Consider the following 576,716-nt stretch of genomic DNA (forward strand, 5'->3'; position numbering starts at 1 on the left):
TTTGTGATATTGAAACCATGAGCGCTGGCTGGTCGAAATGTGAAGATGAAGGAAGTGTGAATGGTGAAAGAGGAATTCAGGCTAATTTCACAAAAGTGAGGGAAGAACTGGGCATTTAAATACTAGGCAAACAGATCCGTGGGAGACAAACAGAGAGTGGTTACAGGAAAATAATTCCTTGGTGACTCAAAGTGAGTTTTAACCAGCAAACTAATATTTATTGCACATAACGTGCACCAGTCTAGTCAACTGAAGGAGTATTAAGGAAACATTGAGAATGGTTTTTCTTTTTGAAAAAACTTACAGTCTTTTTTTGGAAGGCGAGATATATTCATTTGAAACAATTCAAGAATCAACAAATACGTATAATCAATAACTGAATCACGTAGTATGGACTACAGTTGTTATTGGAGTTCAAGGTTACATAATGACACTGGTTGTGGAAACCATTCAGAATCCCACAAGGTCTTGGCAAGATAAGTAGGAACACAAGGAAGGGACAGTTGACATAAGGACGCAGGCTCATTGAGGACAGAGAATGTCCATTAATCATTCAACTTGGCACCTCCCACAGCCAACAAGCTGATACATAATAGGCACAGGACCCAATACATGTCATATATTTAAAAACAAAACTAAACCTACTTTTCTCCTGATTCTAAAAATACAGTGTTGTAGAAAATCTGTAAAACATAAAATAGCATACGTAAAATAAAGACCACCATGATCCAGTCATTCAGGGATAAACATTGTTAAAAATGTGGTGTATTTCCTTCCTTCTATGATAATAACAGCTGGCTACCTTTCAGGTGTCTGCCTGGTCCACTGCCCTTTCCCTTCACACTGCCCCCAATAATGTACCTACCGAGATGTGCCCCTGCAGCCAGCGGGACGAAACGTGCCCTGCCCCTTTATAACTATATCCAACTGGATGAGAAGTGGTCTTGCCCACCCAAGCTGGGCCAATTCAGTTCTATGTGCCAGAAATTTGGAATTGTGTTACAGAGATTCTAGCCAGCCTCTGCTGTCTCAATTGGGAGGACCTGTTTGGGTCTCATGCAGCAGAGGACAAAAAAGCTAGGGGGCAGAGAAAGTGATGAAGGAACTAATCAAGAGAGAATTGGAGAGCTTGGGGTCCCAGGGAGCGGGCTAGATACCGCCCTGGTTCCTGAGAGCTCTGCACTTGCCACCGGGGGTCCAGAGACTCCTTGTGCCTCTGCATTTTTGCTTAAGCTGATTTGAGTGTTTCTGTCAACCAGACGGATCCCTCAAAAAACATAACGTACATGGTTTTACACAGTTAAGATGTTATTTTAGTTTTGTGACTTGTTTTTCCATTTAACATCTATCATAAATATATCTTCATACCAACAAACATATTTTGTAAATAGAAGTTTTAGTGGCTGCATAAGTCCAATGAATGAAAGCACTAAAGTTATTCGACCAGGCAACTGTTTTTAAATGTTTTGTTTGTTTTCAAGTTCTCACTATTATGAGTAATGTTGCAGAGTATAGTTTTGTCATCTTTGCCCATATTTTGTATTGTTTCCTGAGGAATGATTCCCAGGAGTCGAATTATTGGGTTTGGATATATATATATTTTTTGAGATTCCTCAAAAAGATTGGCCCTGCTCTAACATCTGTTGCCAATCTTCCTCTTTTTCTTTTTTTCTCCCCAAAGCCCCAGTACATAGTTGTGTATCATCGTTGTAGAGTTGTAGCTCTTCTATGTGGGACGCTGCCTCAGCATGGCTTGATGAGTGGTGAGTAGGTCTGCACCCAGGATCTGAACCGGTGAACCCCAGGCCTCTGAAGTGGAATGCACGATCTTAACTGCTACGCCACTGGGCCAGCCCTGGGTATGGCCATTTTTGAAGTTGTTATGTTTATTTTCCATTTGCCTTAATCTTGGACTCTGGAATTTATTTAAATTATTACTGGGAATACGTCTCAGGGGAAAATCCCTAAGTGTTTGAATATATGGGTAAAAAGCTCATCTTCAGGAAAATTTGGGGGTTTTTACCCATATTTATGAATGAGTAACCAAATAAGACCTGAAAGGCCAGATGAGCAGATTTTAGAATGGATTCCACATTACTTTGGGGTTGTGACTCACCCTTATTTTAATCTCAATGACAAAACTTGAAATGGGATCATAGAGGAAGTGAAGCAACAAAAGAATCTGACTGGTTCAAATGGAACATTTGAAAAAAGGAGCAGAGGAGAAGCACCATTTGTTAAGAAGTGTACTTGTGAAGGGGTTTGGAGTGTGCTACCCCAAACATGCCACTTTGGCATAGGAATATTTTGAGCTGAAGGCGATTAAGAGGAAGCATACACAAGAAAAACTCTCTGTATTCTGCCTCTCTGCCAGGAAGTGACGGAGGATTCTTAACCACTGGAGACACCCCTAGACTTTCATTAGCCTAGAGCTGGCACCAGAGGAATCTATACAACAAACCTCACAAACAACGCCCACCTTCCATTACTTCCCCCCATATATTTACCTTTCCACAGTCTGCCACCCCGAAAGCCTAAAGTCCTTTTCCTTTGTCTCGTCACTTCTCAAAATTTATTTTTCTTCCCCCCAGCTTTATTGAGGTGTAATTGACAAATAAAATTGTAATATATTTAAAGCGTATATTTATATTATAAATAAATATATTTAAACATGCTGATTTGATATACATATATACTATGACAGGATTTCCACCATTGAGTTCCACCATCACCTCACATATTCCGCTCCCGAACCTTTTTTTTTTTTTGGTGAGAACACTTAGGTTCTACTCTCTTTGCAAATTTTGATTATACAATTCAGTATTATGAACTATAGTCGCCATGTTATATGTTACATCCTCAGACCTTATTCATCTTATAACTGAAAGTTTGTACCCTTTTACCAGCCTCTTCTTGCTTCCCCCACCCTCTAGCCCTTGGCAACCACCATTATAATTTCTGTTTCTATGAGTTTGACTTTTTAAATTTTTTTTTTATTTTTTAGATTCCACATAAAAGTGATACTATGCATTATTTATCTTTCTCTATCTGGCTTATTTTAGTTAGCATAATGCCCTTCAAGTTCATCCATGTCGTCACAAATGGCAAGATTTCCTTTTTTTTAAGGCTGAAAATATTCTATTTGATATATATACATATGATCAAGCCTTTCTTATTTGGATGCCTTTTATTTCTTTTTCTTGCCTAATTGCACTGGCTAGGACTTCCAGTATTATGTTGGGTAAAAGTGGTAAGAGTGGGCATTCTTGTCTTGTTCCTGATCTTTCAGCTTTTTACTGTTGAGTATCATGTTAGCTGTGGGCTTGTCATATATGGCTTTTACCATGTTGAGGTACCTTCCTTCTGTACCCAATTTGTTGAAAGTTTTTATCAAAAAAGAATGTTAAATTTTGTCAAATGCTTCAGATGCATTCATTGAGATGATCATATGATTTTTCTCCTTTATTTTGTTAATGTGGTATATCACATTGATTGATTTGTATATGTTGAAACATCCTTGCACTCCAGAGATAAATTTCACCTGATCCTGGTGTGTGATCCTTTTAAAGTTTGTTTAATTCAGTTTGCTAATGTTTTGTTGAGAATTTTTACATCTATGTTCATCAGGGATATTGACCTATAATTTTCTTTTCTTATAGGTTCCTTGTCTGGCTTTGGTATCTGGGTAATGCTGGCCTTGTAAAATGAGTTTGAAAGTGTTCCCTCCTCTTCAATTTTTTGGAAGAGTTTGAGAAGGGTTGGTATTAATTCTTCTTTAAATATTTGGTAGAATTAATCAGTAAAGCCATCTAGTCCTGGACTTTTATTTATTGGGAGGTTTTTGAGTGCTGATTAAATCTCTTTACTAGTAATTGATCTATTCAGATTTTCTATTTCTTCATGATTTGGTGTTGGTAGGTTGTATGTTTCTAGGAATTTATCCATTTCTTCCAGGTTATCTCATTTGTTGGCATATAATTATTCTAAGTAGTTTCTTATGATTCTTAATATTTCTGTATTTTTAGTTGTAATGTCTTCTCTTTCATTTCTGATTTTATTTGAGTTGTCTCTCTTTTTTCTTAGTTATTCTAGCTAAAGGTTTGTTAATTTTGTTTATCTTTTCAAAAAACCAGCTCTTAGTCTCTATGATCTTTTTTAATCATCTTCTAGTCTCTATTTCATTTATTTGTGATGTGATCTTTGTTATTTCCTTCCTTCTACTAAATTTGGGCTTAGTTTATTCTTCTTTTTCTAGTTCCTTGAGGTGTAAAGTTAGGTTGTTAATTTGAGGTCTTTCTTATTTCTTAATGTAGGTATTTATCACTACAAACTTCTCTCTAAGAACTGCTTTTGCTGCAATCCATAAGTTTTGGTATGTGGTGTTTCCATTTTCATTTATCTCAAGATATTTTTTGATTTCCTTTTTGATTTTTTCTTTTAAGATTCTGTCTTTGTCTTTAACTTTTGAAAATTTAATTATAATGTGTCTTGGTGTGGGTCTCTTTGGATTCATCTTACTTGGAACTTTATAGGCTTCTTGGATCTGGATGTCTATTACTTAACCCAGGTTAGAGAAGTTTTCAGTCATTATTTCTTTGAATAAGTTTTTTTCCCCTTTCTCTCTCTCTTCTCCTTCTGGGACATGCATATGTAATGCATATATTGCAATATATGCATCTGTAATGCATATATTGGTCCACTTGATGTGACCACATACACAAAAGCATCATCCTTTCTCTGGCTGGGCCAGTTATAGCAACTCCATGGGACTTATATCCCAAGATTTCCTTAAGCTATTTTCACTAGTTTTTCCTTTTGTTTCTGTGATTGGATGAATTCCACTGCCCTGTCTTTGAGTTCACTGATCTTTTTCTGCTGATATAGTTTGCTGTTGAAACGCTCTTGAATTTCAGTTCAGCTATTGTATTCTTCAGCTCTATGATTTGTCTTTGGTATTTTTTAATATTTTTTAATATTTTTGACCTCTTTCTTGAAATTCTCAGTTTGTTCATGCATTGCTCTCCTGACCTCTGTGAGTGCTTCTATGACCATTATTTTGAACTCTCTATCAGGTAAATTACTAATCTCCATTTCATGAAGATCAATTTCTGGAGATTTATCTTGTTCTTTTGTTTGCAACATATTCCTTTGTTTCTTCATTTTCCTTGACATCCTATGTTGGTTTCTATGCATTAGAAAAAACAGCCACCTCTTGTAGGCTTGACAGACTGGTCTTGTGTAGGAGATGGACCTTATCAATAAGCCTGGCGTGAGCTCCTGGTTGCCTCTTAAACCTTTGTGACTGTCCAAGCTTTTGTCTTTGTTCTTAGTCACTCCCAGTAGTTGTAGGTTGTGCCAAGACCTATCAGTGCCCCAAAAGGGAGGATTACAGTCAACATTGAGATGAAGGCTGATTAGAAGCTGGACCTTCAGGCAGCAGCTTGGAAAGTAAACAGTCAAACCACTTCTAGGGAGAAACTGGGAGGTGGGTGTTTTTGTCTGTTCCCTCTGAGCTAAGTCTAGGTGTATAGCCACAGGGGGTGCTCCTGTGCCCACTTAAAACTGCTTCTTTGTTTGCTGTAGTCCTGTGGGACTCATGAATGCAAGACCTCTTGGCTATCAGAGCTAGATGATTTGGTAGCCTCTCAGGTGGCAGCATAAAATTTGGGGTGCTAGATGTGGACAGGCTCCTTCCAGGGAGATATTGATGACTTGGGTTTATTGTTGGAATGAGCAGGAGGGAGAAGGCAAGGCAAGTGCCTACTGGCTCTTTCAGGCTCTGGTAAGGATGGCAGTTAGCACCTAGATGTATGCTAATTAGAAACCAGACCCTCAGGCAGCAGCTTGTAAAGTATGCAGTCAAAACCCGTCCTGAGAAAGACTGAAAGATGGGCATTTTTGCCTGCTCCCTCTGTTCTGAACCCCTGGGGGATAGCCATAGGTAGTGCTCATGTGCCCATTAACAACTGCTTCTTTGTTTCCCATAGTTGTGTAAATATATTGTTCTTTTCTTAAGATGCTACATAAGTCCCCAGTTCTAAGCACTCCTATGAGTTACTCATCACCAAGTTTCTCCCACATTTATGCCAGCTGTATGTGTTAATAAGCTTCTGTTTGTTTTTCTCTTGTTAATCTGTCTTTTCTCTGTCTAATTTGCAGGGTCCCAACCAGAGAATCTAGGAGGGTTGAGGAAAAAGTCTTTTTCCTTCCCTACACCTGTAAGGAAATCCTGTAACTTGTGCTTAGAGTGTTTGAGTGAACACAAAATAATAGAAGGAATTGAAGTGATGGTGTTGGAGGTTGCTATAATTGGCCCAGCTAGAGGGAAGATGGATGATGCTTTTGGTTCAGCGATCACACTGGCACAGAGGCAGGATACAATTGTGATAGGAGGTTTAAGGTACTGAAGGGGAGGAAGACTATTCTCTACTCACTCTGGGTCCTTCTGGCTGGGGTATGAATTAAATTGACATGAGACAGAGTAACAAGGGAAAATCAAACAAAGCTTTATAACATGTATACATGAGAGAGATGAGGGAAACTGAGTAACTGGACAAAATGGCAGAGGTCCTCTTCTTAAATAGATTCAGGTAAAGACAAAGGAGGATGTTGGGGGTGGGGGAAGTCAGCTATGGGAGATTACCAGAGAAGCACAGTAAACAAGAGTAGGTTATTATACAGATTTAAGGCCTCACCTTCCACATTGACAAGTTTCTAGAGATGAGGTCATCTCTCCCTCTTCCCAATACAGAGAAGAAGATACCTTTACAAATGGAGATTTCCATTACAAATGTAAATGTTTAGTAAACAGAACTTTGATAAGAATGGGCTTAGCAAGGACCCTCCCAGTCTATCGATACCCGGAGTTATCTATGGTGATGGCCTGTCCTGGGGATAGGCCTCTTATCTTAAATTCTTTTAGGCAGTTTGGGGGAAGGTCAAATGTCCTTCATGATTCTTCTGAGCCTTTATTGTCTTCAGCTCAAAATAATCCACATACCAGAGTGGCATATTTTGGGGCGGCCTGCCCTGAACCCCATCAGCACCTTGACTTCCTTTAAACACTCCTGATAAACAAAGAGAATCTCATACTTGGGGCTAATGTCATCTCTTAAGTAAAAGGAAGCAATGTTGATAAATTTTTTTTACACTTGAGTCTTAACACTTGGCAAAGAAGAACTGGTTAGTTTACTAGAAGCAATGGAAAACTTGAGAGAAAGAATTAATGTTCATCTTATTGTAGAATTTGTGATCACTAAGATAGAATTCTGGGGCTAGTCAGGCATTACCTTTTAGAATACAGATAGGCATGCTTTCATGGCCACAGGCTCCAAAGAGACATAATAATAATAGCTATCATTTTAGTGAGATGTTACCAATTATTAGCTCAGTTATATAGCAGGTACTTATTGTTATGTCCATCTTACAGATGAGGAAATTGAGGCACAAGTGAGTTAAGTAACATTGCCTGGATAACATGACCACTTGTGGCAAAACTGGGATTTAAGGGAGCCCAAGCAGTCTTCAGAATTTGGGAACCTAACCAGTAAACCTGACCATCTTCCTAATACTTTATAGATGTATCCCTGATTATTGATGCTCTTCATCTTTTTGATTTTTCTGGACTCACTTCTACTGCTGTTTGACCATGGTGTAGGGAAAAACTGGAAGATTTTGAAATGGCAAGAGAGGTTGCTGAATATCCTTTCAATGGAATGCTGGAAACTTTGGGGATTATTTGATTTTATAGACGTGCACCTTTGCTAACTTTTGACTGGGCTATTTTACCGATCTGTAGAGACAGAAGTTGACTTATATCAAACTGATAGTAATGCAAATAATTCTTTCAATTAAAATGTAAATTGTCTCTTGTGGAATGCAATACCTTTGGATACAAACCAGTTTTTCCAGTTTTGCCTCTATTTATAAATTCATTTTAGCATTTCTCACCTGAATATAAGTGTGCAGTAGTTTGAGTTCTCCTTTGAACTGGCTGTAATATTTTACTGGTTCCACCATTAACTAATAAGTTAAATAAAATATTGACACATTATTTTATATTATGTGAGAGTTGGCAAAGATTCTCTCCTTGACCAAACTCTGACCAGGCTCCTCTGAGCCCTTTCTTGACCAGGCTCAACCTTGTCCTATAAACACTTGAACAAAACACTAATGTAATTTCTAACAGCACGTGGCCACATCCCTAAGATGACCCTCTTAAAGTGCCTGCCTGAGAAAACTCAAGGCTGCCAAAACAATTTACTGTTTGTTCCAGCCAACACGTGAATGTAGAGTCCCTGTCTCCCAGTCTCTGTGGGAGGTAGGAGCCTAACAAACCCAGATGGTTTCACACAGACCAACCTCCCCTTTCTACTTTTTTGTAATGTGTCACTCCCCTGACTCTACTGAACCTCTGCTCACCCCCTCCCTAATCCCTCATTCTCCCTGTAAAATGCCAAGTCATCCCCGTACAAATCCAAGTTCAGTTCAGTTCACGCTGGACTCTTTTCTCTATTGTAATAGTATTAAACTAACTGATTAAAACCTGTCCTTACCACTTTAACTAGAGTCTGGCTTTGTTTATCTTTGACAGAGTTATGATTTTACCTTTGAAAAAACTATCTCCTAACATTGGTTAAATTAAATTCTCTGGACCTCATGTCCCCTTCAGGCTCTTCTTTGACTGTCTGTTTAATTGATCGAGAGGCCGGTGGATAGAGATCTCTAGGTTCTGTTATTGGTTGTATTTTAATCAATGGCTTAGTTATTGACACATTTGCAGAGAATACAAGGATAACATAGCATAGTAGTTAAAGGCTCAGGCTCCACAGGCAGTTTGGAGTTCAATCCTGATTCTGCCTCTTACGAGTTGAGGGTAGGGGAGAGTGATCTGCAGAAGGAAAAAGGGAAGACACTGATTTTCTGGCTAATAGGAAGTTCTTGGGTGAGCTCTCACTTTAAAAGTACATATACAAAAGATGTAAAAAATTATTCTGTCACTTGTTGAAACACTAAGGCAGACTATATTCAGGACTGTTGCAATAGGTATGGGGCCTAGTGCAGTGGGGTTTTGCAGTAGGAGAGAGAGACTTGGCTTAGCTCTGAAAGCAACAAGGAACAGTGGAAATTCACAGCCAAGGAGCAGGGTGGGGGTCAGTCGATGGAAAATTACTGAGAGGAAGCACCAGAGGTGAGAGGAGATTCTGGCTAAACTGACCTCATAGGATTCTTGCTGAGGGCAGGCCAGGGTAACCAGACATTACTTAGGGAATGGTCGGGGATGAAGAATTTGATCAGCCATCAAGGATGATCAGATACTAAGGATGGGAGATTCCGGCTAAACTGACTTAGCAGGATTCTTGCTAAAACTGGGCTCTTGGAGAACATTCCCAAGGATGGGGCCTAGTCAGGCCCAGAGGAGCCTGATTAACGTTTGGTCAAGGAGAGAGTCTTTGTCAGTGGCTATGACCAAAAGCAAATACAAAAGGATGGAATAGGCCTGGAGTAAGTGTCAGACTGAGCTGGGCTTCTTGAAAATGTTAACGACAAAAGAAGGAATTTTGCAGATTCATTTACAACAACAGAAGGCAGAAAGAAAACAGAACCAGTCTGATTCGATTTGACTTCTCTTCTCTACCAAGGAAAACAGTCTCAGTTGGAAACGACTGAGAGAAGTTGAAGCTTAGATAAACAGTAGATGGCAGAGGTGTGTTTAGCAGCTCTGAGTGAATCTCGGGCCCACTGTAGGGAGACCCAGGGCCACTGTTGAGTGGGGCCTGATGACTGGAGATGACTCACACAGTTTTCAGGGAGTTGGCGGGTCTCAAAAGACATCATACTGATGCTATCCCTTCAAAAACCTATACTGGATTATTAAATGGATGACTTATGAGCTGTTGGAATGAAGAATTCCACGTGTTCGCTGAGAGTTGGTCAGGACAAACTAATCCCATCTCCCCCAGATCAAGGGCGTCTGATGAAGTGCACGTTCACTCCAATGGGGTTTTTGATAGAGATCTCATGAGATGCATGGGAACAAGTTGGAGAATTGCAATTTAGATGACAGCGTGCTTGAAAACTTTTTGGATGGTTTCTCGTTTATACTTGAAGTGTGCGCTGATGGAATGAGTGAAGGGCTTGAACTCTCTGGCTTGTTTAGTCTTCCATCTCCTTTCTTCCCTAGGTGTATGAGCTTGGGCAAATTGCTCAACTTCTCTGGCAGTCAATATGTGAAAAATACCTCAATCTCTAGCTGTTTATGACGACATGAGTAATTGGTTCAAGTATGCGTGGAAGGATATAATTTACCTTTGAGTTCTGCCCTTGGTTCTGTTTGATATTTTTTGTGATTGACTTAGATAATGACAAGTTTATAGATGATGCAAAGAAGTGGAAGAACACATGGATAAGAGTTCAAGATCCAGAGTCAGACAATCCTGGATATGAATCTTGAGTCTGTTGCTTCCTATTTTGATCTTAGCAAGTTTCTTTCTTTCTCCCTTCCTTCCTTCCTTCCTTCCTTCCTTCCTTCCTTCCTTCCTTCCTTCCTTCCTTCCTTCCTTCCCTCCCTCCCTCCCTCCCTCCCTCCCTCCTTCCTTCCTTCTTTCCTTCCTTCCTTCTTTCCTTTCTTTTTGAGGAAGATTAGCCCTGAGCTAACATCTGTTGCCAATTCTCCTCTTTTTGCTGAGGAAGATTGGCCCTGGGCTAACATCCATGCCCATCTTCCTCCACTTTATATGGGATGCCGCCACAGCATGGCTTGATAAGTGATGCATATGTCCGTGCCCGGGATCCAAACCCGCAAACCCCAGGCCTCCGAAGTGGAGCACACGAACTTAACTGCTACACCACCAGGCCAGCCCCTTAAGCAAGTTTCTTAACTTCATTAGTTTTGATTTCCTATTCTTTTAAATGCAGATTATGAAAATAGTAATAATTGACTTCATGTAAAGACTAAACTACTGTATAAGATACTACATGAAAAACATTTAGCAGGGTGCCTTGTACAAAGTTAATGCTCCAATAACTGTTAGTGGTTATTGTTATATTATTACTAAGCTGGGAGATAGAACATTGGATAACATACTATGTTTCAAAATTATTGTAGAGTAAAACTTTGAGCTAAAACCTAGAATGTAGTAGGACTCAATGAAAAGCCCAACATTTAGGATTAACTAATCAACTGCATGTGAACAGAATTGTACTGACGTGGCTTAAGAGTGGCTCATGTCAAAAGCATTTTAGGGGTTTTAGGTGACTGCCAGCTCAATTTGAATCATCCGTGTGGTGTGGCTTCCAAGAAAGCTGATATTGTCTTAGGCTGAGCTAATGGGAATGCAAAAGAAGCTATAGTGCCACTGTACTCTCGTCCTGGTGAGGCAGAACATGCCCACAGACCTGTGTTCGGTTCTGCCCTTGTGTTTTTTCCTGAAGAAGTAAAGCAGGAAGCCAGACTGCCTGAGTTCAAATTCCAGCTCTGCCGTTAGACTAGCTCTATGAGCTTGAGCAAGTTATTCAATCTCTCTGTTTTGAATGCCTCTGCTTTCTCATCTGGAGAATGGAAATAATAGAACTTGTACCTATCTCATAGGGCTGTTATAAGGATTCCATGAGATGTAAGTGTAAATACATAAAGTGCTTCCAAAGATGTCTGGCTCATAATAATTGCTAAAGAAATGTGGTTGCTGCTGGTGGTGCTGGTGGTACCATCATTGGTAGCGTGGACATTGTCAGTGTCCCAAAAGGACATGATCAGAATGGTGATGGGTGCCGTATCAGTACGACAGGCAGAATATTGAATAAATTATCCTCCTCCTACGCCCCCATCCCTGCTCCAAACACTCACACACCAATCCCTTGATATGGGTAGAGCTTCACACTTTTGGACTCATTCCTATGTTGGAATGCTCAAACTTATAGCCTTTGTGGTCCCCATCACTAGACTCTAGAGATCATCTAGTTCAGGGCCCTCATTTTAAATATGCTCAAGGTCAAACAGGAAGTTAAGAACCAAAGTCCTCAAGCCCATGTCCTGTGATCTTTCCACACACCACCTGCCCCCTTCCCCACATCTTTCAAACTCTGACTCAAATCCCAGCTCTTTTTAGAAGCCTTTCCAGATCCCCCAAGTTGACTTGGTGTAGTCTTTCCTCATAGCCACACCATAGCAAGTTTTGAACATTTACTATATAGTACTTATCAGTCTTCTTTGTGTTAGAGTCCATCGTCCATGCCTCTGTCTTCACGCTGTTTACCTGAAGAGTAAGGAGATAATTTATTCACTTTAGGATCCCACTTAGCGTGTGCATAGTGCTTTGCATACATTTGGCCACCACGAAGTGATTGTTGACTTGGTTATTAAAGCTGCGTAATGTGGACTATTTATCCTAGAAGAGAGATTTAGGGAGAATGGAACCTACGCTCATGGGGAGGAAGGATTAGATTTGGCTACTTAGCTCCAGAGAGCAGAAGGAGGATCAGGGCCTAGAAGTCACCAGGAGGCAGGTTTGAGCTGACTGTATGGAGAGAATTTTTCACAATGATAGTCATTTAATAAGGAGATGGGTGCCTCATGAGGACTGAGGTTCCATCAGTAAAGGTGTTCAAGCAGAGGCTTGATGACCACTGTGGGATACATCCTTGAGATTCCCTGTTTGCTAGCTGCATTTCAACATCACTAAGATCTTGGTGTCATTTTGGGGTCCACATGTAGTCACGACACAACAGATGTGCGGATTACCTGGTGCACTAACAGGGTTGAGACAGGGCCCGGCACTGCCCAGGTGGACCTGGGTATTACTCAGGTTCATTCTTGGCTCTCACTAGTCCAGTGGCTCTCACCTCCACCAAAAGCCAGCTCCTTTCCCCACTTCCTCTGTTTCTTGCAATATCCCTTCCCTCACCTTTTTCCACCCTGCTCATTGCTGTCCTGTGCACCCAGAAGGCCAACTTCATGCCGAACTTTGTTACAGTGAGAAGTCCTGAGTGTCTCCCAGATGTATCCTGAAACTCTCAGCTTAGCTTCAGTGTTCTTCAAACACTATCAGGCCCTTCCACATAGAGGCCCCGAATCCATCTCTTCTAGGCGCTTAGCCACGGAGCTATAGTCTTTGTATTTTTCTGGCCACTCCATTTCATTTTTAAATTATGGATCTAACTATTGCTTTTTTGTTTGGGTCCCAGATATACTTTTATAAGCTTCTGGTTAAAACCTTTCTGTTTTCACAGCCTCCTCATCAACCTCTCTGGCATTGCTCTCTTTTCTCAGCTCCTTTCCAAGACTTCTCCCCAGCCTCTGCATACCAAGGTGTTGATTGTAACCTCCCATTGAACCTGCCACCCCAGGTCTACCTAGTTTTCTTTTCAACACAATTTTTCTTCCCACCCTTGACCCTGAGCACCTCTGTCATCTAGCCTTGTTCCTAAGGTTCTTGCTCAGAAAGATCAGGTCAGGAGAGTATCTACCATTCACCAGCCTGATAATTTTACAGTCTCCAAAGCATCTTCCCTCACAACTTTCAATTCTAGGCAATACCAAACTTAAGAGTGGGTTCTGTTTCAAAAGTTCATTTGTAAGGGACTTGTTTAGAACTCACATTTTTCCTTTGAAATACTGTTTTTCATGGTGGTTAGTTTTGCCAGTCCTGTCCAGGAGGGACCATTGAACTTGTAGGATTAAGCTGAAGCATGGGAACCATAAAATCTTTAAGGGTAATAGTAGTCGTGTAGATACAATCACAGGGTAGAACAGTGTTGCCATGGGAAAACATTTCCAGAGTTCCAACTTGGAATCCTGCATTTCCTTGAACTCTCTGCAGTTAGACTGAGCATGCCTCTGGCCTCCATATTAAAAGAAAAAAAAGCTACAATTAATTGAGGGATTTCTATGCACCAGGCAGTGTAAACTTATTATGGAGCAATGTAGGTACTGCTATCACACACCTTTTACAGATGAGAAAATGGAGGCCAAAAGAACTGATCTCAGTGACTTTGGACAGGGATTCTAAAAAAATAAAGTCTGATGAGTGCTAGGAAAGGAACAGGAATTCTAGAAGATTGAAGGGGTGAGAAGAGAATCAGTGATGGGGCAGCAGATGGAATAAAGATTGGGTCAGGGCTGGGGAAGGTGGAGACAAGGGCAGTGGGACAGTCTAGAGGCAGCTGGGCTCAGTGTAGGAAGTATATAGACATCATTTATTCTCTTTCCTTGTGGCCTGTCTTTGGCAAAGGGACACTCAGATCTTGTTGTATGATCCTTGAAACCATGGAGAACAGCCACAGTCTGCCTATGAGAAGGAAGAATGGCAGTAGGTGTTTTTAATCCTGGAGGTGATCAAGGTTGGTGTGGTAGAGTCCATCACGGCCCCAACTTTTCACTGCCTGCTGTGTCCATGCCTATAACTTTGCAGTGCGCTCCCATCATGGGTAGAATGATTTGCCCTCTCTCCCGATTCTGGGCTCAGTCATGTGTCTCGCATCAGCCATCATGATGTAGAAGCCATGATTGAAGCTCAGGATTGAAAGAGGTTTGTCCCTTACAGCTCGCTTTCTTGTGTGCCTCTGCTGGAGCCATGAGAACATGTCCAGGCCTGCCTGCTGAGGATGAGAGACACATGGAGTAGAGTCAAGTTCCCCAGGTGACCCAGAGGAACCCAGCCTAGGTCAGCTGAACCCCACGCACATGAGTGAAGCCAGCCAAGATCAACAGAGCCGCCTGGTCTATATCAGCTGAGCGTTGCAGACTTATGAAAAAGAAGTTTATTGTTGTATGCCCTGAGTTTTTTAAAAAACTAACCTTTCTATTTTGAGATAATTGTAGATTCACATGCGCTTGTAAGAAATAATAAAGAAAGATCCCATGTACCATTTATCCAGTTTTCCTCAATGGTAACATCATGTAAAACTATAATACAGTATCATAACCAGGATACTGACATTGATACAGTCAAGATACAGAATATTTTCATCACTGTAAGGATCAATCATGTTAACATTACAGCCACAACTCCTTCCCTCCTGCTCCCACCCCTTCTATAACCCCTGGCAATGACTAATCTGTTTTCTATTTCTATCATTTTGTCATTTCAAGAATGCTATATAAATGAAATCATACAGTATGTAACATTTTGGGATTGGCTTTTTTTTCACTCATTTTAATTCTCTGGAGATTCATCTAGGTAATTATGTCTATCAGTAGATTGTTTCTTTTTATTGTTGACTACTATTCCATGGTATGGATGTAATACAGTTTGTTTAACCATTCACCTCTTGAAGGACATTGGGATTATTTCCAGTTTTGGGCTATTATGAATAAAGCTGCTACAAACATTTGTGTACAGATTTTTGTGCAAATACAAGTCTTTGTGTCTCTGATATAAATGCCCAGGAGCTCAATTACTGGGTTGTATGGCAGTAGCATCTTTAGTTTTTAAAGAAACTACCAAACTCTACCACTTTACATTCCCGCCAGCAATATACGAGTGATCCGGTTTCTCTGAATCCTTGTCAGATTTTGATATTGTCACTGTTTTTTTATTTTAGCCATTCTGGTAAGTGTGTAGTGCTTTCTCATAGTGGTTTTAATTTGCATTTCACTAATGGCTAATGATGTTGAACAGCTTTTCATGTCCTTATCTGTTATCTGTATATCTTCTTTGGTGAAATGTCTCTTTAGGTGATTTGTCCATGTTCTAATGGAATTGTTTGCTTTTTTACCCTTGAATTTTGAGAGTTCCTTCTATATTCTAGACACTAGTCCTTTGTCAGATATGTGGTTTGTAAATATTTTTCTCCCCCTCTGCAGCTTGTCTTTTTATCCTCTTAACAGGGTCTTTCACAGAACAAAAGGTTTAAATTTTGATGAAGTCCAATTCATAAATATTTCCTTTTATGGATTGCACTTTTTGGTGTCTTTACCAGGCTCTAGAGCCTGAATTTTTTCTCTTATGTTTTTTCCTAAATGTTTTATGGTTTTACATTTTACATTTAACTCCGTGATCCATTTTGAATTAATTTTTGTATGAGGTGTGAGACTCAGGTCGAGGTTCATTTTCTGTCATAGACGTGCAATTGCTCCAGCATGGTTTGTTGAAAAGGCTGTCTTTCCTCTATTGAGTTGCTTTTGTACCTTGTCAAAAATTAGATAGGCATATTTGTGTGTATCTATCTTTGTGTTCTCTATTCTGTTCCATTGATCTATGTGTCTTTCCCTCCACCAATACCATACAGTCTTGATTAATGCAAACTAATTCCTTCCACATTTTCCCTTCTTTTTTTAAAAAAGTGTTTTTAGCTATTCTAGTTCTTTTGCCTTTCCACTTAAATTTTGGAATAACTTTGTCTATATCTACAAAAAACCTTACTGGGATTTTGATAGGAATTTTGTTAAACCTGTATATTTTGGGAACATTGACATCTATGTTGAATCTTTATCTATAGTCTATATTTCACCTATGTTTATTTATCTATATTTCATCTATGTATATTTATGTTCATCTATCTTGAATCTTCTAATCCATGAACACACAATGTCTCTCCATTTATTTATATCTTTTTTGATTTCTTTCATCAGCATTGGGTAGTTTTCAGCACAGAAGTTCTATGCATGTTTTGTTAGATTTACACCTAAGTATTCCATTCTTTTATGAGTGATTATAAATGGTATTATATTTTTAATATTGGTGTCCACAGGTCTATTGTTATACAGAAATACAATTGATTTTTGTATCCTTATCTTATATGCTGCAACTTTGCTGAACTCACTTACTAGTACTAGTAGTTTTTTCTTTTTTTCGTATACTCCTTGGGATTTTCCGTGTATAGACAATTATGTCTTCCTTTTTATTATTTTATTTATTTATTTATTTATTTATTTATTTATTCCTTATTGCTCCAGCTAAATCTTCTAGAACTATGGTGAATAAGAGTCATGAGAGTGAAAACCTTGCCTTATTCCTGACCTTAGGGAGAAAGCATTCAGTCCTTCACCATTAAGTATAATGTTGCTGTAGGTTTTTTGTAGATGCTCTTTACCAAATTGAGGAATTTCCCATTTATTCATATTTTTCTGAGAATTTTTATCGTGAATGGATGTTGAATTTTGTCAAATACCTTTTCTGTATCAGTTGATACGATCATGTGATTTTTCTTTTGTAGCCTGTTAATATGGTTGATTACATTGATTGATTTTTGAATATTGAAACAGCCTTGCATCCCTGGAATAAACCCTACTGGGTCATAGTGTATAATTATTTTTATGTATTGCTGAATTCTATTTGCTGATATTTTGTTAAGGATTTTTGTATTTATACTCAAGAGGGATATTGGTTTGTAGTTTTCTGCCTTTGTCTGGTTTTGGTGTAAGTCAAATGAGCTGGGAAATGTTCCCTCCTCTTCTATGTTCTGAAAGAGATTGTGTAGAATTGGTGTTAATTCTTTAAACATTTGGTAGATTGTCTAGTAAAATCATTTGGGCCTGGAGATTTCTCCTTTGGGAGTTTTAAAATTATGAATCAGTTTCCTTATAGTTATATGATCTATTTCATATTGGGTGAGTTGTGGTAGTTTGTGTGTGTGTGTGTGTGTGTGCGTGCGTGTGTGCTTTTTAGGAATTGGCCCATTTCATCAAAGTTGTCAAGTTTATGTGTGTAGAGGTGTTGTAAAATTCTCTTATTATCCTTTTGATATCTGCAGGGTCTGTAGTGACATCCCCTATTTCATTCCCGATATTGGTAATTGAGTCTTCTCTCCCTTTTCCTTTGTTCATCTTGCTAGAAGTTTGTCAACTTTATTCATCTTTTCAAAGAACCGGCTCTTTTGATTTTCTCTATTGTTTTCAATTTCATTTATTTTTGCTCTTACTTTATTATTTCCTTCCTGCTTGCTTTGGGTTTATTATGTCTTTCTTTTTCTAATTTCCTGAGGGGTGAGCTTAGATTATTGATTTCAGAATTTTCCTCTTTTCTTTTTTAAATTTTATTTATTTATTTATTTTTCCCTGAAACCCCAGTAGATAGTTGTATGTCATAGCTGCACATCCTTCTAGTTGCTGTACGTGGGATGTGGCCTCAGCATGGCCGGAGAAGTGGTGCGTCGGTGCGCTCCCGGGATCCGAACCCGGGCCGCCAGCAGCGGAGCGCACGCACTTAACCACTAAGCCATGGGGCCGGCCCTCCTCTTTTTTAATGTATGCATTTAGTGCTATACATTTTCCTCTTAGCACTGCTTTAGCTGTATCTCACAAATTTTAATGTGTTCTATTTATATTTTCAACCAGTTAAATGTACTTTTTGATTTCTATTGAGACTTCTTTGACCCATGAATTATTTAAAAGTGTGTTATTTAGTTTCCAAGTATTTGGATATTTTGCTGATATCCTTCTGTTATTGATTTCTAGTTTCATTCCATTTCATGTCAGTTCTTTTAAATTTGTTGAAGTTTGTTTTATGTCCCAATATGTAGTCTATCTTGGTATATGTTCAATGGGCACTTGAAAAGAATGTGTATTAGAATATTCTGCTTTTGTTGGGTCAATTGTTCTATAAACATCAATTAGGTCCTGTTGGTTGATGGTGTTGGACAGTTCCACATTCTTGCTGATTTTTGATCTAGTTGTTATATCAATTGTTCAGAGATGTTGGAGTTTCTAACTATAATTGTGGATTTGTTTATTTCTCCTATCAGTTTTTTCTTTACATATTTTGCAGCTCTGTTGTTTGGTACATACACAAGATTGCCATGACTTCTTAGTGGATTGACCTCTTTATCATTATATAATGTACCTCTCTGTCCCTGGTAATTTTCTTTGCTCTGAAGTCTACTTTATCTGATATTAAGATAGCCACTCTTGTTTTCCTTTTATTAATGTTTGCATAATATATCTTTTTCCAGCCTTTTACTTTTAATCTGCCTATATCATTATATTTGGAGAGACTTTGTTGTAGATAGCATATATAGTTGGGCCATCTTTTTAAATCCAATCTGCCAATCTCTGTCTTTTAATTGATTTATTTAGACCATTTGCATTTAATGTAATTATTGATATGTTACAGCTTAAGTCTGACATTTTGTTTTATTTTGTTTTCTGTTTGTTCTCTGTTTTTTGTTTCTCTGTTACTTCCTGCCTTCCTTTGGTTAGTTGAACATTTTTCCATTTTGATTCATCTATATTGTTTTCGAATGTATCTTTTTGTATAGCTTTTTTAGTGGTTGCTCCAGGTATTACACTATATGTACATAACTAATCATAATCAACTGGTATCATTATTTTACCAATTTGAGTGAAAGTATAGAAATTTTGCCTCCCTTTACATATCTTTACCTTCCCTGTTTCTAGTATAATTGTCTTAAATATTTTCTCTATGCACATTGAGAACTACATCAGACAATGTTATAAATTTTGCTTCAACCATCAAGCATAATTTTGAAAACTCAAAAGGAGAAGAAAGCCTATTATATTTACTCATATTTTTGCTTACTGTGTATTCTCTTCCTTGCTACATGATGTTCCAAGGTTCCTTCTCTTTTCATTTCCTTTCTGTTTAGAGAACTTCCTTTAGCCATTCTTTTTTTTTTTTTTTGTGAGGACGATTGGCCCTGAGCTAACATCTGCCAATCCTCCTCTTTTTGCTGAGGAAGACTGGCCCTGGGCTAACATCCATGCCCATCTTCCTCCACTTTATATGGGACGCCGCCACAGCATGGCCTGACAAGTGGTGAGTCGGTGCACGCCCGGAATCTGAACCAGCGAACCACGGGCTGCCTCAGCGGAGCGCATGCACCCAACTGATTGTGCCACCAGGCTGGCCCCCCTTTAGCCATTCTTTCAGGGTAGTTCTACTGATAGCGAATTCTTTTAGTTTTCCTTCATCTGAAAATGTCTTGATTTCCCCTTAGTTCTGGAAGGATATTTTTTCTAGGTATAAGATTCTGGGTTGACAGTTCTTTTCTTTCAGCACTTAAAAAATATTTTGCCACTTCCTTTTGGCATCCATGGTTTCTGATGAGAAATGTACTGCCATTCTAATGGTTTTGTCCCTGTTTTTCTCTGACTAATTTCAAGAGTTTTTCTTTGTCTTCATTTTTGGAAATTTGGAAATTTCCTATATTTTTGGAAATTTGACTATGATATGTGTTGCTGTGGATTTCTTTGGGTTTATCTTATACGGAGTTCACTCAACTTTTTGAAACTGTAAGTTCATGTCTCTTGGCAAATTTGGGAAGTTTTCAACCATTATTTCTGTGATAATACTTTTTTTTTTTTTTAGCTCTGCCTTCTTTCTTCTGTCCTTCTGGGGCTCTGATGACATGAATATTAGATCTTTTGTTATCATCCATCGGTCCTTGAGGTCCTATGTAGTCTCCACTTACACCACAGTGGGGGTGGCCTTGTAACCTTGGACGATGGTGAAAATTCTGACTCTCTGCTAGGCCTCCTCTGATACCACCCCAGTAGGGAAGGGAGAGGCTCCTCTTTACTGCCAGGCAGAGGAGGATGTCCAGGCTCCTCATGTGGTCTGCACGAAGGATTTATTCAGCCTAAAGAGGTCAGTCTGGTTTCCAAATGACAGGCAGAGAACTGGAGAGACTGAGAGCACCAGCAGCCCCAAACCATCACTGTTTAATTGGTCCTGCACAGTCCAATGAGTCCTCGCTCACCGATGCACCAAAGATCCTGCTGGTGCTGAACTCTGGCTCTCCTTTGGATGCCCAGGGTTATAGTCTGTGGCTTACATTCACAGCTGAGGTATCATTCCTGTGGCCACTGGATCCCTGGATCTGATGGGCCTTATTGAAGGATCTATAGGATGTTTCCATTTGTGTTATTATTAAAAATGCTCCAAAATAAACTTCTTTGAATATATATAATGGAACACTTGGGCAACTGTATCTGTAGAACAAATCCCCAGAATTAGATTTGTTCAACAAAAAGTATATTTACCAGCCATTCTTAGGGGGTAAGCCCTAAGTGCATTAATTTTCTCCATATGGTTAGGCTAGCTCTTTATCCCCTGTGACTCTTAGCTTCTGAAAATGCATTTTATTTTGTAGTCATTATCTTGAATTATTATCTTGAAGTCATTTGCACAATTTCACAGTTTGATTTTCCCTGGAAATCACATTTCTTTTGTAGGTGTTCAGCTACTTCTTTAATGTACAAGCCTAGCTCGCTTTTATCCTGTCCTTCCAGATCTTGTAATTTGGAAGATCTGAGTTTATTCTCAAAATCTTCTCTATCTGTGACTTACAGAACACAAACACAATTTGGATTTGCTTCCTCTTCTTCCTCTTTAACAAATTATTTACTTTGGGGATTACAACCAAATGTGAGTTTCCAGAATAATGTTTGTCAAACTTTTTCAATCTGGTATATGCCTATAAACTTGCTAAGACATATTATGACTGGAGGCAGGTGCCACATTCATAATATAATAGTTATATGGTTTTTTTGGAAATATGTTATGAAATTGGAGAAATTAAAAAATACATATTTAGACTTCCAGTTAAGCATGGCAGATTAAACATGTGCATATATCTGAGCTCCGTCTTCACCGTCTCTTCTGTATCCAAAATTACAGTGAAGGGATAAAAGGCATAAACCCATAAGTACAAAGAGATTGGAGGGAAGACAAGAGTGGAGAAGAGATGTGGTCACACCTGGGAGATGAAAAGTGATTTGCAGGATGTAATTAACTTTTCAGAGCAGAGGTGGCTGAAACTCAAGTCCCTGTGGAGAGGAAGACTGATGAGCAGCAAGAGATTTGTTCACTAGAGCTCCTTGAAGGCTTCTGGAGTTTAAGACTCTGGGACAGCAGCAAGGGTAAGTCATGGGGCTGAGGATAGGGAGATGCTTTGAAAGCTTCTCTAAGGATCTATTATGCCTCTGACTCATGCCATTAAGGGATGACCTCTCCTTAATTCCTGTAGAACGTAGAGTTCCTTCTCTGGAGAAACTGACCAGTCTCTGGCTCGGGGGCATGCTAGCTGAGGAGTCCCCATCCTCCTCCCTGCTCTCACTATGGCACCTGCTTATTACTCAGATCCAGTTCCCCAACTCCATCACATTGGAGAAGACCAGAGTGAAAAGTCGATGGAAAAATTCAGTGACTTCAGAGAAAATACTCACACAAAATAACAATTGGAGGGGGGAGGGTGTCTCCCAATGATAGAGTGGCTTAACACCTGATCACTCTACAGGCCACCAGGTGACAATTCTGATCTAATCACACAACCTTTACAATCAACTTCTTGGTGTCGTTTTAAGCATAAATCAACAACCAAAGATCATCAGACTTTTGAGAAACACCATCAAAATAAAAGACAGAGACGAAAGTGTGTTTGGGGGGAAACTATCAATTGAAGAAAAAGAAAATATTGTAAAGAAGAGGTAAAAAACTTAAAAATTATAAGTATCTAATTTAGAGAGATGAGAAAATATAGTAGCCATGAAAGGAAGAATGGATGCCATTAAAACAAAAACAAAAACAGCAAAAAAAGGAAATACCAGGAAACAAGAAAGAACTCTTAGAAATTAAAATGATTAGAGCAGAAATAAAAAATTCAGCAGAAAGTTTGGAAGATGAAATTGAGGAATTCTTGCATAAAGTAGTAAAAAAAAAAAAAAGACTAGAAACTAGGGTTGGTTCATTTTTCCTTTACAACTCCCTCTTCTTGTGTCTCCCTCCACTGCTGGGGGTGGGATACCTAAACTTCCTTTCCTAGACTCTCCTGTAATTAAATTTGCCTTTTGACACATTTCTGGTCAATGAGTTGTAAGTTGAAGTCTGCAGAGGATTTCTGGAAAGCCTTTACTTTCCTGATACAGATGCAACCTTTTCTGCTTCCTTCCCCTTCCTTCTTATTCTTTCCTTGAGTGTGGACATGATGGTGGGAGCTGCAGCAGTTATCTTGTGGCCATGGGTTAGAGGCCAAGAGAGTCCCAGATATCTTTGCCCTGACATTCTTGAGCCTCTGAAATAATACCAGTCCATCTACCTCTTGGCTTCTTGTGTGAGGGAAAAAAATAAACCTATAATTTTTTAAACTACTATTTAATTGGATATTCTTTTACTCCTAGCTGAATCATATTCCCTAATAACAGAGAGAAAGTTAAAAAACTAGAATACCTATTCAAGTGGTCCAATATTCAACTATTAGGAGTTTCAGGAAGAGAAAACAGATAACAGGTGGAAGAAAATTATCAAAGGAACAATAGAAGAAAATATCCCAGAACCGAGCTTTCATATCTTGAAACAACACATTAGCCCAAGTCACTAAAAATTACCAGGATGTAGAATGGAAGTACTTCACAGTCTACTTCCAGATAAATGGACCAGAAGTCAGGAAATTGGCTTTACAATGATAAAGGAATGTATAGCAAAAAGAATTAACATTGCATAGATTTTCAAAAGGTTTGTCAATAAATACTAAACCAAAAATGTTACAAATTTTAATGTAACAGAAGAGTCACATTTTAAGAAGACGGGAACTTGTGAAAACATAGCAGTTCCTGGGTATCCATTCAACAAAGTGATTTAAGTTGGGCTGTTGGTTCATACCTGGAAATTGCCATGTTTTATTTTAAAAGTTGGCTGTTTTGAAAAATTATGTACTCTGAAATCATACGGACTAGTTCTGATCCAAGTTGTACGGTATAGGTAATTTCCTTAACGTCTCTCATCTGTGTGGCTACTTTAGCCGTTATTGTGGAGACTACTGGGGATTCTGTATCTAGAGCTCCTGGCACAGAGCTGGCATTTTTTAAATGTTAATTTCCTGTAATTATGTTTTTAAAATTGTGATTCTACCTGCACATATACATCACAGCCTTCCATTCTTCCCTTGTTTTAGTTCATAAGAGCTTGAGTTACCCTCAAGATTATAATGTCTATTGGTTCCCAAACTGGAATTCCCCAACCCTTAGGTCCTGGGAAAGTTATAACTAGGATCTGTGAATTAGTGTCAATATTCTAAAAGCCTAACAGAAATCATCCCTGTACTGGGGATCAGGATAAAGAGAGATTGGTGTCTCTGTTTTTGTCTGGGATGTAAACTCGTTGTGGTAACTCTGGTGGCTGCATGATGATCAGAAGCCCTGGTTGACATTTATACATCTAATTACTAAAGATAGCAATGTCATTAGTGACTTTTTTAGAGATGCATTTTGGAAGGCAATATCTTTTTTTTTTTTTTTTTTTTGTGAGGAAGATCAGCCCTGAGCTAACATCCATGCTAATCCTCCTCTTTTTGCTGAGGAAGACTGGCTCTGAGCTAACATCTATTGCCAATCCTCCTCCTTTTTTTTCCCCCAAAGCCCCAGTAGATAGTTGTACGTCATAGCTGCACATCCTTTTAGTTGCTGTATGTGGGACGCGGCCTCAGCATGGCCAGAGAAGCGGTGCGTCGGTGCGTGCCCGGGATCCGAATCAGGGCCGCCAGTAGCGGAGCCCGTGCACTTAACCGCTAAGCCACAGGGCCGGCCCTGGAAGGCAATATCTTTTAAAACTATGGAATATATGGGGAAAATAGTGAAGAGGGTAACAGGTCTGGGGCATTAAGGTCCACAGAGATTAAGTACCTTGCCCAAGGCCACACAGTGACAGTTAGCAGCAGCGCCGAGAATGGATTTCTCCTGATGTCTGGTTGTCAGTCTGTCGCACTCCGCATAGCAGCTCACCAGACCATCTTTTCTTCATGCCTATCAAATTTTGCTTTGGAAACTTGAAACCCAGGATATTGTAGTTTCAGGGGTGCCTCAATTCTCCTATATGCTAGGACCCCAGGAATCATAGGGAGAAAGTATCCTTGATTTATAGGTACAGCCAGAAATTTCTCTCTTGCTTCCTTTTGTCAGAGAAATTTGTACCTGAGAAGATTTTAACTGCTTGGAGAGAAAGGGAAAACTCTGTTGCTTGTTTATATTGTGTTTTGTGCCTGGGAGAAGACAGGAGATTTTCAGCCAAGGCTGAAATTCCCACGAGAAAGTAGACCAGGCAGGAGAACTGAATGCGTACCTGTCTGAGAGCTGTGAGGTCTTTGCTAAACAAGAGAACCAGGAAGAAAACTGTATTGATAAGGCTGTGGTCACTAGGTGGCGCTACACACACGCTGTCAAATCCAGCAGTTTTTCCAAACCTGGGGAATTTTTCCGGATTTACTGAAGCAGGGAAAAAAAAAAAAAACAATCCAGGTAGGCCTAGGACTTCAGCTTGGAAGAGCGGAGCTGAAAGAAGGTGGTAAAAATCCCAAAGAACTTGCCCTCTTTACTTGTGTGGCAGAGAATCCACTGGTGTTCCTCCGACTCAGTGAGTAAATGAGGAGCTGGCTGGCCCCTCAGGTGAGTGGAGACTCGGGAAGTGCACGGCTCCGCAGTTATTCTTCGAGGGCAGATGGACTCCGGCATTAGGGCTCCAGCAGCGGCGGTCTCTGAGTCTACTCTTCCTTTACGTCTGACCGTCTGACCTTGAGGGAAAAGGCAATTTCCATTTCTATACCGGGAACTCATTTCCTTTGCTGCTGCCTTTATTTTATTTTCCTCCCAGGAACTGTGCATTCCCAACCGGGTTGGGGCCTGGGAGGGGGGGATGGATGAAGACATGAACCAGCAGTGCCCTTTCTTCCTTTCCGTCCCTCCCTGCGCCCCTAAGACCCTCCAGCACCTTAACCTACCTCTTTCCTCCAAAGAAAAATGCAAATGGTATATCCACGCCCACCGACATCATGGATTTTCCTGCCAATCCTGATGTAAAACATCTTGAAAATTTGCTTTCAAGGGGCTACTTTGTATTAAAAGGAGAAAATAAACAAAACCCCATTCCTCCCTACCCTAAAGCCTGTTCCTGGTACCACAAGAAACAACCGGGCTGTCGGCCCTCTGGCATCTTTGACTCCCTGCCAATGTGGTGGCACCCAGGCCAGCTCCCAGTGTTTCTGCTGGTTAAGCAGGGACTCCACCAGGCTCTGCGTGCAGCCTCCACCCAGGCAGAGCCACACGTAGACGCTGCTTGGCTGCAGCTTTGGAGAAATCAGTGTTCCAGAACAGGGTTCTCACACCTTAGCATGCAGCAGAATCGCCTAGGGGACTTGTTAAGACATTGCTGGGCCCCACTTTCTGGTTTAGTAGGCCTGGGGTGCAGTTGGAAAATTTGCGTTTTTACCAAGTTCCCCTATGAGGCTGATGCTACGGGTCTGGGGACCACACTTCGGGAATCGCTTTTTCAGAACAAAAAGCTGGTGGGGGAAGATGAGCAGCAGGAAGGAGCCCCTGACTTGTGTTGTGGCTGGTCTTGTCCTAGGGGGCCGTGTGTGCCACGGTTGCAGGGGCGTGAAGAGAGCCTGACCTCTGGGCATGCTGCAAATCCTCGTCTCTTCTTTCTAGATTAGTGGTTCTGAAACTTGGCAGTACATTGGAATCAGTTTGGGAGCATTTAAAAAAATTCTGACGACGGGCTTCCAGCCCCAGAGATCTTGATTTAGTGGGTTTGGAAGGTGGTTTGGGCATTGGACGGTTTAAAAGCTCCCCAGGCGTTTCTGAGGTGCAGCCCAGGTTGAAAAACCACTGTTCTAGGCTCTCCTCTCATTGCATTCTGGTATCTAATCCCCAGTGACTGGAGGTACTAATCATCCATCCTGGGATACTTCCAGCCCTCTCACACCTCCCTATCTCTGCCCGTCCTCAGGCTGGAACACTCGTGCATCTGTCTCTGACTACCAAACTCCTATGTATCCTTAAAAACCCAGTTCAAATATTTCTTCCATGGCGGAGACTTTCCTGGCTTCCCCTGAAAATTGCTTCTTTCTCTCTCTCTCTCCTAAAGCACTTTGCACATACTTGAATTATAGCCTTTATTTCACTGTCTTGTAATTATTTTCATTCATATCTTCCCTCCCCACTTGATGGTATACCCCTCAGGGGACTTAATAAAACTGTGATTGAGTGAATCCCATAGTTGGAGATAAGGTTTAAAATGCAGAAGGTTCTGGATTAGGAAGTTTATTGATTTCAATTCTCTTCAGCCAACTGGGCGCCTACTTGGGTCAGAGTCCAGGGGTGGGGGTGGGGTGCTTGGGAAGCAAAGCCAAGTGCGCCGTGGACCCTGCCCTTGAGGAATTCCTCTTGCAGTTGGGCTCTCTGAGGCTAGTGGTGCTCTTATTAAATTCAGCTTGGGAACCACTTTCAGGGAGACCACTCGGAGCAGAGAGTGAACCCCGGGCCTCCCTTCCGCACCCTCCTTGCACTCACCACCCATAGGATTGATTGAGTTTCTTGGCCTGTCTTTCATGAACCTGCCTCCCTCTCCAGACATGCAGTTCCCTGACAGTTTCATGCTTGGATTGTAGTTCCCTGCACACCTCGTGCTATTGCCAGCTCATACTTCTCTGTTCCCCCGAGATGCCCTTTTCACACTAGATGCCTGGCTGACAGCCATGGCCTGTGGGTATTCTCTGACCCCCAGGCTGAGTGCCCCCTCTTTGTACTCTCTTAGCATTTTATACACACCTCTGTCATTATGTTGAAATAATCCTGACTAGTTGTTTATGAACCTGCCACACAGTAGGTTCCTCTGTGTCAAATTGAATCTGATGCTCACATAGTGATTCTCAAACTTTATTCTGGGTATGCACCATTCACGTGGGTTTGGAATAGGCGGGCACGTTCTCCTGGGGGGATCAGGATGCTGAGGGGCAGGGAGGCAGAATATGGTCAGAAATACCCTCTACTTGCCATCTGGATTCTAATACGCGTCCTGCTCTCAGGTTAAGAGTTGTTGAATTTCTACAGGCCAGGCAGAGGGCTAGGTGCTTTTAAAATCACAGACTCAACAATCTTGACTGGCAGCTATTATTATCCCCATTTTGTGGATGAGAAAACTGAGGTTAAGTGATTTTTCCCACAGCCACAGAGCTGGTAAGTGGCAGAGGGATACAAGGACCAAAGCCACACCACTCTTTGTTTCTTCGTCTATTTCTCCCACTAGAACTGGGTATTTCTTGAAGGCAGGGACCTGGCGTTAGTAATTTTTGTACCCCCAGCACCTGCCACAGAGCCTGGTGTCAGAAGGTGCTCAGGAAATGAGGGGTGAGCCGAGCGGGATTACACTTGGTCTCTCTGCCATTCAGCTATGAATCCTGTTTGGATGACACATTCAGACAAGATGTTGCAGTGTCCCCATTCCTAGAGCCTTCACTGCGTTATACAACCAACAGTTTGTCTACAAATACTACACGAGAGCCCCGTTTTAATTGATCTTTTGCCCATTAAAAACCTGGTCAAATGCTAATCTTACAGTTACCTGCTCCCTATGTCCTGTGTTTGATGATTTTCCTTCTAGACCTGCCGCCTCTGTTCTCTTCTGCCATCTTTTTACACTGTCCTTTTAGTGGACAGAGCCCTCTGCTTTTCTGGTTCAGAGGGCATTCTCTTCCTACCAAGTGTTCACACTGAGCAGACAGATTTGGAAGCTTGTCTCCCGCCTTCCCTACATCTCAACCAACAGCACTGCAGACCTGCTCAGCGTTCCCTCCCGTGGGGGCAGATCCTGAGCCAGGTGCATGAGGTTGTTCCATAAAGCCATGAGCATGGTACCTATTAGCTGGCTCCATGCCCCATCATTGAGAGGGGTGCACAGCTGTGTGTGCCCAGAAAAATCAGTGGGGAGTAGCAGGGCCACCTGGGACCTACTCTGTGAGAGTTTTCATATCCCCTGCTTTACTTTCCCCCTTCTTTTAGTACCACCCTCCTCCCCTCCATCCTGAAACTCACTGCCAGAGCCTCATCTCTAGTATGAGGACAGCTTTATAACAGAGTTCCACTTTCATTATTTCATTTTATTTTCACAACAGATCTGTAAGTTAGGTTGGGTCTAATTCTGCTATCTTGCCATTTGTTCTTGCTTTTATCCATCTATTCTTTGTTCCTTTTCCCCTCCCTCCTGTCTCCTTTTGGATTACGGAGTGTTTGTTAGTATCCCATTTTATCTCCTTTACTGACTTTTTAGCTACAACTTTGTTTTGTTTATTTAAGTGGTTGCTGAAAATATGCATCTTTAGCTTATCACAGTCTGACTTGAGTTAATATTATAAGACTTCATATGACGTGTAAGAACCATGGAACAAGATGCTTCCCTTTGTCCCTCTCCCATCCTCTGTGATGTTATCAGAGGGTTTACTCCTACATACATTATAAACTCAGAAACACATTGTCATTATTTTTGCTTTAAACAGTAAACATATTTTAAAGAAACCAAAAAAATGGAAAAAAAAAGCATTTTCTATCTACTTCATATATTTACCATATTTGGCTCCCTTCTCTGTGTATTGTTGATCTATGTTTCTATCTGGCATCATTTCCCTTTGGCCTGAAAAACTCCCTTTAACATTTTTTGCTGTGCAGTTCTGCTGGGGATCAATTCTTTCAGCTTTTGTTCATCTAAACATGCCTTTATTTTGCCTTCATTTTTGGAAGATATTTCTGCTGGATATAAAATTCTAGGTTAACAGCTTTTTCTCTCCCAGAGCTTCAAAGATGTCCTTCTACTACCTTTTGGATTGCACTGATTCTGATGAATTCTTATTATTGTTCTTATTATTGTTCCCCTGCAGGAAGGTGGGTTTTTTTTTTGGTCCCCAGGAGGCTTTTGAGATCTTCTCTTTGTCTTTGTTCTTCACCCGTTTGACTATGATGTGCTTAGATGTGCTTTTCTTTGTGTTTATTTTGCTTAAGATACATTGAGATTCTTGGATCTGTGGATTGGTGTTTTTCATTACATTTGGGAGTCATTATTTTTTGGCTTGATGAGTGGTGCATAGGTCCATGCCCGGGATCCGAACCCGCGAACCCTGGGCCACTAAAGCAGAGCACATGAACTTAACCACTACACCACCAGGCCAGCCCAGTCATTATTTTTTTGAAACCTTTCTGCTGCCCTAATTCATCTTAGCTTTCCTTCTGAGACTTCAGGTGTATGCACACTGGACTGGTTAACATTGTCCCACACATGCCTGTAGCTCTGTTCTTTTTTCCATCCTTTTTTCGCTATGTGCTTCGATTTGGATACTGTCCATTATTCTGTCTTCAAGTTTACTGATCTTTTGCAGTGTCCAACCTGCTGTAAAGCCCATCCTGTGAATTATTTCAGTTATTGTATATATATATATGTGTGTGTATATATATATTTTTTTTGCTGAGGAAGATTTGCCCTGAGCCAACATCTGTTGCCAGTCTTCCTCTGTTTTGTGTATGAGCCGCCACCACAGCATGGCCACTGATAGACAAGTAGTGTAGGTACGCGCCCAGGAACTGAACCCTGGCCCGCAAAGTGGAGCACGCCGAACTTAAACCACTAGGCCACCGGGGCTGGCCCCCTCAGTTATTATATACTTTTGAGTTCTATAATTCTCATTTGGTTCTTTTTCATAGCTTCTATTCTCTGATAAAACTATCCATCTACTCATTCCTTATGTCCATTTTTTCCCTTTAAACCTTTGAACATATTTGTCCTAGTCATTTTAAAGTCCTTGTCTGCTAATTCCATCTGTATCACCCCCGGGACTCTTCGTGTTGACTGCTTTGCTTCCTCTTTGTTGTGTGTCATAATTTTTTATTGGATTTATTGTCTTTCTTACAAGAGTGTTGGCTTTGTTTTAGCAGGTAGTTGGTTTATTGGTACGTCAGCTTGATACTGCTGAGCGTCAGCCTCTGGTTTTGTTATGGTGGGTCCAGTGCAGCTCTTCTCTATGGCGAAGTGGCCCAACTCCTAGGCTGTGGCCTTTCCTGGGTCTCAGTTGAATGTCCAGAGTGTTCAGCAAGCTCTGTCCACTATGGCCTCTGGAACATCAGTGTCCCCCCACTGTGTGATCTCTGGAATCTCTGTTCAGGACACAGCTCCCCGGCACCTGTTCTCTCCTAGGCCTTGGTCTTTCACTCTGCACAGGTGCAGCTTTGTTTGCAGCCAGAGACTCAGGTGGTCCCCGTGTGGGTTTCTGGGTTTCTCCTCTGTGTAGCTCCTTCCTCTCCAGCACCCTGCCCCACTAACTTCCACCCCTTCAGCAGCCCTAACCTTTGGTCTCCTATTCCCTCTGCCTTGGTTTGGGTTCTACTTCCCTGTGCTGTGGTTTGGAAAGCCCCCCGGCAGAAGGCCAGAGTAAATGTGGATTTCGCCTCTTCTGTTTTTCTTCTCTCAAGGTTCCCATGCCTGCACCATCTGTAGTCTAGACCTGAACACAGTCATTTCATATGTGTTGTCCAGTTTTATTGTTGTTTGTGGTGGGCGGGTAAGCCTGATCCCTTATTCTGTCATCACCACACCACAAGTTATTCTGTAGTTATACAGACATTGTTAGTCTACTTCTAGTCGAGGGACCTGAGGCCTAGCATCCATAAGCACCTTGCTCAAGATCAGATCAGGACCAGCTGAGTCAGCGGTGGGACTCAGATTAGAGCCTCTTCTCGTCTGGTTCTGGAGCAGGGGCCTCGACATTACTTCCTCTTTTTGCTTCCCATTTTCCTTTTCCATCTTGTTCCTCTTTGAAGAGACTATAAAGCAATCTCTCGTGCACCTTCACATCTTCAGTTTCTCATATTTCACATGGTCTCTCATTTTCATGCCTTTGAACTTTGCTCCTCTTATCTGGCACATTCCATATTTTAAATATTCACCCTTGCCTTTCTGCTTCTATTTATATCAGCGTATCTACTAACCAGGTTTCTTATTTATTCTCGTATTTTCTCAGTATCAAGCACTGTTTTTGGCCCATAGACTTTTTTTTTATAAATATGTGTTGACTGAACCAAACAAGAAATGAGTTACATTTCATTCACCTTTTTACCCTTTTTCTCACATGCCATTGAAAACAGGTGCTCAAGGAAGCCTGGGTGAGGAGCCGAAGTCCGTGGGCATCAGAGGGAGGCCCCAGAGCCTGGCTGCTTCTCCATACACAGCTTGAACGTGACTTTCTTTAGATATGGGCTGTTGGCTCATGATTCATGCATTTCTTTATTATCCTTGGCATACTAGAATTAGTCCACTGCCCTTTCTCTTTTTTTTTATACCTTTCTTCTCCTGGAAGCAATTTCATAAAGATCCTTTTATTATCCATTTCAATAATGCCACTAAAATCTATCCACTTCATTTTACCATTACTCTTTTTTCTTTACATTTCTAGCACACTCTAGAATTTTGTATGCAATTTCTTTATTCTTGCTCTATCTTTCTCTTTTTCCTCATTTCCTTCTCTGTACAAACTCATCTAGAGAACTTTCTATGGTACTTTAAATTTCGTCATTTCTATTCCAATTTCTTCACCCTGGTCTCTCTGTTTATTGCTTCTACTTGAGGGACTCTGGTTTTCTCTTTAAAACCTTTGATTTCAGGGCCACTTTCCTTGAGCACTTCCTCATATCATTTTCTAACACGCCCACCACTGCCAGCCTGGGAAGATCAGAGGCCTGCCCTGCCCTTCATCTCTCCCCTTTTGTTTTTAATCTCTTCTTGTTCTATCAGGAATGTACCCCCTTCTTTATACCTCTGCCAAACTTCTTGTTTTTGAGAAGTGAATTTTGGCTATTACCTTCAAAAAATAAAAATGGGAGCATCATTCATGTTCCATGTCATAACCTCTATTCTCTTTTGCATATAAATAATGTCAACCCTCCTGGCTCCATTCCCATTTTGGTAACCATGTGGCCAACCATTGGAGAGTGTGTTTAAATAAACATCTTTCAATCCTGTACTCTTACAACCTGGGTTATTTTGTTGGGGCACTTTTCTTAGATCTCTCATCTCATTCTTTTCTCAAGAATCAGTAGAAATCTTCCTTTCTTCCCCCCACCCATATCCTTCTTATGGTGTTAAGGAAGTGAGTCATATTTTTATATATGGGTTTTCTTTTTAAAATTTTTTTTGGGGGTTTATAAGAATTTCTTCTGGGGGATATGCATATCCATGAAGCATTGCTTCTTCAATTCATGAGCATCATTATGTATCATCAGATCCAGATCCCATAAATCTTTGGAAAGTTCCCATTATAAACTATAAATAAAAATCTCACTCTTAAAATTGTCTGGTAAGAAAACCCACAGATCCAGTTCTTCTCCACATTCCTGGTGAGTAATCTGCTCCAAACAGGTAACATCCAGACTGCTTCCTGCACAAACTGATATCTGCTGTATCCTCCCCTAGAGTCCTTTAGGGTAACTCTTGCCTTCTTTTTAGTGGTAATTTTGTGCTTCCACTTTGAATTATTCTTCATTCTCTTTTTGTGAATTTAATTAGTCTTTGAAGGCTTCTTTTAAACTTCTTTTCCTTTGTCTCCTTTTTTCTACCTATTCCTCCGGGACTTGGGATCCATCCACAGTGAGTTGGCCAAGCCTCTCTCTCTATCACTTTCAATAGCTATTCCTCCTCTCTTTCCTCTTTCATGCACTTCACAGACCCTAGCTTCTTCCTTTCTTTTCCTTTTCCTTTTTTCCCACCACCAGCTGAAATCAATCTTCTTTATTTCCCCCATTTCTCCCTGACATTCTACTAACCCCCTTTCCCTTCCCTCTCAGCCCCAGGTAGCTTCCTTGAATCCATTAGAGCAAATGTTTCCAGCTCACCTTTCATTTTGCACCTTTGAAGCCAGCCCAGCTGGTCCAGCCTCCATGTATTTATGACCTGTTCCTGGGCAGGCTGCCTATCCTTTTTCCAACAAAGGCTACATGCTAGGTAGTTATGGTTTTATTCTCAACACCTGAACGTTTGACTTCACATTACACTCAAATGATTTCTTGAGCTTCATCTTTTGCACGTCTTTATCCTATACAAAGAGCATAGGAAAATATCTCAATCTTTTCTGCTAACAGTTCAGTTTCACATTTCCCCAGTCTAAACCCCAAAAGGATCAACCATTATCGGCTCCACCAAGATGGTTAATACCTCACCAAGTCTCATTAACTGAGTTGTAATGTATTTATGAATAAGTTCTTTAGATTTGACCTGCCCAGGGGAATCACCAGAAAGTTCCTATAGTATCGTGACCCCTTACCAATAAAGTCTCTAAAATAAATCAGATTTCTCTGGTGGTCTGAACTTACTTCACACTTCTTACTATTCATTTCTAGGAAGGTCTGCAAATCTCTACTTCGGGTTCATCCATAATGAATTGAAAATCAGGTTCTCTACCACGGGTCTCAGACTGCAGGGGCATTTAGAAGGCACTGCATGGTTGCTATTCTGGTGTCTGGGCAGTGTGGGAGGACTTTTTACTATGTCTAGTTCTCTATGTTATTTAGATGAAGGCCAAGACTTTGGCCTCTGGTTGTGTGCCCCAATTTCTGATTCAGAATTTCTCTAAGTTTGGGGGCTTCATCTCTTTTAGTCTTCAGACCCATGGGATTGGGACTTTGTTTACATTTATGGTTGGTTTTATGGTCAGCAGAACTGGTGATGTCTAACTGGTATAGAAGGAGACTCCCACATATCAAACCCACTGGGTCCTCTGTATGATGGCCTCAGCAAATGTTGGTTATGGCTAGAGCTCTGTTTGCTAGGTTGTTAGGCTCTTGTTTTCAGACACTGCTATTAAAAAGCAAATATTCCTGGGGCCGGCCCTGTGGTGTAGTGGTTAAGTGCGTGCACTCCGCTGCTGGCGGCCCGGTTCGGATCCGGGTGCGCACCAATGCACCGCTTGTCAGGCCATGCTGTGGCAGCATCCCATATAAAGTGGAGGAAGATGGGCATGGATGTTAGCCCAGGGCCATTCTTCCTCAGCAAAAAGAGGAGGATTGGCATGCTTAGGGCTGATCTTCCTCACACACACACACACAAAAAGCAAATATTCCTAAAGATTCTTATCAGATAATTTCTAAGGGCCCTTGGAGTCCAATGAACATGGATTCTCATTCTGGCTCTTTAACTTAATATCTGAAAGATCTATAAAGGCTTTGAGCCTCAGTGTCCTCATCTGTAGAAATGAGTGTAACAATACCTACTTCATTAGATTGTTCTCCTAATTCAGTGAGGGCTTTGGGGTAATGTTGTTACAAAGTACTATGTAAATGGTAGTAATTTATGCTTTTTTTTTCCTTCTTCTTGCCTTAACCTTGGTGGGGGGTGGAGAGCATGACTGGCATCCAGGACAAACAATAGACAATGATAAAGAATGACTATAAAAATAAAGGACTCAGGGCAGGTGGCAAGAGTGTACCCTGAGGTGGAGAGGGCAGCATAGGACAGAAGGGTGAGAACTATGAGTAAAGAAGTGAGAAATATATATGTCAAGTGAGAGGGGCCCCTCTTTCTTTGTCCTTTTGTGGAACGGTGGGTGTTGGCGCTCATTTTATGGCAAGAAGTGGGGAGGGGATATATTATACAGCTTTTTGATTGAAGTGTTTTCTTTTGAAGGGGCCAGGACAGTATTAAGACAATGAAGAGTGTTAGATTCCAAAAGAACAGACATGGAATTGTGGACAGGGGGTGGGAAGGCTCACTGAAGGGAAACTGTGCCCACTTATCAGCTTCGCCAGGACAGACCCTAGCTTTCTCTTTGATGTTGCCCATATTCACGTGGGGCACCCCGCTTGGGGATGGGAGTCAGTCTGAATGTGATTTGATGAGTTCAACTGGTGAGCCAAAGGGACATGAAAGTTAACCAAAGAGCTGTGTCATACCCAGAGGAAAATCTGGGGGGCTCTGATGTGGGATCCTGGTTATAGCCCCTTGCTCTCGGGGGTCTGCATGGAGTGTTGAGCATCAGATGAATGAGCTCGAGTCTGGTTGAGTTGCCTCTTATCTATGTGACCTTGGATATGTTTCCCAACCTCTCTCTGAGCCTCAGTTTCCTAATATTATCTAATATTACTAATACTACTTAGTAATAATAGTATTACTTAGTAATATTACTAAATAGTATTACTTAGTAATTACCAATACTACTTATGTCACTTATTACAATATTATGTCTAATGTTACTACTTATGTTTTTTTGTGATGATTATGTGAAAGGTATTTGGTTATTTTTAAAGTTCCATACAAATCTTATTTTTCTATACAATTTGTATGGATCTTTATTATTTTAAAGTCCAACCATTAAAGTTAGGAAACTACAGTTGAAAGAGGTTACATGAATGCTAAGGCAATCAGTGGAGTGGAACCCGGGGCTCCTGTACTCCAGGGAAGGGAGTAGAGGGTGCTTGGAGGATTGTGTGAGCATCTCTGGACAGGTGAGTGGGTTCTGAAAGCAAGGGACAGTAAAGCTGGCAGTAAGGGGTTCCTTATGTGTGTCACATGCTGGGTGGGGAGAGCAGCACACAGAATGAAGTCTTTCATGAGTGAGTTACTGCCTGGCCCTCTTCCTAGAATGCCTGCTAAGCCAAAAATGCCCAAGGGAAGGGGTCTTTGTTCATCCGCAAGTCCTTAGACACTCTTTTAACAAATGAGTTCTGTGGACTATAGGAAATCTAAGGAGTTGGAGGAGGTGAGGCTTTCCTCCCTCAACCAAGAAGGAGTGTGTTCAGTGGGACTTATAGAGAGGGAGGCTGGGGAGCAGGGCGAGGGGGTTGCAGTGGGGGGGGTGGGCAGCACGATTCCATCCTTGGTGCCCCCTGGGTCTGGCCAGGTGGGCAGAGCAGCCCTCTGTGTTCAGGGGACAGGCTCCTCGATGGCAGCCACCATCTCTTCTTCAGCAGTTCTAAAGGCAGGGCACCTCTCTTCAGGGCTCTGAGATGGCTGCTTCCCAGCATTGGAGAGGGATGGACTGAGACAGGGTTGCTCTCAGGAAATAGGAAAGGAGGTGGCTAAATCCCGCACAGTTTTGTATCTTTTTCCTGGACCACACAGAGGTGTGGGCCTTCTGCAGTTTCTAGCATTTAGCCCCACTCCCTCATTCTCTCCTACCGGGATTGGCTGTGGGCATTTTAGGGCCATCACCACTGTGATGTGCTTCAGGCTCAGAAAGCCTGTGGCTTCCCCAGGGAGTCACAGTTCATTTTGATGCCTGGGCAGCCTACTCTGATTTCTGCTCTCTCCTTAGATTCCAAAGGGCTCGGGGCAGTGGTGTACTGGAGCTGGCTCATTCTGACTTGAAAGAGCCGAATGTTAATTTTCAGGATTTTTGTGAGCCAGTGACATCACACTGGCAACTTGAAATTGCCAAGGTGGGAGTATTTACACCATGGAAATTGTCAAATGTTACAAATCAGGGCCTTTTTTCCTGGACAGTTGGTTGTTAAACGTTGACCAGCACACTGTTAGCTAAGGGGAATGTGGGATTCAGTGTAGTCCTTTGGAGTGGCTTCTATTCAAGTTCCCAGAGGCCCCTAGAGCTTCCTGAGGAGATCCAGTGACCTAACACCCTACTACCTAATTTAGTATTGGATACCTGGGAAAGAGTAGCAGAGAGAACCAAGATTGAGGCCCGCTATGGGCTGGAGAGTGATGAAGCTCCTGCTCTGGGCTCCTGGCCACCATTGCCCTTGCGTGACTAGAGGGACCTGCTCTGGGCAGAGTGGCCACATTCTTGAATGTGATGGCAGGGACAGGTCCAGGGCTCCAAGCCTGCTTGGACTCCATGCCAGGACTCTCCCCTTTCCCTTCCTTATCTTTGGATGGCAATCACACAGGACCCAGATGTCAAACTGTCACGAATTTCCTAACCAAGGAATCTGGTGCTTGGCAGGTCCCCAGGCTTCTGACTGTATGACTTTGAACCACCTTGACCTTCTTTGTATACCTCTGGAGGCACTGTACACGGGCTCTGCTTTTTTTCCCCTCCAAAACTTTCTCTCCTGATCCTCCATCTCCAACTCCTCATTAAGACAAATCACAACAAAACAAAACAAAAATGAAAAAAAACGGCAACCGAACAACATTGATGAAAACGAAATCACACCCCCCTTTAACAGAGGAAACCCCAAACATCAGTCTCACCCACCACCCTAGGGGGAAGCTAACTTCTTGCCTTCCAGAAAGTGATAGAAACATGCTATTCAGAAAGCACTCAACACATGAATCATGTATCCTCCCACGACTTCATCTGCACAAAAATAGACACTTCATCTGCTTCCATTTCTGGTTTTCCTGCCCAGAAGTCATTATCCTTTGGTGACATCAGAACTGGTTGCTCCAAGGGATGGTTGCTAGTGAGGGCAGCAGGCAGTGCCAACTGGTAGGGTGCCAGGGACGGAAATGTCCCCAGAGAGAGAAAGGCCGAGAGCTGAGCTGGGATGAGGGGAGGGAGGCCAACTGACAGAGGACACACTCTCAGAGATGACCAAGTCGAGTTCCCATGTTTGTACTTTCTCTTCAGGTCCAGAGAGAGCAATTGACCTGCCCCAGGTCATTCCGTGAATGGGTACAGAAATGGGACAGAGATGGAGCATGTCACATCCAAAAGTTCTACACCAGATGCGACAGTTGGCCGCATTTGGACCAGGTTGCCCTTGCAAAGATGCACACGGTGCCCAGGGGAATGGGGGACACTGAAACATCACTTTGCAGGGGAAAGAGCACAACTCGAGAATCAAATATGTGGGTTCTCATCCTAGGCTGCGCTGCCAGTCACGTACCGGGAAGCACCAGGACCAGGATTGAGAAACTACAGCCCAAGGGCTAAATCCCACCTGTTTCCTATTTTTGTACAGCCAGTGAACTAAGAATGGCTTTTACATTTTTATTTTTATTTATTTTTTTATTATTATTATTTTTTGTGAGGGAGATCAGCCCTGAGCTAACATCCATGCTAATCCTCCTCTTTTTGCTGAGGAAGACCAGCTCTGAGCTAACATCTATTGCCCATCCTCCTCCTTTTTTTTTTTTCTTCCCCAAAGCTCCAGTAGATAGTTATACATCATAGTTGCACATCCTTCTAGTTGCTGCATGTGGGACGCAGCCTCAGCATGGCCAGAGAAGCGGTGCCTCGGTGCGCGCCCGGGTCCGAACCCGGCCGCCAGTAGCGGAGCGCGCGCACTTAATGGCTAAGCCACGGGGCCGGCTCCAGCTTTTACATTTTTAAATGATTGGAAAAAAGAATAACATTTTCGTGACATGTGAAAATTATATAAAATTCAAATTTTGGTGTCCATAAATAAAGTTTTATTAGAACAAAGCCATGTCCATTCTTTTATGCATTGTCTGTGGCTGCTTTTGTGCTACACAGCAGAGTTGAGTAGTCTGAGGGAGACCACATGTAGCCTGCAAAGTCAAAAGTATTTACTATCCGGCCCTTTACAGAAAAAATTTGCCAGTCCCTGGACTAAATGGCACTGGAAGGTCCTCGCGGCTCTCACGTTCTAGACAGGATACTACCTTTACCTTTGGAGTCTTCCCGCCTCCCCCTTCTGCATCAGTTCTCCTCGTGAATTCTCCATTGTTTCTCAGCACTTGTCGCTACCCCTTGCTGTCCTGCGTGGTTGGGTTCAGCCAAAGGGAAGCGGCGTTCAGACGCACAAGGAGGGTGTGGCTTAAACCCTGAGCTCTCATAAGACGTGCCTCAGTGGGGGGCAGGGAAGAGTGGGAGGAAGGTGAACCGGATATCCGACAGAAAACGTTCCTTAGTCGTCATGATTATATTTTGATCAACCAAAAGTTGAGCCAGCATGTTGTTGTAGTCGCCTTGGTGTCTCTGTAAGCTCAGACTCACAGCAGAATTTCCAGTGAGCTGGAGACAAGGACCAACCTCTGGGAAGGGTCTTGAACAGGGCGGACTTTAAGGAGAGGAAAGGCCATTTTCTCTTGAGTTCCATCTTCCTTTTTCTGCCTTCGTGCATTAGACCAGATCAGGAGACCTGAGTCCCGGAAGGTGATTCCACAGCCTGGAGAAGCTGGGTTAAGTGCTGCCCCTGCAGGGACAGGCGTCTGTGGCTGAACTCCTCCCAGCCCTGGGGTATCAGGTCTCTGCCTGGGACCCGGCCTTGCTCCTTGGTTCCCACTGGCCTGTGCCCAGTCACTGTGTCCTGTGCCTCATGCCTGTTTACTGAAGGAGAAGCCGCTCCACCTCGGGCTGTTTTTTTAACCATAGAAGCCATGCAGTTGTGAAAACGATTCCAACTACAACTTGGGGGCGGCTCTTACTACACTGCTGCTGCTCAGCACCCGTTGTCAAAGGAAAATAAACCAATCAATGGCTTTTGAGAGCCCACCGCATGGAAGAAATGGGGATAGAGGGATGGGGTGAGTGTGTAATGGGCACAGGGCACTGTCTCCATCCCCAAAGTAGCAACCAGTCCCAAATGCATAGATTTTAGAGCTGTTTGGACCAATTTTCTATCCACCCAGCAATCTCCTCTACACCTCACCTGACAGGTGACACTAAGTCTTAGCATTTCCCCCCTCAAAAAGTACTCCTCTCTCTTTGATGACTGCTGTCATGTTCTCCTCACTCCTTACCCAGCTCGTCATGTATGCCTGGGCTTCTCCAGGCTGAACATCGCATTTGTCGTGATTTCTAGACCCTCCGCACTCTGCTTGCCCTTTTGGGGAACCTTCCAAGAGGCATGCTGGTGTAGCAGAAGGAACACAAGCTTTGCCAGGGGTTTAAGTCCTGGGCCTTTAGCTGTGTGACTTTGGAGAAATTACTTAAACTGTCTGAGTCTCAGTTTCCTCAGATGTAAAAGGAGTATAAATAATTATCTTTATAGCATAATTGTGATGATTAAATGAGATAGATGTGTAGTATGTCTGGCACAAAGTTAGCCCTCAAAAATATTATTTATATCCCACCCCTGCCATATTTGCTTTCCTTTTTGTTTTTCTTTAATGTAGCTTCAGAACTTAAGACAATCTTCCAGATATGACTTGAACAATGAAGAGTACAGCACAGCCATTTCATCCTTATTTGGGACAACAATCTTCTTCTAAGGCAGCCTGATGTGACCTTGCCTTGTGTTGTTGTTTTTGGGGACAGTCACACTATTGGAAGAGCCATACTGGGTTGGGAGTCAAGACATCTGGGTTCTTTTCCAGCTCTTTCATTCATTTCCCTAACAAGTGTTTGTTGAGCTCCCACCATGTGCCACGCACTGGGGGTACACGGGTGAGCACAACAGACAACAGCACCCCAGTGAGGGAGCAGGCGCTGGTCAAACAGTCAAATGTGTAATACAATGCCAGGGAGGGACAAAAACAACAAATAAAAACAAAGTAAAATAAAACAAAAATAAGGCTGGCTAAGGGGCTGATGGAGTTCGAACACTAACTGGCTGTGCAGACTCGGTAGAGCGAAGCGATTGAGTCAGATCTGTTGTTTTCAAACTGTGCTCAGAGGAGTCCTGGGAACTTGGAAAGGTGCCTGAGGGGTCTTCACAAGGTGGAGTGAGAGGCGAATGGCGGGGGATGTCTTGTCAGACCCTTTGCCTCTACCCTTATACAGAGCAACATCTTTTAAAAATTTCCTCACTTGGCCTCTACGTGAAATTCTAATTGACAAAAATGTTCTGTTGCTTAAAAAAAGCTTGAGATCCTCCAAATTGGATAGTCTCTGTGTTCTCTTCTAGCACAAAGACAGAGAATTGCTAAGATTTTTTTATATGAATTGCTACAAACCAGATCTCCCTTGTACTCGTGCATAGTGCTTCAAGGAGTGTAGTGTTTACAATTATTAGTGTGAATTTTTGTCTTCTTAGTTTGGTCTATTGATCCGGCAGGCTAAGATAATTTTGCAATGTTAATTCTAATATCCTACATATTAGTGATACCTCCCTGCTTTAGTTTTTCTGCGAATCTGTTTTACGTGCATTATATATTTTCATCTAGGATTTTATAAAATGCTGGTTAGGATAGGGCCCAGGACAGAGACCTTCGGTTCTCTAATAGAGACTACCAGGTTGATCTAACCATAATCAATAGCCTTTAAATTTTATATGTTCAAATGGCTATAGACCATCTAAGTATAACAGCACCCAGCTAATATTTTCCCTTCTTATCTCCATACCATCTCATTTTCTATACTTATTTAATAGGGGCTATCTATCAAGGCCTGGGATTGGCCCTGGGGAAACAAGATAAATAAGACACCAGGGGTTCATAGCTAGTAGGCAAGATGGAAACATAAACCAATAGTCATAGCAATGTGATGAAGGCTGAAGGGCGATATGAACCAGGGCACTGGGAGGAAGGGCTCAGCTTTGCCTGGAAATGCCAGGGAGATTGTCTCAGCCAAGAAGACATGGCGATGATCTTTTTTTTTGTTTGTTTTTGTGAGGAAGATCAGCCCTGAGCTAACATCCATGCTAATCCTCCTCTTTTTGCTGAGGAGGACCAGCTCTGAGCTAACGTCTATTGCCACTCTTCCTCCTTTTTTTTCCCCCAAAGCCCCAGTAGATAGTTGTATGTCATAGTTGCACATCCTTCTAGTTGCTGTACGTGGGATGTGACCTCAGCATGGCCGGAGAAGCGGTGCGTTGGTGCGCGCCCGAGATCCGAACCTGGGCCGCCAGTAGCAGAGCGTGCACACTTAACCGCCAAGCCACGGGGCCAGCCTCCTACATGGTGATGATCTTATTCAAAAAGGTACCCGTGAGAAATGTTATCCAAAGTGATACAAAATCTAGATAAGTGACATCGATGACATCCTTATGATTTAGGTACTTAATAAATGTTTCTTTTTTTGGTAAGGAAGACTAGTCCTGGGCTAACATCTGATGCCAATCCTCCTCTTTTTTGCTGAGGAAGATTGGCCCTGGGCTAACATCCATGCCTATCTGCCTCCACTTTATATGGGACACTGCCACAGCATGGCTTGACAAGCGGTGTGTCGATGCGCATCCAGGATCCGAACCTGCGAACCCCAGGCCAGCGAAGCGGTGCTTGCGCACTTAACCACTGCGCCACTGGGCCAGCCCCCTATGTTTCTTGAATTTAATTTAAAAAAAGAGGAGTAAGCATCTAACTGGTCAGGAGTCGACAAAATCGAGGTGGGAGAGGATGGAGGAAAAGAGGTTTGAGTTTCATAGACCTATGAGAAATTTGGTGGGATATATTTCTTCCCCACAATCTTTTCCCTTCCAACTCTGACTTTGATTTCAGATTTCCACTAGTAGCTGCTGAGATGGGAGAGGGTGACTTCTAGGTCTCTGCCAGGAGCAGTGGGACAGCAGCGATGATTTCTATTCTCCCTAAGGAACTCTTTCACTGTGACACGTCTCCTTCTGTTTCACCTGGCTGCATCCATTCTGAATGTGTAGCTTCAGTTTTGAAGTACTATATTTGGCTGTCACACACTTGTCTGTTAAGTTTTGACCAACTCATTCCAGTTTTCCAGGGACTTTCCCAGTTTTCATAACAAAAGTCCCACCTCCTATGAATCCCTTTAGTCCCAGGCAAAGCTGGGCTGTTGGTCACCCTAGATGTACATGAGGTGCGAGGAGTGCCTGGTGTGTGCACAGAACATCCTAGGTGGCATTGGGTAGTGTGGACACAAATAATCCATAAGCAACCTATAAATCAAAATTGGGATGAGTTTATTATGAGCCAACCCTAAGGACCGTATAGCCCAGGAGAGTACCTTCACGAAGGAAGGAAGCACTCCAAAGAAGTGGGGTGTACAGAGGGTTATATACCGTCCTGAAACAAAGAGCATACATCACATATGATAGGAATGTCCTTTTAACAACAGTCACTAGATTGCTTTCGCTGGCACAGCAGGTAGTGGTCACAAGGTGAATCATAGGTTGGTAACTAATCCTTAGTTTCTAGGAAGAGATGCTTATCCTTAAGGAAATTCTGATATTGGGGAAGATACATCCCTATCTTCAAGGACATCATTCTTCTCTTTGGGACACTGTAAATGTTTAAAGCAGATGTACAATGCATGCTCAACAGGCCATGTCAGGCCTTTTAGAAAAACAAGGTCAGGCCAAATTAGTTTTAAACCAAATGGCTTCCTCATAGACTCCAATATATCCTATTGCTTGTTGTTTATTCATCAGTAGGAAACACAATTGCTGGAACAAAGTGTAGTTCTTAAGTCTTATCTGCCTAGACTGAGAGAGGTGCATAGGGCCTGGGAGGCAGCTGGGAGGAGCCCAGGGTGGCTTTGTGTATTGTTGTCCCCGTGGAGGTTATCCCTGGGCAGAAAGTGCACGGCAGAGTAGAGGGGCTTCGAGCACAGCTGGGCTGCAGTGGGTCTGGCACCTCTCTGTGGGGCTGGGCCAGGTCTTCCCCACTTTCCTTCCCTGAGCACTTAATTGAATGGAGAGATCCAAGAAGACACAACAAAGGATCACGCCAGGTTCTCCATCCCTCAGACCACAGCTGCTCACGTGCAAAGTTTCCTGGGAGTACTGCTTTTCCCTGTAGGCTCTTATCACCGGAGGACACTTATTGCTGCAGGAAGCTGGGAAAACAAAATAGCCAGAGCCACAGTCCTCTACGAAAACGTTGGGTCAATAAAACCAAACGACTGTGGATGTCCTGAGAGACAGCTGGACAAAGAAGCCGTGTGGAAGATTTTTACTTCTGCCTTCCCTGCCCACACGCTCACCCCCTGGGGACGGATGAAGGACGGTTAAATTATGCCTCCTTCACTTCCTGGATGAAGCAGAAGAAAGTCTCTGGCAAATCTAATCCTAAATTTATCGCTCAGGCCAAATCCAGCACCCCCTCCTGCCCCTCTTCCCCAAAAGAGGTTAACTAGTTCCCACAGGGTGCAGGAAAGGGTTATTGAAAACAGCAGGTTTTTTTTTCTTTCCTTAACTTCAGCACTTCTGGTAAATCTCTGATCCAGCATCTAGTGGTTAACCACTGATACAGGAAATGACATTTAACGTTTTTATCACTCAGCCAGAAATGGAAGAACAAGGCAAGTCTGTGTTTAGGGAAGATGGATGGTTGCCCACCACCTTCATCTTAAAGGCACACCATCTCTTTTCTGATTGTTTTGGGTGTTGGTGGTTCACTTCCCCCTCGGCCTGCTCGCTTCACTGATGACACTGAAGCAGACATGGCAGCACATTCACGGCCTTGCTGCTCAGAATGGGAATCCAAATGTTGTCAGCTATCGAAAGGATACTGACCTGCACTTGGTTCCCCTTTTTCTGGAGCCGTTGCATGTGGGGACAGGCAGGCAGGAAATGAGTGTGGATGCCCGTGGTCCCAGCACTTTGAACCACCCCATCAGCCTGGGGTGGCAGAGCCCGGGGCCACCTGGTTGGGGTGAGACTTTGAACAGGGCCCCTGTCCATTGCCAAGTGGAGGACAGTCCACAGAGAGTCATTAACCCCCTCCCAGACAATCAGCAAAGTGAGAGCGCTGAGCACCACAAACCACAGTGAGAAATTACACTCCGTCTCACTTGCAGTTTCCCTCGGTCACTGGGTTCGTCTCCACTTTTTTGTGCCCTTTTGGGATGAGGGGTTTTCAGTGCAGCTGCAAAGTGGATTCCTTGTAAGAACAATAATGGCGGCAACAGCAACAATAATAGGCACCAACATTGTTGAGTGGTGAACAGTCTAGATTCATGATCTTTACTTGCTCAAGGTCTAATGCTGGCCAGGGCTATAGCCAGCCAGGATCTGAACCCAGTTCTGTCTGTTGCCAAAGCCATCCTGCCCTACAGACATCTAATAGTCAGCCCAGCCCTGGCCATACCTCCTTGTCCAGCCTCTGTCACACCCGCTGGGCAGGGAGTGAGAAGCCTGAGGATTCTAGCCATGGGCACCCTTGGGGGGTGGGCAGGCAAGCTGAGTCAACGCATTGTTGACAGAAAAGCCCGTCTTCCCATATGAATGAGGTCCACAGATTCTCTTATAAAATTTCCTGGGTCTCTCCCTTCTCTTAGTAGGAACTGACGAGTTCCAGTTTTTATGAAAAGAATCACTCACGGAAAATTCTCCTCCAGCTCTCTGCAGTCTTCCTGCACAGATGCCTCCCCTGTAAATGCATCTCTGTTGACACTAGGAGGCAGGCGGCACAGTGGGTGAGCTCTGCTCTAGGAGGCAGGAAAGTTAGAGTCCGGGTCTATGTCATGACTATGAAGCTGACTGCGCGAGGCGAGTCACCTATTGATTTCTGCTCTGCCTTGTTCTAGAGAGGATTGAGGTGAGGGCCACTCATAGCCTCCTGGAGCCTCAGTTTATCCATTTGTGTACTTGCTCTGAAGAGGTAATGAAATCTAAAGAGCTCTGAAAAGTAAATTTGTCCTTCCAAGTTTACACTCCCCTCCATGCAGAGAAATAAGTTGCTGTTTAAAATCAAAGCCTTCCTAATAAGAGAGAGGTGTGTATGGGTGTTACAATCCCAGGGGCCATACCCACAACTCCAGCTGTGTGATTTTGTACCAGAAGGAGCTGAAGAGGCTGATTTCTACCCATGCTCAACTCATGGATGAGATGCGGATCCTCCCCAGGGCAAGATTCTCCTCCAAGCCCCGTCTCTTCTCCACATCCTCTCTGCAGAGCTTCCACCCTGCAGACCAAAGTGGAGTGATCAGAGATTCGTTCAGGCAACAAACACTGAGCGTTGTTTCCTGTGAAGGGTACTGGGGAGCAAAGATCAATCCAGCATGTTCTCTGAACTCAAGGAATTACAGTCTACTCAGTGGTGCCCATCTCTGGCCACCCACTAGAATTATTTCAGGGAACTTAGAAAACACCGATGTCCAGACCCACCTTAAGAGCTTCTTGTTTAATTGGCATTAGTATTTTTATAAGATCTCTAAGTGATTCTAATGTGCAGTCAGAGTAGAGAATCACTGATCTAGATGCAGACACAGAAAAGTTAAAAAAAACAACAACGAATCTACAACACAAAGTATTATATGCTTTGATTTTAGCAAATACAAGTTGCTATGGGAGCACATAGTTAGGGCCACTTACCCAGCCTAGAAAGACTTGGGGAGATTTTGGGAAGTAGGAAACGTCACAGCTGAGATTTCAAGAGTAGGAATTAACCCGGTGAATCAGGACTGAGGGGGCTGAGGGTGAGTGGAGGTGAGGTTAAGAGAATTTCCAGGGAAAGCAAGAAGCATTTTCCGAGTCCAGGAGTGAAAAAGAGGGAGGCATCCATGTGGGATTGCTCATAGTTCAGGATGGCTGGAAAAGGCCGGTGGGAAGCCCCACATCTGGCGATGTGACTAGAGGTCAGCTCATGAAGGGTAATAAAGGCAATGTTAGGAACTTTGGACTTTATCCTGAGGGTGAGGGGGTGCTAATGAAGAGTTATAATCAGAGGAGGGACTGTGATCAGTTTTGCAGCATGAGAAACAGGTAGGAAGGGAACCAGATGGAGGTGGAAAGGAAGTTAAAATATGCTCCAGTGATGGTTGGTGGTTATAGGGATAGTGGGAGCTGGGTGGATTTGCGAGATATTAGACCATAGAATCAATTCAACGTGGAAAGTAAAGTGAGAGCAAAGTCAAGGATAACTTCCAGGTTTTGTCATGGGCAGTGGGGTGGATGGTGGCTGCTCCTGGGCTGGCCATGCAGACGGCTGTCCATGCAAGTGAGTAGGATTGCCTACTGGCTGCTTACGTGGAGTCCTGCAAACTAGCCAGAACTGGGTGGGCCTCTGGCAGCTCTGGGCCTACTGAAGTCTCCCATGGGTGGCTCAGAGCTCCTGGGAGCCTCAGGAGAGGGTGCGTATCTCAATGAAATGATTAGGTCATTCATTGCATTCTCTGCAGCTTGCCAGCCCATTCAGATTCCGGTGTATCCTCTCCCCCTCACCCCCCCACCCCCACACACACTTAAGATGCTCATTTCCCCAACTAGACCAACCCCAGATACTGATAGAATCTCCAAGACAAACAATAATAACTAATTTCCATTTTCTGTGACCTGTTACCTAATCTCCATTTTACTCCTCTAAGTAAAACCTTCCGCCCCCACATCTACACATATAAGAAAACTTTTAATGACACAGACACCTAAAAATACCCTTTCTGTTCCTTTAGTCTCCCTATAGACTCCAGGTCTTTCCTACCCCAGGGACTTGCCCCCTCTAAAGACTCCCACTCATTTCTTATCCCACGCAGTTGTGTCTCCTCTCCCTACAACCCATTGACCCCAACTTCAGAGATCACTGCCCTCTCTTCCCTGCTTTGCGGGCTGTCTTAGTTCAGGCTGCCATAACAAAGTACCACAGACTCGGGGGCTTAAACAATGAACATTTATTTCTCACAGTTCTGGAGGCTGGAAGTCCAAGATCAGGGTGCCAGCACAGTCAGGTTCTGGTGAGACCCTGTTCTGATTTACAGATTGCCAACTTTTCTCTGTGTTCTCACAGGGCAGAAGGAGAGTGAGATTGCTCCCTGGGGTCCCTTTTATAAGGTCGCAAATCCCATTCATGAGGGCTCCACCCTCATGACCTAATTATCTCCCAAAGGCCCCACTTCCTAATACTATCACATTGGGAGTTAGGATTTCAACATAAGAATTTTGGGGGACACAAACATTCAGTCCACTGCATGGGCCATCCCTGCATTACTCTGGGCTATACCCTGCCTCCTCTTCCCACTCCTTTGATTTTTTGTCTTCTCATCTTCCTCCCTGTGCCATCCAATTTCTTGCCTTTTTTGGGCTTCTTTTCTGCCTTACCTGCCATTTTGTTACTCTGCAATATTTCAAAAATCTATTCTGCAAACTTGTCAAAGTTGGATCCTGTGACTTTAATGTTGATTATTAGGGTTGTTTAGTGTTAAATATAACAGTGTAAGGGAAAATGCTTTGTATATGGTAAATCATCAAATAAATGTTAGATAATGATAATAGTAACAGGCTTGGAAGGTCTTTCCTTGTTTAAAGAATTAGGTGTAAATTATACCTAGAGACAAAGGTTGAAAAATAATGAGGTTATATCAATAAGCTCTCCTGGAAACCCAGTGTCTACTGAGCTATCTTTCAGAATTCAGATTCTAAACCGAGATGAGACACTGGAAGATTTGTGTAAAATTTGGTTTACCACCCATGCTTTTCCTGTTATTCATAAAAAAATTTGTCTTGCAGACAATGTAAATTTTTGTGCTTTTTTTTTTTTTTTCCTGTTGTCCCCTCTGCTTGGAATTCTTTAATCTAACACACATACACTGAGTATCCCATTATATTCATTCATTTGTTTTTATTCACTCACCCTATATTTATTGAGTTCTACTATGTGACAGACAATATACCAAGTGCTTGAGATCCAACGGCAGGCAAAAATAGGTAGGATCCATGCCCTTATGATCTTACATCTTAAGGTCGAGAGTGGGGAGAAACACAGTAATATAGTCATACAAACAACTGTAAAATGCTGAGTTGTGCTGAGTGCTCTGAAGGAGAAGTCCATAGTGCTATGAGACCATATGATGTGGGTGTTTGACCTAGGCTGGGAGTGGGTGGTAGGAAGACCACCCTGAGGAAATGATGCTTCTGCTCAGATCTGAAGGATGAGGAGGCGTTAGTTAGGTGAGGCAGGGTGTGGGGAATGAGAGGGTTTCAGGTAGAGGCAAAGACGTCGGGCTTGAAGGCAGAGAGTAATAGGGAGCATGATACAAGCTGAGGCTGGAGATGGGACGGCCAGACTGTGTGGGCTTTGCAGGTATGTTAAAGATTTTGTTTTAGTTTTTAATCTTAAGGAGTAGAAATCCTCTGAACTATTTTAATCAAAATGGTGTTAGGTTTGCATAAAGGTAAATAAAAAATCGCGGGCCCATGCTCTCTCCTCTCTCCTTGAGAGATCTGGGTTTATGGAAGGAATCAAATTCATGAACCAGGATGAAGCAGTGGGTTCATTACCTCGATGGAACTATGTAGAGTGCTATGGAAGCATAAGGAAGCAATATATTTTTCTGGGTGAGGAGTGGTTAGAGAAAGCCTCAAAAAAGCAGTAATATTTGAACTGGGTGTTGAAAAATAATAGGAGATTTCCAGGTAATAAGAGGTGTGAGAAGAGGTGAAGAAACAGGGAGAAGCCGCCCATTTGAGGAAGAAGGAATTGTGTATCCAAATACACAGGCATGAGAGAGCAGAGCAGGTTTGCATAAAGACCAGTCATCTGTGTGATGGAGACTGGGGTGCTCTGGAGTCATTAGGTATATTTAGCAATATCCCAACTCTCTTTCCCTCTGGGCATGTAGTAGCTTTGCATTTTCCACCACGCTTGAGTGTAGGTGTGGCCAATGAAAGAAAGCGGAGGGGATGTCTGTTACTTCCCAGTGGAAGATTTAAAAGCTGGTGCCTTCTTTGCCACATTCTTTTCCTTTGGCCACTAATAATGTTGCAAAGAATGGATGCTTTGTCAGATTGTGTCCTCGAATGAGGTCAATGATGATGGAAGCAGATCCACCAGCTGACCTGCAAAGGACACAAGAATGGGCAAGTAACAAACCACTGTTGTAAGCCCCTGAGACTTGGGGGATGTTTGCCACTGCAGCGTGACTTGGTCATGTTTATCCTGACTGATACAGGGGCCTGTCGAGAACTGTGAAGGGTCTGAGGTTTTACATTGCATGTGAGCTAACAGGTTAGCCTGCCAGAGTTACACGGACACTGGCAGAAGACACGAGACTCCTGAGTCAGAGATAAAGGATTTTATTACTCACAGCACAGCAAAAATCATGAGCTTCATTATTGCATTGTTTTCCCTTGCCTTCCAAGTCCACTGTGGCAACGTAGAGTGGCCCAGAAGGATGCTGCACCCAGTGGTTCTGTGTCACAGTTGAGGAACCCCAAGCTTAGGAAACCCCAATCTTTTATAATGGCCTGCAAACCAACCTGCCCAATCTTTGTCCTGGAGGGAGATATTATCTTTACTATACTGGAAAGCAAACAAATTTCTCCTCCACTCTAGAGGGAGTTACTATCTCTGTTTTCCAAAGCTGCTCACTACACAAATATTCTTGAAAAGATACTTTGGAACAAAATTTGTCAGTGCCTGTGTTTGCAGAAGTGCAGAAATGTGAAAGACCCACAGAGAATTGTTTTCCAACAGTATCTTTGGGTAATTGGAGGAAAATGAATGATGGAAGGCGTTTGGAAGCCAATTAGGAAGGATTTTGTAGGCCATGTCAGGGATATTGGACTTTATCTAGTAGGCAATGGGGAGCCATCAAAGTTTCTAAAATGTGGTATGGAGAATAGAGAATGGATTGAAGAAAGAGAATACTAGAGCTAGGAGAAAGCTTAGGGTTAAATACATAGGTTTGGGAATTTCAACATCTGAAGGGAGCTGAAGCCACTGGATTGATCTTTCCTTGGATAAATTCTATAACCTTCAAAGCTCAGATCAAAGGGCATCTTGTTTAGTAGTTTTAAAAAATTATTTTTCAAAAGCAGAAGGTTTTTGTCAAAGAAGTCTAATGCAGACTTCCAACCAATAAAACAGAGGGAAGGAGACACACTTTGGTTGAAGTAGTAAGAGGAGCCCTGGAGCCCTGCCCCGCAGCTCCCCGCTGCCCCAGCAGACACCACTCCTCTCTGAAGCTGCAAACCACACTTTGAATCCACTTTTCTTCTCCCTGTTGGCCCAGGCAGGATTAATTGCTCCTTCCTCTCTGTTCTCTCAACAGTTTGATCTTATCGCCAGGGCAGCATTTATCCCCTTGACACATGTTTGTGGAAAGCATCCTTAATCTTCATCTCTGTATTTCCCAGTGCCCAGCACAGTGCCTGTCCCATTGGAAGGCTCTCAACTAGTGTTTGCTGAATTGGATTGAACTGATGTGAAAAACACGTCAATATTTCTGAAATAACTATAGAATTACATTTCTTGGTAAAGCTTTGCAGTTTAAATTTAATGAAATATAATAGACAATGCCTGAGACCTAACCATGGGCAAAAAGAATCAAGGAAATGATGAATTAAAGAGATGCTTCTTTCTATAGTGAAACAGTTTTAGTTTGTTTTAATTCATCTATGTACCAACATACATGTGTCTTATTCAAGACACAAAGAGTTTTTTCTTAGAAAGGAGACCACAGTCCAAATAAATAACATCCTCCAAATTAGAGCGAGACGATTGCCAGACCTTCCTTAAGTATGTAAATCCATTCAGTCACCTGCGTTTTCATCAGGCAGGGAAGGAAAGCCCTGTGTTTACTCTGCTAATTTATGCCAGAAGAATATTTACTTTTGAAAAAACTGAAAAATAAAAGAAAAAAAGAAGTTGATCTTCTTTGTTCATGTTCTATCTAACGGTTCTGTCCTGGCCACTGTCTGTGTGTCTGTCTGGAAGAGAATCAACCCTGACCTGAGTTAGGTTGAGGGGGATGGGAGGGACAAACCCGAGATCCCATCATGAAGATGGATCCAGGGTTTGTAGGGCTGAAACTTAGGCAATTTTTGGAGCCCTCTTTAAGTAAAAGAATGCAAAATTAGGTATGAAAAATGAATATTTATTTAGAATGAGAACAGAAATCATAACAATAATATTTTTATTAACTACTTGACACACGTTTATAATATTATTTTAAAAGTTATTTTAGCTATATACTCTTTGTGTTTTAAATGACAGCAATTTTGTGATATTTTCCATAGAGAGAATAGAAAGATTATTCGGTCTTTTATCTAGCACAGTTGGTGAAAAAATTATTTATTTTTATTACTAATAGCTTAGAAAAATTTCTTCCAGCTTCACAACTTGTTATTGGTAGTGCCAAGGAAATGTTTAGAATTGTCCAATGTGGGCAAACCACTATCACGCTTTTTCATATAGAAGCTGTAAGAATTCAGGGCATTTGAGATTTTCTTGTGAGTTCCTATCTTAAATACTCTTTGAATTGATGACATCTGTGTTCTCATTTTCCTAGTATATTATGAATTTTATGTTATCTTCATCCATGCCAATATTTTGTGTCAAATCAGTGAGAAATTTAAATCTATTCTCAATGTACTTCTATGATTCACTTCTCCCTATTAATTGGACTATCAAATGATCCAAGAGCTTATGACTTATTATTACTTCTATTTGAAATGTATCCTTTCTCTTCCTCTTGATGAATTACTTATTGCCTTTGGTATGATCTAATTTTATTTTTTTGTTACAAATTGCTTCTCAATGTTAGGATAATATCTATTGATTTTATTACTCATCTTTATAGTTTTTATTTTATATTTCATTATTTTTTTAATCTGAATGTTGCCATAGTTATTTAAAAAATAAATTTATTAAACTTTAATCAGAAGGCTGTAATTTCTCATTTGTTTTATTAAAACATTTCAAAACTCCTTTGAATCTTGGAGGGAGGGAGGAAACAAATCGGATTATGACCTTAACCTAGCACCCAGATTGAGCCAGCATGGGCCTTGAGAGGATTAGGTGAGGGCAGGTGGGGTTTGGTGAGTGTTGCTCAAGAATATAAAGACTTGATGGAGGTGGGGGCAGTTAATTTGGGTTGGAATTGCTACTACCTTGTCAAACCAACCCAAGGAAAGGGAACATCAGGATGGGAAACCCAAGATGAGGATGGTCCAGCCAGCACAGGAACAATGTGGATTCTCCTTAGAGAGTAACAAGGATGCTTTGGAGAAGAGGCATATATATACCATGGAAATGGCCAACTGGACAGGAGTTCATGGAGGAAGACTAGAGGCCACAAGAGGATGGTTAGGCTGGAGTAATTCAAGGTGGGGGCGGGACCAGGATTCCTCTAGCATTTGCAAGTGGGGCTGACACCACTGCAGTCAATGTGGTCTTGTTGATGGTTGGTGAGGTTCTTCTCAGGGAGCCTCAAGTAGGAGAAAACTCCTTCCTTCTTCAAGAGACCATGAGTAATGGGGAATCCTAGATCCCCTCCTAACCCCTTCAGGCCCTAATGGACTGGGTTTTTCTCAAGTAGATTGAAATATTTTGAAAAGAGGCAACACTGTATAATTGACCATGAATTTTGGGGTCAGAAGGACCTGGGTTTGAATCCTGGCCATGCAACTTCTTATCAGCTGATTTCCCCCTCAGCAAAAATGGGGATAATAGTACATATCTTTTGGGTAGATATTATATAAATGTTATAAAATAATATGATGGAAAGCATAATAAATTCCATAGTTGTATCATCAAGAACATAGGTGGTCGTTAAAAATGTTAACAGTGTTTTGTTTTTTTTTTTTTTTGGTGAGGGAGATTGGCCCTGAACTAACATCTGTGCCAATCCTCCTCTGTTTTGTATGTGGGATGCCATCACAGTATGGCTTGATGAGTGGTGTGTAAGTCTGAGCCCGGGACCTGAACATGGGAAACCTGGGCCACTGAAGCAAAGTGCATGAACTTAACCACTGTGCCACTGCGCTAAAAATGTTACAATTTTTTAAAAGAATCAGATATATTTTCATACTTTTGCTATATTTTTATTAATTTAATTATTTTCCAAATGAAAAAAATGACATACGATTGACTTATCTCAGACAGATCTTAGAATTCTCAATTTCTACCCTGGCCTGTTTGCTTGTACTTCAATGCTGTATGTGTTACACACACACACACACACACACACACACACACACACACACACACTTTAAGGAACATCATCAAGAAATAGAGCCAGAGTCCTTGAACTAATTCTAGAGTTGAAAGAAAATATCTGAGTTCTGATACCTTCAACTTTTTTTTTTGTTAAGTAGATATATTTTACTGATACAATGATTCCTGATTTTGGAAAGGAGTCTCTTCTAGCTCTCTGTGTATTGATGCTCACTGGCTATAATTTCTTGGATTGTCATGTTAATATATCTTTGCATATTTTCTTTATGACATTATTTGGATTTATTCTGTTGATGTGCTCTCCTATAATGTAATCACAAGTTTATCTGCAAGACATCAGGTGCTCCATCCTCTCATGAGGACGACATGAGTTGGACTCATCCAGAGCATGTTCTCCTGGAGTTAAAGCTGGTAAGATGCACTGGGAGGAGGGGGCAAAGAACCTCAATCTCTTTCCTTTGTTCCATTGTGCGTCCTCACTCTCCACCACAGTGTGTGTGAGATTTCTTTAGGCTCTGTTTGTGATTGTCTCACCTTGAGAAAGTAAGAAAAAGGACACAAATATCAGTTTGGGAGGATTTAGTTATGTTAGACCAGGAATTTCCCACAGAATACTGTTATTAGACTTTGTCCCTGGAGAAAGGTGAAGGAAAAGCCACCTTGATCATGTTTGGTGTTGCTAGGGAGTGTAATTTGGTTTTGAAATTAATGATGGCTCATTCAGCAGTTACTGAGACCCACATCCTCCAAAAATTCTCTTCCTGAAGGTAGGGGAACCTCACTACAATCGACTAGTGCAGCCAATAACAATTAGTTCTCAATTCCTCTGACCGGATCTTAAGAAGAAACCAGCCAATGGAAGGCCAGACCAGGTTCTGACGTCGTGGTCATGGAGAGAGGGAACCTCCAAAAGCTGGCTGTCTCCTAACCGCCAGGGATGTATGGGAGCACCCTGACAGTTGTTTGCCCTGGTTAGGGTGAATGCTTTGGTGCACATCTTGCTTGGTTGGATGATGCTATTAGACTCAACCTGATAGTTATAACTTCCCTCATAAAAAGAAGACAAGCAAAAAAATAAATAAAAATAGAGGCCTGTTAATAGTCAAGTCATAATTTGAGAGGGCTCATTGACATCTTCTTGCCTCAGTTATCTTGGGCACGGAATACAATAGTCCTGCCTTATCCAGAGGGATACATTCCAAGACCCCCAGTGGATGCCTGAAACCGAGGATAGTACTGACCCCTATATATCCTGTTTTTTCCTATACATACATACTGATGGTAAAGTTAATTTATAAATTAGGCACAGTAAGAGATGAACAACAATAACGGATAATAAAATAGAGCAATTATAGCAATATACTGTAATAAAAATTACCTTAGATCTTAGCAACGTCAGCATATGATTTTTTTTCTTTCCTTATTAAGTTGAGAACTTTCACCTAAAGGAAGCAATTTAAAGCTTCTTTTTGGCATATCCGAATTGCCAGCGTCCCTACTCTTGCATTTTGCGGCCATTATTAAGTGAAATAAAGGTTACTTGAACACAAGCACTGCGCTACTGCAACAGTAGATCTGATAATGGAGACAGCTGCTGAGTGACTAATGGGTGGGTAGCATGTACAGCGTGGATGGTTCACATGCTGGGTAGGACAGAGCAGGATGCTGGGAGATTTCATCATGCTACTCAGAATGGCACACAATTTAAAACTTGTAAATTGTTTGTTTCTGGAATTTTCCATTTAATATTTTCGGACTTCAGTTGACCGCAGGTAACTGAAACTGGGAAATTGAAACCATGGATGGAGGCGGAGACTATTGTACCCAATTGGAAGAATATTCTGTCTTGGGATCTGGAGTAGAATAGAGTGATACCCTTTCTACATTTTCGTTTTTTGTTTACAACCCTCAACGCCCTATCTTTTTCAAGTGTAGAGCGGCCAATTTAATTAAACCACACAGGAGGACTAGGGAGGATTTGGATAAGCCATTGTGCAACTATGTGCCGTTGTCACCATGGGGGCCATATGAGAATGTGGATGACTCATAGCAAAACTCTGTCTACAACTGGGGAGAGCAAACCTCCTGCCAGCAATAGATCAACTGAATAATCTCTGAATATTGAGAAATGCATTGTAATTACTATTAATAAAAATAAAATTAAAATGACAGTAAACAACACACTTGCCTTCTCTCCAGCATTTCTTGTTCAGGAAAGTAAACGTCTCCCACAGAAGGCCTAACCAGACTGGAAGCAGCCCCTCCCCCGGTGAGAGTGTAACACCTTCCTCAGGCATGTGAATACTAAGCACAATATGTGGAAATTTTAAATGGAAAAGAGGGAACACGGGGCTGTCCTCACATTGACCCGTGGCTTTTTGCCATCTCATGTCTTATCAGCCAGGATGCTTCTATTGCAATGACAAAAACAATCCTACCTCAAATGGCTTAAGCAAAAAGGCAATTTATTACCTATGTGATAGTCCCAGGCTCCAGGGGCTACTTGTTGTCACAATGCTGTCATCATACTCTCTTTCTCTGTACACCCTGACTCAGCTCGCCTTCGTCATACCCCGTACTCAGAGGCTCTCCCTCTGGGGTCGTAATGGCTGCACAGCTCCAGACCTCACCTCTTCTTACCTTCACATGTCAGGGGAAAAGACATCAGGTCACTTTTCAAAAGTCCCATTTCCTCTCCTTGGTGCTATTGGATTATATGCCCATTGTGGCCAGAGAATGCAATGCTTTGATTGACTGAAAGTGAAGGGAGGTAGGTCCCCAAATAAAAATTGAGGGCTGTTGGCAGAAGAAGGGAGAACGAGTGTTAAGGTGGCAAATCACAATTGTCCACTCTATATGTGAACCAGTGGCCACCAGTTCTAAGCTTGTCGTTCTCTGGGATCCTCCAACTTTCTTGTCTGAGTAAATTCAGAACACAAGGGGCAGAAGAGGATGCATAGGGCTCCTTCCTGAAGGCAGGTTGGCAGCTGGGCTGACTCTGGCTCCTCTCTGCGGTAGACACAGCCTGGAGGAGAAAGTTGATATAAACAGCAATTTTTTACATGCTGCTGGAGCATGGGAAGAAGCGTGGGTGCACGTGTTTTCCTGAACTAGAAGGCATATAAGAAAAACGAGTGTTCAAATGATCTCTGCCTCCCAGCAGATGCTTGATGACCCATCAGACCCTCTGTTTTAGCATCTGACAATTCCCAGACCAGTAAAGGTCTATGCCTTTTCTTTCCTTCCCATCTCTATCCCCAGATGAATGGCATAGGAGCCACAATACGGTGTCTGGTGAATGATTTTATCAACGAGGAATCTGGCAATGGTTCTGCTTCCTGGTTGGTTACTAAGAAAGCCTCAGGCCATTTGATTTGGTAATTACTGAAAAGCAGAGGAAAGTGATTTTTGCTCCCTATTCCTGGGAAAGGAACAAATAGGACAATATCACTGCTTTCCCCCAGGATTCCATAGTTTTGAGAGAGGTTTGACCACTGTTAGGCCCACATATTTTTTTCACATAAAGACCAAGTGGACTTCAACTAGAGTTTCTATTGATTGATTATCTCTTAATTAGATTCTTGATGCCAAGTTCTACTGGATGGTTATGGCAGCTGTACTGGCCTTTCTAACTAGTGGGCATATGGCAGCTCTTGGCATCTTCAGGAGAACTATAGGGAGGCACAGTAGGCAAACTCGGGTGACGCTTTACATCCTTATCAATTGTACAGCTGATGATCCAACTGAATTACAGTGGTGGCTAATGTAAACAGGGGGAACGGTGCTAGAATGGGAGGAACCCAAAAGACCTATTCGAATAATTCTCAAATCTTCATCCCACGTTCACTTTTGGGAACATCCTTCCCTCTTGCCAAGTATTGACAGCTCCTCCTCATGGAACCATAATACACCCTTCCTGGCATTGTTGGGGTACATACGATGGCATGGTATGACTTAGAGACGTTGTGTCCAGTTAGCCTCATGATGGAATGACTACACTATAACTTTTTTCAGGAAATAAAAGTGTAAAAATATACATATGACAAAAGATCAGCCAGAGAATCAGACTACCTGAGGGAACTTATTGGCTGTAAATCATCCCAGCAGAGGATGAAATGATTCTATCTCCTGGAGGGAGACCTAATCTTGAGTCTATGTCATTCCAGAGAGATAAGAATGCATGATGTGGGGCCGGCCTCGTGGCATAGCGGTTAAGTGCGTGTGTTCTGCTGCTGGCGGCCCGGGTTCGGATCCCGGGCACGCACCGGCGCACCGCTTGTCAAGCCATGCTGTGGGGGCGTCCCACATAAAGTGGAGGAAGATGGGCACGGATGTAAGCTCAGGGCCAGTCTTCTTCAGCAAAAAGAGAGGGATTGGCAGATGTTAGCTCAGGGCTGATCTTCCTCACACACAAAAAAAGAATGCATGATATATTCTCTTCAGTTTTTAAAACCTTTTATTAAATTCCATTTTTAAAATTAGAATTCACATATGTTCTCTACAACTAGTAAAATAATATGAAGAAAGAAGGAAAAAATTTAAGCATCTTTCTCATCATTATGAACTAGTGCTTTTTTCCCCCATGGGATCTATTCCTAGAGGTGGAGTTCTGGGTCAAAGGTTACGTGTATTTGAATTTTTAGTAGCTATGGCCAGCTTGCTTTCCAAAAAAGTGTAGCAATTTCCATTCCAACAGCAATGTGTGAGTGCTTGCTAGCATAGAATGCTATAGATTTTTGATTAAAAAATATTTTTAAATTTTTATCAGTCTGAGGGGTGGGAAAAATGGCATCTCCTTACGACTTTGTTTTGCATTTCTTTACCTACCAGTGAGGATGAGCATTTTTCATACATTGAAATTTGGATTTCCTCTTGTATGAATTGCCTGTTCTATTGTATTGAGTTGGATATGAGTCATTATGTGTTGCTGATATTTTTTCCCAGCTATCATTTGATCTTGACTTTGTTTACCTTTGTCTTCTGTCAAAAGATATTAAAAAAAAAATGTACTAGGTTTATCTCTTTTAAATATTTAAAAATTTCCCAAGTATTATTAGTTTTTTACAGAAAATTACTAAACATAATAAACCGAAAGAAGAAAAATCACCTGTTAACACATCATTCATAGATAGCCACTCACAGATAGCTATTTATATTTTGGGGGATATACCTCCTGATTGTCTTCCACACACATTTCACTCCTTGTTTTACAATATTCACACTGATGGAGAGAACTGTGAATGGGTATGCTGGTCAGAAGAGAAAGGGAAATGCAACGTGGGATCCTTTTCATAGCTATATAAGGCGTTTGGAAAGACACATATAGCAGATGGGGGAGTGACGGCAGCACTGATCAGAAGGGAAATTTATTGTTCATATTGTAACAATTCTAAAAAGCACATTTTTTTGCTCATCTTAACCTCCCTGAAATCAGGAAGTGTCTTATAAGCAATGGTGTCTCACAAACATTGTCAGCCAGTTAGAAGTCAGAATGTAGTCATGGTTGTCTGCACGTGTATGAACTTGTTCACAGCTTTTCACAAAGTCTACACTTCGCTTGGGTTATGCTCCTTGTTGGTGGTACAAATGTTGAATTTAATTGCTATTTGAAATGTCTTCAGAAAGATGACACTATGAGTATATCATCACATACTACACAATGTGACCTAAGGCAGGAGAAACAGGTAAATCTCAGATTTCAAGATAACAAGAGACTTGTGCGACTAATTCATGTATTGCACGTGACTATCCTTAATACATTATATATATGCTGTTGTGCTAAAATAATAGTGCATCTTATAATTGATGTTGTCTTACATTTGATGAAATATAATATTAAATTGTTTGGTTAAGTAATATATACACGAAATGTATTTTTTGAGTGGTTCTATAATGTGCTATGGCCATTTGGGAATATTTCACATATTATGTATTTGGTACAAATAAGATATGAATGAAATTAGACAAACGTGACCTGATCAATAATAACATTCAACAAGATGCTTGGAGAGGCAGAGGTGATAAAAAAGGAATGGATTGCATAGTTTTGACATGCTAGTGACCCTAGAGAAAGGCAAGCACTGGATGGACATTGGGAGGAGTTTTGTGTTGAAGTCAATGAATAGATTGCATGGGAAAGTGTTCAAGTTATTGATAAAAGGATATGTTGCATTGATCTTGCAAACTCAAGAGCTTCTTGGATATGGGGTATGTGGTTATTTATCCTGTTAGCATAGATGAAGCAGCATAAATAATCCATAAATCCATGTTGCCCCATCTGTCCTGCTTGTCAGTATGGCAGCTTGGAAGCAATCCTGGACCAGGAGATGGTAGTAGTCATTCTTCTGGGGGTTTTGGTCATCAGTTTACATTTGTGGGTGGAAGCCTGTTGGTTTATTATTACTGCCCCTTAATTCAATCGGAGGATCAAACATGCCCAGATTGGATGGAGGTGGTTTGGTAGTGGGAAGATAGGTACAATAAGGAGTCAATATGCACAACCATCTTTTGTAACCTAATCTAGCACCTAACAACATAGCTCCTGGCCATCTAATGGGACTTGAACCTTTCCTTAAGAAAGACAGGACATGAGCAGGAGGATCCTAATATGAAAACAGTTCCAGTCTGTTCTTATTTTCACCTCTGTCTCTAGTTACATATTAAGACTCTTGTTTGTTTCTGGCTTCATCAGGAACTTGCCAGGACATATTTTCCTCAAGTGGTTGGGTTAGGGCTACTCCTTAGCATTTTTCTCAGCTTCAATTTGCCAGAAAAAAAAAAAAAAATGGAGACAAAGCATTTGGAAATATTTCCTTTCTGGTAGATCCAAGTTGGTTTTATGCACTGCTGCCCTAGCAGCATATTTCCTCCATTCAAGCAATCCTAGGAATATTTTTAAGCCCCTGAATGACTTTTTAATTTCAGATATTATACATATTTTTTATTTCCAGCTTTTAAATTTGGTTCTTTTTAAAAAATTTCATCTCTCTGCTGAAATTCCCCAATTGTTTACTCTTGTTGTCCAACTTTTCTGCAATATCTTTTAATACGTTCATCCCTATCTGACAATACAACATCTGGGCCATCTCTGGGTCTGTTTCTACTGACTATTTCCTCTTTTGACCATGGTCACATTTTCTTGCTTCTTCACATGTATTATAAATTTTGATTGTATGCTGGACTTTGTGTGTCAGAGAGGTGTAGAGTAAAATAAATGATCTTTATCCCCAGAAAAAGGTACACTCCTTTTTTTGTTATACAGCTGGAGTGGGGGCTGAGTCAGTCTACTCTGCAGCTGAGCTGAGTCTGGGCTTTGTGGTAGTTTTAGTTAGGTTCAATTCACCACTACCTTGAGGATGAGAGCAGGAGCAGGACTTTCCTTTCAGAAGTGCTTGGAATCTGAACACTGGTAGACTCCTTGTTCTCTTTACATTGTAGCCGGTTACCAGCTTTTGCGCATATCTGGGAGTTTTCTATGCTCTATATTCCTCTTGCTTTTAGTTCCTCAGGAGATCTCTCTCTCCACTTGGCTTCCCTGCCCTTGGCAGTGCACTCAGCAAAGACTCAGAGTATTTTGCAGGGATTCCTCTCAGCTCTTCTGTACTTCCCCCAGCCTTTGGAAGGCTGCTGAGGTATAGTTGGTACAGAGTCAGGTGCCTCAGAGGTATTTCTTTCTGCTCTCCTGCTGTCTGCAGCCTTTGGAAGACATGGCCTTGCAATCAGTGAAGGCCTGGAGAACTTGGGTGGAATTTGTTCCATCTCTCCAGCCCCACATCCAACCTTACGAGGGTCACTGCCCTCAGAGCACTTGGTGAAGTCTGAGTGTGCCTTGGATACGTTCTCTCAGCTCTCCAGCCCTGCTCTCGGCCTTTAGTAGGCTGCTGCCTTGCACTTGGAAAAGGCTCTGTGCATGTTGCTGGGGTAGGAGATGGGACTGGTGTCTGGCTCTCTCAGGTCTCTTGCCTTGCCTCAAGCTTTTTGCCTACTGTCCCTGTGCACTCAGGTGAGGCTTGTGGAGAAGAGATGGGTAGGTGCCAACTTGCTCAGTGGCTAGAGCTCATTGGTATTCTCATCTGTCATATGTTGGCCCACACATAGCTAAAAGTTCATGAAAGTTTGACTGGTTTCTCCCTTTCTCTGTCTATAGCAGATTCCTCCTCTGTACTCTGTCAGGGATGAAAGCAGCCATAGTCTCTTCTCTCCTAGGAAGTGTTGATCACTTTCTGGAATTTACTTTGTTTATATTTCTTTGTGTCCTCAGCATTCTGATGAGTTACTTTGTTTATATTTCTTTGTGTCCTCAGCATTCTGATGAGTTTTTTTTTTTTTGGTAGTTCTTCTTTCTGATGAGTTTTAAAACTATGATTAGTAGATTCTTTAGCTTGTCCTGAATACTAGTGAGGAAAGATGATCTATTTCTGTGTTCTAAATGGAAGCATAATACTTGGGAATATTCTAAAGTGTGGAGCTACCATAGCCTGCCTCTTGTTCATACTTCCGCCATTTTTATGGTTTTGTGATAGAAGTTTCATTTTAACAAGAAATACCAATGACTGACATTAGATCAGGAAATGGCACATGGAAGCTGAAATTCCAGTCTTTGGGGAGCCCATTTCTTCTGCCCATGAAAGGGGAGAGCCTACTAAACTGGTTTTTGTCCTGGCCTCAGTGGCATGCTCAACAATACGATATTCCTGATGCTCACATTCTCAGTGGCCTCTATGTGAGCATCTCTACAGGCCTTCCAGGATCCATGGATTGGCCTCCTCTATCTGAAGGCTGTGTTGTTGACTCATTAAGTGATTGTGAAATCAGCCATTAGATCGCTAAGCTTTCACAGAAGGAGAAGAAGAAAAACAGTATATTCTCTTTTGCAAAGTATCATGTATGCTTTCCTCATGTATGCTGACACTTCTTTTTTTTTTTTTTTGTATTTTTTTTTAATGGGCAGAGAGTCAGTTCTTGGAAGCTCTTTCCGGTCAAGCCATAGACACCCTCTGAGAAGGGTGTCTTATCCTATGTCTCCCTTCTCACCCTCACCCTTGGCAAGGTAAACATACTGGGAAAGTTATTAGCTTGCAAGGCCATGTTTAGTTACATTATGTTCTGCTTCAGTAACAAAACTACTTGAATAAGGTTGAAGACAGAATAACAGACTATCAGTCAAGATTAGCCTTGGCTGTGTGTGACAAAAAACCCAGAGTAACAGTGGTTTAAACATGATAGCAGTTTATCTCTCTTTCAGACATAAAAGTCTTAGTCCAGGACACTCCTTGACGTCAGGGACCCAGAATCTCTCTACTCTATTCCTCAGCCATGTGTGACCTTGGGCTCAAGGTCTAAGAGGGTAGCATTCACAGTCTAGAAAAAAGAATAGAAGAAATATAAAGAAGCTGGGCAAAGGGTACGGATACGCTATCTCTTAGAGAAGATTCTCAGAGGCTGTCCAATGCACTCCTACTCATTCCATTAACAAGAACTTTTCCACAAGGCAACACAGCTGCATGAGAGGCTGAGAAACATAGCATTTATTGGTGGCAACTATTTGTCCAACTAGAAATCAGGGGTTCTATTGCTGTAGAGGAAAAGAATGTATTTTGGGGGTCAACTAGTAGCCTTGGTCACCAATCAGCTTTCTGGAAAAGAATATTACAAAGTTCCAGTTTAATTCTGGACCTTGGAACTATTTTTTGGGAGGAGAGCACTGAATATGTCAATAACTTCCATTCCAATAATTGCTCCCTTTCCTGTTAGCTGTGTGGATCTATAGAATCAGAGCAGTGATATGTTCAGAGAAGAGCATCCAAGATGACGAAGGAACTAGAAAAACATGTGACGTGTGGAACAGCTGAAGAAACTGAGGCTCTTTAGCCTAGAGAAAAGAAGAGTTGGCGATAACACAATGTTTTCACATATTTGAAGGGCTATCTTGTGAAAGATCTGGATGAACCTGAAGGGCAGAATCCAGCCAATGGGTAGAAGTTGTAGGGAGAGTAATATGAGTTAAATATACAGAGGGAAATTCTAATAATCAGAGACATCTCAGATGGTAGTGAGAATATGTTTACTTCTATCTTCTCATCACACAGGATTTGTGCTCATGCAGGGTCTAAACTAAATGACTTATGATCTCTCCTGGTTCATTTCTAAAAATGTGCTTTAGGTAGTGCTGTAGTGGGAAGAACGAAGAGATTTGCCTTGGAGGGCAACGTGAATTCCAAATCTGTGGGACCTTCTAAAATGTACTTTCTCAAGTTCCACAATAGCTCACCATAACTAACCCGGATTGTGCTGATCTCTTGCCTGGACAGAGGAGGTTGGTTGAACCTATGTGAATTTAATGCCTTGAGAACTTGAAGACATGAAATAGTCAGTTTGGGAAAAGTAAAGACCCTCTAAATTCTGTAAATTTTCTGAAGTTTCTGAAAATTCTGGAAAGTTTTCCCACTGAGGACTTTTTAAAAAAACAACTCCCTTTTGCCCAAGAAAACAAGCAGGAAAGACATAAAAAAAACTCTTTTTTCAGTTCTCCCAATGTCTAAATATATCAATATACAAAACATGGTAATTTTATGAGTGAAACAAGTTATACATAATGCATTTTTATGTTTTTAAACGAACAGCATGACTTTATATCTGTAAAGGGCACTAAAAATAAGCTTTGCATGTATTTCAATCCCCTGCCCCCAAATTTTCTTTGAAGAAAAAAATTTTTTTGTTCTTCCCTGGCTTAAAATTTTTGAAAAATCTATGTATCTGGTCTGTTCCTTTGTTCTTGCTGCCTCGTGGCTTGTGTTCTATTTCTGTAAAGTTTATGGGTATGAAATTAACTATTCTTTTAGCCTAACTGACATATAAGGTTTAATTCTCTGTAATGCCTCACATTTACCTGCTCGAGCGTCTAGAGAGCTAAGGATTGGGGATGAGTGTTCTGTCAATGGTTTTAGCCAAGGTGGGCTGCCTCATTTCTTCCCAGCTTTACTTTCCATGGGGGCCTGCCAGGCACACTGATATGCAGCAACTTTATCCAAAGGACTCAAGAGCCATACAACTAGAGAGTAATTTGTCTTCATGACATCCCCGAGAGGCATTCAGGCAAAAAGGCTGTTATCACTGTGGGGCATTGGCAAGAGGATCGGCTTGGAGTCTGGACAGAGTAGTTGGGGGCCAAGAGTCTTGGGCTCTGCTACCAACTCTGTAGGACCATGGGCAGGTCATTCACCCTCTGTGAGGTTTCCATTTGCTCAGTGAAGGGTGAGGGTATTGGACAAAACCTCCATGGTCCTCATAGGCTCTAGCATTCTGTGAATTTATTATCCTGACCCCACATTCCAAAGTAAGAAGGTCAGAGGATGGATCTAAGGTTATAAAATGGACTATTGGGAGAGTTGAGCTTTCTTATTTCTGAATGGCACTGCAGTGTCTTGGATGAACATATTTATCCATGTAAACATGCTGGACAATCTCGCTTTACCATGGGAAGGAGAGAAAATAAATATGGGGGAAAGCGGGGTTGATGAAAAAGAAGTTCTTCTGGTGCCAAAATGATTCTGTGCCATAGCAGTAATAATTTCAATACCTACTTTAGACTGTGTCACCTTGATATCTCTTGGGGAGTAGAGTTGGAGAAGGAACGGTCCCTCAGTGCTGTTTTCTTGGCTTACTTCCTTCAAAAGCCTTCCCTTGAATGCCTGGCTTAGTTTGTAATTAGCCAGCTTGATACTGGCTTTGAGCTATTCCTGACCAATGTAATAATGACTGGGCGACTTTCCCCTGCTGTGGTGATGGAGATGGGCTGAGGAGCTGGGTGACATTTCTGTCCTAGTGGCACAAGGCTCCGTGAGGCTCCTTTGCCCTTCCAGAAATGACCCTGAGGGCAGGATTGCCAAGAGGCCACCAGGGAGGCTGGCCTTGTTTTGTCTCCAGACTGGTGGACAGACCCAAGAGGCTGAGGTAAATATCTGAATTTAGGAGTACTTAATGCTGATTCAAAACTTAAAGCTGCATTCTGGAACTAACCCGCCTCTATAAACTTTTGAGTGGATTGCAGTCAATATGTAAAATGTACATACGTGCTCTTTCAAAAATGACTAATCTCCACCCAACCACACAATTTCCTTTCTTGCTGCCCACATTCTAACACCACAAGGGCGGTTCTATTTATTGTCAATAACAGTGCTTCTTAGATTTCTTAGATCTGAAAATGAAAATAAATGCCTTAGTTTGTATATGAAGTGACGTGGGTAATTATGCATGCAGAAAGTAATTCTGAAAAATTGGAAATAACCTAAACTTCCATCAATGGAGCATTGGTTAAATAATTTATGGTAATTCATAAATGAAATACAAGGCAGCATTTTAAATGATTATACATATTTATTTATATCTTTGTTGATAAGGAAAACTGTTCTGATATGTGAAGCAAGTAGGTTAAAGCTATATGTAATAGATGATCCTATTTTTACAAAAAAAAGTATATATGCATATACTATAAGCATTGAAAAAAGTCTATAAGAGAGGACTCACCTAGGCATCTGTAGTTGAGGGATGAGAAGAAGAATTTCTTGTGTCTGAGTGGCCTGGACCCAGAGCCTTAATATTTTCATGACACTGGTTAAGTATTGTCACCTTGATTTCTGATGCTCTGTAGTTACCCATGTATAAAATTTGAACAGTGGCTAGCTATGGGTGGTGGGATTATGATGATTGTGTTTTCTGCTCACCAGGCTGATTTTTTTCCACAATGAACATTTATTGCCTCTGTGATAAAATAGTAAAAATAAGAAGAAAAGATTCAGGGGAATGTTCTTTGCTTAGGATGTTTTGGTTGAAATTAACTTGAACTTCGTTTCTAGTTCTTCCCCTTACTCGCTTTTTGGCTCTAAGTTCTCTACACTCAGTTATCGTGCATAATCTTGTCCCTTTCCAAATAATGGAGGTGTCTTGACACATGGCAGGATGCGCAGAACCTTCCAAAACAAAACTTGTTCCTTCTCCACCTCTCGGCCGTTTGGCTTCCCTGTAGGCGTGAAAACATTGTCTGAGAAGCCAGAGGAGAAAACCAGAAAGAAGTAGCCAGAGGAGGAAGAATTGGTTAATATGTGGAGATTTAATTATCACTGTGGAAAATTGAATTACTGTTCTCAATTCTTCACAGCATTCAAAGAGAATTATTCATCCAAGCCCTTGCTATGGCCTCCTGGTGGGTGGAGTATACTTCCCGGCCCTTAACTTTGGGTTTGGCCAAAGAGAATATTAGTGGATGGGACGTGACGAAGTCTTGAAAAGAGCCTGTGCATCCACGCTGCTCATTTTGTACATCAATGATCTACCATGGGCAGCTGTTGCCCATTCAGCCTGGGCCCCAGAATAAACATACATATCTACAGCCCAATCTATAGTCTGGAGCCAAAGACAGCTGAACTGCAGCCTGAAGCAGAGCTCCCCAGCCTAGCCCAGCCTAGCCCAGCCTAGACCAGCCCAACCACAATCAGTCTTGCAGACTCGTGAGTATGAGACTAAATCTTTGTTGTTTTAAGCCACTGAGTTTTGGGGTGGCTTATTAGGTAGACTTATTGAGGTGATAGCTGACTGATACACTGGTCCAAGTCTGTTAAACAGACCCTCCTGAGTCCCTAATGTCTAAAAAGGGATTTCTGGCTGCTTTTGCATGATAGATATGCAAAAACTATCCAGAGATGTTATGATGATAAGCTGGGAAGGAAAAGAATATGGTCACCCTGACTTCCCCTTCTTGCTAATCAACTGGCACTAATTTTTCATCCAGGGCAAATGTAGCTTTCCCTACCTGACTATAAATGCATTCCAGCATCATTTGAGCTCTTCAAATTAAGGATTACATTGCTAACCTTCTAGCTCTAGGTCCACAGTAATTCAGTTTGCTGTCAATGCCTGACCAGTGAGTGAGTCATGAACAGCTTACAAGCCAGGAAGTCCAGACTATACCATTGACTCTGGATTTTCTGTCAATCCTATTGTTTTTCATAGGACCTCTTTCCTCCCATTTTTGCTTTGCTCTCAGCCTGCTGGACAAGTCGGAGTTCATGGTAGAGAATGGTAGCGGAAACCTCACAGAATGGTGGCAGGGATATTAGACGTATTTTGCTTTCTGTCCAAGAACTTTGCAATTTGGGGGGTTTCCTTGAAGCCAGGATTGTGTTTAGATTCCCAAGGACAAGCATTATCTAGATTCACCTTCTCCTGTGCTTGGCAAGAAATGTAGAACTCTCTTGGATGCTTGCCTCATGTGCAAGCAGTTGTTAATGCTCATTAGATGGCTGCAACACAGTCGTGGGGTGGCGCTCTCAAGGAACACAGACTCAGGGGCGTTAGCGCATAGAGGTCATCTGACGGCTTCCTGTAACAACAAGGAAGTGGGGTCCAGTCAAAGCCTCAACAAAAAACACACCCAATAAGCAGTAGGGCTGGAGCTAGAAGCCAGAGCAGCAAGACCTCCTCCCACCAGCTTTCGATGGTACCCATAGATTTCCACCTTTCCTGTCTTTTCTGTGCAGGATACTATTGAAAATTACTATTGGGCTAATTTTTTAAATCAAAGAACTTAAAAAATTATAAGAGTAATAATTCTCAGTTTAGATAGTTTGAAAAATATAGAAATGTGCAAACAAGAAAACAAAATCACCTGTGATCCCACAACCCGGATATAAGCACCGCTGGTGTGATTTTTTATTGTCTGACCTCACAAACAATTTGGTGTTTGGCATACAAGTCATTTCATGTAAGAATTTTGTAGAAATAATTTTTCTTTGCTCTTTCAGATTCTTTTAAAACACTCAATTTTAATTACTGAAAAGTAATCCATCAAGATCTATTAAACTTTTCTACTATTGATGAATATTTCTTTTTCCTCTAATTTTTGCTATCATAAATAATGCTCTACAACTAGGATACACAACTATGCATTGGGGCTTTGGGGAAATAATTATATATAAAAAAAATAATGCTGTGATGAGAATTCTTTCCTAGAAGGAGAATAGGAGTTACTTTTAAAAGTCTTCATAATGTGTAGTGAGTTGGGCATATCAATACACTGCCGATCATAGGTAAGTTTATATTACATTTTTGATAAGCACTATGAGGATCGTTGAATATTTTCTCATCTTTTGACTATAAAATTATTTATATTCCAAGGAAATAATTTGAAATATGACCAAAAATCTATGCTCAAAATTTTCTCTGCAACGTTTTGTTTTTAATAATAGTAAAAGATTGAAAAGATAAATTCCCTGTATTAGGAAATTAGTTAAATACATGAGGGTTTATTCTTCCCATTGAAAGTGATACTTATGAGAGTTTTACATAATGGAAATATTGATTGTAAATGTAAAACAAGGATACAGATTTGTCTGTGCTGTATGAGCTTGACTCTGTGAAGCAATGTGCACAGGAGAGAACTCTACCAAATACCGGTGCAAGATTGAGTGATCTTTTTCTTCTCTCTGTACTTTTTATATTATCTTCAATATATTACTTTTACAATCAGGAAAAGGAGTGTGTTGTTGTTCTTTATACTCACATATTAGAGATGAGGTCACTTCCAGGGAAGGAAGGTGTGACTGGTCTGTGTGGGTTCCATTTCCTTCCTAACAAGAACCATTCAGAGCATGGCAAAAGTGGGAGCCCAGTGCGCTTACCCCTTTAACACAGATAAGTGCCTTATTTTGCTTGGCTTAACATACTCTGACCTCCAGTTTCATTTTCCAGCCTATATTTTTCCCTAATTCAATTTTTCTAGCTTTCAGATATTTTAATGCTTTTTCCAGAAAAAATAAAAACACGTATGTTAGGTCTAACCTCCAATTTTTTCTCTTAATTTTGTTTTTGTTTCACATCTCAGGTAAAGTAATTTTTCATATATCAACTTTTTTGAGATGTAATTTACATACCATACAATTCACCCAATTAAAATGTACAATTCAGTGGTTTTTAGTGTATTCACAGAGCTGTGCAACCATCATGACAATCAATTTTAGACCATTTTCATCACCCCAAAAAGATACCGTGTATCCCTTAGCAGTCACTCCCCATTTTCTCCCATGCACTCACCCCACGCCACCCTAGGGAACCCACTACTCTACTTTCTGTCTCTATAGATTTGCCTACTCTGAACATTTCATATCAATTAAATCATACAATATGTAGCTTTTGTGACTGGTTTCTGTGACTCAACATGTTTTCAGGGTTCATTCACCTTGTAGCATGTGTCAGTACTTGATTCCTATTGGCATTCCCAATAAATGCCAAATAATATTCTATTGTATAGATCTATCATGTTTTATTTATCTGTTCATCAGTCGACAAACATTTGGATTGTTTTCACTTTTTGGTTATTATACATAATGCTGCTATGAACATTTTGTACGAGTTTTTGAATGAAAGTATCTTTTCATTTCTCTTGGGTATGGACCTAGGAGTGAAATTGCTGGTTCGTGTGATAAACTCTGTTTAACGTTTTGTGGAACTGCTGGACTGTTTTCCAAAGTAGCTGCAGCATTTTATATTCCCGCCAGCAACGTGTGAAGGCTCTGCTTTCTCCACATTGTTGCTAACACTCGTCTAGCCTGATAGCCGTCCCAGTGGGTGTGAAATGGTATCTCATTGTGGTTTTGATTTGCCTTTTCCTGATGGTTAATGATAATGAACACTTTTAAATGTGTTTATTGGCCATTTTTATATCTTCTTTGGAGAAATGTCTATTCAGATCCTTTGCCTATGTTTTAACTGGGTTATTTGCCTTTTTATTATTGAGTTGTAAGAGTTCTTTATATGTTCTAGATACAAGTCCCTTATCAGGTATATGATTTGCAAATATTCTCTCTCATTTTGTGGGTTGTCTTTTCACTTTCTTGATGGTGTCCACTGCACAAAAGTTTTTAATTCTGATGAAGTCCAATGTGTCTATTTTTTCCTTTTGTCACTTGTGCTTTTGGTGTCATTTCTAAGAAGAAGTCTTTTTTTAAAATTGAGGTCATAAAGATTTACTCCTATATTTTCTTCTGAAAGTTTTATAGTTTCACTCTTCCATTTAGGTCTCTAATCTATTTTGAATTAATTTTTGTGTATGGTGTGAGGAAGGGGTTGCAATGGACCGAATTGTGTCCCCCCCAAATTCGTATGTTGAAGCCCTGACCCCCAATCTCAAGGCAGGGCCTTTAGGTGGTAATTAAAGTTAAATGAGGTCGTAACGGTGAGGCCCTAATCCAATAGGACTGTGGCTTTATAAGAAAAGGAAGAAAGAGAGATCTCTCTCTCTTCTTTCTCCCCACCATGTGAAGACACAGTAAGAAGGCAGCCTTCTGCAAGCCAGGAAGAGCACTCTCACCAGAATACAACCATGCTGGCACCTGATCTCGGACTTCCAGCCCCCAGAACAGAAAATAAATTTCTGTTGTTAGAAGCACCAGTCTATGATACTTTGCTGTGGTAGCCTGCGCTGACAAATACAGGGGTCCAACTTCATCCTTTTGCATGTGGACATCCAGTTGTCCCAGTACCATTTGGTGAAAGGACCATTCTTTCACATTGAATTGTCTTGGCTCCAGTTACTCTAACCTAACTCAGGACTGAGAATACATTCTATCCAAATTGTCTATGATCAGAGGAGAAACAGTGAAACAAAAACTCCATTCCTCACCTTGATTCATAAGTAGATCAGAACATTCTAGAATTTGGGTCTGAAGCTTTGTCCCTGCTAAGCATGAACTTTTGAATCTCCCTTTCTTTGCCAGCATTTGATAGAGCCTCAACAACCTTGCAACTGTTTCTATTGGCAAGATATTCAAGCGACGTCAGGCACATAATACTTCAGCACCTTTCTAAAGGCTGTTCCAGTGTTCTGGAGCTCAGCTGGTGCTACTGTGAGGAGTAAGGGGAGGAAAGCAGGAGGATCGAAAGAGGATGCGTGTATAAGTGAATACATATTAGTAACAATTTTGGTGATAAATCTATAGATTTTTACGGAAATCCAAATCCCAACCAAAGAAAGAAAAGCTTTGTCTATCCAGTTCTTTTTCCTCATAGCCCATGGCCAAGTCTAATTCCTGCTCCAAACCAACATTGAAAGAGAAAAAAAAAGCAACAACAACAAAAAACCCTTTTGCTCCCTGAAGCACACAATGGATTCATTGATCTGAGAACAAGTTAGTTCAACTGCTTGCTTTACCTTGCCACTGGGAAAAAAACAAAAACCTCCTATAAAAACATGGCTTGTGGGAAAAGGTGGGATTACTCTAAAAAGCTTTTCTTTGTTTCCGTGGACACTCTACTCTACAGAGCTTGAGTTGTGTAGCAAGCAGGACACGGCTAAAACTCAGGCCTTGCAGACTGTTCCTGGCTAAGCTGTTGATCCAGCCTGTGGCTCGGGCATACGCACAGGTCTTCTCAGGTTACCCACAGGAAAAATGGAGACAGGTACAGAGATTCCTTCGTGAGGCCATACTCTTGGATTTCTACCTCCAGGTCTCAAGGATACCACCGTGGGCCCCCTGGAGACACAGAGAGGAAGACTCTTCCCTCCACCCCGTTCTCTACGCTTGGACTGAACAGAGGACTGAAAACCGGAACCAGCAAGGCTGACGCTTCTGTGCATGCCTCAGTTAGCAATGTGGCCAGGCGTCCCCAATTAGAGGGATAATTCTAGGGTGGATTTTCTGTTGGCACGTTCAGAGCTGAGATAAAGTCTGCACAGACCCTTTTTCCCAGGGTATGGAATGCCATGGGCATGTGTCAGATTTTCAGACTCTACGTGCATTGGCATCTTCAAGAAGTAATGCAAGGAAGGTGACGGAGGCAGCCCTGATGGAATCTGTCACCTCTTCCTGGTGGTGGGAAATCCTGGCTAAAGCTGCACTTGCTCAGCTCCTTCCCTGCATTGTCAACATTGCATTTCTGGAAGCTGACGTGGCTTTGGGTCACAGCTTGCTACAAGGATCACCTTTTGTAGGATTTAATAGACCCGAGTGGTTGTTTTCTTTTTCCCCTTTCTTTATGAAATCATGCATAACTAGATGTTAAATTCAACTCTTCTTGTTGCTTAGGAGATGGGCATAGTCCCTAAAGTCTGAGAATATTACAATAGGTGCTAAGTAACTCCACGTTATAAAAGAATATGATGTTGGATCATTATTCAAGACATGCTAAGAAATGGTAAAACCAGATCTGCCAGCACTAGTAGTCACCCACCGGCAACCTTTAAAATGAGTTGAAATGAAGAGCCAGGGGTGACGATTCTTTGGAGGCAGCTGTTGGAGTGCTGTGCCCACTCCCACCCCGCGGGAGAGGAATGAGGGGACTTCCCTCTCACTTTAAGCCAAGTGAGAGGGGCTTCAGGGTAGCTTCCATGTATTCTCTGCAGTGGGAGGAGTGTAAGGACTGGTACGGAATGTGATAGTCAGGCCTGAGGCCGGAGAGAAATAAAGAAAGAGAAAGAGAGACTGAGCTGCAGTAGGTGCGAGATGCTCTTTCTTAGAGAATGGTGAGGAAAGGGGGCCCATTTCCATGGACACCAGATGTGAGCCATATGGGAGGTGAGCCAGCCTGGAGCTGTAGAGTGGGCTTCTGGTAGCCTACAGGTCTAGGGGAAGTTGAAATGTGGTCATCCATGTTAAGTAGGATGAATATTTAACTTATTTAAATCGGGACACTTTTGAGAAGGGGGATGCTATTAAATATACTGGGGCAACAGGCTTAAACTGGAACTGTGCCTGCAAACAGGACATATGGTCACCCTGGTATTAAGGTAACTGAGTTGGAGGTTCCCATAACTACCTGCAACTGCCTCCTACAAAAGGGTCAGCTTTGCAAATGTGCCAGGCCCCGCGGGCACCGGCACCAGGTCATGGTAGTCCCAGCTGTGTGAGACAGATGCTCTTTTCCTCCAATCCCCACCTTCCCTGAATCTGACCCGGAGGGGTCAGAAGCAGCAGCCAGTGAGTGTGGGAGGGTCCAGTGGGGGAGATGGGGAGGAAGATGGCCGGGCAACTTTCCTTGCCCATAGGCAAACAGTCAGAGTCAGAAGTACTGCCCGGCCAGCAGAGGAGGGACTCTCTAATTTAGATAAAAGTTCAGAATTTTGATTATTACCATGACCTAGATATTTAAAATACTGAAATGAGGCTGTTTTTGTGGCTGGAAATGACCCATGTGCCTCGGAATGACCAGAAAAGCTGTTAGACTTGTCTGAAGTCTCAACCAACTCCAGAGGAAGAACTTGCTTACAGAGTGGATTTGAAGGGACAGTGGGAGAAAGAATAAAGTTGCCTTATGATTGCAACCTATTGGATCTATTTCATTCATTAAAATATAACTAAAAGAGGACATGAAAACCTCATCTATATTGGGCTCAAGCCACTGTGACATAACTCTAGTGTGAGGTTTTGAGAATCATCCATAGGTGCTACACGTAACCCTTCCTCATGCCCTGGGATGTAGCAGGAGCATAAAACTGATCGACTCACGTTGAATTCAATCCGGAGATGTATATCTAGGCCTAGCACATGCCTGGCACCTGAGAAGCATCAATGAATGTGAACCAGTGTAATGATTTACTGAGCATCTACTGTGTGCCAGAGGCATGCATGATCTCAATAATTAAAAACAACCCTGCAAGTTTCAAGGTCCAAGGTCCCATTCTTCTTGTAGAGTTAGGATTCCAACCCAGGTTTCTTTCTGTTATAGCTTGCTGCCATTTCAGGAGTTGCCAAAATTCTTCCTAAAGAACAGAGAGAAGAAGATACACTTTACTGATTTTTTGGACTGCTTTGCAGTCGAGTGTCGCGGTCAGGAGTAGGGATGTTGGAAACAGATGGCCTATGTTCAATCCTACCTCTGAGCCTTACAAACTGTGTGACCTTGAGAAGGATAGTCAACCTTTCTGTGCCCTGTAAAGGGGAGCGATGATAATCACATCTATTTCATAGGGTTGTTGTGAGGATTAAATTAGTTAATATACGCAAAAGGCTTAAGAAAATTCTAGTACATGTTTAAAAGTGTTGACTGTTATTAACATGCTTTGATGATCTCACTTCCTAGATGCTTGGAGCACAGAACTCTCTATGGCCCCGGGGTTTAGTAAACACTACGTCCTGATACCGCAGACTACAACTCCCCGGCAAGCCTTATTTTGTCCTGCTCTCTCTCAGGTTGGCCAGGACCCCTCGCTGCCCCTTGAGGAGGTCTGGTTCGTCTTGTCTTGAGTCTTTGCTCATGCTGCGTCCCTGCTCACTACCCCCACCTCCCATCTCTGTGTGCAGCGTTTATGTCTAGGTTCTTTCCAGTGTGTTTTACCCCAGAGATTAGATCTGTATCTGTGATGACCAATCTTTTGTCTCCTTGCTTCTCTCTCTTTTCGTGTTATTTGCTTTTCTGAACAAAGGAAATTTGCAACTTTGGTTCAAATTTCCTTCAGCAAAATTTTCCTCAAAGATAAAGTCCTCCTCAGGAGGCTACTTGGAACAGGAATCTGGGAGCTTCCTTTTTCCTTTTGTTTGTGGGCAGAATTTCCTGTTTGCCTGTAAGGTTGAGCTGGCCTATCCCCCAATCACTCTGGGAGGAAAGGACCCTCCAGGAGGCCTCTCCCAACTTTTGTTAGAGATGACTTCCTATGAACTCTAATTAGCTAAATGTGAGGAGCTGCGTTCCCTTCTCTCCCTGCAGGCCCCATTTTTGCATTTTCAGATTATACCACCAGACTCAGTATTGATTCTATCACCAGGCTAGAAATCACAAGCAAAGAAATAGCCTCCTCTCCAATTCTCATCTGTCTTCTCAGTGCACCCTATTCTGTGGTAGACAAGTCTATATTAAAAGGGTGCTAAATGTGAGAGTGGCTTCAAGAACACTGGCTTCAAAATGGGCCAAGAGTTCCTCGTCAGGCAGCCAGGCAACAGGTGACAACGTCTGAAGTTGTACCAAGTGTCTGGTCAAAGCAGAGATGGTAAGATTAAAAAAAACCTGCTTAGAAACTGGGAATTGGCAGAAGCTAGAATTTATTCCATGCTGAGCAGCACGTAGAGGAGATGACCAATCTTTTGTCTCCCTGCTTCTTGCACATAAGCTGAACTGAAGGAAGGAGAAGTGACTGGGTGTGAAAGGCTAGCTAGCAGGAAGCAGTTCCAGATGGAGCATAAGCCAAGTGGGGAGGGTGGCGGAAGACAGCTTGGAAAGTGGTGCCAGAGGAGATTCTAGTAGAGCAGGAAACTGGATCCACATGACTGCAAAGAGGACTCAACCTGAGACAGAGGTTGGGCCTGAAGTATACCGAGAAAGAGGACTTGTTCCAGAAAGGCCTACACCATGCAGTAAGCATGGTGGGCAAAAACTGAGTTTGAGTCTCAGCTCAACAATTTGTTAGCTGGTGATGTTAATCAAGTTACTTCATCTTTCTGTGCCTTGGTTTCCTCATTTTTGAAATGGGGCTAATAATAGTACCTACATCTTAGGCTGTTGTAAGAATTAAGCGAGGTCATGCATCTCAGGTGTCTGGCAGAGGACCTGACACAGATCGAGTACTCAATCAATAAATGTTGACTGGTGGCAGTAGTGGGCGTGGCGTCTCAGGGGGTAGTGCCTAGAATGAGCTATTAGTCTGGAAGAGGGTAGGGTTGTGCTGACAAAGAGAACTTAATACCAAGTTGGAGTCAATAGCTAGGCTATGATTCCCTCTTCGTGGGTAGCTAGTGTCCTGGAATTCCTTACAGGATGGGAAAGCAGATTTCCACTCTGAACAACTGACTGATTGGTGTGATAACAAATCCGGAATAGCCAGCTGAGATGGGAGTCAAGTTTAGAGTCTAGAGGGAAGAGTTACCTTTAATTCCTTGGAAGCATCTAGGTAGAGAAGAGAAAACAGTCTATTTTTCTGGATGATTTCCTCACAGTAATTTTTTGCATAGGGATAGCAGAAATGTAGAGATGCAAAATAGCACAGAGGTTAAGGGTACACACTTTAAGCAGTGGTTCTCAGTTTTTAGTGTCCATTAGAATCACCTCAAGGGCTTGTTGGAACACAGATTGCTGGGCCTGACACACCCCTCTCCCTGTCCCCCCAGTTTCTGATTCAGTAGGTCTCTGACGAGTTCTCAGGAGGTGTTGGTGGTCCAGGGACCACACTTTGAGAACCACAGTGTAGAGTCAGAAGGACTTGGTTTTAGATTTCCATCATTAACTACTTTTTTATGATCTTAGGCAAGTTATACAACCTCTGTGAGCTTCAGTTTTCCCATCTGTAAATAGAATAATAATACTTAGACCTCTTGGACTTGTTTTGAATATTAGTTAAAAAAAATATACAAAAAGTGCCTAGCACTTAGAAGTAACTATTAATGAGTAGATGTTAGGGACTTAGCAGGAGTAGGAGGCTTAAAGATCTGGAAATTAAAAAGGGCTCTAAGAAGCAGGGCAGAGAAGCTGAGTTGATTTCTCTTTTGGCTCCTCTCTGCTTACGCCATCAGTCACGAACGTGGGAAGGGATGGGAGTTTGCGTGGGGCAGAGGCACCAAAGGCGGCGTCAGAGAACCTGGTTATTTTTAGCAAAAGAGATATTTCTGGCTCTTTTTTCAGCTTAGTAACTCAAGTCAAAAATCACAGCACAGAAGTATTTTGAAGTCAGAGAGGAAACCTCCACTGAGGTGTCGCCCTCCCACCCAGATCTCCCAGGGCTGGACTTGGCCTCTCAGAAGAACACTACGTGTCCAGGCCGCTGTGCTGGGGCTCAGGCTGTCTCCCCTGCTCAAAATATTCTTCTCCTCTGGCCCCATCTGCGGAACTTGTAATCATCCTTTGAGGTTCTTTGTCTCTGTGAAGCCAGTGGCCCTTTAGAGGCTGATTTCATTTTTAACTTGTGTCTGATTTTTTTTTGAGACTGTGAGCACCTCAAAAGCATGACCTATAACTTATCTTTATACACCTTTTGTGTTCTATAGCAAAGGACTGGCTCAATAAATGTTTAGTAGATTATGGAGGAAGGAAGAAAAGAAGGAAGGAAGGAAGGAAGGAAGGAAAGGAGAAAGGGAGGGCAGGAAGAAGAAAGGAAGGAAGGATTTGCATTTTAAAACAAGTTTCTAGAAGGCAGGATGATATCCTCCTCTTTCATTGTATCTTCCACACTTTGTTAGCCCCTGAATACATCAGGTGTTCAATAAATACTTTACGAATGTTCCCCCTTCCTGGGGCTGGCTCGGTGGTGTAGTGGTCAAGTTTGCGTGCTCTGCTCCTGCGGCCTGGGGTTTGCGGGTTTGGATCCCGGGTGCAGACCTACACACTGCTCATCAAGCCACACTGTGGCAGTGTCCTACATATAAAACAGAGGAAGATTGGCATGGATGTTGGCTCAGGGCCAATCTTCCTCACCCCTCCCCCTCCAAAAAATTTCCTCCTTTCAATTAGGATTTGCACTTGAATTTGGGTTTAAAGCATACTTAACTTCTAACTTCTTTTAGTTTTCTCCTTTTCCTCTATGAATGCTTCCTTTCTTTACTATTTTATCTTTTCAAGGCTTTATTTCATTTTCTCCTTTCCTAAGAGTAAATTAATATAGTGAACACATAGCCAGGGCCATAATAAATAACTTTCTATTTAAATTTTGCTTTATTCTACATTCTCATATCTTATAATTACAGCATTGAATTATCTTAATAATCTACCTACAGGCGGGAACTCTTCTCTCCCCATGTTCTGCCTCAACTCATAAAGGAAGGAGCCCCTACTAACACTATCATTCTCCTGGGGAACTGCTATGCCTTGTGTATCTGTCCGCTCGGGCTGCCATAACAAAATACCATAGACTTGGAGGCTTAAACAACAGAAATTTATTTTCTTGCACTTCTGGAGGCTAGAAGTCCTTGATGAAGGTGCCGGCTGATTCGGTTCCTGGTGAGAACTCTCTTGCTGGCTTGCAGATGGCTGCCTTCTTGTTATAGCCTTTCCTCTGCAGAGCAGGGGGAGTGAGCAAGACCTCTGGTGTCTCTTCCTCTTCTTATAAGGACACTGTTTCTATTGGATTAGGGCACTTCTCTTATGACCTCATTTAACTTTACCTCCATAAGGGCCCTTTTCCAAATATAGTCACACTGGGGGTTGGGGCTTCAACATGTGGATTTTAGGGGGACACAATCAGTCCACCACACCTTGGCTGCTCCTCTCTACAAGAGGAGGAGTTAATTGGATGACTGAGAGCCTGACATGGCCCTTGGTCTGAATTTTAGGGGCTGGGACTTGATGTAAAGACGGGAGTTCTTGTACCCCACCTCCTGCTCTCCTGGCCCTCTCTGTCAGGCTCAGTGGGCTGGCACTGTGCTTCTGGGCCACAGAGAGGAGGACAGTGAGTAGACCTAGGCTGCCCAGCCAGACCCCTGCTTGGTCCCTTCCTGCTTTCAGCCTCCTGCTGGGTGGGTAAATCTGGTCAGCGCTGCACTGCAGATCTGTCTGTCTGCAACTCGGAGGAAGAGTGGGCATGCCTCCCTCCACTTTGGTCCAAACCACATTCTCCAATCACACTTTATGAGAAAGCCCAGTCCTTTGAGCTTCTGAGCAAGTTCACCACTTTTTTCACTTGCCCGCCCCCCCGGCCTGCATCCTAGCCTTTCCCATCTCTTTTGCTCCTTTTCTTTCCTCCATGGCACTTTTCACCTAGCGTTTCTCTAATTCATCCATAAGAATCTTTTGATACACTTTTAAGTGGCTTTCTGAAAAAAAAAGATAAATTATCTGAAGGGTTTGAGTGTAACTCTATTGAGGAAGGTGGAGGCATATTTAACTTAGGGAAAAATGCTTTTTAGGCACAGTTAGGAGAGAGTATATAAACTTTTATCAAATATCTAAAACATGGTTTTGGAGCGGAAGCACTGCCAGCAGGCTCTGGAACTTTGGGTATGTAGGGAAGCTGTGTAGGGAAATGGTGATGATGATGGTGAACATTTATTGAATCTTCCAGTGTCCTGGGCAGAATGCGAAGTGGTCTACATGCATTTTTCTCCTCCAAATATCCCTTGTTGTAACTAACACCATCCATCCCATTTTACAGCTGAGGAAACTGAGGTCCCGTGAGGTTAAGTGACTAGTCCTAGAGTCCAACTCAAGTCTGCCTCATTTCTGGGCCTATGTACATGTTGCTTGGCTTAAGAAAAGAATATTCTAACAATTAGAGCTGGCCAGCGATGGAAAGGCAAGAATTACCACGCGGTCTCTGCTCTGCTCTGAGCCTGATCCAGTGGAGGCTGGGTGACCATCTGTTAGGGCTGCTGCAGAAGGGAGATCGATTTAGACAACTTCTGAGCCTCTTTCCAATGGTAAGATCTTCTGAAAACTTGATAGGCAGTCCTGTGGGAAAGGAGTCAGATTTGTTCTTTTTTTTTTGCAAGGAGGACTAGCCCTGAGCTAACATCTGCTGCCAATCCTCCCCTTTTTTCTTGAGGAAGATTGGCCCTGGGCTGACAGCCGTGCCCACCTTCCTCTACTTTATATGGGACGCCGCCACAGCATGACTTAACAAGCGGTGTGGCGGTGCGAGCCCGGGATCCAAACCTGTGAACCCCGGGCCGCTGCAGCGGAGTGTGTGCACTTAACCGCTTGCGCCACTGGGCCGGCCTCGAGATTTGATCTTTTTAGCTCTGTTCAATAGAGTAACATTTCTCAGGCTTTTCCATCTAGAAATCCCCAATGTCAAAGGCAAGCGAACAGACACTCCTGGGAGGTCTGGGGCAGAGCTAGCAGTAGCTGCCAGAAGCAAAATTTTGTGTCTGATCTGAAAAAGAAATTAATTGAACTTTATGTTATACACCAAAATATACTTGTTTGTTTCAATGAAAAGTATTTTAAATTAGAAAATCTTTTTAAATGCAAAGAAATTCAACGCAAAGCTTAAATTCCAACCCCCCTCCACCAGATAAATCTTCATTTCAATTTGGTTCATCAGGGAAACATGTCATATTTATTTTATGGGTTTACAAATCCCCAATGCATCACCAAGTCTCCCTGGGGGAATATTTATCTTATAAGAGAAGTAAAGCAGTAGTGTTAAGACCAATGGGGGGAAATTATGGAAAGGCGGATCAGATTTTATCCCAATGTGAGAGGGATCTTTCTAAGAGTTGCAGTGGTCCAGCAATGGAAGGGACCCTCTAAGAAAGTAGTAAGTAATCAGCCACTGAAAAATTTCCAAGCAGAGATGGATTGTGGGCCTGGGGAAGTTACCAGAGGATTCTGTTTTGAGAGTGCGAGTGCCGAGCAAATTCACAGCCATGATTAAAGGAACAGGTGAAATCCGTGCTCTTCACCACTTGAAGAAGGCTTGTAGAGAAGCCATCATCACAGTAATGACAACTAACATAGTCCTTACTACATGCCAGGCCCTATTCCCACAGCTTTAATGTATCATTCAGTTCTTAGAGTGACCCATAGTATCATGAACCCCATTTTCCAGATAAGAAAATAGAGGCACAGGGAAATTGTCTCACAGCTGCTAAGGAGCAGAGCTGGATTTTGAACCAGGCTGTGGGCATTAGGGCCAGAACTGGCTCTCTTGGTGCCCTCCCTGCCCTTTCTGCCTGTCCCCCAGCACATGGTGCTGTCTCCTTGGTTCCCAGACCTGACCCAGAAGGGATCTTGTCCAGGAGAAGCAGGACTGGTGGTGAGTGGTCAAGACCTGGGCTGTGGTCCACACTCTGCCACTAACCCGGTGACCCTAGCAGGTCACTTACTTTTTCCGTTTTTTCACTTGGTAATTCATTATTTCTGAGTCTGCCTTGGAGGCCATAATTTTTTACATGGCTTTTATTAAAACTCAGGGAAATTGTGCCACATCATGTAGGAGTCGCACTCTGCTACCAGTAGAACTGAACTATAGTAAAACAAAAGAAAGCAAAGCAAACAACCAAAGAAAACCAAAAAGCAAAAAACCTACTGGGAAGGGCCTCTCTCTCCCGTAGATTTACTTTTCTAGCAGGTGAAATCCTGTCCGCTGGTGCCCTAGACTTTGTGGGGAATGTGTCTTTCACTAGATAGAGAATGTCTATTAAGGGGTGTTCTTCACAGCTCCTAGCATCAATATTATAATAGGGTTTTACTGGACTCCTTTCACTCACTGTGTATTTACAACTTCCCCAAAATATGGAGAGATTGGGTCCAAATTGCTGTCTGGTTTCCAGTTTAAATGGCCACAGGATGTATTGATGTGGGGCAGTGGCTTCAGCTGTGAACCGTTTCTAGGTTCCCTACTGCTGTAGTGAGACGATGAGGAATATTCAAGGCCTCCTAGGGAACCTCTGCTCTAATGTTCCCCCTCCAGAAACAATGGAGACAGGAGGGGCTCCTGATACGGAGCCGCACTGACCACTGAGAGCTTTACCACAGAGCCCAGGATGGGTGAGGCAAGGGCCACAGAATTTCTTCCAGGATGCTTTTCCGTCATGAGAGGATCTCACAGGGAGGCTGAGCCGCTGGAGGAATCTCTCACCCTTCATCTCCATTGCTTCTTCAGAAGAGACTCACCTCATGAGGGTCAAATGCGCTCGGGCATGGTGTTTTCAAGCATTCCGGAAAAGTTGCCTAAGTGACCTGAGGGTCTTACATACTTTACATTTTGTAGGTGGCAAGAGAAGGCAGCATTGATCTGGTGTCCCTGGAAATTCTTCCAAGTGGCCTAGCAAGACTGGAGCCAGCTCAGAAGGAATAGTCTGCTCACTCATTCATCCCACGAGCATGCCTTGAGTACCTGCTAGGTGGGGATATATAGATTAATATACGCATTTGCTGTATAGCTAGATCTATATAGATCTATCTATAGATATATAGCTCACAATATGACTAAGTGTATTCCATAAACAAGACTTGGCAATACATTGAGACAAGTGCAATATCAGAGGTGGGTGCAAAGAGCTGTGGATAGAAGGACCAATAGTCGTGAGCAGGACAAGAGGAAAAGGGCATTCCAGGAAAAGAGCACAAAGGGAGTGAGGACAGAGCTGCCACCGCTGAGTCCTGGGAGGAATTCACTGTGGCCGGTACGGAGGGTGAGTCTATAGAGCGAGGGAATGTCTGGGGCTGGAAAGACAGACTGGGGTAGCTTATGAGGGACTCGTCACCCTGGCTCAAAGAGGAGGGAATGAAGACAGATGGAGTGCACTGAGGCGTTACAATGGGAGGAAATGAATATTAAGAAATTTATGCAGGGAATATGAATAATATTATCAGCTAACATGTATTCAATACATTTTATGTGCCAGGCAATGTGCTCAGTGCTTCATTCACATTTAACACTCATGGTCACCCAAAGAGATGCGTGCCGTAATTAACTTTTATCTTACAGACAAAGAGACTGAGGCTTATGGAGGTAAAACAAATTGCCCGGAGTCACAGATAGCAAGTGAAGGAGCCAAGATTCAAACCCTGGCTGTCTTATCCAAGAGACAAATAGCTCATGACAAGAAATGTAAAGAAACGAGAAGGAAGCCAATTTACTTGTCTTATTTCTCTGACTATTTAATTATACAGCATCCATTTAAAAAACGTTTTATTTGTCCTAGATGACCCTTCTTTCCAAAATCTTTGGTGGAAATGTTTCTTTGCCTGTACCTTTTATTATTTCCCTCTTTCTGCAATTATTACTACATTGACACAGTTCATTGTGAAAATCTTTTCAGAATGCAGTTGTATGAAAAGCATAATGCAAAATAAAAATTGGTCTATAAAATATATTGACAGGGTAAGCAGCATCTATTTGTGGTTTTCTCTGCACAGGTAATTTGTTTCTCAGTGCTGGGGTTTGGAGAGAGTATTCACGGCATCTGTTTTGTGTTTCTGCATTTCCTGAGCAGGACACGGGACTTTCAGAACTCGTGCATATCCACCATATTTCAGTATAAACTGAGGTGCAAAGTAATTGAATGGGACAAAAAAGAAAGAAAAGAAAAAGAAAGAAATGTCTTGTCACCACGAGCCTGACTTATGCATCTATGAGATTTATCAGTATATTTAGGCATCTTAGTGTCTGAGCCTGTCTTTCTCCAAGAGGGGAGTAGGAAGAGAAGGTTGTGATAGCACATGTGTGGTAGATAAAGGCGTCTTTTCACAGATGAGATGCTCTGAGCACAGTGTATCTTTGCTCCTTCATGAGCTCCAAGTCCTCTCCCTAATGGAGATCTAAACATTCATTCATAGATCCTTACTGCAAACTCCACCAAAGTATGTTTTCAGGAGTGGAAGGGATGGGCTGAAAAGTGATTGTTGGCTCACACTGTGGGCCTCTATCCTACTAGCAGCTAGGGACTTCTCCTGAGTAGCTGAGTGGAGGCCAAGAGCCATCCGAGGTTAGGGGGTCCTGGAGAGAGGCTCTGTGCCCTTCTCTCACATGACAGTGTTCACAAAGGAAAGAAAAATTCAACACAATGTTTATGCATCTCCTTAGAAGTCGTCACAAAGGTCTTCTAGATTGGGCATCTTTATATGTGCAGAGTTCTTAAGACTATCACGTCGCAGCAGAGGCAGCAGGACTGCCATCGCCTCTTGAGGTGGACCTGTCTATGAGGGTGGTTGGCCACTCAGGAAACAATGCAGGGATTCCAGAGAAGAAGGATTTCCAGCTATTATACCCAAGTGTCTTGCAAGTGGAGTTGAGGGGGCCTGACTGGAGTGGGTTGAGAGAGTTTGGAAGAAGACTTAGAGACAGTGAGTAAAGACAACACTTTCAGGAAATTATGTCACAAAAAAGGGTAAAGAGGGCAAAGGAGAGGACAGTGAGTGGTTGGCAAAGTCAATGGAAAGGTTTATTTTAAGACAGGAGAAATTTTAGCAGTTGGGTTGTATGAGTCAGAGTTGCATGTATCATTATGGCTATATTTCAAAGCATAATGTTGAGTGAAAAAAGCAAATGCAGAACAGAACATACAGTACGACACAATTTTATTAAAAATGTAAAATACAAAAAAATATATAAAATACAAAAAAACCCCATCATTTCTTTATGAGTACATATGTCATAAATATTTTTAAAAAGTCTTCATGGGACTGATACCATTAGCCTCAGGCCAATGGTTACCTACTGGAGTGGAGAGAAGTGAATGGGATTAGGGAGGAAATTCATACATCACATGTATCTAAATGCTTTGTTTTTTACAAAGAAAACTGAACAAAATACGGTAAATTGTTAATAATGTTAAAGCTAGGTGGTAGATAAACAGATATTTGTTTTATTATTGTCTATACTTCTCTCTTTACATTGAAGTACTTCATATGTAAAACAAGCAAACATACAAAATATCATTATCATCATCAGCAGCAGCAGCAAAAAAGGAATTCTCTGCCACTTGGAAGATTTCAAATTAGGTCTAGAATACATGGGATATGGGTTATGATTTCTTGAATTCTTTTTTTTCCAGCCCATTAATGCCATGAAAACAAAAAGTTCACTCAATGCAGACATGTTGAGTGAAAAGATTTATTAATCAGTTAATGTTCTGCTCTCTACCATCTCCCTTCCCACAGGGGAGAGTTCTGGCATACGCAGGCGATCGAGAGAAGATGGGGTAATTTTCTGATGACGGTTCATGTCAGTAGAGTATACCTGTGCCTTTTATGTCGAGCAACGTTGACATACTTGTGCAAATAGCTTTGAAGAGAAGTTGCAGCTCTGGGCCAATGTCTGGATTAAGCCACATGACCCACCACTGGAAAATATAAAGTTTATCCTTATGGGTTTTATTTTGTCCTTAATAATTATTGAGAAGCAGCCACACTGTCTTTTTCTCGATGTTCACAGTCACGTTGGCCTTTGCCTTGAATTCTCTGTAGTGTACATGTGCTGGATATGATGCAGTGACTGGAGGGTTTTGTGATATCCAGGAGGACAGATGAGGGGGCACAGGAAAAAGGGTCTACTGGAGAAAGCCAAGATGCGAGTCAGAGTACTTGACTTCCTAAAACAAGTCAGAAGAGAAGCTAAAACACCTCTGTGGGTATAGATTAGGAGAAGGATCTGGAAGGGAGAGGCACCTGTTCCTCTTATTTTGGCTGCTCATATTTTCTGAAGGTATGATTCAAATGTAGTATATCTAATGGACCAATGAAAGAAAGTTCTAGAGAAGTTGGTTCCATTTCAACATAAGGGCAATGGGGCTGCCTCATGTAGTGGACTCCAAGGATGTTTAAACAGATCAAGCTGGGAGGCTCTCTGTCAATGATGTCATGGGTGGTTTCAGGTTTGACCTTGGGAGGGAGGCTATACAAGGAGGTCTAGCTCCAAGGGTGGGCTGATTCTCTGAACTGGAAGGGCTCTCTCCCCTGTTCTCACAGCACTGCCTCCTCTCCCTACCATCCCACAGGCACCAGGATGGGAGTGTGGAGAACAATATCACAATCTCTCCACTGTGATACTGTAGGGACACTGTGCATATGCAGATGAGCCAACCACAAATGTTCTTGACCTTTAGGAGAAGATAGCAGATTCAGTGAAATGTTATTGGATGTTCACCCCTGGATACCCATGGGCGAATTGCCTAAGTCTCCCTTTAAACAACTTGAGATAGTGAGAAAGGAAAGAACAAGTCACAGTGAAGACAATGTTTACACTACACTCCAAATTGACCTTTTAGGGTTTGGCTCTGTTTCTGATAGGTACAAGAGTTTAGAGCTGGGCAAATACATTTGACTGCTCATCTGACACATCTGATCTAGTTGTTGAAAGGGCAAAGATGCCAGCCAATTACTCCTGACCTGTCTCATCAGGAGCCTGGCAGCTGGCTGCTGATGGTCAAGCACACGGTCCTGGCCGGGGTCCGCAGTGGAAGGTTGGACTACTTTGCCTGAGAATTGCTCAGGATGGAGCCCTTTGGAAGGACACCAGCCAGATGTCCAGGCCCATTCAGCCGGTGGGTCAGCAGCTCCTTTGTTGTTCCGTGAGATGCAGCAGCACTCCCGACCCGTGGAGCTCCTGGTCGGGGCACAGCCATTCAGACACAGAGTCAGGGCAGAGTCCCAGGGAGGGTGGCAGCACCCGCCGTGGCAGGGGAGCTCCAGTGTAGCTAAATACTTCTGCATTTCTAGCAAAAGTTTTAGAAATTCCTCTTCTTCCCACCTGGCCCTTTGTTAATTGAAACTACCCAAACTTTCAGCATGTGTTACACAGATCTATGCCCAAGAAGAGATGGAAAGAAGGAGCTGGCATGGAAAGATGCCTGGCACTCATTTTCCTTTGTGGCTCTTTACCTTCTGCAACACCACTCCCACCTCGAGGCTGGAACCATGTGCGACACTCCTTCACAGAGGAGCAGTTTGGAATATTCAAAGGTCGTATTTGATGGAGCCGCACAGACTGATGAAAACACAAACTATCCTGGGTTTGATTAGCAGAAACATAAAGGGATAATAAAAGCGAACTTTTAAAGATTTTATTTATTTATTTTTTCTCCCCAAAGCCCCAGTAGATAGTTGTACGTCATAGTTGCACAGCCTTCTCGTTGCTGTATGTGGGACACGGCCTCAGCATGGCCGGAGATGCGGCGTGTCGGTGCACGCCCGGGATCTGAACCCGGGCTGCCAGCAGCAGAGCGTGAGCACTTAACCGCTAAGCCACGGGGCTGGCCCTGAACTTTTAATAAATATTATTTTAAAGGCACTTTTGGACAGTATCTCACCAGCACCTCTCTATTCAACAATATCCCCATTTACAAACAAAGAGACTGACTCGGTGGTTACATGGCTTACAGAAGGTCATAGGCCTAGTAATGGTGAAGGCAGAACTGGACCCAGGCTCCTGCCTTTATATCCTCGTTCTGTCCATTTCCACGCCAGCCTGCCTGCTGTCTGCCAGTTTCAGGATGCTCAAATCTGGTGAGGGCACTTGGGCAGTAGCTGCATCTGTGGACATCCAATGACAAGAATGTAAGGGGATTCACCACCAAGAGCTAGCGAGGGGCCCTGCAAGGCCTCCAGCGCTGGGTCTACACCATGGGCTCTGCAAGGCCTCCAGCGCTGGGTCTACACCACATGCATGGCACTCACCTCATAGACACTTCCAAGAACAGGGCTTCATCTCTCTCATCTATCTTTGGATCTCTAGCACCCTGAACAAATGTACCTAACAAGATACTTGCCGAATTAATTTGTTGCACTACCATCTCTCCTAGAAGATTATAAGGGAAAGGGACCTTGTTATGGTCAATGTTGCATCCCCATATGAACTATGAAAGGGAATAGTATAGTGAATGTTTTGGTGGCTTATAAGAGATAAGTTTCAAACTCTGGCTCCATGCATCGGTAGCCTTGAGACCTTGGGCTACTTACTTAAGCCCCTCCGAGCCTTAGTTTCATTCTACATAAAATGGGGAACACAGAAGTGTGGTGAGGATTAAAGGAGATAAGGTATGGTGGATGCTCAGCCTTCATACATTGAACACTTTCGGGTCTCCTCATGAACTTGAATCATGGGGACTGCAAGGCTGGTCACTGCATAGGGGAAGATTAAGCCACCACCACCTCTATGCGATATTATCCTTACATATTTAGGGGATCAGGGCATTCTTGGGATTTATTCCTCAGGTATGTCAAGGTTTTATTGCACATGACACACTCTTAAAAATAATCTCTTCTGCCCGTGGTCACTTCCCACTGCATGAATATTTATTGGTGGATGTGTGAATTCTATACGCACTCTCTCATCAAAATAATTGACATTTAATGCTCCTTCTTTTAAGTGGACTGTCCTGTTGACAAACCAGAGAAAGATAAAATGCTATTTAATTACTAAAGGGATATTTATTTACCTTGCACAATGTATTTAAGTTGAACCCTATGAAATTCCATTGGTAATTTCATATCCAACCCAAATACCACGGATTTTCTTTTCCATTATTTCTGAATCCTAATTCACCCAAACTATCCCAGCTCCTATGCTGTTTGGACTCAGTTACCTTTCATTCTCATTTTTGAGTTATAATTACTTGCATTTTCTGTTTGTCTTTATAACTACCAAATACTAGCATTACCTTGTTTAATCCTCAAGACAACACAATGATTAAGTAGTATTATCCCCATTTTATAGATGCAGAAAGGGAGGTCTGTGGAGGTTTAGTGAGTTTGCTCAAGGTCACAGCCAAGAAGTAGCCAAGCCATTGAGCTAGGGCGTTCTGACTCTATTCGGCACTTTTCCCAGCATACTCCAGCTGTCCCCTCTCCATCATCAGCAAAGTCACCATCATTGGCTGTGGTATAAGGATATTTGTATGGCTGAGTTATTATCTATTGCTCTTTACCTCCGTTGCTTCCTGGTTTTCGCTTCTAGTTTTCCTTAGCTGTTTCAGCCATTTGCACTTCCAAGATCTGTTCCAGTCGATTTGTCTTATCACATCCTGAAAAGGAGTGTAGAGAAAAAGACCTCCGTGTTTGGGTCTGCTTCCCCTACAACTTTTCCGAAGATCCCCAGCTTTTGTGCAGCCATCTTAACCATCATAACGCCGATGAGTTCAGGACTTGGAAGGTACTCTCACTACCTGCCTTTCCCCCGGCACAGCTCACAGACCATCCATGTGGGTAGAGTGCTTTTCGCCTCAATTGTAATAAAAATTTTAATTATTCATCAGTACAGTAGCTGTTAGACAGATGCCCAATTGTTATTCATCCATAGCTAAGTAACCTCCTGCTCTTTTTTGGAGCTGTGACAAACACAGCCCTTCCGGATCTGGCGGAGGGCTCAGATACAGTTCCGCTTGTGTCCTGCTCTAACCAGGAAAGGAGAGGAGAGCCGGTGCTCCCTGCTTGTTCCTTGGCCTCCTCCCACACCTGTCCGCCCTGGGCAATGCCGGCCTAAAGCCTGGAGTCGGGAAAGCTGGCAGTGGGGAACTGGGCGTCCCGCAGCCTCGAGGCCGGCAGCTGTGTGGCACCTTGCGCGGCTCCTGGTTCACCTGGCAAAGGCTCTCTGGGTGGAACAGCTGCCCGGGGCCTTTTGCCAAAAGAGCAACTGAACTGCAAGCAAGGCCACAGAGAGTGGTTCTTGGTTAGACCTACTCTGTGGCTTTTTCTCCTTCCCACTCGGTGGCCTCCCCCCTGCGCGTCCCCTGCAGGCCCAGGTCACTGGGAGGGCGAAGCCACGAAGCAGGAAGTGTCCCAGTTTGCAGCCTTTCACTTCCTCCTTTTCCTTTCTCCGTTTGGCTCCTCCGGCCCCAGCAAGCTCTTCCTCCCTGCTCACCAGTCATCTGGACCTTCAGGCCCACCCACATCCTGAGGGGTGGGGGCTTTTTCTGCGCTGGGCAGATTTCCAGGTTTCCATTTTTTTCCTACTTCTTCCCCTCAAAATTTACCAGACTTCCAGAAAGTCTCTTGCATTCCTGCTCTCCAGGGTGCCATTCTGCACATGTGGGAGGTGTCCCAGCTTCCCCGTGTCCCCCTCAAACATCCTGAAACCTTTGTGGGAACTTCTCCTGATGGCTTCCACATTATACCACCGCCCTTTCTGCCCCCACAGACCTGGGTAGCTCTCCCTACACGCTGACTCCCAGCCCATCCTGCCTCAGGTATCTCGTTCCAGTGTTGCCTCTCACTCCCTTAATCTTGGATCTCCAAGGCAACCTCCCCATCTCTGTCCTGTCCCTTGCTCTCTCACGCCCCTGCTGCTCTGCCCTCCCTCACCCTGGCCCTCCTCACCTAACTCATTCCACTGTGCCCTGGGAACCCTCACCTCAGACGATTCCTCCTCCACCTCCCTGTCTTCCTTGCAACCCGTCTTTCCCCTGAGGAACACCACTCGTGTAACTTTCTCCACTGTAGGTTTTCCATTCCCTCAATTCTGAATCATGTCACTTCTGTCCTCATTAACCTATAGTGGCTTTCCACCTTACTCAGAGTAAAAACTGAAGTTCTCACCATGTCCCTATGTGATCCGCCCCTGTTATACTCCAATGACAACAAACTCTACCACTTACCTCCTTTTCCCTCTCTCCACTCTAGTTTCATAGGTTAAACCTGATCTTGCCTCAGGACATTTGCACTTGCTGCTTTCACAGATTTAGCACTCTTCCACCAGATAGTTGATGTCCCACTCTTTTCTTCTTCCATATTCATTCTATACATAGTAATGCCCTGGTTCTCCCTCACTCCGCAAACCTACCTCTTTTTTTTTTAGCACTTATTACCCTCAGATATTGTATATTTATTTTTTGTTTGTTGTCTGCCTCCCCCCATTAGATTATAAGCTCCATGAGAACAGGGACTTTGTTTTGTTCACAAATAGTGGAGTGCTATGGACTGAATTGTGTACCCCCACAAATTCATATCTTGAAGCCCTAACCCCCGATGTCATGGTTTTTGGAGACAGGGCCTTTAGGAGGTGTTTAGGGTGAGATGAGGTCATGAGAATGGGGCCTTCATGAAGGGATTAGTGCCCTTATAAGAAGAGACACCAGAGAGTTGTTGTCTCTTTCTCTCTGCCATGTGAGGACACAGGGAGAAGGCAGCCATCTGCAAGCCAAGAAGAGGGCCCTCTCCAGAACCAGCTCGTGCCAGCACCTTGATCTTGGACTTCCAGCCTCCAGAACTGTGAGAAGTAAATTTCTGTTGTTTAAGCCACCCAGTCGGTGGTATTTTGTTATGACAGCCCGAGCTGACTGAAACAGAGTTTCACTGACTATTTGCTTAAATGAACACATCCACGTCCCATGCGGTGAGGGGCCAGGAGAGGAAAGCTGGGGTTCTGTGGCTGTTACCTGTTTGCTCCAGCTGCCACTTCCACCCTGGCATGCAGTCCTTCCTGTTTTGAGGTTATCGCCTCCTTCTTCTCCCCGTTGCTGTCACCCACTGTCTCCCTGTAACTCTGTCACGGAGAACTTTGGAATCTGGCTCCTCTCTTCCTCTTCCTGCAACTGGATTTTAACATCCACGTAGATGGCTGTCTCTCAAACAGCTTCCTCAGTCTCCAGGTCTCCTCAACTCCCCTGCACTTCGCCCTCCCACAGGAACTTGTTATTCCCACACTGAGAGCTCCCCCCAGAACGCGCAGACCCTCGTGTTCCATGCTGTGACCATAACACCTACCCCTCTGGCTCTCCCCAGTCTTCTTCCCACTACACATGGCCTTTGACTTTGTGGAGACTTCTTGGCTGTTGATCCCTTTATTTCTTCCCGGTCAGTGAGCTCCAGCCTTGTCACAAATGGTTGCGCCCTGTCTGTACTGCACAGAATCTGCTACCTGAGGAGGTGGGTGGGGGCTGAAACCCAGCCTGCCCTTTGCTCGGTAAGCTGTGCACCGGGGCAGGGCGGCGTCCCCCGGAAGAAGGAGCACATTTTTCTTCTTATAAAGGCCAGACTTTGCCAAGCCACGCGCCCACAGGATTGTGTGTGTCCAGCAGGGCATTTTAAAAAATGTTCAGAGAGGCAGCATGTAGGCTGCAGCAGCCTTGATGTGCCCTAGAGTGGACGGCTGCTCCAAACCTCTTCAACTCTTTCTACACTCCTTGAGCACTTTCTCCACCGTGCAAATACCAACCTCCCAGTTGCGGGGTGTGGAGGGGAAGGGAGACAACACACACATGCAGGTTCTAGCCTCCCTTGCCGCCAGGGGCAGATATGTGACTTAGCTTCCACCAACCTAATGCACCTTGACTCAAAACTGAGATATACAGAGAAGGCAGAGCAAGGGCGTCTGTTTTCCTGGGAGCACGGTGGCCAAGGGCGTTTGGTTCTATAGTTGGCAGCCACGGTGGCCAGCCTCTGAGCTAAAGCTTCGTTATTAGTCAAAGCTCCTTGGATGGGCCAGTCCCGCAGTGTCGGGAGGAGTCATTCCTGGACGTTCAGGCAGTCTGTATCTTTACACCTCACAGTGATTTTCTGCGCTATCTATACACCTTTCTGCTTAAACTAGCTGGAGTGGATTCTGTTCTAACTAGAACACTGGCCACCATAAGTACCCTCCTTGCATCTCCCCTTCATGCCCCAGCCCTGGTCCTATGACCATCTGAGGTCCTCTCCTCTCATCACCCTTGATAACCTGGCCTTCCCCACCTGTCCTTCCTCTGCACCCACCCAATGAAACACCTACCCCCACTGTCCTTTCCCTCCACAGCTGGGCAGCTCAGCAGCTTGTGGGGGGGAATCACATCGCCATGCAGACGGCCGCCATTTGTGTCTCAGCCTCAGCTGGGTCATTGTGGATACCCAGCGATCCTTTTCTTTCTCTTGTGTCCATCTCCCATTCTCTTCAACAACAATTTAAAACTTTCACCATTCCCTGCGTACAGGGCCTCTTCACTCTTAGCAGACAGCCTTTAACTTCCTAGTCTAGTCCCCCCTCCACACCCCCATACCTCCTCCCCTCCAATCTGATGTATCTTCCCTACATTTCCTCCAGGGTCAGAGCAGGGGACCCCTTCTCCTACCTAACATCTGACCCGATCTCCTCCCACCTTCTCTGGACCGTGCTTCATCAGTCATCACCATTTCCTCCTGCATCTTCTGCCTTTCTTTCTCTTCTCAAAAAATAACTCAAAAACATTTAGTTAGTTTGGGTGTTGATTAATTATTTTGTATGCAAATTGTTTCCTCATATGTGAGGGAGGTTCTCAAGCTGAGGTCAGGATTTATTCATAAGAGTCGGGGGTGAGGAAACACGTAGACTGTCTGTGCACAGTAAATCTTGTCTGCACTTTTCTGGGGGTAAACTGATTAGCTGGCAACCAGCAAAGATGCCCAGTCTGGGCCTCCTGTCCTTGAATAGGTCAAAAAGGGAGATCAAAGCAAACAATTTCAGTTGTTTATGGGTTCTTGAGAAAACCTTGAGAGTCTGGCCAAGGAGCACACCCTCCAGGCTCTCCCTGATGTCTATGAGTGTCCTTCTGTCAGCTCCCCCACCCCCGCTAGGACTTCTCACTCTCTACTGGGTCTTTCCCTTGAACTTCTCATGACGCTCAAATAATTTCCATCTTGAAAAAAATTATTCTCCCTTGACCTTCCCCTGCTAGCATATTCCAACTTCTCTGAAAACTCACCCCTCCTCTCTGTCTCTGCTTCGTCCCCTCCTTTCTCTCCTTATTCCATGTGGGGCTGTCTTCTGAACCCCACCACTCTACCACAACTCTTGTGCTAAGGTCGTTTATCACCTATGTACCACACACAAGGACCATTTTTAGTTGTCTTCTTCCTGGATTTTCCTGCTGCCTCTGGCCCTTTGGGACTTCCAGGACACCTTTCAGTCCTGGTTCTTTATATACATCCATGATCACGTAGAGTTCATGGGCTCCTCCTCTTCACATCACAGCCTTAGAGGGTGGCACTCCCCAGAGATTTTCTTGGCCGGTTATCTTCCCTCTGGACTCTAAGTATCATCCACTATCATTTTTGCAGCTAATGACTATTGCCGGTAACTCCCAAACCTGCCAAGTACAGCTAGAAAATTATACAGAAGAGAATTACAGTCAAGGGGAAGGGAGAGGATTTGTTTTATCCTAAGACAGAAACGCTGACACTTTGCTGAACTCCTGCCATTTATTACCCACCTTTCACTGGGTAGTTAAACATTTAAGAGGAGGTGATCGAGTTTGCTAAGGTGAGAGAGAAGCACCATTGTCCCTGAATCACTCCTCCCTTCCTGCAGCAGAGACCTCAAAATGAAGTCCAGGAAGTGGCCACCTTTTGGTTCACTCCATCCATCTGTTGTTCCTTGAGTTTCTCTGTAAATGTTGACACTAGTTGGGCCCATTACAAGCATGGGGAATATTTCCTCCCCTGGAGAGCTGCCATCACTCAGATGGGTGGCTGGGCCTTGGGAGTGGCAGCCACCCCTTATGCCCACAATCTACTGGCCCAGTCAGGCCACCCATTGGCCATTTGTCTGCTGTTAAAGCGTAACCAGGGTGCAGCATCAGATAAAGAGACTCCTTGAAGAGCTGTTGTTGCAGTTTATAATTTTTGTGCCAGCATTTGTCTGGGAGCACTGGTAGAGTTCCATGGAGGCAGCTAGAGGGACGTGATGCTATAAGAAGGGCATCTTCTCTGCATGGCACCATCATCCCCCTCAAACTACCCCTCCCCTGCATGCATATCTCTGCCATACATTTGGGCACTTAATCACCCTTTGATTTGGTATTTTATTGTCCCCCACTATCTTGTGTATGTGGCTTTCTCCTTGAAGGCTGAGGCCGTGGAGGTTACACATGACATCCACAACATGTTTCTAGTGTGGAAAGACACAGAAGAGTGAGCCCAGACCATGAAACAGAAAGAGCATGAACTCTGAGTCAGACCAACCTGTATGTGAGTTCTGCTCTGTTGTTTACAGATTGTGTGACCTTGGAGTAATTACTTATCTGAGACCATACTTGGTTAACTGTAATGTAGGAATAATAATTCACTTAATCACATGGTGGTTGCAAAAATAAAATGAGGAAGCACAGGCCGAGCACTTGGCATTTATTAAATGCCTTCAAATGGTAGCTGTTAATATATCATTAGTAGATGTTTAATAAATATTTCTTGCTTCTATTGCTTTCTCCTTTCTCCCTGGAGAAGGCACTCAGTCCTGTGATTCATCTATCACATCTACATGATGGACAATTCCTCTTCTCTACTCTCTAGGTTGCATTGCACACTTGAGCATTTATCGTTGCTGGTGAATATTGATGCATATGTGTTTATGTTTATGGTGTGACTCTAGTGTAAGTTTCCTCAGGTAGGGATCCTATTTTATAGCTTTAGAATCCCTACTGGCCCGCACGGTGTCCCAATCATAGTAGATACTCAGTAAATATTTGGTGACACGGATGAGTAACATTTCACTTTAGAATATAATCAGACACCTGCTGGGGTGAAAATATTCCCTGACCCCTCACTCTGTATTCCACCTCACCCCTGCCCTCCACACTCTCTTGTACAGCCCTAACCCCACTCAAGCTGGGGCTGGCTGTGATAGTCTAGGCTGTGACAGATTGCTGTGCAAATACTTGGCAAAGTAATAGTCTATTTGTGGATAAGCAGAAATTGGCTGTATTCTCAGTAGAGTTATGAACTGTCACTATTAACACCCATGAGTCACTAACATCATGGTAGGCTGAGTGATTTTTCTGCAGGCTTATAGGGCACGTTATACTAAAAATGCCACTGCCCATCTGTCTAATTGGTGTTTGTTCCATTGATGTCGTAGATATTTAAATGAGCTTCTTTCTTCATGACCAAACACACAGGAGCTTTATGTAATCCCTGGACCCCATGTGTGGGTAAGATTGAAGTATTCAATAATGGTGGTTGTTTTTCTTTTCATGGTTTCAAGGACAAGCTATGGTATGATAAGAGAAGTTAAGGAGGAAAAAATAAGAAAATAAACTAATCTTATGCTCTACTCCTTAAGCCAGATCATTGGCCTTACATCCTAGAAATGGAAGCAGTGAGGACTGGATGGGTATAGATGGGTTGAATGGCCCTTAACTCAGTAGAATTTCAGCCCCCCAAAACTATATTTTAATGATTATTCTGCTTCATGTCCACCTTCTAAATCAGTCACAAATTTCTCTTGTGACCAGCTCTACCCCAGGACATATAGAGAAGGGAATTCTGGGAAACATGGTTCCAGCTTAGCTAAGTTGATACAGTACAAAGCCACCACAGCTAGTAAACTTGGTTAGCTTCCAAAAAAAGAAAATTCTAGAGGAGAGAAAGAAAAAAATATCAGTCATATCTTGCAATTATAAAAATAATTTCCTCTGTTCATAATTAGTAAGCAATCTATGGGTAATACTTTGAGATGGTGTGAATATCCTCCTGCCCAATAAAGTTTACCCAGTGGTTTCATCATCTATTGATGATCCCTGCCTGAATCAATTTTAAAAAATTGCCTGAATTGACCCAAATGTGGTCATTTCAAGCCAGGCCCTGTGACCCTATAACATGGCCCTTGGTCTTTATGTACTACCTTATTTTGGGCAAAACAAAAGATCTGAGGCTCATCTTGTATTTTTCTGGCCCCAGATCTGGGAACAGATATTTCTCTAAAGAACTCTGATCTCTTTTAGTGGAGAACGGTATTTAGACACCAAGATCTCATTGCTAGATGTGCTCATTGCTATTGGTATGTTATTGCACCTAGGCCCTTTCAATGGAAGTGATAGAAAATATATTTTAAAAATCAAGAGTTCATACTGATATTTATGATTTAAATTTATCCTTACCTTTTTCATCATAAATTTTTATCTCTTTTTCTCTCACAGTGAAAATCTTGGTTCCTAATAACATTAATACATTAATTTATTTGCTTTATCCCATGATATACATAAAATATTTTCAGAACACAATACCGTATTACTACTACTACCAATAAACCCACTAAATAAAATTTAAGATTTATTTGCAGTTCTTTTGTCCTTAGAATATCTATCCCACTATGGATGTAGAGAATACAGTCTTTAAAAATTACTGGAATTAATTCTTTGTGTGATTATGCTATTGAATTGATATAAAGTTGGATTAGTTTTTTCTTAATCAATAAACTTTATTTTTCACAGCAAAATTGAGCAGAAAGTACAGAGATTTCCCATATACCCTCTCGCCCCACATACACACAACTGCCCCCGTGACTGACATCCTGCACCACAGTGATATATATGTCACAATTGATGAACCTACATGGACACATCATCACCCAAAGTCCATAGTTTACATTGGACTTCATTCTTGGTGAACATTCTATGGGTTTGCACAAATGTATAATGACCATTATACTATGCAGAATAGTTTTACTGCCCTGGAAATCCTGTGTGCACCATCTATTCATCCCTCCCTCTCCCCTAACTGCTGGTAACCACTGATCTTTTTACTGTCTCCATAGTTTTGCCTCTTTCAGAATATCATATAATTGGAATCATACAGTATATAGCCTTTTCAGATTGGCTTCTTTCACTTAGTAATATGCATTTAAGTTTTCTGTATGTTCTTTCATGGCTTGATAGCTCATTCTTTTTAGTGCTGAGTAATATTCAGTAATATTGAATCATCTGGATGTACCACAGTTTATTTATCCATTTACCTACTGTAGAACATCTTGGTTGCTTCCAAGTTTTGGCAATTATAACTTAAGCAATTTCAAATTTCAGATGTTTATAGCAATAAACATCTATGTGCAGATTTTTTGTCTGAACATAAGTTTTTAATTCATTTGGGTAAATACCAAGGACTGTGATTACTGGACTTTATGGTGAGATTATGTTTAGTTTTGTAAGAAACTGACAAACTCTCTTCCAAAGTGGCCGTACCATTTTGCATTCCCACCAGCAATGAATGAGAGTTCCTGTTGCTCCACATCCTTGCCAGCATTTGGTGTCGGTGTCTTGGATTTGGGCTATTCTAATAGGTGTGTAGTGGCATCTCACTGTTGGTTTAATTTGCAATTTCCTAATGACATATGACGTTGAACATATTTTCATATGCTTACTTGCCATCTGTATATCTTCTTTGGTGAGGTGTCTGTTCATGTCTTTTGCCCATTTTTTAATCAAGTTGTTTTCTTATTGTTGAGTGTTAAGAGTCTTTAATATTTTGGATAACAGTCTTTTATTAGATGTGTTTCTTGCAAATATTTCCCCCAGTCTGTGACTTGTCTTCTCATTCTCTTGATATTATCTTTCACAGAGCAGAAGTTTTAAATTTTAAGAAGTCCAGCTTATCAATTCTTTCTTTCATGGATCATGCCTTTGGTGATGTATCTAAAAAATCATCATCATACCCATCTAGGTTTTCTCCTATGTTATCTTCTAGGACTTTTATAGTTTTGCATTTTACATTTAGATCTGTGTCCATTTTGAGTTAATTTTTGTGAAAGGTGTAAGATCTGTGTCTAGATTCATTTTTTTGCCTGTGGATGTCTAGTTGTTGCATCAGTGTTTGTTGAAAAGATTATCTTTGCTCCATTGGCTTGCCTTTGCTCCTTTGTACAGATCAGTTGACTATACTATGTGGGTCTATTTCTGGGATCTCTGTCCTGTTCCATTGATCTATTTGCCAATACCACATTGTTTTGATTACGGTAGCTCTATAGTAAGTTTTGAAGTCAGATGGTGTCAGTTCCCTGACTTTGTTCTTCTTCAATGTTGTGTTGGCTATTGTTGGTCTTTTGCCTCTCTATATAAACTTTAGAATCAGTTTGTCTATATTGACAAAATAACTTGCTGAGATTTTAATTGAGATTGCGTTGAAACTATATCAAGTTGGGAAGAACTGATATCTTGACAATGTTGAATCTTCTTATTTATGAACATGTAATATCTCTACATTTACTTAGTTCTTCTTTGCTATTTTTCATCCAAGTATTCCTCATATAGATCTTGTACCTATTTTGTTATAGTCATAAACAAGAATTTTATTTTTTGGATGGTAATGTAAATGGTAGTGTGTTTTAATTTCAAATTCCACTTGTTCATTGCTTTTATATAGAAAAGTGATTGACTTTTCTATGTTAACCTTGTATCTTGCAACTTTGTTATAATCATTTGTCAGTTCTAGAAGATTTTTTGTCAATTCTTTTGGATTTTCTCCTTAGATGATCATGTCATGTGAACAAAGACAGTTTTATATCTTCCTTTTAAATCTGTATGCTTTTATTTCCTTTTCTTGTCTTATTGCATTAGCTAGAACTTCCAGTATGATGTTTAAAAGCAGTGGTGAGGGGAGAGCCCCATGGTGTAGTGGTTAAGTGCGTGCACTCTGCTGCTGACGGCCCAGGTTCGGATTCTGAGCTCGCACCGATGCACCGCTTGTCAGGCCATGCTGTGGTGGCATCCCATATAAAGTGGAGGAAGATGGGCACAGATTTTAGCCCAGGGCCAGTCTTCCTTAGCAAAAAGAGGAGGATTGGCATGGATGTTAGCTCAGGGCTGATCTTCCTCACACACACACAAAATAAATAAAAAAAATAAAAGCAGTGGTGAGAAGGGACATCCTTTCTCTGTTCCTAAATTTGGTTAATTTTTGATATTTGCATTCAATTTTAGGTTTCACTTAAAAGAAATCTCTATGCTTATCACTCTTATCCTTATCCTTTCTACCCCATTCTCATCCACTCTTTCTTGGTAATCATTTGTACTTAGTTCTGATTTATATTTTCTGTGTTTTTTTTTCTTGCAAAAATGAACAAATGGGTATACTCATTTTTATTTTCCCTTCATTATTAAACAAAAGGTGGCATACTTTATATACACCCTTCTGAACCTGGCTTTGTTCACTTCACAACATATTCTGGAAATCATTAAAATCAAGGCACAGAGATCTTTCACATTCTTTTTCATTGCTGCATAATATTCTATTGTGTGACTCCACCATGGTTGATTGAACCAGACTCCTCTGAATAAGCGTTTGGGCTATTTTTAGTATTTTGTTATTATGAATAATGCTGCAGTTGAATAACCTTATATGTATATTGTTTTGTATTCATAAAAGTATACCTTCGGGGTAAATTCCTAATAGTGTGATTGTCAGGTCAAAGAATCAAGGCATATATTGTTTTATTGGAAATTGCCAAACTCCCCTCCATATGGGTTGTGGTATTTTTCACTCCTACCAGCAATATATAAGAGGGTTTGGCAGGCAGGCAGGCTGAAGATTCAAGGAAGAGTTGCAGTTTGAGTGCAAATTTTGTCTGTTGACAAAATTCCTTTTTGCTTGGGGAAGACAGTCTTTGTTCTATTAAGGCCTTCAACTGATTGGATGAGGCTTAACCACATTCTGGGGGGTACTCTGATTTACTCAAAGCCCATTGATTTAAATGTTAATCTCATCCCAAGAAACACCTTCACAGAAACATCCAGAATAATATTTGACCAAATATCTGGGCGCTGTGACCCAGCCAAGTTGACATAAAATTAACCATCACACTTAATCAGTTGAATGAAATTAATAAGCTCCTTAGATAGTGTCATGGAACAAAAAAAAAAGATGGCTTGTTTTCCCATGGCCTCACCAACTGAGTGTGTTCTCAAGAATTTGAATTTTTCCCATCTTGATAGGTGAGAAATGGTATCCCAGTGTGAGTTCAGTTTGAATTTCTCTTATTATAGTGAAATTGAGCACGTTTTCATTTGCTAAAGCAGACCCTTATTTCTTGACTTGGTGGCCTCTAGTCAGTGGCCTCTTGACTGGTTTTCCTGTCTTTGTTCTTTTTTAATTTTCTGCAATCCCACTAGGGAATTCTTTCTAACAAAAGCAATCTGATCATGAAGCACTTTTGGTAAAATTCATTCAATTGTGTACACTGTTTGAAAACTCTAAGCTTTTAGTATGGCTTACAAAATCCTGTATGATCAGTTAGTTCCCTGTCTGCCTTGATTCCAGTCTCTCATCCCTATGTATTCCTGCTCCACTCACTCCATATAGTTCTTTTTCTTTTCCTACCATGCTCTTTCATGTCTCCAAGCCTTTGTGTTTTCCGTTCTTTCTTCTTGGAATCCTCTTCCTCTTCTTCACCAGAAACTCCTACCCTTCCTTCAAAGCCTAGTTCAAATATCTTCTTGATAAAGTCTTTCTTAATTCCCTCAATAGAGCTACTCATCTCTCTGGGTTCCTATAGGATTTTGCAGCACTGAGCCTTACAATAGCACCCATCAGATTGTGTTATAATTTATTTTTAAGTCTCTCTCCACTATTCTTTGAGCACAGGGACTTATTTTATGTGTCTGTCCAAAATTTCAAGCACCGTGCCAGTTATATAGTGAGTACTAAATGAATGTTTGCTTAATGAGCAAATAAATAATGAGTAGGATTTCATCCCTCCTGTTTTCTGCTGGTATAAAATTTGGTATTTTCTCTTTCTCCCCTCTGGGCTTTCCATTTTCTAGGATGCTAATGTATAGATTTAGCAGCTCAGTAAGTATGATCAGGCTCATGAGAGTTTCACAGCTTACCATCACCCAATCTCCTAAGCAAATTTCCATCAGCAAATGATGAGTCCTCCAATTATGGAAGCTTAGAGGTGGAAGGGATGTTGAGGAATCATTTGGTTCTCTTCAAGGTAGGACTTGAGATTCTGATCCATGGTAAGCAAGAGAGAAGATTATGTACTTTCAGATTTCAACATCATCAGAGTTCACACCTCTCCTTTCAAATATATGTCCAATAGTGCTTCAAATAAGTCACCATGATTTTGGACAAGATGAGTGATAGGGGTGACGTGGATTGAATTTTAAGGTAACAAAGTAGATATTTCGTTCCAGGTTAGAGAAAATGCAAACACCTTGTCACCAACACTATCCTAACTACCTGCAGATCTTTTTGATGAAATTTGGTTTAGATCGAACTAAAATGTCTGGAGAACACAGTTGAGGACGTTTTACCTGCCTATCCCTTTTCATCATCTGACTTCCTGCTCTCTTTCATTATTACAATTTTAATAGTTATCATGACTACTAAGTACTACTCTGTTATGTCACCCATACTAATGTGATTCAAGTAAAATTGGCATTTGACTCCCACTCCCCAAAGCCCATCAAGGTAGGTGTTCCTCGAATTATCTAAGGAAGACTCATTGAGCCATTTAAAAAAATAGCGCTTCCCTAATCTCTTGAATCAATTTGTGTGTTTTTCCTGTTCTCTGCTCCCTCCAATATAAATGGATAAACTGTTACACAAGCCCCCTGAGAGAGACATCTTAGCAGTTTGGAGTGGGGCTGATGCTGTGTCACACACTAGGGAGCATCTGTGGTCAGACATCTTTGATCTTTAACCAAGTTGGTTCTTCTTACTCTGAAGAATAGCACAACCTGGAAAACTGCCCAGAGAAATGCAAATTGAGATTTGCATTCAGTTTAGGATATAATTTATTCAAACAGGTACTATGCCCAATACTAGAGAGAGGGCATGGTTCTTGCCTTCATGGAGCTAATTTTCTACTGGGGGAGCAGAAAAATAAAGCAAATGCCAATGCAAATAGAAAAGAAAAACAACTTAAAAATGTTATGAAGAAAGCAAGTAAGAGGATGAATTAAAGAATAATAGAGGTGACTTACTTTGGATAGGTTGGTGGAGAAGGCTTCCCTTTGGAGGTGCTATGTATGGTGAGACTTGAAGGACAGGAAGGGATCAACCAGAGGAAGGGCTGGACAAGAACTTTCCATGGGTATAGAAGAGCGTATGTAAAGGCCTGAAGCAGCAAAGACCTTGGCTTTTTTAAAGGAATTGAAGGAAAGGAAAACAGGGAGGCTGGAGCTTAATAAACAAGGAAGAGAGTGAACAAAGCCAGATGTGGTTGGAGGGCAGGCAGTGGTCAGATCCAGCAGGGCCTTGGAGGTTACTGATGGAGTTTGTATTCCATTCTGCGGGTAATGGGAACATTGTAGGGTTTCACGTGATCTCATTGACCTTTTCAGGAGATGGCTTTTAGTGCCCTGAGGAGAATAAATTGGAAGGGGGCAGGCTTGGAAGGGAGGCTAGTAAGCGGCTGTGTGTTACTGGGAAGAGGTACTAGTGGCTTGTTTGAAGATGGTGGTGGCAAAGATGGAAAGAAATGGGTGATTAAGAACCATTCTGGATGTGAAGTTGATGGTCTTAGTGAGACATTAGGTATTATGAGAGGGGAAAAATGGAGGAATCAGAGATAATTTCCAGATTTCTCCAGTCTTGAGTAGCTAGGTAGATAGTGGTACTTGTATGTTCCTTTTTTGAATTATTTTTTACCAAAATATATACATACATATTTAAAAATCAAACAGTACTAAAAAATGTATAACTGAGAGTATCAGTCCCTTCCTATCACACAGTTTTGCTCCCCAGAGGCAACCATCTTTAATTCTTTTAGCTATTTTCTTTACCTCTAAGTTTCTAGATAATGTGGATGCGTTGCTATTTCCCTTAAATGCCTTAGATTTCCCTTGGCTGTTTACTGACATTTAAGAGAGAGACCCTAGAGCACAGCTTAAAGCTTCGTGTGCGTGGCTGGGCATTGTTCTTGGTGACTAGGAGGCCTCTCTGGAGAGGGAACAGGCAGTGAACCAGCCAATATCAGTGTCTGAAGGTTGTTTCTATGGGGCCATTCCGTTTCTCCAGGGAAGAAAATTCCAGTCTCTTGCCTGGGAACTCGCCTTTGACTCCTATTGTTCTGAGAGCAAGGCAGGGGAAGGGGGCTGGGTCTGCTTCCTACCGCAGAACACACAGACTTTCGGTTAATTACCTTATTTTCAACTCTGAATCTCGCTCGCACTCTCCTCTGTGGCTGGGTCCAGAGGTGGAGGGCCAAGCTTCAATTTTCCCAAAGACTAAACCTCTAGTCTCCTGGCTGGTTTAGGAAAGGGGTTGGGTCACTTTCATTCTGAGGGTGGAGGGGCGGGGAGACTCAAGAAATCTGGTTTTGAACATGTTGTGAGATATTTACGAGTAGAGCTGTGAAGTATGTAGTTGGGTGTAAGGTTTCGGGCTCTGAGCAGATGTCTTATTTGGAGAGATAAGTCTGGAGTCATCAACACTGGAGGGTATTTAAGGCCATGGAAATAGATGCCATCATCCCAGACAGTGTGGAAAGAGGTGAGATGAGGGCAGAGGACCCAATCCTGAGGAGCTCCAGCAGGGGTGCAGGAAGCCTGCCGGCCAGGAATGAAGGAATTGGGAGATGGAGGGTATCTTTTTTGAGGTGAGGGGAGGAAAAAGGCCTACTTCACTTTGTTTGGAAAAAACTGGTAGCTGAGAACCCAAATATCCATAGATAGATGCATGTATAAACCAAATGTGGTATGTATAAACAATGAAATATTATTCAGCCTTGAAAAGGAAAGAAATTGTGACACATGCTACAACTTGCATGAACTTGAAGATATTATGCCAAGTGAAATAAGCCAGATACAAAAAGGACAATTACTGAATGATTCCACTTATATGACATGCCTAGCATAGTCAAATTCATGGATGCTGAGAGTAGGAACGGTGGTTGCCAGGGGCTGGGAGTGGGGATGGGGAGTTGGTGTTTCATGGGCACTGAGTTTCAGTTTTGGAAGATGAAAATGTTCTGGAGATGGGTGGTAGGGATAGTTGCACAACAATGTGAATATATATATATATATAACAGGCAAATTTGCTTTTTTTTTTTCTTTTTTGTGAGGAAGATCAGCCCTGAGCTAACATCCATGCTAATCCTCCTCTTTTTGCTAAGGAAGACCGGCTCTGAGCTAACATCTATTGCCAATCCTCCTCCTTTTTGTTCCCCAAAGCCCCAGCAGATAGTTGTATGTCATAGTTGCACAGCCTTCTAGTTGCTGTATGTGGGACGCGGCCTCAGCATGGCCGGAGAAGCGGTGTGTCGGTGCGCGCCCGGGACCTGAACCCAGGCCGCCAGTAGCGGAGCGCGTGCACTTAACCACTAAGCCATGGGGCCAGCCCACAATGTGAATATATTTAATGCCACTGAATTGTACATTTCAAAATGGTTAATTTCATGTTATGTGTATTTTACTGCAGTAAAAAAAAGGATGTTAGAAAGTATCAGATAATGCTAAGACCACTGATGAAATAAAACAGAGTGATATGAAAAAAACTCCAAAACTCGCAGCTGAGAAAAGGCAATCGAGCCTTGTAAACCTGTTTTGTTGGTTTAGGCTGGTTCCCTCTGCCCACTCCCTGGTCTTGCCCACATTTACATGGTGTTTTTGTCTAGTCATTATGAAGGTGGGTGTGGTATGGGGAGAAAAGGTGAGAGCAGAGAGAGCTGGAAGGGAAATAGGTTAAAGACACATCTGGGGGCTGGCCTGGTGACGTAGCCGTTAAGTTTGTGTGCTTCGCTTTGGTGGCCTGGGGTTTGCATGTTCAGATCCTAGGCAGGGACCTAGGCACTGCTTGTCAAGCTACACTGTGGCAGGTGTCCCACATATAAAGCAGAGGAAGACGGGCACAGATGTTAGCCCAGGGGCCAATCTTCCTCAGCAAAAAGAGGAGGATTTGGAATGGATGTTAGCTCAAGGCTAACCTTCCTCACCACAAAAACAAAAAAGAAGACACATCTGGGAGGGTGAATGAGTGGCAGGGAAGGAGGAATATAGGTAGAGGAAAGGACAAAGAGACTGAGGGAGAAAACCTTCTTCTAAGTGTGACAGCCAGGCAAGAGGACAAAGGCAGGAGAGCCCCTTGTTGTCCTGGGCTTGTTTCACAAGCACATGACAAGGACTCAGAATGCAGGTCCCACAGAGCTATGCCGCACAGCTGGATAAGATCCAGGTCAAGTCACTGAGGCAGTGTCTTTCTGTGCCTGCAGAACCTGATTCTGTAAAGTGGACATGCTGTAAATGAGTGAGGTGTCCTTTTCTCCTGCAGTCAGCGGTGACCGCAGGCTTCTTACATGAGGCATCGCCGTGTAGAGAGTTGATGAAAAATACGTGTAGATGTATCTCTGAACTCTGTTGCTACTTCAGACTCACAAGGAAAACGTATGGGAAACATGGTTTTGCTGCACTGCACAGAAGAGAATCTTAAGAGAGATCTGTGATTTTTCTAAAACACTTATTTTATAACACAGGTAATATTTGCCTATTTAGAGAAATTAGGAAATAAACGTAGGCAGAAAAGAGGAAAATTAAAAGCTCCCCAAATTCCGCTCCCTAGAGATAACCACTGTTATCAGATTGGTGTACTTCAATTTCTATTTCCTCGATCCTTGAATCTGAGCAGGCTTGTGGCTTCAACCAACAGGGTATGGTGGAAGAGGTGCTCTGTGATTTCGGAGGCTAGTCATAAAAGGCCATGCAGCGTCTGCTTGCTGGTTGGAAGGCCTGCCTTTGGGGCTCTGAGTGGCCTCTTGGAGGTCTGACTACTCTGAGGCTGCCATGCTGTGTGGAAGCCCCAGCCACGTGGAGAGGTCACTTGTGGCACACTGTTTGACAATGGCAGCTGAGTCACCGCAGCCTAGGGGAGTGAAGGAGCCTTCAGATGTCTCCAGCTCCAGCCATTTGAGTCACATGCTGCCAATCAGTCCACAGCTGGAGCTCCAGACATTAATGGCCAGAGATAAGCCACGCCCCACCCCTTGTCCTATGCCCCACCTTGCACCCTGCCCTGTGCCCTGGCCAAATTCTTGACTCACAGAATCTGTGAGCATGATAAAATGGATGTGGTTTTATGCCACTGGGCTTTGGAGTGCTTCATTATGCAGTTATAGATAACTGGGACACCCAGCTATTCAGTCCCCCTTCTCAGGGACAAACACCATTACCAGTTTCTTGTGTATTCTATCAAAGGTATTTTATTAATATAAAATCACACATTTTTCCTTTTAATAAATTTTTAGTGCCAATGGCTGCATACCATACACTGTGGTGTGTACTTTGATTTTTTTTCGTTGAACAACATATCTTGCAGATTCTTCAACTATACATACAGAGCTTCTTCATTCCTTTTTATAGATGCATAATATCTTATTATATAAATATTTCATAATTTAAAGAACTAGCCCCTATCGTTTAGACCGTTTTCAACCCTTTAGTTTTACTAACAGGTAGCAATTGCTGGGGTGGCATTTGCAATCTTTGTGATGTTGACAAGTAGCTCTCCATGGAGGTTCTTCTGGTTTTCTCTCCTAATAGAACTGGCTGAGAGTAAGAGTTTCCTCAAAAATACAGTGTTTTGTCAAACTTTGTTCTAAATCTCTGCCAAACACATTGATAGGAATGATACATTACTATAGTTTAAATTATTTTGTTATTATTTATTTTATTATGAGTGAAGTTGAACATCTTTTCATATGATTCAGAGCCATCTATATCCTTTTTTTGGGTGAACACTCTGTTTCTATCCCTTGCCCATTTTCCTACTGGACTATGGTCTTTTTACTTTTTATTTGTTGAACTGTTTATATAGTAAAGATATTAACCTTTTGACTCTAATGTAAATTTAAAATATCTCATCTCAGTTTTTTCTTTTTGGCATCTTTTATTTTTCAAAGAATTAATTTTTTTTTTTTTTGCTGAGGAAGATTCACCCTGAGCTAACATCTGTGCCAGTCTTCCTCTATTTTGTATGTGGGTTGCTGTCACAGTATGGCCGTCGATGAATGGTGTAGGTCCACACCTGGGAATTGAACCCAGGCCTCAGAAGTGGAGTGCACTGAACTTAACCACTAGGCCGTGGGGCTGGCCCCCTAGAATTTTTAAATTTTAATATTGTCAAATTGCCTTTTTCCTTTAAGATTTCTGTGTTTTATGGCATTCTCAGCATGTCAGTTAGGATTGCAAGTATCATACAACTGCAAGAAACCCAAAGTCTAAACACAGTGGCTCAAATAAATAGGATTTTTTGGGTCTCATAGTGACAAGAATAGGTGGTTGCTGGCATTGGTTCAACTGTTCAATCATGTCAAAGCCAACGTCTCTTACTCTCTTGATGTTTCCCTTCTGGTCCCAAGATGATTTCTTTATGACTAGCCTTTTCAAAGGAGATGGGGTGCCAGCATGTTCATTTCTATTGGGAAAGCAAAAAAATTTTCCAAGCAGATTTCCACTTAAGTGTCATTGACCAAAACCAAGTCACATAGCCACCATAGCTGCAAGGGAGGCTGGGAAAGTGGAGAAGAAGACTGTCATATGACTCGTCTTTTGGGGTTGGGCCTATTGCCACCCTGAACAGAACTGAGGTTTTATTTAGCTGGGAAGAAGCAGAGAAGTGAGTAATGGATGTAACACATAGACAACTCACAGTGTTTGGCACATTAGAAAGGACTTTCCCCACTGCAAGATTATAAAAACAATTTCCCCATGTTTTCGTCTCATACTCTTACAGCTTAATTTTTCACATTTCTATCTTCGATTCACTTGGTTTTTATTTTATTATTAATTTTGGAATACAGATATAATTTTTTTATGAGATGACGACCCAGTTGTCTTAACACTATTTATTGAATAATCCATCTTGTCCTCACTGATTTAAAATTCCACCTTTATCTTATACAAAACTCCTGTATGAATTTGAGTCAATTTCTTGATTTTCTAGTCTATTCTATTGATATATTTATGAACCAGTACTATACTGTTTTAATTAGATAAAATTTGGTGGAATAGACTTCTTTCACTATTTTTTCCCTTAGAATTATCCTGGCAATTCTTGCATGGTTATTCTCCAAATGAACTTTAAAAATCACTTTGTCTAGTTCAAAAAAAATTCTGTTAACATTTTATGAGGATGACATACATTTTAGATTACTTTAGGAAGAATTAACATCTTTAGGATGTTCAGTCTTCCTGTCTAAGAATACATACTAGTTTTCTTTTGTGTAAGATTTTGAGTGGGATTCCCTCAGTAGTGTTTTACAATTTTCTTGCATTTTTTTAGAGCTATTCCTATATGTTTTATCTTTTATTCCTGTTACAAATGGGATATTTTCTTCCATTATAAATTCTAAGCAGGTGTTGTTTAAATACACGAAGACTTTTGATTTTTGAATATTAGTTTTGTATCTAGACAACTTCAATTTCTTATTATTTGTAATAATTTTTCAGTGGATTTTTGTGGGTTCTCCAGGCAAATATCACAGTATAACCAAATGCTTCATTTTTTCTTCTTGTCTAATTGATTTGAAAATACTTACAGAATAAAGTTAAACAGAAATAGAAATGGTGATAGTTGATGGCTTTGTCTTATTCATGAATTTAGCAGAGAATATATTTATATATTCTCTAAGAATATATATATATTCTTTGCTTTATATATATGTGTATGTGTGTATATGCATATGTAATGTTCTCAAGGAAGTTTCCATCTATTCCTATTCTAAGAGTTTTTGACTGATGCCTTTTTAGAAACTTTATTTTGAGAAATAAAATTAAGATAAAGCCCCCGAATTTTAGATTTATCGACCAGATGGGAGATATTCCAAGCAGTACAGAGGAGAGGTTAGTGAGAAAAAGATATCTTATCCAGACAGTAGTGCAATTACTAAGTTTATAGGAGGGTCAGGGGAATGCTTTCAGAACGGAGCATGTTGCAGTAAAACGTATTTTTATTTACTGGAAATGAGATCCATTTCTGCATTGGCCAGATACTTAGTCGTCAGACTGCTTTGCTGCTCATAATTGAAGGTTAAATCCAACGTGGTATGCTTTGAAATGACCCCATGTTCTTCCACATACCTGCACTGCTCAGATCTTCCTGGAAAGAGATACATTTTATAAAAAAAGTAATGTTTCCATTCATATTTGCTTTTTTTCAATGATGTCCTTAACAATCTGTAGAACCTTTCGTAAAGGCTCTTTTTTGATGTGAAAAATAATAAAACTCCTGATTTGGAGTTAATGAAGGAGAAGAATGTAGGGAATCCAGGGAAAAAAAATAGTGTCTTTCCTTCTGGGGAAGGTTAATATAAGCACAATAGTGCTGCCTGAAGACCAAGGCCTCCTTTGATGGTTTCAAGTTTGTAGAATCAATGTGTACTGTTATTGTTCTAGTATTTGCAAAGAGGTTGAATTCATGCTAAGCCACCCAGGTTGTGCTTTGATGCTTGGGAAGCAGACGTAGGTTTTTATGTTATTTTCCACTTCCTGGAGTGAGCTTTTAATGGACTCGAAACAAAGAGCAGCAGCAAAGAATGAAGAATGACTGAACCAGGTTGAATGACTGTGCACAGGTGACAAAGATGGGAGAGGAGGACCCAACAGAGTTAGTGTTGATAAGGATCCCACATGCTTTACTGTCACTCAAGCTCTCCAGGGAGTTCAGTGGATGTTACAGTATGGTCTGATTACCTCTCCCAGCGACTCTCGACTAGAGGTAATGAGTAGAAAGGAAACTCTCATCTTTGGTAGTTAAATGCTGGACGTGGAACAATGAGAGCCCTGTTCTTCTGGCATTCCCCAGACACTGTACAATGGAAACCCCAGCCTTCTCTGGATTCTCTCTCCAGGTGAGGTGATGCTGGCCAGGAATCCTCTTGCTCTCCTCTTCTTTGAGTCAGCTTTGGTTTCCCCCTTGTGTTAGAGAAAGTGAATCCCACATTCTTTTTAATCACAATTGACAATACTGGCTTTGTGGATTCAGCTCTCTCTCCAGGGCCTGCTCTTGACGAAGGGTGAAAAGTGATAAGTTAGAAACTGGACCCATTGAGCTAGTTTGGCTATAAATCAATGGCCCCAGGCAAACATGTCTTATCAACTTTCATTAGATCAATTCTAATCCCTGAACTGTGTACTTCTTCCTGAGATACAGTCCTTCCTATATCTCTAGATGCAAAGAAACATTGAAAAGAAATCTGCAGGTGTCTGCATGGGAGATTTGGGGAGGAATGTGTCACTGATAGATGCAGGTTTTGGTGACTGCTAATAGTGACATCTGTTATATAGTTTTAAAGGTTCTGAGGGAGCTCAAGTTGCTTATTTTGTAAAAGTGAAGTGAGGGTAAGGGGGAAAGGAAGAGGAAAAATGCTCAGAAATTGAGTTTTTGAAGAAGAGAGATGCAGTTAGTATTTACCTGCTAATTACATTTGTTGTTATTATAGTTGTATCAGAACAGTGTCTCACATCTTGAGATAAGGATTTTGGGTCGTATGGCTGCCCAGATCTTGCCTCTGAATCTAGGGCTTCTCAGAGTGAGTAATTCACTCCACAGAAGACACAAAGTCCCTCTCAGGACCCCTTAGACCATTTGTCTTAAAATTGAATGTAAAGCATAGTTCCTTTGGAAAACACAATTTATTCCCACTTAATTAGATGTATTGGATATGAAGGAGAAAGTCTGGAAGGAAATGGAAGGGATGAGGAACAAAAAGAAGAGGTTATAGAAATAGCAGAATCACCAAAGTATAATGCAATCTAGAGTCATCTTGTGGGGGGAGCAAACAATAATACACATGTTTTGGAGTCAGCAAAAAATTATAATATATAAATATGATATGTTTAATAAGCCAAGGAATTATAACAGTGGTAAAGCTTCTATCCAAAAAACATTTAAATAAATTTTAAAAAGTCATCCAACCAACACAATATTGAAGAAGAATGAAGTTGGAGGACTGACACTACTCAACTTCAAGATTTACTATAAAGTTACAGTAATTAAGACAGTGGTATTGGCAAAAGAATAGACAAATAGGCCAATGGAACAGAATAGAGAGCCCAGAAATAGATCCACATAATATTAGCCAACTGATCTTTACAAAGGAGCAAAGGCAATATAATGGAGCAAAGATAACATTTTCCACAAATGGTGAATGGTGCTAGAACAACTGGATAGCCAGGTGCAAAAAAATGCATCTAGACACAGACCTTACAGGCTTCACAAAAATTAACTCAAAATGGATCACAGACCTAAATGTAAATTGTAAAACTATAAAACTTCTAGAAAATAACACAGGAGAGAATCTAAGCCAAAATGACCTTGGGTTTGGTGATGACTTTTTAGATGCAACACCAAAGAGACAATTCATGAAAGAAAGAATTGATAAGCTGGACTTAAAATTAAGAAATTCTGCTCTGTAAAAGACATTGTCAATGGAACAAAAAGACAAACCACAGAGTAGGAGAAAATATTTGCAAAAGATACATCTGATAAAGGACTGTTCTCCAAAATATACTAAGAACTCTTAAAACTCAACAATAAGAAAATAAAAAACTCAATTAAAAAATAAGCCGAAGACTTTAACAGACACCTCACCAAAGAAGATATACAGATGGCAAATAAACATATAAAAAGATGCCCCACCTCATATGTCATAAGGAAAACACAAATTAAGAAAATAATGAGATATCACTAAGCACATATTAGAATGGCCAAAATCCAGAACACTAACAACAGCAAATGCTGGTGAGGATATGGAGCAACAGGAACTCTCATTCATTGCTGATGGGAATGCAAAATGGTACAACCACTTTGCATGACAGCTTGGCAGATTCTTATAAAACTAAACATAGTCTTACCATATGATCCAGCAATCATGGTCCATGGTATTCACTCAAATGAATTGAAAACATGTTCACACGAAAACCTGCATACAGATGTTTATAGTAGCTTTATTCATAATTGCCAAAATTTGGAAGCAACCAAGATGTTCTTCAGTAGGTGAATGGATAAATAAACTGTGCTTCATCCAGACAATGGAATATTATTCAGCACTGAAAAGAAATGATTAAGCCATGAAAATACACGGAGAAACCTTAAATGCATATTATCACATGAAATAAGGTAATCTGAAAAGGCTGTATACTGTATGATTCCAACTACGTCACATTCTGGAAAAGATAAAACTATGGAGACAGTAAAAAGATTAGTGGTTGCCAGGAGTTAGAGGGGAGAAAGGGATGAATAGGCAGAGCACAGAGATTTTTAGGGCATTGAAACTACTCTGTATGAAACTATAATAGTGGATATATGTCATTATATATTTGTCGAAACCCATAGAATGTACAACACCAAGAGTGAACCCTAATGAAAACTATAGACTTTGGGTGATAATGATGTGTCAATGTAGATTCATCAGTTGGAACAAATGCACTACTGGTACATAGCCAGCACTGGTGGTATAGTGGTTAAGATTCAGTGCTGTCACTGCCATGGCCGGGTTCATTTCCCGGTCAGAGAACCACACCACTGTCTGTTAGCTGTGTGCTGCTATGATGCTGAAAGCTGTGCCACTGGTATTTCAAATACCAGTAGGGTCACCCATGAAGGACAGGTTTCAGCAGAGCTTCCAGACTAAGGCAGACTAGGAAGAAGGACCTGGCCACCCACTTCTGCAAAATTGGCCACGAAAACCCTGTGAATAGCAGTGGAGCATTGTCTTATATAGCACTGGAAGGTGAGAGGATGGCACAAAAAGACCGGGCAGGTTCTGCTCTGCTGTCCACAGGGTCGCTAGGAGTTGGAATTGACTGATGGCGCTAATAACAGCAAACCACCCTGGTGGGGAATGTTGGTAATGGAGGAGGCTATGCATGTGTGGAGGCTGAGGGCATGTGGGAAATCTCTATGCCGTGAACCTAAAAAAAAAAAAAAACTGCTTTTAAAAAATAAAGTGTATTAAAACAAAACACAAAAAAGTCATTCAAGGCTTAAAATAACAATTTCACTTTTCTGAAAATTTTATTTACACTTCATATCACCAATATGCATGACAAATAAATTATTTCTTTATTAAACAGAATTTTGAATTCTAAGAATACTGAAAATAGGATAAACTTGGAGATTTTGCTAAATATTATAGTTTTGGGTTTCACTAGGGCTACAGAGAATCCAGTAGAAAGTCTTACAAATATGAGTTAGGGAAGAGAGTAAGAATATTCTCCTTATTTCTGTATTTACCTAGGGAATATATGTTTCCTTTTTAGAAGAAAGAAGCACATTCTCTGACCTTCTACTTCCTAGATTCTCTCTCTGTTATTGATTTACATTTAGGCAAAGGTAAGAATGGGCTGGCCACCCTCAGAGGTAAGCATTTGGTGATTTGTGTGAAGGAGCAAAGCCCTTGCATGACTGTTGGAAGGTAAACTTACTGCGAGGAACTCTATAGGGGTTGCATTTAGATACAGCTCATTCGGCCCTTTTTTGTTGCCTGGGGAATGTCTCAGCTGAGGGCTTGGGTGGATTCTGGGCTAAGTCTGTGTGTCGTTGGGGCTAGGAATGTTGGCTCATTGACAAGGGTTGAGCTGGGCAGAGCTGGAGGTCACCCCAAGGGAAGACTGGTGGTGAGGAGTCAGGCCCCAGGAGCAAGTAGAGAAGAAAGGGGGAGTCTGAAAGAAGATTCTGGTAGGTGACTCGTAGTAAAAGCCATAGGTCAGTTTCAGAGACAGAGACTGGTCATATTATGCACAGATGTTGCTTCCTCAAAACTGAATAGATTATTGCCACTTGAGCTGGATTCCATCTTGGTGTTTGTACCTGTTACTCTATCTCTGTTTCTAAAGGGGGAGAAAAGGATATAGTCTATGACAGAGAGAAACAAAGATGGTTGTGGGGAGATAGGATCTACCCAGCTAGTATGACTGACTCTAGTCGTTGCTAAACCAGTCAGTCTGAGGAGTGACTGGACAACTTGACTGGATGGAGTACAACCATCCAGGCTGACCAGAAAGAGGTCAAAATTATTTAGAATGCATTGTCAACTCTTTGCCTTTTCTCAGATACCACACAGGTGAATCTTGCCACTGGAAAGCCCAAGCGACTCTTGGATGGATCAAAGAAAGATAAAAGTGTCCTTTAAAAGCAATGTGTTTAGGGGCCGGCCCTGTGGCTTGGTGGTTAAGTGCACGCGCTGCGATGCTGGTGGCCCGGGTTCGGATCCCGGGTGCGCATCGAGGCACCACTTCTCCGTTCATCCTGAGGCCGAGTCCCACATACAGCAACTAGAAGGATGTGCAGCTACGACACACAACTATCCACTGGGGCTTTGGGGGGAAAAATAAAATAAATAAAATCTTTAAAAAAAAAAAAAAAAAAGCAATGTGTTTACATTTGATCTCTTCAATTTATTGAATATTTATTTATTCACTAAGAGAAGGTCTTGGGTCTAATGGGATCTCTTGACTTTGTTGGAGCTGATTTTGGTTTCCCATGTCCTCAAACTATTGGCTATTCCCTTTCTCCAACCAGACAAGACTGCCTTAGAAATAGGATCTCAGTAGTTATCCTTTGGTGGTGTGGAAGAGCCTAAACCTTTGGGAGCCCCACCCAGCTTTCCCACCTGAGGTGCTCCCTCCTCCTGCCCCCTCTCAACGCCTACCCCACACCCCCGTGAGTTCTTGGCTGTTGATTCATGCATGGCTCAGATCCCAGCTTGCTACTCCCCTTCTGGACTTGGTGATTTGATGATCAGATCAGCCTTTATGTCCCAGTTCATTCCTCCAGAACTCCCACAGGGCAGCTAGGTCTTGATCTCTCTTCTCTGAGAGTACTGCCCACATGCAACGGCAATAAAGCACAGATGACATGAGTCAATCATTGTTCTGCCTTCCTGGAGCTTAAGAAATTTGGGGTGGGCTGGAAAGCAGCAAAGAAATACATAAATAATTAATCAGGTCAGAATCCAGATAATCATCATTGGGACCCAGTATATTCATAGAAATAAGTAGTCAATCAGTCAATCAATCACTATTTATCAGAGCTAATTTGGGGCTAGTTGTGGTTTGGAACTTAGTTTCTGGACATATTCAGAAAAGATAGTCTCCTCTCTTCCGGCTGATGCACTTTCATGGAGTGCCCCATATAGTGGAGAGAACTACAAGAGAAAATGGAGCAATAGCTTCCTGTGAGGTGATGTACAGTAGTCTCCCTTTATCTGCAGGGGACACGTTCCAAGACCCCCAGTGGATGCCTGAAACCATGGATAGTACTGAACCCTATATATACTATGTTTTCTCCTATACATACATATCCATGATAAAGTTTAATTTATAAATTAGGCACAGTAAGAGATTAACAACAACAATAATAAAATAGAACAATTGTAACAATATACTGTAATAAAAGTTACCATAGGTCTTAGCAACCTCAGCATATGATTTTTTTTCTTTCCGTATTAAGGCAAGAATTTTCACCTTTTCACTTAAAGGAAGCACTTGAAGGCTTCTCTTTGGCATATTCCAATTGCTAGCATCTTGCGCTTTGGGGCCATTATTCAGTAATATTTCACTAAAATATAATAGTAAATTAATATATATTTACTTACTATATCACGGGTTACTTGAACACAAGCACTGTAATACTGCAACAGTCAATCTGATAACCAAGATGGCTGCTAAGTGACTAGGGCAGGTAGCGTATAGTGTGGATACTCTGGACCAAAGGATGATTCATGTCCTGGTTGGGGCAGAGTGGGACAGTGAGAGATTTTATCACACTACTCAGAACGGCCTGCAACTTAAAACTTATGAATTGTTTATTTATGGAATTTTCCATTTAATATTTTCAAATGGTGATTGACTGTGGATAACTGAAACTGGGGAGAGTGAAATCACAGATAAGGAGGGACCTTATCCTGGGAATGGACTCTCACAATGGATGCCTTAGCTGTGTCAGATACTCCCAAGTCACACCATTATTTTCCCCTCTGCTACAGAACTGACCATAGGGGAGCTAGGCATGGAGGTTCACAAAGCATCAGTATGCTTTATTTAACTGTGAAACAGACAAAGAGAACTCCTGTTTTGGGTGGAGAAATCTGGTTCTGCCTTCGGATGCTACATATCTGACACTGAAGTTTGAGCTCCCAAGATGTCAAGTGTTAGATGGCTTTGGTATGGACTTAATGATACTTAGATGGACCAAGGAATGACAGAGATGTCCTTTAAAAGCAATATGTTTATATTTGATTCATTCAATCTAATAAATATTTATTAAGTTATTAAGAGAAGGTCTGGGATTTAATGAGATCCTTTGTTGGATATGAGTAGCCAAGATTTGTAAAAGAAAGAGATTGTTTATAGGATTAAAAAAGGACTGACCAAAGGCAATCAAACTCTATTTGGGAACAAATAAAATTAAGCCCTTGATTGATACTTGCCCTCAAAGTACGCTTCAGAATCTAGTTGATTTATTGCTCTATGTGTAACTCATTGAGATTTTATATCAGGGGCACTATTTTCCATCATACCTCTCTGTTCTCCTGAAATATCAGCAATCCTAGAACACAGAGCAGAATCTTTCATTCTACAAACAGAAAAAATGATTGAATTCCTGCTCCTTTCCAAATGCTATAGTAGACATCTACCATGCATTATTTCATTTACTCATTATACAACAACTAGAGGAATTAGGTATTACTACGATTTTACAGAGAGGTAAATGCCCAACCCCAACCCCAGCCCCAAAGCCTTTCCTGAAAGGGAAAAGTAGTAGGACCATGTGAGGTGAGATTGTGGGCTGAAGGTAGGGAAAGGAACAGTTTAGGTTCTAAAGGTAACACGTAACTATTTACAAATTTGTACAGTGCCAGTTCTCTTCTGCAATATAAAATCTGAAACCCGGGTGTCTCCAGGACCAGAAGTCCTGCCCATTATGAATTTGTTTGCTTTCAGTCAGGTGCAAATTTTCCCGTATTAGGAAAAGCAACAATGAATTGTTTTGTCAGTTTTCAAAGTGTGATGCTTTGGGCTATTTCATAACACCTCCCAGGGCCTATAAAAGTATTACTATTATTATTTGCTGGATTTGGGATTTTTACATCTATTTGATGAGTGAGATTGTTCCATCAAAATAATTTCCATTTTTGTATCATTCTTATAGGGTTTTGATATCAAGGTTATGTTAGGCTTTTGAGTCAGGAAAGTTTTACTTTTTCTACTTTACGAGCAATTTTATATGAGATTAGATTTTACGTTCTTTGAAGGTTTGGTAGAACTCTCCCACAAGATTTAGTCCCTGTCTCCCTTACTCTGTGCTCTAGCCCCTCTGACGCAGTTCCTTAAAAACTCTGGAGCTCTCTTCCTCCTTTGGACATACTGCTCCCCTGTCCACCCCACCCACTGTGCAGGCTTTTCCTAAATGGTCACCTTCTCTGATCATCCTATCTCAGGCATCTTTCCTCTCTCATTTGTTATTCTCTATTTCATCATCATGAGTATTTTCTTAATAGTAATTATCATGATTTATAGACGATCTAGTGACTTGTTTGTTTATTTGCTTTATCAATGTAAGAGAAGGAGCTATGTGTATATTATTCACCCAAAGCTTAGCCCAGTGCCGGGCACATGGCGAGGACTTAATAAATATTTGTTAAACAAATGATTGATCATCCCATTCATTTAAATTATACGTAAAACTGGAGAGTCCACACAGCTCAGTGCTCCCAAGTTTCTCTTCTAGTTGAAGAACTTATTCTCTTTTTAAAATTCACCTTTTATCTTTCCTAGTGAGAACTCAGGTAGTTGAGTGTGCTTGAACCAAGCAGTCTTAAATTGTTTTCCAGATAAACTAGACGGAACTTGAGGAAATGCTGCACATACTATGTCTTGTTCTCCCTTTGACTTTTTTGACTCTTTAGGTTCTATAGTTAGCAAACTAATGCCTATTTCCAGAGGCTCCCATTTTGTTTATATCCAGTAATACTTTTTGCCTTGAAATTTACTTTGTCTTATATTAATATAGCCACTTCAGCCTTCTTGTGTTTGCAGTTTGTATGGCATATTTTTCTATCCATTTATTTTTTAACCTATCTGTGTCCTTATATTTAAAGTACGTCTCTTATAGACTTGAGTCTTAAGTTTTTTATCCATTCTGACAATCTCTGTCTCTTATTTTGAGTGTTTGATATTTTACATTTAATGTAATTATTGATTTGATTACATTTAGGTCTACATTTTGCTTTCTATTTGTTCCATCTGTTCTATTCCTCTGTTACTCCTTTCCTGGCTTCATTAGGGTTAATCAAATATTTTAACAGTTCCATTCAAATTTATCTATTAGCCCTTTCGCATTTTTTTTTAAAGGTTTTACTTATTTATTTTTTCCCCCCAAAGCCCCAGTAGATAGGTGTATGTCACAGTTGCACATCCTTCTAGTTGCTGTATGTGGGACACGGCCTCAGCATGGCCGGAGAAGCGGTATGTTGGTGCGCGCCCGGGATCCGAACCGGGCCGCCAGCAGCGGAGTGTGCGCACTTAACCGCTAAGCCACGGGGCTGGCCCAACATTTTTGCATTTTTTAAAGTTATTGCTTAGACATGACAATATATATTCCTAACCTTTTAGAGTCTTAGAGTTAATACTGTAATATTTATGTAAAATGTAAGAACCTGGTAACCATATAGGTCCATTTCCCACCATCTCCATGGTCATTTATGCCTTAGGTGTCAAAAGTATTACATCTCTGTATGTTATAAACCCCCTACTACAAGGCTATAACTTTTGCTCTAATCTCATTTTGTTTAAAGTTTTGTGATTTTAGGCACTAGTCTACCTAACAGTTTCTGGGACAGGAGTGAAAACCAAGGCCTGCCTAGTTTACAGTCTCAGGGAGCTCCTTGTTTCTGAAGCTGTCCATGTGTATTTATAAATTGCTGAGAAGCCTACAAGAAGCCACTTTATTGGAACACCCAATTGCAGGCTTTCACCTAATAAACTAGATTTATTCATCCTCTTTTTAAATTTAAATTGCAGTGAGCATCCAAGCCTCCTTCCTCTCACACAGACTAGTTTCTTGTATAGTTTTTGTTTCACGTAAAATCAAATATTTATGGCATGCACTTTATTATGACACTTTGACATCAAGCTGCCCATAAAGCTAATATTTTTTGTGTTTTTTTACATTTCCTTCCGAGAGGGCATCTTATGCCTTTTCTGCTGTCAGGATCTGTTTTTCTTAAGACGAAATTGTCTTCTCGTGTGTGGTACTTCTCACATCTGAACTTGTGCTTTCCAGAACATTTTCCTCTCTTCTTTTTGACTTCATGTTTATGCTGTTGATTGGTAGCTTTAAAGGACTGTTTTTAATTCTTTGCCTCTGATTCCTTGCCGAGGTGTTTTCCCAACTCTTTGTGCCAAAGCCAATGAACCATATAGAAGCATGCTAGCCATGCCACTGAGTAGCTGTGTGACTTTAGGTTAGTCACTCAATTCCTTTGAGCTCCAATTTACATGAAATGATCTAAGATTCCTTCTAGTTCTAACATTCTGTGTTCCTATGGCTTGAACTGCACTTTTAGGGACACGCAAACACTGCCCAGCAGGGGGTGAGGTCAGAACTGCTATAGCAATATCATCACCTGTTCATACACACACAAGCATATACAAGTACATATAAACACACACATACAGCCCTCCTCTCTCATTATCCTCTGACACTTCTGGTTTTGATCATTCTCGCTCTTAGAAGCTGCTTCTGTATATCTCCCGATTCTCGCCCTTTATCCAGCTACTTGTTCCTTGCTCTTCGAACACCTCAGTGTTGATGTTCTTGAATCTATTTGGCTTTTACCCATTTCAGCTTCCTGGTAACTCTCACAGCTCTGCTCCTGGCCTTTGTACTCCACTTCAGCCTGCTGAGTTCACCAGAATTTTCCTCCTTAATCTCTTCACCAGACCCTCTCCTTCTAGATGGCCTCACCTGGGATGATGGACTTCCATTCTGCCACGTCCCTGGCCTTTCTCAGTATATGAACTAACTGGCCTACATTCTTGTGGGTGACAGGGTTCCTGAGAAAAGGCCACGGAAAAAGTTGGAAAAGTTTATGAAGTTAGTTAGTCAAGAAGTGAGGCGGTGCAACTAGAAGGATGTGCAGCTATGACATACAATTATCTACTGGGGCTTTGGGGGGGGAAAAAAAAAAGAAGTGAGGCGGGACTGGCCCAAGGTGAAATGATAGCTTAGGCAAAGTTTATTTTCAGTACTGTTCTACATCTCTTTCGGATTCCTTTCCTTTCTTTGGTACCCCACATATCAAGACATCCAGTACTCTCACACTACTCCTTGCTGCCTTAGGAGGCACCAGCGGCACCTCACCTAGTTCTCAAGATTCCAAATTCTGTCTAGATCACGTCCTTGTCCAATCCTTCTCTCCAGTCAGACTTGTCCTGTGCTCCCTCCTGAAGAGCCCTGTTCTCTACTAGGCAAGTTAAGAAACATCTGTGTCAAAGGCTGACAGTGGTTTGAAGAGTGTCCTTTCCTGGATAACGTGACAAAAAATGAAAAAAGGAATTGGAAGATTTTGGTTTGAAACCAAGCTCTCCTGCTTTCTGTCTCTGTGAACTTGACCAAGTAACTTACCTTCTCTTGAGTCTCAGTTTCCTTTTCCTTAAAATGAGAAAGAAAATATTTTTCATGGGATTGTTATAGGATTTATAGATATCATATATGCAAGCACTCTTTGTAAGTACTGTGCAAGTATAGAGATTTTTACTTAGGATTCAGAAATGCTTCTCATCTTCACCATATACGTTACTAATTGGGAAAGAGTTTGGTTCATTTGGAAAAAGAGATCTAGAACAATCTCTCTGCTGAAGTTTCTTCTTTAAAAATTGTTTTCCTTGAATAAAGAAGGGAAAAAAGAACAGAATGCAAAGCGAGAAGCTAGGTAAGATTGGGTGAATGGAAGATAAGATTTTTGGACAGAAGATTTCATATGCACTTATCCATTCATTTTCTGGAGACAGGACCCAGCCAGTTGAATAATAAATGTGTACTACTTATTGAACATCTACAATGTGCCAGGCACTTTACATACACTATCTCTACTTTTCAAAGAAACCCTTTAGAACTGTAGAGAAGGAAATGGCTACTCAAAGAAGATGAGTGATTTTTATAAGGTTGCATCACTGCAGGGGGTGGCGCTAGGTTCCAAACTTAGCTCTGTCTGACCCCAAAGCCTGTGCTCTCTTTAAAGACCACCCTGATCTTACTTCTCTGAGGAAGCTTCCCGATCCATCTCAGAAGCTACACACCACCCGGGGCACCTGGATCTCCTTCAAAATATGTTCAAAAAACAAAGAGCAGGCCTGTTTCAAAATAATTTCAAGTTGACTGGCCTGAAGGCCTTGGGCTAGACCTGTTAGAACTGTGCTGTGGCCTGAGCAGTCTCCCAGAATAGGGTCCTCTGTGGAGCAACCAGCAGGGAATGTGCTTTGGCAAGTCCAAGCCCATCTAAAGGTTGGCACCAAAATTATGAAGCGAGGAAGACTAAAGGAGCAGCTGCATCACGACACTGTATAATTATTTTACACTGGTGTAATTCCTGCTTGACTGCTGGTTAACCCACATTACACGTCTGAAATGGAAGAAGCCTTTTGTAGGTAAGAGTAGAATTGAACTGGGTATTCTTCATAGCAAATGTCTCAGCCAAGTGGCCTGGTCCAGGAGTCTCTGAAGTTGCCACATCTTCCTCCACTCATGTTGAATTTGAGTCTGAGTCCATGCCGTTCCTGGGAAATGGCTCAGTGGTCCTCAAGGGTGGCTTTCCTTTGTACGTGGCCAGATACCACGTCATCATTGGCACTGAGGCAATATTTGAAGATGACCATGGTGGGGAATGCTGGGAGCAGAGGGAGAGCATGAAGTGTCCAATATAAGGGAGATTTATTTGAGTGTTTAAAACCCTGATTACACCTAAGCAGGCTAAACCAAAACCAAAATTTCTCTTTCAATAGAAAATCTTTGGTTTGGGGATAAAGCCATCTCTGGAGTTTTCCATGTTCTGCTGGGTTTTTCTCAGGCAGGGACCCAGTTTTGCGGACTGTGAGGGAGGGGAAAGGAAAGAGCTCCAAACTGAATTGCCCAAAACAGATTTCAAATTCCTTGGAGAATTTGCATTCATCTGCTGATTTGACTAACCAGATCCAAGCTGATGGAAATGGCATATGCAGGCTTTTACCAGGGGAAAGAGGCTGTGGGAGGGGCGGAGCTTGCAGACTAAACTTGCGGGAGTCTCTTCCTTTGGAAGGCTGGCAGAGGGGGGATGTTTTGACTTTCCAGGTTGTGTTTCAAGGTAATCTACCTTATTTTGGTCAAGGTCTTGACTAAGGGCCATATATGTCTTGAGGAGGTAAAGTGGCAATTCAGCTGATTAGAAACAAAAAGTCTAACATCCCTCAGCAGTTGTCTTTGGGTGATTTTCTCACTTGGAATTCTACAGAATCAGAATTACAGAAATTTAGTTCTGGAAGGGCAGTGTGTATGTGGGTTGGGAGGTGGGTTTGGTAGGCAGGAAAGAGGGGAGGGAACTAACACGTATGTGCTAGGATTGTTACGTGTTTCCTTCACTGAATCGTTTCAACAGTGCTTTGAGGAAAATAATTTTCCAAGAAAATGAAGGACCAAATCTTCAGTGAATTGCTTGAGATAGTGGTGAGATGACACTAGAACCCAGTATGGCCACTGTTCCTCCTTTTGTTCTGTACAAAGATTCATCTCCGACTGGAAAGAGGAGATTCTCAACCTGGTCGTGTGCACTTTTCCCTTTTCCAATAGGAGAGCCAGGGTCCAGCAGTGAGCAAGATGGACAGGAGCTTCTCACGGCTGGACCTCCCAGTTTCCCAAGTGGCCAGACTTCTAGGGCTTTATGATATGGTTCCTTTGTGTTTGGGGCTCTCCTCAAAAGTAATGTTCTAATTTCCCAGTCCTCAAACTGAACCCAAATCACATTGTTTTGTGCACATGTGAGCTGAGCCAGGACTTTCTTAACAAGGAGAAAACAAAATCAAGGAACCTTGCAAACCAATTTTAAATAGAACAAAACCTACACATCTCCTAAAGCTATTGAACTGGAATGAAACCAGATCAAAATATCCTCAGTCAACCTGAATCAAGCCAATATTTCTCTTGGGTTGAGTCCATTGCCACAAGCAAATATCACCGAGTGCTCAGGTGCTCCTGGGGCTGAGAACTTGGCCGACGAACACACCAGGGTAAGGGCTCTGGCTCAGACAACAAGGGGGTGTGGGAGGGCTTGGGGAGCCCCTCACCTGGCTGGGCCTCTGACCCCTGTAAAGTGATGGGGCTGCATTTGTTCCATGGTGTTCAAACTAAAACAAAATAAAAGCAATGGAAACTTTTTCCAGAAGGTCTCTTTTTGGGGCCTCCTGATATGTAGAACTGATAAAAGCAGAGCTGCTCTGGGTGAAGCAGGAGCAGATTCAGCAGATTCAGAGTAAAGTATAAAACTAATAACAGGTAATATCTAAAGTGCCACGCCCTTTCTAAGCCCTTTGTCTGTAATCACTCTTCTAATCCTCATAACCGTCCTTCTGAGGTAGGTACTATTACTAGCATCATCTCAATTTTACATTTGAGGACACTGAGGCACAGAGAGGTTAAGTAAATTGCCTGAGATCATATAGCTAGTGAGAGGACGTGTGGGGTTTGGATCAGGCATTCTGACTAGGATTGCACTTGCTTAACCACCCTGCTCTGGTGCTCTCTCAGGCCAGCCAGCCAGCCAGCTGTGTCTGGCACCAGTCTGTGTAAGGGACACAGAATCAGAATGGATCAGAAACTTGGTACCAGTGAGCTCAGGTCTCTATCTAGGATTCCTGATGTAATTGACAAAATGAAAGTCGGACATTGAAGCTCAAGTAGTCAGAACACTCAGGTGGACAAAACCAACATCCGTGCTAGTACTGTCCTATCTCTGATGGCACTTTTGCTCCTGACACAGCAAGTCACACGTTGAGATTGCAGGCTGTTCCCCCAGCCCTGAGGCCCACTGTCTAAAAGTGTTGCTTTGCCTATAGTTGCAATAGGCCGAAATTCTGAGACCAAACGATTCAGCGTGTAACGCTGTTTACCAGGAATGAGAAATTGATTTTATCATCTAATTTTAAAACCCTTTAATATGCCTCCCAAGAGGCTGCCTAGTTCAGAAATTCACAAAAGGAAAGGGAAGAAGGAATATAAATTACAGAACAGGGAAAAGTGTTTTGCCAACATGACAGACAGAAGATATAATTTTAAAACACATTTTGAAGATGGTTTCATTACGGTAGATGTGTAATATATCTGTCTTTTGTGTGTGAGTGACTAACAATACCCAGCTATGAATGGAAAGATAACCGTCTTTCAAGACAGTTTTAAAGTAAAAATGTGAAGATATGTTCAGTGCATGTCATAAATTTCTTCTTTTGTACATAAGAGAGTCACGTTTTCTCCCAGCCTGTGTCTTGTCTTTCCATTTTCTTAATGGTGTCTTTTGAAGAGCAAGTTTTAATTTTCATGAAGTCTACTTTGTCAGTTTTTCTTTTCTTTTATGGATTGTGTTTTTGGTGTCATATCTAAGAAATCTTTGTCTAACCCAAGGTCACAAAGATTTTCTCTGACTTCACTCCCTCATTCAAAACACTTACTAAGATGCACAGGTGCCAGGCACCATGCAAGGGGCTGGTGGTATAAAAGTGGGTCAAATACTCTCCTCTCCTCCGAGAGCTCTAGTGGGGCCAGAGGTGCATGAACAATCCACTGCAGGCAGGCATTCAGTTGCTTTTACAGAACTGCTTGCAGATGGGACACTAAGGAGGGAGAGCTTAGTGCTCCCAGAGCCATCAGAGGAAGCAAAGGCCAACTCAGGTGGTCTGATGTGGGATCTCATGACCAAACTCTGGTTGAGAGGAGAGGCATAGAGACCCTCCAGAAGAGTATTGTTAAGAGGTTTTGGGGAAGAAAGAATAGTCTTCTACTGCCTTGGAAGAGATTAAGCAGAATTTACTGGGTGGTTTTTTTTTTTCTTTCTTTCTTTTTTTTTTTTTTTGTAAGGAAGATCAGCCCTGAGCTAACATCCATGCTAATCCTCCTCTTTTTGCTGAGGAAGACCGGCTCTGAGCTAACATCTATTGCCAATCCTCCTCCTTCTTTTCCCCAAAGCCCCAGTAGATAGTTGTATCTCATAGTTGCACGTCCTTCTAGTTGCTGTATGTGGGACGCGGCCTCAGCATGGCCGGAGAAGCGGTGCGTCGGTGTGTGCCCGGGATCCGAACCCGGGCCGCCAGTAGTGGAGCGCGCGCACTTAACCGCTAAGCCACGGGGCTGGCCCTATTTGGTGGTTTTTAATAGCAGAGATCTACCTCTTCCATCCAGCAGGGCTGAAGGCTTATTAAAAAAAAACTGAGTGAATCTGTAAGTTCTGACAGTAAGACCACTGCCCCAAGATTATCTGCTTTTAATGTCAACATCTTGGGCAGTTTAAATGGAAGATCAACTCATTTATCCTATTGTCTTTTGGAACATCAAGAATGGCATTGTCAACTTTCTATCTGTTACAGTGATCACGACTGGTCTTTCTAGAGGCTAGAAGAGAGGCAGTGATGTCAGGAATTCTCATTCCCTCCCATAAGGATGGTGATCATGAGGCATCTGGTCATGACCGCCTGTATTAAGGTCTAGTGCGTGCATAGCTCTTCCTTCACATGGCAAAGAGACTTGATCATGGTGTTGCTGCCCTGAAAAGAGAACAAGCAAACTTCTTGCAGAGCAGGATTGGATCCAGGGACTGTTCTAGGGAGGAACTGGCAAAGGAATACACCAAAGAGAGAGGCCAGCTCAGTTTTGCATTAGGGTCTGAATCTTAGGGCTTAAAGGGAGATCACCCGTCTCTTGCTACTCGAAGTGTGATCTGAGGATGAGCGGCATCAGCATCACTGGGGCGCGTGTTAAAAATGCCAAATCTCAAGCCTCACCCAGAGTAGGGTAGAGCAGATCTTCTGCCTGTACTTCCCAAGATAGTGATATTACCAGCAAAGCCTGCTTTTTACCCAGATCCCCAGGTGATTCGCTAGCACTTTCAGGTTTGAGAAGCACTGGTCTAGTCCCGTGGTTCTTGCGTCACCTGCAAAAACTCTGGCTAAGTGGTCATCTGGGCTCTGCCTAATGAGTTCAGGGACAGATAGCCAAGGTCAGCTGGCAGATGAGAATGATCCTTTTGTTTTTCTTTTTAGATTAGGCTGGTTAGGCAGGTAAGTGGACATAAGCGAATAGATTGCCGTGCTTTAATTTGCAAGGGCAGGTCAGCTGTTAGAGTTACCCTTTAAAACAGCTCATCTTTATAGCAAATGGACTGCTTACAAGGTTTGGAGGAAGCAAGAAGAGGACTTGCGTATGTGATTCTGTGTCCATTTAGCTACATTCCATAGTATATCTAGGATTAGGAAAAATGCACCATTATTGTGTGTAAGTAGTATTAATGCAAATTAGTTGTCATCAATTAATCTGTGTACTTACTGTTTAAATGGCCACATACTCTTTCTCATAGGATGAACAAATTGACGCTAGCAGTGGTTCCCAAACTTCAGCATGCATCAGAACCACCCGAGAGCTTGTTAAAACAGATTACTAAGCCCCACTGCCAAGGTTTTTGATTCAGTTTATGGGGTGGGAACTGATAATTTGCATTTCTACCCATTCCCAGGTGATGCTAATGCCGGGTTATGGAAATAGTAGCATCAGATGAGTTATTAGCACTTCAGGAAATATCTAGACCCTTATTATCTGATATCATACTCTGACAATATAGAATATAGGGCCAAATTTCAGCAACCCACAGTCATGGGAAACAGAGTCCCTGGGACCAACTTAAATACAGGAATAATCTAACAACATTCTCTGAGACCATTGATTTCAAGCTGCTTCTTCTCAAACCTACATCTGAGTTGCTAACAAGCAATGTTACTTTGCCTCATTTTCCATTCTTCTCTTAGTTTCTACCCACCTCTGAGGGCAGATAGATACTTCTAGTTGACCACGGTCTGTTTAATGTTGAAATCACAAGTGTCTACTGGTTGGCAGGTGGCTCCACTGGCTAACGTGGCTGAGACATTCTGAGCACGGGGGCTGGCTCTGAGCTGTGCGAAGACCTTCCATGTCATTCTAGTCCTGAGTGTGGTCATGGGCTCTACGCCACATTTATGCCCTCATCACCTATAGGCTCACATCCACGATTTCACTAGAGAGTTATACTGTGGGAAGACCCAAGATCCTTTAACTCTTGGAATCACCTCTGTCCTCAGTGAACTGATAAATCTTCAGCACAGCACAGAACCCAAGCATCTCTGGTTGGGGTTCCTTCTGGCAAATTTCTGCACCTGTGGCAGCTGCTCAGCTTGGAACTGTTTGCTCTGACCTTCCTGGTGCCGCTTGTCTGAAGATTGCCTGCAGACTGCTGTGACACGGGATTCCTGCCAGTGAAAAACCATGACTGCACTTTCTATCATAATTGAGTGGACACAGGATTTACTCCATTGCAGCACCTTGCCTGTCTGACTTCATTTCATATTATTAAAAACAGAGACTTGAGGTTTTTTTTTATAAAAAATTTATTGAGATGATGCAATTATAGGCTTTTCTTTAAAAATTATTTGCAACTCACTGGCCCTGAGAAAAGGCATTTTTTTTTGTTTTTTCTTTTTTGTTACATTCATTTGATTCAGTCCCTTATAAACCCCACACCTCATAAACAACAAGAGATTAGAAATTAAACCGAAAAAAAAAAAAAAAAAAAGAAATTCTAGATTCGTCCTGGTTTGCAAGTAGGTGGTTGCAGTCACAAAGAGAAATCTTCAAGAACGTTCACTTGGCATGTGTGAAAGATTCAGGGAGTTGGTAGTTGTTTAGTGTTGATGCAGATGGGGCCAAAAGAGTGTCAGGTTAGTCTCTTGTGGTTTTTAGACAGGCAGGGATTATTGCCTCCTCCCTCCCATGGGCTTCCTTGTGTCACCCCCTTCATTCCAAGTTTCTGCTGAGAAGAGGAGCAGGCTGAATGGGTGAGAGCTAACTAGCACCGAAGGCTTGGGCAAAGAAAACTGCCCTTGTTCTTTGTGTATTTTCCCAAATCTTTTATCTTGAGCTTCCTGGCTGGGAATGGGTCAAATGGGGGTATGGCCGGACTGAATCCCAGTCCTAATTCTGTCCCTGGCGTGCTGTCTGCTCCTAGGGCAACCTCTCTGATACGCAGGTTTCCCTTCAGCAAAAGGGAGTTAATGTTTCAAAAATGTATTCCGAGTTGGGTCCCAGGCAGTGAAAGATGGGGATGGTGGTTACTTAGTCATTTAGGTAAATCCTGTCATATCTGTTTAAGTTTCAGCTAAATCTACATTCTGATTTGGACAAGCTCTCAGTGTAAAAAGACAATGGGTCAGAGGGTTCCAAACATACTGATGAAAGGAGAAACTCCGTCAGTCTGTTATTCCTCTTTTCCTGTGGGGACCCTCTAAAAGGATCTGGAACTTTGGAGCTGCTGCCTTAGGCAAGACCACCTTGCCTTGGGACAAAAAGATCTTAGAGATAACATTGCTTCCCTACAGCCAGTCCAATGACCGCTGCTTTCTTCTGGTGGAGAGGAGGCCACCTGGCAGGGAGAAGAGGCTAGAGAATTTCAAGATACAGGTGAGCCCGTCTGCCCAGGACACAGCTGGAGGAAGCTCTCCTCCTGAGCGCTCTTCTGCCTTTTCCTCCCCTGATTTCTGATCTTGCAAGCCAAGAATTCCCATGACAGCAGCAGGGGAAGGCCAACTATTGGTGTCACAGATGTGCTTTTAATTTGGTTCCAGGTGACACTTTCATCACCCCCAGTACTTAGTGTTGCAGTGAGGAATGTCATGCTAGATTCTGCAGTAGGACAGAAACTCACAGAGGGCAGGGATTTGCACCTGATTCATCTTTGAATCCCTCAGTGTCGGGCACGTGCTTCATCACGCTTTGCTAAATTGAATCTGAAATCTTTGGGGTATGTGGTGTCTAAATACTGTATCCCTGGTGTCAGCACTGCCCAGGTATTCTCTCAAAGAACAAACGAGGAGGACTTTTGCCATTAAGGGAATCAACAGAAAATCACTATTGGTAATATCTGATGGGAAATAAAGACTCCATTGGAATTAGCACATTCTATTTTTTCTTCAAGTGGCTGAAGGTGTGATCCTTAGCCTTACATATTCTTATAGGATACTACTTTAAATACAGAAATACTTGGGGCAAAAGGGAATTTCCCTCCACAATTCAACTGTAAGATTCTTTGAACAGTAAGAACCTGAGTCCTTACACCTGGGTCAGTGAACAGAAGGAGATGTCCTAATCTCAGAAAAGAGCAACATCATGCCCTGGTCTCTGATTTCAGGCTCACACAAAGGGCTTCAGTGAAAATCCACCCTTTCTCTCCAGCTCTTGAACTCAATGGCTTTCACAACACACCAGGAATTTGGCTTAATCTCTCCAAGTGAGATACAACATCAGTCACCTTAGAGGCTGGAAAATGCATCAGTGTGTGCTGCTGGACACTCTTGAAGACATCTGTGGCGTGCTGGGATCCAGCTGCATTTCATTACCATTCCAGCAGGTTGAGACCAAACCCTTCATGAGGGACCCTCTAGGGACCTCACTGCAAGCCCAACATTACAGAAGGTAGAGTAGGGGGAGGGTGTGACAGTGGGGAGAGGCTGGCCACCTCCACGTGTCTATCTGCAGTCTGATAAGAGGCAGGAACAGGGCAAGACTGAACAGCCTTGATCAGCTCCTCAATTCCAGTGTCCTTGAATCAGAAGTCAACCTACTTGTCCCTCCCTCCTCCCAGGCTGGTGTCCTTGTCAGTTCTCCCGTCTGTGTGCCCCCAACCCCTATGTACCTGACTCCACTCAGAAATGGCTTGAGGAGATGCCCGGGGGTCTGGCAGCTTCACTTGGGAACTGCTGCTGACAGCGCACACAAGTACCCTGGGAGCCGGGAGATGCTCACCCAACCGAGTCCAGGAAACAGAGAAATGAGGAGCGCGTGCTTTGTAAGGCAGCTCTCATCTTTTAGATTAAAAAAGACTGTACTCCTAATAGTGGATTCTGAAGCTATATTGAAAGAGTCCATTCAGATGGCCAGAAAAAAAATCTAAAACAGCTCTCTAAAAATATTTGCTATCATCAAAAGTACTAAGGGGTGGCACTTTCCTCATTTTAAGACACTATTGACCTTATTTTGAGGTGAAAAAGAGCCACGAATGGGTCCATTCTGAAACACAGCTAGGGAAGAAGGAAAGAAGGAAAGTTATGTATCTGAGGAATTTCCTGTCTGCCCAGGCTGGGCTGACACCGGTAGGAACCGAGACTGCACACCAGGATCCTCCTCTCTCAAATGCCCTGTGTCCTGTGGGGACCAGGAAACTTTAAAAAAGGCTAGAAACTGAAAAAAAAAAATTAGGTGAGGGCATGAAACTGACCACAAGGTGGCCTCTGGGATGGAGTAGAAGACCCTTCCTTCCTCACTAGCCTTAAAAACCAATAAATCCCCATGATAGAAGATTTTTCACCCAGTTTCTGGACCATCGAGCCTGTGTGGTCTTTTTGTATTTCCACTTTGGAGTACTTGCAAGCTAATCCCAAGGTGCTGGGGTCTTCCAAGCTATTTGGAAGCCCCCATCATTATCTTCCATCCTTATCTTCCGCTGTGTGGCACCACCAAGCCTGTGGTTCTCACAGCCATGTCAGGGGCTGGACCAGCACTCATCTTTCTGGAGGACAGCAGCATCTGTGACGTTTCTGGCCTTCCTCCAGTGGGTAGCCAGATGCCGGGATGTGGGTTTGATTTTGTGGTGCTGGCCACAAAGCACCCAGGCCACTGATTCTGTTTGCCAACAACTCCCAAGACTCTCCAAGAGGCTGACCTCTGCTGAAGGGCATCTGAAGCTCCACAGCAGGCACGGAGTGGGGCAGGGGGAGGCAGGGAAGGAGCGAGAGCAAGAGAGAGAAAAAGAGAGCTCTCTTTTTCACTTTATCCTTTTTAAAAGCATCTTTTTATCCCCCCCAGCCAAGACCCAACAGCAACAGGAACAAACCCGATCCACGCGGCAGGATAAAGAGGAACCTGAACCCTTTTGCAAGTATTCTTTCCTGACCAGCTGGGCTTGCCGCACTTCGTGAGATTTGCAAAAAATATATATATATAATAGATATATATTTCCATAGGAAAACAACCTCGATGTCTTCCCCTGTATGAATGCTGAAAAGTCAAACTGCATGTTCTTAAAAAAACAAAAACAAAAACACCATGAAACTAACAACAGGTGGAAGGGTGAGGGTGAGGAATTACAGATGGAGAGATTCCCAGTGGGTAGGAAACGTGAAACTCGAGTCCCGGGCTCGTGCCCTCGGCCAGAACTCCAGCCCCGCCTTTGCTGGCTGGTTTGTCTAAGGTGCTCTGGGGTCCCTCCTGGTACGCAAGAGAAGCGTCACTCCCATTTCGGGGTCTCTTCCTTCGCTCTCCTCAGCCCGCCTGCTCCATCACGCCTCCAGCAATCCTGGTGGGCAGGGCTTCCCTCGGCTGCCGGCCCGCGGAGGTGGGGGGTTGGTTCCTTCAGCATTCATCTTCCTGGTATATTTGTTCATCCAGCTCCTGGGACTCAAGGTGCTCCAGACGGTCTGTTCGGCCACTCATGATTTCATCTGGGGTTTTCATAAACCTTTGGAAGAAAAAATGGAGGAGTAAAGAGATGACATTTACCTAAAGTTGTCTTCACCTGAAATCTAACCTAGAAAAAGAAAGGCCCATCATCTCACGCAGCTGGAGAGCTACCAAACCCGGCCATTGATGCTAACTTAGCACAAATTAGAAAAAGGTGCTCCTTCCTCCGACTGCCTGAAAAATGGCAAAATAACTATAAAAAAGTCTAGGATGACTGTGTGGTAGAGAGCGCCCCTTGAAGGTGTGTCGTGCATTCCTGCACGACCATACGAGGGAACCCTGGTACAGCTCACTTACCTGCGTTTCTTATTTTTAGAGAGTTAGATTTTACAAAGACCCATGAGAGCTGTACAAGCATTTCCAACCTGGACCGTGAGTCCAGGGAATGGTATTCAAAACTTGAATTTAACTCGAAGGATACAATTAAATGCTGCACGGAAAATTTTGATAAAAGGGCAAGTTAGTAGTGCTTTTGGAAATTAGAAAGGCAAAAAAAAAGAGAATGTTTTTCAGTGTTATCACTGACCCACCCAAAACACTGGCAATTAATCCCCTTTAGTCTATCATCCTTTGCAGCTAGGTGCACACAGCAAGCCTCACCTTGTTCATTGGGTTCACTTGGAAATAACATCAGTGACCTGTTTCGACCACGATTTACATGGTGCAGGAAGGCAGCCTGGATGCAAATGTCCTGCCCTTACTGTGGGAGTGCCCTTTCCACAGCCCCACTCTGCACACCTTCCCCTTCCCATATACTCTGCCCTGCACCAGATGAACTGTCTTAGGACACACATTTTCTCTCATCACTCTATGTTCAAAAGCCTATGATGACCACTTATCAAGTCAAGGATACACTCTTTGGCCTGCCCATCAGTGCCCTCTGTCATCTCTAACCAGGAAACTCTTGTTTGCCACTATTTGCTAGCAAGAACCTCCACTCCAGTTGGGCCAGTCTTTTTTCTTCTATAAATCATGGCTCATGCCCTCCTCCAAACTTTTAGCTTTGCCCTTATTTGGAACCTCTTTACTTCTTTTGCTGAGCCCTACTCATTCTCTGAGCTCTGCCTCATCATCAAACTGCTGCTTAAAGGCACCAGTCCATACTGAAATCTTCCTTCCTTAATGCCCATAAATATTGTAGAGTACCCACAATTTAACACTTCACTAGAGTACACACTGGGTTTTATACCAAGAAGCCTTCATTTTGTGGCAAGTCTGGCTTCCAACACTCATTTCCTCAAAAATGACTAATCTCTCCCCCAATAGCACTATTCTTTCCTTTTATCTTGTTGAAAATCACTATTGGAAGCCTATGAACCTTTCAACTACTCCGACTTTTCTTTTCTGCCCATTATTGCTGAACTTCTCAGGCAGTATGATCTGGAGCATCTGCAGTCCGTCTTCTGCCTTTATCCCCTAGCTAAAACTTCTTCCTCCACATCTGAAGTCACTAATAATCCCTCTAGGCCAAATCCACAGACATGCTATATTTTGCCCTTCAAACGACCCCTTTCTTCTTTTGACTACTTTTTTTATATTAAGCTTCTGATATTCCATACCAGGCTTGGCAAGAAAAGCCTCCATAAGGTATAAAACAGAATTATATAAAATACAACCCTCTGCTTTCTAGGAGCTTATGATCTAGTTGTGAGGAGAAGGACTTCACACATATAGCCATTAAAAATGCTATAAACCAATCACAATGTGGTTTAGGGCCAAGAGAACCCAAGAGATGATGAAAGAAGATATCTGTGTGTGTTTGAGCAGTTGAAGAAGGCCTCATAAAGGGCATGGACCTTTATGGTCCACAGAGATGGACACAGAGGATATACATATTAAAAAAGCAAAAGTTAAAGGGATATATGTTTCTGGCACAGGAAATCATATTAGTGTTGTAGGGCAGCTGGCAGTGTGTATGATGAATTCGGGAGGCAGGAGCGTGGACCAGAGGTAGAAGATTGTTTAATTAATCTAGATGTGAATCATGAAGTCTAGACATCAGCCTTCATTGCAGGGAAGCAATAATAATGCTTTTGCCTTTCTTTCATCTTCCAAATCTCATGAAAGTGCTTGTCATTGGTAGACTCCAACCTGGAACCTGCTGGTAAGAAATCTTGGGAAACGTGTTTCCCAGGCTTCAAGCCCCTGCAACATAGAATGGCGTGGGAATGGTGCTGAAGAGCCAATGGGCAATCCAGCACAATGACTGACTTGGATATAGGAAGAGTCAAAGATAACTTTAGTGTCAAGGTTGGTTGCTTAAAACAATGGTGATGTCACTGATGAGTAACAAGAATGCTGGAGGTGAGAGGTGACTTCTAGTATGTGAAGGTCTATCTTGAACGTTTCATGTCTGAGATACTCATGTGATATCTCAGTGGACACGTCCTGTAAGAAGCTCTTGGAAATTCAGATTTGGAATTTCAGGGAGATTTTACAGCTGGATATAGAGATTTGAGTCTAATCATTGAGTTGATAACTGAAGCTGTGTAACGGGATCAATTCATCCAGGAAAAAGGTGTAGGAGCCAACGAGGAAGTTTAAGGTGAAGGATGAAGAGAAGGCATCAGCAGAGCCAGAGAAAGGAGGGTTCTTTTTTAACTTCATTCCATTCTGTTTTCATTTCTTGAACAGCCTTTTCTGGTTCTTTTGAAGATTTCAATTGTTTTTACTATGCCTAAGTTACCACACCTTCCCAGTGCTAAAGCCCAGATTCTTGGCTCTTTCTACTAAGTTCTTATCCCAGTGAGCTCCTCTGCTCATCCATACTGTCATTTTCTACTTGTATACAGATAATTCCAAATCCACATCTCTAGCCCCATCTGAAACTCTTTTCTGTCCCACCTGCCAAAACCCACAACCTAAGGTCGTGTTTGTTGATCCCACCTTCTCCCAACCTTCACTTGGTCTCACCATTGTCAATTACCACCAGTGTCAGAGGTCTACTTCTACCTCTCCTGATTCGTCCTTTAGATCCCTTCTTCTTCCTCTTCTAATTCTTTCTCGTCTCTTGCATAGTACTTGGAATCACAATCTATGTGGTAGGTTAAATCGTTGGAACTCATTAGCTGTGGGGAATTCTGGAAAGAGGAATGACTAGTGCAGCAGCTTTCAGACTTTTCTGATTATTATGCATTGCAAGAAAACATTTTATATCATGACTCATCTCACACACACACACCCACCCACCCCGGAACCAAATTTTCATGAATCAACAGTCACTCTTAATTCATGTGATATGGTCTGATATTTTTCATCTTTATCCTATCCTATTCAATTCTGTTCTATTACATTAAAAAAAGTTGTGACTGACTCATTATTTCATGATTTACTAATGGGCCATGACTGCAGTTTGACACTGGTTCAGAAACTAGCTTACAGGGTTGGGAACCTGGAGTCCAGCTTTAATTCCTTGCTTTGCCATTGACAACATTACTTGGGTTGCTCCTTTTAACTACACTGGATGTTAGTACGAGATAATACTATTTAATCATTGCCTTATTTTAAAGGTGAGTCAGACTGTGTTTATTTAGTTTTGGCTTTACTACAGGACAGACATAAGTAAAAAAAATTTTTCTTTCTTAAATTCTAACAAACCAGCACCTGGTATCCAATTTGTAGCAATGAGGTCTTTGAGTATCAGACAGGCAGGTAGAGATCTTAACAGTCTCCCTCCTCCCTCTTATTTAAAGAAAACAATATCCTCCCGAAAGAAGGAAAGGAGAAAGAGGAAATGCTACCTGAACAAAAGCCTTTGTCCTGGCTCCTTCCTGATAATGTTTAGTTTGTAGTAGTGGCGCAGGGCTCTGGACATTTTCTCATAGGTCATGTTTGTTCTGTTCTGTTTGTTCAAAGGAGGAAGAGAGAAAAAAAGCACAAAGATACAATGAAATGAACCTGAGAAAAGGCGCTGGGGGAGCTATTAAATAAAAGCTCTCAGCTGCTCCTGTGGCCCTGCCGTTCAGGAAAGCTACCTGCGAATGTGCTGGCTTCCAGGCCCTAGTTCCCACCCTTTGCTTTTCTATACGCCGCCATCGCCAAGATTTCTCCGAAGGTGAATCACCCTTTGTCAGAAGCCTTGGAGCTCTGGCTCATAAAGCGTATCCCACAGCAACCTCCCTTGTTTCCTTTCCCAAGACTGTGGCTCTGCTATGCCCGAGGAATTTCCTGCAGATCCCCCTATCTGTGGGTCATCCTTCACCTTCTGACCCACACCGAGTTTCTTTTTTTTGTTGCAATGACCTTTCTCAAACTGTGTTTCTGGTTTGTCATTTTAAGGAAGAGATTTTTTTTTGTTTAAATTCCTGTTGTGGAAGCAAGAATACAGTGGTTCTGAGCCCTGGGGCTATGGCTCAACGTGGGAGTTGCAGAGGGATTTTTCTCAGTGACTCACACATTGAAGTGTCTGTCAGTGGGGCCTTGCCATATTTGGGCAAGGCCTGCATTAGGTCCTCCTCAACAGGGCCGGAGCGACAGCTGCCCTCCTCGAAGGGGGCAGCCAGGGCAGAGCTTGGCTGTGCCTCTTCTGTCCCCTCTCATTCCGCTGACCTGGCATTGTGCCACCAGGGTGCCTTGTCACCTCTGCCCCACATCGACCTGTCTGTGGTTGGGCCTGAATCTTGGTTACTCACTTTTTTAAAGTAGGAATACAGATTTATTAATTTAAATTTTTTTTGCGGGGGGGGACTTTTTGCTCTATTTATTTTATTTTATTGTGGTAAGAACTCTTAACATGAGATCTACCCTCTTAAATTTTTAAGTGCATCATATAGTAGTGTTAACTATGGGTACAATGTACAGCAGATCTCTAGAATTTACCCATCTTGCTTCATGGAAACTTTATGCCCATTGATCAGTAACTCCCCATGTCCCCCTGGCCCCAGCCCCTGGCAACACCATTCCACTCTTCGGTTCAATGAATTTACCTATTTTAGATACTTCATATAAATGGAATCAAGCAGTATTTGTTCTTCTGTGACTGGCTTATTTCACTTAGCATAGTGTCCTCAAGGTTCATCCATGTTACATATTGCAAAATTTCCTTCTTTTTAAGGCTGAAGAGTATTTCACTGTATTATATACCACAGCTTCTTTATCCATCCAGACATCAATGGACATTTCGGCTGTTTTACCCATTTATTACATCTACACATTTTAACAGTTTTCCTAACTATAAAAGACTTTATCTTTTAAATTCCATTCCCTCTTCTCAGTGTGGAAAACTGGGGGGCGATCATACTTCTTGCACTGTTTGCATTTAAAGGGGATGTTTGAAAGTCAGAATATAAGTATTTTCTATGTAGAAAAGGGCTATTGCGAACATGGGAATTTCTAACTGAGCAGAACAGAAGCGACACTTCCCAAAGCTCCCCTGTGAGTCATAGAGTCCTGGAGCGCTTCCCTGTTACCCAGTTCCTAACGACGCGTGGGTGGCAGGGCCAGGTCAAGGGGACACGAGTGAGGGTTACTCATAACGCAGCCCCATCAGACCGGGACATGCTGAGTTAACTGGCACCTGGCACCAGTAACAAATGGAAAGGGGCATCTTTATTATCTCCTTCCCTTTGCAACTGTCTAATTGTTTGCCCAGTGAGGAATAAACTAAATAATGATGGGAAGACTTAGGAAGCAGAAGACAGACAATTTATCTTCCAACCCAGGGCTAAAGGCTTGCGTTTGGCACTAGTTTACAGAGCAAATATCTGGGGCCCTTTTACCTTATGGTTTCCCCACAGTCGAGCCAGTCCATTGGGATCCACTATCCGGAATATTTTGGATTCTTTGTCCTCCCATCGGATGAAGTTTTCGTACCGGCTGTCAGAAAGCAACTGATAGACGTAATCCCAAAGCAGTCTACAGTCTACAGGGGAGAAGGGCAAGAAAACACTGTTGAAAAGGTTCCTTGTGCAGGCACTAAGAACAAGAATCAGCAAATAACTGAGTACCCGCTTTTGCCCACTTTGGATTGATTGTCTAACCTCCTCGTTTTACAGTGAGGAGACTACGGCCCAGAGAGACCTGTGAGATGGTGTTGGAGAAGGGCGACCTTTGACCTGTGGAGGCCTCAGAGACCATTCAGGCCAAGTGCCTCCCTCCACAGACAGGAACACGGTGACCTAGAGAGAGGAAGCGACTTGTCCACGGTCATGACCAATGCCTTGAACTTGAGCAGAGCCCACATGAGAGATGGAGAGCAAGCTCTAACTTCAAATGAGTTGGCTCTGAGAGTGAGCTGAAAGCAGGCCGGCAGGGTGAAAGGGCAGCAAGAGTCCCAGTGCTCCAACGAGAGCAGTGTGGTGTAAAGGGTGGGCTAAAAGATCGCCCTGGTGATGGAGGGTGACATTGAACTCACGAAATTGTGAAGATTGGGGTCGGCTAAAAGATGTCAGACAAAGAAGCGTGACGCGTGAAAAACTGTGGGAGAAGAAAAACTATGTGGTTTGGAGACTATGACTGTGGGAACTGTGGCTCGCATGGTTTCCAGAAAGAATACAGATATTCTCATTACGGCCTAATTTAGAAGTCTTTGAAATTGTTTTATTATAATGGAATCACTGTAGAAAGACACTCAGTGCAAAAAAACTGCTTTCTCCATTTGCAGAACTGATATTCAGTCATTTGGTCAGACACAGTATTTATTAAGTGAGTTAGTACAGGCCAGGTGCTGTGCTGGGCATTGCCTTTTGGCTGTGGGTTGGCAAATTCAAAGAGAAGGCCAGCACTGCACACCCTTCCCTGGTTCTAGTGCTTTCTGGGTTTGTGCCTAATGGTGCAGGGTTTGCCTTCTAGCAGAGCCTTCATGGGTGGGTGGGGACAGACGTGTACTTTCTAAGCCTAGTTGATGCTGGACTGGCCTCCAGCTGTGAATAAGGGGCCCAACTTCCAGATGTTCACTGTTGATTCTGGGAGCTTTGATAGGCACTAGCCAGAATGGCTAGTAATAAATGATTAATTACTGAAAGCCAAGTATGTGCTCGGCACTTCCCAGGCACTATTTCTAATCCTCACTTTCCATGCATTATTTCTAATCCTCGCTATATGTGCATTATTTCTAATCCTCATTTCCCACGCATCCTTTCTAATCCTCTAACACCCGAGGTCGCTGGGATTTGAGCTCCGGGCTCCTGCACTACAGTGTGCTGACTTCCTGATGCTGGGTGAGGCCTGGCACACCTGGGAGGGGAGGGTCCAATCCAGACTCAGAATATTTGAGAGCCAACACATTCACCACCCAGGGAACAAAACAAACCCTTCTCTGGAGTATGTTTATGAGGGGAATTGAGTCAGGTCACCTTGGGCAAGTTTCTTCCATGTCCCTGAGGTTGTTTCCTCATTTATGAAACAAGAATAACACTTACTTTACGAGATTATTGTATTAGCGATAATGCGAGTGAAGAGAAGTAATGAAAATAACATCAAGGGCATTTACTGGGTGCTGTTTGCACGCACTGTGCTGTGTGGGCTATAAGCATGGCTGCGTGTGACCCTTACGACACCTCAGGAGGCAGGTGCTCCTGCTAGTCCTACTTTATCGACAAGGAAGCTGTGGCTTAGAGGGTTTGGTAATTTACTCAGAGGGCACAGCTCCTGAGTGACATGTGTAGGATTCCAGGCTCTGCGTGACTCCGAAGCTCGTGCTGCGGCACACTTCCTGATGCGACTTCCATTCTCAGAGAAGCTGAGGTATATATGTGTAAAAGTTTAGGACTTTCCAGAGCAAGGTTTAACTCTGTGTGGTGCGTCCTTTGTGCAATCTGGCTTTCTCTCTGAACAGCAGAAGGAACTGGCATAAAATGTGGCATTTTTCAGGAGGCTTCATCTTTCAAGGAACCACCATTAAACTTAAAATGACCATAAATCTTTAGTGTCCCTTGTGAATCCTTTTTTCCCTGACTATCTGTGTCTAAAAGTTAATGTGATGTGTGATTTATTCTGTTTTGGAAAAGGACAAGTGGTCTTCTTAAAACAATGACCCTATGATCCTGGAGTTTGAACCCCATTCTAACCGAAGCTACCAGCCACTTCTATTCCCTCCTACCTGCCCCTGTGTGTAAGAGGGTGGGCTGAGGAGGGGGAGGAAAAAGAGGACCAATCCTAGCATTATAAGTGCCTTGAGAAGTCAGCGTGACACTACTGCAGCCTGAGAATAATCTAGCTCATTTTTAAGGCACTTGTAAGAGGGTGACCCTAGTTTCTAGGCAAAGCAGTGAAGTAGGCAAAGAGTCGTAACCCTTCTTGCTACCTCCTGGTCTTGCAACATTTTTACTACAAATGGAAAATAGAGAATAGAGCTCTGGCGAAATTGTCCAATCTTCAAATGGCAGATACATTTTAATTTCCCACAATCTCTTCCAACTGGAAAACATCTGATAAAACCAAATATTATCATATAAAATGCCAGTAAATTTAGGAGGAACAAAGGGGTTTGTGTCTAACTCCTCTGCTGTTTCCCTACAGAGTTACAATCACTTTTACCACAAAGAGGCTTGATGATACCTTTGGAGTCATCTGGATTGGGAATATGATTCTCTAGAGTGTTCTTTTTAATAAAATTTAATAATAAAAAAACTATCTGGTTGTCTTTCGTACTTTGATAGAAAGAAATTTTGCACATATGATAGTGAGCAACATATAGGCACTTCTCTCACGTCTAGCCCACCTGGAGCTAAAACTTAAGGGGATGGTTCTCCTCTCATCCCCATCCCCAACTGCACAAGGAATTTCACTTTCATTGTTTTTGTTGCTTCTCTTTTACTGCCTTGGTACATTCTATTTCTCATAAATAGTGAAATGAGAACTAGACCATTTCTCCAAGTAAGGGCTTAACCAGCACTGGAGTACCATGTTGGTTTTTCAGAGACATCAAAGTGGGACTTTCATGTAAACCATTTACTAAAAAAGATCTAGAATTTTATCTGCTCTTTGGTTGGTAAATGAAGGGCAGAGCTTACTAGAGAACAGACTTTACCCATAAGTTTCAAGAACACTTGTATCTTGCAAACTTTTCCCTTTCATAAATGTGAAAATAATCCCAAACAAGCTGCCAGTTGATCATTTTAAATGACATTTAATCCAGCAAAGCCAACTTTAGCTGAGTAATAAAGATATGTTGACATTCAAGACATACTGAATTACTCAGTCACTAATGAAGGTAGCAACAGGAATTCTGTGGCATAAAGTCGTTGTTTCAAGCTCAGAGTGTAAGTGACTTTTATAACACTATTGATTGTTTTGTTTCTTTAGTTAAAAATATGCCAGATGATAAAAATAAATGCCTGACCACACAACAAGTTTTTTTTTCTTTTTTTTACAATTGAAGCTCAAGTCATAGGAGTTATTTTTGTTTTTAAGATTTCAATTGAATAAAAGGCACATCCTTTTTAGTTCCCTGGATCCTCTGGAGGCCGTGACCACAGCCCACCTGCAATTTTTCAGCTCTGTCGAAATCCATGTCTGCACAGATACACTATTCTTTGATCACCAATGAAAATGCTTAATACTACATAAATAAAACTCACCAAACTCTATAAACAAAAGTTCATCTCATTACAAAACACTTGAACATGCATGTGAAGGACAATTTATGTCACAAAGTATTCATTAATTTTAAATGCGTTTCTCTTAAAGAGCCTTCTATAGCAAGGCATGTGGGTATTTTAAACAAATGTCCATGATTTGGATTGTCTCTCCCATGAGATGAAGTTTATGAAAGGGTTTAGCTGAAGTGATATGCCGCTTTCACCTGCAGAAAGAGAGTGTCCTCTCTCTCACTGAGTGAGGGACTCTGGGTATCTGTGGCTAAAAGGCATTGTAAAAAATCCCTCCTTGGGCCGGCCCCGTGGCTTAGCGGTTAAGTGCGTGCTCCGCTACTGGCAGCCCGGGTTCGGATCCCGGGCGTGCACCGACGGACCGCTTCTCCGGTCATGCTGAGGCTGCGTCCCACATACAGCAACTAGAAGGATGCGCAACTATGACATACAACTATCTACTGGAGCTTTGGGGGAAAAAAAAAAGGAGGAGGATTGGCAATAGATGTTAGCTCAGAGCTCGTCTTCCTCAGCAAAAAGAGGAGGATTAGCATGGATGTTAGCTCAGGGCTGATCTTCCTCACACACACACACAAAAAATCCCTCCTGTGGTTAGGGAGAAATATTTTCACTCCCATGTCTGTCTCTTACCAGAGACTCACTGTATAAGCTCACTGAGCAGAGATTGTAAAAAGAGGGGCAATTCACACATAACCAACATGATTCCTAATGAAAAAAACCATGCTAGACAAGACTGACGTTTAAAAAATCTGAGTGGGCAAGTCATGTTATTGACAAAGGGAACGTTTAATGATGGTGGTTAATTTAAATTTCAGGAAAGCTTCTAAGAAAGTGATGTTATGTTGTTTTAACTGCCCCAATGGAATTTTAAATGAAGGTCTGCAAACCAGAGTTCTGTGGATATAATCACCAAGAAGAGGCTGAGTGTCTCTGTTTCATTTCTTTAAATTTATTACGAAAAATTAACAAATTTATTTCAGGTTCAGCAACAGAACAGGTAAGTAATATGCAAAATAAAAAGTTGCTACTCTGCTTTATAGCAGTGGTTCTAAACTAGGGGCAATTTTGCTCCCTGGGGGGTAATGGCCATGTTTGGAGACAATTTTGGTTGTCACACTGGGTGTGGATGGGTGGAGCATGCTCCTGACATCTAGTGAGTACAGGCCAGGGATGCTGCTAAATATTTTAGAATGCACAAGACAACTCCTTACAACAAAGACTTATTTGGCCCAAATATCAAGAGCGCCAAACTTGAGAAACCCTGCTTATAGAAACAACGGGGTTTACAACACGCAGGGGAGCATCTGCAGCTCAGTTTTTTTTTTTTTCCTCCTCAGTTCCAGATCAGCCATTACCTAGAAGCAGAAAGTTGATAAATCCAGTGCAGCCGACCCTGTGTTGATACGCAGAGGTGTGTTTACAATGGGCAATTGCTTGTGCTCTGCTGTGGCTTAGGAAAACAGAAACCATATGTGCACAGTGGCAAGCTGGGGGAGGGAGAAGCTAAGGCAACGATCCACGCTTCCTGGTTTCATTGGGGCAGAGACCACAGCTGCAAACAAGCCTGGACCCTTTCACCTCTGGTTGCATAAGGTGTGGAGCAAGGCTGGGAATCACTGGTATCTGCAACTCAGGCCTTACAGCTGAGATTAAGCCCACAGCTGGGACCTAGTGGTCTAGATTAAGACCACAACTGTCCCAGGTGTGGGGGCAGCCCGGGGAATTCGCATCCAGGGACTGCCGGGAGGGAGGGACGCTGCATTACGGTAATGTGTGCCCTTAAACAAACTGGAATTCCCAGTCTCCTCAAGCCGCTTCTATTATTTTCCACCCAGCCACTGGGCTGTTACTGTTTTATCTTTTAAAAATGTTGCCCTGAAACTTCCTTCTCTTCTAGGGCTCTTTGATTTCTCAGTATTTCACAGTGAAAATAAAGGGCAGTGACTCAGAGAGTGTGAGAACTCAGAGCCACTTGGGACGTTCCTGTTGGAATGCAGGACCTTCCCCTCTCCCAAGGGTCTCATCCATCTCCTCCAAATGTGGGCAGCGGGCAAAGCCTCAGAGGAGGGGAGAGGGATGCAGAAGTTAATCTCTAAGGAAATAGGAAACTAGGGCCCCTAGAAGCGGTGCACTTTGCAGGCCATCATCACTTGGAACAAATGCCCCAGACACAGGCTTTCTGAGCCAATGCCTCATGCCAGCTCTGGATGGGCCAGTGCGCTGGCTGTGCCTACTGCTCTCTCCTCACTCTCTGCAGCCCTGGAGTAGAGCAAAGAAAAATGGAGCAGAGGAGGGATACTAACACTTAGTAATTAACCTACTTGTGCTATATATTCACATATTGTCTCATTAGTCCTCAAAAGTGTGCAGAAATGGGTATTCTCATTATAACAAGGATAACGAAACCACGCCTCAGGGACATTAAGCACCTCTGCTTGGGAGACAAGGTCTGGATTCCAATCCTGCTGACTTCCCACTGGCCCACACTGTTCCCCCAGGAACACTCTAGGCCAACTGCTGATCAGGACTCTGGTCCCCAGACCTAAAGGGTTCTGGATGCAGGGCTCTGCAGAGGGTTATCAGCCTGAGATAGTGCAGAAGGACGTGGCTCTGTCAGCTGGTACTAAAACCCTGAGCCCCTCTGGCTTATAGAGACATCCCACAACCCTGTCCTTTCTTTCCTCCAAACAGATATTTACAGACATACGCGTGCGTGCAAGGGCACACACACACATGCACACCCCAACTCCTTACAAGGGCCCAGAGATCACTCTCATACTAATCCCTTTAGACTTCTCTTTTATGACGTCTTTTTCCCTTCAAGGCTGCTCCTGAGGCTCATTTATAAAAGAAAATAAAAGTCCACGAGCCTCATTTGAAACAATTTCACCACCATTCAATCCTGCTGGGGAGGAGGCCAAGCTGGAAGCACGAGGGCAGAGTACAGTGTCACTCCCTCTGGTCCTCGCAGCCCCCCAGGATGAGCCTCCAACTGCTGACCCAGGAGTCTCAAGCTTATTTTTCTTCATCTGATTTAAGATTAAAGGCTTCTAGGATTGAATTTCTGTGTATATAAAACTCATCCAGTCAATAAAACCAAATCAAGAAAGTACATTCTTCTAGTCAGGTGGCAAATAAGCAATCCAGGAGATGCGATGTTTCTCTGATAATCTTTCTGTTTCTGTTAAAAATGTAACCTTGAGAAATAGTAAACATATTTTTTCAATTCCCTTCAAGGATCTGAAAGACTGCCATGATGTGTGTTATAAGAGGGTTGGGACTGAAGAGAACATGAGCTGGGAGAGGATTCTATGTCTTATCTGCTGTGGGGTCAACCAACTCATGATATCCTCACAAAGCGTGAAGTTCATGTTTGCAAAGAAAATCGAGAGAATTAAGCAAAAGTTGTGAGATGAGCACAAGAAATATTCTCCATGTGGATGGGTCACGGACTTCGAACAACCCAATCTGTACAGACTTCTAAAGTCCCCACTTTCGTGTAGCAAATAAAGAGCTATGAATGGATTATAAACCAGTTTGCCAATGAGTCTTGCTTCCTTAGCAGATTTTTGGATTAAGGCCAAGGAAGGGACAAGCAGACAGGAAGTCTGGTAACTCAGGTTTTAATGGAATTGAAGAACTTTAAGAGAAAGCCAAAACGACTTAAAATTTTTCCTTTAAGACTTAGCTGTCTATAGTTAAAATCAAAGCAGGAGCTTAGTTTGTTTGATGGCATAAAGTAAGAGGGATATTGCCTTATGCCAGCTAAGATGCAAAATTTGGCATTTAGAGATGCTGTACTCCATCACCTAGAAAAATGCCTGCCATATAGAGATACGTAATAATTTTTGAATAAATGAAGGAATGATTTAACTACATAATTCAAGTATGCAAAGAAACAATTTCTTTTATTTAGTTGTATTTTATTTATGGTAATGATGCTATTGTAACTACTCTGACTGGTCTGCAAACAGTCTACAGCCTGAGTCTAGAACTTGTCTCCTTTCTTACATCACTTGTTATTGTTCCTTCCACATGTCTTAGGCACGCCTCAGCCTCCGAAGTGCAAGTAATTCCCTGAGAGCAGGGACAGCGTTTTCTACATCTGCATCCTACCTTACGCCTGCGATTCCCGGCATACCCAACATACGCGTAAACAATGCTGTAGAACAGGGGCAGCCAACGTTTTCTGGAAAAGGCCAATTAGTAAATATTTTAGGCTTTGCTGGCCATACGATCTCTGCTGCCACGACTCACCTCTGCCACTGCAGCGCAAAAGCAGCCTCAGACAATACTAAGTGAATGGGTGTGGCCGTGTGCCAATAAAACCTGATTTACAAAAACAGGCGGTGGCTGATTTGACCCATGGGCCGGGGTTTTCAATCCCTGCTCTAGAGGCCCGGGTCAGAAGGAAACAAGCGTGTCAGAAAGACCACTGGACGGAAGCTCGAGGCTGGACTTTTGAGGTGTCTGCATCTCAGTTGCTTCATCTGTAAAAGGCCCGGCTAGCATTGAAATCATCGAGTTCTAAGAATGAATTTCAATATATACTGAAAACACGACTCACGGGATCCCCACTGTCCTCATCACCTTATGCTGCTCACTGCCAACATACTTGCCGGCTGTGAAACACACTGGTGAGACACAGGCCAGAGAAACTTTTGTGGGCTGAGAAAAATGTTAGAAGGTTGACAGATGCTGTCCCCCTCCCCCACACTCCAGCCAAGCAATCCCTTCCCGAGGACAATAAATAGAAAATAAGCACAGCAAGAAGCAACTTGCTGGTTGTTACATACACCATTGGCTATTCAATAAAAAAATAGAACCCAGGGATCTTGTCTCACTCTGTCTTGTGTCAAACTCTCTCCCATAAATGCCAGCCATTCCCACTTGTTCAACTCAGTAACAGTTCTTCTTATCCTTTGAAAAATATGCGACAACTTTAAAAATAAGCTACGTTATATTTAAATAGATCTAATTTGTGGTTTGTATTTAAACTGTCAACTACCTCTTGAATTTCCTCTGTTGATTATTCTAGTTTTTCCACAAGGTAAATACCTAAGTAAACTATCATAACTTTGCATATCATCTTTAAATTGTATGATGAATCCCAATTTCAGAGATATTAAAAAGTGGGGAAAAAAAGAATTGATGAATTATGATGGATTTTTAATGGTTTGATTCTTGGATTTATGTTTCTACCTGAAAGAGAAAAACTACACTGGGCCTTATCTTGCTCTGGAGTTTCCCCCATCTGGAATGACCTCTTTTTCTCTAATCCCCACTTGTCCATATTCTAAGCATTCATCTAAGCTAAAAGCCAGCCCCCCCCCCCCCCCCGACAAAGCCTTCCCTGACAGCCCCGCTCTGACCTCCTACAGTACTTAACAGGAGTCCTTTAAAGACAACACGCACTGCACTTATAGCTACCTGTTCAGCTCTGTCATGATAAAGATTGTCTTATACCTCCTCGAACACCCCACTCCCACGAAAACAGTACAGTGCCTTAAACACAGAAGGCGTCCAAATGCATTAATCTTAGCATACCTGAGCAAATTACATCTGAACGGATAGGAATTTGGCTTTACTTTTTGATCCACATTCATAAGCAGTGTTTCTATCCATACCCCCCAGCTACGGTATTCATCGGGGCGACATTCAGCAGCGCCTTCATTTCTTTCTGTGCTGTGCTCATTTAACAAGATTAAGGAACTAAGTTTTCTTATCTAATAGCTGCTTTACAGAGATTTGAAGGATTTTAATGGCTGTTCAGTAACGACAGAACTTTACATTGTACATAGGAATCATCCAATGAATGCGACCTCTAATAAACAGAATCAGTTTTACAAGGACCTTAGTAGGTAAAAAGACCCCAGAAGGGCTGGGGTGGAGAGACAGGGATGTTCCAAATGAAACAAAGGAGCCTGGAATTGTGATGAGTTCTCTTCAGAGAGTTACAGATTCAAGACTAAGGATTAGATCGTACACTTTCCAACCCTCTCATTTCACCCCTGAGAAAAACAGTGCCTTTCGGTTAAATTAGCTACTCCTGGATTTGGTTAAATTAGTTAATACACACATCTGGAGATTTTTAAACTTTTGAATATACCATTAGAGCATTAATAATGAATAATTCTAGGGGATTTTATCATACTGAAGGAGTTAATGCATTTCCCCAAAGGATCTGGGCCCTACGATTATTTTACATGAATATTCTGACTTCCTAGAGTCACAAAGAAAAGCACAGATTCCCCTTTTCTGTGTGTTCCGAGAGAGAGAGGGCATCCATAGGCACCAAGGTCATCACTTGGGTGCAACAATATTTCATAGAGCATCTTACTGATGAGACGACATCCATCATCAAACAATTCTGACATTCAGGAATAAGATTTAAAGTTGCAGCACAACTTTTAAGAGACCTAATAGTTTAAAACTCATAAATCTACCAAACAAGGGAAAAATTACTCCATAAGTTGAAACGATTTAACTTTCTGGCTCTATGGGCTTATCTAAGATTCCTAAGACGTCTGTGGTGAAGACAGCATCACGGAGGAGGCGGACAAGACAGATCTTGATGAGGAAGCCAGGCCCCATGAGGGCAGCACTACAGACGGCAGCCAACGGGGCAGCAAGGGCTGTCCTGCAGACCCTGTCACCCCACCCCTCTTTGCCCTTTGCTTCTCTGGGGCTCAGTTTCCTCTGTGGTTTCCCCTGTCCAGATGACTTTTCCATATAAAACAAATGTAGCAGTTAACCTCCAAGAGCTGTCCTGAGAATTATAAACAAGTAGAAAGTATCTGCAAAACGTCCAGTACTGCTGTACAGACCATGCAAAAAACAAGACAAGGAGAGTATATACAGACAAGAAGGGTCTTGCCTGGAAAGCACAAGACAGGTCATTTATATTATTCACAGTCATATACTGACCCCATCCTCTTTCTCCAATTATCTGTGGAAACTGACATGTTTTGCCTAAGCTCTTTGCTACTTTATCCCGTTCTTTCTCATTTTCTTTTTATTATTAAAAAAATACTCATACGTCGGGGCTGGCCTCGTGGCGTAGCGGTTAAGTACGCGCGCTCTGCTGCAGTGGCCCGGAGTTCGCAGGTTCGGATCCCGGGCGTGCACCAACATACTGCTTGTCAGGCCATGCTGTGGCTGCCTCCCATATAAAGTAGAGGAAGATGGGCACGAATGTTAGCCCAGGGCCAGTCTTCCTCAGCAAAAAGAGGAAGATTGGCGACAGATGTTAGCTCAGGGCTGATCTTGCTCACACACACACAAAAAAATACTCATACATATATAAAGGTAGAGAGAACAATAACGTGAACCCTCATGCATCCATCATTCAGCTATACAGACATCAGCCCATGGTTAACTTTATTTTATGTACATCCCACCCATGATGTACATTCCCCCAACCCTGTGGGATCATTTTGAATCAAATACAAGACATAGATTTTTTCATTCTTTGTAGTTTTTTTGTTTTTCTTTGGTGAGGAAGATTGTCCTTGAGCTAACATCGGTGCCAGTCTTCCTCTATTTTTTTGTATGTGGGTCGCCTCCACAGCATGGTTTGATGAGTGGTACAGGTACGTGCCCGGGATCCAAACCCGTGAACACTGGGCCGCTGAAGCAGAGCGTGCGACCATAACCACTATGCCACCAGGCCGGCCCCAATTCTTCACAGTTTTTTAAATACATATGTCATATTTCTTTGCCATTTTATTTTCTTGATTCAACATTCTTGATGTAAATTATTTATAACAATAAAATTGAGGCAACATTGGAGGTGTACTTGGGGCCAGAGAAAAATTTAGAAACAAATGATTTAAATAAAAAAAGACACGAGTCAAGGCAGAGGCAGTTAAGGTAGCCTGCAGGACTCCGCATTGTCATGCTGTTATGAGCGTTTCTCACCTTTCCCTGAACGAGTCTAATCTCTTCTGCCTCCATGCCTCCCTCCCACTACTGAACACACAATCACCTCCCTCCAAGGGAGGGAGCATTTAGCTATCTCCCTCCAAGGCCTTCCTCAGTTCCTCCAGTCAAAATGCACCTTCTCTCTGCTTTGCTTCCATAGCACTTAATTTTCCTAGCACACAGTAAGTACTCAATAAATGCTCGTGCAAATGAACGGGACATAAAACTTATTTCATTCTGCCGTGTATCTTAGTTAGCTGTTTTCACATCTGTCTCCCATAGTAAACTTTAAATTCCTTGAGGAAATAATTGTGTTAAATCAGCTCTGTGTCCCTCACTTCCTAATGTGTTTTTCTTTGCATAGTAGGTGCCCAACAGATGTCTCAGGAACGGAGAGATGCTCTAGAAAAAGAGCGAACCTTGCAGAGTGGTTAGAGGATTAAGCTTCCGGAGAACGACTTCATGTAAATTATGGGCAGACTAGCAAAAATACAATGTGTAGATCTTTTCACTGGTTTCTAGTCTTAGGGAAGCAAATTTGGGCTTGTCATCATAAAAGTAAAAGAATTTGGGAGTGGTTTCCTTTAGTCCAAACGACCTAGCAACACCTGCCACCAACACCATAATTCTGTTTTTCTCTCCTATCCCCTCCCAAGGTGAAGGCCACATTGAGTTACTGCCCACAGGATAGAATTACAGGACTGAATCCGAGACAAAGGTTCTTTATGCTGCGTCTGGTCATTAATTAGCTGCTGGAAACTTCAGGACAGGGCCATTAACATGCTCATAAACCTTTTATTTTAAATGTTTTCGCTTAGCCATGATTCTGATGTGACTCTCCTTGTAAGCTGGACGTAGGACATTGGTTTCTTAACATTTCTGAGGCTCATTAACTACTCCATCCCAGTGGCTCGTTAACTAGCCCATTAGGGATTTCGCCTCATCCAGGCAGAAGCCTCCACCTGCCCTCACAGAGCCTTTGAGGCACGTAATCATAACCGGGAATGGTGTGAGGCTAGCTGCAAGGCTCTAAGGAGAGCGCGGGGCTTCGCTAGATCTCCCCTGAGGCTGAAGTGGCCGGAGAGAGGGGAGTGCTCACTCACCTGCTATTCTCCCAATGGGCATGGCGTGCTCCTCGGGCGGGGAGACGGAGACCATGATGTGGTTCATGTATGCCAGGTCTTCCCGATGGGAGAGGTTGATGGGTTTCCCTTCTCTATGCAGCCCGTCCTCGGAGAGCCTGGACTGTTTGAAATCCACGGAGTGCCGGGGGTTCAGGATCAAAGGGTGCATGATGGGACTGGGCATCAGCTGGATCACGCGTGTGTTCTCCTGCCGGGGGCTGGATGGCTTCTGGTGGGACTCAGAGGATGGTGGGCAGTGATTATTCTCCATGGGAGACACTGATAGGGGGTAGGACTCCTGGTGGTTGTTTTCCTGGTGGAGCCTCGGTCCCTGGGCCCTCTCGGCGGGGGAGAGGCGGCGGATCATGTTGTCCAGGGGGGACCGGAGGGGCCGCTGCTCGGGGTCAGGAGAAGGCCGGTGATTTGTTGTGATGGGTGATCTAGAACGGTGTAACAGTTCAATGGTGGGAGGGTTGTGGTGCACACTCTCCACTGATGGCCTTGGGGTCCTCTGGACACAGTTATCTGTGGAGCAGAGGGGAAGACAATCACAGACCCCAGTGAACTGTCGGAAGAGGGACCTCACTGGGGTTCTAAAGGTAGTAAACGGCAGAGCACGTGTGTGGCAGTGTGGCACCTTCCGCAGGATGCAGAGTGTCTTTCTCACTGCTTAAAAAAAATTAAAGTGGACATACTTGAAATTCTTTTCCTACCACTAGACGAGCTAAGAATGTCTGCAAACATTCCATTAATCTCCTACTAGTGGCTTATAAACCCAAGGAAGCCAAACTTTCATTTATCTTTTGTTACTTGACTCTTCAAAGTGACTTTCGGGGTCCTTAAGGCTTTCTCTCCAGATGCTCTCACTGACTCATATTTTCATAACTGATTTTTCATATTCTCTACCTCCAGGAGTTGTTGTTGGTGTTAATGATAATGATAAGGATAAAGTAATTACTATATTCTAGGTACTGGAGAATATTGTTTAAAATTTACAACACTCCTAAGTAGGAGAAACTAACTACGAATACTCTTATCTTACAGGTGATAAAATGGAGGCATAAAGAAGTTAAGAAACTTATCCAAGGCCACACAGCCAGTTAAGGCATTAGAACCAGATTCCAGTTCGATTCTAGAAACTGTATACCCATGACAATATCTGCCACTTTGCTATGTAGAAACTGGGGGAAAAAGTCATATCAAAACCTGCTCTAAGCATGAACAGTGGGCCTAATTTACAGAATGACAGTCTTGTTGTACTTGAAAGAACATTTAGTATCACCTTGTTTCTCAGTGCACAGACCCTACAAAAGCTGAGACAGGTAGAGGTAAGTAAGAAGGAGGAGGGATGGACACCCCTCAGAACACTTCCACTCCATCCTGCTTGAACTTCCAAGCTGGTGACATTTGAGCAAGGACCACATCAGAAGTGCACACAGCTCAGCAAGAGAAGTAGCTCTGTGGGCTGGGTGGAGGGAGGGACCAGCACTCACATGGCATTAGGAGTCCCTCTAAGGGCAGGAAGGACAGAAATCTGCCTACAAAAATGCAGCTTTCCACAGGGCCCCACACTCATCTCAATGAGGTTTCTCTGGCCATATCTGTGCCCAGAGCTGTCTCACCAAAAGGACGTGCATGGTTGCAGGTCCCTGCTCTAGTCAAAGACTTGTCCATGGTTCTAAGTGAAGCAAGTCAAAGATATCTCCTTTGTCCCTTATAACAATATCTATATGAAGAACATACAAAGGGAATCTGGGAATCTGACAGGGTTAGGAAACAGACAGAAGTGGTGGTTTCTTAAAGTTTTACACAGTGTTAACAAGAAAATGGGAACTCCATTAGATCTCACTTATTATACGAGACAGTGAACAAAAGAAATATTGTTCATGAGCACTAAAAGATCATCTGCTTGAAAGTAAAGGGTTTATTCTGTAACTACTGTATAACCTACTGCTATGAATTTAAAAGTGCTTAATCATTGGACTAGCTATCAATAGGAGACTGGTTCAATAAATTATAATATAGCTCTAAACAATGGAGGACTATGCAGCTATAAAATGGAGTGAAGAGTATCTCAATATTCTGCTAAGGACTGGTCTCCAGGCTCTATGGTTAGATAGAAAGCAAGGTGAAGTGTATATGGTGTGCAACCACTTTTCTATGAAGAAGAAGGGGATTCCAGTTTCAATAATAGCAGAGTGGCTTGTATCCAATTAACCTTCCTACATATAAAAATGGCAGAATCTGGATGAAATATACTTATAAAAGTTATTTGAGGGTACCAGAGATAACTAAAGGGGATTTCACTCTTGAAAGAAGGGAACTGCATAGAGTGGAATCCAAATTCATACAGCTGTCACCCTGAGGGTCCTCCCCAGTCCATGTAGTGTGGGGCAACTAGAAAATGAACAGAAAGCTGTTTGAGATGTGAGGGAATAGAGTATAGAGCTGTCAGAATGGCAAAAATTTGGAGAAGCAAATCCCATAAAGGAGGGAGCCTCAGAGGGAGCAGCCACTAAACTGGCATATAAAGTTCCCTCAAATCCTTAACATGTGCCCCTGAACAGCACACATGCAGGGGGAACTCTAAGGAGCTCAGTGAAAAGCAACCGCTGTATGGTTGAAAGATATGAGTAGAAATCGCAGCTACTGGCGACTGTATTAGAGAGACAGCTCAGAGCCTGAGTCCTATCGGTGAAGGCTCTGGAAACACCTCAGGCTGTTTAATATCCCAGAAGGAACACACCTTAGGAGTAAGGACTATGTTCCAAGACAAAGGGATTTGCCTGAAGGCTAAAGGCAAAACTGAAATGGATCTGCCCTAACCAAATGTAAGACTAAGCCACCACAAATTGAAAGTGATCGGCTAGCCATTTAACTGCCTGCTAGAACAGAAATCAACATTCTTCAGAGGAATATAACATAATCCAGAGTCTCTACAATTTGTTATCTATAATGTCCAGTATCCAATAAAGATTTTATAGACATGTGAGGAAACAGAAAAACAGGACCCATCATCAAGAGGAAAGGCAGTCAACAGAAACAGACTCTAAAATAATCTAAATATGTTGTAATTAGAAAAAAAAGAACATTAAAGTAGCTATTACAAATAAGTTCAAGCACTTAAAGGAAATGATGGTCATAATGAGCAATAACAGATGGAGACTGTCAGAAGAGAAATACAAACTATAAAATAAAAACTCTAGAACTGAAAAATATAATATCTGAAATCGAATATTGGACGGGATGGTCTTAATAGCACATTGGAGATGATAGAAGAAGGTAGTAAATTTGAAGATAGATCGATAAAAATGAAAAACAAACAGATCCTCAGTGACCTGTGGACCAATATTAATAGACATGTAATTGGAGTCCAAGAAGGAGAGAAGAGAAAGAATGGGGCAAAAAACCCAAAAAGAAATAATGGTCAAATTGCCCCAAATTTGGTAACAAGAACAACAACAGCAACAAACTTAAAGATCCAAGAAGCTCAACAAATCCCAAGCATGATAAACACAATGAAAGCTAGACCCAGGCACATCATAGTCAAACTGCTGAAAACCAAAATAAAGAGAAAATCTTGAAAGCAACTAGAGGGAAAAAAATACATATGTACATGATACACTATGTACAGGAGGAAAGTTATACTTATCATGGCTAACTTCTTTTTTAAACACCCAGAGAGAGAGAGAGAGCGAGCGAGCGCAAGCACGTACACAAGAAAGATATGGATGGAGACCTATAGATTGAAAGAGACTTAAGAGACACATCAACCATTTGCAACGTATAGACCCTTGCTTGGATTCTGATTCAAACAAACTGTAAAAACATTTATGAGATAGTTGGAAAAATGTGAACGTTAATAGGATATCTGATGATATTGAGGAACTGTTAGTTTTCAGTGATGTGACGGCTCTGTGATTATGATTTTATAAAAGGCCCTTCTCTTCTCAGACCTGTACTGATATACTTATAGACGAAATTATATATCTGAGATTTGCTTTAAAATAATCCAGGATGGTGAAGTAGAGAGTAGATGAGGCACAGAGAAAACAAGATTGGCCATGAGTTGATCATTGCAGCTAGCAATTGGTAGTTGGTGGTTCATTATACAATTTTCTCTACTTTTGTATAAGTTTGATATTTTCCACTATAAAAGGCTTTTTTTTTTAAGTGCTTAATCAACCTTGCAAGAATACAGGTTGGGATGACAAGGACTAACTTCCTCACTTTAACCTAGTACAAATAAATGCTTACAGGGTACTGATTGGGCCCATGGAGTTAACCTTAATGGCTGGGATTATTAGTATGATAGAAATGATCTGCAATTTTTGAGAATGAGGCAAGTTTTCTTTTCATAGCTAATATGGATCTCAATTCTTCTGTCCATAAAAATGAATTTACCTTTTGTCCATGGTTCACTTTTCATTTGTCACAGAATATGATCATCATAAGCAACTATTTAAGAGAGCTGCATTTTGAAGTTGCATATATTTTCTTCTAAATGCCATTTACAGAATGTCTCCCTTTACTTAAAAGCTTATTAAGGTTTAAAAGTACTAAAGGATGATGAAGACCATGTATTGAAAAACTCTATTTCCTGAATCCATTTCCCGTCTTACAAATTTCAAAATGAACACAAGCGTTGGCCAGTAGTCTGGTTACCTGCAGGCCTTCTTTGATGTCTTGAGCTTCAAGGCTCAGCATATGGGTGTGCACTCAGGGCAAGCCTTAGGAAGTCTGGGAGGACTATGAGAGGAAGAACTTTCATGCCAAGGGTAAAAGAGGAACTGACGTAATGTCCTGGGGAGATTTCACTCTCTGTTCCTGCCCAGATCTTTGGGAACAATGAAGGAAGGAGACAGTGCTCTGGATAATCCAACTCAGATTTTACTTTTGACTCAGGATCCGGGCAGGAACAGGACTTGGAGGAGCTTGATTTATTTATTTCTCTGCAGACACCACTCAAAGAGGAAGTACTTGATGAAGTTGATAACATTAATGGTAGAGAACTGGATCTGAGGGTTTTTAATTCCAGGCTCCTGGTGGTCTGGGTACAACCACTGTCAAGGCTGAAAGGCCTGCAATGACATCTTCCAAGCTTTGTTTCAGTTTGCAAGGCATGTGCCCACGTACGAAGTGGGCTATGACGTTCCTACCCTGCTGCCTGCCGCCTCTGTTATTATAAGTTGGCAGCAGGGTATGGAAACTTACGAGACCAGAGCCGGCAGGCAGAGAAGCTCCGGACACAGGAAATGCACTGAGCGGACAGTGGGTGCATTAAATCCCCCAGATGTAGGAGTCTTCTGTCTAAAACAAGAAGATTTTTTTGGTCTGGCCTTGTTGTCTGGGTTTGTTCTTGGTGAACTGCCCAGCTGGAAAACTGGGAAATTATCCACATTGCCCTTGGTCTGAAGGTCTTGATATGGGAGGGAAACGCACAAGGAAGAGGGAGGGAAAGCCACACAGAATTAGTCAATGTGGGCATGGAAGGAAGAGGGGAGGGGGAAAAAAGGCCAAGGACTGGTTCGGAACCCATGCTGGTTAAAAGTGTTTTCTGATTCCAAATCTTTCTCTCTGTAGACCTCTTTTAGACACAAATAATCCCTTCTCACTACCAAACAGCCCAAGATAAATGAGGACTTGAAATGTGATGCATACAAAAAAGGGTCTGACTTCTTTTCTCGTCCTTTTTCCTTTTACTTATTAGAAAAGTTTCTTTAAAATTCATCAAAATTTGACCCAATTTAATCATGTTATAAGTAATGAATAACTATTAAACCTAAAAAAATCAAAAGTGCCTTGGTTAAGTCATCGTTTTTTTTTTTTTTTTTTTTTAAGTCATTGGTTTTGACTAGGAAATTTCTGGGGTAGAGCAAAGGCTAAGATCAAGTTTATATCTCACACACCAGTATCACATTTCTACTATCATGCTTTCCCCAAGGCCATGGATGATAATAAGAGAAGTAGTTAGTCAGGGAGATGCAAATCAACAGGCTCAGCAGGTAACTCTCACTCTTCAGCCTCAGTTTACATTCTTCCAGAAGGGACCATTTCCTAGCACAATTTTGTAAAAGATTCGTGAGAACTACGAACAGTATAAAGAGCTATATACAAATTAAAGGCTCTAGGTCCTGAGGTGAAATTCAAAATAGATTTCACATACACACCTTACGTTCTGTCACCCTGTTATGGGTTGGATTGTGCTCCTTCCCCCCTAAATTCATATGTTGGAAGTCCCAACCCCCAGTAGCTCAGAATGTGACCTTATTTGGAAATAGGGTCATTGCAGATGTAATTAGTTAAGATAAGGTTATAATGGAGTAAGGTGGGCCCCTAATCCAGTATGACTGGTGTCCTTATGGAAAGGGGAATTTGGACACATAGGCATGCATACATTGCATGCTTGGAAGGGGAATGTTTTACCATGCAGTGATTACAAAATATGAGTTGAATCATCAAACCTTCAGTAATGTCAATATATTTCAAGGGGTGTCTCAGACACGGAATAGTCAAAGAGTAAGAAAATGTGGTCCTTGCTCACAAGGATATCGTAGTCTAATGGAGAAGGCAGACACATTAAAAAAACAGAACAAAAGGCTATAGGTGCTGAATTAAGAGTCAATGCACACAAGGAGCAGGCCATGTGAAGATGAGGGCAGAGATCTACAAGCCAAGGAACACCAAAGGTTGCCAGCAAACCACCAGAAGCGAGGAGAGAGGCATTTTCCCTCACAGTCCTTAGAAAGAACAGATCCTGCCCATACCTTGATCTTGGACTTCCAACCTCCAGAACTGTGAGAAGATAAATTTCTGTTGTTTCAAGCCACCCAATTTGTGGTACTTTGTTATGACAGCCCTGGCAAACGAATACCTCCCCACCTCTCCCCTCCCTTTCCGAGAAGTTCAGCTGAGAATTTCCACTGACCCTTTGTCTGCCCATTTCAGTCTATTCATCTCAACAAGTTGCCAATGTCACGAATTCCCTTGGAGGGCCTAAGAAGAAAACTGCGCTAGTTTGGAGTGTATGATTCACAGATGTTTGAGGTCATAAACAATAAATCCTATGTAAGCTCCTAGAATTGTATAAGCATTTGGTGAGGGGGCTGAAAGAAAGAAAATAGGTGACTTGCAGGACTCTGAGGCTTAATCTTCATTACTGTGGGTAGGACGGCCTCCAAACAGGCTCCCTCTGCCAGCGGCTCAGTACAGAGAGCTTAAGCAAGTCTGCACGCTGCACAGGGTCATGCTCCTGGCTGTAAGCTGTCTTTGCTCTTCCCAGGCAGCAGAGAGGAGTCTCCCTCAGTCTCAACAAAGCAGCACAAAAGAAGTGAATGAGGAAATCAACGGATCAGATTGCAAATGAGCCAATTAGACCTGTGGGGGTAAGCCTTGTGAGTCATTCATAGGCAGGGGGTCAGGGAGGCACAAAGGTAAGGCAGAGGAGTGCTGGAGAGGGGAAAGGGCAAGACAGCATCAACTACGGGCTTCCATCTCTGGAGGTGAACCTAAACTGCCCCCAGGCCCCTTATCGCAAAGGAATCAGATGGCATTTCTTTCCCTGGGGGTAAGAGGAAGTTTCTTGAAGACTTCCTGGCTACCTTGGGAGAGTTATTCATGCATATTAGGGAATCTCTTGCCCCTAAAACTTCTGGCTTAATAGAGTCAGCTAGCTCTGGGGCTGACAGCCTCCACAACACTTGAGGAAGCCAAGGAGGCAGGGAAGGTGAGCAGGGCCTCCCTGAAGTAGATTGATGGCCTAGATCAGTGAAGAGATGCTCTGTGCGCCATCCAGTGCCTCCACACTTTCCCATCACCATCAAATGCTGCACCAGGGGGCAAGGGTCAGAGGGTAAAAGGTCATGCTGCCATAGACCCTGAAACACAGGAAGCAAAGCAGGAAGAAGAGGTGCTGGAGAGGAAAGGAGGAGTTAGAGACAAGTGGAATGAGGCCTGGTAAGGGGGAAAGGTGTTAACGGGCGCCCCGGGGACAACAGGAAGTCAGGAGCTGGGCCTGGTCTTCCTCTGGTGGGACCTCATTACCTCCTGCCAGATCCAAGAATCACAGCATTGAAAGGGGAACAAAAAGGTTAATCTTACAGTTCTTAATGTGAGAGGAGACAGCCAGAAGATTAATGGATTCCAAAGGGGTCACGGAGGACCCACAACGTGCCAGGGACTGTGAGGTGACATAAAGTAAAGCACTGCTCATTTTCACAATAGGCTGTGTCCTGAAAGTAATTAAGGTTGGCACTTTCAATGTATTTTCCCATAGAAACAATGCTACAGATGGTGCCTGGTTAATCCATGTAGGCGTTCTAGGATAATGGCATGGGGAGACGACAGGCCCTTCCTATGCCCTGGATGACAAATTTGGTGTCTGCACAAAGTGCATGTAGTTGCAATGATGGAGATGGTTAAGAAAATTGTGATTGGAGGTAAGAAAAAAACCAACCATCACATAGCAATGTGAATATACTTAATGCTACTGAACTGTACACTTAAAAATGGTTAAGATGGTAAATATTACATGCATTTAATCACAAGTAAATTATTTTTAGTTTAAAAAAAAAGAAGAAAGCCCAACCAAATAGTGGTAAGAAATATCAAATAATGATAATGAATGACATTTATTGAGTGCTTGCTATGTGATAGATGCTGTTCTAGAGCATTTCCCATATTAAGTTGAATATTTCTTAACAGCAATCATATTTGATAGGTCCTGCTATTTTCCTTCTTTTACAGATGGAAACTGAGACACAAGGAAGTTCAGTAACCTGCCTGAAGTCATACAGCTGGTAAACTGGGGAGCTGAGATTTGAATCCAGGTGGTGTGGATCCAGAGCGCACATACACACCATTGTGCTCTCTGGCTCCTTCACTACACGGTTAACATGGATAACAAAGATGTCAAACCCCAGTCAATGGCCTTTTTGACACTTCATTCATCCACATGAGTCCAGCAAGACTAGAGAACTGGGGAGGTTTTTACAACCACCAGTAACAGGATGTGGCCTGAGCAGCTAAAAACTTCATTTACCCTGATGCCTACCCAGCAGCTGTACTGAGGGGCTGGTTCCCAAGGAGGGAGTTGCAGTGAGGGGCTGGTTCCCAAGGGGGAAGACAATTAGCACTTCTGCTCTCAGAAGACAGTGCCTGACTCAGAACCCACATCTCTCACAGGCTGGGAGATTTTCGTCATGCTAAGTCTATTCATCCTGAGGCAGTCAATGATCTAAATGGGTTAATTCAGTCCAAGTTAGTATGAGTTTTTAATATCATGAATTGAAGACTCATACAGGTGTCTCAAAGTTATCTCTGACTTTTTTTTTTTTGGTTTAGATTTGGCAGTTTCAAGTACTGTGAAGCAGAAAAATTATAAGCAGGAGTGCTGGTACCTGCCACAGTGTATCCCCATCAGGGGACCTGACTTGGCATCCTAATCTCCACAATTCTACTCGTCGTTTAATCGTTTGTCCCATTATCAGGTTGCTTGCACAAAAAACCTTAATAAAAATGTGATTTTGGTTGGCTCATTCACGCTGCAGTGGAATGAACACAGGCACTGGAGTTAAGCAGACCTGGGGTTAAGGCTTAGCTTTGCCACTTCATGGCTGGGTGATTTGGAGGCCTGTTACTTTACTGCTCTTAGCTTCTACTTGCTCATCTATAAAGTAGAGACAACATTACTTTCTTTATAGGGTGGTTGTGAAGATTAAATGATTTAAACATGTAAGAGCTTAGAACAGGGCCTAACACACAACGAGGACCCAAGGAAATTTTAGCTTTTATTTTGTTATTATGAAGCAGATTCATATACCTCATCTTTAATCATCTCATTAAAATTGTATAAGATTTCTTTCCTCCAAAGCAGTCTTTGGGCACTTGGGTTTGGAGGTGGTGGTGGTGGTGGTGGTGGGGAGGGGTAATATCCCTCAATAAAACAATCATATAAATCAAACTTCCGTGGGCCATCACAGAATGCACACCAAACGCCCCCCCCCCCCCCACACACACCCGGGGAAATGATTTCTCTCTATTCTCTGGGCCATTACCATGTGCTAGTTGTAAGGAGAATTGAGATCAACAGTATCTCAACACTTGAAATTTCTCATCACTTACAATGTCCATGTCCACCTGGTGACAAAGAGCTGTCCCAGAGCAGAACTTTCACCTTAAAACTGTGTTCACTGTTGCAGAAACAGTGACAGCACTGCACGTATGAATATTTTCAAATTAAAGTGATTAAAAATCACCTCCCAGTCTCTCAGATGGGGCATAGGAGAGGGTAGGACTGAAGGGTTGAAGTTATAGGAGGGTCCCCCAAAGGGGTCGTGGGATGAGAACATAAGAAACAGACCTTGTTCCTTCTCCCTACAGACTTAACGCATGTCTGGTCCAACAGGGGTAACTCTGCAGAGCTGACCCCATTTGGAGACTAGCCCAGACTGAAAGCATATTTTATACCACTCAGTGAGCTTTTAGGGAATCATTATTGAAGTAGTTCTAACACCAAAGAAAGGACCAGTAGCAACTGAATATATACTTTGGGACACAGCCTCTTTAAAAGTTATTCCATGGGAACCAAGAGTAACTGATTTTGGAAACTAAGGTGTCAAAAGAAGTTGATATTATCACTGTGTGTGACAAAATAAATTTATTTTGTTATCATTTGAGGTCTGAAATTTCTAAAAATGTTCTGTTTCCTGGTTTAGGTGAAAGAAGTAGTATTATTTTTGTCTCCTTCCTACGTAGCTATCTACCCAACATCTAATTCATATTATGCAGATAAACTGAGTCACAACAATCAAAGAAAAGAAATCTACTTAAACTAAGATTTTCATTGTGAAACAAGTGAATGATGAAGCTTTTGGTTTGCCTAACTAAGAGGGGTAATATTATCAGCAGTTCTTGATAAGGTGAGACAAATGAGAATAGATGTCCAGAATAGACTGTTTCTGAGCAACTCCAGGCAGGACATTGTTATGACTTTCTGGATTTATGTTACCCAAGACCCTGAAGGCAGAGAACGTGTCTTATTCATCTCCAAATCACCCAGGGAGACTCAGACCTTGGAGAGAATGTTAGGATTTGAAAGCTGTAAGAGATCTGAGACCATTTTGTCTAATCCCCTGTCTTATAGCTGGGGAAACTGAGGGCCAGAGAAACCGGAAACTTAACTCTTATGATGTGTTCTGGCAGAATGGAGGATGAGAACCAGGTTTCCTGACTTCCAGATCCCATCCTTTTAAAAATTTTACCCCAACTGACCATGTATTCCAGTTTGTCTGGGATCGTCCTGGTTTATGCCTATTGTCCTGGCTGACTTATTAACAGAGTCCTGTTTCACTGTAAGAAGCGCCTTGCTATGGATGAAAATTTACAACGTTACCTTAATTATATAATATTGCCTTCCCTTCCCATAACTAAGTAAAGGAAGCGAGTGGTACGCTGGTTCTCCTAGACCTAGGTGGTAATCGGAGGAGTTTCACCTCAGTCATGACACAATTTCAGAATCGTGTATATTAGGGGGATAACGAATGTTTACAAAATAAAGGGTCTGAATTAGTATGATCCCCTTCCCACCCCCCCACTCCTCCCCGCCCCCCCCCGAGGCTGGAGGGGAGCTTATGAGCTAACACCAGTTTCCTAGCTTCTGACACTGCCACGTGGCTGCTAGTAGGGAAGACGAGATTTCAATGTAATGTACTCATATGGACATTTGCGGGGAACTGTTGCTAGATTAAACAAGATACGTTTGTATTGTGATATAAATTCCCATTGTGAAATTATGAATGTCTGAATTGGTTAAGTCGGTAGCAATGATGAGGTGAAGTCACGGGGGGCTGAATGAAGCTCTGTGTTTGCACTTCACTCTGCACGGCTCACTGTGCTCACTGTGCCAGGCTGCTTAGGGGCTGAATCGGGTCCTCTCTGGAATGCCTCTGTTCTCCTTCCATTCTGTCATACTTATCTCTGTGCCAAGTCAACAGCAACAAACTTTTACATGGTACTGTAACCCCAACTATGTAAAATAAATCATTAGGGATACAATATTTGACAGGTATAATTTCACTTCACAGACTTCTTTTTTCAGGACCAGATCTTTCTGTCTGTTACCATATGCCCATATTAATGTGTTACCATTCACAAGTAAATATAACAGTATTGATTCTAGGGATAATTCCTGTTGAGCTGGGTATTCTTCTATTTGGTGGAGAAGAGAAAGAGGTGGCAAGTGGTTGGAGGCAGGGAGCTTGTACTGGTCCATTCACCTCTCTAGTTGGTCCCTTTGTCACCCATGGCACCCATATATCTGGAAGCCCGGGGGCAGGCAGCCTCTTCATATCACCTGTGTGCCTTGCACAGCTCTTCTCATCTGATACCACTTGATGAAGACTCGCACTTTCCCTTCTTGTGCGTCCACCTGCTCATTGGATAGCATGCACCACGTCTGAACGGGCGAAGGAGCAGGGCGCATACTCTCAGATCTCATTTCCTGGCTGACACATTTTTTCTCTCTGTTCTCTGAAAATACACTACTTTTAAGAGCTGGGTCTGAAGCAGAGCTAACTGGTCCACAGGGCAATGGAGCCCTTGACCTTGGCCTCATTAGCTCCATTCTTTTACCTCCTGAGCTCACCACCACCGCCACCACCTTAACACTTGAGAGCACAGCTCATTATGGCGTGTGGGGTGGCACATCTGTATTTACTTGGTTTGATAGTAGCTCTGAGAGTAAGCCAGCTTTCTCTATTATTAGCTCCTGCAAATGAGAACCACAACAAACACACCTACTTATGAGTCACATCAGGCCAAGGGGAAAAGAGGAAGGATTTGTGATGAGGTGAGACCAAAACCTCCAATCACATCTGGGAAGAAAAAAAGGAATTTTCTTCTTTTTTTTTTTTTTTTTTTAAATAATGAGAAAAAGAGAGTGAGAAAAAACACCTCATCACACACCCTTTGTATCTGAAGAGGCAGGCTAGGTAATATGACTTTTGCCTTAATGTCAAAGCTTCAGTAAACCCACCGCCTCTTCTCTGGAGTAGCTGTTGGCTATTAAGCAAGCCGGAAATGTATGTGGCAGACAGAGCTAAGAAACCGAATTGAGGGTGGGAGACAGCTGCTAAATTTAGCAAAGGTGAAGCCAGAGGAAGAAAGGATGAGAGAAACAGGCAGGGAGCATGCAAGAAACGCTCTCGTTTATCCTCCCTCACAGAAGCGAGGGGACCTGCTGTGAAACACTTGGCACAAGGAAGAGACGGCGGGGGCACCTGGAGTCAGGCTCTCTCGTGAAGTGTTAATTAAGAAAACAAATAACTTCTCATTTTTTAATTTTCCAACAACAAAAATATTTGCCCTCCTCTTGGGGATGATCAATCAATTTAAGGACATACTCCAAGGGACCAGTGTTTTAGGCCCCTTAGTAAGCTGGTCCTAAGAAAAAGTACAAGTTTAAAAGTATTACTTGTGTCCCCACGTCTGTTGTCTAACCAATCGGGCAGGAAGACTTGGACACGAGGCTCCTCAGAGGCTCGATGCATCACTGTTCAATGGAATAGTGCTCAAAGTAAGACTTTTATACCCTATTTCTGTGCCCAAACACCTGCTATGGAACTCCCTCCAGGGCCACAATTCAATCCTGGTCTTTTGTTCTGTTTTCTGCTAATGATTTCATGAGTACTGTGACTCACACGAGAGGAGCAACCTCCGGGACATCTGAAATATGCACTTACACTGAGTGCACTGTAAGAAGCTGCCTTCGGTGCGTGAAGAGGAAACCCCTGGTCCATCACAGAGTTCATCAGGTTTGGTTTGGGTCTTTTTCCCTTTCTCCAGCTTTTATTACCATTTGCTTAACAACCTTCAACGACTCCTCATTACTTTCATCCATCAAAGTCCTCCACATTCTGGTTCCAATCTAACCTCCTTAGATTAGCTCTGCAAAGGCAAAATGTTGGTCGTTGTTGAAGCAGGGCGATGGCTCACAGGGGTGTATTTAGTTTATTCTATTTGGGGTATGTTTGGAATTTTTCATTACAAAAGGTTGGGGGAAAAAAAAAGATAAGCTCTACAACCCAAGTCATCTGACTGCTCTCTAGCTCAAGAACTCACTCCATACTATGTCATTCTCTCTACCCAGCGTGTTCTCCACTTCATCCCTGCTTATCAGAATCCTGCTGGACCATCAAGGAATCCTCCAGAGCCATCTCCTTCATGAAGCTGACCCTGATGCTTGTACCTGGATGTAATTTCCCCTTCCACTGCCTCTTTATGGTGCCTCCTATTCTAGTTATGTTTTGATACTTATGTGTATATCTATCTCATTTCTTCACCTAGATTGTGAGTTGCTGAGAAACAAGGGTATATCTTATTCATCTTGGCATTTCCCCCAGGGTCTTATACATAGTAAGCACTCAATAAATGTTTGTTGAATGAAAAAATGAACCACATGAATAGGAACAACTTATCAAATTAACAATTAAACCTCTTGGATTTGTCTAAGCCTCAGGCAAGGAAAGAGAAGGCTCCTCTAGTACCTTCTTCGTGGTTCTGATGAAGTATGACTTCCGGCTGTGTGTGTATAGAGTTTCCGGGGTGGAAGAATGGTGAAAAAAGAATCCGAGGTTTCCTCTGCTTCAGAATATGCTGAAGGAGTTCATAGAGGACATCGCCTAGAGAGAAAAAAGAAAGAGAAATGGAGAAATGGACTATTTTATTTAACAACAATTCACTGACAGCTTCGACTCAACACCTGGCAGTGTCCTAAGGACACAATGGTGAACAAGACAGGCACGCCTCCTACCCTCACCGAGCTTACAGGGGACAGGATGTGCCACTTGAAACTCAGAAGGTCATAGCCATGTGATTTTTTTTAATTGAACTTTTTTGATTACGGAAGTAATATATAAAAAAGTTAAAAAAATGCAGAAAGCCAGAAAGAAAACAAAAATCACCTATAATACTACCACTAAGAGTGAAAAGCCCTAATAATAGACAGTTAATACTATCTATTGTTATATAATTAGAACCAGGCTTATAAGAGTTTAGTGTCTCTCTTTTTCCCTCCACATTACTGAACTGCTCCAGTAGCTGCATAATAATAGCCCGTCATAAAGATGTACCAAACTTTATTGGAAATTTAAATTGTCCCAATTTATTGCTATTATTTTTGTGAAAAATATCCTTTTCACATCTACCTTTGCTTGCATTCCAGATTATTCAAAGAAGAATTTTGAAGTCACTAAGTATGAAGTTTTAATGTTCCAATGACAACTCACAGATTCTTCATAGAAATCGTCCCAACAGAAAACAACATGCGTTTCTAACCCACCCCACTCCCAGGCAGGAAGAGAACAAATTTGGTCATATTTGTTCACAAGTCTGGTCAGAGGTGCTAACTATTGAAGATATCCTATAAGGAACTGGCACATTCTGGGATGCTTCCCTCCTTTAAAAATACACACAGGCATTGCTCCAAGGTTCTACAGTCTCCAGAAAATCATCTTTAGATGTCAGCCCTTTGCAGAGGATGGCAGGGGCTGGTCTGAGCTGGGGCCCTCTGTTCTGATATATTTCGTACTTGAAGTGTCCACTGAGTAGTTAATTAGCAAAAAAACCTGTCATGATCTTGTTCCACCCCTTTGGCTTAGATCCAAGTTCAAAAATGCAGGTGGATGCCTCCAAACCCTTTAGGGGTGGCTGATTAATCTTTAAAATACCACAGGCTTCTGACTGTCCCCCCACACCCTTCCACATACAGACAGGCAGTCAACAAGTATACCAAACAATGCCCTTCTGTCTCTAATTTTAGCCATTTTTAATAGATACTTTAATTAACAACTTAATTTAACTGCATATTTTGGGCCACTGTTAAATTATTTTTTTTTCTTTTAAACTCAGCCTGAACCTGAGAAACGCTCCATATTAATTTCTTTCTTTCTGCAAACCTCTCCTCCTTTTCCATTTGTACTATATAAAGTTCCACAGTATTCTATTCTAACTGATTCCTGACGTGTCCTTGTGTCTTTGCTCTGACTTTGTTCCTTCTTCTTCCTTTAAATTTTGGTCGTTATTAACATAACTTACTGCCACTATTTATGGTCATGTGCCGCATAACGACATTTCCATCAATGATGTACCACATATACGATGGTGGTCCCATAAGATTAGTACCATACAGTCTAGGTGTGTAGTGGGCTACACCATCTAGGTTTGTGTAAGTACACTCTATGACGTTCATACAACAACGAAATCGCCCAGTGATGCATTTTTCAGAACGTATCCCCGTCGTTAAGTGATGCATGACTGTACTATTATGATTAAATAAAGCAAAAGACTTTAAAGGACTGAAGACACCACGTCACTTGGGTATTTCCTTTTAATGAAATGGGCAAGAAGACGCAGAGGTGTTCTGAACTAGACTTTTAAAAATGCTGTTTAAGGCAGAGATTGCATTTTCAGAGCTGGGAAGGCTTTGGAGCTGATCTAATCCAAACCTAGTAGCCATGGTAATGCTGTCTCTGATGACGATGTATAGAGCCTGAAATACAGTCCTATTTTAATGACTCATATTTTAATCGCTTACAAAAATAAGTCCCTAATCAACACTTTGTTTCTTTTGGTTTAGTGTAATGTCTTCCTGAACTTTTCTTAATTTACATGGCCTCACACTCGCTGGGTTTTATCCTGTGCGTTTGAGCAATGCTTTATTTCGGTAGTAAGCAGAAGAGAAAATGAAAACATTGAAAAATGTGTTCCTGATGATTACTATTACCAAAAAAATGGTCAGTAATTAGTGTATCCATTTTGGAAGGGGAGGCCAGGAAATATAAATTTAGTGTCTGTGAGGGTGTTCAACTTTGTTCATGTAGAGGCAGGCTGCTGTGGCGGGGAGGGCCCAGGCTGCCCCGCTGGAGCACTAGCTCCTCTGCACCAGGAAACCCTGAGCAAGTCCCCGGACTTCTCTGTGAAATGCAAACATTTACCTCAGAAGTTTGCTGTGAGGATTAAATGAGGGGAACGTCGGCGAAGCACCTAGACCAGGTCTGGTGCATGTGTTACACCCTGGCCCCTCCTCTTAGGTCACTCCTGGGACTGGAGAAGCTCCACCATGTGGTGGCTAAAGACTGGGCTGCAGAGAGCGCAGGTCACTTTCTTTTCTGAGTTTCCATTTCTCTGTGTACATAGAGACACGAGGCAATAAAGTGGAAGGGGGAAGGGTCTACACTCTGGAGTCAGACTAGTGTGAGGATTCGATGAGGTAATTTGTGTAACGAGTTCATCGCGGCGTCTGGCAAACAGTAAAAACTCACCCAACACTACTTGTTGCTGTGACTGCCACTATCACCACCACCATTATTGTTATTGATATTATTAAAGTGTTTTAGGAAAGACCTGTAGACCCCTAAGGAGGTCTCACATGGAGAACAAAGGAGAAGTGTCTGGGTCATGGTCATTGTTATGTTCCCCCTTCAGAAAGGGCAAAGGTTAACTGAAGTCATTCACCTATCCTTGGCCTCTCAGGACACCTCACCCTGGCTTGGTGGGCTATGTCCACAGCAGGGCTGACCTGTACTCTGTTCCATACTGTCCCAGGCCTTCTGGGCTGGCTCTCTTCAGCCTCTCAACCCAAAGCTGGCAAAGGGAGCCAGGCCGAGAAGGTTCCTCTCTGAGTGCACAGGAGAAAGCAGGAGGAGGGGCGGATCAAGCAGAACTCTGCGAGTTTCTCACCTAAACCCTAAGCCTATGATCAGAACTAATAAGATAGCATTCATAAGTGCCACCTGTGACAGCTGACTAATGGGTGAGAGCATGGGATCAAGGCCCCAGGTTCTAGGCCATGAAAAACCTTAATTCTAAGGCTGTGGAATATGTCCATAGTCAGATCAGTCCATTCATAGACATGTTTCCTCAGCAACCAGGGGCTCGGTCGGGGAATGTGGCTGGCTTAGCACAGATGCATCTCTACCATGGAGGAAAAACCAACTTACTGTGTGTGCCCTGTGTGTGTATGATTGGCAGTCATAATGTGTGCCCAATAATAGCTTGGATCTTAGACCTAGAAAGGATTCTAGAGGTTTCTTAGATCAACTCAAACTTGTGTTCAGTAAAAGTCCCCTGCCTCCCCTTCCCCTGCCAAGAAGTAGTTTTGGCTGAGTACTTCCAGGGATGGGCAGCCGGCCACAATATAAGCAAACCATTTTTGGACAGCTCTAGTTGGTAGAAAGTTCTTTTGTTGAGTTGGAATCTGACTTCCCTGAAATCTCATGTACCTTGGTTCCTAGTTTTGGCTTTTGGGGCAACACAGAACATGCGTCCTCTCTACAACAGTTTTCTAAATAAATAAACATGGGCTCCTATCCTTTTTCATCTCCTATTTCCTCCAACGCCCAGCTTGTTCTCTTGGTACATTCTTGAAATCTTCATACGTGCAGGAGATCATGTCTAAAAAGTAATATTAACAAAAAGATCTCTGGAATAAAGAAGATATTTAAAAATAAGTTATATTTATTTGCCTGCTGAAAATAAAGAGCATGAGCCATAGATAGCACTTCATATCTAACTTAGCTAGTGATCATTGGCTTGAATTCAGAAGTCACTCTTCAAAAAATTCTTGGCCCATTCGATTCTGGATAAATCTTCTGTCTTCCCAGAAAAGAAATAACTAGTACTACCATAAAAGGTGTTTCTATCGTACTAAGGAATGGAACAAAGGCTACTGTTTAAGGGACAATAGCTTTTGTTAGCTCCTCCACACATGTTCATGCAAACATACACAGTTCATTTACACACATGCATGTGGAGAGTGTATTTGCCATGCAGCTAGTGAGCTTCAGGGCTCTTCACTTGGATAGGCCCTTGGGAGGAGCCCTAGAACTACTTGCTACTTGCTACTATAAGCTTCAGGCCCCATAAAACCTAGATAAACTCTTGGGGGTATGTATACACATGACACATGCAGCACTTGCTTGCACGCATACACGCGTGTGCACACATACACACACACACAAACACACAAACTAAACACACATACAATTTTGTATTGGTGATCTTGGCGTGAAAAGCCATGCATCGACTTTGTGAATCCTAAATTCTATTATTTTATTTGCCATTTGTTTCAAACGGATAGTAGAGAGTGAACAAAACTGCAGCAAGTTGCCCTATCAATTTTATTCGTGTCTGAAGACCAAGAAGAGATGCTTTTTAGGTGGTTACATTTATCTAAGTTTCTTTACTTTTTATGTATGTATGTATGTATGTATGTTTTGTGAGGAAGATCAGCCCTGAGCTAACATCCATGCCAGTCCTCCTCTTTTTGCTGAGGAAGACCGCCCTGAGCTAACATCTATTGCCAATCCTCCTTTTTTTTTTTCCCTTTTTCTCCCCAAAGCCCCAGTAGATAGTTGTATGTCACAGTTGCACATCCTTCTAGTTGCTGTATGTGGGACGCAGCCTCAGCATGGCTGGACAAGCGGTGCGTCCGTGCGTGCCCGGGATCCAAACCTGAGCCGCCAGTAGCGGAGCGTGCGCACTCAGCCGCTAAGCCACAGGGCCGGCCCCAAGTTTCTTTACTTTTAGAAGAAAGCGCTTGGGCTCTGAGCAAGGGACTCCCAGGTTTGAATCTTGGTTCCTCTATTTGTCAGCTGCATGCCCTTTAGGCAAACTATTTTTTCTCTTTGAGCCTTAGTTCAAGTCTTAGTTAAATATTCTTTTGTGTCAAACAAGATACTGCCACAGACTTGGCAGGGCTGTTATGAGGATTAAGTGAGATGATGTGAACAAGCACCAAGCCCATGTCTGCTATAATACACGTTCAATAGTCGGTACCCCTTGTGATTAGGATAATTATGAACAGACGTGTCTCAAAAAATCTGGAAACTATTTGCTTTGCTTCAATACTTTTGTATTTAAAGCACATGCATAAGTTTCATAAAGTCACATTCATCTGTATGGAATATTTATTTTTCCAGTTGACATCATTTATACGGACAGACATTTCTAGTTCACAGTTTCTCTGTCTCTCTTGTTCACAGTTGTATCTTCATCTTCTTTCTATGTGTTTCTTCCCTTCAGCATCTAAGCAGTTTCAAGTTTTTCCTGTCTTCTACACACACACACACACATACTCGAGTGCAAGCACATGCGCGCACCCACACGCACACACTTGGACACGCACATCGACACCCTTGTTTTCATCTTCCCCTCCAGGTACTGCTCGTGTTTCTCTCTTCCCACGGTAGCCAAACTTCTTCAAGGAGCTGTCCAACCCTGTTATGGCCACTTCCCTCCCCTTCCACTCCTCAGGGCCCTTCATCCTGCTCTCCACTCCAACCCTTCTCCAAACTACTTTTGCTGAGTCACCTCCCTGTTGTTAAACCCAAAGGGCAATGGTCAGTACTTGGGGACTTGCCTGCCCTCTCAACATCTTTCATCACCAGTATAATCAGTACCCCTTTCCCCTTATAACATTCCACGGCTTTTGAGATTCCTACTTCTCCTGGTTTTCTTTCCATCTCTCTGCTCTTTCTTCCTCTCCAACCCTTCAATAGTAAGGCTCCCCAGGACTCTCACTAGTCTTTCTTCCTGGATAATATCATCTACTCCCAGGGCTTCAATCAGCTTGTCCATGCTAAATCTACTCCAGCCAGGCATTTCTTCTCAACTCCAGAACCTCCAGTTATCTCCTAGACGCCTCCTCTTGCACGTCATACAGGCACCGCGCATTTAACGTGTCTAATATAAGTCTTTACAATCCACACGGTATTTCCTAGTTCAGTAAACGCCCAGTTGATTGGGCCAGAAACATGGGAGTCATTCTTAACTCTCCTCTCCCTCTCATCCAACATCTAATCAGTCACCAAGGCTTACAGATTCTGCCTTCTAAATATTCCTAGAATCGTCCTCTTCTTAGTTCAAGTTACCACCACTGTTCTTAGATACCAGCCAAACCGACTTCCCACATCTGCTTTTCACCTCTGCACCTTGTCATGCCAATCTGCTTAAAATCTCAGAGTCTTCTACCTGTCTTTAAAATAACATTTAAAGCCCCAAACCTGATGTGTAAGACCCTGTATAATCTACTGCAGAAATAATAACTGACTCAAGAAACAGTCATACATAAAGCTACAGTGTCTTCCCTTATACTTACATCCTCTAAGTTTGCCTAGCAAGTCCCATATTGGGGGGGGGGGTGCTTGGGCATTTCCAGTTTTTACAATTATAAATAGAATTGCTAATGGCATCTTTTTTTCCCCCCATTAGATTGTTTCCTTGGAATATCTTCTTAAAATGGTATTATCAGTGAAAGGGTATGGTTAGTTTTAAAGTCTACATTGCTTGTTCTCCAGAAGGCTGGGGCCAAAGCATTGCGTCATTTACAACGCTACCCAGAGCCTCTCCCCCGAGGTTCACAATGTTTAACTTCTCGAGTTCAGCAGGTTTAAAGCAGAATCCTAACATTGTTAAAATTTGCATTTTTCAGGCGATGATTTACTACGTACATAGCCTCATATGAAGATTATCTGAAGTAACACATTCTTAAATTTGCAAACTGTTCTCTTCTCTCTTTCTCTCTCTTCTGTTTTTATTCAGAGATTTTAGTTTCCTTCTGACCAATTCTTAACAAAAAAATGAAAGCATGCATGGTGTGGGAGGGATACTTTACAGATTTGTCAGAAAATTCTCTCTGCTGGGTCCTTTCTGCCTGTGATAGGTTCAGGATGAAGTCCTGGGTCTCAGTCCCTTCAGTTTCATCATGAATTCAACAGTGAAAACACCAATGCAGTCACAGGCCTAGGGGGATCCCACTGGAGGCCATAATAGGCCCAGTCCTGTCATGGGACTGCCTGGCTTTCTAACTCGGCTCCATCTTATTTTCCAAGCATTCCATTCAATCCATTTTTGTAGGCTGATTTAATTACAAATCTTTTTATTTAATATGAAGTGCCTTCTGTGACCATAAAAATAAACTAGTCTTTTACTTAGGAACAAATATTTGAAATTTAGCTTGATATCTATGTCTTAGACACAGAGATCCTGAGAAAAAGGGAGCAGGTTGTGGGAAAATTCGAATATTCTATTTAAGACAAGAATAAGTCAGTTAGAAAGAGATATAGTAAGACAATTTGCCTTTAGCTGGATACAGAACATAGGGTAAGATAAACAAAAGAATAAGCTCATGAGAAAATAAAAGTACGTACTTTATCAAACGGCACGCTGTACGTTTTACGTGATATAATACCCCTCTGTATGGCAGAGGGATTAGTTGTCACCACCATTTCACAAACGGGACAAGTGAAGTGCTAGGAAATTAAATAAGTTTCCTGTAATTGACGTATCTAAGCATTTCGCTGATGTGTGATACACATTTTTTGTTTGCTTTGCTCAAGGCCACAGTAAGAGAAGAAAGGGCCAACTCTGAGTGTCTTCAGTCAGGGTCATGTCTGCTGCAACTCCCACACTTCAGGGCTACAGTCTCCCTCTGTGATCCATACTCTGACTCTGCAACTCAATTCTACAACAGCCAGTTGACACAGCCATTCAATCCAGCAAACCATCTAACATTGCGTAATAGAAATTAACAGGCAAATTGGTCCAAGGAACTGTAGGAAGATAAAGACCAGTATTTTCAGCTTAATCTTGAAAGGGAATTTTACTATATTTGAAGGGCACAAGCAAAGCTTATTTCCAAAGGCAAAGATTCTGGTGGGCTGGAAAGGAAAGAAATAATTTGTAACATCACACTCTGGTATACTAAAAGACTGATTTACTTAGTAAATCCCCAATACCAAATTGCTGAATTGAAGGAACTTTAAAAATATGTTTGTTTTCCTTTTTTCTGTTTTTTAGCATTGATAGAAAGTCTAACATGAATTAAATTGATAATAACTGTTTTTTTTTTATTGTTCATATAAATAATGGTTACAAAAATCCATTCCACCTGCATGTCTTGCAATGGATAAGTCTAAGAGTTAACATCAGTGCTAACTTGTCTATTCCTTCCTATTAATGTGTTTTCTCAGAGTCTCAAAGTGGTCAAGTAATCAAATACTCCTTTGAATTTAAATCATCCCAGACCATTTAACGTGGTAACTATCTAGTGCTCAAGGACTAGGTAAAATTATCCTGTCTGGGTGAGGTTTTCTAAAATTGAGATTCCTCTATATTTATTCTTTAGCTTTGCAAATGCTATAAATTTGTCATCTTGTTGTATCCTCTGATTGGAAGAATATTTCAAAGAAAATATCCCATTTATCTTTAGCCTTGAAATCTTCTGTTTGGAGATGTTATAGTTATTTAAAGCACATTCTGAATGTTCCTTGCTTCATTCTAGTGGTTGAAAATGGAGGACCCTTGTCCTGGAAGTGGACAAAATAAGGGTAGTTTGTTAAATTGGTTGAAGAATGTGGAGTTCAGAGAGGCTGCTGTATTTGGACCTAAGGTATATTAATACTTCAGGTAAGTATAATTCATCGAGTTCTGTTCTCTCTTCTCTGCATCCAAGATGAGTTGTGTTAAGGAACGTTATTTCCACGTACAGAGAGCATAACTCTGGATGAGGCCAGGCAGGAAACGAGGCCGGAGGAAGCTATAAACACGCATTCATAGTGACGGGGCAACCAGCTATGTTTGTTATATTCCATCAGCCCCAGGACTGGTGAGACGCTGCTGCTAATTCTTCTTAGGCAGCAAAAAAGATTCAAGGAAAGACAGGAAAAAATTGGGTGAAGTGTAAGTTTTACAAGGGATATAGGTTGAAGGAGATCAAAGTATTTATTTACTGTGTGTAGGGTAGGAGGTTACTGCTTACTAGAAGCTGAACACTGTTTCAGTGGTTGAAGTTGGGCTGAACTCTTAAGAATTGAAGGGAGCTTAGGAGCCAAATGGTGAAAAGCCCATTTTATGGATGAGGAAAATAAGGGCAAATGAAGTGATGTGATCTGCGGAAGGGCCACGTGTAGGACCCGGCCTCAGGAAATCAACCACACCGAATGCTAAGCAGAAAGCCCATGTCAGAAGAAGCGGTGGCAACTGTTACATCTGAGAGATAGGAAAGATTTTCTATGTATACCTTGTCTCTGCCTAAGGAGAACGCAAGCAGGTCTATCACGCCTGTATTACCTTGCTGCGTGGCTGCTTCATGAGAAGGGTCTTCTCAACTCCTTCTTAGTTCTGTCTTTCAAACACTCTGACAATACTCCTTTGTTTTGTGATGTTTTCTTGTAGATAAGGGCAGGTATCACCTTGAAATTCTGTCCATGGCTTTTTAGTTGATGCCTTAATTAAATTACCTACAGTATAAATTTATCTATATTCCCAGCTCAACGTAACGGGGATGATGCTCATATTATTTCCAGCTCTGGCCTGGCTCTTGCCTCAAATTTCCAACTGCAGAACAGGACATGTCTTCCTGGATGTCCTGGCATTGCTTGGCCAAAATGAACTCTTACCACTACTTCCAAATCAGCTCCCCATTTTAGCTAACCACTCTGTGCCTGAAGTATTATTATTTTGGTCTCATTGATCCAGCTCTGGACTTCAATGTCTCCCGTTAAGACTGTAGCAATAGCATTCTAACTAGCTTTCCTGCTTTTAGTGACCCAACGAGTCCACCTTACACACTGATGGCAAATGTCTGTTCCAAAGGGAAAGCTCCAATCATATCATTCTCCTGATCAAAACCTTTCAGTGGTTTCCCATTACCTGCAAAATAAAATCCAAACTTCTTAAGAAGTCAAGCCTAGGTTAAGAAGTTGGGTCATAATTCAATCAATATTTATCGAGTGCTAACTGGATGCCATGCACTGTGCTCGATGCTGGAGACATGGCAGCTTAACAGGACACAACCCCTGCCCACAGTGAACTCCCTACTCTAGGAGAGGGATGCGGAACAGAAAACAATCACATATAACATAGTGTGTGTATGTCAGGGGCCATGAAAGAATTAGGGAATGCTCTGGGATACAAGAGGAACAGCACCTAATCCAGACTGCGGCAGGGAGAGGTGGAGGAAAGGAAGGCAGGGCAGAATCAGGGAAGTAGGGATGGGAGTCAGGGAAAGCTTTCTTGGAGGAAGGAGCAGAACTTGAAATATGAAGAGGCAATTAGACAAGTGTGGGAGGGGTGGTGAGTGACGATAAATAGTGTTTCAAAGGGAGGACCTAGGCTGTGTGGCCTTATCTCTGAACTCCTCCTCCACACAAACTGGCCTACACCTCCTCCTGACACCTTTCCTTACCTCCCTCTTGCTCACTTTCAAAGCTTTCAAAGTGCGGCTCCATTACCAGACCCTTGAGCTTTGTTTGACAATCCAGCTAGAAATTGCCGCTCCTATCCCTCAAATCTCTTGGCCCATACTTCTGTAGCTCTGGCATGTTGATGCTCAGGGAATACTCATGGAATGAATTTCTACTGCCCCCACCTAACTGTGGTCCACAGCATCTCATGTCTGGATTAGTGCAGCAGCCTTAGCTGGCCTTCCAGCCTCCTGCCTCTTCCATTCAACAGGTGGGCTCTCTCACTGTCACCCAAATATACTAGGCCAATGCTGCTCCAATTACCAGAATGTTCTCCTTCTCTTCTCCACCTACTCAATTCCACCCATCCTTCATGTTCCAGACCAACTCCATTCCTTCTTCCCTGAGACCCATCCTACTCCGCTCTCTCCCTTCTCCAGCTTCCTTTTGCCTTTAGGGTCAATGCAGTCCTGTCTCTCTAACTGGACAGCAGTACCCTGTCCAGTTTTCCACGTGGCCCAGCCTGGCACAGACTTGACAAAGTGGCAAGGAACTACTGACAGCCTTTTGCATATCCTTACTTGCAGCTTTTAGCAGAGAGAACCTAGTTTCATAATGAAGTTGAGAGGTCACCGGAGAGAAAAATAAATCAGCAATAAAAAGGAGCACCCAAGACACGATGAGGGGGGAATTTACAAAGACTTGGGGAGGAATGCTTGCCCAAGGTCTAAGTCAAATCAAGTCAAAACACATCACTGTGCTTTCCTCTGTTTGCCTCACATGAATAGTTTCTCTGGAACCCTAACGAGCTAGCGTTCTTTTCCTCCAGATAGGTAACTTGGCCTCTTTGAGTATAATATCTTTGAGTTTCCACTGGAACAGAAAGGGGAAGTATTTTTGCATTAAATTAAAAGGAACTATTTAGGTTCCTTTTAGGTTAGTTTTATTTATTCATATGGTTGTTTTACAGTTTTCTCATTCTGAGACCACAGAAAGAATCAATGATTTGAGACAAAATGTTTCAGGTATGTTTGTGTCCCTTATAAAACCTTAAAAACAATCTGTTTTTCAGAGATATAAGCTCTCAAGTTTCAATAACATCTATACTTCTGGGGGAAACTTCCCCTTTATCATTTCCTCATATAAACGGTCTGCTGCAGTTGGGAAAAGCAGGGGAGGTACTGTTCTATAACCTAATCTCACCCCCTGTGATGAGGGACGTTTCCTCATGACGGTTAGTTTATTAACTTCTGGCAGGCCTCCAGGAGTAAATAAGGGTTGAACGTAGTTGGAGACTATGCCAAGACCTTTTGCAGGATCTTTACCCTCTGTCAAGAAGAAAAGGGTCTCCACTAGACAAATTACATCCAAGTTGGGGGCCGCAATGAGACATGATAGAAGGAGGGCCCACTGGTACTTGAATAACTAGCCTCTCAAGAGGAATAAACCTGACACCAAAGTTCCCCTTTGACATACGGAGTTCCCAAATTGATATCTTCTAAATATGCATCAAGTTTAAGAAACGAAATTGGAAAGTATACTTGAAGTCTTATCTACCTCAGCAACACACTTGGCAGGTACAAAACACTCCTTACGGAATTGAATCTTCCCATGTGGTCTTGGGAACCCTTATTTTGACAAATCTTCCTAGTTAGATGGGCCTGAGGAAACTCCACTTGTGTCTTTCAGGATTTCTACAAGCTACACGACGCATTACTTCAAAAAATTCAGTACTTCCAAAGGAAATCCCCTGAAGCCCCTTGAATTGATTTCTAAACTTGCCTTGGCCACTAGCATCTCCACCCTTCCCAGTCTTGATCTCCTGTTCCCTCGTTTCCACTCTCCTTACTCCTCCATCTTCCTCAGCGGTGCTCATCCACCTTCTCTCCTGTCTTTGTTTTTCACTGAGCAGTTCACAGCCTCCACTCATCTCAAGTATCTCTTTTAAAAGTCTTCAGAATCAGGAGCAAGGTAGAGTGAAAGGACCAGATGGCATTTTCTTCTTTATTCTGCGGCACAAACTAGATCCTCTAAGTTCCTGTGTCTGTAGGTCCTAACTGGGTTCCTTCTCCTAACGCTAAAAAGTTTCCCCTTGATCTGGAAATTCTTCCTCTTCTTCCCTCAAACCGGCTTCTATCAGCAGGATCTTTCCTCTACTGAACTGGGTCACTGTCCTCGGGCTCATGGTGACCTACCATGGAGATTTCTTGGCAGAACGAGTGGTGGCAAAAACCAACCCCCGGCTAATAGATTTTCCAGGCTGAGCGTATGGTAAGAGTCCAGACTCACCTGAATGAGGAGATCGATAGCGAAAGTCTTCTTTGGTCAGCAGCAGGAGAGCTTTGCCATTCATTTCAAACGTGTTGCTGTCAATCGGCCTTAAAGAAAACTCATTTTCAGCCCACTTGAGCCACTGGGCTACGTCATCCCTGCTCCAGTAAATTGGCTGCAAGCCTGTAGGAGAGAGAGTGAGGCAGAAAGATAGAGAGAGAGAGAAAAAGGCCTTGTCAGTTAAACAGTTGGAATAAAGGGAAAAGACTTCTGAATGGTTAACAAAATTGAGTCTCCATGTCCGAAGAGCCCTTACGTTCAACTCTGAAACTCGGGTTAAAAGTCAACCTGCAGGGGCCAGACCGGTGGCGTAGCAGTTAAGTGTGTGCGCTCCGCTTCAGTGGCCAGAAAGTTTGCAGGTTTGGATCCCAGGTGTGGACTGACGCACAGCTTGTCGAGCCATGCTGTGGCGGCGTCTCATATAAAGTAGAGGAAGATGGGCATGCATGTTAGCCCAGGGTCAGTCTTCCTCAGCAAAAAAGAGGAGGATTGGCAACAGATGTTAGCTCAGGGCTAATCTTCCTCACAAAAAAAAAAACAACCCCAAAAAACTCAAGCTTCATAAGAGCCAAAATGTGCTATCAAATGAACTTTTTATTCAGAGGCAAAATGAGAAAAAAAATCCTTTTTTATGTCTTTACGGGACTGGAGGTCTTAGAACCCTGCCCCTTGTTGCCTAGCTCCAGGGGCTGGCTTGATGCCAGGTTTGTCCTAAAGGTGCAGCTCTGTGGTGGCCGGAAGCATCTAAGGGGGCTCAGGGTCATGACAAATGTCAATGTGCTTTGGAGGGGACCTTAGAGTCAGAGCTGATCTGATTGTAGCCCAGTGTCCTTTTGAAGTGAGAATGTTCCAGAGCTAGGCTTGACCTTCCAGAGCTGCCAAATAATGAAGTATTCCCTGAAACTTCTTCCAGGAAGAGCCATTCACTCAGCCTCTGGGAAAGTATCAGGCTAGCCTCTGGGAATGAGAGGGCAAGGTAAGGATAAAAGGTCTTTTGCCCTTTTTTCTACTTGCTCATGTTAGAACTTCCAGGTAGGGGTGGTACTTGGACTCTGAGTAGGACAGAAGTAGGCCAAAGGGAGGGCTGAAGCTGAGGCTGAGAGGGTGGCTCAGGCTGGATCTCTGTCTGGAAGCCTGACTGTGAGTCTATATTTTTACTTTATTTGGCTGTTGTGGGAAATCTTTGATATATCATTCCAAATGGTTTAGAACAGTGGTTCTCCAAGTGTGATCTGGGGACCCCTCAGAGTTCCCAAGACCTTTTCAGGGTGTCTATGAAGTTAAAACTCTTTCTATAACAATATTAAGAAGTTACTTGCCTTTTTTCACTCTCATTCTTTTGTGAGTGTACAGTGGAATTTTCTAGAGGCTACACAACAAGTGATATTGCAGCAGGTACGAGAATCCAGCCACCTTTGATGAAGCTAGACATTAAAGAGACTTGCAAAAATGTAAAACAATGCCACTCTTCTCACTAATTTGTTTTTTGTTTTGGAAAATATATTCATAAATATATATTTATGCTAACATATGCTTGGCTTATTATTTTTCAGTAAGTTAACAAGTATTTTTTAAATTCTCAGTTTTAATTTGCAGTATGGTAAACACAGATAGATATAACCCATATGAGCAAAGCTCTCTGGGGTCTCCAATAATTTTTAAGAATCGAAAAGAGTCCTGAGATCATGATGTTTGAGAACCGATGGGTTAGAAGAAACTAGATGCTCAATAGAGCTTTACTCTCTAAAATCGTATGGTATGAATTAATAGTTCAAATACAATGGAATTACTGTTGGCTAAGAGGAACTTCAGTCTCTATTTAGTTATTCAAACCTGCTAAGGAGACTCCATGAGTGTGTTATAAAAGTGTCCTTCAGTTTGATCCTGAAAAGAATCTCCTTTCATCCTTAAATCAAGTATGACAAAGAACTGTCTGGTCTACTTGATGGGCTGTTCTTCTTCCCTGGTGGACTGGGGAAAGAATGGCTCAGATCCCTTGGAGAAGGTCCAGGGCCTCTGGGCATGACTGTTGGCTCTGTCTTCCAGGTGGCTCCTTTGCAAAGTCTAGTTTTAAATAATGGTTGCTGGCTTCCTTGGTCTCTATGGAAGTCCCTTAGAAACTGGTCCATCATGCAGGGCACCAATAAAGAACTATGGGCATTGGAATAATTAAAGATGGGCATGTAAGTGTTTTTTTCCTTGGTGTTTAAGTTTTATGGTTTTCTTTTCATACCGAAAAAAAGTGGCATTATAAAATAATAATGTAGTATGTTACTACTCTATGATCTTTAGAATAAAAAATGACCACTAAAAAATTCAAGGTTTTGTTCTTGACTCTTGACTAGGCCAAGAAGCACTGCCATTAAAAATGGTCCTTGGATGCAGGAGGTGCCCCAACTCTTTTCAGTGACCTTGAAAATGAATATCTGGAATCACAGTGAGGTGGGAGTGGGCGTGAGAATGGCTCAGCAAAATCTCGACTTTTGAACTGGTAAAAAATCTTAAAGTTGACTTCCCATTGTCAATGGTGTAACCATCGAACAGGAACAGCATAGTGTGTTGTGATTAGGGACTTTTCCCTCCCTCTCCTTCACACGTGGAGTATGAGTACTCCCAGCTGTTAGGGGACAAACTCGAGGTTCCAGTCAAGCTTGGCCTAGGAAAGCACCTGGTGGTCAGAGGGCCACAGAGCAGAAGACGCTCAGTCAGAAACAGGAAAAAGTCTGGGGCAGCTTAGTGGAAGTGCGAGCGCTGCAGCAGATGCAGAACTGAATCCCACTCGGGAGGGGAAATGAGAGTAAAATGCTGAAGTTTCTGCAGAGGATTCACTGAAACGAAGGGAGGCGGGTGAGAAGGGGGTGGGGGATGCAAGTAGTAATTTGAGCTTCTTTATATTCTATGGAAGAAAATACTCATGAGTAATCTTTTCCCTAAATACAAGAAGAGTCACACACTCCAAACAGCCCTGCTGGTTAAGAACAACAGTTTCTCTTTTCACTTCCCATTACTCTCTCCCACAGGCCAGCCCCTGAAGCAAGCAGAGCCACTGGGCGGAAACCCCCTCACCAGGAACCGAGGTGAATGTTCTGGGCTTGTGTGCAAAAGGGACCCAGCGAGTTACAGTCAGTCCAGGGAATAACATGGCAATCCTAGCAGTTTTACAAAAGTGACCCCGACAGAGCAAGCTGCCAGCTTGAGGACACTCAACAAATTTATCAGAGCCACTACTCTTCCGTGAGCATAAAGAGAGAAGGTGACACGTTCACTGAGCTGGAAAGAGGGTTGATAAATTTTGGTGTTCAAAGTCAAGTCCCATTGCTATTTCCTTTTTAATTCAATAGGATAAAAAGGTTGTGGTGTAACCAATTCTAATTGAGGAAAAAGAAGTCCCCTTTCTTCAACCCAAAGGGCCCTAAGCCCTGGGTGTTAGTGTCTAAGCGGAATACAGCCTTGGACCCAAAGGCAACTCTGGTCTTATCAGGACCATTTAATTCACTTAATAGTCATTTACTAAGCACTTCTATCATCTAGCACTATTCTAAGCACTTTACACACATTAGTTCATTTAACTGCACGCTCACAGCAACCCTATGAGATAGGGTTTCAGATTAGGGAACCCGAGGCCCAGTGAGTTTAAGGGATTTGCCCAAGATCATACCGCCAGAGGAGCTGAGATTCGAACCCAGACAGTCTGGTTTCAGAGTCTGTGCTCTTATCCATCACATTATGCTTACCCATGCATTTTCCATCCAGATTCAGAATTGAGATTCACTTTCAACATTTATTAGGGATTCAGAAAAGACTGAGTGAAGTGAATCCTCCTCATCCAAGACTTGGATTCTGGAGGCTTTCTCAAGTTATCAACAGCCTAAAAATAGAGCAAAAAAATCTGTAGATCCCTGTAGGTCTAGAAATAGATTTATAAATGGGAAGAGGAGGGAGATGTAGGAGGGACTCTGCTTTGAAAGCATCCAGGAATAAAGCAGCCTTCACTGGCTACTTGCTCATAGACACGCACTGCTCATAACACTGGTCTTGAGACTTCACAGCTCACAGCTGCTTGTCTAACAGCAGCTGCATGTGCAGGATGAGGGAGGGACATATACAGCTCATTTTACAGTTATCTCTTGCAACTTTAACTCAACAGAGGTGAAGAATATAGATGTTAATGATCGCTAGTAAAAAGAAAAGAGAAACCATTATTCTGCATCTACGTTTTGCTACTCCCTGTGCACAAAACAAAAACAAGCCTGTGAGAGCCATAATAAGACTTTATTTTTGGTGAGGAAGATTGGCCCTGAGCTAACATCTGTTGCCAATCCTCCTCTTTTTGCTTGAGGAAGATTGTCACTGAGCTAACATCTGTGCCAGTCTTCCTCTACTTTATATATGGCATGCTGCTGCAGCATGGGTTGATGAGCGGTGTCTAAGTCCGTGCTCGGGATCTGAAGCTGCGAACCGCGGGCCACGGAACCAGAGCACACAAACCCAACCACTATGCCACCAAGCCAGCCCCAAGACTCCTATTTTTAATGCCAATTAATTTCAGAGCATATTTGAGAAGAATTTTGTACAGAAGAAATGAATTGCTATGATTAAGAAAATAACTAAAAATTCCAATGTACTTTTCCCCCAAGTGGGTCAAGTTGAGTTCATGGTGCCAGACCCTTCAATTGCACATCCAGGCCCTTAAACTTCCTTCTAATATTTCTTCGATTCCACGTTCAAAGGAGCAGCCACATTCATCAGTACATTCTTAGCCTCATTTCAGACTTTCTGAGTTATGTTTAAACTAATGATGAAAAGCATGCTGGGAGTCAGGAGCCAGGATTTTACTTCCAAATCTGCCATTTATTAACGTGTGATTCTGGGCAGGCCACTCAATTTCTCTTTGGCTCAGTGACTTCATCTGTAAAATGAGGGGCTTAGAGCATGTGATCTCTATTCCCTTCTGGGTTTAATGCAATCAATATGCTCTCATTTAATTTGAATCCTAAAAACCAAAGAATACAAGTAGCCAGGATCTTTTCTCTACAGAACTACTCCATGCTCACGACAACGACCCTGAGATTTTGTAACTTCCTAAAGGACCTTCTGAATCACAGAAAGCAGATTAAATTACTTTAAATAGAGTTTAGCGCTTAAGAGTGTTTATTATATTCTAATTCTTGGAAAAGTTATAACCCCGCTGTGGCAATAATAAACATAACATTTTGACAAAGTGCTTTCACACGTATTACTTCACATAATTCTCACGAAAGCCCTGCAAAATCAGTCATATTCTCATTTCAGTTGAACAGATGAGGAAATAGGGGGCTCAGAGTCATTAGATGATTTAACGGGTTTGAACAATACTCAGTTCGAGTTCTTTTGCTATAGAACACTTTCATCAAAAATCCCCTTTGTCCCAAACTTTCTGTTTAAACAGGAATTTGCTAAGATTCTATGGCTTAGAGGACAGAATCATAAACTGTGAAAGACAGAAGACACCACAGAGACTATCTAGTCCAACCCCCACCCCATCTTAGTCATTAGGAAACTGAAGCTGGGAAAAGTTAAGAGACTGAACCACGACCAAGCTGCCCCAGGTTCCCTGCCTCTTCCCGACATCCCATGTTGTCTCATAACCTGACTTGATGACACACAACAATTCCGTAACCTTGATGTCAGTGAGGACAGTTATCACTTCCTCGCTTAGTCATCCTGCCTTCAGACTAAACGTCCTTAATTGGTCCAAACACAAGGTCTGTAGTGCAGTGTTCAGAACCTCACCAACCCGCCTGCCTCCTCTGGAGGGAGATCCTATTTGGCTCCCATTCCTAAACACAGTTCCAGAAGCATGATTAGAACCTTTCTTTCTCTGGACAATATACTTCTATCGATAACGACAGCTAACAATTATTGAGCACTGACACTGAATCTTCACTACAACAGTGATTATTCTTATTTGTAGATGAGAAAACTGCAGCACACATCAATGCAAATGGTGGTGCTAGGATTGAAACCCAGGTGGTCGGGGTCCACAGTCCCAACTCTGAACACCCCACGATATTGCTTCTCAAGTGGCCTAATCATAGCAGCAAACCCACTTACTGCATGCCAGGCACTATTCTAAATGCTTTCTGCACCATCCCCAAGGCAACCCCGTACAGTACAAACATTCACTCTCCCTGTTTACAGAGGAGAAACCCAGAGCACAGGGAAGTTGAGTGACTCAGCCCATGGGAGAGCCAACATTGGGACCCAGCTGGTCTAGGCCAAAGTCCATATTTATTAACCACCTGCCTCTCTGTCTAAGCTTATTTGGTGTTTTCACAGGACATCAAATTAAATTCATGATTTAAAAAAAAAGAGAGAGAAAAGTTCCAGCGAGTGTGTGAACTTTCACAGCGGTTAAGCTTGCAGGCACTGAGCACTAGCACGGAAACGCCATTTCCCAGCTGTGTGACCTCGGACAAGTTACTTAACCTCTCTGTGTCCCACTTGCCTCAACCGGAAAATGGGGACAGCTTTCAATCTGTGAAGTAAGTACCACTGAATCACAGATGGCGTGCTTATCAAATTGGCAGATGACATCGAGCTAGTATAGAGTAAGATTATACAAATGATGATGATATAAAACACACAGGACAGACAGTATCTGTCACAGAGCAAGAATTTAATAAATATTAGCTATTGTTTTTCTACTATTGTTATTACCATTATTGTTTTTACAATTACCCTACCCTGCACATATATAGCTGGTGTTTGGAACCCAGCTACAAGAACGTATGTTAATCAATATTAGATTCCATCTTGTGATTTTTCACCATCATTCCAGCCTGCTGCAGTCTCTCCAGACTTGGATCTATTTCTAGTATCATCTATACTTTGCAGCTTCATGTCATCTGCAGCTTTGATAAGCATCTATCACCTCAACAGGTTCTGACAAAGTGCTGATTAGCTGAGGGCTGAGATGAGAGCACTCTGGTGACACACCAGCTACTTCCTTTCAGATGGATACTGATCAAGTTATTGGCTCCTTTTGGGTACAAGCGTTCAATTATCAACCCATCTAAATACTCTGGTATTTGGACTACATTTTCCAAATTCAGCCATGAAGGCACCATCTGAAGTTCAAATAATATGTTTTCCTGATGTCCAGAAACATAGTAACCACAAAATTTACAACAACCTTATCGAGGAGGGTGAAGAGGAAGAAAAGGAGCAAGCACTTGGTTCCCGAGGGGTAAATTTTCTCTAAGTGCTTATAACATATATGTTTGAAAATCTGTCCTGAATTTCATCCAGAAGTTGTATCAGGTTAGTTGTTTTTAGTCTGTATACTCTCTTTTTTCCTTTTCTTCTGAATATGAGGTAAACAGTGGTTCAGATTGTTTCTTTTAGTACCTCTTCCATTTCCCAGAACCCTTAGGGATCACTGTCAGTGGCCTCTTTTTCACTCCTGTAAGTTCCTCTACTCTGAGATGTCATTTGTCTGGGCTAAGAGCCTTGAATTTATTTAGAACAACTTAGATTCGCTTTTACAATCAATTCACCCATCTTGGGCTCAATTCCCTCATGTCAATGTTTGCAGTACCTGTTTCAGTCTGACGATCATCCTCCTTGATGGAAGAGAGGGAAGAAAGAGAGAAGCTGAAGTTTCGTTTTTTCCTTGACATTTGTTAATGTCACTCGACCCAATCCAAGCTGCATGCTGATACCAGGCTTATTCTTATATCCCCTAACACACTGTTTTCTTAAGCATCTTCCACAGTTTTCAGCTCACTTAGTTTTAACATTCTAGATCTAAAAATCTTTCTTTCATATTATTTTCAGTATGCTGTTCTTTCAACCACTACATACATCTTTTAAAATAGCATGTGTGTATATATAATCTTGAACAATGCACAGAAAAATATTACAATGAAACATAAAAATATTAACAGCAACTGTCAGTCAACAGAATTATAGGTGATGTTTACTGTCTCCTTTTCATTTTTTATCTCCCAATTCTCTATATTAAGTATGTATTACTTTTATATTTTAAAAAATCTATTTAAAAATTAAGATCATCAGAGAATGTCCCCAAAACAGCCTCATCAGATTCTTTAGTTGTCTTTCTCCCTTCTCATCCTAAGAAGTGCCATGTGCAGTTGATGTGTCAGAATTTCATTTTCAAGAGCACCCTGACTTTCTTTTTTTTTCCCCCCAAGCCCCAGTAGATAGTTGTATGTCACAGCTGCACATCCTTCTAGTAGCTGTATGTGGGATGCTGCTTCAGCATGGCCGGAGAAGCGGTGCGTCAGTGCGCGCCCAGGATCCGAACCCGGGCCGCCAGTAGCGGAGCGTGCGCACCCAACTGCTAAGCCACGGGGCCGGCCCCCAGCACCCTGACTCTCTTGACCTGTTTTTCAGCATTTCAGATCATGGGACCATAGGTACTTTTTCTCTAAATTTTTAAAATTTAGCTTCTTCAAGTCAAGAAAACACATCTGATCATGCCTTTCATTTCCCTTCCCCAGTTGTAAGATGATATTTTCATTCTCACCAAAGTTCCTATCATTTCTACTTTGCCAACCAATTCCTCCTCATTTTTCAGACGAGTCCAAATTTGCAGTGCTGCTCATTAGTTCTTCCACCTTCTGGGAGATAAAATCGCTAACTGTTAAGTGTATGTGTTAAAGAGTTAAAATGTGCATGCATGTAGCTGAAGGGGATTCTCACATCATGCTTGGCACACAATGGTCCCCCGGTAATGCCAGACTGTACAGCCAAAGATCCCCAATACCAGGTAATCCACCTGTGGGTCAGCTCTGTAGCCTACAACTGCCACCTCTCTCCCACCTGACACCATTCTCATCACGCAGGATACTTCAGATCTACACAGTTCTTTATATGACCAGATGCTTCCACATCCATGTCCTCCCAGCAACTATTCTGTGAGGGATCCAAAGCTGGCACAACTATATTTGCAGAAGAAACTGAAGCCCAGAGAGGTTGCGGGACTTTCTCAAGGTCACAATGGCCCTAGGACCAGAACTCCAGCTCCAGGTCTTCTGTATCAGTCGAATGAACTTCCTCTGGGTCAAAGGGAATAGTGGATATAAAAGCCCCTTGCACTCTAAAATGCACTGTAAAAGTCCAAGGGAATTAGGCATAATAAACCAGAAACTTGACTTCTCATGGCAGGTCTGGTTTACCTGTAGATCCAGAACTCTGAACAGTGTCCAGAAAGCCCCTTCTGACCTCTGCAAAGGCGTTGCAATGAGCAGGGTTTTCCTTAGGATAAATAAACCCTCCAAAATAAAACAAAGTATCACCAGAGCCCTTCAAGCTGTTTCCCAGAGCAATTTCCAGGGCCCCTTTCTGACTCCCCAGGGGCTGGACCATGTCCTCCAGGCTCCCATTCTGATCTCGGATGTACTCTGACAAGCTTGGGCATCCTCCTTCCTCTGGGTCTGCCTCTAACCTTGACTGTGCTTATCTGATCAAAACTGCTTTCGGCGCACAAATTCTGTCATTAGGGAATTGGAAGTTCCAAAGCACTTCCTATTTTTGTCCTCAAGGTTACCCTGTACCTCAGCAATCAGTTTCCAAGTGGAGGTTGGAGGTTATAGTCATGTCTTTCGGCCAAAACCCAAGAGCAAGAATCCTATATGTTCATGTTTAGATCTAAAGTCACATTCAACTCCCCCGAATAATTTTTTCCTCATAAACTTCATTTTGTGGATTTTGCTGGCTTTCACTCAGTTTTATTCACAAAGGGGTTTTTATCAGCAAACCTGTTGACAGCAAAACTGGCCTGAGGCCTGCCACTCACCCTCACAAACATGACTTATAAAATTCCTTCCCATTTCTGCTTTTGGGCAGAAAGCCCAAAGTGGGGAGAGGCATGTAATATTTTAGATAAAACCTGGGTTTAGTACTCAGATAATCCTGAGTTCAAATACTGGTCCTGCCATTTACTTGCTCAGCAGCCTTGGGTAAGTTACATCTCTGAACCTCAGTTTCCCCAGCAGTAAAATGGGGCCAAGAAGAGTACTGACCTCCTAAGGCCAATTTCAGTATGAAATGAGATAATCCATATAAAGACTTGGCACCGGGAGTGCTGAATGGAGTTTTGGGGATTGGGGAGGACAGAGACTGGATAGCACATCAGTTGTACTTTGTCATATGTCTCCAGGCGACTTAAATACTTTCTGCAGTTCACTGGAGCCTCAGAAGCTGGAACACGGGTTCTTGTAAGCTGTGTGAAGGCTCTGGCAGGAGCTACAAGCCTAGCACAGCGCTTGAAGGAGAGGACTGGCCTCATCAGTGTGCAGATGGGGAATGTGGCTCAGGAGGAGAGGTAGAGAAAGGACTGGAGCAGGTGAGAGGCCGGAGGAAGGGAGGCTGGATTAGGAGTCCACTCAGGTTCGGGACTTGGGGGAGGCAAGTGAGGCACTCACCTCGGGTGCAAAACTTAAGTGCCAAAAAACTCCGTAACCATGAAAAACATTAACAGTTTAATGCATTAGTTAAAAAATCAAAATAAATGCAAAAGATTCATGATGAACAAAATATCAACATTTTAACTAAAGTTATATTCAAAAAGAGAGATGATGGGGAGGGTGTAGTGGTGATGCAGAGGGGACAGATCAGAGCAGTACTTCTTAAGTTCTGGAGGTATCGGATCCCTTTGAGGGTTCAGTGAGAGCTGGTGACCCTCTTTTGAAACGCGTAGGCACATGCACACCAATATTTGCCTGCAATTTCAAAGTTTACAGACTAGCTCAAGTTTATCTATGGATCCCTGGAGAATCAGTTTAGAATTTTTTAGCCTTGTGTATGCAAATGGGTCTGACAATATATACTAGTGATATAATGCAAAAACCAAAATAGGTTTGAGAAGAGAAACACACCCACATCTCTCTCGATATTTTGGGGTACAAAAGAGAAGAGAGGGACAGGAAGGGTGCCCTCCTCTTACTGTGAAGTGGGGGGCAATGAAATGATGAAAGCTGACTCTGGGTGTCATTTCCTTATGAAATGTACACACCTGACCTTAAATATCGAGTGCCCCTTCTCAGGTATTTTAGAAATCACTGCTAACATACTGCAAGTTTTTATTCATACTAGTGAAGGTTAATCATTGCAAAGTATCTTAAATTATGAACAGTGGGGCAACTGGGCTGTGTAAGGAGAGATACTATCAAAAGACAAATTTCTAAAGGAAAGGCAATTAAGGGCAGAATTTCATACTGCAGAACAGAAAGATACATTTTATTTTCAAATTTAATGATATTTATGCACACAAAGAAGCCCAATTTTAAGAAGAAAAAAATGTAGGAAAATAGATAGTAAGAGTTGAACTGTTCCTCAAATAGACTGAGCAAGCAACCTGAAACCGCGAGTAGAAGGCTGGTGCAAGAAGGTTTTTTCATCCTCAGTGGAAACGGATGGGGTACAGAGCACAGGAAGATCCTGCTGGATCTGCATGATCCACAGAACACAGATGATCGACTACGGGTGTCTGAATTTCCTTTCTTTCCCCTTTTGGTCTTTTAAACCACACAGGATCATCTCTTGTGTCCGCCATAGTCTACAGAACATTCCTTTGCAAAGTACAGCAAGAGCAGAACTCATTCTCATTCTGGACGGGGCCTGCTCTGCCCAGTCCCTGGCATGGAGACGCTTTCCTTTGTGTGGGTCAGCTGTGCCTGGTCCCTTCCCTCCCGGGTTCTCTTTATTCCAAGGAAAGCAAAAAGCAGGCTGCCTTTTCTCAGGATGGAGATGGTCCCTATTATCACCGAATCCTGTGAGGTGAACAGGCGGCTAGGGGCGTGGAGGGGGTTGTGGGGGAGGTGCCAGGCAAAGGGAGACGGAAAGAAGTGTTTAACTTTTACAATGCTAACTCCACAGACCTCAGAAAATACATACAGGAACTGAAAGGCAGATGTGACCTAAGACACTGGTAAAACAATGCTTTTCTGGAAAATGTCATCTTTCCAGGAGAATTCCACAACCTCCCACCCTTCTTTCTCCTCTTCCCTGACTCTTTGGAGAGTGAGTCCAAGTGTTTTCAAAGACCCCACTGGTTGCCTTTTAGTGCTGAATCAACTCTGCTTTGCAAGACTGCCTGAGCCGATGCTGATTCAGCATTATGAGGGGCAGACCGACCGTGGCGACACAGCCAGGGTGAAATCATTTTAACAGCGCTGCGGACGCCTCATGAAGTGGAAAAAATCAAACTTGGAGAAGCAACTTCTATTTAAAGATAACTGTGTTGCATTTGTGTGTGCGCGTGTGTGTGCATGTACGTGTGTGCGTCACAGACTTCTCTCCATTCCTCATCCCCTTGTTTCTCTTTTACTGGGAGTATTCACAAGGAAATGGCTTTTGCAGATTTATCCATTAAAAAAGTTGTAATCTTTTTTCTCAGCAGCTATATTCTCTGGTTTCAGAGCTGTGAAGGTCACTAATCCCCTGGTTTCAGGGCTTAAGATGGTCACTTGGAGTCAGGAAAATTAAAAACAAAACAAAACCAACCCCATGCCCCTGTCTGGAGCAGCAGACATGCAACTGGAGACAGAGATACATGTTGTCTTCTGTTTTACCACCGGCTCTGGGCTGGTCTGAGACTCCAGATACCGGGAGACGGGGTGGCCAGGCCGGTTCAGTGGCCAAAGGGGCACTAGCAGACCCTCCCTTGGCCACAAAATATCTTTCTCTTTGCCTCTGTCATCCTGTCTGAAGTTTTATACTACTCACTCCTTCAGATGAAGGCATGAAGACCTCTGTGGAAGGGGAAGCTGGTAAAGGGAATACACCAAATCAAGAAAATCTGTTCACACTTCAGCTCTGTTATGCAGTCAGATGAATGAGTCAGAAGGAATGAGTGAGAAGACCCTCCAGTTTTAAGGATGGTGTCTGGAGCAGCTTGGAGGCAGAATGGTAGAGGCACCCAAAGGAAGGGGACTTTGCTCATTTCTGCCTGTAGCTGTTTATAGCTTATGACTCTTCAAAGGAGCTTTTAGTTCTGCATTAGAAAAGGTGTGAGTGTTACAATATAGACGTGAGCATTCTGAGTTCTGGAGAGAGACCAATGTCTGCTTTTTAACTTTGATTTGAGTCTGAAAAAATGAGGAACAGAATGAGTGGCACATCACTGATGGCACAAGTAATGTCCATTCACAAAGTGCACAAACGCTTCCCTGAGGCTGGGCAGAGTATGAGCCAGGGCTAGGTCTCCAGGTGGTCTGCAGGCTAACCTCCCATTGTCCTGCTATTTATAAAGCATGCTGGCTACTTCTGTTTCTTGGCGAGAATTGCTGATTTGTTGGAAATATTAAAATTTTCCTTTGCCTACTTTATTATAAAATTCAAATCCTGTTTCTGTCACCTACTAGCTCAGTGACTGTGGAGGGGTGAATGATGGCCCCCCCAAAAAGATATGTCCATGGCCTAATCCTTGGAACCTCTGAATGTGATCTTATTTGAAAAAAGATCTTTGCAGACGTAATTAAATTAAGGACTTGGAGATGAGATCATCCTGGATTATTTGGGTGGGCCCTAAATCTAAAGACGAGTGCCCTTATGAGAGAACACAGGAGTGACAGAAGAGAAGGCCGTGCGAAGAGAGAGGCCGAGACTGGAGTTATGCAGACACAAGCTAGCTTTGGTTTTCTTCTTCACAGACTCCTATTGTCCACATGTTGAAATTCCTTTGCCTCTCTTCAATATTTGTCACTTTCTCTTGAATTATTTTTTATCTCTTTTTTATTTTTAAAATGGTGCAGCTTTTCGCCTTCTGTTTCTCTTAAAAATTACCTTTTGTATATATTCATCTTGTATTCCTACTAGTTTACTCTTCATTTCTTTCATTTTTAATTCTTTCCTGAGTTCTTTCATCTCATTTCTGAGCTTTCCTAACTCTGATTTATGTTGGTTTATTTTCCATGTTTTATATCATTTTCTTAACGTCTTTTAGCTCATTTGGATGTAGGTGACAGTTTTGAATGGTTCCAAAACTATGTCTTTTTGGCATGCTTTCTTTAGGAATGCCATTCTGCTCCTTATTTTCTTTTATCTTATAAAAACTTTGTATGGAGTTGGACCTCACTGCTTCTTTATTGCTCATTTTCAAGTGAAATTAGTTTTTTGAACTTTTAGAACACGGCGTGGTTCTGACTTTACAAATCTCTCTCTTCTATTATGTTCATGTGATGTTCAAATATGTGGCAGCTTGATTGCTGAAATTTCCTGGTTCTGTTCCCTTTTGGGGACCTTTTTTCTTAAGGCTTTGTTGTTCCTATCCTGTTCAGTTTGATTCCACTCCCAGCAGCTTCTCAGCATAGGGTCACCCTGGAAGGAGGACCTGGCTGGTTAGTTCTAGAGTTCACAGTGACAAGAGAGCTCTGGACCCTTCCGACCTCCCTGGAGGCCACCTGCACTCACCGTTCTTGGAATCAGCAAAAGGACTCCCACTTTCAGCTGCTCCTCTCAAACCAACCCTCCACTCTTCCCAGTGAACACCTCTTGGCTATTTGGGGAATTTCCTGTTCTAATGTCCATCAAAAGCCCTATTGTATCTTGGGGATATCTTGTCACCTAGTTTTGTCATTGTCTATGGGTTTTTGGTTTTGCTGTTGAGTTGCTCTGCTCTGACCTGGGGGTTCTAAGAGGTTAAAAATTATGCTGCTGCCCGTGGCGTCTTCCCAGACTCTGTCCTGGAATACTTCATATTTGCAAGGACAGCATCCCTCTGGCGTCTCATAAAAAAGAGCACTAATCTTCTTGTGTGTCTTGGTGAACCATTGCTGGGTTTTGTGACAACAGGCAAAAGAAAGGTGATAACTAATCTGAGGGGTCTCTGACCACACCAAAGAGGGTTACAGCCCAAAGTGCAGGAAGCATAGAGACAGCACCCAGAGGGACGACACAAGAAAATGGCTGTGAGCCTCAATGGGCATGGACACCAACGGAGGGAAGACATGGCTTCTCTTATTTAAAGGGCTAAGGAACTATTCTAGGGAAGATAAAACTTCCAAATAGAAGGAATTTCTAGTGAGGATTAAAATAACAGCAACGACAACAACAATGAAGACACCCAACCTTTCACTGTCTTCCCTCATCTCCTATCACAAGCCAAGACTGCAAGATGTCAGAACTACAGAATTTTTAAAAATTCACAAAAATTTGAGCGACTCAGCCTGTAGGCTCATCATCTCAGTAATCCTGGATCACGGTGAAGATCTCCCCAAGTGAGTCTTTCCCATGATCAGTGACAAATCGCAGCTCACAGAAATATGGAGTTGTGTGCTCATCACAGATTTCCCATGGAAGCCCTCAGAGGAGCAAGTCAGCTGCTCATCTCAGAGAGAGCCCTACGAGGCAATGAGGTGTGCCCTGCCAGAGGCTCTGCAGGTGCCACTGGCCTTGCTGTCAGCTCTAATTTGCTTTCCTGCTTCTTTTAAAAGCCTCTTGTCTCATTAGAGTTTGCCCGTTTGGAAGACCCGGCTCATCCCTGACACACCAGTCTCATCAGAGGACACTGCCACATAATGATAATTTTTAAAAATGGCTTTCTTAATGCAGCCCTTGGAAACTTTGCAAGAAATGTATCGATTGGAAATACTCAAGCTGAATTACTGAGCTTTGGCAAAGGGGAATAAATCTTTCCCATTCCCCATGCCTGTTGCCAAGGGCAGCTTCCAGGAAGCAATGACTGTCCTTTCTGGAAATGAAGCACAACTCCAACATTCTATCACCTTCCCTTTATTTCACCCCCTCTCTCCTCTTCACTTGCAATTCACTGACAAAAGCACTTTACATTCATTGTTCATTTGCCTGAATAGGCATCCGAATTAGTAATGCCCAAATTAGTAATGCCTGGCTGAGGCGGCTTCCTAAATAATGAGGCCTGATCGTTTTGGCAGACCCAGAGGCCCGAGGAAAGCAAGCTTGCAGCACGTCATTAGGTTAAACACTCTTCCGGTTTTATAACCAAAATTTCCCCTACAGAGCTGGATGTGTAAAGTAGAGGGTGTATGTTCACTGATGCTGGAGATTAACAAGACCAGGAGCCAGAACTGGGGTAGGAAGGTGGGGAGACAGTGCGGGAACAGGGACCTGTGCTGGAGTGTTCTAACGCACATGTTAGGATTAACACAAAAACTTCCTGACATCTGCTGTTTCTCTCATTTCAGTCTGGGGTGACCATCTCACTTGGCAATGTTCCAGGGGAATTCCCATCATTACCTTCAAAACACAGTTTGGTCTAACTGTGCTGAGTGCTCCTCTGTCCGTCTCTCCATCCATGCACCCACTCACCCATCCATCTAACTGATTAGGCTCCCATGATGCACTGCATCTTGTATTAGGTACAGGGTATACAAGTGAATGATAGGCAGATTTTAAAGTCTGGTGGGGAAGAAAGCAGTATAAAGAGACATTGACAAGTCAGTGCATTAGTACAGGACCAGGCAAGACTTTCTGAACTGAAGGATGGGGTGACAGCTTTCCTGGCAGAAGGAACAGCAGACACAAAAGCCTGGACACATGAAGGAGCAAAACCAGTATGGGAAACTGAGTAATTCAGTAGGACAACACAGACGATGTATGTGAGTGTGTGTTTAAATGAGGGGAGGGAGCCATAAAGCAGCTCCATTTTGATGCATAATAGGCATGTTAGATTTAATATGTTCCAAACTACCCCCCTGCCATCATCTGTCCAAGTCTGCTGTTCCCAGTCTTTCCCATCTCAGAGAAAGCCAACTCCACTCTTCCAATTGCCAAGGCCCCACACCTTGCAGTCATCCAATCCATTGGCAAATGCCGTTGGCTCTGCCTTCAAAATGTATCCAGAATCTGACTACTTTCGCCACCTCTGCTGTTACCACTTTAGTCCCAGCCACCATCATCTCTCACCTGGATTATTGTTACTGGTCCCTAACTGGTCTCCCAGCTTCCACCCTTGTTCTCCTACAGTCTATTCTCAACATATGAGCCAGAGGGATCCATTTAAAATATGTCACTCCTCTCCTCATAATTTACAGGATGTCACTCATCTGCTCAAAATCCCCCAGTGGCTTCCCATCTCACTCAGAGTTAATGTCAAAGTCCTTAAAATGACCTTTTGGGCCCCACATGATCTGATCCCTGTCTGAGCCCATTTCCTTCTATCCTTCCCATCCCTCATTCTGCTCCAGCCACACTGACCTCTTCGCGGCTCCTCACACACATCAGGCCCATTCCTACCTCAGGGCCCTTGTACCTGCTATTCCTTTAGTTGGCTTATTCTTCTCCTAGACATCCTCACTTCCTTCAAGTCTTCCCTGAACATTCCCTAATAAACTAAATCTCTGTTCTCTGATTCCTCTTTACCCCCTTTCTTGCTTTATTTTTTCCTTAGCATTTACCACTATCTAATCTATATGTTTTATTATTTACCTTGTTTATTATTCATTTTCTTCACCAGAATGTAGACAGATTTTTGGTTTTATTTTTTTCACCTGCTTTGTTTTTTACTTATTTATTATTTTGGTGTTCACTGGATCAAAGGATGTGCAAATTTTTAAAAAATGTTAAATGCAATTTTATTCTCTGGAAAACTATCTAAATGAAGCAAATATTACTATCATTAAAGTTATTTTATCTTCTCATCCAGTCTCTGAATATGCTTTCAAAAAGCCTTTGTGATGACTCCACAGGTAGATTCCTGATTAAATATATTTTGATCTTTACTGTAATTAGTTACAAGAATCTAACATAGCAGTGAAGGAGCTGTTTTGATTACTGCTCTATCCCCCATGCTTCAAGCAGTTTCTGGCACATGGTAGGTACTCAATAAATATTTTTGAATGAATGAGAAGCTATGCCCCGTGAAGGAGAGATGGTGTAACACAGTGACTAGGAGTGTGGCCCCAGAGCCAGGCTTCCTGGGTTTGAATCTTGGCTCTCCAACTTACTAGCTGTGTGGTCTTGGGAAAGGGACCTCCTTTCTGCACCTTGGTTTCCTTAACTGTAAAGCTGGGATAGGAACAGGCCCTCCATCGGGGAGTTGTGAGCATTAAGTATGTTGAGACGTGTGTAAAGCACTGAGAACAGTGTCTGCCACAGATTAAGCACTTGATAAATGTCAGCCATTATTAGGAAGGGCCTTGTCTGCCATTCTAAGGAGTTTAGACTTTATCCTAAGGCTACTTGGAGTCATTGAAGGATCTGAAACAAGGGAGTAACATAATCAGATATTGTTTTCGAAGGATCACTCCAGCTGCCGAGCGGAGGATGAATTAGAACAGGGCAGGACTGGTCCAAGGAGATGAGTTAGAAGGCTGCTGGAGAAACGGAGATGACAGATATTGTTAGCCTGAACTAAAGCAGAAGGAATGGAAAAAGGATGGGCTCAAGATATTAGGAAAGTAGAATTGGCAGAACTTGGAGATTAACTCAAGGTAGAGGAAGCGGTCAATGACAAAATCCAGGCTTCTGATTCCTGCAACTAGATAGTGGTGCCCATCCATCCCAGCCCACAGGACTGATGGGGAGAAAATACATTCAGTTTTGTTTAACACGAGGTGACTGTGGGACAGCCAGGTGCAGAGGTCTAACAGGCAGTCCTATACATGCATCTGGTACTTAACAGAAAGATCTAGGCTAGATATAAAAGATATTTGGAAGTCATCATTATACTGGTGATTGTCGAAGCCGCTGGAGTAGATGAGATTTAAGGAAAACATTTAAGGAGCAAACTGTTTAAAAAAGGTGTACCCTTGAAGAACGGGGCAGCAGCAGACAAACCAGAGGAGAGTGGTATCTTGCAAGCCAAGACAGTGAGTCTCAGGAAGCAGTTAGACAGATCACGTGCTGTAGAGTCAAGATAGGGAGGAGCAAGGCGTGACCGATGGATTTAGCATCTGGTGATTCCAGCCAGAGCAGAGGTGTAATGGGGGTGGAAACCAGCTCACAGAGGGTTGAGGCATGAATAGGAAGTGAGGAAATGAGGAGTATGTGTAGATAACTTGTTCCAAATCTTGGTTGTGAAGGAAAAAAGAGACAGACGAGGTGATAGTGAAGAGTGATGTAGAATCCAGGCAAGCTTCTTTCAAGATGGAAGGAACTAAATACAAATGAAAAAGAGGCTGAGTATAGAGAAGGTAGAGGATAACCAATTGGGGAGGCTGGGAAAGATGAGCTGGAGTTCAGGAGAAAGGGCCTTGTATACCGCACAGGGAAGACCTCTCACACTGTGTGTGGTAAGCGTGGACGTGAACGCAGATAAGCTGGGTGTGAGGGGAGGATGAGGAGAGCTGACTGCTGCCTGCGAAGGAGGAGGGGTGGGATTGTAGGTTAGGAAACATGGCGCCTGACTGCCATAACAGCTGCGGGGAACAGGAGAGCGCTGACTAGGGACACCCTAAGGCTTGATGAGCAGTGTCCAGTTGAGGGACATGTAGTGAACAAAGCAAAAACGGACCCATTCTCCTCAGGAAATGCAGATTGTAGGCTCAGAGATACCAAGTTCCATATAGTAATTGGTATAAAACAAAACCACAAAAACTATTCGGTGAGAGTATGCAGCGATCCCAGAGAAATCTTCCTTAAGAACCATCCTATTGCTCCTTTGATTAAAAACCTTCAAGGCTCCCCAACAAAGGCATTCAGAATAAAATCACTCTCTTTAAAGAGATATTCAACACCCTAACCTGCCCCCCTCCCTAGACCTTTCACCTGACATTCCCTACACCTGCCCCGGTCCAGCCTCCCTGGCACTCCTTTGCTCACAGGATGCTCCTTCTGCCTGGAGTACACTTTCCCTCCCCCTTTGCCGGCTGAAACTCACCCCACTTTAAGGCCTTGAACTAAAGCCACTCTTTCCACGAAGCCTTCTTCCAAAAGTGTCTTGCCTCCTGTCTTTTTGCTTCCACAGCACTCTGAAGCTGTATATAGAATTTCCAGAAGCTGTGTTAAATTAGATTTATCCGTGCTTATGCCTTTTTTCCCACTAGGCAATCAGCTCTGAATGTTAGCCTGTTTGTGTTTGACTTGGAACTCCACACGGAACCCGCCGTGGTAAGTGTTCATGCACTTGAGTTGGCATGGTGGCGGGCCTTGATGTGCTGTCTGCGGCCACAGAAAGAAGAAGAAGACTTTCTGACAAGTCATAATGATTTGTGTATTAAAATTGAATATACCCTATAAATGTTGTCTTTCTGGCTAGAAAAGCATATTATTAGTTGGGCAGGCATTGAGCTCATCAGTGGAAATTAGTCCTTGGAGTTATAATATTAGGCCAGTGTATAGGACATTTTGACCTCTAATCAACTGATTTATTTATTGGCTCTTTTTCCTTCCTAAGTTTTCTTTGCTTGGCATCTTAGAGACATTCTCTTTTCTGACAGACTTCATCATTAATTCCTATTTCTTCAGCTCCCATAATACAATACAGCAGACGGAGCAGCATCATACACACAGGATCTCTTTCATTTGCTTCTAAGAGAATAATTACTGAGAGAATAGTAACTTCTGGCATGTAAAAGAAAAAGAGAAATTGAGATTTTACTATATACCCAGTGCTTTGGAGGTACTATCTCTTTGATCCTCACAACAGCTAAGGAAGGTGGATATTACGGGTCTTGTTTTCCAGATGAGAAAATGCAGACGCGGGCCGAGGGGTTAAACGACTTACGAAGATCTTGAGTTAATGGATGGTGGAACCAGACACACAGCCCAGCCTGTCTGACACCAAAGTTCAGGTCCTCCACCCCCCAATGTCACAGCACATCGATGGCTCTACAGGCTAGAAGGAGATCCCCCTCCATCCACACCACACAGTAACGGCACATGCTATCTCTGGCTTGGGACTTGGAACATCTGAAGTGGGCTGTGAGTCCAATGGAAAGATGGAAAGAAGTTGGTGTCTGGTTAAAGTTTCCATTTGCTACAGAGACTATCAAAGGAAATGCAAGAAATAATTTGAGTGACTTAATGCTATCAAACTGTCAACTGCAGTGTGGACCCTTCAGCGCACTTCCTGTCACCCTTTCTAACTCAGCTCCTGGCTCTGTGGCTCCCCACCTTCTTTGGCTTAGATAGAGTAAGATGGCTGACTGCAGGCACACAGAGTGAGGGGACCAGGGAGGCTAGGAAGACCTCTGTGTCCCTGCTCACTAGTCTCTGCATACCTTGCGATCTCTCCTCTATCCAATAAAAACTAAAAGGCCAGGTAGCTGAGCACAGAGTTTGAGGCAGTGATCTTTTTAAAACATAAAGCTAATTGTGTTACTGCTTTGCTTAAACATTTCCAGAAGCTTCCCAGGGCCTCCTAAATTCCCACCTAACTTGCCATGTCGCCCTCTGGCTGACCCGGCTCCAGCCACAAGGACATGCTTGCAATTCCCGGAGGCACTGCATTCTCTGGCCTTCGCACAGGCCACCCCCTCTGTCTGGGATGGGCTGCTTCTGTTCCCTGGCTGGTGAACCATGTGCACTTCAAAATATACTAAAATTCCTCAAGGCTCACCTTCTTTGTGAAGTCTTTTATAATCTACCACTTCAGGAAGAACTGGATATGTCATCCTTAGAGGGCTTTTGCATAATTTTTGAGTTTCAAACTCTACAATGATTGCAGGTGCCAGGCATTTCTACTATAGCCGGCATTCTGTTCTCTGCCCCTAGTCGCCCCCAGACAAATAAATATATTTGTTGTGTCCTGTCCACAAATATCCCCAAACCTAAGTCATCACATCTACCAAGCCCTTCACCTAGATGTCCTTCTTCTCTGAGCCAAATCATGGGAAATGGAAGTGTGACCCTATATCTGGCAACAAAGGGCATTCAAATACTTTATCTCAGTTGGCCATCATAATAGCCAGGTGGGTCAGTGGTGCAGACATTATTGTTCTGATTTCCAGCTGAGCAACCAGATAGGAAGGAGGCTGACTGGCTTGCTCAAGGTTACCCAACTAGTGAGAGGTAGGGCCAGAATTAGAGTTGAGGTCTTCTGGCTCTTGGTCCATGGTTCGTCTAATATACTGACCTCTGAAAGTAGAGGTGGCCCCATGGGTCACTGTCCTCAAAGGTTCTCTCCATACTCAGCCACCTGTTTACAACCAGGCACTGGGGGACCAGTCACCTTAAAGGGTGACCCTATTCCATCAGGGGATTATGGGCATCGGGGAATCATGGATAAGGAATTAGAAGCCTTGTGCTTTAGTCCTGGCTTTGTCACCTGCCTTGTTGGCACAGGACTTCGCTAAGGCACTCACTGTCTTTGAGCCTGTTTTCCCATCTGAACATGTGAGTAACTATTTCCATCATGCCCACCTTGCAGGATTGTTGTGAGATCAAATGAGGCAAAGGACATGAAGGTTCTTTGACATTTCCATATGGCACCATTGAATGATAAGCAGATATCCTATTGGTGGTATGCTTTCACTTCTCCAGCCAGGCGTGTGAACTGATGGGCCAGGAGAGCGGGGTACACCCTTTTCTATTGTTTTAGGTCTTCTGTTTCCTTTTCCTTTAGCTCTTCTTGGGCTCCAGCTCTCGGCTTCCTGAGCTTCACCAGCAGAAGCAGCACCGAAGTCCCTGTCCCTGTACCAGGCTACACTGGATGGCAGTTTGCATCACGCCTGACGCCAGGCAGAGGCAGTGGGGGAGGGGCGTTCTGCTCACATCTCCTTCCCTGGGCCTGCATTTTGTTGTCATTAACTCCTTTCATAGATGCTTGTAGAATTTCTTGGTTAGAGTCTCCTCATTGTTTATTGCATTTATTTTTCTGTATAAGGTTTCTTTCAAGGAAAATGATATAAACCACACCTCACAATGCCTGAGAGAGAGCTGCAGAGCTCAAGAAGGAGGGCCATGGATCTGAGCTACTATGACATGGATGCTAAACTACTGTCAGTCTCTGAATGATGGTGTCAAACACAGAACACCTACGGAGAGTTGGGCTAAGAACTCAGACGAACAGTGGGGAGTGTTTGGGGTGATCTGCCCTACACTTTGATGATCATATTTATAATATTTCATATCTGCCACAGCTGCTCTGAAAAAGAAAATTTTTTTTTCTGTCAGGTTTGAGATTTAATCACCTGTAGTTTGGATCCAAAATATCGAAATTATTTTTTTACAAAGTTTGGTTTACAATGACAAGAAAGGATGAACTATTTTAAACTGGTACCACCCTGGAAAATCATGGTGGACATACACTTGGACTCCTCTAAAAAAGATCTGAATACAATAAAATAGACACAACATAAAAAACTTTATTGAATACAATTTAATCTTTCTTTGATTCCTGAGTGGGTAATTCAGGATCTTAAAGAAGTTCAGGGTCACCATTATAAACATCAGCTGTCATTGTACTGGTGAAATGTATAATGTGCCTGTTAATAATAGCTTTACAAATTCACAGAAAATCAGATAATAGAGGTTTTACTGTAACTGGGATCATGATGGTTAAGAGAATCAATGCATTTTCTAAAAGAGCCTAAATCATTTCTAGGAAATAATTCATGCACTGTGAGAACAGGGCAGAATTTACAAGGAAGTGCTTAGTACTCCCTGGAAGAAAGGTGCTATATAATTGTAAGTTGTTCTTCATTATTAAGTTTTTATTTTGCAGGTGCATTTCTTTGCATTATTGTTGTTGTTAATCCTGTGCCCGAGGCCCTATCCACTAACCATACAGGCTCTCCTTAAATGGAGTGGAAGATTTCTCCAGCCTTCCCTAATTCCAAGGAACAACATGCAACTCCGGCTGCGCATATCACAAGAAGAAATCTTTTCAAGGTCATGTTCAGGACGACCCTTCGCTTAAAGGAATTTGGGCTGGAATTACAGTTTTCAGCTCTGATTTGAAGAAAGAAAGAAAGAGGAAGCAATGAAGGAGAGAGGGAGGGGGAGGGAGAAAGTCAGAGTCACACTACACACCACTTAGCCACCATGGACAGAATTTCTGGTTGTTTCATTAGAACATGAAACCTATTCTGTTGACTACGAGTCCGCTGTGAGCCGAAAAGAAGTTAGTTCACTTCCTTAGCATCTGGGGTCCCATAATTCTGAGTCATGGCCACATTAACTCTGCTACTGGAAAAGCAGGAGCTTGGCAGCACAGCCAAGCCCACGGTTGACAGTGCCTGGCACTATCAGGCAAGGACGCAAGTTTCCCTCAAATGCAGGACAGTGTGCCATCTGGGGTGGGCTGCAGAGAGAAGGGAAGGGGAGGGGACTTTCTTTTCAATGCTTGTTACTTTCTCTGTAGAATTCAATTCTCCCCAACTGGGAAGGATGGAAAATTCTGATTTCCTGTATCTCTTCTAAAACAATGAATCCCACCATCCCAGAAGGGCAGGTCAGCTGTGGCTGTGGGCTCTGGCTGGAGATAACCAGCCAGGCTGAGTCAATGCTCGCAGCGGTGAACTGAAGGCGCGGGCTCAGAGCCCTGTCCCCATGGGCTCCCAGCCTGGTTTCCCGGGGCCTCCTGAATGTCAAGGAGCCCCGCCGCTCGCTGGGGTGGCAGGAAATCACTAAACTATGAGGATAAAGACCAGTCGGGGTCCCTCTGCAGCTTTAGGGCAGATTTCTATTTCCCCTTGTGGTGGAGACGCAGATCCCAAACTGCATTCAAACACAATATGGTCTCCAGCAAGGAAGAAATGAAACTCTTTAAATCTTCAGTCCTTCATGTTGTCCCCTCCCCTGCTGCTTTCAAGCTCACAGAAGCCTTTTGTTACAGTCCTAGGAATGTGTACTTAATAGAGAAAGCGTGGTTTTGTGGTTGCTGTGAAAGAACACCGAGTGGGGGGAGAACAGACCGCCTCCCATAGGATGTTCTTCCAAAGTCTGATGGCGGCCTGTTTCAGGAAAACAGGGAAATTCACCCGAAGACTGTGTACCCCACAATGCTCTCCCAAAAGTGCTGGAGAGGCAGGAAAAATCCCGGAGAAGCATTAAACGTATTTGAGTGAGTGAGTGTCGGTGAGAGGAGGGGAGTTAAAGGGGCTTTGCTGCACACCTGAGAATTATTCCCATTTCATTCCCTAAGGGGACCTGTGCAGAAAGTCGGCAGTCTGCTTACTGTGACCTAGTCTAACAGCACACAGCCAAAATACTGCAAGGAATTAGAGGTGGAAGGGATCTCAGAGCTGATCCTCACCAGCCTTCCGGTAATAATGCAAGATTCGTGCAAGATCCTGTGAAGAGTGTGAACACAGTCCATTTCTCCAAAAAGGGAGAATATCTACGATAATGAATAAGAAAATAATAAAAAGTATTCTGATCAAGTGGAGAAAGTTTCCTTATAAACAAATACCTCATTATAAGTAAAATATTTTACAGAGTTATATAAATTTTAAATAAAGCTAAAGCTTGAAATTAGTTAGCATTAGGACATTTTTACTGCCACATGTGTATGATTTCAAAGTGATGCATTTAGAAAGCGTTATAAGCCTTAGGCAAAATTCTGAAGTAGGCAAACTCCATCTCAGCCGTCCAGGTCTTTGTCCTTAGCCTTCAGTGATGGCACAAGGTATCATGGAATAATAAGAGAGCACAGGCTTTGGATTAGGTAGCTCTGGTTTAAATCCTAGCTCTGGCCTTGACTGGCATGTGACCCAGGCAGGACACCTAGTCTCCCATCTTCATTTCCTCATCTGTAAAAAGTGGATCCCAACTCACAGGGATTGTTGTGAAAATTGTAGTTGTGAAAGAGCTGGATCCTCAGCAGGCACTCAGAAATGTTACCTTTCTTTTCTTCTTTCCTCCCTACCCCGACCCAGAAACCTGCGCCCTAGTGATGGACACAACCCTGTTTCCGGGACTTCTCCCCCGCCCCCTGCTCCACTAAAACACACTTCCAGGAAGAGATCTAAAAATGATTAATGCTCAAGTGAAATGACTACCCAGAGCTTAATGAGCCATCTCCCTGGTCTATGGGCTTTTCTTCTTTCTGTCTTTTTTTTAAACAAAAATCCACGCTCAAGGAGTAAACTGCTAAGGGTAGAAATCCAGGCACCAAGGCAAGGGCTGGGAAGTATTCTGAAGGCAGCAAGTCTTTTCTGGAAACTCTGAAACCAAACAGATAAGCAGATAACTCCAGTGGCAGGGTCACCACACGATGTTCCAGAAGACACTGCTTCTTGGAATTATCACCAGCCTTTGCTCAACTGCCTTTCCTTTTCCTTGCCAAGCTTTATATTTATGGAAACGGAGGATTTCTCATTTTTAGTTAGATTCCAAATGAGTCCCGTAATCTAGATACCATGAGAGCTTGAGGCAAAGGCAGAAAGATTGGTTGAGGTTGAGATCCTGTCATAAACAATGCCCAGGCGATGATCAGAGTTGGAGAAGAAAAAACACAGAGAATCAACTATTTCTTGTACCACAGTGATGGAAGTGGTGAGGCTTTTTTTTAAATAAATGTCACGTATCTAAGAGTTTTAAGAACTTCCTGACAATTGGCGTTGTTTAAAAATGGCAAGAATGCCTGAGAGACAGTGAGGTCCCATCCTCAGAAGTGTCCAGGCAGAAGGTGGATGGTCATCACTCAGTGATGCCACAGGTGGAGTGCCCGCACCAGGTGGGGATAGACTAGATGACCTGAAATGTCCATCTAACCCCAAGAGTCCTACTATAAATCTATAAAAGCAGCAGCAAAGAAAAAAGAAAATAATTTCAAATCTTCCAGAAGATGTAGGTTATTATTAAAGATGGACTCAATCCAGCTTTCCAGGTTAATCCTAATCAGAAAGAGAGAGGAAAGTCCGACTTGTGTGTGCGTCTTGCTAATGGTGATAGTCATACATGTTTTAGGTTGGATCTTGCCAACTAGAACCTTAAGACACACCAGGTATTTTTGTTTCAGTGTGGCTTCTCTTACATTAATCCATACTTACACTGTTTTCCCTCTGTGACATTGAGAAATCATGGAAGGTGGCACACAGATGTTTGGTTCTGAGCTGTAGGGCCAGTGATAAAGACACGGATACTCACACATGCACCCTCCATACCTAAGCCACGCCTAGCTCTTTCTAGGTCTTGGAAAATGCATTTGAATTATTGGTCTTCTGTGCTCTTTCTGAAGTAAAGAAGTGTTCTTTTTCATGGGTTTACCTTTAAGGATTTTCCATGTGAGACATGGTACTCTGTGTTGCTTTCAACCCCTCTGAATTCTCACTCTGGAACACCACAGTTTAGACGGAATCAGGAGAACAGGGGACTGTGGCTCACCTCCCATGCTCAGGGTCCACTCACAGAAGTCTAAGTAAAATGCTCTATTCCCTCCCAGTTTCCAAGCAATTGCTGAGATTAGGGTTTTATGGAGGGTGGATGGCGGATATAACCTGATTATAGGCTAAGGGACATCTGCAAATATTGATCCCTCCCAGCCCAAAGGAGGAGGCAGAAAGGAACTAAACTAGGGATAGAGAGCTAGTTCTACCTAATCAACTACCTTGTGGCTTCTGTGTTTTATTAAAAAATTGTACTAAAAAATTTTTAAACAATGTACACACAAAAAGACAAATATATAGTTCAATATAATTATAAAAATGTACCTTAAGTCAAAATATATTAATGGTTTGGAAAGGATTCATTATTTTGGATCATCCATATCATTCTCCTCTTTATTAGAACAGACAATCAATTGTTGATTATATGCTTCTTCTACAGCTATGACTGAAAAAATCAAAAACTTAATTTCTATTTTACTTATTTATTTTCATTCCTCCCCTCTTACATCTTTTCTCCTTTTTCCTTCACATCTCTTCAGTTTCCTTCTTATATTCATTTTGTGTCTTTCCTTCTCATTCTACTATATCTTTTTTCCTCTTCTTCTCCTTTCCTTCCTCCTTGCTGACTATGACACATCCCATTATCCCTTTACCTACAGCCTTTCTTCCATCCACTTCCTATCATTTTTAAGTAGACCATCCAGCTATGGATGAATTCCCTGAGGTCACATTTCTCTACTCATTCTTCCTCTTCCGAGCACTCCCTTATTTTTCCTAGGTACCCCACTCTCTTCTATTATGTTCTCTTAGCACGTTACTGTCTGCTATTAGCCTCCTCAGTGTAGCTTTCTGGTATACCTCGTCTGGTACTTTTTCTTCTTATTGTATCCTACAGGGGAAATGGGTGGAGGTGGTGTGGCTGGAATTGTGGAGAAAAATATAAAATTCATGTTAAAGCTGGAGTTCCTCATATTGCACAGCAGTTTGTGGGGCCCAATTCCATTCCCCTTGCATCTGTCACATCGTTGAGATTTTGGACTGGACTGTGTTCGCCATCCTTGTTACCAAATGTGTGAGAACAATTAACTTTGTTGACAAAAAATGATTTATATTAAAAATTCTAGGAATGTCTTATAGCTACTTTTTTAAGTGAATTTTATGTTTCTCTTTTGTGACCCTTTCACTGATTTATGGGTGGGCATATTGCCGATGATCACTGGGGAAGGGGGCTTCAGGGTATGAAAGAGAAAAATGCATGATCCTAGTACCTTAGAGGAATGAGCTATGGTATGAAAAATTGTAGGTCAAATAACTGGTTTCTCAAGTTCAAGAAGTAAACCCTATTTTTGCAAAACTTTCCAGGGCAAGACAACAGGTGATTTGATACCACCTACAATGATTTTTTTCCAAAAAGGAAATAAAACCTGTCACTCCAATCAGACATCCCTTGCTCTAGTAATAAGGACACCTCTGGACAGGTGCATCCTGTTTCACTGGGAAGGTAGGGAGTTTACATAGACACATTTAGGTAAAGCCTCGCCTCTTTAAATATGATGTGTTCCTGCCTGCCAATGAGTAAAACCTAAAGGGGGTTATTTGGTTAGTCTTTACATATTATTTTATTATGAGACTGTCCTTTTCCTTCTCATCCACATTTCAATAGGCTTAGAAATGAAAAAACTTGCACTTCTGAGGTTTCATGGCACAGCTGTTGACTAATAGCCTTGAGCCTCACCTGCTCATGCCTAATGAGGCCTGTGAACTTAGAGATCCCTGCCTGGAGCCACCACTTCGTAACCAGAAGCCTAACCATGCATGTGTTCATTGAAGGCCCATGTGACTCTGTCTGTACTTTTCTTCACTCTACCAATTTTCTCTACTACTACACATTTCTGCATGTGCTTAATAAAAGGGGATGTTTGAAATATGCTATCAAAATCCACCTACTTTCTAGTGTGCATTTATTTTCTTTGAAATTCTTTAAGATCAAAATGAAGTAGACGCCTTTAAAACTGCAAGTAATTTTCACAGAGCTGTAAAAAGCAATACAACTACATCAACAGCATGTGAACCACACTGACTATTTGTAGATAAGTTTACAGCCTGAACTTACCTGGCAATCTGAAATCGGCGGGCCCCAGAATCTGCTTGCATCTTTAAAACCCAGAACGAGTTCTAGAGACCCAAGACTGTTCGCCACAGTGACAATTTTGTTTAGTGACTTGATTGGTGGGACACCATCAAGTGACTTAAGTCACTGTTTTCCTTTAAGAAATGTTCAGCATGTTCAGAAATGTCAGGTCGTGAGTCAAGGCTGATTCCCAGGCTCCAAAGGTGAGCTCACTGAGTTGAGCTCATCAGCTTCTCTGGGGCTGGCTGGCAACAGGCGGGATGAACACCACGGACGTGTTCTGGGAAGTTCAGAGGCTTGAAACTTGCCAACTTATCCCTGCACTGAAGGTGCAACTCTCTGGCCAATTCTTTAAACTAGTAAATACATTACAACGCAAATAAAAATATATTAAAGCTTAAAAATTCCTTGAGGACAAGAGCCTCCTCTTTACTATTTCACTGTCTATTGTCTATAGTGTTTAGCACATCGCCAGGCACGTATCGGGAAAGTTTTTTACAAGAAAACTTAAGATGATTATTTCATTACCAACTTACATTGCACAGGACAGAGGTGTGTGGAGCTATTCATCTTTCTTTGGTGCCTGCTTCCTCTATAGTCCCCAACTACTAACTGATAAGCTTCTTAATCAATCTTCATGCAGGATTCTTTTCGCAATGTAGCTGAAATACTATCAAATTCTTATCCTTTAACCTTGACACCATTTTGCAACTCTACCTGAGTCCAGGGTGTGGACAACTGAAACTTCCCTTTCATTAGACTCTTGGGTCCCAAACAATGCCTCTCAATTTTTTATTACTTTATCCCTTTGCTTACTTGACTTCAAAGATTATTCCTCAACTTGACATCTTGATTATGCTGCTCTACTGAGGGGCTACAATGACTTGTCGTTGTCCCAAAGATCAAATTCAGCAAACAAGTGTGACAATTTTAGGTTGATATAAAAGATGTCGTTTAATGCTCACAACTCTATGAGGTAGAGATTACTGGGCCTGGTTTACAAAGAAGAACCAAGATTTTGTGAGGTCCGAGGTTACACAGGTAACACAGTCATGGCTGCTTGTTGCTCTTAGGATAAAGACCAAAATCCTTAACATGACTGTGCCTCATTTTACCCCGTTGTCCTCACCCCTTGCAATTCTGTAAAATCTTGCTCTGGTTTTCCACAGCAAATTCACCAAAGGCCAGTTGCCTGGCCTTTCCATTCCTTGAAGACCAAATCCTCCTCCAGTCTCACGGCTTTCACTTACCCCATTCCACTTCCCAGAAATCATCTTACCTCCTCTTTACCCCACTAACTTCTACTAAGCTTTTAAGTCTCCTCTTAAATGTATGCCACAGACTAGGCCAAGTTCCTGCGCTTTATGATTTCAAGGCATCCTGTAGTGCTGCAGCGATGCACTTACCCTCAAGGGTAACTAAATAAATGAGTCATGTCTGTGTCCATCCCTGCTCCTGTCCAAGGTCCCACTAAACCACAGCAGAGGAATAAAAAAGGTACAAACCCATAAAGAGACAGAACGGGAGAGGAAACAATGGCAGTTGAGAAAGGTACACAAAATTCTGGAGGATGGAAAGCAGATGGACAGCTGGTATCTGATTTAGCAGCGTGAACCCTACCCTACCTGCAGTGGGAGACACCAACAACAAACAAGGTAGTTTTCCCAACAGAACCTCAAAAAACCTCAGAAACTAGAGGTACCTCTGAAGGTAGGAGGGGAACAAAGGAGGCTACCAATAAAAGGATCTGTGGCATGTCTGTATTCCATCCTCCCCCAGCCCAGCAGCCTCTCTTCCTGGTAGATGACAGGACATTTGCTTGCTTGAATGAGGCTGAGTCAGAGAGCACCAGGTCCAGGAGACAGCAAAGATGAGAACATAGAGGAATTCAGTGGAAATCTACACAATGAATGATAAAAGCTTAGGCCCTTTCACAGCTTGGCAACAAGCAGGAGACACAGGGTTTCTTCTGGGGCAACCTCACTTGTCCAAAAAACTTCCGGAGTTTCCCATGAGACAGCCAGACTCCCATCCAATTGGACCACCACAGTTGGACCCACCAGGCATCAAGCCCCACCTGTGCACACAGAACTGCCAATCACCTTTTTAAATAGACACCTATGGTTCACCACCCAATTAAAAAAAAAAACAAATCAAGTGGTGAAAAGTGCTATGAAAGAAAATAGTGTAGGGTAAAGGGGACGGGGAGTGAAAGAAGGTGCCATTTTGGATAGAGCTGTCAGGGAAGCTTCTCTAAGGAGGTGATATTTGAGCAGAGTCCTAGATAGCGTGAGAGACTGGACCATGGGAAAAATCTAGAGGAACAGCTTTATAGGCAGAAGGACCTCAAGTACAAAGGCCCTGAGGTGGGAGCACAGTCAGAGTGTTCTAAGAATAGCAAGACCAGTACGACTGAAGAGGAATGAGCAGAACAAAAAGAGATAGAGAATGAGGTTGGAGAGGTTTACGGGATCCAGATCATACAAGGCCTGGTGGTTCATACTGAGAACTCAGAATGTTTCTAAATATAACTGGAAGCCAGTGGAGGTTCTGCAGTAGTGAAATGACACAATTTGGTTTCTATTTTACAACAGATTACTCTGATTGCCGTGAGGGAAATGGACTATTTGGCTGGTGTTAATTCCTCGGTAAGCATGAACCTCCCCTACTACACTATAAGCAACACGAAGGCAGGGGCCGTATTTGTCTTGGTCACTGATGTGTACCTAGCCCCTCACAGTATACAGCAGTCATGTAATAAATTATCTGTCGAAAGAATGAAGACAACAGCAAAAGTAGAACTAGAAATCAGTTCTGAGAATCTAAAGTCCCTGGTTCTTCTAATACACTAACTAGCTTCTAGAAAAGATAAGGATACCTAGCAGAGTCCTATAGTACTTTAACACAATTTTGATGAAGACCATGATACAATAATAATATTTTGGTTCAGTCTATAGATATTATGATACCATTATGATCTATTTTAAAGTAAGAATGGACTTAAAATGGCAATTATTCTTATGTAGACAAATGGTGCTAATTAATGTTACAATGACAGTCTCTCTCTATTTATAACATATTCCAGTTAATCCCATTCTATGACATAAAATGAAACAGAAAATCAAAAGTGAGTCATATTGCAAAACATTTAAACAGGCCCTATTCTTCTTCTTCTGAGTGCCCCAAACTAAATCATTGTTTTGCATTTCCATATTTAAAGCTTTATTCCAAGGCATTTTTACAAAGATAGTTTTCCTTGCTTTTGTAAATATATTACACGCACGACCACTCATCGTTGATAATTCACCATTTTGAAGATCAATACCCAATTCATGAGAACAGCTAGAAAACAAACTAAGTCCAAAAACTTGCTCCCTTTTAACTTTTAGGATTCATTCATTCAAGAAACATGTATTGAGGGGGCCGGCCCGGTGACGCAAGTGGTTAAGTGTGTGTGCTCTGCTGCGGCGGCCCGAGGTTTGCCGGTTCGGATCCCGGGCGCGCACTGATGCACCGCTTGTCAAGCCATGCTGTGGTGGCGTTCCATATAAAGTGGAGGAAGATGGGCATGGATGTAAGCCCAGGGCCAATCTTCCTCAGCAAAAAGAGGAGGATTGGCAGATGTTAGCTCAGGGCTGATCTTCCTCACAAAAAAAAAAAAAAAAAAAAGAAACAATGTATTGAGACGATGTGCCAAAAACTTATAAAATATCGTGTATACAAAGATGAACAATGATCTCTATCTTCTGGGATTCTAACAGGCAGACTTCTTATCAGCCAACAAATTTCTTCCTGGTTAATTGTAATTTCTTTCATGCTTCCCTAATTTGCAATATGTACCAAAAATATAACCACAAAACCCCACCTAAAAATATGTCCAGTTCATTGATTTATTCTGATGCTAGAATGATCATTTCCTATAAAGAAAGCAAGAAAAAATAGCAGCTTGTGGCAGAAGTTTGGGGAGGTTGGACTGGTAGAAGCTTTCACTGAATCTAGTGCATTTTAGAAAAGAAGGCCACATTAACCCCTAAACCAGGAAAACAGCACCTATTAAGAAACTTGTAGAGAAATGGACTTGGGTTGGGGCAAATCAAGTGATTAGGAGACATCCTTCAAGTAACTACTCATGGAAATAGAAAGAGGACAGGGGTCAATTATTTTTATTACACAACAAGGTAGGGCAAGTGGTAATGGGGTCTATAGGTTAACAGAAAAATGCAAGGTGATTAGGAGACCAAAATTTTAAACTGTGAGCTGGGCTATGAGAGCTGCTAAGGGAATCTACAGAATTCTCAACATTGGAAATATTCAAAGCTAAGTTCAACCCCAAGGGATGATTTAGGAATGATTAACTTTCTCCAAATGCTAGCAAACAACAAAATAATCCACTAGAGGTCCAGAGTAGGTCAAATGAATGTAAAGCCTACTGGAGAATTTAGTGCTATGGTTCTAAATTGGTTGTCCTATGGTATATACCCCAGAAGATTTACACTTGGTGTTAAGTGAACCACACCACACACGTAGTCAGCTGTGTCTGCCAATGACAAGGATTAATTAAAATTCTCAGTCCATAAGTCATAGCTGAAAACAAATGTTTGTAGTACTCATAAACCCATAACACTAAAGAGTAATAGGAGTAGGTTTTAAAATGATATAGAAAAAAATCAGATCCAGAACCCTGAGACACTTTCCAGAGTCCTCTTAATGCTTCCAGACAGAATGTCCCTTCAGGCTCCAGTCTCATTAGAAATCTAGGTAGCCCACTCAACCATGAGGGCCGATCTTCCAGAAGAACTTGCTGATCACAGCTGTAGCTTTTAGGTTCTAGAAAATGCCACCCAAGTGAGACTCTTGAGGCTTCTGTACACTTGCACTTTCTTGCCCTCCCAGACTTTGAGAAAGAGGGGAAGAACCATCCCATCCTCCTTGGCAGCTGAGGTTTGGAGCTTTAAGTGGTTCATGTTATCAGCCCCCTGCACTGGCCTAACCAACAGGAAGTTTCCCCAGAGTTTCCATCACAGGAAATTTCCTGTGAGGAAGCCCTTAGTGCACAAACAAAGAGTTCCTCAGCCCCTCACAGAAACTGCAGAGGCGGCTGAGGCAGTGTGGGCAGAAGGGGATGACTGTGAATAGGGGAGGAAGGTGGCAGGGGGTTGAGGGGTGAACAGCATGGGAAGAAATAGAGGGGAACAAAGAAGTTATTTTACTTCCCTTGGCCTTGGATTTGTCAGAAAATTGCTTACTAACTGGCACGTGTTGGCTTTCACCTTGTGGCCAGTAGCTTCACCCCAGGACACACTGAACTTGGAGAGAGAAGACCTAATGTGAGTGCAGGTCCTGCCGGTCGACCTCCACCCTCAACCTCTCTCAGTCCACTCCCCCTTCTCCACAACCAGGGGCACTGTGATGATTAAGTGAGACAGATTAATACATACATTAATATTAGTAAAGTGTAAGGTATCATATAAATATAAGATAGTACTAGCTTAACCATAACAATGTTTTCACTACAACCACTGCCTGGATGGTAGTATATTATCTACAGAACCGTGAGGTCTCTCCCTGGGAGGACCATTCTATTTCCCAGGCTTTGTCAAGGCCATCTGAATTAAACAGAACACCAGCTGTGGAAATGGAGCATTCTGATCACTTGAATTTTTTGGTGACATCAAGACTCATTAAACAAGCTTTTATTTTTCCAAATGTAAGAAGCATTTTCAAAATGTAGGAAACCGGCCCAGTTGCTGTAAGCCATAACCAGAGAGCTGCCTCTTGAACGAAATCAGATAACTTTTTTTTTTCTTCCAATTTTGCCTTTGTCTTTTAAAGGCCAAGGTCAGAGTTTTAAGAAGAAAGGTCAGTGAAGAGGTCTACTTTGTTCTCTTCCAGTTAATTTATGTTTCTCTGTTTGCATATTTGCCATTCTGATATGGGGAGTCTCCTCAGAAAAACGTAAAACAAAATCACCTGGGATGAGGGAGGACAACTTTTCAATGAATACAGCTCATTTTACGTTCCACCAGTATTTTTGCTTTTATTTTTAAAACCATGATATAACTGTACTACTTCAGAGGGTCGACTAAACACTCAGACAAGGTTTGCTGCAAAATGCTCTTGCTTTTTAATACTTCCTGGTGAACACCTGGTCACATACTCTTGAAGAACATTTAAAAATCTGAACCCCATTTTTCAAGATAATTCTGGGGGCTCACTCAATCAAGGGCCAATACCCTTGCCTTTTGTTTATAGACCTGTTGCAAAAATAGGGCTGTATTTCAAGTTTCTAGAGTGGAAAAGCAAACCAAGGAAAAAAAAGAAGAAAAAACACAATTTCTGAAGAAATGGGGGCCATGAAAATGGAAAGTCAAAAATGTGACAATGGAGCATAGGCCAAATGACAATGGAAGAGAACATATATATATAGTCAGCAGAGCACACAGACACATATCTTTAATAATAACAGACATTCAGCCTAGTTAGGATGACACTGTATGACATAATATCACGAGTGCCTTCTGTTTAAGTCCCATGTTAAACTTGGGACTCTTCCCCTAAAATCAAGCGGATTCAACCTCACAAGCCTCTATTAGGCACATACCATGTGGCAGACATGGCCCTTGTCCTCCAGGAGTGATTCTCTAGCAGGCGATGTAGACACAGAAATACGTATAATACAATAATAAATTCATTTTTAGCAATTAGTCCTATCTACGAATAGGGGCTGTGCATGTTAGGGCAGTGAGAGGGATGGACAGGGAGATGGGTGATGCACAGAGGACAGGATTTTCTACATGACCCAGAAAATGGCTATTTTTCAGTCCTTAGATGGTCACCCCCAAGATGGTCATCTCCCTACTGGAGATCCCCAAGGACTCATATATATAGTCAGACATTAACCTGCCACCAAGCTGATTCTGAAACTCAAACATAAGCCCTGCTCTTTAGAGACGGACTCCATAAAGCAGTGAGTGGAGGCTGTAAAGAAATAACAGGCACTTGGATGCAAAGTAGAAGCTCTAGAAAAAACTTCCTTAAATACAAATCACAGAAGCTGAGGGTGAAAGGCCCCTCAAGGCCTTTCCGCTGACTCTAGCCGGAACCACATCTGACTAATTTCCAATGTGTCAAGATGATGGACTCTAGGGAAAATGTATCTAAAACTCTCAGCATCTGCTTGGGGTCAGGCACTTTTCTATACATTATCTGATTTAATCTTCGCACCAATCCTGAGAGGGGAAATTTTTTTTTTTTTTTTTGTGAGGCAGATCAGCCCTGTGCTAACATCTACCAATCCTCTTTTTTTTTGCTGAGGAAGACTGGCCGTGGGCTAACATCCGTGCCCATCTTCCTCTACTTTATATGGGACGCCGCCACAGCACGGCTTGCCAAGCGGTGCGTCGGTGCGCGCCCGGGATCCGAACCGGCGAACCCCAGGCCGCTGCAGCGGAGCCTGCGCACTTAACCGCTACACCACCGGGCCAGCCCCGGGAAATTTTTTTTGTTCCCCAGGTTAGACAAAGAAGCTGAAATGCGGAGGGATAAAGTGACTTGCCCTTTACAGAGCTCGTCACAGCCCCGTCAGAAACTTCCCCGCAGAGCGAGATGCGGCGCTGCCATGCAGTCCACTCAGGGGCCTGAGAACTTTGGCTACGAGGTGTTCAACAGGACTTCATTCCTGGATGGCACTGTAGAACCAGGGTTCTCCTGTTGCTCATTATTGTGCTTATAAACTGGATTTACTAATCCAGTCTTTCAGTATAATTTCGTAACATTTCTTAAATGTTTTCTACGTCAAATGGAGGTAAGCCAAAGAGCCAAGGTTTCTCTTCTTCTCTCTTCCATACCTAACTGGGGATGGAAAAAGATCACCAACTCCAAAGTCTGACACCAGTAGCCATGAGTGATCCTGGGGCTATTCAGGGGATTCCAACCAGTTGGTGGGGGTCAAGAGGAGGTGGACACTTCATGCAGGCTTACCAGGGACTGGGGGACAGGAGGACACACATGGATAACGTGACAGTGCCTGTTTTTAGGAAACCTAAGGAAGCATCTGGGATGTTGTGAAAGATGGGTGGCAATCAAGGAGACTGGGCACCAGTGACCTTGTTATGCACTGAACATTTAGTTCACGTGGAAAATTCTGAACCTGTATCAGCCCATTCTCTCCTCAGGCTACATGGATAAAAATGTCTGTGGGTAGCTGTCTCCTCGTCTTCCTCCCTCCTCCCCCCTTGCCTTTAGTTAATTGCAGCTGTGGTCAAGGGCCTGCAGCCAAAAGTCCCACAATGCACTCCTCCACAGGAAGTTCCCAAGATCTCTTCCTGAACAGGAAATTTCCTGTGGTCCAACAGACATTCCTCTCAGCGTTTATCACTCACATACATTTGTTTTGGCAGATACTGGGTCTTGGGTAAGAACAACAAGAAACGGTTAGAGGGAAAGCTACCTCAGAAAAAAAAAACGCAGTTTTTGTCAGGAGAAGAAAGTGTGACTGAACTAACTCCTATCTCAAAGGAAAACAAATACTAGCAAAATGAACTCAAGAGATCGGAATATGTGAGAATGTAAATACCACTCATAGCTGTGTAACATTTGAATTTTATTTGTAACTCAAAGTGAAGGTATGTAGGCTTTTTTGGGGCCAACTTCAAAGCATTTTGTAAATTTTACTTGCATAAAATGTTGGTTCTTATAAATATCATGGTTATAAAGTGCTTTAGATTTTAAACTTTTCTGCAATTTCCTTATATTTATGCCCTAATATAACTTATTTCCTTATTACAGACTCATTTCCGTCTCCCCCACTTCTAGGCACCAGTATACCCCCTTCCTGAACAGGAGAGAGCTACCTTCGTGGTTGACAAGCCAGTATTTCACATTTGTGTTGCTTCTCTGTAGTTGAGTCTACACTTGTGGAAGCTACAATAGGTGGTATGAGAAAAACGGTGAGTACTTAAGCATTACCAGCATCCTTTTCCCTCCTAACTGGCCTTTCTACTCCTGTCTTACAATCCATCCTTCATATAGTTCCCAAAGTATTCTTTCTCAACACTAAAAGGAATATCACTTCCCTGCCTAAAGTCCTTCAACGGCTGCCCACAGGTTTTGGGGTGAAATTTAATTCTTCAGTTTACCCCAGTAGCCCATTCAGGCCTATCTTTCCAGTTTTATTTTCCTCCACTCCCATTCACTACAGCCACCAGCTTCTGGTGGTTTCTAGAACCAATCAGGCATCTTCATTTCTGTTTGCTTTCCTCGGACTCTTCTTACTTTTACTTTCCTTCATGACCCAGCTTAAACACTTTCACCTTTGCTAAGTCAATCGCTTCTCTTCTGTGGGCCAGTGACATGAAATGCATCCCCAATCACCCTATGTTCTAATTTGCTGGTAAATTATCTGTCTTCCCCAAGAGACGACAAGTTCCTTGAGGGCAAGAACTCTTATTTGTCTTTGGAATTACAGTACAAATACTGTGTCTGACACATAATAGATAGTTGCTTGGTATTTGTTGGAAAGAAAATCTTCTGAAATCTTATCCTTGTGTAGTAATAAAAACTACAGAGAATTTTCTTTTGTTTCCACTATAAACAAACAGATCACACAAAACTATTTGTATCATAAGCATCCTAGCAATCTTGTAACTTAGTCTACAAGACCCACAGACCTGAAATCCTTTCCTTCAAATCATGCAAACCTGGAATGTCCATTTTCTCCTGTATGAGAGATTTGTGTATAACATTAGTCCTATTTATTTTACTTGGGTTTTAGCTGTAGTGAGATGCTTGGCTGTCTACCCCTATGGCCCTATAACCTTTCCATTTGGGCTTCCTTAACCCCCTCTATGTAAGTTCAGCTCCACCCAGACTTGAGGCCCAATCCCGCCCTTTATCAAGAGGAAGACTGGGACTAGTCATTCAAGGAATCAGCACTGAGTCACCCCAACTGCTGGCTTTACGGGGCCCTGCTCTGTCACCCAGAAAAAAGTCTGTGCTGTATTGGGGTCCCTGATCTTGGTCTCTCACCAAGCTCTATCTTCCAGTCCTTCTCCATAACAAAAGTCCTATGACCAAATCTCAGTTTCTATGGCTGGTTTTCTGTTATCTGCTCCTTGAGCTCATGTTTCCAAAGTTAATGTCAGACCCCAGCTTTCAACTACCAACAGCCTGCCCCCCTACCACACTCACCAACGACTGGCGGTCCTGGCCTTCCTCCCATTATCTTTTACGGAAACTTCCCTAATTGCCCTGGCTCTGTGGGCACGGCTGAGGTTTGGGCTGTGAACTTCTTAAAGAGAATATCCTTTCATTTCTATGTTCCTAGTGCCTGGACTAGTGCTAGGCACATTGTATGAATAAAAGTAATAGTGTCTGAAAGAATGAATGGTCTCTCAAACACTGAGTGTTATTCACGGCATGATCTGGATTTCTTAGGAACATCACAGTGCAGGACTAACAAACTATTTCTAGGTTCTTACAGGAAAGAAAGGATCTTTCATTGAAGAAAGGACATCCAAATGCCTCTCAAGAAGAAGGAGATAAAGCCCTACTTCAAGAAATTATACCTCAGTGCTATTCAGTTTCTTAAAACAAAAGAAAGAGAAAAAGAAAGTTTGTATAGAGAAAACCTGTCATTGCACAGCCTCGGTGTCCTTGATGGGTTCCAGGCATGGACAACACACAGTGAGAGCTCTGGTTTAATGGTAAGTGATGCACAAGAATAAGTGCCCCTTTAAGACTCTCAGTACCTTTAATGCCCATGAACACTTTGGGAGGGCTGGACAGTTGTTTTCACACTTTCTTACTACCTTATTAGGCTGGGAATCGAAGGTCTGGGCTCCAATTCTCACTCTGCTATTTACTAGCCCCATGACCCTGGACAAGTCATCTCAGCCCGTGAGTCTCAGTCTCCTCATCTATAAACTGTGAATAACACCACCCAGCTTGTGGGTTGTTGTGAGGGCTAAAGGAAATGATGAATAGTATAGGGCTGGTGCACAACAGGGCGAAGGTGAACATGGCACATGACAGGTGAATATGAATCTTGGCCAAGGACCAGAAGATGACTGAGTGCAACGTGCTTTCTCCTTTCCTTTGAGGTATGTGCATAAATGCCTAAAACTCAATCTATCCTCTTGTCTTGAACGCATCCTAATTAGTTCTTTTCACATCAGTTTCACTTGCAATGTACTTTCCTTCTTGACAGGACAGTAGCTGAACAGGAGACTGAGGTGTCTGCATTTTATCTGGGTGAAGTGGCTTCTCCACTGAAAGGCAAAGGGAAAAATATGAAGGACGTGGCCGAGGTCATTTGAGCATCATCAGTTGAGGGAATGGACTTGCTGTGGCCACTCAGATCAAATTCCTCATGTTATTTTTCTACTTGAGCTAACAGGTAAGGGTGGCAGCCTCTTTGCACCTTAGCTAACATTTATTGAGTCCCCACTATACGCCAGGCCACTGTCCTAAGTGAAGGATTTTTAGGAAATCCACCATTAAAGCTCTGTATAATCTGCAATGGCTCCCGAGTGTAACTCAAGATGCTCACTTTGGCTCTATGAAGTCTCCATGTGGTGGCCTGATTTCCCCGGAGAGTGCCCCTCCTCCACGCGGCACTACCAAGGCCAGAACAGCTGGTGCTCTTCTGCTAACAGGGCTCTGGCTCCAAGGACAGGGAACTGCAGGCAGGATATTTTGTCAGGAAGGCCGTGTGCTGGGGCGCCCTGGCCACCGGCGGACTGACAGAGCCCCTGCTCTGCACCTTCAGGGCCTTCTCCAGTTTATCCATGTTTAAATTTATATTTTAAATATATTCTGCTCTAACTGCTCCTGCTTTATTTTTATAAATATTATACTCTGCGGTTCAATTTGAAGGAAGTAATCTTAGAAATTAAAAAAAAAATAGGCATAGATACAGCTCATATCCAATGAAACAAACACACACCCACAACATACACACACCGATTACTCTCAGACTACTAGGGAACACAGAACCTTCAACAATGGACTGTTAGGCAAATAACACAAAATTTATGCCATTCTCTAGAGAAGTGCCATGGACATTAAAGTAAGGTTGTTTTGGTCAGTTCAATAGTCACAAAACACATTAAGACATGTAAGATGATTTATTAAGTTTTGTTGGCAGTTACAATGAAGGTAGAGGACATGGTTCTTTTCTTTGAAGTATTTACCACCAAATGGGAAAGAGAAAACGAATAAATGTATGCATCAATAGCAAATACAACTGCAGTCTGCATGGAAAGATAACTAGACACAATTTGTTTCTGGGAACCACCAAGTAAAATAATGGCTTTCTCCGGCCAAAATCCAGACTCCTAATGATACTGGTGCCCACAAATCTAAGAAGACTGTTTTATCTTGCATAGCCCTAAAAAATGGGCAATAGTATAGCAGAAAACTAAAATGGCCTCAAGAGATGAAACACTTAGGTGCAATGAAACCCCCAGGTATGAGAGTCAGGTGCCTTGAGTAAAGCTGACCCCTCTGCTCACTGAGTACCTCTCCTTCAATTCCACAGCTAGCACAGGAGGCTATTTTTAATCCTCAGGCTTTAGACAGCTGAGTCTGGTTAGAAGAAGATATCTGAGTACGGAGGCAGCAGTGAGGCACCAAATGCCTGGAACTTACACCAGAAAACTTGCTTGTGCCCAAGCAGCTGGGCTGAGAAAGAACGGGCTCCCGAGATCAAGAATGATCAAAATAGTTCTGGGCTTAAGGGTCAGACAGGGGCCGGTTTTATAGGTAGCATCTTCCCTGTCTTTGAGCTTAGCCAGTGTCCAGTTCCAAGAGCTATTTTAAGTGCACTTTTAGAGCTGCTTCTATCCTCCGAGTCACACTGCGGTCCAGGATGGAGAGAGAGAAAGAGAGCGAGAGGGAGGGAGGCTGATTGATTGACCAGGCTTTACTGCTCCTTCCCTTCCGTGGGCTCCCATTGTGCTTCTAAGAAAGCAGGATTCAGAGGGAGTCAGTGCTGTGGGCTATATTTATACCCATCCAGCTGCCCAGTTGCTGAGCTTTTCACAATCACAAACAGCAGGAGGACAAGAAGCCTTCCAGTGGGACCACTTTGTCATGGTATTTACTCTAGATTTCTCTGGGATGATCTCAGCATTCATATCTTTTTGATGAAGGAAAAAAGAAAAAGGGAGAAGAAAAAAACCAGAGTTGGTGGGCACGGTTCTCTGGTACCAGCGCACAAGAGTGTTATTTCCTCCAGGCACACAGGGGAATGCTGCCTTCCTCCCTGTGCTGTGTCTGCCATGCAGCCAGGTTTATGCCTGCGAAACAGACTTAAGAGTCATACAGCGCTACACAGGTAATTGTGAGCAGAGGTACCTACTCAGCCCTGCCTTTCTTTCCCGCCTCCTCAGAGGCAAAACAGAGCAAAGGTAATACTAAGAGAGGAAGGGAGGCATTCCACTGGCTGTGGAATCCAACCTGGATTGAATCCTGGCTGCCACTGTCCCTCCGTGTGATCTTGAGTAATTTACTTGAATTCTCTGAGCCGCACCTGTCCTAACAGTCCCCTAAGACTGTCTTGTTCAAAACCCCTAAGACTTATTGTTGGTTTTGAATGAGACAGCATGGGGAAGGAAGAATGGGCAGGTACTGGCTTCCTTTGGCTTCTGTCTAGAACACCTTCTACAGCCCTGTCCAGCCCAGTGTGGAACACAGTGTTCTCTGGGCCAGGCACTTTGGTGAGCAACCCAAAGCATCATAGCAAAGTGGTTAAGCCAACAGGGGAGCTCCACCACTTATTAGCAGGTTAGCTTCCTGTGCCTCCATTTCCGCATCTTAGCAGAACCTTCTCAAAGGGCTAAGGTGAGGATTAAGTGAGTTAGCTTAGTGCTTAGGACTGCACCTGGCCATAGTTAGCACGCAGTAAGTGTTAGCTATTCTTATCTTACCAACTGAAAGCTCTGATATTATTCTCCACTGTGCCAACACTAGAATATAGAGAGAATCTGAAGATAAATTTTTGTTATAAAGGAATATTCTTAAAATCAAGAATTAAAGTTTTTATAATGTAAAAGTATTAGTGGATGTGAAGTTGGTCATTCTGCAATTTTGCATCTCCCTCCCCATACCCAGCCCCCAACTATGATTTCTATTAAATTATTCTATAAATGTATAATATAGAATTCTGTAATTCTATTAACTATTCTATAAACTATTCTTCCAACACTGACTGTTTTAAACAAAGGGTTGCTATTAATTCTCAAATAAAATAACCATTTAGAGCCTTCTGAGTCACTTACATGGAAATAAAACGTAACGCGTTTTTATTTCCTCCCTTTTCTCTCCCTTAGCTCAGCTTCAAATAAGGGTTATTGGGTTTTACAGTAGATGAATGAAAATTGAACTCCATTAGCAGATGAGACCTGAATCCGAACAAGGATTAATTTAAATGTAATCCATCAGAATTGTGTGGGTCCCATTCAGGAGTGTGGATTTTGTCTAAAGTTAATGCTTAGCAGACTCTGGTCAACACTTCAAAAATGTCTGCCACTGGGAGAGCAGGAACAAACGCACATCCATCCACATGAACCTCTTCTTCGAATTCTCTCCAGGTAAAAGCTGATTTAAACACAGGGACAAAACAGCATAAAGAAGAGGGGCAACACACTGCTTAAATGTTCTGTACAGAAAGAGGGCCAGGCATAATACCTTTGTTTTCAGTCTATATATGTGTGTGTGCATGCATGTGTGTATTTACTACATAAATACTATTTATTTATTTGTTGTATAAATTTATTTATTTTCTGTGTATATATACTTTGCTTTTAGTCTCAGCTCTCAGAGCTGGCTCCCTTGCTTCATCGTGCTCTCTTCAACTACCATCCACATGATAAGTTCCATCAGTGATGTGATGACCCCCTGTCACCCAGAGGGGTTCTTGAAATGTCTCACTTATCTCTTCCCCAGAATATTGGAGCTCTATGTTGTTATATACTTGGAACCCACCCCTGAAGATTCTGATTAAGTAGGCCTAAGGTGGGAAATGGAATCTTTTTTAAAAGATCATCAGGTGAATCTGTGCATCTGGGTTTGAGAACTATTAAATATAACTCTTGGAAAATTTAGAAGCATTATAAAAACAACAGTATATAAGAATAACAGCAGCAATTAACACTTAGTGCTATGTGCCAGTCATGGTTCTAAGAGCTGTACATATATTAACTAGTTTATTATTAATTCATAAATTGATTTCTTTATTGAATTAAAGGGTGTTGGTGTAAAAACCAAACAAAACTCTAACTGGGTTTTATCCAGATGCTTCCATTGATTTCTTGTAACAAAGGAGATGTAAAAAGTTCTTTCCATCAATAGGATGTGGGAATACAAAGGTACAACTACCTGTCTCCTAAGTAGCACCTTACAGGAATTCTACACAGGCAACACTGTGACACAAGCTGTACTTGTCTAAGGGCAAAAAAATGTCAGTAGTAATGATAATTTTAATTGACAAAGAATTTTCTTCCTGAGAAACTCTAGCGTGATATATACAAGAATACACATATTTTAGACAACTCCCTATGGCAGAGACATTGTCAAAATTCATCTGAGTTCGAGGAAGTTAATTTTAGCTCTGCTCTCTTTCCTCGAACTCCTCTAAAATAACAGCAAAGAGATTGTTAAGAAGGCACAAGGACAAAGACACCAGGAGAGGAGATAAGAGCAAGAAGGAGAAGGAGGAGGGGAAAGTGGGGGGAGAAAGAGGTGAAGGGGAAGAAGAAAAGAAAAACAAACCAGAGACTCGAAAGCAGATGAACCAATGGTAATTTACTTAGCGGACCCAAAGTGGAATTCTAAGGAAAGCTGTGAAATAATCAGATATACAGGGCAGAACCCCTAAGAGGCTTGGGAATCGGGGGCACTAGTCACACCTGAAAATCTGGACAGTCTAGTCACTGTTCTCCCCTCCCATGGCAGAAGATTAGAAGTTTATGCTCTGGAGACAGTAAAATATAGTGACATCAGAAAGACTGGATACCAAAATGACTAGGTGCAATTAATGAAAATTTCATACATGGAGGATTAAAAGAATGTTGTATGTTGACTGAGACTATCCTCCACCCCTTTTCCCACTGTGCTGCCAGGAGTTTAGCAGCTAGGGTTACACCCTCCAGGATGGCTACTGGAAGAGTCATCCATCTCCGAGGAATCTGAGTAGCCGAAGACAAAAGATCTGGAGATATTCACACCAAAGGTATCCCAAGGAAATGCCCAGACCAGTTACCCTTGTGGGCAAGCCCACCCATGCACGTAGAACTTCTAATCAGTGCTTGAGCGCTCCATCAACTCTTCACCATGAGCAGACAAGCAGGGATCACCAGATGTTTGAGTATAAAAAGCAGAGAGTAAAACCAAACCAAACCAAAAAAAAAAAAAAAAAAAACCCAAATAAAGAAAAAAAGGCAACACAGATAAAACAGAGCCAATGCAGAGAAAAGAAAAAATAAATAATAATTATTATCCTTAGATAAATAAGATATTGCATCTACAAAACAAGAACAAGATGCTATAATGAGGACCATGTCCAGAACAACAAAACAAAACACTTGAATTTTAAAGTTATGATGTTAGGAATAAAAACTCAACAGAAGTGTTGGAAACTACAGTTGAGGAATCTCCCCAACAGGAGCTCAAAATATAAGCAGGTGGGAAGTAAAAGAGAAAAGATAAGAAAATCATAACACCAACATCCTCATAATGAGAGTTCCAGAGAAAGAACTGAGAAAATAGGGGAGGAAATTTCCCAGAACCCGCAAGAATGGATTAACACAGACCTACACCAAGGCACATGACAGGGAAATTTTAGAACTTAGAGGATAAAAATACTCCCAGAAGACAAACAAGCAAACAAAAAGAATTATACACAAAGGATTAACAATCAGAACGGCGTGGTCTTCTCAACAGCAGCCCTGGAAGACAATACAATGGAGCAATGCCTCTACAATTCGGGGGGAAAATTACGTCCTGCCTTGAATTGTATACTCAGTCAAATTATCAAGCATGGGGAGAGAATAAAGATATTTTCAGACACGCAAGGTCTCAAAAGATTTACTTCTCCTTTAGTTCCCCCCACCCCCATCCCAGGGAGCTATTGGAAATTGTCCTGCATTAAAACCACGGAATAAACTAAAACAGGAAAAAGCACGGAATTCAGAAAATGGAATCCAACTCAAAGGAGAGGTAAAGTGAAGAAAAGTCCAGATGGCAGCTGGGCACCAAGCTAAAGCCAAGCCTAGAGCAGGTGGAAAGTTTTGGGAGACTTTGCTTCAGGATTTGTAACACCTACTGTCTCCGAACTACTGAGAGAAAGGGGAGGCAGAGAGTGTGAATTAGTGATAAGTGTATAAAAATCATTAAAACAGTAAGTACATGGTAAAAACACCATAGTTATTAACTCCAGGGAAAAGTACAAGTTACAGGAAAGGAAAAGTAATCCTAATAAAGTACATGAGTCAGATGCAAATAGCATTTACATAATCATAATATGTAAAAACTAGATATTGATCTATCCAAAAGGATGATCTCTTGGGTGCATCTATAGGAGGGGTTGGGATAGGGGGTAGAAGGGATGAACTGCCACCTTCCACAGCGAGACAGCAACAGATAATGTCCAGAACTGAAAATAAAGAAGTAGTAACATGAGCATGTGATTTAAGAATTGAAGGTAAATGACAAAAAAATCAGTGAAAAGATTTGAGTGTGGTTGCCTCTGGCGAGCAGGAAATCAAGAGTGGGGACAGTGGAGTGGGGGGCAGGGAAGATTTTTTGTAATGAACCTTGTAGAATTGCTAGCAGCTTTAAATTCCACACATAAAATACTGATAACCATAAAAATCAAAGTTATCAGAGGAGAAATGATGGCTCAGAGGAGAAGGGACCAAGGACCAAGTATGCTAGATGCTAAGTTTCCTTTCCATCAATGACAAGTTCCTCAAGTGTTCATGACCTTGGTAGACTTGGTAGACTAATTTTTACAATTTTTTTTTTAAGGTAGAGTTGTTGGGTTTGGCTACACCCTGTGGAGCAGGAAAAAAAGGCCTCATTTGTGGGCAAAATATTATGATTATTAGCCACGTTAAAGTCTTATTCAATATTGTTTTAAATTATTTAAAAACTTTTTAGAATACTATGTAGAATTAACATAGCTCCATGCTGAACACATAGAGTTGGGGTCCCTAATCCTGAGGAAATGATGTCAAATGAACTGCCTGGGGACCAAGAAACAATTTATTCTTGGTCAGCCTTAATCTCTTAATGGGTATTTGTTGAAGGGATTCTTGCTGTGCTGAAGGGAAAAGCATGATGAATGAGGGCTGGACTCCCTGTGAATGTTTTCTTATTGTGGTTTTCTTCAGCAATTAATGTTCCACGCCAGGGTGCTGAGATGAAAGAAGTCTGCTCAAGATTGAAAACTGGGATTTCTCGCTAGGTCCTATAAAATGGGGCGTTTTCTCTTTCCTTTTCTTCCTTCTTTTCCCTTTATTTTTGGTTGGATTTGATACCGAAGGGATACAACTTGGGGCTCGTGCTTGGAAAACTGCTAATAATCTATACAAGAGCCTTGGCTTTTACTCAAAGCAGCAATTTTACAGACTCCAGCTAAAACAAATCGCTGTGATCCCCGAGGCTGTTTTCGGTAATGGAAAATGTACTGGCCTAACCCCTGCTCAGCTCTCAACTTGCTGTGTGATCTTGAACAAGTGGCTTAACGTCTCTGATCTCACTTTGCACGTCTGCAAAAATGATGAGTCCAGCCTTTTCACCACCCAGAAATCTCTCACTATAAACGAGTGCCTCCAATAGAAACATCATGAGCCACAGAACATAATTTAGAATGTTTTAGCCCCTACAGTAAAAAGAAATAGTTGACATTACTTTTAAGAAAATATTTTCTTTAATCCAATATATCTAAAATATTATTTAAACATGTAACCAATATAAAAATTAATGAGATTTCACATTTTTATTCTAAGTTTCTGAAGTCTGGTATGCACTTACACTTCCAGCAAAACTCCCTAGGTACTGGCCATGATTCAAGGGCTTGATAGCCGTATGTGGCCAGCGCCTAATTGTACTGGACAACACAGCTAGAGACACTTTGGTTTTGAAAGATTCTCCTTACCCAAGAGCAGTTACTAGGAATAACCGATTTATTCTCATATTTCTAACTCCAGCCCAAAGCAGAGCAACCTCGTGCTTCCCGAGCTTGCTTAACCTGACAATGTTATCCTCCAATAGAGAATTACTGTGGGGCATCTGGAATACTAAAATTGGCTCACGGACCCACCCCCATTACTCTTTTCAGACTCTTGGGGGTCTGGGGCCATACTGGACTAGATAATACCTTAGGGTCCCTTGCAGCTCTGTCATTTGGTAATGTCAGCATTTGATCACTGACAGTATCAGTTATGTGGGCATTTATCAGTGATGTAAATATTCAGGGTTTTAAATAGGGACTGGGTCATCTGCCCAGGGAGAGTACTAGAGGGGACTGGCATCTGTTCTCTTGACATGAGCCAGTTCCCTCTAAGGTCACAGTGCTCCTGAGGGCTCTCATTAACCCTGAGTGCTGCAAAGAGACAACAGACATGAACGTTTGCAAAGGATGACGGTACTTTCATGGCGGAAGGGTCTTCAGAAATCACGTGGTTCAGTACTCTCCATGCATCTCTCTTCTCCAAGTGACTTGCCCAAGGTCACGTATCTGTTTAGGGACAGAACTACTGTCCTGATTCTTGATGCACTCACAACTTTAATTCCACACATTACAAACAAAACAAACAACTGGAAAGTCTCTCCTCTAGAAATCAACTGAGGGTTCTCAAAACGCATCACATTTGTACATTCAAAAATATCAGAAATCATATTATTGACCTACAATGAGGGTGTGAAGACTAAATCTACAAATTCTTTGCTTTTTTCCTGGAATTATGTCAATTACATGTGCTATCTTCAGTAATTTCATACTTATCAGAAGTTCTGAATAGCAGGCTATATACATCTCTTTAATTAGGGAAAAGTGGGAAAACAAATGAAGTTGTACTCAGCTGACATAGATTTTGTAGGAGAGAATACATTGCAAAACACGGGTTCAGGCAGAAACATATAATAAAAATGGCAACTTGGTGTGAAAGGACCGCAAACAATAGCATCATACCATACTCCCCAAAGCAAGTAATATTCGCTGATGGTCGATGCATAAGGCCTGGAATAATCCAAAGAGTATTGGAAATACAGGTATATTTTTAACAACAAGAACTCTAACCCATCCTCTGAATCCCTACAACAGCTTCCATCTTGTGCCTCCAAATCCTCCTCCCCCCTGGGGATATGTGGTCACTGTTGGTAGCCAATGACTGAATTATGCAATCAAACCTGCGAAAACAAGTGCCAAAATTAGATGCCAGGCACATAAGGCATGCTATTGGCAGCATCCTTCATCTGGTTCTCAAGTTCCCAGCTACCTCCAATGTCCAGAGTTACTCAAGAGTTTAAGCTGGAGGATTCTGAAGACTGTGAGCGACGTGACTAAAAAAAGATGCAAAGACTGACACAAACCAAATGCGCGGCTGCTTGCTACATGAGGAGCCAAGAAATCAACTCCATGGCTTAGTGACATACTTCTACTCCGCGGAGGAAGATGTATGAGGTTTGATGTAACACGTCTTTCCAGAAAGGGAAAAAATAGTATTAGCGCTGCCATTCTTCTTACTAATGATAATGGTGGAGGTGGTGTTGGTGATAATGGAGACAAAAGAACTTCATTCCCTAATTGATTCAACAAAGATTTATTGAGCACCTCCTCAGTGCAGGCATTGTTCTAGGCAGCAGGCACACAGCAAGAACAAAGAGAAATCCCTGTTCTTATGGACCGCACATCTTTGTCAGGAAAAACAGACAATTGATCAATACACAAGTAAGATGTATACTATGTCAAATGGCCATATGTTATGGAGAGAAAAAATGTCATGGAAAGGGTATGCTGGTGAGGGGGTGAGGGCTACTATGAAGGCCTCACATTTAAGCAGACATCTGAAGGAGGGGAGGGTGTGCACCATGGGAATACCTGGGAGAATAGCATCCGAGACAGAAAGAACAGAAAGTGCAAAGGCCCTGAGGTAGGAACATGCCTGGTCCAACCTTCCATCACATCTTGCCAGACTTATGGTTAACAGGCTCCTAACAGGCCTCCCTGCTTTCACACTCCCCCCTCCCTCATCCTGCTCTCTCCTCTAATCCCTACGGCAGCTAGAAAGATCCTTTAAAAATCAGTCAGACCATGCCAGTCCTCTGCTTAAAATTCTCACTGGTAAATTCAAAGCCAAACTCTTACATGGCTTGCAGGGTCTTCCCCAATCCTCCTGCTCCCATCCCTCCTTTCAAACCCAACTGTCTCTCACCTGCCACACATCACTTCAGACACAGTTGCTTCCTCGCTGTTCCTTTTAAGACAACAAACTATCCCCTCCTCAGGGCCTCTATTGGTCTCTACGCTTGGAATACTTCTGACCTAGACAGCCACATGGCTGGCTTCCTCACTTTTCTATTGTGTTAACTGCTGTCTCTCAACAGTATGGAATACCTGGCACGTAGCAGGTGTCAATATTCACTGAAAGAATGAATCTCATCATCTCCCTTCTCTCCTACTACACCATGGTGTTGAACAGCACAGGGGAAACCATGCAGATAGACAGACTTGTACCAACACAGACTCACGGTCTCCCACTCAGAGGCTATGCCAGGCCCCCAACTTGCAAAGCAATCTTTCTCCGGCTCCATCAGCCACTCTCCTATTTCCTTCACTGACACCTCCTCCATCTATGGCTTCTCAGGAAAAAAAAAAAATGGAATTTTCTTGGGGAATTCCCAGCAATTATTAAGCTTGCCCTCACACAAACAATTATCCTATATTTATACTTGCCTTTCTTCCAGTGTCAGTAGAATGACTCCATCCTCCTATTGAATACTAAAGAATACTTCCATTTTTATTTTGCATCTCGTTTTTCCCCACTTCTGCAAGACCCGGTTCCATACACCACCCCTTATTCCTCCTATATTTTCAACTCTCAACTCTTACCAGCAATTCTTCATGCCAAATACCTTCCATTAAACAAACAAACAAAACAATCAAATGAAAACCTCCCTTTTACCCACTGTTGCCCTCTGGCTCCTCTGCTCTCTCTGTATTCCAATCCACTGTCAATCAAAGAGACACTTATCATCACTTTTTTCCACACTGCAACCCACAGCAATCAGGTTTCCCCCTGCCTCTCCCCACCAAAAACTGTTTTGCCTAAGTCATCGATGACCTCCTCACTTGTAGAAGCCAAGGTCATCCTCAGTCTTCATCTTACTGGACTTCTCCGCAGCCTTTGGTGGTGCAGGATCATTCCCTCCTGAAATTCTCTTTCTTTGGTCTCTCCATGATTTTCCTCCTATCCTTCAGGGTGCTCCTTTATAGGTTCTTCCTTCTCACCTCACCACTGTAGATAATGGGCTCCACAGCCATCTCTTCTCTTCTTTCCTTTACTCTCCTCTCTGATCCGTCACTAACCCTTGCCCATTCAATCTTAACATCACTTGAATATTTCCCATTCACGCCATCGCCACTAATGTTGCCTTAGCTTAGACTTGTATTTTTTCTCACCTGGATCATCGCAACAGCTTTTTACCTCGTCCCATCCTCTATGTTGCTACCTATGAAAGCTTTTCAACATAAATCTGATCATTTCTCTCCCCTATTTGAATTCCCCCTGAATGGTAACCTACAACTTTCACGGATTTAAAATCTAAACTCCTTAGCATGGCATACCCTCAGCCCTTCAAAAACTAGCTCCTATTTCCTCCTTCAGCCAGCCAATAGATTTGTATTTACTGTTTTATATATATATATATATACCTCCCATATTTTTCTTACACATGGAAATAATTGCATTTCTTGCATCAATACTCTGGAGGTTACCATATATAATTTTATGTACATACAAACCAAGGTGGCATATTCTTTTGATGTTGTAGTTGTAAGTTATTTTTTGAGAATTTTCTGAAAACATATTTAGAGAGAAGTAGCACATAATCAAGAAAAGCTGTGCCTTTCTGAATTTGTTACCATGAACATATACATAATGGATTGATTTCAAGCATTTCCCAGTGAGCCCCAAATCCCACTGTCTTTCCATTTTATTAGTGAACATTTCACAGAATCAATTTTAAAATGAAAAAATATAAAAACTCATTATTGTAAGTGTTCAATGGGAGAAAACACACAAAATACATATACATATACTGTCATGAGTAAAAGAATAAAATACACTGTCTCTCACTCAGTTGATTTCAGATGTGTCTTAGCTGTCTTGCCAAGTTAAAAAGTCTTCTCAGACAAAACTACAACTCATTTCTTTCTCTCTTGAAAGCATTGAGAGTATATAAATTGATTAACCATCTGTTTATTACCACTGACCCAAGAAAACCTCTTGCACAAGCCTAACTATAAGGTTTCAGGCTCACCATGAGCAGATTAGCAAAGTGAAAGAGGGTACTTGGTAAAGATTTTTCAGGAGAGCCAAGGAGTACATCTTGATTTCAGCAAATAATGTGACAGTTTATCTTGACATTTTCTTATGGGTTAAATTGAAAGGCAGTACCATTGTGCATATCTGCAAAAAGGATGATGTGTCACTTATGGCATATAAAAAGAGACTTATATGCCATAAAACACTAAATGACCACAATGTACTTGTTAATTATAAAGATCAGTCTACACCTACTTAGAAGGCAGTCTCTAGTGGTATGCCACAGGGCTCTTTCACTGATCACGTCCCATTCAAACTTTTTTCCTTCTAAATAAATAACATAAGGGCATATAGCGAATACTCATCTAAACTGGATGACATAAAGTAGAAAAGAAGAGATTCTAGAGAGGGATGAAGACATAAGATCAAAATTACCTCAGCCAATTTAAATGAAACTTAACAGGATTAAATGTAAAGGCATATATTTAAGTTAAAAAAAAAATCCACAAAAGCATAAGGGAGGAGAACTCTGACTTTGGCTGTAATCCAGGTAAAAATGATCAACATGAGTATAACACAGTTTCTAAAATGCTAACATAGCCTTATGTCACATTGTGAAATAATTGCCCATTTATTCATTCAACAATTAGTTTGCACCTATTAGAAGAAAAATACTGATATAAGAAGTAATAGTCCCATTCCCCTTAGCCTAGTCAATGTGCAGACCACATTTTCACACAATCATTAATAAAACTGGGAGAACAGTGATAGAAGTGAGCTCAGGAGGAAGGCCAGGATGGTAAATTACACAGGAAGATTCATCTCAAGTGAAAAGAGTTTTACCATGGAAAATAGAAGACTGAAGGGACAAAACAATCATCTTCAAATGCATGACTAATGTTAAGGAGGACAGGGAGCACTTATTAAGGATCTACTACAGGTCAGGCACAGCACAAGCTACTCTCTATTATATTTAATCCCTTCAAAGTAGGTTATTATTTTTCTCATCTTACCAACGAGGAAATAGCAGTTCAAAAAAGATTATACAATGTGCCTAAAATTCACCCAGCTGATAAATGGCAAAGGTGAGAATCAAATCCATAGCTGATATCCAAATCCAGTTTTGTCTGTCTTTAGAATTAATGGAGAAGGAACATGTCCCATTTGGTCCCACACGAGAAAACTAGAACCAAAGAGCCAAGTGACAGTGAGGTAAATTTCAGAAAAGCCTTCTCACATCTGGAGACATCCAGGAAAGGGACGGAAAAGGGGCAACGACGTGCTCCTCCCTGAACATCTTCAGGCAGAAGGGGAATGTCCTGCTCTATCTGGGATGCTGTAGAGACATTCATGACTTGGGTGACAAGTTGAAAAATATCATCTCTGAGGTCCTTTACAGCTCTGAGACTTACTGATATGTATCAGAAATTATTAAAAGCAATTTTTTAAAAGTAAATAATACTTCCAAAGAGTTGGACGCTGTACATATTAAGAAGCCAGGCCCATCTTTTTCTTGAAGTGAGGCTCTGCCATTGTTTCATGGTATGAGCAAGCCTTTTAGCATGCTAACAGAATTTGGAAACAAAAACACATTGAGATTTGCACAATCTGCTAAAGCCTCATACATGGAAATGGAGCAAAGATGACAAAGGAGACAATCCATTGCTGTTCTGGGTGCTGACCCGGGGAATGCCAATGGGGAACTACTTAACTTTGCCATGAAGAAAGCTTCCACGGGACATAAAACCAAGATGAAACACACTGCTCTGCAATAATGTTCAACCCTATGCTAGACTTCCATATTTTTGTCTGCTCAACATCCTCACATTCCTCTGTTTGGGGATTCCCAAGATTGGCAGGGCTTTCTCACCTGTTCCCTGGGACCATTAGATGCACCTGCCTCGGTCTTCGAATCTGAAGGCAGTGACCAACTCCCCTGGGATGGTGAGAAAGTATTCACGGCAGTGGCATCAGCCTCATAAATTCACGTGTCCGCTGGCAGCCCTGCCGTGGTGGCATTCTAAGAAGACTGTCCCCGTGGCAAGATCGTGGCTGAGCTCTTGGCTGCTGAGCCTGCCTCGGGTTCTGCTACTTTTTTTTTTTAATTAAGCCAATGAACTATCTAAAATCTTTCCAATAAAAACCTTTCTGATTAAGTTGTACATAACTTTGTTGTTGTCATTTTCAAGTAAGAACTGGTACACTTCTAACAGTGTCATATCACAGAATGAGTTTAGGTGAATATGTGCTCTCGTCCCAATGCAGTAAAAAAAGATATAAGGTACTGAATCTAAAAACTACTTCTAATATAAACCCAAGATGTTGGTTTTTCTAAAAAGCTGGCATCCCAGTGACAGAAAATCCCAACTTAAAAAAAAAAAAAAATCAGTTGCATTCTATTAAAGCAGAGGAGATAACAATTACACTTCCACGAATCACCTGGGTGATACATTATGACACAGGCTGGTTTATTCATTCATTCAGCACACAGTTATTGAAAGCCTTCTCTGTGCCAGGGAGAGAGAAAAGAAATGACTCCTGATGAATCCTTTTGTTTTTTGGCATCTACGTAACTAAAAGCAGAGAAGGCTAAAGGCAGAGCACTTGTAATGTTATAGACTCAGAAAAAAATTTTACGGCCAAAACCTTTTTAAAAGTCATGTCGTTTATTTGATATTGCATAATACTTTATTTCATACAGATTTTATCTACTCATTTAATTATAGAGCACACTAGGGAAACACAGAAGAGAATAATTGGTCACTTCTCAGCAATTCTCTTTACACTTCCTACCTCCATGAAGGATTTCAGGATGTAGTGAACTGTAACAGTGGGAACTGCTATACCAACCAATTTTTGAGTAAAAACCTGGCTATTGGGAAAATGTTAGAAATAAACCATCCAAGCTTTCCAGAGTATCATACTAAGCACCAAAGGTTATTTCAGTGATTATTTTAACAACTTTGGGGAAATTTTTCTACATTATACTACATATTTTCCTTCTGGCAGACAAGAGAAAATAGAGGCAGCCAAATGGTTGCATCAACTGAACTACGTCATTTCCATCCTGAAAATGTTTCTGTCTTGATTTCCTAGGTACAAAAGTAAGTGGGCCTTAGTGTGGAAGCTATTTTTAGCACCTGACTTCTTTTTTGAGAAATTCGTTCCTTTCTTGATATGAATGATTACCAAGACTAGCTTTCAACTACAGTTTTAGCTCAGAAATGAGTGCATCACAGGAAAAGTCAAAGGAATTTCAAGTTTTTAAAACAGGAACTCAGCAAATTTGGTACCAAGTTCTGGAGAAGGGCTTGTGTGCTAACTTTCTGCCAAATATACATGCTACAGTGATCTTCCAAGAACCATAAAAAGTACAAGCTGTAGAACAGCAGACCATTTCTCAAGTGATGGAAGTTTGAGTTTCGAAGGAGGACTTATTCAGGGAGGCACGCACACAGAAATGCAGAGATGTGTGTGTGCATACACACCGAGGGAAGGCACAGGCCCAATTTTCATGTTTGCTTGAAGCCCAAATCTCTGAAAACGCAGAGCAAAGTACTGACTCCAATTCTGAACTATGCGGGGCCCAGATACAGAAAGGACGAAAGCCACACTAATATCTACTTCCAGCGTAAATCTGGTTTTGGGTGTTTGGGAGATAAAATAACCACCAGCTCAAGACTGACAGTTTGACAATGTTCCAAAATCTCCAACAAGGGGACAGCCCTAGGGCTGTCGTGCTTGGACAATCAGTTTTATAAAAGAATGATGAGTCTGCATCCCTAAGATCTTTTACCTGAAATCACTCACATATAGGGCTCCAACCTCAAAGAAAGAAGTTGTCTTTGATACCGTGCAATTCAAGCCCAGTGTATACAACTGGGCAAGTTAAATGGAGTTTGAAAGAATGGTGATTTTTAGAAAGGAAAAATAAGAGCTCTTTGGCCCATCAGGGGAGTTCTCTTTCTCTTCCTCCGACCAGGCACCACGCGGTTTCAGGCAGAGCTCAGGATGATTCGCATCCATGAGGGGAAGGCAGCAGATGGAGACACAGATTTCCCTCAGTGCCTAGTCTGGTTCTGGTCAATTCAGCACACGCACATTGAGCGTCCGGCACTGTGTGGACCCCAGAAATCTCACACCGCCTTAGAGCTCACGACGAGCGCTAACTAGACTTCAATTCCTGAAAAAAATGTTTCTTCTGGGGAAACCTCTCCTCAAGTAACTTAACAACAGACAAGGTCATATTAAAAATAGGTGTATGCCAAGCCTGGCTGCGTGGATGAGCACTGAGGCCTGCCCAAGAAGACAGTATCGTTTACTGCAGACCTGCTATGAACCAGACACTCTACCAGGGCCTTCATAGCAATAACTCATGTAACTTCCCAACAACTGTCTATGGTAGGCATTGTGATCCTCCTGTTAGGGATGAGGGAAACGAGATTCCATGACATTCAGGTCTGTAGGGCTGCAAAACCTATGCATTTTCTACTGTTGGACATGACCGGAGTTACGTCCTTCACCGGAGAACAGAAGCTCTGGTCTAACTGCATGAGATTCACCCATTTATCAATACTTAAGAACCATCTATGGTGAGGTGGGTCCTGTGCTGTGTTCTGGGGGAATGCAGTGGTGATCAATATGGCACAGTCCCAGCCGTTATGGAGCATGTGTTCCAGTGGCGAGGACAGACTGGGAATCCACGTTGTAAGAAGGGAAGTTGAAAGCACGTTGGAAGCACATTGCAGGTGCTGGAGAGTCCTCAGTGAAGCCCGGGGTAAGTGACTTAAGCTGAAGCATAAAGGATGAGTTGGAATTATCTTGAACTGATCTTGCCAAGTTAGGGGTGGGTGGGGGAGCAGGGGGAAGGGCTCAGTATAGAGAAGAGTGTTGCAGCCAGAAGGAAGATGAGAGAGAATGTGACTCGTACAGGAAACTGAAAAAGGCCCAGTACGGCCGGAGAACAGAGAGCAAGGAGGTGAGGCTACAAAATGAAGCTCCAGAGGTAAGCAGGACCCAGAGCCCGTGGGACCTTGCAGGCTGCTGCATGCATCCTAGTACAGTGGGAAGGTCCTGGGGGGTTTAATGGTAGGGGGAAGGGAGACAATGGAAAACACATGCCCAGATTTGCATCTTAACACAATAAATCTAGGTGCAAAGTGGCCAGCTGGGGACAGAAGTGACCACTATTTCATAGGCCCCTATGGACAAAGATAATCCTAGACAGAAAAAAACTACAATAAAGAGAGAGAAAAAATTCTTCTCACAATCCTTTCACCTAGAGATAGCCACAATAATTACTTTCCTGCATTTCTTCTTCTTTAAAAAAAAGGGGGGATTATTTTAAGAAGAGAGATTTGTATCCTGCCTTTTCAATTAATTACATTAGACGAACATTTCAAAAAACATGATTTTTAACTGCTGCATGCTATTCCAGCATAATGACCTGCCCTAATTTATTTAACCGATTCCTTGTTGCTGGCTCTTGCTGCTCTGCACATCCAAGTGGAAGAATCTTTGTCAGCATCTGAGACTGTTTCCTAGTGATGGATTTTTAGAAAAGGAATGACTGAGCCAACGAGTAAAACTGTGTTAAGGTTCTTAGCCCGTATTGCCAAAGTGTTTCTGTAAAGGTTATGCTCACTGAATTCTATTTTTGTTTTCAGGCTGCTGCTGGTGTTTTTCACTTCACTTACATATGTGTGGCTCTTGTACAAGCTGCTGAAAGTCTGGAGTGACCAGCGGGGTCATGTACAAATGAATGTGCTCATCTCCCTACAACTCCATCCAAATTGAGAATTAACATTAAAAAAAATCTGCTATTTAAAAAGACAGAACTGGTACTTTATGATTTCTAACATATATTGGTACTTATTCTTTGGTAAGTTATTTAATTTTAATGCTCAATCTAAGGTAGAAGTCGGGTCCTCACACTGGGACTTTTTTAGTGCTGCTATGATGCAAGGGCTTTGTCCTGGCATGCCTATCTTCACCTCATTGGAGACTCACATTAATATAAGAGATCAATTTCCATCCACCCATAATTTCCTGAGCCTGGTCCTGATCTCCTTCTACTCCATGACTACGAGCTCCCAGGCTGAGCCTTGACAATTCCATCCCAGGTAAATTGGTTTGCAAACCCAGTGCTGGTAATAATCATCCCTTTCAGCATCAGCATCAAGCACCATAAGCAGGCTTGGTGCCTGCCACAGCAGACACGGCAGCAAGTAGATTCAACAGTTCCCTAGAACTCTAGAAACATTAGTCAAAGATGGATCATACCAGCTTGGACAGACCTGAAGAAATACAGATCAGCACAGTGAAGCAATCAATAACACATCGGTGTGTATATAATAAGAACATAACGCTCAGTGCAGGGAACTCCTGCTGCCCCACTAAGTGCTCAGAAGCCATTTTTTGGATGCGATACTTATCAGGCTCCTCTGGCCCATCAGTGGCTCCCACAACGGGAATATTTATAAACATGGAAAGACTCAACATGGGCAGTGACATAAGCAAAGAGTCCTAACTAGGGCAGTGACGATGTCTTCTGTGCACATCTGGTGTGTACAGACCCTCTAGATTGTAAATTCCACATATTAACAGGGAAACACGTCTGCTCCTGTTCACCTGGGTTTCCACAGTACCTAGCACCTACCTGGCACATGACAGGTGCTCTGTTAATACTTGCTGAAGAAGTAAGTGAACACAAACTTACATAAAGATATTTTAAAAAGTAATAGAGAGGGCAGTGTCTGTATTTCATTCATAGTATAACCGAGACACCCATCACAGGGCCTGCCACAAAATGAGTTTGGTACATGTTTGTTGTGGATGGCTAAGTTTTCTTCTCAGGTCAAGCCTGCAGGATTAGAACCTGAGTGAAGGATACGGCCACACACTATGAGCCTCCCTGCCTCTGCCATGAGTTGTGCAGCCGCCAGCCACAGTTCAGAGTCCTGGGAACATCAGCTTTACCCTTCCAGATCCCAGGCTTGTCCTTTACTCTCAATCATTAACAGCCAAATTCTCACACCATAGTTTTAACTAGACAAACAAATTGACCCTCTGGTGCAAGGCAACATACAAAGTCGAGACGACACAGGTAGAGAATTAGAGAGATAGCACTTGGTGAAGGCATCTCACTATGCCCAAATCTGCAAAGATCATGTGTTAAAACATGGAGTTCCTGACTGGAGACACTCAGCAATGACCCACAAAACGTAGGAAGAAGGAGGTCTAACTCCCTAGCCTGCCCCCATGGGGCCACTGTCCTCCATTGCATCATTCAGAATTCCTGGGGGGCCATCTAAAGCAGCAGCCTCCCTCATTCAGAGGTTAGTTAAGTGACTAGTTGTTCATTTTCCCCCATGTTTCTCCAAGGGGCATGGTTAGAATCTGGGCCTGTACCTTGCCAGATAAATGATGCTAGAAAAGGTAGTTATTTGAAACCAGTCTATCAGTACTATATGTCAGATTATGAGTTATATATAATATATAAAGTTTTTGTGAGCTAAATGGACATATGAACACCATTCATTTACATTTATTTATTTATCTGGGGGGGGGGGGCAGAGAAACATGCTCCAGGTACCAACAAAGTTTAGGGACGCACATTCTAAGATGCAGATCCACCCTGCGATTTCATATCCCTACAGGGCCTAGGACAAGCAGGTATGCAGGACACTTTGATGATAGGAAGGTAGAGAGTCTGTAGTCTCTTTGCCCAAATCCAGCCCTGACTTTCCGAGTTCTGTCTGCCCAAGCCCCCACGTTCTAATCGTAAAGTCTCATGGGTCCCCTCCTAGGGAACGTAGGATCTCTCTGTAGTTCCCTAGGTGGTGGGCCACACTTCAGGCTAAAATGAAATCTAGGCGGTTTGCTGACTGCGAAGATCTGTCAGCCCTGGACACGCCACTGCTCAGAACCTTCCCAACTCTCACCTGCCTTTCTCATTCAACTCGCCCTCTTTCATTAAAAGCAAAAACCAAACAAACACACAAAACACCCCTTCTTTTCCTCTCCTTTCTGAGATCTGCCAACTTTTTCTTCCATTGGCCTTGCAGTTGGGTCCTGCTCCTGGGCTGGCCGTCTGGGCTCTGGGTCTGCCCTCGGGCACGTGACTACATCTGTCCATCCCTGCTGACTTCACACTACCTCTCATTTCTCTGCGGCAGCGCCGGGAGGTCGAGGGGGACACACGACAGCACAGCAGCAGGCCGCACTCCCTTTCCCCAACTTTCAGGTCAAATACGTCCTGCTGCACCCCCAGAAACAGTGGCGTTTGCAACGTAAGCCCTGGGGAAGGGTGCTCCAGAGAAACCTTACACTGACGGGATTTCCTTCCCACACCTGGCATTGAGAGTCTGGGTTTTTTTTGGTTCAGTTATTTGTGTTTTGAAGGGAATGAAGTATGCTCTCCTTATAAATAAATGCTCTATTTTCCTCAACTGCCCTCCTTTCTCTACTAGAACCTTATTTTGAAAGCCCTATGAGCCCGAGCATATGAAAAGTGCTTTAAATATTAGCTTAGCTGGACTGATCCATGTATAAAGTCTCCTTTAAAATGGCTCATAATTACCAACTATCTCTTCATTACAAGCAGAATCAAAATTATAAACCAGCAGATAACAATAAAATAATGTATATTTACATTTGAATGTAGACAGTGCTAATGTTCTGGAACTGGAATTGCACAATAAGGAAACCATGTTCCAAAAGTCTAACTCTCCATCTTGTTCATTCCGATATCACTTCAAGAACTTGTCCGTTTTCAACTGAAACAGTCTCAGCACAGTTGATTCTGAGGCAGAAAGATCTTTATTTTTTTAAAAAACATATACAAGGCTCTTTTTGTTCTTGTAGGACTAAACAAAAATTCTCTTCATGTCAACAAAGTAAACTTAAGACAAAGAAGTGACAAGGGAAATAAGATAAGATCAAGATTTTTCATACTTAAATCCTGATCATGGACCTTCTTGAAAGCAATCTTAGAAGCTGCGTTATGACGTGGGCAATCTAAAGATCTTCCAACGTTATGATTCTAAATAAAAATTTTAGACTTTTGTTGGTTAAAGATAGAACAGAGAGAATCACAAGAGAAGTTTAAACTGAGCACTACCATTATTGGTTGTTCTTTTTAATCTTGCAAAGTGTAGTAAAGAAATATTCTGACTCGGTGGTAGAAAGGAGCTGCTGGCTTGCTTTAGTCAATATCAAATTCATAGCTATTTTTTGTAGGAAATAAGCAATCAGTTACTTCCTTGATTCACAGAGGGTTTAACTCCCCCACAGCCCTAGGAATAAATTCCTTAGAAAAGAAATTTCCCTTCGGGGGGAAAATTGGCCCCCTTTAAATGTATACACCTGAAACCATCACCCAAATCACCCATCCTCAATCTCTCTGAAGTCTTGGCCACAAAGAATCTCATTTCAGAGTGTACTCAGCCCAGCTATTGGGCACAGATCTGACCACAGAAAACTATCTTCACTTCTCTGACACCTTTGATCATTGAGTCATAAGATTCCCCAGGGAAGAGGCACATGAAATCACCAAATTACTTAACTGTTCTTCCGAATTCATAAATGTCCTCTTGTGGTTTAAGATAAATGAGTGATTGTTGATTCTTTCTTTAAACTAATAAACTTTTGTAACTAAGGCTCCAGAAAAATCCACTCTTCTGCTATCTGCCCAGCTTTCACATTTTGATTGTTACATTCAGAGATTAATCTTTAATAGAGAAGAATTCCACCTTCTACTTTTCAGGTTTTTGAAAGTTTTCAGACACATGATCACAACATTATCATATCTTTGATGGTGACAATGGCACATTGTATTTTATTCAATTATATTCAATCGGCTACCTTTTTTACTGCCAATGTATCATCCTGGGGGCTTTCAATATAACTAGATGATTGACTACTATAACTGGTGGGAATTTGAGAATCTAGACCGTAAAGACCTGCAAGGTAGTGTCAGAGCTGGGTCTGGAGGCCAGACTTCCTGACTCCAAGTCACATTCTCATCCCACCACAACATAGTTCTTTGCTGTGAACACCTGTTTAAATCTTGTATGAGTTTAGTCAAAATTCAAGAGAACACTGTGCATTCTCTAAAGAATCTTGGTTTACTGAGAGGAACCCAAGTGGCTAAACAGCCACGTCTTGGTTATATGAACCGAAAATTCATGACCAGAACTCTACAAAGAGGAGGAGTGTGCATTCATACTCCTTGATTTTCCCCTCTATTTGCTGTGAGAATCCACTTTCTCATGGGAACCTAAAGCCCTGAGTGTAGAGCTGCCACTGGCGCCATGTTGATCTGTTACCATGGAGATCACTCCGGTAACACACCAAACCTGCCACCAGTGCAGACACACAAGTATCTCATTCGGACTCCCACAAGGGTTGCTCTACCCCTCACTCCCACCATTTTAAAGTTCGTCTCTGCTTGGATTCAGCTCTAAAGGGTTTGGAGAGTCACTTTTAAATGTCATTAAAAGTATAAATACTAGGTAACAAGGAGGGAGGTAAGGAAAAGGTGTCTCAAGATTTTGAAGCAACAAAGTTCACTTATAGCAATTACTCCCTGGGTTCGAGTTATGGACTCAGTTATGACATTACTTGACAAAGAATCAAAAATAAAATGTGGAGGGGAACACCACTGGAACTACTGCCTATCACTTATGGATCCATTGATCATTTGCAATGCACTGTTTACACAGTATCTATCTTGACTGCGAGCTGTGAAATGTTAAAGCAGTTCTTGGTGTTAATCCCTACAAAGTTCCACTACGTTCTCAGAAGCTGGAGTTCCTATATGTGCAGGTCAATTGCAACGCTGTCACAATCAGTCTCTAATGGGAGAGACAGATTTCCTGTTGGTCATCAGTTAAAGCACGTCAGATTCACCCTGGGTCTTATGCAAGTCCACCAGATCTTCCAGGAGGGTGCAACATAGCCATCACTTATTTCTTATTCACAAAAGTCAAAAAGGCTTTCTTTCTCTGGCATCAAAAAAGGCTATATTTGTGCATGAAACTTCAATACCTTTCTAGAAGGTCTATTTTAATTTCCCCTAAACCTTAAGGTTATTGGATGGCAGATAGGCGGGAGGGGCTATGGTCTGACAACACGTCTATCATCAGGTTGACAGTAGCTAGATATGACCCTCCCCATTAGGAATTCTCAGGAGTCCTGGAAGGGAGGCTGGAACTGCCATGTTTATGTTTAGAAGCCTCAGACTTCAGGATGGGCCTGGACCACACAGAGACAAAGTTGTCTGCTTTCCTTTAAGACGGGCAGATGCAACTCCAGCATCCAACAAGAGTGAGGTACACAAAGGAGGCCGAGCTTTCTGTCTCTGTATGCCCTGAGTTAAACCTGGGCCACTGCCTCAGTCACCTGGGGTCTCAATGGTACAGTGAAACTGTTAGTCCCATGGAAAGACACTGTCAGCTCCTCACATCCACGGCCTGGTGGTCTACTTAGGGATCTTACAACCCGGTGAGTTTTGCTTCTTTTCCCCATAGCTGTTAACATTTTGCTGATCATCAGCACCTGTGTCTGAAGAGCAGAGACTATTAAAAAGATATAACTCAAACTCACTAATTAGTAACTTCCATTTTTTTAAATTTGAATGGGAAGGATATTGAATTTCATCCACCTGTCAGTCATCTTGCTTCCTTCAGTAACTCTTCAGCTCCTGTAACTCCTCCGTTAATATGATCTTCCTCCTAACATACCCTCCCCTTGCAATGCTGCTTGAGTGCCAGGTAAGAAAAATATCCCAGGCAGCTGGCCCAGTGGCATAGCGGTTGAGTTCGTGTGCTCCACTTTGGCGGCCCAGGATTCACGAGTTTGGATCTCGGGTGTGGACCTACACACTGCTCATCAAGCCATGCTGTGGCAGCGCCCCACACACAAAACAGAGGAAGATGGGCACAGATGTTAGCTCAGAGACCATCTTCCTCAGCAAAAAAAAGAAAAATATCCCAGGAATCCCAGGATTGGGATGCAGAAGAGTGCACACTAGCTCTTATTCCAAACTCTCCCCCACCTCCCTTCTTCTCACTTTCAAATAAAGTAAGAATAAACCAATCGATCTCTTCCACATCCCCCCACTTCCTCACCAGAGGAGCCAAGGAGCATATTAAAGTGTTGATTTGGTCATAGCATTTCAAGAGTACTTCTTTTTTCCCACCTTAAGCCCAAATGGGGAATATAGAGTAATGAGGAAAAGGAATTCTTTTAAAAGACCCCACTGGCTGCTAGAGGCCAATGAAAAATGAAAGGCAAGATTACATTTCTGCGCAGGAGAAATGACACCATTTCTCCCCTTACTATGAACTTACTATGAAATGACACCTACATAGTGTGTTGCTATATATGCCAAAGAATTACTTAGTACTGTGAGTCTTTTATAAGTAGGTACCATCAAATCGTATTTTTTTTCTGAGATTTTCTCCTGGATGTTATCTGTGTTTTAAATATCAGTGAATTAAAAAAATATTTTGGCCTTTATTGAAAAATAATCTTGAAAGTCGATATTCTTTGGGCAAGAAAAATAAGATTAACAATGGGAACGAGGACGAGAAATTCTGGAGGTACCTACATTATAGTCAAATAAGTAAAAAACAATAAAACTTTGGACTTAATAGGGCACACACTAAAAGCTTACTTGTACAGAGGAAAGCTAATAAAATCAAACACAGAATCAAGAAAGAAATGTACTTTCTGTGGAAATTTAAAACATGTCCTTGTAAGTTTGTTTAGCTATTTATCTCTTGTCATTACCATTCTGCTGGGCACAGTAGGTGCTTAATAAATACTGGTTTGGTTGAATGATTATCCAAGTTTCGGCTTTCTTAGACTGAGTTCCTACCTCACTCATCTTTGTATTCCTAGCACTGAGCAGAGTGGTTCCTCAATCAATGCTTGTGGAACAGAAGTAGATTTAAATTTTCTTCAGAACAAGCCCAGGCAGCCACAAACAGTATCTCCAAGGAATTTTACAAGGAAAAGGATGCAATCTGGCACCGGTCACTCTCCTTACATATCTGAAACATGGCCGGCAGATTTCTGTCCTAATTTGCAAGGTCTGGCCAGTGAGGTTCAAGGCCAGCCTGGCCCCAGGATGAACCAGAGCAGGCTCTCCTCCAGGGGCGAGGGCAGGGTTATGTTTGCTCGGTGTATCACCCAGGTATATTATTTTCCACAACGGAAAGCTGCAGGCTTTTCTGCCATTACAAGAGCATGTTGACTACGAGGTTATTAGTTTTGTTTCTTTTCAGGGACCTGGTAAAGGCTTGACTTCACTGCTAAGCACTGGGGTCAATTTAATAACAACTGACAACACAGATGAGATGCACTGAAGGGATAAAGAACACAGGTGCCGAAGCAGATAGACCTGGGTTCAAATTCTGGTTCTACCACCAACCAGTTCTGAGGCCTTGAGCAAATTACTTAACATGTCAAAGCCTTGGTTTCTGTATCTGTAAAGCAAAGATAATATCACCTACCTCTCAGACCTGTTGGGAGAATAAAATTAATGAGATGATTTATGAAAGCACTAGTAACACAGAGCACACACCCGAAAAATGTCAGCTGTTTTTACTCAATGCTTGGGTCGAGTACCACTTTACAACTGTGATCTTACACATGGTATCCAATTTTTCTAATACCTTGGTTTTCACAAACCAAAAATGGGTGCTGAGAAGACTGCTTTGAGGCAAAATTAGTACTAGTCCTTTACTCACACAAACTGAAAGTTAGAGAAAGGATAATGTGGCAGTTCTAAAGTTACATATCAGCACATAATAAAACCTAACTGGCAGGACCAGTCACCATTGTGGCCTCTACTCTGGAAGCCCACTTGGACAAGGATTTCCATGATGGCTTAAACGAACAACCATTTGGCAACATCTTGAGTGTCTCCCGGAGCAGCTGGGAGAAGGTAAACCAAGGACCCCAGACAAGTCATCTTGAGGAGACTGCCATGTTCAACCCATGATCCTAGTTATTTTCAAGTCAGCATTCACTCAGAAACACCCCAAAACAAATCACTATAGTTGACATATCTGGCAAGCACCAATTTTTCCTGTTTACATCAGATATGCTAATAAAAAATATCTAGCTTTTTGATGCAAGTTTCTTCATCAGACAGTTATACAGTGAATATTTCTTCCTCTCTCTTTAGAATAAATCCTATAAGCACTGCAAAAGGCAGGGCCCTCTTAAAATTGATTATACAATGTCAGAGTTGGACAGAACTTATTAAAGTCATAGAATTTGATTTCCCCCAGTTTTACAGATGAGCAACTGAGGCTCACAAAGGTTCAATAGTTCACCCCAAGCCACAGAGCTATTGAGTGACAGCCAGGACTGAACCCTGGTCTCCTGACCCCAAGTCCAAGATTCTTTTTGCCACACAATGTGTTTGCTCTAAACTTCACACTTTGTTTATTTTCTCCACAGAGCCCAGGCATGCTGCACACATAGAAAACCTCTAATAAATATTTGCCAAATTGATCGACGAATTCTACAATTCTGCTGTTTCAATGTAGTATTGTATTTCCATCCCAAAAGATCCCAATAGTGGCCAAATAACAAGTGCTATTTGCAAAGTCTTTAGAGAAGTTTACAATTTTTTTTGAAATCATAATCTAACTTCCTCACAACAATGTGAAAAAGGTATTGCTGTACCCATTTTAGAGAAAAGGAAACTGAGGCCGAGAAGTTGAGCAACTCGTCCAGGGTTATACTGCTCGTTGTATGTTGCTAGAGCTGGCACTTGAACTTAGACATCTGATTCTAAAATCTGTGCCCTATCTACTTCATTAGCCTAAGTCTAATTAATACCACCCCAAATGATACTGCCCTTCTTTCTCCTACTCTGTTCCATTAAAAGAAGAGATTTAATTCATCAGGCATCTTCATGTCAATGTTCTAAAAAACGCAGGCTGCCTGAACGGTGGGAAACGACATGTTCAGGTGGAAGAACATGCTCTGCCCAACACAGAGCCCTATTTCCTTCAACAAAGCACAGCTTCAGACCAGCTCCCAGCACCAGAATAGCACGTACACTTACTGCCTACGAGATTCTAAAGGCCAGCCTGAGGAAACGGTTGCATTTTTTTTTTTTACGCCATTGCTGAAGATATCTTCAATCATAGCTTTGTGTCAAAGGGGGAAGGAAAGAGGTCATTTCTGTGAGTCTTGGCAGCATGGGGCTATAACATAACCTCTAAGGCCCCGTGTAGGCCAGGGATGGGCGAAGCCACAAAGGAGGGCAGCAAGAGAGATGCTCCAAACCTCCTTGCTGGCTGCTCCCCAGAGCTGTTAAAGATAGGGCTGGTGGCAGCTAATGGCGGGGGTGGGAGGCAGAGAAGAAGGCTGTGAAGGAAGGTGCGGGGGGGACGGATATAATCCAGCATACAGAAACCTGTCAGGATGGGATTTATTTTTGTTCTGTGAGGGAGTATAATAGGGCTTTGCCTGCACTCTCAATAGCTGTTTTGAAGTGAACCCGGCTGGTATGTCTTTAATTTGTCATTTCATTATGAAACTGTTTCCCTTCCAAGAAGCCTTCAAGTCAGGAAGCTCTGTCTGCCCACACAGGAAATTCCTTTGCTTCAACTTCCCCAAAAAGGAAATTTCCCTCAGAAGTGAGCCCAGCATATGCCTTTGAGCAGAGTTGTTTCAAGAAACTTTTGGCAGCTGAGCCCTGAAAACACCCCTGGCTTTCTGCTGCCGCTGGGATGCGGGATAAACAGTTCGGCTCCCACCCAGGGGGTGTGGACCCCACCGAAACGGACCCTGGTCCACCTCTTCCTCCCTCTTCTTCATTCTCCTGTGCCCTTGTTCCCCCTCAGATCCTGTGTGACACCAAGGGTTTTAACTCTCCAAGAGGGAATCAGTACCTGCAACTTTCATCAAGAAACAGGCCTAGCCGAAGACTTAACTACACCACACACACAAACACACACTCACAATCAGGCACCCCGCAGCACTTCAACACAAAGCACCTATTCTTGTTCCTCTCAGTACCCCCCACACACTGGAGACTTCGGGGAGAAAGACCGCAGTATTTCAAATGAAGAGGGTGCAAGGACATAAAGAGCCAACTACAGCTCCTAAGGCACATATACTACCAAATTACCTTTTACCAAGGATGGTGGATTTCTTCCAGACAAACTTCCCTAGTGAGGATTTTAAGTAAAACACGGAGGAGGAAAAGATCTCAAACAACAGTCTTATCAAAGTTAATCTCTCAGACATATTGTGAATGACGAAGTGGGTGAGAGCCCAGAGCAGCTGTGCTGAAGTGAATAATAATATATACTATTTTATGAAGCTTCTTAGCAGAGAGGCATTAGCAGGAAACTGCCAGACTCATAGTTAAGTTTTTAATTTTCCATTTCAAATCATTTCATTAAAAAAAAAAAAAAAAGTTGTGAAAAGGAAACAACACAGAGGCCTAAAGCACAAAAAGAGGGAGTGGTATTGAACTTCAAACTGTAAAGCAAGCAGTGGGACAAAGAGAGACACACACAGATGAGGAACTAAGACGGCCCTGGATTTTCACCCTGCAATTAGGTTGCGCTAGAATGGCAGAGCGATAGGATCTGATCTTATTACACTATTCATGTGCCAGGTCTCTGTAAGGGATATTATTTACCAGGAAACAGAGAGATATTTAAGGGACTAGTGAGAATCATACTGAAATCTGAATATATTAACCCTGAGGTTTTGGGTTGTGGGAGATGTTTTCTACGGTGTGGATTTACAATTTTGTTTTAGTGAGTTATTCTATTTTTCTAAAATTTATGAGGTTTTAACCACAGTTGGACCTCAGAGGGGGACCCAACACTATTTTTCATGTTCTAAAAGAGAATGGTCCAGGGAATAGGTCTTTGGCTTGTTTTGGGAGGAAAAGTGTAGAGTGGAAAGTGTCTGATGGACCTACCTTGCCACCTACCAGCTCTGTGACTTTGGCCTAGTTCCTTAACCTCTTAAACCTGACCTTTCATCAGTAAAGTGAGGATAATAAAACTCAGTTCATGGGTCTGTCGTGAGGATTAAACAATACACGTGAAAAGTGCCTACCCTAAGTACTCAATAAAGGGAAGTTATTACTCCATAAAGAGAGCTATGAAGGATTTTGCTCCCAAATTCCACATACCCACTCCTCATATAAGCCACCCACCTCTGGCTAGCTCCTTAAACTTCCACACAAGTCAAGGTTTTCCTGACCACTTCAACTGGAGACTAGATTAACGGGTCCCTTATACATGCGCATGGTCTTGGCATTACAATCAAACATCTAGTCACCTCAAAGGTAGAGACATTTTGGTAAGAATGGTTGAAAGGCTTTAAGGATTCAGATTTACACCTCAAAATTCAGTACTCCTTTCAAGGAAATGCAGATGACCTGCACCTTCTCAAGCTGACAGTGTGCTAGAGGAGGTCTAACTTTATTTGGCCAATACTGATGCTGGCAATGTCTTGAGACCCACAGCCCGGCATGGTAAGTATCAGATTAGTCATCTTGGTCTCAGAGGTCCAGGCTCACAATGTTTTGTCTAAATCAAGGGGCCTGGATTTTCCATCTAATCCTATGTCTGTCTCCTCCATGGAGAATGCCAACCCCAAGCAAAATTATGGAGTTTATTTCCAACTGTACCCCTGCCCTTGACCTTCCATGCTGGCCATGGTTCTTCTATTTCAAAAGATTCAGGATTTTGATAAATTAATTTTCATTAAGATATCAGGGACTTAAGGTATTACTTATCTCTATCCAAGGTGTCATCTGCTAGGATAAGTATTTACTTTTAACTGGAGCTAGGTGGAAACAATGCCTGATCCAAAAGGTATATATCTTAGTGGAATTTTAGGCACCACAGTAGTTCAACATTGGAGATATTTAAGTTCAGGGCACTATTAAATCACCACAACTAGGTGACCACCATACCCTGCTGAAGCATAACATTGGCCCTGTTCACAGACAACTATAAGCCCTCTGTCTTGGATCCAGAGTACTGTTATCTGGACAATTAGAGTTCAGAAGCCAGTCACTTTCTGAATCTCAATACTCCTTCAGCAAACAAAGAAGTACCAAACATGAGATTGCTACACAGCTGGAGCACAGCACCAATGCTACAATACCTAGTTGTGTTTCTTCAAGTTCTTTCCCTGGATGCCATTTGGTGGTAGGAATCATCACAGAATCTCCATGAAGCAGATATCTGGAGTAATAGCTAAGAGACAATCTGATCCAAACTCACACACACACATATACACACTCTCATTTGGATTCATCTGAAGCAAAATTTTTCTTTGCCTAAGAATCAAAACAATTTTTCTTTTACAAGGTCCAAACAAATTTTACATCTCTTTAGATTTTTGTGGGTCTCTGAAATTCCTCTCAGCACAATCACAGAACTACTGGGTAGTTTAAAAGAACATTTATAACCCATGACTCTCAAGTGAGGAATATCTCTCTCAGGAAATTTCAACTTTGGTGTTCCTAAAAGACCTTTAAATAATACCCCAAATATCTGGGTGAATATTTGAGTCATGGCCAAATTTTAAGGTCAGCAGGAGCCCCACACAAAATACGTGAGGGAGTTGTAAATAGGGGAACGAGAACTATCTGTCCAGGGTGGGGATTTTGTGAGGTGGCTTCACCACCACCTCACACGAGAAGTGAAAAGAGCAAGAGTGGGAGTTCAGTTCTGTGAGAAGGGCAGTGTGGAAGGAATCAGAATGAAAAAGAAAGGGAAGAGTGTTCTCCCCCACTTTGTTCATATCTAGTAGGAAAATATGCCCCAAACAGATTAACCTTCCAAACCATCAGAATAACAGGTTTGTGAACTTGCCCTGCCTTGGAGCTACTTCCTGAAGTGAGGCAGACCAGGAGGAAGGAAAAAGAGTCATTTTATTTCCTGAAGAGGGTTGGCACCAAATCATTTGCTCATATTTGTTTCTCTACAAATTGCTCCTGACGTTGGTGACCCAACAGCTACTTCAGCAGGGAAAATAAAACCCCTCATCAGCTTTGTCCGAGAATCACTGCTGCTCTGGGCAATTCTTTTCCCCCTCATCCTACTCCCCCTTTCCACAGCCTGTGGTGATGAGTAGCTGATTTGAGTAACTAGTTCAGGGCCTCTATTTAGAAATAGTTTCTTGGGTGTGAGCTTTCATGCCCAGGGGACGGTATATGTGTCACAGATTCTCGCTGCTGGCTGGGGGGATGGAAATGTACTTTAAAGCACAGCATCAAAGCCTTCACTTTAGAAACTGAAAGCCTTCATTCTCTTGCCAACTGTGCTTTTCTCCCCATAATTAATTAATGCAGTATTAATTGCGCATGTGCTACGGGGCTGGCTCAGGGAGGATAGTGTGGCCTATCCATGCAGATCAGCTGGCTCTGGAGGGCCTGAAACCCAGTGGACACCATCCAGAGAGGGAGCAAAGTGCAGACTGTCATTTTCACAGGTTACAGAAAGGCAAACGCCTCAAGTTGCAGAGGGGATTCCCACCAATCACGCAGTTGGGGTCAAGAGGTAGTTACCAGAAGCCATACCTGTGCGTAATGCACTGGGGAAAGCGCCAACTCACAGACACTTCTCAGGCCAGAAGTGGGGCTACAAGGACACGGGAGCAGGCCTGGGATTCCGCTGTAAGGTCCTGGGAACCAGCGTGTGGTGCGAATGGCTGAGACAGCCTTCAGAAGACCTGCAAGGCCCAGGTGTCGGCTCCGGTTCCCATCCCACAAAGGCATTAACCAGATCTGAATCAGGGGCAGCACAGGGAAGCACCCAACAGCGTCGGGCGTAGAATTTCCATATCTCCTTGCAGGAGGGCATCTTCACAAAACAATCACAGCAAAATAGAGGACAATTTGCTGCATCATTAAAATAGCACCATCTGCACTAAAATTTGATGTTGAGTGCTAGAAATCACGTGAACGATCATGATACTTAGCATTTATAGATAATGCTCCACTGCTAATATCCCTTGTATTTCTCTTCTGGAATTCAAGAACGATAAAACGTTTGAGCTGTGAAGAACCTGGGGAATCACAGACTCGGGCTACTTCGCTTTACCGATGAGGAAACTACAATCCTGGGAGAAAGAATGAATTGTTCGGCGTGACCCCACTAGTAGCCAAGCTGGGCCAACGCTCAGAGGACTGACCCCCAGAGAAGTACACTCCCTGCTCTATTTCCCTGCGGTGAAGTTTCCCAGCACGTACGCCAGGTGGGTAAACTAAGGCACCAAAATGTCAGACAATTTTCCTGAAGCACGTCAGATTAAAGAAAAAATATTCGGAAGTGAAATGCTTTAATTTGGGAGGCCAAAAATACAATCTCATTCAAGCACATCATCTTTTTTACTATTTAATAATAATCTCAGAGCTAGGTCATCTCTTTTAAAAAATGGAAAATCATGGACAACGGGAACCTCTTTTTACTTCATTTAATTTTGTTTCTAATACTCCAGAATTTATCCAGATATCTGAACATATGTTGCAGGTAGCAGTCTGCACAGAGGATTGAATTAGAAAATTTATCTTCCTCTTAAATTCAAAAGATAATTTAGTTTATGATTCCCTTTGGCCATTCTTGTCTTTAGTTTATATAAATTTTGCTTAAATTTTTAAAAAAGCAACCTGTTAGCTTAGATTTTCTCCTAACCAACAGCTAGAAGGAAATGACTTTCATCAGATTCTAATACTTTTAGGAGGAAATATGGTGACCTGGAAAAAAAGCCTGGGTTTTGGAATTAGATCTGGATTCAAATCGTGGCTCCTCTACTTCCTCTCTGTGTGACCTCAGGCAAGTGATTTACCACTCGGAGCTTCAGATGTAAAACAGATACAATATTTACCTTGAAATTTAAGTGATTATTCAGAATAACACATATAAAGTTCCTGGCCCATAGAAAGTAATCAATAAATAGCAGTGACAATAATTACTTATTCCACACATTATTGCAACAGAGATTCTCAAGAGTGGCATCTTATACACAGCTGACCTCAGAATGGCTCCTAAAGAGGAGCACGGTTCCTGTAAACTGAAAGGCAGGGTACGATGACAAAAAAAGAAACTTATTTGCAAAGGTAAGCCACTCTTGGTAAACAAATGGATAATTAAATCCTAACATTGTTACTTTTAAAGTGGAGCTACATGAACTGCCTGATACCCCTGTAATTTTTCTTAAGATAATGCTATTCAACACCCTCAACACTCACCTAGGTACCTTTTCTTTTTTTATTTTTTCCCAAATGATTTTTACATATCTCCTTAGAAGCCTTCCCCCTTCTCAGTGAACCACCTTAGTGAATGCCCCCACCCCAGAGCAGAAAATTCAGCCCCAGCTGAACTGGTGAAATAAAGTGTTTCCTGCACATTCCTGCACAGGTTAGACTCTCCTTCTAGGCATCCGATCTGCATCCACCACACATCCACAGCTCTGCCTCCAGCATCTCTGTCTGCAATCTGCACTTCTATTACTGAAATCTTAGAGCCTCATTTGAGGCTATTTCTATTCAGATCTAGAGGAAACAGAAATAGAGACTAATTTCAAAAGAAGGGTGTGTAGTCCACCTATCCAAGATGGAAGCAGTCAATATTGGGGCAGGGTGACTAATTATTCTTGGGAGTTTACAGTCAGCCTGTGGCCAGAGACAGGGACAGTTTAAATTCCTTAAATCCTGCTCTAACTTGCTGCAGAAGACACCAGAAAAAACAACCCCCAAAGCACACATGGATGGTTTAGGCAACTGAATCAGAATCTTCCTATGGCAACAGTGAAATGAGTAACATCCGAAGGTCCTTGGTAACGTTCACCTCTGGAAAGGCATAAAGATGAAGTGGTCAAAGTCATTCCTGTCACAAACTGCAAGAGTCTGAGCTATTGATAAGGTTTAACTCAGGCATGAAGCAAAATGGGAGAAAACATCTGTTATTTGAGAGCCTCAGCCCAATCAATGCTTTGTGATAACGAAGAGGCGGTGAGGAATAACCTAGGAAAGCACAGTTCAAGCCAGCACTATACTGAATCCTTATCATACCAGCCAGCAAGTGTTATGCAGATGTATGTGAGGCTGATCATGGAACTTACGGACAGCGACCCCTCAATTTGCAGAACTCTAATATGCCAAGAGAAAGACCACAGAGGTACTGACGGTTGGGAAAATCCAAAGGAGACAGTAGAGAAGAGACAGAAGAAATGGAAGTATCATTTCTTATTTCCTGTTGTTCATGTCTCTACTCAAAGAACTGACTGGTTCTCATTGGCTTTTATTTTTAAATGGCTCTCTGGCTTAGTCTGTCATAAACTTTCAACACGGGGTGTAGAATAGAGCTGGGCATCTCTGGGCTCAAATAAATAACTCACAGCACCAGGTAGGGACAACCAATTGCCAGTAGCTTCCAAATGCCTACTTCAGAATTCCAAGGGAATCGAGAGCCCTCCCCTCCCCATCCCCACAGGATTGGAGCCACTTTGTCAGAGCTTATGCTGGAGGAACTGCCTTAAATGTACACGGAGCACACGGCATGAAATGCGAAGTGAAAGAAAAGGTCAATAGACCTCTGGTTATATGTTTAAAAAAAAAAAAAAAAGACATCTATAAATAGCTGTCTTTATTGAAGCTGCTTCCTTATCAGGAAGCATGGAGCTAGGAATTAACGTCTGCCTGCATCGGAAATTCTTTCAGACAGCAAACCCAAAAAGGAAATTTCCCTTCCAAAGCATTCTGGCTGTTCTGTTGTGGGCTGTTTTTTCTCTTCAAGCTGTTTGAAGCAGCTTACTAGGGCCCTGGTGCAGCCGCATATACTGCTGGGAGAGTAGAGAGCCTTCAGGCATTTGAATGCAAAAAGTGAAGGGACCAGCAAGAAGGCGAGAAGGGGAACAAAATATAAAACGCTAGTGGCTGGCCGTCTTTGTTTGAAGTTATTATTGCTTTGTCAAGATATGGGCTGAGAATTAAATCTTCTTCCCCACGTCCTTGCCTCAACTCTGCTGGTGATGTCACCATGCGTCACAGGCAGCTGCGTGAGGAGAGGCCATTTTTGGAACATTGATAATGGCAAAGGACAGGGAGGATTTGCTAGGTCTTAGAAGGACGGGGAAGGCTGAGGAAGGAGACTTCCAGATTCAGGTAAGGCCAGTGAAGAAAACAGTTCCAGACAGAGGTACCGATACGGTATGGCTAAGTAAAGGCCCGGGGTGGAGTGCCCTAGAGCAGAAGTGGGCTCCCAGAAACCAGAAGGAGTGGTTAGAAAATAAAGCTGATTTCCACTGTGACTTAGGGAAGTCAGTCTCAGTACTACGTAGACAGAACTCTAGGCCCTTTCTTTATTGAAACAGACAAACAAGGACATACATGCTTCTCCTGACCCTTGAAAATGGGGAAGCCACTTCCTAAAAAGGCTGTTTACCAGCTTTGGAAACTGAAATAGAGCTCTAGTGAGTTACTGGCCACTGACTGCCAGGCACTGTGCTGGGTGTTATACATAAATTAGTGTATGCTTATAAGACACCCTCATGAGTAGATGTATTAGAAATTTGAGTCTTAAAGACATTAAATGATCTCTCTAACAGAGGCAGCCCTGGAATGCAAGCCCACTCAGGTCTGTCTGAACCCAAGTCCTTTCTACTACCATGCTTTTCCATTTGGAAAATCCAAAAAAGCAGTGGGACCTGTTCCCAGGAGATCATGTCTGGTGAAATGCCAGGGAATATGGGCGCTTGGTTGAGCCCCACACCCAGCGCTAGCTCTCTGAGGCCTTCAGGGCCAGCTCTGCCCTTTTGGTTGCAGAGATGAACTGAACTTCAACCTGAGCTCAGAAGAGAGTAAAGTGGGAGGAGCAGTAGAAATGGGTGAGCAAAACCAGAATGCATTATCCAGAGAAACAGGCTCTCATTCCTGATGGAAGCCAGCCTGTTGGGGGTTCAGCAAACAGGAATGGTCAAGTGCATCACCAGAGCCACAGCTACTCCCAGTCCCTGCACCCGCGGCCGCCCAGACTCCAATGGTCAGCAGGGCCTCTAGTTCAAGTCCACGAGACACTGCCATTATGTTTTCTCCTAAGAAAGCTAAATGGTAACTTCTGAAGTAGAAATCCTATTAGACTCTTCACATGCTGTACAAATCCGGACAATTCAGTGGCTATCTGAGCCACCGTCCTCTCATCAATAAAACAGAATTAGTCACATCTCCTTTAAGAACTGTTGCATGATTAAATGAGATAAATATATTAACGTATTTTATTACTTAGAATATAAAATACAAACCATTATATTTAATTCCCATTTTTTCCTCTTCCTTTGGGAACAAAAATAACTTGAAAGTATATAAAATTGTTGCTCCAGCTAATTAGAAAAGAGAGACACTGCATCTCTTTCCACTGTCCTGTTTCTAATATAGCTTTGCTTGTCATGTGACTGTCTTAAACTCAGTAACTCTGCTGAGAATGCAAAATCGCCAAGTGGGTGAGTAGCGAGGTAACATTTCCAAAGGAAGGCATTAAATTAAATTATTAAACACACACAAGTAGGAGTAGTAATGTAAGAATTCTGAAAGATTCACAAGGAAAGGAAGTAGAGCCAGGGGACTATTTCTGGTCTTCTGACTCTAGAAAACTCTGAGCAGCTATTATGGCTATTTATTAACCCACAGCATCGTAAACTGTAACCCTGTTAAATATGATGAATGAGTCCTAGGTTCCGATTTTTAAATACCAATTCACAGGGATTTTAGAAGGCCAGACTGGCACTGCAAAAACGAAAGTCTTTGGGCAAACAGCGTAATGTCAACCTGTGATTAGATGCAATTATATCAACTAAATGTGACATGATGATGAAAAAAAGAATTTAAAATAAAGAAAAGACATTTACTTATTTAAATTCTGCCCCATAAATCTGAAATACACTTACTGTTATCACATGGGCAACCCTGAGCATCACTGTTTGAGGCTGAGTGTTTCACAGGGCCGGCACCACCTCATGAGGCACCTTTTGCTGCCCCCCTCAGCACCCACTCCTCCATGAATTTAGAAGGTGGTGGTCTCTGGGAAGACAAATCAGAAAAAGTCTCTCCCTCACACCATGAGGCCCCTAGCAAGAATCAGAAAAAGGCCTCGCTTGCTCTAGGCAACAGCCCTTCACTGCTCAGAGAAGAATCAAGAGTGATCTTGTCCAGGCACTCTCGGGGGCTCTTGGTCCTTTAAGTGTTTTCAAGGTACGATCTTCCCTATAAAGAATGGAACTTTTCATTTTTCACCTATCTGCGATAATTGTTGTAATTCAGCTCTTCTACCCTCAAGCTTAAAAAAAAAAAAAAATTCAGTGGCCTTTATGGAAGAAGAAAAAAAAAAAAGAAGCTGTTTCCATCTTCTCAATAAAACATACTTGTGTTTGCTCTCCTGGTACAACAGGGAAGTTCCAGGAAACTGCTGCAGGATGGTTGAAGGGCACCAGCCTGCAAACTCGGGAAGTGAGTAAGCCAGACCAGGGTGGCACAGGTCTGGCCCTCCTCCTCTCTGTTTTCCTCCTTCCCTAGGCCCAGACTGCCCCTGCCTGTCCCTGTCAAGTCCTCCAGAATCACCACTTCACACTTTGCTCCATTTATCACTTTGTTTTTATCACAGGCAAATAAAAGGAAAAGGCATTACTTTCTGCTTCTCAATAGCCTGCTAATTTGTCACGCTGTGTCTTCAGTTTAGGTATAGCCCTGTGTTTACAGAACAAAATGGTGAGAAACCCTCAGTATGAGAACCTTAAATACTATGATCCCTGCCCTCTCACCAACCAGGAAAATATATATTTTGATTTAAGAATGAAAGGAGTAAAAGAAAGAGATAAGAGAGAGCGTTTATCTGGAGATCAATGAGGATGAATGGTGAAAAGAAGCCACTTTGAGGCAGACCAGTCTGGTGAGTATCTCTTTAAAACAAGCAGCTAAAAATGCTTTCAACCTAGCAATACCATAAATGTCCTGCTGCTGTCTTGGCTTTCAGATTCTTCCCCGTACTTTCCATGAGCATTCCACTGGGAATTGTCTGGAATCCCAGATTAAAACAGCAATAACACAATTCCCTTGTTAGAATATTTATTTTCTTTTAGGTTTGGAAACCCAGCTGGGATGCATCTTCAAGTGTACGGCACAGCTTCAACCATCCTAGGGGCTACAAGAGATGTTTGTCAAACAGCACGATGGGCAGCTGAGTCCTGGAAGAGGAGAGGGAGGAGGGCAGCTCAGCCTCATGTGGAAAGCCCCAGCTGAGGACAAACAGCAAGAGCCTGGGAACCTCCACTTTCAGAGGATTCATTCCAGATGTAGGAAGCAACGGTGTTTCAACAGGGCTCATGCAGATTACCAAGGAGGTCTCCAAAATCAGGCTGCCAGACAGTAGGCACTCAGGCAAAATCATCACCCTGACCTGAACCCATAATCTAACAACTGATTATATTCTAAGGTCGGCAGTAATATGGTACAGTCCTACATCTGATAATTATCTATGTGGGGATCCATCCATCCATCCATCCATCCATCCATTCATCCATCTAATGGAGCAACTGACTGACCAGTTAGAAAAGATTCCAGCCATAAACCAATGCTATGGCCACATCAATACACACTGGCCAAGTGTCAACCCTGAACTCATCTATCCATCCATCTAAAAAATATTTAGTGAACACACTTACATGGTGGCATAATAGCTAACAGCCTAGGCTCTGGAGTCAGACAGAATGGAGTGTGAATGCTGACTTTACCTCTTACTAACTCTGTGACCTTGGCAAGTTACTTAAATTCTCTAAACTCCTTATGACATGGATACAAAAAGGATATCTACCTTACAAGTATTGCTGTAAGAATTAAATAATTTACATAAAGGACTTCACACAGTGCCTCGTACAGGGTAATCCCACAGTAAATGTTAGCAATGATGACTGTGTGCTAGGCACATGGTAGCGCCTGGCAAACCAGTGGTAAGCAGCACAGCTGTGGCCCAATGAGAAAAGGGTCCACTCCAGAGAAAAGTAAAGGGTTGGTATGGAAGAAATAGTTCCAAGTAGGGAGAACAATGCCTTAGGTGAGATCATAATATTTTAAAGTTAAGAGCACTGTTAAACACTGTCTTGTCCAATCACAATATTATATGGTAGGAAAACTGAGTATTATAACGACTGACTCACGGTTAAACAGCTAGTTTAAGAGCAGAACTAGTTAAGAATTAAGATCTCCTGACTGCCAGTTCGGTGTGTGTGTTAGTTCATTTGACCATGATAATGTCTTATGGAGAGGCAGTTCTATGGTCAACGAGCTTGCATCTGTAAAGGCATGCAGAGGTGAACCAGGAGTTAGGGCCATCATGGGGGGATGTCTCAAACCATAGGAATATAAACCCATGAAAGAAACTTCAGCCTGTTTGGGACAAATGTTCACAATTTTTTTTCATTCTGTGCTCGACTTTAAGCTCCATAAGGGCAAGGAACTTGCTTTGCTTTGTTCATTTCTGTAACCCCAGCATCCAGAAGAGTGCCTGTCACAGTGCAGGTACATCAACAGCCATTTGTTGAATGAATAAATGAATGAGATTAGGTAGCAGAAGTGCTTTGCCTGCACAGCATGAGTGTGTTCCATCCTGAAGTGAATACACTGCTCACAGGACAGCTCTGGAGGAGAAGATGCTATTACCTGGCTGTGGTTTCTCTTCCAGTCCTGTCTGCTCCAATGGTGCCACAACACTCCAGTTTACTAAAGGCAAGCGTGGCCATAGTCATGACCCCGGCATCTTTACGGTACCAACCTCTTCTTTAAAAGTTCATTGTGGAAAAGACAGTAAACTGAAGCTGGAATGTGCTGACCACAGTATGTAGCAACTTCGTAAATACTGATGGACTCAGCAGGCTGGAGGAGGGAAAGGATACTCGTGGCCCCCAACTCCTTGCAAAAATCCCAGCAGTCTTCCTCACTGTGGAGGAGAAGGGATAAGCCAGCAATGTCCCCCCAGTATCTCCTGGCATCACAGTCATCTGATTTCCTGAATTATCAGAGAGAGAAAAGAGAAGCCTGCATCCTCTCCCTCTCCTATTGCTCTCCACTTTCAGCAAGCAACATTCTGGCTTTGGAGGAGGGATGGAACAAGAGGAGGAGGATAACCTGGGGAGCATTACCACGCCAGAAAGAGATGGCAAGCAAGGCTGTGCTATGACTTCAGTTATTAGGAGTCAACTAGAGAAGGGCCAAGGTGACCCCGACGTCCTCCATAACCTGGATGTGTGCCCTCGGGATAATATTCAAGCCAGAAAATCGGGTATTTTCTTGGACACTGAGATCAGGGTGGGAATCAGGTGATTCATTCTCCCCAGCTGCCCCCATCACACTATATCATCTGGGCTGGGTTGCAGCACAGGAAAAAAGACAAAAAGGCAATGACAGGTGTCAGCTGCTCTGGAGACTGGCCCCAGTAGCAGCAGTGTGTGGGCCCTGAGGCTCTGCCAAACGCAGTTGGGGATTCGGACAGGGGAGGCGGTAGAGGCATGGGGCCCGAGATGATTTGAGAGGTGGAAATACTACAAGCTGCCGGAAGCTGTGGAGGCAATGGGGGTATAAGAGAGGCAAGAGAGAGGGGAGTCAGGAGGAGTAAGAGAGAGGCTATGTAAAACGAAGGAAAGAGAAGCAGCCAAAGGGGGAAAAGAGGGACCGGGAGGCCCTGCCAAGAAAGGAAGTGCACACAGCTTAAAAGCAAAGCTGGGAGTGAGTCTAACTCAGAAACTGTGCACAATTCAGGGCCTAAGAAAATATTCAAGGGGAGTAAGTGTGAACTCAGGAAGACACACAAACTTTCCCAAAAACTCACGCCTCTTAGGAGATTTGGTTGACTCTGCTATATATTGCACTTTTCCAGGTTTTGGGAGTAAGATGTCACAGAGACGAATACACGGAGAAACAAAGGATGGGAATTTAAGACTTGGCAAAGCCATTCTGGGGTGATTCCAAAGCAGCTTCGCTGAGCCCTGTGAAAACAATCTCAGCGCTTGCCCCCTCCATCCCGAAGCGCTGCCCCCGCCCCCGCGCAGTCAATCATTCTGACCCTCTCGGTCTGTCCGTAGGTCGGTCTGTGTTTCCCCGTCCCCGCGCGCGGACACTCACGCAGGTGCGCGGGCAGGCGGATCGAGTCTTCCTCCATCCTGAGCGCTCGGGGCACTGGAACATGAAGCGGAGTCGAGGAGGCGTAACTGGGCACCGGGCTCTCTGGAGGTGTATATGAAATTCGTTCCTGCTGTTGAAAATAAGGGCAGGAAGAGGGGAGAGGGAAAAAGACAATGAAAGCTTGGAACTGAGATGTTAAATCAGGAGAGGGGTGGGGGGCAAAAGGGACAGCGGGCATTCGGGCACTGCCATCCGGCTGGCCCCCTTTAGGCACTCTATACAGTTGTCTTTCAGATCTCTGGCATTTGGGATTTGTAACAAAATTCTGGAAAGGTTTAAAATAGGGCTTTTCCTTTGGACTCGGGTCAATGGGCATCCATTTTTCGTCTCTGTACTAGTAGTGGTTTGTTCAAGTAAAGAGGGGAGACAAGGCCGAGGAAATGAAAAAGTATGTCCAAGAGAATGGCTTTACAGACGACTCTCTCAAAAATTACTTTTCCAAGTCATATAATTAATTTCACCAATACATTAAAACCATGTTTCGTCTTCTCTGGCAATAACCCCAGCTTCTAATACAAGTATGATTCTGTACTCAGATCCAATGCGAGGTGAGCTCAAAGTGATGGCTTAGAAGTTCTACATTTAGTTAATAAATCTACGAGCAAGATTTTTCTATCGAGTGAGATTTTTCTTCCTATCTCATTACACAACAACAACCAAAAATATCCTATGTTTAATTTTTTCCTTCATAGCAGGGAATTATCTACGACATTAATTGGTATCTCCGTGTCCCTTCATTCTCCATCTCAGAATCAATATTTCCTTTCCTTCTGAAGTAGTTCAGAGCTCATCAAAAGAATTATCTGCATTTAAGGAAAGTACTGTTTCCCTGAAGATACTTATTCAACTGACAAGGAAAGGGGGAGGGGGCCTTGGGCAGATCCACTGTTTAAACTCAAACAGGCAGTGTTTGTTAGATCAATTAAAACAACTGGATGGGATGGGAAGGATTATTATTAGTTTTAAGTTAAAACATGGCAAATAATGGCAAGAAACCAACTACTGTGTTCAGCTAGAAAAGCAGTGCAATTTGCATCTTAGATCTACATACCAGCTAGTTGCAGTCCATACATAAACACAACTTCCGTCAGTTTCTGTGGTTTAACTGGGTACGGTGAAGTGGGACACCAGAGTCCAAAAATAAGTTGGGGGAAAAAGATCAGCAAGATGCCATTATGAAAACAGAAATCAAGAGCAAAAGAAAAAGCACAGATTAAAATAAAGCAAAGGGGGTGTTTACGTTTTGGAAAGACAGTTCTCTGACATTTTATATTTCATCAAATGTGCAAAGGGAAGCAGGGGAGTCCCCCGGCCCTATAACCAAATTAAAGATTCTCTTCTCATACCCTGGAAAGTTTGGTGGTTGTGGTAGGAAGTTTCTATTTTAAATGAAGATATACATATTTTTGTAATTTCTGAATGGAATTGATACAACTTCCCTGAGGCATCCTCTACCAGCAACTAGGGCATTTGGAATATTTTTGTTTAAACACACATCCTAAAGTTTCCTGGTGAATTTCTTAGTAAGGGCAGGCATATACCTCCTAGATTTCATTTCTGTATCAATCAAGATGACCTGTGAAAGGTCACCCAGAGGTAAAACCTTCAACTTCACTTTTCTTGAACTTTACCAAACATCACACATATTTTGAGCAACTCTAACTTAAGGATGAGTTACATTTTTGGTGTTTGGTTTGGGGTTTTTGGTGTGAAAGAGGCAAAGACATAAAAACACATATGGGAAACATACAAAATCTGTTTAGGGGTTTTTCAAGGTGAGATAGGCTTTTAAGTATTTTAAACATACTGTTTTTCCAGTTTAACAAACTCTCCATAAGCTTTAACCCTCGAATAACCTCCCAGTCCCAATATATGTCTAGATATCTTATCTACCGTTAACTTCATTCCCAGAAATAGCTTTCTGTTTTGGTAGGGTGTTTGCAGAAGTGAAACTGTTGATGAAGAAAACATTGTGCAGCCAAAGAGTTTTCAAATGGCATGGTATGAGTGCAAGAAAAAAAGATGGCATTTCATAATATGGTGACTTTCTCTTAAAGCAAGGAGAAACTCACAAGAGCCTGTAACTAGTCCATAGGAGTGAGACACCACCTCATCCCAGCTCCCTCACCCCTCACCAACTCCATCAACGACAAGCTGGGAGAAACCCAGCCATCAAAGTGGATTTTACTTTTTTTCTGGGAAATCTACCTCCAGCCTACTGTTAAGAGTCAAGCTAGGCATCATCTTTAAAATGTATATATTCTTACTTGTAAAATTATCATTGTATTGTCCCTTCATTTCACTGTACTTCCTCGGAGGCAGCCCCAGTGTGTCTGCACTTCTGCATGCTTCCCTGTTCTTACTGCTACACTGAGATGCCAGACTTCAGTGCTTGCCCTGGGATTTTAGACCACCCCCACCTCCAAATAATTCGAGATGGAGACAACTGTGCTATTTCATGAGGAAACCTATAAAAAGAAGGCTAGAGACTGATTGTGGACCTTGAACTTCTCTCATTCCTGATGACGGCTTCCACTCAACAATATCGCGACACCATAAGCTCGGGACGGGAAGCTCTTTTTAAAAGGTTCAATAAAAAGACTTGTCAGGGGCCGGCTCCGTGGCTTAGCGGTTAAGTGCGCGCGCTCTGATGCTGGCGGCCTGGGTTCGGATCCCGGGCGCGCCCCGAGGCACCACTTCTCCGTCCAACGCGAGACCGAGTCCCACGTACAGCAACTAGAAGGATGTGAACCTATGACATACAACTATCTACTGGGGCTTTGGGGGGAAAAAATGAATAAATAAAATCTTTAAAAAAAAAAAAAAAAAAAAGACTTGTCAGTAACAGAAGAGAGGGTATCTTGAACAAGAGGGGGAAAAGAAAAATGTGCTTCTAGGGCCTCGAGTAATTTGCTAGCAGCCATTACACACCTACCTGTGACCCTGGGTTCAGCGGCCAGAAGAGCACTTGGGGGACCCCAGAAAGGATGTTGCCCAGTGCGTGGGCTCCTTTATTCTTCCAAGGAGAACAAAACACACAGCTGGGAATCCCACACCACAGATTTATCTCCTTTTGTCTCTCTTTTTCTTAATCTCTAGAATGACTCACGTGCTCCTCATTTTTAATCTATTATTATAACCATGCACTTAACATCTACAGTGGCACAATCAACAGACCATTAGCAATTAGAAATATGAAACAAATACTGCTATCTCAGATGGCAACATCTAGAAAGAGCAGCTTAAGGAGATTAACATCCAATTTCCCAAATAAAGGAAACCTCTTTATCCTCACAACTGCTTCTCTGGTCTGACCCCAAGAAAGCGAAGGGGAGTACCCGCTTAGTGCTCATTCACCTCTGAAGCAAACTGTCAGTCAAATGAAAACCAGAGGTGTTTTATTTTAACATTACAGAGGGGAATAACGATTCTCCCAAGAGGATTATAACCGCTACTCTAATTAAATTAAAATGCTACAGACAGTGATATTAATGCATTCAAGTGGTGTAGAGAGGATAAACAGCCAGTGGAGGTCAATGATGTGACGAAAAATGCCGTGATGTGGTTACATTATTGTTTAGATGCTAAAAAAGATAAAACATACTGCTCTCCAAGTTGCAGACACAACCTAACAAACCGGCCAGCTGAACAAAAGGGAAGCCCTGCCATTTCTAAGGCCAATTGTAACACCTATCAGAAGAGGGGTGGGGAGCAGCACAAAGCTCTGAAAAGAGAAAATAAGGCTAAAAATAGTTTTAGGCAAGGGATGAAATGTAAATTTTACTAACCATTATAGAAAGCTTTTTTTTTTTTTTTAAGATTTAAATAGAATACGGAGTAGGGTTGCAGCAAGCACAACTATCCAAACCAAAATGAGCCCTCCTCTCCTTCCTCCCCCTGACCGTGAAGGGCAAATGAAGGGCACCCATCTAATTCTGCTCATTTTTAAACCGAGTGCTTAGAAACCTGTGACGATCGCATAAAACAAGCATATACATTTTGTGCTCAGTAGGAGAATGGCATTTCTCTTCTCCCCCCACCCCACACCATGGCTGCATATTATAGAAGAGTCAAAAAATGAAGAATCTTACTACCAAAAAAGTCTTTCCTTTTCAAAATTACCCAATATAGAGTTTCTATAAATCATGGGGATCCTCCTAGTGCATTTATGTATTTGTTTTTACACCTATAACTCTTCAAAAAGGCTAAGAGGTTGAGAAACTTAGAGCCTATTACTAATTAAGTATTAACTTTCTGGAAATAAAGATAAAGCATTTCTGGAATTGAGAAAAACAGAAATAAAGTTTGGTTGTACTTGCAAAAAATGGTTTACAGGTAATTTCAAAGATTCCTCAACTGCAGAGCTGAAATGTCCTTGATTTAGGAACTTTTTCCAGAAATAGTCCTCATCTCCACTGTAAATGCCAGGATTATCCCCAATGATGGTTTCTGAAGCCTGTGTCAAGTCCTGAGGAGGAAGAGTGTCATGGAAAGAGTGGTGGTCATGATCATTTTCTGGGGAACTATGGTAAAAATGCTACAGGTGCCCTTTGCATCCTGCTGCATTTAGGTGTCCCATTACTGCACTGAAAACTGGCAACCCTGGCGAGATAGAAACGAGCAGGCACCAGAGATACATTGGTCACGCTTGTAATATTCAAGATTTTGAAGGAAGGACTCTTTTTCCACCCTGCAGATTTTTGGGAAAGCTGCCTGGGAAAGTTGAGGCTTGTTCTACAGTCATCTTCTATAGACTGAACAGAAAGAACCTCTCCTCTGGGAAGCTATTTATTGAGATTTACTAAACTGAAGTCTGAATACACAATTATTTAAGTACACTCTTCCGGCTGCAAAATGTTTCAAGGTGGTGGCTTTGGCTTCCTTTAAATAAGCTTTCATTAACAAGCGAAAGTGATGTATCATCAAAAAACTGAACAAGACGGAAACTTGAGCCGTACAGTTTTCTAGATTTTTGGAGTCATGGATGCAAATAGACATACACAGGAACCTAAACTAACACATTCTTGAATGTCAATTTCTTTCACTTGAAAAACTACATTGAATATTTTATTCACCCCAAAATTTAGCAAGATCAACTTAAAGAACTTGAGAAAAGACGCAAACGTCAGTCTTCTTTTCTCAATATACATTGTACACACAGCCACAGACCATGACATTTTTGGCATTTCCCCAGAAAGAAACAGTATACCTTAGGATCTGGAGTGAGAACAGTATACCTTAGGATCTGGGATATACCTTAGGATCTGAGGTATTCAAATATGAATTTTGAAGTAGAAAAACCAGATCCATCAAATCACAGCAGTGAAGTTGTGATGTTATTTTCCATCCCATAGAAGTTCCAGAAGACGTGCAAACCAGCGGTCTGGGTTGGCTTTCCTCTTAGTGTCTAGCTCCTCTCCTGAGAGAAATGTCCCTCTGGATGCTGAGTCATTAGAATTTTACAATCCAATTGGTCTTTGGTTTATAACATGCTTGCAGTAATTTCAGGAAAAAAAAGGAGTTGGGGGAGAAGTACCCTGTGAAAATCAGGATGGGTGGAAACTACACTCCTGGTCTCTGGAGCTTCCTCCTTCAGTTACCCGGACGCCCACTCAGCCCTCGGGGGAGAGGGTATGCCAGACATACCACCGAAGTCGGGATCTTCCTACAAGCCTGGCTTCACCAGTCTAAGACGTGCTCTTGCTCTGGAAATTTAAGAAGATGGGTTCAGGACCCGAAATATGCAGATTCCTATTTAGAACTGAAATAGTCCGTTTCCCCACCTTCCTGGCCTATTACATCTTAAAATCAGAAGACAGTGTATTGTGTCTGTCAAACAGACACAATTAAGTCAAAGCATCCTAAGTCTTCCTTTTACCCAGAACTATGTTAGCTATGCACAGTGAGGTGAATAAAAAGAAGGGTTAGCAACAGGCCCTGTAATCAAGCATTCCTGTAAAGGTCATTAAGACTTTTTCTCCCTATGCCTGTTATGAACTATTTCAGCATTCATCAAGTGTCCACTAGGAGTCAAGACTTGTACCAGGCACCATGAATTCTGCAACCTTAAGTCCTAGAATTTCCAGGATGGCCCAATATTAAAAGTTCTGTATCGTTTTTCCCATAAATACATGAGTACTCATACATAAATACTTATACCACTCAGAACATATATCCCAACCTTAGTTGGAAAATACAGTCAGTGAAACAATCAGGAAAGGGAGCTAGCATTAAGGGAGCACTTGGAATGTGCTATCCATGGAGCCTTTATTTTATTTCAGACTCACAATAACCGTGCAAGGAAGGCATCATTGTCTCCATTCCGCATGAGGAACCCGATCTGAAGATTGCAGGGGTTAAGCAATCTCTTTAAGTCACCAGCTCCGGAGACGGTGTAGCTGGTATAAAGAGGAGAAATAAGGAATTACATTTCAGTAGCGCCAGCCAGCCAACAATTGCTTCACAACTCATGGGGAATCCCGAGAGCTAAGCTCAAGCTTGTAAGAACTGTTACAGTTTTGGAATATTTCATTGCTTTGAGCCCCTACTCCTCACAGAATTCCAGTGGGGTTCCCGAGGGTCACTCAACAGAGCCTCCTAAGCCAGGGAGCTGACTTTCTTACACCTGTTGCTTATCCTATTGGGAGCACAGATGGAGGGAGTAATGCATTTAGCTGAAGGGAAGGGACTAAATACGATGTACGAGACAAGTTCTCCCGGTATGACCTCTGAGCAGGGGTGGCCATCAGAATTCATCCAGGGATATGTATTGCCTGTGGGATGCAATCAGCAGGGCCACCAGGGCATTTACAGACTGCCTGTGTACATGATGACTTCACGTTGTACAGAAATCTCATCTTAGGGAATTTGTGAGTAAAAATATGTTACTTTTATCTCTTACATTTTCTTTAACCACAACAGCAAAACATTTCCTTTACTCAATTGCTTTCCGTTTATCCAAGAACAACAAATCTAAATGTACAGGTGAGACAAATGGGAGCAGTGAGGAGGAAGGGCCCCTGTCAACATTTATTCAGTGCCTTTAGTGTGCAGATCCCTATAAGAAGGAGCTAGTCTGCCTTCAGAAATCAACAGTGGCCACAGTACAACAAGGCTTCTCCAGTGGTCTGAGGATGCGGACTCCCATTCTCTCAAATGAGGAATGGATGAAGACACTAAGGATATATGTGGCCTGTGGGGAAAAAAGATTTAAAGGATCCTTGTAGATGTCTTCAAATACGGGAAGGACTAGTGTAAGGAAGAGTTAAGGCCCGCCACAGAGGGGAGGGCCAGCAACATATACCTGTGCACTAGAAATATATGTGTGGCTTATTGTTCCCCTAAAGCCAATTTAAGCTGAGGCTGAAAGATGACTCTAAAAGGGCTTCCCACATTGGGAAGGAGCTCACACAGAACTTGAAGGTGCCTTATAACTCCAAGATGCCGCTTCGATGTGACCTTATATCTCCTGGCAAGTCAAGCTTATTAACTACAGTGTGGGCAGAACAGATCCAAACAAAACATGAACCTAACAATCCCCTTCTCTATCAATTAGTCCCCTGTGTTCCCACACAGATCCCTAGGGTTCTACTGAATATAATTAGAAAAAGCACTAGTGTCTAGAACTAGGAGTAACCCTTTTAATGACAAGCACCAAAACAAAAACCTCAAATAGATTTCTTTATTGTTAAAATTTTAAAACATTTTAATTAAGATCCTTCCCAACCCTGAGATTCTATGGAATTTTTTTTTTTCTGACTTTCTTAAATATTTCTGACATGAATAGTAAGCAGAATCTCAAGCCATGATTCCTTTTCATGCCAGGTTGTGGTTTCCAGGGAAGTCGATGCCTGAAGAATGCTCAGCTCATTTGGCTGGAACCCAGTACTGATACAAGCAAGGTCACAGGCCTTAGACCTGGGTGGGAAAGTTCAAGGCCACTCCATGCCCCAGACTCTGCCCCTAATCCCTGCCATGATGTAGATGGCGGTGTTCGCTCAAAGTGGAGATCAGGTGAGCTCAGCGACACACATCACCACTCCTGGAAACCCCATGAAAGTGTATGTTCTATTGATGGAGGGTCACTCCAGCATAAGAAAGGGGGTGTGAATTTATTTATACAGAACCAGCATGTAGTACCTCTGGGAAAAATAAAGTCTTGCTGTTGGATTTATCCAGAAATGCCCCTAAACTTTTGATCAATCATTTGAAAGAGGGTCACTAAGTCCTTTCTTCGTAACTAATTCTAAGAGCAGAAGAAACAGGCACTTAAATTAACAACACCTTATATCCTGGGCACAACAAAGTGGCCAAGTTCAGCTCTTTATTAGCTGCTTTCTCCTCCATTAATACTATTCCGTTTAATGGTTTGGCTATTACAATTAGCCAATCAGCGGTGTCTCTGCCTGGGGCTAACGAATAATGAACTGAGTGAGTTGCTATTTAGTTGTATCAAGGGCACCATTAGAGAGCGCTTCCCAATTTCTACCCCCAGAGGAGAGATACCTTCCAGGCATATTCCACCTGCCATGTGACTGCTCTCCTATAGCACTCACAGTGCCCCTGGAGTGGGAGCTCCCTGGGGACTCATGGGACTTTAAAACCTGGGCAGAGGAAAGGATGAGGGTCAGGCTCTGCAGAGCCCGCAGGCAGAAGAGAAAGAAGCAGCCCAAAGGGTTGCTTGGGAACCTGTGCATTAACCATTAATTCCTCCCTCCCTTCCCACCCACCTTCTCATGCCTCATAAACCCTTCACCACCTCTCCCCAAGCAGCCCCTTCTTCCTGTCACAGCATCACTCTGGGCTTTGCCCATCTTCATTTCTTTCTTGAAAGACTGTATCCTGGAAGTCTTATAAAAGGAAGCGAGATGAAGAGAAGTTATGGCTCAAATTCACAACCCCAGCTGGTTGCTGGGGGTAGCTGGAGGGCAGGCAACTCAGACCTCCTTTAAAACTAAAAAGGTTTTTGCCCTTTGATTAATCTATACAAAATATCTATGGCTTAAATGGACCACATGCCTAACAAGAAACCTTAGGTTTCAAAGACTTGACACCAGAGCAAGATTTACATTCTAATTCAAATGAGGGTAATCCATAGAAATGCTGAATAAAGCTGAATAAAGTTTCTAAAATGGCAGTACCAATGAAGCTGTGTGCATGAAGTCCCACCGGGTCCCACCTGGATCCAGCCCATTTCCAATGAATCAGAAGACACCGCACCACCCCACATGCCTCAATCGAGAAGGAAGAAGGCGGGGTTACAACCACTACTATAGTCAAATCGAACCAAGTCCCTTGCTCTACATATCAGATAACTCCTGGGTTGCCTCAGGCTGAGAAATAAATAGAAAAAGCCCTGTAAATTCTACCTAGTATAACAAGAGCAAATTAGATCTGTAAAAGATTTATATCTCTGGAAAATGTTTACCACCAAAATAATTTTCAACAAGACCGTATAAGAACACTATACTTAAAAAGCAACGTAAAAGAAATGTCAATATCTCCTCAGTGTTGCTATATGAGTAACCAGCATGACAGTACCCAACCTTTACTCTCACATGTTATTTTAAAGATAAATGAGATGAAGCTTATGAAATATTATGAGTTTCTCAAAACAAAGGCTCTTTATAATGCAAGGCACTATTATGATCAGGAATTTGAGAAGTCCCAAATAAAGCACGACTTTTTATGTATGCTTTAAGAATCAAACCTGTCTTTATGTTGTAAAATGGGAAATTAACTTAATTGAAACCAAGAGTGAAGATTGACAAGGATCTCACTATAGGACTGACTGAAAAATTAGGGCAGAATTTATCTTTTTCTCCCCAGCCTCTATAACTCTAAAGAGTACCATATAAACAACCTTGAACACTGATGAAGAGTGTCACACACCTGCATTTCCTCTTTTAGCAAAACTTTCCCAGAAATAATAACAATCTTGGCAAGTAATTTCTACCTATCCTTGTCAAAAATCACAGAAATTTCCTGATTCATAGACTCAAGACTCCTTATAGGAACTCAGAAGAGGCATCTTCCCCTTCACTGTGGTCACGGTTAGAAAGACCTGGGAGTTTTGTTTTTGACAACGGATTACTGAAAACAAGTTCTGCTGACAAGGTGACTATTACTATGAAAAATGCCATTGGCCTTAGTACCTTTCTAAAACCTTAATGACAGGAATGAGAATGAAGTATAGACGTGTGTGCGCACGCGCGCGCGCGCATGATGACAACAGTGATGAACAGAACATTAAGCAGCTTGAAATAATAAGGAAACTCATTGCTGCACTCTTGCAGCCCTGTTGTTGAGACTCATTGATAGTTTATTTTACATAAGATCCCGTGCCTTCATTGAAACTATTAGTGCTCAATAGTACATGAAAAATGTGATTGAATTTCCACATATCTCAGGGACTCAGGATCAGCTAACAATTCAGGAAACACGTTTTAAATCAGGTATTCTGAATCTTGGCTGCACATCAGAATCATCTGGAGAAGCTTTAAGAAAAAAAAAATTCCAGTCTCCCAGTAAATCTGGCAGGCATCAATATTTTTAAAGCTCCCCATGTGATTCCAATATGCAGAAGGGTAAGGCTGAGAATCACTCTTAAATCAAGATATAAATGAGTAAATCAAGACGCACATTAAATGATTACCTTTCACAATAGGTTTTTAGAAACCTTATTAACCAATTTACTAATCGTCCTTCCCTCCTGAGTAAATTGCTATTGTTCTGCCTTTAACCATAAAAGAGAGATTATCAGTGTAACACAGGAAGTTCCTGAGTGATGACTAGCTGACCTACATATGAACAACTGCCCCACACAGGTGTGTCTGCGGTGGTTCCTCTTCTCTCCCAACTGCCTCTGGAGGTCCCCCCATCCACACCCCAGGAAGGCTGCTCAGCTTCACTTTCTGGAGCTTTCCACATGGAGCCTGTGTTCTCTGCACTAGCTGCGCTTGAACTGTGTCGCAGGAGCAAGACAAGGTTACTGAAGGACAAGCAAGAGGGAATGAAAACCCACTCCACTTCTGGCCTGCCCTCCCTACCTCCTCTCCCACCCAGAAGGGTCTGTCTGTCCTCATGTGCTCAGGCCCCAGAGCCCCTTCTCCTGCTCAAGAATGAATCCACATCAAGTAGACTGGAGACAGGGGAGCCTCTTTTCCTGAGGTGAGGCGCATAACCCCATGATGGCTGTCAGAGCTGCCTTTGTGCCACTCTACAGTGGCAAGTGGGACACATTTTTTCCCCAAAGTAACCCTGTCAGTAGTGGTTAGTTCTTTATTTTTGCATACCAAACTATCAACTGACTATAATCTGGGGAAATGCCTTGAACTCCAAGCAGCTGAGTTCTTAATAAAATCTTAGACTCGTAAACTAGTAGAAATCTTGAGCCTGCTAAGGCTCTTTACGAAGATAGCTTAAAGCCCTTCAATTACATGCTGCTGTATCTTCCTAACACCCCTAGGAGTCATGTCATCAGAACTAGCACAAAACCTACTTGATTGATGTAGGAACTGAGGTTGAAGGGTTAACAAGATTCTGGAATGAATCACATAACTGCTCTGCATCGAGCTAGCAGTCCTAAACCCAAAGATGTCATCTTTCTCCAGAGTTAGCTTCTGCCTATAATATTTTTTAAACTCTCGGTAACCATGATAAAGCCTGTGTATAAAGTGGCCCTGAAAGGGAAGGGTAGCTTACTTAAGAACCTTAACTTAAGCTGATTTATTTATTCACTCCTTGATAAAAACATTCTCAAGAAAAGCCAGTGGAAACTTAAATTGTTCCTATAAAACAAAATTTTCAACAGTTTCTAAGCATCTTGATGTTATTTGTGTTTTACCTCTTCTTCCTTTAAGCAAAATACAATTCTAAAACAGTGATAGGATTGTGGCGTGAATATGGCTTTAGCACCTGAAATTCACTCAGGTGTTAAAACTACCAGAATGGGTAGTAATTCTCTTTGCATCTTTAGAAAGCAACTTGCAAACCAAGCTGTGAAAGCATGCTACAGCCTCACCAGTCAAGCCTCACCAGAGGTGTCAACATCAGTTCTAGCATGGAGCCGCCAACAACTGAAATCTATAAATAGGAAGATCTGGAAAGTTTAACCAAAAAGGTGAAATAGGGACTCTGAAAATCACTTGGAGCTTGTAGAGCTGAAACAGGAGCTAGAAAAGGGCTAATATTCCCCTTTGGTTGTATGACTTTATATTCCTTGCCACGAGCAAATCAAATGTATGCTGACAATCACCAAAATTTCTGCCTGAAGAAGAGGTGAATGGACTGAACAGACACACATGACAAAGCACTAATGTAGTTCTTTGTTCTCCTGAGAATCAATGGTTTCTGAGTGGGTGAAAATGCATTTGAAAATCATTCTGATTAATACAAGCAAAGCTATCTTCTCAATTAACTTACTCTTATAACCTATTTTTCAACCCTCAAGCGTCATAAAACCCATCCATATAAAAAAGCCTAGTAACACAATGGGAAAAATGTGTCTCTAACTTTTGAAGTCTAGCAACATTCCCTAGAAAGTTCTAATAACACTTCCAATGAATCCCATAAGGCATTATCTAGACTAACCCTGTCCAACAGAAATATAATGTGAGCCACGTGTGTAATTTAACATTTTCTAGTAGCCACAGTAAAAAAAGAGAGACAGGTAAAATTAATTTAAATAATATATTACATTTAACCTAATATATCTAAAATATTCTTCCAACACATACTCTTTCAACACATAAAATCTTTGAGATATTTTGTTTTTTTAATACTGTCTTTGAAATCTAGTGTCTAGTTTACATTACAGCACATTTCAAATCAGATGCTAAATCTTCACTGGAAATACTTGATCTGTATTTAGATTTCATAACATTTACATTTGAACAGGTAAGTTCACACATCCAAGCTGTTGCAAACATACTTTAAAAGATTTTTAGTGCCGGCCAGGTGGTGCAGTGATTAAGTTCACATGCTCTGCTTCAGCAGCCCGGGGTTCGCGGGTTTGAATCCCGGGCATGGACCTACGCTCTGCTCGTCAAGCCATGTGTGGCGGCATCCCACATACAAAAATAGGGGAAGATGGGCACAGATGTTAGCTCAGGGTTTATCTTCTTCAGCAAAAAGAGGAAGATTGGCAACAAATGTTAGCTCAGGGCCAGTCTTCCTTACAAAAAAAAAAAGATTCTTAATAACTGAATCAAGTACATTTTTAAATTAAAATTTAAATTGGTTAAAATTAAATAAATTAAGAATTCAGTTTCTCTGTTGCACTAGCCATTTCCAGTGCTCATTAGCTGCATATAGCAACTGGTGACCACATTGCAAATTATAGGTTAGATACTGGGGCAGTGAACACCCTACAGGGATGAGTGGAGGCCATGAGGTTCGTGATGCTATCCCACATCTTTCAGAAACATCATAAACTCTGGATAGACAACGACTGCAGATACCTCATGCTCCTCTTCCTTCATTTCTCCAATCGCAATAGTCAGTCATTAGAGTCCTCCAAACTGGAAGCCATTTACAAAGAAGGACAAAGGGGATAGAGGTACCTCCTGCTCCTGTACTCAGAGACGATGAGCCTCTCAGCTCTCAGCAGAAAGAATACAGAGGAGTTTAGGCTCCATCAAGTAAAGTCTTTTACAGTCTTCTTCTCAATCAATGTCTCTCTCTCTCTCTCTCTCTCTCTCACTACCTAACAAATTTCCCTGGGAGCTGAAAAACAAGTTTGTTCAGGATGCCACTTTGCAGAGTTTCAGCTCTCCTCCCCAACACAAATTATCATGTGCATTGCAACCTTTCCTCATTTGGATCATTCTTGAACTTGGCCACAATCCTTCTTAGGAGAGCCCTAGAAATACAACCCAGCTGCAACTTCTAAAGCTCTGGGCACTCTGTTTAATACTAATTATTTCTACTGTTTAGAATTTTGAACCATAAAATAGAGGTTTAAACTTCTCAAAAGATACTTAGCACTTATCAGAGGAAAGACGTATCTAATTAGGAGAAAATAGATTTAAAGCAGAAAGAAAGCTCTACACACAGTAAAAGACGTGATTCTAAGTCCCTTGAGAGTAAGTCTGCATCCAACCTGCCCTACCTGCCTGGCCTGACTCCATGCAGCAGGTAAAGCAGTTGTTGAAAAAGGAACACAGGCTCCTTAGGCTGTGACTGATGTTCCCCCTGAGGATGTTCTTAAAAGGAAGAATGCTCTTATTCACAATAGCCAAGACATGGAAGCAACCCAAGTGCCCATCAACAGATGAATGGATAAAGAAGATGTGGTATACATCTACAATGGAATACTACTCAGCCATAAAAAAAAGACAAAATCGTGCCATTTGCAACAACATGGATGGACCTTGAGAGTATTATGCTAAGTGAAATAAGTCAGACAGAGAAAGACAAATACTGTACGATTTCACTCAAATGTGGAAGATAAACAAACACATAGACAAGAACAGATTGGTGGTTACCAAAGGGAAGGGGGTGAGGGAGAGGCAAAAGAGGTAAAAGGGCACATATGCATGGTGACGGAAGGAAACTAGACTTTTGGTGGTGAACATGATGCAGTCTATACAGAAGCTGAAATATAATAATGTACACCTGAAATTTACACAATGTTATAAACCAATGTGACCTCAATAAAATAATTTTTTAAAAAAAGGAAGAATGCTCCATAAGGACCCTTGAGAAGACACATCCCCTCCCCCATATACTCAATCTCTTACTAAGACTAACTTTATAGTTTTAATGCAAGTTGCATTTATTCTGTTACCAATCTAGCCATCCTTATCTGCTTTCCCCTATTCTCAAGACTGAAAAACACAAGTATCAGCCTGAACAAACACTCAATATTTCCTCCACATTGATTCTTCCCACTAAAACTACAAAAACTACAAAAAGATGGGAGGGGTAGATCTGAGTCTTAGTTTCCTAAGCTATAAAATGGAGACAATTGTGCTGACTGATTGATAAGATTTTGAGTAAATCAAAAGCGTTAAAATACGTGAAAAAGGCCATGCAAACCATGACGTATTCGTCTTATGCAATGATTTCCATTTCTTTCAGACCTAGGTTCAAAAACTAACACTGCTTCCCCTGTCCACTCCTTTTATCAAGAGCTTAAAAAAAATAATAATAATATGCATTGTCTCATGCATTACAACATTTTATGCACGTACATTAGATTACTGGGAGACAGAAGAATAGGTAGTATTTTCCTCAGTTCAGATTAGAAAAATAAATCAATCTAATTTTCAGAAGGTAGCCTTGAGCATGTTACATTTAGATTACAGGACAAATACGGGTAAGATGAAAATCTCCACATGACCCTGAGTAACCTGAGACCTAAATAAAAGTCCCACTCACTTCACACAATTGTCAGTAGACACTTTCTAGTTCAATAAAGGTGTTTAGAAGGTTTCTTACAGTTGATTATAGGCTTTTCACTCCATCACCCGCACTCAGGGCTTTAAGCAGTTCCCTCCCCATCCACGGACTCAGCTGCAAGTGACCCATTCAGGGCTGCCATCCTATCTCTCACAGTGTTCCAGGCCAGGTCTCCCCAGCCTGGATTCGCCTGACCTCCTCAGCCGACCCTGCCCTTGAGTTTGGATCCAGGTCTCCTTCTTCACAGTTCCTCGTTTCCGGGTCAACAGTTTGCTGGAGCTTGGACTTTGATTTTCCTGGGTCCACATCCCCAGTTGGGGGCCTACCTCACCTGCCTCTCAAGACTCCCAAAACCACACTGGAGCCCCAGGCACTCCCACTCACCCAGGAGGGAAGGTTGCCATTAGCAGAAAACTCGCCTGAGCAGGGACCTTGCCTGTCTTGTTCACCACCACACTCCTTGCACCTAGAGCAATGCCTGTTGGCTCACAGTAGGCACTCGTTAAGTATTTACTGAATGAATGAATGAGCCTCGTTAGACAATCTCACTCTGAGCATTTCTTAATGCCAACACAAACTCATCTTTTGTCCTGTGTTTTCCCCTAGGGCCATCTAGTGACTTATTGACAAAGTTTTAAGTCCAAGTATCTACATAAAAATCTTGCTACAAGCTGCCAGCACTGCCCATCTCCTCTTACTTTTCCTCTCCAGGAGACATGTTCACTGCCCTATTGTCCAGTTACTTGATTTGTTTTTTCGCCTTATTCCAGGTCATTCTAAGTTCCTGGAACACCTTACCTACCGTGATCCCAACCCAACAACTTTGCTGCCTATTGAGATAGATATTCTATAAGGTGCTTATACTTACTCCAATGATGCCACCATTCCTCAAAAATACTTTAGAAACATTTCTTTTAGGACTTTCAGAATCAGTTATAGATAACAGTTTATTGCTATTTCTTGTATCTGACCAAAAACAGTTTCAAGTATAGCTTGAAAACCTTACTCATCGGACTTGACGCCAAATGATTTTGAGTATTTCCAAAATTCAAATCCCACCTCAAGGACCAAAGTTGTTCTAATTATCTATGTACGATGTACAATTATCTATGTTACTCTAATTATCTATGTACTGTTTCTCTGCCAGCTAGACTTTAAAAAGTGATGACATAGACTATGTTTGTGTTGTTGACTGCACTACACCAAGCCTGATACACTGGAGATATGCAACTAGTAATTGGTGACTGAATGAATGAATGATCTGAAGACCTTTCTAGATTTTTCTTTGATTCAACAAATACCTGCCTGGCACTGCTAGGTTCTGAGAAGATGGAGATGAGTAAGAAAACAAAAAAAAATCTCTATCTTCTTTAAGGAGTTTAAAGTCTAGAGGGGAAAAAACACTTAAGTGGAAAGAAAAAGAAAGTATTATTTATTGTCAACTCTTATGTAACAGGCATATATATTATTTCATTTAAATTTCCCAGCAATCAAATAAGCATGAAATTTTAATCCTCATTTTACAGACTAAAATACCGGGATTCAGCAATGTTACATAACTGGCATAACGTTAATAAGTGACAAATCAGTCTTTGAACCCAGAGCCTACGGACAGAGAAACGTAGGTCCTTTCTTGCATGACACTAGGCAAGGGGTGTACAATGCAAGTAAATTTTGTCTTTTTAAGTGACTACTTTTGAAACTCTGAAGGAGACGACACTTACATGGATGTTTGAGGGCTGTTACGGGGTTAAGCGCTTGGTCATACTCTTTTTTAGCCTCACGCCATTCTACTCTAGAAATCATGTTAGGTGACACAGCAGCTCTGATATCACTAAGAAGTACTCCAAAGACCAGCTGCCCGAGCCCTACCTCCCACAGGCATCAAGAAGCCAAAAGCTTACTCAATCGGAGGTCCCTGACCCCTGTTCTGTGCCGATGTTGGGGTGAAGGTACTTTAAGTAGGAGTTGCCATGTGAACACTGGTGGACCTACAAATGCCTAGGGATGGGTGGGTGGATTAAGCAGCAGATAAACACTGGTACACATGGAATTGGAAGGAAGAAGGAGGCTTCGAAGCAGGAACTAGTGTCACTAAAAGGGGCCACCACTGGAACACATGCCATAAATTACCAAGACATTTTGCCCATTCTTAGAAGATGAAGAATGGAGCCTTTCAAGTTTCATTTCAATGACATTTTAAAAAGACGAAAGTTTCGTATTGTTATCACAAAAGACATTAGAATCTAGGGACCATGTTTTCCTTAGATTTCTTCATTCAGTTCTAAAAATATTTTTGAGCAGTATAGAGTGGAGGTTAAGAGCTATGACTTGGAGGCACCCAAGCTTGTTTTGAATCTTGGTTCTGGCACTTACTGCATGACTATGTACAAGTTACTTAACTCCCCAAGCCTCAGTTTCTTCATCTATAAAATGGAGTAATAACAACACTGGCTCTACCTCAAAAGGTGGTAAAGATTGAAGGAGATGATATGCTAGAACTTAGCATAGGGCTTAATGCATAAAAAGCTTAATAACTATCAATGATAAGTACACGTGCCAGCATTGTGGTAAATCTTAAGAACATACAAAAAAAAATCTTAAGGACATACAGATATATACACATATAGATATGGTCATTTCTGAGATGGCTTGGTGGCCCTATCTGGGGTAGGCTCAAGATATCACAAAATTACATAGAGGACTGTAAGATAAAAGACACAATGCTCATGCAAAACTACTATCTATTGTAGAGTACAAATCACTTTCAAGTGCCTTTGCAAATCATCTGGTTTTTGTTGTTGTTGTGATTGTTGCTGTTGAGGAACAGTGGCCCTGAGCTAACATCTGTGCCAGTCTTCCTCTATTTTGTATGTGGGTCGCCACCACAGGATGGCTGATGAGTGGTGTAGGTCCACTCCCGGGATCTGAACCCGTGAACCTGGGCCACTGAAGCAGAGCGCGCCAAACTTAACCACTACACCACAGGGCCGGCCCAGCAAATCATCTGTTTTTAAGCAGGGGAAAGAAAATGGGAAAATGGAAATCAAAAGAACGATTCCTATAAAAATGCTGCACTAGGAGAAGTAGCCACTGCCAGGTCTGCATGTCTTGGTATGATCAGATAATCCATCTATCTGGATTGGGTAGATACTCGAGGAGAGATATTTCAAGGTTGTTTCTGTAACACTATTACACACGCTCTGCCCAAAGGGAAAATGTGCATTTGCCTCTTTTGATTAACATGTTAGTGACTACAGCTGAAACACCAAGTGGTCTGCTGAGCAGAGGTTTTCCCGCTGTCTGCAACAACAGTCAGTACAGCGGGCCATCTGTCAGTGTCAACTTCACCTGGATTTACAGGTCAACTCTTCAATAAGGCCAAGTGGGGGGTGCGGGGTGTGTGGAAGGTGCCTACCTTGCTCTAATCATGAACACATTTGCTCTCCTGCAGTGAGGTAACTGGTTCTTTGCTAATGACACCTCTTTTCCAGTTGGTTCCAGAACATTCAGGGGAAGTATGGCCTAGTATGAGCTGTCAGGAGGAGAGCCTGGTGTAATGATTTGATCAGCACCCACTCACTGGGCACTCACTCTCCTTTACCTGTAACATACACCTCTTCTGTAACCTCTGAAATTAAACAGAAGGCAAAGAATGAAAACAAGGTGATACGTCAGGGAGCATGGTGCAGGGGGAAGGGCTAAGGGAAAATAAAGAGGTAAATAACATATATTCAGCATCTTCTATGTGGCAGACACTTAAGATATGCTATCTTTCTGTTTTATAAAGGATGAAACCACATCTCAGCAAGCTTAAAGAACTTGTTTTCCAGTGTTACACAAGTGGTGCTAGAATTTGAATCAAGGCATGTCAGATTCCAAAGCCATGATCTTTCTACGTTTTCTCCCCCAAATGAGGAGTAAGGATCTTTGGCAAAATGAAAGTGGTACCATGGACTCATGGAAGATAGTAGAAAATATACTAGAAAGTTTTTGAAAGTTCTAGTGTTTCACAAGATGATTGCAAACCTGGAATTGGGCAATTTGAACAGAAGAGAGCATATTCTGAATCAGGGTAACATATTCAGGCCCGGTGTCAGGGTGTCCTAAGAGCAAGGTGCACCTGGAGAACCATGGCAGCCGCCCACTCCCTCCCTGGCACTGACAAGCAGCACGTTCAAACAACACGGCGTAAGATGGTAGAAAGAGATGGGGTGGGACACGATGGGTGGAAATGCCCTGAGTATGTTGGAAAGATTTATACTTAAAAGGAAAATGTCCTCCTTGTGAGTAGAGCATATTAAAGGAGATGGAGTCCATTTTCTTTTTGACCTCTCCTGCTTCCTACTTCCTGTTTCTTTCCTAGTACATTTGAGCAGAAGGGGGCCCTAGAAATCAAGACTAGCATCCTCATTTCTCAGATGAAAAATCTGAGACCAACAGAAGTATCTAAAATCACACTTCTTGTTTCAGAAATCAGGTAGTTATCAGTTCTTGTTTTCGTCTCTCACCATATACTGCAGTAAAGAGACAAAGGGTAGACAAAAACACAAGAAATCAGAAATTTTACTTTGTAGATACAAAGATCTCCCTACTTATCTCAAATCTCCCTAATCCCATGACTGTGTGCTTTGAATCTTCTTCTGCCAAGTGGCATTAAAGATTTGCACTGCACCATTCACACACTATTGTCTAGGGCATTTTTAAGGCAGCTGGCGAGGTTGAAGGTGAGGACTGTGGGGTGGAAGGATTTCTCTCTATGCAGGGCTATCTGCACTGGTCACCTTCTTGGATGGCCAACTGTCCTCATTTACCTGGGACTGAGGGGATTCCTGGGATGTGGGATTTTGGTGCTAAACCAGGAAAGTCCCAGGGAAACCGGGACAATTTGGTCCCCCTATTGCCTTCAGTAGGGCCACATTCTCAAGTGAGCTAATGGACCCAGACGGATAAAATGCATTTAGCTGGAAGTTTTAGCTGGTATGACACCAGCTAAATGGTAGTTAACATCTCAAGTTTTTAAGAAAAGGAGCAGGATGAAGATTAATGACTGTAAAGAGCTTTGAGCCCTTGGGGAGGAAGGTATTCTCAAAGTAGGAAGTGTTAAGTCCATAAAAGAAACAATATGAGAATGCAGTGGGTCTCTTTCATACCTAACAAGTATGACTAAACCTCTAAACACTTCCTGTTCCGTCCCATGTTTTTCTGAAATTCGCTTTTCCTTATCGGCCGAGAAGGTAGAAAAAAAAAATTGTTCTCTCTTCTCTTCCAAAGAATAACAGTGGGTAATTTCAAAACCTCCAAAGATTTCTAAAGTTTAGCAAGTTCTTGCTTTCATAGAGAAATATTATGGAGAAACAAACAGCACTCATTTTTCTCCATAAGCATCCTAAATTCTTGCCACATGTAATTTTGGATAAGTAGAAAATCATCTGATTAGAAAAGAGAAATACTTAGGTAGCACCCATTCATTCACCCATCCAGTTACATTTTCAATCAAAATTTTTGTTGTTGTTAAACACAGTGCTAGGTGCTGAGAAACAACACTGAATAAGGAGAATCTGCTTTTATTTAAACAAAACAGCATCCTATCAAAAACTGCCTTTTTAGATTTATTCCTGACTCTTCTTATTGCAGTGGAGCAAACCACCCCTAACATAAACCTTCACACTTAAGTAATTTCTCCCAGGCAGCATTTTCTATTCACAAAGAGCAGTGCCACAAAAAGTGGTTTCACCTTCGCCTTTTCTGGGTCACCAAATACACTGGAGGCACTTGGCCTAGAACGGGGTAGAAAGGATGAGAACCAAGGAGCGGGTTACACTTGGGAGCATGTCAATAGGTTCCCCTACTCACAAGAAAAGCTTAAAGCTGCCCTGTACACATATTTGGGAAAGGCATTTTCCCATCTTCTCTGATCTCCTGGAAGCATGATTTGAACAATATGATTTTCTAGAGAAGGGCAAATGGCAGCCCACTGAGGGGACAGGTGCCATGGGAAAGGCTTTCTCTCCTTCTACCTCCACTCAAATGGGTTGATTGTTGGGTCCTCCAAAGCAAAAGAAGAAAATCAAAACCAAGCTCACAAATCCCCGGGGCATGTTCTACAGTGGAGAGAGCTACCGACACCATTATCTGCCCCTGTGGGATGAAGTCTAGAGGACTGAGATGACAGGGTCACGGGAGAGCAGAGCAGGAACAAGTTGTCAGGTGTCCACCCAGCAACACGGCCAGTTCAGATAACAACACCAGCTCACCAAGGAGTCCCGTCATTGGACTCAGCTGGTTTCCGGAGCTGTGATGGACCTTCAGTCCTTAGAACTTTGGGTCCTGCCTGCGTGCAGGCCTCCTAGGAGCTCTCTGGGCCTCAGTGCCTTGCACCTCTGTGCACACTACAAGTGGCTTCTTTGAGCTTGGCAATCCCAGACCAGGAGCCTTATTGGACTTCTTCCGTTTATATAAGACTTGTCAAGCAGGTTATGCTGCTTTTCTGCTACTTTTCTTTCCAGACACCTCTAAAATGCCAAGATATCAGGAAGCAAGTGAAAGGTAGGATTTTCTCACCACAATCCCAGAGACCTACAAAGGCATGCGTAGGCCATAGGTTTCGCTGAAGGCCTGTTGCTGTTCTCTTCAACGGTGGAGGGTGTTTTTAAGGACTGGAAGGGAAGAGTTGTCAAAAGTAAGGTCCAAGTCAATGCACTGTGTTTCTATCATTACTGCTGGCCTCTTTCCAGAGAGAGTAAAATGCACCCCTTGAAGCTGGCAGCAAGTCCTGTGGTTGCATCAATAATAATTTTCACTTGCACAGAAAAATCCCCCAGAAGCACATACATGTTCATGAACTCCCTTTTCTATTTTGCAGATCTAGAAAAAGTGGTAGAGGGAAATTAAATGCCTTTGTGAATCAGCAAAAAACCTAAGCATAGAACCCAGGACAGCTAGTCTTCCTGCTGTAAGCCACACATCTGTCACACCATAGGGAAAATGGTTATTTTTTCACTACAAAAGATGAACTCCAACTTCAGGCATGTAAGGTAAAAAAAAAAAAAAAAAATCTTAAAAGACACTAGTTATTTTGTGGAGAGAAGAATCAATAAAACAGTAGCCCAGGGCACAGTTCTTTCCAGAGATCAAGATGGTATCTAACCAAAGTCAAGACTGTATAGAATCAAGAGTTCAAAGGCCACTATATGGCATGAGTCAGTCATGTTGAGATTGCCTCAAGGTTAAGGAGGGAATCCTCAAACTGCCAGCAGTCACACCAAATAGGACTGGGAAACTGGCTACTCCTGTCACATCTCCTTTTCCATTCCTAGTACAGCAGGTGACCCAGGGAGCAACCCTCTCAGATCGTGGGAGAATCCATTTGTTAGGAATGGCAACCCAACCCCCACCTGTTCCAAGATGGCTGCCTAACAGCTGAAAGGACCTTCAGAAAGATTGGTCAGCTAAAGGCACAAAGCCTTTGAACAGGTCTCCAATCCAAATGTTCCCACCCACAGGAGTATACTCACCAGTACACCCAGAAGATCAGATAAAATCCTGAAAACATGGGCAAAGTTCAACTGACAGCTGCCCCTTCTAGCCGGTGAACTGGCACACCTGGCCATTTGGCAACTGCTCCTTCCTTGAGCAGATCTTACCTGCCTGAGCAGGAAATAGTGATAAGGCTAAAGCTAGTTTATGTTCACTGCTATGGTTTCTCACACTTGAGCAGAACTCAGTTTAGAAACAGAACCTTCAACTGATGCAGATCAGTTCAGTGGGATGTCATAGAGCCATCAAAAATAACAGCGATAATGCGTGTCAAAGTGTTTTGTAAACTATAAAGCCCTACATACAATATTATGTACTATTATTTCGATATTAAATAATGCTAATTGTAGATATACTATTGATAACAACTATGGAACAACGATGTGAGCATACAGTTAAAGACGAAGAAGTCAGGCACAGGTAGTTGGTTACTATGTAAAAAGGCTCAATTTAAAAAAGTCTTTTAAAGTGGTTTAAATGTTTAATAAACAATAAAGTTTAAATGGTTTTCTTTAATTATAAATGTCTATGATCGAATTTGACAGTAAAACTAGTGTCATAAATCTTAACTTTGAAGGGGAACTCCAAGCAGCCTCAAGGCCAGGCCCATCTTCTCTATCACTGTAAACATAAACTAATTTTTAAAGTGTAGACTATTCTCTTGTGAGGCATACTAGTGCTTACTAGTGTAAAACCTACCCCTAATTTACTCCTCTGTCCTGAATGAATATCCAGCTTAAAAGAGGAATGGACAGGGAACAGGAGCCTTTACATAAGCCCCATTTACTCAAGTACAGATCACCAAGTCTTATCACTGCAAACAAAGCCACCTTCTCCCGCCAGGGTCAGCTTCCGTGGATGCTTTCTTCACTTTTTATAACGATGTAAATCAGGTTCATTCCCCACTTTTTGTGTGTGTGTGTGTGAGGAAGATCAGCCCTGAGCTAACATCCATGCTAATCCTCCTCTTTTTGCTGAGGAAGACCGGCTCTGAGCTAACATCTATTGCCAATCCTCCTCCTCCTTTTTTTTCCCCCCAAAGCCCCATTAGATAGTTGTACGTCATAGCTGCACATCCTTCTAGTTGCTGCATGTGGGACGTGGCCTCAGCATGGCCGGAGAAGCGGTGCGTCGCTGTGCGCCCGGAATCCGAACCCGGGCCGCCAGTAGTGGAGTGCGCGCACTTAACCGCTAAGCCACAGGGCCGGCTCTCCCCACACTTTTAATCAAGCCTTTTAACTGGAAAACCAGCTCCAAGTATGCTCGAGGCTATATTTTCTTTGCTCTTCATATTTCTTATTCTCTGAGTCTTTCCTTAGGATTAGTATTCCTCTCAAGTGACTCCATGAGCGACATGGCTGAGGGAGATGAGGAATAAAGTGATGTAAAATGATCTAAGGGAACACAGACACCACAAACAGAACAGGAAGCTCTCAGGTACACTGCCACTACGAGGAAAAGGGCTCTAAAAGATGGTTTTTATGTGGTGCGCATGTCACAAAAGCTAGTTCCATGAGGTGTGCATTTGGCTTGTGCTTGAGTACAAACACCCTTCATAGACTATGGGATACAGGCATGTAAGGTTTCTTCTGTACCAGTTTCCCTGTTGGGAGAGTCAAACTCCACATCCAAAGCCTGTCATTTGTGGTGGTGTTTATATATATGCTGGGCAGGCTACCTCCTCAGAGCTACAAGGCAGAGCCTCTGCAAACTGGTGTCCTTCTCCCTCTGCCCGTTCATAGCCTACCTACCCTCCACAGTACAGATAGTCTCTTCCCTGACCACAAGTTCAAATCTTGGCACTGACATTTACTAGCTGTGTGACTTTGCTCAAGTGACTTGGCCCCTGAATCTCGGTTTCCTTGTCTGTAAACTGGAGATAAAGACACCTATCTTGAAAGGCTGTGAGGATTAAATGAAGTCATACGTGTGTGTCTAAGGCTCCAACCTCAGCATTACACAATATCTGGCACACAGGAGGGGTTTCTTTTCTTCTCTCTAGCCTAAGCACTCATATGATTAATCCTGAATGGGTCTGTACTTTTAAAATATTTGTGTTTATATATTATCTCTCCACTTAGATTGTGAAGAATCACATCATTTCAATGTTCCCTATCCACTGTATGAGCTGTGTGCATAGCAGGTACCCAATATAACCGTGGCCAAGGATACTGAACAAGTGGATCATCTCCCCCACATCCACCAGTATCTGGTAATGTTTCCTGACGAAACTACTGTGAGTTCTGGATACAACTGATCTCCCCTCTGTCCCTCTGGCTCCTCAGGCCCTTCTTCCAAACACATCCCTCTGCCATTTGGAATGCCGCTAAGAACACTCATAAGCCAAGGTATCCATTCTTTTGATCACTTCTTGAGTACGTTTCTCTTGAGCACACTTGTTGAGAACATAAACATTTGCTGAGTATATACTGTGTGCCAATGAGAGGCACTGTGGATCCATACTTGGACACAGAAATGGTAAGACACGATGCTTACCTACCCTTGAGGCAACTGGAGGGAGACATATGGGAGACTAACAAACACTCAAAATAATACAGCACACCAGATGCTAAGAGAAGAGTGTATCCGTGAGTCCTATGAGACAAAGAAGAGGAAGTCATAATTCGGCCTGCAAACACTATTCTGAAATTTAAATTTAAAAAATATATATTGCCTTTGAGATAGACTTTTAATGCACTTAACTTTGTTGAAATAGTAGGTAAAAGGGAAACCTCATCCTGGTCTGTTACAAAATAGGTCAACACTTATTAAAGCAAATGTCATTCCAAAGAAACCCTCAGGATTGCCAAGTCCTTATCAGTACCTTTTCTCATGTCAAGCCATGTCCAATGCAAGACAAAAGAATTTTCTTGCAACTCAGACTTGGAATTCTGACCAATCCCTTCGCACACATATTCACAGACTGACATGCAAGTATTTAGCACCAGGCTAGGTGTTGAGTGAAAAGAAAAAAAGAAATATAAGTCTTAAAAGCTCCCTGCCGGTTCCTGGCAGGGAATGGATTCTGGAGAAAAGATATGCCCTGACCCAAGGTTAACCTGATAGGGAAAATGGGCAGAGATGTGGGTGGCAGCCAGTTCACGACAGAAGAGATACAAGGTCATAACACTCCAGTCTTCCCAAATGCAAAGTTGGAGAACCCAAGGGCAGGAGGATAAGACCTATCCATGTGGATACGGGAGTAGCTCTACCCCAAACTTTGGTGTCATATAATAAGGTGGGTCTCCCCTACACAGCTTCATGCTAATGCAGAGAGCCTGGTCAAATGCAACCGGTTTGGAAATCCTGCAAAGGTTCCATGTATGGACCACACAGCCAGACAAATCCCACATCTAGATATATATCTACTACAAATATCTTATTGAACTGTCTAAACAATTTTCTAAGTTAATACTTTATTCCTACTTCTCTAAGGCTTATCATTATTTCTCAGTTCCCTCTCCCCCAGCTTTTTATTCTTGTCACCAACTCAATCCTCTACTGATACAGAGAACAGAAATAAGAGCTTCCTGAAGGCCAGGTCTTATTCATCTCTGTATTGTACTCCCCACCCCCACTAGTACCTAGGAGAGTACCTGGCACAGAGCAGACTCTCAGTCAATGTTTATTAATACCCAGTCATGGGACAAGCAAAGAGAAACAATGAAAAAATGAACCCTTGAAACATCACATAGTTTACAGATTCTCCCCCGAGTATAAACTCTCCTGGTGCTGACTAGCACAGATCCACTCCACATGACTGGCTCCAAATACTAAAGATCCATGAACATGCCTTGCATGGAAGGAAACTTCCTTGCAAACCCTCAGAACATACGCCCTCTCTAGGAGCTGCCCGCTAAGAAGGGTGTACACGGAAATCCTAAACCTTGCCATAAGCCTTGGCCACATCACCTCTGCAGAACTAGCTCCTATCAGGACCTGTTGGAGGGAAACTTGAGCTGCAAGAGTAACTAGAGACTCAGGCAGCTGACCTGCTTGCGATCTGGAGGCAGTCCTAGTTTAGCTGTGAGTTTGAACCAACTGTAACTGGGCAATACCTGACAACCAACCGCCCGACAAGAACAAGAGTCAGGTGACCTGATGCGTAGTATCCCTTACTTTGAGGGGTCAGGAAGGAGGGAGCTATTGCAGACCAGTGCCAATTCTGCTGGGTCAGGGAGCACAGGGACACTTCAGACGGCCTGCTCTCACTCCAGGAACCCTCAGGAGTGCGGGTTCCACCCTCCCCAACCAGGGGTGCCACACGCTTCCTGGAGGCTCTCAAGGAGACCTGGCCTTGTCCCAAGGAGCACCTGTTTTAAAAATTTTGACAGGAAGTCCAGGTATCAGCCAGTGAAATAAAAGCTTTGTAGATGGTTAGCAATACTACCTTGGCTTGGCGTGTGTGTGCGTACCTGCAGTTAGGGGAAGAAAGAACAGACGCCAAACTCACCAACGCGTCAGTCTAGGAAAAGCCAGGACAGGATGAAGAACCAGGAGCGAACCCTGATGGATAAATCTAGTTTGATTTGTAAGGACGACAGAATTCGTGTAATAAAAACGTTCACCAAACTCCGACTACATGCCTGGTACCAAAGTGGGATATAGAGATGAAGAAGAGGGGACAGTCATCAAAGAGCTCATACTCTTGAAGGTCACGCTTTACGACAAAAAATGCGCATTTTATTTTTTACTCAAAATTTTATTAATTTTGTTACAAACTGTTTATGAAGAGCAAGACAGAATGGGAGGGAGGGGAAAGGATAATAGAAAGAAAGAGGAAGGAAGAAGGAAGCAAGAAAGGAAGCAGAGAGTTGTAGGTATTAAATGTGATAATCCTGGTAAAGGGCTTCTTCAGTCTCTGGCATATAATAAGTGCTCAATAAATATTAGCCATGATATTCATTGTTATAGGGAGCCCATATCTGTGTCATGCTGGTCTACAATGAACACTTACGACACAGCAGGCAATATTCTAAGGGCTTATCATGTATTAACTCAGTTAATGCTTGCAACCCTATGAGACATTAGTATGCCCATTTTACAAATGAGAAAACGTGGGCACTACGAGATTCCCTACACTATAACTACCCAGTTATACCACTATCAGGTGAGAGAGCTGAGATTCAAACCCAGGTAGTCTGATTTGAGCTCCTCTTCTTATTCATTACACTTGTGGTTCTCAAGGTGCAGTCCCTGGAACCTGGGAACTTTCTAGATTTGCAATCTAAACCAGAAACTCTAGGGGAAGGGCCCAGCACACTGTTTTTAAAAGCCCTCTAGCTGATTCTGATGAACTAAAATTTGAGCACCACAGCATTGATTACATTACAGTACTTCTCCATATAGTGGCTAAATTAAGGCAGATAATAAAACACCTCTCCCTCATGGGGACTGGCCTTGCCCGGCAACGGGCAAAGATGGAAATACTTGGGTCATCCATTTCTCTCAGTTTAGGGAGTGGCCTAGGATTGGGGCTCGGGAGAGCAATCTTAATTCTCTTTATTCAGAGAAGTCGATTTGGTTTCTCTGACTCTGTACTTGGAGGTAAGGAGGGTAGGAGAGGGTGAGACTCCTTGGATCTTCTTAGAATGGTTTAACTCCTTCAGAGCATCCCAACATCAGTCAGCAGACTTAATAGGCTGCAGTGTCCCAACATATCTACCACTAGATTAAAAATCAAACTTGAAAGGGAAAGCTTTGCTACTCATGTGTTATTTTAGCTTCTGACAATGCATTGCAGGTGGATTTGTCTGTTCTTTCTACTAGAGTTAATTCAATTATTCAAACTGATTATTCAGTTTGTGGATTATCTAAGCCTTTTGCTTCTCCTCCCTGGAGCAGCCACCTTTTGGCCATTTCACTGTTCATTAGCACCTCTACTGAGGATAAGCAGGGGAGAATAAAAGGTGAGGAAACTCAACCAGTCGATTTTTCTCCTTGTTAGCAGTTCTGATAAAGACTTGGTGGGAGAAGAATTGTTATTGGCTAAAATCAGACACTGGGATTATCTAGGGGCTTCAATATTCCATGGTCTCCTTGCCCCTAATTATCACATACAGTCAAGCCAGCCTAACTTTACAGTGTTAGCCCAGTCTAGAAGTGAACAGAAGCATAATGTTCAAATTCTAGAATTTCTACACAGCTGACCTACCATATCTTCTTACCTTAAATTACAGCTCTTAAAAATGCCAAGGTCATGGACAATTTTGATCACAGGTGAAAAAGCTCAGAAAAGTGATCACATCTCCAAAAATCCCATCTTAATTTTAACAGTTGACTTTTCCCACCATTCCAACTTTCCATGGCCTGAATACATGCATCTTTACTCGCATAAGAAAAACAAGAAATCTAACATTAACTATATTCTAGGGTGCCAGACCCTCTGCTGGATATTTTATAAACATTATCTTGTTGAATTCTAAAACAACTGGGCAAGAAATTTTTATCCTGATTAGGGATATAATCATATCTCTATAGGATAAAACATCTATAGAGAAACTGAGGTTTAGAGAATTTAAGTCCCAGAGTAAGTACCAGAGCTAAGATTTGGACACAGAACTATCTCCCCCACCCCTAAAACCTATGCTCTTTCCAATACACAACTCAGTGTCACTTATCAGACTTTTTACTTCCACCCAGAACTCTGCCTGTGACAGCGCTTTCAAGGCTCATTTGGGGGGTGACTGTGCTAATTGCTCTCTGTGACTTTTAAAGATGAAGGCTATGCCTGAATGTGCTAACAGCATCCTCAGAATGCTCTCATAATATTTTCAGATATCTATTCTTTCTCTTTCTATCAGCGCTAATACAAAAAACCACCAGCATCCACCTCTTGGCCAAATCTGTACAAACTGCCACTAGTCTTGCAAATAGCTTCTGATTAGTGGGAAACCAGACATTTCCTGTACAGTAGAAGCCTAAGGCCACGGTGGGAGAGGAGGTCCTACGAGACGCCTTCACTTCCCGGATGACTCAGGGCCAGCAAGTGTGCCAGGATGCCCACGCAGCAGAAGCCCAAGCCCGGGATGTCACCAGATGACCACTTCCCATTTCAGTGAGGGAAGGAGCTGAATGGTCCTGTGTGAAGGCGGAAGGAAGAAAGGGGGAAGAGACTCTGTTAACAGTCCTTATCTTCTGTTCCCCTGTTTCTGCTCGTGTCCCTCTCCCCAGCCCTACCCTTGCTGGATTTTAGTGCCTCAACTTGCTTTACTCCTCCCCAAGCCTCGCTGGCCAGGCTGCTCCCTGCGACTCTGCCCTAGCACCCCAAAGAAGCCACAGCACCTAGAGACTCTCACTGTGCGGACCACCGAGGCCTCTTGGTGTTGGTCAGAGAGAAATTCATCTTTACTCAGCATCCTGTAAAATTACAAATGAGCTTGCTTCGTTATTGGTCAGCCAGTCCTTCCTCACGATCCCTGGTGAGTGAAGACGGGCTGGCGTGACTTAATCTCAGCGCAGGAAACACTACAAAAGCTTGTCCTTCAGGAAAGAAAATCTCTTCACTCCCCTATCCATAGCACTTACTGTCTCCATCATGTTGTAGACATAGAAAGATCAGCATCTTCCATGGGTCTAAAGTTTGTCAGTATTTTTAATATGTGTTACATTGCCCAAGGAGACTGTAAAATAATTTTGAGCAAGGGCCACATTTCTTCACCAAAGAACATCAATATGATGCTAGACATGCAGGCAGTGCCTCCTAACTTGAGATGCAGCCTCTGCCTGGAGCAAACGGATCCCAGACTCCAGTAGGGTGGCTCCCCATGGCCTAGGCTTCAGCTTTCTCCCGCTGTAGGCTTGCTGACAGGGTGGCAGCTTTGCCAGCCCTTGGGCAACTTCAACACCCTTGATTTAATCTGGACTGCTTCCAGTTCTGGAGATACCAGAGAAACCACACTGATCGCCCTAACAGACTGGACAAAACACTAAACAAATACATTCTGCACAGCCCCAAGAACTGCAAAGAGAAACCCAGACGCTGGGCAGTTCCTGTCTGAATGACTCTTTCTGAATCACGGGTCAGTGATCTGCCAAAGGCCCTTACACTGACAGGGCTTGAGAGTCAGGTAGCCCTAAAACTGACCCCCGCTTATTCCAAAACACAATATTGAGCACCAGGCTGGCTTCACGTGCAAAGTCACACAGGGGCCCTGTGCTTGTTTGAGCCTGCCTGAGCTTGCTTTAATGCTCTGCTGTGGCTATCTTGAAATTCTTCATAATTTTTTAACAAGGGGCTTGCATTTTCATTTTGTACCAGGCCCCACAAATTGTGTAGCCAGCCCCGCCATGCACTTTTAACTCCAGTCAAAGAGTCACTTCGAGGTATCTAGTAAACCTGGGAAGCTGTGTCAATAGTAGTAGGGTGCAGTCAAGCAGGGTGTGAGGCTTTGGGCTGGCAGAGATGAGGTATGGAAGGCGAGGTATGGAAGGGTGACCACTCTACAGAGAGGAGGGAGCTGGTCAGGCGACAGGGTGTCTGGCGTGGGGAGATGCCACCAGTGCGATGGCGGCACCAGAAAGAGCTTCTCAACTACACATACCAAGTATTGCTCACTTGGGAGCACTATTTTTTGGAAACTCCTCAAATCTATCTCAAATCTTTGATTATGGGCCTCATTTTCTCTCTCTCTCGGATTTATACAAAGTCTGACTTTTTCCCAATGTTTTATAGAAGCTTGTTTTAAAAGTTGGCATTCTATTTGTTCTTTTCTCTTCAGCTTGAAAGAAATTTGCATGAGATGAGGGTTGTTGAGATTGAGAGAACTCCACCTCCAGGCTGTTAATTCTCTGCTGAAAATCCACGCTCCATCAGCTACAGAATGTGCTGCTGCAGTGAGCAGTACCGGGCAGACACCACCGGTCAGGAAGACAGTGGAGAACATCAGGGCCACCCACAGCCTAGAGTCTGTCTGGGTGCAACCTTCCCAGCGATCATCAGCAATAGCAAACTATAGCAGAACTGTCCCAAAGAACATCCTCTAAGAAGCGGCCTTGGACAAGCTGTCCCAAGTTTTTCCAAAAGGAGGCAGAAGACAAAGACATTGTTTCTCTGAATGCTTCAATAGCTGGCTTGTGATCACCTGCAGGTGTATGAGATTGAGCCTTTTCTTAATGCTCTCGGACACGACAGCTGGAGATGGATGGACGCTCCTTACTTATCAGCATGTGCGCACACATACCCCACGGCATTACAGTACTATATGGGGGGGAAACAGCTGTGTTCCTTTGAAAGGGATGGTTATTCTCTTTAGTGTAAATAAATAGTCCATAGCACCCCTGCTTGTTGCTCCAGTCTACCTTAATCATTGTGCATGGCCTCTCCTCCAGAACCATGAAATCACCAGGAAGCAGATATTGTTTATGGGCTACGTGTGCCTTAGTGCTGCCTGCACATCCTAACAGCAATGAAATAAGGAACCAAAGCAATCACCATCAGAGCTGAAAATATGGCATCCCTGGCTCCAGGTGTGTCCTCTCTTGGGAAGGCAGAGCTGGTTGCTTGCTTCTTAGCAAAAGAAAGAAAATGGGGCTGAGCAGATGCTGCTGTATTCGGAGTAGGAGAACATTAACATACACGGTGCAGCAAGAGCAATCATCTTTCCAGCAGCACCTTCCACAGCCATCATCTTCCCAAAACAGAACTGACCGTGCTCCGACACTTTCTCTGCCTTCTACTTGCCTTCACGCTAGCCCAGACTCATGAGCACGCCTCACCTGCCCTGTGTTCCCGTTCCCGCCACTCACATTCCCAACTCAAATGTCCCCTGCCCTCTCCACTGGGGAGTCTACTCTGATCCCCAATCTGAAACAATCACTTACTCTTGACCGTCCACAGCACTCTGTCTACGTGTCATACAGCACTGACCATTTCTTGCCTCGAGTTAGAATTATTCATCTAAATAACTGTCTCTACTGCTCGGCTGTAAGTCGTGTCTTTTCCATCTTTGGTTCTTAGCCTCTTGAGCCATGTTAAGCCATGCATGTAGCAGGTAGTCCATAAAGTCTTATTATGACTTAATTGGTTACTTGGTTTCAGCAGGCCCCTAATCAAATATACACTTAACGAGAAGAAGCTGGGCTGGCTAGTTAGGCAATTCATTATCACAATATCTTTGATTAGCCAGCTATCACCTTGGAAAACACAGGGAGCTGGAGGCAAGCCCAGGAGATGGTGGATACGAGGCTGGTGAGGTTTTGACTGGGAGCAGAGAGCAGGAAAGAGCAGCCGTGGTTACGCCTGTGCCCAGGGAACGTGGGCGGGGCAGCGCTGTTTTCTTCTGTCTTCCCCTCCCTCTCTTTCTCTGTCCTCTCTCCCTTATCACCTCCTTTCCCCTCTTATCTCCAAATTTAATTCATCATTCATCCAATAAATATTTAGTGAGTGCTCACTGTGTGCTAGGCACTGTTCTGGCACTAAGAATACAGCAAAATGATGCCACTAGCTTACATCCTAGTGCAGTGCATCTTGAACTTCAACGTGATCCGAATCATCTGGGGATCTTCCCAAACAGCAGAATCAGACTGGGGGCAGGGGGCGGCGGGGCCAGGGGAGGGCAAGCAACTGCATTTCTAATAAGGTCTCAGGTGATGCCGATGCTACCAGTCCACATTCTCTGTAGCTAAGGTTCTAGACTAGAGCACTGGTTCTCAACCTTGGCTCCACATAGGAATCATCTGGAAAGTTTTATAAAATACTGTGTCTGGGTCACTTCCCCAGTTTCTGACTTAATTGTTCTGGAGTGCAGCGTGGCATTAGAATTTTTAAAAGCTCCCATGGTGATTACAATGAACATCCAAGGTTGAGAACCACTGTTCTAGTAGAAGGGTTAGAGAGAAAATAAATATTTATTTCAGATAAGTACCATGAAGAAAAAAATAAAGCAAGGTAAGTGCAACAGAAAGTAAGAGAGTTTATTATTTTATACAAGATGGTCAGGGAATGCCCTTTTGAGAGGTGGCATTTGAGCAGATACCTGAAAGACATGTAGGAACAAGCCATGCAGTTAGCTGGGGGAAGAGCTCCATGTAGAAGGAAGAGCACCTGCAAAGGCCCTGAGGTAGGAGTGTGCTTCACATGTTTGAGAAATAGGAAAGGAAACTAACATACAAGAACATTTGCTAGGAGACTTTATTAAAACAATGGTTTACAATTAGAGTAAAATAGTTAATCTGATTTTAATGGGAAGTTTAGGCTCATGAAGCCTGAAAGAGTTCAAAATGAGTAATGTTTTAAATCTGAAAAACACTCTGAGATGGGCAAACATTTGCAAACAAGGGAAATGGACATGTTAGGTCATTTAATCATCACAAGAACTGTATCAGATAAATATCATTATCCCCATTTTAGAAATAAGTGACCAGAGGCTCAGAGGGGTATATTCCCTTGCCCATGATCATAAAAGGGTGAGATTAACTTGATTTAACTTGAATCTTAATTATTGAATGTTAATTAACTTGATTAACTTGAATGACTTCAAGATCTGTTCTCTTTCCATTATAAATTAATCACACACCAGGTTGTTCTCCCTAATTCTCACTTTATACATGCCCCGCATCTCGGGCAGAGTGGGTGGGAGAAGGAGGGCACATGTCAGGAGCGGGAGGAAAAGGGTAAAAATGAGGGAAGAGAGGAAAAATTCAGGAGGTAAAGGAGGCAGAGAGAGAAAAGAGACAGCGCTGAGGAACAGCTGTCTCCCCCACACATGCCTTCAGCTCCTGACTATTCACAGCTGTTGCTCATAGAGGCTCTGCGAGATGGTGTGAGGGTTAATTTTATGTGTCAACACGCTGGGCCATGGAACTCAGATATCTGGTCAAATACCAGTCTAGATGTTGCTGCAAAGGTAATTTTTTAAATGAGGTTAACATTTAAATCAGTGGACTTGGAGTAAAGCAGATTATCCTCTATAATGTGAGTGGGTTTCATCCAGTCAGTTGAAGGTCTTAGAAAAAGCAGACTGAGGTCCCCAAGAAAGAGGGAATTCAGCCTCCAGACTGCCTTCGGACTTGAGCTACAGCATGAACTCTTCCCTGGGTCTGGCCCTACAGATTTTGGACTTGCCAGCCTCCACAACTGCATGAGCCAATTCCTTAAAATAACACTTTCTCTCCACGCTTACACACATGTACACACACACACACACCCTATCGGTTCTGTTTCTCTGGAGAACCCTGACTGACACAGATGGCACAACCAGTAACATCATCCCCATCTATGATGAGGTGATGCATCTCAGAGGTTTTCCAAGGTCACGTTTCTAGGAAGCAATGGGACTGGGACTGGCGTCCAGGTCCTTTACTCCACACAGGGTCACTTTTAGAGTTGGCATTTCATCTTAAGTCTCAGACCAGGTTAAAAGCTAGAAGTCTGACCACAGATGGAATGTTTTTAATAGCATTTTTATCCCTTAAAATGGATTGGGTGGATGAAATAAGGTAAAGGCAAATAAAAAAACATACTTCACTTTGCCTACAGTTGATGAGATCACTATCCTTCCGACTTCTGGGATTGCTAAAAAGTGAGACGGGAGGGTCCATGTTTACCAGGGTTCAAACCTCCATCTGAGGATTAGACAAAATGCCTTATTTTTATGAGTCTTCCCTGAGGAGCTGGAAAATAATGATGGGAAATTAACAGAATCACAGATACCAGCCTAAAATTTCAGGACTGAAAAACACCGAAAAAGGGCTGGAGTTTGCTGAATCCTTGACAAAACAGGAGACAGAAAGCAGAAAAAAATAGAGAAAAGTGACTCAGTGATGCAATTCCACCCACAGGGGGAAGGTTGGGAAATACCATACAATTCTTCCTCAAAAAAATGTTGATCAAAATACTTACTGGTTCAAAAATAATGATGTTGAAGAAAGCAAGGAAATGACATATAAATCACGATTTCAGATGAGTCTTCCTCTATATTTTATTCACTTTTGAGTATATAAGAATGTGCTCCTAGAAGGTCCCAGAAACCACTGTTACCTTGTATGACTGACATTTTGAAAATGCTTTAGGGAGAAATGTTTCGAAAGCAGAGGGAGTAGCATGACTCTCCCACATAAAACAATGGCATACACAAACATTCTCTTTCCTTCCAAAAAGGAATTGGGGATCAGAAACAATCGCTCTACATACCAGCGTCTACGCGAGAGTAGAAGAGAGAGGGAACCAGTGCATATGAAGAAAAAAGAAGAGAAGTATTTTAAAAAGAAAGTTTCTACACTTAAATGGAATAACGTTTGCTCCTTCTGCAACTGGGACAGAGAAAATAACCTTGCAGGAAGAGACACTGCTAGGACTCCTGGTGTGTTATCGCCCTCTCGATGTACTGCCGTTACTAAAAACACTAAATTAGTCTCCATGAAAAGATGGAACTCATTCCTTGAGTGGTATGGTACCACTTTGGAAACTGAGTGGTATGGTACCATTTCAATTCTCACCAGACAGGAAAAAAGAGTTAAAAACACTGAAGAAACAAGAATAATGGGCGGCGCTAGTGTCGAAAACCTGGAGAAATACGGCTGGGAAAAGAAAAAGAGAAAAGGGAGGCAAGACTAACGCCAGGCTCGATTCTCTGGGGACACCCAGATCTCTGGAAGTGTGGCGAAAGACCTTTCATGCTATGTGCCCAACTCAGTCGCTTAGCAGTGGTTATTCTGAAGAGTGCTATTATTTCACAACATTTGCCAGGGTTCTGGGAGGGACAGGAAGTGCCAGTTATTTGCTACGCTTTGCTGAGGCCTCTGACCCTCCAATCTAAGGAGTCCTCACCTGAGTCAAGCATGGGGTCTAGTCTCAATGGGCTACACTGTAGCCTCCAGGACCTGTTTAAACATAAAGTAGGGGGTGGCTTTCTCGGTGTGACCTGAGGGGGGGCCCATGACCCAACCTACCACTAACCATCATATCTGAAAGGCCCCCTATACAACTTCTCCTTGGTGTTCAGGAACTGTGGCTGCCAGACAGCCTCTGTCAAAACACCAGAGCTTTCCAGGAAGGGCGATACATTCATACCAATGACCTCATTAGCCTGGATCAGCTCCTCAAATGCCCTCGCTATCAACTAGCAGAGCACAGGGCCCCAAGACAATGGCGTATTTTAATAGCAGCTGGATCTGATATTTGCAGACCACCTTCTGATTTATAATGTGTTTTAAAAGGGTTAGCGGCAGGGGCTCTGAGGTCAGACTGCCTGGATTCAAATCCCATTTCTATAACTTTCTTGCCATTTTCTCACTGCAAAGTAAGCATGATGATAGCAGATACCACCTGGGATTGCTGCTGTGAGGAGAACAAGGGATAAACAGGTAAAGCGCCTTGATCAGTGGCCGGCACATGGTGACACATAATAAATACAGACTGACGACTACCCCTACCTGGGGCAGACAAGGGGACAGGCGCTCAGAGAGGTTAAATGTCTTTCCTGGTGACGAGCAGAACCAGGGTTCCACATAGAAGGTAAGGAAACACACAGGATTGTGCATGTGTGTTGGCAAGGGTTGGGTGTATTTGGGGGGGCATGGTAGAAAGGGGTATGTGAGTGATCAGAGAAAGCCACAGGACTTTGGGGGGGTGGGGGACAGAGTACTAAAAAGGAGGAAAGAGTACTCCAAAAAGAGCCTTCTACAGAAAATCAAGGTTTCTCTGTCAAGGCCTAGACCAGAGTCAGCCAAATGCTTTCCAGCATGTGACTACTGTTGAGCTCCTGACATAAAAATGCTCTATTCTGTAATGCTACCCACATGGCACGCAGAGAACGTGATATGCTGCATTAGTCAGGGTTCTCCAGAGAAACAGAACAATAGGATGTGTATATATATGGTAAGAAATTTCTTTTAAGGAATTGGCTCATAACACTTATGGAGGCGGCAAGTTCAACATCTGAAGAGGGGGCCAGTGGGCTGGAGACCCAGGCAACAGCCAATGCTGCAGCTCAAGTGTGAAGGCTGTCTGCTGTAGAATTCCCTTTTGCTTGGAGAGGTCAGTCTTTTGTTCTATGTAGACCTTCAACTAATTGGATGAGGCTCACCCACATTATGAAGGGTAACCTGTTTTACTCTTTAAGTCTACCGAGTTAATGTTAATCTCATCCATAAACACCTTCCCAGAAACATCCAGAATAATATTTGACCACATATCTGGGCACCATGGCCCAGCCAAGTTGACACACAAAATTAACCATCACATATGCCCTTGTTTGCCTTCAGAGATCCTGTATCACAGAAGATTATGAGATTTCCAAAGAAAATATATGTGTTCTACAAAGACTTTCAAAAAAAAAAAATTTCAAGACAGTGGCTAACTTGGGTGGGAAGGCAGGGCAGTAGTATTGTTGTAGATGCTAAGTTGGATGGTAAGTTCAGATGTGTTCATTTTATCATTATGCTTTGTTCATTTTATTATTCATTATGCTGTGTCACATATCTTCTTGTGTACATATCAAATACTACATATAAAATAAAGGGGGGAAAAAAATCAAGCTTTCAGGCCATATAGTGAGACCACCACCTCAATACAGCCTTGCCTGAGCACTCCTGAAGAGAGATCTCTCCTTCTTTGATCACATTGTCTAATCTATCTGTGGGCTGATATTGCTAGAGGACTTTTCACGTGCTTGGGCCTTCCCTTTTCAAATGGATTTTAAGTCCCTTACCTTCTGGGGCAGTTTCTTACAACATCTTTTTATTCCCCCACAGAGTCTGGCTGAATGTCTGAGTAACTCAATAAAAACTCATTGATGGCTGAAAAACAAGGTGGGTGGGGGCAAGGATAACAAAAATAAACTAGCAGAAAAACAGAGTTTCTTGAGCAGCACTAGATTTCAGCTTTACAGAGGCATTAGCAGCTCCACAAGTTGGCTTGAGAGATCAGAAGCCAGGCAGGGTCACACGTATGATTTTTACATGCCTAGAATGAAACAATGCCCATCCCACGTGGTGGTGTATTACATATGGCAGCCGTGTTAATAAGGATAACATGGCAAGGCTTGTAGAAGGGGATGCACACAAGACACGTAAGGACTTGGATCACTGTGATGTCCAGACTACGAGCTGCCAGTGGGAAGCACCTCCCAGGGATGAGGCACCTCAGCCCCAAGACTCCTTAAGAAAACCTAGTATGGCACCCTGACACTTCTAGCCAAGACCCCAAACAAATTTCCAATCTTTCAGCAAGCTTTCTGCCCAGTCTAGTCAGTAGCGGAAGACAACAGGACTCCTCAAAAAGCCAACAGTGAGGAGGGCTTTGTGTGTCTTCAAATCCCTAGTCCACACTGTTAATTTTCCTCACCAGGACTCTGCGGCCCTAAACTTGAGATGCTCCCGTTGCTCCCTTGAACCCCAGCTGTGACTTATTCTAATTTTGGTTAAAGGGGATCAAGACCGAATGTGGTGGTGAGTGCTCTCTCCTGCTGGAAACAAAGGTTAACCTGGGGAGAAAGGATAGCTTTTGATGTATGCTCACTACATAGATAAGGATAACAGAATACTGGATGGGGATAATGTCTCTGCCCAATGAACTCTGGAGGATCAGGCTGAAGAATCATGAACATAACTGCTAAGAGAAGAATGGACAGATTTCAAGTAGCTTATAAATGAATCTTGTTAAAGGTCACTTTTTTTTGCTATAATTTAGGAGAGAAGGCTGAGATTATTAACAGGCAAATATGATCCTGAGAAGTGACACAACCAGCTCAGAGACAAGTCAGGTCACTGGCAGGTCTCCCCACTCCAGGGCCAGTGCCCTTTCCAACATGACATACTCGAGGATAGATAATTTTGGCCACGTGCCACATCTATGACTTGGAGTTTGTGTAAGCTGGCACTGAATCAAAGAAAGGTCCAGATTAGAATACATAAATCTATATGAAAGAGGTTGGAGGGCAGTAATTGAAGGGAAAATAATTCTCTCCTTACACTAGGAGAAGAGAAATCGTCAGAGGCTAAAGCAAACTGAGAACATTTCACGGACCCCCCACAAGGACCTACACACTGGTTCAACAATTCCAAAATTTCTCACATTTAGAAGAAAACACTCCTTCATGATGACAGAATTCTCAACACCAGCCTGCTATGTGGAACTAGAGGAACAAGTGAGAGCATGAGATGGATCACTGGAAACACTGTGCACAACTAGAATAAAAAAGTCTGTGTCCAACTCACATGACGAAATCCTGCAATTCAGATAGGGCGTGATTCCCACAGGCACGCTCCAGCTCTGAGTAAAGGAGACCACCTCCAGAAGAGGAAGGCTGCCAGCCACGTCAACCCTGGTCACGGAAAACGAGCCCACACCTCTGGATTTCTTTATTATTTTTAAGGCTACCCATTTGAGAAGCAGGGAATGAGAATCTTTTTTTCTCACTAACACATGTTTTTTCATCTGTAGCCTCTTTTACACTTCTGCTCTTCTAGAATCTGAAATTGAGCACTTTTGTTTACTTTCTTATGAGTTCCCTGAGGTTTGATTGTTGATGTCTGTGCAAGTCAGTGATTAGCATTCTGACTTCAATTCCTTCTTCAGAGTCAGCCAAAGGAGCCCAAGAAATTGGCCACAACCACTCCCCGGGAACAATAGGCCCTTTCTACAAAATACAGGTTTGTCTTCCTTTTCACATACACAGGAGTCAGTCCTCTGGCGGAGAGGTCTACCTGACTGTACAAAATGTTCACTGTGAGGCAGAGGGTTCCCCAAACGGGAGAAGCCAACTTGCAGGTCATATGTCCAACAGAGTCAAAACTTTACCCCTGGTTCCATTTATAGAACTTGAAAGGTAAATTATATGCCCCATCAGAAAGCCAAGAGACACAGCCATGGAAGCAATCGTGCTGGAAATACCCAGATCTTAGCAGTCCGGGCCTGGAGGAGCAGCTGGGCTGCAAGAAGCAAGCCTTACAGGGACTCTCCCACCCTCTCCACCTGTCAATTTAAGAATTTCTTAGTGCTCAGTTCACTTAAGATTTACTCTCTGATCCATCCTGCTCCCAAAAGACAGTCTGGTTGGCCCTACTGTTTCTCCAGCACTTAAACCTGAGAAACATCAGTGCCCACCTAGATGAGGCCTGGGTGGCTGAGAAAGTAAGGAGGCCTCTCCACCACAGAGGCTCAAAGCACATTGATTCACTATTTTACTAATGAGGAAAAGTGAGGAACTGCTTCCAAAAGCTCAAGTTCACAGCATCAGGCTCTCTACTGTTTTTTAGTTTTCTTTGGGACTGCTTCAGGAGACACGATCTTGCACCCGATCTTGCTTTCACAGCAAAAAGACGTGGAGTCTTGTCCCTGCTCTGCCCTTTAGTAAACTGGGGGACTTGACCTCTATGAGCATCAGTTTGTCCGTATGCATCCACAAGGACAATACGAACACCACCCTGCTTTTCTCACAGGGTCATTGTCAGGATGAAGTGAGACAACAAAAGCAAATATTTTAAAAGCTGCTTGACAAATGAAAGGCATTGTTATTTTCATTCCTTTCACCAACACGGACGCAGGGCTTGAGGACACCAGGGGATCAGACACATCAGCAGAAGGAACGATTGCTTCTTACCATCCCCGTCCTCAGAGGTCTTTGAAGACCAAGGGAAGATATTTGTAAACCTATGGGAGTTTCAAAAGATGGGGCTCCTACCGCTACAGTAAGTTTCTAGAAACAATTCTGGAAAAGTCCATAGCTTCAAGGCTCTTGCTTTCAGTTCTCTGCACTTCTGTGAATATTAAAAGCCCTTAAATACAGGCAGCTGAAGGGACTCCCAGCCTGCCTTCTCACGACAAAGGGAGTAGCAAGTGAGGAGAGCTGGATGGACTGACCGGGGTTAGAGTTGTCTTCACTGTCCTCTAATCTTCTCTTTGGAATGTTCTTTTAGACATGAGGGAACCCTCTGGTTCAAAGACATTTCCCTGAAAAGCTCCATCAGCATGGGACAGTTCGGAAGGTGGAATTATTTGGGTCTGGGGAGGACTGTTTGTTTTAGAAGAGGTGATTTTTTTCTTTTTTGTTTATTTATTTTTTTTTTTGCCCTTTTGTTAATATGTTAATGTTTAAAGTTAAGGATCCTAAGGTCTGGGACTTGATGTCCTTAAGTCAGACTACAACAGACCAGACCAGACTAAATCAAGATATTTTTTTGGCTACTCAGGCTGAGAAGAGTTGAACAGTCCAAAGCACAGTGGCAGTTTGCCGCAAAATTACTCCACTATCCCAGTGCAGATAATCTAATCTAAGGCTGCTCAAAAAACATCTCAAGGCCAGGGCAGAGAATATAAATAAAGGACTCAGATGCTTGAAACACACACACATACACACACGCACACACACCCCCCCCACTACCACTAAAACTTCCAGATGATTTACACACCAGGAAAACTTGATTTTAAGAGAGGCTTTAGCCGTTCCAGAAAAAAACAAAAAAATTTACCCAGTGGCAAGTCATGATGAACTGTTTCCCAGAGCTACTGCGTCTGGGTACTAGCCCACATTGTCTCTCATTTTTATTTAACACTATACGTCTCCCATTTTTAGCAGATTCTTACCTGATGTATCAGCAACGACAACAGGAAAAAAAGGCCTTGTGAGTTTACTCTCTTTCCCCGTTCTCTACTCTCACCCTCGCTTCCTTCTCTCTTTAACCCCTAGAGGAGCATCCCTTCAAGGTGGAGAGCATCCACCTGGATGGGTCTGGTCTTGGGAGCACTCTTCTCCCCAAGGCCCATCCTCACGCATTCAGTTATTCAACCACTATTTCTTGAGTACCTACTATGTATCAACACTGTGCTTGATGCTAGAAATAAAGAACTAAACAGACACAGTCCCTGTCCTCATGACACCTACCTGGTAACAGCAAGACAGACAAAACCAGGAGGAAAATATTTGCAAGTCGTAATAACTGCTAAGAAGGAAACAAACAAGAGTCTGAGATAAAAACTACAAAAGGAGGACCTGAAAATACTTTGAGATGACCAAGATAGCTTTTCTTTTCTCTTTTTACTTTCAAAACCTTAGAAATATATATTCATTTTAGGTGTTGGCCCTTATACTCACAGGGCAGTCCATGACCTATCTCTTCCTAAAATTTCCTTCCAACCTTAATATGGAAAGGAATTACATAATTGAGATCATTCAGTCCAGATTCCTTCAGGAAGCTCTCCAGCTCAGCCCTCAACCTCCAGGAAGGAAACTCCTCCTTTCCCAATGGGTAGTTACTAGGCGCTCTGCTAGGCTCTGTGGATCATTCAAAATATCTCCTACAACTTAACATGGATTTCCTTTCACTTAGTGGTCTTGAGAAATGAAAAAAAAAAAAAAAATGGTCAACTGCACAATGAAAACCTGGCCACTAGATTAAAGCCCCATAAGGGTACAGTATGTGTAAACTTCTTGGTATCACTCACATTATCGTGCTCATAAATATTCTTCTGATCTTTTTATATTAAGATAACAAAGTCAGCCCATTTAATCCCCAAATTTCTCTAACCTTTTCTTTTAAAATTCATCTTCTACATCTTAAATTATTTTTATCACACTTCTCTTGATCTTCTATATTTATACACACTCTTTTAAGTAGTGACTAAAACAGGAAAAAAATACTCTAATAAGGAACTGACTAATGCAAAGGTTAGCAAAAGGGTTATTTTCCTTGCAACTCATATTATTTTTAGTATATTTCAGCACTTTTTCCTCAATCAGCTTTTAGTCAACTCATGAGTCCTGGGTATTTTCTCTCGATACTTGTACCGTGCAGTTTTCCCTTTCTGCATGTGAATGTCTGGGGCCCTCCTGATATAACACTTTTAAGAGTACTGACTAAATTCATTTTTTCTAATTTCCCAGAGTCATTTCCGACATTTTACAACTTAGAATATAAACTGCACATTTATGGGCAGGGACTAAGTCTTTTCCTGTTAAGCTTACTATCAAAGCACTTTGTGAAGAGCCAAGTTCTTTACGGACCATTAGATAGGCTCTGACGGCCATGCTGATGATATTTGAGGCCAACCCAGCTTTGTTCTTCAAAGTTTAAGTTTATTCACTTGTATGTTGTTTGAGTTCTTTTGTTACCAGGAGATGGGGGGGAGGGAGGTGTACACTTCTAATGTAGCTCAGCTGATCTGTTCTAATTAGTTATACTCTAGCTATTCTATGTTACATACAATACTAACAATCGTATTTTTCTACAAGTTAGATACCACATCACTTAGCACATGGAAGACTATCTAAAAAGTACCCAAAAAAGTACATTATTGAGTGGAAAGCCTGAAGGTAGGAACCTGTCCTGTTGTATTTTATAAATCAATTCCTTCTTGCCACTGTGGTTACAATAAGGAAAGATATAAAAGAAATTTTACAAAAACAGAACTCTAAACTGAAGTTGAAATTATAAGAATTTCAGAAGATAAAAAGGCAGGCTAGGTGGGCGTGGTCCAATGAACTCTGCTGTCAACATACCTGAGGATACTGACCATGGGCAAACTCTTGTCTGTGGCTGCCTTGGTTCAGGCCCTCATCACCTCTTGCTTAAAATGCTGCAACCACATTGCCTCTGGCTCCAAACCACACACACCTGTCTCCAGTCCCCATCTCTCCTACTCTGATCCATCCACTACGCTGTCAACCTACAGATCTAATCAGGTCAGCCTAATGCATGAGGCCTCCAAGTGACCTGTTCCCCCAAACTATTCAGCATGGTGTTCAAGCACCTCTAGCCTCCTACCATTCCCCCCACTCTCTACGCTTTCTACATTCACAGCGCTGCTCCTTGCTATTCTTCCAACAAACCATGTGTTTTCTTTCACTTGCCTTAGCTCAGGCTACTCATGGACTGGCATCTCTTCTTTCTCTATCTCGAATACCTATTCATCTTTCTTTGAACCTTTCCTAAATTTCCCTCACAGTCCTCAGCAGATTGAGTGGATCCCTTCTGGTCCCTCCTTTAGTATTTAGCACAAGGTACTATAGTTAACCAAGTATACAGTTGTCTCACCCAAAACACTGTGCAATCTCTAGTCATAAGCAGAGCCCCTATAGACAGCAGGTGCTCATTTGTTGCACTGCTAATTGCCTCAGTTTTCCTACTCAGCTCCCCCAAAGAATACCACTCAGGAAGACAGGGCATGCCCTTGGAAATTTCATCCCAGGAAAGGGCCAAGGATAGGTCTGGAAGAAAAATCTACCTCTGGCTACAAAAACTGAAAACACTGAAGCTCTTGAGTCCTAACAGACAATGGCTGACTTAAAAAGGAATAAAGTTCTGACACATGCTACAACATGGACAAACCTTGAAACATTAGGCTAAGTGAAATAAGCCAGTCACAAAAGGACAAATACTGTATGATTCCACTTATATGAGGTACCTAGAATAGTCAAATTCATAGAGATAGAAAGTAGGATAGCGGTTACCAGGGACTGGAGGGAAGGGAGAAGGGGACGTTATTGTTTCATGGGTACAAAGTTTCAGTTTGGGAAGACGAAAAATTCTGGAGATGGATGGTAGAAATGGTTACACAAAATGTGAATGTATCTAGTGACAGTGAATTGAACACAAAAAACGGTTAAAATGGTAAGTTTTAGGTGATGTATAGTTTACCATAATTTTTTAAATGGAAAAAAAAAGACAATAGCTGAGAGCCAAAAAAACCCCACATCGAACATGAAGGATAGTGATGCAGTCGATTTGAATTTGTTCACCAACTCTCCAATTCCTGGAATGAAGGGATCCTTCTCAAAGCCTTTTAGAACTAATGGCTGGAAGCCCTGGCTTCCACAGTAAGAGAGAGTATATGAAATGTATTCAAATACCTTTCATTCAATTCAACCAACATATAGGGAGCACCTCCAATATTTACGGCCTCATGCTAGGCACTGAAAGAAGATCAAAGTTGATTACAGATAGCCTAGGGCATCCTAGGGAGAATGAGACATTAACCCAAATAACTATAGCACCAGGCTGACCTGCATTGAGGTTTATAAAAAGAAATACAAATGCAGTATAGGAGAAAGGACAACAGTGAGTTCAAGAAAGCTTTCCAACACGAGTTCAGGGAAGGCGAATTCATAAGCATTGAATGAAGCAAGTTGGATGCGTGACCTTGGCACACTTGCACACTTGCATCCCTAATAGCAAATGAAGAGGGGGAACTTGGTATGCTCAAAGGTCCTTCCAGCTGGAGGACTCGGCCACAGAGAACGACCACAACACTTTTGGATATTTGGCTGGATCTGACCCACTAAAGCATTTTTCTCTCCTCTTGACCTCTGTCTGCAGCTGCTCCAACCTGCTACTCATGAAAAAGCTCAATAATCAACAAACCTTCTCTGTATTTTATTTCTCCTCTGTATTTATAGATTTTAAAGTACCTTGCCGGATAACTCTCTAGGTTTCCAAAAATATAGAAAAAACACACCCAACTAGATATTTTTACACTAAAATTTCAGTTTCTAATATTCAAATCAAATCTTGCACATCTCTCAACAAGATCCATCTACATAAGTAGTTTTATAGGGTGGAAAATAGACCTGTTCTGCCATTTCCATATTATTAGTGTTTTACAGAATAAAACGCTGAATTAAAATGAACATTTTAAATGAATTAAAATGAACAAGCTGTATTCTATCAACTTTGAGGAGTTTGTAAGTCTGATTTTTTTGGATGTGTATATAGCAAAAGTGTTATTAATACACGCAAATCCCACAAAATTCTGGTTTCCTTCAATTTGCCCTGTATGTCTTCAGAAAAATAACAAAGCCTGAATCAAGTGGAAAACAAAGAACATTGTCCCTCCCTTTTATTAATGCACTTTTAAAGGAGCAATCTGTTTCAATTATCCCTTTGCAATACCGCAGTGATTTAAGTATCTAACAAAAGAGAGCAAGAATTCTGAACATGAAGAGCATCACGTTCTAATGGAAAGATCTTCAGAGAAGGATGGGAGGGGCTTCTGGAATCTATCTGCCTACCTGTGTTCAAACTTGCGCAGTTTCTGTCTGCGAACATTGGGCAGGTTATATAACCTCTCTAATCCTCAATTTCCCCACCTGTTAAATAGTTTAGTAACAGTAATACCTAACTCAGAGCATGGTGCTGAGAATTGAACGAGCATGTAGTGACATAAAGTTCTTCGCAAAGTAGCTGGTATGTAGCAAATATTTAGTAAATGTTCGTTTTTGTTATCAATCAACTTGAATTCTTATTCCAGTGCAGACACTGGCTGCTTTGCAACCTTAGACATTTCATTCAGCCCTTTTGAAGCTTCTCGATTCTCCCTACTTCTATCTTACCTTACAAGGATAATAGGGGAAAAACTAAGGTCACATCTGTAAAGAAACTGGAGCTACTGGAAAACATTAAATTCCCTTGTTAGTTTTGAAGGAGTAAAATGCCACGTGTGGGGTGCCTATGTCGGGAGGACCATATGGTAAGGAGCTGAGGGAAGCCTCTGGCCAACAGCTAACAAGAAATCAAAACCCTCTGTCGTATAACCACAAGGTAATAATCTGCCAACAAAAGCAGATTTTTCCCCAGTCAAGTCTCAGATGAGACCACAGCCCCAGCTGTGAGAAACTGCAGCCATGTGAGACCCTAAGCAGAGGACCCAGATAAACTGTATCCAGATTCCTGACACACAGAAACTATGAGATAGTAAATGTGTGTTGTTTTACGCAACTAACTTTACGGTAATTCATTATGCAGCAATAGAAAATTAATATTAACGTGGAGATTGGGAATACGGCAGATACGCAAGGTACAAAATATATACATACACACAAGGATTCCTATGATTTAATATTGCTGTGGTAATTTAGCCTTATTGGAACACTGTGGCAGGGAAGGACAGTAAACCAAAGACAGATATTTAGGAATGAACAGTAACAATCTTCTCCATAGTAATGGGGTATGGAAAAAAAAATTATAGTTTTCAGTGGCATTTCATCAAACATGTAACAACCAAAGGTTTTGTTTTCAATTTATTTTCAAATTAGGTAAGTCAGCCTTTCTGGAAACCAAATTGGGCAAGAGATTTTGTCAAGGTCCAAATCCTCTTGCCAAATTGCATTACCTTATGGGCAGGATTGGAAATCTCTGGGGACTTGGTTATGGGAAAGGCTCAGAAATCAGACGCCCAAATTGGACAGACTACATGCAACTTAGTTCACGTTAAATAAACTGACCCAAACCAGGAAATCAGAAACGCCTTTTGTTAAGATGTGGGTTCTGAGTTCATTTTCTATTTAAATACTATAATTTTCCAGTTCCTCTCACAAATGGACACTATATGCCATTTAACCACTTGCCCAAAGCTTCTACAGTAACATCCCCTTTCATCTTATTAGTATCTACACTTAAACTTCTGCCCTAAAATTCTTAATCAGTCTGGGGCCTTCTTAAACAATTTCCACAGAATCAGGAAATTTAAAAAGTAAGATGGTTCCTTGGAGATCATCGAGTCCTATTCTCTAATTTTACCGGAAAAACTGTGAGGCCCATAGAACTCAAATGACTGGCTCAAGTTTAAAAGCAGAATCTTTTTACAACCTCTCAAGTGTTTCTCTCTTAACCCTCCCTTTCATCTTTCCTGAATCTGTCTGTTCAGACGCCTGCAGGCTCTGCTAAGCAGCCCCTTTGCCAGGGAGGCATTTCTGTGAAGTACCAACTATGAATGGAAGAGATCTCAAGTAACTGCTGTGTATCTTACAGGCTGGGGTAACATTCATCACCCACCAAGTGGCTGCCATTGCTGTCAATCTCCAAGAAATTTCAGCCAAGTCACAGCAACAAAAATAAATTATTGGCCCCCTGCTTAAGTGATGAGCTAAAGGCACAACAAAATCATACTATTCCATGCAGATTCACCAACTGCAGCTCGGGGAAAAGATAGGCAGGAAATCTATTCATTTAAATTTAACAAATATTTACAGTGGGATTGCCTACAATTTCTCTATAATTTATTTATCTACTTAATGAATATCAATCATATGTTAGGCACATCGCTACCAGGAATACAAAGATAATGTAAGAAACAGTCTCTGCCCTTGGGGAGTTTGCAGTCTAGTGAGGAAGTCAAATATTCAATAATTATTATGATAACATGGAACTTTATTGAGTATTTACTACATGCCAGGCTGGTTCTAAGTGCTTTAGATGGATGAACTCCCTTAGTTCTCATTGCAACTCGAGGAGGTAGGCTCTATTTTTAAACCCTACTTCACTCACAAGAAAACTAAGGCACAGACAGGTTGAGTTCTGTGCCCAAAGTTCATGCATTCATTGTTTCAGCAAATATTTGCCTACTGTGTTCTAGGCACTGCTCTGGGTGCTGGGGATCCAGCAGTAAGCAAAAGAGAGGAAAATCCCTGTTCCCATGGAGGTGACACACAGGTGGAAGGAGAAACATATTAAACAAAGAACAACCAGAATCAATGTCAGAGAGTGACAAGTGCTATACAGAAAAACTGGGCAGTGAAGGGGCCATAAAAGGGTCGTTTGGAGGGGGTAGGGTAGTTGCTATTTTGAAAAGGGCAGCCCGGAAGGGCCTCACTGATAAGATGCCATTTCAGCAGAGACCTGAGGTGGTCCATAAGCACCAAGGATTCGCTGGCAGGTGGCCTGGCTGCAGAACCATGTTCAACCACCACACTTACTGCCTCTTCGCCATAACGCAGCACACAAAGAGCTGGATGAGCGAAGCTCTGACTTGCCTTCTATCAGCTTCTTTAAAGAGTTTTATTTTCTCTTCTGATTATAAAAGTAGCGTGTTCTTATTGGAAAAAAACAGGTTTAAAATTAGGTTTTCATAGAAGCTTCTATTCTTACTTTCATAAGTTCATCGGGTACAAACATCAGAGGGGTCCTCCAGGTCTGACAATGCGAAGTGGAAGAGAGCAAGGGCATCATTTAACGGAAACTGCCCTGGACGAAGATTCCAGAAACTCAGGTCTGGTCCTAGCTCTGCCTCTAACCAAAATGTGTTTTGCAGGCCTGTCACCTCACCTCCCCAGGCCTCAGGAGTTAGACCACAGGAACTGCAAGGCCCTTTCTAATGTTCCATGAGTTGATGATCAGGAAGAAGAAAGATGTCACTGGCAATGTGGAAAAGACCAACTGAACACATTAAGGGCTGCTGAACACATGAGACCCCAAAGCTCCCTGAACCCGTGGCCAGGTCAGAAGTCAGGGGGAGTGGCTGAGCTTCCTCACAATGCCCCTAGGTCAACAGTACCAGAGGAAGAGTGCTAAGGAGGAGGTGCCATTAGGACACACCCTCCACCTGTGTACTAGATAAGGCCAGCATGAGATGAGAGCTGGAAACTCCTCAACACCTGACTCCACATCTTATGGGACCTCTCAGATGAAACACATTTGAGAGGAGAGTGCCTTGCCAGGTCTTGAGTCACATCGACTAGGGCAAACTCCAGAGCCTGGCAGGAAGAATTCTAATTATCTGATGAAAGAATTCCAACTGCTTAAAAGCAATGGCCTTATTAGCTGTTGTTCCCTTCCTGTTCTCATTATTATTCCTTTCTCCAACTTTCTCCGTACGATTCTGTGTTCTGTCCATATCCTCTATTTTATCATTTAACTCTCAAAGTGCTAATTACACAAGGTGGAGAAATCGCTATTTCAATTTATTAGAATCTGATCATATCACAGTAATTTTCTTAAGAGTCCTCTGAATTTGGGCTAGATTGGATAACATCATGAAACGGAAAGACAATGTACCTTCAGTTCACACAGATCAGTTTGACATGTACGAAAACGCCAGAAAATGTTTCAAATGAGCCTGTCTTCAGTATCCTTTGACAGATTTCAGCGAAATTCAGTACACAGAAGTTACAGATGATGTACACTAAGGGACATGTACCATCTTTATATGATCATTTCTTCCTTTTACTTTTTTTAATCACGTGACCTAAGAGAAGAAGAACACAGTGATACACTGACACACAATGAATGTCGAGCTGAATTCTCTCCTAGCTCCTTGAGGAGAGGGAAAATAGCACTTCCATAGGGAAGGAAAAGAACATCTTACTCCATGCATCAGCAGGGATATGTCTTCTAAAGAGAGATGGGACAAACACACACTAAAGTACATGTGGATAAATGATTATGACTTTGCAGAGCTAAATATATGAAAGCAGAGAGAAGGCTGTAGCAAACACAGAGACAATAACCAGGTGGAAAAAGAGTTTTCATTGGGAAAGTTTTGTAGGAGAGGAGATTTTTCAAAGCACTGTTTTGTAACAGAGAGACATGGTTAGGCAGAGGGGTGCCCACTCTGTCTGTACATGATCATCCTTCTACTTAACCTCTGCACCGAATGATATTAAAAATCTATGAAACATTACAGAAGACAGTGCATTTGGTTTCAAGATGGCCATCCGACTGAGCTTAAAGGATGAACTGAATCTTTTTATAAAAGCAACAAATGGGTCTAAAATTAAAATAACTCCATTAAAAGCTATTGTAAAATATTTTACATGCATCACATCTCACATAATCCTCACAATAACCCAGTGTAGGAGCTGAGTATTACTGGCCCATTTTTCAGCTGAGAAAACTGAGCCTCGGAGGTTAAATAATATACAAAAAGTCACAGAGCTAAAAAGTGGCAGGGGTGGAATTCAAACACAGGCAGGTGTACCAAACTGCAAAGTCTGGGGCCGGCCCTGTGGCTTGGTGGTTAAGTGCGCGCGCTGCGATGCTGGTGGCCCGGGTTCGGATCCCGGGTACGCATCGAGGCACCACTTCTCCGTTCATCCTGAGGCCGAGTCCCACATACAGCAACTAGAAGGATGTGCAGCTATGACACACAACTATCCACTGGGGCTTTGGGGGGAAAAAATAAAAAATAAATAAATAAAAATCTTTAAAAAAAAAAAAAAAACTGCAAAGTCTGTGTTCGTAACTACTGTGCTGGGTAAGTACAAGAATACAAAGAAATTAGAGCTCTAATAAAATGAACCTAAAATAAAGACTTCCAAAAAGTCACCCAAAATATAACCTGATATCATGCCATGGCATAACAAAATGTGTTTCTCTACCACCATCCATTTCAATTAAAAATTTTATTTGGTACAACTCTACCCAATCTTCCCAAGTGTGCAGTGGCTGTATAATCTCTCTAGTTAGAGGGAGAATTGGTCACAGAGGACTAGCTGTTTTCTCTGAGAAGACAGACTCCTGCTGTCCACCAACTCTCCCTGGTGCTCTTCCCTGAAATCATCACTCCCTCTGCTAGCCATAGAGTCTCTGAGAACAGATGGTCAGGGATGGGTATGGATGAGGCCACCATCCGTATTGCTTCCTCCACTGCTTCATCACTAGAAAGCAAGTATATGAAAGCAGCTGGGGGCAGAGACAGGGTAGAGAAAGATCACTGGGGCTAAAAGACACAAGAAGTAGAGGCAGACCTTCCCCAGCATATACTTTGCCACCCCTATGACAGACTTATCTTGGTCCAGTCCCTGGAGAGAAAAACACTACTCCATGACCACAGACTGTTCCTGAATCCTAACTTGGGTGAACTCTACTGTCCAAGTAAACAAGCCAACTAGGGCCAGAGGTAACTGGGACCTTCCCACTCTGGGCACATGGTCAGGCCTGCCCTCTTAGCCAACTGGATATGCCACCAAGAGGAAGGGTGAGGGATATCACTGAGTACCACAGCCCCAGATGACTAGTGGGATAGAGGCTGGGAGCAAGTGAAAATGACTTTGGTTCATCTACAATCCTCAAAACTGAGGAGACTCACAAAAACACAAGCATGTTTGATTTCTCACTTGCCTCCACTTAATTGCACACACTGCACATTCTAGTCAAAACCAACCACTTGCCAGGGCCTGAGTGTGCCATGCTCTCCCACGCCTCTGACTTCCCTGAACTAGTTCACCTCATCCACCGTCCTAATCTCTCTTGTGAACTCTCACTCATTTTCCAAATCTCAGATCCAATATGTTCTCCCCCTCCCACCCTCAGAAGTCTCCTTTTCCAGGGAGAAGTAAGTACTCTTTCTCTATGACCCAAGCGTTACAGCACATATCATAATGTATTATAATTCTCAGTTTGCACACATCATCTCCTCACGAGATAGGAAGTTCTTTAAGGGCAAGAACCATGCCTGATTAAGATGGTGCCCGCTTGGTTCATGGTAGGTGCTAAATAACATATTGCAAAGAATTGACCTGATTAAACACATGGAAGCACAAAAAAAGACTGGTCTCATAAAGGACACGGTTTTACCTTCAAAGAGTTTAAAATAAGATGAAGTCAACAGGCATTGACTGCATCGAAGCCATGTATAAAGAAAGTGCTTGCTGTGTGCCCAGAATTGTTCCAAACACTGGGTAGGACTGGGAGGATGGTAGGAGGAATAAAGTAAAAATAAGGCGGTCTCTTGTCTCATGCAAAGTTTACGTGCTACTTCTTTACACCAAACTGAAATAAAAAACAATGAGGATTTGTCTTCATTGTGCTTCCCAAAAATGTTCCTCTGGCTCATAGTACTACTGAGGTTTCAAAAAAATGAAGTCATATACACAAAGTAATCTCTTACACATGGACAACTGATTATATGTACAAGAATATTTATAGCAAACGTTCGCAATAGCCAAAATCCTAGCACCAACCCAAATGCCCATCAACAGGAGAGTGAATGAATAAACTGAGCATAATCACACAACGGAACATTACATAGCAGACAAAACAAATGAAATACAGCGACATGTAGCAATACAAATGAATGATACCAGTAAAAATATTAAGTAAAAAAAGTCCCAAAAGACTATATATAGTCTGATACCCTTTTTATAAAGTTAGAAGACAATTAAAATTAAATATATATCTGCATAGATACATACTTTTTGTGTGTACATGTTTTATGTTTTTATGTGGTCCATCTTAGGACCACATAGGTGAAAGAAACTACAGTCATGCATTGCTTAACGATGGGGATACACTCTGAGAAAAGCGATTTCATAGTTGTACGAACATCAGAGCGTACTTACACAAACCTAGATGGTATAACCTACTACACACCTACGCCATAAGGTACTAATCTTATGGGACCACCATCACATATGTGGTCCATTGTTGACAGAAATGTCATTATGCGGGGCATGACTGTATATAGACAAGAAAGTAATGGAATGATGCACATAGGATTCAGATGATGGTTAACTTGGGTAGGGAAGCGAGGGGAATAAGATGTGGAGAGGACCATCATCTGGTCAGAAGTAAGTTATTTTCAAGATCCTAGCTTTTGTTTTGGGGGATGGGCTTAAGGGTGTTTATTACATTACTTTAAATAAATAAAATGTGAAGATAATGTGTCATGAAGTAATGATTATGATTAATCCAGTTCTTTGCACATAAAATCTAATATCAAAACAAAAGAAAAGAATATACAGGAATATTATAACATGTTGCCTGAATCTGTACAAAACGAATAGGTGTTCTATAAGGGAGTGAGAAGGGTATAGAGAAGATAGCTCATGCCACATTTTGCCACTAACTGATCTCCACCTACCAGCCTGTGTCTAGATCACCAGTTGAAAGGAGGCAGGAAATATGCATCCACACATCCCAGTTTCAATCCAGGAGCCCTCTTTTTCTTCTTGGCACTTGCTGGAGGAACTCAAGTGCTGGAGAACACCAGATACACTTCGGTTACCTCAGCACCACAAAGCACTCATGGACCAGCATTAATCTCATCTTTGAATACTATGACCCTTTTCAAATTGCAACATAAATTCACGCTTGTGACATTGAGCTTCTGGCAAGAATATCACTATATTTGCGCATGAAAGTCAATCAGTTCTATCTTCTTCCAGAAGTTATACTAAGCAGACAAAGCTCTCTCCAAATGGTTTGGACCGTATGTCCTGGAGAAAGTGTGCAGCAGATGTCTGAGAAACAGGCAAAGGAGAGGCAGGGAAGAGTCTCCCAGTGGGAGACAAATGATTCTGGAGAGAAGGCGCCCCAGGGGGAGATATGGTCAGCTAGGACACTGAACCGCATCCAATGTCCACAAAAAACACGGCAAAGAACTCCCATTTCTCCAAACACCCTCAAACCAAGCCCCTAACCTGAAATTTCAGTTGATGGCAGTTTATTTTTTCTTTTATAAAAAGCTAGGTAGTGAAACGTTAGAACCAGAAAGGCAAATTTTCTTGGCTCACCTAAGCCTGCCCGTTAGCATAACTGTGGACATTTTTATGCCAGGATGACTGCAAACAATCAAGTTTTCTTCCTGAAGAAGACTCAGCCATGGTTTAAAATAAAATAAAACAAAAAAGTAAATGCGCTGTGTCTTCAAATATTCAAAGCATCCTAATGAGCAGAGTTCATGTTTAAGGCCCCTCCTCCCCACCCGAGTCTGGTCTTTAAATGTCCAGCCGGCCCCTTCCTCTACTTATTTCAGCTGTTGCAGATCCTTTAACAGCACAAAACTGTATTATAGTACCCTCCCCCTCCCCCTCCGGACACAGGCCTTCATTCTACTTCCATACTTGAGAATGTTCTTCCACACTCCCAGCAAACACCCCACATCTTCCTGCCTGGCTGAGTCCTGGGCCTCCTTCCCAGTAAATAATCTTGGTGAGATCTTGCCAAAACATTTCTTAATCACATATTTTCTTTGTCTAAAAAGAGTTATAGATGTGGTAAGTAACCTTTGTTCCCAGTCCTTCCCACATTTTCAGGAGCCCCATGGCATTTAATGTTAAGCTTGGTTTGCTTCTTTGAGCTACCACCACTTACACTTTATTTTGAAGCCTGTATTTAAATCCTAGATTAATCAGCATGGAGTCGAAAATTGTGGTTACTCCCCCTAACTTCGCTGTCTAAATATACGCAGTCTTGACCAGGTGATCATGAAGGATTCTTCTAATTAGCCCCTGGGGAGCCAGAGCCAGGCCTCAAGGGGCAGCTGGGGCTGCGATTCTTCTGGAAGGGTCTCCACGCGCTACCACTCTTCTCTTGAGTTTCCAAGGCTGCTCTGAAATGTGGTTTTGCATTCTTTGGCCGAAAATCCAGAGAAAAGTAAAGGAATCCCTGAGGGGGAGTGACACCACCTGGCTTTACCGTCTGCCATCTAAGAAGGTAGGTTACACACCAGCACTTGGGCCTTGTGTGAGTCGCTGGGAAGACGAGTGGGACAGTGAGCTCATACTGCCTGACAACTGAGATTCTGTAGGTATTGATCCCACAAGGCCAAGGGAGAAAGGGCTCATGGGAAATCAAACAAATCACTGGATGGCCACAAGACTGAAGCAGAAATTATTAGAAAGTTCCAAACTCGAACCCTAGAGGTAGCCCTGCCACACATCGAACGCTCCTCTGTGAGATCCATCCTTCCAGGGTATTGGGTGCTCATGTTATTTTCTTGGTAAGTTGATTCATTGTTTCTCCAACTGCTTTTCCCATCAAGTCCAAATGCCTTTAACCTGCACTGAAGCCTTTTAAATATGTCCCTGAAACCTCACCTTGTACTCTTTCCCTGTATACACGGGCTGCTTCCATGAGGTGGTCTGCTTCCTTTGCCCAAAAGGTCTCCCCTTCACTCAGGTTTTCCTAGACCACCCTGGTATGGCTAAGACTGTGGCTCTGGAGTCAGGCAGCCCGGAACCTAATGGGGCCTCCACCATTTCCTTGGCCTGTGACCTTGGGCCAGTTAGCAAACCTTGCCTTAGTTTCCTGATCTGTAAAACAGGGACAATAACAGAAATGCCTATCTCACATGGCTGACAGGAAGATTAAATGAGTGAATACCTGAAAAATACTCGAATGGTACCTAAGACATGGTAAGCACTCCATAAGGGCTGACTGCTTTCATTATCATTATTCTAGTTCTAGAGCAATGAACTCTCTCCCGCTTTTAAACCCCTTTAGCACACATTTGCATTTGGCATTGATTACATACTGCATTTTGATATTACTTATCTTCTTACACCTATGTCTCAATTAGGCTACAAGTTCCTTAAAGGTAAAGACTACAGCGCATGTGCTTTTCTTTCCCTACAATGCTTGAAAGTGTCTTAAATGCAGGAACACAATGAACGCTTGCTATTTAATAACACACTACTACTGATAACGCCTTACTTTGGCCAGAATGTTGCTAAGTCCTTCACATGCATTAACTCCCTTAATTTATTGCTTTCTCATACTCAGTGATCTTGACTAAATTAGCGTCGAACTCCCAGGGATGTGTCTACCATTTTCTTATTTAAAAAAAATTATTATTGCCAAGCAAACAAATTTTAAGAAAACAGACACTACAGAGCACTGAGAGTCACAGCAAACTACGCTGTTGATAGGCAATCTCTGTACCACTCCAAAAATATCCCAGACCCTTTCTGACAATCAAGGTGTGCAGAACGGTCTCTGAAGGGCATGAAAGCTCATAAAACAGAGAATGGTGAATTCCTGACAGATGTAAACAATAATTTCCTGGTTTGCCTTGGACGGCTCCAGGCCCTGGAAGAGTGGTTGAGTAAATAAAAACGAACTGAATCCATCATAAACTCTCTATCCCTCCTACTGGTATCCCACCTACGGGGAAGAAAAATCCAATAGTTAAGTCCTTGGTGAACACAAGGGCACTGATGTCTGGCAGATGAAGAAGACAAATGAGGAAGAGTAATAATTTCATAAACTGCAAAACTATCCACAGACTTTAATGCAGCTGATGGTTAAACCTAAAGTACTAGAACCTTTTTCAGGACTGATGATAATAGAATTTTCTAGATTAAATCAAAGATAACATTTTAAGCTGTTTTACAACACAACGGAATTTTACTTTGGGCTAGATCCAGTAACGACTACTAACCTTGAAGGTTTTCTTGTAAAAAGAAAATATGGGAATCAACAAATAGCTGCACTGTGGACTAAATGAAATGTCTACCAATGTTTAGTCTGACTGTGGCTGGCTGTGTTTGAAGAAAGGCTGACAAACTCTTTGTATGTATATGTAAAGACTGTTTCTTTCAAATTCTTCTTTTAATGGCTGAGAATAAAAATGCTGGAATCGTCCACGTTTGTTCTATCATATGAACATAATAACCGATTTTATCTTTATTACAGAAAAGATTAAGACAAAAACATTCTCTAATTTGCTATTACATTTAAATCAAATTTAACAGAGACCGTCTTCTCTATGCATCCTTTTTCTCCTCCCTATTACCCACATGTATATTCATATGTACATGAAAATACACATGTGTGTGTATATGTGTGTGTGTGTATTGTTGGCTTCTATACATTCATTTCCCACTTCCTGGTTTTTACCCAAAGAAGAAGTATTAAAAAGTCTCAAGAAAAAAAAAAAAAGAAGTTGTCACTTTTATTTTACCCAGAAAGAATCAGGAAGTGCCCAAAATCTCAAGAGGGAAACTGCCCTGCAGAAATTAAGAGCTCTCTTATTACAGAGAGATAAGGGTCTGTGCCCTTAGGAGTGTGCATATTTCAAAGGTCTTTAAGTAGCCTGAATTTTCAGTTTCATTTTTTCTGGAATGTCCAGGGGCAATTAAGCATAACTGACCCGCCAAAAACTCTCAAAAAGTTCAATATCAGTGTATTTTGTATCCTGCCGAAAAGTTAGACACTTAAAAGTCACACACTGCAAATGACTATAACTAAATTCAGCATTAACTGTGTAAAAAGTTTGCTTGGTTAGAAACACACTGCGCAGGCCCCCTAAACTCTTAGGGCACCCACAAACCCCTCCACCCGGGCAACTGTTCCCAGCTCCTTCTCTTCAGCCGGTCTCGGCTCCCATGACACCTCTTGGGGACCTCCCTTACCAGCCTCCTCTGAACAGCCCACTCTTGGCCTGGGTCATTCTTTCTGCTACCCATTGTGCTTGCTTCAGAGCACTCATCACAAGTATCTTGTTTTTATTTTACTTAATTTTGTCCGTCTCCTCACATGAAAATATTGGCTTATGGGTATTAAAACCTTATAGGCCTTACATTTTAGGCGTGTATCCTCAGTGCCTAAAACACTAGGCATCATATTTGAACTCTAGATAGTAATTAGGTAACGTAAAGGAGTTACTGTTAGTTTTGTTAGGTGTGATAATGACATTTTGTTTTTTTTTTTTAAGCCTGTTAAAGACACATACTTTAAGTATTTATAGATGAAATTATGTGAGAGATTTATACTTCAAAACAGCAGGGTGGGACAGGGGTGAGAAGTGTGGTAGGATATAGACAGAACAAGATTAGTCATGTATTGATTACTGTTAAAGCTGAGGGATGAGTATATACAGTCTATTATACTGTTCTCTTTACTTTGGAATATGTATGGAAATTAATCTTAAATCTAAATGGAAAAATAAAATAGGCAATATTCTATATATTTAACTGAATATTTATGTGATCTTAGGGTAGAGAAAGCCTTTCTAAATAAAATATCAAAGGAAAAAACCACAGGCTTTTTTCAAAGCTAAATAAAATTAGATGCTCATTTAGTTTATCAAATTAGCAATGATTCAAAGCATGCCATAGACGAGAATCCATCTACGCTACACCGATTTATCTACCACTAAGAAAAAAAAAGTTTTATCACTTATAATTATTTTGTACTTATTGAAAGAACTTTTAGAGGTACATATGATGTTTACATTCATCTGGTGCAAATATTAAAAGGAAAATAAGTGAAATTAACTGGTCATGGTGTTTCTGAAACTTCTTACATGCAGGGCCAACTCCCTTGAATTACTTTGACTCAGCTGTCAATGTCTTTGACAAATCACCATCCTCTATCCACGTGGCAATAGGCATTTGTAGAATTAATTATCAATTAATTTTATACCACAGTGTTTAGGAAGGTCAGGCTTTCATCTTTATGCACATGTTCGTACAGTAATTCAAGAAATGCCTCCTGGAAAGGAAGAGCTAAGCAAGGAAGTTTGGGAGGCAACTTTATGAAATACATACTATTATTATACGGAATCCCACAAGAAAACCACTAACACAAGACAAAAAAAAGTCTTTAGAGAATTTTTCTCTGGGCAGTCTGTTTCTGAGTTTACATTCTGCTGATATTTCTAGGAAAACAAACTTTAAACTCAGGCTCACAGTTTGCCCGCAGTTCCTTGAGACATGAGAGTTACAGAAAGTAATAGCCTGACTTAAAAAGAAGTCTTAAGGAAAGCTGATGCCCCCTTTCCTCTTTCCATTCCTAGTATTCTGAACCCATATGTAAATTAGCAAGTAATACAGCCTAGGATCAATGAATAAATTAATAAATGAATTAGTAACTGAATTTCTCAAGAAAGAATGAGTAAATTCATTTATTAGAATTCTTTTTACATTTTTATTTTACCTTAACTGCATTATAATTTAAGTATCATCTATATTGGAGGCATCAGTATGAAAAGTGTGGCTAAGTCTATGTGTTATTTGTGAAACTAAAACAGTCTTGTAGAAATTGAAGCAAATTTCATGAGTTTATGTCCAGTAGGGATTACTGAATCTAATCAAGGCAGAATCTTTAAATTAAAACAATTAGCCTTGACAATCAAAGTGTAAACAAAAATATGCCATATAGATTTACTCACTGAACTGTGGTCTGAAGCCTTTCACCTGTGGTGAAAATAGCATCACACTTATAGTGAGGAACTTCCATTCCTAACTTCGGTCTCACCTCCTGATTTTCTGCATCATCCCACGCAAGTCACCAGACTTTGTCATTTATGATATGTGAAAACAAAAAATACCAGAAACCCACCAGAAAGAGGTATAACGTTTGCTAAAAAGTGTTAATACCTAATTTTAACTATGTAAATGACTGTCTAAGGCCACAGAACCCAAATCTTTAGCACATTATAACAGAAAGAAAAGGTGGGGCTGTTTCTGCTACTCAACATATGAGCCAAACAAAAATTATCCTGAAAAACAAAGAAACCCGATGGACCTGATGGTGCTTCAGTCCCTATGGAACCCAGATGCACGTGGCTCATAGCTACCTTGGCATGACAAAGATCATCCTTAACCTCTATCCACATGGCAAGTATGTTGGCCATATCAGAAAGAAAGTAAGTCTAGACTCAGCGGGATGCAGAGAAGAGAGGCAGGCCTAGCAGGCTTCCAGAGAAAAGGTCAGCTTCGTTCCTCTGCCACTAGAAAGTGTGGACCAGACTTTGAGGACCTTGAAGTCTCCTAACTACCTACGTATGATATTAAAGATGACGCACGTTTTCCTTGTCCACTCTGGGATCCAAAAAGAAAGATTTTGAAAAGCAGAAACTTAAGGAGCATCACAGAAGAGTGAAAAACCTTCTTAAACAACAAGCCTGAAATAAAAGGTCTGCAACTCATGTGAAGGAACGAGCCACTCTCAGCATTCTTCTATTCAAGGGAGACAAGCTAGAAAGAGGGAGAGAAAGGCGGCTGCTTTACGGCCAGGTCCTGACATGTGGCGCAACTGTCTAGGAAACTACAGGAGTGTCCAAATTATAGCCAGGAGGAGAAGTAGATCATCAACACCATTGGGGAAATGTTCTAATTAGTTTCCAAGCAGATCACTTTGCTGCCGGAAGGCGAAATAAGGACAGTCCATCATGTTAACAAACACTCTGCTATCTGTTCTTCCCCTCAGATGAGTCTTCAATGGAGGGAGTTAATCCCTGGCTGCAAGAAAATCAATGTGTTCAGGCTGAGTCAAATTATATGAGAGATGCTTGCCCTGATGCAGTCCCTGTCCTAGCTGGACATGTAATATGGACCTTTTGGGATGAGGTCAGCTATTGCACAATCACTAAGGGGCAAAGGTGTTCATAATCAAAAACAAAGGGAGCAAAATGCTCCACCATCAGAAGTAATTTAGAAATAAGAAAAATGTAAACATTGATGATGTTAAATAATATGCATGGATCAACTTTGCAACTTTGTTTCTAGCTTATTATCGATAGACCTGAAATAAACTGATTGCCCCCAACAACTGTAGGGTTTTTATTTCTAGCAGCTACCATCTGAAGGGACCAGCGTAGTTCCCTTTGTTTCTCATGGGAACACAGGATTTTCTGAATCATCACTCAAATAGCTGACCAAAATGCTCCCAGAAAGGATAAGATGTGAAAGATTAAAATCCTATCTGCATCCTTTCAGCATTCAGAGGTCAAAATGTCCTTAGAGCCAGAGAACTATCAAGCTGGATGTCTCAACTTTTACAAGGGAGAAAACTACACACCAAGAATGTTGAGTGTCTTATCCAAGGCCACAGTTAGTCCTAATTCCCAGCCAAGCGCTAGTCCTACTACATTGTGATGCCAAACTAAAATGAAATCAATAAAAAGAGATTTGTAAACTTGAGAAGAGTAATATGAGGAGAAGATGTGTGAAACCAGAGGATGTCACAATGACGGATGCCAACGGGAGTGTGGTCACTCTCCTAGACCGCTCATGTACCCGAGAACAAGCACGTTTGAAAGTAAGGAACTCTCTGTTTCTCTAGGTCTGATACCAGGAGAGAGACCAGGTCTATGAAAGACACAAATCATTGAATGTTACCAATGAGGGAAATTCTTCCTAAACGTGCCATTTCCCTGTGAGAGGAGAGGAGAATGAGAGAGTGACACAAATAAATACAGTCAAATCCCATGATAGCTCCACTTAAAAAAGTATTTATTTATAGACTGGAGAAACATCAAGATCATTTAACATGCCCTAAGTGAACCTGGTGGCAGCCTGGCAAGGAGGGAGGAGAAGATCACTCTATGACCCCAGTCTGCAGGAACTAGGGAAGGGACGAAAGGAGACCCTGTGGGAAGAATTTTGAAGCTTTACTCAAGACGGAATGATCTTTCTCAAAATGAATATTCCAAAGAGTCTAGATGCGTATGCTATCTATGTTCTCTTACTCAGAGCCAGGAAAGAACTTGGATTCTCAGTAGCAGTTCAGTTCAGCTTTGTAATTACTGGCAGAGAGAGAGACAGAGGAGGAGGGGAGAGATGGTTCCTCACAAAGCCAGACCCATCTCTCTTCCTCTCCTTTTTCAGAGGCAGTAACTAGAATTGATCCATGATGGCATTTCCTGTCTTATAGGAACATCCAGGGAGCCACAGACTTTGTAGGGAGGAGCAAATGATAAGGGAGACTTTCCTTTAGTTGATTTGGTTTGGATTTAACCATAGCAGAAACTCAATTTAAAAACCAAACCACTGCAGCTCATGTGTAACTCAAGATTCTGAATTCACAAATAAAAATAAAAAAACTCCATGTTGTTCTCTGCATAAGCAAACTTCTAACAACCTGACTACTGACAGTACGACAGATACGCATTACCCTCAGCTAACAGTCCTGCAGTCTTAGGGACTGATAAGGAGGATCGGGAAAGCATCAGACACTGACCCAAACACAGAATTAATCAAAGACCATGTTCTGTTTTCTACACGTTCCTCCATTCAACAAATATCTATGGAAAACTAACTCAGGTATACCCAACACTGTGGTTGTAGGACAAAACCAAGATGAGCCCTGACTTAATGGGCTTATGGTCAAGTGATGGATATAAACAGGTAATTACAAGATCATGTGACAGAAGTTTCAAAACGGGTGTTATGAGGGTACATGAGAGGGACACCTCATCCAGACTCAGGGAGTCCATGAAAAGACCCCTGGGCAGTGAGACCTGCGGATGAGTAGTCAGTTGGGAGAAGAAAGACGGAAGGAGTGTTTCAGGAAGAGGCAATGACAAATGCAAAGTCTGGGAGAGAAGAGGATGGTGCCTTCGCAGAATCCTGAGGAGTTGGTGTGGGTAAAGGGGATCTGAGGAAAAGAGGCAGGCGAGGCACGGGGCCAGAGAGGTAAAGAGAGCCAGAGCACACAGGGGGTGACAGCCTCATCAAGGTTAGCTGAGCTTTCACCTGAGGGCAATAGGGACAATATGGGACTAGGGGGAGGAACAGGCAGACTGAGTAGTGCCACTGCAGCTCCTGCATTTCCAAGCCGAGACTAAGAAAAAGGCATAAAGCTTGTGTGCTCCATCATATCACCTCACTTGGCAGCTCCCAGTCCCTAACGACTGTTTGCAGTCATGTCCAAAGCCATCACCCAGCCTGGGCCCATTCCAAATTAACAAGGAAAGTGACATGAGACAGCAATAAGTGGCCATAGACTGTGGCAAGAAACACAGGGCAAGGAATATGATAGGAACCTTCAACTTGCCTTCAATGACTTTTTCTTTACAATATTATTTCATTTAACCATTTCCAGGTACACATAGCTCCTCCTTAACTACTTTTTCTGGGGGGAAAAAAGGCCCCATGTCTTAGCTTTAAATTAACATTTCCTCTGAATGTACAATATGTACTAACGAACTTTAGAGGGATGTATCATGAAGTTTGGGAGGGGAATTTTTCAAAGGATTGAAATGTATAAATGCCCCTGCTCAGCAATATATAATACTTTTCAAATATACATTACTACAACTAAAAGGGCTTTATTGTTTGTTTGCTTGCTTATTTTTGCCCTTTGCAGCAGAAGTACAAATGGTGTACTCTACAAGGTCCTCTCCGAATGCTTTCTGGGTCATTCTGAGATCACTGTAAGAACACCTGGGGGCTGCAGGTGCTTTGGGGCAACAGAATACCGAAAAAAACATCCCGGTGTTCTCACTCCTATGGTAAGAGAACTAGGCTCACCATGGTGCCTACCACTAGGTCTATGACTATTAATAAATATGTGCATGCAAAAAGGCCAGGCCTGTCCCAGGAGCTGAAGGAGGGCCTACCTGTACCAACATAATGCATTCAGTGCCTTCAATAAGCATTGACTGAGGGGCTGCAGCTTCCCTGCAACACTGGGGGGCTGTGGCCCTCATCAGAGCACCACCAGGCTCCCCACCACTCTTAGTGAGACAGGGACACAGTCTCAGGCCTCCCGAGCATCAGGGCCAGGTTCCTGGCTCCTGGAGGACACGCGAACAGGGAGAGAATGGGGGCCAACCTGTCTCCCTCCCACCCCCCTCGCCTCCATCATCACTCCAGAGAAGAACATTCATGCTCCCCTGGAATAAAGGAGCAGGAAGCAGCTGGCTTCCAAATGCAGGGTTTTACAACCAGGTCATCATGGGGAAAACACCAAAACAAACCTAAAAAAAATCCCCTAGGCCCAGAGCCACAACACACATTTTAGCATGGCCACAGAAGGTGCCAAATAAATGGTGTTTCCATTTTCTCTGGCTGTTTCCTGCACATCTTCATTAAATTAAAAACATTATCTCCTCTTTGAATTGTAAACCCTTGAGGATAGGCCCTCTATGACCACTTTTGAAATTCTCCAACTTGGAGCTATGGTACTGCTTAACGACAATCACACATAAGAGAAAATATTACTATTTTTTCACTTTAAAAACCCGAGCTTCCCTTCCTAGTTCACCGGCTGGCCATCTGCTCTCTGGCCCAGAATTCCTGCTTTCCCTCTTCCTCCACACACCCATTTGAACATCCTCTGGCATTTTATATTGCTATGTCCCATGGCCTGTGGAATTAACAAGCAAGGACTTCCCAAAAATCAAGGCAAAAAAGGAAGGAAGCTAACGATCTGGCCACGCGAGCACATGCTCTTCATTGTTTGCTGGATTCCGCGCATTGTACTTGCTGGGGTGGTCTGCCGGTCCCCAAGGAAAACGCCGACTAACTGTCAAACAGGCATTACTGTTGACTTGTACCTTTTAGAGGAAGGTGGTATGGAGGCCATTCTTTCTGAGTAAAGAAAAATTCTCTGGCAGAGGAATAAACACTACACCTGCTTCAACCAGATTCCATAATACAGCCACTCCATTCCTGAGTTTTATGACTGAAGTGCACTCACAACAGTCATGAATCACTGCCAAATCCCAGTCTGGAGACCATGGAACATCGTCTGGCTAGGCTGGGGGAAAGGAAAAGATCATTCTAACAATAGTTACTGGCAATATCTGGCCAGGATCAAATAGGGGACCATTAGGCAGGAAAACAATCAAAAATGGAATACAGCAATGAAATGAAAGAAGCTCTCTTATGTAAGAGATAAACCGATGTATTTGGGACAACTCAACTATAAAATGTGGAGGGCTTGGGAGGAAAAAATATTGACTTGTGAAGGAATGTGTTCATTCATCCAACATACTTTTCCTCTAATCACTACTCCTCAGACACCTCGTATTTGAACTTCGTATGACTAAAAAGTTTAAGGTTTAGACCTGATTTGACTGCTTTTTCATACAGAGAACTCTTCCAAGTCTTCCCTCAGTCACTCAGGCAGCAAAAAGTTTAATGTCCTAACAGTGGCTTCCTCTAGATACTAAGATATCTTTTCTTTCATTCTGGTTGGCAATATGAGCTCTCCTCTCCTATATCAGCCCACTCTCTATAGCCATCTAGATTTTTTTCCTCACAGATATCCCCAGGTTGTTTCTCAGCATAGTAAACTCATGTCACATCCTGCCCCACCACATCCCCTCCTCATTCACCACTCCCACCTGCTCCAAGAGCTGCCCCTTCCGCAGTCTGGATCAACACCCTCTGGTTCACACGCCCTCAGAACACTACAGCTTGGCACCATCAGAGCCAAAAATGGCCTGCTGCAGGAGCAGCTACACAAATACCCAGCTCCAGCAGCTGAAACACTCTCCCCGTCCCTTCTGTCACTGAATGTTCAAGCTCAAGGTTAGTGAGAAGTGCCAGATTTTAGAGTCTGGAAAGTCCTCCAGTCAATGAAAAGGCTGAGGGAATGCAGAGGGCTTTCTCATCACCCCCAGCCTTCCCACAGCAGTAAGATGGCAATAACTTGTGTTTCTGGCTAAAGCGGAGTTTCCCACGTAGCAACTGCTCTGCACTCTTCCAATGTTCTGAGTGATTCTGCTCACCATCTTCCTTCCCTCACCCCAAGGGCATTTTACTTCCAATCTGAAGCTCAATACTGCTGAGTGGTCCTTTTCCTTAAGACATGGCAACTCTGTAACAGCAAACATTTCATACCGGTGGCCGCACTGTTCACACGTGGTGAGGGTCAGTGAGATTTCAATGTGGTGGGTGTCCGCTATGGGTAGCATGGTTTATGGGCTATACTGCTGATTCCCTCTTAAACTCTCCTTTACCTTTGCATTTTGGGGAAGAGCACTGTATATTATATGCAAGCTTTGTTTCACCCCATTAACGGAGGACAATTGTATTAGCCATATGAGTCTGAGTTCTTATGTTACTTAATTGCTACACTGCTGTGTTAACGAAGTTAGGAGGGGGTTTGGCAAGAGCGTAGATCACCTTCATGTACAGATATTTGTGGTTTTATTTTTCCTTTTGCCAGCTTGCCTCTCTGTTTCAATTGCCTACCATCTGCCTTTGAACAATCTAAGTGCAAGCAGATAGATTTTATTTGGAGGATGAAATGCTTTGAGCTCATCCTAGAAAAGCATTTTCATATACTGGCGTTCAGGGCATTCGCTGTTTAATAGGATCTCAGAGGCGATTCGGTTCCTTCCCATAGTCAAAGCGCATGTAACATAAAAACCTCGTGATCACATTTTTTCAGCAGAAGGAAACAGGGTGGTCAGGGAGCCAGAATTAATTTCTCACCTTAAAATGAGCCCTGAAACACCCAACGAGAATGCAGGGGGTGAGACAGGGGAGCGGATGGTGGGTTATATATAGGGTCTATTTCCTACTCCACTGTCCTTAATGCATTTTGAGTTCAAAAAAAAAAAAAGATCCAAACATGAAGCATTCAAGACCTTCGGAGTTTGTGGTTTTCTTTACATGACCAAGAAACACCCAACTGAAAAGTAAATATGTTCACTCACTTTACCAGGTTGATTTTTTTAGTGTTTTTTTCCCCACTAATCACAGTGATTTGACTTGAACTGATCTGTTACCTTGAAACCACAGCCTAAAACAAATAAAACCAACTACTGAGTCAAAAATCAGTAAGCTGGCTGGGAGTCAGAAGACCTGGGTTCTAGTTTGGGCCTTAGTCTGAAACTCCTCAAAACTGTAGCTCTGTCTAAATTCTGTTATTCTAATGACTATCTTCTGAATTACAAGTGTTGGAACTGATTGGATAGACATCATGATGGTGCTTGTTCAATCCTTTATCATTGTAACAGGAGGCCCAGAACACTAGACAGCAAACCTAGATTTAAGGAAAGAGTCAAAGAAATAAGGCTTCCAATTCAGGCCCCTCTTAAACAACTCTCAGACTAGAGGAGCAGTCTTGAGCTGGAATCCCAATTTTCTACCCCAAGTATTAAACCCCACTGGACTCCCAAGTCTAAGCTGGTGAGTCCTCACTGTTTTGGAATTGCTGTGGAGGCTAAAACCAAGTTCTAAAAAAAATCAACAGCTCTTTACTCTCCCCCCATGCAAGATTATTGGGATGCAAGTCTGGGGGGTGGGAGGTCCCTCTCCTGGGAAGGAGAAATCCACAACCTTTAAGGTTTTGGTTATTCCCATCACTTCTTAGGAGCAAGACAGATTAGGAAAAGTTAGAACAACCCACAATCCCTGCTCCATCACCTACTCCTCTTCAAAATGCATACACGGCTTTAATAAAATGCTAGTGGCCCTTGATTTTATTATAAATGATTAAAATCCTGAAAAGAACATTTTTAAAACCCTACAAGGCAAGTTTCAAAGTGTAATACTTACAGAAGGGTCATGCTTTCGGTGGAATAAAATTTCACCTACTCCTCTAACCTAACATCAAAGCTATTAAGGCTACTTCTCGTTTACAAAGACGGAATTAGTATGGATGTCTGGCCTAATCTTAGGATTGATCTCATAAGCCACCTCCCTAAATCTTCTCCCATTATTTTTAGAAGAGTGAGAACTTCTCTGTTTTCATTCCTAAAATGACGTTGCTCTGTGATGGGGTATGACTCAAACAGAATTCCCTCAACTCCTTCCAGCCATTCCCAGAACAGGGTATGTTGCAAACAGGATGAAACTGCCCTTACACAGAAAAATACTACAAACGGGTAGTAATAAAAGGTCCAAGAATATGGCTACCTCAGTGAAAGTCTGAACACGAAAGCCTATTTAAAGAAATGCAGTTTCACTACTTAAATACAGCACAGCACACATTATAAACTCTGCTATAAAATGAGAAAATTATAATTCCCAATAGGCTAATACTGCACAGTAATGTATCATAAACATTAAAACAACATACAGAAAGTAATTATTCATTGTTGAAATTAAAGAAATAATTATAATAATTTCTAAGGTCACTATTTGAAAAAGTTGTACACTTAAACTGGGTTTCTTACCCAAACTGAGGGAGACTCATATAAATTACAAAGAAAAGAGTAATTTTTAAGCTTTTACTCTATAAGAATCACATGAATGATTTCTCAATTATTATAAATTTGGAATTATTGTTATTTCAAAAGCTGCCAAAAATCTACTTTTCTTCTCCTATTTCCGAAAGGGGTCCTTGGTATAAGTACCAAATACTCACTGTTATGTTCATTTAGCAAATTTAGGTAAGGAAAACTGGTATAATCTCTAACAGGAATATCAGTGTGCCTCAAAGAACAAGAAGAACTTAAAGGGAAAAAGGAAACAATCAACTACAAAATGAACAAACCGACATGAACAATTAAGCACTATAACAGTAATCTGAGGAAGGAACGTGACTAGGGTAGAATCATCAAAAAGCAGAGAGAAGGGCAAGAGATGGTGCGAAGATGAGCGGGTGGCCACCAGGGGTATCAGAGCCCCCCGCCCTGGGATGTAGCAAACCTGTCTTCAGAGAACTCACTTCAGCACATCCTGTTGTAAAGGTTCACAAGCCAGATGTTACGTGTGGGAGGGCGATGCCTTCTATTTTGGGAACATGAATGGATGCATGATGAAATGAAGGAGGAACAAATTTATTTTAATAAAGAAAAAGAAAGTTCGTATCTGAATAGAACATGGAAAGTGCTCCCCAAAATAACTTTACAGAGGTGAAGGGAAAAGGAAGACTAGGGGAAGATGAGGAGGGAACCAGGGAGAGGTGGGGAAGTGAAGGGTAGAGCTAAGCACGCTAATAATAGAGAGTGAAGGAAGAACTGCACCACAGAAGATAGAGCTGCAAGGGAAGAAACGCAGGCGGTGAGCCTGGGAATCGCTGGTAATTATCTTACTGCACAAGAGGCGGCACAGCCTGGGCCTTAAAAAAAAGAAAAGAAAAAGTCCATCTCCCCCCAACACCCCAGCTTCTTTCAGATCAGACTTCGAAGTCACAACACAAGCTTGAGATTGGCAACTGCGGGCCTTATGCTAAAGAGTCCTACTATTAGTTGTGAACGGTATTTTGATGTTCTGGGAATGCATAGGGGTTTGATGTGGTGTAGGAACTAAAATAAAGCCCAGGAAAAGGGAAGCGAGTTTATGGAAAACTCTTTCAAGATGTGTGTGCATGGCTGTGTGGGTGTGTATATACTTAGACCCAATTTCAAATCTCCTGCAAAGGGAGAGTTGTTGGGGTCAGACAACGTGGCCCTGAGTTCAGTGCAGCGGAGGAAAGCCAAGTGCAAGAGCACACGGGGCAGCTGCCATCCATCTTAGAGTGCAGGACTTGCCAAAGGAATTAGACTGCTGGCCCACGGAGTCCAACATCCTGCTCTGAAGATGGCCAGCAAGGAGGCGTGTGCTTGTGTGTGTTTGTTTAACAGAGGTAGCACACCTGGCCGGGCAATTGTGCAATTTGATACCACAGGGGGAAAATTTCTTCCTGATCTCAGCCTGTGATCAGATTCTGCCCTGAAGCAGAAGGCTTAAGTGTCCTTGAAACTTTTATCTAGAAGAAAGACAAACATACTAACTCGTCCTTCACAATACCAGCCAAGGGGTCGTTAAAATGAAGGAAGTTCGGAAAAGATCCACAGTATGGTATCTTTGGTTACCGAGTGTCACCTTTGCCACACTGGAAGACAGGTCTGAAGCAGGGCTATTCCGCAACAGCCCTGATCTCACGCTATTTTATTTTCGATAGAAGTATTTGTTAAAATATAATAGCATATCCTTTTGTAAGGTTTGTCACACAAATAAAAAAGAGTAAGTCCTTTATCAGATCACACACCACAATTTAAGGTTTGGAAAATTTGGTAACTTCTGCTGGGGGGGGTGTGTGCCCCTCCCACAACTGCATGGCACTTGTTATTCCATTCCTATTTACATTTCAACAGCTCATTAAGAAGTGTCCTGAAATTTTCTCCTAGGCAGGTCAAACTTGAAGCACCTTCAAGTAAAAACAATGACTGACAGCCCTAATATAGTTGTGGAGGTTCAAAAGTTTGTTCTTAAGCAGGTTGCTCTAAGTAGGACTAAATGGGGGACAATTCCAAGGTTAGATTGTGACATACCAATTATCAAGAACCCTAGGTCCCATCAGCGCTAAGTCCCAGGTTCCTGCGTTTCCAGAACAGTAAGCTTACCATTGGGTCCGGTAAGGCTGGAAGAGACAGAGAGGCAGTGGACAGGGAAGGAAATGGCCTCTATAGATCAACAGCCTTGGCAGGGGAGATGCTGAGCAAGGATAGTAACAGGGGGAGGAAACTTGATGGCAGCATATTGTCCAAGTATGAGGTGAATAGGTTGAGTGTTCGTAAGATGGCATGGGTTCACCCTTAGTGGTCACCCACTACCTTGGCAGCTTCATAAATGTGTATTTTCACTGGGAACACACAGGTCTATGCTTTGCTGCTCCCCAAGGTGGCTTACATCAGCATACCTGTAACAACTCTCAACTTGCCACACAATCCCTCTTGGAGCCTGAGAGAGGCAGGGGAAAACTGGACTCCCTGCAGGACAGAAAGGCCTAGAGTAAAGCAACGTGGAGACGGACCCACCTGCAGCCAAGATGAGATAAGGCCAGGAGGTTCTGGCAGGCAGCTGCAATATAGGTCTAGAAAAGAGAACCCCTGGCAGGTGGCCAGGAAAACCTGGTTGGTGACAGTTTGGGGGAACTCTAAAAGAACTCTTGCTGGGGTCTGGTTAGGTTCAGGAAGTTGAAACTCTTCACATATCCTGATGCCGTGAATCCCAGCTGTATGTCAATGGCAATGAGAGTAATGAGAAAACGAGCCATTTGGGCTGGTGTGGAAGGCCCAGGTGTGTCTGCTTATATCTGAAAATACCTGACTTCTCCCAATTGGTTCATTTCACATTTATCAGATTGTTCACGACCCTAATACGCTCTCCCAATAGTCTCTTCTTGCAACAAATAGCATTGAGTTGTCCACTGTAAACAGAAATGTTGAGGGCGTCATACCATCCATTAGACATGACTTTGAGTTGTTTTCCTAGCTCTGAGGTACATTCAGGTGTTCTCACTGGTTTAGCCCTTCAGGGCAAGACGCTAGGAGTAAGATAAGAGCTCCAAAGAGATCATCTCAGATAAGTGTAGAAGAGAACATGGGAACTGGAGGAGAAGGTTGAAAAGAGTTGACCAAGTGAAGAGTCCGATTCCTCCCTTTACTTGGAAAGGCCATCATAGACTTGAAAGAAGGCGCAGAAAGCTGTGCTGCTCTCTCAGGTTATCTCTACCGACCAGCTAGGAGAGGAATGAAGTGAGGGAACAACTGGGAGCGCCATACAATGGTGACAGGCCGCTGGTTCCCAGAGTGTGACAGCCAGCAATGCTAAGACTGCACAGGGCCACAAAAAACAGCCATCAGCTCTCTCTCCCTGACCCAGGAGGCTTCCTGAGTGGAGCCAAGAAAGAGGAGGGAGCAGTGAATAAGTTCACTCATTTTCGGCTGTCCATGATTCTTCCCACACATCGAGTATTATAGGTTCTCAAGCCTTTTCTCCAGCTGTCTATGTTCCTCTCTGGAAGATGGGCAATCGAGAGGAAAGGAATGAGTGGGCGCTGTGTGTGTATGTGTTTGTTCAGTGTTTAGGTCTCATGGGAACCCCTCAGGTATCCTGCCATGTGGTCCTGACACTGCAACAAAAATTAAGTCTCTACCTTTCTTCCTTCCTCTACCCTCAAGGAGTATATGCTCAGGATTTCAACTGTGCTAGGTCTTTATCTTACACTTCTCTACTTATCACAGAGCCCGGCACTCACCAAGCCCATAATAGAAACTTAAACGCGTGCTGATTAAAAAAAAATCTATTCAGCTAACATACATTGGACCATCTCTGTGCCAGGCACGGTGCTGGACACTGGAAATATAAAAACGAATACATCAAACTCCTGCTCTCAGTGGGCTTTCATTCTAGTTAGAGGATGATTAACAATTAAACTATAACAGGATCATTGCCAACAACAGGCATGTTCAATGAGCTATAGGATGCTGTGCCTGTCAGCAACAGGGAAGGCTTAAGAAATGGGCTTCAAACGACAAGTTGGCTACCAGGCAGAAAAAGAATCAGGGGACGATTCCAGGCATAAAAGTTCATTAGGTGGTTTGGAAGGAGAGCAGGTATTGCTTGGAACATAATGTGGAGAGGGAGGCTGAAGATGATTCTAGAAAGGCAGACTATTCAGGGCCTTGCATGCCGTGATAAGGAGCTGGGTTTCATCCTGAACTGCAGTGTCAGAAAGGGAGTGACGTAATCAAATTTTTATTTGCAAAGAATCATTCTGGGCTGGACTGGAGGGTGTAGAGAGTGGAGATAAGAAGATCGGATAGGAGACAACTGACGAGTCTGGGGCCAGAAGGCAGACAGTCTAGTTAGGATGGAACAGAAAGGACAGCGTGAGAGATGCGGGGTGTGGAGCACTGCACCAGATTGCCTTGCAGGCTGGAGAAGACAGTACATCTGCCCTCCAGGAGCTTATGATCCAGTAGCCCCAAGAAGCAACAGTGGATGCATCAGTTAGTGTGCCGTGGACCAGAGAAGGGCCATCACTCACTCCCCTTAGTCCTGGATGGCTGTTATGACAGCGTTGGCTTTAAGTTGGCCTTTGAAGAATGACAGAGAGGTGACTTGGCAGAACTATTCATTATTATCCTTCTTTTGGCTGTTCTCCCCTGTGATTCACATCCTGAACAATTTTATTTAGCTCTATCTTTATGGTATAAGACTCTTAGATGGATTCTTTTAACAGAAACCTCCACCAAGAAAAGCTGCCATCTTCTCTCACATTCATCCTGCTCATCAACAGCTCTTGGCAGCATCTGACCTATGTGGGACAAAAATAAATAAATAAAAACAATAATAATAAGGCTTTGCCAGGCTAGCAAACTGATCCCGTCAGAGGATTATAAGAGACACCTGTTTTTGAACACAGCAGCTGCGAACACAGTAGAAGCATGGCATCCTAGTAACCAAAAAGAGTCTCATTAAAATCCAATAGTAGCAGAAACTGGCATGGACTGATTTTCAGCTATGTCACCTGAATGTGAAAAGAAGTTCAAATAAGATTAGACGCATAATAGGAACCCTGCTTTGCTGAAGCTGGGAACCTGAATGCTAGTTTGCTTACGGGGAGGTGATTTACCTATTCATCCAAGTATTCTAAATCCTTAAAGCAGCTATTATATACCTATATTATCATAAACATACATACAGTATGTTTATGATATTAAACATATTTAACGAGTATTATCATAAACATACTGAAGCTTTTTGAAATTTGGTTGATTCATACATGGTGGTTGACCAAACACCTCTTCATTTAAGGCAGCTTAAAAACAAACCAGAACATAGCCCAGTGTAGAATGTGGACACTGACACAGGAACAAATAAACAACATTTAAAATTATCTTTTCAGTTCATTCACCACTGAAGACACACAAACACACAATCTACCAATATATAAACACCACAGGCAAACTATTTCATAGCTCCAATATGTACACATTACCTTTTCAGACTAGACCAGGGAGATGTCCTTAGAAACAGCTTGTTAACAGCCCCTCACATTGCTGTTTAACCATCCGTTTATGGCCCATCAGAAAGCTAACCCTCCAAAGAGATATATTTCACATCTACATGTAAGGCTTCTTTGCCACAAGGCTGGGTTTTGCACAATCTTTCACTCTATAAGCTAGAAAACAGATTATACCATAATTTCTGTGACTTATGATCCCGTGAGCATGCAATACATGTGCATATATGCAAACGGAGTCACAAGAACAAGCCCTTGGAATAAAAGCAGAACGATGCCCAAGAAAGCACACGCCATACCATAGAGTCCTGACTAGCACTAAAAATAGCACATAAAGGCCTGGCGTTAGCTACCCTCTTGCTGTTCTCCCTAGAACATGCTAATTCTAACCTCCAGTGTCGATTCTTAAGCTTGAGCCTTCAGTAACTTTATGCAGAAACCTTTCCCTGACCCAAAGAAGGTACTTTCTAGGCTTTGGAGTGTGGAGCAATCTTTCAATGCACTTCAGTTATGAGGCCATTAATGCACACAAATGCAAACAAAGAGTGAACCTGAAATTGTAAATTTTCCCCCAAAGCCTAACATTTGTGCCCTGGGGACACTAGGACCAGCTGAGAGACTGCCTTGCTGACAAATGGTATACCAGAACCCCCTGAAGTGCTAACCATGGTCAACTGCCCAATATGCAGCCAGCTGGACTAACACTTGCCTCATCCTGGCTGGGGAAGTGTGCAGCCAGAACTTCCCCAAAGAGGCATAATCTTTTCAACACAGGCCCCACTCAGAGCCCCAAAAGGATTAAGAAAAGAGAACCCTAAGAATATGAGACCCCAAGAAGAATCCCAGATACCAATTTGGGGGCCAGAGCTGTGAAGTGAATTCTTTCCAATAATCCATTTGGCACTCAGCCTGGCAGTCCACAAACATGTGTATCAAGGCAAAGTAACGGATTTGCCCTGGGCTCTGCAGGTGACCCTAAAATGCACCCAAATAAGAAATAGATTGTGTCGTAAACTCATGTTCACCTCTAACCCAGATAGAAATGAACCAAGAGGCAAGAGGACCACACTCTCACCCACCCACACCTCCTCCAGGGTGAAATTTAAATACCACAGCTGAAATAGAAACGTACACAGAACCACCTTTCCCTTAAATCGGACTGCTTAACACGATGGCTAACCACAAAGGCACACACAGGCACTCCCCTACCTTAGAGAAGCTCCACTTGGCCATTTTACCAAATTTTTCAAGACAGACAAATTCTCAGAAGAGCCGGCTAATGTTAACAGTGACTTGCGCCCCTGGGCCCATCTCTTCCCTCTCTGCTGGAATGAGGCCTTTCAGTGGGGTCTGCATGGCTCTCTGCCTTTTTTCCTTATTGCATTTTTAAGGTTCCTCTCCCTCTGAGGCCTTGTCCCACCTATCTCCAAGCAGAGCAAGCTGCCTTGCCCCCAGAGGATGATAAATAAACATCCTGCCATTGATGTCAGTGGCTCCTTGCTCATTTTCTAGGGTAGGCAGCTTAGAAAAGCCAAGGTGTCAGGAAGGGTGGGAGCATGTATACGAACAGGTGCCCTACTTGAGATGTAACTGAACACCTAGGTCCCTCTGCCCATCTCCCTGCCTGTCTGGGTGAAAGTTAAAGATACCCTTACAGCGTGCTGAAAAAGATTAGAGGATCATCACTCCAGCCTTGCTGTACTCGCCAACATTCCCCCTGGATTCCATCATGTTCAAAAGCTGTGTCTGACCTGCAGCTGACTTCTGCCTGCAGAGAAGCGCACCCTCACCACCTAACTCAGCCCTGCCAAAGCACAGAGCCTCAGAGATGCAAAAAAGCAGAATGCGAAATTCAGAAAGCGGGCCTGTGTTTCTCTGGTTCTCTGAGGGTATAGACTCTTACCTTCCCAACTGGTATGGTCTCTCCTTCCACCTCACCCTAAAGTATTCGAGTCAGCAGACTAAGGGAAGGACTAAATGGCACAAAGTCAAATAAGGAGCTGGCAGCTTTCCAGGGGATCTGCAATGTAGTCAGCCAAATCAGGTCATTCAGGTCTCCAAGTCGGGGAGAAGAGGAGACTTACCCTGACTGAGGATCTAAGTTACTCAGATTTCATCCTCAAATGACAACTCTCCCACCTGGTTCACCTCACTTCGAATATAGACCAGATCAAAGGGTGCCAAGAGAGGGTGACTCCCAACCTGCTGTCCCCACCCATCACTGGCCATTACTGTCAAGACCGATGAGTCAGGACAGCCTGAGTGTCTACACTGCAAAGCACTAGTCAAGCGAAATCATGACACGGATTTTTTAAATCTCCCAGATCGCAAGTCAAAAGGACGGCACAGCAGCTGCAAAATGCACTAGGGGTCCAATCCTTCAGATTTTCCATTTCCCAAAACCAGATGTGCCAACTCTGTGGCAGAATGTTGAGCACGAGCACACAACGAGGCCCAAAGAAAAGAGAACTCACTTCTGCCCTTTGGGTGCCTGGCCCATGATCATCAGTCTATACAGGAAAATACGTGGCTGAGTCAGGAGACACTACAGTGTGGTCTGCTCTAGCAGGAGTCTGATGTGGTGGTCAAGGATAGTCTGGGAAAGACAAATGGTCTAGAAGTAACAGTGAATAATGGAGGAACCAGTGCTGAGAGACGCTTCCTTCCCTCATCTGAGCTCCTCAAAGCAGGCAAGAAAAGAGCTTAGCAAACTCCCACTCCCCTTTTTATCAAGTCTCTACTACATTGCCTCCTGCCCACTCCAGTGCGGATCTATTTATCTGAGTATTAATCATTAGGCTTGGAACAATACTAATTCTAAATTGTCTCTTGACCTGGATTTGTTAGAGACCCCAGCACTGTTCCGGGTTACACCTGCAGCAAGGCGGCTGATCTGAGCCCTCCCTCTTTCTTTCTCATCTCTCAGCAGCCCCACAACTTCAGCTGCCACACCTAGACCCACACTTTCACTAGGGAACAAGGAAAGTGTTAGGGAAACGGGTAACTTCAGAGACAAACAGGCTGCTCGTTGGGGTTTGATTGTTTTTTATACGAAGCTGATTTCTATCTGTAGCTCATTTCTTCCAGAAAATACTTTACAGTCAGCATCTCATCTCTAGTTACTGCTTCCTCACATATAGGGGATGTGAGTGAAGCAGGGATTACTGACTTCATTATACAGATAAGTCTTCAGAAAGATAAAATTACACGGTCCGTCATACCCCACTGGAGAGGGTACCAGGCAGCTGAGAAGAAAATCACAAACTTTCACTTGTGTTTTCCAGGAGGAGCGCAGAGGAACAGTTTCTCTCCAAACTGAAGCTCTTTCTTCAACAGTCTGAAAGTGCCCACACCCGCTTCATGGGGTCGGTGGAAGAGGCAGCTAACATTCTCCCAACGATTCCTCAAAAAAAGGTCATTTTCCAGTCTGTATTTCATCTTCTCATTGTACATGCACATACAAAGGAGAACTTAGGAACGCATTTTAAGTCCATAGCAAAGAGAATATAGCTGCTGAAAAGAGATACTTCAGTCCCTTAACATCTACTAAAAACAAAGGTTCTCTCACGCCCCAAAGTAACAAATTTGGCTTTTTCAAACTCTTCTCTGTAAAGGTCCACTAAGAGCCATCTACTCCCTGCTCTTGAAACTGGAAATTCACCACCCCACAGCAAACAGTGTCTGTTCTGTGGTCAGACAGACATGGAACTGCCGGTTAAACAAAAGCAGACTAAAGAATTGATGTTCTCTTTCAAGTCTCGCCCCAGTCGCAAATAATAAGCAACTGTATGAACCAGCGGATCCCTGAATAGGTTCAAATACTTGAGTGCTGAGTAATAATGCTAGTTAGAGTCACTGTACAGTACGTCCAGGCTTAGGTTTTTTTCCTTTTCTTTCATCTCTGGAAACATTCAGAACCATACCAGCTATTCCCTCAAAACTTGACTGTAAGATGCAAAAGGCATTTGTTATTATCATGTAATTGCAGTTGGCTCATCTCTCATGTTGTTGAGGCTTGTATTCAATTAAAGCTAAAATAAGAGCTTTGCTGAACGCTGACTGAGTGACCCCAGCCCTGCGAGAAACTCAATGGGACAGTGACAAGAGCAATTGCTGGGACTTTCAGCCAACTCGGGAGGCCTAGATTTTAGTCTAGGCAGTGCCACGAACCAGTCATGGGAGCTTGAGCAAGACCATTCACATCTCTGGCCTCTGTATTCTCCACTGTATAATGTAGGCACAGACCAGAAAATCTGTAGCCCCTTCTAGATCCATATGATGCGGAGGATCTATAAAGGGGAAGAAGAACTAATCTTTTTTTAACAGTGTAAGGTACTGCATTAGGCAATTTACATATCCCAACAGCCCTAAGAAACATGTATTTTCATTACTACTTCAGATGAGTTTAACAGGTTCAAGATTAAGATGAATAAGTTCAAGTTCAAGAAGCAGGATTCACATTCAGGACTGTCTACTCCAGTGTCTGCTCTCTTCCCCTAGAAGCGCTCCATGGTATGGCAATGACTGGACCCCTCTTCTCAGCAATTTACAATCCCCTTAAGAGAAATCGACTGTACAGAAAAGAACCAGGGGCCGGCCCCGTGGCTTAGCGGTTAAGTGCGTGCGCTCCACTACTGGTGGCCCAGGTTCGAATCCCGGGTGCGCACCGACGCACGGCTTCTCCGGCCATGCTGAGGCCGCGTCCCACACACAGCAACTAGAAGGATGTGCAACTATGACATACAACCATCTACTGGGGCTTTGGGGAAAAAAAGGGAGGAGGATTGGCAACAGATGTTAGCTCAGAGCCGGTCTTCCTCAGCAAAAAGAGGAGGATTAGCATGGAATGTTAGCTCAGGGCTGATCTCCTCACCAAAAAAAAACAAAACAAAAGAACCAAAGAACAACATCAGACAGAATGAAACGCAAATCAAAATCTGAAGCAGAGGTGATTGGAACTACATTGTGGCAACACTTACATCATTGAGCATGTTCACTCACAGCGCGCACACCAGCAGGACGACGTGTCCTTTTCAGGTCATTCAGGAAATGAGATCGTCTTCCGTATGTCTGACTCCCACACACAAAGGGAAAATACCCCCGAGGAGCACACAAGGTCTGGTGAGCGTGCACATTTATTGGATAGCTCTTTCCTGTCTTTGCTGGGGAGTAAAGTGTTTTTCATGTCATTCGTCCAGATAACTGAAGCATGGCCTTTTAAAACTTAACATTATTTTTATGCCAACCATTTTTGTTGGATAGCTTTCCAAAATGCATTGCATTATTTCCTCACTTCCTAAATCTCATAATTTAAAGTTTTTCTTTAACTTGGAAGTCATAATTACGATCATTAATATCATCAGTCATTGTGTAGTGCCACAGACAGGGGTTTAACTCTTTCTATATGAGTCCTCATGAGGAAGCAATGTTTTCTGAATTCTTGTCTGCTTTTTACCCATTTTCCTCTGCCACAGCGTTAGAGGGACATGGCCCTAGGACAGATGAGCAGTGTGATCTCTGGCACGATATTTAAATGCCACAAGACTCAGTTTCCTCATCTGCTTCATGAGAATTGGGGACTATGCTTTCTTAATCCCCTCTTAGTACCTCCACACCACATCTCTCTCTGCTGCCTTCCCTCTATCTGCTCGGAAGACATGCTTCATGAAAGCTGCTCGAATCCAGAAATTTATGAAGTCAGATGGCCAAAATTCTCTCTTCATTCAAGTAAATTAGAACAAGGCCAGTAGGGTCAGGCTATCAACAGAGAGGAAAAGAAAAAAGATTATTCCTTTGGTCGTGGGGGACAAATCAGGGAATACCTGCAAAGACTCCAAATAGATTCCTAGAAAATACAGTTTTAAAGATGTACATGAAGGATGATTTAAAGAAAACACTGTGCTTATGAATTGTTTAAAAAGTTGTGGAAGGAAAAGAGACGAAATGATGCAGACAAAGGTGTCTAGCACCAATGCTGGGCAGGATGAGAGGACATAGCCTCAGCCTGTCACCCACTTAAGAAGGCGTGTCAGGGAGTGGGGGAAAGAAGAGAAAAGCAGAGAAGGAAAAGAAAGGTTCTGAGGAAAACATGAAGGGCCCAAAATGAAACCCATCAAAAGGCAAAATATCACTAGAGAATGTCAAGGATTGGTGTAAAAATGGAAGATCTGGACATTCATTCCGAGGTGGGTGGCTCAGTGTGACCATCTGGTCACCCCCACTACGAGAGGAACAGCGAGAAGAACAACCCACCTTCAGAGGGGACCAAAGAGGGAAGGAAATTCAGGACCTGAGTAAACACCTCTGCCCGCTCTACTCCTGCCTCTCGTCTCGGCTTATGTGAAGCTCCACCAATGCCCCATCACGCTTAGCTTCCTCATTTTCTTCACAAAGATGGCTGTACCTGAGATTAATGTCACGGAAAATACTTTGGAATTATAGTCCTATGATGTAGATCCTAGCCCCAGCTTTGCCACGTACAGCCCGTGAGATCTTAGGCCAGTGCATCGCCTAACTGCACAGGGCTTCAGGTTCCTCATTTGTAAAATGGGGTGAAAAACTGCACCCCCGAGAGAGTTATGAAGGGTAAATGAAATAACGTAGATAAAACACTTAGCACAAGGAGCACCACGCAGCAGCGTTCAATAAATGACGGTGGTGAGGAGGAGGAGGAGGAAAAGAAGAGGAGGAAATGTAGGAGCAATGACCACTAAGATAGCAGACAACATCTTTAATTACACAGAATTTATAAAGCTCCCAAAATGCAAGTGTTCCACAGCTTTCCACAGGCATAGCCCACAGGACTGAGTGAGCAGTTATGCTCATCTGGGAGTCCACACTGAAACACAGGCTCATGCCTTCCTTAGTCAACCCCACCTCCACTCTCTCAAGATTCCAGATCATTTAGACAAAGACCAGGCTGAACTGTATATTTTCACTATCTAAGAAGAAAGGGTGATCAAGCAAATTAACAGAGCAAGCAGTATATCTGTGGTGATATTTCGACACTGAAGAGACAGTTGCAAGCACACAGTAGCTCTCATGCCTACCCAACAGATGATGTGGCACACAAGCCATTTTTGCCTATTCATCGAAGCTCACCCTGAAATGTCCCAGTAAGCAACACTTTATTAGTCTAGTTCCTGTATGTTCAGAAATCAATAAAAAATGTGTTTCTAATAGGCTATAATTCTAACTTCTCACTAATTTGGTCTAGTCTCTCCTCAAATACTAGGTTTGGCAGCAAACAGTCTTTAAGCTGGGCCCCTTTTGGCGTGGGAACGTGGAGTAAACTCATACTCATTTTATTCAACAAATACACACAGAGATTGGTTTCTTACACACATCTAACAACAAAAACAGCCGTGAAGGACTCTGCCAGAAAACAAACTCCAGTGCGTTTTCTCAAGTAGCTTTCACAGAGAAAAATCTGTCATTTGTATACGCCACACCCCAGGGGGCTTCATTTGACACCGATTCACTTAGCTGGGAGATCCATACCAAAGGGAAACTTTTGAAAAATCAGTAAGAGAAGGCAACTGCTCAAGTCAGTCCCAACATCCCTTGCCCCCAACCTTCCTCAGTGCGAGTAAATGTAGCTCAAGTCAGATTTACAGAATTTGTTTTAGTTCTGCCTTCCTCTGGTGTTCATATTTGGGGTATTTTTTCCCTTGACTTACCTATGCTAAGGAGGGAAGCTACGTCTTTAGGACCAGCTGCCATGTTTTTAGCAGATGCCATTGGAAACAGGGAGCTTACTATACATAAATTAAGGCGTAAGTTTGGCCGCCCCTGGATAAAAAGCCTATGGGCCACTCGAGGATTTCTCAGAAAAGGCCCTGATGACGGGCCCAGTGCCCTCAGCCCAAAGCAGAAGTACCAGGCCCTCACACACTATAAAGAAGTATTGCTACATCCTACCCATCCCATCTTGGGTGTATATCCAAAGAACTCAAAGCACGATCTTGAAGAGGTATTTGCACACCCATGTCCACCACAGCATTATTCACAACAGCCATGAGAGGGAAATAACCCAAATGTTCATTGACAGATGAATGGATAAAGAAAATGTAGCATATACATAAAACGCAGGCTTAAAAAAAGAAGGCAATCCTGTCACATGCTACAATGTGGATGCTAAGTGAAATAAAATAATGTATGACTCTACTCACATGAAGTACCTAAACTAGTCAAAAATCATAGAAACAGAACATAGAAAGGTGGTTACCAAGGGCCGGGAGGAGGGAAGAAGGGAAATTAGTCTTCAGTGGGTATAGAGTTTCAGTGTTGCAAGATGGAAAAGTTCTAGAGATCTGTTGCACAACAGTGTGAATATACTTAATACTACTGAACTGTATACTTAAAAACAGTTAAGATGGTAAATATAATGTTATGTGTTTTTTACCACAATAAAAAAAATTATTGCTGCAAATAGTGGTACAAATACAAGTCCATCAAGCCCTCCTTCCCTCATCCCCTACTCCTACTACTTCCTCTTCTCACATCTAACAATATATCCTCTCGGCCCAATGCTCCCACACACACCATCTTCCTTGGCACATACCTCCGTGCCCTCACACCAGCTGGCTTGTGATTAAAATGGACAAGCTAGGAAGTGCCAGAGAGAGCACAGCCTATTGTATCGAATTTCCTGGGCCTTTTATAGGGATGCACCAGGACCCTAGCAAATGCGGTGCAGTGGCCTGAGAACCAGGAGGCCTGTGTTGCTCTAAACCAGGTTCAGTCATCGATCGGCTGAAGCAAACCATTCAGCGCTCTGGACTTCGTCTGTATAAAAATAGGAGGTTGACCCAGGTGATCTCTGAGGTCTTTCAACTCTGAAAGTCTAAAAGTTCCCTGATTCCACTGTCAAAGCAACTGGCCTGCTAATCTGAATCTCCTCAAGTGATTCCTCAAGCCCCTTTGTTGTATCTTGTACTCAATTCCTCTTCTTGTTTATTTAGACACAAAAGCAGTTTTTGGTAATTTTAAAATAATAAAACATTATTATACCAAAATTCTACAGACAATAATATTTGGACAGACACCCAGGGAGTGTTCCGGCCTCCCTGAGACAGCAGAGTGGCCCTATTAAATACTTCATGCAAGCTAGTGGATGACGGTGTTAAGTCACCGAGGTACACAGGGACAGACAGAGGAGAGGGCACTGATTTCGTCCTGTGCCTCACTTCAGATCAGCAAACATTACTGAGAAGCACTGCTGTGCTAGGTGCCAAGCTAGGCACTAGGACACAAAGATCATCATCACTAAACCCACGGAGCTCAGAGTCCAGGAGGGGAAAGGCAGAGAGTTTCCCAGTTAGTAGCAAAAGAAAAAGAGAGTTCATTCTGCTGGGAAAGCCCACCAGTATGGAGGGAAGGGCCCAATACGACCAATACAGGGGGCAGGGACGGGACGAGGGAAGTTATGCGCCGAGTTTTTGTAATCTGGAGAGCCCTGGCTGACTACAGCGCGGTGCCAAGCCTCCCCAAGAACTGTGTCTGCTGGGCCATAACCACTTTCCGCTGCAACTTGGCTGAACTTAAAACCGAACAGGTGACTTGAAGGTGAAGGCTGATGATGGAAAAGACAGCCTCTTCCTTCCTCCTGTGACCAGCACAGTCAGCCACACAATCCTCTGAGAAAAATAATTTGACTTTTTATGTGTTACTTGACCCTGTCCTTACTTTTAAACAACCCCAAATGGTCAGGAATAAAAGCATGTCAACTCCCACAATGACAGTGCCACTCACTACACACAAGGGGCAGCCCGGTGCACAGAAACAGTGGGGTTCGGAGATAGTTTGGGTGACCTTGGGCTATCAACCTGTCTTCTACTGCAAAATGTGTGTCTGATATTAACTTCCCTAGGTGATGGAAACATGCTTATAAAGCACAAAAGAAATATAAAAGCCATTATCAGGCATTCATTGTCAACCGCCACCACATAAGTGATACATACTAAGGTGTCACTGATTAACTGATACAGAAACTTTCACCTTGGAAATTCCACCTAAATCATACACTACTCTTTTCTAGCAGAACAGACACTGCTCAGAAGTAAACAAAGCACTTCCCTCTGTGGCTGCCTCTGGTCGGGCTCCTCTGTGCTGCCACACCAGCTGCCGAGGAATTTGCTGCCTGCTGACCAGCTGCTTATAAGGAATGAGAGCGAGTGAGGAAGGTTTCAGGAGTGAAGAGGAGGAGTGAGGGCAATCTGTCCACACAGAGAGCCTTCCACGTCACATGTCTTCAGTACATCAGAATCATCAGCTCATCTTTGAAAGCTCTGACATTCATCTCCGCTCCACAGAAAAGTTTATTGTTTACTGGACTCTACAAGCAATCCCAGTACTTGCTTGTGGGTTAGCAACAAACAGTTTTTATTTTGCAGTCACTGTACCACATCCCAAGGACTCAATGAAACACCACACACATCACCAGAACATTTTCAGATGACCTGGAATAATCCCAGTCCTTGATCTCCTGCGCATATTATTGGGACATTGTGAATTAAACAAACTCCGTGGAAAAATACACTTCACATATGTGCCCCTAAACATACACACAGTCTAAGTCGACAGTCATATACTGTTTCCATAAAGAACAATTCAAAATAAAAGTGATCCTTTCTTCACTAGCGAAGAACATTAAATCTACTTTAATTACATAGAAATACACAGTTGTGAAAAGAGGCACCTAAAAAGAACTGAGAGGGTAAGCAATAAGGAAAAAAATAATATGCAAACTATGCATGTGATTTTTATGTCACATTTGAGAAAGTGTTTTGTTCAGGTTTGAGACTGATTCTGTGTGTGTGTGTAAGGAGAGGGGTGGCTGTACTCTTTTCCCACTAGAGTACAATGAAACCAGCCACTCGGCAGCACTTCTGCCAGCTGCACACAGACATAAGCCCATCAGAACAGTGGGGATACGCAGACTCCTTAGAAGAGGTATAAAAATTACTTTTTGCTGTTTTCAGCTAAAATTTCCCCTAAAATTACTGCCCCATAGTTGATCCAGGTTTTCCTGATGTCAGATTTATTGCCATCCAGCTAAATACAATTTACTGATTTAATACCCTATTATTTAGTTACCTCTGTTCATGTTACGAAGTGTCAAACAAATAGATTATCCATACTGTAGGATTTTCCTGAACTTGTTCGTTGTAGAATCAATTTATACAGCAAAAGAAACTGGAGTATCAAAGTACCCTAAGATCTTCACTCTGACACCCCCTCCACCACAGACATACCACTACCCCTAGATATGTACAAACACAGAAGCCGGAAAGTTCCATTCGGCATTTTTGTTAGGCAAAAACAAAGAAACCCAACCCACCTTTTCAGTTATCAGCCTGACCTCAAACCCATGAAACTCTTTCCTGATAAGAAACACTAAAATCTGAGTATAACTACGAAAACCTAGTAACCAAATATGATAAAATACTGTTTCCTCTAAACAGATCCAAATGGAAAAGCAGTGTTAAAACAGGAAAGGTTTCTCTCATCCCTCACAGATGAAGAAAACAGGTTACTTGTGCATTGTTTCTGCAGTGTCCACTCGATGAACACATATTAAATGGGCCAAGCCCCAAACAAACTTCGGCAGCTTCAGCCCCTCACTGAAGCAGGAGGCTTTTCCATCTGGGTACTGACGGAACAGTGAATCGAATCAAGTGCACAATAAACGTAGCGATGGGAAAAATAAATGGGGGAGATGGACACATCGTTCTGCCTCCTCACGGTGGCAAACTTTACAACAACTTTTTAGAAGCAACAAACCGCAGCACCGCCAGCCTTTATAGATTATATATGTACATGCACACACGCAACTGCTTGGACGCCAAGTACTGCGTTTGCAAGCATCCACCATCCCGCATTTACAGTACTGCAAAACACGTCCAGAAAGCCGGGAGATTTCTAGTCTTAGATATCCTCTCCGCACTGTCAAACAGGGAAGGTCATTTCGCCTGGTCACTTAGATAATTCTCTCTCCCTGCATCAGTAGAGTTTTCTACTTTGGGATTGCTCAACTTTCATATGCATCGGAGTAAAATAACCATTCAGCAACTTTATTCACCTTGGTTTAAAAAAAAGGGAGAGAAAGAAATTCATTGTGCAATGCCCAGGAAAAGCTGACACCAGGACTGTCTCTCCGGCAAGAGCTTGCAATTACAGTCAGAGGAGGGGGGAAATCTCGTCTGATAAGACCCAGGGAGTCCTTAAAACAAGAAACGATGGGGGCTGGAGAACTTTTTTTCTAAGAAGACCACCCCTCGGGAACAAAAGTTACATTTCAGTCACATGTTGGGAGTAGGAGTAGGGAGCAGGTTTTTTAAAAAGCGCACTAATTACGGGGGTGTTTTACTGTTCCAGAGACCACTCGGGTTCCCTGACCAACTGTGACAGGCATTTCATTGTCAAAAGGAAAGGGGGTGGAGTGGGGGCCAAGGAGCCGATAGGGGGCTCAACGGGGGGGGAGTAGCAAGGTTACGCTAAAGGGTACAGCAGCCGCCGGGAGCTGCATTTCCTTCCCTGGCGCCCCAAATAATTTACTGCGAACCGAGCGACTGCAACAGCCCCCTCTGAAGAGCCCAGAACGACTGCCCCGGCCGGTGCAGCGCAAGGTTTTCGAGCACGGAGAGGGAGGGGGAGAAGATCTTTACCTTAATGCTACACTGAGCAGGAGTCTCAGACATGTCTCACAGCGAGAGAGATCAGGAAGTTCTCAGTTTTTTTCCACTTTCCTTTCCTCTCCCCAACCCAGAAAGGCTCCACGGCCAGCCGGACGCGGTCATTTAAGAAGTTTCTTCCAGCATCTCTCCCGGCAGCCGCCCCGGGGGTCTGCGAGCGCGCGGGGCGGGGCGGGGCGGCCGGCGGAGTTGGGCGCGCGGGGCGGCGGGGGCGTGGGAGCCGGGCCCGAGCGCGGCGGCGGGGTCTGCAGGTCGCGGCGCGGCGCGGCGACCCGGGGCGCAGGCCGGCCGGCCTCCCGCTCTCTCCTCCCACCCGCGGCCGGCGCCCCCGCCCCCCGCCCTCCCGCCGCTCTCCCTCGCTCTCTCGAATGTTTTCCTTCCTGGAAGAGAGAAACTGAAAGGCAGAACTGAGAAAGCTCTCTGCTCATTGATCTTGAGAGTTTCAGTGCAGAAACTGACGTGAATTCCCAGCACTGAGCTCTGCCTCTTAAAGGAGCCACCAGGAAATAAAAGCTCGGGTTACAGCCCGGCATCGGGGAAATAAAAGCCGGGCGGGGGGAGGGGCGGCGGCGGCGGGAGCGCGGGCGGAGGAAACCCGGGGGAGCCGGGCCGCGCGAGGCCGCGGCTGCTACCGGGGCGGGCGGCGCAGCCCACCGCAGCGCGGCCCCCGCGCGGGCGCCCGCTCTCCCCGCCGCCAGCCCTCCGCCGGCCCGGAGCGGGGCTTCCGAAGCTCAGCCCAACGATCGCCTCGCTCAAGGAAGATACGATTAAAAAACGTTACACTGGGGCCCCAGACACCACAGAACAGGTTTTATTAAACGCCCCCCACCTTCCCCAGCTCCCTCTCCTAGATGCATTGAAATGCACAAGGTGTTTGGGTTTTTTCCCCTAAGCGCAGACGCAGTGAAAATAATTATATACGAAGGGACATTCCGGTAAGGACACGGAATCCAAAGGAGGAAATAAAACAATAGCCTTTGTTCTGCTTCTCGACCGCTGCCTCTTTAAGAGAATCCACCAGGAAATGGGAGATCGGGTTACAGCCTGCACACCGGGAAATGTGGGGAGAGCGAGCGCCCGAGCGCGACGCCCGAGACAAAGCCGGGCCGCCGCGCCGCAGACGCAGGGGGACGCCCGGGTGGGGGGATTCCCCGCGAAGGTGGGCGCCCCGAAACGAGCCGGCGCCGCGCGCGCCAGCTGGGGGATGCGGCCGCCGCAGGCGCTTCCCCGGCGGAGCACGCGATCTGGGGAAGGGAAGGCTGCTGGGCAGTTATCAAAAGCAGTTGGGTTCCTCTTCCTGACCCCCCCTTCCTCCCGGTTTCGAAATCCGCTGTCCATTTAAAGAAATAGCGGCTGCTACCAACCGAAATAGGTGACTCGACTACAAAGTTGACGGGACGTGTTCCTGAAGATAACACCGCTCCCCAGGACCGCTTCTCTGAAGTCGTCACTGGCCTGTTGGATGACCCTGGGATCCTGCCAGGGGAGGAATCTTTGGTTGGAAAAACAATTGAAGGGAAGTGAAAGCCGGTGGGGCTGAGGGTTCTAGCCTTGAGTACATATGGTCTGATCACTCTATTATTTTTATTGTTATTTATAGTCTTTTAAAATGCTCTGCAGAAGACTGAGAACATTATAATTATGTTTAAATTCTAAACCCTGCTAATACATACATAGGAGTTTAATGTATGGACGTGTATTATATTACAAATATATAAATACATATTTGTAAATATAATGTGTATAAATTCACATTATATTTACAACGTAATGTATACATTATATACATATATACAATGTGTATAGAGAGAGATAGAGACCAGGACAGATTTCCCAGATCCTCTCCATCCTACCCTAGGATTTTTCCTACCCGCTTTCCTTCACCTCTCCACATAATAAAATGTGTTCAGACTGTTTCACACGCTCATCAGAAGAACACTCTGAACCAGAATTTATTAAAGGGGTTGGGATGGGAAAGAGTCCTGTTGCTGGGAAGGTGGGAATAATGGGTTTTTGTGAGCCTACAGGGACCTCAGCAGTTTGTCACCTGGTAGTCCTGTCCTCTCCAAGAGATCTCAAGTCCACACCAACTCCTCTGCTTTGGACCACCTGCTGCACGCCCCCCCACCCCCAACAATTATCTGTGTTTGATCCCTGGACTGCTGTTGCAGACATTAGTTCTGATGTCCCGTTGCTGGGTTAAATCCTATAAACCTCTCTGTCACTTACTTATCTATATGATCTTTGGCAACACACTTAGTTTCTGTACAAGGAGGGTGGGCTGAGTGTGGGGAATAGTATCTATCTCATAGGATTCTTGTGAGTATTAAATGAGCAAATATATATAAAGTACTTTGTTACCTGAGTGCTTCCTACGTATGATATGTGCTCAATTAATGTTAGCTACAATTATTTAACCTCAGGACTGAATTAACTCTCAACTTCCATCCTATCTCCTCCTTACCTTCTTCAAGTGACTCATAGAATGGTAGTTTAAATTAGAATATAGTGGTTCCAAAGCAAAATATACAATGGCAGCTGTGGCAAACATTGAGTTTAGCCAGGTGTTGGCTAAACTTTCTGTAAAGGGCCTGATAGCAAATATCTTAGGCTTTGTGCACCAAGAGGCAAAATTGAGGACAATATATAGATACTTATATAACATGAGAGAAAACAAATATTTACCCTTTTTTTATTGACAAAATGTAAGATGTAACAATAACAGTTATAATACACGTCTAATAATGAGAGGAATGGAACTCTTTTAGGGGGATAACATTTCACTTAGTCGAACCCGGTTCTCAGTAATGTTCTCTGTCGTGAAAATTGATTGCAAATGGTTATCTGTTCATGCTGCTCTATCATGAGATTTTACATATTTCATTTTTCAAAATATCTTTTCACCCAGATAGGTACTGCCAAATATATCAATTCATGGGCATATGATTTTACTTAAGCATATTCATTGCTTAGAAGGCATTTATACAATTCTGTTAGAATTCTATCAGTTCTCTTGATATTTCCTCTTTAGCATGCCATTACATTGCCGATTCATCACTTCCAATTGAAGGTTAGCTGGAAGCGCCTAAGTTGCACAGTTAAGTGGATTTTAAATATGGAAATTTCCTTTTCTCTTGCATCAAAATCCAAAAACCACTGTTGGAACTGTAGTTTGTGTTCAGAAAAACATAACTGCTGCAAATTTGTGTTGGGATGGAGATCTTGCTTCTTGTTTTAACTTTTGACAGCAAGGGACGTGTATAAAGCAGCTTGATAATATTTGTGATTCAAACAGTGTTAGTTGTGTTGACATGATTTAACTGCAGTGTAAGCTTCACGTGTGGCTGTATTTTGCCTTGTAGTTTTAGATTGAATTCATGAAAAACATTATCAAGTCTGTAGCAAAAGCAATTTCCAAAGCCATTCAGTTGGTTGAGGGAAGTTCTATCCATTCATTCATTCCCATTTGTCAGTTATTTCTCTATCCCTTGTTTCCTGACATGTTTTAGGTAAATTTGAGTATTTTTTTCACATTCCATTTAAATTCCTAAATGGTCTCTCTAGCTTTTCTTCTTAAGTTAAATATAGTAGCTGCCTTAGAAATTACAATTTGCGTCTTTATCACAGCCTATCTTCAAATAATATTATTCTATTTTATGAATATATAAGAAACTTACAACAGCATAATTCCATTTTCCCTCTCCCATCCTTTATAATATTGTCTTATACTTTCTTATATTTTATTTCTACATATGTTATAAAACCCACCATACGTAGGGTTTTTTTGATATTTAAAAAATTGTAAATATATGTATATAATGAAGGTACTAGAATATACGTCTCTTTTTAATCTGCCGAGATATATATCCTCTCTGGAACTTTTCTATTTCTTCTTGCAGATCTGGGATCATTTCTCTTTGGCCTCAAGAACTTCTTTTGGCATTTCTTGCTGGAGATGAAAGTTCTCAGCTTTTGTCTGGTGAGAAAGTCTTTATTTCACATTCATTTTTGAAGGATAATTTTCACTGTATGTAAAATTTTGTGTTGACAAATTTTTTTTCCCTTTTGGCACTTTAAACATATCATTCCCTCTCTGTCTCCATTATTTTTGATTAAAAGTCATTTGTAGTTCATATTTTAGCTCCCCCTCTACAGTGTCTTCTTTTCTCTGGCTGCCTTTAAGATCCACTCTCTAAATTTGGTTTTCAGAATTTTGACTCTGATGTGCCTAGGTGTGGTTTGCTTTGGATTCATTCTTCGTGCTGTTGGCTGCAGTCCTTGGACCTGTAAGTTGATATCTTTCATTAGTTTTGGAAAATTCTCATCTATTATTTCTTCAAATATTGTTTCTGCCCATTCTCTCTCTCCTCTCCTTTTGTTACTCCAGTAATACAAATGTTAGAGCACATGACATTCTTCCATAGATCTCAACTATTCTGTTTTATCCTTTTTTTCCTCTGACTTTCAATTTGGATGCTTTCTATTTATCTCTTTTCAAGTTTATTTCCTCTGTATTGTCCAACTTACTGTTAAGCGCATCTAATTCTTTATTTCTGATACTGTGTTTTTATTTTTAGCACTTCCTTTTTTTTATACTTCTGTCACTTTTCTGAAGTTGCCCCATCTTCATACATGGTTTCCACCTTTTCATTTAAGTCCTTTAGCATTTTTGTCATACTGTGGTAATTCTAAAATCTGGGTTTTTCTCGGTTAACTTCTATTGATGGTTTCCTTTCTTAACTATGAGTTACTTTTTCTTGCTTTTGTGTGTATCTTGATATTTTTTATTGTGTGTTGGACATTTTATATAAAAATACAGTAGACAATGAATTAAATGATATTTTCCTCCAAAAAGAGCCACACACCTTCTCCTATATGGCCACTAGAATTGGAGTTAAGTCAATATGATCTATAGTTGAGCTGGATTTGGGCTTTGTTGTAATTTTTTAGTTTGATTAAATTCACTACTGGCTTCAAATATTTTGAAGGCAGAATCAAGACTTTTCCTACAAGCAAATATTGCCTTAGAGCTGTTCTACCCTGCTTACTCTCTTCCTTAGCTCAAGCCTTGGGGTAGGATCTCGCTTCTCTCTTGCCTCCATCCTCTGTCTTTCTTAGCTGAAGGCCTGGAGTGTCATGGGTTTTCCTTCAGCTCTTCTGCTCTACTACAAATCTTTCTTAGCTGAAAGCTCATTGTATCTCTGAGAGAGTCTCTCAGCTCTTCTTCACTGCCCTTGTTTTTGTGGTCCTATTCCAGTAATTGGTGAATATCAGTGAGAAAAAATGGTGAGGTAGTACAGTTTTGTTCTGTGTCTGTGACTCCTCTGAATTCTAATCTATCACATCAGCCCACACATTTGCCATTAAAATTTGTGAAAAGTTAGGCTGATTTCTTCTAACCATCATCTATGGTGGATACCTCTTCTCTACACTTCAGTCAGGGGCGAGAACTGCTGTGGATCTTTTCTCTTATATCAAGGATTGTCATTTTCTGAAATTTAGTTCACTTAGGTCTCTTTGTGCACTCATCTCTCTGATGGTTTTTCTTAAAAAAACTATAATTATATAGATTATCTGGTTTGTTTTAGGTGTTACAAAGTGAATTATGGGCTCTTGTGACTTTCTACATACAAATAGAAGAGGAACCTGAATGTCTAATCTTTATCCTCCAAAAGAGTGATGAGGAGGGGCAAGGAGTGGGGAAGAACAAACAGTTAAGACTACGTGGAAGTGGATGTGTTTAATTTAAAAACCCATAGCTATTATCACAGCATAATGTTATATTTTTAAAATGAAAATAATAACATTTTAAACAATACAAACTACAGTAAGAAACACCATCCATATATCTCTGCCAAACCAGAATTCCTTAACCTAAGGGGCATGCTTCTTTAAAAGGGGTCTGTCATAAACAGTGGGGTGGGAAAGAAGAGAGATGTTTATGCTTATCCAAATAAGACATGGATTTTGGAATCTTGAGAATCAGTGCCTTAAACTATATATTTTCTTTATTACATCAGTCAGGGTGCAATTAGAGACGCAGAATCACCACTGTGTGTGTGTGTGTGTGTGTGTGTGTAGTATATATACATATATATACATAGTGATTCTGCTTCTCTGATTGAATGCTGACTAATATAGCAAAGGAAATATATATATATGGGGCAGGAAGTTGGGAAGATGGATGGATGTAAAGTGGGTTAGATCAAGAACAACTTAGAACTCAAAAGCATGAGCTGGAGCCCATAAGAATGGACTGAAACCCATATCAATTCTCTTGCCTCTGACCTTGATGGCTTGGGTGTCCCACACAAGCTGGGGCCCTTTGTCTTGGAACTAAACACACACACACATCTGACTCAGGAGTTCCGGAAGCTGAAGAGGATCTTGGTGAGGGTGGAACAGTCGCTGGCTCAGCTGCTGCCACACACCAGTAAGGTGAGGCAATAGATAATGACAACATGCGTGAGCTACAAAATGTCTGCTGCTTCATTTCCATCCTGCAAATCACACCAGACTCTCTCTTTTGGCCTGGAGTAGCCGGAAACAGACAGAGAAGGGAATTCTGGGAATGTAGTTCCACCTAGCCAAGTTGTCACATTACAGAGTCACTACACAAAAGGATCAGCTTTCCACAAGCCCCCTCTAGCAGTTATATTCTTAGAATTTTTCAGTACTCTGTCACATCTTTTCCCATCTAACCTTCAAACTATTGTAGTCCATATGCCTTCTCCCTATGGCTTCCTCATCTTTCTTACTAATGCCACCATATTATCAGCCTCCAACTTAATGAACCTCAAAATAGTTTTTGACATGCTGCTCTCTTTCATGCCATGTATATTGCCTATTCCCAAGTCTTTCTGTTTTGTTCACAGATTCTCCTCTATCTTCCCAGTCTTCTTTCCAGAAGTAGCAACTCCTGTAGTTTGGATTATTGCCACTTCCCTTTTTCCACCACCAAATTTCTATAGTTCATCTATAATCACTACTGAGTCTTTCATCTCTGCTCAAATCTCTTACTTCATTACTCCCATTACTTCCGTAGGCCTTGTCCCATATTACTCGAAACTCCACCCCCACACACAAACTGTAAAACTGTTTTCTCTCAAGTAGTACCTGAAAACCCACTCTTTCATAAATCCATCTCACAGTATGTAGATGAAAGGTACACAGAAAATAAGGACTTGTAATGCTGGAGTGGATTTATTATGTAAGAACTGCTCAGCCATCCACTATTTATGACCTTGGAGGGTTCAGAAGACACTCCCTTCATCAAGGCTGTAAGAAATGCATTATTGAAGCAAACACCAGCATCCTCATAGAATTCTGTTGTAGACATTCTCTGTGAGCCATTAATGCTGCCATCAAACTGGGCTCCCTGAATTCACTGGGGATGATGGGATCCTGGAGTGACAGGTGCCAAGTGACATCACTGAACTATCTGAACTACCAGAGACAAGGGAAATGTGGTTGTCAGTTGTCATAATGGACGGCAGAGCTGAAGGGATAATCAACATGACTTGATCTTTAGTATTGTCTACTTTATTGTGATCTCCCTAGGATTGAAATAAATAGACACTCTATTAAAGTCTTACTTGATTTGTATACACAAGAAAAGCTCTAGGTCTAGAGTAAAAAAAAATCTGACTTGTATCCCAGAACAGAAAGCGCTGGTTCGTCAACTGATTCCCAGACTTGATTTAGTCCAATCAAGTTGGTGCAGGTTCCCTTAAATTAAGCGGAGGCAGATCTCCTTAAAGAAGAATCCTACTACACTGCCAAAAGTGTATACTATAAATCTTCCACCTACCCTTCCCCAAAGTCACCTGTGGCCACTTACCAGTGTGATTCTGCATTGGGGAAGGGGAAAAAACGAGAATTTGGGGCAATTACTGCACACTAGCTCTGAATTAACACTGATTCCTAGAAACCCAAAATGTCACTGTGGTGTGCCAGTTGGAGTAGGGCCTAAGAATTCAGGGAATAAGTGGCTTGAGCCCAACTCATATTGGGCCTGGTGGATACCCAAACCCACCCCATGATTATTTTCCCAGTTCCGAAATGCAGAGTTGGAATTCACATATTCAGCAAATGGCAGAATCCCCACATTGTTCCCCAAAATATGAAGTGAGGGATTTATGATAGAAAGGCCAAAAAGAAGTCTCTAGAACTGCTTTTACTTGCCAAAATAGTAAGCCAAAGGCAATATAGCATATTTGGAGGAATTACAGAGAATAGTGCCACCATAAAGGCCTTAAAGAATGGAGAAGTGGTGATTTCTACTACATTCCCATTCATTTCATTTATTTGGCCTCTGAAGAAGAGAGAGATCTTGGAGAATGATGGTGGGTTATGATGATCTTAATCAAGTCATGATCCCAATTGCATCTGCTATTCCAAATGAGGTTTCTTTATATAAGAAAATCAATACAATGCTTGGTACCTGGTATGCAGGTACTTGATCTGGTTAATACTTTTTCTCTCATCTCTCATAGTAAAGACTACAAAAAACAGTTTGCTTTCAACTGGTAGGATTAGCAATACACTTCACTGTCCTGTCTCATGCCTTTATCAACTCTACAGCCCTCTACTGTAATCTAGTCTGGAAAAGACCTTGATTGCCTCTCCATTCCACAAAATATTATTTTGGTCTATTACAGTAACGATAGTATGTTAACTGGAACTCACGAGCAGAAAGTAGCAAATATCCAGAGGCTGATAAATCAATTTCACCAAAGTTTAGGGGCCTTCCACCTTAGTGACTGCCTCCTTTGATCTGGGGCATGATCAAGATATCTCTTCTAAGGTGAAGAACAAGTTGCTGCATCTAGCCCTTCCTACTCCAAAGAAAGACGTATAACATCTAGTGGGCTTCTAGTTTTCAGTGGGGCTCACTGAAGAGAAGCCTCTGCAACAGGTCCAAGCTGTGTGCCAGCTCCTCTGCCCCTTAAGGCCTTTGATCCAGAAAACCCACTGATATTTAAAATGTCTATGACAGATAGGGATGTTGTATGGGGCCCTTGGCAGGATCCTATAGGTGAATTACAGTGCAGACCTTTAGGATTTTGGAGCAAAGCTATGTCATCTTCTAAAGGTAAATATTGTACTTTTAAGAAATAGCTTCTGATTTGCTCCTGGACCCTAGAAGCTACTGAATGCTTGACCTTGAACTACCAAGTATCATGGAACCTGAACTTCCCATTTTCAACTAGGTATTGCTTGACCCACCAAGCCACTATGTTGGGCATGCACAGAAATACTCCAACATGAGTGGAAGTAATATATATGAGATTGGGTTTAAGCAGGTCCTGAAAGCACAAGTAAATTACATGAGCCATTGGCTCAGATTCCTATGGCTCTTATTCCTATTAAATTAACTCCACTATTTCAACCCACACCTATGGCCACATAGGATGTCCACTATACCAAGGAAGAAAAACTTCAGGCCTGATTACAGATGGTTTTTTGGGGTATGCTGGCACCAGCTGAAAGTGGACAACTGTGGCACTACTGCCCCACCTGAGAGTGGCCCTAACAGACAGTGGTTATGGAAATTCCTTCCACTGGTCAGAACTGGATGTAGATTTGCCTTTTTTGTCTGCAATACTTCTGGAAAAACCAACCTTTGTGGACTTACACAATGCCTTATTCATCCTCATAGTATTCCACACAACATTACTTCTGAACAGGAAACTGATTTTATACCAAATAATTTACAGCAATGGCTTGAGCTCGTGGAATTCACTGAGCTTATCGTGTTCCCATCATTTTGAAGCAGTTTGCATGATAGGATAGTGGGATGGCCTTTTGAAGACTCAGTTGTGGTGTCAGCTGGATGGCAACACTTTGCAGGGCTAGAGTAATGTCTTCCAGGATGTGATACATGCTCTGCGTGAGCGATCACCATATGGTGCTTTTCCTCTCAGTTCCAAGAATTAAGGGGTAGAAGTGGGATTGGCCTCTCTTATTACTAACTCTAACGGTCCACTAGCAAAAATTGTGCTTCCTATTCTCTCAACTATGTGCTCTGTTGGTTTAGAGGTCTTAGTTCCAAAAGAAAGAGTGTTTTCACTCGGGATGATCCTATCAAACTGGAACCTGAGACTCCAACCTGGCCATTTTGAGTTTCTCATGACACTAAACCAACAGGCAAAAAAAGTGGCTTACTGTATTAGCTATTGTGATTGATCTTGATCCTCAAGGGGAAATTGGGTCGCTACTATACAACGGGGGCAGGGAGAAGTATCTCTGGAATTCAACAGATCCTCTGAGGACACGTCTTCATACTCCTCTGTACTATGAAAAAAGTTGATAGAAAACTACAGCAACCCAATACAGCAGGACTGCAAATGGTACAGACCATTCAGGAATGAAGGTTTGTGTCACCCTCCAGGAAAGTTGAGTTGCTTGCTGAGAGCAGAGAAGACTGACTGGATAGTGAAAAGGAGCTTATAAATACCAGCTGTGAACCAATTGCAGAAATGAGGATTATAGTAGTTATAAGTATATTTTTTCTTTGATATGAATATATTCATACACGTGTGTGTATGTGTAGTTTTTTTTCCCTCTCCCATTTATCTAGTAACATAAGACATTATACATTAGTATTTAAGTTACAGGATAACAAAGGAGGAGTGAAATCAGCTACGTGACAAATGGACATCATCTAAAGATAGATCTCATTTGTGTATCCTTTGAGGGAGAAGATCAGTGCCTTTTCAGTTGTATGGAGGGTGGTTACATCTTGTTAAGCAGAAGCATGATTTTGCTATTATCTCTATTTGGAAGTGGTTAAAAGAAATGTATAGCTGCCAAGTTGAAAAAGAGTGGCCTCCACTAAGTTGTGCTGCTATTTTCTAGAATTCTCTTTCCCTTATGGTTCTGAGTTAGAGTTGGCAGAAAGAAAAGCCTGCATGAAATCTGGAAGGCAGAAGTGAAGCAGTGGCCACTGCTTTCAGAAGTTTGTTGCAGACAGATGTGGTGGTGGATAGATGCAGAGGTCTCCATTGGATCCAAGCTCGTTCTCACTCTCCTTAAATTCTGTGACTGGCCCACAGAGGCAACAGCTTCCCATTGACCTCTCAGAAACCTCCCTTTTACTGGCTGCATTTGGGCATCTGGATACGGTTGGCCTCTTGGGTTTCCCTGCAAGTTTCAGCTTGCCCACCTGTGCCAGTGATTCCAGTTGATTGATTATTGACTGCTTGCTGATACAGTCCATGTAGGAAAGGCAGGATAAATGCTTGATTTTTTTCTCTTTATTTACCAGTTCTCAGCATAATGAATGATTCTCTATCATCTTCCCAAGGTAACTTACTAGCTTTTTTCCCCCAAGTATCTAAGCTCATAGATTTAAACATATTTTCTGATCTGTTTTAATGCATTGCAATTAGTGCCCTTAGTGATGTTCAAATTGTCCATCTTTGGCCATCTACCAAGTTCTAATATATAATAGTTTCATTATCATTTACTACATAGTATTCTAAAATTCCCATCATTATTTCTCTTTTCACCCATGCATTATTTAAAAGTATGGTTTCCTTTGAAATTTTCAAGAGTATGAAATTTTGTTTACTTATTTTAATTTATTTCTTTATTGACTTCTTACTTAATTGCATTGTGGTTCACAGATTGTTGTCATTTGACACTGATATTTTGAAATTTGCTGGATGCCTTATGTCCACGTACAGAGGTCTACAAACTTTTTCTGTAAAAGGCCAGATAGTAAATACTCCAAGTTTTGTGAGCCCTATTGTCTCTTCACCTTACCAATTTTTACTTCATATAATTTGATACTATTTTATTAGGTGGGCATAAGTTTAGAATTTTTATATCTTCTTGGTGAATTGGGCTTTTAAAAAACTATTATGAGTGTCCCTTTTTATACTTAATAATTTTTTGGTCTTAACATCTATTATTTCTAATAAAAATATAGCCATGTCAGCTTTCTTTTGGTTAATATTTGCCCATTATATCCTTTTTTGTCTTTTTATTTTCAAGCCTTATTTGTTCTAACATTTTTGGTAGATCTCTTCTGAACACCATGTAACCAGATTTTAAAAAATCCTTTCTGACATTATCCACTTTTTTACTTAGGAGTATACTCCATTGGTGTACTGTGATTATAGACTTATCTGGACTTGTTTATACCATGTCATTTTAAATTTCTGTTTGTCCCACTTTTTCTGTGTTTCTTTTTTCTCCTTTTATGGCAAATAGTCATGATCAGCAAATATTCCTTGTGCTGTCCTACATGAAAACTTGCATTTAGCGGAGGCAACGTGAGTAATCCTGACAATAGGAATGAAAGTGACATGTCTCTCCAGGTCCAAAGCTGGAAAGAGTGGGTTTGAGTTCTCCATGTGCTCTTTTATGTTGTTGCAACAACTTACAACATGCCAGATGGCAAAGCCTTCATCGATCAAGTCCTTCAATGACTGTGTAGAGCAGAGTCTCTTACCAACCTGCATTGGTGTGCAGCAAGAGTGAGAAGGAAGTTTTGTTTGTGTTATATCAGTGAGATATTGAAATTCATTTATCGTCAAAGCATAAAGTAGCCTATTGTGACTAATACATTATCTTAAACTCTTTGGTATGATTGTGTCAAAATTTCTTTTTTCCTTTTTCCATTTTTCCCCTTGGTTTGGAATGTGTTTGGTCTATTTCTGTTTATTTTGTATTTAGTGTGTGTGTATGGGGGAGAGGGGTTGGAGATTTCCATTACTGCTTGGGAGACCAGCATGGCATTAAAAGTATGTTTTATTCAGGATCTAATTGTTTTTATTTGTGTTGCTGGATCCTTCAGAGTGTCTGGAGCACCACACTACTGCAAGTGGAATCAGTTCTTTTTCTTGCAAATACACAGATGCCCACCACCAGTCTCCTGTCACATTTGACAGGTTCGTAGTCCCTAAGCCAAAATTCTTTGGCCAGAAGTGTTTCTGAATTCAGATATTTTGGATTTAGAAAGGTATGATAGTGCACCTCCAAATCAAACATTTAAATAATTCAGCAGCCAAAAGTGTGAATACTCTGCATAAATAGGATAAATATAGATAACCACTAGATAACCTCTAGTGGTTCACATCAGAATCTGCCACCCATCTAGTTATGAAAAATTTGTGTTTCATAGTTTTCTGGAATTGCAAATAAGGGATTCTTGACCTGTATTACTTTAAATATGCTACAAAGTAATTGATTACCTTATTGATTTGTTAGTGACATTCTAGTTCTAAGGATAAATTCTGGCAACTTTAGTTGAAACTAGTGTTTTCCAAGGCTCTTGAGCAACACTGTGTTTCACATTGGTTTTTTACTAGCAATTTCAAAGTCACCATTTCCCGATGACCCCATATCAGCATCATGTTTGCCAATTATAAATTTTAATTTTGGATACAAAATTTTAAGGATATTTATTACATCAACATGCTTTCATAGCAGGTCAACTAAAATAGTGAAAAGACCTGGAAGCTATAGGATATGAAGGATATTTGAAGAAGCCAAGTATGTTATGGAGTAGAAAGTCATGAAGAATGTCAAGTATATTAAAGACTTTTAGAATTTTAGAAGGAACTTTAGAGGCCACGTATCCTAGCCTTCTATCCAATATAAGAATCTCATCCTGAAGACTTCCCAGTAGATAATCACTGCTCTTTTCTGGAACAAGTGACCTCACTACTTTTCAAGGAAACCTCCACATTACCTCGTTGCTAAACTAATAGTTAGGAACTTTTTCCTTATACTGAGGATCTTATTACTCTTACCACAACCCATCTAGGACACACACACACATTTTGTTTTCTCCAGGATAAATATACCTAGTTCCCTCAAAATATGCAAGAACGGAAATGTTCAAATTGCAAATTTCGGAACTAATGTCCAAAAATGGAGGTGATAAAATGACAGAGTAAAACTCACAATAAGAAAGAATTTTCTGAATTGAGCTTTTCAATAATGAAGCATACTCCTTTCCAGCGTGGGGAACATCTCATTTTTGGTGAGTGAGTAAACAGAGCAGGGGACCATTTGATCTGAAGAAGAGAATTCTGCCATGAGAGAAAGGCATAACCTGCTGACCTTGAAGTTTCTCCCCAGTTCTGAAACTGCCTGATTCTTTTATTCCAAATGATTGGGAAATGATGAAACAAAACTTTTCCAGTTTTCTTCCTTCATCCCTTAATGAATAATTGACCTCACATTAAATCATCCTTCCTAAGGAAAGTTCTGAGTTTGTTATAACCAGCTGTCTTTTAGTCAGTTTGAACTTAAAAGGCAATTTTTACAAAATTCCAAGTGAAGCTGCCAAATATTGATTTGTGGTTGCCAGAGAGAATGTGTGTCCTGTTCTAATGTGTAGTAAAGTATATTTCATAAAGTCAAATTGGATTCAAAAGAACATTTTTTATATTTTGAATTGGTATAGATATGATTGTATGGCTGTTATTGAGGATGGCTTTCCTCATGTGATACATTATTGCTTTGTTTGTCAAAAATAGTGTTAGCAAAGGCAGATATAACCTAAAGTTGCGTGGAAGGGCATCACAAAGGGTGAGGAGCTACTACACACAAATCTCCTTAGGCCCTAAATAAAATTCTATGGAAGGCTTCTTATATGACATGATCTGGATTGGGTATTGGTTGATGGTTAATTAATTGTAAAAATTCATTAAAATAGCACAAACATTTCATAAGCATGTGTTTTACCTTAAAACATATATGTTTTTCGATATAGGGCCAAAATTTTTTAAAAAAAATATTGTATTATTTTTTGCTTTTAACACAGGTCTGCAGATTTCAGTGACACATCTTTCTTTTATAAACTACACCCATAATTCGTGGTCTATGATTTCTTGATTGAGTTTCTTTAAAATTAATCAAGGATTTCAAGTCACATATGAAGTAATTCAAGTGCAGAATCTGAGACTTTGCATTATTCTTCTGCCAGTCTTTTATAGCTGCCTCTCCACCACTGAATCAACATGTATTTCTAATACTCACCCTTTCCAATCTTTACAAAGTGTTAAACTTAGTTTTCACAGAAACCGCAATTCTCTTTTTACACTGTCATCAATTTATTCAATATTTAATTAATTTGGATAATTAAAACAAGTACAACTGGTAGAAACCAGTCTGGGAACAAATAGGGATGCCTGATGTACATAGAACATAACTGGAGGGAGTGGACATGCGCAGAGCACACTAGGCAGTGTTTACCAACTGCTGGCATGGCTGTGCCATGGGCACCAGTCAGTTTTATAGACGGAATGAGAAGCATGGGTTAATCTAGAGAGTATATTAAGAGGAGTTTCTTTAAGAAAACCACTGTTGTGTCTGATGTGCCCAGAAATACAATGCAGGGGTTACTGGCACGGTTGTGGCTGGCTCATAAGGCACCTTGTGTGACTTAGAAAAAGGCACTCCCTCAACACAGTGTGTGCTGAGAGAAGCATGGGCTAGAGTCCAGCCTCCATTCGCCCCCTCTGCGTGATGCCACTTATGTGGGCCCTTTTGTGTAGGGTAGAACCTATGCGACTGTCACAGCAGCCCTGGCTCCTGGGACAGAGGTGGATTATGATTAGGGGGAGTGGAGAGGAGCTGATCTGTACTCGTGCACAAAAAGATGAGGCAGAGAAGCAGGAAGGATACGAAAGGTCTGACCTGTAAGGCAGGAAGTCTTCAGTCCTGGAAGAGACTCCATGCAGATTTCATGACAATTGATACAGACTGTCTTGCCAAGCCAACCTGAAGCTTGTCCTTCCTGTGGGAGAAAGTTCTTTAGCAAAGAGGCCAGTATAGTCTCTATTCATTTTACCACGGGCTCCTGGGCTGCTCCCCTGTCCACCTCCCCTGCCACTCCACCTCCCCTGCTACTCCACCTCCCCTGCTACTCCACCTCCCCTGCTGCTCCACCTCCCCTGCCGCTCCACCTCCCCTGCCGCTCCACCTCCCCTGCTACTCCACTTCCGCTGCTACTCCACCTCCCCTGCTAAACTTCCGCTGCTACTCCACCTCCCCTGCTACTCCACCTCCCCTGCCGCTCCACCTCCCTGCCGCTCCACCTCCCCTGCTACTCCACTTCCGCTGCTACTCCACCTCCCCTGCTAAACTTCCGCTGCTACTCCACCTCCCCTGCTACTCCACCTCCCCTGCTACTCCACCTCCTCTGCTACTCCACCTCCCCTGCTACTCCACCTCCTCTGCTACTCCACCTCCCCTGCTACTCCACCTCCCCTGCTACTCCACCTCCCCTGCTACTCCACTTCCGCTGCTACCACTGCTCCCAGTTACACTAGGAAGATCACTAAGTCAGATAGACTTTCAGAGCTCTCCTTACTGACCTTGGACTTTTCTGCTCCATTCAAGAATTTCACTACCTGTAGGTGATATGTATGGTTCCTTTCACAGATAGCAGAACCTTTCATTCTAGAATTTATTATGAAAAACACAATGAAAATGCCTGGTTGACATAGCACATCGTGAAGTTTCTTCATATTCAAGTGTTAGCAGTCAATGAATTAACACACGTAAATGACTGACAAGGAAAAGAAATTAAAGAGCAGGTCCCTGAAAGCAAAGGGGAAAGACCAAGTGGGGGATGCTACAGAAAGCAAACTGAAATCCCTCAATCTTGCAGTCTCATTCGTCTTCAACTATGCCTGGACAGAGAGAAGGTTATTAGGAAGTTGGTGTTCCTTGTTTATTTTGCTTCTTGGCTTGTGTGTTTTCTTCTGTTTTGCTTTGCTTTTTGGTATTGTAGCTCAACCTTTGAGCCCCATGACATCTCTAAAACTTCCAATGAGCCTTGAGGATTTTATTTCTGTAAACATAAGCACCTTTAATATAAAGTAGCTAATTATAAAGTAGTTCATTAATTGAGCTAAAAGCATATTTTTTTAAAAAAACTGTATAACTTAAACACTGCAAGGGAGGATCCTTCTTGCCTTTTCTGTCTGCACACTGACCCCATCCTAATATATGTCCACCCTCATAGGAAGATGACTGCTGATGCCTATGTGATTGTCCTTGTCTCGCCACCTGTGGTCTTTAACTGCTTCAACTCACTTCGTTTTATTGTTGGAATGATCCTTGCCTGTGTGCATGGCGTTCTCACACCTCACAAAATTGAATGGCTAACCCAACACGTGCACCATTTGAAGCAAATAATCATGTCTGGTCCTGTTCCATATCTTTTAAAAAATCTTTTATGCCAGCTGCTGGGGTAACCCAGCTCTCTTTCCTCTTTCACTTAGAATGAGAGTGTTTACAGCTGTGAGGAACGTAGGCTGGTGGCTTGCTCAGTGGTTCTCAACCTTGACTGGTTTCTCACCCAGAGGGCTTGTTACAACACAGATTGCAGGGCCTCACCCTGCGTTTCTGACTCAGTAGGTCTGGGATGGGACCTGAGAATTTGTATTCCTAACAAGTTCTCCTGTGATGCTGATGCTGCTGATCTGGGGATAACACTGAAAATCAGCTGGAGCCTCTCCCTTCACAGTTGAGGAAACTGAACCTTAGAGAAATGAAGTATTTGACCCAAGGTGACCCAGCCCATTAGGGGCAGAGCCAAGAGCAGCACCCAAGTCTTCTGACTCTCACATGCTAATTACACACATATCCTATTGTTTTTCTTAAGGTTTATCAGTCGTCTACATCACTTGCTCCGTTTTGTTTTGGTCAGGATCTCAAATATCATTCTGCTACTTCTATTAAATTTTACAGTGAATTCACACAATAGCATTCGATATGAATCTGCAGTCCTGCAGCAGTACTGCTCCTGAGACCCATCTCCCTAAGAAAAAGAGTGCTGTGCCACAGTCTTGGTTCATTTTTCTTTCTAGAAAAACTCTTGCTGAACCCCTAAAACAGCAAATTCTTGGTAAAATTCTCCCGTTCGCATTTTGGTTTCAGGAAGATTCTCTTTTTCTTTCCTTGTGGACTGTATTCTTTCAGATAATTGTTTTGCTCTCCTTCTGTTAATAAGTTCTCAGCAACCCTGAGAAGCCTTCTCTGCTTTTCTTCATTCATCTTTTTTTTTTAATAAATAAATCTGAAGGGGCCGGCCCCGTGGCTTAGCGGTTAAGTGCGCGCGCTCTGCTGCTGGCGGGCCGGGTTCGGATCCCCGGCGTGCACCGGCGCACCGCTTCTCCGGCCGTGCTGAGGCCGCGTCCCACATACAGCAACTAGAAGGATGTGCACCTATGACATACAACTATCTACTGGGGCTTTGGGGGGAAAATAAATAAATAAAATCTTTAAAAAAAAAAAAAAAATCTGAAGAAGAAATCTCTTAGAATCTCTAATTACTCTTTCTTATCAGTTTTGATTTGGGGGTCTCTTTCTGGCAGCCTCCTTCTTTCCGTCAACGGCTGCTCTCCAGCAAGGTTAACATCTCTATGGGAGCAGACGCACTGGGTGCCTCCTCTGCTCTTTCCCTCACTTCACCTTAGCTCTTCACGTATGCTTCTCTCGCTTGTTCTTCTTCCATGTGTAATCTCTGTCTTCCTTCCGCCTCCTCCCATTAATTTTCTATTGAAGTCTCTTGAGTTCCAGTTAGTAAGCCTCTAACTCATTCTCTCTGGTTGACATCATCTTTGTCTCTTCCTGCTTTAAATATAATTTCCTCAGACTGTGTGCTTACTTTCCAAATCTCTTTGGGGAAAAGTATGGGATGGAGAAAGGAATGTATGGGAAGAGCACCAACATATGAGTTATATTAGACAAAGTGGTGTGGATGGGCAAGTCACTTGGGTTCTCCGGGCCTCACTTCCTTAACTATGAACAGGTTGGTCTAGCAACGGTTGCAAACTCCCAAGCTGTCGACAGAGTCCAAGCAGGTTATGTAAACGAATTGAAGGGGGGACTGTGGCAAACTGAGGAATATGTGCAACGTTTAAAGGGTACAAGTGCTGTTCAGCTCTACAGCCGTGGGGAAATGCAGGCCCCTCAGGGTTGCCAGATCTTCCGATTTTTCAAGAGTGATCACATTTTTTAAACATGTGAACTCTCTTTATTTTAAATGTGAACAACTAATTCAAACAATGAACCAAACAAAGCACATCCCATCTGTGGGCCAGGTTTGGCCTAGGCTGCCAGTTTGTGACCTTTAGATGAGATGGGACTTGCAAGTTCCTTGTGAGTCTAAACTTTCACGACTCTTCAGTAATGTGTTTTAAGACTAACTAGCTCTCCCTGGGTGCATTTCCTAAATTGTTTCCTTGTCATTTGTGTTTGTTTGTTTGTTTGTTTGTTTTTTGTGAGGAGATCAGCCCTGTGCTAACATCCGCCAATCCTCCTCTTTTTTTGCTGAGGAAGACGGCCCTGGGCTAACATCTGTGCCCATCTTCCTCCACTTTATATGGGACGCTGCCACAGCATGGCTTGCCAAGCAGTGCGTCGGTGCGCGCCCGGGATCCGAACCAGCGAACCCCGGGCCGCCGCAGCGGAGCGCGCGCATTTAACCGCTTGCGCCACCGGGCTGGCCCTCATTTGTGTTTGTTTACTTGGCTCTCAGTCTCCTAAGTGAACACTCTGGAGGTTGTTGTAAGAGGAAGGTACAACTTCCTCCCCCCTGCCTCGAGCATAAAGTAACCAAAAGTTTTGCTCCCAGACTCAGCATCAGAATCAGCTGAGCGTGTATGCTCTCCTATGACGGCTGACTCTCTGGTGTGCACTCTCCGGTCCTGGGGTGGGCAGCGTCTGTGCAGTGTAAACCTCGCTCCTCTGTTCCTTTGTCTGGAGGCAAAATTTTAGTCCTTCCATCTATTCTGTGTAATGTTAATTTACAGACTAGTCTAACTAGGAGGAATCTCAACAATCAAAGTAAGACTTGAGGTTCAGAAGCCCAAGGAAAGGAATGGATGCTAAATGTTAAAAGATGGAGGAACTGCCTGAAGATGACAGGAGAGCCAAACAATATTCACAAGATTCTGCCTCATCCCATTCCATATCTTCCTTAGAGAGTTCCTCCAAAGGAGTCCCTCTGGCTGTTCCTGCAGGCCAGCCTTCCCTGAACCGGGACTCCTCTGTCAGAGTTCCTTTTCCTCTTCCATCCAAGAACTGTCACCTTTTTCCTGGTTCAACCCTGGCTGGCTGGCGTTCCCTCTCTCGTCACCCTTGGTCATTCACGAGAAGGACCCATCATTTCCTCTCTGTAACTGGACCTTGAGAATCTTCACCTTTCAGTATTTCAGTGAGGTAGCAGCAGAAAGTATGACTGATAAAGTTAGGGAACCACACATTATTGAACTAGGAACTATTTCTCAAACTGCAAGTTCTCTGTAAGAATCTTTAATTTTTAAAATTTTGATTATATAAAATATATGTATATTTTAAAAAGCCAGCCTTAGTGGTCTAGTGGTTAAGATTTGGTGCTGTCATCGCTACAGCCCAGGATGGTTTCCAGTCGGGGAACCACACCACCCATCTGTTGGTTGCTATACCGTGGGGGCTGTGTGTTGCTATGATGCTGAAAGCTATGCCACCAGTACTTCAAATATCAGCAGGGTCACGCATGATGGACAGGTTTCAGTGGAGCTTCCAGACTAAGACAGACTAGGAAGAAGGACTTGGCCACCCACTTCTGAAAAAACCCTGTGAATAACAGCTGAGTATTGTCTAATGCAGCACGGGAAGGTGAGAGGATGGCGCAAAAAGACGGGGCAAGGTCTAGCTCTGCTGTACACAGGATTGCTAGGAGTTGGAATCAACTGGATGGCACTAACAACAAATATTTTTAAAAACATGTTCTGAATGATTTGATAACCTTTTAACCAAGGAATGATGTGTAGTTTTCAGGTAATTCATTTGTATTTATGTTTATGATTGTATTGTTACCAACTATTATCATTAACTTCTAATTCAGGACTTCTCAACTATTTCTTCGAGAAATCTTAGGGGTTTGTGAATTTTAAGTAGGAAAAACAATTGGTGTATGGTTAGCAACTAGGCCCTGAATGAGACACTTCTAGGTGCTGTTTAATTTAACAAGTTATTTAACTCCCTGAACTTTTACATTCACAAAATTGGGATAATGTTAGTGAAGTTTAAATAAAATAATGCTTGAGGGCCGGCCCCGTGGCTTAGTGATTGAGTGTGTGTGCTCTGCTACTGGCGGCCCAGGTTCAGATCCCGGGCGCGCACCGATGCACTGCTTCTCCAGCCATGCTGAGGCCGTGTCCCACATACAGCAACTAGAAGGATGTGCAACTATGACATATAACTATCTACTGGGGCTTTGGGGAAAAAAAAGAGGGAGGATTGGCAATAGATGTTAGCTCAGAGCCGGTCTTCCTCAGCAAAAAGAGGAGGATTAGCATGGATATTAGCTCAGGGCTGATATTCCTCACACACACAAAAAATAATAAAATAAAATAATGCTTGAAAAGTCTTCAACACAGTGCCTGGCGTATAGAAACCACTAAAAATAAATGCTAGCTACTTCTACTATACGGTTATTATTACCATTGCTGGCTACTTATAAAAAATCATATCACCTATTCTTACTTTTTTTTTTTTTAATTTAATTTTATTTATTTTTTCCCCCAAAGCCCCAGTAGATAGTTGTATGTCATAGCTGCACATCCTTCTAGTTGCTGTATGTGTGACACGGCCTCAGCGTGGCCGGAGAAGCGGTGCATTGGTGCGCACCCGGGATCCGAACCTAGGCCACCAGCAGTGGAGCGCACGCACTTAACCGCTAAGCCATGGGGCCAGCCCTATTCTTGCTTTTGATTCAATTTTTGTCATAGATATTTCATCTAATATTTCACAATAACACACGGACACAGAGTTGGTAGCTAGTGATATGTTATGATCTGAGCAGTCTATGAGGAACTTCTTAATAATATTATTTAAATTTCTCCCGGCCACTAAACATCTATCATTCAAAATTGAATCTTCATCTTCTTGTATCAGAAACAGCCAGCTGTCTGCCAAAATTTGTGCTTCCCCTGCAGAGGATTGAGTTGTCACTAGAAGCAGCTACCCAGACAAAGACTAGATTTCCCCATTCCTCCTGCACCAGAAGTTGTCTTCCTTCTGATGCCAACCAGTGGAATGTGGTGGTGTATGGCATTTTCAGGTCAAGATTTAAGAAGCAGATGTTAGTTCTCCATCATCTTTCTCCTTCCATCAGCTGGATTCACTTGAAGATGAGGACCTAGGGGAAGACTGAACCACAAGATGGAAGGATACTGGATGCACCAACTGGAAAGCTGCCCACCAACTGGGAACATTTGCTCTAGGAGCTTAAATGAATCAGAAATAAACCTCTGTTATGTTTGTGCCATATATTTGGGGGTCTATTATTCACTGCCCCTAACATCACCCTAATTAATTCAGAAATTGGTACTTTGAAGGAAATGCTGCTATAACAAAACCCTAAAGTAACTGTATTTGGCTGAACATTTGGGCAGCAGATGGCAAAGGAACAGAGATTGGGTGCTGGAAAGACAGAGACCCAGGTTATGCATTGGCAAAGCATTTTTAAAATTATGTCTATGATAACTTAAAAAGCAGAGTCCATTACTATAATGGACAAGTGACTGCTATGCTTTCCCAATTCTTCTCTTTCTTCATAGGAATTTTTATTATGATTATCTCATCCCTGTTTTATCATCATATAGTGTGAGATAAGATAACTTTTTTATATATTTGTATATCACCATACTGAGAAGAGCTTTAGATGGGAAGGCTTCACATCACCCAAAGATACTGGACTTGGAGCTGTATGCTTGAAGTTGATTGGACTTTTGTATGTATCCTTGGAGTGAGAAAAGAAGAGTATGCATGAATATTTGGTGAAAAGAATGGCAGACGAGGAAGAGCCAAAATTTCTGCTCCCTCTTCCATATTGTACACTGAATCTCATCTAACCTAAGATTTCATTGGTTGTCAAATACACAATTTTTTTGTAATACTAAGATAGAAAAAATGCTGCCAACTACAGGGGCTGGCCCGGTGGTGTAGTGGTTAAGTTTGCGTGCTCTGCTTTGGCGGCCCAGAGTACGCAGGTTCGAATCCCGGGCACGGACCTACACACCGCTCATCAAGCCATGTGTGGTAGCATCCCACACACAAAATAGAGGAAGATGGGCACAGATGTTAGCTCAGGGCTAATCTTCCTCAGCAAAAAAAAGAGGAGGATTGATAACATGTCAGCTCAGAGCCAATCTTCCTCACCTAAAAAAAAAATGCTGCCAACTAAATATGAATTTACATTGAATAATTGTCCTTGATTGAACAAAGCATTCCTATCAAAAAGATGTTAAAGTGTGAAAACAATGTGTAGATTAGGAGTGATGAAAAACACTAATTTTTCTGGGAACTATCCCATCTGAGACAGTATTTCCTAATTTCCTTTGCATCCAGATGTTGCCTTGAGAGTTCTCATCAACAGAGTATCAGTGGAGGTGAGCTGTGTCACTTCTGGACCAGACTCTTTAAGATGTGGGTACCGTGTCTGTACTCTCTTTTTCCTTCTGTAGCTGAAACCAGATGACTGTGAGATCTAGGAGATGGCAGTGCTAAAAGGGACAAAAAGAAAGTCTGGGTTCCTAAATCACCAAATGGAAGAAAACCACCAGGGAACACCCATCCTGGCCTGTGATGTGAGTGAGAAAGAAACTTTAATTTTGTTTAAGGTATATATTTTCAGCATTTATTTGTTACCATAGTTAATATGATCCTAATTAACACACTCTCTTTCCTGTGTTGTTGTAAGGATTAAAGAAACTATTATATGTAAAGCTCTTGGAAGAGTGTCTGGTATATAATAAACATTAAATGAATGTTAACTATTATTATCATTTAGAATGCCCTTTAAAAATTCAAATAGCTTTGGAGGGGTGATCTTCAACTTTCATCTTTGGAAGTTAGAAAGTTATACTAAAAAACAACCTAAGAGTCAATTAATCCAAGCTCTGTCACTTTAGAGATAAGTAAATGAAGTCCCTGAGAGGATGAAGGACCTGCTGTAAAATCACTTTATCAGTCATAAGTACTTTAGCATGACTTAGTTGCTCTGTTTCAGCCAGGAAAGAGCAGACTGCTATAGGAATGAGACTATGGATGGGGAGAAGGTGTGCAGATGCCTTTGGAGTTGGGTCATTATTTAGGAAAGAAAACCTGGGATTGGGCTCTTGGCAGCCAAAGCGAGGAACAACAGGATACTTGGTGAGAGAATTGAGAGAGGCAAGGAAGAACTACCTGATAACATTTTCATCCCCATTACTAAATATAATGATTCATCCAAAGTTGCTTAGTGAAAAGTAATAAGTACCTTTTGGATACTTGTTGGCACAAATTCCCTTTATTTGGAAATTACTGTTAGAAACAAGGATGAACACCTCACCCAAGCTGAGACAATCAGCCTCTTCTCTTGGAACTAATGTGGAATTGGCTCTCTCAGAGTTTGTGTTAGTTGTGGGGTGCCTATCTGTTACGTAGCATCATGCCTAGAGTCAGTTTTATGGCCTAGAAAAAGCCACGTGCAGGCCAAAATCATAGAAGAGCAGAAATTTTGAATAAGTGAAAGGATCTGATCTGCAGAGGCAAGAATGGGGCGGATGTTCAGAAGGTAGCAAAGAAGAAAGACCACGTGGTTCCAGGACTCATGGAGCATGACCCTGACCTGACAGCGTCCCAGTTCCCATCCTCAGCTCTCTTGAGGCTGGAGCTGAATAGTGTTTTCCTGAGTTCTTTCTGTCCTTAAGAATAGATCCACTTGTAAAAAATCTGAGAACCAGCCCTGATGGCCTAGCGGTTCAAGTTCCACGTACTCCACTTCGAACCTGGCGGCCCAGGTGTGGTTCCTGGGTGTGGAACTACACCACTCATCTGTCAGTAGCCATGCTGTGGCAGTGGCTCACATAGAAGAATTAGGACTCAAACTAAAATATACAACTATGTACTGGGGGTTTGGGGAGAAAAAAAAACAAAAAGAGGAAGATTGGCAACCGATGTTAGCTCAGAGCAAACCTTTCCCATCCAAAAAAAAAAAAAAATTTCTGAGCTGAGTTACTTTCTATTCCTTCAATCAAGAAAATTGGTAATAACATAGTCAATGACTAAATCAATTAATATAAAAATCTCTTAACCATTCTCGATTACTTATTGTCAAGCCACAACAATAAAAGTCACCTCTGCCAGAGGGAAGGGGTTATTAAATCCACCACTACTACTGGAACTATGTCCTCCAGGTTCTAATTCTAAGAGTCTGAGTTTGATGCTCTTCTGAATAGTCTAATTTCCTAGAGATCATGATCATCTTAGCAGTGGTTTGAGTTGATGGGATCAAATTTTTCATATGTCTACCACAACAGATGAAATAAAGCAAATTTTTAGATGTTATCTTATTCAGAATTGTTTTAGGGGGGAGGAGAGAGAGGGATGGAAGGGGAATTTTTCTTCATTACTGTAGTAATACATTGTATTCTTTGATGTACACAATTTTCCTTGTATACAAAACTCTTTGATACACTGCATACATGGAATGAAGTATATATTCTTCATTGTAGAAACTTTCGATAACAAAAATAAGTAAAAGAAAAAATTCTAAATATCACAATTTTACAACTAACAGATAACCATCAGTAATTTTGGGGACAAAATCTCAACAATGATAAAAATGTAATCACATCCATATCTTGATTTATCCTCAAGAATTCATATAATTTTACTGGTTATATTTCTTCAGGTGCTCACAAACATTTTCTTTCAAAGAGTTCGCTGAAGACCAGAATTTCATTCACTGGGAAATACTCTTGGAATCAGACTTCTTTATTGTTTCCGATGACCAATAAGTGCATTTACTTTATTCAGTTCCTTTGTTCTTCAGGAAATGAAATAAATATCTAGTTGAGATATTCTGTATGTCATAGAGAAAAGGATATTTAAACCGTGTCCTCAGCCCTTTGTATTCCCTCACCTGCCTTTTATCAGCAATTTAATAGAAGCATATTTTTTACTTCCTAGCTGTCTTCTTATGTTTCTTGTTAAGACGTCAAATCTAAATGACTTCAATTCCAGAAGGGTGTGCTTGGCCACTCTAGAATCAGCATCTGTTTTATCCCCTCCTTATTATGGTCTTTCATTGGACTCACCTCTGTTCATTCTCTAAGATCAGATATTTCATTCTTTTCTGTCTGGGGCTAACATTCTTTATCTATGTTCCTCTTATCATTTTCCCTTGTTAGAGAAAATTGACCCTCTCGTGTTTAATTACCATATCTTAAAAACAAATTATCCTGATCCCAAGTTACTTGCTCCTCACACCAGGGCTTTACTGTCTTAATGAAATCCTACTCTTTTAAAAATCAGAGTAGAAATACAACTACGAGTTTTAGAGGTGCTTTGCTTTCTTTCACAATATGATATTTACCATTAGCCATATTTATCTCTGTTTTCCACTAACAAAGGGGATGGAGTTGAAATACTAAATTTCCTAAGATCTGATAACTTTTCACTGTGATTTTCTGTGTTCTGTCCATTTTTAATTCCAAACTTTTTTGGAGGGGCCGTTTTAGGAGGACAACATTCTCTAGATTGACTGCCAGGGGCTTATGTTCCCATTCTGCTTAATTATTGTCATCTTTTTTAACCAGAGAAATCTCACACTTTACTTGTTATGTGAAGATTTAGCTAAAGTTTTGTCCGGAGACTGGAGGATTATTTACTTAATGTGATTACACTTGACTGTCAAGCATCAAAGCTGAAGTTTAGAACTTTCAGTTACTCTCAGCGGCTGGGACAGGTGGAACATAGGAGTCCTTCAGTATTCATGCAGTTAGTGGAATTTGTGTTATGAGAAATTATGAGATTATGGAATTTCTGCTATGTACTGGGCACTGTTCAGCTATAAATAGGATGGACATGACCCCTGCTTTCAAGGTTCTCATAGTCTAGGGGCAAAGATGAACAAATGTGCGTTGCAATATATGACATTAGTATCTGTGATTGGGGTAAGTGCAGCCTTAGAGGGACACAGACCAGGTGGGGAATGACAGAGATAGGATACTTGTGCTTAGACTTGAAGGACTAGAAGAGATGAGCAGAGGGGAGGGTATTCTAGAAAGAGAAAAGAGCCGAAAAAAATTAGAGGCGTGAGAAGGGAGGTTTGGGGAACTCCAAGGATTTGCTGTAACTGGTGATGGTGTTTGTGCATTGTGGGTGTGAATGGTATTGGGGAAAGAGGGGAAAATGTGGTCATATTATGAATGGTTTGTGTGCCATGCTGAAGAGTTTGCATGCTATCCTGGAGATGCTGAGAAGTCCCTGAAGCATTTCAAGCAGACACATAATGATCAGATTGTAATTCAAAAGGTGTGCTCTAACAGTGGGGGATGCTGACGTGGTTCGGAAAGTCCTTTGTCACACTTACAGTTGGTGAGCTGAGCCCAGCACAGTGAAGGTCAGAGGGGTCAGGACCACCACCACCACCTGAATATTTACCTCTTTTTTTCTCCTTTCCTTCTTTTTCTCCCTCTTTCCTCTCCTTCTTCCTACTGCCTCAGCCTCCTCCTTCTCTCAAACATTCTCTTAAGAAGCTCTTAAAACTTAAACAGTTCATGGGCAGTCTTTTAAAAACGTCAGTGAAAACTTTCCAATTTAGTTGTGAATGTCTTCTTTTTCTCTATGGTCAATGTCAAAATAGTCACTGGCTGAATTTCCTTTTATGGATACTCAAAGCTCCTGCTTTCTTTCCCTTTTGCTACCTGTAATTCTTTATCATTATTCATTATCATCTTCCACATTGGGATGGGCAAAATAGAAATTCAAGTAAATTGATTTCACTATTGACTTGTGGTTCTCGTAGAGAGTTGATTAATAGAATATGAAAGCTACAAGTGACTTGAATGTTTTTCATAATGTTTTTTAAGCTGTAGATTGTGACCCACGTGTAGGTCATGAAATCACTTTAATGGGTCATAACCTGCATTTTAAAAAAAGAAAAAAACAGGACAAAATCTAATAGAATAGAAAATATCAGAGTGCCCTGAACTTACTAGGGGTCAATATTGTTTTATGAAACTTTTGTTTCGGTTATAGGCATATATGTTTATTCATGCAGATAATATAAAACATGTCTTACTATGGGTGGTAATCAAAAAATTAAATTTTTAAAAATAAAAAACAATCAAAATAAAGTTTGAGAAAACACTGCCCAAGATCAACTTTTATTTTTTTTTTGAGGAAGATCAGCCCTGAGCTAACATCTATGCCAAACCTCCTCTTTTTTTTTTTTGCTAAGGAAGACTGGCCCTGGGCTAACATCTGTGCCCATCTTCCTCCACTTTATATGGGATGCCGCCACAGCATGGCTTGACAAGTGGTGTGTCGGTGCGTGCCCAGGATCTGAACCCGGGCCACCAGTAGCAGAGCACGCACACTTAAGCGCTACGCCATGGGGCCAGCCCCTCAACTTTTTTTTTTTTTTGACAGGAAAGATTCGCCCTGAGCTAACATCTGTTGCCAATCTTCCTCTTTTTTGGCTTGAGGAAGATTCGCCCTGAGCTAACATCTGTGCCAATCCTCCTCTATTTTGTATGTGGCCTGCCACCTCAGCAAGGCTAACGAGTGGTGTAGATCCGTGCCTGGGATCCGAACCTGTGAACCTGGGCCACTGAAGTGGAGTGTGCCGAACTTAACCACTACACCACAGGGCTGGCCCCCCAAGATCACATTTTTTCCACTCCGAAGACGGAAAAAACTGAGAACCAGGGAAGTTGACTTGTCCAAGGCCATGAATTAGTGGCAAATTCAAGATTTGAACTCAGGTCTCCTAACAGTTTGATGTTCTTTGAACAAAAGTTGATTAATTGCCTAACCTGAGGACTGGAGATTATGGATTTCATTTACTTAATTTATCCTTGAGACCACACTGTGAAATCAGAGGTTCACAATGCTTTGTTATCTTAGTATTTATAAGAAAACGCTCCATGTTTCTTTTTTGCTTTGCATCATAGATGAGCACTAGACTTTGATAGGTTGTCACTTTATGCCTTTATTACACTTTTTAAAATTCTTTTTTGTGGACAACTTTGATATACCCTCCTACTTATGTTTTGAATAAAGATAATCTAGTTCTTTTTGTTTCTCAGCTGAATGCTGAATAATTATTTTGGTCCTTTCTTTCATATTCCTTAACCATCTTGAAAAATAAACATTCCAGGATGTTTAGAGGCGTTTCGCCTGAAATCAGGGAAACGTTAGGTATACCTCGAGACTTCTCTAGGTTTATGGTTCTATTGCTTCTATCTTTGTAATCAATCTGTTTTAATTTTCTCTTCTTTTTTCCAAAAAATTAAACTTTTCTTTGTTTTACACGTGGTATTTTATGACTTAACTTCAGGAAGAGATGCAGGGCCAGCAAAGAGCACTGGACTGAGAATCAAGAAACCTGAGTCCTGGTCCTTCTTGTCACCTAATTCATTGTTTGAATTTCAGCAGGTCCCATAACATTTTTAGGCCTTGATTTCTTCATCTGAAAACTGAGGAAGTAAGTCTCGATTATCTATAAATTGCTGTAATCAATTAATGTTTCCTAGCCATGTGGAGGTTATCGATTCATTTCCAAACATGAGAGAAACTATTGCCTAGAAATTTGCATATGAATATAGAGACATGGTTTTTTTGTATAAAATTGTATGGGGTTCTTGGATTTTTGTAACCCATTTACAGATTTAGTTTCAAAAACCTGCTTTAAATAACTTCCTATATGTCATACAATGTGCCAGATTCTCTACATTTCCTTTTTTGAACTTCCTAAGGAATTCCTGATTTTGCTTCCTTCGTGTTTCCTTAACCATGTCTTCCATAGTTCAAGGACTCTTCAAGCTGGAAGGAAATTTGAGCAAACTAGATCATCCATCTCATTTCCTTCCAATCTTTTATCTTCACTTATCAGTACTTCTCTTTGTCCATTTAGTAACTTGATAGCACTTTTACTTCCAATGATATGGACAATATCACCTTAAAATCCATTTCTCATGTAGGAACCCTTTATTCATTCATTCTACAAATATTTATTGAGTATCTCCTTGGGTCAGGCACTGTGTTCCATGTTGAGATATAATAGGGAATAAGATAGACATTCTCCTTTCCTTACATTGTACTGAAGAGACTGACAAAAAAGAGGTCACCAAAGAAATTAATAAAATTACTTCAAGTTCAATGTATAGACTTTGAGGCCAGGCTGCTAGAGCTTGAATTCCAGCTTTATTACTTACTATGTGTATGCATCAGCCACTTCTTGTGCACTACTTCAGATCCCCTGGCTTCATTCATCTGCAGGGTCTTTGGCTATTAAGGGAAGGAAAGCCTTTTTTCCCTCTACCTTCCTAGGTTCACTGGCGGGACCCTCCAATTAAACTGATAAGAAACAAATTAACAAGAGAAAAAAAACAGATTTAGTTACATACGTATGCATGGGGACTCACAAGGAAATAAAAACTCAAGGAGGCAGTCAGATGATTGAGGCTTGATATACCATCTTAGGCTAAACAAAAGAAAAGAGGTTTGGGCTTCTGGGCAGGGTAGGATTTTATGGAAAGCAGAAGGGCGGAAATGTCTGGTAAATGATGGTTGTCTTGTTGTGCGGGTGAGTCTCTCAGGTAAGAGCTGTCTCTGGGTGTAGCTCTCTCCCTGGTAAGACACACCTTTACAAATGGAAATTCCAGTTTTAAAGGCAAATCCCTTTTACAAAAGGGGAAATTTATACTCCATTTTCAGGCAGGTAGGGGGAGGTAAAGAGCTTTTCCTGCATCTGCTCATTCTCAATTGCCTTTAGCTCAAAATAATCTGTGTGCCAAAGAGGCATATTTTGGGGTGGCATATTCTGTTACCCTTCATTCTGCCCTTTGAAACTTCTTTTTTTTCAGAAGGGGCATTTCTATGGAAACAAAAAGAAAAACAAAGCTAGTGGATGGAGCAAATTATAAACCCAGTTTTGGGGATCAGAGGGAAGTCAGTCAAAAAGATTTCTAGATATTGGGCACAAATCATCTTTAGATGGTAGAGTGAGTATGGCCATGACAATCCAACTTCCAGTTGCCTGGTTTGCAGTTTGAATGTCTTTGGTGATGGCATATACATCAGTGTCACAGTCGTGCTTATTTTTCAGAGCAGAGCATGGAAGCATCCAGCAATAGCTTGTAGGGGTCTTTGAGATAATCCTAATAAGAATCTGCACAGTCAGGTTTTAGTTCTTAGTGCTGCCAAGTCAGAAGGTTGAGAGAAAAATTGGAAAAGTTAATTATTGACAAAATGTACAAAACAACAGGAGACAATTTATAAAGAGGTGAAAAAGCTCAAAGACAGCAAACATGGCTAGAATTCAACAACCCACAAGGATGTGCTATATTTTTTTCATTGAAACATAGAGTTTTTCTCTCTACAATCACTCCAATTTCTATCAAGGATAATCACAGTAAGACTAATTTGCAAAATAAATCTAGTCTCATTAAACTTGGCCTGATTATTTACATAAATATGGCAAGAATAGTAATCGACTTTTTAGGCTTTCTAAAGTCTGCTTTGCTGGAACTTTAGATAAGGGAACTCAGATTAGATTCTTAAAAGCCTCTTGATAAAGACAGCAAGATATTTGTAAATCATCTTATAATAAACAACTTACCATAATAAAAGTAAAAAAATTTAAATAAATAAAAAGAAAAGCCTCTTGAGGGTAGGAAGCCAAGCTAAGACCTTCCTATCAGTCTTCACCTGTAATACCTATAGATTTGGGTGAATTCCTCCTTTCTTGAGGTTCCCATTATATTTTAAGTTTCCTGTGACTGTCAGGAAGTGATCTTCCTTACTTACCTGTAGGACCAGGAACCCTCTAAGCTAAGTATCAGGTGGGTATTCCAGCAGGGCTTTGTAAGCACCAGCTTCATACAGTCAGCTGTAGTTCCTTAATATTGTCTGGTCATATCTGATTTTATGTACATCATTCTCAAATATGACATTCCAGTTAAAGCCATGGTAATATAACCAATGTTTCAAATTGTGTCCTATTTACAAAGAGAACAGATTCTTATTGAACTTATGCAATTAATTATATTACCATGAAAATAAGAACATTCAACAAGAGTTTCCAAATTCTGGAAGGATCAGGTAGAGAAAAAATGTAAATGTTTACTCTTTGTTCACTTTAACATATTGCTGTAACTTATTGATAACTTAAAGAAAAGAGAAAAGGGGCTCTTTAAATCTAGAAAACAAAACACTAAAGAACCAGGGATATTTCAAACAAAAAGGTCATAAAAGTTATAATCATCCTTACCAGTCCATTCAGTTCCATGAAATTAGTTCTTGTTTTGTTCTCCATTAGAGTTTTGGGAATCTTTACCTGGTCTGGTGGTATGAACTTACAGTTATCAGAAACCTATACTCCAGGGCCAGCCCTGTTGGCCTAGTGGTTGAGTTCATCATGCTCCACTTGGCAGCCCAGGTTTAGTTCCTGGGCACGGACCTACACCACTCATCTGTCAGTGGCCGTGCTATTGTGGCAGCTCACATACAAAAAAAAAAAGAGAGAGAGGAAGATTGGTAGCAGATGTTAGCGCATGATGAATCTTCCTCAGCCAAAAAAAAAAAAAAGAGAGAGAGAGAGACAGAGAAACCAGTACTCCAAAGTATTGCCAGAGTTTTTTCTGTGACTCTCTTTGAAGATGAAGCATTTTTACCTGTAGCTGATTGTAAATGCTTTCAGAAAGAATAAGACTAAAATATTAACTGTGTGTAAGTGACAAAAGACTTTAAAATGGCCACAGTTAAAGATCTGATGAGAGTTCATTATGGCACAATTGACAAGTAAATTTGGTTATTTCTGTGACATACAACATTTTATAACAACTGCATTTATGACCGATGACTATACAAGGACATATTATGGATAGCAAAGATACTGACAAATTTCTAGGAACCTTATACAATTTCTGAAACATTTATATTAGTAACATATATCGATACAAATACAACCTAAAGAAAGTTAAGAATCACTTCTTATTTGACAATGCTTCCCCTGTAATTTAACATACAAATAAATCTCATTATTTAACATCTCTCTTTTACAAAGTGAGAGAACAAATCCTTTGAGATTTTCCAGTTGCCTTCTGGGGAGTCTCAAAGTTATTTTGAGTCAAAAAAGACTCCATTTAGAATTTGATTTTGCAGGCCGGCCCCGTGGCTTAGCGGTTAAGCGTGCACGCTCTGCTGCTGGCGGCCCGGGTTCAGATCCTGGGCGCGCACCGACGCACCGCTTCTCCAGCCATGCTGAGGCCGCGTCCCACATACAGCAACTAGAAGGATGTGCAGCTATGACATACAACTATCTACTGGGGCTTTAGGGGAAAAAATAAATAAATAAAAATTATAAAAAATAAAAATAAAAAAAGAATTTGATTTTGGGAAATTTGAAAAAAAAATGTCAAAAGATTTGAACTCTTGATTGAACAGGATCACAGGTTACTATTAAACAATGCTTGGTTATCTATTTAACCAAAGTGACAATAAAAGATTTCAAAGACAAATACAGAAAGTCACATGACTGTAAACAAACTGTAGCACTTTAAATATTAAGAAGTCTCTGTTTTCTCAAGTACTCCAAGACATGATAAAGACAACACAAGGCACGGGAAATTATTTTGATAAGACACAGAATCTTTGTTTTCTAGGCAGATTACTCAACAGTCAAAGAAAAACCTTTTACAATTATTAAGAATAGACCAGTAATCCATACTCCAGTTCTGTATCAGTACACTATTGATATTAAAATTCATTTTAAAACCTTATGATAAATACATTTAATTTTAGCCAGTTTGACCACATGAGAAGGTTTTCTCTCTCTCTTTCCTTTTACAAATTCTTATATCGTTCTAGGTTTTTGTCCTTTATTCTCCTCTTTCTCATCTAAAACAACCTGTAAATAATCTTAAACTACTTTAGGACAAAATTACTCTTTTCTTTTCCTTAACAAAAAGACATCCTTTATCTCTCATATCTTGCCTTAACAAAAACACCTTATTTTCCTTGCATACTTTGCATATGGAAATTTTTCCTTTATCTTTATTATTCCTAGTAGTTCATTTACATATATTGGTTAGAATTCTTAACCCTTGGTAACCTTAATTTCTAGTACAAACAAGGAAGTAGGCAATTGTGAACTGCGTATAAGATAAATAAGTCCTAGAGATGTAATGTACAGCATGGTGACTGTAGTTAACAATACTATCTTGTGGGCCGGCCCTGTGGCTTAGTGGTTAAGTGCGCGCGCTCTGCTGCTGGCGGCCCGGGTTCAGATCCCGGGCGCGCACCGACGCACCGCTTCTCCGGCCATGCTGAGGCCGAGTCCCACATACAGCAACTAGAAGGATGTGCAACTATGACATACAACTATCTACTGGGGCTTTGGGGGAAAAAATGAATAAATAAAATAAAAAAAACAAAAAACAAAAAAAAACCCAATACTATCTTGTATATTTGAAACTTGCTAAAAGAGTATAGTCACGTATTGCTTAACAATGGGGATATGTTCTGAGAGGTGTGTCGTTAGGTGATTTTCTTGTGCCAACATCATAGAGTGTACTTACACAAACCTAGATGGTATAGCCTATTGCGCACCTAGGCTAGATGGTATAACATATTGGTCCTAGGCTACAAAGCTATGCAGCATGTTCCTGTACTGAATACTGTAGGCAACTGTAACAAATGATAAGTATTTGTGTATCTAAACATAGAAAAGGTACAGAAAAAAATACAGTATAAAAGATAAAAAATGTTACACCTCTATAGGGCACTTACCATGAATGGATCTTGCAGGACTGGAAGCTGCTTTGGGTGAGTCAGTGAGTGAGTGGTGAGTGAATGTGAAGGCCTAGAACATTACTGAACACTACTGTGGACTTTATAAACACTGTACACTTTGTTGTTGTCAGTGCCATTGAGTTGATTCTGACTCCTAAAGACCTTTTGTACAGTCGAGTGGAACCCTGCCTGGTCTTTGTACTGTCCTCTCACCTTCTGGTGCTACTCCGCTGCTATTCATTGGGTTTTCATAACCATTTTTTCTGGAAGTGGGCGGCCAGATCCTTCTTCATAGTCTGTCTTAGTCTGGAAGCTCCCCTGAAACCTGTCCACTTTGGGTGACTCTGCTGGTATTTAACATACTAGTGGCATAGCTTTCAGCATCACAGCAACAAGCAGCCGCCGCAGTATGTTACACTATGACAGCTGACCTGACCGGGACACGAACTTAGGCTGCAGCAGTGTGAGCACCTAATCCTAGCCACTAGACTGCCAGGGCTGGCCACTGTACATGTAGACTACACTAAATTTATTAAAAAAATTTTTCCTTCAATAATAAATTAAGCTTAGCTTACTATAACGTTTTTATTTTATAAACTTTTTTAAAAATTTTTTATTTATTTATTTTTTTATAGAAGACCCTCATCAGTGGAGAGGGCTTCTTTTTTTTTTGTGAGGAAGATCAGCCCTGAGCTAACATCCGTGGTAATCCTCCTCTTTTTGCTGAGGAAGACCGGCTCTGAGCTAACATCTATTGCCAATCCTCCTCCTTTTTTTCCCCCAAAGCCCCAGTAGATAGTTGTATGTCATAGTTGCACATCCTTCTAGTTGCTGTATGTGGGACGCGGCCTCAGCATGGCCGGAGAAGCGGTGCGTCAGTGCGCACCCGGGATCTGAACCCGGGCCGCCAGTAGCGGAGCGCGCGCACTTAACCCCTAAGCCATGGGGCCAGCCTATTTTATAAACTTTTTAATTTTTTTAACTTTTTGACTCTTTTGTAACAACACTTAGCTTAAAACACAAATTGTACAGCTGTACAAAATATTTTCTTTCTTTATATTATTATTCTATAAGCTTTTTTTTATTTTTAAAAATTTTAGTTTTTTTTACTTTCCAAACTTTTTTTTTAAAAACTAAGACACAAACACACACATCAGCCTAGGCCTACAGAGGATCAGGATCATCAATGTCACTGTCTTTCACCTCCACATCTTGTCCTGCTGGAAGGTCTTCAGGGGCAATAACATGCATGGAGCTGTCATCTCCTATGCTAACAATGCCGTCTAAAACACCTCCTCAAGGACCTGCCTGAGGCTCTCCTTGAAGAGGTGTCACTCTTTTCAGAACTATGTCCATGGTGGTTTGCTTGATTGTTTCTTTTTTTCACCACGGATTTGCTTGTAAGCAGATAATGCACCATGAACATTCCTCTCTATTAATGAAAACCATTCAGTGTTGGGGTCCATGTTTTCAAACCTTTAAAGGAGCTTGTTGAGTTCTCAAATGCTTCTGCTAAACCCTTCACTGTGAATTTTCTTGGAGGTTCTTCTTTTTCTTCTCCTGCAGTTTCCTTTTCTCTTGCCTCTTCTTCAGCTATGCTTTCCTGTTCCAGTTCCAACAACTCCTCGTTAGTCAATTCCTTGGGAAGGATGTCTAGGAGCTTCTCAATGTCATCCTCATTCACACCCAGGTTGAAATTGTTTGCCATCTCAACCACAGCCTCGTTGATTTTTGCAACCTCTTCATCCGTGGCAAATCTTTTGATGTCTTGGACAGAACTCTTGAGTGTCTTCTTCCAGATGCCATTCATATACTCCTTGGTGACATCACCCCAACCCCAAGCAAGGTTCTTGAGGCAGTCATAGATGTTGTAATCCTTCCAGAATTGCATCAGTGTCTTCCTCAGTTGCAGCAGTAGCCAAGGCAGAGGTTCTCCTCAGGTAGTAGGTCTTAAAAGCTACTATAACTCCTTGATCCATTGGTTGGATCCATTGGTTGGATAGGTGTTGTTTGGAGGGAGAAATACTGCTTTGAGATTGGGATGAAGATTACCAATAAAAGGAGGATGTCGGGAGCATTATCAACAATAAGCTAAAGGTATGTTATTCTCTGAACAGTACTTCTCCATTTCTCTGGCATAACAATTCAGGAGAGTGTCTTGAAAGAGGAGCTGGGTCATCCACGACTTATTTCTCCTGCAGTACACTGGCAATGTGTGCTTATTGATATGCTTGAATGCCCTGGGGTTATCACTGTGCCAGATTACAAAGGGTTTCAATTTGTAGCCTACAACATTGCCCCCAAGCAAGACTGTAATCCTGTCTTTGAAACCTGGCATTGACTTGGCCTCCTTATGAATAAAAGTCCTCTCAGACATCTATTTCCAGAATAGAGATGTTTCATCTGCATTGAATATTTGCTCTGGCAAGTAATTTTCCTTCACGATCAGCTTATCTAGAGTTTCCAAAAATTCTTCAGCTGCCTTCACATCAGCACTCGCAGACTCACCACTCACTTTCACGTTATGTAATGAATAATAATTCTTGAATCGTTTAAATCATCCAGAACTAGCAGTAAATTCAATATCGTAGTCAGGTCCGGCATTCAATATTGCAAACAACGTTTTTGCTTTTGCTGTGATCATCATGGTGCTGAGAGGGGTACACTTCTGTGTCTGGTCTTTCAATCCAGGTCATTAGAGGTTTCTCCATGTCTGATATAGGCCTTTCCTGAGTTTACTTTAGTCTTGTTGCCTTCAATGAAGCAGATCCTTTAATGGCTTCTGTCACTTTGTTCTTGTTATTCAAGTTCGTAGCTGTGGTGGAATGGGCCATGCCTGACTGGCGAGCAATAACCATCACTGATTTTCCACTTTGTAGTCCTTAATCACTTTTAATTTCATTTCCAGGTCAATCACTCAACATGACCTCCTATTGGCAACATTAGCAGTGGATTTTGCATGCTTAGGGGCCATGAGGAACAAAACAACATGAGATTAAATCAAGCACAAGAGAAAATGATGCCATCAAGAGATGCTGTAAACGCAAGATGTATATGAGGCTTCTGAAGCTGGTGTAACATGGCATTCTGTTTTACAGTAAACTTTTTTTAATAAGTAGAAAGAGTATACTCTAAAATGATGATAAAAAGTATAGTATAGTAAATATATAAACCAGTGACATAGTTGTTTATTATCATTATCAAATATTATGTACTGTACATAATTGTGTGTGCTATACTTTTTTTTTTTTTTTTGCTGAGGAAGATTCGCCTTGAGCTAACGTCTGTGCCAATCTTCCCCCACTTTATATGTAGGTTGCTGCCACAGCACGGCTGACAAGTGGTGTAGGTCCACGCCTGGGATCTGAACCCATGAACCTGGGCTGCCAAAGCAGAGTGCACTGAACTTTAACCATTATGCCGGGGGGCCAGCCCCAGTATGCGCTATACTTTTACATGACTGGCAGTGCAGTAGGTTTGTTTATACCAGCATTACCACAAACATGTGAGAAATACATTGTGCTGTGACGTTATGACAGCTACAATGTCAGTAGGCAATAGGAATTTTCAGCTTCGTTATACTCTTATGGGACCACTGGCATATACACAGTTGACATATATACATAATGACAGTTGACCAAAATGTCATTATGTGATGCATGACTGTTTTTTTAAAAGTTTTCATCACAAGAAAAAAATTTGAATATGCGTGGTGATGGATGTTAATGAAAATTATTGTGGTAATCATTTTGCAATGTATACATATATCAAATCATTATATTGTACACCTAAAACTAATATAATGTTATATGCCAATTATATCTCAATTAAAAAAATAAATATTAAAAAAATCCTTTTAGATATAAAGTCCAAATTTCCAAAGGCATATCTATGCCAATGTGGCTCTAAACCAATAAGCTTTTTTTATGACTTAACAGTGAACACAAGAGGCATCTCCAAAAAGGGTACAAAAGATGCAGCACATAGTGACCCCCTCCCCACATCCCAGGATCCAGAGTTACTCCCAAAGACAGTTTAAGAAATCAAGTACCTTTGTTGTCACAAGCAGTAAGGAACCTCTAGTCTCCAACAAAAGTGAACGCCTTCAATTGTGTACCCACTAATCTGTCACGGTGGATAGGCTCTACTGGGATGAGACTTTTCCCTGCACAAACAAGAAAATGAAAGGAAAAGGTGACAAAGACCCCTTATGGACTAAGACCTCTCAGTAAGACAAACTCCCCTGAGAGCTGGTATGGTCAGAAAGACTTATGAACTTCATGTGTCAGGTTTCCTAGCCTGATGGTTAGCCACCAGACATAGATCTGACAACCTGCACACCATGCCCCCAGCTGTCAGAGACCAAGGAGAGTACACTCTCACTGGTTACAAGCCAAGCTCTCAAGACACGAAATGGTAGGAGAATCTCTTATGATTTTCCTCCTTATGACAAATGACATAAAAGGCAGAGACAGAGGAAAACAATGACTTTTCTTGGGAGGCTAAGGATCAATCAGCAATGAGTACTCAAAACCAAATTTACAAGAGTCATAATCCAAAGAACTAATTCTTACAACTGTTTTTCTCCTGCTATTCTAAATTTCGAAAGGAAAAGACAAAGAGGCTTTTACCACCCTCATTTAATCAGACTCTGCAGACAGAAATCAGGGAGGCTGACTTTGGTAAGAATTTTTACCTTTTGCTAAGTTTATCAGAGGTCCAGATCTCACCTGCAGCCTCTGTCTGGGGAAGTGCGGTATCCCAGGCATCCTTAACTGTAGGAGAGAAAACTTTTTTCCCTCTACCCTGCTAGGTTCACTGGCTAGGCCCCCAAATTGAACTGATGAGAAATAAATTAGCAAGAGAAAAAAACCCAGATTTAAATATGTACGTATGCATGATTGTTCGTAAAGAAATGAAAACTCAAAGTGATGGTCAGATGATTGAGTCTTATATACCACCTTAGGCTAAACAAAGGAAAAGGGGTTTTGGGCTTCTGGGCAAGGAAGACAAGTTGTGGGAAGGTGAGAGAAAAAATGTCTGATAAATGAGGGTTGTCTTATAATGCAGATAACAGTCTCTCAGGTGATGAGTGTTGTCTCTGGAAGTAGCTCTCTTCCTGGCATGAGACACTTTTACAAATGAAAATTTCCTTTATAAGTGTAAATTTCCTTTATAAAAGGGGAAATTTATACTCTGTTTTTACACTTAGGGGAAAGTAAAGAGCTTTTCCTGCTTCCACTGGTTCTTAATTGCCTTTAGCTTAAAGAAGCATATTTTAGGGTGGCACATTCTGGTACCCTTCAGCTACTTGTTCTGCTCCAGCCACCAATGTGACAGACAGCTCTGCCAGCCTCCGATAGACTTCATGTGGACCCTTCTGATAGCATCTTGCTTTGTGCCCACACCGTGCACCTGTCCTCGTGTGACCAGGTGCATTCCTGTTGGTGGTAAGACTTACTTGTGTGCACAAACGCAAGGGAGCTACTGCCCTGGAGGGTAAACTCTGACCAAAGAGAAAGAAGGGCCAGTGAAAAAGATCTTCCCCTCTCCCCTCCAGATGGAGTGCCCTGAGATGCATTTATTCATACAGCTTCTCAGAGACGGTCAGGCAAGGTCAAGAGATCGGTTGTGCTTGATACCGTGCAGTGGCCATTATCGAGGTAACGTGTCACTTTGTATTGGCTGTCCTTCCTCACCTGACTCACTCCTGCTTTCCTGAGATTGAATTCCTGAATAAAGTCGTGGTGCATATGCGTTTACTGCAGGCTCTGCTTCTGGGAAAGCCAGGGTAAGACAGGCCTTTTGAACAAATTGCCTCTCAGTGCCTCAGTTTCCTCATCTGATAAATATAAATTATACAAGTGTATCTGCCTCATAGAGTTGAATATTAAGCAAATTAATCTATGTAATGCTCTTAGTAGAGTGCCTGGCACACAGTATGTGTCACAGAAGTGCTAGTTTTGTTATAATTTATTCTAAGTGTAATAATAGTGAGCCATTGAAGAATTTTAAGGAAACTATCATGATCTTATTGACATTTTAATAAGTTCCCTCTTGTACCTATGTGGGAAATAGATTAGAGGGAGACAAGAAAATAAGTGGAGAGACATTTAGGAAGCTGTTGCAAGAGTAATAAGAAGAGATGTTAGTAACCTAGAATAGAGTATTAGCAGTGGAAGCCAATAGAAGTGGACAGATCCAAGAAATATTTGACAAGTAGAGCCTACAGATCTCAAAAAATAGATCGGATGGGGGATCGAGCAAAAAGGAAAATCACTCAAAAAATATATTGCTCTTCATACCACATTGATGATATGTTCTAAACCTAGCCGCTTTTTCTCAAGATAGGTAGTCATTCCTCCCCATCCCTATATCATGGGTTTAATGTTCTCTTTTTACCTGGATTGTCTTTGCTGAATTTCTTGCCTACTCTTCACTCACACATCTTATGACTGCCACCAGAATGGTATTGCCCACCACCTGTTTTTAGTCTTCTGCCCCTTCCTGTGGCCCCGGTGATGGCATCTTACGATAGCAAGATGCAAGTCTTCATCTTGTGCTACCTCAACTTCTTGTCTCCTGCTCCAAGTCTTCAACTCATTTATCGCCCCGGCCCTCTAGCAAGCTCACTAGGTGGGCCCATCACCTACCCTCATATTTTTGCACCATGGCTTCAACCTAATTTTGGAATGCCATTTTCATTCTAATTGGCTATATTCTTTCTCCACCTTTACTGATTAAATCCTAACTCCCTCACTTAACACCATCAGAAGAGAAATAGAACAATTATTCTTGACTTTTCAAGTCAATCCCTGTGAGTTCATCCCTCCTCACTCTCATTTCAGTAAAAGTCAATTGACACTTCCAGTTGTTCAGGGTGAAAAACTTGGAGTCTTTTTATATACTTTCCTTTCTCTTACACCCCACATTCAGTTTGTCAGCAAATCCTATTGGTTTGACCTTCAAATTATATCCCAAGTTTACGGGCCAGCCCAGTGGCATAGTGGTTAAGTTTGCCTGCTCCACTTTGGCAGCCCAGGGTTCACAGGTTCGGATCCTGGGTGTGGACCTACACACTGCTTATCAAGCCATGCTGTGGCGGCATCCCATATAAAGTAGAGGAAGATGGGCACGGATGTTAGCCTAGGGCCAATCTTCCTCAGCTAAAAGAGGAGGATTGGCAACGGTTGTTTTTTTCCTGAGGAAGATGTTATTTCAGGGCTAATTTTCCTCAAAAAAAAAATAAAATATATCCCAAGTTCAACCACTTCTCACCACCACTGCTCCACTCTGGTCCAAGTCACTGTATCTCTCCTCTGGATTATTTCAATAGTCTTTCACTAATCTCTCAGCTTCTGCCCTTGTTACCTGCAATCTGTTCTAAATGCAGCGGCCTGAACGATACCGCTAGAACATTCAGATCATGTTATTCTTCTGCTCATCCTCTTTCAATGGCTCACCATCTCACTTAAAGTAAAATTCAGTGTTTTTCACAGCCCCCGACATCTGGCCCCATTCCCTCTGATTCCAGGCTTTACTTGCCCTCGCCCTCCCCCATTCACTTCACTACAGCCTCAGTGACCCCCTTGCTAACACTCAAGCACACCAGGCATGCTCCCAACTCTGGACCTTCCCTCCTTGTTCCTTCAGCCAGGCATGTGATTGCCCCAGATCTCCATGTGGGTGGCTCCCCCACCTCCCTCAGGCCTTTTCTCAGACACTATCTTTTCAGTGAGTCTTCCTGAACATCCTCCATTCCCACCTACCATGGTCCTCCCTATTTCCCTTCCCTATGTTACTTTCTCCAAGACACATCCTATCATATTATGTACTTTAACCCCAGATATAAGGCACTTGGCTCCTAGCCTCTGTCCAACCTCTGCTCTCAGTTCTTAACCAGCTAAAGTTCTTAGGGGCAGGGGCAGGGTGGAGGTGGGGAGGAGTTCTGAAGTGACTCCCTCTTGATAATTTGAGATTTTCTCAATTCAGTGTCTATTGATTGTGTATACAGTTCATTTCATTATCTTTATCTTAGCAACTGAAAATACCATCTGCATTAAATTCACAACAATGTAACCTTAAATTTTACACAAGTGAATTTTTGAAGTGCTCCTTTTTTTTGCTTGTTTGTTTATTATCTATATCCTGTCCACAAGGATAAGAATTTTTACCTTTTTTTTTTTTTTTTTACGGTTGTATCTCCAGCACTTAAAACATTGCTGGCACATAGTACACCATTAATAAACATTTGAATTAGTGTTGAATTAGTGAATGGCTTATCCTGTCTATACATGTACTGTACATGACTCTTCTGCTCTCAGAAACTGATAGAAACCATTTGCTTAATCATAACGTTAACAAGACCATAACCTAAAATTCATACCTTACATTTACATAACACTTTGTAGACTATAAAATATTTTCACATACATCATCTCATTTAATCATCACAATAACTTTATATTCCAATTTTTTATAGGAAGTTGAATCTGAGAGAAATAGAGTGTTTTGTTCAAGGTCACAGGAAACTGAATCATAGAGAAATTGAGTGATTTGCTCAAAGTCTGCACAAGAGAACTGAAATTCGAACTCATGTTGTCCTGGCCACAAATCTGATGCAGTTTCCACTCCAATATCCCAACTCCTCGATTCTGCACTGGATCAGTTGCCTACGTATTCTTCAACTCTATGTCAGTAACATCTGTCTACTCCCCTTGGCCGACCAGGCTCAGGACTCATAATCCAGTTGTTCAGGTTTGCTTCAGTTCTTATTAACTGTGCTAACCTAGCAAAACTGGGGCTGGCTGAATGGCTCTGCCTGGTTGGAAAACCAGGATTAGGTAGTCTGAAAATAGATGTTCTCAATCAGCTCATCTACAAAAATATAGATAAAGATTCAGGCTGTGAATACCTGGAACCAAAGACTCTAAACTCAGTTTATATAGAATTGCATGCAGATAGGGACTTAACCAAGTTCCAGTCAAACAATTTAAATATATCATCCCACAGCATTAAAGTTACCACAGCACTTTCAAAGGAATAATTTTTCTTATTCTCAATTCTAAGAAAGAAGGCCCTATCTTTTAAGCACTGTCCAAATCCTTGTATAAATGGCTAATGAGTACTTAATATGTGAAAAACACAACACTATTCCTTCCCTTCCTGTTCACCCATAAGCAAATATTTAGCTTTCTTGGATTTCTTTGTAAACTTTCACTGCTACTAGTCATTCATTCTTATTCTTCTTCTCTCCCATCTTCCATAACCTACTCCCACTCACAGAAAATTCATTATTATTAGGGGTCCATTCTGTTTTTTATTCCCTTGTAGCTTTCCCACTTCAACTATAGACTTCTTAGAGTTCAAAACCCATTTCTTTGTATTATCACAGATTGTAAATATTCAAAAGCTGGTGACTAAGGGAAGGGAGAGGAGCCCCGTTCCCTCTTTGAACCAGAGAAAGGGAGCAGATATTATCAGATGCCCCATTTTAATGGCATACAAATAACATGACTCAAACTGGTTTGGGTGCAGTCTGCATACATCAGAGGAGGAGATGGACTGCTGACGTGGCAGAGGGGTTGTGAATAAAAGCTGACTTTGGTTTGGCACCTATAATTACACCCAAGCCATAGCTTGCATTTTGATTGTCGAAAGAAAGAAAGAAAGAGCGAGAGAGAGAGAGAGAGAGAGAGGGAGGGAGGGAGGGAGGGAGGGAGGGAGGAAAGCAGGGAGGAGGGAGGAAGGAGGAAAAAAGGAGATAAGAAGGTGAAATTTTGTTTTTTTTAATGAGACAAACTGACACATTCGGTTTTCTTATAGAATTTATTTTAAACTGAGACTTCTCATACAGAGGACATTTATGAGAATGTTAAATAGTAAATGGTGTAATTATCTAGACTTTCATAATAGTTGTCTCACAGATTCCACAGGAAGCATTAATTCCAACACTGAATTAAAATTTGAATGATTAGAAGAGAAACAATCCCTCTACCCAAATCTGTATGTTATATTTAGATTAATTCAACAGGTGTTTGGTGAAAACTTACTAGGTACAAAATACTATGTTGAGCACTGCAGGGGAGGAAAAACTTTTTTTCTCTACCCTCTTAGGTTTACTGGCTGCACCCACCCCCCCACCAATTAAACCGATAAGAAACAGATTAACAAGAGAAAAAAACAAAGATTTAATTATGTATGTATGCACAGGAGTTCACAAAGAAATGAAAGCGCAAGGAGGTAGCCAGATGATTGAGGCTTATGTAACATTTTCAGCTAAACAAAAGAAAATGGATTTTGAGCTTCTGGGTGGAGGAGGCACGGTATGGAAAGGGGAAGGGAAGAAATGCCTGGTAAATAAGGGTTGTCTTGTTATGCAGATAAGAGTCTCAAGTGATAAGAGTCATCTCTGCGAGGAGCTCTCTTCCTGGCGTGAGACACATTTACAAACAGAAATTTCCTTTAAAAATGTAAATTTCCTTTACAAAAGGGAAAATTTATACCCTATTTCTAGGCAGTTAGGGGGAATTAAAGAGCTTTTCCTGCATCTGCTGGTTCTCAATTGCCTTTAGCTGAAAATAATCCATACACTAAAGAGCCATATTTGGGATGGCATATTCTGGAGCCCTTTAGTACTATTGAAAACCAAAATTCAACTGAGTAAATTTAAAGGTCAAATTTGCTTTATCTGATGATTTATGAATCAGGCAGCAACCCATCTAGCAAACGGAAACCAGCTCCACGAAAGAACACGAAAGGACACGAAAGAGCTACACGAAAGGACAGTCTTTTACAGATGGAAGGGGGTGGGAAAAGGAAATTTCTAGCTAAGAGTGGATTGTTTCAGGCAAGTCACCTTCCTATGGGGGACAGCAAGGGTCTATCAGGAGGATTACCTCACTAATGCTGACCAGGTAATTCCAGATTGACTGATTAAAGGTTACATTCCTGGGAGAGACTGAAACTGCAGTTAGGATCGGTATTAAGTCTTCATTTGCTGATGTGGAGCGAAGCACAAGTGACTCCATTTTGGGCCTGTTGTTTCTTTTTTTAACAGTACTAATGGTTAATACAGAAGAGTCCTTGTCTTCAAGGAACTTTACAGCCTAAAAGGAAAATAAGATGAATGAAAATAACTGCAGCACAAAGCAAATGTGTGTCAGTAGAGGTATAAAGTGCTGTAGAAGCCAAGAAAATGTAGAGTTTGCTGATGATTTAGAGGTTTTAGGTTTTGTGAAGGTCACATTTTAAGAATGGGTAGGATTTTTATCTCTAATAAGTGGAGAGAAAATGGCAACCATAGAGGCAGGAATGTTCAGAAAATATTTAGCAATAGGTGAGTGGTTGAAAGATATATTAGGAGAGGTAAAATGGAAGAGAAAGGAAATGCCAAATCATAGGGTATTTGAGCCTGTTTGAGCAGTTTTATTTTTATTCTGTGAGTCCTAGAGGGCCATTGAAGGTTGTTAAAGAGAAGGCTGACACACTTAGTATGAGCTTTAGAAAGTTTTTTGACAGTAATTGGAGGGTGTTTCAAGGAGGTGAAACTAGAGTCTGGGAATATATTAAGGAAGCCAGTACATCACCTAGGACCTGGATTAGGTGAAGAAAATGGGATATATATGGAGGATGTTTAAGAGATGGAATCCACATGATTTGGCAACTGATTAAATGCTAACTTATCTATTCAGGGGAAGGAAGCATGTGGTGAAAAGAAAAGGTTTAAGTTACATTTTGTAAATGACAGAGCCCAACTTGATGAAAGTGAAAAAAAGGGGAATTTATTTGCAAAATTAGATTAATAACCTAACTTCAGGAAGGACAGAGATAGAGCCAGATAGGGACAATTGAATCAGGGCCTCAGATATCATTCTTCCTCATATCCTCTCTTTGAAGGTAGCCTGTATTCTTTTGTCCTATAGAGAAGCTCTCTCCTTACTTGAGGATCATTGCCACAGCTGGTTCTTCTAGCTGAGGGACTAAAGAAGAATGAGATCTTCCCCTGGGCCAGCTTGAACTTTCCCAGGTTGGACCCTGATGGATGGGCCCGTGTCACAGATCCACCCCTTAGACCAGTCACTGGACCTGATGTATAAGGTGGTGTTTCTGGAAGGTCCCACTAGAAAGTCATGGCTGGGGGTGAGGGAAGGTATTACAGGTGCGGCACAGGGGAGCTCCTTTTGAGTTGTGGAGCCACGTCAGCCATCCCAGTGGGGGCACGGTAAAGAGGAAAGAGGAATATAAACTGTGACTGGGGCTCTAGGCCACTATGTTTGGGAGGATGGCAATGCCCTTAACAAACAGAGAAATGGATTTGGGTGAAGTGACAAATTTTATTTTAGACATCTTATTTTTAAGGTGTATCAGGCTATCCATGTGGCATTGTATAGGAGGCCCTTGGAAAGTGGGGTCTTTAGTTCTTAGGAGAAGTTGGTTTTAAAACTGTAGATTTGGGGGTCATTGGCATATACGTTATGATGAAACTAAATGGATAAGATTGCTCAGGGAGAAAGTATTTAGAGAGAAGAAGGTGGAGGGCAGAATCTAGGAAATTGACATCATTTGAATCATGGACCTAAAAGGATAAAATGGCAAAATAGGCTAAGAAGAAGCTATCAAATAACAATATCCAAGAGAAGGAAATGGGTAAGAAAGTGGAAAAAAAATCACTGAGTATTTTGTAGGTTCCTTTTTATCTTCTTTATCAAGTCAACAAGTCCTTACTGGAGTATGTATTATGATCATTGCACTTTGATACGGCACCAAGAGAGATAAAAAAGAAATGGAAGACACAGATCTTTCCCCATGGTGAAGAAAACTTGCAAATGTTCAGGAATGGAGTAACGTAATGGTGGGCTATTTGAGAACGTGCTGAGGTAGGGACCAAATGGCTTTGACTAGCCAGCACACTGATAATATTTGGCCCATTTGCCACCTTTGGCATAGGGGCCAGAAGTTGCCATGAGAGAATAAGTGGAAGACCTGAATGTGATAACCTATGGAAGCACTTCCTTGTTAGTTTGTTCTAATAGAAAATTATATATAGGACTTTGTGCCTAATGAATGAATGGGGGATTTCAAAGGTGATTACCCTCCTGGCTTGGAATAAGGCTAGAGTTAAAAATATCATATAATAATTGTCATTATTTTAAAGAAAGCAATCCCATTAGTCTGGGCAATGATATTTTTGGCTAATATTTTCTTTTTTCAAGTTGAATTTCTTTGGTAAATGATAATAGATTAGTAAGAGGTGTCATCATGTAGTGGAAAGATCACTGTATAAGAAGGTAGGAAACCAGGATTTTAGTTATGACTACCATTCTCTCCCCTCCCTGCCTCTGCACCATCACACATACAAACCCATATTCTCCAGCTCTGCAACCTTAAATAAGGCACTTACTGTCTGTGTTTCAGCTGCCTCAACTAATAAAATGAGAATGATAATACTTCATTGGCCCAGGGGCAGATGATTTTTTGAGTTTCCTTCTGCTGTGATTATGATCATTCATCCATGTGACACGTATGCAAGGGATATAAAGCTAAAAGAATTGGTTCCTGCCTTCAAAGAGCCTACAGTCTGGTTTGGGGAAACAGGAAATGTATAATTACAACTGACACGAGATTTTCACATATTGAGATATGTGGGGTAACTATTCGGATTAAAAACTGATTCAGCTTGAACTAAAAAGCCTGCCTTATGGCCTGTCAAACATAAATTGTACATCTGCTTTAACTGTTATAGTAAAGAATGCACTTTCTTAAGATAAGAATGCATACTTCCCCTCCTCCCCCTATTGGTAACACTCTATTGGAAACGCCCACATTAGTCCCATTCCCAACATCAGGACCATATTGACCTGTTAATTTGCAACTGAATACCTCTTTGAAACTTTGATGAATATGTATCCTGGGCATGTTTAATGTATGTTCTTTATTCTAAAAAGATAAGACTGTACTGAAAACCATATTTCTCTGAAACACTTCCTTCCTTCCTGGAAAAGGCCTTCCCAGGTTATAATCCTCACTCTGGCTCAAGTAAAACTCACCTATCTCTCTTATCTATATAATGGATATTGGTTCTTTTGCAATGACACAGTTTAACACAAAAGTGCTGTAGTGGAGGCAAATGAGACATACACAGGGCATATAGGGACCAGGATTCCCACATCAGTCCAGGTCAGTTAGGGAACTTCCTCAGAGGGAGCAACACTTGAGCTGAGCCTGAAAGGAGTTCCCATGACAATAGAGAGAATAGGGGCTCCAGGTAGGGAAAACAGCACTTGTTTTAAAAAGGAGACACATTTTAAGGAAGAACTAAAAGTAAGTTCATATTAGTGGGATATAACAAACAAAGTGTAAGGTTGGAAAAATTTTCCCTTCTTCCCTTCTAGGTTCTTTGGCTGGCCTAATAATTAAATTGATATAAGACAGATTAACAGGAGAAAAACAAACAAAATGACATACATAAGGGAGCCCCATAAAGATATGAAGACTCAAAAGGCAGTCAGGTAATTGAGGCTTGTATAACATCCTGAGCTAAGGAAAGGGGTAGAGGTCTGGGAATACAAAGGGAAGGAAGGCCAGGAAGGCAGAGGAGATGTTTGCAAAACAAAGGTTCTCCCGTTATGCAGATAAGTTTCTTGAGTAAAAAAGTGCCTCTGGTAGCATCTCTCTTCCTGGTACAGGCCCCCTTTCCAATGTAAATTTAGGCAGTTGAGGGGGAGATAAAGAACTTTTTCTGAATGTGCCAGGTTTTGATTGCCTTTGGCTCAAAATAATCCTCATGCCAAAGTGACATATTTCAGGGTGACAAAAACTGCTCCCCTATAGTCCTTCCTTTGAAACTTCAAGTAAGAAGTTTCACAATCCAGAAGCTAAATTGATAGATTGCTCCATATCTCTGTGAAGCAGTCTCAGTCTTGAGAATAGGTCAGTTCAGTTAAAGAGTTGTGTCTCATTTCAGGAGGCAGTCTTGTAGGTGAGATCCCAAAGTTAGCCTATATTGTATGCCATCAGGTAATTAATAAGAGGCATTTCTACAGAAACAAAAGAAAAACAAAGGTAATTGGTTGGAACAAATTCTAAAGCCAGTGTCTCAGTCCTGAGAGCTGTCAGGTGAGAAGATTTCTAGATGTGAAGCTCCAAGCATCTTCAGATGGAGTAAGGGCAGGCAGGGCAATCTGACATATTTTCCTGCGTTGCGGTTTGAATGTCTCTGATGATGTCATCAGGTGTACCAGTAAAATTTCTGAGTGGCCCATACAGCAATAGGCACAAGGAAGATTGTCTAAACAAGAGTTATTGTGGTGATTTCTCTGAAGTTTTTGTCAAGTAGTTCAGCTTCACTTTGCAGGGCTTCAGGAAAAGGGCACTTTTAGTTCTCAATGATTCCAAATCAAAAAGATGGGAGAAAATTGGAAATGTCAGTTTGGAGATTCATAGCGAGATATTTGAGGAAACTAGAGGAATTCAGGATCCAGTCCATTTCACAGGTAAGTAACAAAACCTCAAAGAAGTTAACATGACTAGAGTCTATATCTGCAAGTGTGTATTATAGTTTCTACTGAAACATAATTTTTCTCTCTAAAGTCACCCACACTCCTGCCAAAGATAGCCAAATTAAGACTGATTTGTTTGCAAAATAATACATCTGGTTTTAATAAACTTGGCCTGATTATTTACATAAGTACAGCAAGAATAGTAATTGACTATATAGGCTCTTTTAAATCTATTGCCAGAACTTTTCATAACGAATCTCAGATTGGACTTTTAAAAGCCTCTTAAGGCTAGGAAGCCCAGCCAAGGACTTGCCATCAGACTTCACCTGCAATACCTATAAATCTTCTCAAGGTCCCCCCAAATCCCAAGGTTCCTGTACCTGCCAGGAAGTGACCTTCCTTCCTCACCTGGCTAGGTTGTTGGAAACTCTGTAAGCAAGGTACCAGGATATTTTTCCAAGGAGCTTTATTGGCTCCATAAAGTCAATCTTAGTTCCTTAAAGCTGTTCGGCATATCTGATTCTATGCATATCTCTCTCAAATATGATATTCCAGTCAACGCCTTGGTAATATAACCAATATTTCAAATTGTGTTCTGTTACAAGGAGAACAGATTCTTATTGAACTTATGCAAATAACTATATTGCCATGAAAATAAGAATAGTATGAGTTTCCAAATTCTGGAGAGATGAGGTAGGGAGAAAAAGTAATTGTTTTATCTTTGTTCACAAAGGTACACTTTACTAAATTGCTCTAAGTCATAGATAGCTTAAGAGAAAAAGTTTCCTTAAATTTGGAAAAACAAAACATTAAAGAATCAGCAGCGTTTCAAACAAAAAGTCATAAAAATTATAATCATCCTTATCAGTTCATTCAGTTCCATGTTATTAATTCTTGATCTGCTTGAATCCAATTTTTCCATTAGTTCTCTAAATTCTTATCCAGCTCAGTTTTATGATCTTAAAGTTATCAGAAATGTGTGCTTGACAGAGTTCTTTCCAGGCATTACCTTGAAGGTGAAGCACTTTTACAGGAACACTTTTGCAAAAGTGTTAGAGTATGGGGGCTGGCCCGGTGGCATAGTGGTTAAGTTTGCATGTGGTGCAAACCACTCTACTGTGGTGGCCTGGGGTTTGCAGGTTCGAATCCCAGGCATGGACTGATGTACCGCTCGTCAAGCCATGCTGTGGCAGGCGTCCCACATACAAAATAGAGGAAGATGGGCACAGATGTTAGCTCAGGCCAGTCTTCCTCACACACACAAAAAGCGTCACAGCAAAACAATAAGTGTAAATGGCAAAAGACTTAAAAATGGCCATGGTTAAAGGTCTGATGAGAGTATATTATAATCAATTGACAAAGACATTTGGTTATTTCTGTGACACATAACATTTTAAGATAACTGGAATTACAAGTGATAGCATTATACCAGGACATATCAAATTTCTAGGAATTTCATACAATTTCTGGAACACATATTAATAAAATATATCCACACAAATTAATCTAAGGTCTAATTAAGTCTCACTTAAGGTTTAATCTAAGTGTCACTTACTTGACAATGCTTCCCACATAATTTAACATATCAAATAGGCCTAATTAGTTAACATCTCTTGACTTTTTTTTTTTTTTTTTTAAGGAGAGAGAACAAATCTTTTGAGATGTTCCAGGGGCCCTCTGAAAAATCCCAGAGTTAGTTCGAGGTCAAAAAGACTTCATTTAGAATTTGATTTTGGGAAGTTTGTCAAAAAATATCAAAAGTTTTGGCACTTAAATAATAGGATCACAGATCATTATGAAACAATGGTTCTTACAATGAGTACTTAATTACCTACTTGACCAAAGTGATAATAAAGATTTGAAAAGCAAATACAGAATGCTACATAGTTGTGAGCAAAATTCAGTTTGTTAAATAAGAAGACTCAGTTTTCCTAAGTAATGAAAGACCTGATGATAAAGATAACATAAAGCACAGAAAATTATTTGATAAAGCACAGAATCTTTGCTTTCTAGGAAGATTACTTAAAGATAAAAAAAAAAAAATCCCTTTTACAATCTCTTATCAGGTGCAGACTAATAGTCCAAGAAAACTTTGTCATTTTAACAGATGAAAAAAATTCAATTCTAGTTTTACAGAAGTACACTACTGATTTTAAAGCTTAATTTTATAACCCTTCCAATAACAATTTGATTTTTAGCCAGCTTAACCACTCAAGGTAAAATTCTCTCTCTCTTCTCAACTTTCTATTTAGTTTTTCCTTTATTCTCCCCTTTCCCATTTTGAAATAACCAGTTTTACTTTGGAACAAATTTACTTTCTTTTCCCTAAACAAAAATACATCTTCATATCTCATACCTTTTCTTAACCAAAAACACGTCCTATTTTCCTTGCACACAGAGTCGTTTTCCTTATTATTTCTAGTAGTTTTAATTACATATGTTAATTAGAATTCTTAACCCTTAGAAACCTTAATTTCCAGAAAAACTAAGAAGTAAGCAATTATGAACTGTCTATTACACCAGTATTCTTTAGACTGGCAAATCTATAAATACATTTCATCATCTATAGAAATATATGCTTCTTCATAGTACAACTTTTTAATGTGACACAAAACATATTTCCTAACAGATCCAAAGTTACATTTAGTTTCTCTGTAACAAGGAAGCCCAAAGTAGGTAAACCTATGCTTAGTAATTGATATTTCACCATTTTATCTTATTTGGAAATGATCTAGATATTCAATGAATTTCCGTAATTTAATTTAGCTTAGAAAAACTCTAAGGTTTTAAGTTACCAAAAAGATTTTGGAAGCTATTTTTTTTTTTATAATTTTATTTATTTATTTATTTTTTCTCCCCAAAGCCCCAGTAGATAGTTGTATGTCATAGCTGCACGTCCTTCTAGTTGCTGTATGTGGGACGCGGCCTCAGCATGGCTGGAGAAGCTGCGCGTTGGTGCGCGCCCGGGATCTGAACCCAGGCCGCCAGCATCAGAGCACGCGCACTTAACCACTAAACCACGGGGCCGGCCCTGGAAGCTATTTTTAAGTACACATACCATAAAACATAATTATTGCTAAAAAGTTCATCTATAAACTCTTATTCCACTTACATCTATCTAAATCACTTGCTCCCAACAATTATCTTTAGACTGCTCACAAAAACTTCATGAAACATTAGCCAAAGTCAGCCATTATCCCAAACTATATTTCTTGCTGACAAATTTTGCAATAGAGATAATATGAATAAACCCAGGTAGAATAAAAATTGTATGTCTGTATTAATTTTTTTTTTTTTTGTGAGGAAGATCAACCCCAAGCTAACATCCATGCTAATCCTCCTCTTTTTGCTGAGGAAGACCAGCTCTGAGCTAACATCTATTGCCAATCCTCCCCCTTTTTCTCCCCAAAGCCCCAGTAGATAGTTGTATGTCATAGTTGCACATCCTTCTAGTTGCTGTATATGGGACGCGGCCTCAGCATGGCCGGAGAAGCAGTGCGTTGGTGTGTGCCCGGAATCCGAACCTGGGCTGCCAGTAGCGGAGCGCACGCACTTAACTACTAAGCCACGGGGCCGGCCCTGTCTGTATTAATTTTAATGCTGATAACTTTGAAGACATACCTATTTTAATTAAACCAACAAACAAATTAGCTTTAATATCAAATACTTTCCCAGATCACATGAATTTGAAAAGCATTTGGGTTAGTTTCTGTATTTCTGAGAGTTTTAGGAATCCCTAATTCATACAAGTGCTTGTTTGTTTTTAAGCCAACTAAACAGAGCTCTTTTATAAATTAACCTGGCAATACCATCCAGAGGTAGAAAAATATCTGACATCTACAACTTACATAAATAGACACATGTAAACATACAAACACAAAGAGTCATATAGCTTTTGTTCTAAAATTATAGCCGTAAGTCAGGTACAATAATACAAAACTTACTAGTTTATAAAAGAACAGTTGGATCCAAAATTTGTTTTGGCAGTTGGAATAAGTTAAGTTCATCTGCTCAGATGGCTAAAATGTTTTACTAATATTTGTGGAGAAGGCATTTAATATTTTTCATTAGCCCAATTTCCAAATAGTTCCTTTTTTCCCTTCTGATGACAAACTTCTCCCTAAAGTTTTTACTTCAAAGAATGGCTCTTAGGTGCTAGAGAAGATGTAGGTAGAAAATCTACATCACGAAGGTACAGAGACAGTATTCACATTTTCTCCAAGGAGTTTTGGAGTATTTTTGCCTATTATCAGAGGTCTAGAGTAATTACTGTTTAAAATTTTCCTTCTTTTTCTCAAGTTCAGGACAATTCTGTTTCCAACCTCCCAATATCTACAAGCATTTTGAGATGAATAGGGGAGATTTTGGGCTTGGTAAAGATACGTGAACTTTGAACTGCTTCTAGAGCCTCATTTCTGCTTTTGCAGAGATTTGCAAGACAAAGACAGTTGTTTCCAATTCCTCAAAGAATTGGGTTGTAACCTAAATGATGTCAAAGGGAGACCTACCCATCCAACTACATTTTCTTTAATTTGATTCTTTATATCAGGGAGAAGGTTTCTAAGGAAGGCAGAAATTAAAAGATTTCTATGTTCTGGAGCTTCAGGGTTTAGCACAGTATGCCATTGAAAAGTCTGTGTAAAGTGTTCAACAAAGGCCTTCAGATGCTGGACTGATTAGGAATTATGAGATCCTAGAGAATGATTTGGGAAGGCTTCAAACTAAAGTTAGAAAGAACAGAAATAATGCTATTGAGAGAATCCAGGGAAGACATAATAAAAGTCTATAAAAGACCATGGGTGTGGTGAAGGAGAGAGATTTAGGAGATAGAATCAACCTGTAGTTTGTTGAATGAAGCACAAGGAGAAGGGAAGAATAAAGGATCACTTTCCACTTCCTAGCTTGGGAAACTGGGGGGATGATAGTGGCATTCACTGAAATAGGAGGTACAGGAAGAGAAGTAGTTTGGTGGATAAATATGAAATTTTGGCATTCATATCTTTTACCTGCTTTTGTTTTATGGATGCAATATCATTTTTAATATTTCTTTCTTTTTTTTTTGTGAGGAAGAGCAGCCCTGAGCTAACATCCATGCTAATCCTCCTCTTTTTGCTGAGGAAGACGAGCTCTGAGCTAACATCTATTGCCAATCCCCCTCCTTTTTTTCCCCAAAGCCCCAGTAGATAGTTGTATGTCATAGCTGCACATCCTTCTAGTTGCTGTATGTGGGACGTGGCCTCAACATGGCTAGAGAAGCGGTGCATCGGTGTGCGCCCGAGATCCGAACCCGGGCCACCAGTAGCAGAGTGCACACACTTAACCGCGAAGCCAGGGGGCCAGCCCCCATTCTTAATATTTCTGGAGATACTAAAGTGCTTTTTTTTGTTTTCTGCTTGTTTCTCACTCTTTTGCCTTCTGTAGAATTTGGTGTCTTCAAGTTAAGAGCATTTCTGGATTTATTCTAGGCAGATAGGCTTCTTCCTTGGCTGTAATCTCTTTCTTAGGTGTTCTAGGCTGCAGCTTACTTGCTCTGATCATCAGTCACCCCTCTTCATCCATTTCCTAACTTGCAGAACTTTGTTGGAATCTCTGCTCCTCTAGTAGCTTCTTTCCCATTCTGTTTGTTGGGTTGTGTTTGGGGTGTCCACACCTTTTTATTTCTTTACTAAAATTTTAATATGGTTTTTGGAAAAAAAGATAAGTGGATATGCTCCATCTGCCATCTTAAACCAGAAGCTCCTGAATTTGATCTTTGATATGATATGTTTAAGGTAGTTATGGTATGTCTAGGTATAGGTGTATAGTAGGCAATTAGCTGTATGTATGAACTTGGAATTCAGGAGACAAATCTAAATCACAGGTACAGATCTGGAGTTACTGGTATAGAAATGATGGGTGGGGATGAGATTGCCTAGGGAGAGAATGCAGAATGAGAAGAGAATAGGAACTAAGCCTAATGCTGGGGACCACCAATATTTAAGATAATTGTTTTTAGGATACAATATTCCTCCAGAGATAGGGAGACTAATGATAACTCAGAACTTTTCCCTTATGGATGAAAAGGACTCAAATGGGCTCTTTGAGTTCATAAAAGTTGCATTTAATATGTAATAAAGTTGTAAAAGCAGTAAGATGATTAGGTGTAACAAAGTTGAACAGGGCAAGGACAGGAGTTCCTAAGATGAGAGAGATAATCAAGGGTGTCATCATTTTCTGAAGATGCTATCTAATTTTTTTGGTCTGGGCCCAGTCTTACAAGTCTGCTTGATGATGGCTCCCATGGTCTGCTCTCCCATTTTTCTGCTGAGAACATGGCTCTGATTCAAGTACCATTGTTCAGTGAGATATGTCTTGATAGTCTCCACATATTCAGTAAATATTTATTGAGGCCTTAAAATATGCCGGACTCTGTGAGGTGCTGGGGATATGAAAATATGTGAGATAACATTCCTGCCCTCAAAAAACTCATATGTATGCATAAACTGTCCCTCATGCTCATGCCCCAACTCAGTGTTGCTAACTGCCACTATTATTATTATTATTTTTTTTCTGAGGAAGATTAGCCCTGAGCTAACATCCATGCCAATCTTCCTCTACTTTATATATGTGGGTTGCCACCACAGTGTGGCTGACAAGCGGTATAGGTCTGCCCCCGGGATCTGAACCCGTGAACCTGAGCTGCCAAAGAGGAACGCGCTGAACTTAACCACTACACTATGGGTCAGCCCCATAACTGCCATTATCTTATCAGCAAAGATCTTGTCATTAGCTTTTAGGGAAAGTTAGCTATCTCTCACTCTGATAGGTAGATATGGAAGGTCTTATTTTGGTGGCCAATGTGGCCATTTTGTGTCCCTGGTTAAGCAAAGGGTGAGGATTTTTTTACTTATCTCAGAAGTGTTAGAAAGTCATCCTCCTAACCCAATATAGCACAGTGCCTGGTGCATGGTGAGCTCTCATTACATATCAGTTTATTTAGTCTTTTTATTTTCATTACCTCAAATGATTATTATTAAGCAATGATTCTAAAAAAGCACAAGCCACAGCACAATAGCATATTTTGGAGAGGGCCAATGAAAGAGAATTTTTTTAAAAGTAAAGCTTAACAGCAGTTGGCAAACAAGTCATTGGTTAAAAAAAATACAAGTAACCGAAGAATGATTGTTACTGTCTATTGCCTTCCTTACCAACATCACATCCAAACATAGATGAATTCTTTTAAACTGGGAATTTTAGCTGTTGTGGCTCTAATCTCAGAGTTGTTTTTCTTTTAAAACCTCATGTTTTCTTTAAGTCTCTGAAAGACATAAGAAAAATGTAATTATATAGAGAAAAAGGGTGTAGGTTGGCAAAAGGGTGAGTAGAGAATTAATCTAGTATGGTGCTTTATTATTCTTACTAAAACTAATTAAATTTGTAATTAAAAGGACAATAGCAGTGATGGGATAAGAAGAAGGGAATAGGTTTACTTTAAATGATGACTTGCTTCTAGTTTAGGTGACTTTTCAAAGTTTCTTTATTCATTCATTCATTGATCCACTCAATCAACAAATAAACCCAGCATGTACCAGGCACTGTGCTAGGTGCTGAGAATACCAAGATGGACTGATGCCTCTTCCTTCTCATGGAGACATCCACTAATAGCAAAATCCCACCACAGATGGCTACAGCCAGAGCATGCAAGACGAACTAGTGTTGTCTCGCAGCCTCGTTTTACTCCAGTTATCTGGTGCTGCCACCTGCTGGGCATTTCCTTTTTCACCGCGTTGAACCACAGGCGTGGACAGAGAAATCAGAATTTGCTGGGTGGAGAAAGCTCCCATTGCCATCTTCGCATGCCGGACCATGCACTTTTTCTTGCCGAGTACACCTCCCCTCTTCCTCTCCACCAGCCCTGGTGGCACCAGCTCTGACTCCTCCAGAACTGCAAGCTCCTCTCTTGCCGGGCTGCTGAGTCACCTGGCCAGGATTCCCAGGGCAAACTTTTCTCCCTCCCGCAGTTTTGCTACTGAGCTGTTTGAAGGTTTTGGCCTTCTTTGGCCTTCTTCCCACTCTTGTGGGAGTTAGAGTTTCTTGCCAAGACACCGGTAGTGTGTGCCTGAGTTGCTTAACACGGGCAGGAAGAGGCCAAAGGCCTTTGCAGCGAACACTGCCACCCAATTTTGAACTTACTCTCACTTCTGTTTAGGGGAGCGGTGTCGTGGGTGGAGGTAGTTGACTTACTTCCTCATAAGTGGTCTGGTTCAGGTCCTCTGGGCTGCTTCAGAATGCTGAGCAGAAGTCAGGGCTCAGGGGATTAAGCATTAAATAGGTCATTTGCTTTGCATCATCAGTTCTTGAAGGGAGTAGAATGCTTTCAGGGATGGTTTCATCATGAAAAAGGAGCCCAGTAGCACCAAGTCCACCACTGATTGCACGGCCTCCTGCCTCTTTTTGCCCTGCTTCAAGCCAATGGCTTCCCATGAATTCTTAATGTTTTGCCCAGAAAACATTAATCTACTTGGTTATTACACTACTTGGTTGGGCACAAAATCATGGAGCCCACCTTCTCCCATTGCTTGTCATCACATCAAAATGATTCTGGATTTAAATAGATAAGAATGACTTTTGGAATATTAAGTATGATTAAAAAAATGCAATGCTTACTCTATACTTTTAAATTACAAAGTGGAAAATACATTTATTTCTATCTGATGAAACCCTCACCGTCCCCCCCCCAAAGCTCCTCTTTAGGAGCCCCAGGTTTATCCTTCTTGACTCGGAAAGCTTAAGAACCTATTCTGAGCCCTGGGACGTGCATTGAGCCATGAGAAAGAAGGCCAGAGTGGATACGGTAGTAAACAAATTAATCACCAAATCTCTTTTCTGATACTCTATTTCTTGGTTCTTTTTCTTCTTTTAGCTTGACAAACCATTCCAATTCCTAGCTCTCTCCCCATTCTGATCTTTTCTCAGGCTCTAATTAATGTTCTCCTTTCCTCTCCCTCCTTGCTAAAATTACTAGCAGTTGTGGACTGCCTTCAACATAGGCTGGAACACTCCGTACCTGAATTGTTATTGGACACAGCCCAGCCCAGCCAGCGCCACTCCCTTCCTTTATTCCATTTCTGAGCATGAAGTGATTTTCATGAAAAAAATGTGTGAATCTTGGTATGGACTCCAGGAGCCCCCTCGGGTGCTCCATCCAACGGACTAATGCTTCCTTCTGTGAAGTTACGATGTCCAAGGTGTTCTCGAGGACAAAGGAAGACGTGGAGTGAGGGGAACGAGGAAGCCTGGAGGGGGCGGTAAGAAGAATTGAGGTCAGAGACAAGGAGATCCGGGGATGCAAATGTGGGTAGCATGGGAAACTGGAAGACATGAGGCCTCGGATGGGAAGGGAGGCAGAGGGAGGGAGGAGTGGGGAAACTCGCAGGTGAAGGGGTATCCACACGGAAAGCGGGAATCAGCTTCTCAAACTGGAGGTAGTCCTTGAAAATTCGGATTCAGAAACAGTCAAGATTAAGTCTTAATTCTTTAATATATTCCACAGTGTGAATGGTTTATTTTAAGACCTCCCCCCACTTTTTTTTCCCATTTCACTATATTTCATCACTTTCACCAGAGGTGCAGTTAAGAGATGACAGGCAAGAGAGAAGTGAAAGGCTAGTCTTTCAAAATCATATTCAGTTTTTTAATAGAAGTTTTTGAGAGTATCATTTGAAACTTATTGCTAAACCGAGGGTTTTTTCCTTCTCATATCCATTTGTTCTTTTCACATTTTAATTTTATTGCTTAAAATATATTACAAACTGAGAACATGCTCTTTCTTTCAAGTCAAACAATATTGAAGTACATTAAACAAAAAATGAATGGTCTCTCCTCCTTTTTCCAACACCATCCATTAAAGAGCTAATGTTAACAGTTTGATGTATCTTTTTTTATGTTTATAATAACATATATAAGGACCCTCCTTTTTTTTTAAAAAAAAATGAGATTATATATATACACACACTGTAACTTGCTTTTTCATTTAATAATATATATCAAATATTAAGAGCTACAAAATATTTTGGGCCACAGATATACCGTTCTTTATTCATCCCATTCTCTACCACTAGATATTTAAGCTATTTCCAGGTTTTTGACACTACAAATATTGTCAAAATAAAAATCTTTATACACGTCTCTTTGCATTCTGATTCTTTTACTTTTAAAGGATAGATTTCTAAAATTGGGATTGCTGTGTTAAAGGGTTTATGCATTTTAAATTTTAGTAGCTACTGCCAGGTAACTCTGCCAAAAGATTTGGGAGTACAAACTTTGCATTATCACAAGATGGCTTATATAAAAAATTTAATAATTTTGCTATAACTGAACCCAGCTTAGCGTAGGAGCCTCTATTTTCACTTGTATCCTCATAACTTAATTTACACTCAGTTTAAAACTCAGTTTCTTAGGAGTAAATCAAATTAACCCTCCAGCCCCACTGTTCTAGCTCTTATGTTCCTGGATGCCTCTGAGTTTGAGGGATGCATATGTGAAATTACGGCATTAGGGGTGGGCGTGAGAGTTTGGACCGTGGGTGTCTGTCTGTGCTGATCTCTGTGACTCATTCCTTCAGGCCTTGAGCGTTGCTCTCTGTTCCTGCTGAACCCTGCCATGACCCCCAGTCCTCACGTCTAAATTCTGTATCTTCCTTGTCCTAATCACAGACGCGTCTGGTGCCCTCAGCTTGTCCCACAAACTCTCAGGGAGACTGGCGATTCCAGCTCCTTCCTCTGCAGCCTGCTGAGCGAGGTGTAAGAAGCTCCGTGAGAGCTCCTCAGGCCCTGTGGGCAGCCCCAGCCCAGGCTTTGCAGATCACTGTCTTGCCCAGGTGGATCAGGGTTGCTCTCTGTGGTGTACAGTCGCTCCGGTTGTCTGTGAAGCCAGGCAACGGTTCTGTTTGCTCTGGAATGCCTCAGACTTGTCTCAGCTTATTCTGCCTCCCCGCAGAGACTTGGCCTTGGAGGAGAGAGTGACAGCACGAGGCCCCACCAGTAACTGAGCCCTCGGTGCACCCCTCGCAATCCCCACTTCCCTGCCTGTCGGCCAAGCTCTCATCCCCTTCTGAGCAGGACACGGCTCTTATGACGTCACGTACTCCTCTCTGTGGTTATGGTATAAATATTATGTATTTGGTCCTGCAAGCGTTGGCTCTAGATATTTAAAGTCAAACTTTGGGGATTAAAAAAAAAACATGTTTCTCTCTCAAGTGCCTGGCTCTTGTAATGGAAAGCCATGGCTTTTAAGACCCTTTTCTCTGCTATGGACTTTACAAAATTATTTTCAAGAGCTTAGCAGTTAAGGATTTAATAGTTCTCTCTGTATCTCTGTTTCTAAAAATCCTAACACTCCTTGAATGGTGGGAAACAAGAGATAAGTAAAAAGAATTAAAAAAAACATATAGTTAAATATCAAAATATTACCCCACTACAAGAACAAATGTATTCATTGCATAATTAATTATGTGGAGTGATGAAAAACTTTTATTCACAAGAATTACATCTTGTGAATATTTGATGGGAAATTTGATGGGAGGAAAACACTCCAATCGCCCTGAGGTGACGGCTGAGATCCTGGAGCACATTGTAACGAAAGCCGGTCTTCAAACTGCTGCCCCTAAGACGAAGGGAGGGGTTTGTTCGCATCAGCGAAGGAGCAGGGAGGTTAATGAGTAGAGAGATGGAGGGAAAGAGAAGGCACGAGCGATGGCAGGATGATGTGTACTGCAAAGTGTGACCTCCTCTATGACTTCCTAAGTCTCTAGGACCATTCTACTAGCTATGAGAAAAATGTCTAGTGGGAATGTGTACCTGTGCATAGCTGAACTTTGCACCAGGGTGATGCAGGGTTAAACAGAACCAATACAAATAAAAAAAAAGTGTCTAGTCACTGGGAAGAGCAAAGCCTGGTCCAACATACAGCCTCACCATTGTGCTGGCAACTTCCTGGCTCCTCCTCCTTATCTAGCATCTTCCATCTCCCCTTGCGTCTCCTTTGCCCGTGGAGGTGCTGTGTTTTCGTTCCTTTACGGAAGACATCTGCCTTTCCTTCTCTGCTTCAAATGGGAGCATCAGAGAGCTACACACCCACAGACCTGATCCCAGGACCATTAAAAAAAAAAAACACCCTCTTAATTTACCGCCAAGAGACTTTTTTTTCACTTTCACTTCTAGTCTCAGCAAGCAACTAGAGGTTATACATGCATTTGACCTACCTTAAGTGTGCTGCTTTCACACCCACACACGCACACACACGTGTGTCTTTGATAGGTATAATATGATGATTATTGCATATTACATGTCTCAAATGATACATTATCAATGTATCCTCAGATATTGTAACTTATATGTGTATGTATATGTGTGTTTTAAATATTATATGTATATAAATCTTTCAAATAATTATATTTGTACTTATAAATATTACATATAAATAGACACATGAACATTAACTGGCTCTCATTAAGGCCAACCTCAGCATGGTGTCACATTCAAAAGAAACACAAATTTTACTCCAAAATCACTTTTGAAAACAGTGTTTTTATCTAAATGTTTCTTTTTTTTTTTTTTTTGGTGAAGAAGATTGGCCCTGAGCTAACATCTGTGCCGATCTTCCTCTATTTTTTTTCATGTGGGACACCGCCACAGTGTGGCTTGATGAGTGGTGTGTATGTCCAAGCAGTGCTTCAGTCCGTGCCCGGCATCTGAACCCACAAACCCCGGGTCACGAAGCTGACCATGCGAACTTGACCACTACACCACTGGGCCAGCCCCTAAATGTTTCTTAAAGAGACAGGAACTGGAGAAATGCATATGTAACACATGTCAAAACTTCTAAAAATTCTCTTTAGGCCCCTCCTTTTCCCGAAGTTTCATTCATCTTGTGAGCAACTCAAATTTCTTTGTCACGTCTCTCCAGGATCTCTAGCCTCACACTTGTTTCCTCTGTAGACCTCCTTCTTCTTTCTCGTCTGCCTCCTTTTGCTTCCAGGATCGTTTTTCCCCCCAAGTAGCTCCTATTTTATGTAGATAGATCTACCCTTTCTCAAAGTTTCTTTAATTCCGTGTCTACACCCACTGTATTTTTCGCTCTTCTCAAATTAGTTCAACAGGGTCCCCTAGCTTATAGCTGATCAGCCTCTTAGAGGTAGGAAAGAGAAAATATTTTAAATTCTTATATTTCAAAAAATGTGTTTTGGCCCTGCGTGCATCGATCTGTGCAGCTAGGTTTGATCTTCTGCTGGTATGTCTACCTTCCAGAGAGTTCTGATGGGTCAGCGCCCTTGCAGGAGCAGCTGTTCTGTGATTTGAATACTACGTCTGTTGTAACAGAGATAGAACAAAAGTTTCTAACTTAAGAGCTTTGGGAAAATTTCTGATTAAGGAAGAGAACTATCTTTGTTAGGCATTTTGGTCGGGAAAAGCTAGCCCACAGGCACTGCCCTGATGGACTAGCAGTGGGACAAAGAAAAGTATATTTCCCTGCACAAGAAAGGCAGAATTTTGCGTTTTAGAAGGTAACCCAAGAAGTTAGGAACAAACAGGAGGAAACAAAGCTAAGCCACATGGCATTAGTTTAGACATAATTATGTGCCCTGATCTAAGTATTTGACTTATATTAGCTGATTTGATCCTCAAAACAACACTAAGAGTTAAGTACTATTATTATTATCCCCATTTTTGAATGTAGAAACTGAGACACAGGGAAGTTAGGTAACTGAGCCAGGTATCAGGGAAAAGCCCCAGTGCCATAGAGAATGGCAGAGGAACAAGACTGCGAAGGACATGACGAAGGCAGCAGCCAGGTTGACTTGCGGTCACCTCACAGGTGCAAAAGGAGACAATGAGATGAATGGACCAGAGCAGGACAGTCTATTATAGCACGGCAAGAGTGGGAACGTCAGCATGGTGACTGGTTCCCCTGCCCCTAAGTCCCATGGGGTGGTCATGGGCCCAGATGGCAGCTGCTCACACAGTGGGTTGTGCCCCATGTGAGGAACCTAGAATCAAAGTCTCAGCACCTTTTATAACAAGCAGCACACAGCCCAGCCCCTCTCCCCAAGGAGCGAGCTATAAAGCAGTCACACTGTCAGTGCCTTGACCTACTTAATTGCTATGTGATGGGTATAGAAACCGCTCAGGGTCAGAGGATGGTGAGGTGTTGTGGTTTGGCACACTCAGCAAGGACGTCAGAGACGCTTGGGGCTCGTGGCAAACTGCTGCTCCCAACACCAAGGTCATAGCTAGTGAGTGATGGAACTAGAATTTAAACCTGAGCCATCTGGCTCAGAGTCCATGCCCTCCACACTTGCCACTGCGTAGAGGCCTAGTATTGGCTGTTAACGTGTTGGTTGTTTTATTGTGCACTGCAATGCGAGCTCCTCTTTCATGCCACAGAACTTAGCAGAGAGTTCACACACAGCTTTAGGTCAGCAGTATTTTGGAGGTGAGGGGTTGAGGTGCTGTTTATCAGAGTGACAAATTATTTCAAATGAATGGTAAACAGCCCAGGTGGTGAAACGCAGAGTGGAGAGAAAGAATTCAGTGGGAGCTGCAAACAGGTCCAACAGACTCCCCAGGGATATTGGGAAGGACGCAGAGTATCCACCTTCAGTGGGACTGGGCTGTGAGTCCATTTTTATTCAATTTTAAAGGGCAAGATGACCTCACAAAACTGGACGACTTGGGTACATCCAAGGGCTGACACCTGGGGGAGGGATAGGTAGATAGATCAATAGATGTATGATAGATAGATATGTAGATAATAAATTGATGGAAAGGGAAGGAAGGAAGGAAGCAGGATGGAAGGAAGGAAGGAATTCCACGACATCCACAGTACTAGAGGCTTTAATGGTTACCATAAGCCTGTCAAGGAGCAAACCATTATCTCCATTTTATAGAGGAGGAAACTAAAGCTCAGAGAGGTAACTTGCCCAACACCACATAGACATTGTCAAGCCCAGAAATTTAATCCAGGCCTTTCTAACTCTAAAATCCAGATTTTTCCATTTTACCACACTGCCTGTTTAACTTGGGCTGGAAGGAGGGTGTGCAGAAAACATAAGTAAAGGGTGAACCCAGTCAAATGAAAGCTAATCAGACACCATCAGCGCCCCCTACAGTCTGGACCGGGCGCGTCTCCATGGGCTGGACCTGGAAGTTGGCAGTTTCTTCCCAGCCAGAGCACGGCTCTTTTCCTTCACCCCTTTGGAAGATTTAAAAGGATAATTTACTCCACCGACTTCTGGAAAAAAGAACGATGTACCCTTTGACGTTCTCTAATCATGAATATCAGAGTCATACTGTGTTTCATCAAATCTAAGATAAAATATAAGACACATCCCAATTTCAGAGGTGCTAAAATGTTGACAGTGAGCATCTTAGAATTGATGAAGTACTATATTAAAAGAAAACAAAACAGGGGGAAAAATCTGCCTAATACCTAAATTTTCCCCTTGCTCTGGGTGACTAAGTAAAATGTTTGTTTCCTGTGACTGTACTAAAGGTTGATTTTGTTTTGTCGTGACAGTAATATTGACGTGTGAATTTCAACTCGTACACTGACACCTACACACACGCGCACACATATAAAATATCTCCTGATAACCAAGGAATTGATGTCAGTGGTTGTTTCAGGAACGGGGACTGAGGATCAGGGGTGGGAGGGAAATTTACTTCTCAATGAATATCTTTTGTATAGTTTGAAATTAAGCATGCCTTACTTTTTAAGAACCCTATACAAATAAATAATAGATAAACTATATTGCTGTTGATGGCAACTCAGATAACTAGACTCTGATTAACCATATTGTCTATTCCCTGACCAAACTTGATGGTAAATATTTTCCTGTATCATGCTTTCTGTGTCCATAGGAAACTGTTGATCAATTTTAAGGTAGCTGGAGACAGAGTCCATTTCTATCAAGTTAGATATAGGATCCTTTTTTATACTAGGGGGTGATCTGTATTGTGGGTCCCAACCTCTTTTGAGATATCATTAGAGATTCTCTGTGTTTCCTCATAAGGCAACTTCCATGCAGACAATAAACTAGAATGCCGTATATTTTTTTGGTGAGGAAGATTGGCCCTGAGCTAACATCTGTGCCAATCTTCCTCTATTTTGTAGGAGGGCCGCTGCCACAGCATGACTTTATGAGCAGTGTGTAGGTCCGCGCCCGGGATCCTAAACTGTGAACCCCGGGCCACCAAAGTGGAGCACGTGAACTTAACTACTACGCCACCGGGCTGGACTGTAGAATGTCCTTTAAATACCACCTCTCTACTCTTTGCATACATGTTATCTCATACTCTTTGACAACACATTGGCAAAAACACAGCATTTAAAAGTATAATAATTCTTAAACTGCACAGTTTATGAGGCTGTATTACACACATTATAACATTTATGTTTCCTTTACAGCTGTGGTTTTCAGTTGGGGATAATTTTGCCCCTCACTTCCTGGGAACATTTGTTTGTCACAATTGGGTGCAGGGCTGGAGCTGGGGCAGGGGGTAGGGTGGTGAGGTAATGGGGGTGGAATGCTACTGGCATCTAGTGGGTAGAGGCCAGAGGTGCTACAATGCACAGGACAGTCCTCCACAGCCCCAAATGCCAATTGTGCTGATGTTGAGAAACCACGTTTCACAATTTCCTCATATTATTCAAGGAAAACTCCATTAAAATTGCCCAAGAATGGATGGGAATCAACTGGCGGAGCTGGAGGAGGGGGGAAATGATATATCCCACTGTTGCAGCAGCAGTGAAGCATCAGTAAGAGTTTTGGTCCTTTGCAGATTATAAAACAACATAAATGAAGAGGTCTTAATCTTTATGGCTGAAACAGATGTTAGCTGATCTGAGAGCCGTACATCGGAAGACGACCGAGGCCCTAAAATCTGGTGGCTGGCGTAGCTGACCGAAAGCAGAGCTTCTCCAAAAAGCCATGGCTCCAGACAAGTAAACCTCAGCAAGGGAATAAGGGCAGCTGTGAAGAAGACAGGAGCCATCTAGGTGGGGGACGCTGCCGGAGTACTTTGCCACCGTTCACATCTGGCTGAGGTAATGGAGATAAAAGTCTGTTTTCCAAAGTGCTCTATGGCCCTTTCCATCATGACAAAGGAGTGAAGGCTGAGAGTTTTGTCCATAAGAGCAATTTAAAATTACTTCAAATTTTAGCAAGTCTAAAATATTAATATATATTTCAATAAATCAAAACACAAAAATGTGCATGACCCTTTATCAGTGATTCTTTTTGTCATGATTTATAATTTCATTCGGGCAGGTGACAATAAAATGTAGGGTTTCAACACAATCCGTGGAAAGAGTGGTAAGGAAGAATGGGAGACGCAGCACATTTTAATGGTGTGTAAAATTTGTTTACAGTCATGCAGCGCATAACGACATTTTGGTCAATGAGGGACTGCATATACGACAGTGGTCCCATAAGATTAGTGCCATATAGCCTAGATGTGTAGTAGGCTACACCATCTAGGTTTGTGTAAGTACACTCTATGATGTTCATGCAACAACAAAATTGCTGAACGATGTGTATCTCAGAGCGTATCCCCGTCAAGTTATGGGTGACTGTAATTGAATTATCTAAATTGCTTGGCATTCTGTATTCAGTTTAACTGTTGGTATGTAGTATCATAGCTTTCCCAGCTATGGTGAGAACAAATTCCTTCACTGTTCTTGGAAACGACATCCTGGAGATTCTTGAAAATCAGAAAATCTGCCATTACGCTTGTGAAAGTTAGAGAAATCCCTAAATTCAGGAACAAATTACATTATGCCAAAGGGAGATGATGGCACAAGAATTGGTGTCACCAGGTACCTCTGGGCATGTATAACTTTGAGAAAAATAAAATAATAAAATTATTACGCCTTCTAGTTTTAAAAAATGGGCCATGACCAGATACCGAAACTCTATTCTCTCAAATTCCCACAAAAAACCCTAAAAAATGAGAGAAAATTGAAAACTTACATTAGTACTAATATTAAGAATGATATCCAAGATATTGCCAGAATTCATTCTTGTGGAATTTGTGGTAGACAACCCCTGGGAGGAGATTCGGTCTCCTCTGGGCTTTGCTCTTTCTATCCAGGCAGTAGGTCGTGGGTGTTATGTGACTGTTTCCCTGGCCCTAATTAATTGATCCAGGGTGGCCATTTGTCTTTTTTCATTGTTGATTGCCTTTTTATCCACACAGATATTTTTACGTGTATACAGTCAAATATTTCAGCGTTTTTGTTTTTTTAACTTTTGTTGCCATAATTAGAAAACCCTTCCCCATCCCAAGGTTTTATGGTTTTACATACATATTCACCTATACTTTCTCCAGTATTTATGAATGTATTGTTTATCTTTAAGTCCTGAGTCCATCTGTATGGTGTTGGCTATTGCGTTGAGATAGCAATTGCTGAATCAAATTAAGAAAATAGGATTTTATTTTGTGTTTAAAGTGTTTATCAGGAGACACTTAAAAAATAACCAAATATAATACTTGAATCTTGCTTGAATCCTAAATTGGGCAGATAAAAAAGTAATAACACCTATAAAAGCTATGTTGGGGAAATTTGAATATGATTTGGTTATGAAACAATTTTATGGAATTATTGTTCATTTTTCTTAGGTGTGGTAATAATAGTATTGTGGTTTTGTTAGAGATGTCCTTATTCTTATGACATTCATGCTAAAGTATTTAGAGGAAAAGTGTCACAATGTTTGAAATTTAATTTCAAACGATTCAGCAAATAGGAAATGTATACACATATATATCTTTATTTATCTTTACATTTATATTCAGCTATTTAGATTATATACATAGAGAGAAAAAGCAAATGGGCAAAATATGACAACAATATATGAATTTAGGTGAAGAATACACAGATATGTATTGTACTATTCTTTCAACTTCTCAAGATTTGAAAACCTTCAAAATAGAAATTCAGGGAGAGGGCCGGCCCCATGGCTTAGTGGTTAAGTGTGCGCGCTCTGCTACTGGCGACCAGGGTTAGGATCCCGGGCGTGCACCGACGCACCGCTTCTCCGGCCATGCTGAGGCCGAGTCCCACATACAGCAACTAGAAGGATGTGCACCTATAACATACAACTATCTACTGGGGCTTTGTGGGGGGCGGGGAAGGAGGAGGATTGGCAATAGATGTTAGCTCAGAGCTGGTCTTCCTCAGCAAAAAGAGGAGGATTAGCATGGATGTTAGCTCAGGGCTGATCTTCCTCACAAAAAAAAAAAAAGAAGAAGAAACTCAGGGAGAATTGCCTATCAGCAATATGTATTGAATTTTATCAAATAAATTTTCATCACGTATAACAATGATTATGTAAATTTCCTCCTTTGATTTATGGAAGTGATCGATTATTTTCAAATCCTGAACTCTCCTTACATTCCTAATGTTTGATAGTACTTGCTTATAAAACTGTTTGGTCTTGGATTTGTTTGGGTGTAGAACATGATGACCATTCATTTTTTAAGTGTTATTAATTTATTTTTATCTTGTAATTATTCATAAATTGATTTTAGTCATTTATATTGTCCTTGAAAATCATCTACTTTAATCATAACTCCAAATTATATTTATACGTGGAATTTATTTACAATTTAAAAATGTCCATAACCTTGGGTGAATCTTTTTCTCATTCCTAATATTTTGTATTGGTGTTTTCTCAATTTTATGATTAAGGTTGCCAGAAATTTATCTAATTTCTTAATTTTTTAAAAAGAACTAGCCAAAGATTTCAGACATTCATACACTAATTCTTTTCTTCCTCTTTAATTTATTAATTATTTCTTTTATATTTATTCTGCTTTTTGCTTTTTTTCATTTTGTTCATTTTTTTTCTCTGTAGTGGAGGATGGGGAAAATTAAGATTGTATTTTTTCACATTACCCACTAACACCAAATGCTGCCTTGGACCAAATACTTCCTAGCCTAAGAAAACATGCATTGAGAGCAAAGTAAAAACAGTAACATTATGACTTCAGCTTCCAATACAAGTTCAGAATTGTGGTGAGCCAGTCTGAGTCCTGAGAAGAATATTCTTGACCTATACTAGGTTGAACTGAATAGCTCTTAGAACAAGGGTGGCAAAATAGGTTCCACTTTATTCTCCAACTTGAATCAATTGGTAGTGGCTTATTGAAGTTCTATACCATTCAGGATTCTAAGACTGAAGCAGAACTTAGTGGAAGAGTGTGTCGTGATGTATTAACAATGTCTCTTATGGGCTTGAGAATGGATTATGGTGGAAATATTTGACATTTCCTGACCTAAAACCAAAGCAAGTCAAGAAGACTCTTCTACCTAATTCTATCCCAAAGATTGAATACAAGATCTTACCATTATGATGAGATGAAAGACCATACTTATCATTTAAAAACAAAAGCAGAGGCTTAGCAAGAAACAGAGCATGAGTAAGACAATGTTTGTCCTAATGCCTGTCTTGTACAACTCTCTTGGGACGTCTTTGGTCAATTTCTCCTTTATGGGAAAAAAAAAAAGACACCTACCAAATGCAAATCAAAACCACAAAAAGATATCTTCTCACCTGTTAGAATGGCTGTCATTATAAGGACAAGAAATAACAAGTGTTGGCAAAAGGGAACCACTTTGCTCTGTTGGTGGGAAAGTATATTGGTGAAGCCACTATAGAAAACAGTATGGAGGTTCCTGAAAAAATTAAAAATAGAACTACCAGATGAACGAGAAATCCCACTTCTGTATATATAACCAAAGGAAATGAAAACAAGATCTCAAGGAGATATCTGCACTCCCATGTTCATTGCAGCATTATTCACAATAGCCAAGATATGGAAACCACCTAAGTTTCCGTTGATGGATGAATGAATAAAGAAGTTATGATATATACATACAATGGCATATTGTTCAGCCATGAGAAAGAAGGACATTCTGCCTTCCTTTTGACAACATGGATGGACCTTGAGGGTATTATGCTAAGTGAAATAAGTCAGACAGAGAAAGACAAATATCGTATGATATAACTTATATATAGAATCTAGGGCCGGCCCCGTGGCTTAGTGGTTAAGTGCACTCGCTCTGCTACTGGCGGCCCGGGTTCAGATCCCGGACACGCACCGACGCACTGCTTCTCCAGCCATGCTGAGCCCACGTCCCACATTCAGCAACTAGAAGGATGTGCAACTATGACATACAACTATCTACTGGGGCTTTGGGGAGAAAAAGGGAAAAAAAAAGAGGAGGATTAGCACGGATGTTAGCTTAAGTCTGATCTTCCTCACCAAAAAAAAAAAAAAAAAGAATCTAAAAAAGTGAAACTCGTAGAAACAGAGACTACAATCATTACCAGGGGCTGGGTATGTGGAGGAAAGGAAGAGATGTTAGTCAAAGAGTACAAATTTCTGGTTATAAGATGCATAATTTCTGGAGATCTAATGTAAAGCATGGTGATTATAGTTAATAATACTGTATTATATGCTTGAAAGTTACTCACCACAAAAAAGAAATGGTAATTATGTGACTTGATGCAGGTGTTAGATAACGCTATGATGTTAATCATTTTGCAAGATATAAGTGTATCAAATCAACACGTTGTACACCTCAAACTTACACAATGCTATATGTCAATTATCTCTCAACAAAGCTGGAAAAAAAGACCCCTATCACTCACCATATACCATCCTCTCTTGGGAAGGGGGCCATAAAAATCAATAAACTATGGCTAAATAAAAAGTTTTACTAAGATTTCCCCCAAAAATAAAGATATTCCTATAAAGGATAGGCAATATTGTATAAGCAATCACTCCATGTTTAGAAGATATCCTATTTTCTATTTTAATATTGCCTTTGCAGAATGGAGAGGAATCTGACCACTGAATCTAATTTAAATGAATTAATAGAATTATAATTGGATATTGCCACTGGCAATTATTTTTGCCCTACTGGATATAACAAGGGGTCAAAGTGCTAGGAACACTTGCTACTTTTGAATCAGTCATGTCCCTAGAGGTAACGGTTACATGCAAGTCTCTCGATGCATGCATGAAGCAGTCGTGTCCTTTAGGTAAGAGTAACATGTAAAACCCTCTGTGCCCACTACCAAGACCAATCAAATGGACATTCAGAACTGCTTGGATGCTTGAAAATATTTATCTCCCCACAGAGGACTAAAATTAGTGTGGGTATTATCTCAATATTAGTGAATATTTTCTTGGAGTAGAGAATAAAAGAAGTTGGAGAAAAATCTCTTGATTGATCTCTGTGTCTCTGTCTCTGAAAGTTCTGAATCACGCTTAATTAAAAGAATTAAAGTTTCATTTGGTTTTCTGGCAATATGGAGAGACTAATTTCCTTGACTGACCCTCTCACGAAAAATAACTACAAATGTTGGATAAATACACACAGGTGTGCATTTGCACATGCACACACACACATAGAAGTTTTACAACATATGTTTTATATATATTACATATATAAAATATATTTGAATATTTGTATTTTAAATATAAATTTTTTATATTTTATAAATATTTATATTTATATGTATATTTAATAATATATTTAAAACATAATATATTTTTAAAGTTTATCAATGAGCCATACAAAAGTAAGGAAATGAAGACCCCAAACTAAATGAAGGTGGGAACTTGGAGAAATGGGGAGCTATAGCTAGTTTCACCTTTGGGGTGCATATCAAACTATGTGAACTTACTGGTAAAGCTAAATATATAGGTTGATATAAAAGACAGTATAAATGTTTTTTTAAATTTTAATTCTTTTTTGCTTCTAATTTAAAAGGCAACTGCATAAAGCAATAATTAGAAATCTGTGCTGATGGGCACACTGTATAAAGATGCAATTTGTATGGCAATATAGCACAAATGAGGGGAAATAGAACAGCTATATAGGAGCAAAGTTTTTGTATAGAATTGAAATTAGTTGGTATTAATCTAAACTACATTTTTATAAGTTAACATATTAATAGTAATCCCCTGGGAAACCACTAAGAAACTAACTCAAAAATATATATTAAAAGATACAATAGGGAATTAAAATGATACACTAGAAAATATCTACATAACACAAATGAACACAGTAATAGATTAACAAAAAAGACACATGACATTTAGAAAACAAATAGCAAAATGGTAAGTAAATTGTACCTTATTAGTAATTACATTAAATGTAAATGGATTAAATGGTCCACTTAAAAGGCAGAGATTGGCAGAATGTTTTTTAAAAAATGATCAAATTATATGTTGCCTACAAAAGGCACACTTTAGATCTAAAGACACAAATATGTTGACATAAAAGGATGGAAAAAGATATACCATGCAAACAGTAACCAAAAGAGAGCTGGAGTGGCTATATATATATATATAAGACAAAATAGACTTTAAGATAAAAATTGTTACTAAAGATAAAGAGAGATATTATATAATGATAGAAGGGTCAATCTATCAGAAGGTTATAACAATTATTAACAATATGTACCTCACAACAGAACCCAAAAATATATGAAGCAAAACCTGACACATTTGCGGGGAGAAATAGAAAATTCAACAATAGTTAGAGACTTTAATACTCAACTTTCAATAATGAATAGAACAACTAGGCAGAATATCTACAAAGAAATAGAAGACTTGAACAACACTATACAAAAACTGGACCTAACAGACGTCTACAGAACAGTCCACTTAACAACAATAGAATACACATTCTTCTCAAATACACATGGAACATTCTTTAGTACAGACCATATATTAAACCATAAAATAAGCCTAAATAAATTTAAAAGGATTAACTCTTACAAATCATATTTTCTGGCCACAATGGAGTGAAATTAAGAATCAATAACAGGAAGAAATTAAAAAATTCACCGTTAGGTAGAAATCAAACAACATACTCTTAAATAACCAGTGGGTCAAAGAAGAAATCTCAAGGAAAACTAGAAAATACTTTGAGATGAATGAAAACAAAAATGTAACCTACCAAAATTTATGAAAGGCAGTAATGCAGTGCTTATAGGGAAATTGATAGCTGCAAAATGCTTTTATTAAAAAAAGATCTCAAGGGGGCCAGCCCGGTGGTGCAAGCGATTAAGTGCATGTGCTCCACTGTGGCGGCCCGGGGTAAGCTGGTTTGGATCCCGGCCGCGCACCGATGCACTGTGTGGAAAGCCATGCTGTGGTGGCATTCCATATAAAATGGAAGAAGATGGGCATGGATGTTAGCCCAGGGCCAGTCTTCCTCAGCGAAAAAAAAAAAAAAAAAAAGAGGGGGATTGGCAGATGTTAGCACAGGGCTGATCTCCTCACCAAAAAAAAAAAAAAAATCTCAAAACAATGACATAACTTTCCACCTTAAGATACTAGAAAGAGAAGAGAAAACTAAGCCCAAAGCCAAGTAAGAAGGAAATAATAAAGATTAGAGGAGAAATTTATTTCTTCATGTAAATAAAATAAAGAATAGAAAACAGAGAAAATTACAAAACCAAAAGTTGGTTCTTTAAAAAGATCAACAAAATTACAAACTTTTAGCTAGACTGACAAAGAAAAAGGGATAGATTCAAATTACTAAAATCTGGAATGAAAAGGAGACATTACTACCAACTTTATAGAAATAAAAAAGATTATAAGAGAATACTATGAATAACTGTATGTCAATAAATTAGATAACCTAGATGAAATAGACAAATTCCTAGAAAGATACAAACTATCAAAACTGACTCAAGATAATATAGAAAATCTGAATACACATATACAAAGTAAAGAGATTGAGTTAGTAATCAAAAAATTTCTCACAGGGGCCGGCCTGGTGGCGCAAGCGGTTAAGTGCGCGCACTCCGCTGCGGTGGCCCAGGGTTCGCCAGTTTGGATCCCAGGCGCGCACCGACGCACTGCTTGGCAGTCCATGCTGTAGTGGCATCCCATATAAAGTGGAGGAAGATGGGCACGGATGTTAGCCCAGGGCCAGTCTTCCTCAGCAAAAAAAGAGGAGGAATGGCAGATGTTAGCACAGGGCTGATCTCCTCACACACACACAAAAAATAAAATAAAAATTTCTCACAAAGAAAGCTCAGACACAGATGGCTTCACTGGAGAGAAATCTACCAAATGCTTAAAGAAGAATTGACACATTCCTTCACAAGCCCTTCCAAAAAATAGAAGAAGAAGGAACACTTATCACATCATTCAATGAGGCCGGTATTACCTTTATACCAAAACCAGACAAGGACGTTACAAGAAAAGAAAACTACAGACCAATATCCTGCGTAAATGTAGATGTAAAAATCCTCAACAAAGTACCAGCAAACAGAAAGCAGCAACATATAAAAAGGATTATACACCATGACCAAATTGTGTCTATCTGAGCAATGCAAGGTTGGTTCAACATATGAAACTCAATCAATGTAATGCACCACATTAATAGAATAAAGGACAAAAACACATCATCATCTCAATAGATACAGAAAAGCGCTTGAACAAATCCAACACCCTTTAATGATAAAAAACACTCGATAAACTAAGAATAGAAAGGAACATCTATAACCTGATAAAGGACATCTTCAAAAAACTCACAGCTAACATCATACTTAATAGTGAAAGACTGAAAGAATTCCTCTAAGATTAGAACACGACAAGGATGTCTGCTGTTTTTACTTCTATTCAGTATTATACTGGAGGTTCTAGCCGGGGCAATTAGACATCCAAATTGGAAACGAAGAGGTAAAAATATCCCTAGTCACAGGTGACATGATCTTATATGTAGAAAATCCTAAGAAATCACTCCCCTCCCTCTACACGCACAAATATTAAACTAGTAAACGTGTGCAGTAAGGTTTCAGGATACGAGATCAATATATAAAAATCAGCTCTATTTCTATACACTAGCAATGAACAATCCAAAAATAAAATTAAGAAAACAGTTCCATTTCCAATGTCATCAAGTAAAATATCATACCTAGGAACAAATTTAACAAAAGAAGTGCAAGATTTGTACACTGAAAACTACAAAACATGAATGAAAGAAATGACAGAAGACTTCAGTAACCTGAAAGAATTGTTGTGCTCGTAGATTGGAAGACTTAATATTGGTAAGATGGCATATTGGTAATACCGGCAAGCTGCTCTTAAAATTCATATGGAAATTCAAGTGATCCAGAATAACTAAAATAATCTTGAAAAAGAGGAACAAATTTGAAGGAGTCACACATACCAATTTCAAAACTTGATACAGAGCAACAGTAATCAAGACAGTATGTTACTGGCATAAGGACAGACATACCCACCAGAATCGAGAGTCCAGAAATAAACTCTTACATTTTTGGTCAATTGACTTTTGACAGAGAGATCCAAACATTCAACAGGGAAAGAATAGTCTTTTCAAAAAATGGTGCTTGGATATTTACCTGCAAGAGAATGGAGTTGGACTCTTATCTCACACCATATATAAAAATGAACTCAAAATGGATCATAGACATAAATACAAGAACTAAAACTACAAAATTCTAGTAGAATATGTAGGAGTAAATATTTGTGATCTTGGATTAGGCAAAACCTTCTCAGACGTGACACCAAAAGCATAAGTGACAAAAAACAAGTTGGACTTCATTTAAAAATAAAAAGTTTTTTGCTTCAGAGGATACTATCAAGAAAGTGGAAGGGGGGCTTGGCCCTGTGGCCAAGTGGTTCAAGCTCCACGTGCTCTGCTTCAGGGCCCAGGGTCCTGGGCTCAGACCTACTGCACTCACCAGCCAGGCTGCGGTGGTGTCCCACGTACAAAGTGGAGGAAGATTGCACAGATGTTAGCTCAGGGCTAATCTTCCTCAAGCAAAAAACAAAAAAACAAAAAGAGGAGGACTGGCAAGTGGATATTAGCTCAGGGCGAGTCTTCCTTGGCAAAAAAAAGAAAAAGTGGATGGGGCTGGCCTGGTGGTGTAGTGGTTGGGTTCATGCACTCTGCTTCAGTGGCCCAGGGTTCACGAGTTCAGATCCTGGGCATGGACCTACACACTGCTTGTCACGCCATGCTGTGGTGGCATCCCACATACAAAATAGAGGAAGACTGGCACGGATGTCAGCTCAGGGACAATCTTCCTCAAGCAAAAAGAGGAAGATTGGCAACAGATGTTAGCCCAGGGCCAATCTTCCTCACCAAAAAAAAAAAAAAAAGGAGGAAAGATAACCCATAGTATAGGAGACAGTATTTGCAAATTTGATAAGGGACTTATAGCCAGAATATATAAAAACCTCCAAACTCAACAATAAAAAGACAAGAACACAAGTAAAAATAGGCAAAGAATTTTAATAGACTTTTCTCCAAAGAATATATACAAATCACCAATAAGTACACGAAAAGAGCTCAACATCATTAGTCACTAACGAAATGAAAATCAAAGACACAATGAGATATCACTTCACACCCACTAGGAAGGCTACACAATCCAAAAGATGGCCAATAACAAGTGTTAGGAAGGATACAGAGACAGTGGAACCCACATGTATTGCTGGTTGGAATGTAAAATGGTGCAGCCACTTGGAAAACTGGTTGTTCCTCAAAAAATGAAATATACAGTTGCCATATGATTCAGCAACTCCAATCCTGGATATGTACCCAAGAGCATTGAAAACATGTTCACACAGAAACTTGAGCACAAAAGCTGATAGCAGTGTTATTCATAGCAGCCAAAAAGTGGAAATAATCCAAACGTCCATCTACTGAAGAATGGATAAACAAAATGTGGTATATACATGCAGTGGATTTCCTCTTTCACTCAAAAGGTATTTTAGGGAATTTTTAAACTTAAATTTTAAAATTAATTTCTCTTGCTTTACAATGAGAGAGCATAATATGATCTGTTCAATTTATGATTCTCCAAAATATTAAATTCTGGCAAGAAAAATATTAGATTCTGGCAAAATGTTAAATTATTATAAATATTTTGGGCACACCGAAAAGGAAGGTATATTGTTTTGGAGCATAGATAATTTGTAAGCATTGATTAAATCAAACCTGTTAATTATATTACTCAGCTCTCTCTATATTTATGTATTGCTTATTTTACCTATCAGAGTAAAACACATTAAAATGTCCTACTACAATTGTGTTTCTGTAATTTTTTTCTTGTGTTTCTATTGTATTTGGCTCTGTATATGACTATTTAGTGTTTATGAATAAAATCATGGCTCATATGATGGTGCAGCTTTACCAATAAAATGGTGAGTTGGGCCTACTTATTGTCTTTTGCCTTAAATTATACTTTGCCCAATATTAATCCTTGCTGTCTTTTCATTTTGATTCCTCGGTATATCTTTCCCTATCTTTTTGCTTTCAACTTTTTTGGTCATTTTGGTTTGAGTCTGTTTTATAAACAGCGTGGATTGTGTGTGTATATGGGTGTGCATACAAGGTTGTGTGTTTAATCAAGTTTGGGAACTACTATCCTTTAATAAGGAGGCTTAAGAAGTTCAACCCATCTTCATTATTATTACAATATACATGTTATTACAGTATGTTACTATGTTTTGTTTTTATTCTTCATCACTGTTTTCTATTTTACTATTGATAAACTATGTTTCATTTTGTTTATATCTTCAATAACTTTCAAAATTATCAACTACATTCCTCAACTTTTCAATTGAGTAAATCACAGGAAAAAATGGGTACATTTGATAGCGTAAACATAAAATCAAACATACATTGAAAAATATCATAAACAAACTAAAGAACAAACAACTAACTGGGAAAATATTTGCAACAAACATAATAGATTTCCACAATACAAAAGAAGTCATGATAAATGGGTAATACAGTCAAAATTGTGTTTAGATAAAAGAAACAGAAAACCTACCACAGTGGCATAACAGGTAAAAGGACTGTTTACTTAGGTAACAAGAAGTCCATGGGAATCAGTCCAGGGATGACACATTGACTCCAAACATCACCAACGCCCAAGGGGGAAACCTTTTGACTCATACATTCTTAGCACGTAGCTTTTATCTTTTTGGTTTCAAAATGACTGCTGCATCTCCCAGCAGTTCAAGCAGGAAAAAAGCAGAATTCAGAGAATGCACCAGATGACTTATTTCTCAACAAGGGAGAGTGGAAATCAAAATTTAGCTTTTGCCTCCTCCATAGTAGAGTCAAGTATGGGAGAAACATGTTGCAAATGAAGATTGGGTCCTCCAAAATATAGCGTCAGCCATACAGACACAGAATAGAAACAGAAAATACACAACACATGAAATTAAAAGATAAAAAAGTCAAACAAAAATAATAAACTTCAATAGTAATCAAAGCAATTTATGGAAAGCTGTTTGGCAGTATTCAAAAAGTTTTTTACCCTTTCACCTGTCAATTTTTGTTCTAAGGCTCAGTCCTAAGGAAAGAACATTCAACAGACAAAGATTTATCTTTTAGGCTGGTGATTTTTTTTTTTTTTTGGAGTCAACCTAGGTATTTGTCTATGCCAGTTGGCTTCTTGTAGGTTGCAAGGAGCAGCTACATCTTCAGGTTGCCTCAGTTGATGGTTTGTGTTGTGAGACCATATGAAAAGCAGAGAAAGAACAAAATAATCTCATCAGCCGCAGAGCTAAGGAACAGGACACACAGGCCTCAACGAGCACTAAAAAGCTATTCTGGTAAGAAGCAGCTCTATCGATCTTGCTATCTTGTCCCTTAAGAGTAGAGTCTGATGCTTTCTATGCAATGCTCTGCCACTGTGATGACTCAGCTTTTCTTTGTTTCTGCCCCTTCTGCTTCCATTGCCGTCTAACTCAGAGTTTCTAGACCAACTACTAGTTCTTTACAACCCTCTCCACCTCATTGGTCTCTGCTTAATCTTGCTGTTCGGTCCCTTGATATGTTTCTGATCATAGGCACTCTGATTCAGGGCTATGTGCAGCCAGCACAATAAAGGGATTGAAATTAAACATGGACTACATCAAACTGCTTACAAAAGTGTTTATTCTATAAGTATTAATGCTTTTGAAAGTCTTGCTCACATTTTAGCTTACTGTCTTAAGTTCTTTTATAATTTTATTTTTCTGAGGAAGATTCACCCTGAGCTAACACCAATTGCAGTGTTCCCCTTTTTTGGCTTGAGGAAGATTCTCCCTGAGCTAACATCTGTGCCAATCTTCCTCTATTTTGTATGTGGGTTGCTGCCATAGCGTTGCTGAGGAGTGGTGTAGGTCCACGCTTGGCATCCAAACCTGGGAACCCGGGCCGACAAAGCAGAGTGCGTGGAAATTAACCACTATGCCCCAGGGTCAGCCCCAAGTTCTTTTACAATTTTATTTCAAGTTTTTAAAGAAGCAAGTGTCAAAACTGAAACTCTGCATACGGAATGAAACAAAGCAGAAGGATGAGTTTATTGCAAGGCTTTTGACCTGCAAGCTGGGAAACTCAGGCGATGGGAGCAATGAGTTCTGAGTCGCTCACGGACTAAGGAGTTTTCATGGGATAAACACGGGAGTTATTTGGCTCTTTCAGTTGATTTGTTTCCTAGTGGTCTTCTTTCTTACTTGGATCAGGGTAGCTGAGTCAGGGAAAGTCCACAGATGGCACGAAGAGACTTGGTGCTGGGGATTGGCTGGTGTCCTCTGCTGATTTCTGAGAAGAGCTGGAAATTCCTGTAAGGTGAGGTTAAGTTTCCTCTATGTGTCTTTGTTGACTGTCTCCATTTTGTCCTTGACATAAGTGATTCCGCTTTAGTTTGGTTCTACACAAGTCATGCTAATTATAGAGCACTTAGGAAATGCAAAAAATATACAAGAGAATAAAATGACCCACAATTCCAAGATAACTATCATTGATATTTTGGTATTTTTCTTAGGGCCCTATTACCTGGGATTATTTTTTTACTTTTTCTCCAAATTCTGTTTCTTGAGTAACCAAAGATTAGAGTATTTATGACCAAACATAAAAATGTTAAGGGGCTGGCCCCGTGGCAGAGTGGTTCAAGTTCCGTCCGTGTGCTCTGCTTCGGTGGCCTGAGTTCACAGGTTAGGATCCTGGGTGCAGACCTGCTCCACACATCAGCCATGCTGTGGAGACATCACGCATACAAAATAGAGGAAGACTGGCACAGATGTTAGCTCAGGGCTAATCTTCCTCAAGCAGAAAAAAAAAACAGGAAGATTGGCAATGGATGTTAGCTCAGGGTGAATCTTCCTCACCAAAAAAAAAGGAAAAATAAATGAACTAACTAAATTACTCATTTTTGATGATGTGCAGTGTGTGAGACCAAATATGACCAAAAGTGGGGTACCAAATGCTATTTGTGTCTTTCCGTTTAAATAAAACCTCTGCATTCAGTCCCATCCATTTGTAATTGTTTTTAAATAGGCTGAACCGAACCTTACCTTGGAAATGCAAATGAAAACACAGTTTGCCAGGAGAATTCATAATGTAAACTAGGGACATGTTTGACCTATGTAAGGGCTCTTAAGGATTTTTAAACACTGTAACAGTGCTCTTAAATGTTTATATACTCATTAATTACTAGTTTTCAATGGGTCTCATCTGTTTGTCAAGTAGAGCAATGAATAGTGAGTGAGGATCATTGGTTTACTTTCTGAGATGTCCTTCATAATCCACAACCAAAACATGCGATCTAGTGTTTTCTTCACTTTTCTTAATGGTCCCAATACTGTCTACAGTTACTAAATAAATATTTGTTTAATGAAAACAAGGCATTGAATCTTGGAAGTCACTTAAGATGAAGGACATAACTCAAGATTTAACTCTTTTGTTCTCTCCTTTAAGAAGCATTCTCTGATTTCCAAGCAAAATTTATATTCCTTGACCGTATTCTCATATCACGAGTCACAGTCTATTATTTTGGTTTCTCTGTAAGCGTTTCTTGGTAGATTCTAAGCTCTGTTATTACTATATTTTTCAATTTCTAGCATAATATTTAGCCCCAATGTTTTCTCAATGAATGTTTGTTGGTTGCGTGAGTGCACCAACACATATTTTAGTGGATACATTATATTTTATACATTTCTAAATTTTGAGACGACAAAATTTTGAGACTCCTTCTCAAATGTTTTAGGGCTTGCTGTTCCACTTTGGTGCGTGAGGTGCTGATTTGTCTGATGATTACCTAAAGTCATAATATTGAGTGAAGTAGGACATGAGAAGGGCCTTATCAGAAAGCTAAAATAGTTCTCAAGAAAAACCAGAGGTAAATCTGTATGTGTGGGTAGGCTATATAATTTAAAGACTGTTTACAGTCTTTGTTTTGCCAAACAAAACCACGTTGTATCAACATTATTGACTAGAAATAAATTTATTTTGCTACAGTTAAGCTAATCTATCTTAAAATATTCTGTTAGACAGACTTATTCTTAATTAGAATACTTTTCAATGTTTTTCATCCTTTCCAAGTGGTAAAGTCTTTATTAAGCCAAGAACATATATTTTTAACAAGGATCTAAATCTGATAAATGTTTTTTTATTCTCTTTTCTTAAATTCTCAATACACTTTATGCTTCTTATTTGTCACTTTTCACAATTATTAGTGGAGTAAAGGGTGTATGTGTGCATCTTCCCACAAAAGAAAGAACAGTTGGAGGGCAAGAACCATTTTCTTATTCATATGATACCACCTTTATCTCCTGTCTTAATGCATTTCTCATAAAAGAAGCATGGTAATTTTAATTGAACCAAAATAATCTCAATTCTTTGCAGAAAATCACTGTCAGAAAGGAAATTGATCCTCTATCTGCTTCATCTTCTAATACTTTCTGAGATTCTACAGATGCTCACTTCTTCTCTTTTTGAACAAAAAGCAGATTGTTTGAGATAATTCCATAGTGAGAAATGAACGAAGTGAGGCACTTTGAGTGAGAAACCCTGGATTCTGAGTCCTCTCTCTGACACTGACAATCAGTGTGACCCTGGATGAAGCACTCAACTGCTTTGGCTTTGTTTTCTAATCTGTTAAACATATTTGAATTTGTTAACATTTACCATTCCTTCCAGGTCATTCTATGTGAGCCAATCAATTATCCATCTTCTTCAATTCATCTTTGCTCTCCTTACTTATCTTATGGAAATATGTTATTCTTGCCTCCTCCCACACTCAACTACTATTTTTCTTAAGAGACACCTTGAGTTTTCTAGTTCTATGATCTATGAAACTTTCCCAGAGAAATGTTAAGCAAGTCACTCAAACTCTCTGGCCCATAGTATCTTCATCTGTAAAATATGGGAATGCTAGATGATCTTCAGGTTCCTCACAGCTCTGACAATCTCAGCAAGTAACCTTGGTTTCTACTTCCCCAAGAAAAGAGATGTCATCAGGCAATAAGACTCCAGCTTTCTGTTTCTGAATGCATATATTTAGCTGCATCAACTTAACCTCTTGAGATAAACCTCTAGCGGGGTTCCGCCAAAATAAATAGATAAATAAAACTGGAATGGGAAGGCATGCAAATAGCATGCAACCCAACAAATCCTTGTAGGATTGAAAAAAAGCAGCAAGCACAAGGATAGACCTTGAAACTCCAGCTAAATTCTAAGAATGTGTCCCTTAATGTCTTATGAAAATCTCACTTTGGAAACACTATCCATATTTAAATAAAATATAGTAATTGAAGAATGATTGCAGATAAATTATGTCAGTAAGCACATATTAATGGTTGCGATTAAGCATCTTTGTCCTAAAAAAAAACCCCAGCTGCATGCTATTAGAACAGAACTGGCTATTCAGCATACAAATTAACAAAGAAATGATTAACTTGACTTGCTTTAAGTTCTTTTTTATATACCACCACACTAGAGCTCTAAATTAAGTAGATTTGAATGCTGTCTCATTTGGTAAAGCCATTTGTAGCTCAAAAAAATATAACCACCCACCAAATTTTCAGTTTTAAATAGTAGAATTATTATTCTACTGATTTTGTGTATGGGACCTTGTGTGATATTTTGATTTAGATTAAATGATCTGTCAATCATTTAGATTAAATGATTTAAAAAAATTGGAAAGGTTGCTGAGACCATTAAAACAACAGCTCTACTTTTTCTCAAGTATCCAGCAAAACCATAATCACTGAATCATAGAATTTCAGAGTTGGAAGGAATATGTAAGCACCATTCATTTACTGCTACTTCCTTGTTATACAGAAAAGAGAACTCAACTCCAGATTGGTTTAGTGATTTATCCAAGTACAGAGAACTACCTCTTCAATCAAAGAAGTGAATCTGCTGAAGGAGAGTTGGGAAATGCTTTAAAATGATGTAAATCAAATTGTCCCTGGGATGGTGGGTGAGAGGAACATAACGTGGTGGTTTGATGAGGATGTATATAGTCTGGGGTTTTCTCTCCAGACAAAGAGGGAGTGAAGGACAGTCTCAAATGAGGCACTGGAAGAAGTAAAAAAGGGGAAGAGTCTCCAGAGTCTGGCCACAAAGATGGAGTGGGCAAGGGGTCTTCAGCTGTATTGCCAAAATCAAAAGCATGGAGGGACATCTGGCAAGTAGGCAGTAACCACGGAGAGCAGAGGTGGAGAATCAGTTACCAAGTGGGGCCATGAATGAATGACATGGGTCAGTTTTAATTTTTTTTTTTTTTTTGACTTACCAACATCTGGAAACTTTTCTGACATTTGGGTATTTCCAGTCATATGAATCTTGGTCTCTAGAAGCCGAAAAGGGGAATTACTCTTTCCCAGCCCTGTGACAGTTAGGATGTAGATGCATGACCCGCTCCATTTTGTTTTTTTTTTAAAGTAAATCTCTTTGTAAAAGCTATGTTAGCAGAACCTTGGGTTGAGAGTATCAGTGGATGAGGGAGTCATTTTGTGCTTGCAAACACGTGTTATAATTCTTCATCTACTGCCAAGTTCTTCTGAAGTCGTCCAAGGATTGAGTGAGTCACAGGCTTTTCTCACTCCAGGTGGATTTTTCTATAATAGCGTTTCCAGTCTCTCTCTGACCTCTCACTGGCTCCCCTAGGGTCTGGGTGTGTGGGCTCAGCCCCTCTCCCTCTCTTCTGGGGATGTGCTGTCTGCTGAGGGTGTGCGTTCTCACTAGCTCACCATGCAGGGATCCTGTGGCCCAGGCTCTGTCTCTGAGTGTGGCTTGTTATTTTAGAAAGTTAGTGCATTTCATTCAATTCAGAGGAGCATTAGCAAGCCCACATGGCCCATATTTAAGGCATCTTCTCTAAATAGCTTTATCAGTATTAAATGTGATATTTTGATCTCTAAATGCCTTACTCTCATATCTTAATTAGCTTCGAATTCAAATAAGGAAAACATAAGTTGTGTATTACCCTACTAAAACCTCAAGGCATGTATTATCTCTCATCATTTAAAGTTAGAACTTTATACAAACTGCCTTTTAGGCATTAGGTAGTAGACTTCTTTTCTCTGCTCTGTAATGTGTTTCTCAGCCTGATCTGCAGGTGACAGCTTCAAGCCACAAAGGTAGTCACCGTCTAAGTATGCTCTGGCTTTGCTAATCGAAACATGGTCCAGGAGAAGAGCACTATGGACGTCCTGAGGAGGTTGTTAGAAAAGCAGAATCCCAGATCTACGGAATCAAAATCTGCATTTTAACAAGTCCCCCTGGTTGACTTGTGCGCGCATTCAAGTTTAAGACAACAGTATCATAGAATATTTTGTGTGAGTTCTTTCATGCAGACTATTCACAGAGACCAATTCTTCAGTCACCTCACACTCTGCATTGACTCCTCAAATAAACAACTGAGCAGTATTTGTAACATCTGTTGACTCATCAAGAGCCAAGAAAAACCACTCAAATCATTTGCCTTGTTTTTTAATTGACTGTTGATGTTGCTCCCAACGTCCTCAATTCTGCCAGCAACTGTTGTCACCGAAAGGCTAAGAGTCTTGAAGAAGTTTATTTTCTCTGGACACATTTCTTCGGCTGCTGCAAACAAACATGATTTAATTAACTCACCCTCAGTGAATGGCTTTCCTTGCGTGGTTAACAAATGTGTCCCTCAGAAACTTACTTTGATTGCAGTCTTGTTTTCATGTTTTATTTTTGCGAAGGAATTCTGCTGTGATGGGAAATTCCATTTTAAATTTTCTAATTTTTTTTCTGACCATTGCTTTCCCATGGGTTGGAGATACCATGATGAGAGCTTAGTCTGATAATGTCGATGTACAGTATATTCTTTACCACGGTATAATGTCATCCTAAACACAATGCTTTGCCATCTAACACAAGAACAAAATAATCCTCACTCTACTGTGCCTTAAAGTGTGATATTTGAAGCCGTAGTTTGTCAACCCCAGAATAGACCACTGAGTGTTACTGAAGGATGGTCTCCAGGAATTGGAATGAGGGAATCCAGCTCTTTTCTCATCCTGTTGGAATTGTGGTAAGACCAATAGAGGGAACAGAGGGAGGGGCATGAGAGCAGCAATTGTGGTTTGATTTCCTCTCTCCTGGCTTTGGTCCAAGAGGTGAGATGCTATAGCTTAGGATGGTGTCACCAAGGGTAGAGAGGGCTCTAGCCTCCCATCATCAGGTGGACAAGGGTCAATGCCCCAGAGACAAACTGATACCAGCCATCACATGTCAAGGACTTTCATGAGACAGTGGGCTCCTCACTCTCTTCCCTAAAGCTGTGTTATGACAGAGAATTTTCTAAAGGTGTTGTTTAATTTACTAGAGCAAACTAAACTTTAAATTAGAATCTCACTTCTTTACCCTCACTAATCCAGAGGCAGGTGCTTATGAAGGGAACCAGAATAATTAAATCAAATTAAATTATTATATTTCCTGTAGAGTGGTACTGTGATTCAAGATATGTGATTTTGTTTATGGATTATCTTTAACAGGCCAACACCCATCTGAAAGATTCTCTTTTTGACCTTTAAACAAAAAAGCTTGCTTATTGCCCTCTTCCTGTTTAATGGAGCTTGTTGAGGCTCAGGCTTTCCAAACATGCCAGGCTTGCTCTCTCCTCCTGTGCTCAGTGGTGATTTACATTCTCAGCATTACATACACAGACTGTCCTGACACCTCTGTCATTGTAACAAGGACAGAAACACACAACTTCCCAGCAATCACATTCCTAGATATTTACCCAAGTGAACTGAAAACATATGTTCACAAAAAAACCTGTATGCAAATGTTTATAGCAGCTTTATTCATAATCTCCAAACCTGGAAGCAACCAACATGTTGTTCAACAGGTGAATGAATAAACAAGTTGTGGTATATCCATACAATGGAATACTATTCAGCTGTGAAAAGGAATGAGCTATTGATTCACACAAGGACATGGATGAATCCTAAATGCATTTTGCAAAGTGAGAGATGCCAGACCTCAAAGGCCAAATGTTGTATGAGTCCATTCATATAACACGATAGAAAACGCAACAGTATAGGTATGGAGAACAGGGATTGGTGGGGGGCCAGTGGTTGATTACAAAGAGGATTTATGGGGGAATTTTTAGGGCAATAGAACTGTTCTGTGTGACACTGGGGTGGTGGATAAATGACTCTGCATTTGTCAAAATCCATAGAACTGTACAGCACAAGGAGTGAACTTTAATGTATATAATGAAAAAAAATCCACCAGGAAGTTGGGGGATCCCAGGATGGAATGCAGACTTTGATAAATGACTGTAACTGTATTACAAACGTATAATATAACACCATGAAGGAGGAGGGGGAAAAGGGGCTCACCTAAGTAACTTCATAAACACCCTTTAGACTTAAAATTGTAAGGCTAAAGATGAAAGGAGCTGTCTGTAAAGACTGTACTCCAGCTGGTAAATTTGTTTCTCATGTAGTTACGCATTAACAATTCTGAAGCTGTTTACACGTAAAATAAGTAATAATGAACAAATAAGTAAATGGATGGTGGATAGAGGGGCCAGGCAGTGGGAGAGGGAAGTCATAAATAAGCAAAGAGGAAAGACTAGAAGGAACTCTATGGTACTAGATTAGAGTCAGGAACATCTGTACGATGTTTAAATATGGGTTCACACTGATGTATGATATACATATATGCCCACAGTTAGATATAGAAATAATTATAGATATGTGTATAAACATGGGTTAATATATTATATATTATTTTTATGTTATATATTTATAATAGATTAGAAATAATAGATGTATCTCTATATATCTATATCTACTATATACAGATATAACAGATATAGAAATAATTATAGATATGTGTATAAACATGGGTTAATATGTTTTATATGTATTATTTATATGCTATATAGTATATTATATAATATATATATTATGTATATGGTGTACTATATATTTATATAGTGTAATATCATTATATATCTCCTAGCTCTGTCCTCGAGAGGGCCTAGAAGCAGTGACACCCGGTATAGGATTGTCAGATAAAATACAGGATGCCCAATTCCATTTGAATTTTAGATAAACTATAAATACACACATAAACCGATAAAGGAAACTATCTTTGGAAGGGTGTATGAGAAAACTGGAGCTAGGCTGCTGGAGACTGAGGTGGGAGGAAGATTACTTTTCGCTATGTATCCTTTTACCATATGCATGTATTTCCTACTCACAAAATAAACAATTTAACAACAATTAAGCAAGTAAAACTTTGTAGGTAACTTAGTAAATAAAAATATTTTCTAGGAATCGGAAAAAAAATGACTGCCTAACTAACTTTTTAAAATTTCATGGCTTTTTAGGGAAACCATTTATAATTGTTTAATTGTTTTGTAAGCTTCAGAGCCCATCTTTCTCTCTCCATGGGCAGGTCTTCTCTGCCCTTCAGCAGACTGGCTGGTGGTGGCAGGCAAAGTAACAGCTCCTTCCCATATCCCCTCTTCCTGGAGTAGAGGAAGGAAGATGTGCAGAAGATCTGGGTGAGGAGACAGGAGGAGGACGTGCTCCCTGGGATAAGGGCCGTTTCTCACTTTAATCAAAGTCTCCTCCTGAGTTAGAGAAGTGAGACTGTTATTCTCAGCTGTTGACACATGAAAATCCTTTTATTAAACTCAGCCTGGCTACTTGTGCCAATCATCTCAGGAAGCATGCTTTAAATGATTAACAGGAGACTTTTCTTAAAAATGGAGAGTCTAATTAACCTGTGCAATTCACTGTTAGAGAATCTCATAGAGAAAAGGTAGCTTATTATATTTCTTAAAAAAAAAAAAAGGCAAGCTTTCAGCCCTATTCTGGATAAGAATGGCCCCCACCGTGGTACTGCAAGCCAAGATGAAGCTTCCCAGGTCTCTAGAGGCACATGGTAATTGTCAGAAAGGAATGCTGAGCTCCAGGAGGAATTTCCTCCCACTGAGCAAGCACGAAAAACAGTAGACCAGAAACGCTGTGGGGAAGTGGGAAGGGACCGTTGGCCCTCTGCAGTAGCAGGCTGCACCGATGGTGCTGAACAAGATATTATAAGAGAAGGAAAGTCAATAGGGCCACAGGACCTGCCCAGACTTAGTCAGCAGGCTGGGCCAACAGACCAGGCTTTCTCTCCTGTCCACGGAACTGAATGGGGCTGGGAAGTTGTTCGGGAAATGGAGTGTAACAGCACTCACTTTTCTCTCTTCTACCTCCAGGTCAGCAGATGTGGAGCATGGACCAAGCTTTCTTCCTGCCTCTAGGGACCTATGCTCTCCTCATGAGAGACTTCTGTGTAAAGGTCAATGCCCTCAGTTTGATATGAAAGTTATAGGACTGACGAGTAGAGTTCATAATTCCTTCTGTCTTGCTTTCTAAACTGCAGGAAGTAATGAAGAAAGATGTCAGCTTTATGAAGACAGGGGAAAATTTAGCTATCTTCTCCACATTCGTGTCCCTCTTCTTCACTCTCTTAAGTGAAGGGAGAGCTTCCTAATCCAGTACTCAGATCCAGCTGCCTTGCTAAGGCTTGGCTGGAAGTAGACATCCTGCAGTACTTTGTGGGCAAGAAGAAAAACACTTAAAGAAAACCCTCACTCCATTTAGCTCAGAGAATTCACTCTCTGCACCGCCCCCTTTAAAACAAAACAAAACAAACACGTCTTTGGTATCATGGTGAGCTTCAGCCTGCGTCCCACAGACACTTCCTCTTCCTCTGGTTTGGGTTGGGAGAACGGAGGTTACCCTTTAGCAATTGTATTGCCCTTCCTTGAGTTGCTATTCGTCAGTGCTTTTATCCGATTTTTCCCTCATTTGCTGCTGACTAGCGAGGTTAGGTAGCATGGCACTATTGATGACAAGTGACTGTGTTTGCTGCTGTGCAATCCCCTGCCAGATTCTTCTTTGCTGGGTGAGAAAAGAATGACAACTGTGGTAAGGGAGAAGACAAAGAGAACAGCTCTAACGAGGGTGGAGGAAACTGTTCTTAGCTTCGTGATAGCTCCCCTGTGAGAGTCTCTACTTTCCGTATTAAGACTTAGGTAATTAATCACATCCTCCATCACGGTGTATTGGAAAGAAGTGGACTTGAAACCAAAAGACCTAGGTTTGAATTCTGGCTTTGCCACTTGTACTATTAGTACAAGTTACTTAACACCTCTAAGATTCTCTTTCAGCATCTATAAAATGGCTATCGACAAAGATGTTGTGAGGAATAAAGAAATTAAAATCCCTGCCAAATACCATTTTCTCGTTAAGCGCTAGTTGAATCCCAATGATATTGCACCAGGGTATCATCATCATTCATCATTCTCAAGTATCTAGATTCGTTCTTCCCAAAGACAGAGGTTCTGATCACTACAGGTTCACAGTTGAAGGGAATACCCCACAGAGAGCATGAAGTCAGTTTACAAAGAGTTTTGCAATATTCAGCAGGCAAGGTCAGTGGTTAAAAGAAAAGGATTATTTAGGGAACACATAGTATGTCACTCCTTCTATGAATGACTCGTAAACACATATTAAGGAATCAGTTATACTGTAGCATTTGATACTTCTATGTTCAATAAGTGTTGATAGAGTTAATTTATTAGCACACAAAAATGACACAAAAATAATAATTTTTCTATTTGCTTAGAGCTTGATAGGTTTTTTTAATTGCCATCTATTTTGATCAATCTCATGGAAATTTTATTTTCAAATTCTAAAAAACTATTTCTCTCCAACATTCTTGAATGCCTTTGATGTAAGTGGCTAAAATCCCCTTTCACTCAAAACGGCATTCATTTTAATGTATTTGGCTAAAAACATGTGGAACTCTAAATAAGCTTCACCAGATAACACAGGAAATCACACAGGATTTGCATACTTGATGTTAAAGAGCCATGGGATTTAGTAGAGAGGAGAACAAAAATGTCTATGGCATTCACTTGGCCTGTCTTCCTCTGAGCTCTAATAGCCCAGATGTCAAAGACACAAGAACACCATCGTTGTCTGCGGGGGACAACTTCTCCGGTTCTTTCTACATCCCAGCCATGTTGCATCAAGCACAGGATCATCTTTCAGCCGTGCTGTTTGGCCTTCCTGCTGCAGCGCCACTTCCCCTCGTCGTGCATGTATGGACATGGGTGCACGGGTTCCATCTAGTGGTTATTATTCAAATAATCTAAAAGTTGAGAACATTTTATAGGTGGATTCTATGACATTTAATCCACCCCTTGTTTTGACATTTGAGGAAACCCAGACCTAAAGAGATGAAGCAAAGCGTTCTTGGCACGTAGCTGGTTAGTGGTAGAACTGAGGCTAGAACCAGACCTCCTGACTCCAGCCCATTCTCAGCCACATTCACTGTGTTCCCCTCCTACCTATCCCTTCTCCCCTGATTTTACCGAGAGAGGTACTGTATGACACTTTAACAATACATTACTCTCCAGGAACTTGAACATTCAATTCTAATGTAAAAATAAGCAGGAAACATAAAAATGAACAATTCAGATCATCATAAATATAGCAACACAAAAGATTAGATATTTCTGTTGGATGTATTGTAAAGGTTAGTATACTTTAAAACTCAACAGTAAGATTTGATGAATGAATGAAAGATACAGTAGATTTCAGTGTAGGCAGAGTCAACAGAGGAGATGGAAAACCATTATTTTCTTGGATATAAAGGAGTGGATAAGATGGAGGAAGTTTCTGGGATAGGGCATTCCAGGAATATGGAAAAGCAGGACAAAGAAAGTATTCATATGATGAAGAGGTTGGTTCGATTCCCTAGGCAGATATGTATCAGGAATTTTAAAAATATTTTTGCTATTATTTTACATATTAATAGATTTTTAAAGTGTATGGTGTACGTTTTGACATAGGTTTATACCAGGAAATCCATTGCCACAATCAAGATACTGAACATATCCATGATCCCCCAAAGTTTCCTTGTGTCCCTTTGTAATCCTAATTCCTGCCTTTAGCCCCTCTCCACTCAGACAACCGATGATCTAATGCCTGTCACGGTAGATGAGTTTACATTTTCCAGAATATTAATACATTTAAAATTTTTTTTCTTTTCTGTACTTTTTCTTTCTTTTTTTATTGTGAAATTTTTGTCGTACATTATTGTTTATCAGTCACCATATAAGTGCATCCCTCCACCCCTTGTGCCCAACCCCCAACCTCCTAGCCCTTGGTAACCACCAAACAATTCTATCTGTCCGTGTGTTGGTTCATCTTCCACAAGTGAGTGAAATCATGCACTGTTTGTCTTTCTCTTTCTGGCTTATTTCGCTTAACATAATACCCTCCAGGTCCATCCATGTTGTTGCAAATGGGACGATTTTGTCTTTTTTATGGCTGAGTAGTATTCCATGGTTTATATATACCACATCTTCTTTATCCAATCGTCAGTTGAGGGACACTTGGGTTGCTTCCATGTCTTGGCTATAGTGAATAATGCTGCGATGAACATAGGGGTGCATAAGCCTCTTTGGATTGTTGATTTCAGGGTCGTTGGGTAGATACCCAGTAGTGGGATAGCTGGATCATACGGTATTTCTATTTTTAATTTTTTGAGGAATCTCCATACTGTTTTCCATAGAGGCTGCACCAGTTTGCATTCTTACCAGCAGTGGATTAGGGTTCCCATTTCTCCACAGCCTCTCCAGCATTTGTTGCTTTTTGTCTTGGTGATTATAGCCATTCTAACGGGTTTAAGGTGATATCTTAGTGTAGTTTTGATTTGCATTTCCCTGATGATTAGTGATGTTGAGCATCTTTTCATGTGCCTATTAGCCATCTGTATATCTTCTTTGGAGAAGTGTCTGTTCATTTCCTCTGCCAATTTTTTGATTGGGTTGTTTGTTTTTTTGTTATTCAGTTGTGTGAGTTCTTTATATATTATGGCGATTAATCCCTTGTCAGATATATGGTTTGCAAATATTTTTTCCCAGCTAGTGGGTTCCCTATTCATTTTGATCCTGGTTTCATTTGCCTTGTAGAAGCTCTTTAATCTGATGAAGTCCCACTTGTTTATTTTTTGTTTTTTTTCCCTTGTCTGAGTAGACATGGAATTCAAAAAGATCCCTTTATGGCTGATTGTGAGTAGTGTACTACCTATAATTTCTCCCACGAGTTTTATAGTTTCAGGTTTAACCTTCAGGTCTTTGATCCATTTTGAGTTAATTTTTGTGTATGGCAAAAGATGTTGGTCTACTTTCGTTGTTTTGCAAGTGGCTGTCCAGTTTTCCCAGCACTATTTATTGAAGCGACTTTCCTTTCTCCACTGTATGTCCTTAGCTCCTTTGTCAAAGATTAGCTGCCCATAGATATGAGGTTTTATTTCTGGACTTTCAATTCTGTTCCATTGAGCTGTGTGTCTGTTTTTGTACCAGTACCATGCTGTTTTACTTACTATCGCTTTGTAGTATGTTTTGAAGTCAGAGACTGTGATGCCTCCAGAGCCTTGTTCTTCTTTTTCAGGATTGCTTTAGCTATACAAGGTCTTTTGTTGCCCCATGTGAATGTTAGTATTTGTTCTATTTCTGTGAATAATGTCCTTGGGATTCTGATTGGGATTGCATTGAATCTGTAGATTGCTTTAGGTAGTATGGACATTTTAACTATGTTTATTCTTCCAATCCAAATGCATGAAATATTTTTCCATTTCTTTATGTCATCATTGATTTCACTCAATAATGTCTTATAGTTTTCATTGTATAGGTCTTTCACTTCCTTGGTTAAATTTACTCCTAGATATTGTATTCTTTTTGTTGCAATTGTAAATGGGATTGTCTTCATGAGTTCTCTTTCTGTTAGTTTGTTGTTGGTATATAGAAATGCAACTGATTTATGTAAGTTGATTTTGTACCCTGCCACTTGGCTGTAGTTGTTGATTATTTCTAATAGTTTTCCTATGGATTCTTTAGGATTTTCTATATATAAGATCATGTCATCTGCAAACAGCGAGAGTTTCACTTCTTTGTTGCCTATTTGGATTCCTTTTATTTCTTTTTCTTGCCTAATTGCTCTGGCCAGAACCTCCAGTACTGTGTTGAATAAGAGTGGTGAGAGTGGGCACCCTTGTCTTGTCCCTGTTTTCAGAGGCATGGCTTTCAGTTTTTCCCCATTGAATGTGATGTTGGCTGTGGGTTTGTCATATATGGCCTTTATTATGTTAAGGTACTTTCCTTCTATACCCATTTTGTTGAGAGTTTTTATCATAAATGATGTTGGATTTTGTCAAAAGCCTTCTCTGCATCTATTGAGATGATCATATGGTTTTTATTCCTCATTTTGTTAATGTGGTGTATCACATTGATTGATTTGCAGATGTTGAACCATCCCTGTGTCCCTGGTATAAATCCCATTTGATCATGGTGTATGATCTTTTTAATGTATTGCTGTATTCAGTTTGCCAATATTTTGTTGAGAATTTTTGCATCTATGTTCGTCAGAAATATTGGTTTGCAGTTTCCCTTCTTAGTATTGTCTTTGCCTGGCTTTGGTATCAGGGTGATGTTGGCCTTGTAGAATGTGTTGGGAAGTGTTCCATCTTCCTCTTTTTTTGGAATAGTTTGAGAAGGATAGGTATTAAGTCTTCTTTGAATGTTTGGTAAAATTCTCCAGAGAAGCCATCTGGTCCTGGACTTTTACTTTTGGATTACTGTTTCAATCACTTTACTTGTGATTGGGCTATTCAGATTCTCTATTTCTTCTTGAGTCAGTTTTGGGAGGTTGTAGGAGTCTAGGAATTTATCCATTTCTTCTAGGTTGTCCAATTTGTTGGCATATAGTTTTTCATAGTATTCTCTTATAATCTTTTGTATTTCTGTGGTATCTGTTGTAATTTCTCCTTTTTAATTTCTAATTTTATTTATTTGAGCCTTTCTCTTTTGTTCTTGGTGAGTCTGGCTAGGGGTTTGTCAATTTTCTTTATCTTCTCAAAGAACAAGTTCTTTGTTTCATTGATCCTGTCTACTGTTTTTTTAATTTCAATTTCATTTATTTCTGCTCTGATTTTTATTATTTCCCTCCTTTGGCTTACTTTAGGCTTTGTTTGTTCTTCTTTTTCTAATTCTGTTAGGTGTAGTTTGAGGTTGCTTATTTGGGCATTTTCTTGTTTGTTAAGGTGGGCCTGTATTGCTATGAGTTTCCCTCTCTGGACTGCTTTTGCTGCATCCCATAAGAATTGGTATGGTGTATTTTCATTTTCATTTGTCTCCAGATATTCCTTGATTTCTCCTTTAATTTCATCAATGATCCATTGGTTGTTTAGTAGCATGTTGTTGAGTCTCCACAGCTTTGTCACTTTCCTGGTTTTTTCCTTGCAGTTGATTTCTAATTTCGTGGCATTATGGTCTGAAAAGATGCTGTTATGATTTCAATTTTCTTAAATTTATATAAGCATGCCTTGTTTCCCAACATATGGTCTATTCTTGAGAATATTCCATGTGCGCTTGAGAAGAATGTGTAATCTGCTGTGTTTGGATGGAGTGCTCTGTATATGTCTGTTAAGTCCATCGCATCTAGTTTTTTGTTTAGGTCCATTATTTCCTTATTTATTTTCTGTCTGGATAATCTGTCCATTGATGAGAGTGGGGTGTTAAGATCCCCTACTATAGGGCCGGCCCCGTGGCTTAGCGGTTAAGTGCGCACGCTCCGCTGCTCGCGGCCCGGGTTCGGATCCCAGGCGCGAACCGACGCACCGCTTCTCCGGCCATGCTGAGGCCATGTCCCACATACAGCAACTACAAGGCTGTGCAACTATGACATACAACTGTCTACTGGGGCTTTGAGGCAAAAAAATAAATAAATAAAAATTAAAAAAAAAAAAAGATCCCCTACTATTATCGTGTTGTTGTTAATATCTCCTTTTAGGTTTGTTAATAGCTGCTTTATGTACTTTGGTGTTCCTATCTTGGGTACATATATATTTAAAAGTGATATGTCTTCTTGGTGGAGTTCCCTTTTATCATTGTATATTGCCCCTCTTTGTCTCTCATTACCCGTTTTATCTTGAAGTCAGCTTTGTCTGATATAAGTATGGCAACACCTGCTTTCTTTTGTTTGCCATTAGCTTGGAGTATGGTCTTCCATCCTTTCACTCTGAGCCTGTGTTTGTCTTTAGAGCTGAGATGTGTTTCCTGGAGGCAGCATATTGTTGGGTCTTGTTTTTTAATCCATCCCACTACTCTGTGTCTTTTGGTTGGAGAATTTAGTCCATTTACATTTAGAGTAATTATTGATATATGAGGGCTTATTCTTGCTATTTTATTGCTATTTTTCCAGTTCTTTTGCATTTCTTTTGTTTCTCATCCTGTGTGTTTTGGACTACCAATTTAGTTTGGTAGCTCTGTATGGGGGTTCTCTTAGTTTTCTCTTTCTTTATCATGTGTGATTCTGTTCTGATTATTTGGTTAGTGGTTACCATGAGGTTTGTATTAAAAATCTCGTGGATGTGATAGTCCATTTTTTGATGGCCTCTTATTCCCTTAGACTAAGTTGATTCGATCCCTTTCCTCTTCCCCTTCTACATTATTGTTGTCACATCTTATTCCTTCTTGTGTTGTGAGTTCATGTTTAACATGATGAGGTTATATTTATGCTTGGTGCTTACCTTCCCTTGATCTTTGGTTTTATAATTAAGTGTTTGCTAATCTATTTTGATAGAGGACTGCAATTTTCTGGTTTTGTCAACCTATTTTCCCCCTTGTTCAAAAGTTTGAATCCCCTTTCTCTTTTTTTCCTCAGGGATGAGGGCCTTCTTGAGCACTTCTTGTAGTGGGGGTCTTGTGGCAATGAACTCCCTTAGCTTTTGTTTATCTGTAATGGTTATTATTTCTCCATCACATCTGAAGGATATTTTTGCTGGATAGAGTAATCTTGGCTGAAAGCTTTTGTCCTTCAGAATTTTGAATATATCATTCCACTCTCTCCTAGCCTGTAAAGTTTCTGTTGAGAAATCGGCAGAGAGCCTGACAGGAAATCCTTTGTATGTTATTTTTTTTGTCTAGCTGCCCTTAATATTTTTTCTTTGTCATTGACTTTTGCCAGCTTTACTACTATATGCCTTGGAGAGGGTCTTTTCATGTTGATATATTTAGGAGATCTATTTATTTCATTCACTGGTATTTCCAGCTCCTTCACCAGGTTTGGGAAGTTCTCAGATATTATTTCTTTGAACAAGTTCTCTGCTTCTTTTTCCCTCTCTTCTCTCTCTGGAATACCTATAATCCTTATGTTGGATTTCCTAATTGAGTCGGATATTTCTCGGAGAGTTTCTTCATTTCTTTTTAGTCTTAGTTCTCTTTCCTCCTCCATCTGGAACATTTCCGCATTGCTGTCCTCAATATTGCTAATTATTTCCTCCATATTGTCAGCTCTGATGCTTAAGGCTTCCAGATTTGTCTTTATCTCCTCTGTTGTGTTTTTCATCTCTAAGATTTCTGATCTTTTTTTTATGTAGTTTCAATCTCTTTTGTGAAGAAACTCCTGATTTCCTTGAATTGTCTGTCTGTGTTTTCTTGTATTTCATTAGGCTTTTTTATGATGACTATTTTGATTTCTCTGTCGTTAAGGTTATACATTTCTGTGCTTTCCGGGTTGACTTCTGGGTGCTTGTCATTTCCCTTTTGGTCTGGAGATTTAATATATTTTTGCATGGTGCCTGTCGGTGTTGGCTTACTTTTCCTCATAGTGAAAATATATGGTTGCAGTTTCCTCTTGCTGCCACTGGGTGGGCGTCAAGGGCTGTGTATTCTGGCCCACCTCAAAGGGCACTCTCATCAACCCCTGTCTGATCTGAGGCATGGCTGAGTGGAGGCTGCTGGGGGGGAAGTGTGGGAACAGTTGGAGCTGGAGTATGGGAACAGCTGAGACTGGAGTGCAGCTAGGCCGAAGCAACTGGGGCTCGGGTGCAGGTGGGTTGAAGCAGCTGCAGCTGAAGTGCCGCTGGGCCAAAGAAGCAGGAGCTGGAGCACTGCTGGGCCAAAGAAGCTGGAACTGGAGTGCGCTGAGCCGAAGAAGCAGGAGCTGCAGTGCCAGTGGGCTGAAGAGGCTGGAACTAGAGTGCACTGGGCCAAAGAAGCTGGAACTGGAGTGTGCTGAGCTGAAGAAGGAAGAGCTGGAGCACTGCTGGTCCAAAGAAGTTGGCACTGGTGTGCACTGGGCCAAAGAAGCTGGAACTGGAGTGTGCTGGGCCAAAGAAACTGGAACTATAGTGTGCTGAGCCAAAGAAGGAGGAGCTGGAGCACCGCTGGGCCGAAGAAGCTGGAACTGGAGTGCACTGGGCTGAAGAAGGAAGATCTGGAGCACTGCTGGGCCAAAGAAGCTGGAAGTGGAGTGCGCTGGGCCAAAGAAGCTGGAACTGGAGTGCGGTGGGCTGAAGTTGCTGGCACCAAGTCAGCTGGAGCCTGAGCACAGGCCAAGATGAAGCAGCTGGAGCCAGCTCCATGGTCAAGCCGAAGGAGCTGGGGGCAGGGCACGGTCCAGCCAAAGGAGCTGCCATGGCACAGTGGACCCAGGGAAGCTGGGGCCATGGCTTGGTCCAGCTGGAGCAGCTGGGGCTGTGGCATGGTGGGTGCCTGAGCTGCCGCTGCCTCTGATGTGGGGGCACAGGCTGGCCCCACTGCTGGTCAGCCTGGGCACCTAGGGGTTGCTGCCTGTGGGGGTGGGGTCTGGGCACCTGGGGGCTGCTGCCTCTGGGGACGGGGCTGAGCTGAAAAGCTGCTGTGCTGAAGCACCAGTCAGGGGGCCAGGTTGGGGAGGGGTGCTCACTTTCACCTCCCCGATCTCAGAGGTTTCTTGCCTCACTGTCGCTCTCTGCTCTCCTGAGGGGCTAGCTTGTTGAAACTACCCTCGCAACAGTTCCGCTCCCTCCATAGGGGGATCCCCACGGGCTGTGAGGGGTCTTGGAGAGCGCTGTTTTTCACGTGGCGAGCTGCCCCTCCCCATCCTCTGAGAGCTGCGTGGTCTCAGTCTCTGGGTCGCAGTCCTTGGGGAAGGAAGGGAGCTCCTCTTACCTCCTTCCACTTACTCTGGGGATTCTGGCACCTCAGTCCTTGGGTGTATGGCTGCCTGGGTGCCTGAGACGTCCCATGTGTTGTGTGAACAGCTTCTGTTGGAATATGAATGTCCTTTTTTTTGTGTCTTAGCAGGGGAGAGTTCAATGGGTGAAGCTCACTCTGCCATGATGCTGACCTCACTCCTCTAAAATTTTTATTTTAAAATAATTTTAAACTTATAGAAAAATTGTAAGAATAGCACAAGAACTGTTACACACCCTTCATCCAGATTCCCAAATTGTTAACATTTTACCACATTTGTCTTCTCATTCTCTCTGTGTGCTTATACATATTATTGTTATTTTTTTCTGAACCCGTTTTGAGACCAGTTACAGACATGATGCCCCATTGGCCTTTATTACTTCAGTGTGTATTTCCTTAAAACAAGGACACATATAACCAGAGTGAAACCATCAGGATCAGGAAAATCATATTGGTGTAATACTGCCATCTAATCCATAGACTCCATTCAAATTTCAACAGTTGTCTCAATAATGTTCTTTATAATTTGAGAATCCAACCTGGGATCATGTGTCGTATTCACTTGTATGTCTTTTTTAGTCTCCCTGAATTTGGAACATTTTTTTTATTCTTTCCTCATTTTTCACAACTTTGACTTTTTTTTTTTTTTTAAAGATTTTATTTATTTATTTTTCCCCCAAAGCCCCAGTAGATAGTTGTATGTCACAGCTGCACATCCTTCTAGTTGCTGTATGTGGGACACGGCCTCAGCATGGCTGGAGAAGCGACGCGTCAGTGCGTGCCTGGGATCCGAACCCAGGCCGACAGCAGCGGAGCGCGAACACTTAACTGCTAAGCCACGAGGTCAGCCCCGACAACTTTGACATTTTTTAAAGAGAGCAGGTTAATTACTTTAGAATGTCCCTCAACTTGAGTTTGTCTGATATTTTCTCATTGTTGGATCCAGGTAAGGCATTTTTGTCAGGAATTTCATGGAAGTGATGCAGTGTTTTCTCAGTTTATCAGGAGTAACTTAGTGTTGATTTATCCTATTACTGATAGTTATATTTTACTGCTTGATTAAGATATTGGCTAAGTGTCTCCACAATAAAGTTAATTAGTAAGTATTCTGTACTTATTAATTAATAAGCAGGTACTAAATATTTTGGAGAGATATTTTGAGACTATATCCATATCCTCATCAAAGTTTCACCTAGTAGTTTTAGCATCCAAAGGTGATTCCAGCTAAATTTGTTACTACTACGATGATTGTCAAGTAATAATTTTTTAATTCTGTCGTTCCTTCTGTATTTATTAGTTGGCATTCTACCACAAGGTAGAGCTTTCTCTTCTCTTTCATATTTATTTATTCATGTATTTATATCAGTATGGACTCACGAATTTTGATTTTTTCAACAGATTATAGTTAGTTTGTATCATTATTTTGGTGCTCAAATCGTCCCAGATTTGACCAGTGGGACCCCTTTTAAGCCGGCTCCCTTGCCCTTTGCATGTCTTTGTAGTTCTCTGAGTGCATCTTTACTTTCTGGCACAACAAAATTTCCAGACACATCTTATTCTTTTCCTGCCCCAGCCTTGGAATCACACATTTCTCCAAGGAGCCAGAAAGTGAGATTTGGATGCTAAGATGCTCATTGTAACTGGGGTGTCACTGCTTCTAAGCCTCTCAGTGCACACAACTAGGAAATATAACACACTTATACATTTATATCTATTTATCTGCATCTATCATCTATCTATCTATCTACCTACCTACCTAATCTATCTCTATCATCTCTCTATCTCTATCTATCTATCTATCTATCTATCTATCTATCTATCTATCTATCTATCTATCTATCCATCATCTATCTATCTCAAAAAACCATTACTTCAAACGAATACCTCCAATTCCAGTTCTTTCTACATTTGTAACACTTCTCTCCAACACTGAGAAACTGCACTCTCACTGTCCTCTATATATTTACTATTTGCTTAATCCTCTTGCATGAAGCCAATCTCCCAACTGTGCCAGCCTTGTCCCCCAGCCCTAGCACCATTTGAGTCACCCAACTCTGAAGAAAGGGAAGGTGAAACAGGAAATTATTTTCACTCTTCTCTTTCCCCATTCCCTACGTGTACATTATTATTTTCTCTTTTAAACACTGCTCAAATCCATTCTCTTTTCTCCAGCTCTACTTCCGCTGCCTGAGTTCAAGGTGTTAACAGGTGTTACTGCTTTTGGTTTGGTTCCCACTGATCTATTCTGCATATAGCAGCCCAGATGACCTTTCAAAGCATGAATATGACTGTTATTCTTCTAATTTAAACTCTCCAATGACTCCTTATTGTCACGGGGTTAAATGAAACTCCCTTAACTTACCCCCACCAGGCCCCTGTCTGCACCTCCATTCACATGTTGGCCACTCCCTCCCTTAGACCATCAGTAGAAATGAATTTTTGCAGCTATCTGCATATCCCATGTTCCATCACTACTATTTCTGCATCATGCTCCCACAATTCAGCAACTTTTCCTGAACTCACCCTTAGAAATCCTGCTCAGGTGTTTCTGATCTAAGAAACTTTTCTTGACACCCTTTCTCAACTTCTCCTTCTGTCTACTAGTCCTATTCCTTGTATACATGTTTATTGTTGCATGTGTCACTCTCCACTGTTTTCTGTATTTGTTTTCATATCTGTCTACTCTGCCAGGTAACCAAACCAGAGGACAGGAATAGACTTATTTTCGGATGTAATTCTAGTATCTAGCATAGTTTCTGCCATTGGCTATACACTTAATAAATGCTTATTGAACTGAAAGAGACTTTTTTCTTTTTGATCTAGTAAGTGTAGAGAGAATGACGCGGCAAAGAAGAACCCAGGGGTATGGTCCTTTAGTCATCTCTCACTGCATAATAAAGCACCCTAAAACGTAGTGCTTAAAACAGCAACTGTTTATTATCTCTCATGATTCTGCGGGTTGACCGGGCAGTTCTGCTTCATGTGGTGTCAGCTGGGTACTTGGTGGCTAGACGATTTAAATGGCCTCACTCCTGTGGCTCGATGTGGTGCTGGTCACTGGCTTGGAGCTCCGCTGACGCTGTCAGCCAAGGTCTTAGTCTTCCTCCACATGGGCCTGTTCATGTGACTGCTTGGGCTTCCTCACAGCGTGGGGGCTGGGTTTTAACAAGGAGAATTCCAAGAGAACAAGTCCCACATGCAAGTTTATCAAGAATCCATTGCATCATGCTTGCTAAAGTCCCAGTTGACAAAGCCAGTCATATAGTTAAGCCCACTGTCAACATGAGAGGGGACTACACAGGGACGTCATACCCAGAGGTGTGGTTCATTGGGGAAATCAAAGTAACAGTCTATAATGGAGGGATGTTAGATCCTTTTGAGTATCATAATACAAGGCATTGAATTTCTGAGGAGGAGGATTTTAAATGTGAGAAAACAATAAGATGAAAACTCAATGCAATATCTTGAAAAGATAATTACCTTGGGTCAAATACAATGGAATCTCTGCAAATACAATGACCGGCACCCACACCTGACACTTTCCTTTCAAAAGACTAAATTCTTGGGGCTGGCCTGGTGGAGCAGGCGGTTAAGTGCCTGCACTCTGCTGTGGTGGCCTGGGGTTTGCCGGTTCGGATCCCGGGCGTGCACCGATGCACTGCTTGGCAAGCCATGCTGTGGCGGCATCCCATATAAAGTGGAGGAAGATGGGCATGGATGTTAGCCCAGGGCCAGTCTTCCTCAGCAAAAAAAATAAATAAATAAAAAAAAGAGGAGGATTAGCAGATGTTAGCACAGGGCTGATCTCCTCACTAAAAGACTAAATTCATGAGGCAACAACTGAAGACAGTAAAGTGTAATCTATATTGGAAATGAGTTATCTAATCCAGTATTTAAACAAAAATAGTAGCAGAAATCTTATTTCAAATAGATTCTTATAATAAAAATAAAACAGAAACATCTAAGGCAAAATACTCATGGTTAGTTTATTTAAAGTTGGCATGTTTTGGGGCCGGCCCCATGGCTTAGCAGTTAAGTGCACACGCTCCGATGCTGGCGGCCCAGGTTCGGATCCCGGGCGCGCACCGATGCACCACTTCTCCGGCCATGCTGAGGCCGTGTCCCACATACAGCAACTAGAAGGATGTGCAACTACGACATACAAATATCTACTGGGGCTTTGGGGGGAAAGAAATAAGTAAATAAAATTATAAAAAAATAAATAAATAAAAAAAATTGGCATGTTTTGGGTACTCTCTATTTTCACGCATTTTTAACAATTTTGATAATAAAAAATAAACGATATAATAAATTTAAAATTTATTTTATAAAATGAGACACACAAGAGAAAAGTTACTAGGAGTAAAGGTTCGACGTTTTGCCCACTCTATTCTCTCTCACAACTGTCTGCCACTACCTCTTATGCTGACAACCCTCAGATACCTCTGAGGAATTCAGGGCAGCCATAGATCATATTTTAAAAACTGTAGACTAGGTTGACTAGAAGATGCCTAGAGGACACCAAGTATGTATTTTGGTATGGTCCTGGTAATATTGACTTAAAGCTCTAAGTAGAATCAGTAAGTTGTGATGGGTACTGTCACACAAGAGGTGACCAGGTTAATGGGGCTGATTCAATAAATGGTTCTTTGAATTGGCCTGATGATATATGCAGTAACTGAAGTCCCAAACTGTACTCTATTAGCTTGCTGGGGCTGCTTGTAAGCCACAAACTGCGTGGCTTAAAACAACAGAAATTTATTCTCTTACAGTTCTGGAGTCTAGAAGTCTGAGATCAACATGTTGGCAGGGCTGGTTCCTTCTGGGAGCTTTGAGAGAGAAATCTGTCCATTGCCTCTCTCCTTATTTCTGGTGTATGTTGAAATTCTTTGGCATTCCTTGGCTTGTTGTGGCATCACCCCACCCTCTGCCTCTGTTGTCACAGCATATATTCTCCCTGTGTGTCTGCCTCTCTCCTTCTAAGGACACCAGTCATATTGGATTTAGGGCCCACCCTAATCCAGTTGACCTCATCCTCACTTGATTATCTGCAAAGACCCTATTTGCAAATAAAGTCCCAGTCACAAGTTCTAGGCGGACATGAAATTTGGGAGGACATTACAACCCAGAACACACACCTGTAACTGGGGACAGTGGTGAGTGTCATTCACTCAGGGTGCCTCCCTCTTTCACCTCACATATCAGGCCTACCCTGGTCACCGAACACTTCATGGCCCTGATCATCACTTCCTAGCTACTCACACGGAAGACAGCACTTTAAAAAACAGTTTTTGAAAATCATTTCCAATGATTTAATACTATCGTAAGGTAAGAAAAGAATTTTCTTTTAAATGAGTGCTTAAAGGAGAATGAAAGCCCCACTGAAGTTCAGCAGTGAATGTTTTAGTAGTGTCAAGGAGATGGGGCTTAGATATGGCTTTAGATGATGCAGCAACCTTGAGCCCAGAAGTGAAGCTCTTTAGACAACTAGATAAATTGATATTCCTAAATACTTTGTTCAGAGACGAGGATTGAATATATTTGCAACCTACTCCACCAGCCAGCACACCCCTGAATTCTGAAGTCATAGAATCCATGAGGAACTGCCATCGGATGGGCTCTCCCTTGGCCCTGGAGGCAGTCCAATAACCTTAAAAGACTGGCCCAGCTGAACCTCCTTAGGGTATTTCATCTTCTGTGGGCACTTTTAGCCCAAATCCCAGACAATGGCTTTTAGTCCCCCCCGGCTGCTGCTGTAAGAGGCAGAAACGTGTTACTATTAGAAGGCCATCAAGGGGCCGCTGGGTGCACAAGGCAGGGAGGAGCTGGGGGAGCGGTCGAGGTTTACCAAATGTGGCTGCTCTACATCCTTCACCCAGCCCCTGACCTGGCAGCTGCCCAGGAGCCTGCTGTTCTCTGCCGCTTACTGCCACCATGAACACAGGAAACCGGAGTGGGTACCTTCTGGTTTCTGATCGAGGGTGTGGAAAGTGATGCTGCAGGGATCAAAAGTAGAGAACTTTCTAAGCCATTGGAGAAACTGCATTCCCAAGGCATTTGCTAAATGGATTCCAGCAGCAGTGGCCCCAGACAAATCCAAAGAAGCATTAGCTTGTGCAATGTTAACACCGCTGTCCCGTGAATACTGTCCCAAAGAAGGCTGGAGGCAGGTGGCTCCCTGCCAGGGACACTGAGTAGCAGAGAGAGAAAGGGAAGGAAGCTGTGCTTTGTGTTCTGCTGGCTTGTCAAGAGTCACGCTGTTTCCTGTGTTAAGAGAGCTGTGTGGTCTCCGTGGGGTGCTAGGAAGCCGTGGATGGGACCATTTGAACTTACTTCTTGCTCATCGTTGAGTTAATGCTAGCTCTATTTATTTCGTCATAACTTCATTGCATTTTTACTGTGTTCTGTGCTCCAAGCTTAATCTTAAAGGGCTCGCAGATAGGAGTAAGGTTGCCTTTGTCCTGAAAATGCTCACAGTCTACTGTGTGGTTGGCATTAAGGCTGGCTGAGTGCCCACTAGACACATGAAGCAGGCACTTGGGAAACTAGAAAAGCAGAGAAACAAAGTTTTTTTGGTTTTGTTTTAAAGAGTGGTATATTTTCCTCCAAATGCATAAAAGCTTTAATTGTAGAAACTGTGAATGTTATTGTTTAATTTTTAGGGCACCAAAACATTTTAAGATTTGTAGGTTTCAACCTGGCCCTGTAGCAGATGTGAAAAACATGTACATAAGTAACTCTAACATAAGACAGAATGTGATAAATACCATAAGGGAGTGCCGAAATGCCAATGTACTGAGATACAGAGGGACAACAGTCTCTGTGGAGGAGGTGGTATTTGAAGTGGACTTTGATGAATAGCTAGGAGGAGTTGGAGCACACGATCTCCAAATCCACTGAAATCTCTTTAATGCTGATTTGTGGTGTATGTGTGTGTGTGTGTGGCAGGGGGCCATAAGGATGCTCCAGGCAAAGGGACTATCTTGGGAGCAGAGAGGCATACTGGGAGAATTATGAGCTTTCCCATGTGCTTGAAGAAAAAGGCACATGACAGGTCCAGGATCTCAGGGCCCAGGCTGATCTAGCAGAGGAAGGGATCCTCAGACCTCCTTTACTCTCCTTATCCCAGGCACTGCTTCCAACAGGAAAGTCAGGAGAGACTGCTTTCGTTTCCACACAGCTTGCCCCCTGTACCTGAGCCTGCTCAGGGTAGAGGGAAACCACTGTAAGGCTGTCTTGTTTGATGTGCCGAACGCTCAGTCCAGCAGTCTGTGCTCCTAGACTGCTTCTGTGTACTTAGAGCCAATCTTTAGAGGATAATATTTGAGCACGCAGTGCCGCACTGCCCGTGCAAAGTACAGTGAGTTTGTGACCGTGTCCAGAGCTACAGGCATTCCCTTTTGTCTGTGAGCTGCCTGACCAAGGTGTTTGGCCTCATTAAGAATGAGGTGGGCACATGGGAATGTTTTCAAGGTCATCGACTGGCGCTGCTTGGACAGAGGAGAGCCACCAGGTGAAAATGCCACAGGCTTCTTCCCAGTGCAGGGCAGACCCTGGTTCAAAGTGTGGCCTTGTCCTCAGCACTTCTGAGACTACTCTTTATGCATCCTGGTGCTGACCCACAGCACTGCCCACCCCACTCCTGTGTGATGCTCCTGCAGCTCCCCTAGGAGCACCCTTCTGGAGAATCCCTGTCTCCTCCTTGTGCCCTTACATGTTACTGAAACTTTCATGTGCATTTTATTCACAGGGTTATGATGCTTCTTCCTGCCCAAATTTATTTCCTCCTTCATCTCATTCCTTTTGCCCTGTTTCCATCAAGGGTGAAAGCCTAATATTATTTACACAAGGAAATTGATGGTAACTTGAGGGGTACAGTTCTAGGAGCCATACGACCTGCTGACAGAAGTTCTGTGTAGTCCCAGCAAGACAGGGAGGTATGTATGAACATCGTAACAAATTTAACAGAGCAGTTTAAAGATGAATATGAATAGTGTTAGTGTTTAAGGAGCTCAAAGATAAAACATTTGCAAATTTAAAACATACTTACACATGTTTCCCTCTTGGGTGCTTGGAAACATAGTTTTGCAAAATAACTAGCTGCCAGTTAGAAGAGGAAGAAAAGTGTTAGATGTTAAAAACTGTTAACTGTACACAGACCAACATAAATTGAGTCATAGAGGGGAGAGTGTTTTCACATTTGCTGTGTTTCTTGTCTCCACTCTTCCCCTGAATATGCACATTTACTCTGGATTGATATTTGAGATTATCCAACAATTGTTGTATGTGTATGCAAGGACTGGGGAAGACAAGCTTGAGTTGATAGTAAAAAGCTAACTATATGACCATGGGCAAATTACTTGACCTCTTTCAATATATCTTTCCTCACTTTTAAAATAAGGAGGGTTGGACTAAACATTCTTCCATCTTTGACAGTCTGTGACTAACAGGAAAGAACACTGTACAGAATAGTAAATACTCAGGATCCAGAATTGGCTTTGATCCTCATAGCTGTGTGATCTGAATAAAGTATTTTCTTCTCCCTGGCCCTACGTCGTCTGTAAATTTATGGGATTGGCCTCCATATTCTTCATTGTCCCATCAAGCTCTAATGTTTTGTAGTTTTCTTCAGGTAGGGCAGAAATCTTACTCTTCTCTTCTTTGCATTCTACTCCCACATTGAGGGAGAGGGGAGGGTGCTGGGAGAGACCTGATATTAATTATCATCAATTTTCTCTCAGTCTCTCTCTCTGTTTTGTCCTCTCTCTCTTTCATTTCTCTCCCCTCTCCCCTGTCCCCAACTTTCTCCCCTATTATTCTTCTAGAAAACTGGGAAAGTTTCCTCATAATCAACTTTGATGACCCAGCTTTCCCCAGTGAGTCTTGAAACCTAGCTCTGGGTGAAGGGGATAGAAAGCCTTAGACCGTTGACTGGTTTGTTTTTAGACAGTTTACTGTGAGCCCTACAGCTTGCAGGTCATGAGGCTCTCTCGGCTATCAACACTTTGAGCCCTGTATTGCTTAGGAATAGGTTTGGCTGAGGGTGATATAGAAAACCTAAAGTAACAGTGGCTTTAAAAAATAGAAGTTTGTTTCCTTCTCAGACAATAGTCCAGTGTTTGCAGTCCAAGGCTGGTGCCGCAGCTCTGAGCCATGAAGTCCTCAGGATCCCAGCCCCTTTGGCCTCCCTGCCCCACCATCCCTAAGCTATAGCCCTTGATCTTTTGATCCAGGCCAGAAAGTGATATGGAAAAGCAAAGAAGAGGCCTGGAATCTGCCGCACCCTGCTTTGCTTACATCCTGTTGGTCAGATGTCAGTCACATGACCACACCAGCTGCAAAGGAGGCTGGGAATTGAACTCTCCATTCTGGGTGGCCATGGATCCAGGCAAAAATTGAGGACTCTATCACCTTGGAAGAAGGGGAGAATGGTTATTGGGAACAACTAGCCACTTCTGTTACTATCTCCCTTTGGTTAGTGAGTCTTGGATATGTTCTCTCAATAGTTAGAAACCAGTGGGGAGAGGGGGTGAGTCCTAGGACCTCCAATATCCAGCATCCTCTTATTTCTCTTTATTCTTTCTTGTCCTAAAAGACTCCTGGCCATTCCCACTAGGCATTGCCATCTCCCAAGAACTCCAAGCCATTCGGGTATTTACTCATCTACAAATGTTTGTTGAGTACCCACTCTGTGGTTCGCAATGTATTAGGCAAGGGGACCAGAAAGACAGATGAGGTTTCCCTGAGGAGCCTACAGTCTAGCAGGCAGAAGCAGACATGTAGACCAATTGCCCTGAATTGCTATAGAAGCACTGACAGACACGTGAACTAGGTATAGTGGGGTATAAGAAAAGAAGTAGTTAATTCTGACTTCAAAAACAGATAGGGGAGGGGTAAGGAAACACTTCATACAGAAAGTCTCCATTAAACCGAGTGCTTAAAGTTGAATTCCTTGGATGGAGAGGACAGGGCAGTGTCTCTGCCTTTTTTCTTCCTTTTTTGCTTCCTCCTCCATGACTAATATGTTTTGCTTACAACCACCTGTATGTAAACAGATCAAATTGGCTGCTGTGCCATTAAAAATATAGTATCCTTGGCTAAGCTCAACTTACCAACTTGCATATTTACTTACATGGCAATTCCTGTAACCTTGCCTTTTAAGAAAACTAGACAAAATAAAGTTAATTACTGAAGGCAATCAACTGCAAAAATACACAAACTTTAATTCTAGATAAAGGTTACAGAATATGGCACATTGTAAACTCTGGGTGAGGGTCTGTAGAAGAGGTGAAGTAATTGTTCTTATGTGGAGAAATTACTGGGTGTCTGTGCAAATGCAACTGTAAGCAAGATAATGGAATATGACTTCACATTTACTAAATTGTTGATCCATTGTCCGCTCAACTACTAACATTCAGTTTAAAGAGTTTTTTTCTCTGGTTATCATAAAGGGAAGTAAAGATGAAACTGAGAAATTTATGAGCAATAAAACTTGATAACTAGGAGAATGTGACTTATCATCCACAATATACAATTTTAAAAGATTAAAAATATGCTTATTTCACCACAAAACTTCAAGACTGCTTAAATTCTTTCAGTTAGGCCATCTAAGGTGAACTTGCAAGTTCTTGCAAAGTCTTCCTCCCCCATGAGTTTTTGTTGACTAAGTCAGCAAGAAATTCTCCATTTTTTTGAAGTTTCAAAATATGCATTGCTCTATGTATGAAACTTATCTTACGCTTCCTTATGCATTATTTTTACTTTATAATTTTAAATTTTTTGAAGATCTTGTTTTCAAGTATAAAATTCAATTTTATAAACATATTCATTATCTAATAAAGCAATATGAACTATATAAAGCAGAAGTCCACAAGTTCTTTCAATAAAGGGCCAGAGAATAAATATTTTAGACTTTGCAGGCCACGTACAGTCTCTGTTGCATATTCATATTTGTTTATGTCTTACTTTTCTAAAGAAGACTCAAAAATTTAAAAAGCATTCTTAGCTCATGGAGCATACAAAAACAGGCTTCATTTGACCTGTGGGCCTTAGTTTGCAAACTCCTGAAAAGCCTTGATTTCAAAATCTTACATACATATAAATCACTGTAATACAAAGCAGATACTATTATTAACGCTATATAACAGAAGTACATGTGTGAATATGAAGAGTTTGATCCTCTTCCAGGGTTCTTCTTCTTAGTAACAGTATCATTATCTATATAATTATGAAGCCAGAGACCACAAGTCATCCTCAACACCACCCTTTCCCTTCCCCTTATACCTTGTATTTAATGTCATCAAGATCTTCCCATTTTTACTTCCTAAACATCTCTCAAATCGATGCACTTCTCTATCTCACTGCCACACTCCTATAAAACTGTCACCGTCCTTGACTTGGAATGCAAGACTGCTAACTGGTGTCTCTAACCTGCCCTCCTCTATTTTGCTTCCCTGCTAAAAATGTATTATGTCTCCTTCCTATTTCTCTTCCCCTTTCCTATTTTTCTCCCCTCTTCTCCCTTCTCCTCAACTTCCGTTCCCATCCCTTCCTGACATTCAATTCTAAACCATCTGCAGTATGGGAGGAGGTGGGGAACTTAAGTGGCTCTGTGTGGGTGTCCGAGGCTGAGCTGAGTGAAGACTGTCCATGTGGGGCAGAGCGTGTCCTGATGTGGGGTGTTAGAGCCCAAGCAAATTAAGGAAGACACCCCAAGGGACAATGGGCTGGAATGGGGGCTCAAGGCTGGAGTGGGGAGGGAAGATGGGAGATAAGTTACATACACTGGGACTGATCAAATAGGTAACTATATTTAAGGATACTAGAAGCCAGGTTTTCACTATCTGAGAAGGAATTACAAGTACAGAGAGAAAGAAAACTAGAACGATCCCATTAATCCGTGGTGTTAGATTGGGACTGGAGGTATCAGCAAATTCGTGGCTTTCAATATGTAGATACATAGATAGACATAGTTATAGATGTAAATGTGATTGTGTATATGATTTTGTATATATGTGTATTGTGTGTGTGTTTCCTTAGCTCTGTCCACTGAGGGGGCCTGGGAACAGTGACAGCCTAGTAGCAACAAGCCCATCTAATATCCAGATCTTCACTTATAAATACCATTTTCCAGTAAAAGACACCAGGATTCCTTGAAGTATTGGCCAAGTCCTGGGCTGGGTAGAGAAAATGTCAGATGAGCCTAGAACGTATTGTTGTGACCCCAAACAAGGAAGTATTCAAAACAAAACACAACAATAACAACACCAACAACAAAAACTAAGGGAAAATGGCAAAAGGACATGAAGCCAGTTTGAATGGTCACCCACTGGCCAAATCTGCTTTATGATGTAGCCCAGTACTTCTCAAATTTTCTGTGTAGTTACCAACAAAAATATTTGCTGAAAATATAGATTTATGAGCCCCATCCCCAAAATTTCAGACACGTTTGTCTGGAGTGGAGCGTAAGGATGTACATTTTCATCAAGCCTCCAGGTGTTTCTGATGCAAGTGGTCTGTGGACTTCCCTTTAAAAACCATGGATCCAGCCTCTGACTCTCTCTTCTTTCTCTTGTCCCATTTCTCATCATTTCCTACCCCTGTGATACATGTGCTGCAGTTTGTGCTACTTTGGCTGAATTACTTTCAGATGATTAGGAAAGTCAACAGTGAACTTTTTGCAGAGTACTTTTAATAGAGTAGGAATATGTGAAAAGCAGATAAAAGTGGGCTGAAGAATAGAAAGGGTCAGAAGCAGTTGAAGAGTTTGTTCTTGAAAAGACAGGAGGGAAAGAAGATATGGGCAAGCACACTGGGAAGCTTTGAGGTGGGAAGGTTAGAGGTGTGAAGGTTTGAGGGACTTCCAGAGACTAGGAATTGGAAGGGTCCATGTGGTCAATAAAGAAGGCAGTGGTGGAAATCCTGCCATATGTGACAACATGGATGGACCTTGAAGGCATTATGCTGAGTGAAATAAGTCAGAAAGAGAAAGTCAAATACTGTATGGTCTCACTTATATGTGGAATCAAAAAAAAAAACAAAAAAAAAACCCCAGCTCAGAAACAGAGAACAGATTGGTGGTTGCAGAGGCCAGGAGTAGGGGATGGGCGAAATGGGTGAAGGTGGTTGAAAGATACAAACTTCCAGTTATAAGATAAATAAGTTCTGGGGATCTAATGTACAGCATGGCAACTATAGTTAGTAATACTGTATTGCATATTTGAAGGTTGCTAAGAGAGTAAATCTTAAAAGTTCTCATCACAAGAAAAAAAATTTGTAACTGTGTGTGGTGACGGATGTTAACTAGACTTATTGTGGCAATCATTTCACAATATATACATATATTGAATCATTATGTTGTACATGTGAAACTAATATAATATTACATGTCAATTATATCCCAATTTTAAAAAAACAGAAGACAGCATTGTTATCTATTGGGTGTAAGGGAGGGGTCAGACTGAGTGATTGAGGAGATTGAAGTAAAATTGTAACAACTGTGGTGGGAATTTCAATAGTGAATCAGCTAGGGGCAAACAAAAGAATGATGGAGGCTTTGCCTGCTTTAGACTCACAGGGTCTTAAAATTGGAGGGATAGAAGAGCCTGATTAAATTCTGAATTGAACGCTTAGATCCCTTCTGTGATGTCCCTGCAAACTGACAGGAAATTATTATCCCAATGCCACCCCTTCCTATCCTTGGCCACCTCGGACTGTTCTTCCTCTCTGTAATTTCCCCCTTGTCTAAGTGTACTTTGGGAGCAGGCTTTATCCACCTTCTGCATGGGAGCGCTTCAAATGCTGGAAGATGCTGAGCTATTACCAGCAAGTCTTCTCTAGGGTTAATGTCCCTAGTCCTTCCAATTATTCTCCACTTATTTTGTGTCCTATCTTTATTACCATTTCTCTCCTTAGATTGTTTGTTTTTTTTTTTTTTTTTGTATAGTTCCCTCTTTCAGTTCTAATGGATGGCTTGAGCAGTGCAGAATAGAGCAGAATCATTATCTTTTAGAGTCCAGATATGGTAATTCTGCCAAGATAGCCTAGGATTGCATTAGCTATTGAGGTAGCGGAGGGGTATGGGAGGTAAAAGGACATTGACTATTGACAATATCAAGTTTGCTGTCTGCTAAAATGTTCATATCTTTTCTTCATGTCCTACTGTTGTCATATTGCATCCAAACTATATGCAGCTGAGATATTTTGGTGGCTCATTTGGTGTCTCATTGTTCTATTGATTTATTGGAAAACATTGTGTATATGAAATAATATCAAAGGCTTTCTTGTGCTAATACGTGGCAAGGGCCTGAGGAGTGCTGTTGATCCCTTCCCTCTGTGATTTCAGATTGCCTTTAGATTCTTTAATTTCAACACTTATGTAGCACCGTAACAGCTTTCACATGTCTCCTACTCTAGTTTCCTCCCCAGTTGATTGCAAACTACTTTTGGGCTAAGAACCTTATGTTACCCATTTCTACATCTCCTGTAAAGTAGGTGCTCATTACTGAGTGATGGTCTGGTGAGCAAGCATAATGAAAGGACTGGCATGAGAATGCACACTTATGGATCCAGGTAATGGTTCTCAGTGATTGACAACATCCAAACAGAGGCACATTAAGTGCCTCCTGAAGCAAGAACCCACTGCTACCTTTGATATAGTGTTGCAAAACAAAAAAAATTGACGCTGAATCAGATAAAGCCTCTGGATATATAAGAAATGGAACAGAAGAATGTGTTAAATGGCACTGCAGGGATGTGTAACAGTGGGCCCTCCAGGACCAGTTCAACTCACCCCATCTCTTATCAACAGAGTGATTAAGAACCGTCTTTCAGAAAATTTGCAAAGTCACATAGCCACAGCATGCACAGAAATCTTGACCATGGAACCAAAGATTCTCCTCCCCACAGAACCAAGGGACCAGGACATGATTGGAATTTAAAAATTGGACTCTTATCAGAAGCAATGGGTCCGTCATTCAGGAAGAACCCCATTTCTGTGTGGTAACAAATTTGGTGACAATGAAGGGACCGCCCACTTGAGGCTCTGGAGGCCCCAGAGGGGTGTAGGGTCTCTTTGTCAACTCTAAGCGGCCACCTAGACAATTTTGTCCAGAGGCTCAGCTGATCAGATTCCCGTTTCCTGCTGCGGTGCTCCAGGCCACAAGGCTTTTTTTGTGTGTGTGGGAGGAAGATCAGCCCTGAACTAACATCTGATGTCAATCCCCCTCTTTTTGCCGAGGAAGATTGGCCCTGGGCTAAGATCTGTGCCTATCTTCCTCTACTTTATATGGGATGCTGCCACAGCATGGCTTAACAAGTGGTCCGTTGGTGCGCTCTCAGGATCCCAATCTGCTAACCCTGGGCTGCCAAAGTGGAATGCGTGCACTTACCCGCTGCGCCACCGGGCCAGCCCACACAAAGCTTTTTTTCCTTTTGAGAGAAGAAACCAGCTCCAGGATCAGATGTCTTTTGGGTGAGTGACTTCATTAAAACACACCTGTGCCTAAAAATTGTTTAATATCTCATCAGGATCATGGGTTAGAGGCCTCACTGGGGAGATTTTTGCTGGGTTAATGTCCCAAGGCTAGAATTGTGGGTTCAGGGGAGATAATATAAAAGGGTTACAGTTGCTGGGGCACTCAAAGGATTGGGTAGAGGCCCAAACTCTGGGTTAGGTTCCCAGAATACCCTGGGTTAGAGTCCCAGAGTATTGGATTTCTGTGTCTGTTCATGTTTGTCTGTGTCTGACTGTTTTATTTGTTAAAATTGGCTATTAGGGGACTGAGTTTCTCGGTGATTGTAACACACTCTCTTTAGAAATGACCTTCTTTGTTGCGGCCACCTTGGGAAAAGTCTCCTAAAATGAGGATAACTGTAAACAGCTGGCAAGATAACCCAGGATAATTTAAAATTACAGTGGCCACTTTGGGGCTCCTTTTTAAGAGCCAGGTAATAGAGAAAATTTTTTTAAAGAGGCGAGCTTGCCATCTTCCAGCACAATTGTTCAAAACCTAAAGGTTCCAGAAGCTGTAAATGTTTACAAAGAACTGTAGAGTCTCATCAAGCTTATTTTGTGTCTTGAGGGGTTGGCTTGATAACTGTCAGGCTGGGGAGGGGTCTCAAAAATACAGTTGAACAACAATGTGGTTGCACCCCATTTTGTGGTCAGAGATGGTTGGACAGAAATGCGGGTTGCACTGCCTTTTGCAGCTAAGGGTCCCACCAAACTACTGTCAGCCTCAGGGGAAATACACTGGCCATTAGGATAAGATCATTGAAAAGTGCACTTAAAAGTGCACATTCCATTTAGATAAGATCATTGAAAAGTGCACTTAAAAGCCAAGACTTCAAGATTCCAAAGTAACCTATTGCAAGTTCTGTTGCAAAAAGCTAATAGAAAATTAAGTTATAAAACATACCTAAATGAAAAGCATATTAGATCATGGCCTTATGGATAGCCTATAATCTATCTTTGAAGGAGGGCCCAAAATGAGCCCCTCCCAGAGTTTAGGAGACACAGAGATTTTCTGGAAAACTGCTACATTAAAGATTACTGTAATTGTTCAATACTGCCAGGTATAATTACTGCTTGTCCTGGCTGAAACCTGACAAGATATTTGAAAATATTTAGCAACTTTCAACCGGAAATTTGGCCAAACCAGAAGCTTATATTCAGAGCCTGATAGGAATTTTCTTTCCAGGCCTTCTTATCTAAGTTAAAATATGGGCCGGGCCTGTGGCTTAGCGCTTAAGTGCGCGCGCTCCGCTACTGGCGGCCCAGGTTCGGATCCCGGGCACACACCGACGCACTGCTTCTCCAGCCGTGCTGAGGCCACGTCCCACATACAGCAACTAGAAGGATGTGCAACTATAACATACAACTATCTACTGGGGCTTTGGGGGAAAAAAAGGAGGAGGATTGGCAATAGATGTTAGCTCAGAGCCCGTCTTCCTCAGCAAAAAGAGGAGGATTAGCACGGATGTTAGCTCAGGGCTGATCTCCCTCACACACACACAAAATAAATAAATAAAGGGAAATAAAACTAAGCACCTAGAAGGAAAGAAGCAAATTAGGGATGTTGTAGTTGGACAGGTAGATTAACGTACATTGTCATTTAAGTTGCAATCCAATTTCTGAGGAATTAAGAGCAACTATCCTTAAAAAAAAAATCCTTGCAAGACTGGAAATGCATCTCTAGAGGCAGTTCAGATTCCGCCCATTTTCCCTTATCTCAAAGAGCTTACAAACTCTCCAGGAGCTATCTAGCCCATCACCAATTCCTAATATTCAAGAAAAAAAGGAAAAAAGGAAAGAAAAACAGCAATTAGAGCACCCTCACCCAAAATCTAGCATCTTGAGTGTCTTCACAAATATTAGTAAAAAAGCTTAAAACAAAATTTGGATTTATAACTAGGGAGCCTTATATTACTGTACCTGATTCATGGCAGTAATTTTAAAACAATAGCTATGGAGTTTCTGTGTATGTGCATCTATATATGTATGTGTGTGATATCTTACCTCTGGATGGTATAATTTCTGAAGAGGTCTATTCAATTGGCTAAAAGTAAGTGCTTATATAAATTATTTCAAAATGTAATGAAAACTAATCCAAATGTTTTTCAAGCTAACATGATATAAAATAATTTTTGGTAAATAAAAACTTGTTTGAGTTTGTTGGTTTAATTAAAATAGATGTGTCCTCAGGATTATCAACATAGGATATGATGTAAACATACAGACTTTACTGATACTTTTTTCTTTTTTTGGTGAGGAAGATTGGTCCTGAGCTAACATCTGTACCCATCTTCCTCTATTTTGTATGTGGGATACTGCCACAGCATGGCTTGATGAGTGGTGCATAGGTCTGTGTACGGGATCTGAACCTGCGAACCCCAGACTGCTGAAGTGGAGCATGTGAACTTAACTACTACACCACAGGGCTGGCCCCTGCCTTTACTGCTTTTTGCTGGTGGGTTTTGTAACAGAGATAACATGAGTCAAATAAACTCATGTTGTCTCTGTTGCAGAATTTGTCAGCAAGCATAATAACTTAAAATAGCTGATTTTGTCTGATGCCTCATAAGGTCTTTATAGGCAATTTAAATAATTATTGGGAATGGGTAAACTAAATAGATGTGAAAAAGATAAAAGCATTGGGTGAACTTTTTAACAATAATTATGTATTATGGCATGTCTATTTAAAATAACTTCCAAAATCTCTTTGGTAACTTGAAACTTTGAAGTTTTGCTAGTTGAAATTAAATGATAAAAAATTCATTGACTATTTAGGTTATTTTCAAATAAGATAAAATATTGACACATTATTGCTAAACATGTCTAAGTGTATCTACTTTTGGCTTCTTATTATAGAGAAATCAAAAGATGTTTGAGTCTATTAGTAAACATGTCTTGTATTTTATCAAAAGATTGTACTATGAAGTAGCATGTTTCTAGAAATTATGAAAAGTATTTATAAATTTGCCAAGCCCAAGAATCCTAATGTAAAAGACAGTTCATAATTGCTTACTTCTTTATTTTCACTAAAAATTAAGGTCTTTAAGTGTTAAGAATTCTAATTAATATATGTGATTAAAGCTACTAAAAATTAATAAGGAAAATATCTGTATTCAAGGAAAGTAAGTTGTATGTTCTCAGTAAAGAAGGTATAAATAATGGAAATATTTTTGCTTGTTTTGTTAAGACAGATAAATTTGTCCTAAAGTAATAGGAGGGAAGACAAAAGGCTGGGACAAATTCTGAATGTAAAAAGAAAGTTATAGAAGGTTTGTGGAAGAGGAACCTTGAGGAAATAATTTTCTGCGTGGTCAAGTTGGCTATGATTAAAATGAATTCAGTTAAATAAATGTTTGTTTGTTTGTTTGTTTGTTTGTTTTTTGTGAAGAAGATCAGCCCTGAGCTAACATCTGATGCCAATCCTCCTCTTTTTACTGAGGAAGATTGGCCCTGGGCTAACATCTGTGCTCATCTTCCTCTACTTTATATGGGACGCCGCCACAGTTTGGCTTGACAAGCAGTGCGTCAGTGAGCACCTGGGATCCGAATCTGTGAACACCGGCCGCTGCAGTGGAGCGTGAGCACTTAACCACTATGCCACTGGGCCAGCCCTTAAATAAATGAGTTTCAATATAAAAAGTAAGATGGTGAAACAATTAGAATTTGCTTTTCTATTTGTTAAAAGCATAATTTTCATGAACTTTTAGTGCTTGTGATAAAGAGATTATAAAAGGTTTTTCTTTACCTTTGAGTAAATCTACCTAAAAGACAGAAATTCTATGTTTTGTCAAAATAATTTCCTATGTTCAAAAAGCTGAGGTCTCTCTATTAAGAAAACGAAGGTTTTTAAAACTTTGGTTAATTCTCTTTGTTTGCCTTGTGTTGTCACTTTGGTTAAATGGATAACTAAGCATTGTTTCACAGTAGGTGTTTCCTATTTGACTAAGTGTTTTAAAACCTTTTGATACTTTTGACAAGCTTCCCCAAAATGAAGTCTTTCTTTTGACTTAAAAAAAATTTTTGGAGTGAGGTCAGCAACATGGCAGAGTGAGCTGTTCCCTTTGTCTCTCCCTCTTCGAACTACAACTAAATGGACATTCATTGATCAGCAGAGGATACCCACACAGCACATCAGGATGCCTGAGAGACCCATACAGCTATACATCTGAAGGTGGATGGACTACCCATTGGGGAGGTGGTGGATATAGGTGAGCACTCTCTGGCCCCCAGGCAGCACAGTGCACACGTGTGACTGCTTTCCTGGCTGGGGCACTCATAGCACTGCTGTGGCCCCAAAGGTGGGAGCATGCCTCTCCATGACTGTGGAAACAGGTGATGGCAGGCCAGAGCCCCCGTGTGATTGCTTCCCCATCTGGTGGGAGAGTCCTCAGGACCATGCAGTCCCCAGGGAGCAGCTCAGGCTTGGATCCAGTGGGGAGGCCCTATCCACCAAGTACAAAGGCTGGTGTGACCTAGGAGCAGACAGCAGTGGAGCTACAACCCCGGGAAAACAAGCTCCCAGCTGCCTTGAAGGCCCATAGTACTGCTGCAGCTCTGAAGAGTGGAGTGCAACTTGGTGGGACTGTGGGAGCAGGCAGCAGCAGCCTTGAGCCCCCATGTGATCACTCTCTTGTCTTGTGGGAAAAGTCCACAGACCCACCGTGGTCCCAGGGAGTGGCTCTGACTTGGACCCAGTGGGGAGGGCCCTCCCACCAAGCACAACAGCTGGTGCAACCTAGGAGCAGAAGGTAGTGGAGCTGCAGCCGGGGCAAACGAGCTTCCAGCTACTGCAAATGCCCATAGTACTGCTGTGGCCCCAAAGTGGGGAGCATGACTTGGCAGGACTGTGGGAACAGGCAGCAGCAGCCCTGAGATCCTGTGTGATCACTCTCTTGTCTGGTGGGAGAGTCCATAGTCCCACCACAGCCTCAGGGAGTAGCTCTGGCTGGTGTGGCCCAGAAGGAGATGGCAGCTGAGCTGAGAGTCCGAGTGAACTGAACAAGCTCCCAGCTGCCATGAATGCCCATAGTACCACTGTGGCTCTGAAGGGGGAAGCATGTCTCGGTGGGGCTGTGGGAACAGAAGGCAGCAGCCCTGAGCCCCTGCGTGACTGCTTTCCCATTCAGTGGGAGACCCCAAGGGCTGCTGTGATCCCAAGGAGTGGCCCAGGCTCCAACAGGCACAGCTGACAGGGATTGCGGCAGTGGGCTCAGATTACACAGCTCCTGCCCTGCCCCCCACAGTGGCGGCAGAATGGAACCTATGACCAGATACTATCATTATGTGCTCGCACAGATCCAGTCCATCAAATGGTATAAAGAAATGTATTAATGCTCCAGACCAGAAGGAAAAAGACAAACACCCAGAAATCAATCCTGAAGGCACAGAAATCTACAATCTAAATGACAGGGAATTCAAAACAGCCATCATAAAAAACTCAATGAGTTACAAGAGAACTCGGAAAGACAGTTCAATGAAATCAGGAACCAAATTAATGAACAGAGGGAAATCTTCATCAAAGAGATTGAAACTATAAAGAAAAACCAATCAGAAATGTTGGAGATGAAAAACACAATGGAGTCCTTAAACAACAGAGCTGACATTATGGAGGATAGAATTAGCAATCTAGAGGATAGGAATACAGAAATGCTTCAGATGGAGGAGGAAATGAAGAAATTCTCTGAGAAATATCTGACTCAATTAGGATATGCAACATAAGGGTTATAGGTATTCCAGAGGAAGAAGAGAGGGAGAAAGAAGCAGAGAGCGTGCTCAAAGAAATAATAGCTGAGAACTTCCCAAACCTGGAAAAGGAGCTGAAATTACATGTAAACGAAGCCAATAGAACTCCTAATTACATCAGTGTAAAAAGACCTTCTCCAAGGCATATATTAGCAATGCCAGCAAAAGTCAATGACAGAAAAAATATTAAGGGCAACAAGACAGAAGAAAATAACCTTCAAAGGAACCCCTATCAGGCTTTCAGTGGATTTCTCAGCAGAAACCTTACCGGCTATGAGAGAGTAGAATGATATATTCAAAATTCTAAAGACAAAAACTTTCAGTCAAGAATACTATATCCATCAAAAATATCCTTCAGATATGATGAAGAAAGAAAAACTTTCCAAGAAAAACAAAAGCTGAGGGAGTTCATTGCCACAAGACCGCCCTTCCAAGATTCGATCAAGAAGGCCCTCATACCTGGAAAAAAAAGAAGAAGGGGTTTACAAAGCCTTGAGCAAGGAGATAAACAGGCAGACAAAATCAGAAAATTACAACTCTCTATCAGAAGAGATTAGTAAACACTTAATTATAACTCTAAAGATAAAAGGAAGGAGAAGATCAAAAATAAATATTATCACTTCATTTTAACCACAAATTCACAACACATAATGGAATAAGCTGTGACAACAACTTAGAAGGGGAAGAGGAAAGGCATGAAACCTGCTTAGACTAAGAGAATAAGAGGCTATCAGAAAATGGACTATCTCATCTATGAGATCTTTTATACAGGCCTTACAGTACCACTAAACAAAAAATCATAACAAAGACACAAATGGAAAATAAAGATAAAACAGAGAAAACCATCGTAGAGAGCCAACAAACTGAATTGGCAGTCCAAAATACACAGGATGAGAAACAAGGGAAATACATGACAACAGAAAAATAAGTGATAAAATGGCAGCATTAAGCCCTCATATATCAATAATCACTTTAAATGTAAATAGATTGAATTCCCCGATCAAAAAACACAGAGTGGCTAGATGCATTAAAAAACAAGACCCAATAATTCACTGCCTCCAGGAAACACATCTCAGCTCTAAAGAAAAACATAGGCTTAGAGTGAAGGGATGGAAGACGATATTCCAAGCTAATGGCAAACAAAAGAAAGCAAGTGTTGCCATACTTATATCGAACAAAGCAGACTTCAAGATAAAAAAGACAATGAGAGATAAAGAGAGGCAGTATGTAATGATAAAAGGGGAACACCACCAAGAGGACATAACACTTATAAATATATATACACTGAAAACTGGAGCACCAAAGTAGATAAAGCAACTATTAATTGGCCTAAAAGGAGACATTAACAGCAACACAATAATGGTAGACTTTAACACCCCATTGTCATCAATGGTTAGATCAACCAGACAGAAAGTCAACAAGGAAATAGAACTAAATGAAAAACTAGACCAGATGGACTTCATAAATATATATAGAACACTCCATCCAAAATCAGCAGAATACACATTCTTCTCAAGTGCACATAGAACATTCTCAAAGATAGACCATATATTGAGAAAAAAGGCAAGTTTCAATACATTTAAGAAGATTGAAATCATAACAAGCATCTTTTCTGACCATAATGCTATGAAACTAAAAATAAACTACAAGAAAAAAGCTGGGAAAGTGACAAACATGTGGAGACTAAACAACATGCTACTGAACAACCAATGGATCATTGAAGAAATTAAAGGAGAAATCAAAGAATATCTGGAGACAAATGAAAATGGAAATACACCATACTATCTCATATGCGATGCAGCAAAAGTGGTCCTAAGAAGGAAATTCATAGCAATACAGGCCCACCTTAACAAACAAGAAAAATCTCAAATAAGCAATCTTAAACTACACATAACAGAACTAGAAAAAGAAGAACAAACAAAGCCCAAAGTCAGCCCAAGGGAAATAATAAAAATTAAAGAAGAAATAAACGAAATTGAAACCAAAAACCAGTAGAAAGGATCAATGAAACTGAGAGCTGATTCTTCGAGAAGATAAACAAAATGACAAACCTTTAGCCAGACTCACTAAGGAAAAAAGGACAGAAGTCTCAAATAAATAAAATTAGAAATGAAAGAGGAGAAATCACAACGGATACTACAGAAATACAAAGAATTAAAAGAGAATACTATGAAAAACTATATGCCAAGAAATTGGACAATCTAGAAGAAATAGATAAATTCTTAGACTCAAAAACCTCCCAAAACTGAACCAAGAAGAAATAGAGACTCTGAATAGACCAATCACAAGTAAAGAGATTGAAACAGCAATCAAAAACCTCACAAAAAATAAAAGTCCAGGACCAGATGGCTTCTCTGGAGAATTCTACCAAACATTCAAAGAAGATTTAGTACCTCTCCTCCTCAAACTAATCTGAAAAATTGAAGAAGATGGAACACTTCCTAACACATTTTATGAGGCCAACATCACCCTGATCCCAAAGCCAGACAAGGACAACACAAAGAAGGAAAACTACAGGCCAATATTACTGATGAACATAGATGCAAAAATCCTCAACAAAATATTGGCAAACTGAATACAGTAATACATTAAAAAGATCATACACTATGATCACGTGGGATTTATACCAGGGACACAGGGATGGTTCAACATCCACAAATCAATCAATGTGCTACACCACATTAACAAAATGAGGAATAAAAACCACGTGATCAACTCAATAGATGCTGAGAAAGCATTTGATAAGATTCAACATCCATATATGATAAAAACTCTCAATAAAATGGGTGTATAAGGAAAGTACCTCAACATAATAAAGCCCATATGTGACAAACCCATAGCCAACATCATACTCAATGGGGAAAAACTGAAAGCCATCTCTCTGAGATCACGAACAAGACAAGGGTGCCCACTCTCACCACTCTTATTCAACATAGTATTAGAGGTTCTGGCCAGAGCAATTAGGCAAGAAAAAGAAATAAAATGTATCCATATTGGCAAGGAGGAAGTGAAACTCTCACTGTTTGCAGACCTTACGATTTTATATACAGAAAACCCTACAGAATCCATCGGAAAACTATTAGAAATAATCAACAATTACAGCAAAGTTGCAGGGTACAAAATCGACTTACAAAAATCAGTTGCATATCTGTACTCTAATAATGAACTAACAGAAAGACAACTCAAGAATACAATCCTATTTACAAATACAACAAAAAGAAAAGAATATCCAGGAATAAATTTAACCAAGGAGGTGAAAGACCTATAGAATGATAACTATAAGACATTATTGAAAGAAATCAATGATGATGTAAAGAAATGGAAAGATATTCCATGCACATGGATTGGAAGAATAAACATAATTAAAATGTCCATATTACCTAAAACAATCTACAGATTCAATGCAGTCCCAATCAGAATCCCATTGACACCGAATTAGAACAAGGAATCCGAAAATCCATATGGGGCAACAAAAGACCCCAAATGGCTAAAGCAATCCTAAGAAAAAAGAATAAAGCTGGAGGCATCACAATCCCTGACTTCAAAATATAATACAAAGCTATAGTAATCAAAACAGCATGGTACTGGTACAAAAACAGATTCACAGATCAATGGAACGGAATTGAAAGCCACATATATGGACAGCTAATCTTTGACAAAGGAGCTAAGAACATACAATGGAGAAAGGAAAGTCTCTTCAATAAATGGTGTTGGGAAAACTGGACAGCCACAAGCAAAAGAAGACAGACCATTATCTTTCACCATACACAAAAATTAACTCAAAATGGATTAAAGACCTGAATGTAAAACATGAAACCATAAAAATCCTAGAAGAAATATAGGCAGTACACTCTTGACATTGGTCTTAGAAGAATCTTTTCAAATACCATACCTTCTTGGGCAAGGGAAACCAAAGAAAAAATAAACAAATGGAAATTCATCAGACTAAAGAGCAAGGCAAAGGAAACTGTGAACAAAACGAAAAGACAACCCACCAACTGGGAGAAAATATTTGCAAATCATATATCTGACAAGCGGTTAATCTCCAAAATATATAAAGAACTCATACAACTCAACAAAAAAAACAAACCTGATCAAAAAATGGGCAGAGGATATGAACAGACATTTTTCCAAAGAAGATATACAGATGGCCAACAGGCACATGAAGAGATGTTCAACATCACTAATCATCAGGGAAATGCAAATCAAAACTACAAGGAGATATCACCTTACACCTATTAGAATGGCTATAATTACCACGACAAAACATAACAAATGTTGGAGAGGATGTGGAGAAAAGGGAACCTTCATTCACTGCTAGTGGGAATACAAACTGGTACAGCCACTATGGAAAACAGTATGGAGACTTCTCAAAAAGCTAAAAATTGAAGTACCATATGACCCAGCTATCCCACTACTGGGTATTTATCCAAAGAACTTGAAATCAACAATTCAAAGAGACTTATGCACCCCTATGTTCATTGCAGCAAGAAGTGGAAGCAACCCAAGTGCCCAGCAACTGATGAATGGATAAAGAAGATGTGGTATATATATATACAATGGAATGCTACTCAGCCATAAAAAAAGACAAAATTGTCTCATTTGAAACAACATGGATGGAACTTGAGGGTATTATGTTAAGTGAGATAAGCCAGAGAGAGACAGACAAACGCTGTATTATTTCACTCATATGTGGAATATAAACAAACACATGGACAAAGAGAACAGATTAGCGGTTACCAGAGATGAAGGGGGTTGGGGGATGGGCATAAGGGGTAAAGGGGCACATATATATGGTGACTGACAGATAATTGCAACTGCAATTTCATAACGTTATAAAGTGTTATGGCACCAATAAAAAAAATTTTGTTTTTCTGGAGAATTTTCAGAGGGCCCCTGGGATTTCTCAAAGAAAGTTGTTCTCTCTTTCCATAAAGAGAGAGATACTAAACTAAACAGGGTTATTTGGTATGTTAAATTATATGGGAAGCATTCTCAAATAAGTGATGATAAACCTTCTTAGGTTATATTATGTGGGTAAATGTTACTGATATAAGTGTTTAAAAACTGTATAACATTCCTAAAATTCTAATCTGTTCTGGTTGTCAGCCATAATTCTAGTTATTACCTTGAAGTGTTGTATGTCACAGAAATAGCCAATTTTCTTTGTCAATTGCCTTTTTGAATCTTTTGTCATTTGCAGATAGTTTTTGTTTTACTCTGATGTTTTTGCAGATGTATTTCATCTTCAGAGATGCAGGGGAAGGACTCTGACACTCTAGAATACAAGTTTCTGATAAACTTTCAGATCATAAAACTGAACTGGGTAAGAAATTACAGAACTTTAACAGAGAAACTGATGACTTCATGAAACTACTAACAGAAGATTAAGATCAAGAATCGATTGCACCGAACTGAATGAACTGATGAGGATGATTATAATTTTTATGACTTTTTATTTCAGATATTGCTGATTTTTAAATTTTTGGTTTTTCTTTTAGATTTAAGGAAACATTTTTCTCTTTTCTCTTAAGCTGACTATGACTTATAGCAATTTGGTAAATTAGATCTTTGTAAGCGGAATTGAAACATTAATCTTTTTCTCTCTTCCTGACCCCTCCAGAATTTGGAAACTCTTGATGAGTGAGCATTCTTATGTTCATGGCAATATAGTCATTTGCAGAGGTTCAATAAGAATTGACTATTCTTATAACAGGACACAATTGGAAACATTGGTTATATTACCAAGGCTTTGACTGCAATGTCTTATTTGAGGTAAAGATGCATAGACTCAGATATGACCAAACAGCTTTTGAGGAACAAAGGTTTACTTCATGGAATAAAGCCACTTGGAAATATTGGCCTTGTATCTTTCTTACAGGGTGCCCAGCAATCTTACCAGGTGAGTAAAGAAGGTCACTTCCTGGCAGGTGTAAAAAACCTCAGGATATTTTGGGGAACCTCAAGAGAATAAAGGAATTCACCCAAATATATAGGTAGTGCAGGTGGAGTCTGATGACAAGTCCTTGGCTTGGTTTTCCTGGCTTCAAGAGGCCTTTAAAGTTCAATCTGAGATTCCTTATGAAAGTTCCAGCAAAGCAGATTTAAAAGAGCCTATATGACCAACTGCTATTCTTGCTGTACTTATGTAAATAATTGGACCAAGTTTATTGAAACTAGACTTATTTTGCAAATCAATGAGTCTTAATTTTTCTATCTTTGGTAAAAATGAGGGCTATTTTAGAGAGAAAAATTGTTTCAATAAAACTATAGTATACATTCATGGACATTAGATTCTAGTTCTGTTCATTGTCTTTGAGGTTTTTGTTTTCTATCTGTAAACTGGACTGGATCCTAAATTCTTCTCGTCTCCTGAAATATCTGGCTACAATTCTCCAAACTAACGTTTTCAATTTTTTCCATCATTTTCATTTAGAATAATTGAGAACTGAACCTGCTCTTTTTCCTGAAGCCCTGCAACGTGAAGCTGGACAACTTGATATAAGCTTAAGAGAGATTCATGTCTGTTGCTGTGTGAGCCGCTCAGAAAGATACCTGAACACCCAATGATGTCATCAGAGATGTTTCAAACTGCAAAGGATGCTTCCACCCTAACATCTAGAAATCTGCCTGACTGGCTGTCCCCTGGGCTCAGAAACTAGTTTATAATTTGCTCCAACCATTAACCTTGTTTTTCTCTTTGTTTCTCTAGAAATGCTTCTTATTAAATACCTGGTTACTTATTCACATGATACAGGCCTAACTTTGGTAGCCCACCTGCATCACTATCTTACTAAGAGACTGGTTTAATGAGATGGAACAACCTACACCGCTTATCAGCAGGAAGAAGCTGGAGCAGTCATCGCCCTATATCCTTCAAGATTGAGGAATGAACAACAAAAAGAGGGGATTTGTAACTGCAGGCCCTTCAGGACCAGTTCAGCTGACCCTATCTCTTATCAACAGTGTGATTAAGAATTGCCTTTCAGGAAATTTGCAGTTACGTAGCCACAGGATGTGTGGAAGGAGAAATCGTGGCCTGAAATGACCATGGAACCAAAGATTCTCCTCCCCGTGGAGCCAAAGGACTGGGACATGACTGGAACTTAAAAGTTGGACTCTTATCAGAAGTGAGGGGTCTGTCATTCGGGAAGATTCAGTGTTAAAATTCCTTCCCCACCTTACCATAAATGTTTAGAACCTCATCATTAATGTTTAAACCTTACCATAAATGCTTGAAGCCTACCAATCAAAACCTGTCCTGCCAGCATTTCTGCATGCCAGCCTGTTCTCCCTAACCTCTTAATTTTGCCCCAAATCCTGAATGAGGAGACAGATCTGTGGGCACACCTCTTGTCTCCCTGCAGATTGATCTTGTAGAATAAAGCTGATTTCTCTCCCAAAAGTTGATGCCATAATTAATTGGCTTGTTTATACTCATTGGGTAGGAGAACCCCATTTTTGTGCAGTAACAGATGCAGCTCAAGGAAATGTAGATTGTGGGAAAAGTCTACAGGTGAAACAACCAGTTTCTTCAATTAAATAAAAAAGCAAGAAAAAGTAGATGAAAAGGGAAATCTATAGATAAAAAGAGACAGGAATTATATCAATTCATCACAAAGTTTGTGTCTTATTTTGATCACAATTCAAACAAATGGAAAACATTTTAAGAGAATCAGAGAAGTGTGAATCCTGACTACTTAATGATACTAAACATTTATTAATATTTTAGGTGTGTTAACAGCAAAAATAAAATGGACTCTATTCTGTTTCATTGATCTCTATGTCTATATTTATATCAATAATATACTATATTGATTACTATAACTTTATTTTATTTAACAACAAAGAATTTAAGTCCTACTTTTAAGGATAAAAAAGACATGAACTACAAAAGAAAGAAAAGGATGTTAGATTTCATCAAAATAAAAACTTCTATTCTTTGTACAACACTGTTAAGAAAATGAAAAGATAAGCCACAGACTGGGGGAAAATATTTGCAAAACATATATCTGAAAAAAGGCTACTATCTGGAATATATGAAGAACTCTTACAACTTCATAGCAAGACAAACAATCCAGCTAAAGAATGGGGAAGGGGCCGACCCCGTGGCTTAGCGGTTAAATGTGTGCGCTCTGCTACTGGCGACCCTGGTTCGGATCCTGGGTGCGCACTGACGCACCACTTCTCCAGCCATGCTGAGGCCGCGTCCCACATACAGCAACTAGAAGGATGTGCAACTATGACATACAATTATCTAGTGGGGCTTTGGGGCGGGAGGGAAAGGAGGAGGATTGGCAATAGATGTTAGTCAGAGCCTATCTTCCTCAGCAAAAAGAGGAGGATTAGCATGGATGTTAGCTCAGGGCTCATCTTCCCCACAAAAAATAAATAAATTAATTAATTAATTAATTAAATATTTTTTAAAAATGGGGAAAAGGTTTGAACAGATATTTAAATCAAGGTGATGAATAAGCACATGAAAAGATACCTAAAGTTATTAGTCAGTAAGGAAATGGAAATCAAAGCCACAATGAGATGCCATTACATGCTCACTGGAATGAGCAGAATGAAGAAGACAGACAATACCAGGTGCTGTTGAGGAGGTGGAGGAACTGGAGCTCTTATGACTTTCTGGTGAGAATACAAAATGGTAGAGCCACTTTGGAAAATAGTTTTGTAGTTACTTTAAAGTTAAACATAAAACCACTCATATGACCCATCAACCCCACTCCAAGGGAAATAAAACATAGACGTACACCAAGGTCTATAAAAAAATGTTTAGAGCAGATTCATTCATAATAGTCTCAAACTGGGAACTATCTAAATGTCCATCAACTGACGAAAGTGAACAAACTGGTATATCCATACAGTGGCATATGACTCGGCAACAAAAGGGAACAAACTACAGATCTCCGCAACGACATGGATAAATCTCTGCAGCATTTTGTTAAATTAAACAGTCAGATGACTAAGTGCTATTTGATTCCATTTATGTGACATCTTGGAAAAGGCAAACCAAAAAAACGGAAATCAGATAACGGGAGCCAGGAGTTGGGAGTGGGGATGGGGATTGACTTTGAAGACAAGGGAACTCTTCCAGGTGATAAAAATTTTCTGTATATTAATTGTGATGGTGATTAAATAACTTTATTCAAGTGTCGTAACGCCTCAAGCTATAAACTTTAAAAAGGTGAATGTTAGTGTATGTAAATTATAACTCAGTAAACCTGACTTTAAAAAATTAATGTACAAAGTGGATCAGAGCACAGAAGTTCTGAATTCTCCCAGAACTTTGCTGGGACAGTCAATTTACATGCTAATTCTTCTTCATATGGCTAAAAATTACTTGTGTCTGCCTATAGTGTTTCATTGAGGCCACAGCTATAATTTTATATGGTGATGAGAGGGAAGCAGGAAGAAAAAATGAGAAACACTCTCAGGCTGGATATTTGGGATTAAAAAATGAAAACAGTTTATTTTATTCACACAAAAGGAGACTGGCCTGTTGAACAGCCTTCATGATGAGGAAACTTATGAGGACCCACCCATTGTTGACTAAATATTTATGAAGGAAAATGCCTCCAGTTTGCTATGAAGACTGCGTTATAGAAAGTTTTTCAGATTCTACAGAGAGTACTAGATGGAAGTAGCTGCAATAAACTGTAAGCTGTAAAGCAGCGAATTCTTACAGGATAGCCTTTATCTGTAACCTTCCACTCTCCTTCAGGGCTCCCTCTTCCTTTCCTTCCAGATAGAAAAATGAGTTGAGATATTGGGAGCTTCATGGGATATTTCCACCAAGAGAGCTGGCTCCCAAAGAAAGACATGCTTAACACAAACAAATTTCTAGTTAATAGTGGTTTTTCACTTCAGTGGGGGAGGCATGGCCTGGAACAGCCTCCCCATTGACCCTTGAGTTGAGTTGTATCAATGATAATCTACTCTGCTGATGTACTCACTCCAGAAATATTTGAATTTCTATCCAATGAGTGCTTGTTCATTGTTTTAGCTCACAAAAGGCAGGTTAGGAGGCAGGGATCTGCTGGAAGGTGCTTCGTCTAGCTGTTATCACGGGCACTGTGATTTGATAGCTTTCCTTGTGGCTCTGGGGTTGGTTAATTTTGGGTTTGTGCTCATAGGTTAATATAAGGCTCTACCCTTAGTCCTCTTCTGGTCTCAAGCTTCATGCTCTTCCCTGGTGATGTAATTCTCTCCACAGCTTCAACTACCATCAATAGACTGACAATTATCAGATTCTTCTGCCTTGGGTCAAGAACCATTAACCCCGACAAACTATTGGCATCTCCACTGACATGTGACACAACCAGAATGTAACATGTATACTTCCTGTTATGATCTTTATTTGAGCGATGGCTCATAGATCAACCCCATCATGAAAGTCAGGAAATTGGGATGTATCTGTCTCTCCTCCCCTATGTTCAATCAGGCTCTAAATCCTAAGGAGTCTAACTCCTTCATATTTTAAAACTTTTGCTCCCACTCTCATTTGCACTGCCTTGTTTCTGGTGCCTATTATCTAGTACACAAATGATTAGGGGCCGGCCCTGTGCATAGCAGTTAAGTGCGCGCGCTCTGCTGCTGGCGGCCCAGGTTTGGATCCCAGGCGCACACCGACACACCGCTTCTCCGGCCATGCTATGGCGGCGTCCCACATAAAGTGGAGGAAGATGGGCACGGATGATAGCCCAGGGCCAGTCTTCCTCAGCAAAAAGAGGAGGATTGGCATGGATGTTAGCTCAGGGCTGATCTTCCTCACAAAAAAAACCCCCAAAAAACCAAATGATTAAACCGTTCTTCCACCTAATCTACCTGCCTGTACCGGACATTTGACTTTCATATTTTGGCCTTTCCAGAATCTAGCCCCTCACTTCCTATTTTGAGAATCCTCCAGTTGTCTGCCAATATGCATTTCCTTTCTTCCATAGTAATAGAATTTTAACTGACCACGTGGCCACACAGAATCCTGACGATATCTGTCAGCTTTTCTTGCTGCTAGGTATGGCTAGGTCACCAAGTCATGGACAATGGCTTGCAGGTGGAAGTGAGATATGCAACTTTCAGGTTGCACTCTTAAAAGAAAGAAGCATGCCATCTCATTTTTTCCCTTCTTCCTGTGGCTGGAATGGAAAAGTGATGGTGGGAATTGGAGCAGCTATCTTGGACCATGACACAGAAACTATATGTGGAGGATTGCAGAGTAAATATACAGAGGGAGATTGGGCCAGCGCTAGCTTCTCAGAGGAGAGCTGCTGAACCAACTTGGGTCTTTACAAGAGGGAGAAATAAACATCAGCCTTGCTTATGTCATCGTTAATTTTGGTCTTTGTTACTGCAGCCAAACGGATATCCTATCTAACACTCTGTTCATGAAGTCAGAGTGGCCAGTTATCCCTCACAGCTACCTAGCAACCAAGGCATAGGCAGCGGGCTGAGGGCTGACAATCCCATGCTCCCACTGGGGTGATTAGGACAAATTCAGGACAGCGGTGGCCGCCAGGTCCTGCTGCAGCAGAATCCTCTTGGTCCAACTGTTCCAACCCTGAGAGAAGTGCTGTGCCTCCTCCCACCTGCCGTTGCTGCTGCCCATTTCCCAGCCTGCTATTCCAGCCTCTTGACTATTTGGTAATACTCCTAACATCCTTCCAATAAAGTCTCCTTTTTATTTAAGTGAATAGAATAGATTTATGTGACTTGCAACAAAAAAATTCCAAATTGATGCACTAAATTCCAATTTCACTTTCTTTCAATCTGTGCTCCACGCTGCTGCCTGAGTGGTATTTGTAAACAGGTGTAATCCTGCGTTTTCCCTGCTTAACACCTATTAGTGTTTCCTCTGTCGTTTCCTACAGGATAACCTCCACAGGGTGGCATGTGAAACCTTCCAGGATCTGGCCCAAGCCTCCCTCCTCAGCTTTCTCTCTTGGTACCTGTCTGTACACCTAGTGGTTTAGCCCTACTAAGTCACTTGGCAAGCACAGTGTCTGTACCTCACCTCTCCTTCTCCCTGAAACTGCCAGCCCCTCCTTCTCACACCTGCTCATCAATTGTCGTGCAACAGACGCCTTAGGCTTCCTGCCTCAATAAAGCTTTCCTATCTCCCCCTACCCTGGTCACCCTAGTTTATTGCCAAGTCTGTGCTTTGGGCTACATAGTGCACCCTTAATCATGCTTCTGCCCCCTCACCTGGATCTCTGCTGTGGGCTCACTTGTCTCCATGACTGCCTGCCCCATTTTGTGTTATCTATTTTTCTATTTCTAGCATCTCTTATATGGTTGGTGCTTAATATACATGTTTTAAATGAAAGCAAACCATCTTTCTGTAAAACATTTGAAAAATTCAAAAACAAATCAGTAGGTGGCAGCCGAGTCATTCTGTTAAAACAAATCATTGCGTTTCTAGAATGTTGTTTTAACCCACAAGAGCCAGCAGGTGGCTCTCTCTGACACAAAAGCCTTTCTCACTCATTGAGTCCCTTCCTGCTTCCTTTTCTCCCTCCCTGGCTCCTTCTAGGAAACATTGGATGCTTGTTTATAATACGATATATATATATCGTAATATATACATGTGCACATCTGTATTAGGAAACGAAACCATCTACATGCGCACAGTTTACTATCAATAAGACTTTACTATTCACTGTCTTCACCAACAAGTCTTTGCTATTCCAGGAAACTCTTGCCCAGGGAGATAAAATTTGCAAAATCAGACTGTTCAACTTTCTGGTCGGTAGCATCAAACAGCTGTTTACTCCTCAAAACTCTTCAAAACCCTTGCTGTCCACCAATTCTTAATTGTTATTATATCAAAATCTTTACCAAATCCTAATGAAGTCTCTGCATTGGAAGACTCACCTTAAACCAAGCTCTAAAATGTTATAAACATCTTGACTTGGCCCTCCGGCTCTGAGATGCTACGAGGACTTAATCTAGGTAATCTCCTGCAGGGCGGTGAGCAATCAACTCAATTTGCCTGATAATACATTGTCTTACTGGTAATCGTGATGAGCCAGCATTTGACAACATATGTGAAGCTGAGCATACAGGTGTATTCTAGGGCTTTGCTACTTAAAATGTAGAGTTTGTTAAAATGCAGAGCCTCGGGCCCACAATCCCACAGAATCAGCATCTGCACTTTAACAAGATGCCCATATGATCCTTGTGCACGTTGAAGTCTGAAGCGTGTTGTTCTCAGGGCATTACCTTGGTTTCTTCCAAAGAATGAATGCAGACTGAAAGTTTAGACTTTAAAGAACAATTGTATTTTTTTCTTTTGTTTTTAGTTGAAGTTTAGTTACTATTAAAACCAACAGAATAGAAGCAAGATTTGGATTCAAGCCTCTGCTTAATTAGGAAATCTTCAGTTTTGTTTTAGACAGACCTGCCTTAAGAAGATGGGTGGGTTTTTTGAGTATTTGGGTAAACCTATCTGCTGAATTCATTTAAATCACTTTTCTTAGGTTTCCTAGGTTTCCTGCCCGTGTTTCCTAGGAGACTGTGAGACAATGGATGCACGATATATCCTAATATATGGAGCCATGGGCTTGTACTTCCTAGATACCGTGCTTAATCCACAGGACTATTGTGCACTCAGTAACGCTTAAGCAGCTGTTGATATGAGTGTTTTTCAAAGTGTATTTTTAATTTGGATTTGTTATTTACACCATACTCTCTTACATCTTGTATTAATACCTTTTTTGAGATGTGAGCCCCATTTGTCTTAGAGATTTCTGCTGATATACCAAAGACATGTAAAGGAAAGAATATGGTATTTGAGATCAGAAGATATGGATTAAAATCACAGTTCTGTCATTTCCTAGCTGTGTGACTTAGGGCTTTCCTCTTAACCTCTCTTAACCTCAGTTTTCTCACCCTAAAATGGGGATAATTTTATCTATGCACAAGAGCTGATTTGGGGATCAAGAGAGACAAAGTTTGTGATAAAAGTTTTATAAACTAACCTTTGCCCTTGTGGTCATTTATCTTAAACACACTACCACAGCATCCATGTATTAATATGCATTACAATAATGGATATTAATGAATTAATTAACACACCACATCATTTTGATAAGGATAGAAATAGAAGGCCAGAGTTTCTAGAGATAATGGCTTACAACACTCAAAAACTGTTTCTAATGGTGGAAAATTTTGGCAATTTGAGAAGAGGATAGGTACGTGGTTTTGGTCAGGGATATCTTCTACCACACCCCACATGAGCTACCTACCTAATTCTGCATCAGACAGGCTACAGCCATTTTGTTTAGAGTATTAAATCAGAAAGTTCATCTATCCTTTACTGAGTTTTCTTTCAAGTCAGCCTCTCTGAAAACCACAAAATCCACTGTTTTTTTCCGTTGCTATTTAATGAGCTTGTTTTCCCCACCGTGACTGGTGCTGTGCTTACACTAAGGCTTATCTAGCAATTCTTGGACCTCCTCCCATGTTATGCAGAAAACAACAAAGAAGTGCCCTGACTGAACCGCCCAGGTTAGTAGAATGCCTAGAGGGAGTAACTGCGTTTGGTTTGTGTGTTTCAGAGCGTGGTGCTGTGCGTAGGCCATTGTGAGAGCTCTGAAACTATTAGAATCTTACCCAACTACATCCATGAGTGATTTCATAAACACTACTACTAGTGAATTTGGTGTGACTCAGTCACAGAAAAACAACAGAAGCAGGAAACAGAGCCCCTAAGTTTTGGTTCTGTCTTTATTTTGTTGTGCGACAAACTTGGAAATCGAGTCCTGGGACAAGTTTGAGTCCTGACTCAGCCAGTGATTAGTTGTTTAGCCTTGGGTGAGTAACTTAACTTCTCTGAACCTTAATTTCCTCATGTAAGAGCTGGTTAGATTCTAGGAAGCCTTTCAGCACTATAGCTAGCTCTCAGATTCTGTGGAACAGGCATAGATGGTTGGCTGTAGCCCAGTGTTGTACCAAGGATCTACTGACTGCCCCAGGAAACAGATGACTGCCCTGAGACCCACTTGGGTGGTGGTTCCAGAGCAGCCATTACAGGACAAGTGACTCAGGAAAGCAGCAGGTGGTACTAGAAAAATCTGGGTCTTATACAATTAGTACCCCTAACAGGTCCTCCCCCCGCCCCCCTCCCCTGCCTCCTCCTCCATGTCCCCGTGTTCCTCTGTGAATGTCCTTGTTTTAACATCTAGACTAGAGAGTTTTCTCTTCTCCCTTTTCCAAAGGATCCTTTGCACTATCACAAGAATTAGCTTTGACAAGCGCGAATAAGACCATATCACTCCTCTGTTTTAAATTGTTGATAATTTATTGTTAATGATTGTATTTGTCCTGACACTCAATGTGTTTGGAATCTGGCCCCAGTTTTACATTTTACTAATGGCCCTTATCTCTATCTCCAAAGCATATCTTCAGGCTGTCCACATAGCACTTGTAAGTGTTCTCCTAGCCTACCACACACTTTCCCAATGTCGTGACTATTTATACATGCCATTAGTTTGATAGGAAACATACTTCTTACATCAGGTGAACTGCTCCTCATATTTCAAGTTCTAGCTCAAGGGTCATCTCTTTTAATGCCTTTATTCCCTCTTCTTCCATTGCACCAATCACAATGCATTACAATTATTGGTTGTTTTCATGCCTAGTTCTCCAACTAGCAGATGAGCTTCAGGGGTGACAGGCATCTGGTTTTATTCTTATTTCCTCCAAAGTGCTTAGCACACTTCCTTGAATGTGGTAGTGTTTAATCAATGCTTGTTGGATAAACAGATACCCTCACAAAGCAAAGCAGGAGGAAAGGTCCCTTCATCTCCTCTTGACACATCCGCTAGACTATTGTTCTGTGAATCATTTTTGAAGTTTTCCCTCAGTGTTTATTTTAAAGTATTTCATTAACAAATTAGGGCAAAACCAATAGGTCCAGCAGACGTTAAGGATGGTTTTCTCAAGTGCAAGACTTGCGAGTGGAAGTGGGGCAGGGGCGGCAGGATGGGGGGTGAGTCAGGAGTAGGTGGGTGGAGTCAGTATGGCGATTTAGCTCAAGACTTCTATTTGAAAAGGTCCTTCAAGAGGACCTTTTGATGTTATCTCCAAATGAGACTTATGCATACAGTTACAGGTATACACTTAGGATATTCAAGATGTTCGTCATAAGACTTTAAATTTGCATTCTATGGGGCCGGCCTGGCGGCGCAAGTGGTTAAGTGCACGCACTCCGCTGCTGGGGTCCCGGGTTCAGGTCCCGGGTTCAGATCCCGGGCGTGCACCCATGCACCACTTGTCAAGCCATGCTGTGGCGGCGTCCCATATAAAGTGGAGGAAGATTGGCACAGATGTTAGCCCAGGGCCAGTCTTCCTCAGCAAAAAGAGGAGTATTAGCAGATGTTAGCACAGGGCTGATCTCCTAACAAAATAAATAAAGAAATAAATAAATTTGCATTCCGTTCCTGGAGGATCACACTGCTTGTAATGTACCAGAGGTTATTTTTTTTAATTGAAATTATCTTGTAAATAGCACAATAATACTATATTATATTTTTGTGTTTTGGCATTTCTTAATTTTTTTTTTTAATATCATAGGACCCTCAAAAAATGGAAGTGACTGATGGCCTCTCTTGCCTTGTGAGGTTCCTAGGCCAAATAGACAATGCAAAATAAGTTACTATCTCACACCGCAAGGTCAGTAAAAATTTATTTATTTATTTTTATAATTTTATTTATTTATTTATTTTCCCCCCAAAGCCCCACTAGGTAGTTGTATGTCATAGCTGCACATCCTTCTAGTTGCTGTATGTGGGACACGGCCTCAGCATGGCCGGAGAAGCGGTGCATTGGTGCGCGCCAGGGATCCGAACCCGGGCCACCAGCAGCGGAGCACGTGCACTTAACCGCTAAGCCACAGGGCTGGCCCTAAGGTCAGTAAAAATTTAATATGCATATCCATGTCCCAGCAATTCTACTCTAGGGCATATATCTTAGAGAGACTCTAGCACATATTCACCAAGATAATTGAAGAAGAAGGTACTTAGCAGCATTGTTTATAAGAGTCCCAAACCAGAAATAATTCATATACCTATAATATTAGAATAGATAAATAACTTTGGGTAAAATCATAAAATGGAATACCATGTAGCAATGAAATTGAATGGTCTGAAGCTACATGAAACAATATGGTTGAATCTCACAAACGTAATGTTAAGTGAAAGAAGCAAGTTCAATGAATACACGTATATAAAATTGAAAACCAGCATGTCCTGAACTCCTTCAATATCCAAAAGAATTCAAAGTAGAATCTTGAAGAAGTATTTGCACATCCATGTTCATTGCACACCCATGCAGCATTATTCACAACAGTCAAGAGATGGAAGCAACCCAAATGTCCATCAACAGATGAATGGATTTAGAAAATATAGTATATAAACCAAATGGAATATTATATAGCCTTTAAAAAGAAGAAAATGCTGTCACATGTTACAACACTGATGAACCTTGAGGATATTATGCTAAGTGAAATAAGCCAGTCACAAAAGGACAAATGCTGTATGATTCCACTCATATGAAGTATCTAAAGTAGTCAAAATCATAGAAACAGAAAGTAGAAAGGTGGCTGTCAAGAGCTTGGGGGAGGAGGGAGATTAATGTTTAGTGTGTATACAGTTTCAGTGTTGCAAGATGAAAAAGTTCTAGAGATCTGTAGCACAACAATATACTTAGCACTACTGAATTGTACACTTAAAAGTGGTTAAGATGGTAGCAAATTTCATGTTATGTGCTTTTATTTAACCACAATTTTTTAAAAAAGGAAATGTGTGAAAAAAATCAGATTACATCACTGATGTCTTAAAAATATTGTCTACATATTTTAAAAGAACATTTAATATGCAAAGTACATTTTTTTGGTAATTCTTTAAAATAAGTTAACAGCGAAAGAAAGCAAAACCTTGGGCCTGGAGTTAGGAGATAGTTTTCTGTATTGAATAGAGACAATAAAGGCAATTGGCTTGGGTATAGACTAAAAGATCTGTCTATAATGGAAAAAGCGTACTATTTATTCAACGAATAAATAAGCATGTAATTTGAGAGATACTGAGATAAATATAAGTATCACAGTCAGGCAAATGAAAACTTATTCTCATTTGCCAGATATTTCAATTATTCAACACATATTGTTAATAGCACAGAACGGACTAGGAGCCGGGGACAAAACTGTGAAACACGAATGAGCTCACTGTCTTGTGAGTGTAAGTAAGTATGAAACTGAATCACAGAGGGAGGACATATGACTCTCCCTGGGCCAACCCAGGAAACCTTCCCTGAAGGAATGACATCTGATCTGAAGCTGACAGAGCAGGATCTAATAAACTGAATGAAGGTTGGGGATGGGGAGGAGAAGAAGCAAAGAGAGTATGATTCTTTGCAGACGGAAGGTACTTCAATGCAGCTGCAGTTTAGATTGCGTGTTTATGGGGTATGGGTGTAGGGATCATGGCGCTAGAGGGCTGAAGAGAGTTAGTGCCCAGAAATGAACTTGGGGAAATAACCAAGGCCTTTGTATTAAAAGTATGGACTTCGTCCAGAAGGCAATGAGGGAGATAGTGAAAGGTTTTAAGTGGGACAAAGAGGCAAAAAGATTTGTGCTTTAGAAAGAAAAGCACTCCCTCCCTATTGTGTTCACTAAATCGGAGGAGGCAAGCCTGAAGGCAAGGAGACGAGATAGGAGGTTGTTGCCAGTAAAACACTGATGACGTTCAATTCCTTCCCTTGAACGATCAGAGAGAGTGCAGCCCTACTACTTTAATTTTGGACTTCCTGGCCTCCAGAACTGTGAAAGAATAAATTTCTACTGTTCTAAGCCACCCAGTTTTTGGTACTTTGTTACGGTATCCTTTGGAAACAAATATAATCCTTTTTCTGCAAAGAAGAGTTCAAGAGCATAAATGGTAAAGAAAAAGAAAAAATGGAATGAAGAAAGAAATTCTAAAACTTGTTAAGAAGAGCTTCTAAAGACTTCACAGAGGGGGTGACATCTAAACTGGATCTTGAAGCATGAGTAGGAGTTTCCCAGGCAGAGAATAGAGTGGAGTCAGGGCAGTTGACTATTTCACAGAAAATATAGCATGTACAAAGGCACAGAGATGGAAATGTATGTCATATACTTGGGAATAATAAGTGCACAGGTGGTATTGGTAAGAAATAAATTAGGAAAAGAAGGTAGGGACTGAATTGAGATGAGTTTTTATGCTTTATCTTGGCATTTGGCCTTATTCCTGTGGACAATGGAAAGCCATTAAAGAGGCGGGTGCCATGATTAGATTTATCAGACTTATGGTAGATAAAGTGGCAGCCTTTCAATGCTGGAACATTGGATGAGGTGCTGAAGATGCTGGGGCCAGTAGGGATCTCCGAGTGAGCCTAGGTCTTGGAATGGCCTTTTCCCCTGCTTGGGTACTCCTGCCACCTGTGCTTGAAGACACTGAGGCACTATTGGCTGAGGTTGGAGGACGAGTAATTAGTTGATGACACATGTTGGGGTAAGCATGGTTTCTCTCTTTCTCTCTTTTTTTTTCCCCAAAGTGCCAGTAGATAGTTGTACGTCATAGTTGCACATCCTTCTAGTTGCTGTATGTGGGACACGGCCTCAGCATGGCCAGAGAAGCGGTGCATTGGGGTGCGCCCAGGATCTGAACCTGGGCCGCCAGTAGCAGAGGATGCTAACTGCTAAGCCACGGGGCCGGCCCCGGTTTTTCTCTCTTAATGAGGACAATGAGACACCCACACATGGAAAATAGTTTGTTTGTTTTTTTTTTTGTGAGGAAGATCAGCCCTGAGCTGACATCCATGCCAATCCTCCTCTTTTTGCTGAGGAAGACCGGCCCTGAGCTAACATCTATTGCCAATCCTCCTCCTTTTTTCCCCTTTTTCTCCCCAAAGCCCCAGTAGATAGTTGTATGTCATAGTTGCACATCCTGCTAGTTGCTGTATGTGGGACGCTGCCTCAGCATGGCTGGAGAAGCGGTGCATCGGTGTGCGCCCCGGATCTGAACCCGGGCCGCCAGTAGCGGAGCACGCACACTTAACTGCTAAGCCACAGGGCCGGCCCGGAAAATAGTTTTGAACTAGTGTAAAGGTTAGTTATGGTACACACACACCCACACACACACAGTATGTATATATGTAATATCTTTTAAATGTCAATTAGTTTATTTTTCTCTCATGCTTAAAATTTTTCATAGATCCACTTATTCTAGCCATTGTTATTAGACTTTATTTAAGAATCACCTGGGGAGGCTTTTTAAAATGTAGATTCCTAGGTCCTATGCTCTGGAACGGGGCCCAGAAATTCCTATTTTTAGCAAGTCACTCTGTGGATCTGAAGTAAGGGGTATTTGCCCACTGGGTTACAGGATGGAACCCAAGCTCCCTAATGACACGCCAGGCACTTTCTCTCTCTCTGGTTTCCCAGCAAATCTCCAGTCCTGAAATGCGTGCTCACGTCTCAGGAAACTCACCACTTTGTTTTAAACCCTCTTGGCTTTATTCTGCTTCAAATGTTCCCCCCATTGCTTTTCCACATTTACTCCATCCCTAATTGGCAAATCCCCTCTCTGTGAAGTGTATCCGGCCAGGCTCTCCTCAAGATCTTCCTTCCCAACTCCATAGTTACTTAATTTTTACACCATATCTCCACGGATTTTATTCGGACACGCATTCTCGCTCATGTTATATGATGTGCCATTATTTCTTTGTATGCCTCTCTCATGAGTCTTTGAAATCTTGAAACAGAGAACTCATGTAATTTTATTCTTTTTGTGAGTATGGTTCAGCATACTGCATGGCGTCCAGTATGTGCTCAGTAAATGATCCATGAGTGAGGATATGGGGTGGACCTGGAGTCAGACAGAGGTAATTAAACAATGAAAATCTCTTTTCAGTCTCGTGGACAGAAGAACCAGAACAGAACTTTTCCTTTCTCTATAAGTGGGAGCAATTACACAAAGAATTCCTGTTTTTCGGCTTCAAGGAAGAATAAGGACTCCTATCCTTTCAGTGGAATCTCTTCAAAGGAATAGCAAAGGATAAAGCAATCAGCAGACCACCTCCCATCCAAAGGCTAATTACTTATATTTTCTTAGTGGTTGACCTTAATGGTCTGCTGAAACAGGGCTTTGGGCTCAGAATGTCCTGTCCCATCTCTAAGTTCCCAATCTTCAAAGTTCAAACCAAATGCTACTTCTCCAATACAAGTTTCTCAATTCCTATAATCAGCCACATGTCCTTCTGAATTCTCGCAGCATTACTTTTTCCTTTTTTTTTGCTTCATTACACACTTGCCTCCTAAACTAGATTGTAAAATCAAAGCCTGGGACCCTATGTTCTTTCCTTCTCCCCATTTTTCCTCTCAAATGAGGATGGGAAATGGTAGAAGGAGAGACTACTCTTTCTGCTTAATTTTGCATATAATAAGTACTCAATGAACATTGGTTGGGGAAAACAAATCATGAGCAGAATTTTTGTTATATTTACTTGGTTCCAGCCTTAGGAATGACCATTATTGTGTGAAGTTGGACTTGTTACTGAATCAAACTATAGGGAATTATTTGTATTAATGGTTTAGTTATTATTGTTTTGACTAGAAGAGGTATGAAGACTTGCTAAGCCAAGGAATGTGTTACCAGTGAAAGCTAGTGGTGAGTCAGTGGAAATCTATACTTGAAATAATGTCAAATGGAGATGATTCCTGCCACAAATGGAGGAGATTACAGAATCTTTTCCAGTAGTGATATCCATGGTGTAAGTTTAGTGTTCTTGCTTTTGCTCTGAGTCTTTTCCAGTCTTTCTGGAACATGGTTTCTTCAGGTTCTTTCCTATTTCCTCTTGCCTTTGTTTCTGTTTTTTGTTGCTTCCCTGGTAAGGTTCTTTCACAACCCACTCTGACTGTTCATTTCTTCCCACCCTTCATGAGCTCATTTAGCGTTCTCCTCCAGATTCCCGTCCTCTTCAGCTTACCTCAAAAATACCCAGAAATGCTAACTGAATAAATTAATCAATAACTGCATTAGTATTTGCTTCCTGTTATCTATCTTTTGGGTCTTAGTCCGTTGTGTTAACATTTAACTGCTTCCTTCATCCACAAGGATCATGTCTCACCCTTCTTTGTGGTCTCCGTAGTATCTAGCCCAGCAATGCACAAAACAATTCAAAACAAATACTTGTCCTGTGAGAGAATCAAAGGACAGAACTCACCTGGGTGGGTGCTTCTTGGTATGTATGAACACACAGCCTTGGTGCTGGGCATTGTCAGGCTGATTCTCCTGGGAACGTGATTGCCTTGATTCTGCTCTTAAGTAGATGCGTTTGAATTCGGGCTCCTGCTCAGCAGGTGTTCATCTTGATATTTAAGGTAACTAGGAGCAGCAGGGCTAGCAGAATTGAGGGTCTATCCATCAGATTGGAACAGTAACGTTCACGAGTCTTTATGAGTATGCATTCTATGAAAATCTGGCTTCCTAAGTACTAATAGCCAGACACACCCTGCTAGGAATTTTGTTTATCTGTCTTCTTTAACAAAGATGTGATTTATAGATCTAGACACACAGCCACAAAAAAGAGTTAACACAGCACATTGTATGGAAAGAAGGTTAGTTTGGGAATTAGAACACTTGACACCTGGCTTTGGGCCATTCATTCTGTGTCTCTAAGATCAGGGTATCTGACAAGATTTCTTTTTTTTTGTTTTAAACTATTTTATTTTATTTTGTGAGGAAGATCAGCCCTGAGCTAACATCTGATGACAATCCTCCTCTTTTTGCCGAGGAAGATTGGCCCTGGGCTAACATTCGTGCCCATCTTCCTCTAATTTATATGGGACTCCGCCACAGCATGGCTTGACAAGTGGTGTGTTGGTGCCTGCCCGGGATCCGAACATGCAAACCCCAGGCCGCCGAAGCAGAGCACGCGCACTTAACTGCTATGCCACCAGGCCGGCCCCTGTGACAAGATTTCTGAAGTCATTTCAAGTTCTAACTTTGTGTGAGTCTAAGTCATCCTTATTTTACTGTGATATTCATTATATATGGGTTTCCTTTGTTCTGGCAGTGGAAGCAGTATGGTATGTTACAGTGGTTCAAAGCCTGCCCCTAGATGTCAGATACCGCGGGTTTGTGTTCTAGGTACAGCCACTCACTAACTGAGTGACTGACCTCAAACAAGGAGTTTAGCTTTTCATTTTGTTCATTCATTGTATTCATAAATTGGGAGTAATAGTACCTACTTCATAAAGTTGCTATGCAGATAAAAATCAGCTTTATTCATATAAATTAAACATACATATATCTAGCCTTGGAACAGTGATCGGCACAGAGTAAGCGTTCAATAGATGTTAGCTGTTATTTTAGCAGATGTGATTCCTTAACTATACTTTGCTGAAGCTAAGCTTACCTGAGTGGGCATTCCTCGAGTACAGGTCAGCACTCTGTGTAAAAGGAGGGAATAACACAGAACATGGACTGATATCAAATTGGAGAACTTTGTTGCTGTTTTGAAATTATGATCCTTATATCTCCCTATTAAGCCATATTGAAGCACCAACTCCAGTATAGAGAAAGCAGTTATGTGTCCCTTCATCTTTTTGACTCACCTGTGTTCATTTCAGCATCCATCCAGGCTCTGTGGTTCTTCCCCTGCCAACACACACAGTCCCTGTCTCTCTGCCCTGCTTTCCTTCTCAGCGCTTGTCCTGTATAGCACACAAAGTATATGTTTTTTACTTCCTTAACTTGTCAGTTGCTCCCTCTACAATATTATGCTTCTTTAGGGCCAGGAACTTTGTTTTGGACTTTGCTTGGTGCCTAGCACCTAGAACAGTGTTTAGTATCTTACAGGTACTCAATAAATGTTTGTTGAATATGTTAAGTCTGGTACATATACTTACCTCATGAAAATTTCTCTCTGGTGGCTCTCAGTTTTACTCATACTATATTGAGAGAAGACCAGGTAAAAGTGCATGAAGAAAATTCACCAAGCTCATTATCCTATAGCCTCAGGGCCTTTGCACTTGTTCCTGCTGCCTGGAACACTCTTTCTCCAGATATCATACGTCTCTCTTCCTCACTTTGTTGAAAGGCTTTCTTAGAGAGACCTTCTCAGAGCCCCTATATAAAATAGCATATCTACCAACTGTCTTCAAAGCTGGCACCCCAGCACTATCTGTTACCCTTTCTTGATGATTTTTTCTGTACTACCAATCCCATCTACTTCATTTATATTTATGTATTTATTTACTGATGTTTCTCTTCCTTCACCATGGTGGCAGAGACTAACCTATTTTATTTTCCACTAGTACTTAGAACAATGTCTGATACTCAATATATATATTTGTTAAATGAGTTCATATACGTGTCAGAACATGTAAAAAGAATGGCAGTATTTATATCTTCTTTAAAAAATAATTTACCCCTATTCTAAAGGTGAGTCATACTCACTCAATACCATTATTACTAAAATAAATGAGAGATATCCACAACCTTATTATACAAGTAGAATCACACAATACATAATTTGATAGTGTTTCCTTCACAGTCTTTCATATGTGCCTCTTATGCCCTGCTTTCTCTTTTTATTCAGCTATAGGCAAGTTGAATACGTAGTTTTGCCTTTTGCTCTACACCTCATTACAGATTATTGTATAAAAGTGCTGCCCACGTTGCTTTTAAAATCAGGATGGTGTATTGCCAATGCAACCTTAAAGCACAATTCAAAATTCTTTATTTTCTCTGTATTTTCTCTGCCATTCCTTCATGAACTATAATTTTCTTTCTCCCTGAACTACATGGTAGAGAGGAGGTAGATATATAGTTCTAGAAAAGAGACTGAGAAAGAGGGATTTCTTTCTTTTTCTTTTACCAAGAACGTCTCCCTACAAGACCCACCCCCTTCACAGGGCAACACTCTTCCTTTGGGTTTCATGTCTTCAGCCTTCCTTGAATCCTTCTAAGATCAGAGACAGCGTCCCTCAGGCACGCTCCCCCTTCAACAAATGACATTGCAGTTAGCAGCCTGCTCGCTTCTCTTCCCCTCAGGATTGTAAATTCCCTAATGGCAATGATCACATTTTATGCACCATTGTATGCTCAATGCTTACCACAGGGCCTGGAATATGATGCTCAGGCGATTTTGTTGAATGAATGAATGAATGAATGAAAGGCCATCATGGACGTGCATGATCTCACATCTTGGGCTGTACTTGCTTGAAGTGTTTTTCTCCTCTTCTTAGACATTTTACTCTTAAGATCCGTTGTATTACACCTTGCTCGTTTGATCAGGAGCTCATTGAGGATGAAGAGGAGAATCATGTCTCTTTGGCGTTCAGGGCAGTGCCTGACTCATAAAATATACTCAACCAAGGGTGTGGGAATGTGTCCAGAAATTGTAAGGAGCATGTATTCTTCTTCTTCCTCCTCCTTCTCCTCATTATCATCATCAATATATTCTTTATGGTCTGGGATATACAAATGGGGGTAACAGTGGGTCCCCGCCCTGGTAGAGATTAGGAATTTAGTCTTAGAAGGAAGAGCATAACAATAACGACCAAAAAGATAAGTGACAAGCTAAGTGCCAAATTTATGATGCAAACTGCAAGTTCTCTAGGAAGAACAGATTGTGGGTTTGTCTGGTTGGAAGCAGCTTCTTTGGACTTGATTGATGTGTAGGACTCGGCCAAAGGGAAGGCAGCATGGTGGGAGCTGAGGTCCAGGGCCCAGAGCTGAGCCACACTGCTCTCAGGCAGCCTGGATCCAGGTGCCGGCTTTGTGCCCTTCAGGAACTGGGCAACCAGCGTGGGCTCAGGTTACACTCAGGGGAGGCTTGGGAACTCCACTGCAGAGTGCTTCAGCTCAGGGTGGAAGAATTGAGGGAACAAGGAGAGAAACGGATGGAGGGGACGTATGAGGACTTGTGAGCCAGGGCCACCATGACTGCCTACAGCAGCGTAGAACCTAAAGGGAGGATTGCGAGTCTCTCCTGGAGCCCTGGTGGAGCGCACCCCGGAGGAAGCTTCTGAGCCGTCTGAGCAGAGGTCCAGGAGCAAAGGAACTGTCTAGTGGGACCCGGGCAGTGAAAACCATGATGAGGACCCAGTTTTCCCAGGGAGCTTGGGGCTTGGGCTGTAAACAGTATAACTGGTGGTGGGGGTGGGGGTGGGGTTGGTCTCTTCTACTCTCTGTTGTCCACCTGCGCCTGCTCTCCCAGTGGCTCCAGTGCGTGTGGCCAACAATGTCCGGAGGCTCTTGCTGTTTAAATGTGCTTCCCGTGTCAAGTTGCCTGCATTTGAAGTTATTGCTGCTTTTTCAGGGAAACGCCTAGTCCTCACTTGATCCTGAAATTCTCTTGTCCTGGAGTCTTCTGTGCCCTTTTTTTTCCAATCCCCACATGTGTTTGTTGTCTTCACTTTCAGTGAATAAGAAGCCTGCAGCATTTAGCCTTGGGACTTGTGGGGCTGGTATAGTAAAGGGAGATGGGGTTCCTGAAGGCTCCTGGCCCAGGATCCTGGACAAGCAGCAATCCTCGTATTTCTTCTACTTCTTGTCATTTTCCTCGCTCCTCCTCACTCCTCTGCATTGGTAGAAACAGAATGGAGAATGAGCAAGCACACTGCCTTACTTCTTATCACCAGGGTCGTGTGCTTAGTTTACGTGGGTTTTCTTTCTCTGTCTTTCTTGGAAGCTCATCATTAAATCCTCTTAGCATTGATTAGAAGAGTTTGGGGTAAGGAAAAATTGTTGGAATGTTGAGAGCTGGGCTCACGTATGGTTTATAAGCTGTGAATCAGCTTTTTAGGAAGCCATCTGTTGAAGTTGTTAGGGATATTTCACTGGCCCTTGGAATTGCCATTAACTAGCTGTGTGTCCTTGGACAAATTATTTAACCTCTCTGTGCCTTAGTTTCCTCATCTGGCCTGGGTTGCACCTGGACATGGTAAAGACTTCCTTTATCTTGCTACTTCTCAGAGTTTCTTCATGCTTGCTACTTCTTTTCCTCTTATCTTGCAACTGAGACCTAGTTTATCCCTGATTTTTTCCTTTACCTTCTTCCTTTCCTTCCAACAGACTTTATTTAATCAGCATTCCAATCTTCCTCTCATCTGCACCCTCCCCATCCCCTAACTTTATTTCCTCAATAGAGGAAAACTAATTTTAAAGTCAAAACATAACCTAAACAGCTAATTGGATTTGGCCAGCTCTCATGTTTCCAGAGTACATTTCGCAGTTACAGAATATATTTCACGTTTTTCCTTATCTGTGGGTGTTTTTCTTTTCAGTTCCAATCTTCTTTTAGCTTTGTTTATTATGATTATTTCAAATAAGAGGACATGGTCATAATGATTTGGATTGGTCTCTGGTACCTCATGCCATTTCTTACAAATCCTTCTGTTGAATTACTAAACTGTCATCTCTGCTTGATTCCCAGCTGTACTCAATACATTTTTGTTTGAAAGTGACAGCTGTATTTAATGTGATTCCAAGTTACTTCCAACTTATAATCTTCCTCCTTTTACCTTTTTCATTCTTGACTTGCTTTGAAATCTTTGATTTGGTCCCTTATATGCAACGACTCCTGCCCATTCAGCCCTTGGTGATGGTCTCAATGAATTTTAGTGGATCATCAATCAATTCTCTTTTACCATAAAGAGACTGGAAAGTGGGGGAGGGGCCTGGCCCTGGGTTTTGCTTTACCTTCGCACAGCTGACCTCTGCTTTCTTTCCCAGTACGTTTCCCAGCAGAGACCAAAGACTGCCCGCCATGAGGAGGGTGACATTGGCCCCCTTAGGCCTGCTTCCTCTGCTCCAAGGGAGTCCAGTTCCAACCCCGGGTAACTCAGTTGCTTTCTGGGCCCTGCAAACTCTGCCTTCTCGCCATTCCCTCTGCCGCTAGTCAGCTTATAACCACCCTTAAACATTTCAGTAATGCTTGGTATTTCCCAGGTGTTGAAATCATGTTTTCAGGAAATCATGGAGACGGCCCAGGTTCCTGGTTGCTAGCTTCCTCACTCACCCTAAGGAACTCTCCATGAATCCCACCTCACCTGGGTCTGGTAGAGCTTTTTGATCTGTTTCCCATCCCAGTAATTATTTCATTCACATAAGAAATGTTTTTTGATCATCTGTAACGTGTTAGACATAAGAGTCTGATTAACCAAAGCCTGCTATGATCATGCTGGGTGAGTGACAAAGAAAAAGTCTTGGAAGAAGAGCATGGGGTAACTCAATTATGAAATATTAGCATTAAATCTGTCGTCGAAGTTGTAGTAGACCCGGGCAACTCAAGGGTGGGTTTGGAAGCATTTAATTGTTGTTATATTAAAGAGACAACCAGTAGCCACCCTGAAGCTAACCAAAACTCCCTGCAAGAGCTACCGCCCGTGACCTTGCCTTAATTTTAATAAGAAAATCTCTTCAGGAGGAGATTAAGCCTCATTACCATAATCTGCAGTATGTGGAGGCATGTTCTCCAACTGAGCCTGCACCGAGCAAATACCCGCCTCTCCCTTTTGAATATTCATTCCCCAACCAAATAAAAGTTCCTCCTTCCCTTTGTTTGGGACGCCATGACTTTGGAAATGATTTCTCATGGCCTCCTATTTGCTGCAAATATACTTTACTTTGTGTGACAACTTCCGCTGGCATAGAGTCTTATTTAACTCACCAGGAGGCGAGCCCACTTGGTTCAGTATCAGTAGGGGAGGCTGTGAGGATTGGTTTGCCTTCCATACTAAAGCTGTTTGGGGCCCTGAAAATAATAATAACAAAAAGTAACATTTGCATCTTTTTTTTTCTAGAGAACAGTGTAGCAATTCTCCAGAAGGGGGCAGTATTATGCTGCTTTTCCCCTGGAGAAAGGAGCTTAGGGACACAGTAAGTGGTAAAATCAGGGAAGGAGACCAAGTCCCAAATTTATTCCGGTTGTTGGTAGGTTCCTGACTCTTTTCCTTGTGAGAGTCTCTGACATCAGCCTTGGGCAGGTGGAGGATAGCCAGAGGGAATATGCTGGAGGGAAAGCCATTGTGGGAGTTCCTAATGACTCTTCTTGGGCTTGCTCGAATATCTCACTAGGGTGCCTCATTTGCCGCCCTTAATCACTTTTTAATGAATGATAATTCTTCTAACTGAGATGGCAATGTGAAAGTATCTGGAAACAGAACACAGTTAAATGTTCTATATCAGTATTAGGCATGATTACTTCCACAGTGTTCTTTTTTAATATCAACAATAATAAGGATAAATTTGGATAATAACATTCAGTTTGGTCTGCAGATAGAATGGGACCGTAAAAATGGTTTTATGGGAGTGACTCGGACTGTGTTTGTGCTGGTGAAGTCCCAAACATCTCAGTTATTTCTAAATTTTTTCCTTTTTTCTAAGGAAATTCTCATTCCTGACGGGAAACTAGACGAGACAAGTAGCAGGGAAAAGGCATCTGTTCCGCAATTGAGAAGAATGAAGTCTCTCTGTCACACAAGCAATGTAGCAAAGGCTGTGCTGTCCATTACCGTAGCCGCTAGGGTAGATAATTATATAAATTAAAATAATTAAAATTACCTAAAATTAAAAATTCAGGTGCTCACTAGCCACATGTGACTAGTGGCTATGGTAGCGGACAGCGCAGATAGACAGCATTTCCATCACTGTAGAGACATTAGAGAACTACAGGTGTGCCCTCTCCTCTCCTGTCTCCAGTGAGGGAAGTGGGAGAGAGGCTTACACAGGCTTTGACTGCTGAAATGCTCAATCTTTTGCTTGTGTTTGGTTGATTGCGTTTTATACTGGAACAGTGCCCACAAACTGAGTCATACCAGTGGGGAATTCAGTGACATACTGGAACAGGATTTCGGTTGGGAATCCATTGAAGATTCATTTGAACCATTGAGTGAAGAATCCAGAAGAGAACCCACTGGGAAAGCCAGAGAAACAATGGGGAGAACATCCTCAGGGTCACTCCAGTGAGGAGTAGAGCTGGGAAGGCAATCCTGAGTATAACTGGGAGTACGATCAGCAGCCTATTTGGGAATCCAATGGATAAGGAACATGGAAAATATAACAGGAAGAAAACTGGCAAGTAAACTTCTCTTTTTTTTTTTTTAAAGTTTTATTTATTTATTTTTTCCCCCAAAGCCACAGTAGATAGTTGTACGTCATAGCTGCACATCCTTCTAGTTGCTGTGTGTGGGAACCGCCTCAGCATGGCCGGAGAAGCGGTGCCTCGGTGCGCGCAGGGGAGCCAAACCCGGGCCGCCAGCAGCGAAGCGCGCACTTAACCGCTAAGCCACTGGGCCGGCCCTAAATTCCTCTTTTGAATACTGTTTGAAGAGTCTGGGACTCTCCCTCTACTTGCAGTAAGATTTTTCTTTTAAGACTCACAGCAGCATCATTATTCCCTTGGGACTCTGACCCTGTTGACACTCTATTCCGGATCAAGGTTCTTCCTGATCAGGGGACAGCTGGAAAATTTGAGATTTATCTTGCTTTCTCTTGCAGTCCCCGGATATAGGGAAAGCCTACTACGCACTATGTAAACCAAGGCACTGCACTTCATGGGGCAGGTGGGATGCCTGGGACTTGTGAGAGAGGGGATGTGATCAGCAGGCTCTAGAATCTGGTGTCATTCTCTTGGGCCATCTAGTCACATGGCACCCCAATGCCACGGTGGACAAATGGGCTCTTATGATCACATCAATGTTAATTTCATGACTGTTCTACCCCAGAGAATTTCTTCCTGTTCTTTGTCAAGCCTTGAGAACCTACTCTCTTCCAGGCCTATGGCTAGGCTCTGGGGAAGAGAAAAAGGATTTAGACTGACCTTCTTCTCTAGATTCTTCTATCTAATATTCTGTGACTCTATTCCACTTGCTTCTGTAGCAGAGTATTTCTGGAATGCCATGACTGGCTTCTCCCCTGATGAGACTGTCTCTGTTAATAGGTGTAGCTCCTCTGGCTCTCTTCAAGTGAAACAACTGTATTTTGTTATATGTGTTATTCCAGGAACATTTAGCCTTGGGATGGAATCAGCCAATTATCAACACCTCACCGGAGTGGTACATTTGTTACAATTGATGAACCTGTATTGATTGACACATCATCATCCAACGTCCATAGTTTACATTAGGGTTTACTCTTGGTGTTGTACATTCTATGGATTTGGACAAATGTATAATGACACATATCACCCAGTATAGTGTCATACAGAATAGTTTCACTGCCCTAAAAATCCACTGTGCTCTGCCTATTCACCCCCTCTTCCCTCTAACCTCTAAGTTTATTTTTCTTTGTCTGTAATAACTCAAATGTCAGACTTTCTGATTTTTTTTATACTCCCTTTTAACAAAGGACATTGGGAAATCAGCCACTAGAAATGAGGAGGGAGAATTATATATTCTTTGACCCCATCACCGAAATTACCATTTTTTTTTCTGTAGCTCCTATGTCTGAAACTCCAAGGCTAGTAAAGATTCCAGATCAACCAATTGTGCCTTTCTTTAGGACGAAGGTGGATGTCGTCTTGATATCACGTTTCTCAGACACCCATTGCCTCAGGGCTTCTCTGAAGCCAGTTTCTACTATGCATTTAGAAGTGGAAAACAAGAATTTACTTGTAATGCCTTTGGCACCTCAAAGAGAGCAAAAGAGCTCCTCCCACAGAAATTGACAATGTCCTGTGGTAGAAAGACTACTGGATTTAGAGTCAGATTGTAGTCACAACTCTTCTATGTGTGCTTGGTAGATGATGTTGATTGTAGTATTGGCTATTTATTAAATACTTGCTGAGTACAGGCACTGTTCTAATCCTCACCACAATCCTACTAGGTAAGTATTACTATTCCCATATTACATATGGGAAAACTGAGGCATAGAGATGTTAAGGAATTTGCTAAGAGGTAGTGTTGGGATTGGAACTCAGAGAATCTTACCTTTCTGAACTTTCATTTCCTTCCCATTAAAATGAAGGTATTGGGCCATTTGATCTCTAAGTTTATTTCTATTCTAAAACTCTATGGGTCTGTGAGGTTTTACAGATGGGGACCCCACCATGCCAACTGCAGGATGTTTGGTTTCATGTAGTAATCATGAAAAGTGGGTGCCCTGGATGGCTGCTTTTATCAGGACTGCAGAAACCTTCCTTTCTGACTCCCTGGGTTTTTTTTGTTCTTTTTTTTTTTTGTGAGGAAGATCAGCCTTGAGCTAACATCTGATGCCAATCTTCCTCTTTTTTTTTTGCTGAGGAAGATTGGCCCTGAGCTAACATCCATGCCCATCTTCCTCTACTTTATATGGGATGCCGCCACAGCATGGCTTGACAAGCGGTGCGTTGGTGTGCGCCCCAGACCCGAACCTGCGAACCCCGGGCCGCCGCAGCAGAGCGTGTGCACTTAACCGCTTGCGCCACCAAGCCGACCCCTGTTTTTGTTTTTTAGGGCATGAAGATAGCATCAATTGAGACAAAGGAGCTAATATCTGTTCCTTAAAGGGAGGCATGGATTGACCCATTTTTCTCACCTATAAAGAACCAGTATCAAGTCCTAAACATATTCAATCAAGTTGGAATAACACCCACCCCACAGGGCTGTTGTGAGACTCAGCTAAAATAATTCTTGGAACTGTTCTGTCCCTTGTCAAAATCTGTATCAATGCAGGGAATTATTAATATTTTCTTACAACGTTGAGTCTCAGTTCAGAAACTGCGGGACTAGTTTTTCCATTTGATTTTTATGCATATTGCATTTAGGAAGCCTGAACAGACATTTCTGTCTCCTCAGATTAGTGCCTGTGCTAACTAAAGAGTGAGACCCCAGCTCTCCTTTAGCTTTTCTAGGGTCAAGACACAACAACTTCTATAGACAAACCTCTAGGATATTTGGTCACTAAATAGGGTTCCCAGGCACAAATGCCACTACATTTTCCGTTAAATTTCCCTAACTAGCTAAACAGAAACTAGTTAAACATAAAAGGTGTGAGAGGGCAAAATTCCTGTTGGTTTCACTTAAAATGCTTGAGTTGTGACTTTATAATTCTGCTCTAGTCCAGGCTGTTCATCCCCATCCCTATCAACTGTCTTTCTTTGCTTGCATGGCAAAGCAGAATACCTTGCTGAATTTCTTGGGCTCTTTTTTCGGGCTTCCTGAATCTTTGGGCTTGTGTTATACACAACTTTCTTGTTTTGGGGCACCCCTTACTGGATAACACAAAATGGCTGTCATAGGATGGCTCACTGAATTAAGAACAGAGAATATCTAAATAGTTGGCTCGAAAAGATCAATGTCTTCATCTATTGGCTTATTTATTCAATGAATATTTATTTTATTGATCTCCCACTATATGAAGAACGTGGCTGTGGGCATAGAAAAAGGGACTGATTTTGCTGGGCACCCTGGGGCTCCTTGCTGGCTATGGAGGGTTGGAGGAAATGCATCAAATTTTCTTTATCATTGATGTTGAATAACTGTCCACACAAGGCCACCTGGTGAGGCACTTAGTCATAAATCACAAAGCCCTCGAATGCAAAATAGCTATCTGGCTCTCCTTCTAGAAACTTTTCCATGACTAAGCTTTTGCAGATTCTTGTACTTAAAAAATATTTGATGGTTTAAAACAGCAAATATTTTTCTGTGCCTTAAGCGAGAGAACTTGCAAGCTTACATGCTCGCAGTAGGACTTCTTAGCTAGATATAGAGCATGAAGATGAACAAGGTGTTTGCCCTTATGTGGATGGGCTGCTCTTCATGGAAGCAAAGAGTGGAATAAGTTGAGAATGTATTTTTTTTTTTTTTTGGAGGAAGACCGGCCCTGAGCTAACATCTATTGCCAATCCTCCTCCTTTTTTTCCCTTTTTCTCCCCAAAGCCCCAGTAGATAGTTGTATGTCATAGTTGCACATAAGAATGTATTGATCTTTTTTTTTTAAATTTTATTTATTTTATTTTTTTCCCCCAAAGCCCCAGTAGATAGTTGTATGTCACAGTTGCACATCCTTCTAGTTGCTGTATGTGGGACGCGGCCTTGGCATGGCCGGACAAGCGGTGCGGCGGTGCGCGCCCGGGATCCGAAGCCGGGTCGCCAGCAGCAGAGTGCGCGCACTTAACCGCTAAGCCACGGGGGCCAGCCCTTTAGATTTATTATTTTTTTTTGTGAGGAAGATCAGCCCTGAGCTAACAACCACGCCTATCCTCCTCTTATTTTGCTGAGGAAGACTGGCCCGGGGTTAACATCCGTGACCATCTTCCTCTACTTTATACGGGATGCCGCAACAGCATGGCCTGACAAACGGTGCGTCAGTGCGCGCCCAGGATCCGAACCCAGGCCGCCAGCAGCGGAGCGCGTGCACTTAACCGCTACGCCACCGGGTGGGGCCTGTATTGATCTTAATTACTTGGAAATGAATTAGAATTTTCCTTACCTTTCATCATTTCCCACTGTAGGTATAAAAAACATTAGGAAAATGTGCTTGTATGTATTTCCCCATAAGTGATGGTGAAAAAAATGCCAATCATGAAACATTTTGGGTTTCAAACAGAAAGGATGAGAAACTGGATGTTTCCTAGTGTTTCCAGAGAAACCTTATTCTGGATGAGTTGACTGAGGCTCTTCAGAAGTCATTGTCCGTTCAGTCTGGTGTGATTCGCTGTGGAAAGAATTCTAGAGGCCTTGGTTCTACCTCTTGGTGTTGTACTAATTAGCTGTGACCTTAAGCAAGTCACTTACCAACTTGAATTTCTATTTATTTGTTTAGCACTCAATATTTAACTATTTATAGAGGTAGCAACATATTCCTTTTGCTTATATCCTCTGGGAAATGCAGTCTTCATATTGGGCCATCCTGTGTCCAGCTGAGCATCATGGATGCTATTACTGTGGGAGAGGAGGGGAGAATAAGTATCAGGGACAACAAACAATCCCTGTCTGGAGTGCGAACATGAACAACTCTTGGTCCTTTCCTAAAAGTTGCTGACTTTGGTGAGAGAAAACAGAAGTTTAAATAGGGAATTAAACATACTCTTTTGCCACTCCGTGCTGTCATTTATGCTCATACTTTTACCATCTAACACTTTCTTGTCTTATTCTCTTTTATCTCCTTTCCCTCTGCCTAAACTATGCCCTTGTCAACTGTTAAAAAACAAAATTCAACTGAGTAAATTTTAAAGGTCTTATTGGCTTTATTCAATGATTCGTGAATCAGACAGCATTCAGTCTAGCAGATAGAAAGGAGCTCCAAGGAGCTGTACAAAATGGAAGACTTTTATAGGCAGAAGGGAGGGAGAACAAGGAAGTTACACTAGGTAAAAAAGCGGGTTGGTTTTTGAAGGTCACTTTCCTTTAGGGGATGGCAGAGGTCTATCAGGCGGATAATCTAACCAGCGCTCATCAGGAGATTCCTGATTGACTGGTTTAAGATGCCATTTCTGGGAGAGCTGAACATGTAGTTAAGTAAAGTCTCAGTTTGGTGATGTGGGGCTTAGCGTAAGCAACTCCATTTTGGATCTGTGGTCTTGTTTTTAACACTCCTTACCCCAAAACCAAAATAACTGCTCCCCCCAACACCCATAAAAACTACCTCACTTTTTCTCTTGGTCTTTTCCCCCTCTGCTTACTCCCCAATTTTTCTTTATTCTTGACCTCTCTTGGCTGTACCTGATGCTGTTTACTATCTCCTTGAAATTCTCTCCTTCCTTTTCTTCTGTGTCCATGTAACATTCCAGTTTTCCTACTTCTCTAACTACTGTTTCCTTTGCTGACTTCTCCTCCATCCTCCTAAAGGAAAACATTTCCCTAGACCAAGGTTCTGCCTTGGCCTCCTGTCTTTCCACATCTCTCTTGGAATCGTATCCACTGTTTGGTCACAGTCATCACTTTGAAGTAAATGAATCACGCAACTCAAGCCTCATGGACTTCAGCGTCATGTTTTCTACTGCCTGAGGGATATTTCTATCAAGATTCTCTTACAGCACCTAAATTTCCACTGGACAAACTCATCTTGCCCACTCCTTCTGCAAAGCCCCTCCTCACCAACCTCCTGCTCCTCCCAATACCACTCAGAAACTGGCTCCTAGTTTGACTCCCTGTGTATGTTATTGGAATAATTGGTGCTTTACAACCTGGAGTGGCCTTTTCTCTCCCTGGACACTCACTTCTCATATCATACGTGTAAACAGAAATTGCTGATTGTATTGCTTTCTACCTTCACAGTAAACTTGCTACTCACTGTCTTGCTTGTGCTATTGTGATGACACTCTTCTCTTCTTTCCTTTCCATTTTTTTCACTGTCTGTCTTCATACAATATGACTTGGATCAGCTTAATTTACTAAAAACCTTTGATAACAGGCCATTTTCTATCAATGAGTCAAATCTCTTCTGTCTACCATTCTAAGGTAGGTGTTTCATTACATGGCCTCAAATTTCCTCATTCTCTGGAACATCCCTTTAAGACAAATTAGACTAATTGCTGTTGCCTGAAAGTGTCCTCCACTCTCCTATCTCTACCTCTCTGTGTATTTACTTGGACTATCCCTTCTTCCTAATAACACTCCCTGTTTTACCCATCATTTTCCCCTGATGAAATCTCCATTTTTATGGTCCAATTAAAATGCAACATCCTTTATGGAGTCTCTCCTGAACTTCTATTAACAGAAATACCTTTAGGGTCAGAGACAGTAACTTGTTTGTCTCTGTGTAGGTGGAGTCTAGCATAGTCCCTGACTCATTGAGTTGCTCAACAACTGTTGACTTAATGGACCACCATTAGTTGAATGTAATCTCTATCCCCTCTGGATCACTACAGTACCTTGTACTTCTCTCAGGGCTCTTGTCATATTACGTCTTATACTTCATTCATTTGTATTCATAGCTTTGAGATCTTGAAATAGTAAAGAATTTTGCACAGAACAGATGATCCATAAATGTGCCTTAAATGAATGAACTCCAGGAGGTAATAAAGCAGGGAAGGGGCTGTGTTGTTAACCAGAAAGTTTGCTCAAATGGTTAGAACTGGTGCTAAGAATTAATTTCTCCTGAGATTATATTCTGTAACCTTTCCCTCCCCCAATTAGTTTGTGTGATTCTTGGAGGCAGGGTCCATTCAACTCTGCATCCCCAGCACACTTTCTGGCACTTCGTATTCATTCAATTAAATGTTGGTTCAACAGAATTGTTTGGGTAATGGTAACGATGGTGGAGTGGTAGTGGTATGATTCCCTAAAGAAGGAATGGGAGACAGGCTGGGTGGTCAATGGGCCTGTAGCACTGTTGGGAGGAGCCACCATTTCAGGCTTTTCCTAAGAGAACAATGAAATTCGTGTTCTTAAGAAAGACTCTCTTAATATGCTTTTTTAAAGGAAAGGGCAATACTGCTGGAGGAAATCCCAGTGATCAAGAAAGAAAAGAAATTTTGTATGTAAAAGATTTTGTGACTTTGTTTTGATTGCCTTGAGGATTTACCAAATATAATAATGGGATCTTCCATTCCTTTCCATCCTTTAACCTCCTTTCAGCTTTACTTTAATGAGTGTTGGGGTGGTTAAGGGATAGTTTAAAATGCATGAGCTAATTTGTTTCAACGATAATGGGCAAAGCGCCTACCTAGGTGCTGTTAGAAGACATAACGTCATTAAGTTGTATAAGTCTGTGTCCCTACCCTCTAAAATTTCAATATAGTTGGGGTAGACACATAAAGAAGGAATTAATCCTGAGCTATCAGAATAATTACCCTTGACACCAAGATGATGAGTAGAGGTGAATTTGTATGGATGGTGGGAATTGACTCTGAGCCATTCTGCCTGGACTGAATCATGCCTCTACCTGTTACTAGCTCTGTAACTTTGGGCAAGTTACTTAAATTCTTTGTGCTTCAGTTTTCTCATCTGTGAACTGGATGTAGTGGTAATAATTTAAATGCCTTTTAGAGTTGTTACGAGGATTAAAATGAGTAAATATTTGTAAAGTACTTAGAATTTATAAAATATTTAGAATTGTGTCTGGCACATAGTAATTGTCATTTAGCCATTATTAACTGTTATAACTATTTTTAAAATTTTTAGTTGTGGTAAAAAACTCGTAACATAAAATTTGCCACTTAACAATTTTTAAGTGTATAGTTCCGTAGTGTTAAGTATATTCACATGGTTGTACAACAGATCTCTAGAGATTTTTCATGTAGCAAAACTAAAACTCTATATCCATTGAACAACGACTCCCATGTCTCCCTCTTCCCAGTGCCTGGCAACCCCCATTCTACTTTCTGTTTCTATGAATTTGACTACTTTAGATACCTCATATAAGTGGGATCATACAGTATTGGTCTTTTTGTGATTGGCTTATTTCACTTAGCATAATGTTTTCAAGGTTCATCATGTGACCTTGCTTGTTTATCCATATGACCTTGTTCATAGCATGTGACAGAATTTCCTTCCTTTTTTAAGGCTGAATAATATTCCTTTGCATGTATATACCACATTTTCTTTATCCATTCAACTGTTGATGGACATCTGGGTTGCTTCCACCTCTTACCTGTTGTGAGTAATGCTACAGTGTACACATATGTGCAAATATCTCTTTGTGATCCTGCTTTGAATTCTTTTGGACATACACCCAGACATGGGATTGCTGGATTATATGTAATTCTATTTTTCATTTTTTGAGGAACCTCCATACTGTTTTCCATAACGTTGCACCATTTTACATTCCTACAATAGTGCATAAGAGTTCTAATTTCTCCTCATCCTTGCCAACACTCAGATTATTATTTTTATTATTATTATTTTCTGTTTTTTTTTTGTGCGTGTGAGGAAGATCAGCTCTGAGCTAACATCCATGCCAATCTTCCTCTTTTGGCTGAGGAAGACTGGCCCTGGGCTAACATCCGTGCCCATCTTCCTCTACTTTATATGGGACGCTGCCACAGCACAGCCTGACAAGTGGTGCATCGGTGCATGCCCAGGATCCGGACCCCAGGCTGCCAGCAGCGGAGCCCGCGCACTTAACCACTACACCACGGGGCCGGCCCATGTGTTTTTTTAAATAGTAGTCATCCTAATGAATATGAGATGGTATCTCATTGTTATAACTATTTTTTTTCTTATCAACTAGCTGCTGGAATCCCCTCTCCCCTCCCCCTGCAATGATTTAAAAGGGTCTGATTTTGAGAAAAAATATTTAGCAGGCAGAGACATTGTAGTCAGTCTCAAAATTTCCCATGAGGATGTGTACTAGTGCCAAAGAAAACATGGACCCTAAAACTACATTCAAACCCAGTGAAACCCATTTTTGGTGTCCCACAGTGTGTTTGCTTCCTTGCTCATTCACCAGCAGGAAAGACTCTCAGTTAAATCTCAGGAATCATCATTCTTTTCATTCTCCTCCTCTGTCTCTTTTTCATTTTTGGCATAGGTGTTTTGACTCTGGGAATTCATGTCCTAGAGGAACTAATAGGTTAGAAAACCAACTCTTGGGAACATATATTTATCTCTCGGCAGGGGTGCCTTGACACACATTCAATCAGCTACCAAGTCCCTTTAATCTCACCTTCATAAGTGGTAAGTCTTTAATATCTGTGTCCTTCTTTTCATGCCTGGGGCTACCACACTGCTCAATCTGCAGTAGCTCTTGCCCGTGCAGTGCCATAGCTGACCTGCTTTCTCCCTGTGCAGGTTTGGTTAGTCTTAACGCGACAATCCTTGATTTAACAACCTCAGTGACTCCATTTTCTGGCAGAACAATGAGTCAACCCTTCAGCTTTTGAAGCTCTCCTTGGTCTGGTCTCCAATGTTATTGCAGACTATCTCTCACGACCTCCTCTCCTACTACCCCTTTTCCCTCACTCTCTCACTATATTCTCCAGTCACAAACTTCTCTTTAATAAGAGTAGTTAATCTTACAGTTTTAATTCATTCTTCAAAGTCCATTTCAAGTTATAATAATGATAGCTGCCAATCATTGATCATTTACTACGTATATGCCAGTTACCAGTTTACACAGATTTGTTCTTTAATTCTCCCAAAGACCCTATGAAATGATTACTATCATCACTTGCATTTTGCAGATGAAGAAAACTGAAGGACAGAGTGACTTGGGCAAGCCCAAGTTCTCACAAGGACTGGATTCATGTCCAGAAGATCTGAGTCCAGAACCCAAGTTTTTAGCCTCTATTCTACTGTTCAAATGATGGATTTGATGATGCTTTCCCATTTACCCCTTGTAAGAATTCAGTACAAGTGAATAATCATTTATTTGGCAACTGCTATGCATAAAGCACTATAACAGACTCTAGGAGTGGGCAATGCAAAGTTGATTACGATGGCTCCAGCCTTTGGTGGCTTGTAGTCTAAGAATTAATATATTCTTCCTCTATGCTCCCACATTTATTATAGTTGACATGACACGACACCTTGAACATTACTATTCATGTACATTTTTGTCTCCTCTAATACACTGTTACTTCCTTTTGCCTAGAGGCCTTTCTGTTTATCTTCTGTCTCTGTATAAATCCAGAGATATGTTTATTGAATTCAAATAAATCCTACTCTTACTTCAACTTGTTCTGTCTTCCCCATGGAACTTTGCAGGGCAATGCTCCTTCATGTTCCCCCTAAAACAATAGGATCAACTCATTGGGGACCTGGGCCTTTTTCATCTTCAACACCCAATACTAATAGCTAATTTTTATTATGTACTTTCTTTATTCTAGGTATTTTATGTGAAGACATTAATTTAATCCTTACACCAATCCAATGAAGTAAAAACTACTTTTATCTCCATTACATAGAAGAGAAAACTGAAGTACTGAGTTAAGCAACTTGCCCAGACTTGCCTAATTATTACTGGCAGAGCTGGGCTATACCCAGGCTGCTGGACTCCAGAATCTGCGATTTTGACCTTTTTGCCTTGTGCCTCTTCTGCTTCAGTCATTGCGCTTCACGGTCACACTGTAAACATTTGTTAAATGAAGACTTTTTTTGTATCCCTGGCACTGCATTAGATTTTTTAGTATCTTATTCTAAACTGCCTATGTAATAGATATGTTGACTTACTCCATGGTTATAACTTTAAAGAAGGAATCCATTTGTGAGCTTCTTTTAAATTGCCTGAGGTACTTAGTGTAATTGTTGGGTCACTGAACAGATGCTGGAAAAATGCTTGATCTGACCCTAGAGGACTGGGCTAATCCTTACCCACATCTAATCTGTGAGGTCAGATGGCCCAGGTCGTGGTATCTTTATTCCATTCCGGGCTCCTTGTTCCCCAGGGGAGAAATTTGAGTCTTAGTCTCTGGAAACTGCTCCCTGAGGGGAGAATGATTGTTGGGGTTTGGAATGAAAGAGGCACCTTGCCCTGGGTCAAATGCCTGGTTCCATGCTCCCAGGTGCTTCAGAGCTTGTGTCTGTGGAGGTGGGAATGAGGGAGAGGCAGAGACACATCTGCAGGATATCTCTCCCAGCTCAACCCACTCACCAGAAACTAATCTCACTCTGGAGAAAGCAGATGCAAAGGCTTTTGAGTTCCTTTAATGCTGTCAGGAAACTTTCCACACTTTCTGCTAGGCCTATTTCTTAGCATTTAATGTACAAATCAATTTAATACAATCAAATTAATACCACATATTTTCCAGAAGGAAAGATGGTGATAATTTTTTTCCTGCTCTATTCAGATCAAATCTGTGATAATTTGTTTTAATTCTAGTGTTTCCTTTCTAGGAGACCATAGACAAATGGGATCCGAGACTAGTGACCAGGAGTTATCAAGTCATTAATTTATTAATCAGTATTTTTATTATCTCCAATGTACCAGACACTGGGTTAGGTGCTGGAGAAATCTGAGGGAACAAGATAGGAAAAAAACTTAAACCTTTTTTAGGATGGTGAAGAAATTGCAAAGTAAAGTGATAGCTACCTTTGACGTCTGAACAGAGAAGAAGGACCTAATTTTATATATGTGGCTTCCAGGAATAAAACTTAGGCGAACAGGTTGAAATGACAACAAGGCATATTTTAGCTATTGGAAAGAATAATTGTCCAAAGATGAACTATTCATCTCAAGGTAGTGAGTTCTCCATCACTAGGGCTATCAGGCCACTTGACAGGTGTGCTATACAAGGAAAAAAAATATCCTTATATTTTAAAAAAGACATTGGGTGTCTGATTGAGCTGGATACAATTTAATATACCTTCAAGCCTTGAGATTACCTGATTCCATAACATTTGATAGCATATGTAAAGTCAAGAAAGTCAAAATATTTTAAGAATGAAACAGAATTATAACCCCATATTAATAAAAAAGACCCTGTAATTATTACCTTACAATTTTATTAAGTCTCACCTTAGCAGAGGCCTGGTTCCTCTCTGGGACCCACTGTGTCAATTACCTCACAATACACAGGTGGTAGGAAAGAGTAACACCTCTTCAAAGGGAGACCAAATTGCTCCCACAGTTCAATGTAGAGGTCACCAGGTAGCCATGCTTTCACTGACTCCGGGGGAAACTGAGGCATATAAAAATGGTGCCATGACCTTTGGAAGAACATCTAAAGCAGTGTCTATATTTTTAGGTAGTTAGCTGCAAAACAAAGCTTCTAGAGGAAGTTGGTCATTTCTGCCCCTTCAATACTTTAACTCCTAAACTCAGCTCTCCTCAAAGAGTTCAGAGATTCTAATTTGCACAGCTGGAAGTCAATTCTTGCACTTTCCGGAGGTAGGATATATTCTCATATTGTGGCGGATGCAGGTAAAATTCCCTTTCTTCCACTGGTCCGTGACTTACTGCATTATTGTCTCATTTGAGTCCTGTTGTTTGCTGGTGTTATTTGCCTACAAGTTTTCCATGAGCTTCTTCTTCCCAAGCTCCTGACTACTGTGTTTGTGTTATACTTCATTACACAGGACTTGCCACGGAAATTTAGTTTCCAGAAAAACAAAACGTTCTCTAGTGTGTGTGTGTGTGTGTTTCCCCCTTGCCTTTAAGGTGAAGCCTGTGCAGTGTCACACTGCACAGGACAAAGCCAGCAATGAAGAGATCAGGGAGATAACTGGGCCAGGGGTGGGGCATGACAGGACGACGGGTACTGTTGTTGGGACGACGACACAGGACACAGTAGTAGAGTGGTTGAAGGCCCTAACATCAGACTGCCCAAAGATTTGCTTCTTGATTCTATAACACTTTCTACTGTGTGACCTTTCATAAGTTCCCTAACCTCCCTGTGCCATGGTTTCTTCAAGGAGAAAAAGAATAATAAGATGACCTTAGGTTTGGAGTTAGGATAGAATGATATATGCCTATGGCACATAGTTAAGCACTTAATAAATGTTAGCTGTTATTACTGTTGCTGAGAGACTTCTCTTAATGGAATTGTCAACCCTGTGGTTTCTGAAGAGCAGGAATCAGCTGTGACCTTTGAAGTAAACTGAGACCTACAGGCATCATGGGAGTTTGACCTTGTGATGGGAGTTGTGCGTAAGCGAGCAAGACCTCCTTTCCAGGTGCTGGTCCTGACTTTTGACTGAGCGCTGAGGCTGGTTTATGTGAGCCAGTTCCTCACTAGCACATTCTCAGCTTATTTTGCATCTGCTGGGCGAGTTCGAGTCAGTGCTTCAGCCAAGGATGCATCGCAGCTTAATACTGCCCTCTAGAGGACTGGGAAGGTCACTAGCAGGAGCCAGGTCCGCACAGCCAAGAAGTACAGGCTGTTAATGACATCATGTAGCTGAAGACCTTCAGCTGAATCGGGAGTCATTTAATCTCTCCGCTTCTAGGTTCCTCACCAGAAAAATAGGGATAATGATGCCCCCCACATAGGACCCTGGTGAGAATCAAATAAAGTAGCAGCACACGTGAAATCTTATAATTTTAGATATTTCTGTTATTATTATTGTAGTAGTAATTGTTATCCTCTTTGAGAGACCCTCTGGGGTTAGAAGACTGTATACAATAGGACTCTTCCTTATAGTCAGAACAGTCAGCAGGCTCCCACCACCATTCTTAGTCCCGCACTCTGATATAAAGCAGCATTTCCCGAGCTCAGTAAAGCACTATTTGGCTCCAGCCTAGATGACAAAGTTGCAACCTTGGGCCGGGAGGGGAGTCGTCTGCGACCTAGTGGAACTAGAATTTCTCCCTGCCCCTCTGAGAAGCAGATAATTGGTGCTAATGGTAATGGGGCAATGCGACCTAATTTCGCTGCCAAGGACCTCGTGGAGTTTTCCTCCAAACCCCTCCTTGCTTCTCCCTCCCCCACAGTTTCCTTTTCTTCCCTCCAGGGGCATTCTTACTGTGTTTGGGCGAGGCTTGCATAACCACCTGGGGATGGGTCCTTCAGGGACCTGGGGCTGAGGGTTATAAAAAGCCCAGTTGGAGCTCCGGGTGCAGCACATCCAGAGCCTGCCGCCTGCCTGCACGTCTTCGAGAGCCTCCTGCACTCCTCTCCGCCACCATGCTCAGGACTGCGCTGGTCCTCTCTGCCTGGTTCGCCCTGGCTGTGGCATATCCTGCACCAGTTTACGGTAGGTAGACCATTGGCAAGTCTTTTGGAGAATGGGACTAAAATCCTTTCATGGGGTGTGTGTGCGTGTCTTTCCGTGCACGCCGAAAGAAAGAGAGACCTGCGGTGAACATCGTAAAATGAAATGGGTAAAATTTATGTCAAGTTGGTCTCAAGGTGGGGATGGGTGGCTGAGCTCTGAGACCTTGTGTGGTTGAGTGGCTAAGCTAAAATGTGGGTTATGTGTTTGAATTGACCTTATAAAGGTAATAAGACTGGACCAGATGGGCTTAAGGTGGGTGATTAGAGAACCATCGAGAGTTTTCTGTGGTCTTGTTTACTGCTGAGTGCTAACGAGGCTTTATCCTATTTAATTCAGGTAAAGAGTCCTAGGGGTGCCCTCATGTGATAGTAGAGTAAGATTCCAAGTGCTTCAGCGCTAGGTCAGTCACGCTAGGTCAGTCACATGCAGATCAGTGGGTCTGGAATGGAAACTTGTGAGTCACATTGAGAAAGGAAAGAAATAGGTGTCTTCATGAAGCAGAGAAAGGAAGCTTTCCCCCAAAGTCTTTCTTTTTCTAGTCCTTCCTGAAGTCAATTTATTTCTCAGAAGTCAATTTATTTCTCAGCTATTTTTTCTTGTTCATTCATTTGCATTAAAATGGTTACTTTCCCCCATCCCCTTCCTCCCAGTTTTCCTTCTGGTAGCTCTCAGTTTATCAGATGCGGGGTTTGGGGTTCTTTACTGCATATGAATGAATGATAAAGCAAAGTGACTAAATCAGAGAGCTAATGATTTTGGCCTTATTGGCAGGATGCCCATAACCTGCTGAACCAGGCAGCCACAGTGACTACGTATCTTTGACTATAGTCCAAGAAGACCCTGGTTGAATGCCCATTAGGCTTACATGGTTATGATGCTTTTATGGTTAGCAAGCCCCAAAACATCTAGACTGTGCATTCTATGGGACAGACTGGAAAATGAAGTCCTAGACATAGCCCATTAAATGACAAAATAGCAGGAGCAGCCCATTTTAGAGTCGATGCCATTCTTGTTCATGCACTTTGGAAACAGCTGTTTTCCTTGCTCTGAACCCCCTTTTGTTTTTGTTTAGTTTTCAGGAGCCTGGAAAGATTATAGAGGGGGACTCTCTGAAATTTTTTTTTGTTCCAGTCTGACCAATTCACATTTGGAGACACAATATCAAATGCTCCTTCCTAACCTGACCCCCTCAAAAGAGGGTGGTGTAGGGACACTGAGCATACTCCTGGGTGGCGGTTAGTCTTCTGGACTTTCTAGCAGTTGGCAGAAGAGAGACTTGTGGTGAGACCACATTTGATTCAATATGCCCTTTTATGTTCCGTGTTTTCCCCAGAAAAAGATTTAGCTGGAATGGGAAGTATGTGGAGATTGTGGAAATATTGTTGCTAGAAAGTGCTTGAGCTGTTCTTTTCTTTTTTGTCTTCTAGAATTCCTAGAGATTATTGCTGACCCAGCGCTATCTGCTGAGGGCACGCCGGTCATTGTCGTAGCGCCGTCTGAAGAGCCATCTGTGATCATAGGGCCCTTTAATGGAAAGCCCGTCATTGATGGAGACATGATCATTAACCTAAAGCCGAGCACTGAACTAGAGTTAACCAGTGACCTGGAGTCGACCACAGACCTGGAGTCGGCCACAGACCTGGAGTCGGCCACTGACCTAGATTTCATTCGTGATGCAGGATTGACCACAGAAGCGAACACACAGGCTTCTGGTAAGCAAGGGTTCTGGCTTCAGAGGAGGCCTGGGCAGGAGTTGGTGGGCTCCCACTTTGCATTTCTGAGGGAAAGCCTGCTTTCCCTGCTGTCCTCCAGTGAACTTGATTCCCAGCGTAAGCTTGTGACCACACCCATCTTCCATTTTGTTTTCCTAGAATTGTCTACTGCTGTGGAATCAGACATCCTCAGCTTTGTGAAAGAAGCCAGTGAGGCCACAGGTAAGGATTCCTGTCTTCAAAAATGCAGATTTCTCCCTGCCTCCCTTTCTTTGTTTATAGCTCATTGCATACGAATGTCCTATGGTCACTTATACATTTGGGGATACTTTTGCTGCTTTGTTATCTGAGGTGGAGTAAACTTTGCCAAAAGATCTTTGAAAGTTGAGGAAAATTGAAGCATTTTCCTAGAGTGTCAGGAGATGAAACCAGTTGAACACCAACATAGCTCCAGCCCAGAGATCTGCTCCCACCTGATCTCCAGGACCAGCCTTCTGGGCTTGGTATCTCCAAGGTGTTGATGGATGTGGTGGCAAGAAAAAGGTTAATAATTTCCTTTTCTTTTCTGGTTGACTACGATACAATTCACACAGAGAACTTTTCCAGTGAAGATTATGGTAAGTGTAAATCTTATTTGTATTTAGACTGAATAGAAGAAAAAGATTTAAAAGCTTTGTGAATTAAACATGAAGTCCCTGCCCATCTCTTTCTCAAGCCTCCATCGGTTTTCATTTTTCTATCTGCCACTTAGCCAAGGGGTCATAAGATTTCAGTGTCTTCTGCCCCTACAAACAAACCCCAATAGTTTGAGGAATGGCTGGGACTTTTGCTGTGAAAGAGCCTTGGACCTTGCCTACAAAAGCAAATTTCTAAACAATCTGATTCTTATGTGTGCAAATAATAGCTAATATGTATTGAGATCTATATTCCAGCACTGCTCTAAGTGTATTGCGGGATTGCAGGTAGTAGTGGAGGAATCTAGAAATCGTATTTTAGTGAGGCTGAAGAGCCTGTTAAAAAGGGTTGTTTCTCTGGTTTTAAATTCTTGCCCTTACACTAATTGTCTTCCTCGAAGAATATACCTCATTTGCAAAGTGAAGCTGTACCTCAGTATTGTCTTCTAACTACCCAACCTATAGTGGTTGATTAATAAATTAACGTAAGTTAATGTTTTCTCCTGCCTTCCCACCCCCACTCCCATCCTATGGGGCATTAGGTAAATTCTCATGTTTGACTACAAGAGCAAGAAGCAGCCTCGTGGCCCAGATCCATCTGATCATTTCTCCTGATATACCAGACTCCATAGCCTGCTTATCAAGAGATGCTTTCTGACTGTGGCAATTACCAATAAACCAAGAAGCTTTGTTAGTGTTTTTTCTTTCTTCTGTAATGCATTTATTTTTTGTTTTTCAGTTTTACTGAGATATAACTGACATATAACATTATATAAGTTTAAGGTGTATAACATAAAGATTTGATATATGTATATATTGAGAAATTTTGGTTTTTAATAAGAAGAGAAAATCCATGGAGGTTTTAACCTTTTAAATTAAGAAACTTACTCCTTTATTTCTAGAAGGTGTCACTGCTGCTTATTTCGATGAGCTCGTCCCTGGAGCATCAGGTAAGTCCAAAGATCTTTGACTTTTTTGCCTATTCTTGGTCTTTGAGGAATTTTTTCTTGGGAGGCTTTCCAGGACTGACTCAAGAAGTGGGTCTCTGGTAGGTGCTCTGCCTGTGTTTACACCCTTCTCGGCCAGGTGCCACATTCACTTAGCTGAATCCACTTTTGGGGGAGAAGAGAGAATATGGCTCTTGCGCATGGGGATGCGACTGGTTCATGTGCTACTCTCAAGGCTTCCAAGTGTGAGTGGAGACCAACCCTTTACCCAAATCCTTCTCATGGAGAGCATTTGCGTTCCGTTTCCACTGGTAAGATTTCAGGCCTGGCAGAGTGCCTTGGCGGTTAGGAGAAGGAAAGTTGCAGTGTCACAGACACAGTGGAGTCCTACATTAACTAGGGCTTCTTGAGGCTATTGGCTGAATACTGGACATACTGAACACTAGACGCACATTACTGGAAATGAATAAAAACCATTTCTTTACTTAATTGCAGATGAGCCCAGCACCTCATTTGGAAGTGATGAGTCTGTCTCAGTGCTTTTTTGTAAGTTTCTTCTCTCTTGCCCCTGATATCTTTAATTAGAGATTCGATACCATTTTCCGTGCTGGTTTTAATCCACTGGGAAAGGATTCTAAACAGCTTTCCCAGATGTTGAGATCAGCTATAAAATCTGAGATCAGCTATAAAATCTAAGATGGAGGTTAAAGACAACTTCTTTTCTCTCTGAGGTTTATCTTCCAAGTCTAATTGTCTGGATTTTCAGTAACCAGATAGGCATAGCATAAATAAGTCCTCTCCCTTAAGTTTTCTAAGATTCCTTTTCTTCTTGTCTCTCTAGGATATGGATTCCAGTCCAGTCCATGAAATTTTTTTAAGGGAGAGCCTGAAGAAAAGGCATCAGATATTCTGATGCATAGAACATATCATTCAGTTAAAAACTGTAAAGCCTTGGGGCTCTGAATCAGGAGGTGCCAGTTTTAATACTTGGCCTCACTCTTGGCTTTTTTGGAAGCCACTAAAATGATTTCTTCATGAAGTAAAATGGATACCCAGACAGTGTGTAAATATCTCACTTAAGACACAAAGAGAGGAAGGGAGAATAAGAAATTAGACCTTAAAGAGATTAAGTCACATGCTGAAGGTCACAGTGGGAAGTGGGAAAGATGGACCTGATCTTTTGAGCACTAGGTTCTCTTGTTTCTCTTGGTAACTCCTGTTTTTTTGTTTTAAATTTAGAAAATGAAGCAGATTTTCCATTACCTGTAACCAACACTCTGCTAACAACTTTCTAAGAAGATTGTGAGTTTCTGAACAAGCCTACCATTCCATTATAGGAAAAGGCATAATTGTAAAAGACTCTGAGACATAGGATGTACCCAGCTGAGGATAAACAGCAGAGGGAATTGTGTACAGACAGAGAAGGGGCATCTCTTAACCATGTCGCATTTAATATGGGGTCAATAAACGTTCCTTTGAAATGAATTCTGAGAGGGGTTTTTGTTTTATAAGGGAACAGATTACTTAGTTGCCTTGTGTTAGTACCAATAATCATTTATTCCTCTTTGATAGATTCTTTATAACCAGGCTCCCACTCTTTTTTTTTTAAATTATTTATTTATTTATTTTCCCCAAAGCCCCAGTAGATAGTTGTATGTCATAGCTGCACATCCTTCTAGTTGCTGTATGTGGGACGCGGCCTCAGCATGGCTAGAGAAGCCGGACGTCGGTGCAGCTGTACGTGGGTGCGTGCCCCGGATCCGAACCCCGGGCCGCCAGCAGCGGAGCACGTGCACTTAACCGCTAAGCCGCGGGGCCTGCCCCAGGCTCCCACTCTTGATGGCCACAGGAAAGCATGAAGTGAATCTATGGAAAGTATCTTTAGTTTTCTTATTCCTGCTATAACAAATTACCACAAACTTAGTTGCTTAAGACAACGCAGGGGCCAGCCTGGTGGTGTAGTGGTTAAGTTTGCGTGCTCCGCTTCAGTGGCCTGGTGTAGACTTACGCGCGGCTTATCAAGCCGTGCTGCGGTGGCATCTCATATACCAAATAGAGGAAGGTGGGCACAGATGTTAGCTCAGGGCTAATCTTCCTCAGCAAAAAGAGGAAGATTGGCAACCGATGTTAGCTCAGGGCTGATCTTCCTCACCAGAAAAAAAAAGACAACACAAACCTATTATTTTACAGTTTTGTAGCTCAGAAATCTGAAAGGCATCTCACTGGGTTAAAAACCATGTGTCAGCATGACTGAGTTCCTTTCTGGAGGCTTTATGGAAGAATCCATTTTCAAGCCTACTTTCCTTGGCCCTCTTGTGTCTTCAAAGCCAGCAATGGCTGGTTGATTCTCACACATCACAGAGTCACTGACACTGACTCTACTGCCTCCCTCTTCTAATTTTAAGGACCCTAAGAACACATTGGGCCCCACCTGGGTAATCCAAGATACTGTCTATTTCAAGGTCAATTGATTAGCCACCTTAATTCCCCTTTACCACATAATTTAACGTATTCACTGGTTCCAGGAATTAGTGAGTGAGCATCTTTGGCAGGCCATTATTCTTCATACCACAGACAGGATAGGACATCTTATTCTAGAACTGGTTTGGTTCAGTGAGGGGTGGATACAATTACCCTTGCTTTTTTAACGTTTACACTAGATTTTTGCAAAAGGGTATATATGAGTTTACGTTAAATTAGTTGATATTGCACATATTTGTACTTCACAGTAGGTATATGCAATAGTGTAAATGACAAACAAAAATGGTAGAAATTTAGAGTGGTGTGCAGACTTGGGAATGGGGAGATATAGATTCTAGTCGTATTTCTGCCACTTATGAACCCTAGCTGCCTCCTGTAAAATGAGTCAATTATACTAAATCAGTTGAAAGTTTCTTTGTGCTCCTTAATATATTTCAATATATGATATACCAATGTTTGGAATCATTAACTTAAAGAATTATTAACTTATTAGCTTGTCTCAGGGAGAAATATTCCATGTTCGCTAGTGGTTTTTATACAACATGCAATAAATCCCTTACTCCTATGATGGGTTTGTACCAGAATACATCAGATTTTTGGATGCCTTATCCTGACTCCATCAAGCCCCTTGTCTCAGGGCTTTTCCTCTAACTAGGAAAGTAGTTCCAAGGCCTCCACTGATCTCTTTTAAGACTATAAAACTATTTCTGTTCTTCCAGTCACTATTTTTCCAATTTCTCTTTCCATTTTCTTTTTAATTGTAAGCAGATTTCAGCATGGAATTTTATGATAGACCATTAGAATGACTTGTGAAATTTAGCCAGGGGAAAGTGTTGGTGGACTTAAAATAGGCACTGATTAGTATCTATCCAGAATGGAAACAAATTTAATTTCAAATTCTAACTGATCAGTTAAAAGTGGCAGCCTAGAGTGCCAAACCCTGGAATTGGTTGAAGGGGGAATTTGTAGCACGTGTACTGAGTATTTGCTGATCCTGGTGTAAGTGGCAGTTGAAGCTATGGGTTTGGATGAGGTCAATTAGGAATAGTGTATATATTTGGAGGAGTAAACACTTGAGAGAGCCCTGTGGGAACTTATCACACGAGCAAGCAAATGATGAGGAGCCCCAGCCAATCATGTCCTCAGAGTGATAGCTACCACTGTGCAAGGTGTGGACTGAGCTGAGAGGTTTACATAAGTTATTTGCACTATGTACAAGTTCTGTGTGGTATCGATATTATATAAAATCAATTAATTTGTACCCCAAATTAATCAAACAAAATAGTAAATAATAGTTAATGTAAATTTTGTGCAATTTATATATAAATATTGGACAAATTTTGATAATGGTGTAGGCTATTCTATTTCTGTAATCCAGAAACCCCCCAATTTTCAAGCATTTGGTTTACTTTAGACCATTCATATTTAATTATTGATATGTTGGGGCTTAAGTCTGCCATTTTACTTTTTGTTTTCTGTTTGTCTTGTTTTTTCTGTTTCCTATTGTCTTGCCTTCCTGTGGGTTACTTGAATGTTACAAAAAAAATTTTCCATTTTGGCTTATGTATAGTGTTTTTTAAGTGTATCTCTTTGTACAACTTTTTTTTAGTGGTTGCTGTAGGTGTTATGTTATATACACATAACTTATCACAGTCTAATTGAGTTAACATTTTACTGCTTTGAAGTATAGAAATCTTACCTCCCTGTATGTCTCCCTTTACTCTCCTCTGCTTATAATGTAATTGTCTTAAATATTTCTCTACATACATGTACACCCATATCAAATAGTGTTATAATTTTTGCTTCAACTGTCAAACATTTGGAAAGCTCAAGAGAAAAAGGAATATATGTTTTATTTACCCATATTTTTCCCTTTCCATGGTTTTCTTCTTTCTTGATGTTCCAAAGTTCCTTTTATCATTTCCTTTCTGTTTAGAGAACTTCCTTTAGCCATTCTTTTCAGGTAGGTCTGCTACTGACACATTCTCTTGTTTTCCTTCATCCAGTGTCTTTATTTCCCTTTCATGCCTGAAAGATAAATTCACCATGTATAGAAATCAGGATTGGCAGTTCTTTTCTTTCAGCACTTAAAAAACATCGTGCCACTTCCTTCTGGCTTTTGTGTCTGACGATGTTTTCTGCTGTCATTTGTATTGTTTTTCCCCTATAAATAAGTTGTTTCTCTTGCTGCTTTCAAGATTTTTTTCTGTCTTTATTTTCAGATATTTGATTATGATGTGTCGTGGTGTGGATTTCTTTGGGTTTATCATGGTTGGAGTTTGCTTGCCTTTTTAAATCTTTAGGTTTATGTCTTGCCAAATTGGGGAAGTTTTCAGCCATTATTTCTTTGAGTTCGTTCTGAGGACTGCCCTGTTTCTCCTCTCCTTTTGGAACTCAGATGACACGAATATTAGGCCTTTTTTCTTTTTTTCTTTTTTTGTGAGGAAGATCAGCTCTGAGCTAACATCCATGCTAATCCTCCTCTTTTTGCTGAGGAAGACTGGCTCTAAGCTAACATCTATTGCCAATCCTCCTCCTTTTTTTCCCCCAAAGCCCCAGTAGATAGCTGTATGTCATAGTTGCACATCCTTCTAGTTGGTGTATATGGGACGCGGCCTCAGCATGGCCGGAGAAGTGGTGCGTGGGTGCACGCCCGGGATCCGAACCTGGGCCGCCAGCAGCGGAGTGCACGCGCTTAACCGCTAAGCTGTGGGGCTGGCCCTAGGCCCCACAGGACCCTGAGGCTCTGTTATTGTTTTTTAATTTTCTTTTCTGTCTTTTTCTCTCTGTTGTTCAGATTGGGTAATTTCTATTGTTCTCTTGTTCTATCTTCAGGTTCATGGAGGTTTTTCCTCTGCTGTTGAGGCCATCCATTACGTTTTTAAATTTTGGTTATTGTAATTTTCAGTTCTAAAATTTCCTTTTGGTTCTTTTATACATTTTGATTTCTTTGCTGAGAATTTCTCTTTCTTTGCTGAGAGTTTCTACTTTTTAATTTGTTTTAAGCATGTTTGTAATTGCTCATTGAAGCATTTTTATGATGACTGCTTTAAAATCTCTGTCATGTAATTCTTTTTTTTTTTTTTTAAAGATTTTTATTTATTTTATTTTTTGCCTCCAAAGCCCCAGTAGATAGTTGTATGTCATAGCTGCACATCCTTCTAGTTGCTGTATGTGGGACTCGGCCTCAGGATGGACGGAGAAGTGGTGCCTCGATGCGCACCCGGGATCCGAACCCGGGCCACCAGCATTGCAGCGCGCGCACTTAACCACCAAGCCACAGGGCCGGCCCTCTGTCATGTAATTCTAATATGTCTGTCATTTTTGTTCCAGCATCTACTGATTATCCAGTTCATTCAAGTTGAGATTTTCCTGATTCTTCGTATGACAAGTGATTTTTCGTTGAACCAGGATATTTTAGATATTATGCGACTCTGTATCTTATTTAATTCTCTCTTAGCTGGTTTCCTATGACACCAATACGGCAGGGGAAAGGTGGTGGCACTACATTACTGCCAGGTGGGGGTAGAAGTACAGGTTTCCCCCTCAACCTCTGTTGACACCCAAGTGGCAGAGGGTGAGAGATGGAATTCTGGCTCTGCACTAAGGCCTCCACTGATACCGCTCTGTCTGAGAGGAGTGGGAGTGCCTGATTACTGCTTTCCATGTGGACTCCACTGGCACCACCCTAGTATAGAAAGGAGGGGTGCTTCTTTACTGCTGGATGGGGGAAGAAGTCCAGGCTCCTCCAGTCCAGTGGTCTCCATTGACATTATGTGGTTGGGGGCAGTGAGGGGCTCAAACTGCTAGATGGGGATGAAAGTTCCAGTTCCTACTCGGCCTTCTCTGACACTGCTCTGGCATGGGGTTGGGGCACCTTGTTACAGCCTGGCAAGTGTGGAAGTCTAAGCTCCTCACTTGGGGCCATAGTTTTTTCTATGGTGTTTGACTGTAGTAGAGTGGTTACTGTTTAAATATTTTTTGCCTTGGTAGGCTGTCTGTTTCCTGGTCCTTTGGCTAGAAAGAATGGGCTTTTGTTGGGGCTTTTTTCATCTGTGTCTCTTGGTATTTCTGTGTTACTGGCTTTTTTAGCTACAAGTCAGGGATTTATAAAGCAAAAAAGAGATCTAGAGAACTTGCCATCATGTCATTTCTTGGGTCCCTAGCTCAACTGCCTTGTTCTCTCCAACTTTAAGAGTCTTCTTATGTTTGTTTTATCTGTCGTGTTCAGGATTTTTAGTTGTATGCAGTGGGAGAAATAGGAAAAAGTGTGTATACTCATTTTTCTGGAAGCAGAACTTGGTTTATTTTAGACATAAATAAAGAGGCAGCAGGCATTTTTTTAGATGGGACTGGGCTTTGTTTCCCATATTGAAACACCTGAGGGAAGATGACTTGGAGATGCCACTACTCTATGCATAGGTAGAGAATAGGCTGAGTCATTTATATGCCAAAGTGCAGAATCATTGGCATTTAGATGAAGGAGACTTAGATATCATTAATGTTCACAAGCAATCAGATGACATACCATGATGGATTCATTCAGCAGCATTCCTTTTAGATGGCTTTTCTGCTTCTTTTTTGAATACTTCTAGTGCTAAATAGAGTGGCTACTTAGCAAAACGCATATATATCTACATTTTTTTTTGAGGAAGATTAGCCCTGAGCTAACATCTGTTGCCAATCCTCCTCTTTTTGCTGAGGAAGATTGGCCCTGTGCTAACATCCATGCCCATCTTCCTCTACTTTATGTGGGATGCCTGCCACAGCATGGCTGGATAAGTGGTGTGTAGGTCTGCACCCAGGATCTGAACCTGTGAACCCTAGGCCACTGAAGCGGAGAACATGAGCTTAACCACTACGCCACCCAGCCTGCCCCCACCTATTTTTTTTTTGATAATTCATTATTAGAAAGTTGTCATGAGGGAGAAAGAACAAAACCACTCCCTTTGAATAAAAGAATAAATAAATGAATTTGCATTGTTGAACTTTTATTGTCATACTCTATGCTAGGTAATTTTACATATATTGTGCATTTGACTCTTATAAATTAACCCTGTTACATTACCTATGACAACATAGGTTAAACTTAAAAAACTTATACCAATTCTAAACTTTTTCACATAAATCAATTTTTTGGATTATGACAGGAGGATATTTTCATTGTAGAAAACTTGGATAAATAAAAAAGTCTGGACAAAATACCATCCATTACCCATAGTCCTTATCCAGTGATAACCACTATTAGTGTTTTATTTTTTCCTCTCATTCTATACACATTGTTTTACATAGTAGTAATCATACTATAAGCATGGTATTATTTCTTCCTCTTCCACTTACCATTATTATTTAATAAACATTTCACCATGTTATCACAAAACTTTACAAACATTTTTAATGATTGCACGAGTCCATTTTTCTTTTTTCCTTTCTCTGATGTCAGCTATTTGTTTTTTATTTTGGAAATAATAGAAGGTACTGTATCAAAAATTCATTTATTTGATCATTTAAAAAAATATTTGAGGGGCCAGCCCGGTGGCGCAAGTGGTTAAGTGCGCGTGCTCTGCTGTGGTGGCCCGGGGTTCGCCGGGTTGGATCCCGGGCACGCACCGACGCACTGCTTGGCAAGCTATGCTGTGGCGGCATCCCATATAAAGTGGAGGAAGATGGGCACAGATGTTAGCCCAGGGCCAATCTTCCTCAGCAAAAAAAATAAAAGAGGAGGATTGGCAGAAGTTAGCTCAGGGCTGATCTCACAAAAAAAAAAAAAAATTGACAAGCCCTGTGCTAGGCATTGAGGACAGAAGGATGAGCAAAATTAGATCCAGTTCTTCTCTCTTGGAGCTTAAAGTCTAAAGCAGTGCTGTCTAATGTAACTTTCTGTGATGATACAAATGTTCCATATCTATGCTATCCAATATGGCAGCCGTATGGTAACCACTAGCCACAGGTGGCTATTGAGTGCTTGAGATGTGGCTAGTGTAACTGAGAAACTGAATTTTAAATTTTATTTAATTTTAATTAATTTAAATTTTAACAGCTCCAAGTGGCTTGTGAGTATTGTATTAAACAGTGCAAATCTAAAGAAAATGGGGCTATAAATCAAATAAATACACTAATGGATGTGTAATTACAAATTGAAATAAGAATTCAGAAGGAAGTGAACATGATTCCATGTAAGTTTATAACAAAGGAGAGTGTGTAGGCGTTAACTAGGCAGAAAGAAGGTGGGAAGTGGAGAACATTCTAGGGTATGGGAAGAGAAGACGTGTTCTGGAGGGAAGGAGGAGGAAGGACAGAAGAGGCCAGTTTGCAACAGGGATCATGAATGAATGAGAGGGAGGGTGAGATTTGAGATGTGTCTGGAGAGGGAGGAAAGGACCAGATGATGCCAGCCATGATGGCCACCTTCAGGATTTTAGTCTTTATTTTATGAGCTATTGGAAGTTTTAAAGCTGGGGCTGGCAAAAGTTTTTTGCATTATCACATGTACGGATTGAAAAGCTTACTCTGGCTTCAGACTACAGCTTGGAGAAGGATTTGGAGGGAAAGTTAGAATGATTACAGGTCACCAAGTAGGGAGGGTATTGTAGAGTGTAGGTGAGCACGGCAATAGAGATAGAGAAAAGTGGATGGTATTGAGAAATACTTAGAAAATTAGAAAAGAGGACAAATATTGGTGGTGGATTTTGTACGTGGCATGAGACAGAGCCAAAATTCTAGATGTTGTATTGTGGGAGTGGTTGGATGGCGGTCTCTTGAGTTAGATTACCAGATTAATTTTGTTTTGGAAATATTGAGTGATGCCTTTAAAATATTCTAATGAACATGTCAAATAGATAAAAATGTGAAGCTCAGTAGAGGTCTTGGCAAGAGATATAACTTTGTATCATTGGCACATAGATGATAATTGAAGCCATGGGCAAAATGACTTTTTCTTTTTTTCCAGCTTTATTAAGGTATAATTGACAAAATGGTATAGATTTAAAGTGTACAGTGTGATGAGTTGATCTACATATACATTGTAAAATATTATCAGAATAAAGTTAATTAACACATCTATCACCTCACATACTGACTTTATTTTTTAGGATGAGTTTTTCTAAGGAGATAGTAGAGAGTGAGAAGAGATGAGAATCTAAAACAAAATTAGAGGAATTTCATAGTTTCATGGCTAAACAGAAGCAGATGTATCTGCAAAGGACACACAAGGCTTTAGCTCCTAGATGGTGGGAACTATGATTTTGTATTCATCATTACGTCCTAAACTCCTCGTATAATAACTAGCATAGAGAAGGGACTCGGTAAATAGTTAATAAATGAAAGAAGTAACGAGTGGAGCAACCAGAGTTAAAATATAAAACAGTACAGTATCACGGAGCCAAAGCAAGAGAGTGTTTTAAATAGGACAGAATTTTAAACAATGTCCATTACTGCTGAGAAGCAAGTTAAGATGATGACTGAAAAAGGTCCGTTGATTTTAGCAACTGGAAGTCATTGGTTACCCCAGTGTGAGCTATTTAAATGGAATGATGGGAACAGAAGCCTTGGCTTATAAGCCTGTGGCAGCCTTTTGTTTTGACTTCTTAGCATATTGGTAAATTGCTTTCCTAAAATATAACTGAGTGTGACTTATAGTTTAGTAGTAAAAACATTTCTTATCCCCTTTCTTATCAAAGACCCTCCCAAAACAAAAACAACAGAAGGGCAACATCATCTTTGATAAAACCCATAGGACAATTATAAGCCACAATATATGAAGACTGAAAACAGGCAGAAAGGTTAATGACATAACAGAAAGGAGAAAGGCAATACTCAAGGACCTGTGGAAGTCTGATTGAGGGAAAGTGGTACCAAATAGAAGTATGTGGATTGGTCTTACAGAACCCTAAAATGCTCAAGGATCAGAGACACCAGGTGCTGTGAAGATTAGATTGGAGGAGGAGTGATGGTGGTGGTGAGACAGATGACAGGAAACCGTTAGGTTTATACCCTCCCTTATTCCAGCAGGAGAGAGTAGGTTTATTCTCTAGAAAAACTGAACCAGGGAGGTGCTGAACTTGGGGACAACTGCCACTGAAGAGGATACAAGTGAAATGCTGTTCTAAAAACAGGGCAATCAAGTGAAAGCCTATACGTATAATGAATGGAGAGATGCCCAACCTCTTACCCTGACCAGCTCCAAAGTGCCAGCAGTGAAGATTATGCTTGCCAAGCAGGAGACAGGAAGATTCATCTGAAGACTCAGAGCTGTCTCAGAGACAGCATCTGGAGACAGAGCTTCAACAAAATATCCATCAGGTCACCCAATCTCCCTACTGTGAGGCACATGATTCTACAAAACTCTTTATAGCTGATAAAGTTAAGAAACTCCCCCATAAAATAGAACAAAAGGGCAAAGAGATGGTCAATTATTGGTGAGGAAAAAAATAAGAAAATTTAACTGAAAAAATTTCAAAGAAAACAGAATACATTAGAAAAGAAATTATCAATGAAATACTTTACAATACAGCTCTCAGAACTCAACGATGATTCTCCATATTGAAAGTGTCCAGTGATTATCCACAGGCCCACACTTAACATCTGTAGACTCCAGAACAGAAATACGAAAAGAGGTCTGTGTGCTATATCTCTAAATATTTGCAGGTTATAACCGAGCTAGAACCAAGGTTCAGGTCCCGTTTCTGTCCAAGTCCTGCAGCCTGTTCCTTGGAGATTGCCCTTTTGGCCAAGCCTAGAGGCTAAAGGAGCCATGTGTTCCCTGCACCAACCATGCCAACCGTGACCCTGTGAGCTAAGATGGGGGAAGGGGCAAGCTGTTTGCTAGAATAGCAGATTGGAAGCTGGTCTGGGCCCAGGACTGACCTGGTCAGGCTCCTGTGGGAACCTGCTGGGCAAGTTTTCCTCCCTTATGCCTCACGTCTGATTTAGGATTTCCAGGAAGTTCTAAGTACCTCCCCACTACACCACTGCATAGGAGTGGCAGGGAGTGCAGTTACATGGGGAGTGGGAGAACCTGCCCGTCTGGGTGTGATTTTGGTTGATTTGAGGTGGCTAAGTTTAAGCAAAAGTAGTCATTTTTTTCTCTGGTGCCCCAGGGCAGAAGTGGCAAATTTATTCTCTGTACATATTCTCAATCCTGCATCTTCAGCCCTGGAGGGCCCCAGTCACCCTGAGCCCCTTTCCCATAATTCCTGCTTATTTTATTTACTTCCTGAATTTTTTTTTTTTTTGTGAGGAAGACTGGCCCTGAACTAACATCCATGCTAATCCTCCTCTTTTTGCTGAGGAAGACTGGCCCTGAGCTAACATCTATTGCCAGTCCTCCTCCTTTTTTTCCCAAAGCCCCAGTAGATAGTTGTATGTCATAGTTGCACATACTTCTAGTTGCTGTATGTGGGACACGGCCTCAGCATGGCTGGACAAGCGGTGCGTCGGTGCGCGCCCCAGACTTCCTGAACTTTTAAAATATTTTCTAATGACAGTAAAAGGGAAAAACAATGTCTTTGGTTTTGGTGTCTGTGTGGGGCTCCTTTTAAATTTCAGGGACCAGGACGGGGGCCTTTCGTGGAATCCTGAGTGCCCAGCACAATAAATGGAAAAAAGATCCACATCAATGTATACCTAATTAAATTTTAGGGATAAAAAGATGATCCTGAAGATTTCAGTGAGAAAAATAGTCATATGCAAGAAATTAAGAATCAGAATGATAGTGGAACAGCAGTGGAAGTCAGAAAACAGTGGAACAGTGTCATAAAAATTCTGAGTAAAAATAATTTTCAACCTAGAATCCTGTATCCAGTCAGGTTATCAGTTGAGCATAAGGCTAGACTAAAGTCATTCTGAGACATGAAAGATCTTGAAATATTTTGCCTCTCATGCACTCATTTGCAAAAAGATATAGTAGAATGTGCTTCACCAAACAAGAGGAAAACTAAGAAAGAGGAAAGCATTAACTCAGCATGTACATTATCCTACTTAAGAGGGAGAAAAGGGAATTTTCAGGACAAAAGCAAATTATCTGACAGGTTTGAAGGTGAGGAAAATTGTATTAAGAGGGATTTTACAGGTCTGTTGGAGGTCACAGGAAGACTTAGATGTTTAAAGAAAACTAGACCGTTGGCCCGGTGGCGTAGCGGTTAAGTTCGCATGCTCTCCTTCAGTGGCCCCGGGTTCGCAGATCCGGATCCCAGGCGGGGACTGATGCACCGCTTGTCAAGCCATGTGCTGGTGGTGTCCCACATAAAGTAGAGGAAGATGGTCACGGATGTTAGCCCAGGGCCAATCTTCCTCAGCAAAAAAAAAATAAATAAAAAAGGAGGATTGGCAACAGATGTTAGCTCAGGGCTAATCTTCCTCACCAAAAAAAAAAAAAAAACCCACAAAAAAACAAAAAAAAACAAAACCAGATAAATGAAGACAAAGATAATTATTAACTCCAGGAAAAACAAAAAATTTTGCAAGGGAGGAAATGCAAGTGTAATTAACAAGTGAGTTTAGATATAGAGTAGTGTTGACATTGGTGACTATAGGATACAACTATAAACAAAAGGCAAAGACACCTTCTCATTTTAAAAATTGTCACTGTCAAGGATTCTTCAGCACCTAGAGCTGGACGCCTCACTGCAGGGCTTACTAGGAGGAAGCAGACTCATTCCTGTAGTTCATCCTACCTCTGTCCAGGTTAGAAACAAGCTGGAGAGGTGACGTTGTTATCAGAGGTCAAGTGGGGAGTGAGGGATTGGAGGTGAAAGCTCCCTTCTCCTTCCCTCTCAACGATATCAAATGAGGGAGGCTCCATCAGAATTGCTTGTAAAGGATGGTGCCTCTCCATAGAGCTGTTTGACATGGCACCTGGTTTCTCCCAAAGGAAGTGATGAGAGAGAGAGAGAGCCAGAGAGAGAGAGAGAGAAATATTGAAGAACAAAAGAGAGTGAACAAGGTGAAGCCACAGCTTCTTTTATAATTCAATCTCACGAGCGACATACCACCATTGCTGCCATATTTATTGTTCACACAGACCAATCCCGATACAGTGTGGTAGGAGCCTACATGAGAGTCTGAATACTAAGAGGTAGGGATCTTGGATGCTGGCTATCTCACAGTGATAACTATTTTGATTTAAAAAAAGCATACCTTTTCTTTTTCTGTGGAAGCCTGCCGGAGATAGAACTTCTAAAGCGACGAGTATGTCTGGAAGGCTGTGGTCGAAGGCCATTTTTGCTGGCTATGAGTGGGGTCTCTGGAACCAGAGGGAGCACAGAGCCTTTCTTAAAATTGAAGGTGTTTATGCTCAAGATGAAACTGAATTCTATCTGGGCAAGAGATGTGCTTACGCGTACAAAGCAAAGAACAACACAGTGACTCCTGGTGGCAAACCTAACAAAACCAGAGTAATCTGGGGAAAGGTAACTCGTGCTCATGGAAACAGTGGCATGGTTCGTGCCAAATTCTGAAGCAACCTTCCTGCTAAGGCCGTTGGACACAGAATCCGTGTGATGCTGTACCCTTCAAGGATTTAAACTTATTGAAAAGTAAGTAAATAAAACTGGATTTGAAAAAAAAAAAAAGCATACCTTTTTAGATGTAACGCTAAAGATATGATCCATGGAAGTGAGGGGGAGCAGAATGTGTCACCCCAAAATGTGCTACTTTGGCATTTGGATTGTTTTGAGCTGAAGGTAGTTAGAACCCAGCAAACTCAGGAAAAGCTTTTTACCTCTCCCTTAACTGCCTTAAATAATTTAGATAGGGGTCCTATACCAGGAAGAGAGCTATTACAAGAGGTAATTTTTTACATCAAAGAGACTTATCTGCATGGCATGGCAAACATCTGTTTACTGAACATTTGCTCTTCTTATCCTCCTATGAATTGTTTTCCTCCTCTTTGAAGCCCCAGACCCCTACTTTCTTCTTAGCTCAGGATGGTGTATAAGCCTCAATTGCTTGACTGCTTTGGAGTCTTTGTCTTTGTGGGGCTCCTGTACATACGTAATTAAATTTGTTTTTCTCCTGTTAATCTGTCTTATATCACTTTAATAATTAGACCAGCCAATGAACCTAGAAGGGAAGAAGGAAAAATTTTTCCTCCCCAACAGTAGAAATAATTAAGCTGAACTTCATTAAAATTAAAAACCTTTGCTCTACAAAATGTCAAGAAAATTAGAAGATGAGTCACAGACTGGGGGAAAATATTTGCAAAAGACACATCTGATAAAGGACCATTATCCAAAATATACAAAGAACTCTTAAAATGCAATAATAAGAAAACAAACAACCCAATTAAAAGATGGGTCAAAGACCTTAAAAGACATGTCACCAAAGAATTTATACATAAGCATATGAAAAGATGCTCCATATCATACACCATCAGGAAAATGCAAATTAAAACAACAATGAGATACCACTATATACCAATTGGAATGGTCAAAATCCAGAACACTGACAACATCAAATGCTGGTGAGGATGTGGAGCAACAGGAGCTCTCATTCATTGCAGATGGGAAAGCAAAATGGTACAACCACTTTGAAGACGGGTGGTTTCTTACAAAACTAAACATGCTCTTACCATATGATCCAGCAATCACACTGCTTGGTATTTACCCAAAGGAGTTGAAAACTTATGTCCACAAAATAACCTGCACATGGTTGTTTATGGAAGTTTTATTCATAATTGCCAAAACTTGGAAGTAATCAAGATATCTTTCAGTAGGTGAATGGATAAATAAACTGTGGTACATCCAGACAATGGAATATTATTCAGTGCTAAGAAGAAATGAGCTTTCAAGCCATGAAAAGACATGGAAGAATCTTAAATGCATATCACTAAGTGAAAGAAGTCAATCTGAAGGAGCTACATACTGTATAATTCCAACTATATGACATTCTGGAAAAGGCAAATTTATGGAGATAATAAAAAGATCAGTGGTTTCCAGGGATGTAAAGATGGAGAGAGGAGATGAATAGGTGAGCACAAAGGATTTTTAGGGCAGTGAAAATACTCTGTATGATGGTACAGTGATGTACATATGTCATTACCTATTTGTTCAAATCCATAGAATGTACAATACCAAGAGCGAACCCGAAGGTAAACTGTACTTTGGGTGATTATGATGTGTCAATGTGGGTTCACTAATTGTAACAAATGAACCACTCTGGTGAGTGATGTTGATAATGGGAGAGGCTATGCATGTGTGGGGGTAGGAGTACATGGGAAATCTCTGTACCTGCCTATCAATTTTGGTATAAACCTAAAACTGATCTAAAAAATAAAGTCTTTAAAAAAAAAGTAATAAGAAAAATGAGAAAAAAAATAAGAAGGTTAACAGTTTTTGTGTATGCAAAGAAAGCTTCAAGGTGATGACATTTGAGAGGATTTTAATAAAGTGAGGAAGCATGCTTGATAAAGGTAGGGACAAGCTTGCTACGTTGGGAGAATACTAAGAAGGTCAGTGTATCTAGAATGGAGTATAGAATTAAGCATAGAGAAGTCAATAAGTTCAGAGATAGGCAGGGATCCAATCGTGCAGGGTGTTGGCCCTAACAACAAATTTTGATTTTATTCTGATGGAATAAAAGCAATGCAGTTAACTGGAAAATTTTGAATGGAAGAGTCATATTATTTAAAATGGTTGGGGTGGAGAACCGACTGATGGAGCAAGAGTAGAATTGCTGTCAGAGTAAGCTAGAGATGATGTTTGCTTAGATGGGCTGGTAGTGATGAAAATGGTGAGAAATGGCTGTATTTGGAATTTATTTTGAAGGTAGAATTTCAAAATAATAGAATTTTACTATTCAACCAGATATGATGTGTGAGGAACAGAGAGAAGTTAAGGATGACTCCTAGTTGGCTTGAGCAAATAGGTAAATGTAGATGGTACTTACTGAAGCAGAGAAGAGTTAGGAAGGAATAAGTTTGTGGTTGTAGGAAGGAAGAAGGAGAGGTAGGAGAAAACATAGGAGAGAACATGTAGTCCCTGGAGCTGTTAATAAAGTGTTCCAGAAAGACGAGTGTGATCAATGGTGTCAAATTGCTGAGAGGTCAGGTGAGATGAGGCCTGAGAATTGACCATCAAATTGGGTAGAATGGAGGTCACGATGGCCTTGAAAAAATGGAATAGTGAGTGCAAAAGCCTCTATGGAATGTGTGGAAGAGAAAATGGGAGATAAGAAAGTGGAGGGCAATAATCTAGACAGTTTTTTCAAGAAATTTTGCAATAAAGATGGCAGACAGCGTGGTATATGGAGAACCATAGATCTAGGGAGGGCTTGCAAAAATTGGAGATATTACAGCAGATTTAGGCTGATTGGACTGATTTTATAGAGAAGCAGAAATTGAAGATGCAGGGGGATAAAAGGGACATAATGGCAGAAGCAAAACCCTTGACTAGCAGATATGGTATGGAATTCAGTGTGAAAGTAAAAGATAGGAGCAAGGAGGCTTCACCTACAATAATAGGAGAGAAGGTAGAGAATACGGCTAGACTTGAGTACAGGTTAGTCAGCTTGGTGGTGATTAAGGTGAGACCACTCTTCTCTGATTTCTTTGAACTTCTCAGCTACATTTTTGAGGCCATCAGTAGAGTGAGGCCAATTGTCTAATATTGAACCATCCTTGAAATCCTCTTTCAACCAGATATATTATTCTTTTAACATGTTGTTGACTTGTTTAGATATTCTTGAGAATTTTTCCTCAAGAAATATCTTTGCAGGTCTATATACTTTGTTTTGTGAACCTCACAGAATAAATTAAAAAACTTGTTAACCTTTTCTATATTTGAGAAAAATTTAAATAGTGTACAAACTGTGTGTTCTTTAATGATATATAAAGATATTAAAATTTGCTGTGTGCATTGATGTTGAAAGTAATAGTGACATGTTGGAGACAGTTTCCTATAAACTTCTTCCATTTCTTTCATGGCTATTTTCTATTCAACTTTTCCTAAACTTCTTGAATCCAATTTGGTAATTTATATTATACAATAATGTCGATTTCACTGAAATTTTCATATCAAAATAATTTTACATAGGGGCCGGCCCGGTGGAGAAGTGGTTAAGTTTGCATGCTCCACTTCAGTGGCCCAGGGTTTGCTGGTTTGGATCCTGGGCGCCGACCTACACACTGCTCGTCAAGCTGTGCTGAGGTGGCATTCCACATAGAGCAACTAGAAGGATGTATGACTGTGACATACAACTATCTACTGGGGCTTTGGGGAGAAAAAATGAAAAAAGGGAGAAGATTGGCAACAGACGTTGGCTCAGGGCAAATCTTCCTCAAAAAAAAAAATTTAAAAAAATGGTTTTACATAATGTTATCTTATTTTTTTAAAAATCTACGCATCTCTAGTTAATTTACCCTCTTCATTTCTGAAGTTTGCACTGTTTACATTGTTTTTCTCCTTGATTAGAATTATAAGAAGTTTGTCTCTTTTTGTTTTAGCTTAAGAACCAGCTATTGAATCTGTTATGATTAGATTTTTTTTTTTTCTCAGTCTGGATTTCTCTGACTTGAGTGGTGGACAAACTTTGACATTATGTAGGCAATACTTCTTTATATTAACTAACACATTCCTGATCTGGTAGAAGTTTAAGAAGGCTTTGCATTTCAAATTGTCATAAATTACACTTCAATATTAAACGTCCACCAGTATGTAGAACAGAAAGCAGATATTCACTTAAAAAAATCAAAACTAATAAGAGTTTTACAAATAGACTGATGAGACAGAAAATGTTAAAAAATATATAGACAAACTCTTCTTAATTTTTTTCTTTTCTTTTTAAAATTTGGAGAGATATTTTCAGAGAATACTGTAATTAGATCTTTTGACAAAGCAATCTATGAATTTTTATTTTGGGAGCATTTAATTCCTTACGATTGATTTCATGTCTACTGTTTTTCCCTAAAATAACTATTAGGAAGAGGTGAGGTCAATCTCTGCTAGGTTTTTATGTACCTTATCTTGTTACTCTGCATCGCTTAGGGTAGGTATTACTGTTATCCTCATTTGATAGATGAGGAAACTGAGACTCTGAGAGTGGAAGTAGCACACTAAAAGTCCAGAACTAGAGAAAAAAAGAACTAGGACTTCAACTCATGTCTGAAGGGCTCCAAATTCCTTGCTTCTATTTTAAAACACATCACACTACCTCCTTTATGAAATCCACTCTGGTTTTGTGAAAGAATGGTGGGCGACCTAGGTCAGGAGAGAATTGAGCAAGGATAAAAGTAAGAGAAAGGGGTATAGTGGTTTAGGAGGATAAGAGGCCTAGAATCACTTCATTTCCCCAGCAAGCAGGATAAATGATTTTGTAATGTTTAAGAGTTCTATCAGGGGCTGGCTCGGTGGTGCAAGTGGTTAGTGCACGCGCTCTGCTTCGGCAGCCCGGGGTTCACCAGTTCGGATCCCGGGTGTGCACTGACGCACCGCTTGTCAAGCCATGCTGTGCTGGCATCCCATATAAAGTGGAGGAAGATGGGCATGGATGTTAGCCCAGGGCCAGTTTTACTCAGCAAAAAGAGGAGGATTGGCAGATGTTAGCTCAGAGCCAATCTTCCTCACACACACAAAAAAAGAATTCTATCAGCCTATGAAACTTACTCACATTTGTTATACTTTCCTTGTTTCTTTAAAATTACTAGCATATCAGTAAAAGTTCAAAAACTAATCTTAGAAAATAGCATAAGTGGTATAGAATCCAGAGAAGGGAGGAACACTGGTTCTATCACTTGGCAGCTGGCTTGTGAATGAAGGTGTCAGGGAAGGAGGAGGCAATAGCAGGGAGAACGAGGAGAGATCTATTCCCATCCCCAACCAAAGGACAAAGCAAAAATGTGTCCGAGGTAAGTGGCCCAGGATGAAGCTTGCTGGAAGCATCAAGGAGAAGGGGTCTTGATGTTCCTGTGCTGTGTTCATGATTCTCAAATTCCAGAGGTACAAACACCCAGAATGAGAGATGGACTCAGATATTAGATGTTGATTATTTTATTGGTGTATTGAAGAGAGACTGCATTGTTCCAATGTCATGGTTTTCTGAAGGACTGCTATCTTCATATTCATTTTCTGAAACAAACAAAGGGAAAGAGAAGTTAATAGAGAAGCCAGGACATGCCAAGTAGTTTCTAATCCCTTGCTGGTGTTACTGAAGTGAAGTGGGTGAGAGCCCGTCTCTCTCCCTCTCTCTTTTCCCTCTCCCTGTTCCTTCCTAATTTCTTTTTGTTTCCTGTTTTTATGCAGCTAAGAGATACTGTGCTCTAAAAAGCTGGTTGCAAGATGAATGAAAAAGATTATCCTGAGGTTGTTTATCTTTTGGTTCCTATTGAAAATGTTCAAAGATATATTTACAAAGATGGTTGCTTCAGCATATTCTATAATTGTAAAAAATTGCAAGCAGCCATAATATCCATTGGCGGGGGTGGGTCAAAGGAATCTTTCACAGCCACAGAATGGAATATTACACAATGGTACAACAGAGCCAAAAGAAGACCAAATAGAGTCATATATCTCAATGAACTGAAATGGAACATCTAAGAATGTTATTAGGGAGGAACATTATTAAATCTGCCTATAAAGTGTGATATCAGTTGTGATATTAAAGGATTATTTTATGTTTACATAGCTATAAATTTTTCCAAGGAGGTGCTCAAAAGTGTTAAGAGTGGTGGGTTTTGGGGAGGGATGTGGGGAGATGGGAGGAGATATGTCTCTACGAATGAATTTCACATGATTCTGTTCTGTTAGTTTTTTTCTTTCAACTTGATCATATGTCAATTTGAAAGCAAACATTTAAAAAACTAGATAACATTTTGAAGCAAAAAATTAAGTCTCATTTAGCAGGGAAACTGGACCCAAGAGCCTGGTGTGAGGCAGGACTGAGCAAAGAGTGGTCAGGTGGAAACCTGAGATGGGAAGTTAGTGAGCCTGAGGAGGAGCAGAGGGGAGGCCCAAAGGGAGAACACTACGTCCCAATTACCAGCCCATTTTAAGACAGGAAATCCTTGGAAAAAAGGCAACTTATGACAGTGTTTATCAAAAGCAGAATTACTCAGGACAGCTGGTTAAAAACACAAGGTCTGGACCTTATTCTAGAATATCTGAATAGAAATCTTTAGAAATGGGACGTAGGACTCTGCAATTTCAACATCTTTCCAATTGATTCACCACCACGCTAAAGTTTGAGAACTGTAGGAGTTAGGGCTTTTGATGGAGAGTGTAGTTGAATCATACCTGTCAGTAAATTCTACCTGACTGGGGTGGCTGGCCTTCTGGAGGACTTGGTGGACTACCCCTGGGGGTCGTGGTGATCTCTGGGGCCTTCCAGGAGGAGATGGGGGAGGACTCTTTTGATTGCCCTCTGCTCCAGGTTGTGCCTGCTGAGGAGCATCCTCTCGCTTGACCTGCTCAGGCTGGGGTCTTGGTGGACTACCCCCTGGAGGTGGTGGTGATCTCTGTGGCCTTCCAGGAGGAGATGGTGGAGGACCGTTTTGATTGCCTTCTGCTCTGGGTTGTTCCTGCTGAGGGGCAGCCTCTCGTTTGACCTGCTCTGGCTGGGGTCTTGGTGGACTCCCCCTTGGAGGTGGTGGTGATCTCTGTGGCCTTCCAGGAGGAGATGGGGGAGGACCGTTTTGATTGCCTTCTGCTCTGGGTTGTGCCTGCTGAGGAGCAGCCTCTCGTTTGACCTGCTCTGGCTGGGGTCTTGGTGGACTCCCCCTTGGAGGTGGTGGTGATCTCTGTGGCCTTCCAGGAGGAGATGGGGGAGGACCGTTTTGATTGCCTTCTGCTCCAGGTTTTGCCTGCTGGGGAGCAGCCTCTCGTTTGACCTGCTCTGGCTGGGGTCTTGGTGGACTCCCCCTTGGAGGTGGTGGTGATCTCTGTGGCCTTCCAGGAGGAGATGGGGGAGGACCGTTTTGATTGCCTTCTGCTCCAGGTTTTGCCTGCTGGGGAGCAGCCTCTCGTTTGACCTGCTCTGGCTGGGGTCTTGGTGGACTCCCCCTTGGAGGTGGTGGTGATCTCTGTGGCCTTCCAGGAGGAGATGGGGGAGGACCGTTTTGATTGCCTTCTGCTCCAGGTTTTGCCTGCTGAGGAGCAGCCTCTAGCTTTACATCCTCAGAAGGCAGTGCAGGTTGGCTTCCTCCTGGACGTGGTCTCTGAGGCTTCTGTTCTGGACTCTGGCTTGAGTTATCCTCATCTGCAAGGGTATGGCACAAGAATAGATGAACTTAGCGATCGAAGACCCTGCTGTCATTTTGATCTCTGATGACCTCTCCGACAGTTCCTTTCTCCCAGCACGTGCCTCAAAACTTCCAACCTCCCTCCTGCCCACTGCTTCCTTATGCAATCCTCCTCTTAATCTGCATACCAGTGACTTTGATATTCTAGTTCTCTGCTCTTGAGACTAACATGTGACTTTAATTTTGATGAAAAAGCATGTCTTAGATACCTCACAATTCCCAGACAATGTCTCCAAGGACAGACGATAAGCAAAGGGATTCTTAGTGTCAGAGGTGCTGCCAGTTATGTTTGAGGCCACTGACATTACTTGCCAACTATGCCTCTAAGTTTCGCTGCTTGGGATCTATGGGGAACATAAGGCTCCAAGACTCCCTTAGAGAAATACTAAGAGAGAGAGAGAAACACAAAGTGATGGCCCACATGGGCTTCACTAAATGGTAAATGTTTATCAGCTACAGGGGCACAGTTGAGTGGAGAAACACAGAGAAAAGGGACCCAGAGCCTTATTTCTTTGCATTTCTCCTTAAACCATAGATGGATAGAGAGGAACATTAGGGAAGATGAAACAGTTGAGGGGTTGGTTCTCTGTCAGATGGAGGAGTCAGAATTAGGACTACTGCCCTTGCCTGTTACCTTCAGCCCACAATGACCCGAGGGAAGAGGCGGCACACTCCTGCCAGACACATCTCTGTTATGCAAGTTGGGGCCCAGCTCAGCGTCCCCAGAATCAAGATTGAGTGAAGCATGCCCATATCTCTAGTGGTACTAACATTAGTGAATTCTTGAGAGGAAAAGGATGATCATAAGACACTGGAGAACTGAAAAGTTCCTGAGAACAAAGGGAAAGAAAGTTGATTGAGGATGAATTGCGATTTACCTGATACGAATGTGAGAAATTCTTCAGAGGAGTCTTCTACGAAAAAGCACAAGATGAAGTGAAATGATAAGTCCCAAATCTTTCAGAGCTCACAACTGTTCTACAGGGAATGGAACCCTTCCAACCACAACCTGTATATCTGGTACGTCCCTTGTCAGCCATGGTCTGTGGTGCCGTTGGAAAGGGAGGAATATGGAAGGGGGTGGCTTGGCTGTTACTGTGCTGAGAACCAACCACAGACTCAGAATAGAAAAGGCCCTCTCCATCCTCTCTAGGATCCCTCAAACCGTAATGCAAATTTAAGGTAAGTCCTGTGGTATTTCACATTTTCGTTTACTTCTGCCCTCTTTCTCCACTATCCACTTCACTTATATTTACATGCTTTCTCAAGAGGGGTGACCATGGGTAAATATTTGGCTACAATCTTCCATGTGTCGCCCACAGCACACTGACATATTAAATGTGAGTGTGAGAAAAATGAGCACATTGGGCCCTGGTATCTCTGTATCTCTAATGTAGAGAGAGAGGAATCATCTGTCCTATCGTCTGTCTCTGAAACAGCTCTGATGTGTGTTTATCCTCACCTACACCGCATCCCCTAGCAAGGCCACCTCATTCACTATCCACATTGATTACCGTAATGTCTTCATGACTGACCTTCCCCTCTGCCAGTCTCGCCATCCTCTAGTGCATCCTTCACAGCACAGTCAGAGAAACTTTTCTGAAAAGGTAAATCTCACTTTGTCATTCCCCTGGCCGAAATTGTTTACTGGGTTCCAACTGCACGTTAAATAAAGTGTAAAGCCTAGCCATGTAATGAGGGCATGACTGGCCTTATCCTGTCTTAAGAACTCTGCAGCCTCCTCTTTCTTCTCATGTCCCTCCCCCTTGTAGCCCCTTCCTCACTGCAGCATGATCTCCCAAGCCCCAAGCACAGTCACAACAGCGCTCTTCCCCTTTTTGTTTCTTACCATAATTTGGGCTGCGGGCTGAGCTCAGGGCCAGCAAGGCCACTGAGAGCAGGACCAGCAGCATCTTGGAGGAAGCTCTGGAGGTGCTCCCAACTCTGTGCTGGGAGAAGCCGGGTGGCTTCCTTTATGGAGAGAAGCAGAACAATGGAACCTTTGAGCTCCACCCTGGATGGACCTCATCACCTGATAGACTAGGTGAGAGTTTACCCAGTCAAGTCAAGTGCATCCCTTATTTCTTTTTGGGACTTCGCCCAGCAGGGTGACGTAGAGAGGAAGTTGTTAATGTCTCACATCTCAAAGGTACAACATGTGACTTGGGTAGTTTTTGAAGGAACAGTGTCCAAGAAGTCAGTCCTGATAGTAGAAATGTTCTGTCATCATTTGATTTTCAGACTGCTGGTGAGACTGTTTCTCTGCTCCAACTTTGTGTTGTTTGTGTATGTGTGTGTGTGTGTGTGTGTATGTGTGTGTGTGGTGAGTGATCATATAACCAAAAGTGAAGAAAGTCGGTATTTCTGGCCATTATTATGACCCAAGTCCTTCAGTCACAGTGTTTGTGTGTATACCTATGTGTATGACACTTAAGCTAAAATTTTTGATGCTATAGAGATCATTTCTGTTTAAGTTTGAAATGTATGAGGAAAACACACGCTTGGGCTCACATGGACGACCCTCAGCTTGTTCCGGCCCACATAGATCACTCAAGATTCTCTGCATCTGGCTTTAATTAGGGAAGTCTTGCCGTTGTAGAACACAAGTGAACTTAAATTTTTTATTCTTATTCATGTTCTTGGCGATTATGGTATTCAGTGAGAGTAAAGGTACACACAGGATCCACCATGAGATTTCTAGATCTGAATAAAATGAATACAGAGTCGCTTGAATGAATCATATTATTTTATGTCTCTAAGACCTCCATGCTATTTCCCTTTTCTAGAATCTTCTGTAAGATTCAGTTTGGGCCTTGTTTCTTCTAGGAAACATTTTTCATCACACCCACTGACATATTAGTGGCCATAAGTATGTACCCCAATAATATAGTCTGATGTTCTCTTCAAAGCCTCAATCTCATTGCACTGGATATTCTATTTCTCAGTCAGTTTCTATGCTGGAATCTGTTTTGTCAGATTGTTCTACAACAAAGGAAATTTTCTCTGCAATATTTGGATGCTCATTTTTCCCCACCATCCTTCTGAAACTTATTTGTTGATATTTTATCTCTTGAATCAATCTTCCCTATATTTATTTTCCTTTAATATCTAGATTTTTGGTGTTTTATTTATTTTTGGCTAGGCATTTTGGGAGAATTCCTTTATTTAATCAACTGAATGAGGGGCTATTCTGCTCTTCGGCAGCTTTGTTGCCTTTTATGAGTAAAATTTGGCAACAAGGTATTGTGTTTCCACAAAGGTCTCTTTCAGTTACCTGCACTGGTTGCCTTTTCAGCTGCTGATCGTTCTGTCATATTCAGTGTAGTACATTCATATGTCGTATTCAGTATCCATGAGTAGTTGCCTGCTCATCCTTCTCAGTGAAAGTCAAGATGATTCAGTATCATCAGCAGCTACTTACTTTAGAACTAGCATAGGTCTTATGTTGTTGTTCAGTTTTTGTGAAGGGCTAATGGGAATTTGAGGATAGTTTGGTTGGAAAGTCACAAGGAGGGTCGTGTGGCTGAAACCTTACAGACAGGGCCTTGAGCAGTGTGGATGAGTGGATCCTGTTCTATGCACATGAGTGTCTGGGTTTGGCCCTTTCTGAATTGTTGCAGTAAATATTAAAGGAAGGCTTTCTAATACAATGGGGTTTGCTAGAGATGACTTTGCTCTTATAAGGTAACCAGGCAGACTGCTTTTTTCTTTTATTCTTGGCATAATTATGGATGTATTCTAGAATGGAGAATATATTAGCAGTTGGCAATTCTTCTCTGGCTCATTCTAGCTGGGCTTTGTGGGAGGAAGGGAGTTTCTGATTTCTCCAGACATATTTTGGAAGGGAAACTGGAGATGAGCAGTCCTGACCAGGCAGCTTATGGCAGACCTTCAGGTAGGAGAGGAGGGTCAGAGATAAGGAAGAGAGGGCAGTGCCCGGCAGACTTACTCACATTGAGTGGGTGGCTGCAGAAGGGACAGTCCTGGTGGAGGTAGGCTTCTCTTTGGCTTAGTGGGGACTGGAAGAGAGCAGGGACTTCTGAAAAAAGTCACTCATTTCAGGTCTTCCACTAACCTCCTCCAATGTCAGTGATGAGATGAGTGAAAGAGAGTAGTGTGCTGTGAAAGAATAAATATCAGCTGTGAATTCACCAGACACAACTGAAAAAGAGGTTATGGAAGTGCTGAAAGAGAGGACAGTTAAATAGGAGGGGTGTGGCTAAAGCAATGAGTAAGATGATAGCAGGAGCTTAGGGGCCTTACGATGAATCCAAGCTCTCAAGCAATCCACTTGTCTTCTATTTGTATGTTTAACTTCACATGTCACAAACAGAATTCCTGATTTCCAGATCTTAAAACTTGCTCTCCCTCAATCTTCCTTCAGTTAATGACACTTTTTTGTTTCAGCCATTAGTTCAAAATTATAAGAGTCATTCTTGACCTCTCGCTCCCCACACCCCATTAGCAATACTGGTTGGCTCTACATCTCAAAATTTACCTAGAATATGACCATTTCTATAATCTCTACCAGAAGACCCTGTGGTTCAGCAATGATTCTCTCTCCCGGGGGACTTTAGAAGCCTTCCCGCTGGTTCTGGGAACGGTCTTGCCCTCCACCACCTCCCATGTCAGTTCTCCTCACAAGATCCAGAGTGATCTCCGAAAAATGTATATTAGATCATATGATATTCTTGGTTCCCATGAATTCTCCCCAATTCTTCCCACTGCATTTGTAGTAACAGGTCTATTTCATACCTCAGCTCTTTCAACAACCACATTTCTCTGTCTTTCTTGAGAAGTGCTAAGCTCTCTGAATGTGACAGAATGCAGAATCTCCTTATACTTTATCAGGCACTAGTTTGGCTGGAACACTAAATGGTGGTTTTACCAGGAAAGATGAGTATTGACAGAGTGGATAAACTTGTGCTGAGAGACTGAGTTAATTTCTTTTGGTCCTTTGGTCTGGGAAGAGTTCATGTGAATTGGAAGAACTGATGTGTCCATTGAAGCAACTGAGTATTCTGATGATGTAATTAGCAAATAAACACAACTGTCTTTGAGGAGAATTAAACTTTGCTTAGATTTTCTTAAAACTTCTGGCTACACTATTATGATTGAAGTTCATGTTGACTTTCAGTAAATAATATATATATTCCACAATTATATCAGCGTATCAATAGTCTATCAACCTTTCCTAGCCTAGGCTGATTATCATAGGTAACACTTAGCAAGCATTTACCACATACTTTTTAATCTTCAGGAACACCTTATTACGTTGGTATGACGATTGTTGTTATCCCAGTTTTACAGGTGGGATGGCTGAGGTGCGTGCACGGTTGTCATAAAGGCCTTGGGTGGTAGTCTGTAGACGGCAGTCGGGCTCCAGAGCCTGTGTTTGTGCTGACTGTGCTCCACTGCCTGCTTGTTATGCATTTATTTACTTAGAAGGTGAGAGGGACTGACGTCCAGAGAACAAACAGAAGTGTTTGTGTTAGGAGATGGTTAAGGTCAAACTTTTCCCGAGACCTTAATAGATGACGCGAGAAAAAATTCTTTTCTGAGTACATAACTTTATTTTAAAATCATAAACACACTGAAAAAGGTTTCTAGTATCTTGTTCTTCTCCCTTTCACGTAAAAATACTTAAATGGATTGATTCATTTTTTTTTTGTTTTTTTTTGCAATTACAAAAACCATGGCAATGAAGATCATGCATGTGCTTCTTTATCCAAAATTACTTGAATTTCTCTGGGGAGGCATATTAGCATTTGTTAAATTTGTGGATGCCTCTTTTAGCTGGGCTAAATTTTGATTCTGTTTTTTTTTTCTCTCTTTTTTTTAATTGTGAAATTTTTGTTGTACGTTATTGTTTATCAGTCACCATATAAGTGCATCCCTCCACGCCTTGTGCCCTCCCCGCACCTCCCTAGCCCCTGTAACCACCAAACAGTTCTATCTGTCCATGTGTTGGTTTATCTTCCACATATGCATGAAATTATGGACTTAAACTTTGATTCTTTTAATCACTAAATCTATTATTTTAGAAAGTCAAGAGACTTTCTAAAGCTCAAAGCTCAAAGAGTTGTCAGTCAAAGCATATATTTGCACTTCACTTGCACAGCTTTCAGTCTTTTGTTCTGGGCGCTAGAGCTGGTGTCACTGCCTCAGTAATTAGGGCTACAGAAGAAGGCATTGCTGGCCATTCCTGTGGTCAAGTGCCTGCAGCCTCAGCTCACCACTGTTTCAGCAATGTCGGGGGTGGGGGGCTCTGAAACTTTCAATTACTCTTTCTCTGAGTTCATGGGGAAATACAATCATGATTATTTTTATCATGGTACACAATTTGACACAAATCTCCCTCAAAATTTTATGCAGATATATGAAATGAAGTAAGCAGATATTCTTAAAAGAGAAATTTTGTTCAAGTGACTAATGAAGGGCTCACTTTTCCTCAAGTTGGACATGTAGCTCTTCTTTCAGGACAAGGATTTGTCCCTCCTCTTTATGAATGGTGGTTTTACCCTAAACAACTACCATATCTTGTTGATCTCATGATGCAGACTTTTGCATATTCACCTTGGAAACTGGGCTGTGGTGGATTATATTTTCCAAAGTTGGTCATAACAACATCTCCCATCTAGTGTCTCTAATTACAATGAGACCTCTCCCTTCAAGGAGTGAGGTCTGTGTTCTGCCCCTTGAAACTGGGCAGAACTTTGGAACCACCTTGACCAATAGAACATGTAGGAAGTGATGTTCTGTGACTTTTGAGTCTAGGTCCTCAAAATGCCATGCAATTCCAATTTGTTCTCTTAGGAACTTGACCCCATGCCATGAGGAAGCCCAGACTAGTTTCTGCATAGAGACCACACAGGAAGGCCACATGTAAGTGTTCTGGCTGAGAGTTCAGCTGAGGTTCTAGCCTATAGCCAACATCAGTTGCTAGATGTGTGAATAAAGATGGCTCCAGGTGGTTCTCTCCTCCAGAGTTTGGGCTGTCACCAGCCTTAGAGTTGTTCTAGTTGAGGCCCTAGCAATGTGGAACAGAGAAAATCCAAATCTTCTATTCCTTGTTCCAATTTCTGACCCCCAGAACCTATGAGTATAATAAAATGGTTCTTTTATGTCACTAGGATTTGTTGTGTTTTGTTCTAAGAAATAGTAACCGGAAGACGATGAGTCTTACAATTGATAATGTGTGATAGCTTGACTGGCTTTCCTTCTTCTCTCTTAGCGGCCCATAAAATGATGGTGTATTTGACAGTCCATAGCACCTTCGCTTCAGTGAAATGCAATGAGAATGAAAAATCTTTACACAGTAGCGCCAATAGTACCTAAGATACCAATAGCACTTTTGTGTATTTTATAGAGCATTACCTAAGTAACAAGTAAATGCCAAGAAATGGAATTCTGTGCAAAAATGTCTGTAGTTATAAAATGTTAATATATGTTTCCCCCAAACTAGCTGTACTAATTTACAGCAATAGGAGTAGTACATGAAGATACTTGGTTTGCTCACATCCTCTCCATTCCTTGATATCTGGTATTTTTATAATTTTGTAACTCTGATATCCAAAAAGGTACTTAATCTTAATGTATATCTTCCTGATCATCAGTGAGAGTGAAATTCCTTTCATATGACTATTGGCCACTATGTGTCCTTTTGCGTGTGTCAACAAACAGCTCATATCTCTCTCTGACTGTTAGACAGAACGTTCACAGGCCAGATGGATAAATTTTATAAGGCTAATTTGTTCAAGGAATAGAGAGGGCAGACAGTCAGAATATCTCCTGGAGGCATCTGCCCGATTATCCAGGACAGTGGAGGTACTATGTCCTGATCCCCCAAATCCTCTCCAGAAAGTTCATGGTTATGGGTGATGAGTCTGAGTCAGTGAGGGTCAGATTTTCTTTGTGATGGACCACCCTCTCCAGGCTCAGCAGTTCCTAAGTCAGGTGGAGATGTCTTTGTGTGTGTGGTGGCCAATGTGGAGGAATGCCACACCCCCCCATATGACCAGGACCACCATCCATCTCAGAGTTTTATAATTTCCCGATGACGACAGTGTGAAGCACCGTAGATCCAGGCATGAACTCAGTTATCATCCTTAGCTCTTCAGCCTAGCTACCTGGCCCAGCACATTCCTGGAAATGGAGCTGTAGACTCGAAAGAATAACATTTGCGATGACATTTATTCTTTTTTGTATCAGTTATTTTGTAGTTTTCTTAGTGTTTGGTTTAATATCTTTATATATTGTGGACATCAATCCTGCGTACTATATATATTTTGTAAATATTTTCCCTTATTTCCTAGAATGTCTTTTAACATTGTTCAGGGTGTTTTCTAAAAAGACTTTTGCTTTTTGAGGTACCTAAATATCCTTTCTTATGTCTATGAGTGTAGTGTTTCAGCAGGAGAGGCATTTTCACTCTACTTCTTCACCTCAACACCATAAACACAGAGCCGTTTTTAAAAATGAATCACATTAATGTCTTTAATCCATTTGAAATTATTTTTTGTGATTTCTATGTGGTAGAGCTCTAAAATGAGTGTTTAAGGATAACTGCATAGGTAATTGTCCCTACACTATATTGAGTAACCAAGTTTCCTTCAGTGATTTGAATTGTCATCTTTATCACATATTAAATTTCTTTACGTGGGTGGCTATACAGCTAAACATCTATTGATCCTTACTTTGGGCCTAGCACGATCATAAATGGTTTTTATTCCTTAGCTCTTTTAGTCTTCACAATAACTCTTTGATTTCTGCATTATGTTTACTTTTGAGATGAAGGAATAAAAGCTTAATATGATTGAGTGACTTTCCCAAAGCCGTACACTTTATAAGTATCAGCAGAGTTAGGAACAACAATGAAGAGAGAGAGTGACTTTATTCACAAGAACAATTTAAAATTTCTACAGTCAAAGAAGAAGAAATGCAGATTATACAGTGTATGTGTAGAAATACAAATTTCTGGATAGAAAAATGCAATATTCTAAAAAAGCCAATTTTTCTGAAATTCTGGAGTAATTGATTTGCACTGCTATCCTCTGTTACCTGCATGATTTCTGCTTTTCTGGATTCACTAACTGTTAACTTTCACCTAGTCGTTCCAGTTCCTCAGTTTGGTTCACGTTTCTTGTTTGCCGTCATCTCCTCTCCCATTCTTCGTGTCCTTGGGTATTAGTTCCTTTTTTATTTCATCTTATAGCTCTATTGGGGTATTTGAAAAGAGCAAAAATCAACACACGTGTTAATGTACCATGTTTAAATAAAACAATTAATGATCTTTCTAATGTGTGGTTCTGACCCTGTAACTTCCTGCCTTAATACTCTGTAAGCATTCCAACAACGTCTTGTTAAAAGGACAAACTCCTTGACAGAACTTAAAAGCGTTTCTATAATTGGTCCCTTTCTTCTTTCTTTTTCCTGTTTGTTTGTCTGTTTAAGTTACTTCCGAGGCAGCCTGCTATTTATGTTCCTAATTTAACAGAACAATCCTCATAGTCCGTTTTTTTTACTGACTGCATTAAATATGACATGACCATGAGTTCACACTCAGCTGGTTAATTTTTACAATTTTCTTGGTGAGTAACTCAACCTATTTTTCAACCCTAGAAACCACAATTTTAAGTGAATAAACGCTGTTTGCTACCCTAATAATCTAATTAATATAATTTCCTATAACAAACATCCATAGTTTCGAGTCTACCAGTTAACCATCCTTAGAACTATGAAGATAAACTTCTCAATATTATAGGAAAATCCTTTGTCCCTTTAGTAAACAGACATAGACAGAAACTTGAGTTTATGACAAGTTATGGAAAACCTTTGGATTTCTCTCAAAATTTCACTTTGTTTTCTAGCTACACCTATTTTATTCTTGAATTTTTCTGACTGTCTCAAAATTGTCTGTTTACATTTTGGTGTAAGAAATGCTGGTTTCTTTAAAACAGGATCTGAACAAGCTTTATGTGCTGCATTTGGTCATAATTGCATTTTCTACGAAGCTAATGAAGCTTAAGCTTTGGGGTCCCTCATTTGCACAGGTCCCTTCCAAGGCCCTAGGAGGGGCCTAGGAATTTTGTGTTCATCATTTTGTATATTTTCTTAAAGAGACCAATTCGAATTACATAAGCTTTAGGCTCCATCAAACCTAGATTCTTCCCTGTATTTGGTTGTTGCATTTCTTAATCCAGAGAAGGGCATTCTCTCTCCTTTCTCCCCATGCCATGAACTTATTGACGTAGGTGAGTTATCTGTCTTTAGGATTGTCCCACATTCTGGATTTTTATATTGTGGACATCATATAAGAGAACTTCTTACTCTATCCCCTGTGTTTCCTGGAAACTGGAAGTTAGTTCTAAAGGGTTTTGGATTCAGAGCTCCAGCTTAATAGTGAATGATCTCTCTCCCACTCCCCCATTCCACTCCATGCTCCACTCACCTTACAAATCTTTCTATTCTTCAAGGGCTCCATGCTTTATGCCAGCTCCTGTCCTTTGCATTATGCTGTTCTCTCATCATGGAAATTCTTTCCATCAGCTTTATTGCTAAAATTCCATCCACCTTTCCAGGCTTAATTGTCTTAATTGAGGAAGGAGATGTCCCTTCCTCAGGCTGTCCTGCAGTGCCTCTTAGATCTCACTGCTCTGTGGTCCCTAAGTCCCTCTACATCTGTATTTAACCTATTGCCATGATCTGTTTGATTATGTAGTGGTTATGAAATCCGAAGACTAACGTGTGGAAAATCTTTCTTTATTTTTCTCTATGGGAACCTCATTTCCTTCTCTAGCACCAATTACGTTTAACTCTAGTCAATTCAGGGAACATCCAGTTACTCCCACCCTCATCCAAGCTTCTTCCTCAGGTGGCATGTACGTTCTATCAGGACGTTAGTGGGGATGGTGTTTGCCTGGTCAGTAGCCGTGTGCTGCTGCATTGTTATCCTCACAGGTCTCCATTGGTTGATCCCATAATGGCACTGGTGGAGACTGTCGAGGTTCTACCTGGTTCTGGATATTAGTCCACTCTGGCATCCACCACTGTGCCCCTCTGTCCAGTCTCTCTGGTTTGACCCTCTTTGAGCCTAGTTCATAGCTACCTTGGTCACCTGGGAAAAGATTTTGCCCTTGACTGAGCCATGCTGGGGTAGACAGGGACTATTTTTTGAAGCATATTTATGCAGTCATTTCTAATCTATCATGTGGCTTCCCACTGGACAAGAGGTGTTTTGAACAAGGCTTGCTGCCTCCTCAGGCTTCACCAGAAGGTCAGACACAGATACCCTTTGCTTTAATTTTTCAGAGCTTATTTTAGTGTCTGTTACTCCCTCCTGGGTACTTCACATCTGTTGTACATTTTGAGGGTGTGAGCCAGGTTGTCGGGGACCCTTATCAGAGGCCTAAAGTGTCTCTCTCTTCATTGATTTCCTCCTGTGCATTCTTTCCTGCCCCCAAACCCAGGGAGTGTTATCTGTGGGAGGAAACCCTTGCTCTCGAAGTATTCTTTAAAGCTTAGAGTTTTGGCCCCAGATCTTGGCCAAGAATAAAAAGTTCTTGTTTTTCTTTGTATTTTTGCAGCTGCGAACACCTAAAACAGAAGGAAAATTAGGATTATAGTCAAGAGGAGGAGTCAACATTACAGGTAAAAATGTGGAGCTAATTATCACATCAGAATCATATGGTGAGATGCAGATGGGAATGTAAATAATGAGCTACAACATTAGGGTGATCAGCACTGGGTGACCATATGGAGTAAGGAGAGACTTAGAATTAAGGGGACTAAGACTTAAGATGATAAAATGGTGAGAGGATATTTGAAGCTTAGAGTACCTGGAATGCTTTGTGAGGACATAGTTGAGGAAGTTTCACAGGTTGAGGGATTATAGGAGGGAAGACTGAGAAACAGAAGTGTTATTGGAGCTCTCAGGAAAAGCACATGGAAGTGAGGTCTTGAGAAGAAATTGAGGTAGAAAGTTTTTCACACAGAAAAATCTCACTTGACCAAGCTCATCTATCTTGTTCTGTCTCCAATCAGACACAGCGAATTTGACCAGAGCCCAAACCTATAACCTCATAATAAACTGCAGTGTTTCTCCAGTTTGCCTAAAGCCAGTTGGAATTGTGTTTTCTCTCCAATTCAGTCACAAGATTGCTAATTGACATCGTGAGGAATAGGTGCATCTCTCATGAACTTTTCTTAGAGACAACCTGTATTGAAATTGGAGTTCTTCCTCTATTAAAGATGACTCTGGCCCTGTGTTTTGGAAACACTTGTCCTCCCATAGAGTGCAAAGGACCGCTGGGCTCTTTCTTTCTCTTCCTGAGACTGACAGCATCTTAATAGAGCCACACTAGATTTCTATTGTGAGTCTGTTGGTTGATAATGATGCTGGCTCTGATGAAATTCTTTTGATTCTTAGATCAAGTCTATCTCTGATAGTTGGGGCTTGGGGGTTGGCAATTCTTTCTCCTATATCAGAATAAGTGTGACCTAGCTATGATCAGCCTCTCTTTTGCTTTCTTGAAAGACGTCATTTGCTGTTCCATGAGTGACACTGAGGAATTTTAGTCTTATTCCCTACTGTACTTTCAGGTGTCTTCTCTGCTCACCTTAACGTCCATTCTCCACTCTCAACAGTCTATAATATTTCCATTTCCTGCCCTGTTCACACCAGAATCCTTGCAGAATAATTTGGTATATTTACTGCTTCTTCCCTAAATATCTCCTGTGTCTCCATTATGTTAAAGACCAAATAAACGGATTACTGGAGAGGAACATATAATTCTTTAAATTAGAAGGACTTTCTAAAGGACTGTGTTATCCATTGGACGCACAAAGATCATAACTTTAACTTAGCTGAAAGTCTTATGTCCTTGGAAAGGAGGTGTCCTACAAGAAACACTTTCTATCTTTCTCATAGAAGTTAGTTCTGCTGCTCAGGCTCTTATTATGACTTGAAAACTGGAGTACCTCAAGCTTTAGCTGGATGCTAAGGAGTATCCTCTCGGTAGGCACTGCCAATCCGAAGGGCAAAGGATAAGGACCTGTACCATGAATGCACTTCAGGATCCCTTCCAATGTCGCTGTGGCTAAATTTTCCCATTTTTTTTTTTTTTTTTTTAGTCTTGGAAGCAGATATTGCCGTGAAGGCATGTGCTAATTTGTATTGGAGACACACAGTGTAATCTCACACGAGGAAAGTCAATGTCTTCCATAATCGTTTAAACAATATGTCAACCAATACATGATACTCCTCTTCTCCAGTGGTGGAGCTTCATTTCCTTCTCCGTGAGTGGGGACTGGGCTCACTTCTTTTGAATAGACTAGGGCAGAAGTGGTGAGATGTCATTGTGGACATTAGGTTACAAAACACTGTGACTTCCCTGCGAGGTGTGCTCTTCCACTCTGTCAAATCATAGCTTCCTCCCGGGGACGTCAGATGTCCCATCACAAGGCAGCCTGGGGAGAGGGAATCTAGTTGCCATGTTGTGAGGACACTCAGCCTACGAAGAGGCCCATGTGGTCAGTAACTGAGGTCTGCCAGCAACCGTGAGTGAGCGTGAATGCAGTTCTTCCTCTGCTGAGCTTTGATGACTACAGCCCTGGCTGACAGCTTGACCGCCAGCTCCTGAGAGACCCTGGGCCATAACCACCCAGCCAAGGCACTTCTGGACTCCCAATCCACAGAAATCACAAAATAATAGATGCTTGTTGTTTTATGTTGCTAAATTTGGGACAATTAGGTGCATAGCAACAAATAAGCAAATCAACTCATGTTAATATCTTGCCTCTTTCAAAGCAAGAAATTTGTAAGAGACTCAAAGAAACAATTCTGTGTTAAGGAAAGCACAGCTAGTTCCTCAGCATGGCTTATATTGTTAGAGTTACCACCCAGGCTGTAATTTTGTTGTTGTTGTTGCTATGTATGATAGTTGTTGCCAACTCAGGAATAGATTATTTTTTATTTCCTCTAATACACGGATGGATATGGGGCTTCCAAGTTCATTCCATCATATATATTATCCCTCACGAGGAGACTGTGCTGTGCAGAAACATTTTAGAGAGGAACTTAAAAATCCAGAATGGGTAATAATGAAGTAGGAGAACTCATATAACTTCAAATATATTCATGTGCCCAGAGTCAAATGATTTGCCTCTTTGTTTATAGGCCATTTGTCGATGAGATCTTAATGTGAGAAATTTTTGAGACAAGCATGTTTCAGAAGAGATGGGAGCATAAGGTCAAGCTTTTAGAACCCCTACCCCATCCAAATTGAACACAGTAACATAATAGAAAGGAAAAAACAGAGTGGAGGAATGATCAGTGCTGAAACTTTAGAAGAGGTGTTGATTTGTTGGGCAGCCTTCCAGCATCCCTTTCTTGGGGGAGAATACTTCAATCCTTGTGGTCTCATAAGAGCTTCTGGTCATAGTTTCCCAAAACCTAGAGCATAGAGGTTGGCATATGATCCAGTCAGGGCCAATTCAGAGTACTTAGCCTCTACTATGGTCATTGGCTAAGGAATTGTCATTTGATTAAAGCATATCTAGTCAGTGTCTCCCAAGTGTTTCATGTATGAATGAGTTGCTACAATGAGTGGTGCAATATGAAACTGCTGGCAGTTATCTTGGCAGCCACATGGAAAGAGCTGAGAGATTGATTAAAGCTGGGTGAGAACAGTTTTGAGCCACTGAATCCAGTCATATTCGAGGTCCCAGTTATTTACATGTTGAATTTTCCTTTTTTTTTTAGCTAATTCTTGTTGTGTGTTTTGCATCTGGAACCAAAATGACCTTAGTGGGAAAAAGAGTGCTAATTGCAAAGCACAAACTCTGAGACTTTTCTTCCAGAAACAAAAACTATTGGAGTTCTCTCAATAAGAAAGAAGCACACATTTTGTGAAACAATTGGGGGTTATTCTGTCAAATTCCATAAATTTGAACTTCCTAAAGCTAGAAGACTGGCTCCAACAAGAATTGTATTCTGCCCGTTTGGAACTCATTTTTCTGTCATAGACCAATTGTATCTGGAGGCATTTTTGAGGGGCTTGCAGGTGAGATTTGATATTGCTTTAGGTAGATAGTCTTTGCTTTATGCCCTTTTCAGTAGCTATAACGTGAGCCTTCTTTTATACCTTGGTAGAAAAAATACAATTTACAAAAAACCTTATTGAAACTTGCCAAAAATTAAATTAAGGACATATCTATTTTGAGAAGAAATAGAGAATATATTCATCAATTTGAGGACATAAAGTTGAAATTTCTATTAGCTTTGGTAGATACCAAATCAGGATCTGAAATACTCTCGGTTCCAAGCTGTAATCAACCGTAAATGAAGTTCTGCATGAAATTGAAAAACCGATTACTCAAGTAACAGTTTAAGCCAAATGTACTTGTTTCAGTTAACTGCTAGCTCAGTATGCGTTAATAAGGTAATCCAGTATGTAAAAAAATAAAATTGTAGTTAGTATTCATTAACAGACGTCTGGTGACTAGACTATTGGAATTGAGGATGAATCTCACTCTGAAGGGATTTTCCTCAGATCGCCTCCTCCCAGCACCCGAGGTTTGTCACTCTGAAGATATTCATGAATGGGCTCTTGCTTTCCTAGAGATCCACCTGGATAGATTCTCATTATTCAAGATGATTTCAAGCGAAATGGAAGAGCTAGAGGAAATCCAAACTTTCTTTTTCCACTTGAGGTCAGCAACCTCAGCATGCTTTTTTTTTTTTTTTTAATACTGGTTTTGTTATGCCCATTGTAAAAGTGTCATTTAACCCAGGAACTTTTCTTAACTTTTTTCGATAATGGGAGTGAGTAGAAGTTATCAATGTACTATGACAGAATAGATAGAGAAACCGTAGCCAGAGATGAAAGAGAGCACCAGAGAGGAGTTAAAAGAGCTGTTAGCCAAGGATGAAGGTGAAGATTGAAATAAAGTACCTAGGGAACAATTTATAGCTTGGAGCAACATAAACTCTTTCATCCTTGTTAAAATTCCCAAACTGTCCAGCTTCAATCTCTTATTCTCCTCATCTGTGACAATCTGGCCTTTCTGCTTTTTGTTCTGGAATATTGGAAATGTGTTGACTGATACCATTCATCAGGAATTGTCCTTCTCTAATTGATTTTTAATGGATTTCTATTAGAAATAAGCACAGAATTTTAAACTGACACTTTTCCTGTGGCTACTGGGAGGCAATGCACTGAGGGTTTAAGAACGTCAGCACAGGCCAGTCCTGTTGACAAAGACCCATTAGTCCATTAAATCAGAATATTTTTTTGTATTAACATAACATATGAAAAATATCTGAGGATGTATAACTGACTGGGAATGCCTTGGTACGCACTCTAACTAAACTCATTTTCTATACTTATCAATTATGTAACTTAGTAAACTTTCCTCTTTAGGGTAAAAGATTTTCTGTCTGCTTTTCCTTAGGTTTCTTCTATTGTTGTTTCCCATTTTTGTTGAGATGAATAGTTAATAATCTCTTCAATCATCTAAAATGTATTTCCTTGTGGCATGAGGCAGGAATTTATCTCTATTTTTTTATGCATAGACAGCTTGTCTGGGTTAAGATTTTTCTATCTTTCTATTGCTATTGATAAGTAATCAATTTCTATTGAATTCCCCTCTAGACACAGCACAAATTCCCTCTGAAGGCTGCTTTTTTCCCTCTTTCCCCAACATACCATTTCCCACTCATGTCTGATTAAAAACAGCCACAATTTTATTTTAGTATAAATAATTATCTGAATAGTTTTGGATATTAATTCTGATTTCTTTAAGTTTTATGGCTTAATAAAATATTAATAATTATTGAGACAATTATTATTTCTATTCCTTTCTTTCCTTATTCAATTTTTTTGATCCTTTTTGTGTTGGTTTTAGTGGACAAATTCTTTCAAAAATCATTACAAATCTGAAATGTTCTTATTTGCTTTAACAATTAAATGTTAGAAATCTTAGTTTAAGAAGTTATTTCTTAGAAATTTGGAACACATTAGTCTATTAGCTTTAAACTTCCAAATGTTCAGATGAGAAGTCTAAAGTCAATATCATGATCATTTATTTGTTGGTAATATTTACTTTTTGGTTTCCTGTTTTATATTTTGGAGGCTTTTAGAATTTTCTTTTTATATTTTAATTCAGAAATTTCTCCAGAGTCTTTCAGGGCATGTTTTTAATATTATTTTCTCTTAGCACCTAGTGAGTCTGAAGTTTTTTCACTTTAGAATATTTTTCTTCTATTATTTCATTGATGATTTATTCTTTATATTTCCTTATTTTGGAAACCCTATTAAAGAGTTATTAAAGTTTTGAATCCATTCTCTATGTCTCTACAATTTTCTTTTATACTTGTTTCTCTTTGCTCTTTTCTAATGTATTCCAGGAAAATACTTTAACCTTCTCTTTTCCTCACTAATTTAATCTTTACCAGTGTTCGTTCTGCTGTTTAGATCATCTACTTTAGAACAATGTTTCAAATTTATTATAATTGTTTTATTTCTATTATGGGAGTGCTTTTTCCTAAATTTAGTGTTCTTTAGAATAGAATTTTATTTACTCTTTTTTTGGTCTCTCTTCTTATCTGTTTTCCGGGAGGTGGTATGGAGTTGGATTTGTTCTTGTGTTTAATAACCCCTTTAAATAAATAATACATGTTTCTTCATCTGTTTGGTCAAATTAGGCAATCATTTGTTGATGATTGTTGATGATTGTGTTGTTGAAGGGTGGTCTAGACTGAGCTGTATTGATAATTGATAGCTGGACCATATATCCTCAGCCCAGAAGAGAAATTTTGGTTGAGTCAGTGAATGTAGTTTCTAATAGTAAGATCTTCATTAAATGTATTTTGTAATGCAACATTTGAAAGAAAGAGTATATATTTTTAAATGCTGTTGCTATTGGTGTCTTAAGCTGTAGCTACAGTTGTGTAGAATTAGCCTATCTTTGACTCCTGTTTCAAGGATATTGACACATAGATCTGATTTTCTACTCTCCACCTCTCCTACAACTATTTGGTTATCACGGTTTAAAAGAGTGCTTTACAGTTGTCCTTGAGTCTTTTGTTCAAGCCAATGACGATCCCTCTACATATATTGAAGTTGGCATACCTAATTTTTGTACATGCACAGAAATGACTCATCAGGCCCAAAGAGATTGTAAGATGTCACTAATTTTATAATGCAGACTGATGTCAGGATTTAATAAGGGAAATATATGTCTTGGAATCAATGAAATATTGTGTTTAAAGCACAAATTGTTAAAAGAAAAGGCCAGAAACTATAATATCACAATAGCTTTATACACATTTGTCATTTTTTTTCTAGATATGTTGTAGACATAAAGGGCTATGGAGGATGTAAATAATAAATAATAAGACTGTTCTACTGAGTGACATCAGCATCATGGCGGAGTGAGCTTCACTGTTGAACTCTCTCCATCTAAGACACAACAAACAGACATTCATGTTCCAACAGAAGCTATTCACACAACACAGGGGATGTCTGAGGAACCCAGGCAGTCGTACACCCAAGGACTGAGGTGCTGGAATCCTCAGAGTAAGTGGAAGGAGGTAAGAGGAGCTCCCTTCCTTCCCCAAGGACTGGGACCCTGAGACTGAGATCATTTGGCTCTGGGCTGGGGGTGGTGGCTCTCTGCAGGAAAACTGGTGCTCTCCAAGGCCCCTTGCATCCCAAGGGGAATCCCCCTACAGAGGGAGTGGAACTGTTGTGAGGGTACTTTGGACAAGCCTGCACCCAGGAGAGCAGGGAGTGACAGGGAGGCAAGAGACTTCTGAGATAGGGGAGGTGAAAGTAAGTACCCCTCCCCCACCCTGCCTGCCAGCCCGGCATTTGAGCACAGCAGTGCTTCAGCTTGGCCCCGCCCCCAGAGGCAACAGCCCCTAGGAGCCTGGGCCCCACCAGCAGCAGCAGCACAACTGAGCCCCGCCCCCAGAGACAATGGCCCCCAGGTGCCAGAACCCCACCAGTGGTGCGCATGCCCATGCCCCACCCCCAGAGGCAGCAGCCCCCAGGCACCTGGGCCCCACCAGTGGCGCAGTGTGCCTGTGCCCCTGCACCAGAGGTGGTAGCAGCTCAGGCTCCACCATACCACAGCTCCTGCTGCTCCAGCTCGATCACGAGAGGGCCCCAGCTGCCCCGGCTCCAACACACCACGGCCCCAGCTCCTTTGGCTTGACTGTGCCTGGGCCCCAGCTGCATCAGCTTGACTCTGCCATGACCCCAACTCCTTTGCCTCGACTGCCACCCCCAACTCCAGCTGCTTCAGCTTGGCCCTGCTCAGGCTCCAGCTGACTTGGCGCCAGCAACTTTGGCCCAGCTGCACTCCAGTTCCAGCTTCTTCAGCCCAGTGGCACTCCAGCTCCTGCTTCTTCAGCCCATCTGTGCTTCAGCTGCAGCTGCTTCAACCCACCTGCACCTGAGCCCCAGCTGCTTCAGCCTAGCTGTGCTCCAGTCCCAGCTGTTCCCACAGTCCAGCTTCAGCTGTTCCCATGCTTGACTCCCAGAAGCCTCCACTTAGCCACGCTTCAGATCAGCTATGCTTCAGCTCAGCCACGCCTCAGATCAGCCAGGGGACAACCAGAGTGCTTGTGGATTGAGGTGGGCCAGAATACACAGCCTTTGACCCCCACCCAGCAGCAGCAAGAGGAAACTGCAACCATATATTTTCACTGTGAGGAAAAATAAGCCAACGCTGACAGGCACGATGCAAAAATATAGTAAATCTCCAGACCAAAAGGAAAATGACAAGCGTGTGGAAGTCAACACAGAAAGCACACAAATGTATAACTTTAACAGAGAATTCAAAATAGCCATCATAAAAATGCTTAATGAAATACAAGAAAACACAGATAAACAATTCAATGAAATCAGGAGTTTCTTCACAAAAGAGATTGAAACTATAAAGAAAAACCAATCAGAAACCTTAGAGATGAAAATCACAATACAGGAGATAAAGACAAATCTGGAAGACTTAAGCATCAGGGCTGACAATATGAAGGAAAGAATTAGCAATGCAGAAATGCTCCAGATGGAGGAGGAAAGAGAGCTAAGACTAAAAAGAAATGAAGAAACTCTCCGAGAAATATCCAACTCAGGAAATCCAACATAAGGACTATAGGTATTCCAGAGGGAGAAAAGAGGGCAAAAGGAGCAGACAACTTGTTCAAAGAAATAATAGCTGAGAACATCCCAAACCTGGGGAGGGAACTGGAAATACCAGTGAATGAAATAAATAGAGCTCCTAAATATATCAACATGAAAAGACCCTCTGCAAGGCATACAGTAATAAGGCTGGCAAAAGTCAATGACAACAAAAAAATATTAAGGACAGTTAGACAATAAACAAAAATAACATACAAAGGATTTCCTATCAGGCTCTCAGCCAATTTCTCAACAGAAACTTTACAGGCTAGGAGAGAGTGGAAGGATATATTCAAAATTCTGAAGGACAAAAACTTTCAGCCAAGATTACTTTCCAGTGAAAATATCCCTCAGATATGATGGAGAAATAATAACTATCCCAGATAAACAAAAGCTAAGGGAGTTTATTGCCACAAGACCCCCACTACAAGAAGTGCTCAAGAAGGCCCTCATGCCTGAGGAAAAAAAGAGAAAGGGATTCAAAGTTTTGAACAAGGAGGAAAATAGGTCAACAAAACCAGAAAAATTGCAGTCCTCTATCAAAACAGATTAGCAAACTTAATTATAAAACCAAAGATCAACAGAAGGTAAGCACCCAAAATAAGTATAACCTCATGATGTTAAACACAAACTCACAACACAAGAAGGAATAAGATGTGACAACAACTTAGAAGAGAAGAGGAAAGGGATCAAATCAACTTAGTCTAAGGGAATAAGAGGCCATCAAAAAATGGAATATCACATCCACAAGATGTTTTATACAAGCCTCCTGATAACCACTAACCAAATAATAAGAACAGAATCACACATGATAAAGAAAGGGAAAACTGAGAGGACCCCCATACGGAACTACCACACTAAATCGGTAGTCCGAAATACACGGGACAAGAAACAAAAGAAATGCAAAAGAACTGGAAAAAGAGCAATCAAATAGCAAGAATAAGACCTCATAGGGCCGGCCCCATGGCTTAGCGGTTAAGTGCGCATGCTCCGCTACTGGTGGCCCGGGTTCAGATCCTGGGCATGCACCGATGCACCGCTTCTCCAGCCATGCTGAGGCAGCGTCCCACATACAGAAACTAGAAGGATGTGCAACTATGATGTACAACTATCTACCGGGGCTTTGGGGAAAAAAAAGGAGGAGGATTGGCAATAGATGTTAGCTCAGAGCCAGTCTTCCTCAACAAAAAGGAGGATTAGCATGGATGTTAGCTCAGGACTGATCTTCCTCACAAAAAATAAATAAAAACTTTTATGTATACCATTATATTAAAAAAAGACCTCATATATCAATAATTACCCTAAATGTAAATCGACTGAATTCACAAATCAAAAGACACAGAGTGGAGGGATGGATTAAAAAACAAGACCCAACAATTTGCTGCCTCCAGGAAACACACCTCAGCTCTAAAGACAAACACAGGCTCAGAGTAAAAGGATGGAAGACAATACTCCAAGCTAATGGCAAACAAAAGAAAGCAGGTGTTGCCATACTCATATTGGACTAACTTGACTTCAAGATAAAACAGGTAATGAGAGACAAAGAGGGGCAATATATAAAGATAAAAGGGAACTCCACCAAGAAGACATATCACTTTTAAATATATATGCAGCCAACATAGGAGCACCAAGGTACATAAAGCAACTACTAACAAACCTTTCACTTCTTGGCTATAGTGAATAATGCTGCAGTGAACATGAGGGTGCATAAACTTCTTTGGATTGTTGATTTCAGGTTCCTTGGATATATTCCCAGTAGTGGGATAGTTGGCTAATAGGGTATTTCCCATTCTAATGGGTATAAGGGGATACCTTAGTGTAGGTTTGATTTGCATTTCCCTGATGATTAGTGATGTTGAATGTCTTTTCATATGCCTATTGGCCATCTGTATATCTTCTTAGGAGAAGTGTCTGTTCACTTCCTCTGCCTATTTTTTGATTGGGTTGTTTGTTTTTTTCTTGTTCAGTTGTGTGAGTTCTTTATATATTATGGAGATTAACCCCTTGTCGGATATATGATTTGCAAATATTTTCTGCCAGTGAGTGGGTTGTCTGTTCATTTTGATCCTGTTTTCATTTGCTTTGTAGAAGCTCTTTAATCTGATGAAGTCTCATTTGTTTATTTTTTCTTTAGTTCCCTTGTCCGAGTAGACAGGGTATCCGAAAAGATTCCTTTATGCACAATGTCAAATAGTGTTTTACCTATATTTTCTTCTAGAAGTTTTATAGTTTCAGGTCTCACCTTCAGGTCTTTGATTCATTTTGAGTTAATTTTTGTGAATGGTGAAAGCAGATGGTCTACTTTCATTCTTTTGCATGTGGCTCTCCAATTCTCCCAGCACCATTTATTGAAGAGACTTTTCTTTGTCCATTATATATTCTTAGCTCCTTTGTCAAAAGTTAGCTGTCCGTATATGTGTGGCTTTATTTCTGGGCTTTCAGTCCTGTTCTATTTATCTCTGTGTCTGTTTTTGTACCAGTACCATGCTGTTTTGATTACTATTGCTTTGTAGTATGTTTTGAAGTCAGGGATTGTGCTGCCTCCAGCTTTGTTCTTTTTTCTCAGGATTGCTTTTGCTATTCGGGGTCTTTTGTTTTCCCTTTTGAATTTTAGTATTCTTTGTTCTATTTTCATGAAAAATGTCATTGGGATTCTGATTGGGATTGCATTGAATCAGTAGATTGTTTTAGGTAATATAGACATTTTAACTATGTTTATTCTTCCAATCCATGTGCATGGATTTCTTTATGTCATCATTGATTTTTTTCAATAATGTCTTATAGATTTCTTTATATAGATCTTTCACCTCTTTGGTTAGATTTATTTCTAGATATTTTATTCTTCTTGTTGCAATTGTAAATGGAATTATCTCTTCGAGTTCTCTTTCTTTTAGTTCGTTATTAGCATATAGAAATACAACTGACATTTGTAAGTTGATTTTGTACCCTGCAACTTTGCTGTAGTTGTTGATTATTTCAAATAGTTTTCCAACGGATTCTTTGGGTTTTCTATATATAAAATCATGTCATCTGCAAATAGTGAGAGTTTCACTTCTTCATTGCCTATTTGGATTCCTTTTTCTTGCCTAAATTGCTCTGGCCAAAACCTCCAGTACTATGTTGAATAAGAGTGGCAAGAGTGGGCACCCTTGTCTTGTTCCTAATCTCAGAGGAATGGCTTTCAAACTTTCCCCATTGAGTGATGTTGGCTGTGGGTTTGTTGTATACAGGCTTTATTATGTTGAGGTACTTAACTTCTATACCCATTTTGTTGAGAGTTTTTATCATAAATTGATGTTGGATCTTGTCAAATGCCTTCTCTGCATCTATTGAGATGATCATGTGGTTTTTATTCCTTGTTTTGTTAATGTGGGGTATCATGTTGATTGATTTGCAGATGTTGAACCATCCCTGCGTCCCTGGTATAAATCCCACTCGGTCATGGTGTATGATCTTTTTAACATATCGCTGTATTTGGTTTTCCAATATTTTGTTGAGTATTTTTCCATCTATCTTCATCAGCAATATTGGCCTGTAGTTTTCTTTCTATGTATTGTCCTTGCCTGGCTTTGGTATCAGAGTGATGTTGGCCTGGTAGAAAGGGTTAGGAAGTGTTTCCTCTTCCTCTATTTTTAGGAGTAATTTGAGAAGGATAGGTAATAAATCTTGTTTGAATGTTTGGTAGAATCCTCCAGAGAAGCCATCTGGTCCTGGACTTTTATTTTTTGGAGCTTTTTGATTACTGTTTCAATCTCTTTACTTGTGATTGGTCTATTCAGATTCTCTATTTCTTCTTGGTTCAGTTTAGGGAGGTTGTATGAGTCTAAGGATTTATCCGTTTCTTTTAGATTGTCCAATTAGTTGGCATATAGTTTTTCATAGTATTCTTGTATAAGCCTTTGTATTTCTGTGGTATCTGTCATAATTTCTCCTCTTTCATTTCAAATTTTATTTATTTGAGTCTGCTCTCTTTAGTGAGTCTTGATAAAGGTTTGTCAATTTTATTTATCTTCTCAAAGAACCAACTCTTTGTTTCATTGTTCCTTTCTACTTGTTTTTTTTTTTTTTTTTTGGTTTCAATTTCATTTATTTCTGCTCTAATTTTTATTATTTCTCTCCTTCTGCTGACTTTGGGTTTCATTTGTTCTTCTTTTTCCAGTTCTGTTGGGGGTAGTTTAAGGTTGTTTATTTGGGATTTTTCTTGTTTGTTAAGGTGGGCCTGTATTGCTATGAGTTTCCCTCTCAGGACTGCTTTTGCTGCATTCCATATGAGTTGGTATGGCGTGTTTTCCTTTTCATTTGTTTGCAGATATTTTTTTATTTATCTTTTAATTTCATCAATGGTCCATTGGTTGTTCAGTAGCATGTTATTTAATTGCTACATCTTTGTCAATTTCCCAGTTATTTTTTTGTGGTTGATTTCTAGTTTCATAGCATTATGGTCAGAAAAGATACTTGTTATGTTTTCAATCTTCTTAAATTTGTAGAGGGTTGCCTTGTTGCCCAACATATGGTCTATCCTATGCGTGCTTGAGAAGAAGGTGCAGTCAGCTGTTTTTGGATGGAGTGCTCTGTATATGTCTATTAAGTCCATCTTGTCTACTTTTTTGTTTAAGCCCACGATTTTCTTGTTGACTTTCTGTCTGGAGGATCTATCCAGTGGTGAAAGTGGAGTATTAAGATCTCCTACTATTATTGTGTTGTTGTTAATATCTCCTTTTAGGTTTGATAGTAGCTGCTTTATATACTTTGGTGTTCCTATGTTGGGTGCATATATATTTATAATTGTTATGTCTTCTTGGTGGAGTGTCCCTTTTGTCATTATATATTGCCCCTCTTTGTCTCTCATTACCCATTTTATCTTGAAGACTACTTTGTCTGATATAGTGTGGCAACACCTGGTTTCTTTTCTTTCCCATTAGCTTGCAGTATTGTCTTCCATCCTTTCACTCTGAGCCTGTGTTTGTCTTTAGAGCTGAGATGTGTTTCCTGGAGGCAGCATATTGTTGGGTCTTGCTTTTTAATCCATCCCACCACTGTGTGTCTTTTGATTGGAGAATTCAATCCGTTTACATTTGGAGTGATTATTGATATATGAGGGCTTAATGTTGTTATTTTATCACTAATTTTCCAGTTCTTTTGCATTTCCTTTGTTTCTCGTCCTGTGTGTTTCGGACTACCAATTCAGTTTGGTAGTTCAGTATGATGACTCTTTTAGGTTTTCTCTTTATTTATCATATGTGGTTCTGTTCTGATTATTTGTTTAGTTGTTACCTTGAGGTTTGTATAAAAGATCTCGTGGATGAGATAGTCCATTATCTGATGACCTCTTATTTCCTTAGACTAAGTTGATTTGATCCCTCTCCTCTTCCCCTTCTAACTTGTTATTGTCAGAACTTATTCAGAACTTGTATTGTGGGTGTGTGTGTAAAGTGATGAAGTTATATTTGTTTTTGTTTTCCTTTCTTTAATCTTTGATTTTTGTATTTAAGTGTTTGCTGATCTATTCTGATAGAGAGCCACTACTTTTCTAGTTTTGTCTACCTATTTGTCTCCTTGCTCGAAGTTTTGTATCCCCTTTGTCTTTTTTTTTTCAGGCGTGAGGGCCTTCTTGAGCATTTGTTGTAGTGGGAGGTCTCGTGGCTATGTATTCCCTTAGTTTTTGTTCATATGAGAAAGTTATTATTTCTCCATCATATGCGAATAAGATTTTCCCTGGATAGAGTATTCTTGGCTGAATGTTTTTGTCTTTCAGAATTTTGTATATATCATTCCAGTCTCTTCTAGCATGTAAAGTTTCTGTTGAGAAATCTGCTGAGAGCCTGATAGAAATTCATTTGTCCGTTATTTTTTGTTGTTGTCTAGCTGCCGTTAATATTGTTTCTTTGTCATTGAGTTTTGCCAGCTTTACTACTATATGCGTTGGAGAGGGCCTTTTCTTGTTGATATATTTAGGCGATCTATTGGCTTCTTGTACTGACATTTCCAGCTCCTTCCCAAGATTTGGGAAGTTCTTAGCTGTTATTTCTTTGAATAAGATCTCTGTTCCTTTTTCCCCCCCTCTCTTCTCCCTTGGGAATTCCTATAATCCTTATGTTACATTGCCTAATTAAGTCAGATATTTCTCTGAGAATTTCTTCATTTCTTTTTAGTCTTTCTTTTCTCTCGTCCTCCATCTGGAGCATATCTGCATTCCTATCCTCAATAATGCTAACTCTTTCCTCCATATTGTCAGTTCTGTTCTTTAAAGAGTCCAGATTTTCCTTTATTTCCTCCATTGTGTTTTTCATCTTCAACAATACTGATTGGTTTTTCTTTATGGTTTCAATCTCTTTTGTGAAGAAATTCCTGATCTTGTTGAATTGTCTGTGTTCTCTTGTAATTCGTTGAGCTTTTTTATGATAGCTGTTTTCAATTCTCTGTCACTTAGGTTATAAATTTCTGTGCCTACAGGGTTGATTTCCGGGTGTTTGTCATTCTGCTTCTGGTCTGGAGATTTAATGTATTTTTGCACTGTGCCTGCTGAGTTTGAGTTCTTTTTCCTTATCCTGATGGTATCCGGTTGCAGTTTCCATCTGCTGCCACTGGGTCGGAGTCAAGGGCTGTGTGGTTCTTCCCTGCTCCCTGGCAAAGTCTATTTTCAGAATTTTCATTCTTTCACCCACCGTAGTACATTTAAGATGACTCAAATTATGAATAGACATAGTGAGAATACTTGTATAGAATTACAAAAGCAGTCTACCAGCAATGTCTCACCTGCCGGGTCCATAATCCTGGAAAAACCATTTTTGTCCCCGGAAGCCTCAGACTTTCTCCATCTTAACCCATTGAACACCTGCAGCTGGACTTCACTCAACTGCCACATAGTGTGGGTTATCAATAAGTTCTTGTTATTGTATGTATGTTTTTGGATGGGTTGAAGCATTCCTTTGCTGCCAAGTCAATGCCTTCACGGTGGCTGAAACTACTGGTCTCACCTGGCCTAAAGCATTGTCTTCATCTTGCTAACTATTCGAGGAATAGTTTTGGGAAGCATAAACTCACTCCACATGAGATAGTCACCAGCAGACCATTGTTAATTGGTATACAGCTTTCTCCTGATCTCTTGTTGTCTCCTGTGTGTATGACCAGCTACTGTAAATATTTCATGTCTTATGCTCAAGCCTATCATCACCAGGTTAAAGAAGTTTTCCCAAATCCCAGTTCAAAGGACCTTGCTGGTTATAGTCTAGATCCTGGTGATGGGGTATTCTGGAAGTGTCATCAGAGGAAGGAAGCTATAGTGGAAGAGACCTTACCAAAAACTCCTGACCCCTAACATTGCTACAAAACTAGAAGACACTGAGCCTTGAATAAACATCTCACAGCTGAAGAAGGCTCCACCTGACATCTTGTCTTGTACAGATGCTGGAAATCTCTGAATGAAATCGACATGGAAGAAAAGAAGTTGATATTGAGGTAGGCTGCTTTTGTGCTAGATGATGGATCAAGTCTTCATATTTTAAGTAAACATAAAACCCTTTCTTCTTTGCTTTCTTTCTTTCCTTTACTCCAGCGTTGACCTGGAAAGACAAAGCCATCATCCTTATCTCTCAGGCCCTTCCTATGGGAGGTAACATCTGGAAGATAGTACAACATTTTATTTCAGGCTGAGAGAAAATCTAACTGACTGCTGGCTTGAACAGGCAAATGCAACAATTCCTGTGAATGAATCCATTAACAGTACCACCTTAGTGGAAGTGGTTTGTGCTCCAACAGGATTTCTTTTTGTCTGTGGTGACTGTCATTCTTCTTGGACCTATGAGTGCTTAGATGGCTGGTGCACAGCTGCTCAGCGCCTCTTCGGTTATCTAATTGTGCCCTTAACTGTTCTAAAAAGGACCTAGGAGGAGGTTTAGGCTTTTATGATTAAGGATTGACTTCCTTTGGTAGGTCCCTACTTCCCTGGTCAGGAATAAACACAAACGAGGCTATAATCAGGAATGTCTCCTCAGCTCTTAAAACTATTGCAGAATTTACTGTTGAAGCAGTAGCTGTCCAACACAATTTTTAGACTCTCAGGCCAAAGTTGTTCTTGACAATAGAATAGCCCTTGATTATCTTTGAGCTAAGCAAGGAGATGTCTGCATTGGCCAATACCACCTGCTGTACCTATATCAACACTTTCTCAGAAGTTGAAACTCAGTTACATAAGATCACTGTGCAAGCCACTTGGCTTAAAAAGATGACTCCTTCAACGGGTCTTTCTCTGACTTATTTGATCTTGATTGGTTTGGGTCTTGGGGACCATGGCTCCAAAGGGCACTCCAAACATCAGGAATTATCTTGTTGATGGTTATCATAAATATCTCCCTGAAGCTTTGTATTCTCTCAAGGTTTAAATGAGTGTTTGCAGCCGATAACCACTAGGCAATTGATCTCCCTAAGCCTGGGACACCGGAAAAAAGTGAAGAGAATAAACGACTGAAGGATTATGAACCTGGGACCATGACTTGTGAGTGTCACAGGGAGTAAGCAAAATATCCTGACCTACACCATGCCTGTACCATACCATGAATCAACAAAGCTATGAGAACTCAGAGAGGTAACTGAGAGTAACACTAATGCCTTAAATTTTGATCACATCCCTCAGTCAAGATGAGAGTCTGATCAAATGTGGGATTTGTTAAAGAAAAACCACAGGCCCTAAATGGCATCACTTGTGCTAAATCCCGTGATACCAACCTTGATTTAATACCTGATCTAATTGCAGTTTTGATCTTCCACAGATATGTAATATTAATCAACCCATATGCAGTTTTCTGGCCTCTACGAATGAGGTAATCTGTCATGTGGACCCTGTCTATCCTCCAGGAGAAGAAGAGGCAATGTGCACACCAAAACCCTGTGGTTCCCTTCCTCCCAAAACGAGATGTCCTGGCCTGAAATAATCCTTTCCTTTCTTTTACTAATACCTTCTTACCCCACCCTCCTCCTGCCTATAAAAGCCTTCCATTTAGTATAACTCCTTGGAGTGCCCTTCTAGTTGCTGGGTGAGATGCTGCCCCAATCATACATCGTTTAATAAAGCCAATTAGATCTTCAAATTTACTTGGTTGAATTTTGTTTTATAACAAGTTATTCCAGCACCATTTTTTTGGAAAGACTATCCTTTTTCTACTGAACTGTATTTGTTCTTTTGTCAAAGATCAATTGGCTATTTCTGGGATCTCTATTCTGTTCCTGTGATCTACCTATCTATTCTTTCATTACCATGCTATCTTGACTACTGTAGTTTTAAAATAAGTCTTCCAATTTTGTTCTTTTTCCTCAGTACACGTTGGCTGGTCTAGGTCTTTTGATCTCCATGTAAATGTTGAATGCATTTTTTAATATCGACAAAGTAGCTTGCTGGGATTTTGATTAGTATTGCACTGAATCTATACATCAAGTTGGGAAATCTTATCAGTATTGAGTCTTCCAATCCATGACCACAGACTATCTCTGCATTTATTTAGATATTATTTGATTCCTTTTATCAGAGTTTTGTAGTATTCTGCATATCTAGCTACCTTTTCATTTGAAAGTTTTGGCTTGTGGTCCTCCTAAGAAACATCTTAGGAAGTAAAAATTGTTCTGTCCATCCAATGCTCATGAAGCTAGACACCGAAATTGTACTTTTCTTGTTATGGGCTTCATGGGACCTGAAGCATTATTTCACTAACATCAAATCCCTTTCCCAAGACCTGTTAAGTCCACAAAGCTAAGCCTCAGTGAGTCAGGTTAATGCCAGCCCCTGACCTCACACTAAAGTCACAGAGGATCTGATACCAGGGTTCTAGAAACCTTCCTCATTAAGGCCACAGAGCTTCTCACACTAAAGTCACAGACGCCTTATAGTAAAGCCATGGAGGTCTCACTAATGCCACAGAGATCTCTTACCAAGTTCCAAATGTCTCACTCAGCTTTTGGATCCTATGTGCTTCTTGGCTTAGAATCTCAGGAAGTTTTGCATGACTCCCAAGCAGATTCTTCAAATTTCAACAGGTGAAAATTGGCAAGTTTGCATAGGAATTTGCTCTTGTCATTTAAATACAGTGAAAACCATGTGGGGCATCAGAATTGGCCACCCCAAAATGTGTCTCTTTGGTTAAGGACAAGAGTCTCTGAAAGAAACTTTGACCTTCTCCCTAAATGCCTAAAAGAATTTAAGATAGAAGTCCTGTCCCCAAGACAGGCCACCACCATAGATAACTCTGGGTATCTGTAGACCGTGATGGTCCTTGCTAAACCCATTCTTATCAAAGTTCTGTCTAATAAACATCTGCTTTTCCATCTCCATGTGAATTGCCTTCTTCCCCTTTGAAGTCCCAAACCACTATCCTCAACATCCTCCTTTGTCTTTAGCTGAAAATGGTATTTGAGTTGGTGGCTTTGGCCATTCTGGCTGAGTTACTCAGTTTTCCTGGGTTTCTCCCATGTATACATGTTATTAAACTTTGTTTGATTTTCTCCTGTTATTCTGTCTCATGTCAATTTAATTCTTAGACCAGCCAGAAGGACCTAGAGGGTAGAGGAATTGTCTTCCTCCCCTACAACTACTAAATGATCTTATGCTGCTCTTTATGCCTTACCTAATAGGCCAAGTAGAGATCACTAGTCTGCCTGTAATAGTCTTCAGGATCATGATGATGGGAGGGTAAAGAGTCCTATAGGATTTTTTGTTTATTTGATTGGTTTTTAATCATTGAACTCAGAGTATCAATTTTATACCCAGTTCTGCTCTACTGGTCTCACAATATATAGAAATGATTACTACATAATCCCCGATCCTGGACCTGGGTAGTAATGACTGTTACTAGCAAATAATACTTGTAGATAGTTTAAAAGTTTACAGGCATTTTTACATATTCTATCCTTTTTAGTCTTTGATTTTGTGACTTAGGAAGAACTGTTTGCTCCATTTTAAGAGAGAATGTCCATAAAACCCATTAGTAAATTGTTAATTTCTAAATCCACTTTCCTTTTCATAAGGGAAGAAGCTGAGGCTCAGAGAAATAGGTCAGTTGGTATGAGGAAGCTGTTTTCAATTCCAGGCCACCCAACGCTTTCCACGGTGCTATACATCCTGCCCTGCCCTTTTTTAGTCCTATGCCTTTGAATGGGGAAATGACATCAGAGTCCCCAAAGGAGGAGTGAATAAATCAAAATAACAGCAGAGATCAAGATCTGGAGGTCCTCCTAAGAACTACATCTCCTCCTGAAGGGAGATGCAGTTCACTGACTCTGACTCACTTGAAGGTGCCAAGGCTGGTCTATCGTATCAAACCTAATACACAACGTGGGAAAGTGGCATTTAGACACAAAGACTGCCTGTTCCCCAGCTGGGAGGAAAGAAATTAATACATTCAGTTTCAAATACCTGGCCTTAATTCAAGTGTTTGAGTCCTGTGAAATGTGTAGAAGAATATATAATATGCAAAGGACCTCTCTGAACCATGAAAAGTGGCATAACATAGATATTAAGATACCACATTCTGTAGCCAGAGGGTCTGGGTTTCAATGCCAGTCTATAACTTCCTAGACTCATGACTAGTTTTTCTGATCACCAATTCCAATGTGTTGAGGTTTTTTGCCCATACCACTGAGCAATTCTCGGACACCAGCTGAGTGTCTTACAATTTAACTAAGTTTTGACACTCTCTACCCAGAGATAGCATCAGATTCCACAGGTTAAACATTCAAGCCCACAAGACTTCCCTCCACTTCAGAACCAATTGCAAGTCCAAGTTGTTACCCGTATGTCTGAATGACTGGCTGCCAATCAGTGGTTCCCACAACCCTCTCCTTGGGTTTGATTAATTTGCTAGAAAGACTCAGAGAACTCAGGAAACTAGTTTACTCACTAGACTACTGGTTTATTACAAAAGATATTAAAGTATATGAATCAACTGCCAGCTGAAGAAATACCTAAGGTGAGGTCCCAAACCAACAAGCTTCTGTCCTTGAGGAGTTTGGGGCCCGGCGTGGTGGCACATGGAAGCATCCTGGCTCCCCAACCTGGAAGCTCTCTGAACCCCCTCCTTTTGGTGTTTTTATGGAGGCTTTTTTACCTAGGCATGATTGATTAAATCATTGGCCATTGGTGATCTATCCAGCTTTCAGCCCTCTCCCCTCCCTGGAGGTCAGGGGGTGGAAATGAAAGTTCCAGCTCTCTAATCACATGGTTGGTTCCCTTGATAACTGGCCCCCATACTTGGGTGTGATCCCAAGGTAACTTTGTTATCATAACAAAAGTCATCTTTATTGCTGTCTTCACTATGGCAACTCGAAGGGTTTTAGGAGCTTCGTGCCAGAAATTCGGACAAAGATACAATTTTATTACTTCTTATAAATCACAATATCACTGTGACCTTGGGCAAGTTACTTAACCTCTTTGTGCCTCTGTTTTCCTTTTCTAAAATATAAAGATGGTAATATTGTAATAATTAATTACATTATTAATACATTAGCTTAATAATTTAAATTAATGAAGACATGTAAAAGCATTTAGAACAGTGTGCGGCATCTACTGTTTGTTGTTGCTGTTGTTATTATTATTATTCTACCATGGAGTTTGAGGAGAAAGATTGTGGTCAATGCAAACAATTGACTTGAGATTAAAAAAATCAGACAATGCCCTTACCCTGGGCTCTGAGAGTCTTCTGTTTGTCAACTTGTATAATTTATTTTTTATTTATTTATTTTTTTTATCTTTTTCTCTCCAATTATTTTATTTATTTTTTTATTTTTTTATTTTTTTTTATTTTTTTTTAAATTTTTTTTTATTGCAGTAACATTGGTTTATAACATTGTAAAAATTTCAGGTGTACATCATTGTACTTCTATTTCTGCATAGATTACATCATGTTCACCACCAAAATACTAATTACAACCCATCACCACACACATGTACCCAATTATCCTTTTCATCCTCCTCCCTCCCCCCTTCCCCTCTGGTAACCACCAATCCAATCTCTGTCCCTATGTGTTTGTTTATTGTTGTTATTATCTACTACTTAATGAAGGAAATCATACGGTATTTGACCTTCTCCCTCTGACTTATTTCACTTTGCATCATGCCCTCAATGTCCATCCATGTTGTCACAAATGGCTGGATTTCATCGTTTCTTATGGCTGAGTAGTATTCCATTGTGTATATATACCACAGCTTTTTTATCCATTCGTCCCTTGATGGGCACTTAGGTTGCTTCCAAGTCTTGGCTATCGTGAATAAGGCTGCAATGAACACAGGGGTGCATGTACCTTTGCAAATTGGTGTTTTCAAGTTCTTTGGATAAATACCCAACAGTGGAATAGCTGGATCATATGGTAGTTCTATCCTTGATTTTTTGAGAAATCTCCATACTGTTTTCCATAGTGGCTGCACCAGTTTGCACTCCCACCAGCAGTGTATGAGAGTTCCCTTCTCTCCACAACCTCTCCAACACATGTTGTTTCCTGTCTTGTTAATTATAGCCATTCTGACGGGCGTGAGGTATAGTTTAAACATCAGTTATTTCAATGTATAATTTCTTGCTCATGTCTCCATGTATGTTGTGTATTTCATTGGTATTCAACTGTTGTCTGTAGGGTTGGGATGGGGGAGATAATTCAGAGACAATTTGTTTAACACCACCTTTGTAAATTTCAGTGCAGAGACAGGTAAAATATTACACACATAGGCTTAAAAACTGTGCTTGTTGAAATTGAAGCCAATATTCTAAAATATGGCCCTTTGTGCCAGGGGTTGCTGTTCTACAACTAATTAAAATGGAGACAGGAATTATATTTAGACATTATAGCCTCCATCGTTATTTAGAATTGTATAGTGAGAAATACATGCCACAATTATAAAATCTATAGCACATTGAAATCATGGAGTAAAAAATAGGAATAGAGAGATTTCTGTCCTTCTTAGGAGTGCGTTTTCTCTGTTACACTTGCACATTTCATTTAGTGGGCTATAATTCATTGCTATTATTATTTATATTGATGCTCAAATTATCCTGGATTTCTCCAATGCGAGAGCTTCAAGCTGGCTCTTGTGTCATTTTAATATGTCTCCATCAATCCTTTTTCAGTCTCTCTTCATTTTATGGCCCAATCAGTATTTTAGTATCATCTTGTACTTTTAGTACCTCAGGCCTAGAATCAGCTATTTTCCTAAGCATCTCTTGTTTCTTCTGGTACAGAGTGGTAATTAGAAAGTAATGTCTGGAAGGCAGTTGTGCTCTTTACAAGTGGGGTTTTATTTTCTTTTAGGGCTTCTCAGCAGACAGAGCTGTGAAAAACACACGTGCACACACACATCTACTTCTGTCTCTCTGTGGTAAAACCACGAGTTTTACTGATACCTACATTCCAATTCCAGACCACCTGCCAGTCTTCCCTTTTCTACATTACAACTTCCTTCTTCGATGTTAAGAAATCTGGCTCCCATGATTCTCAATATATTCACTCATTTGCTCCACGGTAGAACAGCTGAAGGTAGTTTCAGAATTGCTGCTCCATATCACTGGGGGCAAAATAACACTAACTAGAGTTTAATATTTGTTTACAATTCATTTTGTCTTTAGATTGGGGCGTGTTGTCACCTCCTGTGGGTAATCAATCTTATTAATTCTGGTGTATCTGTCTCGTGTTTCTTTCTGCAAAAACTAGCAGATATATGAATGTGTTCTTCTCCTTTCTTACAAAGATGGTGGCATACATATATTTCCTCTTTGCTTTTTCCCCTTTGACGATATATCTTGGTGTCATTCCACACCAGTTCATGGAAATCATCCTCATTCTCTTTACAGCTGCAGTGCTTCCTTGGGTGGGTACACCATAGCTTACTTAACCACTCTCCTAGGAATGAGCATTTAGGCTGTGTCAAAGGTTTAGTTAACACAACAATGCTTGTTCATATTTACCTTTTTGTTGTTGGAAGTGCATCTTCAGAGTAAATTCTGGGAAGAGGAGATGCTGGATCAAAAGATAAGCGCATATGCCGTTTTGTTAGAATTACCCTCTATCGGTGTTATACTAATTGGCAAATCTACCAACAATGACGGTTCCTCTTTCCCCACAGCCTCACCACCTGTCTATGTTGACAAGCTTTTTAAAATGTTTGCCAATATGATAAATGAGGTATAGTTCTAATTTACATTTCTCTTATGAGTGAAATCAAACATCTTTTTATATGTTTACAGGCCATGTAGTCTGTTTAAATGACATAAGAGAATAATATCCTCTTCTTGCTGCTCACAGGAAGACCTTCAGCACCTATTCATCACATTTTGGTTTTCACATGCTGTTTTTATTTCTATTCCCCAATTGACTCCCAGCCTACTCAAGGTGTTGGGTTCAATGTTAGTGAAGTTTCTTTTTGGAAACAAAAGCATGTGACTTTGGCAAAGATCCTAAAATCACTCAGTGTGAAAAGCCAGCATATTAAAATGGAAGTTTTGCCATGCTTTCCATCTCAATGCACAGTATGATGACTGTAGTTTTCACTGGATTGCCCAGTGTGTTGATTAAGGAATGTCATTTCTGGCCAGCTACATCACAATCATTGTGGTATTTTAAACAAAATGAAATTCTGAGGCCCTGCCTCTAGAAAGTCTGAATTATCAGATCTTAGGTTGGACCCTATAATCTGTTTTTTTCACAAGCTAATGATTCTGCTGGGAGCAGTGTTTGGGTGTTTGGAAACACTGCCAGGAGCAGTGTTTGGTGTGTGCCTCAAAGGTAAACCCTTTAGCAAATGGCAAATGGAATTAGTGATTCCTACTAGTTATATCCCAAGGAGACAAGCTCGTGTAATACAAAATTTTATATGATGTAAAAATGGTTTTTACTTTTTTGCAGTGGGGAGGGACTTCCCCTAGGCACCTGTATCCACCACCACAGAAACCCTCAGCCCTTAACTCCCAGACACACTCAGCCAGGCTGTCCCAGGCTCTCCTGTTTTAGGCCTTAAATTGATGGCCTAGCCCCTGAGATCAGTAGGAAACGAAACCACTAAAAGTTCTCTCTTATTACCTACTGTCTTCCAACCTAGGATTTCTCATCCAGACAAGAAACTCAGCACTGCCACCTTTGAGTCAGTTCAGGTCTCCTTTCCATGTTCTTACAATGGTGGGAGTGAGACAAAATTATTCATATAAGAGGACTGAGTGCAACAGCAGAAATGAGAGTGAGAGGCAGTATGGGAGAGTGAGGAAGAACACAGATGCTGGAGTCAGGGAGACTGGGTTTGAATCCTGGGTTTTATGTATTAGCTGATGAATCTAGGCAGGTTATTTCACCTTTCTCTGTACTGGGGTTTTGACATATGCCCCCCAAGTGGGGCTAGTGATAGTACTTATCTCATATTGTTGTTGGCAGGATTAAGGGAGTCTGCTATGTAAAGTACTTAGCTTGTTAGGTAGGAAATGCCTGATGGATATGTGTTAGTAAACACAATTTGATAGAGTCTCAAGGGTGAGGGAGAAAGCATCAGAATGTCCTCACAGAGGAACAGAATAGAATGCATGGCACAATACAAAAGAGAGACGTGCTCAGTGACATGTGAGATGGGAAGTAGAGCTGGTGTTAGTGTGGTGGACTGCCCAAGGATCCCCCAGAAGACTAGCTTTTGAAGAACTGCCTCTCTCACTGTGTTCTTGGTGAACTGACTATGAGGGCAAAATAGTGAACCCTGGTGATGTTCACGTCCCAATCTCCAGAACCTGTGAATATGTGACCATACAGGGAAGAAGGGCGTTTGCAGATATGATTAAGGGTATGGGATTTGAGAGAGGGGAGATGATCCTGGATTTTCTGGGTGGGTCCAACCTAATCATCAGAGTCCTTCAAAGCAGAGAACCTTTCCCTGTTAAGGTCAGAGAAAGAGATGTAGTGATAGAAGAAGGATCAGAGACATGCTATGAAGCTGGCTTTGAAGATGGAGGAGGCGGCCATGAGCCAAGGAATGTAGACAGCCCCTAGAAGCAGGAAAAGGCAAGTATCATTTCTTAGGGCCTCCGTAAAGGAACAACCCTGACAACACCTTGATTTTAGTCCAGTGAGACCCTTGGTAGACTTCTAACCCACAGAACTATATGTTAATCAATTTGTCTGTTTGTTTAAATTGTTGTTAAATC

At 41.5% G+C, this 576,716-nt stretch overlaps 2 protein-coding genes, 1 long non-coding RNA gene and 1 pseudogene across 5 annotated transcripts; 3 read left to right on the forward strand and 1 right to left on the reverse strand.

The window, feature by feature from the left end:
- Nucleotides 1-129,339: 129,339 nt before the first annotated feature.
- ETV6 (ETS variant transcription factor 6) lies at nucleotides 129,340-349,117 on the reverse strand. Of its 2 annotated transcripts, none has more exons than XM_004435375.3 (8): nucleotides 348,818-349,117; nucleotides 261,357-261,486; nucleotides 179,268-179,432; nucleotides 166,281-166,415; nucleotides 151,717-152,262; nucleotides 138,860-139,002; nucleotides 136,883-136,983; nucleotides 129,340-133,140 (listed from the first exon to the last, which is right to left on the reverse strand). In XM_004435375.3, exons 1-8 carry the CDS (start codon nucleotides 348,848-348,850, stop codon nucleotides 133,035-133,037), a joined length of 1,359 nt encoding a protein of 452 aa, XP_004435432.1. In that variant the 5' UTR covers nucleotides 348,851-349,117; the 3' UTR covers nucleotides 129,340-133,034. The 2 variants fall into 2 exon arrangements, with proteins under 2 accessions (XP_004435432.1, XP_087298862.1); XM_087442736.1 differs by lacking the exon at nucleotides 348,818-349,117 and adding an exon at nucleotides 267,704-267,789.
- Nucleotides 349,118-352,731: 3,614 nt separating this feature from the next.
- Nucleotides 352,732-387,522, forward strand: LOC147914798 (uncharacterized). The gene is made up of 3 exons (XR_015554898.1): nucleotides 352,732-352,823; nucleotides 353,054-353,130; nucleotides 386,556-387,522. It is a non-coding gene; the product is annotated as an uncharacterized LOC147914798 (long non-coding RNA).
- A 126,637-nt stretch (nucleotides 387,523-514,159) lies between these two features.
- LOC106802658 (uncharacterized) lies at nucleotides 514,160-519,159 on the forward strand. 2 transcript variants are annotated; one of them, XM_087442737.1, is made up of 7 exons: nucleotides 514,160-514,320; nucleotides 515,769-516,053; nucleotides 516,213-516,275; nucleotides 516,647-516,670; nucleotides 517,630-517,677; nucleotides 518,170-518,220; nucleotides 518,914-519,159. In XM_087442737.1, coding segments are annotated over exons 1-7 (543 nt in total). In that variant the 5' UTR covers nucleotides 514,160-514,250; the 3' UTR covers nucleotides 518,916-519,159. The 2 variants fall into 2 exon arrangements, with proteins under 2 accessions (XP_087298863.1, XP_087298864.1); XM_087442738.1 differs by lacking the exon at nucleotides 516,647-516,670.
- A 12,149-nt stretch (nucleotides 519,160-531,308) lies between these two features.
- On the forward strand, nucleotides 531,309-531,708 carry LOC101391594 (large ribosomal subunit protein eL33 pseudogene; annotated as a pseudogene).
- Nucleotides 531,709-576,716: the final 45,008 nt, after the last annotated feature.

This window comes from Ceratotherium simum, chromosome 17 (genome assembly GCF_057802395.1).
Source record: "Ceratotherium simum simum isolate JZ-2026a chromosome 17, ASM5780239v1, whole genome shotgun sequence".
Classification (NCBI taxonomy): Eukaryota; Metazoa; Chordata; class Mammalia; order Perissodactyla; family Rhinocerotidae; genus Ceratotherium; species Ceratotherium simum.

Excerpts from the sequence above, each read along its gene's own strand:
- ETV6 (XM_004435375.3), bottom strand. The coding sequence starts at position 348,850 with ATGTCTGAGACTCCTGCTCAGTGTAGCATTAAG. Across the intron at positions 139,003-151,716 it reads GCCCATTGGGAGAATAGCAG|ACTGTAGACTGCTTTGGGAT; the intron begins GTGAGTGAGCAC and ends TCTCCCCTGTAG. Across the intron at positions 133,141-136,882 it reads GGACAAAGGCTTTTGTTCAG|GTTTATGAAAACCCCAGATG; the intron begins GTAGCATTTCCT and ends TTTCTTCCAAAG.
- LOC106802658 (XM_087442737.1), top strand. The coding sequence starts at position 514,251 with ATGCTCAGGACTGCGCTGGTCCTCTCTGCCTGGTTCGCCCTGGCTGTG. Across the intron at positions 516,276-516,646 it reads AGAAGCCAGTGAGGCCACAG|AGAACTTTTCCAGTGAAGAT; the intron begins GTAAGGATTCCT and ends CAATTCACACAG. Across the intron at positions 517,678-518,169 it reads GCTCGTCCCTGGAGCATCAG|ATGAGCCCAGCACCTCATTT; the intron begins GTAAGTCCAAAG and ends ACTTAATTGCAG.